General features: G+C 39.7%; 9 protein-coding genes across 22 annotated transcripts in view; 2 read left to right on the top strand and 7 right to left on the bottom strand.

Moving 5' to 3' along the window:
• Positions 1-17,893, bottom strand: part of man1b1a (mannosidase, alpha, class 1B, member 1a) — a 19,577-nt gene extending 1,684 nt beyond the window's left edge. Inside the window, exons 1-15 of one of the 2 annotated variants that reach the window (XM_035913256.2) lie at positions 17,864-17,893; positions 17,590-17,690; positions 16,872-17,014; positions 9,149-9,257; positions 8,673-8,878; positions 6,192-6,334; positions 5,948-6,066; positions 5,403-5,594; positions 4,561-4,709; positions 4,066-4,254; positions 3,501-3,691; positions 2,627-2,747; positions 2,172-2,366; positions 734-865; positions 1-313 (exon numbers count right to left, since the gene is read on the bottom strand). The exon at positions 1-313 is cut by the window's left edge and continues 1,684 nt beyond it. In XM_035913256.2, coding sequence (XP_035769149.1) covers positions 104-313; positions 734-865; positions 2,172-2,366; positions 2,627-2,747; positions 3,501-3,691; positions 4,066-4,254; positions 4,561-4,709; positions 5,403-5,594; positions 5,948-6,066; positions 6,192-6,334; positions 8,673-8,878; positions 9,149-9,257; positions 16,872-16,973 — 2,058 coding nt within the window. In that variant the 5' untranslated portion in view covers positions 16,974-17,014; positions 17,590-17,690; positions 17,864-17,893 and the 3' untranslated portion in view covers positions 1-103. Of the gene's footprint in view, positions 314-733; positions 866-2,171; positions 2,367-2,626; positions 2,748-3,500; positions 3,692-4,065; positions 4,255-4,560; positions 4,710-5,402; positions 5,595-5,947; positions 6,067-6,191; positions 6,335-8,672; positions 8,879-9,148; positions 9,258-16,871; positions 17,015-17,589 lie in introns of both variants that reach the window. The other variant, XM_006803511.3, reaches the window with a different exon arrangement.
• A 4,277-nt stretch (positions 17,894-22,170) lies between these two features.
• Positions 22,171-132,618, bottom strand: si:ch211-196i2.1 (uncharacterized). 2 transcript variants are annotated; one of them, XM_087843522.1, is made up of 68 exons: positions 132,484-132,618; positions 94,927-95,074; positions 94,493-94,651; positions 92,269-92,461; positions 88,542-88,676; positions 88,087-88,167; positions 72,621-73,265; positions 70,913-70,957; positions 70,539-70,658; positions 69,738-69,776; positions 69,596-69,649; positions 69,460-69,513; positions 65,308-65,415; positions 65,145-65,198; positions 64,625-64,678; positions 64,252-64,296; positions 63,651-63,704; positions 63,162-63,206; positions 63,012-63,065; positions 61,626-61,670; positions 61,464-61,517; positions 61,293-61,337; positions 59,385-59,438; positions 58,849-58,893; positions 58,718-58,771; positions 57,868-57,975; positions 57,510-57,563; positions 57,091-57,144; positions 56,938-56,982; positions 55,547-55,600; positions 54,842-54,886; positions 52,311-52,364; positions 51,155-51,208; positions 51,002-51,055; positions 46,102-46,155; positions 45,765-45,818; positions 44,177-44,221; positions 43,207-43,251; positions 42,247-42,354; positions 42,043-42,096; positions 41,889-41,942; positions 40,991-41,044; positions 39,833-39,940; positions 38,822-38,875; positions 38,612-38,719; positions 38,283-38,336; positions 38,027-38,080; positions 36,268-36,321; positions 36,117-36,170; positions 35,544-35,651; positions 35,325-35,378; positions 35,174-35,227; positions 34,970-35,023; positions 33,937-33,990; positions 33,611-33,664; positions 33,467-33,520; positions 33,259-33,312; positions 33,039-33,092; positions 32,698-32,751; positions 32,510-32,563; positions 31,920-31,937; positions 31,620-31,673; positions 31,205-31,267; positions 30,754-30,919; positions 29,419-29,528; positions 28,447-28,527; positions 25,998-26,180; positions 22,171-24,297 (listed from the first exon to the last, which is right to left on the bottom strand). In XM_087843522.1, the coding sequence occupies exons 1-68, from the start codon at positions 132,605-132,607 to the stop codon at positions 24,148-24,150; spliced, it is 5,457 nt and encodes a 1,818-aa protein (XP_087699648.1). In that variant the 5' UTR covers positions 132,608-132,618; the 3' UTR covers positions 22,171-24,147. The 2 variants fall into 2 exon arrangements, with proteins under 2 accessions (XP_087699648.1, XP_087699647.1); XM_087843521.1 differs by lacking the exons at positions 88,087-88,167; positions 88,542-88,676; positions 92,269-92,461; ... (1 more) ...; positions 94,927-95,074; positions 132,484-132,618 and adding an exon at positions 79,853-79,951.
• Positions 132,619-134,139: 1,521 nt separating this feature from the next.
• cacna1bb (calcium voltage-gated channel subunit alpha1 Bb) lies at positions 134,140-347,643 on the bottom strand. 11 transcript variants are annotated; one of them, XM_087843518.1, is made up of 48 exons: positions 347,538-347,643; positions 342,772-342,911; positions 274,931-275,022; positions 271,621-271,773; positions 263,239-263,426; positions 232,718-232,821; positions 230,114-230,229; positions 229,923-230,012; positions 223,850-223,939; positions 221,828-222,049; positions 221,624-221,736; positions 221,402-221,514; positions 219,688-219,819; positions 206,896-206,968; positions 206,481-206,598; positions 205,927-205,994; positions 205,403-205,509; positions 203,267-203,329; positions 202,403-202,444; positions 199,117-199,872; positions 196,715-196,890; positions 195,936-196,065; positions 194,793-194,922; positions 193,995-194,054; positions 192,941-193,047; positions 183,319-183,415; positions 180,730-180,890; positions 180,459-180,596; positions 179,028-179,229; positions 178,373-178,537; positions 175,494-175,604; positions 173,721-173,804; positions 171,068-171,184; positions 170,266-170,331; positions 167,013-167,104; positions 166,739-166,889; positions 166,033-166,160; positions 162,741-162,837; positions 155,498-155,603; positions 155,266-155,373; positions 154,637-154,746; positions 152,805-152,968; positions 150,070-150,199; positions 149,872-149,982; positions 146,648-146,686; positions 142,475-142,739; positions 140,456-140,679; positions 134,140-138,394 (listed from the first exon to the last, which is right to left on the bottom strand). In XM_087843518.1, exons 1-48 carry the CDS (start codon positions 347,628-347,630, stop codon positions 137,828-137,830), a joined length of 6,909 nt encoding a protein of 2,302 aa, XP_087699644.1. In that variant the 5' UTR covers positions 347,631-347,643; the 3' UTR covers positions 134,140-137,827. The 11 variants fall into 11 exon arrangements, with proteins under 11 accessions (XP_087699644.1, XP_087699643.1, XP_087699642.1 ...); XM_087843517.1 differs by lacking the exon at positions 162,741-162,837 and adding an exon at positions 160,780-160,876; XM_087843516.1 differs by having other exon boundaries at positions 223,841-223,939; positions 347,538-347,639.
• A 2,027-nt stretch (positions 347,644-349,670) lies between these two features.
• On the bottom strand, positions 349,671-356,535 carry LOC148102078 (uncharacterized). The gene is made up of 3 exons (XM_087843520.1): positions 356,475-356,535; positions 354,728-355,046; positions 349,671-349,962 (listed from the first exon to the last, which is right to left on the bottom strand). Exons 1-3 carry the CDS (start codon positions 356,533-356,535, stop codon positions 349,671-349,673), a joined length of 672 nt encoding a protein of 223 aa, XP_087699646.1.
• A 2,899-nt stretch (positions 356,536-359,434) lies between these two features.
• On the bottom strand, positions 359,435-397,429 carry ehmt1b (euchromatic histone-lysine N-methyltransferase 1b). Of its 2 annotated transcripts, none has more exons than XM_006803489.3 (26): positions 397,393-397,429; positions 376,354-376,444; positions 375,745-376,265; positions 371,511-371,766; positions 371,246-371,394; positions 370,642-370,794; positions 370,420-370,491; positions 370,159-370,261; positions 368,913-369,026; positions 368,035-368,312; positions 367,070-367,302; positions 366,776-366,988; positions 366,612-366,694; positions 365,993-366,099; positions 365,709-365,831; positions 365,501-365,602; positions 364,093-364,197; positions 363,842-363,996; positions 363,576-363,746; positions 363,320-363,464; positions 362,476-362,553; positions 362,213-362,328; positions 361,978-362,064; positions 361,228-361,306; positions 360,930-361,099; positions 359,435-360,008 (listed from the first exon to the last, which is right to left on the bottom strand). In XM_006803489.3, the coding sequence occupies exons 1-26, from the start codon at positions 397,411-397,413 to the stop codon at positions 359,819-359,821; spliced, it is 3,915 nt and encodes a 1,304-aa protein (XP_006803552.1). In that variant the 5' UTR covers positions 397,414-397,429; the 3' UTR covers positions 359,435-359,818. The 2 variants fall into 2 exon arrangements, with proteins under 2 accessions (XP_006803552.1, XP_035769143.2); XM_035913250.2 differs by lacking the exon at positions 397,393-397,429 and adding an exon at positions 379,696-379,890.
• Positions 397,430-401,966: 4,537 nt separating this feature from the next.
• Positions 401,967-404,462, top strand: ssna1 (Sjogren syndrome nuclear autoantigen 1). The gene is made up of 3 exons (XM_087844432.1): positions 401,967-402,180; positions 403,147-403,346; positions 404,239-404,462. The coding sequence occupies exons 1-3, from the start codon at positions 402,129-402,131 to the stop codon at positions 404,329-404,331; spliced, it is 345 nt and encodes a 114-aa protein (XP_087700558.1). The 5' UTR covers positions 401,967-402,128; the 3' UTR covers positions 404,332-404,462.
• Positions 404,463-405,092: 630 nt separating this feature from the next.
• On the bottom strand, positions 405,093-438,313 carry tprn (taperin). Its single transcript, XM_006803487.3, has 4 exons — positions 436,055-438,313; positions 412,581-412,782; positions 410,452-410,576; positions 405,093-409,650 (listed from the first exon to the last, which is right to left on the bottom strand). Exons 1-4 carry the CDS (start codon positions 438,128-438,130, stop codon positions 409,588-409,590), a joined length of 2,466 nt encoding a protein of 821 aa, XP_006803550.1. The 5' UTR covers positions 438,131-438,313; the 3' UTR covers positions 405,093-409,587.
• Positions 438,314-440,726: 2,413 nt separating this feature from the next.
• Positions 440,727-444,676, bottom strand: tmem203 (transmembrane protein 203). Its single transcript, XM_006803486.3, has 2 exons — positions 444,556-444,676; positions 440,727-442,814 (listed from the first exon to the last, which is right to left on the bottom strand). Exon 2 carries the CDS (start codon positions 442,638-442,640, stop codon positions 442,227-442,229), a length of 414 nt encoding a protein of 137 aa, XP_006803549.1. The 5' UTR covers positions 442,641-442,814; positions 444,556-444,676; the 3' UTR covers positions 440,727-442,226.
• Positions 444,677-444,792: 116 nt separating this feature from the next.
• Positions 444,793-454,638, top strand: alad (aminolevulinate dehydratase). Its single transcript, XM_006803485.3, has 12 exons — positions 444,793-444,992; positions 446,076-446,201; positions 446,311-446,361; positions 447,247-447,343; positions 447,700-447,835; positions 447,925-448,008; positions 448,199-448,287; positions 452,055-452,110; positions 452,208-452,295; positions 452,387-452,473; positions 452,596-452,725; positions 454,164-454,638. Exons 2-12 carry the CDS (start codon positions 446,083-446,085, stop codon positions 454,220-454,222), a joined length of 996 nt encoding a protein of 331 aa, XP_006803548.2. The 5' UTR covers positions 444,793-444,992; positions 446,076-446,082; the 3' UTR covers positions 454,223-454,638.
• The last annotated feature ends 2,585 nt before the right edge of the window (positions 454,639-457,223 follow it).

Raw genomic sequence — 457,223 nt, 5'->3', positions numbered from 1 at the left:
CAGACAGCACAGATCTGCTTTCACACAGCAGTTCAGCTTGGACGGAGACTTGGAGATGCACCTGACTCCACGGGCCTGATTTTCACTGATGTCTCCAGTGTATTCACTTAGGTGGAGAGGGCCATATGGGGAGAGGATGGGCTTCTGTGTTAAAGACATACTTGTCTAGACTGAGAAGCTCCATGTCATCAGAGAAGAGCAGATAGAAGTACTTCAATGTCTCTCCCAAGAAGAAACTCTCCATCTTGTCCCGGGGCCCGGGGCTAAGTGGGTCGCGGACGTTGTTAATGGATGTGTAGCCACCACCAGAGACCTGCAAGAATAGAGGCACCTAATCAGAAAGATAATTTCCCCATTGGGAAGCAGAAAAATATATCATGATGCAAATTAAACTTTTCCAAAGCTGCCCAAAGTTTTACACATGAAAAACAATCAGCTTTCCGTGCATGCACTGTGAAGCCACAAGAGAGGGAGACATTGAACTGTGGTCTTTTCTTTTCTCCATCAGTAATCAGTCTGCACTGCTTTTATTTTTATTTTTGTAACTGAAATAAGTGTGTGAACCTAATCATTTTCTTTTATGATCAAAAACCTAAGAAAACTGCAACTGGACTGGACTTTTAAATGATTAAAGCTAATGTTCAAAGTACAAATTTACCCCCCCAAAAAATCAGATTCATTTACTGGCTAGTAATGAAAACACATAATCTGATCCATATTCAGCTGTCTGTACCTTTGTGTACTTATTGAAACTCTGCAGCATGTCCCATCCCCAGTCTCTGTACTTGGCATCTTTGGTGAATCTGTACATGTAGAAGAGACTTTCCACAGTTTCTGGTCTCAGCAGGTTGTGTCTGTCCGCAGGCTGAAGTGTACAGGAGAGGTTGTCAGAACATTGTACAATAAAAACAACAACAAAAAAAAGATGACATAAAGATCAGTGTTTCAGCTTGACCCTTAATACAACCAGTCAGTCCCACAGAAAATGAAAAATACCATTTTGATGACATCTTATAAGAGCAGCAAGGCTACAGTTAAGATTAAATACAAGCTAAGAGCAGGGAGGATCAAAACTCAGTGACTGCACAACAGACATCTGGACAGCAATGAAGTCTGACTCTGTAAACCCCAAGCTTCTCTGTATTATTATACTACTTTCTGCCTTACAGTACCTACACTAAAATACCTAGGCTGAGCGTGTTTAATGTCAAAATCATGTCTAAAAGCAACTTCTGTCCAGAAACGTCAGGTGCACACTCACACAATGTGTAAAATCCTTGAGAATTTCAAACGCCTTCCTTATTTTTTATAACAGAATTTAAATGAGCTCCTGAAATGTTTCAGAACCGTATATTAATATTAATAGAAGTGGCAAAGCAGAGAAGAACAGTAACCATATAAACCTACAAGCTGTTAATGAAAAATGAAATGAGCCCTGAGGAGGGTTAAGGAGGGTACAGTCATGACTTTGACAACAAACATAAACTCACTGATTAAAATTTCCCTCAAAAGGGTCAAGAACTCTCAGTGAGTGTGCATTAATCTCGGTTATTGCAGCTCGTTAAATATTGTGCTTTTAATACAAAGAAATAACAAAGACTGTTTCGCAATGCAGATCTATAAATTCAAATAAGTAAAGACGTTTAAATCATATGTGGTTGTAGAGAGTTCTAAAATGTTCACCAAGCAAAACCTTGGTGCTGGTCACCATCACTTTTTCCCAGCTGCACGATCACAGGGGGTGAAGGGGAGGTCAAAATCTACACTCACCAGCAGCCGCTTCTTAGCTGCTTGTGTCTGTGCTGGACTACAAGAGAGGGCAAGTAAATACAGCTGTTCTGGGAGTATCCAGCCTACATAAACTACAACATTAACATGAAAAATAATGCTTGGAGGAAGTGTTTGATTGCTTTTGGTCTACTAGGTAAACATCAGTCAGCGAGATTCCGTTTATTCTAGCAACCAGATATCATAGCATACCACATTCAAGCATTCCCACTCTGGTGGGACACACCTCCTTACAGTAACAGTAAGTAATAATTACATACAAGCCACACTGAAAATTAGGGAATACAAAAACCAAAAGACACTTCTACATGTGATTAATGTAATAATACATTTAACAATAACAGTAAAATAAGACATAAGATGATCAATAAGTTGAGTCTCACCTTCACAATAACATCACTCCCATCACTGGCCTGCAGGCTGAAGTGTGCGATCTCTGGGCTCAGTCCAGTCTCCATCTGCTTGTACATCTGGTGACAGGTCTCCATCAGCTGCACAGCCAGATCCATATGATCCCCTGGGAGGCCGTTGTGGGCCCCGAGCGCAAGAGTCCCTGGCAGGAAACATACCAGGTGATCCTGCAGAGTGAGGGATACAGTCCACAAAGAAGAGGCTGAGAAACAATGATAGATTAATGATAGCCAAAATCGACCAGCTAATGAGTGTCATGGGACTTTTTATTGATACAGATTTAGCTCAAGCACAACAGGTGATTGATTTAACAAGGCAGTTTGTCTATGGTTGACTGATGTCATTATAAAAAATAACCCCGAACAAACAAGCACATTGGATTCAAGACCACCTTATCTTGTCAACGACTCTGAATAAGTATCTCTACCATCTTAGGATTGAAGCGGTTGTGGGACAACTCTCCGACAAAGGTCAACTTGCTGGGTCCCGTCTGTCTCACCAGGTGTTTTTTCACTCCCTCTATGGCCTCAAGGTAGTCCTCCAACAGACTGAACAAAGCATACACATAAAGAGGAAAATTAGCAACATACATAACAGACATTATCATATGATTAGTCAGTCTGCAGTAATGTGGTTTGGGACACTGTAATACTCACTTGATGAAGTGCACTAACTTTTGTTGTCAACATAAAACACAGTTCAAAAATCTCAACTGATCATGACAAAACCAAAATATAAAGCCAGAGTCACAAAGGCGAGAAGAACAAGAAGTTCAGCAACAGACTGTCTGCTGCCACCCAAGAGCTTTGATCTTGACATCACAAATCTATTCAGAGCATGTGGTATCCATTCACAAATGAGTTAAAGTCAAACTGTACTTTAAAAGCTCAGCAAGATTTCTGCATGTGTTCAAAATATTTTGCTCTTCAAAACATGTTGTGGAAATTTGTGTTTCTTGATGTTTTTGTTTTTTGATGGTTTTTTAGGAGTCTTGTATATCCTAGCTATGAGTCTGACTGAAAACGAGGACAATCATCATCTTTCTAAGATTAGTTTCTCTAGTTTATTACATTGCAACACTTCCTGTTCATCTGTTAGACACACCCTTTTGATCTTTAAGGCCCTTATACCTTTTAAATATTACACGGACAACAAAATGATGGAGTACAGTTCATCTTAGGTGAGACACAGACTGATGATGGTTTATTACATTTTTTAGTTCTGCAGTTTAAGCTTTAGCAGTCTGGCACTTTCCCACAGAATCATGGAAAAACAATGGCAAACTGAAAAGCTGTACTCACTTGTCTTCTGTTTTGCCTCCCTGAACCCACTGTTTGAGCAGGTATTCATAGTAGCTGTCTGCCCGGGCACCAAGTGTGAAGACTCCTTTGTGGGTGAACTGGCCGTTGTTGGTATTGATGAACATGGGCACCAGTCCGTCATGTTTGCCGGGCAGTTTGTGGACCAGCGTCATTACCTCATTCACAGCCTCCTGGAGAGACAAACGCAAGGAATGGGACTAATGAGATGACATGAAACCAACAGCCTCTGTTCACTTACTGCTGATGTTTTGGTTCATGTTTCATTTTTTGCACTTTAAGGCTCATCAAAAGCTGGCACACATGTCTGTCTCCGGATGTGACAGAAACTATTTAAGTTCATGTCAGACCGGGCTGAACTTCTTTAGGCATAAATTTATGCTTGTCACTTCAATCCCCAGAGAACGAGTGATGGGTACACAACGTCCGATTTTAACTAAACTGAAACACATCATCTTACCACATTAATTGTTTATTTGTCACTCCATCTCAAAAATACAGATTACAATACATTTTACTGTAGTGCAGACCTTTGTGGTGTCCTAACCTGATACTGTGGGTCCTGAGTGAGGCGGCTCAGCTCTCTAAATTCCAGCTGAATGCTTGTGACTTCAGCGAGCGTACTGTCTGATGTCCATCTGGGAGGATGTGCTGTTCCCTTTCCAATGTTGACATCTGAGAAGGGAATCTTTGAAGGTGTTTTGAAGGCAGGCATCAATCTGGAGCCAATGTCTTTCTTTAAGTGTAGAGAAGAGACTGAATTAAAGAGGAAGTCACCACGTACGTCTTCTAAGATTAAAGCATTATTGAATTTATTTGAAAAATGCAGCTGATGAATTCTAAGTACAGCAAACCATTGTGATGATCAATTTTACTAGATAAACATAAATTATAAATATAGAAAAAAATAAGGAAGATTAACCTTATAAACACTATACTCTAGTTTATAGATATGGTACATGCATGTTCTAATGGGTTCAATTTATTTCACAGCCCTAATTCACGTAACAAGCGAGACGATTTTTGTTATAGGACAACTTACAGCTTTTTCCAAGAAAAGCTGGTCTCCTGTTAGATGGTAAGTGCTCAGCAGCCCCCCCAGGATACGTATGGTTGTTTCAAATAAATTCACATCCACATTCTTGTTAAAGGACAGATCTTTCTCTACCCAGGTCTTTGCTTCTGCAAATTCTGTGCCAAGAAAGGTAAATTACAACCGTGTGAGAAAGAGATACAGGACAAAAAAAAAAAAAAGTCTGTACATCTGTATGGCAGAGTTTTACTTCAAGTAACACAATCGAGTGGTGTAGTTACAGAGCACACCCAACCCTGTCAGACGAGACTTAGCTGGTCTGACAGGGTGAAGATGACTCTGTGAAAAAAGACAGTTTTCAAAATTTGTTTTATTGCTATTATTATCATTATTATAGATCATACTCCTCCTGCCACATTATTATTCATGGACCATGGATGGGTGATGCAAGTAACAACTAATGTCTCTAATTATGCTGGAAGGCTAGCAGCTGCTACAATGATGGACCTCTACATCTCCTCCTTGGTGGATTTTTTTTCTCGCATAGAGAAATTTTTGGTTAGTCAAAGTAAAATCAGCAGCACCATAGGACAATTATTTTATTTCAAACTAGTCTTGTTAATTTGGGGGGTGGGTGGGTCATATATTCAAGTATAAGCACAATTTCATGGTTTTAGCATAAACAACAAATAATAATAATTCTGTGCAATATCCTACACGGATATCGCGTTTGGTATCAGTTTGGAGACAATTTCAATGATGTCAAGCCCCCCAAAAAACATCAAACCCAAAAGCCAAAACAAACAAACAAACAAAAAAAAACCTAAAACAAGTAATAATATAAATAATACCTTCTTTTAGGCCCATAATCCACATGGTGTCCAAAGCATCAATCAGTGTCAGACCCAGTCCAAACCATTCACCAAAAGATTTGGAGATGGGCTTGAGTTCATCATGACCCCAGGCGTAGTCCTTGTAGCCTTTCCAAGCATGTCTGAAGGCATCGCACACTGCCTCCAGTCGCTCTCTAGTTTCAGGTGAAACTACAAGCAAAGGAATAACAATGAATAATTAAAGTGTAAACTTACATCTGTGTCTCCTGCTGGAAGCTCTTTGAACAGCATACTTCTTATTCTTATTATTTGAGTAGAAAGAGTAGAAATGAAGTAGAAATTCTGTGTCATGTGTTGATGCTTTGAGCACAGCAGGTCTTCATGGTGTGAGTTGGAAACATTCAACTTTAAGTCAAAAAGAAATGCTGAGCTATAAAGAGCATATAATAGTAGAACTGGCCAAAGCTATGTTAAAGAATCTGTTTGAGGGGAAAATTTAAACCTTCTCAGTGCACCCTGAAAGCAAGAAAGGTTTGCTTAGAATTACAACAAGCAGTGCTGACCTTCTAGTGGGACAGTGTCAGCTGGGTTGGCAGGTGCTGGGGGCACTGCTGCCTCTTTCTCATTGGCTGAGGGTGGAGGTTCTGTAGCCTGGTCAGCTTCAATCATTGCTCCTCTCCAGCTGTGTATTAAAAGTAAACATCTTATTTCTGAATTATTTATATCGGTCTCTCTGATATATCTACTGAAGCATGTGTCACTGCCTCCATCCAGCAAAAAAAATGTTTGACTACAATCTTTTATCACCTGACAATCTTCTTTTGTTTTTCCTCCTCTTCGCCTTCTTCCTCTTGAACCACCTGCTCTTGCTTCTCCCTACCGACCGTGTCTGAAACATTTGCATCTCTCTGTAGGCTTGGTGGACCTCTTTTGTTTGCAAATATCTTTTTCTGTGAAAACACACATTGCTAGAGCTAAAAACACAAAGGAAAATATAAAAATATCATGGAAAAGGTCTGATGTGGTTCACAGGTTATACAGGTCCTTCTCAAAAAATTAGCATATTGTGATAAAGTTCATTATTTTCTGTAATGTACTGATAAACATTAGACTTTCATATATTTTAGATTCATTACACACAACTGAAGCAGTTCAAGCCTTTTATTGTTTTAATATTGATGATTTTGACATACAGCTCATGAAAACTCAAAATTCCTATCTCAAAAAATTAGTATATTTCATCCGACCAATAAAAGAAAAGTGTTTTTAATACAAAAAAAGTCAACCTTCAAATAATTATGTTCAGTTATGCACTCAATACTTGGTCGGGAATCCTTTTGCAGAAATGACTGCTTCAATGCGGCGTGGCATGGAGGCAATCAGCCTGTGGCACTGCTGAGGTGTTATGGAGGCCCAGGATGCTTCGATAGCGGCCTTAAGCTCATCCAGAGTGTTGGGTCTTGTGTCTCTCAACTTTCTCTTCACAATATCCCACAGATTCTCTATGGGGTTCAGGTCAGGAGAGTTGGCAGGCCAATTGAGCACAGTAATACTATTGTCAGTAAACCATTTACCAGTGGTTTTGGCACTGTGAGCAGGTGCCAGGTCGTGCTGAAAAATGAAATCATCATCTTCATAAAGCTTTTCAGCAGATGGAAGCATGAAGTGCTTCAAAATCTCCTGATAGCTAGCTGCATTGACCCTGCCCTTGATAAAACACAGCGAACCAACACCAGCAGCTGACATGGCACCCCAGACCATCACTGACTGTGGGTACTTGACACTGGACTTCAGGCGTTTTGGCATTTCCCTCTCCCCAATCTTCCTCCAGACTCTGGCACCTTGATTTCCGAATGACATGCAAAAGTTGCTTTCATCCGAAAAAAGTACTTTGGACCACTGAGCAACAGTCCAGTGCTGCTTCTCTGTAGCCCAGGTCAGGCGCTTCTGCCGCTGTTTCTAGTTCAAAAGTGGCTTGACCTGGGGAATGCGGCACCTGTAGCCCATTTCCTGCACACGCCTGTACACGGTGGCTCTGGATGTTTCTACTCCAGACTCAGTCCACTGATTCCGCAGGTCCCCCAAGGTCTGGAATCGGTCCTTCTCCACAATCTTCCTCAGGGTCCGGTCACCTTTTCTCGTTGTGCTGCGTTTTCTGCCACACTTTTTCCTTCCCACTGAGGTGCCTTGATACAGCACTCTGGGAACAGCCTATTCGTTCAGAAATTTCTTTCTGTGTCTTACCCTCTTGCTTGAGGGTGTCAATGATGGCCTTCTGGGCAGCAGTCAGGTCGGCAGTCTTACCAATGATTGCGGTTTTGAGTAATGAACCAGGCTGGGAGTTTTTAAAAGCCTCGGGAATCTTGCAGGTGTTTCGAGTTAATTCGTTGATTCAGATGATTAGGTTAATAGCTCGTTTAGAGAACCTTTTCATGATATGCTAATTTTTTGAGATAGGAATTTTGGGTTTTCATGACCTGTATGCCAAAATCATCAATATTAAAACAATGAAAGGCTTGAACTACTTCAGTTGTGTGTAATGAATCTAAAATATATGAAAGTCTAATGTTTATCAGTACATTACAGAAAATAATGAACTTTATCACAATATGCTAATTTTTTGAGAAGGACCTGTATAATACACAACAGATGTATATAGCCAAACCCTAATTTTGAAGGAGGAGCATTTTGGTGTTTTGATACGGAATGAGAAAAGGATCTGAGAAACTAAGCACACTGCATGCTCATAGAATAGCAACAAGAACACCCTGCTTTATAGTCCATTTAACTATAAAAAAGCACCACAATTTTCAAATTAAACATCACATTGCATTAAATATTAACTGAAACAGAAAATTGGGATTATGAAATCAGCGAGAAAGGGCTCATAGAGGTCAGAAATGAGTAAGAAAAAGGGGTTATCATGTTTATGCAATTTTTGTGTACTTGCTACAGCACAATAAACAATAATTAGAAAGAAAAAATAATAATTCTACACAAAAAAAGAAATTACATTTTAACAAGTGTTAAAGCTGGGTAAGTGTTACTAGATATCCAAGAGACACCCACAGGTGTTTTTAGACCAGAGCAACGTTCAAACGCCAAGTTTCAAAAGCTGAAAGTCAGCACTGAATACCTCAGGCATGAAGACCTGTTTTGCTTTTTTAATTTCCCCATATTCTTTTCAGTTTTTTTTGTTGTTTCTTTGTTTTATTTATTTATTTATTTTTACCTGCTGCAGTTTTAACTGATGCTTCCAAAATAAAGAAGGACAAATACAACTCTAACCTTAACTGGAGGCTTAACCAATATGGGGATATTTGGTCCTCTGGCTTCTCCTGCAGCATCTGGAACAACAGTTAGCCGCAAATGAGGTCCCCCCACCGGAGCTGGAGCTTTACCTGCAGCCTGACCCAACACTGGCTTCACACCTGGAGGAATGGCCTTTAATTCTCTGTCATTCAAGTCCAGCCAGTCCTCCTGGTCAGACAAACCTACACAAGCACATGCACACACAAGAAAAGAAGGCCATCATGATGGCAGCCCAGTAAACTACATTGTAGAGCTATTGCTAAATATTTTAATTATAAACTATGATCACTGTGTCCTGGAGTTGTAATTTTAATTTTTAATCACTGTAAACATGGCAAACACCCAATATAAATAACCATTTAGCTACATAAAAAGTAAGACCATTAAAATTAATAACAGACTTTGTCTCTGTGTATGTGATGTTAGCTTAGCATGGAGAGGGAAGTGTTTACCTCTCCAATGTTCTGTGATGCTGCTGTAGGAGAGCAGTCCCAATATGAGCAGCAGAGCCAGCAGGAACAGGATGAGGCTTCGCTGGAGCCGAGACAGCTGCTTCCATTTCTGTGGGCAGATAAACAGTGCTAGCTAAACTGGAACACGTCTAACAGCTCTGAATTTCAATCACAGATGTCTCAAAGGAGGTTGTAATTTCTCCCCAACAAATCTGTTTATGCTCCTTTTCAAAAAAAGTAGGAGCGTAAAAGAAGGAGGCATGATAGTCTTCTTACCCTGTATAAACTCCACATCTCTTTCCGCTTGGTGCAAGTACATTTTCAAATTTCTCATCTAACCAGCTAAACCCAGCAAAGCAGAGGGAGTGAGAAAACCAGCATCTCTGAGGAGAGAAGGCAACAGGCACCCTGGCACCACTCTGCTCTAATTAACACCTGTGCAACATCATGAAAGCATTGAACCATTGTATGAGCCATGGCCTCAGGGGGCATTTTCATTTCAACATAATGAGGATATTCTGTTCAGCCTAACAGTCCAAAAATTGTGCACTGAAAGCAGTGTTTGAAATCACCAGGAGACTCATGATTCGGTTTTATACTTTTTGGCCAAACTGTGACGTTCAGATCTGCAGTCAGAGCACAGACTGTACATAAAATATGGCTGATACTTCCATGACATCACGAATTGGTTACTTAAGTTTAGTTGTGAAGCCTCAAGTTGAACATTTTTGATGGCAACATGTTGTTGTGTTGAAACTAGATGTGATAAGCAAGGGTAGGGGAAAACTGAGAAACCAAGGCTCACTGCTACTTGTCGATAACATGGTAAATCCCTGTGCATCCTCCCCCTTTGAACTGTAATGGAAACCAAAATTTACAAAAGCACCATGCTGCATTAACCTACAACTAGCGACTAAGGCCAAAAACTCACCCAGAAAGTATTTACTAAGCTCACAGACAAGAGCCTTCAACTGTTACTGTCATTTTCCTTTGAATTTCTATCCAACTAGAGATCTTTTTGAAAAGAGACGCCCCCTACTGGTCATCAGGAAGAATGCAGATTCAAGGCACTTCACTTTTCAAACACAGAATAAGTTGCACTTCTATAGTTCTGCAGTCAAATGCTCCAAACCTATGGGATAAAAACATTCATAGAAATGGAATCCTATTGTGCCAACACTGGAAGAGAGGCAGGATTCATCCTGAGCAGATCAATCGTTCATCACATGGAGACAGACAACCATTATGCTTGTTTACACACCTATAGTGCCATGACTTGTTCCCTACCAGATTTCTTAGTCTCTTACATATTTGTCACACACAACCAGTTCTCAAAGGAGACCTATCGTTTTTTCCTTATTTTCTCTTACCATGACAAACTGTCATCTTAAATACAGCCAGAGTTTCACATAAGGGCTACAGCACAGACCCACGTGCCATTTAAAACTTCTATTTACGAGGGGCAACCAATCAGAAGAAAACTGGCTAAAAGGAAGGGAGCTAAAACAGCTCTTTTCAATTACAGGATGAACCAGTTTAACATACATTAAAAAAGAAAGCATTATTAAGCATGAATTAACACCTTTACATAACATAGCTTAAATGGATGGATTGACCAATTCCAAATTCATGTACAACTATAAAATCAGCGCAAAATCTGTTCCTGACAGGCTGCAATGAGATACCCCTCCAGCAAACCGGGGAATAAATTTAAGACCTCTCTAAATGCAATTTATGGCTTTTTGTACCCTCTTAAGCTTTTTTCTGAGAAAATTTAATTCAGTGCTCTAATAGCAGGAGATGGATGTTAAACTACCCTACCCTTCTCAAAGTTCATATAACACAATGAACAAAAGCCAGTCATTCAATGACCTCATCTGCAGAGAGAGAGAGGAGGAAAAGTATGAAATTCACTGCTTCCCACCTGTTACGTGTGCTTTTAGAAATGTAGGAAAAAACCCCACTATGATTGAAACAAGGGCAGAGCACTTATTGAAGTCCCTTGTGCAGTGTGAGAAGCAAGCATTGAGCTCCTCAGAGGAACATGATTTGCAGAGAATGGTTTTCTCAGGAACCATAAACTGTCATTAAATTTGACGACCCTCAGGTACAAGTCGACAGTCCCTGCTTCTTTAAGAACAGGTTTTATAGAAGAAATGTCAGATGACATGCTGCTGAACTAAAACATTACAGATTAGTCGATAAGAGCAGTCATTTGCCTTTCCAGTTCAGAGGACAAAATTAATTCCATTTACGAGAGCCAACCGTGCAGTTAAAAAGTGAAGGAAAGTAATCGCACACTGTTTATTACAGAAGCATTTTTGCTTATGATCTGGGCATCTGTAGAATTTCTCTTACCAGATTATCACAATCCTTTTTATAGCATTCAATAACAGCAACTAAGACTGTTAAAAATTTAATGCAAAATTGATTCTGTGCATTATGGCAAAATAAAAGCAGACATTGATTTGAGAACTGAATGTTGAGGCCAAGTCAAACACTGTTTAAAATGAAGCAGATTTGTAGGGAAAAATCATTTGTATTTGCAGATTCCTATGAGTGTATATGGATCTCAAGGGTTCAATTTGTCAGCAGTCATTTTGAAATGCTTCTGGATAGTTATTTTGAAGTCTTATTTAAATTAAAAATTTTCTTCCAGAGCTATTTTAATTCTGTGAAGCTGTTTTTGTATTATTTTTGTATTATATCCAGTTTTGTTTTTGTTGCAATTTTAATATTGTGTGTGTGTGTGTGTGTTCCTTTCTTTTGCATAGTTTTTAAATAACTGAGATATATTTGGGGGTTTTTTCATATTGAAATTATATACAGCAAAAAATTGAAGGAACACTTTAAACACATCAGATCTTCTTCAGGTTCCAGGTTTCGCCTCATGTGACACAAAACCTAGCTAAATGGAAAACTAGTGGGAAAACACACAAAACAAACAAAAAACAAGAGGAAACAGTATCAATGGCTTCCACCATCAGGGACAATTTTTTAGTTATGCATTTTATTGAGTCATTCTATTTTATTTCATTCATTTTCCTTTATTGATCCAGGTAAAAATCTAATTGAGTTTAAAATCTCTTTTCCAAGAGCGACCAGGCTAAAGTGCAGCAGAAGTTACAACAAATAACAATATAAAAATATTATATTTATTTATATATTTATACAGTTTGGCTACTGTAACAGTAATTTCCAACTTTTAAGACAAATGAAGCATAGCTTATCTTATAGCTTATTTTATATCGAATCAATGGTGTCAAATTTGATTATTATTTATTTATTTATTTATTTTGAAGTGTAACATATTTGTTGACATTGCCCCCAAATTTTGTTTTAAAATATAGTTTCTTGATTTCCTCTGGAAGTGATACTTCTACCACCATCTTTGTTGTTTTGGTGTAAATTTGACAATTTAATTTAGGACTTGACTTCCATGTCTCTGTGCCTTAGGAGAGCAACAGTGCAGAGTGCGAGGGAAATGGGTAAGAAACCTTCTGTTGCTTCTAACTCTGTCTTTGAGCAAGTGTTTTACATGCAAATGCAGCACCGATTATGCCACAACCATTGTGTTTAAAAGTGATTTAATGGTAATTATGCCCTGATTATGTCAAGGAGAGAAGCTCCAACTGTAGGCAACACCTACACTTATGTGCTGTTAGAGTAATCAGAAAATTCCCATGAACACAACCTTCAAGTCAAAACAACAACTCAAGAAGTCAGAGAAAATTTTGGCATTCTTGTTAGCAAAACATGAAAGCACGTCATTTAAATGTAAATATTTTGCTGACGGCAAGAAATTTAATTACAGCCATTTTTCTGCCGAGATTTAAATAGTTAAATACCTAGAATTCAAGTTGAAATCCTGCACTTCAGCTGTTTGAATTAAAATAAACTGTGATGTGTCATTGTCTAAAAACTTATGGACCTAACTACAAAGCAGCTACATACTGAAAACCGTTATCATTGTTTATCTGCACAATTTAGCCTCTCTCGACTGTCGTGTACTGTTGTTCCCACCTTACAACTGAACATGAAGACACTGAAGCTGGAAGAACAAATTTGCTACTTGGGAAATGGAGCCATCTGAGGAGCATGAGGACTACAATTTCTTAGCGGCAAATGACTTCACCTCTTTAAAAAGAAAAAGCACCACTTCCACCCAGGACACCATGTCCTAGCTACTGTTCTGGTCTCCTGTTCTGCCTGCATGGTGTGTTTGTTCTATGAGTGTGAGATAAAATACATCACAAACAGGATGTGATATTCCTGAGCTTATATCAACCTGCAGAGGAAACAAAGTAGTGCTTAACAAACAACATCTGATTCACAGCTTTTCTATTTAAAGCTGAGAAATGGATGTCATCCATTAATTCACTAAGAACCAAGGCAGTCTCATTGTGAGAAGGTTGTAGGACAAGTTGTACAAGGATGAAAGAAACCTTTTAGCAAAGCAGCACTGTGACTGTCAACCCCCCTGAGGAAGAGCAAAGATGAGTATTAAGACACTGAATATGCACAGCATAATATCCTTGCGAAAACCGAGTACTAAACTTGACAAAGAAGATGAGGACCCTCACAGATTAAATCCACAAGGATGAGAGCGGAAGTAAAGAAAACAAGATTAAAGAAATTGAATGTAAAGAAAACAAGATTAAAGAAATGTTCTGGGAGACGAAAGAGACAAAGTGAGGGGACCAATATCTATTTGATCTCGCTGGAGTGATCGGACACATTATGTGCTCAGGGGACGCTTTTATCTGAAGAGGTTTAAAGTTCAGGCTGCTCCACAACAAAGGAGGCGTAAGAAAGGAAAACCGAAGCCCTGGGAATCGATTTGTTACAAAAACAGGTCATAAAAACAGAGATAATCAATCCAGTCAGACTTGTAACTAAATAGTCTAATGCTTACAGCTGAAGAACAGAGAAACTCATTAACAAGTGGTCTTATCTTAATACCTCTGGTTGTATTATATATATCACAGCATCACAGAAAATGCTCCAAGTGAATGAACACAACTGCTTTATGTCAATATTTGATACAAGTTTGTTAATGGTGTTTCGCTCACTCAGTTTGTCAAACACAGTCCCACCCAGTAACAGGAACACAAAGAACACAACACATATTTCTACATCCGTTCAACTTCAAATTTATAAGCTGTTTCTAGAGACCAGAGTAAGTGTGGTGTAGCATTCAAGTTAATTTGGATGAGCATTTCTCATACTTTGGTTCAAAGCTCATGTCGGTTACCAGTGTTTTCCCTCCACTGGCTGCTGCTTGCTCCACTAGGGGGACTGTGTATTTGTTGTCTTTTAATCACCGTTTGTATTTTACTACCATTCATTCTTGTGTTTCCATGTTCATATTTTCCCAGTATCCCAATTGTTTCCTTGTTGTCATCTCCCTCTAGTTTGACTAAATGTTAGTTCCCTGTCCTTCCTTGTTTCTAACACCCCTTTTATTTTAATAACTGGGCTTTGTGTATTGCCTGCAACTTCTTGTCTTCATCTTTTCTCCTTATTCCACCTGTGTCTCATTTCCTAGCTTTGTGATTATCTGCGTGCAATAGGCTCAGCATTTGTGGTTCCTACAAAGCAAGATTAACGACTTAGCAATCTATCTGGAGCTTAAAGTCTGAGTTTTATGCATCACGCAAGTGGTTCTCTTTCTTTTTACCAGGCTAAATTATTGGGGCAACTTATGATGAACATATAACCTGGTCGGAGCAAGTTATGTTCAGAATTTTGGTTTAAGAATTATCTGGCCGCCTTTTAGCCAAATCATGTATTTACATGTTTTAAGTGCAGTAGGTTTACAGATTATCTGCAGGGCAAATACATTTTGTGTGCGCCAATCTGTTAAACCATCTACCTTGCTAATATGATGAATGAACCTTCAAAGTTGCAGCAGTGTAAACTGTGAATCAGATTCCCACACTGGAAGCGATTCACTCACTGCACATCGTTTTGAAGTTCACTCCAAATGTTCCAGGTGCCGGTTGCCTCGGTAACCCCCTAAAGTTTTTACTACTGTCATACATCAACCAGCTTAATCCTGCATGCACACTGGTAGGTCAGTGATTCACCAGGAACTAATCTCATGTCCTGCCCACTTCATGTAGCTAGTGGTTATAATTTGCCTGTAGTCACCAAATGCCATTCACTTTATATGTTCACTGTTCACCACATTGCTTCCATTGCGGATGCAGCATACAAAGCTGGAATTGCAGCTACTAGAACACAGAACGCACGCTAAGAATATCTGTTCAGTCAGTAAAGTCAGTTTCACTTTGATCTGCCAACAAACTAAACTACATCTCCTTTATTAAGCTATGAGACAGTAACCTTTAAACCTTTAAAGTCTCAGAACTTACAGCCATCAACTTGTAAGTAAGCAGCAGTGCCAAGAGCATATTCAGAAATAAAACCAATATCTTGAATTAAAATGTTTTTTATTGCTGTCAAATCACAAGAAACTCCAGAAAATACTATTAATCTAAGTTTACTGTTTACTGTTATGTTCTCTGTAGATTGTGACGCATTTTGTCATCATCATTCGTTAACGTCTGTGATTGGAGGAGGCAGCATTCGCAGGGATCTTTTTGTGCGTCAGAAGTGTCACATGATGTATGACAGATTGACTTTTATGTGTGCACACACAGACCCTGAAGCTGAAAACCCAAATTAACGGAGCAAATTATCGAATGGGGTTTTAGGTTTTGTTAAATCAGTTAAAGCAAGGAAAGCCTGGATCTTCCTTTGTAGTACACCCCACAGGCCAAGAAAAAATATCAATACTTTTGGTTTATGTTTCCATTTACATTTTTTATTTAAATTATTTTTTAGGTTACCATTATTATTTTCTTTATCTTGAGTCTGTAGTTTTCTGGGAGATCATTACTTATGTTGTTTAGATAAGAGATTCTGCACAATATCACACATACACAAAACAGCACACAGCCATCAAGTATCATTACATCTGCCCTCTTTACAAAATGACTGTCTGTGTTTGATGCATTTAGGAGAAAATTGAGGCTACAAAAAAACAACATGGCCTGAACTCAACTCTACCTGAAAGGGAACTGCACTAGTTCACATAAAAGGTGTTTACTTGTTTGGAGTTTTGATGATGATGACGGTGTGTACTGCTGTCTAACACACTAGTCCTAAAACTCTAAAGTGCTTTGTGCTATTAAAAGCTGGTATTGTAACTCTAGTCACAACACATGATTCATTTTGCATTCACAAACATTTAAAAGGATTACTGAACACTTTGGTTATCAAAGCCCAAATAAATTATTTCCATATACTGATATTTCTTTTAAGCGTTAGCCTTGTGGCCTGACGTGTTGTTGCCAGCACAACCAACTAACCTGTGTCTCAACCGTAACTTCTCAATTTGCTCATCAGCTTCTTTAACTCGATGTATATTTAACAATTTCCAATCTGTGTGTGTGTGGTTGTGTTTTTAAGCCTAGTTCAACCACTTTGACATTTTTGGCTATTTGCCTTTACTATCTTTTCTAACTCTCTCATTCCAGTTTTTAGTGCTGACTCCAGCCTCCAAGTCACTCTGGTCCTATGCCCTAAAAATCCTCTTTAGGTGGCACCGTTTTAGATAATTATACGTGCATTCCTGTTTCATGTTTCTAAAATCTTTAAGAAACTTCACGTTCATTCGTCAGCCGAGCTCTGTATATGAAATTACAGGACTACTTACTCTCCAGCAGGACTGCCTTCGGTGTTTGCCATTGTTGTAGTTCTGACTGTGTTGGTCACTGAGTGTCAGAGAGATGAAGTCCTTTCTGGAAGGCGGGTACATCCTCTGATCGGGGTTGATGGTCGTATGTCATAGAACCTGCCCTAAGAAATGAAGAACACATGAAGTTAGGACTATTCCCTAAAATAAAGTGGAATGTAAACGTAAAATCCATCAATTTCAGCATTTTTCCCTTACACATTCTTTCACATTGCAATTGTAAGAACTGTAACCATGCTGGCTTACATTAGATCAGTCAGCTTCATGACAGCTTTTGTACACCTGACATGCAAGCTTTTTACTATGCTGCTTCTTCTGTTGGACTCATAAACAATAAAATAAGTTTTATTTGTGCTGACAGTGTCAGCACAAATACACCCCCACATAAGAGATGTAGTGTGTGAATGCTCCTTGGTGATGTTTTGGGAAGCAGTATAAAAACTCTGGATTTTAGAAACCCAAACTTTAACATGCTCTGTAATTCTTTTAAGGACAATTATCAAGATGCAAATAAGCGTGTGTACGGCAGTACGAGTCATCCTTTTCCTTTTAACACCATGCTAGCTAAAGCGTAAAAGACTCGACGTTAATCCAGTTTTTCTCACATTGCTGTCACGCTGTGTAAATAACACCACAGAGTCCAAGTCAGAAGTCAAACACTCAACTGCTTCCCTCTCACCTTTGTGCCTGGTTGGCTGCCTCACAGCGACGCTATTATCCCCAAAACTGAACAGCTGCTAGCGGGCTACCAGAGGCTAGCTGTGGCTCTTCGGGTCGTTTCTGAATGGAGCGAAATTTTATTTAAGACGCAGGTTAACAAACATGCAGCGCAGTCCTGTGTTCGAGCAACACACAATAAGACCCGCTGCCACATGAAATGTCAAGCAAAATAAACAGGAGAAAATACGGTTGAAGTTAAGAGATAGAAAAGCAGAGGGAGATACGGAAAAGACCTGACAAGCTCTGACGAGGTAGGTCATGTGATGTGCGCACGTGATCTGAGAGTGTTTGAATTAACCCGTAACAACCCGGTTTCTTAACGAATTTGGCTTTGTGCTTCAGGTCATCATTTAACTTTATTTTAGCTTTTTTTTCATTGAACACATAGTGTGGTGATTTTAGTAACATCGTTTTAGAAATGTATTTAGTTTAAACAGTACAACCCTGAAGTTTGTTTATTTAGTAATTCAGTGGCGGAAACAAACTTCCGTTTTAGTTACGTTTGATTTACATTCGAAAAATTTCAGCGTAATAATTAAATCTTCTAAAAAGTGACTCCAAATTTAATTATTTATTAAGAAATAAATGAAGCAGGGAAACTTCAGTAGCACATTATACAAACGCATGCACTATATACATTCTAAAATAATAAAAATAAATTATTTCACATGCCACTGCTCATCTGTTACTGTCAGTTTTATGAGCAGTTTTCATGATGGAGACCTTGATTTTGAGATATTTATCATATCTTTTTCTTTATTTTTTGTAAATTTGTTTTGTATATTTAATTTTCTGTGACTTGAAGTGCAATGCCTTATCCAGTATGATCTTTCTCTCAATTTTCAATTTATTAACTTGAAATTTCAAGTTATTGTCTCACTTTGGAGTTTGAGTTACAAGGCCATAACTTGAAATTTTAACCCTTTAAGGTCCACACTGAGAAAAAAGCAATGGAACATTTTTTTTTGTTTACATTTCTTATTGACTCGGGTGAGTAATAACCACAATCAATTTTTTTTTAATAGACCCTATAGTTTTTAAAATATTCATTCCATCAAAGGAAAGTATTATATCAAACCTTAGAACTGAAGAAGCTTCTCGGATGAGAGGTGAAACGTCTTCAAGCAACTTAAAGAAGTCCAGATGCTTTTCTTTGCAAGATCCTTTGACGATTATATCAAACAACAAAATACACATTTTTTTTAAATCTGCAACTATGAAAAATGTGCAGCAGCACAGAATACTCACATTCAGGCCACTTCTGATTGAATGCTACTGTGCAAAATAATTTTTGTTTTAAAAAAAACAAAACAAAAACAGTGCAAATCAATAACATCTACTTGTGGTTTTGGTCGTTGGGGTCTTAGGGTGTAGCATTTATTCTGTGGTCACGGAAAGCTGAATCATGGTTGTCCAACTCTAGATGCTGGCTTGTTAACTTGGTTCAGACACAGCCAGGCAGAAATCTTTTGAGAGCCATCGGTTTCTGGTCCACTAGGCACAGTCCCTCTTGTAGACCAGGAATTCAAGTCAAGGATGTATCCGAACAGTGGCATATGCCATCTCCTTAACTTGTGACTTATAACTTGTCTTATACAGGTGTTATAGCATATCTGAAAGCTCAGTTCCTCCCATATGCTAATTATATACAGAGATGAGTGATGGGCATCGAATGGTGATCTTTGCATTGGACTCTTTGCTCCACCATTTGACCAATGAAAGAGGCATGAGATTGTCAAACCATTTTACTGCAATCAGACCTTCATCAGACCTGTAATCACAGGCTCCATGGCCCTTCTTCGTCAGGTCTTTGTCTGCCATCAGGGGAGCTCCACCGGTGCAGTTTGGTCATACAGTACCAATGCACCTGACACCCAAGGACGTGTGCAAGTTCTGGACCAAGCTGAAACTTGTGAAGACCTGAGGTTCTTTTATGGGTTTGCATAGTGATTTCTACAACTTTGGCCCCTTAGAGGTAGCTTCTGTTCCTTTTCACTGAGCGGAGCATTGAAGAATGTAGATCCCCCTTGATACAGCAGCAAGTTGTGGTTGATGCCAGATGAACTTGCTTGGCAGAACAATTTAAAGCCCCACTCATCTGGTTTGTTAGCAATATACTGGTGGAGAATGCCAGCCCTGTTGGCTTCATATGAAACCATGACCTCAAACACACTGTGGTTGAAGGTGGATGATATCATAAGACACCGCTCACAAATCTGCCACAGGAGCATGTGACTTTTAGCCATATAACTGCTTAGCGTCCATATAGTACTAGTCAAACATGAAATTATAATTTTGACAGCTTAATAATATTAATTTACCAGCTACTATAATTTGGTCAAAAGATAATTAGTTGTGATATTTGTGATTTCCACATGTTACTCTTGATTTTTACCATATTTACTAATATTAACTCGGAAAGTTACAAAAATTACTTACTGAGGAAATTATTTCAGCATATTCTTGCTGTGCTAACACTTAATGTAATTTATCAACAGCAATCGATAAATAAAATGGGTCCAGTGGGCTGATTTTATGGCAAATAATCAATTTTAATAACATTTAGGTTATGTTAGCATTAGCACCACAAAGTGACAAATCCACTGTTTGGTTGAGCACAAAAATTATTAAACATTTAATTTCACTTTTTTAATGCTGTCAAGTCAGATACGTTTGTTTAGTAAGTCCTCTAACACTATCATATATCAAAGAATTATAGCTTCCTACCTTAGTTTCATCAAAAACACTCAAAATATGTTGGATGGTTTTCACTGACCAAATAATTCCAAAACTTACATAATAAAATTGAACTGAGACAATATTTGGTTATGTATATGTATTTTTTTTTTTAATTCAGCTGACACACTTTAAACAAGTTGATGGAGGGATCACACAAGTTAGATGCCCAGCATTTTGTTTCATATTTTTAAGAGTGATAATTTTACAAAACAAGCAAAGTAAGAATGATCAGTCTCAGCCAGCTAAGGCAATCATATAAAATGCTATTATAAAATCTAAATACAAAAAAGAAAATATTACATATTTAACATAAAGGCAGAATGAAACAAATGTGACTGAGATGTTTAATTGTAATTCATCTGGTTGACTTCTGGCTCTCTGGTTCCTGGCAGACTTTGGTTTGAGAATGATTTTTTTTTTTAGTTCTCCAGTTGGACCGATGTTGTTTGGGCTCTCACCACCAACTCCCTGACATCTTACTCTCCGTGCACACTTTGCAGCACACTGCTCATCACTCACAGCTGACCGACTCTGGGACACAAGCACAAATTCTGCAAAACAGCTATGAGATTTTCCTCCTGCCACTGGACCCAAGCACTTTGCAGATTGAATAAGGAAGAAATTCAGGTAAACAGAAATTGCTCAAAGCTAAGTGGGTAATTTTGTTTAACAGTGAGTCAAAGAATCTTAGCAGGGTCAGGGTACTACTCTACTACTGGTTATATGTGTTTAGTCTCACTTTTTGGTTTGCATAACATTTCTCATATGGTTGAATGTCACATTTCCCATGTTAAAAGGGTAAAAACTCTGATGTAGGACTACATGTGGGGGGGAGAAGGATATGAAACATTTATTTAAAATATGACAAATTGTCAGATTCCAGCAGTTTTTTGACCAAGACATTAAAGAAAATGGAGGAAAACAGTAAGTTAGATAATCAGGATATTTCTAGACCTAGTGTTGATTCAATTTTTTTGAATTAAATGGTAATTTCTTTAAAAAAAAAAAAGTCTACCTGTTAGAGAGAGCTGTACATGCTTAGATTACGTTTTTTTTTTTCTTATACTGGATCTGTGATGTCAAAGACAGAATAAATATTAATATGGTCATTTTTGAGTCAAAGCTCTGGATGTGAGCACTGAAGACCCACCCACTTGCTGTCAGAACATTCTGTTTGCAAGGGACAGCCAATCACAACAAAGCTGGCTTAAAGGGAAAGGAATCAAAACAGGCTGTTTGAGGCTGCACAAAGGATCAGTGTCAGGTAAATAAGGCTTTTTTTCCCAACTGTGAATCATGCAATGCTGCTGTCGTAAAGCACGTGAATTACAAATATGGAGCTGGAAACCAGTATTAACTTTAATACGGCTGGTAATCTCTATATGAATATGTAGAATGTACTAAGGGATTGGTACTGGAAGCTCTGGTTTCCACTTGTTGAACAGTTGTATTGACCAGTCATGTCTTTGCAGGCTTTCATTGCATGCAGTCTATGTGATGCTAAACTGTAATGGATTATTACCCACTATTGTCTGACAATTTAGGTTGGTTTTTTTTTTCCTGTATGGTTTCAAAGGTGTGACCCAATTCAAAATGTACTACTAATTTGTTTATTTACTTAATTATCTACTTAGTTATTGGATGCGGAAACATTTTCTCAAAATTTAATGGTCGTGGTACTGAAACCTATGATGCATGGTTTGGAGATGGTGGCACTGACAGAAAGACAGATGACAGAAGGCAGAAGGGTGGGTGGGGGGGGCAGATTTCAGGATTTGAGGATGTTAAGATTTTTGCCGGGATGGACGTGATTAGAAATGAGTACATCAGAAAGATAGCTCAGGTTGAGCGGTTTGGAGACAAAGTTAGAGAGGTGAGGTTGAGATGATTTGGACATGTGAAAAGGAGGGCCACAGGACAAAGGATGTTGAAGATGCTCCTAAAGGCAGGAGGAAAAGAAGTTGACCTCAGTGGAGGTTCATGGTATAGTGGAGGAGGACATGCAGAGGGTTGCTGTGACAGGAGGGCTAGAGATGGAGGAAGATGATCCACTGGGGTGACACCTAAGCAGCCAAAAGAAGAACTGTCATTACACCAGTCATGCTTTTCTCTAAACTGAAGTGGAATTCTGTTAGAAAAAAAACTTTGAGGAATTACCTGAGACATACGGGCGCTACAGTTTTTACGCCACCATGATACTATGTACAACCACAAATGAATCTGGAGTTAATGATTACTTTTTTTCCAGCTATTTTCAGCTGTGGAGAAATACACACTTGTCCAAGATTTTTAAGGTTTTGGTTTCCTAAAATTTAAAAACTTCTATATTAGCATCCAAAAACATTTATCTATCTTTATTTTCTATTAGAAATTGTATCCGTTCTGTAAATTATTCTACTTCAGTAATGATGCAAATAGATTAACAGTCACTTGTAGCGACTGCCAATGGATCACAAGCCACACAGCGTTACTGCCACAAGTCAGAAAAGCCACCAGCATTGCTAAAGGGCCACATTTGAGATGAGATGAGATAGCCTTTATTTGTCAGTTGCAGGTCTTTTGCCCACAACTGAGATGACATTTCACTGGCTGGGTGGCCAGCTCACCCCCATATGGCTGTGCTGAGTGAGGATTTTCCCCTTGCAGCCGAGAGCTTTGCTGGATGAGCATGTGGGCCAAAACTGTGTGTTGCTTATATGCAAAGTTATGCATATTAAACTCTTGAATAAAATGCATTTCACAGATATTGTTTTGAGAGATATTTGCAGGCAGTGATCATAAACATGGAAAATATTAGAAAGTCTGGTTGTTCCTTGGCTGTTTCTGTGCACAGCCATGATACTTGGTCTTTTCTCGTGCTGCATCACATTTAGTTCTCTGGTGAGTATCTCTAGCTACAAGATGAGGGATGGACAATCACATATTGTGTTTTCATTTACCATTAGCAAATCACTGTTGGATTATGTGTATTTATCCAATGTTTGAAATCAAGATTTTCTAGGTTTGGTTTAAAGGCCAAACTACAAAACTGGACAACAGAGTGGCAACATCGGATTCAGTGCCAACATGTGTAGTCATACCTGAGACAAATTTAAAGAAAGAAAACAAAAAAAAAAACATAGCAACATTAAACATTGAAAACAATAAACAATAATTTGTATTTCAAGAGATGAAGACAGTTGGTCTTGTTGACAACAGACAGGTAAAATCAAGTAACATAACTGTCCCTTTCTATTGGTTTTTGTATTAAATAAATGGTGGTCTTTTGAATAAAATTAGCACCTTGAGAAAAATGACACCTAGGTTCACTTACAGTACTAGAATAGTGGATTTACAGTGAGAGCTTTACAGGCCTATGGGACACCAGAAGCCGTGTCCCTGTAAAGAACACAATGTTATAGACATCAGTTAGGACAGTCTGACGTTTTATATATACAGTGAGCAAGCTGTAACACTATCCCTGCATGACTGCATAACAAAAAACAAAACACTGTATAAAGGATGCTTGTAAAAAAAAAACAAAAAAACATACACTTAAATTATTTAATGTCTCTGTAAACGAAATTGCCTTCTCCGTGAAAAAAAAGCCTGGGGACACTATTGGCCTCAAAGATTCAGTCATACAAAGTCACTGAACTTGAGGGATAAAATCCTCCAACACTAGAGGATAAAGAAGCAAAAACTTCACAGACTGGAAGGTTCCACTTGTCCATGATTTAAAGAGAGTTTGTGTCCTGGACCTGAGAGTCTTCCGGGATGGTACAGTATTCTCCCACCTCTAGCTGAAACATACAGGTCCAACAGTGAGGCCAAACTGGTATGTCACGTTTCCTCCTCCCATCAGTGCCACGTCTCTCAGAGGAAGGAGATGGAGGTCCTCAAACTCCAGCACAGACTCCCGAGGACCAGACTCCATCTCCTCTCCAGGCTGATGAACAAAAAATAGATTACATTTGAACATTTACAGTAGTAAACCCTAAGTAGAGATCAGCTTTAGATAAGTTTCTCTTTCTCTTGAATTGAATATACATAAATGGTATACATACATACATAAACTCTGTTATGATCAAAGAGACAAGAATAACTGCGAGAGTGCAACCCCCCACCCACACAGCTCACTCTCGGACCAATATTTACTTTTAAGGGAATAGTATTCAAATGCACTTTTAGTGCATTAAAAAGTGCAAAGTGCAGGCTTTTCTTATTTTCCCTGTTGAAACCCATTACCTGATATCATTTTGAATATAAATATCTTTTTATTTATGTGAATATATTATATTTGTAGCATTCATTTAATTGTTTAGTAAAATTCACTTAAATGTTTAGTCATAAATATTAAGTGAAGAAAAGTTTTTGATCAGGAAGTTTACTTTGTTTTAAAAAAAAAAAAAACCAAAGTAAATCTTATTCAGGGTCATTGTACATGTATTCAAACTGTTATGTTTTTAAATGATTATAACCTGTAACTGTAATGTACAGAACAAAGTCATGATAAAATATTGCGATATTTAGAATCCTCATATATCATTCCCTATACGCCTACATCTTGTCAATATAAACAATGACTGTAAGAAACTGTTTTAAAATACTTGATATAGCGTTATTATCACTTTGACCTTTTAGGTCAACCTATTGACCTTGAGATCAAATGTGACATAATAATTGAAATCTTTACACGGTACTGTCTATATGTTGACACACCACACCTGTAAGAATCATAGTTTCTAAGTTATTAAACCTTGTGCCAAGTTTCAACCAATAAATCATTAAGTTGACCTTGAAGGTTGTAAGCCAATTTTGAACGGATTGTTAACATGACCCCACTGTACACTTGAACAAAGTTGTATCAGAATTTATTTAAAACTTTTAAAGGTATTGTGTTTACACGCAGAGTGACAGAATGACATGTACGCACATAAACAGGACCAAAAATACAGCTTCAATACGACTGCAGTAACCAAACTCCTATTTGTGAAGGTTTTTTGGAATTTCTGTCTCAAATCTGTGAGGCTTTGGCTGTACTTTAAATCTAATTAGCTAATGTAAATTCCTGTATACGCAGATCGATACAGATTTTTTGCCAATTCATCACAGTTAATCACTGTGTTCTCACAAACAGATTGCATGTAATTGCCAACTTGACCCCATTCAGTCACAAACTGATAGCAGACTAACACATTTATGCCATTTTACATGAAACTACTTTTCTTCTTTTTTCTTTGTTTAATAAGGAAGTCATGATTTTTGAAAACTGTATATATTTTTTGCACATTGAGCTCCACAAACCACATGCCATTTACTTATATATAAAACATCCAGGATATTCAGTACAGTACACAGTATTTTATTTTTTATTTTGTATAAAGGTGGTATCTTCAAATATCTTCACTCCTCTTACAGATAACTACTACATTTATACAGATGCCAGATATTTTTCTCACTTTTTAAATTTTTTTTTATTTCGGGCCTTTGGGAATTCCTTCCAAACTATCTTGGATTAACAGAGCTTTATGTCCTTCTACACCCTGCCCATGTTGAGTTAATCTGTCCAACCTTTTGCAAATCTGGCAAAAAGGAGGTGAAAAAAAGTCAAATAGGAAGATATTTTTCTGTAGTTCTGTTACATACCACACAATCCTGAACTGCTCCGAGGTAACTTTGTGTCCTTGAGTCAGTGAGGAATTTGACATCTCGGTAGGCCGGGCCCAGTCTGTGTCCTGGATGGCAGGAGTAGGTAACCTTCTGTACAGCTGTGCCACTGTGCAATCTCAGAAAGCGCATCTGGACCACATTAGCACCTTGATAATAAAACTATAAAAACATATTAGAGTTATCAGAAAGGCTTTATTATAAATCAGGCCAAAGACACTAAATAAAAGGAAAACTGAAAAAAAAAATACATTAATTATATGTGTGGTAATATAAATGCATTATTATTATTGTTATCATCTCCTGTTTTCTTTGTGTAATGTGAGGTGTTTCCAGCTGTTTAGCCTATTTTAGATCATTATTTTGGTTTCCAACCATATTTACAGGCTCAAGTGGAACCTGCAGTCCCAGCTCCAGGAGGCATAGCTGGACTGGCCATCGGCCCACCAGGTGAGTTTTTGTTTTTATGGGCCGATGATTTTTTAAATTAATTAATTAATTTTATAACAGTATAAACAATGAAAGGTGATGGATTGGCCAGATGCGGGCAGATGAAAAGGAAAAAGTGTAAAAGTGCAAAAGAAATTTCCTGTTTAGAGACAAAGATACAGGTTCAAGTTAAAGTTACTACTGCAGAAGCATGAGGTGAATGACGATTCACCTACAATACAAATACATTAAATGATAGTGGCCATGTCCTTGATTCAGAGTTTTTACCGTCAGTTACAATAACTCGTACTGCGTACTAGCTAGCATGACAGAGTTTCTACAGCTGGGTGGGTGCTATGATGTTACTGATAGTGAACTTTATTTAATTCATAAGGTTAGTTCGCAGAGTTTCCAACCATCCCCTAAAAAACGGAATCGTCCCGCATTCAGAGAAAATATTACGCGTTTCGTATTGAGCTGAAAAGGAACTCAGTTTGTCCCGGACTTCAGCTAGAATGGAAAAAGAAAGCTGGATTTATTCTGTCGTTATGCTGTCAGCTGTCTCTTCTTCTCTCATTCAATCATGAAACTGATCAATGATCAGCTGATTGGCTTTTCTCTCTTGTTTATTTATCGCCCACTTTGCACCAGAAAGAGGAAATCAGTTTTGCCAGGGGGGCCAGGTAGGGCATTAACAGGGAGAGGGGGGCAAAAAGAAAAACTTTTCTTTCTTATTCTCATTTAAAATGTCTCGCTTTTCATAACTAATTAAATGAATCTTACAACCAAAGTTTTTTTATCTGATGTACAATGTATAGAAATCATACATATACCAACAAGACAGTGTACATCACTGTGACAACAGCATTTGTTTTCATTCAAAGGCTTTATGATTTTTCCTATAATACCTGGTGGGCTGGTCTCTAGTCAAAATGCCCGGGCTGATTTTTTGTCCCAGTCCAGCCCTGCCAGGAGGCGACTGTTTCATCAAATCAAGTTCGATGAACTCAATGTATATGTGTCCAGTAACAACTGAATATCAGTGTTTTAGAGGGTGTTTTATTTACTCAAGCATAAAATACATTTTTATTTAACAAAAAGAAAGGCATCAAATGATCTTTGATGGCAACGAATGTCTTCAGAAGGCTGACTCTGGCCCCAGGGCCTTATTTTGATATCCATGCTTTAGACTTTAGCTCTTCTCCCAGTGTTTCATCCTCTTGTGTCTTTTCCCTTGTATTTAGTCTAGTCATGTCTGTGTTTTCCCCATTTAGTTATCTCACTTCCTGTTTGTTGTTGGGAGGTTGTGGTTCCTTGTTTGTCGTCTAGAGTTTTGTTTCTTTTATCTCGTCTGCTTTGATTCTGTTTAGCTGTGTCTTGTTTTCCCCTATTTTCTATTTCCAGTCCCCCGGTCACCCTTTTAGAAATATGTAGTTGCCGTCTATATATACAACAGAGCATCAGTTGATGTTTTTTGCCTTGTGTTTCCCAGCTTCAGTGGCATTTTCCCTAGTGTTTATTCCCAGTTTAGGTTTCTGTAAGTAGCCTTTTTTAGTTCCCTTTTGTATTTTTGTGTTTCATCTTTTGTATTTTGGTCAACAGTCCAAATAAATGGCTCATTTTTTGTTTAACTCTGTCGATCTGTGAGTGTGCATTTGGGTCCTCATCTCCACTACATATACATGACACCATGTCATTAGCAGTGTCTCCTTTCCCTGTTCTGATGCTTGGTTTGAACTTTAGCAGGTCGTCTTGACCATGTCTACATGCATTAAGCTGCTGCCACATGATTGGCTAATTAGATATTTGTGTTAACAAGCAGTTGAACATGTTTACCTAATAAAGTGAGAGTACATTTTCCCCACTTTAGAAACTTTTGCCTATTTTGTTTATCTAGCCAACTTTATAAATGTATCACCAAGAACGTCTTGCCTAGCAGAACCCAGGCCCTAGAATTAATGTTTAATTTTGGCAGTGCCACTCAGAGGTATTCACTCACCTGAAATCCCTGATCCAGCTTGCTGAGCCACTGAAAAGACCCTTCCTCGGAAAAGTCTTCCATCCAAGCTTTCATTGGCAGCTGTAGGCAGATGAAAAGAAAGCACAATTTCCCAAACTGAATGTATGTCCCACTTTTATGTAGTCAACGTTTTCAGACTGTTGCTAATGAAATCCTGAATTACCATGCTGCTCAGACATGACTAAAGCAGTATTCGACTCATGCTAACCGAAACCAATTCACATTTCTCTTTGGTTGAGTGAGTCAATTATTTATGTAGGCTGGACTATATTAGCGTAGATAGGGTGAAAGGTGAGTGTGTTTTGTGGTTTTAAACAGACTGAACCAACCAGGAAACCAGGAAAACACAATACAATGAGAATAATAATAGTTTCTGTCCTTTACATGACCTGATACCCTTCAGATGAATATAAAGTAATTTAGCCATGCATTGCTTCATTCCTTCCTGCAACCAGACAACTTAGTTTCCGTCATGCATACCTCTGACTGATGCAAACAGATTAAATTTGAAACATTTAATAAATGAGGGGTGACATGCAAATTCAGTTAAATACATTTTATCTAATATATTTGATGTAGCTCATTGAATTTAGTTTTATATAAGAGACAAGAAATTTTGGAATTGTCAAATCTGATCATTTCTAGGGTACAGAAGATCTCAGCAGTGAAATGAGCAAATCAAACATTTTTAAGTGCTTATTACTATGTTATTCCCACTCATAGCTTCATAACTGTTCACACTTAAGTTGAAAAAAGGAGAAAAAGTGTAAAAGTGCAAAAGAAATTTCCTGTTTAGAGACAAAGATACAGGTTCAAGTTAAAGTCACTACTGCAGAAGCATGAGGTGAATGACGATTCACCTACCAATACCAATACATTAAATGATAGTGGCCATGTCCTTGATTCAGAGGTACAATTTCCTGCAGACTTTCTCTGCTGATGTCTTTATACCTGAGAGTCTTGAGGATGAAGGCAGGTCTGTTTTGATGTGGAAGAGAAGCTGCAGTAAGCCAACAGGGCATCGGCAGGACTGCCCTGGTTGGGGTCAATGTAATACATTCCTGTACAGAAAGGTTAGCAGGAATTGAATGAGAAACCCAGGGATCAAAGTATTACAGTATGCTCCATGCTGACAGTAAAACCAGTGAAATACAGGGAGCACAAGAACTTCAACATGCTGGCCTGTAAAAGGAAAGCATTAAAGAGGCTGGAGTGTAAAAATATGTCTTCTGTGAACTATTAATATCCCCGTGGCAACAAGCAACAGGATTGCTGATGATCTGCAAATTTGGATCTTTGATAGTCAAATAGAATTACCCATATTCATTATCATTTATATACAAATATACCTTAATATATGTAACAACATATACAGTAAGGTTGAATTATTTGTCAATATATTATATTATATATCATATGCTGATAAAATAGATAAAAGAAAGTTATATAAAATAATTTCTTCAAAGGAAAAAAGTCATAAATGGAAAATAACATTTATTTTAAAACAAAGCATTTATCTATATACACAATGCTGCTGGGAAAAGAATTCATGCATTTTACTGGGTGATGTTATTTGAGACTTGATATCAGTGCTTAGGGACTCTTAGCAAAGTGGCAGTAAAACATAAACAGCAAGACAAGAATTTAAATCTACCATCTGTGTTAGATGAGCCTAAATAAATGCAAACATTTCACAAGGCTACTTACCCTCCATGCTGGTAGGTGAAGTACAGGGGTAATGTTAAAAACCAAAGCACTTCAACTGGTTTTGCTCTAATAACAATATGTATGTATAAATAGTATAAATAGGTTTAATCCACAATCTTAAGCAGCTTATCCAACTATGAGCACAGGGAGCCTATCAGAGCTGACCTTGGAAAAGAGGTGGAGGTGAACCTAGTAGATTCTGCTTGTTGATTATATGACTCAAATTATTTTAGAAGTACTGAAACGGATGGACGCTTTGTTGTAAGGTGAAGTTTTGGTTTAGATGGCCTAAACCACACGCTGAACCACACTACACAGAGAATATGCAGGCCAATCATCTACAAAGCCTCACTTTAGCTTTTACTCAAAACCAAATAAGAGAAAAATAAACTAAACTTTTTTAATTTTTCCTCTAAAATGTATTCTATTCTGTAAATCTATTCTATTATAGCACAAAGCTGTAATGGAGCAGGACACACTCATTTAACCCTTTTTTTTTATTCCATCTCGCTTGGGGATCCCCCTTACACAATCGTTCAGTGTTGCTTTAGTGTTTACTTTAAAGTTTCAGTAACTGACCACTGCTGTATTCAGGGTGACAGAGCCAGAGCTCCAGACAGGTAGTAGCTGGATGCTCTTTGCTGCCATCAGGAGGATCCAAAAGCAGCCGAAGCTCCTCCTGAAGAGTATCCAGCAACGTCTGGATCAGAAGGTAGTTGGGCTTATCTGACATGTACATGAGGTCCTGGATATGGGAAGACAATGAGGAGAATATGATTTGGTCAAGTTTAATGTTTAGAGCCCATGTAAATTTAATGAAAAATAATGATTTTGATATGAATGGGCTTTTAAAAAATTCTTATTTCTTTATATCTCTATATCTTTAATTTCTTTCTTTCTTTTTTAAACACATGCTGTTTCAAGTTGTTGGAAAGAAATGTTTTTTAATATGCAACTTTAATCGAATATTTCGTAACAGAAAACAACAATTCCAACATATAATTGGCAATACAGTTTAGAAACTACTTGCCTTGAGCTGAGACAAGGTCATGTTCAGTGACTTTCCGGGAAGTCCGGGAATGCCAGGTGGACCCTAAAACACAAGATTAATCTTCAAATGACTAAACCTAAACTATTACAAACTAGCCAAAATAGATAAAAAGTCTTATATCAATCATTTGATAATATCTTAGTAATGTAATTCACGGTAATTAGAATTAAACTGTACAGCCTTGTTTGGGTTTTGTTTCAAGCTTTCCAAACAAGCTTTGCTAAACCATGAGAGCAAATTTGGGGCAAACACAGTTTCTACTCCACCCAGATCAGATGCAGTAGGAAAGATGGGAAAGCCCTGCACCCAGGTATTGCAACAGACAGAAAACTGTTTGCATTGTTAAAGCAAACATGATAACCTAGTGTTTTTTACCCATCTATTGTAGACTTACCGGCAGCCCCTTCTTGCCAGGTGGACCAGGCAGACCTTGGTAGCCTTTCAATCCCTGCAGGGAGAATTATATTTAATAGTAACAATATAACAATACAATTCCGTACTCTTCCACATGGCAATATCAAACTGTTAATTATCACATACACCGATAAGGAAATAAAGACTGCTGCATAATCTTTATGATTATGTGAGTCACTTAAAAAAGGGGGAACAGGCCATTTTTTCACAGAGTGGTGAGTAAGAGCTGAAGAGTGTTTGATATAGAAGAACAAGAGAGCTGGAGGTGATGATTTCATACCTTTAATCCAAACAAACCCTGCAAGAACAGAGGACAGGGGAAGAAAAGGGCATTAGTGTGATTTTTCAGTATGAAGTGCATTTATCGACTTCCGACTGCTTTTATCAGCTGCATTAAGAGCCTGTCACCTGTAGCCTTGCTGATTTTATCATCTTAGTCAATGGACATTTTTTCTCCTTAAGACACAGTGGGTTGAACAGAGTTATAAAGTGCTTCTGAATGATGATTGATTTAACAGGCTGGTAGCTGAAGAACAGGGTAGGCTAACAGATAGCAGTCTGCCTTTTTGCAGAAATTGCAGGGGTTATTATAAAACAATAACATTTGTCTTCATTTTTCAGACATACCCTGGCAGAAAGTGTCTGAGCAAAACATGTGAAATTCTTGAATTGAAAACATAAAATATTGAAAAAGTCCAAGATATATCTTCCTGACTAAACTTTGCATATCAGAGGAGAAAAAATGACAAACAGAAAAAGAAAAATACAACAGTTAAAGAGGGCTGAAAAAATGTATCATGAATAAAAGATGTTGCATAAGCTTGCCATACTCAAAAGTATATTAAAGATTTAGAGAGAGATAATACTTACAGGCAATCCAGGCATCCCTGACATGCCCCTGGGCCCTGGCAGACCAATGTTTCCCTAAGACAACATCAGTAAAGTGAGAAACATAAACATCTGTCAGTCTTTAACATCATTTAAACACAGTTACACGTGGGAAAATTCAAGGCTCTAAACCTGAGAGCTAACAATGCTGCAGTCTTTTTTTTGTATACCTGTTCCCCTTTTGGACCCTCTGGACCAGGCAATCCAACAGGACCACGGATACCCTAAAAAAAGGAAAATCCCAAAGCAGCAGTGATGTAATGTTTCTAGTGTTTTTAATGGCCCCAGTAAATAAAAACCAGAACCACCTGGATGAGCGTTCTTTGATCAGAATGAACCACTATGTGAATCTCATTTGGCATTTGTCTTCCTTTTGTTATTTTCCAAATTATCTTGATATATCCAAACATATTAAACAGTCATTTACATCCCACAAAAGACTACAACTTATATGATCCTGTTTGTTTTGTTTACGACTGTTTTTCTGTTTAAATCTGTTAACTGCTCCTACCTTCACGCCATCAACTCCAGGTAGTCCAGGCAGTCCCATGTCTCCTTTGTCACCCTAAGAAGATATGAAACATATGTTAACAGACAGGATGAAAGACACTTTGAAAGACCTTTAGAAAGCCTGAATAAGTAGTTGGAAGCAAAACATAAAGAACTAAGGGATGACCCAAGACTTTTGAACAGTACTGTAGTCGGTCTTAGTTATCTTTTTACTTGTTTACCTTTTCACCCCTTTGACCTTGATCACCTGACTCTCCACGTAAGCCGGGGATTCCCTTGGTAAAGAACACAAAAACACATCACATAAAAATAAATGCATTCTATTTGTTAAAACCATCCATTTCTCTCCAACTCTCTGAATGTGGTAGACCAATGAAGAAGCAATTTTAACAATGATGTATGGATGGGTAGGTGCACAAATTCACTTACAATGAGTCCTGACCATCCAGGGAGCCCCACCGGTCCTGTGTCTCCCTTTTCACCCTAAACAATAAAGCACAGTCTACTGTTAGGTCATATCTCACATTTAAACCAACTGTAGGGGTTACACAAAGCATATAGTTGTGTTCCCACCTTTGGTCCTCTCTCTCCCCTGGGCCCTCTGACTCCAGCCTTTCCCCTTTTTCCCTGAGGATGAATACACCATGATAAAAAAAGAAAAATAATAATATTGATAATATAGAGATCATCTTAGCTTCATCACAACTGTGGACTCACTGTTACATCCTTAAAGCTATTTCCAGCCAATTTGTATACAGTGGAGACTCTTCTCAACATAACTCCCAGAGAATTTGTTCCTCCTCCCACAATCACACGGGGAATATTTTGCTTGTTAACGTGTAAATGACTAAACTATGGTGCTACATCCTTACATTACATAAACCTTTCGTTCACCTTACCCTCCTTCCAACATGACCCCTCTTCCCTGGTGAACCAGTCTTGCCTTCTTCTCCCTGTGGAGCAAAACACAAAGTGGCAAAGTTATTTGAAAAGTAAAAGCCAAGAATTCACATTTTGGACAGAGAAGACAGATGGTTTGAAAGAGGAGTGAAAGAAGCATCTATGTCCACTGTGAGCGACCATCTTTGAGCAGAGGTGGTGGTTTACGACACCAACTGTCTGCCATCTATAATCCAGTTTTGAGATCCCTTCTCAGACGCCTTAACGCCCACTCACATCCTGGGCCATCTGACCTCAGGAAATCACATGATAGGGTGGGGCCAGGTTTCACAATGAGCTCACCCGAAACCCTGGCTGATTGGGACCCACACCCGTTTTCACACCTTGGCTCATGTGATTAGGTAGAGAATCATCAGGGGGTCCTTTTGTCCCTCTTTGGGGGGAAACTCCCACTGGGTTTAAATCTGGGACTCTCCACCATTTGACCTTAGAACTGAAGAAGCTCGGATGAGAGGTGAAACGTCTTCAAGCAACTTAAAGAAGTCCAGACGCTTTTTTCTTTCCAAGCTCCTTAGACTACGATGACCTGGATGACTGAGAACCTTCACAGACACAAAAGCCAAGAATGTATATACACTCAGATATATGGCACCCAAAAGTGACAGTAAAGAAGATATAGACATTTTGTCCATTTATATGAGGAATCATAAGAATAGACAAATGTCTCATGAAACTTGTTGCGCATTACTTTAAAGCTGAAAGGTGATTATAGGCATTCCAGGTTACTACCCTGTCATGTGACTCTTGCTGGAATCATCATTTTTTTGCCCATAGTTGCTTAAGTCATCAAATGTCATTCATCTTCTGTGTTCTGTGGTCATCATATTGCTGCAAAATGCTTCCTGTGTGGGTGCAGCTGAATATTGCATTTTGTGCAACACATTAGTAGGGCCTCTTTAGTGTTTTTGTGCACTTGTTGCTAGCTGAGATAGATTAGATAGAATAGATAGATAAGACAGATGATAATTGTACCTTCTCCCCCTTCATGCCCTGTTTGCCTTCAGGTCCCGGTCTTCCTTGAACTCCCTGCAAGAACAATTTTTTTTTCTCATTAGCGACTTTCTTTCAGGCACACAAACACATCGTGTGTACACTCTGTAACCAGGAACAGTAATTTTAAACAAGCTGGCATGTTTTCATCATCTATAGTGACTTTATGCTATAAACTGCACTCACAGGAACACCTATAGGACCTGGGAGGCCCTGGGGTCCCACCTCTCCAGGAGGCCCCTAAAGAAAAGAAGATAGAAAGAGAAGTTACAAAGTCAGGGCTGTTAAGCAGGAAACGTGCAGTCTTTACAATTCAAAATAGTGGTTTGGTTTTCACCTCTAACCCCGGCAGAGCCTCAGGACCCTGAATTCCTGGAAGACCATCATCGCCCTGCACAAGTGATCAATATTAATATGAGGATGTTTTTAAGAGGTCATATATTATAGACAGATGCATTTTTTGGATTTAATGATATTATTAAGATGGCAATGCACAATTATAGTTTAATAAATGTTATACAGTGGAGTATACATATAAGACCTAAATCAAACTAACCGACTCCCCTGGTGGGCCTGGAGGTCCTGGCTCTCCCTTGAGTCCCAGTTCCCCAGGTTCTCCTTTACTTCCCTCGTGTCCCTTTGGTCCTGCATGTCCTACTGGACCCTGCAGGAGTCACAAATGTGGTACAAGTCTCGTGACATATTAGTAACATCTTTGATTTTTCCTTGCCCTTCAAATCTGATCACATTTAACATAAGATAACATAAGAGAATGTGATTTTGAAGTAGAATGCTTCTGTATAATTCTGTATACAATTAGATGCCAGGTCAAGTAAAGAACTGCGCTGAGTACACCTCTTGTACACAGTACATCTTGTACACCTGCAGGTACTTCAGTGGTCAAAAGTGTTTATTAAATTACTTTGGCGATGATTTATTTTAAAGATCATAATAAAAATGTTGACTGTTGTAGTATTCTGCTCGACCTTTCTTTAAATTACTTGAAAATAAAGTTCTGACTCAAACACTTAACTGACTGATGTTTGCTGGGATAGAACAGAAAGTAGCACAATGCTGAAATATTAGTTTGAAACTTTGAAACAACTTTCTGATACCAGAAGGCACTTACAGGTGGTCCGAGCCTCCCAGGATCTCCTCTGACACCACGTGACCCCATTATCCCCTAGAAGCATGCGAAAGAGAAAGCAAATTTAATTTTACATGTATATATGTTCTACACACCAAGTTAAAAAAAATATTAAAAGGAATAAAAAGTTTACCTGAGGGCCTGCTGAACCCGGCGGTCCAGTAATTCCTACGGGCCCATGCTCGCCCTAGAGAGACATGGATGAAGACTTTTTCAAATCAGTGCTTAAGCATTTCTTTAAACAGAGCTCTGCAGGTTCTGGGCTCTATACTAGAAATACGTTCAGCATACCCAGGGTAGCTTTCTGTTATCTAGATTCACTTCACTGATCAGGATACAGGATCACATTTAGCTGGTTATCAATGTGCTAATTTAACTCGGGGTTTCCCCAGTTCACATGAAAGGGGTGGTGTTGGCAGCATACGGCCAATCTAAACAGGACTTTCAGAGATCATGTGACTGTTCTTCCATAGAAAATGATCCCTATGAGTGTCACCTACTCATCAAATGGTGATTATTAAAAATCTATAAAGAATGGTAAATGGCCTGCATTTGTATAGCGCTTTACTAGTCCCTAAGGACCCCAAAGCACTTTACACTACATAATCCTTTATAGGGTGGTCATAGAAGGAACTAAATATTATAGTGCCCTGTAAAAGGTTAAATGTTGTCCGCAGCCTGATGAAGGAGATGTAGGGAAAAAAATAAGGAATAAAGTTGCATTTAAGAATCTATATTTATTACTGATGCTCATCAGCTAAAATCCTGCCTCATAGTACAGGCCTCTGTACTGTAAATAAAGAATATGTTGATTAAAAAAAACAGGTCAGTTTTTTCCTTGTAAGGAAAAGGTCCTCTCAGCCAACCATGTACGAAGCAGAAATTATCATTCATTCATTAAACTATGACTGTCGGCCTAAAAAAAAAAAAGAAGAGCCAAAGCACATTAAAGCTGAGGATTCTACTGACTTTAAGGTTACTTGTGGAAAAACAGGGGTGGCCTTATAGATGTATTTATTATTTAACAGCAATTTTCAGTTGTGCTGCTCAGAGGCAGCTGATGTTAAAAAAAATCTTCAACGTCTGTACTCAGGCACTAGATGTGTGCTGTGGCAGTGTCCATCTGAACAGCGCACAAGCCCACCCCTTGGCACAGTACGCTTAACCATTCCAAAACTCAACATTACTCAAATAAACTGAATTTTGGGGTGAAATGTACTGAGGCAGTGTATAGATAGCATATTGTGAGTAAACCTACCCTGCCCTTAGTCTGTTTGGGCTGAAAATAACATGAGCTGTAAATTCAGAAAGAACATATTCTGTAAAGTGTGACTGACTCATTGATGCAGCATGTATATATGTTCCTCTAGTGCCAGGTCTCTTTCCCCTTGTTGTCCTTAGTCTCTTTCCATGTTTGTGTGTCCAGGTACGAGGCTTCATTCCCTCCAGCAGACTACTGATCATTCACACCTGCCCTTCAGTAACTCTACTGAGCAGCTGTGTATCTAAGCTGGCTTTTCCTACCAAAGTAATAACGGCGTTCATCAAGCTGCTAGACTATTGGGTTTGAGCCTCAGATTATCCCTGACTGATGAAACGAGTCTGCCTACAGCTATTGCCTAACTCCTGCCTGCCAGTGCAGACCATCTTCTTTATTACAACTCGTTCATTAACCCCGCATCACAGTAAAAATAAACCAATTGAACTGTCTTTCTGAGTCTGAGCCTCCTTTTAGGCTTGACTTCATTGTGCATAATGAAAAGTACTTCAAAAGTTTGCTGAAACGTCATGAAAAAACATTCTTAGAGGGCACTCTTAAAATTCTTATTTGGAATTATGTACTATATAAATCTTAACAGCACTGTGACTCTTATGAGAAACTGTTTTGTTACCTTCTCTCCCTGAGGTCCATCGGGACCTGGACGTCCTGGAGGACCTATCATTCCCTGAAATGAGAAAAGAATCACAGCACAATAAAGCTGCACATTAACATCAGTTTGCAATCTGCAGAGTTGTGAGGGAAAAAGCCAACTGTGTGTCATTAAATATCAGTCACAGCTATAAACTATTCAATACAGGTTAATTCAAAAAGCACTCTAAGCAGCATATCAAAAGCATCAATACTCTACATTCTGGTATTCAACTCACCAGTAACCCAGGCAGGCCCACAGGGCCTAGTTCACCCATCAGTCCTGGTTCACCCTGTTCAAGAGGAAGACATCAGTTCCCAATGATTTTAATAAATCTGAATGAAGTTCTTTGTTTAATTTACAGTTTAAATTGTTTAAATTACAGTGATAGATCTTAGATAACCTATCCTTTGTGTCACCCTTTTGCATTTCAGTGCTCTTAAAAATTGCTCTAATAAATGTCACTGTTGGTGTTTTGAAACTGAACAAGCTTGAAGGAAATGTGGGTAATGTTACTAAAATGTAACATCCAACTTCCACAGAACTGTTGAGTACACATATTCTCACCATCAGTCCCAAGTGGCCCTTCTCCCCCTTTGGACCCCTGTCACCATTTTCTCCGAGGGGTCCCCAGGGACCCTCTCGACCAGACAAACCAAGAGGTCCCAGCTCACCCTGCACACAATAACAACAGCATGACCGGAACTGCAAACATCACCCAGAGAGAACTCGCCTGCTTGTTCAATATATTGTATTTTTAACTAAACTGAAGCTTACCTTCTCCCCCTTGGGTCCAGGATCTCCAACTTCACCGGGAAGTCCAACATCCCCCTGAAGAAGATGAGGGAACAGAAGTTACTTAATGGTTCAGTCATCAAGGAAGCCTACAGTGAGGTAAAACCAACATATTTTCCTTCTTCATAAGGCAATGTTTTACATGTAATAAAGAATCAGATCTGTCAGAAAACTCATGTTTGAAAAGATTATACAGTTAGTTTGGCCTACAGCTTTCAAGCACAACTTCTCGCAAATAGTTATGAGGACATGGGGAGGTATAGGAAAATATCCCCCGAGCCCAAAAGCCGGGTCGGTGGAATGGTTAAAACATGAGGATAGGAGATTTTTCTCTGCTTAAATAGACCATCAAACTGGAAGGACAGTGAGGTTTGAGTGGGAAACAGTTTGAGCTGGCTGAACTAGATATCAGGCTTCACTTTGTTAAAAAACAATAACGCTGTTGTATTGCAGACAACAAAAAGATTATTAAAAGATACTTATCTTGCCACATCCTGTTTTATTTATGGTGCTTTCAGGGTGTAATGTAGATTTAAAAAGGTGTCATTGTTGAAATGATTACAAAAACTACAAGCCACACGGTCTCTCTCTGCTCTTTCATAAAATCAAGACTTCAAAACCTTAAAATCAATGTGAAATAGGTACTGTCATTACCACAGCATCAGGAAAATGGAATTCCACATTTTATGTACCACAAATGGGCGTTTAATGCTTTTCAAACCAATTTTATACTTTTTTTAAAAAAAACAAAGGACCTCAAATACCTTCAGATTTTCAGCTGAGAGTAATTTAATTTTACCAATAATTAAAAGCACATCTGTTGCACAACAATACACTCTGGACAGGATGCTTGTAGGATTCAATAAAGGAAATGGAGTTCTGGAAAAAAAGAATCACCACCGGTACAACAACTCTGTTATTTAAGAGAAAGCAGCTGGACATGTGTCTCAACACCTGAAATAATTTAAGTAAAAAAAAGATAATTGTACTTACCTCTTTACCGACTGGTCCAGATGGTCCTTGTAGGCCTTTTTCCCCCTGAGGTCCCCTTTCTCCTGGTGGCCCTTTAGAACCAGGTTTCCCACAAGGTCCTAAATCCCCCTGTCAAACAGGAAAGTGTAGGAAAGTCAGATATCAGGCTTTTGGAGGCTAAAAAGTTATCAAACGTTTGGACCCTTGCAGACTGTTCTAAATCACTAAACAAAGTCTCCTTGGCTTCATGAGGTCCAAAAGAAAAAATAGTTTAATGACTTCCACATTTAAGGTTCCTGTACCCAGACCAGACTGTTCCATTTTCTTAAAGTTGCTCAGCATGGAGCATTTAATGAACAGGCGCTGAGTATTGCTGCCGCTACAGAGGTATCGCATTTATTGTGAATTTAATTTCTGTTGCAATAAAAGAATTAGAGAAAATGTTCATCTGTGCCACTGATTAATACAAGGCACAGTGGTCCCTCGTTTATGGTGGGAGTTACGTTCCAAAAACAACACGCAATAGGTGAAATCCGCAAAGTAGCCAACATAATTTTTTACAATTATTACAGATGTTTTAAGGCTGTAAACTCCTCACTACACACTTTATACACTTTTCTCAGACAGACATGAACATTTTCACACTTTTCTCTCTTGCTTAAACACTCTCAAAGTTCAAACCTTCATAGAAAAATAAGTGCAGTATTATAGAATGAAAAAAAAGGTACCCGCAGGTGATGAAGTTTCATCAACATTGTCGTGTTTGTCAGGGAGAAAACAAACATACTGTACAGCACTTCAGAGTCACATTGCTACCAATCGAAGATCTATGTAAATTTGACAAGCTGAACGCATTCTGTACTGTACTGGACACAAGGCACGAAATTGATTGACAATGATCTACAGCCAATCAGGACGCAGAACACAATGTGCTGTAAAGAAAAAAAAAATTGAAAACTGCACACAAAAAAGTCCACGAAACAGCGAGGCTGCGAAATGTGAACCACATTATAGCGAGGGACCACTGTAACTTACAATTCTGATAGGGCAGAAGTGTTTTTTAAGTCTGACTCTGACATTGTTATGAGAATAAAGACATTTTATTTCAAGTGTTTCCTCAATAATGGAGTCCAAGGTTTATAATTTCGGGTATACAACTTTGGTCCTGTTACCACTGACCTGGTCTCCTTTCCTTCCAAGTGGGCCCTCGATTCCTGTGTGGCCAGGAGGACCCTGATGAAAAATGTGAAAACTGCTTTATAGAACAGCAAAACTTAACAAAATGTTTCTAAAACATTCTAATAGAAAAACATAAAACTAATTGGTGGCAAAAAAAAGGAGCAATTAAAAAAGCCAATTAAAAATAATATTTTCTTTATAAGCATTAAACAGGGCCTTAATCACCCCATAGTTTATGTTCAAAGTATGGAACAATTACAATAAGGGTTGTATTGTAGGCTCTGTCATTATGGCTACTCAAGCATGAACCATGAATGTGACTTAGTGTTTAATTAATCAGTGTACATTATATATAATAATATATAATATAAAAGCTATTTCTCTTTCATGGAGCTTGCCATGTTGCACTGCCAAGTTATTCCAACAAAATGGACCAACAAAACAACGGCAGCTTAAAGTTGTGACGTTGCAAGAGAAATTTGAAAACGCTAATTTTATTGTACTCTTTACAAGCACGAAGCAAAATCGTTGCTGGTGACCGCACAAAACATTGTAACCTTTTCTGGACTGAAAATCTCTCTGCTAATCAAAAATACATACATTTTTAACAAAACAGAATTTATCAATATCTGTCTCAAGTTATCTCATCAATGGATATTATGGTGACTCAACACAGTCACAGGCAAACAAAATTGAGCTCAAATCTTACTACCAGGTGTCAATAATTCCTACACACTTTCTTTAAATCTAATATACAGAATAAGGAAAAAGCTCATAAGATTAGATAAAAGTGCCTTAAGTATTGATCAGCTGGCTTCAGAGACCCAGCAGTTAGGAGAGGTAAGTGAAGAAATCAGATCTAAGAAGTTTTAATTGCTTCACAACAAAATACACCAACCTGCTGTCCTTGCCGTCCCATGGGGCCTGCTTCTCCAGGTAATCCAGGTAAACCCTGGAAGTTTCAGTGTTTGAACATTAATGAAGGAAGAAATAAGAGATTGTCATTATAAAACATTTACATTACATAACTGTTGGAGTTGACTGTAATTTACCTTAGGTCCTCTTTCCCCCAGTTCCCCTGATAATCCATCAGCACCCTGCGGACCCTGATCAGATCCAACAGACATGCACGTCAGCTTTTATGCACTCTTGTGATGATTCAGTAGATTTTACATGTATTGAAAAACAAATAACATGGACATTTATCTCTCCATGCAACATGAGGTAACAGCAGTCGATGGTAGGTACCCACTCACTGGGATTCCTGCCTGCCCCTGTGGTCCCTGAAGTCCTGGAGGCCCTTTGCTTCCCATTGGTCCGGGTTTTCCAATTGCCCCATCAGGACCTGGTAGACCTGGAGGACCCTTAAAAATGACAGAAAAAAAATACAAATTGAAACTTTTTCAATTAGGTTATTTTTTTAAAGTCTAATATAAAAACAATCGCTATTTTGCTCACTGATTATTTTTTTCATTAATTTGGAGTAAACACGTCCTGAAGCACATCCTGTAATTTAATCACAACACATTTTTTCTCTTTAATGTGTACAATTCATCAATGACATACAATCAATTTTAATTTAAAGAGATTTTAAACCAATATATTTGCCCGTTTGCCTATATACATGTCTAACAAAAGCAAACGATTGTAAAAGAACACTTCTTCTGTTTTTATGCAACGCTGGAGCACGTCGATGAGGAAATGACTGGTAACATACTCATTTTGTGATGATTGTTTTCATGGATTGTGAGTAATATAATACAAGAATGGGTTGCAGGGAAATCAGCAACAATGAATCAATTAAAACCCATTTGTGTGATGTCAATACAGCATACTCAGTTTTATGGAAAGACAGCTCCCTCCCTGCAGTAACAGCTTGCAACAGCTGCATCTCATTCACTGGAGCTTTAGATGATCATTAAATGATTAGTTTTATTTTGTCTTATTGTGGGAGTCACAGTGAGCCTGACCAAAATAGCTTCATCAACAAGTCTGACGGGACGATCAGCAAAAACATAGAATTGAATAGTAAGTACTGCAGACTGGTTTTGTTTTCTAGGCAGACCTTCAACAGCATGCAGAACTACATATTCTTCAACACCTAATCTAAACATGCCACGTTAAATAAAGGAAAAAGCAGTGAGTGAGATCGGCCAAACACAATTTGCCCAAATGAAAATGCAGAGTGCAATCTTCTTTATTTAACTCAAACTTACTTGTGGACCCTGTATCCCTTTGAAGCCGTCATCTCCTGGACGACCCTGTTAGAAACAACAACAGTTCAACTTGTTGTTAAGAAACACAGAATTGAAAGTCATGCTGTGATGGCTCTGAAAAGAATTTTAGCATAATGTTAAATTGCCTTCTGTCAGTTTGTGACCTTATTTAATATATTTCCTCATTTTATCTCTCTGACAGTTTTTAGTTTGCTCTGGTAAATATACTATTAGCAAAATATCTGTAAATCGAATCTTGTTGGGCATGCTTTGTTCAGCTTATCACACTGATCATCCCAATTTAGCAGCAGGCTATTTTAATGAGTAATGATGCTAGTGCTCATGCTAAATTGCCTTTAAATATTTACTGCAATTCTGTGAGGCTCTTTGGAATGTTTTTCTTCTTTTTAGCTTTCAGTTTATTCTAATTTAGGCATACAACGTATTGTTTGATTAATCACAATGCTGTTGCTTACATTGTAGCCACAGCTGCCCTGGGGCGCACTGACAGAGGCGAGGCTGCCGGACACTGATGGTGCCAGTGTCCGGCAGCCTCGCCTCTGTCAGTGCGCCCCAGGGCAGCTGTGGCTACAATGTAGCTTGCCATCACCAGTGTGTGAATGAATGGGTGGATGACTGTTTGTAGTGTAAAACGCTTTGGGATCCTTAGGGACTAAGTAAAGCGCTATACAAATACAGGCCATTTACCATTTACCATCATCATCAAATGCGAGATAACAAAAGAAGGATATTTCTGACTGTTGGGCTGATTTTTTAAATCAGTGTTTAATTGCATTTGCAGAAATACTTATTCATCTTGTGTCCTTTTTTATTTTCAGTTTATTATTATTATTATAAATTATGATGTTTAATGTGATGGTTTCTCAAAGTGATATTTCACAGAGACACCGGAAACTTAACACTTACAACCGAAATATAAGATAAACCACCTTGTGAGGATTTGTCTCACCTGTGGTCCTCGGGGTCCCTTCTCTCCAGGAGGACCTTGCAAACCCTAAAAAAAATGAAACAGAGTTCGATCAAGCTCCTTATATCTGCATGTTTAAAAACACTCACATCACACTGGTTGCTTTCTGTGGTTGATCAGCTATGGGATAAGTGGGTAAAATATGTTAAACCTACAAAACTGGATATTGTTGATGTCTTAGGTGATCAACAGTGTGATCTTATTTATGTATTTATATTTAATTATTGTTATTTTATCTTATTTATTTATTCATTTTTATGTGGGCACTTCTCCAAAATTGTAGAAAGTTCACACAAGCTGTAAAATCTTATGATTTACTGACATTGTACTAGTTCTATTACTTGATTTGCAAAGATGAACTGTTATCTGCAGATGAAGATTTTTTTTTAAACTGTAATTTTAGTGATCTCTGGCTGTAAAGATGTGTTTTAGGTTACTCAGTTTCAACCTGTCCTGAATCTTTAACCATAGCTAAGCTAGTGTAACACCAATACAAATGAAACACACTTAAAGGATATTAAGTTCTTTAAGTATCTTTATTGATTTTATGACCTGTAATTGACCTAAAAGCACATGTTTAAAAATTTAAGTTAACTTTTTTTTAACTTATCTAAAAACACAATATCTTCTGTCTGACACATCCCCTTGGTTTGTTTACTTGTATTTTGTTATTCTCACTGAGAATAAAACACTAACATTTGTATGCCTGATAATCTTTGGAACCTTAACCTGGGTTTTTCTCTCCCATGATGAGTGCAGCTTTAAATGCCTTCAGTGATGCGGAACAATGACGAGTTTAAGACATTATTTAGCGTTCAAACTGAGCTCAAACTGCCTTATCTCTATGACAGATTGATTGATTTCACTGCAGTGTTGGGCAGCCATCTGTGTAAGTAAAAAGTGGCTCCAATGACACTGCATGGAGTGCTGGCAGCTTCAAAAAACAGTTTCACTTCCACTACTTAAAACTAACTCCTTCCATGCACAAGGGACCTTCTTATTCCTAAATCTAACCAACAAAAAGACCGACAGTGATTTATAGGGTAAACAAACTTTGGCAAGAACAGCACAGATTTTGTTTTTTCTCCCACAACTTAACCAAAACTGAAAAAAACATATGAGTCAAGTTGAGGTAATTATTTTGTACCATTACAGAAAAAAACAATAAAACAGGGAAGATCAGTGGAGTACCTATCTGAAGAATTAAGCTGGTATTTGATGTGTACAGTTGTGGCCAGACGAGAAGACAGTGATTGGAACAATTTATTTGTCCTCTTTCAGCTGAGCCTGCCACATCACTTACTTCGCCATTAGATTTTCCTCCAGAGCTCTCAGTAAAATCAATCACTCTGACTTGTTTGCCTCCATATACTGGCAGTCCCTGTAGACCAGCTGCACATTTCATCGGTCTATTTTATTTACCAGCCCCTTCTTGGTGTGACCCCACAATCTCTTTTGCTTTAATCTAATCTGCTTTACAATACTCAGTCTACCCCTCATATACCCCAAATAGCTCCCAGGGGTTAAAGGTTAGGAAATAAAAAAGCAAAAATAAACTGCAGACACTTACTGGAGGTCCAGGCTTCCCAACAGGACCGGGTAATCCTCGTAAACCTGGCTCCCCCTGGTGCAGAAAGAAGAAAAATTATTTTATTGTGATTGTTTCTGATAATTGAAGCTGTAAAGTTACTTCCAATCAAAAGATTTTAACAGCCTTAACAGAACATTTCTGTACCCAACTAAATGTCAAAAATATTCTAGTCAAAAATCTTTGGCTTGCCCTTTTCATAGCTGAGTCCCTCACGCTTAACACAATATACCGACTCATGTATGTACAACAGCATCTTTTGTCCAGTTCTTATATCAAAAAGGACAAGGTGAGTTAGATGTCAGGAGGATGATCTTACCCTCGGTCCTCTGAAACCTGTTGGCCCACGCATTCCCACAGTTCCTGGGATACCCTAATGACAGAGGGAGACACAACACATTATTACTACTATCATTTCAGCAAATATGGAGTTGAAGGCTCTTGTAGGCTTTTAGCGCCATACCATAATTATTTAAAGATTAATTATTTTATTTCAGGATATACTACAATGTTCACGCGCATATTTGAAATAATTCAAAACGAATAAAAGCTGTTACACACAACAGCTGTGACTTTCTTCCCAAAACATCTGTGTATTGTGTTCAATTGAAGTCCAACTAGGGCTGAGCTGTATTCTCATGTAATACCAATTTTAACCACTATATCAAACATAAGGCCTGGGGACCAGAATTGGACCAGCAAAGACTACAATCTGGCTAATTGTATGGCTTCGTAAAATGTGAAAGAGAACAGAAATTTTGGATTTTTAATTGTATGTTCATAGGTTTTACAGCTTTTCCTACTGATAAAACCTCCCCCATTGCTATTCATGCTACACCAAAGCGATCAAATTATGGTTTTCTGTAATTTTACACATTTATTTTTAAAAATGTAAGGTCAAAGAGTCATGGCGACAGATTTCTTTCTTTAGAAATAATAAAGAAAAACAAAAAGAAATATGAAAAGACATCTATTTCAGGCCATCTACTGATAAAATGGTGCTCCCTGGTCATGAATGTTTCAGCAAAGAATAATTACAAAAAGGATCTTTCATCTTCAAAAATACACCATATAGATGTTGATTACCTATCCTACCCAAGTTCAGATATAGAAGCTCTAAGAGCTGTCTTTTGCTAATAATAGCCAGGAAGTCAGCCTGCTAAATGAGCCACATGGTGCCTATTATGCCAGTGTGTTACATAATGACACAGATAAGTACTGGATGAAAAGTAAAAACAGAGCTGTGAAGGCAATTAAGCAACAGTGGTGACAGAGTAAGGTTCTCTTGATGGGGACATTTCATCAAAGAAAAGCTATAAAATACACTGAAAAGACTGAATATACTTCAGAGCCAAGCCAGTCACCTTCAGACAAGATGGCGCCTGTGTGTGCGCCATGTGATAACCTCCCATGCTTGCTTGTGTCAGGCAGAAACCGGAGCTGCTGTTCCCCGACAAAAAGTCGCCGGAGGAAGCAAGGAAGGAGAGCGGGCATCCAAGTGAGATTATGGAAATATAGGAATACCGCTGATTTAGCATCCTGCTCGAGGCTCCCAACATTGGATGTTTTAGCTAAAACGGACTTCCAGCTGAATGCACGGCTTCTCCATACGAGTTTCATAAGGACCGTCTTACTGTCCCACGGCTTACGATAAAAGGTAAGAAGTCCCGGGGATTGTGCAGGGCAAACCTGCGCCAAGCCTCTCAGGATCTAACCAGAGATGTTTCAGCCTCGCCGATTAAGATGACCCTATAAACTGTCGTTCAATCTCAAACAAGGCATTGGTCCTCAATGATCCTTTTATTAGGAATAACCTGGATTTTTTGTTCCTAATAGAAACTTGGCAGCGAAATATGGAATTTGCTCATTTTAATGAACTGTGCCCTGCAGATTTGTCTGTATTTGTCTGACCACACCATTGATTTCAGGACGTGGAGGTGGGCTGGCTGATATTGCTAGAAACTCCTTTTTCTGTCATCTGGTGAAGACCTCTTCTTTTAATTCTTTTGAGATTCAGATGATGAAGATAAACAGGAATAATCCCTTCCATGTGATCTCAATCTATAGACCACTGGCACTAGCGAGGAGTTTCTTAGTGGACTTTCTATCCTCCACCATCAAGCTGAATAAAATCCTTCTGCTGGGGGATATTAATGTCCATGTTGATGACAAATCATGCCACACTGCTTCTGAATTTCTTAGTCCTTTAGACTCCTTCAACTTTACCCAACACGTGACTGGGCCAACACACAGCGGTGGCCACACCTTAGATTTGATTCTATCACTGGGTCTGGATATCGGTCCAGTTTGTCATTTGACATTTTTATTAGTGATCATAAATATCTTTTATTTGATCTCTCCTTTATTTCTGACACACTGCCCTCTGTTCATGTGAAGCATTCACGATTAATTACTGACCCTTTAATTCGCAATGTCAAAAAATTCTAGATAAAGTGGCTCCTCTTAAAATCAGGAAAGGCAGCACTACCAAATCCCTGCCCTGGTTCACAGAAGCTATCCGCAGCTTTAGGCTGTAAAACTGAGCGCCTGTGGAAAGCCACAAAACTTGAGGTTCATAAGCTCCACCTAAAAGAACTATTATCTACCTTCAACTACATGGTGAAAGATGCGAGAGCCACTTATTTCTCTAAACGACTTGCAGTAAGAAAAAGAAATCCTAAGGTTCACAGTACAGTAAATAACATAGTCTCTCCCAAACTCCGTGTACAACTGTCATTTCAGATAAGGACAGCAATGACTTTCTAAGATTTTTCCAAGACAAAATCAGTGACCTAAGAGGAAACTTAGCTCCCTCAGATAGTCCCTTCAACCACGATCTTCCACACCCTGTAATTATGGAATCCCTTCACCCAGTTTCTTTAGAAGATATATAAAAAAAATCCTGACCCAAATGAAACCCTCAATAAGTCCAGCTGATGTCCTACCTACTTCTTTATTTTGCACAGTTTTTGACACCATTGGGCCCTCTGTGGTCACTCTGATAAACTGTTCCCTCCTGTCTGGCTCTGTCCCCAGGTGCTTTAAACAGGGTGTTATTCAACCTCTGCTGAAAAAGCCGAACCTGGATCCGACTCTTCAGTCAAGCTACAGACCCATCTCAAAACTTCCTTTCATTTCTAAAATATTAGAAAAAGTCGTTTGGTCCCAAGTAAAGAAGGCACTGGAGAAACATAACATTCTTGATGACCTTCAGTTGGGATTTAGAAAGTCACAGTCCACAGAAACTACTCTCCTCAAAGTCACAAATGACCTTTTGATGGTCGCGGACAGAGGTGATTGCTCAATCCTTGTCCTATTGGACCTTAGCTCGGCCTTCAATACCGTTGATCATCAGATCTTAATTCACCGCTTAAATCATATGGTGGGGATTAGGGATGGGTACCGGTAGTACCCATGGGTAAACGGTAGTAACCAGACTGAAAAGCAGCGCACATTTCGGTGCTTTTTTTTTTCCTGAGATGTCATACACTTTGGATTCTAGCCAATCATTTTACCTTTGCAAGCGTAGTAGGTGGGCCCAGGTACGTACGTTCTTTTAGAGCAGAGCTACAGATTAAAAACACCCAAGGCGAAGCAGTTAAAAGTCTGGCTGTACTTCACAGCAAAAGATGCAAACTCAGCAGCCTGCAACAAGTGCTTTAAGCTGATACTGTGATACTGTCAAAGGAGGTAACACCTCGAATCTGATGAAACACCTGGCAACGCATAGCGTTTTTTTAAAAGCCGAGAAATGCGCCGTATTTGATAGCTTGCTGCGAGACCTCACATCGTGCACATCTACTGCGGGTGTGGTGCCTGTTATCGGACCTGGAGTTAGCAACATCCCCCAAAAACCCGAAGAGGAGAGTCCTGGCCCCTAGCCCTGCCAGTGTAGCAGAAATGATGACGGATGATGATGCAGCAGCAGCCGTTCTTCTCTGGGTGAGTAGCTTAATGTTGTTCGTGTGTAATTTACGTTGAGTAGGCTAACCACGTTATTACATTAATGCATGTAAGGTGAACTAGCAAACATCATCATAGCTACATGTGGCTGTCTTCTTGTTTGATGGCAGATACTCCCTTCACCCTGGCCAAAAAGGCTAAAATGACCAAAGAAAAAGTGGGAAACAGCAAAACATGAGAGGTTTTTGGACAAAGTTTGTGTTTTTTCCATTGTTTAAGCACTGCTTCCAGCCAAGAGTGATGCCATAAATGCCCTGTAGCTGAAGAAAAGCCTAACATTGTTATCTTTTGACTGTCTTAAAGAGATTAATGGTTGGATGACAAACAATTTCTTGCAGATGAATGCAGACAAGACTGAGTGATTGATCATTGCCCCAGAGAGCATCAAGCCCCAAATTAGTCAATGACTGCGTCCTTTTCATCCTCAATAAAAGCTACCGCTCGGAATCGGTGTCTTTTGACGCTCATATCAAGTCTGTGACCCGTTCCTGCTTTTTTCATTTAAGAAACATAGCCAAACTCAGGACTATTGTATCCAAAGGCGAACTGGAGATACTTGTCCATGCCTTCATCTCCTCTTGTTTAGATTACTGTAACGTACTCTTTTCTTGTCTGCCTAAGGTTTCCCTAAATCGCCTCCAAGTGGTCCAAAATGCCGCAGCAGGGCTTTTAACCCACAGTCATAAATTCTCCCATATCACCCCTGTGTTAAAATCCTTGCACTGGCTTCCAGCTGGGTATAGATGTCAGTTTCACTCTTACATTCATGTCCCTACAAGGTGAGGCCCCCCACTTGAGGCCCCCACTGAGCTTCTCCAACCCTACTCTCCAAACCGATACTTAGATCCACTGATAGTGGTCTTCTAACCATTCCACGGGCCCGTTTGAAAACAAAGGGGGATTACGCTTTTCAAACCCTGGCTCCAATACTGTGGAACAGCTTCTTTTAAAAAACAGTTCAAAACACATCTGCTTAGACAGGCATTTAGGTAATATTCATGTGTAGTATACTCTTTTATTGGATATGCTACTATACCTTCTTTATACTGTTTTATTGTTTCGATTGATATGCTTTTATTCCCAAGTGAAGCACTTTGAAATAACTTCCTGTTTTAAAAAGTACTATATAAATAAATTTTACTTACTACTTTTACTAGTTGTTATGCTAAACTTGTGCTGCTTATATACTGTATGTACATACATTTTGTTTTGAAATGTAATGCAGGCGGATTCCTTGCAGCAGAAGAATCACTTACATACATGCCTACAGGGCCCTGAGGTCCCTCCAACCCTGGCTTCCCTGTGACGCCCTGAAGAAACACATTCAAAACACAAAAAAACATAAAAAAAAAAAAACCTTCTCTGCAGACAGATATCACAGAGGTCATGACTACTATTTGCAGCCTCACCCTTTCTCCTGGGGGTCCTGGTAAGCCTGGAGGCCCCGTCTTCCCCGTTGGCCCCTAATATGTCAACAACAAGGAATCAATCAAAACTAAGACGTGGTAGAAAATGTTTATCTTATCAGCCAGTGTGATTTACATGTCATGACCTTCATGACAACAGTAACATTAAAAACAAGGATGCTGCTGATCTTGCAGGGTAAAATTTTTGCAAACACAGTTATTTCCTGTTTCTCAGGAAATGATACCAGCTACTCAATATTGCTGCAATATATTAAGCTTAGTTTGAATGTCATCCCAATAATTATGCAAAGCAGCTATGAATGAGTCTAGGAATAAAAAATGGACCTGAAATGAGCATAATAGGTAGGGATGGGTATCGAAAACCGGTTCTTGTTGAGAACCAACTAACAGTGCATATTATGTTAGCACGATCTGCCTTATTACAAAACCTGCCATTACTGTGCATTTAGGTGACCATGATGAGAGAGAAAGAGTCTGGCTGGCGCTCGCTGGCAGTTCTCGCTGCAGTCTGCCGGTAGCGTCTCCTTTCAGGCCAGGATAGACGAATGTCACCGAGCAGTGACTAAGTTTGTGGTAAAAGGCTTGAACCCATTTGCCACAGCAGATGCCCCCTATTTTCGGTAAGTGAATGTGTTTAATTGTAGGCAGGGACATTACTGGATATTCTTGTGTAATTGCTACCAATGCTACAGAAGAATATTTATTTTATTATTTTACATTTACTTTTTTTTCCTGGGGACCCTGTGACACCCCATTGAAGACATGGCTGTGGATCTCTTAAGATCTCACTGTTGGGTTTGTAAGGCCACGTTACTCCAAAATTTCTATCTTGTTCAAAGAGAAGATATAAAACAAAGTTCTAAGCTAGCTGACCTTAGTGTTCTCCTCTTTTAAAAAGAATCGATAAGGGAATCGATAAAGAATCGAAAATGGAATCAGAATCGTGAAAATCTTATCAATACCCATCCCTAATAATAGGTGCACTTTACATGAAAAACCAAGGGATTAGATAATACCGTCATACACTTTTTGAGCTATATCCTTTCAATGACAAAGTCTTTTCAGGCTATCAAGCCTCTACACAGGTACACAGGTACAGTGCTCTGTCTCTCAAAATGAAATAAAAACAAAGGCATACCGCAGAACCTGGTGCACCATCTGTTCCTCTCACTCCAGGAATTCCTTGAAACCCCTAAATAGGAAGGAGAAGACATAATGAAGAATGGGCAAAGAACCAAGGAGAACTGCACTGATGACCTATAAAAGTGCAAACACAAAATAATGTGCAGTGAGCTGTTATGCTATTAGTCTAAAACGGCTGATTCAGCATTTTGCTAATGATTGCTGAATACAGGATTTAATTGTTTCTTGGCAGTTGCATTAAAAGGGATTCATGGGATGATTCCTAACATTTATTATGAATAAAGGATTGCTATTTGGACTCTTGGAAACTGGTATTACAAAACATGTTTTCTCAGCTGATTTGGCAGCTTTCTTGTGCGAGGAAAATCGTATCTTAAAGTACATTTAAGATAAGTACAGTACAAACATTTTAGACAATTCTAATTTTGTAGGAAAGGTTTGGGGAAAATTCTTCTCATACACTTGCTTTTCTCTCCTTTTCAGGGTCGCGGGGGGCGCTGGAGCCTATCCCAGCTGTCTTAGGGCAAGAGACAGGGTACACCCTGGACAGGTCGCCAGTCTGTCGCAGGACTAACACATAGACACAGACAACCATTCACACTCACATTTACACCTATGGGCAATTTAGAGTTTCTAATTACCTATCCCCACTAACTGCATGTCTTTGGACAGTGGGAGGAAGCCAGAGTACCTGGGGAGAACCCAAGCAAACACGAGGAGAACAGTCAAACTCCACAGAAAAAGACCTCTCCCTGATGGTGGAACTGAACTCATGACCTTCTTGCTGTGAGGCAACAGTGTTAGCCACCATGCTCCCCGGTTTGCAAATAATCATCCTCTAATTTATAAATGTAGACAGACTGCCAACACCAGTTTCCAGTGTATGCACTGCTTTGCAATAGGGGATGACTTAACTGGTTGCCAGCTGTTTGTATTCTCTTTATAGTCCTTCATAAAAATAAGGTTGTAGAGTGTATGTGCACATGTGCAATTTTGCTGTTAAATCGCCATCCCACAGCATCCTTCTGTTTGTGTATGTAGATCACAATACATGTTTTTTGGCCTTTTTATCTTATACAGATTGCATGTAATTGCTAAGTTGACCCCATTCATTCACATACTGATAGCAAATTGACAGCAGACTGGCTCCATCTCACTGCTGATTTATCATCGTGTGCACCACCAAGCTCATTTCAAAGAAGACAACTGACAATGAGTGGTTGAAGACCTGGTACCTGTCTTTGAAACAACCATTTCAGAGGCAACAAAAATGTTCATTGGACACTCTCACAATAATTTTGTTAGGCATGAACAAAAATTTAGGTTTTCCAGGTTTTCCCCAAGGCAAATGTAACATGAGGGAAATTATGCTTCATAATTTTTCATGACGTTCTGCCTTGACGAAAACTTAAAACCAGTGACTGAGACTGGGCTTTCACAATATTAAATTACATTTTCACCTCATGATTATTGTTGCACTATGTATAAAAAAATACCATCAGCTAAATTTATTTATAACTTCATTTTATAGTGTTTATTTTTAATTAAATAATAAAAACAGAAGTGCAAGAAAAAATCATGAGTGTTCAAAAGCAAAAAAGCAGTTGTGTGAATTACAGACACAAAAAATTATCGTTTAATTTTAAGACATTGTTATTGCCTATACACAGTTATATGCACAGCCCTAACTGAGACTGTAAACTCATGAGGAAACTGATTAATGAGGTCATAAAGTGAGCAGCATATACTTTTATATTATCTGCCCCCCTTTTTTCCAGCCAGATTTGCCCCCTGCTGACCATTAGAAAGAATGCATGTTGAAGGCTCTTCCACATTGACTTTTCAGAGTTGATGTCTGCTTACATACAGTTTATACTTCAGGTGTCTTTGAGACTAAATAGAATACAGACTGAATGTTTTCTATTTCTATTGACTGACACACTAGAAGCAACTTGGTCATCACAAATTGCTTTGAAGCTTTAAGGTTACCCAATAACATATTTACCAGATCACATGACAATCAAAGGTATCCTGTGCTCCAAGTCACGCTGAAAAGTTAATCTCAGGTCTATCCCACTTTACATAAGATAAGCTTTTGTAATGTCCATGGCTTTGGAAAATGTCCAACAACCTCATATTGGTTCAGTGAGTCCAGAAACATTTGCAAAAGAGTGAGTATTTATTACATTAACTATGTGTAATTATCCTTGTGATACATACACGAATATACTTACTCAGCCCAGCCAACGCAGCGCTGAAAACTCTAAGTCAACACAGCTGATTTGTTTAACGGGCCGGTAGCGAGCGCTGCTCTGTCTTGTTAAAACTTCACTTTTTAAAGTATTTGTTGCCTTCTCATGAATTTATAGAACCATCTGTAATTTTATCCTGAGCTGCCTTGTAAAAATGGTAATAATGTGTTTTTATTCTGCTGAACCCTGGAGGATGTGGCAAAAAGCCAACAACGCAAGGTTTAAGGAATGATGTCATGTACTGCTGAGGTCATCCTGCGGCTAACGGCCTTACCATCGGTCCTTTAGTACCAGCAACACCAGCTGCACCTGAGGGACCCTGAAACAGAGACAGAAAATACCAACAATGCAATTTTTCCCGGCAGCAGAGGTCATTAAAAGTACAAGTGTTCAGTCTCTCAATTATATGCGTCGTTAATCATGCACTCCTACACATTTTCTGAAAAAATAAGCAGTTACACTAAATACAGAAAATACTGATTATAATGAGCCAAATGTGTTGCTGTGTAGCTCTTGTGTACATTACAATCAAATACATGTTTTACATGGGATCAGTCGGAGAGATTAGCAAACAAGACAGGGAGTTATTTCCTTCAGTACTACCGTGCTGTACAAAGACTGCCTCCTGCTGTTTACCCCAACAATTATTAGACACCTTCCCCTCAGCTTGGGAGTCAGTTTTGACAGTTTGAGGGCAAATCCATCATCACTACTTAAAATCTGTATTCAGCAGTCACACAGTTGTAAAGTGCACAATGTGCATTGTCGTGTCTCTTCCCTATAAAAGACAACACTGGGTCTAAACCCAAGTGATAAAATGTTTGTGAAATGAGTTCAAATATTTAAGTATTTCACTGAATAATACAGTACATGCTGTTGCAATACAGAACGAGACAGGAGTTCATGAAATGCAGACACACACAAACACACACACAGCATTTTCAGGTGATGGGATTGAAATATGATAGAGAATGGGAACCTGTGTACCAGGCTTTCCTTCTGCTCCCTCTGTTCCAGGTGGCCCCGGCAAACCCTGAAAGGAGATGGAGAGAAACACATACAGACTCACAAACGCAAGCTGTAGCTCAGCCGGATATTACTGAACAGTACAAAAGAATATGTGTTTACTGTATAGGTATATTTGACTAATTAAATTCAGCAATCCTCTAATGCTAAAACTTTTTAAAATAATGTAAATCAATTCTTGTATGGAGGACTGTAATGAAATTTAGATACAGATTATATGATAAATATATAGTTTATAAACATATCAACTGCAACTCTATGTAGCTACTGAGGGCTTATATTTGTAATAAATATACAATTTATTCATTTAGTTATTTATTTATTTTTGCAATTTGAACATTTAACCCAGGGTTAAAGTGAACCAGAATGACCTGGAACTGCATTCTGGCATTTGCAGTTTTGAATAATCAAATCTGACAAGCAGTTTAATACATAATACTGTCAAGAGAATTAATTTTTTGATTGCTGCAGCTTGGAGGTGCCTCCAGCTGACAGCATACTTGGTCAGTACTCAGAAAATGATCCCATCCTAGCCGAGTTCTCTGGCTAGCAAAACCAAAGCGGAGCTAAAATAAATGATTTGAATATTTGAAAAAATATCTGTCCAGTTTGCACCACAATGAGTGTGCAAGCTAAACGTAAAGAAGCTCATGTCAAAAGGACTGTTCAGGTTTTAAAAACCTAAATTTAAAGCTTCTTAATCATGCTAGATTTTCTTTTAATAAGATAGTGGATCTTTATGTGATGTGTTGCTAAAGATTTTTTTTTTTATTTATGAAATGACTTGGAAACAAATTGAAGTTTGTTCAGGTTTGTCATTGTGGTGGGGCGTGGACTGCGGTGCTGTGCAGACACACCTGCACGGCATCTGCAATCACGCCCGCCCTATTAAACACGGGGAATCGGAGTTTGGGGAGAGAGTTGTAAAAGTTGTGAACGTGGTGTGATGTGTGTGGCTGCCAGCTGCAGTCGAGTAAAATAAAGATGGCTCTGAACACCAATCTATGGACCCGCCGTGTCTCAATCCCACCACAGTCATATTTAACATCATATTTATTTATTTAAAGGTTAAAGGTAACTCCACAACACCTGTAACCCTCACAGCACAATAGCAGCAGCACATGTCAGCTGTAGGGTCTTTACCTTACAATATAAAGCACCTTGTTCGCTGTAGTTGTGATTTGGCGCTATAAAATAAAACTGAAATTGAAATGAAATAAATATAAATTTTTACATGCCTTACTTCCAAGTGATTCTTTTCCCTACCCTGAAATGCTACACCAGATCTTAGCGTCCCCCCAGCTGCCAAATCTTACTCTAACCAAAGCTACAATATAAGTTTACCGGTGGGCCTGGTTGGCCAGGATGACCTCTTTGTCCGGTCAAACCCTGGGGAAAACAAAAGGAACAGATTAATATGAATGAATTAATATTGACATATATATGAACTTGATAACAAAAAAAGTGTGTATTCAAACATCTTTAGGAGTTCAATACCTTGTTCCCCCTGGGTCCTGGTTTGCCATCACGTCCATCTGGTCCTCTGTTTCCCTTTAAAGATATTAGTGACTACAATGACTCAATCATCTCAATCAGCTGTCCACAATGTCAGCATTGTGGCAATTGTATCTAAATCATATTAAAATCACAGATTATATTTTTATTACACAAAAAAGAAAAAAAAAGACAAGAACAGAAATAAGTCATATTTCTGTTTATCGTTAGCCATGCTGTTATATGGTGGTGAAACTACATTAGTGACTGATTGTGTGGACTGAAGGATGTGAGCATTTGACACCAAATTTACATTCAGGAGGTCACTGGAAGTTCTGTTACGTAGTTAAATTGGACATTTGGAACAACATATGAACTCATCTGACATTTTGTGGTGTTCAGACACATAAATCATCACTGACCTTTAACCCACGGCTGCCCTGTTTTCCCTGGAGGCCAGTTTCGCCATCGATGCCCTGAGTGGAAAATATATAAAAGTCAGTGAAGCGCATGTCATTTTTTCATTCTCAAAAGGCATGCTTCCAGATAAAAGAGCATGTTATACAATATTAAGCTGTGGCAAACACCATGCCGCATAGTTTATTGTGTTTATTATGAGTCTTTTGAACTGTAGCATGAAAAAGTTTATTTTTCTGGAGGTTAACTCGAGATTGTTGAAACTCAGGACTGACTTTTCTGCCGGAGCTGAATTTGTGCACAGCTTCTGTATCACACTGGGATCTCCATGAATAGGTTTAACCACAGTGCTACACACTATACCTCAGTGCCTTTAGGGCCGGGCTGGCCTTTGGCTCCTGGGAAACCAGGGAATCCAACGAGGCCCCTCTCGCCCTGAGGACCGCTAATGCCTGTTGCCCCCTGAATACCCTGAAAAAAAAAGTTCAGCTTGTTATTAAATCTTGATCTTTTTTCTCACTCACACACTGACTTTACAGCAAATGAGATGTTATAGGAGACCTTTGACATTTTTGGAAGCACACTGGCTGAGTGTGATGGGTTCTTTCCAGATACCACAAATTAATCTGACATAAATTAGAAGCAAAATGATAAAAGCATCAATGTCTTGAGTGAATGTCATCTATCCCTAGGAAGCACACATGTGAGGTTTTACCGCTAACATGACAAACGTCCCAAAAGTTCTCATATTATTAGGGTTCCCGGTGAAGAAAAAATGCAATAAACAGCTGTTGGCAATGAATTTTTAATCACGGCTAATATGAGAAGTGATAATGTGACAGTCACGGTGCTATTAGATGGGATCAGTGTAATAGAGGGTGGCACCGGGCACAGACGAGCATACGGCAGCTGTCTGAGTGAGACAACTTACATCTGCTGAAATCTATAAGCCGACGTGACAAAACATATCAAAAGACTAGAGAAATAATGTAAATGGTCAGAATAGTAACTCTGTGGAGGGGACCAGAAAGGGCCGCAGAGTTTTGCCTTTTATAGGTGTAACTCATTCATTTGCACTGTATCTGCCGTACAGTTCAAACTAATTTCAAAAAATGATCATTAGTTAAAAACAAACTTTACAGACAAGGAAGGCACATCATTATCAGTCTTTATCAGTCTGTCAGTGTCAACAAACAAAGTTTCAAGTTCATACTCTGTCGCCTTTAGCTCCTGGATCACCCTTTTCCCCGTCTGGTCCTCTGTTACCCTGTGAGGGAAAATTGTTTAAAGGAAAGGCTCAGTCGAGCATGTTGTGCTGTAAATATGTTCATCAAGAGCACCTACCGTTCTTCCAGGAAAACCCACATCACCCTTTCTCCCTGGTGCACCCTGTCAATTTAAAAAAAAAAGGAAAAGAAAAAGAAACTTTTATTGTTTTAATGTGGGGAATGTAAAATTATACCACACAAATCACATTAGTCAATGATTCAGAAGCAGATTACTGCTAAGAACATAGTTTTATACAATCAGAAGATGGCGACGTTTAAATGAAAAGAATGAGAAGAGCTAATAAGCGGGATCCAGTAATGAGCCATCACAGCCAGTAGATGGCACTGTGAGGCTGCAGCATTGTTTTCCCTCTCTGTAGCACTTTTAGAGAACCCATGAAAAACACTTTTTATAAGCTGCAAGTGTAAACTGTGAAGTAGACCTGCTGTGATGACAAAAGTTACAGGAAAAAAGAAAAGAAAAGCACCACAAACAACTGAGAGTGAACGCAGTGATCTCTTTGTAACATTCTGTCTGCTCACACAGTATTTATACATGCAGGTTTATAACTGTAATGTAATGATGTAATGGCCTGAACAGTGTTTGCTCACCATAGGTCCCTCTGAGCCGGGATCCCCCCGGGCCCCCACTGGCCCCACAGGCCCCTGACATAAAAAGGAAACAGAAAACATTAAAATTCAGGGTTTTTTTCTGTGATTGTTTGTACACTATTGTAAACTTATCATCATGCACGTTAAGCATACATAGAAACTATATATTGCATGCTGTTTTAATATGATATCAACTAAAAAACATATCTAAAACACTTGAAATTAAACTGCAAAACAGTTGGAGACTCCCACCAAACGTAAGACTTAACAGATAAAAATGAAGTAGTTGGTTTGTTTCTCACGATGAAAAGCTGAAAACAAAATGAAAAGCACCAGGTGTCTGCTGCTAACTTATCTTTCCTAGAGACCTCTCTCCTCCCATCACCTGGAAATCATTTGCTCTTCCCTACCGTGAAGGATCTTTATGACACACCTCAAGGGGAGCGCTCCAAAAAGAGACTCACAAAACAGACCCCTAAAAATATAAAAATCTTTCCTGATCAAAATTTGGCTCATCTCACATTCAAGGTCATCTCTTAGTCATCATGTCCAGTCAGCTTTCAGCGTGACAATCTTTCAGATTATTCCCTAATCCGGTCATGGGGGGGGGGTCGCAAGGCAATGTATGCCTAGTGCCAGTCCCAAGCCCAGATAAATAAGAAGGGCTCCCAAATCAAACATGCGGATCATTTCTTTGGATGTTCTTTTCTGACAACTTGGATTTCGTGCTCTGTGATTTCAACATGGGCCTCAAACTTGAACAGAGAAAACGTCAACTTCTGTTTCACACTGACAGAATTTCATGTAAGGATCTTTGTAGCCTTACATGAAGCCTTTGTAGCCTTACAAGGATCTTTGTAGCTCCAGCTACAACCAAGCAGTTTTTACATGAAGAGTCAACACTACTTTCCAACCCAAAGGCAGAGTGTTAGGTGAGAGGCGAGACAAGGAGCATGTTCATAACTTTTTTCAGCATCTATCTGATTGTGCACCAGGAATTCTTCCCACAGAGTGATGCTGTCAGCATTCTATCTACTGCAATGACTTGAGGCATTTGATGGGATACCAGTGCATTCCAGCTTGCCATCTCTCACCGGCTCAGAGCACATTAAAAAAACGTTGAAGCTTTTTGTCCACACAAACACTGTCTTTGTTCACCACCACTCCCCACGTTTGGCTCTCTGTAATCTGCTACATCATACACCCTGGAGGAGGTTTAGCCCCTTAAGGGGCCATGCTGGAGCTCTACTGAGAGATCTAAATAAATGAACGTCCAGATGTGCATGAGAAGATGACCATGAACGTGAAATTGGACAAATTAAAATCGGATAGGTTTTTGATTTTTATGGAGCTGGTCTGGTTATGGAGCAGAATGTTTTAATCACACCTTGTAGAAGATCAAAGAAAACAAAAATGTATCCTGTGCAGAACTGGGATGTGCACATGAGGTTCACTGCCACACTTTCTTGTGTTGTACACAGACATTATATAGACATCTAGGAGTAATATAATCAACTGCATTGTCATTGCGAGATAAAATTAATGCATTTTCCCTTTAAACCGCCTAATATCTTATATAAAAAAAGAGCTATTGGCTATATATGAATTAAAGCTAATAATGATGTCACTTATGAAACCAAATAGTTTTCAGCTTTGGCCTCTCCATTCTTTCATCTCTTCCTCCCATGTTTCTCTCTCACACAATTACACTAAGAAGAGACACATATGAAAAAAACATTGACCCTGTTTTATCAACCCTTATGGCATTACTAAGGGTTAAGACTAAAGGAAAGACAATCAACAAAAACAATGAAATACCCCTTTAATACACTGCTACTTAACTTTTTTTTTTTTTCAGATAAATTATTAAATCGAAAATACCAAACGAGAAAAAGTGAACAAACTTACAGGATCTCCTTTGGGGCCAGGAGAACCCGTCAATCCTAGATGCCCCTGTTAAAATGGACAGACTGGCATTAACCTCTTGTACTTCATTTCACTGACAGCTGAGTGAAAGGAGTAGCAACTCAACTGAACTTAAAAGCTTCCATCAACAGTCTTGCCTTGAACCCTACTCACTTGCGGTCCTCGGAGTCCCGGAGGTCCAATCTGTCCCTCGAGACCTGGAGGCCCCTACACAAAAGCAAAGGCAGGTGAAACATTTTATGTCAAACACAGTGTCTAAACATTTCCAAACAGCTGATTATCTGCAGCATATACATAACCAAGCAAAGCTTATACCTGTGGGCCTTTAAGGCCAACACTGCCAGCAGGTCCAATGTCCCCCTAAAAGAAATAAAGAGTTCACACACAGGCGGGATGCAACCTGTTAACTAAGTCTGGGCTTAGACTGACGTCACACATAAAGCATCAGATCAGTACATTTACATTTCCTTTATTACAGAGGAACATTTCATTCCAAATTATTGTTACATATTTGGATACTGTGCTCTAATTATCTCCATCTAAACTGTTTTAGTGTCACAACCCACATTTTTGGGGTTGGCTGTAGAGATGTCTGCCTTCTGTTGAAAACATCTATTATGTATACAGCAGTTGCCATGTGGTACTCAAAGTGACATCCCTTTATAACTCTAACTCCTTCAACCACCCAGCCCTAGCAAAATAACCTAAAAAAATGGGTGAAAATCAGCAGAAATGTCAGTTTTCTTTCTGCAGTTTACGTCCAATAATCCAAAACACTGCATCATCAAGTGAGGGGAGTACCATCAGTGTTTACAGCCTGTCATGCTGACACAAACATGAGGCTCTAGCCATGATGTTCTTTTACACAGAGGAAACAGTTGCTGGGTCTGGTTCAGTGGAAAGAAAAATGTCCCTACATGAAACTGCTCACAACAAACTATGGAGATATTTTTTGAGAACTGGGTCATGATTTCTGCAAAGACAGATTGCTGGAGTAGGGGGACATTTCTCTAATAGCGCAGTCACACTAGAATAAAAACAGGACATTTGGTGATCGACAGCAGCTGCAGCAACCAATTTGTTCCCAACAAACTGTGCAACATCCTCAACCTCTAGGTGACTACTGTTGATCACACGGCAATCGTACAGGTCGCCTGGTTTGAGGTAACCTGTCTTCAAGCAACTGTGATCACATACTGACAGCAGACTGACTGCATATTGTTGCTTTTTATCGCCATGAATCAAAGGTATTTGGAAGATGGCAACTCACTGTAAGTGGCTGCAGACCTGGTTCTTGTCTTCAGAGCAACAAAGTTCATTCTGCATGGTCACAATATTTGTTTTTTTCATGCTGTATTCTCCAACCACTGTTTTCCCCAGTGTGACACAAATGATACCTAACTTTGTTGTCTTTGCAAAATATTAACTTAACTTCTTTTAAATAAAACATTTATTGAACATTGCTTGTACTGTAAATTTGAGAAGTGATTAAATCCTTAAAATACAGTTTAGGGAATGTTTTGGGTTTTTTTTTGGTAATTTCATTACAAATTGAGTATTGTATATATGTGTTTCTAAATTCAAACAGACAGAGAGAAATATATATTTTTCAAAGTGGCTATTAGTTTCAGCCTCATGAGGAAATAATCTTTAGGTTGCAGGCAAACTGAGCCAAAATAAAGACTTGAGGTGTGACTGTACCCTTGAGCCATTAACTCCTTGTGCACCAACTCGTCCTGTGGCACCTGGTGCACCCTGTGACACACAGAGACATACACATACATGATTGCAGGTACATCTGGAATTTGCACAGACAGACTAAGAATTAATCACTGAATACCGCCTGCTTACCGGTGGCCCTGGCAGACCTGGGAGGCCATCCAGTCCACTCTCCCCCTGGTAATAAGCACAAAACAGCATGAATAACAGACAAAGAATAAAACATTTTAATACATTTAAGAATAGAGAAAAAAAACAGGCATCAACACTTGCCCCTAATTTGGCTTTAAGTAAAATGAAACCTTTAATTATAGAAAAACACAAACAAAAGAAAATCTGTTTAATTCGCAATTTGGTTTTAGTACAAATTCCATCTGTTTTGCTTGACATAACTACTGTGCCCTTGTAGTTTGGCACTTGTAGTTTAATCCTTTCAATGAACAGATCACCACAATAAATAGCAGCAATAAGTCGCAAAAATAGGATAACCCAAAAAAAAAAGACAAAAAAAATAATGCAGGTATTGTTATCCTCATTTATGACAGTGCAATGCACAAACTAAAAACAGGACTATTTGCTTTTAAGGCTCTAAGAACTAGAGTCAGACAGAGGCTCACTCACATCAGGCCCAGGGGGTCCCTCTGGCCCAGCGCCACCTCGGATCCCCTGAGGCCCCTGCAGAAAAGATTAAAGATGTCAGCTTAATAGCAGTATATAATTAAAGTACATGGGGAAGAGTGCATACAAAGAGAGGATTAATGACACTAAAGCTTAGTCAGGGACTCCATTTTCTTGCCAGGCAGAATCAAAGTAAAATCACTGATGGACCAACGAGTAAAGCACAAGTGAATGCCTCATTGTTTGAAACTGAAAGTTCAAAGGGTGCCTGAATTAGAGATTAAGATAGATTACAGAGCGCATGTCCTTTTTTAACAAAGTTTTTTGAATATTTTATTTTTCACTAGTTGGGTGTAATAAGAAATCTATTGCATAAGATCTGTCATACTTTTACATTTTTAATTTTGAATGTATGCGCTGGCATCTTGTCCAGTTGACTACAGAGTATGAGCTGCTTTGTAAAAGAGATAAAGGGAAAACTGCTCCTGGTTCATGATCCACCTTTTTTTTTTCTTTAAAGGAGTTATAAATATCATGCACAAAAAACAACAACTGAAATTTCTAGTTTTTTGCACATATAAAGCAAACCATAAAAGACACTCACGCGGGGTCCAACAGGGCCTTGTGGACCAGGTAAACCAGCTCCGCCCTACACAAGGAGAGAAATTTGAAAACAGATATCTTTATATCCACATAACCCACAAAGCATTATGACCACTGTCTAATATACTTGGTCCAAACAAAATGGCTTCAACTAAACAAAAAACATGGACTCTGCAAGACCTCTAGGTGGTATCTAGCACAGGAGCACCCAACATCCTGCCACTGGATTATTGTCTACCCCTCCTCTGACCACTATTGACACCACTGTTGACCCAGAGCAATCCATAAACCCAGTGTGCAATCTTTACAAAAAGTAATTCTAATTTATATATTTAAGATTTATCAAAAAATAAATACAATTAATCAAAGAGTACCTTCTCGCCAGGTTCACCAATTTCACCTCTTGGACCTCTTGGGCCAGTAAGACCCTGGAGACATTAGCAAAAAACACATCCATCATTTAAATATTTTTTTCTATATGCATGAACATCAATTAATTTCCCATAATTAACATGTTTCAAAATAAATGTTTTCCCCTTTGAGCAGAAGGTGCTTTAAAAAAACTAATTAAATGTGGATTAAAAGTATAAGAATTGAGAATTTGAGCTTCTTCTGTTAACACTTAAAAACACTGACCGTGAAAACATTTCTAAAAAAGAAGCCATCACTGCCACTGACACAAAAACATAATAAGCTTCAATTATACAAGCTGCTGGAATCTGAACTACAGTGACAGCAAATATTAACTAAAGCTAAAAGGTGACAGTAAGACTGCACAGAGTCTAAACATGTTCCTGCCAATACATACACATAATTTCACAACAGTAAATCAAATGTTTAAACAACACACAGATTGTGTTCCATCAAAAATGTCTGTGCTGTTTTATTACTCACCTCATCACCTTTTTCCCCTTTAGGTCCTCGCTCCCCCCTGTATCCCCACGGGCCCTGAAGGTTTCAACAGAAAACACTCAACATACACTAGTTTACTATCTGTGTCAAACTCACCCATACTCTGCGTGTTGTTTAACAGTTAACATAAATAGAATATGCCTACCTGTGATCCAGGAACACCAGGTGACCCCGGCTGACCATCTTCCCCATTGTCCCCATCTCGCCCTGCAGTCCCAGATCGTCCTGGAGGGCCACGAGGACCACGATCCCCCTGTCAGACAGCATAAATCAGACACTTAATGCTCATACAGCAGCTTGCTGGTGGACAGTTTTGATATTTCACTTCTAATATGGTTGTCTTGTTACTTCAAGACAACTATCAAACCTGACAATGTAAAAGATGCAAATACGTAATCAAATAAACTGGAACTGCAGCGAGTAAAATCCATGAAGCGCAGAGATTCCCAGTGGGAAAGATATTAGAAATTATCAGTGTGGACTGGGAAGACACTGGCTCTCTCCCCAACTAAGAGCAGCAATTCATCACAAAGACAAGGTATCGCCTATATGGCAACACACTGTCTCGAAGATTGTGCTGTGCAATAACTCAGTTGGGAAACGTGCCGATTCACAGTGAATGGCTAAACCACCTGTGCTGGCACTGAATAACACTGCATCTGGGATGAAGAGTTATTTTACCAGGTAGGTTTTGTAATGATTTAAATGACAACTGGGTTTAACGAGAGTTGAATTAATTATTGTTTTATACTGTAACCTGCTATTATGTGTTTCCACCAGAGCCAATTTAGCTGTTATGAGCAAGAAGGTCTTAGTTCACTGAAAGTTTCTGTGCTACTTACCAATCCACTATATAAACTTTGCCTGCAAAGGGTCAAAGAGCTGTTAAGTAACCTTAATTAACTGATTTATTCTACAAAAGATCATAAAATACTGTAAAATGTCAACAACTACATTTCCCAGAGCCCAGGCTGATGTTTACAACTGCTGTCTGTGTGCTGTTCGCTGTCTGTTTAACGGTCCAAAACCTCAAATATATACAGTTTACAACAAAAAGCCACAAATTTACAAATGACCTAAGCTGGTATCGTCAAAAAGAAACAAATACGTTCAATCCAGCCCACCAGACGGGTTTGCGAACGGAGGCCTTTCTTTAGGAGTTTCCACTCAAATATAAACCAGGAAACTGTATTCCTGTATATGCTGGTTATGAATCATCTTAAGAAAAAGTAATCATTTAATCTTATCAAGGGATCTCAGTTATCTGTGTTTTCCCCCCTCTTACTCAAAAAAATAATTAACCAATTAATGTACAACAATCACATGGGGTGGTTAAGCTAAGGAGTCGTGCTGAGTCTATATGTCAGCTGAAATACAGCAAAAGGCAACTTTGACAGGTTGCCAGTTCATCACAGAGCTAACACAGAGGAACACACAACCACACTCTCTCACATCTGCATCTATGGCTACTTTGGAATCGCCAATTAACTTAACATACATGTTTTGATTGTGGGTGGAAACCTGAGTAACAGCAGGACACCCACACAGCCACAGGGAGAACATGCAAACTCTGCACAGCAAACTGGCTGTGAGGCAATGCTAACCACTGCGATAGTGTGCCACACTAGTCAAGTCAGCGTAATAATGGATAAACATCCAGAATCTCAGCCTACAGATTCAACATGGTCATACTTACAAAAACATACAATGTGTGAATGGCTCCAAAGACAAAACCTACATTTTAGACTGAGGGTTAGACTGATGGACATGCTGCTCTCTCATGAAGAGAGGGGTATTTTATATTGCTGGTATATGCAAGACACTTAGGCATGTGACTATTTTTATTTTGTATTACAGTTAATTTTGGTTACACATTCACTGGATTGAAAAAAAAAAAGCTCTTTGGGGCATTTTTGCCTTTATTTGATAGTACGACATTCAGGAGGGGAGAGAGAGGGGGATAAGAAATGCATAAGGCCACATGCTCAACCAGTGAGCTATACTGGGACGCCTGAACCAGATAACTTTAAATCCCATGTCCAACTTTTGACTTGAAAACTTGACTTCATGAGCAATACCGACTCCCTGTTTACTTTAGTACAGCTTTCCTTTTGTTTAAGTTTAAAACACTGGGAGGCGATTTTATCTTGAGTCACCTCATAGCCAGTGATTTTAGAGAAACAGTCTTTTATATAAGTTCGACCTTTATTAGGTACACCTTGCTAATGCCAGGTTTTACGCTCTTATGCCTTCAGAGCTGCCTTACTTCTGAGAAATCATTTTGATTTTCCAGCTGCTGGAAACATTCCTGAGAGATTCTGGTCCATATTAGCTTGATAGCTTCACACAGTTGCACAAAGGCGCGCTGCTGGATTGAGGCTTGTGACAGTGGAGGCCATTTAAGTGCAGTGAACTCACTGTCATGTTCAAGAAAGAAATCACTTTGAGATGATTTGAGCTTTGTGACATTCAGCATTATCCTGCTAGATGCAGCCATCAAAAGATAGGTACTGTGGTCATAAAGAGATGGACATAATCAGAACTAGTACTCAGGCAGGCTGTGGTATACAAAAAATGTTCATTCAGAACAAATGGACCCAAAGTGTGTCAAGAAAGGATCCCCCACATCATTACACCATGACCAGCCTCTTGAACAGCACTAATATAGTATTGTTTAGGTACTTTGTTAATAGTACCTGAACTAATACAGTAATGATACCATTTGAAAAAGATTATTATGCAAAACAGGGACTTTAAATCCATTTACATTTCATCAGTTACTCTGTGTTCTTTTGCTCTAATAGGATTTTAATAATAATAATGGATTGGATTTATATAGCGCTTTTCGAGACCCTCAAAGCGCTTAACAATACCACTATTCATTCACTCTCACATTCATACACTGGTGAAGGCAGCGACAGTTGTAGCCACAGCTGCCCCGGGGCAGACTGACAGAAGCGAGGCTGCCATATCGCGCCACCGGCCCTTCTGGCCATCACCAGTAGGCGGTAGGTGAAGTGTCTTGCCCAAGGACACAACGACCGAGAGTGTCCGAACCGGGGCTCGAGCCGGCAACCTTCCGATTACAAGACAAACACCCAACTCTTGAGCCACGATCGCCCCAGGCTTACAAAGAGCCTTTATTTGTGATTTTTTTTTATGTCAATAACACATTTGAATTTTCCATGATTGATGCTGACACACCCCAGCATTGCTTACAGTGCTGATGTATGATTATTTTTGCACAAACAGCAAGGTGCTTTGTCAGCGTAGACTACACAGTCACTCAGACACAAACAAACACAAACAGTAGATCAATATTCTCTGCCACATGGGTCCAAACATTTCAGGCAGCGAAGGTGACTGAGTGTTTCCAACAATCCCAAACCACACTGTTTCTCATTACCCAGCTGAGACCTCACACAATAGATGGCCGTGGCTTTCAGTTTCCATACAGTCAGAGCCCACTTCCAGGACTCATGTTTATGTATTTTGAGACGGCTTTTGAGATGGATGTAAGATTTACCTCTACCTTAAAAAGCCATTCACCCAAACAAATCAAGTCAGAGTTTTTTTAGATTTAATAAAACCAGGCAATAAGCGACAAATAACGAGGTCCCACTGAGATAATGTGAAACTTATGAAATAACACAATAGAAAACTTGATTAACTATGGTTCAGCGTAATCAAATTTACTCACAGAAAATATGAAATGTCTTAATTTTGCAGTTAAAAAAAAGTTTGTTCTCTAAATATGAGAATGGTTACATCATAGGGAGTTTCATGCACATGAGGTTTCCAAACACCCACTCCCTTAAACCGCACTCACTCTGCTGAACCAGCTATGTGACGCTTAATTCAAATTAGCACTTAATCGTCCACAGTGGACTTGCTCAATCCCCAACATTGGCTGGTTCGCTTTGATGAACCACCCAATGTTTACAGCGACACCAAATGTGTCAGCTTTTACTAAAATTGGGTGTGTAACTTTTGTGATTTAATGATGGCAAAGTGGACACAAATTAGAGATATTCATCACATTCATGACTAAAACCAAATAATAAGATTAAACATGTAAAGAGGATGTTTCAGGACAGGCTTCATGTATTAATAAGTGTCAGCTCATTGCATTTAGTAAATTTACTGCTGAAATTCCATCCATCCATCTATCTCAAGTTATTTTCTACATGTTGACTTTGGCATACTAAATTAAATTTGTGGCCTTACAGCAGATTTTTTTATTGATACCAAACTTGCTGAACTTTCTGGAGCAGGAAATGCTGGTTTGTTTGCTTACCATCTCTCCTGGCATCCCTGGTCTTCCTCGCTCCCCAGGTTCACCAGGTGGCCCCTGTGAAAGAAAATCACTAAATCACATGGGAACATGTTTGTAACATGCACTAATATACTGCTAAAAAAAACTCATCTCTAACCTGTCTGCCAGGCCTGCCCATTTCTCCAGGTGGTCCTGTGGGGCCTTCTCTACTCTGCAAGCTCACAGAGAAGAAACCCGCCTCAGATTCACAGAAACAAACGAAACACAGAACAGCTTTTAGAAGAGAACAGCATACTTACAGGCCAACCTGCAGCAAGCAACTGGTAGAAACTGGTTTGCTGCAAGAAAAATGGAAACACACATTAAGTAACAAGTAGTGACCACAGCAGGTTGTCTACATATAGTAGTTCAAAGCACACATGGTAACAAATCGACTTCACAAACCACTAACAGACTTTTATTTATGTCATCTTTTTTCAATAACTGACTTGAAGCTCTCCATCATGCTTGCATACTATATGCGTGTGTATAGGTACGTGCCTTATACAACACACAGCTGCGTCCAATGGAAACAGATTAAACAGATGAGGAAAGATCATCAACTTGCATGCACGACAACCGAAGGGTTAAAGGTTTCACAGATAGTCTGGAAATCTGGGTTTAAGTAACATCGAAGATCATTTCAAGTTCTATGTGTCTTTTAGGTGACTCACAATAAATTATATGAGGGCAAAGGAGAGAGGAACGTATAAAAACAACTTCTTGAGGTGTTCTGTACTTGGTGCCTTGATGTTTAATGGAAGGCCAGGAAAGCAGTTGATAAACCAACAACATGTTTCCTCTTGGAGGTCTTTCTGTGTGGAGTTTTCACTTTCTTCCAGTAGGTACTCTGGTTTGCACCCATGGTCTGAATGCATGCATGTCAGAGTAACCTATGATTCTAAACTTGCTATAAGTGTGAATCTAAGAGTCTGCAGATGTCTGTGTTAGCCCTGTGGTGTCCTGGTAATCTGCTCAGGATGTACCCTGCCACTGGCCCTGCACTTTGCAATATTGGTGAAGCAGGCTAAGCTAAAGTATTATATAGCAGAACATTTTACCTGGAATGCAGCCCATTCCTCAGCAGTGTTCCTCCACAGGTAGAGGGTTGGTAAACCTGGCGGTCCAGCAGGTCCCCTCTCCCCCTTTTTTCCTTGTCTTCCTTCAGGGCCTGTCTTACCCTGTTTATGAAAGATAAATCAATTTATGTGGTAAATAATATATTAGTTCTTGTTTTATTTAAAAGAATACTGAACTTTGGCATAAATAACCTTAATGGGAGTTAGCAGAAGTCCACTGTGGACGATTAAGTAAAACATGTCTTGGATTGAAACTGAGGTTTAAATATTAGATACCATCTGAGATATTATTTCAGAAGCAGCTTTAACCTAACATATCATCATAACTTACTAGGTTATAAACAAGCTTCGGTTACCTTATCACCTTTAAACCCAGGGAGGCCAGGCTCACCAGGACAACCCTGTGGAAACATTAACTCTCAATAAATGAACAAGACAAAATGCAATGAGGATAAATCAGCTGTCACGACACAAAACAGTATTTATCACCAACTTTAACAAGCCACAGATACGTGACAGTTTATCCCTGACATTTAAGACTTTTCTATTACTTTGTAGAAGCAAAACACTTGATCTGATAATACTCGATCCTTGTAAAACCTCACAGCTTGTGGCACATTGAGGACCAAAAGGTATTCATTTTACAAGAGCCCCCTCCCTACACCTACAACAATAAAACACTTTAAGATAGGCGTATCAGGTTATACTGTTCAGTAACGCTGTTGTAAATTGATAGGAACTGTGTGTGGCTTCTTTGGTGCTTCCTGTAGGATCTGGAAAAATTAAAAAATTTGGTAAATCTTGATGAATCTTTCAGGATTACTCTGCCTATGTTATGGATTCTGACTAAGTCTGAACACTAATTTACAGAAAGTTTGTTTAAGTCTGTCCTGAATCTTACTATAATGCTCGCTGTGTATCTCTGTTACCTAACGCCTCCTTGACACGTTAATTAATCTGGATGAAACTCACTATATAAACTGCCTAGTTTTACAACACTGAAATCCTTACAAATCCTCAAATGTGAGTCCAGAAATTTTGACAACATAAAGCTTGCAATGCAAATTGATGGAGGGAAGACGGTGTAATCACTTTTGAAAAGTTTGAATATAATAAGTTAACTCATCTTTAGATTGACATTAGTGAGAGCTACCGTCTGTGGTTATTGGGCAATTGATGCGAGTCAAGAAAAATTACCATAAGAGGTTTACATAGGTGTTGATTAGACTTTTGATTTGACAGCCTTATGAGTCATTTTGATAATCATTTAAATACCTTTATCAATTAATTTTTGCAGCCAGGTACTTTCCTGAAACATGCTTTTTTCTACTTTGAGACAGGATTCAAGATGATCAAGAAGAACCTGTTGTGCCGCGTATGTGGACAGAAAAGCCAACAGGACATTTTCCCTCATGTTCGGCTGGGTCTAATCACATTAATGGTGCTGAGTTATTCTGTGGATTTTATGGCAGCGTGACTCCAGATGTAACCAGATGTGATGTCTGCTTTTGGTTCTGTCTACCCTGCAGTCACAGTTAAGACCCACTTCTTAAAGCAGGTAAGTGTTCCAACTAGACAGTATGACCTGACTTTCCTCCTCCCGACCAATCAGATAACTTGGAAGCCAAAGGGTAATCCTGTCATATTGTGTAATGCTATGACAAACGGCTGAGACTCCCTAAGCGCGAGCGCTCCCATCACAGCAACAAAGACATGTGGATCAGCGCATGTTTGAAGAGTGTAACCACCCCTAATCAGATTCATATGGCAGCTGATGGAGAACAGTGCTTGTAAGCTGTAAAAGCAAACAGTCGTTACACTCTTTTCATTCACAAAGATGTTTTTTTTTCATCTCATCCAACAATGGACCGATATTATACATCCAATTTACTTTTAAACAAACAGGAAGGCCTTTGCTTTGATAAGCAAAATGAATAAGTTGAATAAACTCTGCAAAAAATTCTCAATGAGATATGGACATGAGAGAGAGCAAACTACAACAGATCATACAATAGAATTAAAACAGGTTTTAAAGAGCAATGAGAAGACCAAAAGGCCACTTACTTCCAGCCCAGGCGGACCCATTCGGCCAGGTGGGCCTCTCTGAAGCCGGTACATTTTGCCATCTGAGCCCAAAACCAGGTTTCCATCTCTAGACACAATGGCTACAGTTGCAGGGCGGCCTTTTTCTGGTAGTCTGCCTTTGTGCTCACGTCTACGATCAAACTGTATGGAACTCTGCGTGGTGTGGGAGCTCCCCTTGACATCAGGTAAAGGTGAAATAGTCGTGGTCTCTTTGCTAGAATCTGTGGCAGATCTGGGATCTGAAGGAATCTTAGGAGTTGCAGGAAAACCTAGCGCGGGCTTCTTAGGAGAACCTCCAATGTCCAGGTCTATTATATCATCTGAAGGCTTTCCAGGAAACAGTGATGAAGTCCTCCCATTAGAATCTTTCTTCTTCTCTGTGGTAATGTTTTCCTCCATATTTTTAGATGCTAGTTCAGGTTTCCCTTTCTGGCTTCCCTTAGGTCCATTTCTGGAAGGTTTTAACCGTGGGTTCACTTGTCTGCCATTTTGGAAGATCGTATCCAACAAGTCAGTGTCCTCATCCACCAAAAGGACACCCCCACGACCTACTGAACCTTTCTGACTGGGTCTAGAAGGGACCGTCCCGTCGCCTCGTGAACTTTCACGTCGCAGGAACGCATTCTGTCAAGAAAAAAAAACAAGAATTGGGGCTCACATTCCATCTTTTAGACATCAAAGGAGCGGTTTTCTGGTTTGTAGCACTGTTTGATGTCAGCACTTGTATGAATCTTTCATTGTTTGGTTCTGCATTATTGTGGTGGAATGTCTGATGAGCTTTAAAAATACTAAGATAAAAATCAGCCTGGTGCAGTTTGAAATGTCCTTACTACCATTACCATCAGTCAATAGAAACGAGAACAATAGCACACTGACAGTAGAGACCCTGTTGATGAGAGAAACCAATGTCATGACAAGTGGACAAAAGCAAAACACACCATATAATCATTGTCAAATCAAAAGCTCTTTCTGAAAGCTGTCTGAAAAAAAAAAACACTTTTTAAATGAACAAAAATTTATTATGTAATAAAGAAATGTTGGTGTTGGGATGGTTTTAAATCCAAATGACAAAAACCCACATTTTCCCCCTACTACAGGCCTCTACCCACAGAAAAAAAAACACTTTACTGACATCTGGCATTATTTCATTTTATCTGCCTTCAAGTTAGTTAGTTCCTCTTCTATTTACAATAGTTACTTTTAACCCATCTGGCAAATAAACATGCACACCACCACAACTGATAATGGCATTTATTTTCAAAATAGTCAAATACGCTGTCTCTAATTAACATTTCAGCGGTTCACACTGAGATCCTAATTGAACCCAAAACTATTAAGAACCTCTCTTTTCGGCACTTAACCTTTCCTGAGTGCCACAGTCTCTCGTTGCTCTTTGACCGTTACTGTAGGTCAGCCATCACATTTCTTACAGCATGGTTGGGATACCATTGCTGTTGTAAATAATGATAATAAAGATCTCCTCTCCTAAACTATAAAAAGGAACATTTCTGCTCAAATTCCACGGCTTTACCTACTGTGACTTCTGCTATCCTCCAGCTGATACTCAGGTTAAAGCACGTCTATCTCTAGTTGGATCTTCGTCTTAGGTTTAACATCAATCTTGACAAGACTGAGACTTCAGTACAGACTCTAGACTGGAGCAACATAGGCTCCCTCTGTGTCAAACTCTGTTTTACACCTCCCCACAACAGTTTATACAGTTTAGAGCTTTAATCGACTGCTCTTTATTCTGTAATCGTTCGTACTGTAAATCAGCTTTGGCAGCTGTCAAAATGTGAACTTATACATAGGCACGCACACACACAACAAAACAGAGCAAAATGCTGGGCCCTAGGGAATGGAGAATAGTGAGAGAGGCCTTTCAGGGCAAAGGGACCACAGGGCTATAAATTTTGTTTGATGACCGTAATGGGCTGAAATGGAGAGCACAAAAGCGGAGCTGAGAGGCATATGGAAAGCAGAAGGACAGGAAGAGCAAAAGGAGGCGGGGGTTTACACATTGTGCAAGGGTCTAACACAAGATACAATTCAATAATCTCTCAGAATAGACGGCTTTCTACGCCAGGTCTATGTAACCGAATCGTTTATAGGAACTGGTCATCTGGAGATACGCAGACGTCTTGATCCTGGTACACGCACAATGTCACAAATCATGCTAAATAAACATTTTAACCAGTAAAGTCACATTGTAATTTTTTTTAGTAATGATTCCAGTATCTTTTGGCACATTAGTGAAACTAGGTTTTGTGTTTGGACCTGTGCCTTTTTTCAGCAGAAAAGGCACAGTGAGCAGAGAAGGCAACAGTTCATAACCCTTCCACCGATATCTGAGAACTAAATAAAAGTTTCCATGGGACATAAAGAGAGCTATAGAAAAATGAGAGCATCAAATATTAGGAATACAAATGCACTGGAAAGATTGCAGGAATATATATGAATATAGGCTCTGTTTTCTTGTTGGTTATAGTTGTTTATCAAGGCAAAAATCAATTCAGCATGCTCAATGACATGCCCAAACATCCAGAAACATGTCAAATAAGTTAAACATGACTTTCATTCATCTGAAACAACAGGCCAACAATTAGCCTTGTGCAATGGGGCCAGTCAGCCGGGCCAGCAAAGGCCCAAGATAGGCAAGAGCCAAAGCCAGTGCCCCGAATGGAAACAAAAGCTCTTTCTCTTTTTCTCTTATCCCTGGCCACATTCAGTCAAACAGGCCCAGCTGATAACCTGACACTGGATCTCCTCTGGTCAACATCGTCTCCTCCACTTATCTCCCTTTCAGTCAGAGAGACTTCCTTATGAGCCAGCGCAGGTCATACTTAGTTGGAATAACATTATACATCCGCCAGTCAGCCAGGTGCTGATAGTTGTCAATGAGTACAAGCCTTTAGGATATATTGAATGTTATATGTTGTACTTTATATATTCCAATCTGTTACACATGTACACAAAATAAACTCAAAAATAAAAACTAAGCAATACCAAGGAGCAACTTTTAGCTGGAAAACTTTTAGCTTTATCACTTCAGTAAACACTTTCCTGATGTTTTTATTAACTCAGTTGCAAGTTTCCAATCTAATTTTATATAAAATGACATTCATTTTGTCAATGATTTTCCCCTTTAGAGTAAAATAGAAAATAAAACAGGGCATGCTTTACAGCACTGACAAGTACAGTCATATCTGGTCTTAAAAAAGGACACACACGGCCAAGATGCTGAAGCTCAAGGCTTCAGAACTGATCTTCACAAACAAACAGGTGACGTCATCTTAGATACAGTCTATGAATCCAACAAAATATTTCTGCTGGAGATAATATCCAGAGTAGCAAATATGAACATGCAATCCTGTCTAAAAGAAAGTTTTCAAGTACACTTGACTAGCTGATTATCAGCCGATGAGACCGCCTCTGTGGAAGTAGACGTTTTGGCAGTTTTGCTCCTCATCTGGAGCATTCAGGTGTTTCTTAAGACATTGCCACAGTCTTCTCAGGCAGCAGTCTCAGCAAATTCACCCCAAACTCAGGCTGTGCAATGCTTGGAGAAACTGCAAAAAATTCTTACAAAAACTCTACAGGCCTCAGTTAGCATGTTAATTGTTAATGAAAGTACCCTTTGAAAAAGACTAAACAAATAGGGCTTTTTTTTGGAAGGGTTGCAAAGACAAAGCTTCGTCTTTCTAACAAGGAAGTGGAGCCCAGCTTAGGTTTGCAAAGTTGCATCTCAATAAATCCCAAGACTTCTGGAAAAATGCCTTTTACAATGATGAGACAAAACAAGATGTCTTATCATTTTTGGCAAAAACAAACCACCCATACCAAATGTCAAGCACGGTAGTGGAGGAGTGATGATTGGGAATGCTCTGCAACCAAAGAATGGGACAGCTTGTAGTCACTGAGTCAATCGGGAACTTCTTTCTATACCAAAGTATTATAGGGTCAAATGTGAGTTCTGTCTCATAACTACAGCTTGGTCCAAACTGAGTCATGCGACAGGACAATGATCCCAAACACACCCGAAAATCTAAAACAGAATAGGCCCAGCAAAGTCCAAACCTCATCCTTATTGAAAAACTGTGGTGGGACCTTAAGAGGGCTGTGCATAAATGAATGCCCTCAATAAACTGAAACCAGAATTCCTTGTGACTATATCTATCCATCCAAAGAATCCTCAACAGAGGTACTACTCAGTCCTGTTTGAGCAGCATTTGCTAAGAACCAGTTTATTAAGGATTTATGTATTCAGAGGAAACCTTTGAACTTGGAGATGAGTGCTACAAAGAGGATAACAAAGTCAAAGTGATAATGTACTGAAACACTGTCGGTTTGTCTAATTCTAAGGAATGTTTTGACAATAAGAAAATATATCATGAAGTATGTTGCAGTCACACTGTTTATGGTTTAACAGTGGTGCTCACCACATTATACCATGTTTTTTTAATCATATTTAGAGAGCAAAAAGTTGAGTAACTGTGGGTCAGGGGCCCACACTTGTACTTCTCTAACCTACACATCAGTATTGGACCTGTGTGAATGTTAGACACTGAGAATGAAGCTAATGGATTGTGTTTATCAACAGGTCTTCTCTACACTCTGTAATGGTCTTAGAGTATCATCAGGATAGTGTTAAATGTGTTAAATGTGAAAAACAACGGAAATTCAAGTTTAAACTCTTCTCAGTCTAAGGTCACACCAAGGCCTCCATGAGTCATCTTTAAAACAGCAGTTTTAAAGATGATCTACAGAGCAGACGTTGCAAAGCATGTGTCTGTGTAGTTATCCTGTCAAACAAAACTCTAATAATCCCAGCAAGTAACTCTATGAGCCTTTAAATCATGAGCCAAGATGATGTTCACACTCAATATCTCTCTAAAGGTTCTGTAGAAGCAGGCTCGAGCAAGCAAGCATGTTCAAAGTGTGTGTGTTTATGCGTGTGTGTGTGTTTGCTTTTTAATCCTAACAACACTTCTTGAGTTGGAGGAACGGTGCAGCAACGGCACAGCCTGAGTCTTGGCTGACTTTAAGTGACTGGGGAAATCCATGATTTTATTTCATTATTATAATCCATATTATTTGTTGTTTTGGGGCTAATAATAGCAAATATTTTGAATAAAGATGAAAATTTTAGAAAACTAGTTTATCTTCTTTAATCTGCGTATGCCTGTTTAGACTGGACTCACACATTTGCACTGCAAACACAATGAAAATTGTAAGTACAGGTACATGGACTGACTTATTAGTTACAATGAAACGTCATCTAGCAACACTTTGCCATGATTCCTCCCTGCCGCAAGTTTGCAAGAAATTTTGCATATAATGATGTCAAGAAATTTCAAAAGACTTGGTCTGAAGAGAACAAAGCTTTTGTCACATATATGAGTTTTTATTAAGACTGCAAACAGACAGTACCATGCAAAAAGCATGTTGGATTCAGCCAGTACTGGTTTTAAAAAGATGAGCCAATTAACTGACAGGAAATGTGCCAAATGTCTTAAAGGCAACATCATTTGCATTCATACAAACACTTGACTAATAGATCCAGGTATTAAGGGCATAACTATGCTTCTCCATTTGTTTTTCAGGGTGCTTTTCCAACCTTCAAGGCAACTACTGGCCAGACTTGCAGGGACTTGAATCTAACCTAATCCATCATATTGTCTTACTATCATCTTAGTTAAAATACCATTGCATGGTAATGCTGTTGGAATGACTTCCAGAATGACATCAGTTCCATTAAAACAAAGCAGGAGCATTTTTCATACACTAATTAAAAAAAATATCTCAATTTAACTTATGTGTCACTCTTACACACAGTAAATAAAAGTTATGGCAGGTGTTCACAGGGCATAATTAATGGCTATCTACATAAAGCTCAAGTCTCAGGAGGCATAAGGAGCTGACAGTAATAAGAAATCTATGGGGGCCTCACAGCCTGACAAAGATGCTGCAGGCTAGAGTGCTATTATCAACACACATGTGCACGCACACACAGACAATGAAGACTTGCTCCTACAAAGGCTAATCAAATGGCAAGGTCCGTAAATCTCGCTAAGACACAGGTATGCAGACAAGACATAAGGCGAGGCAGTTACTACAGTGTGTGTGTGTGTGTGTGTGTGTGTGTGTCATGTGCACACAAGTCAGTGTGTGACTTCACTGCAGCTCAGCAGGTCAAGTGTGTGGCATTAACAGTGTCACGTTCAGGGATTTTAGAACCAGTGGGACCACCCATGTTAGAAATGGTACATTTAGTTGTGATCAAAGCATCCACCAGTTCAACAGTGGTGGTCTGGGAATGTACAATAAGATCATAAAGCATTATGGAGAAGAGGAATAATACCTAAACTTTTCTTGCACAATAAAACTGCTCTCCAGCCTACTAAGTACTGGTAGCTGGATTTGCCAGATGACCAGAAATGCTCTCTCATGGAGGCCGACACAGACACTAGCCCTTGTGAATAACTCTCACATCCACAACAATATAAAAAAAGATAATAAAATAATAAAATAACCAACAGAACATTTCTAAATGGGCAATGACTGTCACTAATGTTCCCATGAATCATAGTTTTCACAAAAAATGGTGCATTGATGTTCAAATTTTCCTTTGTTTTTAAGTAGTTTGAAGCCTCCACAGAAGAGTTAGCCAGGCAAACCATAAACCATGCAGGGGTACATCTGTCTAATGCAATATTCTGAATCCAAGAAAGTGACCAAGGGGTGTATCTCTTCTACTAAATGTTCTCATCGGCAATGCAAATTGTTTCCGTTACATATGAAAAATCCCTGATTCGAGACCAGGAGAAGAGGCTGAAGGGTCACAGGAAAGTGTATTCCATGTGCTGTTCACAAGCTTGGATTAATGTGAGAAATGAGAATCTCACTATACTGTTAAGTGTTACTAAAAAAGAATTCAAGCGTGTTTAAGCATAAGACAAATAATTAAAGAGTTAAGGTTTTAGAAGCTTGCTTTTATGAGCATCTTTAGGGTATTTATAAGTTGAAAATCACATCAGTTGCAACCTTGAATTAATTAGAACCAAAAGCATCCTCAGCCAAGTAAATTGATTAAATTAAAAGCACCTCCACACTGAGTGCACTTTACTCCTGTCCAGAGTCTTTGCATCAGAACAGAAAACTCCAAAGAAAAGGTTAAAAGCAGTACATGTATGAGCCGTAGTAGGGAGTACCTTTCCATCCTGTCGTCTTTGACCTTGTACATGCAACCCCAATAAATCCAGCAATAGGCATCCCAGGAGCAAGTACCAGCCAACATGGTAGGGCATGACTGCAGGAGACACTGCGGGTCTGTCTGCACTTGAGCTCAGCTCCAATTGTACACAAAGGCAGACCTCTGCGCAGAAGGCTGATCCAGCTCCCAGGAGACACACCCACACACCTACTGGGTACACACTCACCACCCAACCATACAGGTTATAATAATAATAATAATAATAATAATAATACATCTAATCTGGCTCATGAAGAGACTAGCACAGCCAATTAACCCTCAGGGTGGCCTGGGTAATAGTTGAGAACGACTAGTGACCGTAACAACTGCAATGTGGGTCCAATTTGAATGTTGAACTCTTGTGAATAATAAATATGTTCTATTCTCTCACCCACACAATGTCAGAGCAGGCAACGGCTGTTCTAAACATATTAAATCCACAACATCCAAATTGCCAGCTCTTAACTAACCAAGACTGAGGTTGTGAGTGAACTTCTGATCGCAGCAAGCTATTGGCACTAAACTCAAACCGCAACATCACGGGCAACTAAAAATCTGCTTGAATGAATGCAGTGACTGCTCGTTCCAACCGAGCAGAGCGCGATGAAGGAAAACAGGGATAAGGAAGATGTGAGGGAATCCCCACTGCTTTTGCACATGGTTAGAGGCATGCACAATAAAAAAAAGAAAACCTGTGGTGGAATTAGGGGAGGGGAAGCCACAGTTCCCAGATTCAGTGAAATAACCACAGCTGAGAGAACTTGTGAGGGGAAATATTCATTGTGGATTCTCTGAGGTTGGCTTGATTTACATTTATTGTGTCGATGCAGAGAGGAGACCCCGTCTGCATTAAAGTCAAAAACAGCAGGGCACCTCAGTGTCACCGGAAGCATTACTTCATGCCTATTAGGACCAAAAGGCGAGGTGGTCTAGGACAAACAGCGATATAAATAAACAAGAGCAGGGGGAGGTTGATTCAGGGTGAACAGAACCTCTGTGGATGCTTTTGAACTGCGCGGCAGATGTGCAGGCTAGGGGGGAAATCAGTGATCTCTTTTTAATTTTAAACTACTTCCCGGCAAATCTTCTTCCTCACCACATAATGGCTTCCAGAGGTCTCTTGTGTCTGCACTGAAAACGCAACTTTTATTGAACTTTAACAGCTGGGACTTGAATCACAGGTATTTCTGCCCTCGTGAAAACTAATGCGCTGATGTAGCACTTGTATAACAAGTTTTCATCACCTAGCATGTAACCATTTATCATCACAGCCTAGATGCCCTGTTCTAAATTACAGATGCGGAGTGGAAAATTATCAGTACAAGCATGTCGGGGCTTCTCATGTGGAGAAAACGGTTCTGTGCTGCTTAGCGACACAGGGAAAGAAGTGGCTACGGAAACATTTCTTCAATCCTCTGTTTCCATCTCCTCCCTCACTTTTATCCAAGCATCTCTGCTCCCTTTTGTACTTCACAGTTTGACTTGCCTGTAATTATTTTATATTGGAAACAGTTATAAACCTTGCTACGTAGATGAAAAATGATTGCTGGATGTATGCTGACATGCATAACAGGGCCATCGAGTTGACATAAAAACAAAGAAATGTTAATCAGATACACAAAGCATGCTTTCTCATCCTCGCTCTCTAATTAGGCAATATTTGAAAATAGCAAATATTGCATGCCCTTCACTGAGCCTTTGATGTATCAACAGAAAACAACAGAAAAGCATGGCTTTAGCGCCAAAATCAATCCCACCAGATGATTGTTTTAATATGAATCTTTATTTTATTATGTTGTCTTGAGGAAAATAACTTTTTATCTGTTCCAACATATTTGCACTGCAGTGTATCAACAGTTTGGTTGAAGAGACCTCAGTCTTGGAGAGTTTGGAAAGATCTCAAAGTGTTTTGTGAAACAGATTTTATTGACCTTTTGAAGATATGGCTCCAAGTAAATCCTAATGAAGCGATAACTTAACACAAGGGTGAAAAAAAGAGGGAAGCTACCATGTGAACAGCATTGGTTGAAACCTCCGAGGAGTTTCTCAGATGGCTGCTTGTAACTGGCTTAAATGTGAATTCCATAAACTCCTTGGTTAAAATGCCTACCTATCATTTCAAAAGAAGATTTAAATTAATGCATTATTAGGAGCTTGGCTACTTTAAATGACACATATATGCCAAAAGCAACAGCAGACTAGCAGACTGCCAGTTTTGCATTTGCTATTTTTAGTGACTAAACTGGAGCTCCTAACCACCCTCCTGCTCTAAGGGCCAATTATATCCTCATTAATGTAATTATCTGACAAACATCACAGCTAGTTTTGTGGTTAATTGTGCTAACAGCCTGTGAAAAAGAAGTTTTGCTGAGTAGATTTCTAGTATTTTTTTAACATGTTACTTAGCACTTATTAACAGGTATCTGCCTCATGCGGGATGCATCCGCTGGTTTGTATATTCAATTTTCTATGCAACCTTGCTAATGCTAACCGGTAACTTAAAACATGTTTTATTTTTGCTGTTTTCATGATAACCATTGGTGGCATATGCCAAAACTGATTCCACCCTTTGTAGCGCAGCTTGCTTTGTCATGTTTCTTGGGATTTTTGCAACATGATGCGCAGCCAGCGTGGGCAGGTCGAAGAAACAAGCCTATGAGTGCAGGAATTACTGTAACATCTGTCAAGATTTCCTTTCTATTTCAGCTTCTTTTACTCTCAAGTGGCAACATGTATCACTCAGCAGGAGATTGCAATAGGTTGAGGGCACCCCAGCCACCAGTGCAAATGGTGACCGGCTGTGGCGAGGTCACAGTTGACATGTGACACAACTAATATCTAGAACCGCTTTATGTGCGGTTTATTAGGGTGAAGATGATAAAGGAACGTGAAGTATTCTGGCATGAGAAGATGTTGACTTTCACAATAATGCGATATGAGAGGAATGGTTTGCAAAAAGGATTTTTTCTTTGTTTGTTAACCCATTAAGCCCTGTAGCCTATTGAACACATGGTTAAACATACAGACTTTTTAATTATACACATTTCACATGTGAACTGCACTCCCAATTTAGTCAGGCACTGCTCCAAACATGATCAAATAATGTTGGACTATCTCTTACTCCTTATTAACATCCTTACCAATCAAGAAATGAAAAAAAAAAAAACCCTGTGAAAATTGAAATTTTACGCATTTTAACACCTTTTTAACCATTTTCTGCAAGGAATCACTTCCAGAGAGGTGAGTTAGTTAATGCAACTGCATGACAGAATCAGCAACAGAATCGCTTTCAAAGTCCAAAAATATAAATTCAGTTTAGTTATACTGTATTGTATTTTCCCTTCTGACAGAAGCCTGACTGGCAGCAGCTTTACACCCCACCAGCCACTAAAGAGGCCTCTAGGATGGAAGAGATCAATGATAATTTCCAAACTTTCTGTCCATACAAGTGCACAAACACACACTACAATAGCAATAACCTCCTTAATCACTGAAGAAGTATCTCATGTCCTCATAGGGTTGAATCCAGGCTAACCTGACCATCTTACAGTCTCTTCAGACCAGCTGGATGACCCAGTCTTAGCATTTGTCTTCAGCCAAAGGTCAGGTGTTAAATGAGGGGAAAAGGGAGTTAAGTTGCTACATATGTAAATAAGACAGTAAATCCATGTTAACACATCTGTTCCATCAAAAAAATATTTTCATTTATCAACCTAAAATGGGTAATTCATTAACAGGCACACTCCTCAATGCTAAGGCTACGTCATGACATCAAAAATGACACCTCACGTAAAACAAGTCATTATCGCCAGTTTAAGCGAGTCATGGAAAAGTGTCAGAATGATGGATCATTTTTCCCAAACCTCTTTGCTTTTGTCTCAGTGGGACAGTTAAAAGCCATTGTTTGACAAGCTTTATGAAAGGGGACTTCTCTAGAGACCCTAACGGAAACACTTGGAAGGGACAAGACATGGAACAGGGAACATTATAGGCGTGTGTGTGTTTCCCTGTCTCTCTCTGACACTGTTAGGAATCGTGTGTAAGCAGTGCTGTAACTATAAAACCCCTTCAACAAACTGGTTTCAGTTGCCTGGTAACCTTCAACATAGAGAAACAATCAAATGCAAGCTTTGTCATGCTCTCCAGCACTACCTCCTCCCCCCCTCTTTCTGAAAAACATGCATTTTGCACATGGAAAGAAATCTGAACACATGCCTTCTAGTAGACTATAACGTTGGGAAGCTAATATGTTGATTACTCCAACAATTGATCAGTTGTCTAACCGTGTGGTTCTCTAACTTTTTGCGGGCAGGGAACCCCCACATGCTGAAACATTTTCAGGGACTTCTGTGTAATCCTAACATCAATACAGCAACATTTGGGTTCTTCTGGACTGAAATATTTATCCATGTTCATGAGCTAGCTGACTCATGAGTCAGGTGACACAGCAGCAGGAACAGTTTGAGAAGTTTCCATTGGCCCAAAGATGAAGTGGGAGAAAGTAAAGAAAGGGAAAAAGATTCACAACTTTCTCATTTTATTATCTGTACATGCACTAATAGCACAGCTTGAACCCATTTTGATGACTACTTCTTTATCCCAATAAAAGTCTGCCAACAATATAAAACAGCCCTTAAAAATGTGCCACAGTACATATCGATGACTTAACATTAAATGTCTTGTACAAGGAAAACTCTGACCTGAGTGAGTATGTAAAATAGGTGAAAAACAACATGTGTTCACAATTTGAGAAGCTGTAAATGACAAAGAGAATTTGCAAAACAAAGTAACTCTGACTAATACGGGACAAGTTAATTATAAGTTCAAAGCGGTCAGATTACACTCAGGTTAGCGCTGACTTTGTGATTACATATTTAGCTAAGGCCCCTGACCTCCAGTGCCATTTAAAATCTTTGTGCACATTTGAGGTGCTGTACATTGACTGGTTGAAAGCCATGTCTCTAAAGAGAGTACCTGTCAACGGGGGCCCAGAAGGGACATTCATCAAATCAGGAAACCCCAACAAAGAGGCCCAGCAGTCAGAAATGTTAGGTTTCAAAGGCGACTGCAGCAGACCTCAACAAAAGAGAAATAGGTCTTGTTAATGTGTTGCTATATTTACTTTCTTTAGAAATGTATTTTTTTAAAGAAGGGAAGAGGGACCAGAAGAGAGCCAGAGGCAGCTTTACCACCGCAAGCATGGTTTGCATGGCTGTAATGAGAGACAGACAGCAGAAAAAACAATTATATCCTTATTCATGGATTTATTGTTACCTACATGATAAGCCGTAATCATCACTCACTTTCACTTGTAGCTAAGTACAGCTATTTAGTTGCCCAACAATGCCATGCAAAAATTCCAAAAGCAAAAGCAAAAACAAAAACAAAAACTCAAGGATGCAAAGACTTAAACAGATAGAAGAGGACAGAGACATGGAAAACGGAAAGACGGAATCAGATGCAGTAAAAAACAGAAAACAGAAACAGATGAACAGACAGAGAGATAATTACGTGAGAAAATGTGATGCAGCCATATGAAGAAGATTTCAGTGACTATTAAGACGGATCTGGAGCAGCTTGTTCCTGGAAAAAACCCAAAAAGTCCCGACAACACAAAACAGCAGGAGAGGTCTCGGTCATGTACATCATCAAAAAGGAATCCCAATGCCATCCTGATGTAGAAGCTTCTGCCTGGCGGGGCTAGCGTGGCACGGCATGGTCTGTTGCAGTAGCTTCTCTGGCTATACACTGCTGCATTTTTTAAAGACAAACAGACCCTCACTGATTATTTAAGGTATGTTTTGTAAACACAAAAATGTAAATTCAAACCAGCTTTGTTTTGTCCTTTGTTTCGAAACATATGTAGCCCTCTTTGTTTTCCTCATATGGTGATTCCAGAAACACTCTACGAGTGCCAGTATATGCCTTTCAAGAAATGTTTGGTTCATGTGCGTGAACAATAGTATGTGTATGCACATTTTGGCATCCTAAGGCTGATGTGGGATGTGCTGATGAGATTAAACATTCATCATCACTGACATGATTTTAAACACTGAGCGATCTTAAGTAGAAACAAATGAATCGGCTGGCACAGAGAGTAAGGCGGTTTTATTTGATAAGCAATCAATATTGCAATTAATGTTAACAGTTCATTTTCACGTCTAATTACCTTTTAATCACTGCATGGCCAAAAACATATGATGTCTGTGTCTGGCCGTGAACTTATCATTACATGTGTGCTCGCACTCATCACCAATAGTGATTCAACATTCAGTCTACCTGGCCTGTCCTCAAAATTGTCACCAAAGACGAGGAAAATGAAGTTCCTCAAATGGCCACTTGAGGCTGATTCTAAAAGTAAGTTTATCTCCAATATTTACATGTTGTAATGCCCAACTTTTCAGCAGAAATAAACAACTCTACAGCCTGGTACTAGACCAGGCTAATTTTACACTTCCTAGGCTGATTTAAGTAATAGATGAGTGCCAACTAGCAAACTATCTGTGAGCTAGGCTTCACCTTTTGGAGTATTTTTTAATGCAATGATTTGACAGAAAGGTTTGGACTGCTGTGCACTTAAAACGTCTTAACTTTTTACTTAGCACGAATTAGCAGCTATCTATCCCTGTCCATACATTTTGTAAATGCAGGTTACTAAACGAGTGGTACAATGTTCACTGCTACATGATTTCTCATTATTTCATCCAAATATGGTCACTTCTGGCTCAGAAAACTAAGGCAACAGCATACAGAAAGTATAAAATATAGACCTAGCTTCCAAGTTGGAAAAGTGAAGCAAACATGGGTAAAAAGTCTTAAATCTGTATTTTCTTGCTGCTGCCAGCAGGAGGCGACTCCTCTAGTTACGAGAAGACATTTATATGAGAAAGCCAGCCTTTGGCTACCTTGATTCATGACATCATTAAGCATTTTCCTGGTGACTCTTCCCAGTTTCTGGAATACGTTGAATAAAACATTACGGCTATGTTCATTGGCTAACTTGTCAGTCACAAGTAGTTAGCAGGGGAAAGTCTGGTTTTCTCAGTTATTTCATTAGATCCAAACTTTGCTTGTCAGATGTGGTTTAAAAACACCAGGACTGCCTCAATGAAAACCCCTCAAAGCTTCATAAAATGCAAATCCACAAACCGGCGAGGGATTTCTTGGTGGCCATATCAATATTTCACATACAGCCTATAGTTTGAGCAGTAAGCAGTAAGGAAACAGAACAATATGAGAGATAGTGTTTAGATATTATTTATATAAACAGCAGAGAAACTTTACAGCATACCAAAAATCCATCAGATCATCCAAAAGCTAATTTACTGGAAATAATCAGGTGACTACTTTAACAACAGGGGGAAATCACTTTTCACACTTCAAATGACTAGTCTGCCTCTTGTCAGTGACCCCTAACCCCCCTACTCTTCTGTCAAGCTTCTTCACCTCTGCACATAGAAGATGGACGGGGCTCCCTGGCTCCACCCACCTTGGCATGTGTAATGTTGTTCTGAACAAAAGTTGACAGTTTCAGTCCAGTCCTGATGCTCAGAAAACAATACTCTCATTTGAATCCAGATGAGCTGCTGATTACACATAGTATGGGAATCAGCTGTGCTGATTATTACTTCATTTTAAATATTCAAAATAAAACCACTAATCCAATCCCAAACTGCATTTGGTAAAGATCAAAAGAAATGAGCCATTGCTACAATTTATCAAAGCAGACTTTTAGCCTCAGTGAAGGAATGAGGCCTCTTGCAGGCCACAACAAAGGCCGGTGAGCAGACACACACAGTGTCTCACAGATCAAGCACTTAAACACACATATGCAGCACACACAACCATGTGAAGTGGACCAGTCAGCCAAAGACAGAAGGTGGGACTGCTGGATGAGGCGTCTGACGCCTGAGGCTCAGGACAGCATGGCTAATTAATGACAGAGTGTTGCAGACTGACGGACTGTTGGTTTCACAGACACAGACACTAATGGCAAAAAAAGAACCTATGTAAACCAGACCAGTGGTTGGTGTATCTATACACTGGTTATAAGCTGCCCATAGTCTGTCACTACAGCACTGGGCGACAGCTGTGAAACCAGGTAACTGCACTTTTTCACTGTTTCTAACATGCGAATTAAAAGTGAATTTCTGGTTAACAATTAACACTTAAGACACCCAATATCCTACTTACAGTTCGGTCAAAGCTCAAAAAAGACTTGTCCTTTGGATCCCCCAGCAGGTTCTCCAGGTCATTTGAGGACAACAGTATATTCTGTGTGGAAACAGAGGCAACAATTTCTAAATAAAAAAACCACAAACAAAGACTGTTCAAGCCTGCACTGATGAACAACACTCACGAGTTGTTAAATTCACCAGACTGGATCAAAACCACAGGAGTCAGTGCAGTTTTTATTTTAAATCCTCTGGTGATCTTTCATATTGCTTATATTAAATTATATAGCAGTGCCTGCTGTCAGTGAATTAACTGCAGGAGCCTGAGTGTTTGTGTTGTGGGCTTTAAAAGACATGGATGGCTTCACCTTAAATACCTCAGTGACATGTTTGAGGGCTGCTGTGTATACAAGCCAAAAGAAAATGTTCCTGATTTAATTTCTTTTGCCGTTTCTTTAAATCAGCGTTCCTCACCTGCAGCGGGTTGTTGGTGCGTGGTAAGCGGGGAAGCTTGGAGGCAGTGACACTGCAGAGGGGTGGGTGGTGGCTACAGTGCTGCTGGGCAGCATCTGGATCTCCCATCAGGAAGGCCAGCTGTCGAAGATGACCCTGCACAGAGAAATTAAAGAGCAACCAAACATGCAGTCTGAAAACACAATGTCAAAAAAGTAAATGTCTCTTCATGTCCTGCTTGTTATCCCCGTGAAATATCAGTTTGGATAGCCTGACATACTAGAAGTTTAACTTAATTTACCTATAACCGAACTGCGGTGATATTAAGTTGCAATATTTGAAAGAAAAAAATCAAAATATTTTAATATTAATATTTAATTTCAAAAAACTTTTCCTCATCTGTGTTACATGTGGGAAAGAAAGCTTTTAAGGAAATCTGAGAAGCCTAAAATTACCATGCCAAGTTCTAGCTCACTTCTACAGAGGAACATTAATAAGGATCCTAACTGGAAGCATTACAAACTGGAATGGGATGTCCATGACTAAATACCAGAAGGCACTGAAACTGCCCAGAAGATCACCAACACCCATCTACTGAGCATTAGTGATACTGGTGAGGTAAGACATATGCAGAGAGCCTGAGGCACACTAAAAATCAACAGTCACCCCTGATGCTATTCCAGCAAAGCATACAGAAGCTTCTACTGCCAAACGGCCAGACATTAGAACATACGCCACCATATTTATGTATTCCTTTAAAATGTTGTCAAAAGAAACTTTACATCTGCAGTTTTAATTATACAATATTGTATTGCATAAATATTCAGCAGCACTTCAATAACTACACCTGAACATGTAGCAACAACCTGCTTTGTGATAAATTTAGTCAGATGAACGTGAAAAGGTTTACATCTCTGCTGCATTTTATACTCTCAGGAGTGGAAGTTGTCACTTAAATATCAGAGCATTTTAAAAAGATGATAACAGTGCATTTCATGACATTTTACAGAGTAACACAAAAGTAATGTAAGGAGTAATGTAACTATTTTTTTCTCCAGGGTATAATTAAGTAATGAATTCCACTGCTTTTAAAAAAAAGTAACAAGTAATGTTAAGGACCCCAATACTGAATGTGAAGATAATGAAACCCAAATGAACAGACAAAAGCCGTCAGGTGAACACACACGCGCGCTCACACACACACACACACACACACACACACACACACACACACACACACACACACACACACACACACACACACACACACACACACACACACACACACACACACACACACACACACACACAGAGGGTTTACTGCAGGTCATGCATTTCACTGCAGTTCCCAGGGTCCTTTTCCAGTGAATCTCCGTCAGGCCAAGCAAGAAAAACAAATCATGAGCAAACCTCTGTCCTCAGGCTATGTTAATAAGAATGTGATGGTAGGTGAGAGCATGCCTCTGTGTTTGTGTGAGTGCAGCATGGCATAAGTTCCGTTGTTTAGGAGATAGATGCCCATGACTTTGAGACTTACTGAACCTAAAGTAAGTGAAACCATACATGAATGTTTACAATACTTGTAGAAATTACATTCCTTATGCAAATTTCTCGTTGTTTATCCAAATGAAAGCAATGAACTCCAGGTCCATTTTGGAAAAAGTAAAATGCATTTTAACAAGCTATTTGATCTCAGCTGCTTACAGAAGAAAAGTAAGAGACACACAGTCTGTAAGGACTTTAAGGAAAATCCATCTGAGAAATGTTATGTTTTATTTAACCCAGACCTGTGTTACTGTATATAAAGAGATAGTTTTAGAGATGTTTCATGTCCTCTGAAGAAGAACCAAATCTCAAGTATCTCTGTTAGAAAAATCCCATGATGACCTTGAAATAGACAGGGGATCAAACAACACATGTCTGCTAAACAGATGCATCTGCAGTACATTTTCATGAAGGACAAATATTTCTATTAATGTAATTGGTGATTGAAATATACAACAGACTTTTCTTCAAAACCAAATGCAGCTGTCACTCCTGGATCTTTACAATGTAGCCTAAAGTATGCAGCGTGTGCATATCTAAAGCAATCATGTACAAGTAATCAAATCCATTTTAAGAGCACACACTTTAGCACTTAGCAAATCACAGATTATTTTGTTTATTTACAGCACGAAGCAAAGCAAAGCACCCAGAAATTCCTGTTTCAACATGCCACACATTTTGCCTCTCTTTAAAATCATTTTTTTATGAGAACCTAATCCAGAACAAACAAAATTATTCTGAGAAGCTCTACTCATGCTGCACTGGATGGCAGTAATAGTTGCATATAAGTGCAGAGTTCATTAATATATGGTTTCACTGTGTCGAACACAAAAGATTGTCCAGAGATAAGACTGTCAGCACCTCAGGGATCTGTCGCCATGGGATAGATGGATGGAAAATCCATTTTAATTGTTGCTAAAAACAAATCCAGATGCTACCTCTATAACACTCGTCCTCACCCCCACTGTGATGCAGTCACTGCCTGCTCTGATCCTCAAGCTATATCCACAAAGCTTGTTATAGCAACTAATATCTACAATGCATTACGGGCCATCAAAATGCTCTTGAGATGCTCACATAAAAGTTTAAAGAACTATCAATGTCACATTTGATAACACAATTCTTAGGAGAAGCCCAGCAGGTGAATGAAAATAAGGAAGCACAGATTAGTGGTGAAAAGAAACAAAACGCAAAAAAGGTATCAAGAAAACAATTTAAAATAATGAGACATCAGCAAACCAAAGATCAAAGACTGAACAGAGGCACACATCCTAAATGAACACCAGGCAGAAGGATAATAAGACACAGGTTAACTAAAAAAAACAAAAAAAAAACTCCACAAAAAACAAAACTAAGGAAAGTTAAAAACACAGAAGCCTACTTGAAAAAAATAACCTTCAAAATGGTTAACTGGTTAACTGAAAGAGGTCAAAATCAGAGAGCACACAGGAAGATGCAGACATACAAAGAAAGCAGAAAAGGCTGAAGAACGTTTTAGCAAAACAAAAGCTAAAGTGAAATAAAAAAAACAATGAAACCATCATAGAAGCTAACACCGTAAAAACAACAGTGTGACGATGAACAGATCTCCTGAAGAATTTGTTTGGATATCTATCAAGCGACAATGACTAATACCATTGATTAATCACAAGAACAAGTCCACATGTTTCTGGATCAATTGCATACATCCAGATGCTGAATCCACCCATTTTAGTCTGTTTTGGATGCATGAAACACATTAAAATAAATGCAAAAACAAAACATGAACAGTACACGCTTAAGTCAATATGCAAGCATGTCTACAGACAGATTCTCTGCTTAAAATCAAAAACATGGTTTCCAAGCATCTTTGGGTCTGTGACGAAAAGATACATGGGTGGAATGTGTGCTCCTTCCTTTGCTCTTTACTTTTAGAAGGATGAACAGGAATTCATAACTTTTCAAAGTAAAAGAAAATCAACTGGACATCACACATGGCCATCTGTTTGGAAATAGTTGCTTTAATCTGTTCGTTGCATAGCAAAGTTGTTATTCATATGAAGTGCAACAAGAAACAAATAATAAAACAAATAAATAAAATGTTTTAAATCTAAACAGGACCAATCATACCGGATATTGTCAGGGTCTATGTACAATAAACAGAGGTGTCAGGGCTGGAGCCCCTTCTTTTTTTCATCAGTCAAAAAGTTGCAGAGCCACTTACTTCAAACGGAGTTTCAAAGCTCTCGATAATTCCTCCAACCATGAGCAGGCCGTCGGTGCTGATCCCCATGCCGTGGTAAACCCAGTCCACTCTCTCCAGCAGAGAGCAGTCCACATAGAGTGCGAGCCGCTTGGCAGCCACACTGATGGCCACATGGTGCCACTTTCCATCAGACAAACCACTAACCGGGAACCTGACAGACAGAGACACGCAGATCATTTGCTTTGTGTCTTAAAGTTCCTGTACGAATGTGACAAAGCAGTTGAGTTCAAAAAATGCTTTGGGCACTGTAATCATAGTAGGATAACTTTGTGTTGACATCTGGGTGCCGTCTAAATCTCAAGGACTCCACACATTCTGCTTTCTTTCATCAGGCTCAGCCAAACAAACAAACAAACAGAATGAGCTCTTGTTCTCTGAGAAGGTTTAATCATGTCTTTCAGTGTGGGCATGTGTGTAAGTCCTGTGACAGCACATAAAAAATCAATTAAAATACCCAAATTAAATTTGGCTGATCTCCCCTTTAAGGTCACCTCCTTGTATACTTAGTCTAGTTCCAGCTAGTACTTCATGAAAGTCAGATCCAACCACTTGTATGTCCGCTCTGTGATTTAACCAAAGACCTCAAACATTCACAGAATCAAACAGGTCAACTTGATCTCTGGATCTAGCCAAACTCTAATAGTAGAAACCTGATAGACATGCAGCTTCCTGTTAAAAAAGCTGAAATACAATCATTCATGTGCAAACAGTACAAGATAACTAGAGTATCTGTGTATGTCTATCTTTTGGCTCATTTCTGTATGCTGTCTTGCACTGATGTATTGCTTCAAGCTTTGTGGTTCTTTTAGAGGAGAAACCTGCCAAGAGTTACCTAATAAATCATTTCTCCAAAGAGACAGCCAAAAGCAGTCATCTTCAAATAGAAACACAGGCTGCAGACAAATATACCTCCACAGAGTTCTCCTTTGTCTAACCAACAAATTTGCATACAATTTTGCTATGAAGCAGGAACGGGCATGAGCTGTTCTCTAATACCTCAACATCTGGAGTTTGTCAGTGATGGTACCCATCACTGACAAAAAAACCTTGCACTCACTTGGCGGTATCTTGCTGGCAGACTTTGAGCAATTTTTAATCACTTCTGAATAATTCCTTTTATCTGCCAAAGAGGTTTCACGGGACTCGACACAAAAATAATTTATACTCAGTTTTAGGGCTGCACAATAAATCATTGCACCATCGAAGATGCGATGTGCATAACAGTCACATCACAGGACGTGCAATGTCAAAGTACAGCAAATTAGCTTGAACATATCAGACTACAGTTTGATTTTTTTCTCTTGGTGTGTGATACTAAAGGAAAACTTGCATGGTTCTCTTTCGTCATGACTCATCCAAAACAGGAGACTGTATGACTGTATCACACCAACTATAGAGTTTTTGGATTGACAGGAACTTTACTTATATAACAGTTTATTTAGTGAGTGAAACGCAGGCATGTGTGTACAGAGCAATGAGCATGGAAGAGAGAAAAAACAGAAAAGGGAGATTTGGCTGCCAAAAAAAATGGACTGAAAAGGTGAGCCAATTTATTTATCTAATCAGAGACAGGGCCGGACTTGATCAGATAGAGAGAAAAGTGGCTTGTTGTGCTGGTATCTTTTAGTGCCAACAAACTCAGTTCCCTTCCTATTTGCCAGTCTGCCCCTTTCCCACCGACAAACTGCAATCCAGGGCAGGTGAGTCACTGCAGCCCTATCAGTCCTTGATTAGAGAGGAGGCCAGAGAAAGGCTATTGATTACAGGGGTGCAATGAACCTGCACCTTTCAGTAGTGGTCTGCGCACTATTCTCCTCGCAGTGCCAAAGCACCTCAGATGTAATTCCGAGGACGTGAGCCATAATGGCAGACCCTCCGCTGCAAGCACAGAAAGGCTTCTTCATCAGTGATTGCACTGCGGAAACCAATTTTGTAGTCATAAAATTCAACAAATGATTGTTGACGCTCATTCCATAAGAATTAAAAGACACTTTTGGGTTGTTTTTTTTCTTCTTTTATTTTGAATTTCTATGCCCATTATGGATGGGTGCATTTATTCCAGATGGTGCCATTTAGAAACCACTAATGAAAATTATCTGATTTTATATTGCCCATATTGTACAGCCCTACTCACTTTCAAAATAATCTGGGTGGAGAAAAAAAAATCAAGAAGTGGACTCACTCATAGTGTCTCTGCTGCGTTCCTATGAAGATGATGGCATGAGCACTGATCCGCAGCTGCAGCATGACATGATTGTCGGGGCTGAGCATAGTGAAGACACTTCGTTCTTCCCTCTGAGGACTTTGCAACTGTACCAGCAAACTGAACTCATCTTCAAACCTAAACACAAAAACATCACTTAGCCATATAATTGGTACTCAAAGGATAAATATTACAGCTAAGTCCTCTTTAATAAGTTGCATGTGTGGGCACAAATTGTACTATAAACACCAGTGGATAGAAACATGTTGCTAATTATAATGTCACACGATAAAAATAAACAGAAAACTCACAGGAGGACTGGAAAAATGACCATTATGATTTTTTTCCTAACTTTACCTTCAACAAGAGCAAGATAGAGCAGGAAAAAGTGAGAGACGAAGAAGACATTTTACCCATCGATGAAGATCTGTCTCAGAGGGAGGGCCAAGGTGGAGTACTGTCCCACCTGCAGGACTGGACACTTGCTCTCACCCACAGTCATGGAGGCATTACTGCTGTTTGTGATATGAAAAGAAAGCTCCTGCAGGATGTTCACTTCATCTGTTGGGAGACAATATAGAAAACGCTCATCACCTAAAGTAATGATTCTCAAGGTGTTTTAATAATGCACCTGGTTGGCAGGGAGGCAACTCTTGCCCACTGTTTCATACCCGCTTCATTTTGATTTCTGTTGTTACTGATAAGAAGGCCCAAGTTTCAAGGTGTACTGCTGTATTTAACCAGAGATTCTGCCTGTACCACATCAATCAAAACAAAACTGCAGTAATTTAGTTTTGTAGGTGTCTCTGTTCTCACGCCTCCCCAAAAGCAGCAAAAGAATCGTCTCACAACAGAGCAGGCATCAGTGACAACAGAGATGGCACTGAATAAGTCAGAAATAACCTGAATAACATGAAATGTTGGAACTAGAGCACTTGAGGGGAGGTGGGTTGTAAAACAGCTTGCAGAGGCAGCCGTAACTGTTGGAAGCTAACACATGTTATAGCCCACCCTAAAGGAAACTCGGCTGTGCATTCCTGCAGAATATAACATGTGACATACTGAATTTACTTTTTAAAGTCAATCAACTATATTTCAAGTATTTTAACAATTACAAGTCTTGAATTCATTGATTCCTTATATTTTGCTACTGAAATGGGAAAAGGGTGTAACAATTTCTTCAAACCTCTGCAACTGTATATGGAAGTTTGGTATATTAGGCAAAAACAGAGTCTTTATAATTCTAAAGAGTCAATATTTAGTATGACCACTTTAACACAGCCTATTCTCTTAGTACCGAGTAGTAGTCTTCACAAATAGTTCTCCAGGCTTCTTAAAGGTCATTCAAAGCTCTTCTTTGGACGTTGGCTGCCTTGTGTTCTGTTCTCTGTCAATATAATCCTACTCTGCTACAGTAATGTTGATGTCCGTGCTCTGGGGAGACCAATCATAATTTCATACATTTTGATTTGGATCTCCAACACTACTGGTGAAAATGCAGCCCCAAACCATGACTCATCACTCTATCAAACCTTTTGCCACATGATTTTCAGTCCAGATCTTGCGTAATTTGGCATACCGCAGCCTCTTCTCCCTTTTCTTGAGTAGATGGATGGCTGTCAAGGAGCCATCCATCCACAGAGACCATTTCTGATGAAGCTACAGATCTTTGGGAATCACCTTGTTGGTGCAAAAAAAAAAAAAAGCCCAAACATTTTTTGCCTGTTAAATTATATTGTCTTTGACACTTTTCAACTAAATACTACTGCTCAGTTCAACTTTAACAAATATACAAGAAAGTCTGGCTACGTGGAAGGAAAACATTAAGAAATTAGGGTTTTTGCACAGTACCGTACTTTACCTATCTATGCCAAATCAACAAGGTGTGCTGCAGTAACTTCCTATTGTTTTCATCACACTAGCATGCACCTGTACCTGTAAACAAAAACATTTGTTACCTTCCTTAATAAGCCCATCTATACAAAACCAGGCCCATAACAAAATCTTCTTTTCAGCCTAATGTGGAAGAATTTGGCCTGCACAGGGCCTTGAGCTCAACCCCATCCAACATCCTTGAGATGAAGGCTCAAGTGTCCACATACTTTTGGCCATGTAATATAAGTGTTTCAAGATTAATGCAACCAGGCGGCGACCATGTGTGTTGTAGGCGCACCAAATCATTCAGTCTGCTAGAACTTAAGAGAAACCTTAGCATGCTGTGAACACAGCACTCACTGTTGGCATTACTAAAAAGCGGAAAACCACTTGCGGTGCTGTTGCCTTTTAACGGTGCAGAGGGCTGTTACATATTTTAACCTGTTTTTTTTTCTTTTTCTCTTTTTGCTGCCTTACAGTACTAAACAGTGTTTTACCCCTCCCCCATTGACTTATTTTCTGTCATTAGATAGACATTACCACATGTGAGCAGGTAAAGTGCCATTCGTCACGACATGCCCACAGGTGGGCTCGTTCATTACTCTGTACTTGAAGAACTCCTTTCAGAGGATTATGAACGCAGCTTTTCATCATATTTGGAGAAACTGAGTCACCGTTCTTAAGAAGACTGGCATTGTTATATGGTAGTCACACACTCACCTGGGAGCTCACTGAGATCCCTCTAAACCAAAATGCCAATGTCATTACATAAGGTGCAGGCCTAAGATTAATTATGCTAACAGAGTAGGAGTATTTGAGCATGATGTGAGAGAAAAAAACCTAACTAAATATCACTGTCTGAGCACACAACAGCAAGGGTGATTTTGACTTTTTTTTGAAGATACATAATTATTCCAGCAGAATAAATTAAATAAATTTTTAAAAATATTTTATTTTTTTAATTGATAAATCTGTGTCTGTCAGCCCCATCGTAGACCCACAGGCTCTGTCCCGCTGGCAGCAAAGCTGCACAAATCACCGCTCGACGAGGGCAGCGTGATCACACTCTTCTGCTCGGAGGAAATACATTTCTGACAGACCCAGTGTCACATCAGTAATTTCAACATAAAATCACTTAGAAGTAAAGAAGGCAGAAAGAACTAAAACAGGCAGATGATAAAAGAATCAGAAATTGAAGTAACAAGAGGTAAAGCGCATAAAAGCAGCTGGTGCAAGCATTTTACTTAAATAACCAAGTGAACAGATACACTCATTGACCCCTTTGTTTCTAATGAGCCAGTTCCTTGGAAGTTACTTGGAAAACAAAGTCAAGATGACCTGCTGAAGTTCAAAGTGATCATCAGAATGGGGAAGAAAGGTGATGTAAGTGACTTTGAATGTGGTCTTGTTGCTGGTGCCAGATGGGCTGGTCTGAGTACTTCAGAAACTGCTGATCTCCTGTGATTTTCCCACACAACCATCTCTGAGGTTTACAAATAATGGTCTAAAAAGGAAAATTATTCAGTGAGTGGCAGTTCTCCGAGTGAAAATGCTTTGTTAACACCAGTGTTGGTCAAGTTACTTGAAAAAAGTAATCAGTAACTAATTACTTCCCCAAAAAAGTAATCCCGTTACCTTACTGATTACTTATTTTCAAAAGTAATTAATAACTTAGTTTCTTAGTTACTTAGTTACTTTTTAAAAACACGATTTACAACCCGAATAGGTAATAAAGCGATAGATCTTTCAGCCCAATTCTACTTTTTCTGCATCATCATACAAAGTGTGATCAAATCGAAAAGTCTCTTTTTTTAACTTGTTTTATTAGTTTTAATCTTTTAATTTTATGCATCAAGTAAAAATTAAATTATATATAAGATTCTCTGACTTGAAGAAATTAGTTTAACATTTAAACCTATTTTCTGCACATTCCAGCACATAAAATAAAATATTTTTTGTGTTTACACTCAGTCTTTCAAATAGATGCAAGTAAAACACAGCAGAAAACAAATAAAATCAAAGACTCATCGGTCCTGTTGCTCTATTTTCACCTGTAAAGCAGGAGTGGGGTAGGCGGAGGTTTACCCTGGTGCAGGTGTGCCGCAGCGGTCAGTGGAAGAATCCACGAGTTTCTCTGTGAATTTCCCATTACGTCGTAGCTACTCGGTGCTTGTTTAGGGGGTTTTTTTTCGCTGTAAAAAGAAGTTTTCTTCCCACACACAACGGACACTAATGTTTTTGTCACTTTTTATGGAATCAAACTCAAAGTAAGGTCAGTACTTCCACGCTTTAAACGCTGCACGCTCATACTCTCTCCCGCACTCGATATATTATCCATTGTTGATCTGCACACAGCTGTTGTCACGAACGTCGCACTCGCTTACGTCATTGTCATGAGACATACTCGCAAAAAAATCATGGTTTTAGTAACGCAGCGTTCCTACAGGAAAGTAACAGTAATCTAATTACCGTTTTTGCGATAGTAATCCCTTACTTTACTCGTTACTTTAAAAAAGTAATCAGATTACAGTAACGCCTTACAAGTAACACGTTACTGCCCATCTCTGGTTAACACTAGATTTACTAAACCTGCGCAAATTTGCGTAAATCCCCTGAACCTAAAACCTAGAATTACTGACTTTTTATTTTCTGGTGCAAGTCCCAAGGTGTTATTCACCCCTGCTGAGATTTTCACAGGTCATCAGCTCGATTCTCCTCCTGCTTTTGTTGTGCAAACCACCTTTGAGGCCTGGCACATTTGCATTTGTTGACTCAGACTACCTCAGATCCAAGGCAGGAGAAAAATCTGTGTTACAACCTTCAAAAATGCCTCGCGTATCTATACAAAATATCCCACACATTGACTGACCTGCAAATATGAAAGACACACATTCACAATATAAGGAAATACAAGTCTGTTTAATTTATAAAAAAAATGTGTGAAAACAGAATGAAACGTTGCTAATACAATGACATGAGTGACATGTGTGATCTCTCCAGCTTTGCATGTTCTCTCCTCTGCCTGTTCATGTAAAAATAGCAAAAATTTACAGTGGCCCTGAGAGGCCAAATGGATTGCAAATTCAGAAAACACTTGCAAAAAGAAAAATGCTGCAAAAAGAAAAACACCTGGAAAAAAAAAAACGCTGCAAAAGCACACAAGACACAACCAGGAAATTGTCATTGCAGAAAAGTGGACAGTGCAAGACAAAAGCAGCAAAAATAAAAACTGTACCAAGAGTAGTGGACTATACAAACAATCTGGAGACATAAATATGGACACGTGCATATTGTGTATATGCACAACACTGTGTATATATCTTTATGAACAGGAATGCAATGTAGTGACAAAGATTGGCAATAACTAATATTGCATATGAGAAATATTGCACATAGAATCTACCAAGGTGTATTGTAGGCTGCAGGTACTTTGAGTCTGACAATGATTGGAAGGAAAGACCTTCTGGATCTCTCCTGGTTGGGGGTTGGGGAAGGGTGTGTTTGCACAACAAAAGCAGGAGAACAATGGAGCTGAAGGCCTGTGAAAATCTCAGTGGGGTGCTAGGAAGTGTTAGGTTCAGGGAATTTACGCAAATTTGCATAGGGTTAGTAAATCTAGTTGTAGGGACTTGCACCAAGGAAAAAAGGGTCAGTAATTCTACAGAGGTCAGAGGACAATGGCCAGACTGCTTTGAGTTCAATGAATCCTTAGGCTGAGTCCTTAGGTGGGTGTTCAGCCTAAGGACCAAACAGTGAGTTTCGATGAAATGCTTTGTAATAACGAAAACTTTAAAAAGACAGGGAGTGAGCAAATGAACAGTAGTAGTGGAGTGATATAAGACCACCTCTTTGACCTTTTAAGTGTCCAACAGTTACTCTACCTGAGGCATAAATCTGCAAGTCATGCAGGGTTGCTTAGACTGGAGAACAGTAAGTAACAAAAGTCAGTGCAGGATGAGATGAATGTAAGCTGACCTAAATCCAACACTCATTATGTTTCAGTCCATCTGATGTTATCAGGTTGCACCTCAGAATGTTCAAGGACTCAGCGATGCAGTGATCCTGATCTGGGAGGAGAAACCCCAGGACACCATTCATTGTCTCATTATGGGCATGCCCCAACTTCAGGCATGTATACAAGCATGTGGGGACTGCACAAAGGCATGAGCAACACTTTGAGTTGCTGCAGCAGCCTGCTGCCTCATTTCTCCACTTTGATTTTTGCGTGTCTTTGAATTCAGCCCTTTCCAGGTTGATAATTTTCATTTCTATCAAACAATGTGGAATCCTTTCATACCCAACACATTACCCAGTCTATATCAGTATAGATATCGCACATGATCTTTTTTCTTTTGAGAACTGATGTGTCATTATATTCTTTTGAACAGTGTATTCCTCAAGTATTGAAAGGTATAATTAACCACAAAACAATTCTGTATTTCCATCTACCTTTAAAAATAACAATACTATAACCCAGATGGCACAGTCAAGATTGTGGCATCGATGATGTTACAATGTCATTCTTCCATAATAATGTAATCACGTGTATCTTAAACATGTCACAGGAGATTCAGCAGTTTGTGGTTAATTATTAGGAAAACCAGGCATTTACCAGGGTTTCTTTTGATTCAAAATTACATAATCTTGAAACAATTGCACCGAAGCACAATAATAATATTAACATCAGTCACACAAACCACAAAGTCCTCTGTCATAGATTGACCTATGAAAAATTGCTGAAGCTACAGTATCTAAATAAGCAATAGTTTATAGCCCGAGGAATTAGAAAAATTTTCTCACACAGTTGCTGATCTAATGTGCTGATGGTCTTTATTAAGCCCCAGTTGTGTGTGAGCATTCAAGAAAAAAAACATTTTGTGTGCCAAACAAAGTGCCCTTAAGGAAAACCTTCCCCCAGCGCCGTAATGAAAGGATCAAGCCATTACGACAGGGCGGGGGTGAAGAGGAGGGAGAGAACTGCTGCCAATCATGCCTGTTCTGTTTCCTGCAAAAGTAAAACAGATGTTTGATGCCTTCAAATGTGTGAACACTAAGGACTCTTAGGGTTAGTCCAGTCTTTGGGAAACTGCTATTTACCCTATGTAGCCACAGACTTAGATTTTCTATATGATTCAGTATTTCAGTGGCCAGTTACTGGGCAGATGTTTTGAATTAAAATTAAAATTCAGTGACTCCCCCAAGATGTTGTCATTCAGTTTGACCAATTAGGCCTCATCCAATTATTCATCTTAAAGTTGTGTGGAGTTCAGCTAGGTCCTAAATTAAGATATTAATCTTTGCTGCTTGATGCTTGTAAGTTATTACTCATCAAAATTCTCCGATACCTTTCTTTTCCAGTTTCCCTTTTAAGATTTTACACCCAGCACCATGCATGCACCAGGCAAGAACATTGCTAGTCTCTTGAGGGGTTAACACACAGATGGCAAACACCTCAGAAACACCAGAAATACTTCTTTTGCTTTATGTGTCCGACTGAAGCTCAGTACTGGCAGGTGAAAAGAAGCAGGTGTGCCCTGGAGCCAAAAAAGGACAATTGTAGAGTCTGTTGGGTGGTCAAACAACACCCCCTCTGTGAAGCCAGGCTTCTCAACTGCCATCAAGTGTGGCCATTCAGAGCAGGTATAAATACCTCTGCTTTTCAAAAATTCTACAAAGGGGCTGGTTATGAGCCTTTCCCCATGTCTCACCTTTAGCCATGAAAACAACAACAGCGCAGAGTGAAGACAAGAGTAACCAAAGAACCTGAAGTTGGAATTTATTTTCGCCTAATATGTTTTGTGCATATCTTAAAGCTGAATTGGGATTCCCATGCTGTAATTTTAAATATTTTGTTACTATATAACACAGATAACTTTGTCTTTTTATGCATCCCAACAGTAAAACACATGACAGCCATTCTGTTGTATTCTGATCTAGAAAAGACCAGTCAATACAGATCGTGTTGGACTAAACTGGCATATAACCAGGTTTTTATCTTTTCTTTTTCTTTTTTTAAATTTTAGAGAACAACAGTGCAACAAATACAAACAAACAAACAAACAAACAAAACAAAAGCAAAACAAAAAAGAAAAGGAAAGAAAAAAAAACCACATACATGGGGAGAGTACCGAAGAGGAAGGAAAAAGCATAAGATATATATGATATATAAGAGTATATCAGGGGTCCAAAAAGAACCAGGTCAGGGAGTACCCAGATTTAGACAATTTTACTGAAGTACAGTTTTTCAGCAACGTTGGGGTGCCCGACTCCTCCAAAGATCAAAGATCCTTGTTTGCCACTTTGCTAACCTAATTATTTATTATTATAGTAATTTTTATTATTATTCTTGTTACTATTATTATTATCAATTTATCTATTATTATTTAATATATATGCTTTTACGTATATAGTTAAGTTAATTTGGGTCAGCCGCACCAGCGCCACTGGGACAACAGGGCCCCCGGAAACCCATGTATCAATCATACTTCCAAAACCTTACAAAAAGTCAGATCTTGTTGGTTTAACATATTCAGTACATTTTGACCACTGTTCATAGAACTTGGATGACAGTTTTTCCATGTTGTAGATTTCATTGATTATATTGATCCAGTCCTGTGATGGTGGTTCGACCTTTAACCATTTTCTTGTAATTGCCTTTTTGCTAGCAATCAAAACAATTGCCAACAATCTTATATCAGACTTCTTCCAATTTTGCGTATTTACATCCCCCAAATATATACACTGAAATGAACAGGGGATTTTAACTCCAAAAATGTTATTTATATGATTACAAATATAGGACCAAAATGACCTTAGTACATTACATTCCCAGAAGATATGATAATGATTGGCCGCAGAGGATCTACAAAGCCTCCAACATGAATCACCACTTCCCTGGTGCCTTTTTTGAATTGGTGTAATAAAGTATCTCATTAGGTTTCTCCATCCAAACTCTCACCATGTATTGGAGATTGTTGTGGTCCACTGCAGTTGACACATTTTTGCCCAATTTTCACTAGGAATAAGTACACTGCCTTCCGTCTCCCACCTTCTCTTGAAAAAGTTTCCACAAAACCCAATTCACTGTTTTCCATTATAATTTTAATGTTTTGATCAAAGTAATGCCTGACTTGTAGATACCTATAAAAATTATCTTGACCCAACCTATATTTTTGTTTTAATGTCTTGAAACTCAAAAATGTCAAATGGGCAAATAGAGAAAACAGAAGGGCAGAGGTCCCGCATTCTTGATGGGTTCCGCGTTCTAGTCTGATAGATTTTGTCAAGTCTCCACTGATTTTAATCCTAGCAGTTGGTCTAGTGTATAGTGCAGTGACTGTGTCAATTATACCGGAATGGAAGCCAAATCTGCTCATGACTTTGTATAGAAATTCCCATCTCATGGAGTCGAACGCTTTTTCTGCATCCAAACTTATAAGTGTTTCCAGATTACTTTTTTTTTTTTTTTTACATATTTCATAATCAATAAAGTTTTCCTAATATTGTCCTGAGTTTGTCTTTGTCTAATAAAACCAGTTTGGTCTTTATGGATGATTTCTGGTAGAACTGTCTCTAGTTGTTTACAGATTATGGAGGTAAAAAGTTTTTAATCAATATTAAGTACACTTACTGGTATTATGTAATTCCCACATTCTAATTTGTCTTTATTCTCTTTAGGAATTATAGAAATTATAGCCTCATTCCATGAAGGTGGTATAGTTCTTTTTTCCAACACCCAGTTGAATGTTTTTACCAATGTTGAGACAAGTTGTTCTTTCATAATTTTGTACCATTGACAATTAAATCTGCCCGCCCCAGGGGCCTTACCATTTTTTAGTGTTTTAATGGCCTGTTCAACTTCCTCTTTAGTTATATATGATATGAGTCTCGTATTTTGGTCATTTGTAACTTGGCACAGCTCCAATTTTGCTAAAAATATATCAATGGCTTCCTTACTGCTACATTCTTTGGGTTGGGAATACAAGTTTTGATAGTAATCTTCAAAGCATTGTTTTTTTTCAGGGTTAGTTTCTATCCTATATCTTACTGGATGTTTAATTTTGTGAATTGTTCTTTCTGCCTGTTGTTTTCTTAACCTGTACGACAGACGTTTTAATGCTTTAATGCCTCCTGTGTCATAATACCATTGTTTTGTAAATAGAAGGTTCTTTTGAACCTCTTCTGTATTTACTACATCTATCTCCCTCTGTACTGCTTTTATTTTTTATCTTGGCTGAATTACATAGTGAAACTGAGTTTTCTTTCACTATTTTTCTAAGTTTACTTTCCAGCTCATGTAGCTTTTGCTTTCTGCACTACTTTAACACAGAGGAGATGGCTATGATCTTACCACAAACAACTGCTTTTAAGGCATCCCATAATATTACTGGTGAAACCTTATCGTTGTATTCTAAGTAAGATTGAATTTCTAATTTTAATGTGTCTTTAACTTCTGTTTTATTCAGAATGTTTGCATTTATCCTCCAAATAGTAGATTTTGTTTCATTAGCTATGTTAAGTGTCAAGTACACAGGCTCATGATCTGAAATGGTACAAGTACCAAAGTCATATTCAACTAATCTGCATCTATTGCTTTTAAACTTCAGGAAAAAGTCAATTCAGGAGTAAACATTGTGCGCTGAGGAATAGTGGGTACAGTCCCGTACAGTAAGGTTATGTCCCCCTCCATATATCCACTATTCCAAGTAGGGTTGTTCGATATAACGATATATAATGTCTATCGTTTCATTTTAGGCTATCGTTTGTTTCGTGGTGTTGCAAAATAAACTGTTTACGACAATATGTTTTCATGGTTTTGATGGTAACTGTAGTGGCTATATTAATTTCCTTCCTATTAAGTTCTCTCTTTCTCTTATATTTAATATAACCGCACTACGGACGGACAAGCGACTGTTTTTATGCGTTGTTGTTAGCAACAATGACGGTAAAACCCTCGCGTGTCTGCTTGTTTATTTTCCACATAAACCTTTCACAATAAAGCTCAAGATCCTGTTGAGACTTTTCAAAATAAACTGAATCACGTGAAAGAGTATGCAGAGTATTTACCGATGAGAAGCAAAAAAAAAGAGTCGTCAGGTGCTAAAAAATAAACCTTAGACTCAAACGTTAGAACAGGCTTTTCCCCGCAGCACGCCGCGTAATAAATACTCACAAAGAAAACGGCGGCCGTTACAACCTATGTCTAAAAATGTATAGTTTAATGCATCGGTAAAACACTCGACTCCAGATACATGACGCCAGAATTTACAGAAAATGTTAAATTTTTGTGATTTATATCATTATCTGACGATAGATGTTTTATATCGGGATATGAGATTTTGGTCATATCGCACAGCCCTAGCTCTTTCATGTAATTATTAACCTTTTCACTAGGGATGGGTACCGGTATCCAGTGCCATGATGGCACCGGTTCTGACATAAACTGTAGTAACCAGACCGAAAAGCAGCGCACATTTCGGTGCTTTTTTCTGTGCTTTTTTTTTCTGAGATGTCATACACTTTGAATTCTAGCCAATCATTTTACCTTTGCAAGCGTAGTAGGCGGGTCCAGGTACGTACGTTCTTTTAGAGCAGAGCTACAGATTAAAAATGCCCAAGACGAAGCGGTCAAAAGTCTGGCTGTACTTCACAGCAAAAGATGCAAACTCAGCAGCCTGCAACAAGTGTTTTAAGGTAATACTGTGCAAAGGAGGTAACACCTCAAATCCGATGAAACACCTGGTGACGCATAGCGTTTTTTTAAAAGCAGAGAAATGCGCCGTATTTGATAGCTTGCTGCGAGACCTCACACCGAGCACATCTACTGCGGGTGTGGTGCCTGTTATCGGACCTGGAGTTAGCAACATCCCCCAAAAACCCGAAGAGGAGAGTCCTGGCCCCTAGCGCTGCCAGTGTAGCAGAAATGATGACGAATGATGATGGCAGCAGCAGCCGTTCTTCTCTGCGTGAGTAGCTTAATGTTGTTCGTGTGTAATTTATGCTGAGTAAGCTAACCACGTTATTACATTAATGCATGTAAGGTGAACTAGCAAACATCATCATAGCTACATGCGGCTGTCTTCTTGTTGATGGCAGATACTCCCTTCACCCTGGCCAAAAAGGCTAAAATGACCAAAGAAAAAGTGGGAAACAGCTAAACATGAGAGGTTTTTGGACAAAGTTTGTTTTTTCCATTGATTAAGCACTGCTTCCAGCCAAGAGTGATACCATATATGCCCCATAGCTGCAGAAAAGGCTAACATTGTTATCTTTTTCCAAAAATCCCCCAGCTGAACATGAGAGGTTTTTGGACCAATTTTGTGTTCTCCATTCTTTAAGCACCGGTTTGAGCACCGTTTAAGCACCGGCACTGATTCAAAAGTACCGGTATCGGATAAAACCTAAACGATACCCATCCCTACTTTTTATTAATACTTTTACTTATACTTTTAGTATTAGTAAAAAGGTTAATACCTTTTACTTATTAATAATACTTTTAGTGTTTGTCCTCCCATTGGAACTATCCATTTTAGGATGCAGGCTTGTGTTTATAAAATGCCCAGTCACTACCTGGAGGCATATATACACTTAGCAGACTCACTAAGACTCCATCTATTTTACCCTTAACCATAATGTATCTTCCCTCCTTATCTTTATGCTCAGAAATAAAATCAAAATTACTTTATTGGAAATCAAAATTGCTACCCCTGTACGTCTCCCAGAGCTATGTGAGGAAAAATATATCTTGGAGTATCCCATTCTGTTTAATTTTGTATGTTCGCTATCAGTGAGATAAAATTCCTGTATATATGCTATCTGAACCTTATTCCTTTTTAATTGCGATAACATTTTTGATCTTTTAATTGGATTAAGTATGCCATTTATATTTAAAGAGACAAACTTTATAGGTCTACTAGACATCTGACTGTATTACAACCTCATTGGCATGTAACCAATTTAAACTATTTTTGCTGGTATAGCACCAAATCACAACAGTCACGCCAAGGTGCTTTATTTTTGTAAAGTAAAGACCCATCAATAATAGAGAGAAAACCCCAACAATCAAATAACCCCATTTGAGCATAATAAAACTACTTAGACAAAAAAGTCCACAACTACATTTGGCACAGATGTTTACCAATTAGCAATTGATGGAAGTGAGAAATGAAGCAAACCAGTTATCATAAAAAAAACTGCAGTACTCCTGATGTCCACTTGAGGCTAACGCCAAAAGCACACACAGCCTGAACACACACAATGTTTTGTCTCTATGAATAGTTTCCCTCTTCGTAACAACTGTGTGGGAGGTTAATTTTTCACGACTCATCTGTCATAATCTGGTTAAAGCTTAAAGTTATGGGTGTGGCTGTTTTACTTGTCAGTCACCCGTGGGTGAAATTCTAGTACGTTATTAGTCTGTTACTTAGCACTAATTAGCAGGTGTCTGTGTGTTAACTTTAGCTGAAAACATACTCCTCTGGTCCAAATGTGGCACTGTTACTTTTTAAAAACTAATTCATTATGTTACTTGTAGCATGGCTTTTGCCCTGCTCCTTAACACCTCATGAAATCCACTGTGACATAATTACCAGTTAGCAAGATAAACCTGAAGCTACAGTCCCACACACTGGCACAAATCTCTATCCTAATGAGGAAGCACACAAGCTCTTTCTTGTTGTGTGTAATTATTAACACACTGCTGACAGAAAAAGTGTCAAGGCGATGATATGAAGGCTACAATTCTCCTAACATTGATTTTTTTACCTGCTGATGCTCAGGCTCTGGCTGCTATGCTTGGGACGACATACACGCTGCTCTGGTTCTTCACTAGCTTTACATTCTGTGCTGATCAGTGTTGGTCAAGTTGGTTGAAAAAAGTAATCAGTAACTAATTACTGATTACTTCCCCCAAAAAAGTAATCCCGTTACCTTACTGACTACTTATTTTCAAAAGTAATTAATTACTTAGTTACTTAGTTACTTTTTTAAAACATGATTTACAACCTGAATAGGTAATAAAGCAATAGATCTTTCAGCTCAATTCTACTTTTTCTGCATAATCCATCATATAAAACGTAATCAAATGAAAAAGTCTCTTTTTAAAACTTGTTTTATTAGTTTTAATCTTTTAACTTTATGCATCAAGCAAAAATTTAATTATATGCAACATTTAAACCTATTTTCTGCACATTCCCACGCATAAAATAAAATATTTTTTGTGTTTACACTCACTCTTTCAAATAAATGCAAGTGAAACACAGCAGAAAATAAATAAAATCAAGGACTCAGCAGTCCTGTTGTTCTATTTTCACCTGTATAGCAGGTGGATGTTTGCCCTGGTGCAGGTGTGCCGCAGCGGTCAGTTGAAGAATCCACGAGTTTCTCTGTGAATTTCACATTACGTCGTAGCGCACTCGGTGCTTGCTCGGACGTTTAGGGTTTTTTTCGCTGTAAAAAGAAGTTTCTTCCCACGCAGTGAGCAGCGGACGCTAAAGTTTTTGTCACTTTTTATGGAATCAAACTCAAAGTAAGGTCAGTACTTCCACGCTTTAAACGCTGCACGCTCATACTCTCTCCCGCACTCGATATATGAGCCATTGTTGATCTGCACACAGCTGTCACACTCGCTTAGGTCATTGTCATGAGACACTCTCGCAAGAAAATCATGGTTTTAGTAACGCAGTAATGCAGCGTGCTTACGGGAAAGTAACAGTAATCTAATTACCTTTTTTGCAATAGTAATCCCTTACTTTACTCCTTACTTGAAAAAAGTAATTGGATTACAGTAACGTGTTACTGCCCATCTCCGGTGCTGATGCTTGCAAAGTCGATGTTGTGTGTGAAGTATAGCACGTTTGTTTTGTGTGCAATTTTTGTGTTTTGTGCAATAAAGATACAAATAATTTATATCTCTGCTCTTCAGAAGTTGTAGACCCCTCCTCTGTTTTCCTTCTACCTACACACCAACTGAGATCAGCGGACTGTAGTACACATGTAGGAAAAAGAGGCACACTTGATGATCTTTTTTATTTCTCTCCTCCCACCATCCAACTAAAGAATCTTTGTAGTGAAATAATGAAGTAATTGCATTTGTAATTTGATTGCTGAATTTATTAGCGTGTTATAATGTTGCATTACAAAGTAACACTGAAATATGTTCACTTTGTAAAGAAAAAAAAAAACAGCAAGCAAAACACAAATTTTGCAGAGTTCAGAATCTGAGTGACATCACAGCAGCATTGTACAGTCTGTGTTAACCGTCAACGAAAGGAGGAATTTGGTACTAGCGCTGACAATGTTAGCAACACTCAGTAAAACTAATCTAACATTGTTTGGTTATTAAAACATGTGATTAATCATTTCAAATGGCTCCTAAATACATACACAATATTTGCACAGGCAATGGTTAACCTCATCCACTAGACTGTGGTCAGTTTTGACCATTTTCTTACTTTAAGACTAGTCAGCTAGTCTATTTTTTTAGCCTCGCAATAATCAGCCAGTCAATTAGTTCACAAAAATGTCACTATTAGAGAGCTAATTTTGTATATATTGGACTTAAGAAGGAAAAAAAATTATGCTCAAGAGTCAGACCAATCCCCAATTTTAAAAGCAAATGAATTTAATATCAACAGCATCACATGATTCTCATGTAAGCAAAAGTTAAACCTTAGGAAGTAAATACAAACAACATAAGAATATACCAAACAACAACAAAATCATATACAGACAAGAGCTGTACGTGGTTTTCTTTAAGTTCCCCAGCCGTTGTAAAGTTTCTGTCTTATTGCTAGCATGCTACGTTCTGGTCCTCTTCATAAATCTCTTCGGCTGCATTCTAATGAGGGAAAGTGAAAGTCTGTAATAAATGAATGCCTTCATGATGAGCCACCATTGTCATAGAAAAGAATATAAAAGCCTCTCGAGAGACATAAAGACAAAAAAATAAAATACACCAATAATTCTGTCTTTACATCAATAGCTACTACAACTATTTGACTTACTAAGCTCAAGGAGTGCTGACAGTAGATGTCTTGGGCAACAATGCGTTAACAACTTTATCTTCACTGATGCTGATCCAGAAATATAAGCACTTGAAGCTTCACCACAATGCAGTTTAAAATCTGAGAAAAGCTGTGCGGTGGGATGATCAGTCATCTGCCATCTTATTGGAAATTGTTTTGTGTTTATGAGGCACACATATGGTTCCCATGCATTGCTCAATGAAGCTACAGAAACACAATCATTCAACGTGATTTCTACACACATCAGCAACCGTAACCGAGTGTTGAAAGCTCTGAGCAGTGAAAAAAGATGAGCTGAAAGTTTCAACAGATGGAGCAATTCAAAACCAGAAATATTTTACATAAGCAGAAAAAAAAACTTTGAACATGTTCCTTGTTTTCTGGAGTGAAAAACCTCAAATATTCCCATTCCACTGGGATGATACTACGGCGTGAACATGAGCGCCAGCACTTGGTACAAGATTTTCTTTGGATGGGACTTGTAAATTGTTAAGAAGACGGAGACAAAAAGGGTACACTCCAGAACTCAAATTCATTATTCCAAAGTGCAGACACACCTTTGTGATTTTTTTGACTCAGACATCCATGAAGTATATAAAGAGCTTATGCAAACTATATGACCGGCCATTACTGTAACAGCTCTGGTGCATTTGCCAGCAGCAGACAATGGCACAACTCCAGAATTAAGCCAATGGACTGTACGCTTCCTTTATTTGTGTAAATCTCTGGAGTTATAGCAATTATCAAGCCTGGCTGGTGCCCAGCTGTGAGTCAGTTCACTGCTGTCACAAACATGATGAGTCTGAAGGCAAAGAAAACAAAGTAACTTACTCAAAGGCCTTGAAAACAAGTGGCCATCAATTAACAGACGACTTACATTTTAGGCTTTATCTTCATCTTACTGTATCGTCTTTACTTTATAATACAGCACAACTTGAGGCGACTGCTATTGTGATTTGGTGTTATTTAAATAAAACTGTGAGTTAAATTAACCGATACAATGTGGTTGTTTGCAAGGCAATGCCTTTAAACCAAGCGGTAAAATAAAAACTTTATACATAAGCAATAATCATAAACTGTATATAAAAGATAGAAGCACTAACATTGGCATCACCATGTGATTTTCCAGAGACTGCATTTTGAAGCCTGAACTTTAGGATTTTAGCTGTTGTTTTTTGATTTTGCATCCATAAACTGTAATGCACAGACACAGACACCCGGTATTGGTGTTAGCCTAAAAGCCTATTTAAAAGCCTATAAAGCCTATTAAAAAGCCTATTATTAAAAAAGAGAGAATTTCACTCACCAAAATTAGAGCATTTATCAGATTGTTAGATTAAAATGCACTTGCAGTACAAACAGAGGCCCGGTTTAGTGGGGCCTAGCAGACAGCTACCACCTACACAAGCCTGTGTCAGCACAAATCCAAAAGGCTGTTATAAAGGGATCAAAACTGATTTTGTACCAGACAGTAAACATGTAATAATTATCCCTGAACTTGTATATTTTAACCAATAGTTGTTGGTAGTGTACAAAAAGCTAGGTTTGTTCAGATGTACTAACAGAAAGGCTGCTGCCAGAAAGTCTTGGTTATCACCTTTTTACTGGGATTTTCCACACACTGATCTTCCGGCATGATACGTGAGGAGGTGAAACAGCTGTCTGCGTGGCTTTCTCCTGGCATGTTGGGGCACACAGGGGGTCACTAAAACACGACACAAACACCAAATGTTTCCTCGCCTGAGGCCAGAGGTGCAAACTTTCGTATAAGCAGATCAGTGGGGCCCAGGTCCTTCAAACCCAGACGAGCACACTTCTACTGTTAACATTTTACACACAGCACCCTGTAGCAAATGCCAGGGCACAGAGGAAGAAGGGAAATGCATAAAGTGTAAAGCTGACCTGCTGTCTGTTACCTGCAAAGCAATACAGATATTCACAGAAGTGGGCCATCTAGCTGGTGAAAAACAAGAGCACTGAAAATGATGATTTTTTCCTGGATGTTTGCTATCAGAAGCCAGAACAATTATAATAAGAAGACAACATCTCAAATGTGTCAAATTCCCACCCATTCTGTAGACTTTTCTGAAGCACTATTTCTTTTTCCCAGCAGAGCTATTAGTTAATGGGAACTGATTAATGACGCAATAATCACACAGACATTTTAAGACATCGCCTCCTTGGTCTACATCAGACCCTTTTCACCACTGCCTCTGCCTCCTAGTCTGGCCCACTTCCAGCTGCTGTAATCAGGGGAAGTGGAGCCAGCTGCCGTGCTGTCCTGCGGTGGGATCACATTACCCTAATAGGCTGAGACAGACCAACAGATAGCTCAATTACTGCACTGCTACAATTACTGGCCTTTGGTCTGGTAGAGGGGGCATCTCAAACAGGCAGAAGATTAAAGACTTCCACCTCCTCTGGCAGAAAACAAGGCCTGGGGAATCACTGGGCCAGAAAGTAGGAAATGGAAAGTTGGAGTGAATATAGGAAACATAAGAAACAATTGAGATGTTCCTAAACATCTCAATCATTCCCTCATCAGAAAAGCCTTGAGTGATGAGCACACCTATGACCACGCTGACCCGTAGCTGTACTGCAGATTGTCAACTGCTCACAGATGCAGCATTCATAATGGAAATACCTCCTGCTAGTACAGCAAGAGACCACTGACTTCATGAAGACTGTCTATCATGGAGTAAGAGATCCAGTGTTTGGATATTATTTCAAGAGCTGTCCTTTACAGGGGATAAACCAAGCTTACGTAAAACCTGGGTTTGTGTGAAGATGGGCTTGTTAAGTGGGATTACAGCCCAGTGGAGGTCACAGAGGGATTTAAGTGGATTGAATGGATCTAACAGACATGTTGGCCTGTGTGTAATACGGCCCAGGGAACACAGTCGATATCAGCTCTTGTCTTGAAATCCTACAATATCTGGAAAAGCAGGAAAGACATGCAATACTGAATGGAGGTTGGGGGTTTGTTAGCCTCCCCCAGCAGTATATTTAGGAGTTATTATGTTAAAAAGGGACAACCAGGCAGACTGGAGTGTTAGAAGCTATTTTTTAAAAAGCTTGTACACTATAATAAAGTCATTATAATCTCAACACTTGGAAACTGTACATATAATTATGCCTGCCTTTACACCACACTGCTCCAAGGGATAACATTCCTACTGTTTGTTTGCTTTCAGGGCTAAATACTTCATAATGCACATTTGTCACTTATCAGACGTAAGCCGCAGGATGCGATCTTTCTCTTGCTTTACTTAAAGTGGTTATCCACAGCAACTAATCACTAAGCCATGAAGGTTTGAAGAGAGAGATACGAAAACTTCCTGTGCTGTTTTTCTCTGACTCAACTGCTGTCGTCATCCCAAATCCAAAGAGAGCCTTAAGAGCACTGGAGCCAGTCATCAGTAGGGATGGGTACCGGTATCGGTTCTGACATAAACGGTAGTAACCAGACCGAAAAGCAGCGCACATTTTGGTGCTTCATTTCGGTGCTTTTTTTCCTGAGATGTCATACACTTTGAATTCTAGCCAATCATTTTACCTTTGCAAGCGTAGTAGGCGGGTCCAGGTACGTACGTTCTTTTAGAGCGATGCAAACTCAGCAGCCTGCAACAAGTGCTTTAAGGTGACACTGTCAAAGGAGGTAACTCCTTGAATCTGATGAAACACCTGGCGACGCATAGCGTTTTTTTAAAAGCCGAGAAATGCGCCGTATTTGATAGCTTGCTGCGAGACCTCACACCATGCACATCTACTGCGGGTGTGGTGCCTGTTATCGGACCTGGAGTTAGCAACATCCCCCAAAAACCCAAAGAGGAGAGTCCTGGCCCCTAGCCCTGCCAGTGTAGCAGAAGTGATGACGGATAATGATGGCAACAGCAGCCGTTCTTCTCTGCGTGAGTCACTTAATGTTGTTCGTGTGTAATTTACATTGAGTAGGCTAACCACGTTATTAAATAAATGCATGTAAGGTGAACTAGCAAACACCATCATAGCTACATGCGGCTGTCTTCTTGTTTGATGGCAGATACTCCCTTCACCCTGGCCAAAAAGGCTGAAATGACCAAAGAAAAAGTGGAAAACAGTTAAACATGAGAGGTTTTTGGACAAAGTTTGTTTTTTCCATTGATTAAGCTGCTTCCAGCCAAGAGTGATACCATATATGCCTTATAGCTGCAGAAAAGGCTAACATTGTTATCTTTTTACAAAAAAACAGCTGAACATGAGAGGTTTTTGGACAAAGTGTGTGTTCTCCATTCTTTAAGCACCGGTTCGAGCACCGTTTAAACACTGGCACTGTTTCAAAAGTACCAGTTTGGTACTGGTATCGGATAAAACCTAAACGATACCCATCCCTAGTCATCAGTGAGGTAAATTAAACATTACAGTGGCATAAGTTAGAGGAGAGAAAGGGTTCCTTTGATATACTGACTGCTAGGTGCAGGGGTAATCTTTGTTGAGCGATGCTTCACACGATACTGATGACCTCAGAAATATTGTAACTGGAGAGTTGCAGCACAGGGATTTCTTATAAAGTGACACACTACTTTACAGCAAACCAAAATATCACAAAGGCACTTTAGGTTTTCTTTGGAAGCGCTTCTGAATAAAACCAAAGAATCCCCCCTTTAAAAATATAATTTAACTTTAAGCTTTAAAAGTTTAAGCTTTAAGCTGTGAGCTTAAATCTGTGCTGTAGGTATGTCGTAACTTCAATCCCTTATTAAAAACTCCTTTAATGCTCTAATGTGATGTGCACCTCCCCACAGATGTAACTATGCATCACACTCCCAAAGACTGTGACTTGCCCATTTGTTTAAGCTAATTACAAAGATGCAGGGGTTAATATGTCCTACATATACAAGAATACATTATTCTATGAGGAGATAAAAACCAAGACTCAGGGTGTCACAAGCCCGGATAAATGGATTTCATAAGGAAAGGCCCCCGGCATAAAATCTGTGACAAATCAAATGTAAAGACACATCTGCTCTGGCAAGCCCTTGGGAAATAAAGTAGCAGCCAATATTATCCATACCAACAAAAAATGGATGGATGAAGACATGAGGTGACAAACATTCATGTTTATGGCAGTTCCCCACAGCATGTCTCCTTGAAACAATGTTCTTTAGTTTTCCCGATAACTGAGGAAAAGTCGAGCAACACCAGTCAACACTTGCCCTGATGAGCATACCTCCGGGTCAAATTCCTCACTGGAGTGAATGGCACTAATGACATGGATACAGGCCTTCATAGTTTGAAGGCATTTCCTGCAAATCAAAACAAGCACACTGTAGATGTGAGCAATGACAAATATTTATTTTGATTCAGCTGTTTGAGATTTAACAGCAAGTCTGAAACAGACAGCACTATATACAGACGAAAACAGGCAACCTTTAAGCATCTATCTAAGCCAAGTTCCATGAACAGTTATCCTATTTTCACCCTTTCCTAATTGTACTGAAATGCGCTGATGTTCAGGCTTGAGATACTTCTGGCAGTGTAACATTTGCTTCTCTGACGATAGGGAGACTGACGATAGGCAATCCAGGGTGTTAATCACAGGTATTAATCCCCCCCCCCCCTCCCCCGTCTCCTTAGGTCACGGAGGTTGAGGTTAGTGTGACTGAAGGGGCTACTACTGAGGATTTTAGAATTCATGTGAACCATTTGATGCCATTAGAAGTCAAAGATTGTCTTTCTTCTTTGAGGTGGATGTTGTCAGGTTACGATTTGCTTTGTTTTCCATGTTGTTACTTCTTTTTCACTTAAAACAAAAAGGAAACTCAGGAAACTAACTAACAGTTAGTTAGTTAGTACTAACTAACTGTTAGTTTCCTGAGTGGTACTGTTTTGTTTTACTGTTGTCCCAATTTTGAGTCTCTTCAATAGCTTTTTTGGGGGATGAGTGGGGTCATTGTATGTTGCACTATATGAGCCACCAAGACTGCACACCTACAGGAGGTGGTGACCCTTGGAAACCCATGCTATGAAACTATTCTTTCTGACACATGAAACATGAGACTTCCCCAACATTTGTTAAGTGTAGTTTTTGTACTTGTTTACTCTCTGTCCAACTCACCTATTTGTTGTGTTCGGGATTTCAAAGACGCATGTTGCCAACAGGGAATCTGCTGAGTGTCCTCTGCTCAACAACCTATGCAATATCAACACTCGTGACATCTATTTTTTTAAAAATTTACATTTATTGGCCATTATAAATACTGACATTGATGGATTTTTAAATATCTGCTAATGACATCAGCCTGTTGATACGTCAGTCGGGCTCTAATGCCGATTGGTTGAAATGATGGGTTTAACAGAAGAAAGAAGCGCATTAAAATATCAGAGTGCTGGAAGACTGAAGGAGAAACACACCTCCACTGGAGTGGGGGACAAATAAGAAGCACCCACTACCACTACACATTACTTCTGTTATTATCATATCACAGGATTAAACAGAGTAGCAGCATCACACACAACAGCAGCCTACAAAAACTTGTGGCGCAGAAAAAGCCCAGCAGGGCTCAAGCAGAATCTTCCCAACAGCTCAAGTAAGTAACTGACCAATCAAAAGAAGACTGGATGAATCAATGCTGAATTAATACATCAACTATGCACAACAACTAAAATTAAAACGAGCATGTTTTGTGGTGGGATTTAGTTACTTCAGTAAAAGCAAATATAAGCTGCTGTTTTCACAGATGTTGTGCATGAGAGATGTACAATGCACATCTAGATCCAGGAACAGATTACATCCTGGGATCACACCTTTGGGGGCTGCAGAACAGATGAAGGGGTGAAAGGGTCTTTGCAGACAAACTCCAAGTACATCTGGAGAAGATGATTTTACAGACAGACTGTCTCTTAAGGTGGGCTCTGCCCAGGCACATAAACAATACCTGCAGTAATGAACTGGCCTATGTCCTACAAGCAACATGAGACTCTGTTTTCCCATGTCAAGAAGAAAGATTTATTTTAAGGCTTTAGTTCTAGAGACAAAAACATGACAGAATTTGAGGAAATTATTTGTGATTTTATGCTCATTAATGCTTTTATAACACTATTGTTTCTTGCTTGTCATGATTTGTTTGCCTCCTTTTTGCCAGCTGAGAAATGCATCCTCTGAAGCTGCAACAACACGGGGTGAGGAAGGCTCTGAGGTACACGTCTCACATACCAGCTAGAAAAATAAAGCTGTGGAGGGTGGAAACGGGTAGGGCATAACAGCCTGTAAATGAACATTTTACACGAGATGGAGAAAGCAGAGAAGGGGCTTTTGGGTGGCCTCGTGAGCTTGTGAGTCAGGTAGTGAGCCTGCTGGAAGACTGAAGCAGAAACACATCTCCACTGGAGTGGAAACGCATAGAGTGAAACAGGGTGTGTGCTGGACAATGGACAAACCACCAGAGACCAGGCCCACCAAAGATCATCAGGACTAGGAGAAAAAAAATAACTTATCCAAGGAGAAGAGGTCAATATTTCCACAGAAAACATTTATATGTAGTGTCAACACTGTCTCAGCAGCCTGAAATTAAATTTTAATGCATAGCACTTCGAAGTTTGTTGATTTTCTGTCCCGATTGTTGTTTTTGTTCAGTAATCTTATAGTCATGACTCACAACAGAAAACCAGATTAGTTTCCCAGGTACATAACTGATACTGTATATGTTTCATGTTACACTGCAACCATGTTACTACAGTAGGGAACCTGATTCATGTTCTTTCCTCTCATATAAATGTATTTTCAGACTGAAATGAAACAGGATCCGGGCCTATCAGTGTGTGAGAACAGCACCGCAAGACAGCCGCTGCTGTTACCTCTGTACAAACAGTGCTACATACATCTGTGCTTTCTTTGTGTGGTTAAAACTCTAGAATTAAGTCAAACATTGTGTTAAGTAGACTTTTTCTGGATCAAATCATGCTGCTATGACACTTTGAAAGGCTCGACCAATGTCCAATAAAACAGGTTTTGGCAAACTAAATTAACAAATAAACAAGTTGCAACAATTTTCATTAAACATTTCAGATGATTTTCATCAAAAATGGCTGTAACTCTCTGAGTATGCTTGGGAAGATTTTTGTCTTTTTACAATGTTTCAATTGCAACTGATTAAATCTGAAAGCACAAGTCTATGCATACTTTTGCAACTATAACAAAGTCAAAAACTAACATATGGTTCAACTGGCTATTATTTCCTTCTTCTTTCTTTTTTGAAAAATTCATTGCTCTTTAATGTCTCTTTGCAGTAAGTAGAACTGAATCATCAAACAACAGCTGAGACAGCAGCAAAGTCATTCAGCAACTAACTGGTGTGCCTGCACAGAGGTTAGCACCACATACTCTTTTAATCGATGTATAAGTAGAAACTATATTTAGTATGTCGACTGTGTGTCTAGACTGTGTTTCACAGACATTCTGGAATCTTGGGTAACATTAGATGAACACACAAAATGTACTAATTCATATATTCCAATTATTCAAAAGAAAATTACAGGCTCACGCAAATTTCAGCAGTTTCCCAGGTGAAATAACAAAACTAAAGGCCATTGGGTTAGGGTCTGCAAATGTGGCAGAAACCCAGAATAAGCCAGATTGTTGACAGGTATGCTTTGTTCTGGTGGGTGATCAACTTAGACCTGGTAGACAACTGGCTTGTTATATACTGATAGAAACCCTTATACTTCTCAGTGCTGATTAAAAATCATTAGACTGCTATCATGCAAATTTAAAATGGTGAAGATACTAAACATTATAGCTGCTAAACATCCGTGTTTGTCGTGGGCATGCTGATGTAGCCATAGTGCTAATGTACTTTAGTATCCAGCCACACAGACCCACTCATTCTGAGCTGTATTCAGCAAGCTTCAGTGTGAATAACTGACAAAATTTGCACCTTAATATGCAGAAAATATCGTCTAACAAATAGTACTGGTACTGAAGCAACTGGTCAATCACCTGGTAAGTTAATGAGCATAAAATCCCAATCAAAAGGACAAATAATAAAAAAAAAAAGGTTATCTGGAAAAACAAAAAACAGAGTATTTTACTATAATAATTAATATATCTTCTATTGAAAAATAACATAATGTTGCAAATGTTTGTACTACTGCATTATTTAATGACATTTATTTAATATTTTACAAGATTTAATTTCATCAGCATAGTTACAAGATGCAAATCAAACCCTCATTGTGATCATAAACACTGCTCTTTCATGTCGATGTCGTCATTGTTATGCAGGAGATGGTAGGTGGGGTGCCTGTTGGTTCTGCGCTGTATGCATCCTGACTCTGGGAGTCACATGTAGTTGAGCTGGTTACTCTTCACGTCTGCAGCAGTAAACAGGCTGAGAGCATGCACCACAGTACCAAGTAGACAGAACAAATCCATCTCAGGTGATAAACCACAACACATGGCTGACTTAATAAAGAATAGATGTCACGTAGAAATCCTCATGAATGTAGAACAATTAGTCCTAAAAACAGCATCTGCTCAGTCTGACTCCTTTAACAAGTATGAGGTCTGCAACATGGTAGTGACAACAACAGTCAGACATCTGTGGAAGGGCGCCAGCAGGACAGATACCAGTGGTTTTCTCTTCATGTCTGTCGGCAGCAGAGACCTCATTCGATTACATCACTCTCACCTAATCAGCAGAGTCGAGAACACAGCTGGGTCACGACAGCCAGGTTATCCTCACTCAACTGGTAGATAATTTTGCAAACCATGATTATTAACCATGTAGGCATCTCGTAAGCACGAGCATTCATTAGTTTTTTGCTCAAAAATCGACATAATTTATGATTTTGAGCTGCAGCGCAATAAAATGATTCAGCACACCAAGGCAGAAAAAATGGTTTCCATGTTGTGCTTGGGTTCATTCACCCAACGCAAAAAAACACCAAACAAACGGCAGACTGCTATCCATGGGACCAGACCTGGTGAAACATGGCAAGAGAACGGCAGTCACCCTGGATGGTTAAACCTAAGAGAACCACAGATTCAAAAAACTATTTATTTGTTGTTTGTGAACATTTGCATCAACATCATACTATTGACAGCCCGCAAAAAAAAGCTATAAAACTGTACAATATACTCACATACAGCTTTTAAAAAATGTATTAGACCACCGCCCAGTGTGAGGTAAATGCCACAGCTGCCTTAAATTAACAGTATTGGTAATTACCAAAATCATTTTTCAAAATCATCATTGGGTAATCCATCAGTACGCATTAGCTCTTTAATCAAAATGATATTTTTAATGTTAAAGAAGAGTGAGGGTCTGTGCTTGTGTTTAACCTCTTTATTATTTCGCAGGTGGAGAGGTGAGGTTAGCATTAGGTGTTTGATCCACCTGTGGGAAGAGTTCAAGTCTGTTTTGTGCTGGGATACTCTGCTCCTTTCAGTTACCAGGCTCATGCATTAGTGAATCATCTGTCTCTCAGACCTTAATCTCCTTAATCTCTGAACTTGTGACACATTCCATCCAGAATCAGCTTGGAAACTTGGAAACGTGTAAAGAAAAGGACTCACCAGCTCTGCCTTCCAGCTCACTCTCCATCAATTCTCCTCACCCACCTCTGGAAACTTGCCTGCAAACTCAGACATCTCCCAGGGCTAAACTCACCTCTCACTTAAGTAAGATTGTTTCCAATCTCTACGATCCAGTCCACAAACCACTGACTCCATTTGAGCCACCATTAACTCTGTCCTCCTTCGCAGAGCTGTGTGTGTGTGCCTAGTATCACACCTTCACACACTTTAGATTTGCTTATTCACCTTTTTGTGAAGAAACAATTCAAACACACAAACACCCTCTTCACTCTGCTTTCAGGGTCCACGCCAAAAAAAGATGCCAAGTAACTGCAATCCTGAACAGCAAAAAATTCAGTTCTAGTGGTTGAATGTTTAATTAACTAATTTCTGACTTGTCAGAGTCCAGTCTGCCGGCTTAAATTTGGGTATAAAAATTTGAATTCAGATAACATAATTTTTCTTAATGAATAACATTTTAATTTTTAACATATTTCTAAAATATTTTTTATTTTTGTTCAAATTTTCTGTCTAATAAATTTGTTAAGCACTGTATGCTGTGAAGTTTTGACCACGGTGTTTAAACTCCATTAACACAAACAGAATTGAAAGTAGTAGCTGATGTATTTTAAATACATTTAGGAATATATAAAATTTTTCATTCACCAGAACCTTATATTGGTGTTTACAACCTGTTTTAAAATCAGCACTGACGGTTGCTTCCGAGCTTAAACTTTTTCTCATAAATGTCGGTTAATTTTATTAAGACTACCATGCTGCTGCTGGAAGCAAAAACTAAGCTTTTGTCTTCTTATTTTGTTGGTTTTTGTTTTTTGCCCTTTATCCCCGTCCCTCTTCCCCGCTGTTTTTCTTTCCCTCTTTCTTTCTCCCCTTTCTTTTCCCCAGTCAAGTCTGTCCTGTATTTAGCAAGTGAAAATAAAATAAACAATAAAAGTTGAATCAAATGGACCATTACGGCAAGGCTGGGATGGTCAATTTGGTAAAGTAAATCCGTTGGGCATCTTTCTTCGCCTTTAGACAATAATTCTGATGGCAAAAGAGCCAAACAAAAAAACGAAGCTGGGCTGTTTGTAAAGTTTAAATCTGCAGATTTGCGTTGCGGATACGAGCTGCAGACAGAAAGGCTAAAGAGAGTGCAATTATTTTAAGAGCCAACTGCAAAGATACGAGAAACAGCATCTGATTTTGGTTTCATTAGAACATAGGTGTCAAACTCTGGCCCGCGGGCCAAATTTGGCCCGCAGCCTAATTACATTTGGCCCGCGAAGCCATACCAAATTACTATTAGAGCTGGCCTACTGGTATTATACAGCTAATATATATATTGTTTAGTATTAAGCTTTGCTTGTTCCATATTCAGTTTTTCAGCAAAACGTGTTTGAGCCCATAAGAAAAGATTCATTCTTATATCTGGAGGAATAAATATATTTCAATAAATGTTAACGTTAGCCCACGACTTTGTTCCAGTTTTGAATTTTGGCCCACTGTGTATTTGAGTTTGACACCCCTGCATTAGAAGGATAATAGTTACCAGCTATTGAATATTTACTAATAATAATAATTAAAACAAACATGAAGGCAAAGGCATGTTGATTATTTATTTAATTCGTTCATGTAGTGCAAAGTGCAAAATAGTTCTTGGCTGTTAGTGCAGCATGCACATGTTGTGTGATCATGACAGATGATCCTGCAAAAACAAAAAGAAACTATATGAAGTCAATTTTCTCTGTAACTGAATCCCTGACGTACTTGCTCTTAAACCTAATTTTAATCTGGTATGGCAGTTGGGTAACTCTGCTTAAAAAAATCAAATCGTCATCAAGTATTTTGTTGCACAGAGCATCAGTTTTGCTTAACACTTTCACAATGATGTAGAGCCCAAGCTGTAGCACTGATTACCCGCTTCTTGCTTACATAAGGATAAACTTGAATGTGTCCTGTGGACAAACAGCAAATCTGCACAAGCACAAACACACATGAACACACACTTCTGCACAAAGCTGAAGGTCTTTGGGCAAACTTATTTGATTGGCGTGGCACAGTGCCATGCAGGCGATCCATGAGGAAACAAATCCAGACTGGGATCTGTGGCCCCAAGAAACAAATCCACAGAGGCTGATAAACCTTCAACAGTCTGGACCAAAACGTGAGCATTAAAGTTAAAAAAAAAAAATCTCAGCAGGTTGAGCAGGCCCTGACAGACAGCAGTTGATAGGAGTTTGAAAGAAGGTTATGGTTCACTCACAGAAAAGTAAAGCAAAAAAAGAAAAGCAAAGCTGGTCTTACGCCTTTCCTCCAGCTGTTCAACGTAGGACCTGCTCAAGCTCTTTTAATCATAACATAGTTGTCACCTCAGGTCCTTTTTCAGTCAAGCTCAGCCAAACCAATAAAGATAAGCATCTGCACATGTTTGTCATAATGGAGGACATTTCTGAACATGTTGAGGGCTTTTCAATTCAGCCCATCATGCTTATTATTCAACCCAAAGGTCTTCACTTCATCAAGGAAGTTTAAATCAACTTATTACCAGCTGAAAAAAATGAGAAAGCACTAAATAAAGAAAAAAAAATCTGCCATTTAGTAGGCGAGTTTATTAAATCCCAACCTAGCAACAACTTCTTGGACAAAAACGTGAATCCAAACGGTAACAACTGCAGTTTTACAAATTGCCACCTGAGGTCATCTCCAAAAGGGAGTGAATCCCTATAAACACATGTGTTAAAAGGCCCAAAATTAAGCAATAACAAAGAAATATGGACCCCAGTGGCAACATACACAGTACAAACAAGTCTGGACCCAAAATTGAGCCTTGAGGCACACCATAACTAAGAGGGGCTATTTTCAAGCTTTAGGGGCCCATGTTCACATAAAAGGTCCAGATAAGTAGAACTGAAATCACTGAAGAACAGATTCTTTTAGCCAAACACTTGATTCTAGTTGTGATAGAAGGATATCATGGTCAACCATGTCAAAGTCGAGCCCAACAGGAGGACAGCAGGGCTGTGAGAATCCAGAGTTAAAAGCAAATCATTAAAAGCCCTTTAATGGCCATCTTGGTGCTATGTACTGATTTATAACCAGATTAAAACTTCAGCGATCCCATTATGATCAAGATGAACTTGCAACTGTGAGTAGACTAATTTCTCTAAAGCTTTTAAAAGAACTGGGAGCTTCAAAATTTTCCAGTAATTAGCCAGAACAGTTGCATCCAGACTGTGTTTTTAAAGAAGAGGCTGAACTGTAACCTGTTTAAAACATGATGGAGCTCAGCCTGCATCAACAGAAGAGTTCATTAATCGCTGGATAAAAGGGCCAATAGTATCAAAAATATTTTTTAGCAGACTTGGGGGAAGACAATCTGATGGAGAGTGTGATGGTTTTAGGCAATGAGCCACCATAGATAATTCACTCAAGTAAATATGTGGTTAATTGTACTAAAAGACTGTCTGTGCTCCAGTTTTAGTGAGTCAAATTCTAGATTTTTAAAGTGTTGGTAACTAATTAGCGGGCTTGTGTACCCTGCACCTTGCTGACTAATCTAGTTTTAGCTGACAACTTAACACTGTATCCTCTTATCTGAATGTGGATTTTTTTTTAACATGTGGCTAAAAAACAAAAAACAAAGACTATGACACAAAAAAATAGCGTGTGCAGCAAGAACAGGGATTAAGTATGTCTTACTGGTATGAGACAACATTGCATCACCTGGCATCTATTTTGCAGAACACAAGCATATTAAGGCAGTTACACATGTCCCAGCTGCAGCAGTTAAAACTGGCCTCCTGGCTCCACCTCAACTTTTTTTAATGATGAATTGCAATTATATGATAGTTTAAATGTGTCCCATGGGGCAAATGGTTGCCAAATAAAGTCAAGATCTGCTATGAGACACCAATCAGCTGCGCCAGATTTACATCACGCTGACTGCTGTAACTGAGCTCTCTGCTCATAACCACAGTGTGTTGTTATATTAGCAACACAAGCAATACAATATTAGAAAACAACATGTAATAATAATATTCATAACTAACACCAAAAACCATGCATTGCCGCTAACAAATATAATTAGTAATTGTTTTGACCACTAGGGGGCAGCAGAAACAAAGTGAGAACTACACTGACTTGCACTATTAACCATCTTAGCAAAGTTACTGGTGAGCAGTTGCAGTCCTGGTCTTCACTGCTATATTCACATGCTGGTTGCAACTGTGTCTGTCTTTTGTTGGATGCTAAGAACATAGTGTATAGTAGAGATGGCACGATACCTCTTTTTTATGTCCAATACCGATATCATAAATTTGGATATTGGCCAATACCGATATGAATCCGATAGTGTTTTTTAATCAATAAAACTGTTTTTTTTAATATCTTGCTGCATTTTCTATAAGTTCATACTCAAGTTTAAATAAACAACAACACTAAAGCTATTCTGTTATACCTGTACATAAAAAATAGACTACACCCAAAATATTTCATAGTTCAGCAACACTGATCAATCTAATAAACTTAAACCTACTCCATCCTTCCTATTCTGGTATTTTAAAGAGTACTTAGCAGAAATATTAAGCAACCTAACTAATACTGTTGTAAACTCCCAGCAAAAAAAAAAAAAAAAAAAAAAGGCAACCACCCACCCTCCACCTCATGATGCTTAATCGATGTAATCAACTTTAATTTGATGCAGGGTGAAAAAAAAATGCACAGAAATAAATTATTTTTCAAGAATAATTAAATAGATTCAACATCTTTCTTCAACAGAATTGCAGAATTCACAGATGGTATCTTCCCAAAGGAAAGAGTACTATAGCTTACTAGGGAATATTAGACTTAACAGTTACTATATACAGTAATGGACTTCTATACATTTTACATCAGATTAAACTTTGGGTGTAAGATTCAGATAATTATTTATTAAAAGCTAGACATTTTAAATGAGAATAAGAAAGAAAAGTATGTCTCTCTGCCCCCCTTTTCCCTGTTCATGCCCTATTGGCCCCCCTGGCTAAACTTTGCTAGATCCGCCCCTGCACAGTTACCAGCCGTCAGCTATGTAGAAAAAGATCCTGGTGTAGAAAGTAATATTAAATAAATTCTAACAACAGCTTATCAAGCTTAAACGTGCTGCTGTTGTTCAGCCACTGGTTTCCTCTTTCTGGCGCAAAGTGGGCCAAAAACAAAGAAGAGAGACGGACTTGCGACAGAAAAGCCGATCCGCTGATCATTAAGCAGTTTCATGATTAAAGTAGCAGCAAGAAGAGGCAGTCGCTCCATATATTGGTTGTTAAGCTTAACATGGGAATGCTTTACAAACATTCAGAGATGAACTTACACACTTGCTTTACTTCTCTCTGGGAAAACTTCCTCGGAGATGAAATGCTGGTTTGGTAGCGAGGCTACAAATACACACAGAGGCTCTATCACGTGATGCATACTGCTGCGACTGCTACGCTTATGAGCCGAGTTACGCCGTGTAGCAAGTTTTGTGAGGTGCTTTTTTGATATTTAATGGATCGGATTACATTTTTTATTTCTCGCCGATATCCGATCAAGTAATTTAGGTCAGTATCGGACCGATACCGATACGTAATATCGGATCGGTCCATCTCTAGTGCATAGTGGGGTTTTATAATGCTGTAAGAGCAGTGAAGGCAGTAAAGGTGCAGTACAAAAAATAAGATGCTCAATAAAACTAACAGGAGTTGCAGATTCCTACAGGATCATCTCTGCAAAACTCCTTTAAAGAATAAAGAAAGTAAAAAGGTGGCTACCTTTAGTTTAAATATTTTATCTCCAACTATCTATTCATATCCTGTTTCACTTGTAAACAAACTGTATATTAATAATGGACATTGTTGAATCACCTTATCTGCATTTTTTTTCATGGACAGCAGGGTGTTGCAAAAAGACATCAAATAGTATAGAAGCGTGAGAAAAAGCTCCTTTTTCCCACTTAGTCTGGAACCTCAGTCAAACTAAAAGCAATATAATGCTCACTTTTCATTAAATTCCTTTTATATAGTTTACAAAAAGTCCCTCAGTTAGTCAGTTTCACTCGTCATTCATCAGGTGTGGTTTCAAAACACCAGATGGCCAAGCGTTTACTTAAGGCTTCATAACCTTATTTTAGAAGTCTTTGTGGCAGTATCCATCTTTTATATACAGGCTGTGTTTTCATGAAAAAATCATTTTTCAATCTTTATAAGCATAGAAGTGTCACAGTTTAACCGGTGTACTACAGCACTATTTGGAGCATGGCCAGAACATTGGTAAAAATGAAATGAATTTCAATATGTGCCTATACTGCTCCTCTGTGGTACTTTAATGGAAAACAGTTTTAAATCAAACCACTAAACATAGTTATTCAACTTAAGGAATGTAAACTGGCACACCACAAATAAAACGGTACCACTTGTAAAAGCAGGTGCAACGTGCTCTTATAGTCACCGCAAGGCAGGTGTTCAACATTTGCAACTAATTCCTACGTAGTGAGTGGACACAAATATGCGTGTTAAACAAGTGGAACCACAAACAGAAACAACTGCATTGTTAAACTGTCCTGTGTCTTTGTGTCTCTTACGGACTGTAATTGTTGGTCTCACTGATGTGGCCCGACAGTGGGGTACAAACTGGGAAATGACACCACAAAGCCATCGCTGCAGTAATGTTGTAAATTGTCAAAAAATAAGAATGAAAAGTTATTTTTTTTCACTTGTGTGTAATATCAAACATCTGAGGAACTTTGTCTGTACACTATCAACCCACTCTATCTTCCATCTGGTTCCAGTCGGCTTGAGAAGAGATTGCAGATGGAAAGTTGTTCTGGTCCAACATATGGTTTGCACCTAGCCATCTCCACCCGCATTTTTTTTAAACAAATCTAACCACAAGCTGTGGTCTGCTCCACACCCAGAACCAGACCGATGACCCAGTCTATGCGTACTACAGGGAATAGCAGCACACATGCTACAGTGTGCGTGGGCCTCCGTCTGGTTAAAAGCTGCCTAATGGGCTCCAGATCAGGGCTTGCCAGCCACTAAGGCCCACGATTATGTTTCATTGGATGCAGATGCCTGGTTATGGATCCGGCATAATACTGGCGGTGACATCATGAGCTCAACCTGCTGGGAAGCAGGGAAGTATCTCTGTGACATAGCTGGTGCTGTGCTTTTGATCTGGTTTGACTTTAGGGCTCTGCAAAGTGACATAAGTGTTGCAGAACGTACTGAAAATCACTCTCAGTGACAATGATTCTATAGTAGAGGGAAGAAAATGTAAAAACATGAATGTCAGGTCAGTTAGTGAGCACATTTTTTTGTTTGTTTTCATATTTTTTTTAACAGAAATTAAACCTCTTCATGTTCATATCATAGCTGGTTGGCTTGGTTCAAGGCCTAAAAATGTTATCAAGAAATCTTAAAGGCGCAAAGTGAAAAGGAAATTCACTTCCAAAACCAGAGCCCTTAAAAAAGTGTGCAGTCAATCTTGAGTTCTAATGAAGTTTGTTGGAAAATAGTTGTTGGTTCCCTCGCTCTATGAACTCAGTCAACATTTTCTTGGTGATTAATGCCATACACTCATCAATTTCACTTTGACTGAATAAAACCTGAAGATCATTTTGTAAACTACTGTCACCAGTCAATACGCCTGCAGTGTTATTGGTCTCACAGTGAAATCTCCACTTCACAATCTGTGTCAGCACAAAAATGGTGAAAAAGCTCAACCTGAAGCTTGATTACAAGACTTTTCCATCCATTGTTTGGCATCAACATGGCTACATTCATCTTTTATAGTCTCCATGGTATAAAGACATTCATGTACTCAAAATAGCAATTGAGCAGGTGTAAGGATGGACTACATGAAATCAAAAAAAAAAAAAGTTTCCATTTTCAGTATATAGAAACACGGTGTGCATTCATTGAACCGAAAGTAAAAGAAACATTCAACAAATTTCTAGTGACATATTTTCTGCCCATCAGCTACCAGAGAAATCATCACATCTGCAGTCAGTTCATTGCAATTTCATGGTGAGGTCATTCTGCCAATATCTTCCGCTGTATTTCAAAGCGCAGCATGGAAAGATATCCTTACGCTATATCCTTAGAGTGCTCTCAGAGCAAAAAGTTTTTGAAGTTGTTAAATCTGAACCACATTTAGGATTTATCTGTAGTATATATGATTGAAAACTTAAAAAAAAAAAGCTTACAACTTTGCTCCACTGACACAGAAGGTCAAGATGGTTAGTCAGCAAATTCAACTTCTGAGGAAAGTGGATGAGTGATGGTGAGATGTATGGAGACACTCAGACACATGGGCATCTCAAAACGTTTCCCAGCAGCTGTTCTGCATACTATGTTCCAGTGATACCTATCTCACAGGGTCAGAGGTTACACTAGCTATTCAAGACATGTTGGAGTATCACAGCTGGATATGGATGACTGAAAGTCATAACTGAATGGATTGGGAATGACAGAAATGCTTACATTAAAGCAGTCATAGAGCTGTGAGTAGGATGCAGGGAAGTGCATCAAGGAGACAAATCGTTCCACGCTAAATTTGGAACAAATGGGCCCAACCCAAACCATGAAAAGCAGCTTTGGCTCAAAAGCATACAAAAGTAAAGTTGTCCAAAGTATGGTGCATAAAATGCACCCAGTCCTGTCCGTCCTAATGAAATCTTGTTGCTTTATCATACCAAACACCCAACTGTAGAATTTAGATCTCCTGCTAATATCTTAGTAGATATTTTCCTTTATTTTCTAAACTCAGTGAAAATTCTTATCCTACACATGTGGCGGCTTCATAAGCACTGATTACAGTTTTTTTCCTTCTCCACCAGTCTGACAGGTGCAGACTCAGCACTTAAAGACAATGCCGTGCCTTCAAAGCCCAAACACAGTGCCAGTGACAATGAGAACAGATAAAACAAATGTCTAAAATGTGAAAAAGGAATGCTCCACTCATAGTACAGGTGATTTATGGCAGTCATAAGGGGTACAGATATAAAGATGAATGACTGCTGACCTCTTTCTTCTTTTCTTTCCCTCAAACTGCAACTAATAAAGCAAACCAACGTCTTTGAGCAAGAAGCCAGGATTGAAACGGAACACTGGGAATAAGCTGGTTAATGTTTCTTCAAACATTTTTTAAATCAGTCCTTTTGAAAGGTTTAGTTGGTTATTTTACTCAGGTAGGGTCCCTGAGTAAAATAAAAAAGCGTCCCTTTTACACAGTTAGTGTCAGTGTCAGACAGAATTTCTTTGGAATAAAATTCATGGCATGTAACTAATTCTTGCATAACAAAGGTTCATAACTAATAAACCAATAAGTGAAGGTGCAGATGGTCAGTTTTGGGTATCATGCATGTCTTTTTGATGTTTTTGCAGAGATCTAATGGCAAATTTAGCAAAGCTGAATAAAACCACTTAATGACACCACTTTGTTTTTGTTAACTGCAAATTGGTTTGGCTCAAACTTTCTGTTCTATTCTTGTGGTACGTCCTGTCTCATTGTCAAGTCTTGAGTCATTGTATCAGCAGAGTTCAGAAATTCCCAAATGATCTCAGTTACATGTGGAGCCTGGCAAGCTTTAAGTAAAGAAACCCAAAAATAACAGAGGAAATACAGTATACTGACGCCTGCCATGGACAAAGCTTTTACACTACATCTACAGTAATTCTATGAAAATACTCCATGAAAACATTAAACAGTTCTCAGATGTTTCTGTGTGGGTCTCCTGTGTGGCTCTAATACAGATGAACGCAATGAAAAAATTTAATAAAACTCAAATGGGAGAGTAAACACAGTGTGATGGAGAGGTACTCCAGTCATGACATAATCATGTGACTGGAGGAAGTCCAAGCTAAGATTCATTTCCACAGCTCTGGGGTGGATTAAAGGGCTCAAAAACACAATGTAAGCACGTACAACACTGTCACTGCATCAACAAAGAAGCTCCAGACAAGTGAAAGCTCTGATGAGACAAAAGGGCTGGCTCTGGAAAGTGATGCTTTGATTAACTAAGAGTGTTTGGCACCTTAAACACATTCCATGTGATTTAATAAACTGTGGTGACTTCTGGTTTCAGTTTCCACATGTATTCAATACAAACTAAAGGCATTTTTTTGTGAATGATGTCTCCGGCAACTCTTCTTTTCATCTATATTATCTAAAAATTTCTGATTCTGCTTTGTCTAATTCAGAGACAAAAGCATTTTTGTCTTAGATTTTGTCTTGTCTTAGATAAATTGATAATAAGTCTAATTAAAGATGAGCACAGCAATGGCACTCTGGCAGCAAGAATCTATATTTAAAAGGCCTTTTTTCTGGTTGCAAAATCAGTGAAACTTTTAAAATTAGGAATACGAGAGACTTCGTATTTGTGGTTTAAGGGCTTCCAATTTGTTGATGTGAAATAGTTATCAGCAGGTTTTAATTTAAATAACAAATGTGCTCTAAAAAGCTTTTTAATTAGTATTTTCTTCTTGTGAAGCTGTCAGAATCTTTAAAATGCGCCATAAAAATAAGTGGTCTGTGCTCAAAAATAAATAAAGAAATATAGTCACAGCCTGATTAGTTCATTGTGGTCTGACTATTCACAGCATGCAAAAACAAAATTATTCCCTCAGTCTACAAACACTTTAAGTTTGTTCTCACGCCAAAAAGCGATTAGAGGAAAAGCATCAGAGCTGGAGCGACTGCAGTTGTTGAGTGTCGGAGGAGCTGCTGATGAGAAGTGAAATATTTTTATCTGGATCCAAATTGCTCTGAAAAAATGATGTCATGCTGTCTAACTGACTAATAGTTCATTGTGCTGTTGTCCTGCTGGGTTATAAGCGCCTTTAAGGGGGATGCATCAGCAAATGTGGCATAAAAAAGGAAAATAACACTTTTGCAGTAAAGGGTGAAGAATACAGAAAGGCACATTTCCTGGATTTCCAAGAAAACTACAATGATTTTATATTTTATGGCACATAATAGATGACTTTGTTTAATATGGCAGAACTGAGGAGAGAAATGCATTTTATGGGACTTAAAGTGTTGAAAACTGTGCTAATTTTATTCTAAATGTCACCGATGCCATGTTGCAGGCAGATTGGGACTTTAAAGCAAAGCTGGGTGGGGGGGTGCAAATGTGAAGAATGCGGCTATAAAACTTTTTTAGGTAACCCAATTGGTCTCAGACGTGGAGCGCTGAGCCAGTGCAGGTGTGCTGAGGAAGACGGTGGAAACTATGAAGTGAAGCCAAAGAAAGAGTTTCTGATAGGCTAAATTCAAAGTTTTGATGTTAATCATCTTAAAAAAAAAAAAAAATGAGGTGTGGATCATGAACATTTTTTGTCTTAATAATTGTGACATGCCAGAAATGACTGAGAACCACAGACTTAACGCATCTCCTTGTAAAAGTTTCCACTGCTGCAAGAGTAACCCTGATCTTATCAGTGAGGTTATATTTATTTCAAAAGCAGAGGCTCCACAGGTGTTTGCACCAATCTTACCTGTTTGCAGCATCCCGGAACCGGATTCTCCCCCGAAGTCGACCGATGCGTCGTCAGGTGAGGCGTTGCTCGTCGTGAGGAGCCCGAGAACGCAAACTGTCCATTTTAACAACCAGAGCAACATCTTCCCGGTGTGGCCGCCTTTATGCTTCAGAAATGAAACATATGCAAACTAGAAAAGTACTGAAAGTCTGAACTGATCCAGTTAAAGAGCAGTCAAAGTGGGGAACATTGCTGAATCGCACTTCTTCTATAATTCTGCAGTTTTAATAGGAGCGAAGTGCAAAGTAACTAACTCTTCATCCTCTTCACCTCTCCTCATCCTCCTTCTCAGCCAGCAGCAGCTTCTCTCCTCCCGCAGCTGTATCACATCACTGCAGAGCCAAACGAGCAAAGAGAAGCCCCGCCCCTCTCCTGTTGACCAATTAAATCCCTGCAGGGCCTCCGCCCATTTTTGTTTTCGAGCCTGTCTTCAACTTACTTTTAATTTGTTTGTTTTGAAAAATTGACTCGTTTCCCTCTCTCCACCTCCCAAGAGATGGTTAGAACTTTTGTAATTCCACCTAAACATACAACATTGTGAGGTGCAAACACAGGCTACAGTACCAAGCTCACAATCCAGGAACCAAAAACAGGAAGCAGTACAGGCAAAGGTAAAAGGGTAAAGGTAGGAAGAACGCCTACCTAAGTAGGAGATTGGCTGGACATGGGTCAGGGAGATTAAACACTCGTCAAATGTGCAGATTCCAAAGCTACTTGAGACCAATATGGGTTTCTTAAAAACTATGAAATTTTAATAAAATATATCCTCCAGCATGGCAAGTGCACAGTGTAGCAGTGTTTTTTATATCAAGTAATTGAAACGTTTGAATTAGAGGTGGGGATGGAGGAATCAAAAACACACTTGATTTCTGATAAGTAGACAGGAGGTCAAGTCTCAGATGACACCTGACCTCTGGTCCACTTGTTTTGCTTTAAATTTTGCTTACTGTCTTTTCATCTACTGCTTCCATGTCTCTCACCATCATAACTACTTGTTTTGGTTTAGAACAAGTCTTTCACAACATAACACCTACATTAATCTTCTAGGTCCTTTTTTTCTGTACCTCATCAAAGACTATATAAAAGAGAGATGTAATGCCTCACACCTGTATCCTTTTTTTTATAGTCAGCATGAAGCAACTCATGTGCTTATAAAAAGACTTCTGGTTATATGGAAGACTTTGGGTGAATGGAATTTGGCTTTCTTGCTCGTTACCTTCATGATGACTTTATCATCATACTGAATACATGATGTTTATTTATAAATGATGGTTCCTTGTACAGAAAGACATATATAACATGTTATGCATGTAACAGCTTGTCAATCACCCAATATGCTTGTGATGTCTGGTTCAAACAACGGCTGATTACATCCGTACTCATGTGGTTGGCATCCTAATCTCCAAATATCAGGTAGCACAGCACCAGTTTTAGTGTGTTTAAAACTTGAGAAGCCAGGATTTGTTAAAATTCCTATTTAATTAATGTCTACTGAATGCTTACCTTCCTTTTCCTTGTAGAAACCACCGAAGGCCTCAAGCTAACAAAAATAAAATGGTAAATAATACCAAACTCAATCAAGAGACATTTCAAGGAAATCTTCAGACACTGACATTTCATAATCATACCTCTTTATTCAATGACTTATATTCATACAAAAACTATAGGTAGAGTCCAAATGACTGCAGGAGAGACAGTCAAGTAACAGATCAGGCAGCGAAGGATCAGCCACTCCAGAACCTCTAATCTGCTTCCACTTTGGTTCTGTGAGAAAATGTTATTCAAGCTTGTTTTCTTTTTTTTATTTACCTGAAACCGATACATCGTTTGTTTAGATAATCAGAAAATACAACCAAGGAACGAATTGTACAAATCATGGACATAATGAAGCCAAACAATACTTCTATTATTATTATCTTTGTTTCTTTTTTTTTCTTTTTTTTTTTTTAGCACATGCACATTTTCTTTTGAGAACATGCAAAGAGGACATGTCCAGAGGGGGGTGGGAGGGGAGCTTTAGAAAACTGGAAGAGGAAAACTTGGCACCCTGGTTACGTAGGGCTCACTGGAGGTTTGAAAATAAGGTCTTTGACATAAACACAAATCTCTGCCCCAATATAGCAACTTGCAATGAGACAACAAGCAATCTATTGTTGCCCCGATGAAGAACAGAGTCACACCTTTATGGTCTAAAATCCCGTGAGATCCATGAAGTAGATTGCACAATTAAGAGAAAAAAAATTAAAACTGTATCTGGATAAAATCAGACCGGGTTAGAATATTTGCAAATAATTTGCATGTTTATAAACTTGCCAGAACAAAATAGGCACAGAGGTTTTGTACTATAATAAAAGCAGGAGGTTTTTGAGATATCAGATAACAAGGACTATAATCATCACCTCCATGGTTGATATAAGAAACAAATTCTTGCCTATTTTCAAAGTTTTACAACCTAATGTATAGCAGTGTACCTTTAAGTAGCAGGCTGTCATTAAAGAGAACTCTTTCAGCCATGTACTTTAAAGGATAGGGCTGGCCATGTTCTGCAGTATTCCTATTTGGAAGCCAATAAAAGAACTAAACAAAGAGTGGATTTAAATATTCTCTGTGTATTCAAAACTGCTGACCAGAAACGATTTAAAATTCATTAGTGAACCACACGCTTGAACTGGGTGACACTTTCCTTCCTTTCCTAAACAACAGTTCAAGTCCCACAAACACTATCTTACTATCCAATAATTTTAATACTCAAATTTGTGACAAAATAACAGTTTTAGGTGACTTTTCTTAGATTCTGTAGGTAAGGACCAATATTTTTGATACTGTAAGTTAACTGGATTATATAGTATGGTTTATATATTACATATTCCTTTATTGACCTCTCATGTTTAAATGCGCTTAAGATGCATGTAGCTAAATCAAAATAAAGCACTGGCCCTACATCTTAAGTTAGATTTAAAACTTTGCTAAATGTGACTCAGAATAAAATATAGGATTCATTTAACAAGAACAAAATTTAGGAAAAAGAAAAATAATTAATGTGTTTTTTTGGATCAGTTTATGTGGTTTAGTTGAGGCTCTAATTGAACATTAAAAAACAACATTTTGTTGTTAGCATCACGATCAAACTAATACATGCAAGCTAGCCTGTTAGAAATGCTTGTACTGGACCTCATGTTGGTTTTCACTGCTGCAATTCATATCGAAATACAAAATACACCAGGCCTTGTGTACAGTTCACAATCCTATTGTCAGCAATATAGAGCTGGAAATGTTTGCCAACAAATTACTAGCACCAACCCAACTAGTTTTTAAGTTGAAAAACATTTCTAAAGTCTACAGTAACTAAGTTTAAAAAAATAATTGAAAAAAATACTCTACAAACACAAAATGTAATATATGAAATTTATAAAATTATATTTTGTTATCTATTCAGAAAGGTTGCGATTGCTAGTTGTATAAATGGGCTTCAGGCTAATAAAGCACAGAAAGAACTGAGTTTTGGTTTGAAATTTGTTGACTGTAAGGGAAATAGAGTATTGCAAGCCTTATTCTGTGAGGATTTATACCCTGCCCAGTTGGAAGAGGTAAAGATTCAGGGAGTTGGTACAGGTCTGGTTCAGGTCTCACTTTTGAGTGACATAAAACCACTTCATTAACAATCTGAAGAATCTGGCTCTCCCAGCAAGTTTAAAAACCACTACAATTATTTAAAAATACAACTTGACCCAAGTCTGGAAAGAGAAGAACACAGTTTTATATTTTGGGTGGTTCTATCTGAGTAGGCGTCGTGCAGTCAACTTGCAAACCTCAAAAATGCCCTGTGAATTCACTTATATCCGCTTGGATACCATTCGTGCCTTTAGTGTGTGTTGTCAGTTAACTGTACATCATATGATACATTTACAATTTACAGCTCTTCACACATGAATGTAAAATTTGGTCACAGTCACACTAAAGCCTGAATCTGGAGTTTCCAGAGGGTAAAGCTACAGGGCGGATGAAGTGTCGTCATGTTGCATAGCCCTACTTTAAGTCAACAGTCAGCAGCAACAACACAACTCTTTATTGTACCTATAAATACGCACACAGGTACCCTCACGCAAAACTTTGTCTGAGGAAAGATTAGAAGATAGGAAACCCGTGAAATTTGGGCAAATATGGCCAAGAAGGGATTTGCTTGAGGAGGCAGATTTGTCTGGATGTGAGATTCATGTTCAGAAAATCATAAAAAAAAAATGGCACTTTTCCCCTCATTCAGAGAACGTTTTCTACCAAATGTCTGGCAGTATATCTGAAAGAGAAAGGCAAATGCTTACCACACACCCTCAGGCAAAAGTACAGACACTATTTTTGACAACCCTGGCATGCACTACACTTTGGATCTCTAATTTGAATCTTCCTACAAAAAGATTCATCACAAAAGAAATGTTTTGTTTTGTTTTTGATTTTTTGCTTTCAGCCCAGATTCAAACACAAGTTTTGTTCTGACCACGTTTTTTTTGTTTTTGCTTTTTTTTTTTTTAGCTACACCCAACCTCCACTGACCCAAAGTCAGGCTCCATTTTAATACATTGTGGTAAAAGAGGCACTTAGTAGTTAGCCACTTAATGTCAAAAACGAGTTGTTCTAGTCCCTATGTGCTCTCACAAAATTACATCTGGGAGATTTTACAAAAGTGGGATTCTAAAAACTCAACTCTGGTCTTATCTTAAGTCATTGTGTGACTTTTGTGTTTACTATGTGTTATGACAGAATTTTAAGACATACATTAAAAACAAAAAGCTTTCCTAATCTGCTCTGGTTAAGATGTGCTGCAATATAATAAAGAAACAAACCAGGAGAAAGCAAGAGAGAGAAATTTGGTAACAAAATAAGACATACAGCAATAAAAAGTGTGGTGTGGGCAGTCATATCAATGTCGGGGATGAGCATCAGTCTAAAGCACAAACAACAGGGAGATTTTGGCTTTTGTCTTCTTCTCCACTGAATATACTGGCCAAGGCAAAATACTTGAGAGCCTCCACATGTGCGCTAATTCCAGTGCAAGTAAAGGGGTTAGAAAAAGTCAGTGTTTTTTTCTTGAAAGTGGTTGATATATTAAAAAGACAGTAACACTAAAAAGCTGTAATTATTTCTGATCCCCTCTCAGAGCGCTTTCCACTGACTTTCCCTCATTGTGTTTTCTTCTGTATCAGTCGCCTGGCCTCCTGTTGTACCAGCTCCTGACCTGAGCGCTGAGCAGCACTCATGAGCTGCCCCATTCTAGCTAACAGCAGGCTTTCTAAAATTTTCTGCCACGTTAGCACCAGTCATCCTCCTCCCTCTCCCTGAGACTTCCTGCTCCTCTATTCCCAGGCCCAGACGAAGAGTTGACCCCAAGAGTGAAGTGGTACCCGTTAGGCATGACCACTGCCCGGCCCTGTGTGGTGGGTGCTGTGACGGGTGTAGCAGTAGTTGGGTGAGATGCGGAGGCTGTAGAGGAGGCAGCAGTTCTGGCAGAGCGGCCTCCTCCTTGGCTGCTTACAGCATCTTGGAAGTCCTCCTCATCAAGGAGAGCCTTCTGAGACGAGTCCTGCTGCTGCCGGTTTAAATTAGGGTCAGACCCAATTCGAGTAATTGGTATTGGGGACTCCTCGTGGGCTCCGAGTAAGCGATCGTGCTCTGAAAGACCACGGCTGAAGCGAGTCTGGTGCCCTGTTGTAGCCATGATGGCACTGGATGGGAGATTGGAGGAGTTGGCAGTCTTGTAGGCCACAGCGGGACGAGGGGTGAGGGGCGTCTGGGGGAGCTGCCTGCGACCACGACCCGGTGTGCTTGAACCAGATGGAAGTGTCCCGTGGCCAGATTTAACCACACTGCCGCCATGCTGAGAAAGGAAAGACTGAATGATTTAGTTGCACAACAGCGCCTTTGAAGGATTAATCCATTTTTTTTAGTTTTAATGTTTGTTATTTGTTCACCTGTCCATACGTCCTGTAAAGTAGAGGTGGGAATCACCATACAGCCCACGATACGATATTATCACAATACTTAACGCACGTACGATATTATTGCGATTTTTTAAAAATATTTTGTGATATTCAGATTCTGTACATAAAGGTAAACTTTATCAATATTCATTTTATCTAATATCAAAGTCTCGCACTCAGTCTTTCTCTCATTTCAGTTTTATTGTTGACAAACTGAACGGTTTGTATTACAGTCTAGTCCAACTTAACTGAACGCAACCATCTGGTACAATTATAGCTATTCTGAACTATGAAATTTCTGAAAACTATGCAGCCCCTTCAGCAACTGAAGAATTTGAAAGTAAATTAAAACAAAATATAATTTTACATTAAATAAAAAAGTTTTAAACTTAATTAAAATAAAACATGTCTTAAATTAAAATAAGTAAACTGTCATGTTTATTGCTGCCAAAAACAAGTTAAACACATTTGGACAGTGAAGGAATGTCAGGATTCTTGCTCAGAAAAAGGATCAACATGCTCTGAAGTCAGAGCACAAAAACCTTTTTTGTAACAAAATATCGATTTCTGCTGTCCCTGTATCCATACATTATTAGCAAACAAAATATCACGATACTACACAGTATCGATTTTTTCCCCCACCCCTACTGTAAAGACATCCCTTCTTTATGTTATCTAAAAGCACAATAAGCCAAATGGGCACAAATATACAGACCAATGTTACTATGAGAAGGCAGCAGTTTTGTTGCTGTAGTTGCAGACACAAGGGAGGTCCAAGCTGAAACCATTAATCAGGACTGAGTTGCATAAAAGCATAAAAGCCTTTTAAGAAAAAAAAACCCCACCAGAAGTGTTTCTGGGGACACAATAATGAGATGGACCAGATGGGGAAGTGACAGAAACCAAAACATTTCAGTTTTTGCGGCATTTTTTTTTCTGTTTTCGTTGTGCTTTGTGTGCATTTGCAGCATTTTTCTGTTTGCTGGTGTTTTCTTAAGTTGCAGTCCATGTGACCTTTCAGTGCCACCATGTTAAACCCTAGTGGGTAGTCCCTTTGAAGGTGGTCCTTAGAGTCACTGACCCATTCTGTCATCATATGAGTCACATGAACCAAGGAATTGGTCATTATGGTCACATGAGCCAAGGTGTGAATTCTTTGAGGCACTACTGCCCCACCTTGCAATCAATTGAGTTATTAAGGTCATGTGGACCAAGGTGTAACTGGGGGCTGAAATGCCTGTAATCTCAGGACCACCATAAAGGTGAAAAACTTTTTTAAACCTGAAGCCTCTCAGATTAAAGGTGAAACATCTTCACGAACCTAAAAAGAATTACAACTGCCTTCTACTCAACGGTTTAGGACTTCCTTTGGGATGGTGCACAACCTGATGAATGTTGGCTAAAAAAAAAAAGTATGAACATGCTCCCAAACTTATTCCTCGGATGACATGGACTTGGATACTGTGGACAGCTTAACTGAATACTGCTGAAAAAGTGCCTGGTTATAGTTGGAAACACACCTTTCACGATCAGAGAGTTGTTGTCTGCTCTCTGTAAATTTACCATGGTGAAACACAGAGCACAGAAGACTTCCATGGAGAGATCTATAAATATCCGCCATTCTGGAGAAGATCTGAACATGCCTGAGAGGATGAACTTTAATGGGAGATTGCCCAAATCAGGTTTTGATGGAACTCTTCCCAGAACTTACTGATCATTCCTCATACAGCGTGATCACTCAAATATTTTTTTTTTGAAAAACTTAAACATCAAATTATTAAACAAATCTAGAGGCTTTCATTGTTGATTAAGCTCAAAATTGCAATTTAAATGGGTGTTGATGCAAATGTGGATGTAGATTGACTAAGCTGTAAGTCAGGCCACTGTTTGAATACATACAGACTGCATAACAAGGAAGCTGTTAATCACTAAGACACATACAGTTTGGCAGCTGTCACCTGTCTGAGGAAACCAGAGTCCTGTCCCTCTCCTGGAGACGTGGATCGGCTGGGACCAGCTGACTTGGTGTGGCTCTGCTCCCTGCTGCCGTAACGCTCACTGGAATAGTAGCGCTGCTTCTCTCCCGCTGAGGAGTGGTGCCTCCTTTCATGGGGCCGACTGCGGTCCCGTTCCCTTGCTCGCTCTCTGGACAGTCCTTCAGCTGAGGGGTCGGTAAATGAATCTGGAGGATGGTACCATCAAAATTGTATATAAATAAAGTTATGTGATTATTATATTATCCTACTGGATAACAGTATCTTGGGGTCTTGTTCACAAAGTTAAAAAGACAAGATTGAAAGATGGGTTGGTGAAACTTGCCAATATGTTGTGGTGAAGAGAGAGATGAGCATAAAAATGACCCTGTTGAGTTACTATTTAATCTACATTCCTACCCCCACCTATAGTCATGAGCTCTGGATAGAATGAATGAGGCCTGAAAGAATGAAACTGTGGATACAAGCAGCAGAAATGAGTTTACTGCAAAGGGTGAGAAGCTCGGACATTCGAGCAGCCCACTATTCCACACTGAATTTGGGATTTTCTAGGGTTTACAAAGAATGGTCCAAAAAAGAGGGCAGCAGCTGTGATTTTCTTTTTTTTTTGTTTGTTTTAATCAATGAAAGAAAAAGAAAAAGTCAACCTTTCACATTAATATACAATTCTATTTGTAAGGTTTCGGAACAGAGCATTCACAGGAGACCTTTATGAAGTACTAAGGTACAGACAGGAAAAGAAATCCCCAGCAAAATTCGTCTAATCATATGGAAAGACTGACATGAGAAACTCCTGACTGAAGCGCTGCAGAAAACCCTTCACCTACATAACCCGATCATGGAACTTTAATCCTATGAAGAATTTCAGCAGCAATGCGTGAAAGGAAAAGTTTGGATTGCTATCTGTTTCTCTATTGAAGTGATGCCAAGTTCTGGTATTAAAATAGTCTCCTTGTAGATTAAAAGCTAACTAATTAATCAATCATTCAACACTCTTAAATAGTCAGTATATCTACTGAACATTAGTGTTGTGGGTAAGTTTTATAGGATGTGCCGAAAGATCTAAAGTTAGCCAAGGAAGAGGACAATTTAATACATAAAACAGTAAAAAAAAATATATTCTTTGTGCAAAACCTAACTAAGGCAGTGTGATGCAGGTAGTTTGACAGCTAAAAATGTCTGTCTAGATATCAGTGAGCCAGTAGCTGGCAGAGGAAAAATCAGGGGATCTTAGATATCATAAACATCTGCGATAAATGTCTTTGTAATCCATCTAACAGCACACATCCATCTTCTTACCAAAATGTTTCGTGTTCTGTAATCCATCACAAACTGCAAAAAATAGTTTGTTTGTTTTTTCAAATGTTCGTAATTAAGAAACCAGTGGTTGCAAATTCTGACCTTTTGTTCAGTTTACTGCTGTTATATATGGGTGCTTTTCATTGTTTCACAAAATGAATGTGTTTTTAGTAGAGACTGGTTGGTTCTTGCTGTTAAATACCTGATTGAGATATTGAACTATAAAAGTTTTCTTTATGTTTTGACATCACAACAGAAATATTTTATTTCTGTTGGCTGAGGATAAACGCAGATTTTGTCACCCAAAACAGGTCGCAGCAGACAGCTGCCCCCCCTAAAGCCTGGTTCTGACAGAGATTTCTTCCTGTGAAAAGGGATTTTTTTTCCTTCTCACTGTCTCCAAGTACTTGCTCACAAGGCATTGGCTGAGTTTTCTCTGAATTTTTGTATTGTCCCAACCTTACAATACAAAGGGTGTTGAGGACACTGATGTTGTGATTTGGATTTACATAATAACTTTATAAGAGGAATTTCAGTTCAATAAAAGTACAACTGTGTCTATAGAGTTATGTTTACTGAATTGAATGATGGGTCTAGACATTTTTAAAGAGTTCTCTTTTGTTATTATGTGCTGTACATTATAAATCAAAAATCTTTACTAATCATATAATAAGAATGCCTCACCAACGGTGCTGGATGGCTGCACTGATGCAGCTCTATCCAGAGACTTCTGCTTCTTGTCTTTGTCCTTATCCCTGCGTCTATGGCAGCGGTGATGGTGGTGATGGTGGTGGGCTCTGTCTTGGCCCTGGACCTGGCCCATCCCTCCAGAGGACTGAGCCTGACTGGGGCGTTCCAGGTCATAGTCCTTCAGCCCGACATCCTGGTAATGGTGCTGTGGTGTCAGCGAGGATGCTGAGCGTTTTATAGGACTGAGGTCCACAATCGGCTGAGAAGGGAAGACAGATGTGGGGAAGTGTTATGAGACTAGAGAGCGTGAAGCTGGAAGTAGTTGTTTTTACCCAAATCAATTTTACTGAATCACCAAAAATATGCACAACACACAATGAGACAGCCTTTTGTTTAAAGACTGACATTCGATCCCATCTACTCAAAGCACAGATGTTAAAGAAATTAACAAGAAGGAACAAAAATCTGTCACACAACTTGAAGCTACTGGACTTCACTAGCAACTCTGTTAGTGAACAAAGAAAAGGTGAGGGTGGTGACACTGGTTTTGTGGCATTTTATTCTTTTCCCAAGAGGGTACATCTAACTTTACAAAGAATGTAAATAATGAGTCAATTACTACAAGGTTAGCCTCAAATTAAGGTTGTGGCAGCTTGGGCTGTCAAAATATCAAGTTACTCTGTATTATTGTGGCTAAAGAAATTTATGATCAGGATTATATCTGGGAAAAAGTGATTTTGTTTGTACAGCTTGACTTTTTCATGGTGTTTTGTCTCTTTTGGTAAATGAATTACGTTAGAAATGCCTGTATAGAGGAGATGAGAAAGTCAATAACTGTAACTAGCTAATTACAGTGTCTTATGCTTTTGTTTATTATCCACTGTTTTTAAATATGACAATTCCACTACATTGTGAATAAACAGTGCCCAAGTGACAACTTATTGTATCGTTTTTAGCCATCAGGCCTAAAATTTAGTTGCTTGTTGCTTTGCTTTACTCACCATTGAAAACAGACAATTCAACCAACAGCTATATCTTAATCTAATTACTCACATCCATGTGAAGATGATCCAGACACTCATATTTTGCCAAAATATGGCCATGTACACCAAAGATATGTTTACCTGTGCTACATTCAACCAATTCTGCAGCAGAAACATGCTGGAAACACAGTACTGATGTATCAGTAGTTGTGATTAACTTTACAGAGACATTAGTATTATAAGTATTCATGTCTGTGTGTGCCTGATTAAAATAATTTTCCTTTTTGCTCTGTTTTGGCTCTACCGTACCAGCGCCTGAGAAAATAGGCTCATTAGCTGCTTAGTGATCCATTATTTTTTACCAGACAGCCTATAATATATACAGTGGGGCAAAAAAGTATTTAGTCAGCCACCGATTGTGCAAGTTCCCCCACTTAAAATGATGACAGAGGTCAGTAATTTGCACCAGAGGTACACTTCAACTGTGAGAGACAGAATGTGAAAAAAAAATCCATGAATTCACATGGTAGGATTTGTAAAGAATTTATTCGTAAATCAGGGTGGAAAATAAGTATTTGGTCACCTCAAACAAGGAAAATCCCTGGCTCTCACAGACCTGTAACGTCTTCTGTAAGAAGCTTTTCTGTCCCCCACTCGTTACCTGTATGAATGGCACCTGTTTGACCTCATCATCTGTATAAAAGACACCTGTCCACAGCCTCAACCAGTCAGACTCCAAACTCCGCCATGGCCAAGACCAAAGAGCTTTCGAAGGACACCAGGAAAAGAATTGTAGACCTGCACCAGACTGGGAAGAGTGAATCTACAATAGGCAAGCAGCTTGGTGTGAAAAAATCAACTGTGGGAGCAATCATCAGAAAATGGAAGACATACAAGACCACTGATAATCTCCCTCGATCTGGGGCTCCACGCAAGATCTCATCCCGTGGGGTCAAAATGATCATGAGAACGGTGAGCAAAGATCCCAGAACCACACGGGGGGACCTGGTGAATGACCTGCAGAGAGCTGGGACCAAAGTAACAAAGGTCACCATCAGTAACACACTACAACGGCAGGGAATCAAATCCCGCAGTGCCAGACGTGTTCCGCTGCTGAAGCCAGTGCATGTCCAGGCCCGTCTGAAGTTTGCCAGAGAGCACATGGATGATACAGCAGAGGATTGGGAGAATGTCATGTGGTCAGATGAAACCAAAGTAGAACTTTTTGGTATAAACTCAACTCGTCGTGTTTGGAGGAAGAAGAATACTGAGTTGCATCCCAAGAACACCATAGCTACTGTGAAGCATGGGGGTGGAAACATCATGCTATGGGGCTGTTTTTCTGCCAAGGGGACAGGACGACTGATCCGTGTTAAGGACAGAATGAATGGGGCCAAGTATCGTGAGATTTTGAGCCAAAACCTCCTTCCATCAGTGAGAACTTTGAAGATGAAACGAGGCTGGGTCTTCCAACATGACAATGATCCAAAACACACCGCCCGGGCAACAAAGGAGTGGCTCCGTAAGAAGCATTTGAAAGTCCTGGAGTGGCCTAGCCAGTCTCCAGACCTCAACCCCATAGAAAATCTGTGGCGGGAGTTGAAAGTCCGTGTTGCTCGGCGACAGCCCCAAAACATCACTGCTCTTGAGAAGATCTGCATGGAGGAATGGGCCAAAATACCAGCTACTGTGTGTGCAAACCTGGTAAAGACCTATAGTAAACGTTTGACCTCTGTTATTGCCAACAAAGGTTATGTTACAAAGTATTGAGTTGTATTTTTGTTATTGACCAAATACTTATTTTCCACCCTGATTTACGAATAAATTCTTTACAAATCCTACCATGTGAATTCATGGATTTTTTTTTCACATTCTGTCTCTCACAGTTGAAGTGTACCTCTGGTGCAAATTACTGACCTCTGTCATCATTTTAAGTGGGGGAACTTGCACAATCGGTGGCTGACTAAATACTTTTTTGCCCCACTGTAGTTATAATTATATAGAGGTGTGTTGCTTTAAATTTGCACAGTCATACTTTATTTTCCCCGAAGTACTTTGAATAAATGCCTGGAGGACAGTGACACTCCCCCCAACAAAGTCTTACCTTACTGACCAGTACAGCTACCAGGTAACTTGTGTGATAGGAAGCTGGAACAGCAGCTGAGTTACAACCCCACCTGCTGGTTACTGTGTAGATTTCATTTAATTATTTTAGCCAATCAAAAACATTGTCTTTAATCATACTGTAAGCCCACTAAATAACAGATATACGGTTGGTGGATAAACGTTTTTTCTTTAATTTTTTCTTTATTTTTTTGTACATTGGTTGCTGCTTTCACAGACAGGAAGAGGTTGGACGTGCTATTCTTTTTGTTCCTACCTCACAGTTTAGCCTGTAGCAACAGTCACACAACAATATCACAACACTGCCAACAAAATAAAATCTAAATCATATTACCAAGTCAGTTTATCTAGTCCACAGTCTTAAAATCTTACCTCTTAGATTAGTGGTATAATCTCTTAATTCTTCCTGTCTCTATTCACACCACTGGAAGAAACAGTGATGTGATAGAAAGGTTTTCTGTCTTTTAATAGAGAACATGCCTTCAACTAAGAGGCTATAAAAGATTGGATTTTGTCTGGAAAAATAAGATTTTAAGACCAAACATGACAACAAATGACAGATAAAGTTGGAGAAGGTTTTAAAAAGAAAACCTTTTAGATAGCAGAAAAGCAGCAGTACCGTCTCAACCTTGTGTTTCTTTTTTAAAGATCACACTAACTCACAAGCAAAAACTACACACTAGATAACAACACTTACATACATACACCCATTTTTACCAAAGTGTAGTACTGTACTGCTGTAACTAATGACTGAAAAGCAGGACAGAGTGCTTGACATACCTCAGTTAAACATACAAATGCTTTTTCTGGGTATGTTTAACGGCTAATACTGGGTTTTAATGTGTTTACTGTGTCTATCAACAGTCTAATGGGATGAGCAGTTATTAAACTGTGAGGTGGGGGTCATTTTATCAATGATGGTGGGGAGGGTGTGAACTCCTGTGATGAGAGGAGCACATGAAGGTAAACAGACATGAGAAAAGAAGAAAAAAAAGAGGGTGTGGACAAGAGGAGGAGAGAGGAGAAGAAAGAGAGGTGTGGCACAACAGGTGGTACATACTGCCAGGTGGGTCCCAGGGGCGTGGCGAGGGTGGCTCCGCTATCAGACAGCACACACAAGAGGAGGTGGGCAAAACATTAGCAGTGAGCATCGAAATCAGGAGAAAGGGAAGACAGAAAAGGAGAGCAGAATCTGAAGAAGGATGAGTCAGTTGATATTCTGCATTATATTTCTGTCAATGAAAAGACCAAAACCAACAATGTGTTCATCCTGCTTGTCAATGCACACATGTGTCATCATTACCAGACAGAGACATCGACTGTATGGAAACTACCACAAAATGTGGTTTTTAGTCATTTTAATACTTAACGGCTGTCTGTATGTGGACAGGAGGAAACAGTCATGTGATAGAAAGTCTTTCAAACTTTTAATACTGAAAAAGTAAAAGGTTAGATTTTGTCTGGAAAAACAACTAATGGCAGATATGTGTCATTTGTATAAAGCCACAAACTTTACAGGTGTGTAGCTGATATCAGGCATAGCATTAGTTTTATACAAGCCATGGAGACCAGATCAGCTATGTCAGCTGATCTCAATGACAACACACTTTTTCTTTCCTTCTTCACATTTAAATGGCAAATGTCACGTCAATGCCATGTCTGTTGTCATTGATACCCACTTTGTTTTGTATAGGGGCCTCACTGCAGCTCTCTCTGCCTCTGGCTGCAATATCATGCCATGCCATCAAGTCGAAATTATTGCAGATGGAATAACAATCTTCTTTTTGATCAAAGCAATCCGGACTCCTGACTGAAATGAAGGCTGAGTTCAAAGATGGATGTGGTAGGAACTCACTGAATACTTTGGTCTGAACATAAGCATGGTGATGGGCACTGCAGCTGGTGCGAATCATGTCCTGAATTTGAAATTAACTTTGCCCATATGTGTGGTGGCTCACAGTAGCGTATGGTGTTCAGGTGGGAGGAGAGGATCTAACAGGGAGTAGGTGCTCAAAACCAGGCTTAGGGGTGATGAGAACAATGTCTCATCACATGTTCTGCTCAATCTGTTGCCAGTCTTATGATTTTTCTGCAATAAGAATAAGGTGCAGTTGATGTGTTCAAATGCTTTTAAAAGACAATTAAGCAGAAAAGTGCACAAAATTGTCTCTTTATAATGTGTTCACATTTTTCTGCTTTGTGACTTCCAAGAGAAGCTGCTTCTTCTGTAATGTTGCCTCCTTGGAGTATTTTTATTTACCACAAACTCATGTATATTTCACTTCACTAAGCCCTATTGCAATCGGCACCTCTGTATGTACACCAGCTACATTTGACATTTTTTTTGTGTTTTTAAAAACATTAAAAGAGCATCAAAAATGTGTATTGATATCCCGCTAAATACGACATTTGCAGTATTTACTCCTACTTGATTCATCTTTGCTCTAAAAACAAGTATTAGAAAAAGTGTAAAATATTAATCTATGAACTTGCACATTGTTGGGTTTGATCCTTTGCAAAAATTTCTTAACAGAAATGAAAAACAGAGTAACTCCAGCCTGGTCCGTTAAAATAGAGAGAGCGTGAGAGATCAAAATGCAACATAAACATAAGGAAAGCAAATGTTACGTGTTGTGGAAGAGAGCAGAGCAACAGAGACAGACACACAAACGCAGACAGGCAAACGGCAAGGCTAAACTGACAAGATCTGACAGGTGGAAAAATCCAGAAACACAGAAATGATGGACAGAAAATTTTTCTTAACATGACATCCATATGCAGCAGCCACGAGCAGCTACTGTAATTCACAAAAGTGAAATAATTAATAATGGTTGCTAAAAAAGTGCATGTCATAAAAATGAACAAATTAGTGCAGTCACGCAAAACTCAGACGTTCTTGTAGGTGAGTGTGATTACAGTAAATATTATAAAAAAATGTAAGAAAGACTTTAAAATTTCAACTAGACCAGTCAGCATCAAACTGGTTTCCTTGACAACAAGCCAGTTTGATTTTTATGCCAGCTTTTTCAATCTGTATTGCAAAAACAAAAAACAAAAACTGAAAGATACCTAATTTTAATGTTATATGATAATCATGCAGCATATGGTTTATGACCTTTTCTAATATAACTATGTAAAGTGTTGTCTCTAAATTGACTGCACTACGGTCACATGACTTTACCACCTAACCTCCTATGTTAGCTATGATACAGCTTTTCTAGTCTCATTCAGCTGTTTGGTAGCAGACCTATTTTTATGTTCTAGAATGAAATGCGTAGTGTATTTAATGTAAAATCTTTGAAGTTTACATTAAATACACTTATCAATTCATGCATTTAACAAAAAACTCACTGTTTTAGAGACAACTGAACTGAAGCAACTGGTGCAAAATGCCAAATCATTTCTGGGTTTTAAGACCCATCCCTGCAGCAGTCTACACTCATAGAAATGCATATTATAAAATACTCTATTTTAGTGTTTCGGTTGCAGGAGATATAAACTTAAAGTTAAACATCTTAGGTAATGTACTTAGCTGTTTCCATTCAGACATTTACAAAAGAAAAGCATTACTGTCATGTCTGTGCATTATGTGAGCTTTTAATATCTGAGACGTCATATCTTAGGTTTATCTATCACTTTTCTTTAAAAGAGATTTCAAGCTTGTCATGCTTTAAGAACTCTCAGTGCTGTATCTCATCTGGTTATTGCCTTGGTAATATCATTGCCTTTTCTACATCAGTACAAATTAACAAAACCTTCTATCGCATCAAAGGTAGAGTAAATTGTTGTTTCTACACTGGATGCATTTTAGTTAATGGATTTGGTAACGAGCGAGCTATGATCAAAGTACAGAAACCAAAAAATTAGACGCAGTATTTTATAGTTCCAAATATTTTTGTCCCTGCCAGGTGTGATAGCTCCTCTCAGTTAGTGTGAAGCTGCTTCCTGTTAACTAATTTCCTCTATCTGCATATTTACTGTATATTTTATTCTTTACACATCTCCATGCTGAACTTCCTCCTCGGTAAAATATCTGAAATTCTCAGGGGAGGTCAACAGGCTGAATTGATGCGGACTGACAGAGAGCCACTGCTTCCGGCTGCATTCTCTAACCAGTAACCCTTCAGCAGCCCATCAGCCTTTTTCAGTCTATTTTATCTAAAAAAAAAAAGTTGCACAATTTCTGGACTAAAACAAGAATCTAGAAAACAAAAAAGTATTGTAAGATTCTTCCTGTGAGTAGTAAAACAAGAGGCATGACCTCATGAGCACCAGAGAGCTTACGTAGTATTCAGCATTTAGTCGGGGAAGAGAGGCTGCTCTGCAGTGACCTTCCAGGCTGGGATATGCCTCTGCATCTGAAGTGTTCTCCACCTGCTTCAGTTCAACCTGTTCCTGAAGGAAAGACAACACAGGCATAAGTGCATATACTTAGAGTGTATGTTATATAATAAACATTTTAATGACTGTGATTTTTTTTACCTGAGGTCTTGTTAAATTTTGCACATCCTCCGACTGGCCTCTCTGCAGCTTTCTTCGACTTTTGGGCCTCTGTGAAGCCTGAGAAACATCTCCAGACTGGGAATGTTTTATGGCAGTCCTCTGGTTGAGTCTGTGCAAGAAACAAAGACTCTGACTGTAATATTGGATGCTGTCAGCGGTGCAGTGTCAAGGAGGTTTTACTTCAGGTCTGTAGTTTAATTCCAGTCATTCTGAGTCTGCTGGATTCAGATGAACTCATTGATTTCAGTTTGATTTCCTCTAAAACTGTAAACAATTCAAACCCTGCTAGGTTATAATGGCCAGGGGTGTGGTTGAATATGAACAGGAAAAAGAATCAAAATAACTCAATCTGGCTGCCATTGTATCTGGTTTGCGCAAATGTTTCACAGATCAACAGTTTATGGCTTTTTCTGAGCATCTGTTTGTGCAACGTGCATCGTGTGGAGAACCTCGAACAATCTGAGTCAGCTGTCAAATGAGGGAGTAATTCTTTGCAATGATATAGTCAGCACAAGGCAATAATTTAAAATGGAAGATAGAAGACACCCTTTGTTAAACATGACCACTTAATCTAGTCAAGAACTTCAAATACAGACCTGTGGATTTATGCAGCTGATTTGAATAAAAGCCCTGCTACTGTGTGACAAAATATGGTACGTATAATGTGACTTCTGTTATTTCGTTATATATTTTTCATATGTATAGTGTCTTTCAGCACCACAATGCTGAGGACTCCCAGCTTGTCATTCCTTCATTTGGAAGGACACTGTCTCAGCTGAACTATGGACACGCACACACATACACTTACACTGATATGCACACACTCATCCCCCTCCCTTTCCAAATGCCTTCGATGCTTGTTTCCTGCGGGGGAACACGGCGGGTCTGTGTGCCGCGCTGGAATGGTAGCGCTGTGCAGGGCGGCTGCTGTGTTTGCTTCGGATTACTCCTCACCCCCCACCCAATCCTGTGGCTTGTCATGTCTTTCACAATGTTGTGCTGTGGACATTTACCGTATTTTCGCAACTATAAGGCGCACATAAAAGCCTTAGATTTTCTTTAAAAAGTGCAGCGCGCCCTTTGTGTGTTGTAAGGAGGACGTAGTAGAGAACACCATGAGAACGCTAAAGGGTGAAGTGTGGGCGTTGATTGTATATACCGGGACAATCACACATACCTGTATAAAAGGACAGGTATGTGCGTTATGCGGAACATCGTTGTTTTAACAACCCTCAAAATGGCAAAGAGACACGCTTATGAAGCACAGTTTAAACTGAAGGCCATCAGCTACGCGGAGGAACATGGAAATCGAGCAGCCGCGAGAGAATTTAAGATTAATGAATCGATGGTTCGCAAGTGGAGGAAGCTGGAAAACAAGCGCCGACAGGTCAAGAAGACGCAGCTGAGTTTCCGCGGACATAAGGCGAGATGGCCCGAGTTGGAGGAAAGACTCGAGCAGTGGATCATCGAGCAAAGAACGAGTGGGAGAAGCGTTTCGATGATCACCATTCGACTAAAAGCAGTTTCACTAGCAGAAGAAATGAAAATTGAACATTTCCAAGGAGGTCCGTCTTGGTGCTTTCGTTTTATGAAACGGTGCCATTTTTCCCTCCGGACCAGGACTACGGTAGCGCAGCAACTTCCAGCGGATTATAATGAAAAGCTGGCCATCTTCCGCTCCTACTGCAGCAAACACATCGCCGACAAACACATCCAGCCCAGCCACATCACTAACATGGACGAGGTGCCGCTCACTTTCGACATCCCGGTGAGTCACACTGTGGAGAAGAAGGGGACCAGCACGGTAGCGATACGCACAACGGGGCACGAAAAGTCTTCTTTTACTGTTGTGCTTGGCTGCCATGCTAATGGACAGAAACTGCCGCCTATGGTGATTTTTAAGAGAAAGACTTTGCCTAAAGAGAAGTTTCCAGCAGGAATCATCATTAAGGCAAATGAAAAGGGCTGAATGGATGAGGAAATGATGAAAGAGTGGCTGAGGGAGGTGTATGTAAAGAGACCAGGTGGTTTTTTCCACGCATCACTATCGCTGTTGATCTATGACTCTATGCGTGCCCATCTCACAGCCGATGTGAAAAAACAAGTGAAGCAAATGAACTGTGAGCTTGCTGTCATTCCGGGAGGCCTGACAAAGGAACTCCAACCGCTGGACATTGGTGTGAACCGGCCGTTCAAAGTAAGGCTGCGAGCGGCGTGGGAGCGATAGATGACCAATGGAGACCACAGTTTCACTAAGAGTGGAAGGCAGCGCCGGGCGAGTTACGCCACAATTTGCGAATGGATTGTAGATGCTTGGGCTAACATGTCTGCTGGCACTGTTGTTCGAGCTTTCGCAAAAGCCGGCATCATTTCCGAGGAGCCGCACGGCACGGAAAGTGACTCTGAAGGTGAAGAAAGTGAACCTGGCATGTTTGATGGAGATTTAGCGCAGCTGTTCAGTTCAGACACAGAGGATGAGGACTTCGATGGGTTTGATTGATGACAATTACCGGTAATAAAAATGTGAGTACCAAACTCAGTTTTGCTCCCGCTTTATTTTTAAATACGCATACTTGTATGCTTGTATGCTGATGATGATGACGATTACCGGTAATAAAAATGTGAGTACCAAACTTTCCCATTTCACTGCAGGGCAACCTGCATGTGGCGAATAAAGCTTTCATTGATTGATTGACATAGATAAAGTCACTTACATTGTGTCCTTGTTAATCAAGGTGTTGGTGGTGGTAGCTGTCGAGGCCTCTGTTTTTTTTTCAGGCTCAGGTGAGAGGACTTGTTTGGGCCTGGAGAACGGTGGTTCTATTTCCTGTATGTGAGTGAATGGCAGTACAGGACGGAACAAGGACCCCAATTTACTCTGGAGAAAGAAGGATAGCAGAGAGTTGAAAAAACATCAGTGGAGAAAATATTAAAGCTAGTATAGTTATATTTAAATCTACTTATTAACACATCTAAGACGTACAAAGATTAATGCTATAGACTTTTTTTTTTTTTCATCTTAATTTTGAGCCAACCATCATTTCCTAACAGGGCATGTATTGAAACACATGCAAAAAGGCATGCAAATATTTAAGACAAAAACAGAATTTGTATAGTTTTATCAAGGTTGAAAGTGAGTATTTGGTACAACCACCTTTATTCTTTAACACAGCTTGAACTCTCTAAGACAAACTTTCTTCATCTAGTCTTCAGAAATAGTTCTCCAAGCTTCTTGAAAGACACTGAAAGCTCTTATTTGGATGTTGGCAGATGATCCCACACTGCTTCAATACTGTTGAGGTCTGGGCTCCTTTGAGGCCAATTCATGACTGATAAGTGTTTCATTGTGTGTTTTTCTATCCAGGTATGCTTTTACTGCACTGGCATTGTGTTTGGGATCATTATCCTGCTGAAAAATGAAGCCACTCCCAATCAAGTGCTTTCCAGATGTTAATGCATGATGAATCAAAATCTGATGGTACTTTTCTGGTTTCATCAGATTTGACCACACCCCATACACCACTGGCTTAAATGCAATGAAACTGAGCAATGACAGAGCCTTTAATGTGTTTTACAGATGACTGTAGACAATCACTGTTGTCCTCCAATTGTCCGGTTTCCAGTGCAGTATAAGTGTTTTGCTAATAGTTCTTTTGGAACAGTTTTATATTGGGCATTTAGTGGGAAATGGGATCGAATTATGTGTTTTTGTTACCGATTGCTAGTAACAAAGTGCCTATACATACAACTAAAAACATAAAGAAGAAGGGGTGGCTCAAGACTTTACACAGCAACGTAAATGCAACTAAACAAAACCAAAATCTGCAAAATCTGTAAAACCAAAAGACTAGGTGGTAGAGTTCTGTGATAATTCTCATTATTAAAGACGACACTTTCAAACAACCTGATTTAAAAAAAAATCCCTTTTCTGAATTCAAATAGCAGCAGCTTTGTTTCTGTGTTTTGTTTCTTTTCCTTTCCTTTTACTTGAATCCTTTAATTTGTCAAATATCAAAAATCAATGCGTCAAGAAATACTCTGAAGTGTAAAAAGGACCAAAAGAAGGAAGGAATTCAAGAGGCAAGGATACCAAAGAAAGGCGAGCTAAATTTTAACATGAATACACAGGAAGGAACAAAAAACCCAAAAACAGCCTGAAGCAAACAAACAAAAGCGAAGGTTGGCAAACAAAAGCATGGGAAGTGACTAAGGCTGGATGATCAGGAAAAACTACACAAAAATAATATAACCTCACAATGACTTAGAATAAAACTGGAAAGAAACAAAGGAGATGAACACACAGTGGGACGCAAACAGGTTGGATAAAGAAGAGGGTACACAGGCTGCTAAACAGATGGACTGACATCTAACCAGGGGAACAGGGGACTATAAATACACAAGGAACAAACACGAAACAGGTGCAACCAGTGAGGGCAAGGCAGACAATGGGTGTGACCAAATAGTCTAATTGTCTTAGGATTTTTTCTAACTGGATGAAGTGAGCTGGAGATAATAACGCATGGCTGAATTTTGCTTTGTGATGTACCTGAGGTCCATCTGAAGAATTCTGCTGCTGGAGTCTCTTGGCACGATTCTGCTTATAGTAGTCGTAGATCATTAGAGCCGCATAGACTTTCCCCACAGTCAGCTCGTTATCTAGAAGAGACAAGTGAGAGACAGTTCCTCCAAGTAAGCAGCAGATGGCGACAGAGGAGCAGCAAAATTACAACTTGGGGGGTGAGACTGCAACAGTTTGCAGCAGGATTACTCGAGCAAAACAAAAGAAAACACACGGCAACAAAAACTAATCATCTTATGAAGTAGTTAGTGCACAGTCCACTAGTGACTAGGTAACCGTACAGTGATTTTTAACTTTTTATGGCGAGTATGTCTTCACAACAGATGTGTTTCTCTTTAATGTTCTCACCACAGTAGACACCTTTTTTTTTTTTACTTTAAAAACTAAAATCTGCAAATCTCAATAACAGAATTTATTTTATCATTTTAAACTGTTTTCTTTAATCTAGCCTAACTTTCAAGCTGAAGCAAGAGTGATAAGAAGGAAACAGCCATTGCAAAAACAAAACTTAAAAGGTAAAGTGAGTAAAAATAAAAACCATATAACCAGCAAGAACTAGTAAATCCCATCAAAACCCACACACAGCTGTAGCTCACATTTATGCGGCGTCACCAGCAGGTCCATGGTCTTCTGTGACAAGTTGGGCCACACTCGATTTATTTCCCTCTTCAGGTCAGCATCGCACAAACGCTGTGCCAGCATGCCTGAGGATGAGCCCACAAACATGTCACATCGCATCTGCACCAGAGAGTTCAGCGCCATTCACATTCACATCAAAGCTGTCAGGGCAGCTGCAAGGGATTCTGGCTTTTGTAGTTTTAGTCTCACCAGATGCCAGCTTGATCTCCAGGGCTGTGCGAATCAAGGCCATCAGGGTGGAGGTGAAATGCACTGTGTTGTCATCCGCAATTGGCATGTTCATCTTCACCAATCGCTACACAACAAATTAAAGGATTGCTTATCAATTCTGGATTTATCTCATTTTAAAAGGTTAAGAAACACCAGAAAGATTTGTTTTCATTAACTGGTATGATGATCTACAGTTATATGCTGTGGCAGCAAATAATGATTCATGACTATGTTATTTAATATAGACATGATAAGAATGACAAGAGATGCCCATCACAACAGATAAAACAGAAAAATGCAGCAAATGCATCGACTACAGAATCATTAGTGAGTAAAAGAGTAAATATTTGGGGTGAGGTTAATAAAATAATTTTTGACTTCTGTTTACTGTAAAATTAAAGTAAAAATGCAAAAAAAATAATTGAAAAAAGATAAATCAGTCATCACTATCAATTATTTTAGTCCATCCAAATAAAGATTCACCCTATTTTGCCACAACCTAACAGCAGTAAACAGAGCCGTTTATGGCTGCTGTCGTTGCTACGAGACTGCTACATGGCACAGTTCTCCAAAAACCGAAAATATGATTAACTTATAATGCTAAGCACTGTGAGCCTTCACTGCTGCTGCTGCTGGAAACACACAGCAGCATGTCCTTCGTTTTCGAAATAGTCACTTAAGGAGGAGAAAGGAAAGGTCGCTGGTTGGCACGCAGCTCTTTAACCATCAAAATGTTAATGTGCTGAAAATGCTGCAAAAGATAAAAATCAAGCTGGTATTTTCTATGTGCTTATGATCTGTGGGGTTTATTCCTGCTATAATGTCTTAAAAACACTGAGCAAGGAACAGAAGACGGGGAATTTTGTTTAAAAAAATACACAAAAAAGGTCCTCACTTGGTGTATTTAACTTTCACTGAAGCTGCACATTAATTTTATCTGAAAATTCAAATGCTTTTTTTGCCATAGACTGTACATAAAAGTTATACATAGCCACTATCACTCAACAGTTAATGAGATTCTTTTGTGAAACTTCGAACTCAGCAATTTTGCTGTTGCCGTATTGCCATTTCAAAACTGGATGACTGAGTAGCAGACCTGACTGAAACCAATGTTTAAGATGACACACTTCCTTTTGCATTCATAGGAGTTCCCCCTGGTGGTCACAGGAAAGAATGCAGGTTTAAGGCACTACAGCCATCTTTTATATACATTCTATGGTTCTGTGGTTTCACTTGTCCTCCATCACTTTAGGGCTAAATTACCTTAAAGTTACATTACAATAGATACTTTTTTGTAGAAGGAAAAAAAGTCCAAGTCAAATTTTAGTAAAATTAAAAACTGCACCAACTTTCACTCTGTATTTTTCTCCTATTTGTTCACACCCTACCTGTAATTGTCCTATTTTGTAAATAAAGAATCCAGAGAACCATTTGATTACAGTGATAAATTATTATTGTTCTATGTGAGAACAATGTGAATCTATTTAAATTGTAAATTTGTTTATAATAGAGCTTCCACAACCTCAATTTGCCAGCACCATCAAAATGAGAATATTGGTGGGTTTAAACCAGTCAACCATTTCCAATCGGCTGGCTTCCAAACCTTTTTAATGATAAGTTTCTTTGTCTTGAAACATGAAAGAACAGGTCACTGCACCAGCATAAAATAAATTAAATTTCACTTAGTTCTGGAAAGCCTTGCTGACATAATAAACTAATTAACTAATGATGACATTGATTATTACTTTTAATAGTTTAATAGCAGATTCTGAGGATTTGCTGCTTTTCTCTGTTCCATATTGTTCAAAATTGATTGTATTTAGAATTCTAGACAAAATTGGCACTTACAATGCAAGCTTCAGGTCCACTCTCAATACTTTTAAATTAACAAGTATTTAAAATTGCTAATAGTAGCAATTGCTTGGCAGCGCTGAATATCAAATTTTAAAATATCAAAATTTAAAAAACAAACAACCATTTTAAAGAACTTTTTCATCCATTGTAAAAAAGAAGAAACTAGTCAGCATAAATCCATGCCAGTGCAGCAATGCAATGATTCATGTACACATGCATTGATGAATATATAATAGGGGTGGTGGAAGCATGCATGTATTGCATGTATGACTTTGAACTGCAACTGGAGAAAGTTCAGAGACAGCAGAAAAACAGGAAAGCTATAATTGATGGTTTTCACTTTCTTCAAGTGAAATGGACACAACACAGATATACAGAAAGAAGATGAAGAGATAGAGCGATTAGAGGCGAGTAAGAGGAGAATGAGGAGGAGGAGGGGGAGTTAGTGCCTGGACGGTAGAAAACATTGACACATATGAAGTCTTGCTTCTGTAGTTCTCAGAAACAGACTGAATAAGAATAAAAGCTGAAGACACAAGATGAAGAAACACACCATCAAAAAGGTGCTAGATGCTGTTATGCAGAAAACATACGTGCAAAGACATAAGCTGCACATATTGGCCACAAAGAATGGAAAATAGAGAGAAAAAGAAATCCTCAGAAAGGATACAATGTCAAAAGGGAGAGTGATGCTTTGCCTAAAGTCAGAACATAAAAGTGTAAACTAACGGGTAACAGGGACAACTGTGACTAGGATGATAACGCGTTCTTTAGAAACAAAGGGAGGTTAACAAAGAGTGTGATCAACAGCAAAGTGGTGGGAGTGAAGAAATAGAAAAAAATGGAAATGGGAAAGATAAAAATGCTAGCCTTGCTCTCAAGTGGACCGCTGCTCTCGCTTTGTTCATGTCTTTCCCTTCCGATTCACAAAAACATGAGTTATATTTGGAGATGCAGCCACGTCAGACCCAGACATTTTTAACTGGGGCAAGGGCAGGGCTGCTTTAAATCTGATTCATTTCGACAGTTGCGCACATACTGGAACCACTCACATTAAGTCTGCATGCTAAGAGGTTAGCAGCCAGCACAGGGACTACCTGAGGATTGTCGAGGTATATACATATACTTGACTCGCACTTGACAAGGATAAAAGGTGTTCTAATCACAGGACACATGGGAAAGGCTCTCTTTTATTCCATTCAGTGATAGGATGATGGTGAAAATGTTTTAAAATGACTCATTTTGCAGGAATGAGAGATTCCTCAATAAATTCTTTTTAGCACATGAATCCAGATTTGATCCTTCAAGAAAAAAATCGCTAAATATTCTCTCTCTTTTTACATTTTTTTTCCATAAACCACTAGTGAGGGGATTTCCGGCTCTTTTTAGAGAACCGGCTCTTTCGGCTCCGAACCGGCTCTTCAGGTTGTTTTGTTGCTTTAATTAATTTATTATTAACAATAATATAAAATTATGCACAAAAGGAATTACTAATGTAAAAAAAGTGGTTTTATTTATATATGTTTATGTTTTGGCTCCTAGAGACAAAACACGTACAAACTCCAAAACACATTTCTAGCATGAACTGAACTTCCAAAACAGAGCTACCTAGATCACTTAAATTACACAATTGAAAGCATGTGTGTATTGTTTGTGTATTTATACACAGGCACTCATATATATTCAAATCATTTAAAAAAAATGTTCATTTACCTGTTACTACCACACACCAAATCCGGTCGTTGCTACTTGCTGGCTTGTGTAGCCACTAGGTAACAAAAGCTCAACACTGCACCCTAACATCATGGAGCACTTCTGTTGTTGTACGTGTTTTGGAGTTTGTACGTGCTTCAGGGTTCGTAACTGTTTTGAAGTTTGTATGTAGTTTGTCTCTAGGGGCCACTGTAAATATACTTTTATTTATTCACTCCACATAAAATGTAATAAATAAATCATATAATACAAAAACCAACTATTCACGGTTCAACTTTTAACTATTTAAATTTTCAGCTTTTTCCTTTTACAAATTTAAAGTGAAACAACACAAAACACTGCAAACCACAACACAATTAAATATAAATTATAATATGAAAAAAAAGAAAATGCATATTCTCTGTCATATGGACCTGCATGAATAAACTTTCTGAATCCTTTATCATCTGCAACTGAATATATTTGTGGATGATTACTCTACCTTTCTAATGTGATGTTGTTGTCCCTGGCTCTCTTTCTCTGTCTCTCCCTCCCGCTCTGTTCCTGTGCTACTGCGTGTAACTACCGCCCCTCCCCCCTCTTCCCAGTGCAAAGCACAAAGCTCGCATGCGAAGAGGCTACGGTTTAACAAATCACCAAATCTGGTACAATTTTCTCTATATGAACATAAAGTGTCAACCGGATTTCACCAAAGCCATCAGGAAAAGAAATCTAATTTAATGGTGATTTATCTGGATGTTGTCATCCCTTAAGGCCTGTTGGAAACCTGGCAGATAATCAAAAAACCATTTATCTTGTGGGGTATATCTTTAAAGGTATTTTCTTGATCTTACAGACATCAACAGTATTTCCAAAGTAACAAAATAATTGTCTGGGGAACAACCCGTTCTCTTATTCACTGAGTGTTTGTGTGGATCTTTGCACCCTTTTTTTTTAAACCAAACATTTCCAGATGCAGCTGACCCACAGCTGGATTATCCTACAGGTTGTCAGTTACTTGCTACTTGACCAAATCACAGAATGGCATGCATTAAGTTTATAAATGGTGTTCAGTCTCCACTAATCCTTGAGAAAAATATCTCATCCAAATGGCTAGATGTTCTTTCCTCACAAGCTAGTCGCTATCTTTATTTTTCTGTTAATTGGTGCTTGGCAGATGGTGTACAGTGGATTTAGCAGAGCGTGTTCGCTGAAAACAGCAACCTGCTGCTGCTGCTGGAAACAGGGGTGCCAAGACAGCCATAAAACCAAAACAATAAGCAAAAGCTCTGTGGAGTTGCAGAATACATAATAATTTTCTGTGGTGTCAACATAGAAAGTAACGACAGGTTTAACTATCAAACAGAAAAAAACATATTTTAGTTGATGCTGATGCCATTTTAATAACCAATACCTCCTATTTTCCAATGGAGACTTTGTGAATATGATGCTTTCCTCATCTCTCTGATTTATTTCTATTTATTACTGTTGCCTGGCCCTCTAGAGCAGACTAACAAAATGCACAGAAAACCCTCACAGAACAGGACAAGCCCAGAGAGCCACACAAGTACACAGAAAGAACATCAGAACAGCAGGCCAGAAGATATCAGCTTTGACACACTGACAGAAGCCTGAAGATGTTTGACAGGTGAGCACAGGCAACCTGCAGTGGATGCAGGAGGAAGGGATAAGGAAGGAGGAAGATGCGATTCTACCTTATAGGCGACTCGGGGCGGACATTTCTTTCCCAAACCTAGTGGAGGGGACATGTCCCGAAGCATCTCGTACATATCCCGGTAAGCTATGCGGCCACTTGTCAGGGAAAGGTTGGTAGGAGACCATGGAAGGAAGGATGAAGTTTCCCCAGGTGAGGAGGTGGAGTGGTTAAAAGAAGAATGGGAAGTTATAACAGAAAGTGGCCAAACCAAAAAAGAGAAGGGAGAGGAAACACAGAAATCCTTGTTAATAAGATTTCCAGGATATGATGACCAGGAATGCCATCCTAGTTGAATTTACAGATTCAGGAATGGATTCCAGAGAAGGAAGGAGGGGAGGATGATCCAGAGGATTGCCTGTACAAAGATGAAAGGTTCCCAGTGGAAGGTATGCTTTAACAAATCTGAGTACATTTTTCTTTAAAGGAATACTCCTTGAAAAAACAATCAGTTTCAAGTAAATGTTATTGCCTGTAACAAATTTTTAAAAGGTGAATGTAGAAAGTTTGAAGGCTACTTTACAGAAGCTGCAATGACATTATATTATTTTATTTAAATAAATGCAGAAGTACCTGAAGACATTTATAAGAATAGTTTGGTGTACTTCCTTTCTTCTTTTCCATAATTCTGGGTCAGTGTAATATATTATCTATAAATCATAATCTGAAGCGGTCATTACCAGCGGTACACACAGTTGACAGGGTGTATTTCTGCAGTAGCCAGGGCGCACGTGAAGAGATTTATTAAACTAATCTTAAAAAATAAACAAAACTGTTGTTTTGATCTGCCTGAGTACAACTATTGTGTTCATGTGTGCACAAATCGACTGAATAGCACCAACTATGAAGATACCAAAGAGTAATGGATAAGCAGCTGTTATGGACTACCAAAATAAATGCATAAATTATTTAAACATTTTAAAAAATGATCAAAAAGTAATTAAAAACATTTTCACTAAAAATATTGCTAGCAGTTGCTATTGGTAGCTAAAGGTATGTAAACTGAAAGCAGAACATCTTAGCTAAATAATGTTTTACAGATAAAAAAGATTAATTATTAGATGAGACATGTATAAGATAAACATAAGGTTAAAATAGCTAAATAAGGTTATTAATGAAAAATTGGGCATGATTACCTAAAATTATGGCTAGCAACAGATGGAAATTGTTTGCAAATGAGAGATAAATGAAACATTACGTTAAATATATGAATTTAAATAAATAATTGTCACCTAAGCAGAACAGATGGATCTACCTATTAACAGATAATTGCTAGATAGCACTAATAGCAATTAATATCAATAGCTAGCTAGAATAATTGGCTAAAATTATAGTTAACAGTTCAAATTTATTAGCAAGTTGTTAGATAAAGTCTGATCGTTTTTCGTGAGCTTAATGTCATTTATGCAGCCAAGAGTAAATGGATACTTGAACATTTCAAAATTGATTTTAAATTTGAAATCAACACAGTTTTGATGACGTCCAGGGCTCCTTAGGTGCCATGAAACTTAACATCTATGAATGTGTCTGATCTAAAACAGCAGCTTTAAATTTTTCAGTTTCACCTCTTAAGTTGGTGCTTATGAATCAAAAACGAGATGTTCAGTGGAGTATTCCTTTAACATGCACTCTTTTTCTGCATGCTAAGAGACAACAGCAGTAACCAAAGTGGAAACAAAGCACACAATGCTCTCGTCGTCACTCTTCTTTCACTCCTGTGTTTAGAAGCAGGAAAATATCTTAGACATGGCATCTGATGCCTTCCGTTTGAGGCTGACATGCTGCGTTGTTTCCTGCACTCGCCATGGTTACCTGCCCGCTGGTTAGTGGAGGATCGATGAGCATTTGTATGCATGTGTGTTCAGGTCATTCTCTGGCACCCCAGTGAATGAGAAGAGACACTGACAGTCTGAAACCATCACAGTCCCTTATAAAACAAAAGGACTGTGGGGGAGGGCAAACCTTATAAGCCACCCTGCTGGGGCACTTCTTCCCCAGGCCCAGAGGAGGCGAGATAAAGTGCAACAATTTGTACATATCCCGATAGCATATTCTCCCGCTGAAAGAGATGAGACATATTCGAGAGGTTAGGTTAAAGGTTATTCCATTTTATCTATTCATATTGATCTATTATCAGTCAGTGGACATTAACAAATAACTGTCAAGAAGAGGCAGTTAGAAGAAAAACAAATACAGCACAGGATCTTCATTGTTCAGTTTGTTTAAAATGTCTCTTCTTTTATACATCAGTGGATTTTTTTGGGGGGAGAATTAAAAATGTGCAATGTGGCATAAATTCTGTAAGCTGCTGGTGCTACAAATTTGTCAGTACAACTATATACACTTATTGGCTGCTTATTAGTTATGATATTCTGTTGTCCAATTTTGGTGAGCCTGTGTGAACTGTTAACTGACAGGAGTGTCATCCAGTGTGGTCTACTGCTGCTGTAGCCCATCTCTTCAAGGTTCTCCTGTGTTCCCACCAGGGAAGATCTTCTGCATAACCTATATTCTGCATACTGGTTGTAACAAGTGGTTATCTGAGTTACTGTTGCTTTTCTATCAGCTTGATCCAATCTAACCATTCTCTCTGAGCTCTGGCGTCAACAAGCTGTTTTCACCCAGACAACTGCCACTCACTGGATGTTCTCCCTTTCTCAGACCGCTCTCTGCAAAACCTACAGATGGTTGAGAGAGAAAATTCCAGGAGATCAGCAGTTTCTGAAATACCAGCATTTTTAGCACCAACAACAATGTTCAAATTGACTTATACAGTGGGATGCAAAAGTTTAGGCAACCTTGTTAATAGTCATTATTTTCCTGTATAAATCGTTAGTTGTTACAATAAAAAATGTCAGTTAAATATATCATATAGGAGACACACACAGTGATTTTTAAGAGGTGAAATGAAGTTTATTGGATTTACAGAAAGTGTGCAATACTTGGTTAAACAAAATCAAGCAGGTGCATAAATTTGGGCACTGTTGTCATTTTATTGATTCCAAAACCTTTAGAACTAATTATTGGAACTCAAATTGGCTTGGTAAGCTCAGTGACCCCTGACCTACATACACAGGTGAATCCAATAATGAGAAAGAGTATTTAAGGGGGTCAATTGTAAGTTTCCCTCCTCTTTTAATTTTCTCTGATGAGTAGCAACATGGGGGTCTCAAAACAACTCTCAAATGACCTGAAGACAAAGATTGTTCACCATCATGGTTCAGGGGAAGGATACAGAAAGCTGTCTCAGAGATTTGGACAAGCCAGCTTCATTCTGAAATAAGGTGCTGTGGACTGATGAAACTAAAATTGAGTTATTTGGGCATAACAAGGGTCGTTATGCATGGAGGAAAAAGAACACAGCATTCCAAGAAAAACACCTGCTACCTACAGTAAAATGTGGTGGCGGTCCCATCATGCTGTGGGGCTGTGTGGCCAGTGCAGCGACTGGGAATCTTGTCAAAGTTGAGGGACACATGGATTCCACTCAGTATCAGCAGATTCTGGAGACCAATGTCCAGGAATCAGTGACAAAGCTGAAGCTGTGCCGTGCTGGATCTTTCAACAAGACAACGACCCGAAACACTGCTCAAAATCCACTAAGGCATTCATGCAGAGGAACAAGTACAACGTTCTGGAATCTCAGTCCACAGACCTGAATATTATTGAAAATCTGTGGTGTGAGTTAAAGAGAGCTGTCCATGCTCGGAAGCCATCAGACCTGAATGAACTAGAGATGTTTTGTAAAGAGGAATGGTCCAAAATACCTTCAACCAAAATCCAGACTCTCATTGGAACCTACAGGAAGCGTTTAGAGGCTGTAATTTCTGCAAAAGGTGGATCTACTAAATATTGATTTCATTTCTTTTTTTGTGGTGCCCAAATTTATGCACCTGCGTGATTTTGTTTAACCAAGTATTGCACACTTTCTGTAAATCCAATAAACTTCATTTCACTTCTTAAAAATCACTGTGTGTGTCTCCTATATGACATATTTAACTGACATTTTTTATTGTAACAGCCAACGATTTATACAGGAAAATAATGACTATTAACAAGGTTGCCCAAACTTTTGCATCCCACTGTATCACTTCTCCTCCTGATTCTGATGTCCAGTTTTAATTTCAGGAATTCAGTGAGTATAGATTTTTGTTTTTGTTCAAAAAGTAGTTGAATTGTGTTTTGATAGTGACATGTTTCATTAAAGATGATCATAGTTTTTCAATAAAAATCAAAAGCCTGATTTTAAATTGCCCCCACAAGCTGATCTTCTCTAGCAACTCTGGACTTCCAACTTGTTGCCATTTTTGGGTCTCTGTGGACCAGCTCAGGTTTCACTGTGGAGGGATACAGAGTATCGTGAGAGGTGGATCTCAGGCTAGGACTCAATTCCATTCAACTAAATTTAATTAACATAGCACAAATTCACAACAACAGTTGCCTCAAAGCTCAGAAACTAAACTCCAGTTTTTAGTAAAATAGTCACTTTTCACACCCAAAGATTAAGCTCCTTGAAAAATGTAGGTAAATAACTTCCACAGTGTAGCACACAACAACTTTTGTATAAAAAAATCACCAATTTTGATAAAAGCTGAAAACAATGAGCCTTAAATGTACTGACATAAAGAGAAGTTGTAGCAGTGGAGAATAAGCTGAATGTTACTGTAGGCACTTCTGAGAGCAGCTCATTTATATTCAAAGGAATAAATAATATTTCCTCCCCCGTAATGTCTGTCAGGTGATGATAATTTCTCATCTCTCCTGGAGTCCCGACTCACTGACAAGGCTCCTGTGAAGCTTTCGTTAAAACCTAAGGAGCCTTTCATAATCTGAGACAGATTACTGTCTCACTCAAAACTTTTATAGTGTTTTATTAAAGGTAAACTGCTTCTGGTTGGTGTAAAGAGCAGCGAGGGTAGTGACATGAACCTGTATTCCCCAACTGGATGGATAGAAATAGTCTCTCTTCACACCACAGTGAGAGACTGAGTCGCTTTGGAGCTTATCAGCGAGGAGAGCTGAGTGGACGCCGAGTGGAACTCTGGATTTGCATGCATCAGTCCAACCAAAAGAGGGGATTGTCACCAGCTTCAGCCCAAACTCTGGGCTCAAGCTCAGAGTTATCCAGCTGGGACACAGAAGTCAATCTGAGACTGTTCTGCTTCCTAACTTGGCTTCCTTTCAAATGAAAACCACCTTTACCACTTCCTAACACTGGGGAGTAAAATGTAGCAAAGTCAGAAAAGGCTCCTACCAAGCAGCAGGGTCATACTCTGCCCACACACGTATGAATTCATCAAGGTGATGAGGCCCCAGGATGGAGGCGTCCCTGGTCAGGTACTCAAAATTGTCCATGATGACCGCAACAAAGAGGTTCAACATCTGGTAAATGACATCACAGTAAAGTGAAATAAATTGCATACATGTTGATTAATAGGAACATTGGTATTAATTTAAGCTATTACCTAAACTTTATTTTTTTTTAAAAAACTGCACAGTACTGTGGTGATTATATAGCCTATGCATTCTTCTTTAAAGGAATGCTTTACACATTCATTAAAAAACACATATTTATATTACTAGATAACATTTTGTTATGCATGCATTTAATTTTATGCATTCTCTGTATAAATTGGAGAGTTCAAAATTAGCTTTGCTACCAACTTTATTGCCTCATAATGGCAACACTACTGGGCTATTAAAGGCCTTAGTAATATGTTCTATGAATGTGTTTGTCTGTGTCACTGAATTAGATTTATGAAAAGAGCATAAAAAGCAGTTAAACAGACTGTTATCTACAGGGGTTTGTCTCCTCAGCAGCACCTCATTTACATTTAATTCCTATTGTTCTCTTTAACTCGCTGTTACTTGCAGCATTCTTCTGAGACTTTCAGAATAAGAACATTAAACTTCTGGAAAACGTAAGTCGATGAAAACATGCAGTAGGAGGAGGTATTTACCAGAAAGGAACAGAGGAAGATGAAGGAGACAAAGTAGAAATAGGCAAAGTCACTGCCACACTCGTCTCCTGCAGTTCCTGAGAGCTTATCGCACGGCCGGTTACTGAGGCATGCTAGCATGATCTCATGCCACGCCTCGCCTGTTGCGCTCCTGAAAGATGCACAAGTAAAGATACAGGAGTGAAAAGTGAATGTGAGTGCTTGAGCTAGTTTGACCCAAAATCACTGGATTATCTGAGCTGCCAGAACTATTAGAGCATGGAAGCAGGGTTACCTGAAGAGAAGGGTCAAGGCCTGGAAAAAGGTCTGGAAGTTGTTGTGGTGGTTTATGGCGTTCTCCTCAACCAGCTCAATGTTACCAAACACCTGCAGCAACACAGGAGGTGTTATAGATTATGTGAACTGTTTTTAACCCAATAATTTAGATTATAAGAAACCCCTGTAGTACAAACCAAGGTTGTTGAAAAGCACCTTTTCTCAGTCTTACTCTTACTCTGGTCCTTTATAAAAACCTGTGTTATAATATTAGCTGTAAGAAATATTCTTGGTAAGAGATTTATGTATTATAACCCAAAGTCAAATAAACACATTCAGCCGATTTCACAGCAGAAGGCTCAGCTGGATGGAGATTATACATTTCCCACCCTACACTGAGTTGCTGTGTTCAGACCTGTGACATTGCTATGTAAGACTTACATGTAAAACTATGTCCCTCTCTTTTCCGTATATATAATGCCTTATTTATATTAAATGCCCCAGTTGTTGTCACATTGTAGAAATGTTGAAAATGCGTTTCACATTAAATTATAATCTGCCAATAAACAGTATACTTATAATTCCCACTGTGTCCCTTTCTGTCTTTGTTAAGTTTCTTCACTGAATATAATAGGTACTAATGGATGCCATAAACAGTGGTTTATGGATGTAATTTGAATATGAAATATAATTATATTGTGGCCTTGTACAAACTGCTTTTGTAAGCCAATAAAGCTAGAGCTAATTTTCCTTCTTTGTGTATATGCGTTATCTGTCATTAACTGTGTAATGTTGCGTGCATTGCAACTACTTATTGCATACATTATGCAGATACAGGCTTATAATTTATCTCAAGCATTACTCGTTTATGCTATGTCAGCATAGTTTAATGCAAATGTCGTTCCAGGAAACCATTTCTGACCTGAACTAGAACTAAATGGCAGACACAAAGAGAGTAGATAGCTGTCATAACTCATGGTATCCTAGTGTCAGTCCAATAAAATCCCCAGAGGCCTTTTTAAAATATTTATTTGCCTCTTGGTAAGTCCATCCTGCTGACCTATAAACACCAGCTGCTATACTCAGGAGACCCGTGATAGCAGTCACCTATGCAGGTAGCATCTTGTCCATCAATTTTTTCAGGAAAAACATATTGGAATCCTTTATATCAGCTGCCTCAAAAATAAAGAATAATCCACTCTGAAAACACATTTAGTCTGTGCTTAAGTTTATAATGTAATATCTTTACCAGGACAGTATCAAACGTGTAGAAAACAGTCATATAGCAATGCCAGACACATTTTTCTTGTGGTTGCTGTACATGACAAAATGCATTAAATTTAAAGAACACAGGAAACATCAGGAACACAGGAAGGTAGCATTTCTCCAGCACAGAAGTTCTGTTAGTCTGCAGACAACAACGACTATTAATCAATTATATTCAAGCTGCAGCGTCAGTGGCTAAAAATGAAGTGTCACGCTGAAGTGTTACAAACTGCAGTTCCTTGATGTTCCTTGTGGCTGACTTCCACATGCAAGTATTTCAAATCGTCAAACTTTAGAGCAAAAAAAAAGAAGCAAAAACTCTGCGTAGTTCCAAACATCTGTCTAGCAGAGATTCATCTGTTCTCTCATGCTAACAGGTTATCTCAGCCCTGCGCTGTCATAGCACTTACTGTAGCACACACGACATCGCTTTATTGCACTGCACTGTTTGCCACACTGTTACACTGAGCCATTTGAATGTCAGCTGGTATTTGCTTTGAACTTTTTGGAACATTTAGGAGGAAAATATTTTTTATTGTTTCTTCTGCTTCGTTGACTGAATATTCAATCGTTTTATTTTCAGTTAAGAGTCGTTTTAATCTCATCACCTGCATCCATGAGGTTTTTGATAGCGTTTGAAGCGTCAAAAGTGCTCACGTGTCATTCTGTCTGTAAACACGATACCGCGTGTGAAGTTTTGGATGAATTCAGATCAAACGTTGTAGAAGTGTAGAGTGGGGTTAATGACTTACTTGAATGATTTACTGATTGATGATTTATTGGTTAAAAATGGACAAAAAGCCTTAAGTTCTTACAAGCGCGGTGTGTAAAGATTTAAAATATCATGTAACATTTGACCTCTGACCCCTCCTTGGAGGTCAATAGACTGATCTAAACATCAAAACGATAATAATTCTATATAGAGCTATTTAAAACTGTGTTTCTTACTGACAGTGTTTTTATAGGGAAATGATAAAAATCACATTCCTATACTATGGCATCACTGTTTAAATACATAACAATTTCAATGTTTAATGTACAATGTTAAAATAAATAAATAAATCAACAGAAAAACACCTATGATCAATTGTTTTTCCCCTTTATATTTTTTTATTAAACATTTCAGTGAATTTTAGTAAACAATGAGATTTACTATATGTCAGGTAGATTAAAATGGCTTTCAACAGAGTAAATAAGAAAAACCTGGAATTTGTACTTTTTTTTTTTTTACTGCACTAGAAACGTCTGACAGCAAGTTTAAAAGCAGCAAACTAAGCAAAATTAATATCTTTAGGATGCAACACTTTTCCCTTGAAAGTAAATACTGCTCAGCGAGAGAGCTCTCTTTTTGGAGGTTTGAGCTTTTGGAGTTTTTCATGTTAAGATAATTATATATTTGGTTTTATCAAGCTGCACTGTACTTATTTAAGGTATTTATCATATGTTTGGTGCGTTTTTAACTGCTGTGACAAAAGGATTTTCCCACTGTAAGATAAACTATTTCTGAAAATGACTACCTGTGCAGTTAATTACACCAAAAGCCAGTCTAGGAAGTTTGTGGACCTGTTTTAGTGGATGAAATGCTTTAAATTTGTATTTCACTTACCATTAATTAGATGGTATCTGATGCCCCAATATAGTCTATGAGTGCTAACCAGGCTTGCTGACTGATAAATTCACGCTGGTCTAAATGTAGTCAACTGTGGCTTCAAAAACCAAGATGGCAATGACCATAAAACAAAATGAATCCACAAACCAACGGATAAATTCCTGGTAGCTACTATACATCCATCTTTTATACAGAGCATATGGTTAAAATGATGCCAATTGCTATACTGCACATCAAATTAAGAGAAATGGTGAAATGCCAGTTAAACACAAGCTAATGTGTAGTCACACCCACTCGGGTCATTCACTGATAGGCTACTGGGAAATCTACACGTTGTAGAAGGCATATTTCAGTGAATCATGAAATTCAGATGTGCTTTATGCACATGATGACTTACCTGCATTCCTATGATGGCGTAGATAAAGAACAGCATGGCAATGAGTAGGCAGACATATGGCAGGGCCTGAAAGCATACACATGAATACAGTCTAAACACACTCATATACTGCATGGCACCAACAATATCCATTTTAAACACACACAGACACACATGGGACACAGCACCTCTTTGATCTCTTCCTCTGTGTTTGTATGCACATACACACTCATAAATCGGATTCTCTACAGAGCAACAACCACCCTTCTAACATTTTACAGTATTTATTTAAGAACCCGAGCAGCTAACCTGACCTGCTGGGTTGATTCTTTTCAACCAACTATTTATATGGCTGCAAGAAGGCGGCGAACATTTGTTGTAATTAAATAGCCACCTTTTAACACGCTGAAGCTACTGTCCATTTTCATTGGGCTTAAAAGCTCTCACCACTGACATTAAAGCTGCCATAAATTCCCTGTGCTGTGGCCCCAGCGCTCCACATTTAACTCAACTTGTCCCAGGGGATTTAGAGAACAAAACCGGCATGGCGTGAAAATCTAAACTGCTGTCTGCTGAGAGCTATTTCGTTCAAATTGAACAGGAAAAAGCATGCCTAGGCCTGTTTTTTGAGCCCTTTATTCCACTAGTTGTATTGTATGAGATATACTTTCATGCAAGAGCAAATAAATCTGGCTCAGATTGCCAGCCCGTGTGTCTTTCCAAATTTACAGTTTCTTTCTGCAAGTTTACACACTTACCGAGATGCTTCAGACTCTAACTCGGATGTTTATAATGTTTCTGCGTTACTCAGTTTTTTCCTTACCTTGAACGACTGAACGAAGGTCCACAGCAGGATGCGAATAGTGTAGCCTTGTCGCAGAAGCTTGATGAGACGAGCTGCTCTGAACAGCCTCAGGAAACTCAGGTTGATTTTTTCTTTCTGGGAAAGAAAAACAAATGATCTGTTATTATGTACCAGATTTGAGGATATTTTTATTAATAATTTATTAAGCTGGTAGCATACTGCAGTACATTTTTGTAGACAATTTCAGGGTTTTTTTTTGTTTTTGCTAGAGGGAAAAAATGTTTACTGAGACTTGTCAAAGGAGCTTGCAAAGAAAAGCGTCTGGACTTTAAGTTACTTGAAGACGTTTCACGTGAACTGAAGAAGCCTCTCGGATGAGAGGTGAAACGTCTTCAAGTAACTTAAAGAAGTTCAGACGCTTTTCTTTGCAAGCTCCTTTGACTACGCTCCTTGGGACTACGATGACCTGGATGACTGAGAACCTTCACAGACATATTTACTGAGACTTACAGAAAAACTCTATTTTAATGTTCTCCAAACTAACCATGTACAATTTGATCCAATAGCAAAAAGAGTAAATAAATAAATAACAATTAGCATCATTAACCTGAAAATCAGTGACAGAGTAGCCAATGTCAAAAGAAGAACTATGAGAGAACTCCGGAAAGGTTGCAAAACTATTGCTCAAAGCCACTTTTAAAACTGAGAAGAATGTCTGTCTCCCTGGAAGCAGAATACAAAGAAATGAGGGGTTGCCAAAGACTTTTAAAGACTACTCTCTTAGACACCTATCCTATGATCTTTTGGGATAGGTTTCAGTCCTCCTGCAACCCTGAACTGATTAAGCAAGTAAAAAAATGGATACTTGGATGGATCAGTGGGATGATATACTGATAAATCTGATATAATCTAGAAGCAATACAGACAAACTAATATTAACAAGGTTACTATAATGAACTAAAACTGAAATTAAAACTAACTGAAACTAAACTGAATTAAAAACAAACTGTCAAAATAAAATAAAGATAAAAAATAATTAGAAAGTACAAAACTATACTGGCTCTAATCCTAATTGATCCTTTTGTAGCTCAGAACTGATCCAGCTGAATGAAATGATATTAGCTGAACACAGCATACACAAGGCAGGCCAAGAAGTATAGCTCAACCCAAATCCAAGCAGATCAACTGATTTCGGTTAAAGCTAAAGCAAATGTACGATATTTAAGTTACTGCCTACAGTAGCTGCACATCTGAAAACCGCTTTGCAACCCACCTCCACCTTCGCACCTCCTTTTCACACTGAATCAGTGTCAAGTGTGTTGCCACTGTTTTGTACAGGGAGCTTTGCTGCTGCTCTCGCAGCCTTTGGCTGTATGGACATGGAAGGTCAGAAAGGTGCCAGAAAAAACGTCAGGCTGCCAAATATAAATTACTGCTGATGGAAATAATAACGTTCTTTTCACTGTAGTGGATCTGACTGAACTGTACATTTTCACATTAAGGGCTTATGTAACAGTAATTGCCGTAGAAGGTCTGATTACTGTTAAAGCACACATTTCATGTTACATTGGTTTAAAAGGTCTTAATTTATATCATCTCACATTCAAGGTGTAGTTAGACACTTTAAACTAAAGCCGTGGAAGAGAACAGCACACAGTGACGGGGGAACTGACGAAATCAGTGGCCAACAAGGAAAGCCACTTACCGTCTAGAGGTGTCAGATGTGACAGAAGGGGCAGAGTGAGGGCACAGGCGCCAGGAAAGACACAGCAGAAGATGAAAAACAGTGGGGGGGAAAAAGCAGCGAGAGAAACAGAGAAGAAGACTAATGATCACAGGAAGAGAAAGTCACACAAAAACTGACTTTGCAACACAGAAAGCTAAAGTAACCTGTCTCAGTCCTCAAGCCGCACAAATACTTTGCATCTGCTGTGATTAAAAATAGGAAACTAAATGTTCAAGACTGTAATGTTTAATGTTCAAGTCGTGTGGCTTCCCTTGCTTCATGTATAGATTTTTAAGATGTCATATTTTTGCTATGGACTTGTTTGGCTGATTCGAGGACTGAGACTAAGAGTACAGCAAAGCATGACATCCACACTGATGATTTTGAAGCTGGAAAAAAAATAAAATACTGACATTAAGCAAAAACACATGCAAATTAATGCTACAACAGCTCAAATTTTAGTGAAAGTCAGAACAGCAACTAAATGAATAATTGACAGTTGGGAGGAATTGGTGATATTTCTGACTTTCAAACTTTGAACAACAACACCCCCCCAAAAAATACAATAATAATAGAAAATGTGAAATCAGCAGTCTGGGTTGTCAGATTTTTTGACAGTCCAGGCTGCTTTGGTGGGTATTTTTCATCATTTTTTTCTGGCTTTTTATAGACAAAAACATAAAAAAAAATAGAAAATAGATTAATCATAATAACAGTATTTGAACGCTTGCATGCCCAGAGTAAATCACTTCCACTGTAGCAAAATATTAACTTTGATTAGTCCATTATTGTGATAACAGTTTCCCTGATTGGACTAAATCTGCTTCCTGTGTCACAGCATGCTGCTTTGCTGTTGTGATCCTACAGCTATGAGCATGCACTGAATTTTGGTACCCATGTAGGAAGTGACCCATGGGTGCATGCGATGAGAAATGTAACTCTTACGTTTATCTCTGTGCACAAAATGTCTGTAATGCTTCCAATCACAGTCACAAAGTCAAACACATTCCAGGGCTCTTTCAGGTAGTTCTAAAAGAAAGAGAAAGAAGAAAAGTGGATGTTATAGTTAACCTTTAAATATTTTATACAGTGTCTTCATCATAACTAACTGCTTTTAAACCACTTTCCACCCTTTCAAGTGTACATTCGAATGAAAAATTGCTGTTTAAATAGAGCCTTCATTCAAAGGGCTTTACAAGTTGGCTCTTGTTCACATTCACAGCCATAAACTGAGAGTATTACAATATTTACTCCTGTCATGGACAACAATAAAACATGAACCTAATTGGGTTGACCTGTCTGGTGAATGTGAATGTGTTTGTGTAGGTGGATGTGTGTGTTTGTTTGTGCGTGCACTTGTGTAAAATACCTGGTGTCATTTATAAAGTAAATATGGGCACTCCATTCTGATCAGTGTATGCGTATGTTTGTGCTGCGTTAGATTTGTGTATATACCGTGATGCTTAGCACTAATAAGGAGGTATCTGTCCATTGCACTCCATTCAGTTTTTAGATGTACCTGACGACTTACCACACTCTACTCTAAATATGGTCCAAAGGTATAAGATATTAAATTTAGCTTTAATCTAATAATAAAAAATCAGGAGCTCAGGATTATCAAAAGATGTGAACAATTGTAATCCATAACTGAACTTTTAATAGAAAAGTTGGCTATTACATAATTTCCCCTGCTCTAACCACAATAAACCAAGTTCTAATGCCAGTTTAAAAACCTGTTTAATTATAGATTACATAAATTATTACTATTGAGCTATTCCTTTATTCTTATGTATTTAATTTAATCTTTTTAATAAACTGACCAGACTGGCAGCACTGTGATTTTCCCAAATTCATACTAAGACATCTAATCCAAGCAGAAATTCTATGATCCATTTTCCAGCAACATTCCCCCTACACTGCCTCATTTGAATGAGTCTCCTGTGCACGAATATGCGGGCAAATTTTAATACAGATCTAGATATGAAAAAGTTGCAGACACAGATACAAAGTTGAGGCACACAAAAAGTATTCAAATGCACAAAGCACACTTCAAAAAATAAAGACTAGCCATCTCCCTGAGCACACAAATCAACTTTATATGTGCCTACATTACACACATAAATGCTAAATGCACATCTTTCGCATAACTTCTGAGGCTCTTCAGACTGGTCAGTCATCCTGTTCCTCGGGGCAGAGGCTGCTGCCAGGTCCTGCAGCTGCTTTTTGAAAAGCTACAGTGGCAGCAGAGCATTTATAATGGCAGATGTGAGCGCAGTCATCTGGGCTTAACAGCTAAACAGGTGGAGGTAAGTGGTGTGTGAGAAAAGCTATTTAATAAATGGGCCTCGCAAATGGAATAGAGCCTAAGATGAAATGCTTCGCTGGAGGCCAGACGGCGCCACATTGGGAGATTTATTTCCTTTGTGCACTCTTCTGTTTATCTTCCTCTTTTGTTTTTTTGTTAGCTAACTCTTCCTCTTTCTGAAATGAATGCAAAAAAGCAAGATTTTATTTACTGTGTCATAATGCTTTAGGTGAGATCCATACAGTCTTCTTAAAGTGAGACTGTGTCACTGACTAAAAGATACCTTGAAATTAACTCAACCTTTACAAGAACCAAATCACTTAACCCTTTAAGTGTAAACTGGAACATTTCAAAACCATCAATAGCTGCTTGCAGAGTACAGCACAGTATACAGACTTACAAAGACAACTCACCAGTGGATTGAAGGCAATAATTTTGAGTATGCACTCGAGTGTGAAGAGGCCCGTGAAGACGATGTTTAAGTATTTCAGCATGGACTCGTACACATCTGGAGCGCCATAGAACTAAGGGCAGAAGATGAAACACGAAACACTGAATATCTGCTCTTTAATATCTTTAATTATATTAACAATAAATGTGTGTAAAATCGACTCCCGTTATTTATTGCACACTTAAGGCATAGATCAGACAGCCTCTGTACATGATACTGAAAACTACAAAACGCAACACCAAGACACTGCAGATCCTTTTTATTCATGTTTATTCACTCCTGTTCTGTTCTGGGCTGCTTGCACCCACCAGAGACGTCTGCATCTGTCTGGCTTATTAAATTTTAAACATCTTACATATCAGAAAAGGCTTGTATTGCAACTGCAGGGGATTTCACTGACATTAAAATGGGATTGTATGTATGTGCAGAGTTCATGCAAGACTGCTATAAAGACACCACAATCTCCTTTAGCCATGCATCATGGAGATAAAATAGGACTGCACATGATCAATTATTGCTGCTGCTTGGTTTTGAATAAAGAACTCACTGGGAACAAAAAGTTTCAGGACTCAACCCATAACAAGATTCTAACCATCTCCTCTATGAGGTTGCCTCGTGCACCTCTCAAATGCTTTTTTAATCACCCTCTTATGGTCCTGTTCTAACTGTTTATATTTGCTCTATGATATCACCATATAATCAGGATCTGGGGTGGGGGGGTGGGGGGTGGGGGGGCACACCTAGTAACAGCTTGTACCCAGAGGATTGACTGTGATATGGCACCAACACTAGTTCCTAAGTTTGTCTCCATGGAAATTCTAATTACATTTTTAGTTGACATTTCCCTCCATGAATCACCACCAGGGCTGGACTGGACAAAAAATCAGCCTGGGCATTTTGACTAGTGACCGGCCCACCATGGTATTATAGGAAAAGCCATAAAGCCTTTATAATAAACTTAAACCTACACCATCCTCCCTATTCTGGTATTCTAAACAGTACTTAGCAAAAATATAAAACAACCTAATTTATAATTACATATACCTAACTAATAGGGTTGCCAACTCCCAGCAACCACTCCCGTACCCTCTGCCTCGATGCTTAATTGACAAAATTGATTTTAATTTAATGCACATATAAAACAAATGCACAGAAATCTATTACTTTTCTCCAGTAATTAAATCGATTCAACATCTTTCTTCAACAGAATTGCAGACTGCACAGATGGTACCTTCTCAAAGGAAAGAATACTATAACTTACTAGGGTATATACTAGACTTGATATTTACTGAATACAATAATGGATTTCTATACATTTTACATCAGATGAAAACTTTGGTTGTAAGGTTCAGATAATTATTTATTAAAAGTGAGACATTTTAAATAAGAATAAGAAATAAAAGTATTTCTTTGTGCCCCCCCTTTCCCTGTTAATGCCCTACCTGGCCCCCTGGCAAAACTTTCCTAGACCCGCCCCTGCACACATAGCTGTCAGCTACGTATAAAAGCATCCTGGTGTTATTTGTCTCTCAAAAACAGTTCATAACTTCCCTTCAACTCATTCATGTCACCTAAAAGGTGAACCTGTTTCTCCATCACCTGTTCAGCTCTGATGATTCAGTAAGGACATCTCCTGGTTTCATCTTCATGTTTCCCTCTCACCAGATAACCAAACCGACATCATGACCAGCAGCTTTTACAGCTGTGGCTCCAGCAAACATCAGCTGATACTAGAAATTAATATTAAATAAATTCTAACAACAGCTGATCAAGCTTAAACGTGCTGCTGTTGTTTAGCGCGACATCTGCTGGTTTCCTCCTCCTCGGCTGTAATTGGTCCAGCCCAGAGTCGATCATGACCAACTGGCCAATCCACCACCATTCATTTATACCGTTAAAAAAAAGAAAAGAAATAAAACCCCATCGGCCCATAAAAACGAAAAATCACGAGCGGCCCACCGGGAAAATGCCCGGTAGGCCCGATGGCCAGTGCAGCCCTGATCATTGTGATGGAGGGTTTTGCATGTTCTAGTGAGTCAGCCTTGGTAGGGTCTCCCAAAGCAAAATGGTCCTGGGTGAGGGGCCAGGCAAAGAGTGAAAACACCTGTGATATCCAAAAGATCAAGGAACCATGCCTTGAACATTCAATATTTAGTATTTACTGTTACTTACACTTATCTAGGTTATTGCAATGGTGCTGTGTTTATTGTGTTTCCTCGTTTTGCCTGTTTTCTCTTTTTTGGGGCATCTTTCTTGGCCTTCAGACAATAATTTTGATGGCTAAAGAACCAAACGGGAAAGGCAAAAAAAAAGAAAGAAAAAGAAAACATTCCAGACAGGTTTCTGAAAATTACAGCCATGTAGGATGCAGTTCAGAGCTTCCCAAAGAGACGACCTTGAAGGTGAACAAGAGATAAACTTAGGGTTTATCAGGATTCATTGTTAGTTTCTATGGCTCCATAATGGTAGAAAAAATCATTCAGACCAGATAAGATAACCCGGATTACCTGAATAATTAGAAGACGAGTAAAGGAAATGGATAAAATACAAGCTCTTTTGCCTCAAACTAGAAAGTAATGTAATGTAAAGTGTCAATAGTCAGTTGCTAACAACAGTATGTCTTAATGCCAGACCACAGTTGTTTTCATTATTGCCTTTAAAAGTAAAAGATTGAATGGTCGTTTATAAAAACATCTCCTGTAATCCTTTTTGATATTTCAACAGTCTGTTGTATCAAATTGGGAACTGCATAACTATCGCTGAACGATGCACTATTTTCTCTGCCTCAGAGGTGTCTGAAGGGAACTGTCACATGCCTCATTAGTGGGAGAAAAAACTGACCTTCATCATCAGCACGACGGTGTTGAGGGCGATCAAAGTCATGATGGCATACTCAAAAGGAGACGACACCACAAATTTCCACATTTTGTACTGAAATGACTGCTTGTTCTCTGGCATGTATCTCGTCAGCGGCTTGGCATTGATGGCAAAGTCAATACAAGCCCTCTGAGAGTTGAAAAGACAAAACAAAACAGATCGGGTAAGAAAACTCTCTGATGCAACAACTTTATATCTTTCATCAGAGAGAAGAATTCAAAGTTTTTAAAATAAACAACAGCTGGCACACCACTACCGACTTTAAGTGTTTTGTAATGTTAAAAGAAGATACCACAAATTAAAGTTCTCTGATCACTAGCCAATACATCATAGAAAGAAAACAGCAGGATTTTCACAAAGTCCCTGTGAAGAAGAGATGAAGGGAGTAAGATAAGCCCTGCTGCTTTCTTTTTAAGAGCAGGGAATTGTCATGTTTAATGTGATTTGCATAGAAGAGACATTTAGAAGAGGATCGGCATGAGTGCTAGTGTCTCTGAAGAAATTACCAGTGTCTTTGTAATTTGTGTTTTTTTCTTCTTCCCAGAACACCCCCCCCCCACACACACACACACACAAAAAGAAAAAAAGCACAATAAAGTGCATCACTTTCCACTCTCACCTCATTCTTTTCCAATGTGCATTCTGACATGGCCTTGTCTCCCTGCTCCTGAAAAGTTATGATGATCAAAGCTACGAATATGTTGACAAAAAAGAAAGGAAACACCACAAAGTAGACCACATAAAAGATAGATGTCTCCATGCGAAAGCCTGGACTGGGGCCCTGGTCCTCATATGTGGCATCCACAGAGTGCTTCAGGACACTAAAAAGAAGGAAAGACTAAAATCATTTTCAAAACCGATGTAGATTTCTTCCCAAGTTTTACTAAACAACACATTTTGAGCAGGTTTTGGTTGCTTGCAGGCCAATGGATCAAAAGAAAAATAACAGAAGAGATTTTTAAATTTAAAGATGAAACAGAACCATCTTGAAAAGGATAATATTCTGATTACACCCAGAAACCTTGAAAAATTGGCCAATACCAGCAGAGGCTAAACGGACATCCACATAGGAATCAACTGGATGTGGTAACCATAGCAATTGGATATAGTACCCATAGAAAGTCAATGCCATTTAGCGACTTTGAGCAACAAAACCTTCCTTCACTTTGAGGCAAGCGATTGAAGTGACTACCAATGAGAAAAATGGTAAATACACTGGTGGTTTACCTAGACAACTGGAGCTTAGAATATCTGTAACATCAGCGCTTCCTATGTCCAACCCTTAAATGTGTGACCCTTTAGTCAGCAGATGAGGTTCCTTCCACGTCTTCTGTTTAATTTATTAATAATATTTCTTTTCTTTTTCTTTTATACATTATCATTTTAGGTTAAGGCTTTTAGCTTAAGAACAAAACGTTATAAGGCTGTGTCTCTATCACTCATATTGCAGTATCTACAGGTGCAATGTACTAGCATAAAACCAATCAAGAGTCCTTCCTTGTGATTATGGTCTTACTGAGCTGTCACAGCTTGTTAGAAAGTCTGTGATTTTCAGCTGTCATGACAAGCTCACTCAGTTTAGCAATCTACTTTTCATTTTCAGGTAAGTACATGAAATGCCAAAAAGCAAACAGGCATCAACGACCTTTGACAGAGACAACGATGAATCTGCTTGTGGTACTTGAGCCCAAGCAAAGGCGTTAAGGCACAGAATGGCAGACTGACATCTATGCAATGAGACTTGATTGCATATTAACAGAATGCACAGTAATTACGTCTGGGAGAAATCAGGTACATTTAAACTGCACAGTACAATCTGGCTCCAGGTGTGATGAGTGCCTTTCAGGATGACTCACCAATGGAAATTTTAACTTGAAAAAGTCACGAATGTTTCCAACACTCAAGCACTTATTGTCAGCTAAAAATGTGAGCAATATTTCTTTCTGCACCAATTAATCAGATTTATTAGTTTCATATCTTTAATGATAAAAACCACTTGGACCTCCATCTAGGTGCTACTGAAAATGATATGCAGGCTGTCCTGACTTACACTGGCCAGCCCTCTCCGGTGGAGACGGTGAAGAGTGTTAGAAAAGCCCACAGCACGTTATCATAGTGAAACTCATACTTCTTCCACACTCTGGGCTTTGCAGTTACTTCATCCCTGTCGTAGTCCAAAAACTGACCCCTGAAAGCAAGAAGGCAGACAGAATCAGTTGAAAAGATGTGACAAAAAAAGGCGAAAAAAGTGAAGGAGGAAGATGTAGTTAGAATAGAAAACAGTAATAAAAACAGTAATAAAAACAGTAATATAAACGTACCTGCAGTCTTTCTCCAGGGTCTTGGACTCGTCACTGCAGTAGAAAAATTTCCCCTTAAAGAGCTGAACAGCAATCACAGCGAAGATGAACATAAAGAGGATGTAGACGATGAGGATGTTGAGGACGTTCTTCAGAGAGTTTACAACGCAGTCGAATACAGCCTGAGAAACACACACACAAGCACACACACAGAACTGTAAAGTTCTTGACTAATCAGGCCTGTCACATCTAAAGACCTCACAGTACCTTATTATCCTAACAGAGTGCTTTGCTCTCAGGCTCAAGGCCTACTTGTGAGTATTTGAAATTAGAATGGGAGGCAGAGCCTTCAGCTTTCAGGCCCCTTATTATGGAACCAGCTCCCAGTTTGCATTCGGGAGACAACCTCGAGACAACTTTTAAGCTTTCCTTTCTGACAAAGCATATTATTAGGGCTCTTTTCACTCTCTGTGTGTTTTACGTCATATGGCTGCCTCTGCGAGAGGTTTCTTCCTGTTAAAAGGGAGTTTTTCCTTCCCACTGTTGTCAGGTGCTTGCTCATAGGGTGTCATGTGATTGTTGCGATTTCATTCAAACATTGTAGGGTCTTTACAGAATAAAGCATGCAGTTTTTTTAATTGATACTATATAAAGAGAATAGAAATTAAACTAATTGGATTTAATTAATGGTAAGGCATTTATGTGTATCTTTCCTACTGTAACCTCCAGGCTGAAAAAAACATGGCAAGCAACATGCAGTACCTCTTATGGCCACTTGAGGCTGCCTCCGAAAGACAGTCAGTGCACAGAGACTCAGTTAAAATGCCTGACTTTAAAGGAACAATAAATGTTTACAGGCTGATTCTAAAAAACTGTTTTGATTTCTATATTTTATTTACTCCTTCATGAAACAATTTAAATTTTATAAATATTTAAAGTTGTGCTATTTTTGGCTTAACCACAAGGGGTCGCCATGTAAGGTTGCATCAGGAAGGACACCTGGTATAAAACCCTGTGTGGTGAACCCTTGTGAATAAGGAAGCAGCTGAAATGTTATTTTACAGTTCAAAATGATGCAATATTAGAGGTGTAGCAGCTTTGACGGGCAGGTTGGTGCAGAAACGGGGACGATACAGTTGCTAGCTGTCTGCTAGACATCACCTAAACAAATTCACACTACTGGGATGACATTTCAATTCTGTTTGTAATGCTGACATATTCAATTTAAACAAAGACTATATTCCTAAACCAATGATTTCTGTTAGATGGCTTTGTTTCTGAATGAAAAGCTGTTGTAGTCTCACTAGTAATCTGGATCAAATGTAATCTAGACTAGCCACTTTGTGGACACAGTCAGCCTTGTTCTAAACCCAGATATCTTTCCTGTCTCCCACCTGCAAACAGCAGTCTGTGCCTGTCACTATCTCTGTCAGCTTGTGCTGGGATCTCTTTGAGAGATGAAGTGCTTTGTCGATCCATTCTGACATGTATGCAATGTAACCAATGAATATGCTGCTACTTGAGTGACTCCCATCGAGGCTGCTCTTAAACCAGAGTGAAGACAGAGGTACTTTAACCAGCCTGTCTTGTCAAACCACTCTCCCTAAGTATCCAAGAAGAGCTTTGGATGGGCGTCTGTCTGCCACCTTCGATCTGTCTCAATCATCTCACTTTTATTAGCCCAATCAGATCTCTCCTCTTTTGACACATACTTTTGTCCACACAGCAGAGGAAAGCTGTCATTTCTGTGTCTGAGACAACAATTGAGGAAAACAGGATTCTATACAGCATTGTGCTTCCAGTGTAATTATTTATAATATATATCTTTATAATAGCTGTATCATGGTAATATATTATATAAATTCTAACTATTGATTTTAAAGATCTTCAAAACTCTCTGCAGTAATCAATTCTCCATAAGCTCAGTATAATTAGCACAACACCTCCAATAATGACGACATGTAATCCTAGGAGTTTTTGTAAATCCACATAAAAAACACCACCTTTTTTTCTTTAAATTAAGTGATTTTCTTTTTTCTTTTTTAGAAACACACAATTTAAACATATTTTAATGAAGATGGAAGACAAATAGAGAAGAACAGACTTCACTTCTGCGGTAATCCAGTTTCTGCAAACTCAATTTGAAATAATTGTCAATTCATCACAAACAAAAGAGGAATAGCTGCCAGCTCAAGACTGACAGGTAAGTGAGCACCAAATAAGCCAAACTATTAACACTGCAAATGCAGCAATCACGTCCAAATGATTAAATATATCGCATAAGTCATAAAACATTGGCTAAACAATGAGAAATCATCAGTGTAATGTGTTACAGTGCATTAAGTATGTGTTTCATTGTTAATTGCCACAAAACTCCTTCGAGAATCAAGTACTTGCCTACTGTAGGCGTGTAAGGCACAGAATATAAAATTCAGTATCTAAGCAAAAAATCAAGCAAAAATCAAACTTTCCATATCTGATATGGTAGAGTAGGTTTCTGGCGTTCTGTGTTTGTGTTTGTGGCGGGTCAGGACTGTTTGGGTGCTCTGTGGGTTTTTGGTTTTTCTTACAGACTTACAGAACGATCTGTGACAGATTTGATTACCGTACCTTCAGTTTGGGCAGCCGTTTAATGGTCTTGAGTGGCCGCAGGACCCGGAGGACCCTCAGGGACTTGATAGTGTTGATGTCCTTGCCTTTTGTCCCTCTGTGCAGATTGAGAGTACAGTTAGTCTGGGTGATGTAGTGCAATGACACTCTAAACCCTTTCAACTCAGGTTGCATTAACAAGAACTGACTGCACTTCACCAGGTTTATATTGTAGGATGCATATATTCTGTTAGTAGAACACATGCATGTGAGTGAGGTATGTTATTCTACAGAAACATGCTTCACCAGTCTTCTCCTCTTACCCAGATACTTTTGTAATTACTCCCTTTCTTTTCCTTTTTTCTGATCTTTCCTTTGGCTGCTTTGTTTTCTTTTTATTGTTTTTTTTTTCCCTTTCATTCCTACAACTTCACGCATCTTTTAAGATGTGTGAATCTCATTATGTTCTCTTTTCTGTTCCCACATCTTCCTTCCTAGTTTTCCTTCCTTTTTCCTTAGCTCCTTTCCTTCCTATCTATTTCTCTGCCTTTCTTCCTTATTTCAGAATCAGAATATTTTATTAATCCCTAAGGAAATTATGGGTTACAGCAGGCAGCACGCTGATGGTGCATGCGCACTTACAAAGGAACCTTCTGACCAAACTTTACATAAACATCACATTGGGAAGACATGTTTCCTTTCTACCTTCCCCCTTCCTTCTTATCCTCCTGTCCTTCCGTCATTCCTTCCTCTCCTTGTTTCTATATCTACTTCCTTTCTTCCTTTTATTTCATCCTTTTTGTCTTTTCATTGATGCTTCTTTTCCTTCCTACCTTTCTTCCCTTTCTCACTTATTTTTCTTCCTTGTTGTCTTTCCCTCCTCTCCCTTCTCTTAGTGCCCTTCTTTCCTCCCAGTATAACTCCTTACTATGCCTCTTTTCTTCAAATCTTCTTTTCTACCTTCCTTCTAACACCCCTCCTTCCTTGTTTCCCTGAAACCTGCTGCCCTTTCTTTCTTCCAAACCTCGTATCCTTCCTTTCATCGCTTTTTCTTTTCCTTCCTTCCTCCCCTTCTTCTCTCCCCCCTTTGTTGTAGCCCATCCCCAGCCTTCTTAATTCTTTCTTTTCCTTATTCTATCTTTCCATCTTTATTTTTTCCTTCCTTCTAACCTTATTTCCTTCTATTATCTTTTCCCATTGTCCTGTTCTTCCTTTCTTAATCCTTTTCCCTTCCTTATTGCACTCTCTCCGCTTCTTCATTCCATCATTCAGTCATCCCTTCCCTCCACACCTTCCTGACATTCAATATTTTCTTTCTTTTAAGATTCTGACCTTTTTTGTTTGTTTCTTACATGCTTCGGTGTATTTTTTGTTTATTTTTCTGTTTCCTGTTATAATGTATTTTCTTCCAAACTCCTTTTTAAGCCTCTTTTCATTTTCTTTCCCTTTGTTCTTGTTTTCTTTTCCTTTATTCTTTCCTTTGGTCTGTTTTTTCCACCTTCAAAATCCACAAATAAAGGTATTCAGACAACAGTGAAATTACACCCTTTTCATTTCATACTTCAAGTTTTCATTGAAGGACTATGTCTGGTAGTGAATTGTTTCAGGTATTGCTTCCTTCGATGCTTCTTCCACAATACAAACTAGCATTGTTTCTGTTTAATAACACACAAAATCATACATTTTTACAGTAAATGCACAAAGAATCTGCCGCAGGTGCAGGAGGCAGTTTCTTTGCAGGAACCACTGCTGTCATTGCAGACGTTGCACGTTTTGCTCACTAATTATGGGAAGTAAGCGTGGGGGTTTAAAAACTAGCCGTCATGATAATGACATACAGTCGAGCCATCATTCACAGAGTGACACTGGCCAAGGATAGTTTGAGTGTGAAGGATTTTTAATTAATTAGTGACACACATTGTGGGTGTCAACTGTATATCCATCATGCATATCTCCTGTTCTACCACATCCCAAAGAAGCTCTACTCGATTGTAATCTGGTGGCTGTAGAGGACCACTTGAGTACAGTACAGTGTAATGTTCAAGAAACCAGTTGGAGATGATGTGAGTTTTGTGACATGGAGTGTTATCCTGTTGACCACTGTGCTCAAGAAGGCATGGACAATGTCAGCAAAATTACTTGGGTAGGCTGTGGTGCTTCATTGGTAAAGTGTAAAAAAAAAAATGTACCAAGAAAATATCCCCCTACACCGTTACACCACCAGCAGCCTAACATTTGGATATATCTCAGTTTCCTGAGACTATATTTACCACGGTGCGTTCTTCTGCTCATGGCGCCCATGTACTTTAAGGATCAACTTGTTCTGCATTGCTTGGTTGTAACAACTGGATATTTGTGTTATTCTTTCTTTTCTATAACATGGTAGCAGTGTGGCCATTCTCCCCTGACCTTTGACACCAATAAGGCATTTTTGCTCAGAAAACTACTGTTCACTGGATATTTAATCTTTTCCAGAATATTCTCTGTAAACCCTGCCTGCATGGTAAAATCCCAGTAGATTAGCATTCATTATATCTGTTGATCAGTCACTTAAATCACATTTCCCCCCATTCTGATGCTTGGTTTGAAGTTTAGCAGGTTGTATCAATCATGTCTACACCCCTCAATGCACATTGCCATGTGATTGGCTGAATAGTTACTTATTTAGAAGTTGAACAGGTGTACCTAACAAAGTGGCAGGAGAGTGCATTTTATATGAAGAGTTCTGTAAAGAACTCAAACTTTTGATTTACTCCTGTCTGGAAAGTTTTATTAGTTCGAGATACCCAAAAGCATATCACAAGCTCTTAACATTAGCATACTAGCCTAACTATATTAATAAAATGGGGATACACATTAAATTTAAAGCACAATCCTTCCCTCTTGTGTCTTCTTTTTGGGTCATTACCTGGAGGCTAGCCTCTTGGCACATTAGAATTAGTCTTGCAGCAAGAATAAAAATAAGATACAGGCAAACAAAAAGAAAATGTAAAAACAAAGCTACAAAGTTGTAACATACAGTATTGCCTTCTTCAATACCTTTTCCTGGCCCATAGTGTGCTTACCTATTTTAACCACCCTAACTGTGTCTAAACCTCTCAGCAACCCTAAAACCCAACCTTAAAAGACCTTTGGAGAAGTGAGGACAGGACAAAAAGTTCCTCTACAGATTGTTCCTGCTCTGATGCTCCCAAAGTGAAAATGGTCCTCATTAAGGTAGCTGGAGAAGCACAGACACACTCGCACAGACCCAGGTCAGTATGTCAGCGCTTTACAGGGTCTCATTAAAAAGAAAGGATTGTTATTAGGGACTCAGAGAAACCCACCAGAATAATGAACATAGCTATTTTTTTAATATGTGGTGACTGGCGAGGGAAGGACAGAACTCAAACCGGAGAGAAGCATGGTTCCAAAATATTCTGGCTCCGGGGGCCTTTCAAATTCCCAATAAAAAAATCTAACAAAACGGCATGCGGCTCTCATGCTTGGAGAACTTGGATACTCTGGCATGCAATTTGCAAAGTCAATGCCAGTCCTGCTTTTTAAGGACCTCAACACATTGAGATGGCAAGAACAGTCTCCCAATAGCTTTCAGAAGCGCCACGGGGGGGAGGAAGATGAAATGCGAGCATGAGTTGGGCACGGGTGGGGAGTTTGTGTTTTCATGTCGATGCAGCACACATCAGCGGTGATTGCAACGTATTCAGCAGCCACACATGAGGTCATCTGGAGTAGCTTAACTTCTGTAGCTGCTGCTCGCTCATGAAAGAGAAGATTTCCTGTTCAGACACGTAACATCTGACGTCTAAAGCTGCATCAGCAAAATCGGATGCGCAAAGCTCCTGCTATCTGTTTCAAAATATACAGAGGATTCAAAGTTCTTGAGGAATTTTGTATAATGTATGTTTGGCTTATTATTTCCCATTTTAATGGTAATAGTGAAGGTTTTCTTTGACTATTAGCAAAAGCTGAAAATGCAGGTCAAAATCACATTTTAAAAAACACAATCCGTATCATAGGTCAGCCTTTCTAGTGTTCATTTAGAACCTCTAGTGCATAGCATCAGCTGGTTTGCATATTTATTCCATTTTCCTATTTGATTTCTACTAATGGGAGTATTTTCAAATCTACAACATTGCAAGAGGACACTGTTAACACACTCTTCACCCAGTGTAGCCCGATCCACTACTTCCATTTATTCAGAAACATTTTTAAAAGGTTAAAAATATGGCATACTCTAAAATTCTGTCTTTTTCAAAAACAAATATTAACAAAGCAAAAACTCTCTTTTAACAGAGAAAAACAGATGTCTATTGTGATTTTCCTTACAAACACGACAGGCTGTGAGGAACAAATTAAAAAAAATATTTAAGGTGAATTCATGAGAGAAGCTATAATCCTTTATTGGCTGCCCTCTAATTCCATAGGCATAAAGAAGAAGAGATGAAGGTGGAGGTTGGTAATCTCTTGGATATTTAACCGATTAAATTGACTTTAGTCATGATTAAAAGAAAAAACTGAGAGGATAGGTAAGGACTTAAGCTTTGATACAACTGATAACCTGAGTTTCAGATTCCTGCAGCCCAAATCCCCGTCTGTGTGTTGATTAACTTCTGAAAGCTATGAGGGAGAGCTCCCAATATTTCCTTTTTGTCTTGATGTCCCAATACTGGGACAGGAGAAAAGGTTTATAAAAAGGAGGGAAAGCGAGGAGGGAAGGGAGTCACATCCCAAGCACTTTGGGATGAAGGGCAACAACGTAAACCTCGGAGGCTGATAAGAGGAATGTTTTGTGTTTCGGTACGAGGGGTTAAAAAGAAAAAAAGTAGATACTGACAATTCCCACCTGGCCACGCTTTGTTGCGATCTGATGGGGAAAAGAAATGATAAGCATATGCACGCAGACAATACACAAAGACAGACAGCAGCACGTAAAGCACGACAGAGCAAAATAAACACTTTACACAGATATCACTGAGGCGTGATGATATAGTGACAATTTTTGTGGTTTTCAAAACACATCAAAAGAAAACAAAGATAAGAGACAAAAAAGTGACTTTTAAGTCAATTTAAAGTAAACACCCTTTTAAAGCAAGATAAGCTGGATAAAATATTTGGAAGAAATAGTGTTTGTGGATACTGAATATGAGGGAAAATCAAACTGATGACATGAAGATGATTATAATGTCATGACTGACTACATATACTCTGGAGTTAAGAAATGTGGTCCTACAGTAATTCTGTAACAGTAATTCTGTTACATTGTGTTTTAGTATGCTGAAGATCATGGGTATAGAGCCAAGACACCAATGCAGCTATACTCTGATCATGTGGTGCATTACTACTGCTGCGGAAAATATTTTTAGAAAATTAGTATAAAATGCAACATAATGATAATAAAGGTAATAATGTTACAGTGTTATATTGATATTTGCATTTAACCATTTCTGAAGCAAATAAAAACATTTTGTAAATATGTGTCTTTGAGTTTTACATTTTCTGTGAATACAATTGTTTGACAGTTTTATCATTTTTAAGCTGTGGCTGATTAGTGGCTACACGTTAGCTTGCGCTCCACAAATTGTATATAAAAGACACATGTAACAACAGTACCATCACCCATTAGTTTGTGGACTACTGTTTTGAAGCCTCAAGCAGAGCGGTTTTGCCGTAGCCATCTCACTTGAAAGTGATAATCAAGCTGTGGACCTATCTGAAAGCTGAGCATTTTTCGCTCAAAAACTAGTAATTATTCAATTACTAAAGCTTTATTGTCCTTTTTACTAATAGTGAGTGCCATAATTTTCAAAATTAACATCATACAGTATTAAATAAGACTAAAAACCAGCAATTGAGAGCTTAATCTCATCAAGAAAATGTTCATTAAAGTCACAGATCACGCAATGAATACATGCATTTTCTCATAACCTTCAATATAGCTGCACCTTTTTTTGGAACCAAAGGAGTCGCCACCTGCTGGCCATTAGATATAATGTTCGGTGCCTAATTTTCCTAAAGTTGGTACAGGTCAGGTTTTATACTATGGACACATAAAGACCTCGAGTCTGTCTTCTTCACTGATGGCTGCTTCTTTATGACAAAACACAGCTTTTTAAGTGAGATTAAAAATCATTTTCAAACTATAAATTTCCATGAAAACAGAAAAAATTGGTGTGGATTAACAACTTTGAATTGGATTGGTCAATGAGTTATCACAGTTTTTAAATACATTTTGACCTTTCAGTTGAAACACAATATTAATATATAAAATCGTTTTATATCTAGACATTAATCCTAAAGTAAGCGCCTGCAAAAACACAAAGCAGTGTTGGATGTTTCAAAACAGACATTCTTGTGTAACAGGTTTACAACTTGCCTTCCTTTTTCCTGTGTTTAGATTAAGTATGAAAATAAGATCTAAATAAAAATAAAATGTAGGTTGTCAGGCATCACATTTATCCATTAGACCTGGTGCTGTGAATGGAGCCTCTTACATGGTTGATTGGTGTGAATGAGAGTTGATTACAGAGCTGACGGGAGAAACAAAATGCCAGACAGGAAGTGAAAGCTGAATGGAGGGATGAAGGGGTTCAATTTGATAACTCCTGAATATCATTAACTGTGCATTATTGGTAAGAAAATCCTTCATCTATCATTCACTCTGTTTAACAGTTTTTATTTAGCTCTTTTATTTATTTGCGTCGTTATCAAAAGCAGCATCATTCAGTTTCTCTGTGTTCATAATGACCTGAATCACCCTATGAAAGCTCAAACGTCTGATATGTTTTTGAAGCAGTGTTTTGTTCAATCTCAGCACTGCTCCACTGTGCACTGTGTACATTGTAGCTTCTAACACACACAAAATATGTCCAATAAATGGAAAACGGGTAATTGTTCTTATGTAACCCGAATACAGATGTAACACAAACATAGTTACATAACACAAACAGAGGAAATGCAATGTCTTTAATTGTGACTGTGGTGGCGATGATAAAAATAGAAAGTAACAAAATATGACATTTGTGCAAAACATTTAGCTGTGAGAAGACAAAAAACAACACCTTGCTGAAAATACCACGAGCTAAGGTGGAGAAAAACTGATTCAAACGGGCAGATATGCACATGAATAAACAGACAGACTGACAGAAAGAGCAGGCATTACCCCATAAGGCTCCTGAAAGCAATCCAAGCCAGAAAACAAAGAAGAAAGAGAAAAAGTGACAGAGAGAATACAGAGAAAGAGTCAGCAACAGATGAAAGACAGAGACAAGCATCAACCTAGTGCTGGCAAAAGACAAAAAAAGGGAAAAAGAGAAATCAGAGACAGAAAGCGTTACAAAGAAAAACACACAGGTGACAGGCAACTGTAGAGAGTTTCAGTCAGTGTGTGAAATAGTGGCAAAAAACCCTGAAAACATTGTTCAAAACAAAATGTGTGATCACCAGCTTTCTTAAGAGACCCAGAACTCCTCTGGCTTTGGAAAACATTTATTTACATGATTTCCAAACCAGTTGTATACTGAGATATACTGAAATACAGGTAACAAGAATAATTCTACTGATACCAGTAAGAATGCTCACCAATAAGGAGTCAACTCCACTCAGATTACAGTGCAAGTGGGGATTTAATTTTGACTTACACCACAGTATCTAAGGGCAGGTTATAAAATAAAAAAGTTTCTTCTTTTACCTAAATTTTTGTATTAAATAAAAATAACCCAAGTAAATGCAAAATTTAGTTTTTACATTACTATTATTTCATTGATTAGGGGGGGGAAAGCTATGCAAAACTAACTGGCTCTATGTGAAAAAAAGTGTCCCGCTTGTTAAATCATGAATCTTTCTGTGATTAACCACATCACATCGTGGCACAGCTGAAAGAAACAGCTGAGAAACAAAGTCAGTGACATCTATAACTCTGGAATGGGTCACAAAGCCATTTCTAAGGCTTTAGAGCTCCAGCGAATCACGCTGAGACCCATTATCCACAAATGGAGAAAACTTATAACAGTGCTGAACCTTCAGGAGTGACCAGCCTATCAAAAGTACTTCAAGAGTGCATTGATGACTTATCAAGGAGGCCACAAAACAACCCAGAACAACATCTAAAGAACCGCAGGACTCACTTGCGTCAGATAAGGTCAGAGTTCATAATTTAAAAATAAGATAGATACTGGGAAAAACCCATGGGAGTGTTCAAGGAAAAAAACACTGCTAGCCAACAAGAACACAAAAGCTCATTTCACATTTGACAGAAAACATTTTGATGGTGTCCAAGACTTTTGACAAAATATTCTGTGGACTGACAAGACAAACGTAACTCAAGTTAACTTGGGATATTCAGTGAGTCCACATCTGAACGGCTCAAACAATCCAGACAAGAAAAGGAGGTTTTGGGGTGGCCTAGTCAAAGTCTGGACTTCAATCAAATTGCATGACATTAAACAGGCCGTTTATGCTCGAAAACCCTCCAAAGTGGCTGAATCAAAACAATTCAGCAAAGAAGAGTGAGCCAAAATTCCTCCACAGCGAATGAAAAACTCATTGCCACGTATCGTGAACACTTGATTTCAGGTTACTTTTTCACATAGGGCCAGGTAGGTTTGGATAACTTTCCCATTCATAAATGAAATCATCATCTGAAAAAACAGAAAAATAAATTTTGTAATTACGTGGGGTTATTTGCAATTAAAATTTATTTGATCTGAAACATGTACAAATGTGCAAAAATTAAGAAATCAGGAAGGGGGCAAATACTTTCTCACAACACTGTAAACAGCATGGTTCTTATAACCATGCCATTGACTGTATATAAAAAATGGACAAAACATGGCCACCATATTATCACCTAATGGTTTACGCCATTGTTTTGAAGCCTAAACATGAGCATTCTAGTGAATTGTCTATGACAAGGTGGTAATGGCCTTTTTTTTATCATCAATCCAACTATAAATGTCACCATATATTTAAAATAAATACCTGACAATATTAAATAAGACTTAAAACTAGCAAATGACATTATAAACATTTTACAGAATGTGTAGAAAAGGTGTGTGTAAACATTATTACCTTCCCTAAACTCATTCATATATAATTCATGCACAATGTAAATAAGTTGATGCAGTGTTTTATATACAGTCTATGATACATACTATGTTTAAACTTCTACTCTATTAAAAAGAAAACTAATATTCAAAAAGCAGATTCTGTATAAGGCATTAAATCCAAAGTACAAACTAGATGGCAGCTAGAGCCTGACAGTCATGGGAAAATCCTGTCCTCTCCACCTGAGCCTTAAACCTATCAGCCAAATTGTGCATGACCTATTAGCCAACTAGCAGGGAGGGGCTGTGAAGACTTTATGTAACAATGAAAGCAGAGTTTGACATAGTCATGGCAGCAAAATAACCGCTGGGCAACACAAAAGTCTTGGAATTCATGGGAAAACAATAAGACGAGCACATTAAAATTCATAATGCTTGTCCACTGGATAGTTGAGAGGAGGCATAAAAAAACAAACCATTTGGTGTTTTAATGATGATGGTTTCCACATCTTGTTATGTGGTTGGTGTACATTATATTCAAGCACTGCTGGGATGATAAAATAATGAACAGAAAATTATTCAAGGAAAAGTTGACTCACGAGCAGGCAAAGGCCACCAGAGCTCCGCTGACCACGATGAAGTCCAGAATATTCCACAGGTCACGGAAATAAGAGCCAGGGTGGAGAAGCAGTCCCAGGTCAATCATCTGGAGTCGCAGAGAGTGATGGAATTACAGAATTAAATTAGACACATTAGGATGGAGTGTTATCTCCACGTAAAACCACAAAGCCAATTAGTGATGTCAGTGACATGCTATCCACAGTTTGCTGGCCTTTTCAGATGTGGATATAAGCAGGTCAAAAGCATAAAGTAAAAATAAATCTAACAAGCTAAATTTGGTTAAAAATGATGAAAGCTCATTATGAAACAAATCCTTATTAGATAAAAAAACAACCCAAACTGAAACAGATTTATATATCTGTATCTTATGCTTTATAAGTAAACAGTGCATATATCCAGAAAAGGACAGTATCTTCAAGCCGATAGAAAATAATGTCTGTCATGAAACTATTCCTGCTGCTTCCTAATTGGACTAATTATTATGGAGAAATCTGTGAGCCAGTTTACATTATTAAGTGATGCAAAACCCAAATATTCTTCCCTGTAGCGGGGTGTCTGGCTTCTGTTTTAGGTTCAAATCTCCAGGACTCTGACTTATGAATTATTTTGGTTCTTGCAGCAGCTTAAAAAATACCACTATCAAAGTAGAGAAAGACATGCTACACATTGTAAAAGAACAGTTATAGGCAATAGGCAAAAGGATGTAAGCAGCTGATTATGAGAGTGACATGCTTGCTTCTGAATATGCTTTTTTTTGATGATGCATCAAATAGTTTTCTGTATTTTAGCGATCAAAGCGGCTATCAAGTATTATACCAATGCAATATTTTTGGAGAAAGTGTCAATGTAGTTTTATTACTTTGTGATTGTGTTTTTAGCCTTGTTGAGTGTTGATCAAGGCAACCTTTACATTTAGCTCACCCCAGACGTTGTAGATGTTTGACTTGAAAATGTCCAAAATCTTGCACAGCAGGTTTTCATAGCTCATGCGGCTCAAATGAAAATGTACCTTGATTTTTCCATCCTTCTCACCTTAATCACCATCTCAAAGGTGAAGACTCCAGTGAAGACATAATCCAGGTACTTGAGAACCTGCAAAAAGTTAAGCAATAAGAAAATATCCTTTAAAATGACTCACTAACAGACCCAGTGACAGACGCTTTCAGTCTTTGAAAGGGTGTGTGTGTGTGTGTGTGTGTGTGTGTGTGTATGTGTGTGTAAGAATGGACCAGATATGCACAACGTGTTCCTATGTCCTGCCAAAGATCTGAAACTCTGTCAGCTTTGCGCTGTACTGCATAGATACACATTACCTTAACACCTCACAACAGGCACACACACTCACACACACAGACACACACACACACACACTTTCCCTCTGCACCCCTGACTACAATACTAACTAGCTGTGCTTGTCTGTCAAAACAAAAACAAAAATCATCCTTATTCCCAGCATGGGCTAACATATCACACAGGGATGTAAAGAATACAAAAACAGGATAGTTACTGGATTTTTGGCTCTGGACCACTTGCGAATCAGTTATTTCACCAAGAAATGATTAAAGTTTGTTTTTGTGCCTCCTACCACTCATTCCTCAACATGGATAAACTGTCAGATCCTGTTAGGAAGAACTTCTCAATTGGTCCAAATGAATCAGTCAGTCAGCCCAAATGAGACGTGTTTATGTGTGAATCCTCATCCGGCCTGTGCTAGCCTGCATGTTTTCATGCATATACTTGTCCATGTGTGTTTATCTGTCTGACAACAAGTGTGTTTGTTGTGTACTTCCAGATGTTTATTTATGAAGTCTTGATGTAGGCCTGACTCACATCGTTGCGCGTCGCATTGGCTTGCACGGGGTCCTCAGCTGCCAGGGCGATGCTGCTCATGGTAATGACCGTCAGGATGCACATTTCAAAGTAGCGTAGGTTGACCACATAGTGACACAGCCGTCGCACCCTGCAAGACCAACATATAAACACACGCACGCACAAACATGAGCAAATGTACTACACCCTTAGCAGTGACAGCTCACAAGGTACTTTCAGGTGACATCCTTCCATAACAGGCTGTGGACATACGCATATCCAAAACAATACATGAAGGTAGGGAATGAATCTGCCGCTGAACTATGCCGTACTCATCATCAGCTGAGTTCACAGAGCTATAGAGCATCTGCGTATTTATAGCATTACTATTTCTATATTTTTTTTAATTTATAGTATTAGCATTGCTATAGCATCTGCATTTTATGCTATGGTCACTGCTTCTGACTATGATTCAATTCTTGTGTTAAATCTTAAAAGCTTAAGGCTGAAATGTTTAACTAGCCATGCTTTAGCTCACTTGTCTATAAGATCTTGAGACCACTTGAGCATCCAATGGCCTCGAATTTGAGGTGGCACCTTCCTTATACTCAGATAGAATTTACCCCAGGATGCACAAGAAATAATGTTCTAATTGGGTAAAGAGAAAAGGATCCAAAAAGCAGCAAATGTCCAAAGAAGAGCCTTGGAAAACCTTTGGAAAGCCTGGAAAATATTGCCCGTGACCACTTTAAAAGAAATTACAAGAAACTGCTTGGAAGCAAAATTAAAACAAATGAGGGATGGTTCAAGAACGTTTGCACAGTACTGTATATTTGCAGTTGCTGCTTTCCTCCCCGAAACAGGTCCTCACAGAGAAAATGACTCCAAGTGAAGCTACACCCAGAGCTCCACTTCTGGGAGTGACTGTTGCCTTTGTGTGTAGGTGAGGCATAAAATACCCCAAAGAGAAAGGATTTATTTAAGCATGACAAGTGAGAATAACAGTGATTCGGTATTAACCACTAAAGAGTCAGACATAAGCAAACCACTGACTGTTTCAGTGCTTTAAAGAGGAATCTGAATGAAATTAATTAAAGCTTTTAATTCTCAATATGCTGTTTATGCTAATCCCACGCCAGTCCGCTGAGTCACCTCGCAACTTACGGGTTTGTTTGGCCGAAGATGAACATTGAGCTGTAGGGAAGGATCTGCCGAGGCCCATTAGCTGCCTCGTCCTCTTCCAGATCTTTCTTCTCCTCACTGAGCTGGAGGTTGTCACAGTCGATGTTGTTCACTGATGCGCAAAAACAAATACGCTCATTTAGCTCAAAGAGGCACAGACCGTAACAAGTGAGGTATTTTCTATGGATGTTAAATGCAGGCTTTTAGTTTCTTTAGGCATTTTATAGCTGCGCTTCACAGAAATATGCAACACATCATTTCACTAATTAGACATTTCTCATAAGATCGTGGTTGCAGGGTCAAGATTAAGTGTGACAGCTATGTTATGAAAAACTGTTTTTCGCACATGGAAGAATATTAACTTAGCTCACAAACAAGTACACATACTTCTACAGACACCTTGACGAGATGCAGTATTTCTGAATAAAAAAGTTACATTTTCCTCCTTCAGATTAAAAAGGTAAAAAAAAAAAGTCATCCAAACACAAGTGTTATGGCATGATTTTTTCACAGCGTGTGGGCTTCATCGTCAGCTGAAATAAAACTGTGCTTTTTGACAGCTCATTTTGTATTTTAGGATATTTGGCTGCTTTTATATGTGTGATAAAAGTCTACTCACCCATTTGATTCTTTGCTAATCACGAGATGTGGTGACTTTTGATTGAACTTTGTAACACAGTGATAAGTAACTAATATAACACAAATATGTTTAACCTCCCTATCCTTCCCCACCTCCCATCTCAGTAACACACTATGCTCACTGGGTATGATGGTGGTTTCTCCAGGCGGGGCAGTGATGGTGACAGGAATGTGGATAGCATTGCTGTTGAGGCCAGCCTGGCTGGCCCTAGTGGAGTTCTTCTGGTTGTCAGCATCCTCTGTAGGCTGATGAGGACTGCAGGTAAAGCTCTCCTCCTCAGCATCTGGCTCCATCTCCCTGTAGAAAAAAGATGGGTTTAGTGTAAAAAAACAAAACAAAAAACCCCCCAAACTTTGTTTCCTTTCCCTTTTTGTGCAAAGAAGCACAAGGTAGCTCTAAAAACACAAATTTCATATAGTATCAGTGTATAAAATAAGTTCAGGTGTTCATGAGCAGCTCTCATAAGACCTCACCACAGCATTGTAATCAGGTTGAGGTCTGACTGGACTATTGCAACAACTTGATTCTTTTATTTTTCAGCCGCTCTGTTGTATGTCTGACTTCTTGTACAGTTCAAAATACTGTACAGGTCCTGTGGCTGTAAAACAAGCCCAAATCATTACCCCTCCACCATTGTGCTTTATAGCTGTTATGAGCTGTTTGTGCTGATATGCTGTGTTTGGTTTCCTACAAATGTGGTGTTGTGCATTGTGGACAAAGACCTCCACTTTGGTGTCATCTGACATTGTTCCAGCTTTCTTGTGGTTTATTGAGATGCAGCTTTTCAAATTTAAGCCTTGTTGCCATGTTCTCTTTAGAGAGAAGAAGCTTTCTCCTGGGAACCCCAAACAATCAAAACAATCTGAGTTTAAGATATACCTCTTGTTTTGGGGGGTTTTTCTGCCAGGACTGCATACAGTTCTGTAAAAACGTGTTATTCATATGACTGCAAGAGTCTCAAGCACAGACTGTTTTCATAGCCACTAATCTGAAGTATCAGTCTTTGTGCAGTTGATTACAGTCCAAACACGGCCAAGAAAGGCGAATACATGGAGAATAAAATAACATGTTATTTAACAGCGTGAGTAAAAGAACAAGTACAGGTGACTCACAGGATCTCAACTGGCAGTTTTAGTAAATACAGACCATAAAAGCCACACTATGGTTTTTTTGTGTGAAAAAGGTAATAGGTCTTCTTGAATAAATCTTCAAGTTTTTGTCATTTCTTCAATGGAATAAACTTTACTAATTTCCTAGAACAAAAATACGATGATAGGGTGCAAAACCCAAACTAAAACCATTTGACCCAGGTTGCAGATGTACTAACAAGATCAATTCGCCCATGGAGTGATGATGGCTGCAAATGGGCCTCAAAGTTGGATCTACAACAAGACAGTCAAAGTGTGTCTGTTTGGGCTCTCAGTCATCCAGGAGAGAAAGCAGCTGGACTACTTTAATTTTCTTAAAGAGGTTTCACCTCTCATTCGAGAAGCTTCTTTGGTCTTCTAGAACCAAATGGTGGAGAGTCCCAGGTATTTAATCCCTAGTGGGAGTTGTCCCACACACAGGGAAAAGGTTGCTTTCCTTCCACGCTCCTTAGACAAAATTCAGAGTGGATTAATGTTTTTTTTTTTTAAGTTATGACAAGTTATGACTGAAGCTACACCTGACAGCAGAACTCTGTCTTCATATTTTTGCTGAACTTATTTAGAAACCAATTTTGGTGGAGTTAATTATTTGACTTGATTCGAGGTCAGGCATCAAATGAGAATCACAAGTAAAGGCCATTAATGGCACATGGAGTGCTGGTAATGTCCACTCAGATAGGTTGTTGTCTAAAACTGGCACAGTGTTGTCATGGATGTGGAATGAAGAAATGGGAAGCAGAGCGAAAATCTAATCTTACTGAGCTGCAGTTTGTAGTTGGGAGCAGTAATATATTAAATGTGCTGATGAAACCAACAATAATAAAAACTTCTGTTCAAAACACATTGCATCAGAAAATTACAATAAAAAAGCAAAAGCACTTTGGTGTTTGTTGTCTGTTGTTACAGACGCAATCAGAACTTCAACCTGCAAAAACTCACTTTTTTGCAACACTGACACAGAGTTGTGTCACCTTTTTAACTTGACATGGAAAACAGTTATTAATTTACACATTTAGCAATAACAAAGCAGGTTTGTAAGCAAAGCAATGGAAAGGAGAGGAGTGAGTGGGATGAAGAAGTATTATAAAAAAAATGTATTATAAAATTTCATACACTCTTACTTATTGCTGTTTACACTTAAGATGTCAAATAATCATCAAACGTCACAACTAACTAACAGCCAGTGAATGAGATAATCATTAGTCAATCAATAATTTGTGACATATTCTGAGGTAAATACACCTAATTAAGTTATTTGGACACATTACGACTTAAATAAAGTGTATTAGTATAGTGTGTTGGTTAAGTTGAAAGATTAGGTCATTCTTTTTGAAAATTAAGCATTTTATATGAACAACAAAATCTGTAGCTTTACCTGTAACCTCTGTTTCCGTTCTTGTTCCTCTTAGAGTCATCTCCACCCAGAGCTGCCTGAGCTCTGCCCGTACGAGAGCATCGGTCCTTCCTCTCTCCATTACTATCTCCTCCACCTCCCCCTCTACCCCTTTGCTCTGACTGTGCACCATTTGCCAACATCCCATTCCCCTCTTTAGGTGGACGATGTGAGTGATGGTGGTGATGCCCCTTATTATCTCCTCCTCCTCGTCCTCCTCCCTGCAGGTCATTATTTTCCTCCTCAGGGGAGCCAGCCTGGTGGTGGTGGTGCCTGTGCCCCTGCCCTCCATTGCGGTTGTGACTCATCTCCCCTCTCCTCTCTTTTGTCTGTGGACCATCAGCATTGTGATCTCTGCTCCTGCTGTGATGGGTGTGGTGCCTCCCTCCCCGGACATCTCCTTCATCTCTGCTCTCCCCGCTACTGTCATGGTGGCGGTGATGCTTCCTGGAGTGTGTGTGAAAGCTGTCATCCTGCCGGAGATCCCCTGCCTCCTCCCACCCTCCCTCGGAGGCCCTGCTGGATTTGTCTCCATTCTTGGACTCCACCCTAAGGGGCCTGTCCAGGTGAGTCTTCATGTCGGGGTGCAGATGAAGGGCGCTGGACATCAAAAGGCGGTCATCGGGGTCGAGCTCGTTGTACAGGGCCTCGCTGCTCGCTTTTATGTTATGTCTCCTAAGCTGGTTAGTCCTCTGCTCCCACACTGACATAGCCTTCGCTGAACGCTGCTGCTCTTTGCTGCAAACATCGAATAAAACCCACAGGAAAAGATCATGGAACAGCAATAAATAATGACATATAACACGTTTAGCTCTACTTTATGAGATGAACATTACAATCCACACTTTCATCCATAGTCACACTGTCATCAGCAAATTCTAACATTTATCTTTAAAATGACGCTGGACAAGTGAGTTAGAAACAAGCCTATGGATGCGTCAGCACAGATGTGTGCAATGGTGAAACCTTTACTTACCATGCATGAATATGTATCTCAAAACCAACATAGAAAAATTTGACAATTTTTCTTACAGTTTTCTTTCTTACAATCTTCTTACACAATGTCTTCACACAGCATACACTCTTGCAATGTGCACTCGAAAAAATATCTATTTATCGGCAAAATGTTGGCTTTAAGTCATTCGATGACATGTACATTTTTCATGTCATTTTGTTAAAGAATATAAACAGTTATATAGGAGTTTTGCTAAATGAAATTTACCTGATATGTTTGTACCAGATACAATTTCTTTAATGACTAATGAGTTAAATGAACAAACTTTTACTCGCATTTTATTCAGAAAATAATTCTATGTCCTCATAAACATGACGCATTATTTTTGTGTCTAAATAGGAGATCCTTATTCTTAATTTGGATATTTTGACATTTAATTCTCTTACCACTAAGTAAGTCTTATATTACACCGTTAAGCTTTTAAATGTTGTGAAATTACATTATAAATCTCTGACTAGAAAATGGGTTATGCAGGTTTTTAAGTTTCTTTAGTCACAGACTAAAATTTTCTTCTCTAATCTAACTCACTTCTTCTTGGTATGGCTGTATAAATCTCATATGTTGTTATTAAGGCGTCGTTCTCTTTTAGACTACAAGCAGGCTTTTTGTGGTACATAAGAGATTTGCACATTTTATAAAAGTATTTTATATGCTCAAAGAAAGTTTTTTCACTCAGGTGAGTGGTTTATAATAATAAATGGACACATGTACAACTATTTCAAACTTAATACAGGTACCCAGTTTAAACCCGAGGTCAGATTTGAAAGTAACAACCAATAAGATGAGATTTTTTTTCCACTAATTTCATAAACTGAGCATTTACTTACAGATATTTATCTTACTAAAATACACAAATTCCAGTCTCTCCGTCCATGAACTCCCCGATCAGAAGCTGAGCTACAAACCCTACCACAGCTACATCTTAGACCCCTAAATGATCTATGTTGCATATTGTGAGGTCATCATGTTGTCTAGCAACCACATAACACATAAATCACAGGTTTAGAAACCTGTATTATAATATGGGCATGTACTATTGTTATTGCATTACAAACTAGCCAACTCAATATCATTGCTGTGCACAGACCGAGCATGCTTAGTCCTTTAAACAAGAACATGCACAGTAATCTATTCCTCCTAGTTACTCCTCAAGACTCTAAGTAATGAAATTACTACATAGGGATAGATTATCAGGCCCCTGATGCCCTAGAGGCCCCTGACAACTCTTAGAATCTTTTGTAAATTTGTGGAACAAGTTATATTGCGTATTGCTGCATGGTGGTACATGTCAGAAATTAAAATAAAATGAGAGTGTCAAAACTTTGATATGCCTGTTATTTAGCATGGACATTGGCGGAATTGTTGGGTTTGTGTTATCTTGCCAAAACTATCTTTAAAGAACTCACGTCAGTAAACTTTATTAAAACAGTAACATTGGTCATTTTAACGTTGTCATGAGGTGTGCATACGTTTCCATGTACATTAGTAGTTCCAGTGAATCCTCCCTTACAAATAAAAAAATATAAATAAATAAATATTGATACTTGCTATTTATCACAACGTCATTTGATTGAAAGTCTGGAATTTTAGATTATTGAAACCTTATAGATTGACGTACTTGTCCACACAACGTATTAATTTTAGTATTATCAGATGTCTATATTCCAAATAAAAAGCACATATTTGTATATTAATACATACGTACATGCTAATTTATTCCTGTCTCACTGTGTGTTGCATGGTGAATTTATTTTATTTGTACAGGACTTTGGGAGTCCTGCACTGTAACGGTGTAATCTGTAGGGATATTTTTTTAACTCTTCCCACATGCAAGATAAGTTTGTTTTGTTTTTAAGTTTAAAAAGAACTTGTTTTGTTTTATTTTTCAACCATCGTGTGAAACTTAAAACAGCTGTTGTAACAGACAACATCAAAACGTTTACCGGGACTTCTTAATATGGCATGCCTCACTGACATTGCACAGGGTGACCTGAGTCATGTGCAAATGGTTCAGGCAGGAAAATCATGCGGTGGGTAATAGCAGAGTTTAGGGGAAGATGATCTGGGATAATAATTATGGGGCGAAATGGGAGCTTTTTTTATTTCTCAAAATAAAAAAAATCAAACATAGAGCATCCATGTAATGTAATAATATTCCTGGTTATCATCAATGTAATGCGTATTGCTCCTGTTCACAGTATGATTTGTGAGTTTTATGGGTTAGGTCATTTATTTCCATTTTATCACCTGTACCTCAAGACACATCGAGCGGGGGAGGAGTAGACAGTATAACTCCTAAGAGACAGACAGGGAGACAGAAGACAGGACAGGACAGGTATCCACAGACAGGTGAACTACTGAAATACATGTAGGCGACTGCAGAAATGAAAACTAGAAATGCTACAGTAACTGGTGAAATATTGTGACATAGCACATGCACACTCAAAAACACAAGAAGAGCAGTCCTTATAAGAAACCAGTGTTAACTCAAAGAGGTGTGATGGCCTTCCAGCAGCACCGTAATCAATTAAGAGAGCAGATCACCAGAAGGGAGAGCAAAAGCTGGTTGTTGTGTTTTTCTTTTAGTGACAGCCTGGAGTCTACAATAACAAATAGAATGGAAATGCCATACTGCCTGAGGTAGTAGCAAAGCAGAGAAATTAAACATTTATAGACAAATTATTCACATCACAGAGCTGAAGATCTATTACTGTAGGCACCGAAGGCAGAGGGACAACAGTCTACAGTTTACAGTCAAAATTAAACCACAGTGGCACCGTGTGCCATCTGCTGTAGTGCAGTTTCGATGACTTAAAAAAGAAGAACCATAAATACATTTCACTTCACTAGCAACGAAGTTATGACAGAACACAGTTTAGTTTTATGAAGGTGCAGAGAAAAGGAGAGGAAAAGAGAGGACTGGAGGAGAGAACAGATTGTCCGAAAGTGGGAGGATACAGGAACATGAAGAGATGTAAAGAGGGAAAAAAACAATGCATTGCAGAGAAGAAAGGAGACAGAAGGGATGAAAGACTAGAAGAGAAGGCAAAGAGGAAAGGAAACAGGAGAGGAGAGGAGACCAGGAGGAGAATATTGTAACAGAGAGTGATAACTCACGGTGACTGAATGCTGCTGATGGACGACCTGCGAGAGAGTGCATCTCGATTTTGCTTTACAAAACTGTACATGCAGAACAAAAACAAAGGAAAAAAAATGAGACACAAATCCGAAGGGGGCAGGTGGACAAAAAGACTGACCTTCCACCTGCCCCCTGCCTTCTGTGTTACAGCAAAGGACTAATCTGTGCAAATACTTCAATAACACAACAGCAACGGAAAAACGTGGGACATCTTTATGGCGAAAACTGAAACTGAAAACCATTCAGGAGTTTCAATCCAAAACATATGAAGAGGAAAAATGTAATCTTATATTTTACAATGAAATGTTGAATTTGAAACATATTTAGATATTTAAAATTATTTCAAATGAAGATTCTTAGATTTTGTCTTCAGTTTTGTAATGAAACCCTGAGTTTCTCTGAAACAGCACATTCAACACAGATAGTAAAAATAAAGAGTTTCTTATGAGCCCACTGACTTTTTGTGTTAGCACACTGTTCAATGCACAAACTAAACATGTCTGACAATGCTGAAACTAATGCACAGGGCCACATGATAACACTAAGAGCAGTGTAATGGGGAACAAGTCAGCTAGCCAGGGATTTACGGCAGTAATAATTTTCTAACTGACCTCATAGTGAGGACGACGGCAATTAAGGAGCAAGTTTTACAAATGAATAAAAAAAAATGTCATCACAAAAAGACCTATGCAGAATTTTTTAACACACAAGTGGAAACAATCACGCACGAACACAATGCAGAGACAATGCATTGTTGCTGTTTTAGTGAATAAGATAGGAAAATACAGTGAGACATGATAATTTATAGCTATGAATAATTGATCCGTTTGGGTTCTTTTGGTTTTCTTGTGCCACTTTGAGTTTCTCCATTTTTTATCAGTGTTGCCCTGTCTCTGTCATCATGCTTAATGTTAGTCTTCAAGTCTCACTGTTTATGATTTACATTAAGCTTATTGCTCTTTATGAGTATCTCATGTGTCTTGCTTTGGTTTTAAGTTGGGACCACATAAAAAAAATGCAATGAACCCATAATTTGTTCACAGCTACACAGAAACAAACTGAAGTTTTGAACTTCAAAATGTAGCATTTAAAGACTGTGTGCACTGTGTATTATATTCAAGCATCTCCACTTTCCTCTATCCAAAGGAGCATGTACCAGACATCCTGCTGTTTGTTCAGATGCAGCTTTGCAAACCAGAACCATGCTGCTGTGTTTTTTGTTTTTTATAGAAAAGAGGCTTTCTTTTGGCAACCCTTCCAAACAAGTTACACGTTTTCAGTCTTTTTCCAAGTTTACTGTCATTAACTTTAACATTTAATGTGCTAAGTGAGGCTTATAGAGTCTAAGATGTAGCTCTTGGACTTCTTTATGTTTCTCTGAGCATTGCGTGGTCTGGCCATGGGTTGAATTTGCTAGGAAGACCAATTGTGTAATTTTTGTGACATTGTGTTAACACAAACCAGCAACCTGCTAAACTTTCAAGTCATTTGCATTTGAATTTTATGAGCAGTGCCCAACTTTATTTATACTTCTTACACTCTTAATTCCTAAAAGTGTACTTAGTTTTCCAAAGACTGCAGAATCCTCAGAAAACTTTGAGTATCACATCGAGTATCTGCGCTAATCATTACTCACTAACTTTAGTAGACAGAGAGAAATAACTGGGACACGATATCTAAAATACTACTGAGATTATCATCTAAATGATCATTTAGAATGGAGAGCTGCATCATTTGTAAGTCATAATCAAACAACAGCTTTGATTATAAAATGCCATTTTAGCAGCAGGTAGCAACATTCAAGGGCAAAATTTAAAAAAAAAAACTCATGAAATTTGCTAGTGGAAACTCACATGTATTACTCACTGAAGCTTCCTTAATTGCCTATAATATTAAAGAGGGTAAAGAGTAGGGTGTAATAAATAAGAAACACCACAGGGGCACTGACTTAATGGGGGTGGATGAGAAGTTCAGAACACAGACAAATCAAACAGGGTACAAATATACACACAGACATGTCAGACTGAGAGGGAAGAACCTACGGAGAGATATCATACAGTTTTATTTCCATGTGGGACTGAACAGAGCTGCTGTCTGGGGAAAGAGAAACTTACGCAGCGATCGAAATGTTGGCTGCTGACATCGGGCTGACTTCTTTCACTTCCAAAGCTTTCTGTAGAGCAAGCTTCTTATTGGCTGCCTCCTCCTGCTCCTCTTCATCCTTCAGCCAGTGACAACCAAGACATTCATTTGTGCTTAAGAGGAATATATTACTATTGCAACAGATCTCCATAGTTTTCTGGGCAAAATCAGATTAGGTAGTCATGACCTTTGTTTAGGGGGAAAAAAGTCAATCAGAATTTAATTGTGTCATCTGATATTGTCGAAATTTTACCCAAGACTGATATCTGTTTTCAGCCATATATAACCCTAATACAGCCATGAAAATAGGATCACATCAAACCAAGGAAAAGCTTGCTGAAAAAGCTCACTCTGCCAGGTGTCTCAGCAACACTGAAATTTGTTCAAGGAGTAAAGGATGAATCTGTCTTTACCGTGTTTCAAAAATCAACATCTGGCCAGTGTTTTTTTTTTTTTGTTTGTTTGTTTTTTCCGTTGGATTGGTTTTCCCGCCTACCTTCGTCAGCTCTTGTGCATTTGCAAGGTTATCGACGGCAATAGCCAAGAAGACATTCAGGAGGGTGTCTGAATAACAACGGCACTCAGGAGCAACAACAGTTGGACAGATTAAGTATTCATTGGCTTTTCCCACCAAACTAGTAGCAATCTGAAAAATTGATGCTGTATAGATCTGTCAGTTTACCTGACAGAGCAGGGCCTAATTTTTCACCTCAAGTTGGGATCTTGACAAGAGTACCTGAAGGCTGACAGAGTAAGAACTCACTGCTAGCTGGCAAAAAATTCTCATCTTTCATCACCTTTGTTTTTTAGAGAAATCACTCCTATTTCAGCCTATATTTACGAGCTTGAAAGACTTAACTTGTAACATGAGTTGGCTGTAGCATGATCCAAAGTAAAACATCCCTCCAATAACATTTCATTTACATGTATCAATGAAAATACTATGGTTTATTGTTGATAAGGTCAGTATTTACATTGCAATTAAATTTTTTCTGTAATTGATGGGCACTGCTTCTGACTGTGGGAATGCTGTGATGTCAAAAAGGATACAGTTTCCAAAGAGTGTGAGGACGATGAAGTAGATGGAGGAGAACATGCCGCCGTGAACACCTCCTTGAGACTCGATCCCGTGGTACATCACTGCGTTCCAGTCCTCGCCAGTCAGAATCTGAGGGAAACGAGAGTCAGAGCGAGGCTGGGGTCGTCGGCAGGTTGTAAAGGAGCATGCAAATCTCACAGAGCACAGAATTAAATTACTTTACGGAGTGAGGGCTTATGAGCACAGGCTAATTGAAGGATTATCAGTGAGCTCATTAGGGCACACGGAGGTATGCAGACCCCTCATTTGCTCTAATTAAAATGACTGATAACAAACTTTATTTTTCCATAGTGTCAATATGCTCTTGTTCTCATTTGGAAAGCATGAGCGCGCACACATGTGTAATGTTTTGTTTTGTTGTTTTACCTGGAACACCGTGAGGATGGCTGCTGGGAAGGTATCAAAGTTTGTTGTTGGAGTTTCATCTTCAAAGTTAAACCTAAAAAGGATTCACAACAACATAATTACAAACTGAAAAAAAAACCAAAACCCAAAACCATTAGAGCAAATGTTAAAAACGAGGTTCCAGTCAGGTCTTAATGGGCTCTACCTGCAGTTCAGGAAAGTCACTTGGATTAATGGGATAAAAAAAAGAAAGCTGTGAGGAACGATACATGTTTCAGGACATGAGAAACATGAGAGCACAAAAAAGGACAGATTCACACTGCAGTCACAACTGGATCATTTTCTTCATTTTGTTTCCCATCTGCAACACCAGCCCACCACACACATTTACACACACATTTGTACTTCTATACCTGTGAGGACATTCAATGATCATTTCCTGATCCCAACAATTAAAGGATAAATGCAATTTATAATAACATGGATATTGCTTTTGTTGTTTCATTTATCCATAAAACCTTGCTATTGAAACTGTCAACAAACTGACAGCAGATCATGAGACAAACTGGATTTAATATTCCTTATGCCATCTCTGAACTGGGGAGAGTTCAAAGCCTTACAACATTTATATATTTATATATTTGTGGCTTTATTTTTTTCATCTTGTGTAAATATTCTCTGACTTTTGCTAGAAAGGTGACGATCACAATTACATTTTTATAAATTAATAAATTTAAACAGCAAGTAATACTGACACCAGGGCTCAAAGTAATAAATTACAATGATGCTCAACAACTTTATTAGTTTTTTAAGAGAAAATAAATCTACAACTTTAATTCTGAGTGAATCTGGTGACATCTGTTAAAGTAAATTGAAAATGAACAGCTTCAGCAGAGAAAAAGTGGCATGTTCAAGGTCACAGAGCCTCATTTCCAGTAATTTTCAGCTATCATTTTCAATTAAAACATGAATGCATTCATTGGCAATCCAACTCTTTTACACGTGTGCAGAAGCAACCTTCTGTAGGCTAGATTGGAATTTATTTGGCTAGTTTTATCCTGTCAGCTATAGCCAAGGCATAACTTCGGACAGTGCAGCCAGTGTAGGGGATCAAGGGCCAGAAGGTAGGAGCAGGCCAGCTGAAGTAATTAATGGAAATGAAATAACATAATAAAATAACAAAAATCCATTTTAATAAATGCTCTTGCTGTAGTGTGCATGGCTCTTAACAGCAGTTTTTGTTTTGAGTTCTGTAGGCTTCTACTTCATTGTAATGATTCTCAGTAGACAAGAGTTGTATTGTTTTTATGTACTTATGTAACGGTAGAGTGTAAAATACCTTCTCCTTTTTTTTTTTCAACTAATTTACACTTTTACACGAGCTTTACACAAGCAGATTTTCCAGAGTTGACCAAACTTACCATTAAACATGCTACATGATGCATTGTCACCATCCTTACTTATTCTTTGATCATAAAAAAACTGAACATTTCACTCCCAAACTTTTTGTAGGTAAAATCAAATGCCAGCATTTACCCTTACATATTTTGCTTTAACTGCTCTTTGAATTCATGTTCATACAAAATGTACACATCTTCCAAAAATGTCTAAAACTTACACGTCCTCACAAAGACAGAAGCACAATACACTGATGGGAGTAGGCTTTTCGGATTTCTTTAAAGATCCAGGGAGAGCTTAGTCTTCTTACATCAAGTGGTGGGGGGTGTTTTGTATTGATAAAGGCTTGTAGAGAAGGATGGGAGGAGGGACATGCAACAGGAGGACATAATGGTCACCAGGTAGCCAAAGCTCACGGCTATTAAGTCCAAAACACACTGCTACATTTGCTGTATTCACAAGCAAATAAACCAATTCACATGCCATGTTAACCATCAAAAAAGTTAAGCAGATAAAGTAAAATGTGAAGTATACATTTTTCTTCCTTTCACACAATTCTTCACCAAAGAGCTGATTTCAGTTCTTTTGTTAAAACACTTAAAACACCACAGAAGAAGTGCTAAATGACAAGAGGTAGCCTGGTTGTGTCCATGCTTAATCACCTTAAAATTAAAGTAACTTGTATGAAGCACATAAAATAGTACACATGGCTATCGTGGCATGCATCAGAAAGTGCCAGTCTGTTTTGGGCTCAAGAAAAGAGAAAACCTGAATGGAAAACTGAACATGCGGAAAAGGCACCAACAGAAATCACCAAAGAATATAAGATAAAGTTCCAGTATTTACAGCTTCACTAACAGCATATTTGTTGTGTACAGCCTCTGTCTTCTTGCCACACAACCTTTAAAGCTATTCTCTGCTGCATGTATGTTAGTATTAAGATAAACACAAGACTCCAATATGTATGTCTAATATAATGGATCCAAAGTGGATTCAGTTCTCTTTACTGGATTTCTACGACACTGAAGCAATTTAGAAACTATATAATGGACGTTAATATGAGGCTCTAGCTTAATGACATACTTTCATCAGACATGCACAGTTTCAACAAAAAGACTCTAAATCTTTGCAAAAAGCCCCCACATGACCCAACAAACCTGCCAAAACCTGAATCCGCAGTCTTGAAACTAAAGAAGACAATGAGAGAGTGACACAGAAATGCATGAGGATGGGTCGGTCATTCAACTGAAAATAACCTGCATTCCTACTGTTCATCATTTGAACTTCATTCAGTTAATGATGAAAATAAAAAGACAGGCATAAGAAATGTTTGAGGTTGGATAAAAGAAAAAAAATATTTCAATTCATGGCAAAATAATGGGAAATATGTATTGTTTTTAAATGTATGTTATTTTAAAAATTAGCACTTGTGATTGTTTTTAATCTGAGAAAACAAATGATTGTTCACCAGTTTCAAATTCTACTTAGTTTATATTCACCTTTCCTCTAAAAAGCAAAGAAAGAAATTCGTTTAAGATGGATTTGGTCAACTGGTTTCACATTTATTTTCTGGTTTATTAAATTCTGTTGTGGTCAGATCACATGCCAATGCACTGCAATCGAACTGAGTCAGGTTGCATGTAGCGGGGTGTGGTTCGTGGCTCAGCTGCAGGGTAGGGGTGGAGTAGTGAGTTCAGGGTGTGGTGTCAAGGGATGGCTGACCCACACAGCTGACCTCCATCTCACTAACTATGCCTCCCCGTTTTCAGTAGCTGCCAGGGGCTGGAGGAGAGCGGTGTGTGCTGAGCTGGAGCTCAGCTGAGCAGTGTGAAAACTGCATAACTCAGAGTGGCATTAAACACTGTAAGTAAATATTCAACTGTCGACGCTGCGTGTGTCCGGTCCTTGTGTCACACTGCAAAATGGGCACAACACATCAGATACTCAACTGGTTGTATTTTGGATGTGTGTCATTTTGCTATTAAAATTTCTGTCCTGTAAAGCACCTGACTCAGGTTTTGTGGAGGGTTCAAGGTTCTGGCTGGACTGAATGTATGTAACTAATGTGAATTTATATGTATGTAGATGGCAACAGAGTTCCAATGGATAGCAACAGATTTATGAATTGTCACTATACCCATTTTAAGCAAACCCAACTTCTTTTCCTACCCATACTTTGAGTAATTTCTACTCCACCTTTGATGCTTTTAAGTTGTGACTGATTATAAACAATGAAGAAAGCAAGCATTGTGCATGGTATTCCACATATCCACATGTCTTTTTTATCTTTAAAGCTATTGTTGGAACTACACCACACTGTGGGTAGCTGTTGATATTTACAAATTAAATGTGCATTATTTAAGTGGTATATTTAAAGTTTTGAGAAATATTAGTAAATTGGTCAGTAAATTTAAATGTCTAACCAGACTGTGAGAGACTGTGTAAAACTGTGTACAGCCAACATTATTTTAACATTTGAATCCTACATATAACAGTGTCATATCATTTATAAACAATTGCTTGCTAGCATAGATTTTGCTTTAAGTGACTGAATATCAATGACTTTCTATGTCTCTTATCATTACTCTGCTGCTAGCTGCTGCCAGTGTAGAAAGCCCCTAACCGGGATACCTTTAATTCTAGGCATCCTGGATTTCAGTTAAAATGCTTCTTACTAAAATATTTTTATTTTAGTTTTTTAGTTGTTTTTTTCTTTGAATGGATCTCCAGGATTTTTTATATACACAAAAAAGTATTTTATTTATTAATTTATTGTTTCATTTATATTGGACATTTAAAATCAAAGTGCTTTACAATAAAAAATAACATATAAAGTAAACAATAAAAAATAGTAATCAGAACAAAATCGCAGGTGAGTTTTAAAGCAAAATATGCAGAGCTGAAAAATTCTTTATAAATTTACAATCAAATGTAAATAAAAATTCTTTCCATCTTGAATGTCTCCCAACATCAAGGTGTAATAAAAAAATCTGGAAAAAATAGAATTCAGAAGACAGCATAATCCTGACAAAGTTTTCATGCGATAGTCAAGCAAGAATTCTTTACAAATCCTACCATGTGAATTCATGGATTTTTTTTTCACATTCTGTCTCTCACAGTTGAAGTGTACCTCTGGTGCAAATTACTGACCTCTGTCATCATTTTAAGTGGGGGAACTTGCACAATCGGTGGCTGACTAAATACTTTTTTGCCCCACTGTATGTATGTATGTATATATATATATATATATATATATATACATACACACACAGGTAGATAGATAGATGCTTCAGCTACATAAACTTTACCTTGGGGTACATAACTTTACACTATTTGTGTTAGGATGATTTTAAATTGGAATAAAAAGTGACAAATCATTACCCTAAATTTTGGGGAAATGATTTGTCTTTAATTCATCCTGTCTGCTTTCTTCACCAATTTCTCCACTTCACATCATATCGGTATTCCCTCTTTTTATTCTTTTCATTCCCTGTTTTATACCCACACACACTCTCTCTCCATCCCACACTTCTGTCTTTTTTCCCCTCGTTCACCGGGGATTAGTGGAATCTGAGAATGGATGCTGCATTTTGCTGCGGCCCCTTTGTGTGCAGGCTTCTGTTTACTCTGATAATAGGGATTGGAAGCACACTGTTTGGCTTCCATGTGTCGTCCATGGAGACTTCATTAAATCAGAGTCATAGAAGGCCAACTCCCCACAAGCTCATGCTCTCCTACATCATACATCATTTACAACAGCAAGAACAACAGCTGGTTTTAATTGTATAAATAACGGCAATGGATATTGTTAACACATGACTATTTAAAATATGCAGCTAAAATATTTTCATATTATAGGTTTTTAGATTTTTGAATAATTTTTGTCATCAACCAGTACCCAAGATTTAGTATTTATTTATTTTTATCTGATTTCAGTTTTTTGAAGTGGCAAATCCTGCTATTAGATAAGAAACAGTGTCAATGTGTTAACTTTAAGTTATAAGAAAAACTAGAATGGCCACTTAAAGTTTGCTCTAAACTGAAGTCAGCTCACATAGACGCCTTGTTAATAATAATGTTTACTGTACAGCCTGGCACAAAAAATGAACAGACTCTTCGACTGCACAGATGTTGATTTTTTTTTAACACTACAAAGGGTTAAAGTTAGAGATGTGGCAGCTTTGACTGATGAGTGAATGCTGACACAGCAGTTGGAAACAGGACGTCTACAAAGCCTAACCGCTGAAAGCTTGAGTCACTGAACTGAAATTTCTCCATTATGTTTTTGGTGTTTTTAATGCAGTTCTCTGACAAATAAAATGGCTTTCAGTGTGGCCCAACCAAAAGTTTCTACTTCAGTTACAGTGAGTGAAATTCAATGTTACTCGGAATTAATTAGCTTATATAAGTGACCTATGCCACAGGTACTGAGAATGTACCTTTCTAGCCAAGCTTTCCAACAGAAGATAAGTTATTACAAAAACCCAGTTGCATTCTGCCAGGACAATTCAAATCTAAAAATAGACATTGATTAAAATGAAGCAAAGAAAGGCAATTTATCTCTATTTATCTCAGACAGTGCTGTCATAAAGCTGTTTGCATCCATCCTTTAGATCAGGGCTCGGCAACCTTGGGCACGAAGGGTTAACTGATGGCAGACCATAGCTGGACTGGCCATCGGGCATTTGCCCGGTGGGCTGACGGTGATTTTTCGTTTTTATGGGCCGATGATTTTTTCTTTTTTGTAATGGCATGAACAATGAGAGGTGGTGGATTGGCCAGATGCTGGCCAATGTGTAAAAATAACTCAGTTGTTTGATGGTGGCTATGGCGGAGCTGCCACAGAGGGTGGATGAGGGAAAGGGGAGGCAGGAGGAGGAGAGACCCGAGGCGGCCGCCGGTCCGAGTTTCAGGTGAACTGAACTTCAGGTAAGAAGTTATGAACTGCAGTCTATGTGAGTCAGATACAAACCAAGTTTAGGTGGAGTTTATTTTCGTTGTGCTGTCTTTTTACCGTCAGTTACCATAACTCGTACTGCGTACTAGCTAGCATGACAGAGTTTCTATACAGCTGGGTGGATGCTATGATGTTACTGATAGTGAACTTTATTTTATTCATAAGGTTAGTTCGTAGAGTTTCCAACCGTCCCTTAAAAAAACTGAATCATCCCGCATTCAGAGAAAATATTACGCATTTCGTGTTGAGCTGAAAAGGAACACAGTTTGTCTCGGACTTCAACTAGGATGGAAAAATACACAAAGCTAGAGGTATTCTGTGTCTTTATGCTGCAGCTGCCTCTTCTTCTCTCCCCTTCCCTCTCCTGTTGCTACTTCAATCATGAAACTGATCAACGATCAGCTGATCGGCTTTTCTCTCTTGTTTGTTTATCTCCCACTTTGCGCCAGAAAGAGGAAACCAGCGGTTGTCGCGCTAAACAACAGCAGCATCTTTAAGCTTGATCAGCTGTTGTTAGAATTTATTTGATATTAATTTCTAGTATCAGCTGATGTTTGCTGGAGCCACAGCTGTAAAAGCTGCTGGTCATGATGGTTTGGATATGTGGTGAGAGGGAAACATGAAGATGAAACCAGGAGATGTCCTTACTGAATCATCAGAGCTGAGCAGGTGATGGAGAAACAGGTTTACCTTTTAGGTGACAGGAATGAGTTGAAGGGAAGTTATGAACTGTTTCTGAGAGACAAATAACACCAGGATGCTTTTCTATGTAGCTAACAGCTGGTAACTGTGCAGGGGCGGGTCTAGCAAAGTTTTGCCAGGGGGCCAGGTAGGGCATTAACAGGGAAAGAAGGGCACAAAGAAATACTTTCTTATTCTCATTTAAAATGTCTCACTTTTCATAACTAATTATCTGAATCTTACAACCAAAGTTTTTATCTGATGTAAAATGTATAGAAATTATACATATACTAACAGGACAGTGTACATCACTGTCACAACAGCGTCTGTTTTCATTCAAAGGCTTTATGGCTTGTCCTATAATACCTGGTGAGCCGGTCTCTAGTCAAAATGCCCGGGCCGATTTTTTGTCCCAGTACAGCCCTGGCCACGACACACAGTGAATTAATCCGAACAGGTGCATTAAAAAATAAAAGCCAGCGGTGCACATCGCAAATTAGCTCATATTGACACATTAGTTGTGCCGCTTCTTAATGACGGTATCTTAGCTAACAACCCCAACTACCAGATTCAACTTGTAGTTGGCTAAAAATAACTTAGCCTACCGGTGAGAGGGACGTTGCTAGCTGGCGTTTTTTCAAGCAATGTTGACATTTCCACATTCCAACACAAATGCTTCAGGAGCTGTCCGCTCAGCACAGCATCAGTACCCCGGAAATACACGGATACATCCGTAGACTCGAGACAGAATTCACAATGCGTTTTCGGGACTTTCAGGTGTGTGGACCAATGTTTTCTTTTCTGATCAAACCAGAAAGCTTTAATGAGCAGCTGCATTTTGATGTCGCATTAACTGGCCAGTTAATGCGACATCAAAATGCAGCTGATTGAACTGTAAACCTCGACTCTGTGGGGGTCAAAGTTTGCAGAACTACGAACGCAGCTGGAATCCACAGCTGTGCGTGTTCATGGAGCTTGCATTTTCACCTGCTGGACATCACTACCTGACAAGTTTAACTGTCTTCAGAACATTGCAGAGGCCTTATTGACAGTATTTGGCTCTACATATGGGGTGGCTGTAGCTCAGGTGGTAGAGCAGGTCATCTACTGATCGGAAGGTTGGTGGTTCGATCCCTGGCTTCCCCAGTCTGCATGCCAAATATCCTTGGGCAAGATACTAACCCCAAATTGCTCTCCGATGCATCCATCGGAGTATGAATGTGTGTGTGAATGTTACTTAGAAAGCACTTAGAAAAATGTGCTTGTGCGAATGGGTGTGAATGGGTGAATGTACAAGTTGTGTACAGCGCTTTGAGTGCTCAGAAAGAGTAGAAAAGCGCTATATAAGAACCAGTCCATTTACCATTTACCATTTTACATATCTGTGTGAGCAGATTTTCTCTTACATGAGTGTCCTCAGGTAGCCGTTTGAATGCTGGACACTCGGAGACCTGTGTCTCTGAGTGGGAGACCAGAGAGCACATTAACACGTGTATCTCTGTATTAACAAACATGCCATATTGGCCAAGTTTATTTTTCTTATCATTGTTGTGAGGAGACCATAAATAGCATTTGTATTTTCTGTTGTACAGTTCATTTGCTGTTATGGATAAAAGTGTCTTTTTTGTTTCAAAATAGCTGTTAACTATTCACTAATAGCTGCCAACATCTGCGAACAAATATAATTCTATAAAGTTGTTCTATATAGTGTGTAACTGTTAATATAGAGCATTATTAAATTTATTGCCAATGCAATCATGTGGCACACTGACTTCTGAGGAAATTTTAGATGGCGCTCATGATCAAAAAGGTTGCCTACCCCTGCTTTAGATCACTGCCATCTTGTGACCACAGTTGTCTATTGTTGCTCAAAGCTCTGCTTCTTTTGTACTCTATAGGAAACTGTAGCTGTCACTGTTTAACATCTCTTTTTTTTGTGATTTGCGCATGCACGTTGTGGATAAACTGTAAATCTTTCACAGTAAACTGATGGGGAATAGCACGCGAGGCAAGGCAAGCTACCGCTGGAACTGTTTTCACTGCTCTGAGGAACACAGCTAGCATTAGCTAGTAAAGATGTTTCAATGATGTGGCACGATAACACATGAATTTCCTCTTGCTAACCGCCATGGTCAATGTGCGACTTCCTTCAACAGGCAAGTTGAGCAGGTGCAGGCTCAGCCAGCACTTTCAGATTAGCATCTACACAATATGCTAACGCTGAACTGTCATAAGACTTGACAAACAAATAATTTGTGTTGGGAACATTTATTTTAAAAATGCATTTCAGATCACAGTCAGATGGATTTTTTCTGTGGAACCTCAGCCTTGATTTTTCTTTGTTCACTCTGGCTTTTGAAGACGTTATGAAACACTGTAGAAAATGATGGGAAGAATTTTAATTTGTATTACATCTTTGCAGCATAATAAATTCCTGGATGGACTGACTGACCACGAGTGATTATTTTCATTGCAGATTAATCTTTTAAATTTTTGGATGAAATGCCAAGTCTTTTAAAATGTTCCAAAAACTCATTAACTGGAATGTCAAACAGGTTGGGAGTAAACAATTGTCCTTTGATGTTTTCTGTTTCTGATCTGTTTTGAAAGGATGTACAATTACCAATCCTGGACACTTAAAAGGGCCTGAGCAGAAAATGTAAAAATGCCATCTCTCCTGTGCCCACAAAAAGTCAGAGTTAATCAACAAAAGAAGGTCTGTACCTCTAAAACTGAAAGCTACAAAGCAGCCAACAGAAAACAAAAAATTATTGCATTATAATAAATCCTGCACTTTTGAGCTTATCACTTTTGCAAAACAGTCAACGATGTCCTGTGAGTCTCAGCAGGAGGATGAACACAGTCCTCTACCTCAAGCTGTTTATCTTTCAGTTCTCAGAATTTTTACCATTCTGAGAGCAAGTACATAATCTCTGAGCCAAAAATAAAGCCTGGGTATAACAAAGCACTTCTGCTGCCTTTTCAAAGGCCATTCAGTCTTCTACTTAGGTTTGAAAAGTTTTTATTTAAAACGAAGCTCTGTCTGAGGAACTGTTGCAGTTTCTTTAGATTTTACCTGACCCAATTGAACCACTTCTATGTTTAGACTCATGAACACAAAAAAAGTAAAATCCTGGGCACATTTTTAAAGGTAAAAATGTTCAAATAAGGGAATTAACAATAGCATGGTTGTTATGGTGGGCAGAGAACACTGTGCTCAGCCTGGTGTGCTCAGCTGGCTACAAGCACCATGTGGATGTCAGACTCATCTCACACTTGTCCATCACCAGAGACTGATGTGATGTTAATGATGCTGCAGACTGATGTAAGGCTTGATGCCATGGCAACAGCCTCCTGCTTCAAAGAAATTCAGTTGTGGTTTTTATGAAGGCCGTCTGTGCATTTCAGTTGAGTGTATTTATGTATAAAAATACAATGGAGAAGAGATTCTTAAACCATCTGAGGTCAATGCTTTAAATAAACGCGTATTTATGACATTTATAACATCATGCAAGACTCATCACTCTGACAACCTGACATAGAATCCAACCTATTAAACAGCTTATAAACTCATCTATTTGTTTTAATTTTTGTTTAAGTTAGGTATGCCTGACCAGGAGGAACATAAATCCATCCATGTTTTTTAACTGCTTTGCAAACCAGTGTTTTCGTGGTGACTGAAGTCACCCCAGCTGACTTTGCTAAAAGGCAGGGACATCAGAGAGACAAACAGCTCATCCACGCTCGAATTTACAACAATCAGTCTTTGAGAACACACTAACTCCAAATAAAAAGGTCACTCAGCACATTAGTCTTTTCCTTTTTCTTGTGAGGCAACGGTACTAACCATTGACACTGATAAATACATCTAGAAGCCTGTTTTTGATAAAAATTAAAAAAAACTTGTTGTTGTTGTTGTTTTATCACATAATGTGCCACTACTTGGTTAAAATATCATTTTAAATGTGTTTTGGTTGTTCAGTTTAAACTTTCTTGGAGGAAGAACATTGCAAAGCAAATGAGTGCAGTTTTTCCAAAATAAAAAGAATGGTTTAGAAATACTCTTCCATGTGTTGCTTACTGTTTTTCACCACTACTCTTTGAACCCGTGTCTGCAATCAAATATAATCCCTGCCTCAGCTACCCTGGTTTTCCAGTCTGTGCTTATTCCCACTTGGGAAGCACGGTGCTTTCTTGTGCTTTGGACTAACTTCACTGAGATTAATTGTTCTACTTGATTGTTTTTTTTTTCTGCCAGCCTTCTGCTAGCCATCTGACCTATCTCTGTGTGGTGTTTGCATGTTCTCCCCATGCTTCCATGGGTTCTCTCTCCGGGTGGTCTGGCATTCTTCCACAGTGCAACACATGCACGATAGGCTCCAGGTCCCTGCTACCATTAATTGAATAAGCAGGTAGACATGGATGGATGGTTGTATGGTTGGTTGATTAAACATTCTAGACTTTAAAATGTGACATTTTTTATTCTTTATATTATATAAATTCTTTATAGTTTAATGGCTAGATATAACATGGCTTCCATGTACAATGTCAGTTTCTGGGTCATAGGGTATTCCAAACTAGGTAGGATATTATTAATCCCAGTGACAGGACTGACAGGAGATTTCAATTAAGTTTGGCATTGTGTGGAGAAAAGACACTCTTTTGAGCAACATAGAGACAAGATGGAGATGGAGAGACAGCAACCAGTCACAACTGACTACACAGAGAAGATGCTGGGGAGTGCACACAGAGGCTAAAACAAGTGACTAGACACAGGAGCTGGGGATAAAACAGACATGGAGACACGACAGAGTGGAGGGACAGAACAAAGCCCGGACGGGGACATGACTGAGCTGAGAGAGCAAGACACAGAGACAAGACCGGTGAAACGGGAAAATAAACATGGAGATAAGGCTAGAGACTACAAAAACCAACACAGGAAGCTAAACACAAGAGACCGAGAGAAACACTGAGGGAGGAATTAGTCTCACTAAACACTTAAAGCATGAGGTAAATGAAACCAAGAATCAACTCAGAATATTCAAACACTATAATGTCCAAAAACTACAATGCAGGGCCATGACATATAGAGATTTACACTTGGTGAAACCTCGGCAGCTGCAATGATCCACGCTTGTGATGGCTCACATGATCAATAGGGGATCAATGACCCTCAGGAATACCTCCAAAGGGCCCCCTACATTGGGTTAAATACCTGGGTCACACAGTTGTTTTGGAAGTGAGGAAGCCTTTTGGACAAGATGTGAAATATCTTCACAAGCCAAGAGACATCCAGTTGCCTTCTTTTTAAGCACTCAACAGGATTTAATAATAATTTTAGTACTGTAGATTTAAAAAGGCAAACTATCTGACCAGAGCAGTATTTGTGTGATGTGAGATGATATGTGAGGAGAGAGAAGGTAAAATGTTTGTGTATGAGTTGAGTCAGACGGGGCCAGATGCCAGGCTTTTGATTAACTGCAGCCAGCCCAGAATCATGAGGTGTTCCCGTTGTTAGAAGACATGGAACTCCTGCTGAGAGTGATATCAAAGGGCTGCAGTCACTACTGCTGATCTGCCAGCTCCCTGCTGTGTCAACATGTCTGTCACCACTGCCACGCTGGGCCAGGGATCATACACAAGAAGGGTCAGGTGGGGAAATGAGTAGAGAAGTAGAAGAGGAGAGGATTTGTGTTTGTGTTGGTGCTTGTGTGATGAATTATAAATGGTTGGAAAGAGGAGGGAAAAGAGCAGGTCAGGTTGGACAAATCACTTACTGTCCTCCGAAGAGCTGCATCCCCAGCAAGGCAAAGACCACAATGAAGAGGAACAGGAGGAAGAGCAAGCTGATGATGGACTTCATTGAGTTCAGGAGGGAAACAACAAGGTTCCTTAAAGAGTTCCAGTATCTGACATGAAAGAGCAAACAAAAAGAGGGGCACAAAGAAATTATTGTTGTACATACTGGAGCACACACACACAAAAGACAAAAAAAACAAACAGGAAGACTCAGACAGACAGAAGTAATATGACAAATCTTGCAAATACACATATCAGAACAACCAAAGCAGAGGAGGGCAGAGTGGAACAAATAGCAATAAGAAGTGTAGGTGGCATAAAACAAATCAGTGTGTCAGGGTGTACAGCTGCCAGTCTCACTGAATGACAAGATTAAGGCTAATCTAATGGCATGAAAGGTATGAACTATGACATGATTGTCAGTGCAGGGAGCAAGGCAGAAAAGAATAGAAGAACACAGCTTCAATATTTAGGACCTTCTGGTAAGAAACTATTTTATAGATGTATTGGCAAGTTTATTATCAGGTCTAGTCAAGTGCAGTCCAAGTGTTACGTTGCAGGTGTGTATTAGCACAATGCCACAATATTAGCAGGAGTGGACAACCCAATAAATTAACACCAAGGTCAGACTGTGCGATGCCCAAACCGAAGAGCTCATACAACAGGACAGTTATGTCAAGCACAACAATAAATATACAACAGGATGTCAGAAAAAGAAATACTGTGGGAAGACCTTAAGAGTGCAATAAGAACCATATACATGAATGCAATACCATTTTCAGCTAGATTCAGGTTTTACTCAGTAAAGTAGTGCGTTCAGTTTTATAATACATTGAAAGGTTTCCCTGTATTGCTTCCTGAAGTGACACATTTTAAGTGTTCAGATTAAAAGTCAAGGCAAAGTGATAAAAAGCATACTCCTTAAAAGATTTCTCACTCTAACGTTATGTATATTTCACAGTTATGCACTGTATACTGTTTTTGTGTTCCACTTCGTCTGATTTATGACACCAAGAAGGAGACATTTTTCATCTAAACTGCAGCACACAATGAACACAAGAATATTGGTAGGGCTGCAAAGTGCAAACAAAGAAAACATTTCTGCATTGAAGGCATGTTGTCAGGGATCTGTGTGCAGGCAGGTGGAGACTTGTCGAGACAAAAATAGCAACTCAAAAACAGCAGCTTTATTGCCGGCAAAGAACAAACACACAAACTGAACAATGAAAGCTGAGACCGGAAACACAAAGGCAAATCTGAGGGTACGACACGACGCTGAACACTGGAGGACACACACTATATATACACATGAGGGAACGAGAAACAGGTGTGAACACAGCTGGGAGAAATTAGACCTAACGAGACAGAGAAAGCGAAACTAGAAACATTGATATAAGACATAAACCTTCAAAATAAAACAGGAAACAATTCACAAAGACGCAGACTTGACACTGAACTAAACCTATACTACACACGAGGGCACAAGGACAAAACCTAAGACCTAAACCCTTACCAGAATAAACTGAAACATAGATTTATAATAATGATCAACAGAGCAAAACAAGGGAATCATAATATAACCCATAATACGAAATCAAACCAAAACATAAGAACTCAAAATGCTGGGTCAAAATCACCCAGAACCGTGACAAATGTATGGTTATACCTTGTAGTTTCACACAGTGAACTTACTTGGTGACTTTGAAAATCCTAAGCAGTCTCAGAGCTCTCAGCACACTGATACCAAACGATGCTCCTGGTTTAATCATATCCCAGATCACCTCAAAAATGCTGCCAACAATCACCTGAAGACAAAAGGAGAAGGTAAAGTTATTACCTGATGTGTGTGGCTCTGATTTTAGGACACCAGTCATCATAAACCAAACAGAAGCTTGGATTACAGCCTACACTTACCCCAAAATCAAAGCAGTTAAAGGAGGAGTGGAAATAATTCCTTACTCCGAGGCCGTACATCTTCAAAGTCATCTCAGTCAGAAACAAACCCAGAAACACAAACTCTGCAGTGTCTGATGGACAGAGCAACAAAACAGAGAGAGTGTAGTCATACAGGCGGTGAATAAATGAGTATGTAGGAGTGCATTTTATTCTGAGACTTACAGAGGGCTCTTGTAAGCCACTCGGGTTGGTCATAGTGGACTATGGCCACGCAGAGTGTGTTGAGGCCAACCACACACAGGACGATCCAGTAGAAACTCTGAGCCTTCACCATGCGGCGGATGAAGAAGCGGATCCTCTTCTCTTTACGCCGGAAGTAAGATGAGCTGTCCATCTTACCGCTGCTTTTCACACTGGCCCGACCAAACGGAGAGCCAGGAGGAGCTGAAAACGATGACCAAGAGGTGAGAAAGGAAATGTGTGAGTGTGCAGCGTCTAATTATTTCTCAGATTCACAGTTTTCACAATGAATCACTGTTCGTTTCCTTTGCTTTTTTCCCCTGGTGATCTTTAAATTAGCTTTTACACTCAGATGGCTGTAATGCTTACAAGGCTTTCGTTTAGCAATCATAGAGAAAATAATAATCCACCTACTTCCTCTTTTAGACATAAATTAAATATTTTTTATTGTAAGGTAAATCTATATAGAAACAGTTAAGCCAGCTGTAGTTTTACCTGAACTGTGTGATGGATATGGGTATGTGTTTGGCACACTGGTTTCCAAAAAGTGTGTGTGTATATTGATCGATCGATATACACACACACTTTTTCTCTGTTTTGCACTCCATGAGTACAAGACCTAAAATTTGAAAGAAAAAAAAACTACAGCCCTCCTCTGAATAAGAGTCTGATACATCTATCTTCACAAGGAAGAAACTGAAAGTCACTAGGAAAAAGGTGCAAGTATTGAAGGAAAACTGATCCAGCTGTAACTGTCTGGTGCACAGGGACACTCGCTCAAGTGTAATTCTTCCATTTGACTACTTCATGTACACTGAGACTTTTTGCACATGACACCAATAGAAAGGACAAAACTGATTCAGTGAATCCACAATAAAATAATATTTCTGTGGTTTGGTCAATGTAGAAATAGAGCAGTTTTAGAACAACATGGGGTAGGGCTCTCAGTTCTGTTGGTATTTATCTTGTTTTAATTTGAACTAATGTTCTATTTTCATGCTATAGCCATTTTTTAAGACTGCTGGTTTTATATTATCCTAATCTTCAGTGTGTGTTTTTAGTTACTGGTATTAATAAGTTACTGGTAAGTTGCTGCTATTTTGGGGGCAACTATTGAGCTAAGCTCACAAGAAAATTAAAAAGTAGTTTTTTTGAACTGTTATACTAGGTAGAAAAATGTGCTCTGAACAGATTTAACACACTTTTAAATTTGCTCCCAAGCAATGAACTCGTTCATGGCCAAGATTGTAAACTGATTAAATTTAAAAATAAATTCTCCCATGGGACAGAAATCAAAGCATTAAATCACCTAAACACTCCTTGAAATTTACCTGAAGCTGCTCATTAAAACTGTGCACACCTACTACTTCTGTGCTGCACAGCGGAACTGCAGGCATTATGAGTGAAACCAGTGAGATGAGACATGGAATATATATGACATCTATTCCCTCAGCAATTTTTTTTTTCTAAAGAAACAAACAAACAAAAAAACAGTCATTAGATCAGATAATGGGGAAAGAAATTAAGGCAGCTAAAGGGTTTCATTTACCCTGCTAATGGCTGTTTCCAACCCACAGACAAGCAATTACATGTTGCCTTTGTTGGGAAGCATGAAGTCCCTTAATATTAAAAAGTATAATTTGAATATGCTGCAGGTGATTCTCCTGCTATTTCAACAGTCTAATTAGAAAAGTTAATTATGCTCCTTTACCCTCAAGGAGATCCACAGCCGGGAGAAACTTTAGACATTCGGTCTCTGAATCCAAGAGCCACTAGAATAATATACATTATTAAGATCTTTGGCCTCGTGTTTAAATGTTGCAGAGGCATGGCATCCTGATCTGATAAAGGGAGGCGACAGAGTCAGAGAATGTGTTCACTGTAGAAGATGAGCCTTTATGGGGGGTTTATTGTAAAGGTCGTGTTTGTGAATAGACAGCATGTAAAGGTCAGGGGTATCCTGCTGGTGGACGTGGGTAAAAAATTTTTTTTTACCAGATTTACCAACAGAGGAGATGTCTGCAAAAGGATCCTCCCCCTCCTCAGCACTGATCAGGTCGTTTTTACCCTTCTTCACTTTGCCTCGCTTCAGGACTGTAAAGAGAACAGCGCAGATGTAAAAGGATAATAATATATATGAGGATACAGTAGGAACTGTTCCGCTTCATCTGCATTATTTAATGCAGATCTGTGAAAGTGAAGTTAATTACGCCAAGAAATGCTAGCATTTTCTTTTTCCAATGGAACAACTGTGTGCGTGTGGTGAAGATGGGTGAGCTAATTGGGAGCTATGAATAGCAGGCATCAATCACGTTTTTCATTTGGAGATTTTCTGCCTTGCTGCTTGAAGTCGGCCTTGGAATGAAAAACCACCAGCATGACATGAATGTGAGGGTCATGTGACCACTTCAGTGCCGCAGAAGTGGTGGGCTCGTTCATTAAATCCAAACGCCTGTATATCTGCTCGGGAAAGCAGCTGAGAGGCAGGAAGGAGGCTGAGAAAATAAATACGGCTTTGAGACCACTCCAAGTCTAATTCTTCATCATCAAATCTCTTTCTGTAACTGAATCCCAGAAACCTTTGTTCCCTCTTCAGAGAGGGAAAAAAGCAGCTATGAAAATATCAACCTGTAACAACTCAGTTTTTGAAGAAATGCCTGTACCTGCACTAAGATAACATATGTTTTGGTTGGCGGGTTTGCTTTGTTGTAAGCATTTTATAATGATTCATTTATAGGAGCTCATTTGAAAAACTGATTTGAAAACAAGGAGATATCTGCACAAATGATTAAATTAAAGAAACCCCATATTTGTGAGAAAAGCAACAGATGTTATATTTTAATTTTTTTTTTTCAAATTTTTGTTCTTTGAAAGTAATTGAAAGCAGCTGCCGCACATCTTTTATCTATAAATGAAATATCCAGCCTGTAGAGTACGTTATAAAAAGGCTAATTTCCTCAATTTCTTATCATTAAAAGACTTAGTAAATCATTTCAGAATAAAGAGTTTTATAATCCTTTTTTTCTCCAGACGGGCAGCTATGATTGACACTCTGCTCCGCTAATCATACCTGTCATTCATCTGACGGATGCCAAATACATATTTTCTGCTTCAACAACATCAGAGTGGTTTTTCTAAAGCTGTGCCTCATACGTTTTAATCCTCCATTTGTAACTGACTGAGGGAAATAACGCTGCTGACTACTGTCATTTTGCTGGAGTCATTAGCATGCATGTGTATCAAATGTGTGTGTATCAGTTTACCGTCATGTATGTATGTGTGTTGGTTCAATAAGTTTCCTTCAGACTATCGCTGTTAATCCCACTAATTAACCCCTCCCTTCACATCGGGCCTAATGCAATGACATCATGAGGAAGAGAGAGAGACAAAGACAGAGACAAAGAACAGTGAAGATGAGAGGACACAGTGGAAACCATGATTAGCAATCAAATGTCTGGCTAATCATAAATGCTGATTTATTTTGCAGTCATGACCAGCAGGCTGCACTGTACTGACAGCATATTTTACAGATGTTCACTAGGACTTCATGTAACACTCCAAATATTTTATATTTTATTTTAATGTTAAATGTAATAAGAGTAACTGTTTGAGTAAAATCCACTATTTAGCACATATACAGTTAAGATTATAAGTTTACATAGTACACTCACCACAGGCATGAATGTCACAGTAATTTTGGGCTTAAACGATTTCTTTTAACTCCTGGGTGCACAAGTTTTAATGTATTTTGGATTTTCTCTAATTCCCATAGAGTTAAAAGTATACATACAGGCTCAAAATACAAAATATGAGTAATTGTATTCCGTTACAGTTACCATTTAAAAAGGTGGTATTTAGAATACAGTTACTTTATTGGAATAAATGGATTACAACAAAGTAACTGTTTCATACTGTCCCGGGCAGAGATGGGCAGTAAGGCGGTACTTGTAACGCGTTACTGTAATCCGATTACTTTTTTCAAGTAACGAGTAAAGTAAGGGATTACTATTGCAAAAACGGTAATTGGATTACCGTTACTTTCCCGTAGGAACGCTGCGTTACTGCGTTACTAAAACCATGATTTTTTGCGAGAATGTCTCATGACAGTGACGTAAGCAAGTGCGACGTTTGTGAAAACAGCTGCATACAGGGCAACAATGGATAATTGACTATGTGCACGTTAGCATATGCTACTTCCGGTGCGGAAACTCCTGTGGGGAGCTTTGTTTCCGGTTTCCTATTCTCGCCCTGTTTACGGTCCAAAACAAGTTAAGCAAATTAATAAATCAAGCGGCGATTTACACTTCTATAGATGTCTTGGGCATTTACCCAATATATCTGTAAATGATGTTCATCGACTTGTCGATATTTTTTCCCCGCCCTCAGAGCAAAAGAGAAAATGGATTCAAATGTTATATTTCTCAGCTGTCCCTCGTTTATCGCGGGTGTTATGTTCTAAAAATAACCAGTGATAGGTGAAATCAAGTAGCCAATTTTATTTTTTGACGGTGCAAAACGTTTCGTGGACATACAGCACTGCACTTCAGAGTCACACTGCTAGCATCGATGCAGCGATTCTGTACTGTACAGGGGAGACATCACGGAGGAGATCGTCTGCAGCGATCAGGACGCAGGACATAAAAAAAGCATGCAACAAAAAACTAAAAAAATCTGCGAAACAGCGAGGTGAAAGGTGAACCGCGTTATAGCGAGGGACCGCTGTAATTTTGAAGGTAAGTCACAACATACCCTTCGTAAATACTAATGTATAGAAACCGTTACCAGCAATCGTTCATTTTTTGTGTGGCTTTTTTCATGGTTTGTTAACGTGCTGTGCGGGTGTGTACTTGACTAGCTGATCTCGACATAACGGGGAAACATCTGGTTTGACTATTCTTCACCTGTAGTTTGAATGCTGAACATTTGCCTGTTTAAATCATAAGACCAGTCACTATACAGAGATGTGCTTCTGAATGTGGACGATGTGTCTTCTGCATGCAGTAATGCAGGTCTGCTTGTGTTGAGTGATGTAAACAACTGATCGATTTAAACTCTTTAAACGTCAAAATTGATCATTAGATTTTTATGACACAACAGTGGTGAGTGTTCCCACCTCCTGCTCTTTGTAACTTAACGCGATCTTTCCGTTTTCGAGTTTAGGACATCAATTTTGGAGTATATCTTTGCAGTAGCGATTGACCGCAAAGTAAAGCTACCGGAAATGTACAACCCCACATCCGGTCTCAAACCAGGAAGTTAGCATTTTCTCGTGCACAGGGTCAATATATCGAGTGCGGGAGAGAGTATGAGCGTGCAGCGTTTAAAGCGTGGAAGTACTGACCTTACTTTGAGTTTGATTCCATAAAAAGTGACATAAAAATTAGTGTCCGTTGTGCGTGGGAAGAAAACTTCTTTTTACAGCGAAAAAAACCCCTAAACTTCCGTGCAAACGCCGAGTGCGCTATGACGTAATGGGAAAGTCACAGAGAAACTCGCGGATTCTTCCACTGACCGCTGCGGCACACCTGCACCAAGGTAAACCTCCGCCCACCTGCTTTACAGGTGAAAATAGAGCAAAAGGACCGCTGAGTCTTTGACTTGATTTATTTTCTGCTGTGTTTTATTTGCATCTATTTGAAAGAGTGAGTGTAAACACAAAAAATATTTTATTTTATGTGCTGGAATGTGCAGAAAATAGGTTTAAATATTAAACAAATTTCTTCCAGTCAGAGAATGTTGCATATAATTAAATTTTTGCTTGATGCATAAAGTTAAAAGATTAAAACTAATAAAACAAGTTTTAAAAAGGGACTTTTCCATTTGATTACATTTTGTATGATGGATTATGTAGAAAAAGTAGAATTGGGCTGAAAGATCTATCACTTTATCACCTATTCAGGTTGTAAATCGTGTTTTTAAAAAGTAACTAAGTAACTAAGTAATTAATTACTTTTGAAAATAAGTAATCAGTAAAGTAACGGGATTACTTTTTGGGGGAAGTAATCAGTAATTAGTTACTAATTACTTTTTTCAAGTAACTTGACCAACACTGGTCCCGGGTCAGGACTGTTTGGGTTTTGTTTGACAGCTATGTTCTGTTGTTCCAGGCAGCAGCGTTATGGTTGCCATGGCTACAGGGTGACGGGTTGTTGTTGTGCTAAGCTAATAGGCAGAATGCTACAGGCATAGCCCTAAAGAATGTAGCCTCATGGGCAGTGTGGTCTGTGCTGCAGGGAGAATGGACTGCCATACCTGTTATGTGTCTGTGAGCGCGAGGAGGGAGAAAAAGGAGAGTGGAAAAGTACGAGCTGTCACCGAGCAGAAACGGGAGCTGGAAGCATGTAAATATAATAACAACCACTGCAGCCAAGAAGAGTGCCTCACAAGCCCAGTTGTAAGTAAGCTATTAAGACTCGACTGTACACTGTGTTCGTGTTTTCCTCTGAAACAATAAGTTCTGTTGGAGCAGCCTTTCAACGCCTCTCTCTGTCTCTCGCTAGCAAAGTTGACCCAGACAACAAAGTAAAGCTAGTTTTCAGCTATGAGCCCGACACAAACCCAACGTATTAGCCAAAAGTCCCTTTACTATGGTTTGGAGCCACGGACCTTAGGTAATAGTAATAAATCACATTCATGTAGTTGTAAACAGCATGATAATATATTAAGTAATCCAAAGTATTCAGAATACGTTACTCTTATTGAGTAACGTAACAGAATACATTTTGGGGCATGTATTCTGTAATCTGTAGTGGAATACATTTTAAAAGTAACCTTCCCAACACTGCAAATGCACACCTCCGCTTATATTTGGTTAAATGTCCCTTAGCAAGTTGTACTTCAGTCAGATGTCTCTACCATCAACCAGCTTCTGGTTTAATTCTGGCTGGATATTTGACCACCTCTTTCCTGTTTTTAAGAATATGGTCCTCAAATTTTCAGTATGTTTGAGGTCAAGGCATTTATGCATTATAGTTATTTAGTGAAGCAATTAATTTGGCATTAGCAAAAGAGCAAAAATTAGCAAGCTAAATAAATAAATCTGCTAATGGTTTGTCAGTAATATTAACTGATAATAACTGTTTAACTCTGATGTGTTATGATGCAAATGTCTCACAAGCCTGGAAACAGACTAAACATACTGAGGTGACTGACTGGTTAAATTTAAATAAAGAACCTTAAAGATTTTAGATATATGCTAATTATCTGAGAATTGCACAACAAAATCTGTTTAGCCATAGATTATTTTTGCATGAAAAGTTAAAAATTGCAAGCACAACTACTTTGTGTACTCTGCATGTTCATGGTTTTCAAAGATCCAAATAGTCACTGCTAACTTCTGGCGGGACTTGATCCTAATCCCCCTACAAGCTGTTTGCTGACAACCATTACACAAAAACACGACACACAAAACACTAAATAACTACCAGCAAAACATATGTGACACTGTGAGATTAGACTGTAATAGAAAAGAAAAAAGAAAACAACATTCAAGCAAAAGACCACAACAGCCATCTTAAAGTTAAACAAATAAAATAAAATGAGGTGTAAACTGCATGTCTCAAATCATATGTGCAGTCATTTCAAAGTGGTTCAGGGTGGGGTGTGATCTCTGAAGAATAGTTTACAGTACTTTTGCTTGAAGTGCTCATTCTTAGTGCTCAACAGCACTTCTAAGGCTAAAACTGTGAAAACGACATGCTGCAGTGTTACATGCCAGACAATTTTTTGGCTGCTGCATCAAGTTCCTGGACTCCTGTCATCTCCATAGGATTGCCAGCTAGCTTGTTTTTTTTGTTTGTTTTTTTTTTTAAAAAACAAAACATTTCTCTAATCACAGTAATAATTTTTATCATAAACGTCCAACAAGTAGCAACAAGTAGACAGGTGAAAAAAAGAGCCAGATCACATCCATGACTGATGACTTTAAAATGATCCATGTGCACAAGTTTAATGATGTCCAAAAGCAGTCATGAGATGGAAACGATGAGCCATACCTCTCTGTGCCTGGTTTACCATCGGCCTCCTGTGGTAATGGACCATGGTAAAGCAGGCAACAGATACTCAGCCCTGTTTTCACCTGGAAGGTTTTGTTTCCTCTTGTACCACGCACCGTCCAGTGGGGACTTCTCCTCTGCAATCTCATCCTCCTCCTCCAGCAACACCTCCTCTGCAGCAAAAGACAGAAAGGGAAAAAAAAGGGGGGAATTTCTTTCCCTTTCTTTCCCCCCCCCCTAAACACAACCATGCTTTTTGAAAGATGAGTCTAACCTGCTTTGCAGATCCACTCCAAGTATCCGGTGAGCTCTCTCTCAATCTGCTGTTGCCTGCGAAGCTTTAGAAACTCCTGTCTCTTCTCCACACGCTCTCGCTCTTTGGCAAATTCTCTGTTGAGGCAGGTTTTTTTTTTTTTTTATACACAGCAAGAACAGATTGCATTAACATTTAACATGTGGTAGTTTGCATTTAAAGATTTTTTTTTATGTTTGGCTCATGTAAGCAGATATTGATCTACGTAAGAGACAGATAAACTGTAGATGAAGTTGAGGTTCAAACAATTTGGGCAGAGGGATTAATAATGTCAGAGTTAAGATGACAGCTGGGAAACCGTTGAGGATATGCAAGAGGAAAAAAAGGCTGCTGGCATAGCCATAACTCTGTCAGGAGATATTTCCAACATTTTCAGACATGAAATGTTTGGGTGGAGAAGAAAGCTCATGATGCTGTTTCATGGCTCCGTGAGATAGGACTATTGGCAGCATATGCACTTCACGTAGAGAAAACAATGAATCGTAAGATATAGTATTTTTTTCTCAGTTCTGTTTTAGGAAGCATGTTTATTTCGTTTTCAGTTGTCGCACACAACTTTCTTGTCTTAAGGTCTAATATGAAGCTATAAGCAGCAGGCTATTAGCTTAACATAAAGACTGAAAGCAGCGGTATGCATATGACATCCTTTTTTTTTTCACAACCTCTGTAGTATAATCATTTCAAGTTATTCAACCTTAGTAGTGCTAGAGTATGTCTGACTTTTCACTTGTGTTATTGCGATAATAAGATAAGAAAAGATTAACAAACAACCTTTGACCAGCATTAGAAGTGCCTGCTCAAAGGATTTTGTTACCTTGTTGATGTCCTCTACTTTACTATTTATGCCTTGTATATAGTTAATGTAAGTTAATGGATTGGTGGCACACAGTCATCAGGAAACATGATTTGGAATACTGAACAGTTCATAGTTTTTAATAGTTTCAAGAAAACCAGGAAGATGAGAGGGCAAAGTGATCATTTCACTGAAGGAATATGAGCTAGCTGTTGTTGGATCATCATTTTTCTCAAGAGCTTCATTTTAAGCAGCGTTTCCTTACAACGTCCAGACTAATGATCAAACATGTTTGCTTTAATCAAGAGTTTAAAAAGACAAGAGGCCGTGAGTCACGACAGGTGAGGCAGGGCTCTTTGTGACCATAGACACAATGAGCTGGACAGACGTTGCCTTTAGGAGTGCAGAGGACCAGGATGATTAAAGCTACCGAGCACGGGCTTTTCATTACACAAGACAGGGAAAGACAATGAGAGGAAGAAAGTGAAAAGGAGAAGCAGTAGATGATAGAAAAGCATGCTGAATATTCTGTTGATTTACTTGATTAACACTCAGTTTAGCACTTTATCGCAAGCCATAAGATAATCGTATTTTTTGCTGCTCCTATAAACAGCTACAATGTGGCCCTAAAATACTTATTTGTACATACAGGCCACCGAAACAGCCAGAAGCTTTAATTTAATGTCCTTTTAAAGATTATAAAATATTCTCAAGAAGTCTAATAGAAACGCTTCCACTAACACATTCACATAACTTAAGTGACATAGACTTCCATTTACTGCTTATTAGCTTGCAGCATTTCCTGTCATATGGATGTGATGAGAGGATCCAAACATCAGTATGGAAGTTTATTTTTGCACTACTGAGAAAAAAGTTTACGTTCTGAGATATGTAAATTTTAAGTTACCTCTAAATAAGAAAAAATCTTGAAATATGCAACTCAAAATTTTAAGCTATTTAGTGGAAATTTTGATAAGAACACCAAAAATATATACATACTGTATACAAGGGACACATGGGCAAGTTTAAAAAACAATAAAAGCTAAAAGTCTTTAGCAGTTGGTAAAATTCTATATTTAGCGTTTTCAATCTCTAGTTCTTAGTTGCCCCCCAACACACACTCATACACACAGTTTGTCATCCCTGTGTTCATTTTCTCGTGTGCTACATCTTCCTGTCCAAGTACAGTGGAACCTCGACTTACGAATACCCCATTTAACGAAAAATGAAAGTTACGAAGGCACTTAACGGCAATATTTCTGCTCGTGTTACGGCAAAATGCCCGGGTAACGAAATTCGCTGGCTTAGATTGGCTGAGCCCACAATGCCTTCCGAATCATGTGACAACCCCCTTGGCATTCGTACTTGCGCTTAGCTGTTTCACTTGAACGACGTATTGTTGTTGCAGTTAGCAATTAGCCTGTAGCCTATCGTTCACTCAAAAGGCACGATGAGTGCTTCGACTTACGAAAGACCCTTGGGAATTAATTAATTTCGTAAGTTGGGGTTTCTACTGTATTAGTATTTGCTTCTTTTGTTCATTGACTTATTAAAAGTTAGTTTTCATTGACTTTTTGTCTCACTCTTTCATTTTGGCACATCCTTTGACACAGACTGTGAGAAGTTGAAATTCAGTGAAAGAAACTGGCGACCTGACAAAAACAGCAGGGGCAGAGGTGATTTCAAAACAAAGCAAACAACATGCTGATCGTAAAGAAGAGAATATATAACTACAGTTCACCCTTTAGGTTTACCTGTAATATATGACTTACCCAGAAAGAACACCAAGCACCAGGTTAAGCATGAAGAAGGAGCCGATGATTATGAGAGGGATGAAGTAAAGCCAGTTCCAAGTGTTTCCTGCGACGTCATTGGTCTGGACACACAGAAAACACAGAAAACAATATTAGCATTAGCACTGGTATATGTAGATTTAACTCTTCTGTGCCTTGTTGTGAGATGCACTCTCAAAATCAAATTAAGTTAAAGTTTGTATACGTTAAGCTCCAAGAACATTTTCAGTGTCTTCGCCAAACTGTGAAAAAAAATGTGCAAAGCTTTTATTTCCAGTGGGAGTACAAATAAATAAATTCTCATTTCATTCATTTAATTAAACTCATAAATAAAACAAAAAATCAAAGAAAAAAGAAATGCAAAAGGTCACCTGGGCTGACTGTTCATTTTCTTATTATAAGGATAAACTGCATGCTCAGTGTAAGGTAGTAACTACACTTTACTAAGTTAATGAATAAAGATTTGAATAAACTTGGTTCTGTATTATTGCTTTTCTTCAAACTATTTTCACATTTTCATCCACAGCTCTGAATATAAATGTATTTTTCACTACTGTGACTGACAGAACAAGAACCTTTGCCAACTTGCCTCATCAGAAAAACAACTTTTCAATTAAATAAAACAAAACACTGGGAAAAAAAAATAACCCAACACTCTATCATATCAATGGGATCCCCCAAAACAGCCCAGCTAATGTTCCACATGCAAATAACTCGGTCCTCTATCAATGCCAAACAGAAACCTGTATTGTAAAAATAAATTGCTCCAACACAAACAGAGAAACAGAGCATTTAAATGACTCTATATTCTCACTTCAAATACACAAACTGATCACCAGTCCAAGAAGGCACACGGCACCAACTGATATCAGGTCGGTGCAAAATGCAGACAACACAAACATAATAATTAGATCCCTGAACATTAGATGCATATCTGACGGCTGAAATCCAAATCACGAGTATTAATCTGCTGAGATACCAGCCTCAAATGTTCACTTGTGTTTTCAGTGTTTCGTGCTTAGTGCAGATGGTCAGACCCACAATGAAACATAAAAGAAAAGCTAAAAAATTAGGATCTATTGGGATCTACACTTATGGTCATTTAGTTCTGTCTGCTCTGTGATTTGTGACACACACTTGTTTTCATGTTTTAGTTGAGACATCCAGTTGACATTATGCTATCCCTAGCATGCTTTCCCTAGCATTACCTAGCCACTTCCCCTAACCCTAACCATCAAAAACAAATGCCTTGGCCTAACCCTAACCTAATTATAGCTCTGACACTAAAACCTTCAAACTCAGGGACAGGTATTTTTTTCCCATAAGGGACTTTTGGTCCCCACATAGTGGCATTCCCACTTTTGGTCCTCACAAAAAAATCTAAACATGGTACGTACGTACACACACATACACTTACTACTCTATAGGATTCTGTGATTATGAAGTACTGTGTTCATATTAATCCAGTCATTAATGCAGAGTTTTTGGACTTTCCTCATTTATTGTTAGATCATTTCCTTAGTTTTTTTATCATTTAAATTTTCATTATAATTTACTTACTTAATGTTTCGTAATTAGTTTAATTTAATTCTTAGTTCCAGTTTCTTCTGTTTGTTCTGAAAGACAACAAATATGAAATATTTTTTCAGTAAACTAATCAGAAGCTACTTTTAATAGAAAAAGGCTGCTGCAGAAGTCGTATTAAAGTTTCTATAATCTGTATTTTCATGTTAAAGCTTTACTGTTTCTAAAGTAAAATGAGTTTGTCTCAACAGCTAAGATTAGATGATAAACCATTATTTTAGCATTTTTAAGGTATTTGTTTTGGATTTGCGAAGTTTATATTTATGGTTTGGTTCAGTTTCAAGACATGCAACACAAAAACCAGATGAAAAGATTATTAAGATGAATGATGAATGAGAAGGAAATACTGAATCATCAGGTAGCTAAAATATGATTCCTACTGAATTATAATGTTGCCTCATGTAAGCTGTAAGGCTTTTTCTCCCCCATTTTCTGAGGCTTACAGGGTTCCAATACATCAGCTATGTGTAGCTGGATTTTTTATTACACTGGTTATGTCCCAAAATGACACTGTACTTCACAGTGACTTAGCTACAATGGGGATAATAGTCATGTTACTTTCCCCAAAGGCGATTCTGGGAGTCAGCACCCACACAGCGGCCTGTTAGCTCGGGACAGACCTGCCGACTGATGGGCTCTGTTAAGGCCGGTGACTTTTTGCAGACGTCAGTGTCGCGGCGCTGCCACACACTGGCTGTAATTGTGATGGGAGGTTCGGGGCGGCTGAATCAGCAGGCAGGAGATGTATATTATGCACTCGAGAATGTGAGAAGAACGCACACAAATGTACAGAAGCACACCCTCTGTCTCGGCTGTCAGAGAAGCAGCCGCCCACACACCAGGATAAATGGCTGAGGGAAGCTTCGCTGCTTTGCACGGCATCGTATCTTTTACAGCATTTCCAGCATTTCATCACCGTCTCATCATCTTATCACTCAATCTTCATGTCTTTCTCTGCATCTCTTTTCCCTCCACCTTTAGTTAAATTCTCTCAGTATAAACCTTACAAGATTTTCCTTTCATGTTTTCTCTTCTACTCAAATCAGTTGAGTTCAGTGAAGCATGAAGTAATAGGTTTCGGAATTTACCTCCTTTTTTTTTTTTAACCTAACCAGCCAAATATTGCAAGTAAAAGAAGGTTCAAACATTTAGAGGTCATCTTGATTGACACCACACCAATCTTTAAACTCAGCCTTCATTTTGATGTATTGCTCACCCGTAGTAGTATATTGCAGGCTTGTGATACATAATATGATGCACTTAGGTCAGTTTTATTACCGTGGCAGTTACAGAGTGTCTTCTAAAAACTCTGATTACAGTTACGACTCAAAAAACTCTAAACTGCCACAAACTCTCTTTTCATCACTTTACCAAAAAGTTGTGTTTTATAATTCAATCTGGCAGGTGTAAAATTGTGAACTTGGCGTAAATTCTTTGCAAATTGAATGTGCGGCTCATTGGTAATACTGGATAAATCTGGGCTTGGATCATTAATGACTGCCTCCAGTCAACAGGGTACCAGTAGAAACTGTTGTAGTGTTGGCCAAAGACAAAGGAAGAGAAGAGGGGGATGGCACGTTTGGAGACAGTGAGAGAGAAGAAAAGGCAGGGGTTTGGAGAGTGGTTAAACTGGGCAAAAGATGTTAAAGATCTGACGTGGGAACTTCAAAAGAAGATTATAATAGATGTGCAAATGTAGACTAATGTGACTGAGTGAAACTAAACATATGAAATATTTGTGATGATTCCAGAGAAGTCTGAGGTTTATGGTCACCACATTGGTTGTGTCACAATATGGCTGTGTGCAGGCAAGAGTAGGACCCAAACGCAAACTCGCAGAGACAAAAAGTAAACTCAAAAAACATAGCTTTATTGCTGGCGTGGAGTGGGACACGAAAAACAATACAAAACTAAACTGGGAAAACTAAAGCACAAGGAGCCACAGGGAAAAATCACACAGCTATGAGGGAGGGCGCAACACTGACAAAGAGAAACACAGGGCTTAAAAACACTGAGGGATAACGAGGGGGAATGAGCCACAGGAGGAGAGCACAGATGGGAGTAATTAGGCAGGACGAGAAAAGGGAAGCAAAACTAGAAACATTAACATAGGACAGACTGTGAAAGTAAAACAGGAAACACACTGACTGAACTCAAGACATGTAAACTTAACAGACTGGGGAGACAGAACATAGGGACCTGAAACATGGAACAGAAAGGCACAGTAGACACAACATGAACATAACAACGCCACAAGGGAAGAGTAAAACAAAATGCAGGAACACAGGACCTCTTTCAAAATAAAATGGGAAACATAATGAAACGCAAACATGACAACATAAGAAACACAGACACGTGAAGGACAAGGGAGACTTAACAGGGGTTGGATACACAAGGGAAATCTAATGAACAAATGAACTCAAACTTAAAACGATGGGTCAAAAGACCCAGGATCATGACAGGTTGTTTCATTTTTCATTACCCAACAGTGCTCTCACTGCATCCCCATCATGTATTTTTACTGGAGCTTCTGCTGGGCTGGACTTTCTGCAGTTTTCAGAAAAAAACAAATAACACATGAACATGAGAGTGACTCTGGCAACTAAGGGCACACAAACTGTGCCTGCCAGTGCCTGTGATCTTTATGGACTAGTGTGGGTGTAATAGATAAAACACAAGATGGAAATAGCTTCTACATCTTAAAAGTGGTAGCAATGTAGAAAAACCCTAAATGTCCATTCTTTTTAGTGATCACCAGGGGGCGACTTCACTGTTTAAAAAAAACAAATAGACGACCTCTGGTTGTGTAAAACCCCTTGGCTCCCTTGCTCTGTCTCTTCAGTAAAAACTTTCCTAATTATTTTTTTGGGTCAATCACTAGCTTTTGGCCATACTGAATAAAACATGAATTTCAGTTTACAGATGATCAGAGTCAGAAAGGCGGACAAACCAGAGTATGCTCATTATTGTTAGCCAGGGAGGATGCAGCGTCCCTTGGTCCACTCAGATTGCCTTTTGCCTTTGTGGGTGTGTGTGTGTCTTTTCCCATGTTATCTCTATTTAGTGCATTAGAACACCTCCAGATGTAGGAGAGAGTTATAACTGTGTCTATCTCGTAATGAGAAATGTGTGTGTATTTAGAATCACTAAAAATGATAGAAATGTTACCAGGTCTGACCTAGTAAGGCATCACATGCAGACTTCAGGTTTTCCCATTAATATTATGCAACAAAATCTTTTTTATTTTCTTGAAAACATGCTGTTTTTTATTTATTTTATATTGACAGTAGTAGCATTACATGTCTTAGTATTTATCTCTCAGGAGAACCTGGGAGACCTTGTTAGGTAGTGCAGTCTCTTGCATCAGCGTTCACTCCCAGAGTCAGCAGGTGAGTAGGTAAGACTTTTCTCTTGATTCTCAGCTGGCAGCTTGGAGAGATGAGCTGAATTCAGTTGAGCTTGTGCAAATCTTTTTTTTTTTCCTTTTTCCCAGATACTGACATACAGTAAGGTCTCTGAGGTGAAAGCCTAAGAGCTGCTGGATTTCTCAGATTTAACCATCTGAACAAACCGAGTACATAGTCAGCTGATTTTAGCTACATGTGAGGATATTCAGGACTCCAGAATTAAGTATCTTATCAGTTGCTATTTTATTATTTTAAATATAAAAATCACTGAAAAATAGGGTGAAATTATTCTGCTGCATTAACCTCAGTGTAATCACAACGATGTGGGCATTTCTTTTGTTTTTCTACTATCTGTTGTGGTTCTGACAGAAAGAAGAAAGAAAACCATCTTTTTCACTAAGGAACTAAATGACCATATTGACGGGTTAATCTAGCACAGAATGTAATAGGTCAGAAGGGATGGAGGAAGTGGCTGTTAAGAGGGACCCGAAATCAGATAAGCAGCTGAAGAGAGACAGGCGGACACCTTTCTATCTACTGGACTCTACTGGTATCAATCATTCATCTATAAAGCTTAATGACAGCATATTGCATCTATGTGATGCTGACCTGCATTGGTACAGTAGACAGTAGATTTTGCTCCATGATAACACGCCATGTAAATATTTGTAAATATTACCAGCTAGGCTTTAATGGTTGATAAATATTATATATTTTAGATCGTAAAGAGAGAATTACAAATAAATCCAAAAATAAAAAATGTGCTACAAAGCAATAGCTCCTTGCTTCCACTACATCTACACCCATTCTTCATGCAGTACTCATGGATCATTTTTGAACATGAATCTGATCTCAACTAAACACCTGTAAAGTTGTGTGCCTGTGACTTAGACAGTTGTAACACTATCACATTCATACTGTCTCTGTGAAACAAACACAACACCTCTAAAAGTGCTCAAAATAGTCTTTGTGTTGAATCCCATTGTAGTTGTGGGCACATTTTGTCATAATGACAAAGGCATAAAAACATCCCGTATGTACAGACAGATAGACAGCCAAGGTGAAATCAATACCGCTGCTAAAGGAAAGAAAAGACCTGTTAAAGCCCCTGGGCATCCTAGAAAGACATCCATCACATCAGTTTATCCTTTATCACTTCTGGATGGAGGGTGTGATCCACTCACTATTCTATATATCAACAAGCAGCCTCTGGCACTGTGAGGCACATCTGTGCTTCCATCTATATTGAAAGCAAGATTTGCTAAGCAGGGCAAATTAGAGGGAAAAATGTAAAGTTCTGCTGGCACACACTCAGCCACTCCATTCAAGTAATTGCCAATGGAACCTACGAACACCAGTGCCTCAAACAAGCAGACCTGGTGAGGGTGTAAGTAATCCATTAAGAACAGCTTGATGCTTGTAGTCTGACAAAAATAAGTGTCAGTGGGTTTTAGGCATGGACTGCCCTATGTTTGGCAAACTCTCTTTAAAACCTTAAGGATAGACAGGATCATTTGGAGAACTGGAGGGCCTCAGATGGCCAACCACATCCTCAAAATAACAAAGAGGCTCAAACTGGTCAAAAACAGCAGAGCGAGGGATTCTCACAGCCCGAGTGGTGTCATTAAACCAAGGCTCAGTTTTAGCCTTGGGCTGCCTGGTTTTAAATGTACCACAGAGTCCAGGATAGTTTGGTGGGAAGATTCAAACCAGGAACTGAGGTCCTCTGTGCCCAAGGGAGTGAGATCAGCGGGGACAGACAGCTGGCTAAAGGCAGAGGAGAACTGGGCAGCAGTGGAAGGGTTAATGATCCGACAGTGGCAAACAATAGCACTGGTTTGAACTGCAGTGTGTGGAAAACACAGCATCAAATAATAAAGGCATATGGTCAGAGAAGAAGTCAGAGATTTCCACGTTAGACACAGCCAAGCTGTGCGACAAGACCAGGTTTAGTGTCTGTCCGTGTTCATGTGTGGGACCAGGTACAGACTGGACCTGATTACAAGAGTTAATAAGGCTTAAAAAATCCTTCACCAGAGGTTTGTCAAGACAGCAGACATGTACATTAAAATCTCCCACAATAAGAATGTGATCGTAGTTAGGCATAATCCCAGCTAGGAATTCTGAAAAGTTCTTATTGCATTTTGGGACGCGACAAATAAGAGTAAACAGCACTGAGTTAGAGCGATTGACTTTGAAAATAATTCAATAATTCAGGTGAAAGAAAATAATCTGACACACAGCTATCTGTTAGGAACAAAAGGGACATTCCTTGATACCTGCAATATTTGAATATTAATCTAGCTCTTCACATTTGCTTTTGTGCTCCCTGCAGTTTTCGTGTGGCAAATCACTTGCAGAAATGTGAAGGTAAACTTAAAACACTAAACACCTCACTGCTCAATCTAAAAAAAAATCTTCATAGCCATCCGCAGCATATACACATCTTGTGATGAATTATTCTCTCCATTACTCTGACAATACAAAAAAAATAATATTATAAACATAAAATATACAAAATTAGACTTGGGTTAAAGACGATAACATCCAGGGAAGGCTGAAGCTTTAATCCTGCTGTCTTTCCATGGAGATTTTCTGTTTTTATACAAGTAAATGCAAGCAGAGAAAATTCTCTCCCTTTTACAGAAAGGTCTCTCTTTTGGGCGGGACATACTGCAAGCACAAAAGCGATAAAAATTATTTTTGTATGCATAATGACGCAACTGGTAGTAAACTGCCAAACCTTAGTGAAAAATCTTACTAGACTTGGATTACGAAAGGGGAATATCTACAAATACGAATGCAATAATTCCTGGAGCAAGAACAACTGTTCATACTTTTATACTTTTGAAAGCAGTTTTTTTTAATAATAAAACATATTTTGCACTTCCAATTATTATTTTATTTTTAGATACCACTTAGCTGATGTTTAAGCATGATTTGGCATGGGGCGGCTGTGGCCCAAATTGAGATGTGAAAGGCAGAATAAATACCCCTACAGCAGGGATGTCAAACTTATTTTACATAGTGGGCCACATACTGCCCACTTTGATCTCAAATGGGTCAGACAAATGAAACTACATGATAAAGCTGTAGAATTATATATAGTGGAAAAACAGGAACTTTTCTGTTATTTTGTTGTTAATCCACTGGTGAATCTAAATGTGCTAAAAATGCAAATGCTTGTTTCTCTGTCTCACCCTGTGACAGACTGGTGATCTGTTCCAAGTCTACCGAGCCTCACAACCCAACAATCTAGAATAGCCTCAAGCTCCCTTGCAACTCTGAATTGTAGAAAGAAGAAGTGGAGAAGTGGGGATGGATGGATGGATGGATTGATTGATGGGTGGATGGATAGGCCTTATGTTTCACACCCCTGCCCTTTAGCATCATAACTTAAAGGCTTTTTTGCAAGTAAACTTTATGAATTTTTGTACACTAACCTCACCAAATCCTAAATAGCATGAAGTTGCAATTATCACAGGGATGCTATTGCGTTAAAATTTAGCTTTCACTGTAATAATTTATTACACATGTGTATGTGACACATGATTAGTGTAGTCATGTAGTGTAGTTTTTGGGGAGCTAAGCAATGAGATTAAACCACATTGCTTGCACAGCATGAGAGCTAATACAGGGCATATGGCAACCAAGGCCAGTGGCTATATTAATTTAGTTCATTACAAAACTACTGATGCAGTATTTGGCCTTTAGCGAGCTCCTTCTAATGGGAACATATGTTGTTTAAGTATAATGTTGAAAAAAAAAGTAGTCTAAGATTTAGTTAGTGTAAGGTGTATTTATTCATGGGAAAAAGAACTAAATCTGAAACATTAATACATACTGATGTATGTATGATGTATGTAGCCAAAGTGCTTGCTCATAGGGGGTCATATGATTGTTGGGCTTTTTTCTGTATCTATGAAGCGCCTTGAGGCGACATTTGTTGTGATTTGGCGCTATATAAATAAAATTGAATTGAATTGAATTGAATTGATGGACAAGACTAAAGATATCTTTTAGTCCCAAAAGATGGAATTATGTAACTTCACTATAGTTGAGTTGCTGCACTTCAGTTAAACATTAGACTGCAAAGAAGAAAAGCGAGAAAGGTAAGTTAAAGTTATGCTCCAAGGTGATATCAGCACTTACTCTTTGAGATAAGTTTGTAATTTGGGCCCAAAAGCAAGATTTAGATGTTGACAGGCTTAAGCAAAAATAAACAGATTTGATTTGTTTTTTGTTTTTTACTGGGCTTTTTTTAAAAGCCCAGTAAAAATCCAACATAGGGGAGAACAGGAACTTAGAAACATATCTCTAAGGCATAAGGAAACATATGGGGAATAAATCCTGGAGAGGGTCCGGAGAACAGACTGGCTAATAAGTGTGAAAACAGAAACAGAAAAGAGTGATAAAGGATGAAGAAAACAGGACTATAAGAAAAAAAGAAACTAACAAGTATATGACATCAGGGATTGAAGATGGCCAAAGTGATTTGGCGACAGCTAATTTCCTCACGGATGCATTAAATTAATATTATCATTACTCTGAGATTCATAATAAATTAAATCTGCCAAGCGACAATTTCATTCCACACCTCCACATATAACCAAAGCACAGACTTCTGCTCCCTTTGAAGTTAATAAACACTGATTTATCATCATCATCATCGTCGTGAAAACAGTATAAGTGACCGCATCAGCAGAGATGCTTGTTTATGTCATCTATTTAGTTGTTTTGTTAGTGAAAAATGTGGTAGTGAGTGAGGATGGCATGGTAAAGATTGCAGGAGTAACAGGTGAAATATTGTACACAGGAGAAAAAACATATGGTTAAACCTTTATAGTAGAATTATATAAGTTTACTTAAAAAATTAAAGAGCTGGTAAATATCACAACTTCTCGCTGTGCAATTAGGTTAACTAACTGAAGTTGGCTAAAGAAAATCAGTGTTGTACATCAATGTGTAAATGTTTCTTCATACTGCAAGTGAAAAATAAACTCCTGGTGTGTTTGTTTCTCAGCCACCCATGTGTTTGTAGTTATAAAGGGTGGATTGTGCTAGCATAGTGGGTAGATATTGATCTATTAGCGTCACAGGCGATGCCACGACTGGACTTTGGACTCAATCGCCCAACCCTACTAACAACACAGTGTGTGGGGGAAACACAATGGCAGGAACTAAAACAGGAAAAACCAAACAAGGAAAGAAATTAGCAAAAGTAAAACAGGAAGTGTCTAACCAAGGCTCAATAAGCCCACATAGGAAGAGAAGGAAACACTGTGAAAAGGTAAACACTAGGAGACAAGGGCAGATGTAACAAAATAAAAAAAAACGGCAAAGCACTATTGATGATGACAAACTGATGACAAACAGTGCTAGAAATCTCAGCATCAGCATGGACTCGGACCTAAATTTTAAGCACCAGTTTACTAGGGGTGCAACGATACACAAAATTCACGGTTTGGTTCGGTTCGATACTTTGGTGTCACAGTTCGATATTTTTTTGATACAAAAAAAAATGTTCATGCCTTTTTAATTTGTCATTTATTAAATTTTCACGGCACATTCTTCACCAAATCTCTGTGCGTTCATCATTTGTTTGAAGTCATCTCACCTCCTGCAACCACTTTTCCGAGAATACGCGCTTCTTTTGTGGTTCGGACTCCTTCTGACATTTCTTTGGAGGTGGAGGAACATCACAGTAATTGCTTAAAGGAGCTTCTTCGACATCTTTAAGAGCTCTAAACAAATGTCTGTCCTCCTGAAAATCTTATGTACGCAAATGAGCGTTGCAGCTTCTTATCTTGTGCGCGTTTTTTATTTTGACAGCGAATGCGCACCTGCGGACCACTTATGTGCAGCCCAGTTATTTAGCTCGTCATATTGCAGCCAAAGAAATTCTTTTGTCCATGAAACCATAAAGCTGCACTTTCTTTTTGCCTTATAGTCTGATTTGTCATAACTTTTCCGTTTTGTGGTCACTTCTTCACCCTGACCTGTCTTATTTGGCTCAGCAGAACTAAAATATATATCCTGCTGCTTTTACATACGCACTCACATAACGCTCAGCGATTCTCTGCGCGATCAACCTCTCACATGTTTAAGCTGCAGGAGATTTCACTTGTCATGTTTGCATAGTAAGCCAACGATTGATAAGATGATGTCAGAGGAATTGGTGCGCAAATTATCGTCACTCACCAATCAGTGCTGTTGCTCTCTATACACAGTTCGCGCGATTGCAAAGTGAAAGCAAAAAACAAGCGCAAATTCAAACACGATTTCAATATGTCACATATTGACAGTGGCTCACCGATGCCAATGACATAATTACCCAGCTACATTTCCGAAAGAATGCAAAAGCATTGACATATATTTTTCCTTCCTATGATAGCCCGACGGGCAGGGCAGAGATAGATTTTGGTAGCCCGACTGGAAAAATCGCTAGCCCGGGGACGTCGGGCTAGCGATTTTGCGAGCCCTGTATCTGATTGAGGCAGTAGCGGTTTTAGATACGGGCGACACGGGCGGTTGCCCGGGGCGGCATCGTGGTGGGGGGCGGCATCACAGGCATCGGCAAAAAAATAAAAAAAATGCTCGTACTCATGTTGCCCCGACGTCAACCAGCGCATATTGGGAATGTCACGGCTTTCTATCGCCCATTTGCTGGAAGTAAGGGCACCCTTCGTTTGCGAGGTGCGCCTGCTGCTTGCGGCGCAGAGAGGAGAGGGCGGGGCGGCGGGGGATTTTCTGACCGGCTGGAGCAGCGTCTAATAACCAACTCGCAAAATAAAACAAAATATAAACAAACCAATAAACACGAAAACACCAGACATTATAATACAGACTTATAATTTGCACCGATGTTTTTTCGAAATTCTATACACGAAAAGTGAGCGAGAGCCCTCGGTGCTGAAGTCAAAGTAAACTTTATTGTCATCTCCGCTACATACAGTCCAGTTTATAGAGAGACGAGACGACGAGGCTCCAGTTACAGCAGTGCAAATAAACAAACAATATATGTAAGAAGAGTAAGAAAATAAATATACACTTTAGGACTCGGGGTAAAGGGATCAATAACACTTTAAAATTTGATGATTTAAAGTCTCACACACAAGCCGTCGAAAGGAGAGGGAGACCTGCTACTTCCAAATAGAGCACATTTCATTCATAATGTTGTAAATCCAAGCCCATCATGGATTCATGATTTGAATCCTGGGTTGTGTGAAATCCCAGAAATAAACCTTAGACAAAGTGAATCTGTGAACTAAGGTGTAGGTCTGTTAGATCATGTTGTGGTGATCCTTGGGTTGAGATGGGTGTTCATACTGGAGTGCAAAATTAAAACCAATGGAAGATGGACAAGAAAAGTTCAAAGCCATCATGTCTTCAGTTTAGAAAAAAGAGAAAAGAAGAGGAGGAGAAACGAGCAAAAGATGCAGGTAAGCAGATGTGTGATTGGATAATGGCAGGTCATCCTGAAACAATCACAATCAGAACACTTTATTAATCACTAAGGAAATGATGTGTGTTACAGTTGCTCCAAGAAGAAAAAACAATACATTATGATACAGATTTTAATATTAATGAGTCATTGTCAGTTGTTGATTTGTCCTGTTCTCATTGTATGACAAATTATGATGGATGTTTGGTAGCTGTTTGCATACTATGCGCACACTCTCACGTCATATATGTGTGTGTGTGTGTGTACAACAGTTTTATGTTAATGTACAATCCTTAATATGTTTTTTTTGTTTTGTTTTGTTTTTTTTTTGTGTGTGTGTGTGTGTGTGTGTGGGTGGGGGGCGCCAGAGGGAGTGTTCGCCCAGGGCGCCAAACAGGCTAGGACCGCCACTGGATTGAGGAATCACTCATCTTTGGAAAAGAGAGTTTATTACAGAGAAATGGCTCTTTCCAAAATAAAAGCTATACTATACGCTTCTTCTGGGCTATATTCTCAGCAGCATATTAAACATATCAGGTCCCCATAAGGAGAATCATGTGCTAACGGCTGTCTAAATGACTCGGGTAAAGTTTGTAGCATGCGTGCTTGTTGTTTTTGTCTGCTTCCACTTGTCTTTGCACTAGGATGATGTCAGCGTAAATGTGCAGTCATATTCGTTGTGTTCCTACTAGTGCTGTCAGTGTTAATCTCGTTGAAATGACATTAACGCCACAACACAAATCTCCGTTAACGAGCTACCACGGATCGCCCTGTGCCTGGGGCTGGACAGCCAACACGTTAACGAGCTAACTGCGCTAACACACTAGTTCCCACCCATGTAATTGAGCATTGCTGGCACATCCAACATACTGTTTTACTTTAGTCCATGACACACTTACCTTCAGGGTCATACGTCACATGAAAACCAAAATAGTTCCAAACGCCAGATCTGAATGAGGGTGGGGGAGGTTCAATTTGCCATGTTGCAAGGAGAGCTTAACTTCTGTCTCGCTAGCTTGCCCTGCGCTCAGTGAATCTGCGTTCGACTACTCTGCCTAGGCTGCACTGTCGAGCAGACAGCACCGTCAGAAGGAAAGTTGATAAAATAAATTAAACATTTTGTATTGTATCGTACGGAACTGTATCGAACGGTTCAATATCTATACGAGTATCGTTGCACCCCTACAGTTCCCATAACCTGAAAAGTACAATGCCTAAATACCACGTCAGACCCTTTGTTTGAGCAGAAGAAGTAAATGATTCAGAGATAAAAATTAAACCCAGAGAAGCAGCAAAAACAAAAAACCCTTCAATCTGCTATCTGCAAGCAAATCTCAGTTCTTTGAAATCAAAGCGTTTAACTTTTTTGTTTGTAAGTTCATTTGGGAGCATTCCTTCATAACTTCCATTGAAGTGTAGCTGGAGTGTATTTTTCCATTTCTGGGAGTCTTCACTTATTTTATCTCCTATCTCCAAATTTAGCTTACTCCCTGTTTTGTTGCTTGTTCTGTCTTAAATTACTTTGAATTGCCTCGTTGTAGAAAGGTGCCAAAGGAGTAAACATTCAGTTTGTTGATATCTAAAAACAACCTTTGGCTTGTGGCAATGGTTTATTTTCACCAAGTCTCAGGTTTTTATATGAGTTCACTTGATATCGTTATCCCACCTCTGTCATTCCCGTGAGTCATCGCGGGCTTACTGCTCTGAATGATCAGTGAGGAAAAAGCAAAAATTGCACAAAATTTGGAGTCATGCATCATGCAGTTGTGGGGTGACAGTGTACTCCCACTCTCAGCTCACAGAACTGCCACCTCACACACACGCACACACACAAAGCTTGGTGAAATGAAGTCAGCCTCTCTGAATCAATCCAGCAGCTAATTTACAGCCTTGAAACATTTACAACTAGCTGCAGTGAATGTGCTCAACAGCTCTCGCAGCACAGAGGATATAAGATCTTTAGAGAGGTGCATGAAGAAGAAGAACATGTCAAAACAGGTTTCTGTTTGTTTCTGACATATTGGATTTGAATATCTGGTCATCTCTTTCGCTTAAGAGGCCTTATGTTTTTTTTATTTATTTATTTGGGACTTGTAAAATAATTCCAGCAGGCTAACTTCTAGTTAGTATCTACAGCAGAACCTATTCTTTTTAATTTCCCGCAAAAGTTTTTAATTTTTAATTAAGTCCATGCACTTACATACTCAACCTAGCAATGGAGGAGACACTCCTCGCAGGAGAGATTCATAGATTTTATTTTGAGGTTGGCCTAAACTATGAAGACATTAAGTCAGTGCTTTGCAGTACACAGTTTTTATATGAGTGAGACACATCAGGATAGAGTTCTTAGCAAAAGGTGACACACTCATCACAAGGTATGTATGACTTTTTCAGTCTCTCACATCATTGTGGAGGAATTTTGGCCTGCTCTTCTTTACAGTATTGCTTAAATTCATTGAGGTTTGTTTACACACAGCTCTTAAGGTCCCACCACAGGATTTCAATTGGGTTGAGGTCTGTACTTTGACTGGGCTATTGCAACTCCTTTATTCTTTTCTTTTTCAGCTATTCTGTTGTAAACCTGCTGCTATACTTGGATCACTGTCCTGTTGCATTTTACAATATCAGCAGAGTTTTTGCTGACAGACAGATGGCCTGACTTTAGTCTCGAGAATACTTTGGGAACACCTTGCAGTCACTGGGTCGACCATGAACTACCTGTATACCAAAATCTTGTGGTTTGTTCAGGTGCAACTTTGCAAACCTAGGCCACGCCATAACAGGCTTTCTCCGGGCAAGCATTTGCAACATGCCGTAGTCAGACATATTCACTCTTTTCCTATTTTTGCTGTCATGGACTTTAAAAAGTAACATTTAACAGGTTATCTGAGACCTGTAGAGCATGAGATGATCTTGATTTTTTTGCTATTTCTCCGAGTATTATGCAGCTTGACCTTGGGGTGAATTTATTGGCACATCCATTCCTGAATAACCGTCTTATGTATTTTGTACTTGTGAATAATCTTTCTCACTATGCTGACTGACCAAGGACTCAGTGGACTTGCACTCATAAACATCTATTTTCCAGAGTTTGACAACAGAGAGATTGGTAGGAAAGGAATATGACGTAATTTTCTCGTATGGAGCTTGATTTGGTCTCGATGTTGCACTTGTGTTTTTTTTTCATGATGTTGATGTTGCTAAATTCAGGAGTCATGTTTAAATGCAGATTTCTCAGGGTTAAATGTTACTTTTGGTTGTATGTTGGTCTGGTTGGATAATCAGAAGTTTTTTTGATGGTGTTAAGTTAATATTTCTCTTTCTTGGTAGCTGTGTTGTAGGGGATGGTGAACATACATACCATAAATTTAGCTTCAATTGTCCCGTGAATTTTAAGGATTCATACAAAGACAACTGAATCACACACATCTTGTTGCTTTGTCCTCTATTTTTACAAGAATTTGAAAGCACAAGATGTCACCATGTTGAGGTCAAGGTGCACCTGCCTGTGTTGCTCACAGAGCTCTAACAAATGTATTGCGAAAGGTGCCTGCAAGCTCATGTGTCTCACAAACAATAAAATTAATCTCAGATACCAAAAAAGGCAAGAGTTTAATCAGAGCCAGAAGTCAGTGTTATAGAAAGATCTACAGATATACCAAAAGCATTGTTAAGTTATGACTGGTGCAAACTAATACGAGTCACAAAAGCAAAGAAAACATGTGATGTAATGTAATTATGGATCCGATTTTTTCAGTGTAAACTCTGAACATGACAGAGTAGAGGTAATTAGGGTTGCCACTAAATTGATGGCAGCCGTTGGGTCACCAGGAGAGACGCAGGAAATGTAATAAAATCACGAGCCATGAAATGAAGATTGCCACATTATCAGCGTTGAGAAACCACCCACACATCCTGCTGCTGCTAAAACACTGTCACTTCCCCACTGACTGGCCTAGAGCTAAAGCAGCATTCAAAGTGTGAATAAATGCAATACTCTGCTGTCTTTTGGAGATCGATGTGGATTTACTGCTAAAAGAAAATGTCAATAGAGGGGCAAGGTCAAGATGGCAATATGGTCATACATGTTGATAACTGTGAAAAGGCTTCCTGTTTCCAGTTATTGATTGATTTTTTTTTAATCTGCTTTAATGTATTATTTTGTACAGTAACATAAAAACGTAGGATGTTTATTTTGTAAACTGTGGTCCTTTACGATCAAAGCACGTTTTTCTTTAGGGTGGGCCTACTTGTGATTGATGGATTATCCACAAACTATCCTCCTGCTGTGTGGGGAGTCCTTTACCCATCCGGCACTCCATTTACACTCAGTTTGTGACCCTCATCAACCATAGTCATGCAATCTGAGGACTAAGACACTTTTCTCAACACACAACCAGATACTGAACACTGCAAAAACACCTGGTCAGTGTAGATTTCAATATGTGCAGCACAGACTCACTCCCAGTTTTCATTAACAGACACTGACTGAAAGAGTTCACACCTTTAACTTCTTGGGAACCCACATTTCATACAGTGTTCGCTGGTCTTCTAATACCATGGCTCCTGTCAAAGGCACAGCAGCTTATACACTACCTGAGAGCGCTGAGATAAAGCAACCTGAACAAAAAGCTGCTGGTGGCCTTTTACCTTTGCTCGATAGGAAGCCTTCTGGCATACGGCATCACAGTGTGGTACATACACTGTCCTGCGGCAGACAAAAAAGACTCTGGAAAGGGTCATAAATACAATGAACAACTGTTGCCTTCTCTCCTCCCTGTATAATATCACAAAAACGTATCCAATGCTTAAACGGAGAAAATGTACCATTTCAAGAAAAATAGCAGCTTATTTTAAACTTGAAGCCTGGTTTTAATGCAGTGCCTATCTTTACTCTGCCTTTTTATACCCACTCATGTTACCGACCTGTTGCCAGTTAACTTAATTAGTTGCAAAATGTTCCTTCAGCTGTTTCTTTTTATGACCACTTATTTCTCCAGGCTTTTGTTGCTGAATAGTGTTGCTGCCATCAAATTAAAAATGAGCTAATATTTTTTCTTAAAAATGCTACTTTATCTGCAAATCATTCCACCCTGTTTTTATTTATATTTAAAACATTTGGAAAACTTCCTCAGTTCCTCCGTCAGATCCACCCTTACTTATGATGTCAAAAAAATATAATGGCACTGGAAAAAACGTTCAGCTCAAGGCTTCAATGCATAGGCCCTAACATCATAGCAGCTACGGCAAAGACACTGTAACATCTTTTCAATTCCTTTTCCCTGGACTTGCTTGTAGAAGGACTGGCTATGCCATTATTTCTATACAGTCTAAGGTTGAAATGAAACTTCTAGCTTGCAACTTTTAAACATGACACCAAGGTTGGTTCATTTCTACCCACTAAAAAAAGAACACACCATGCTTAAAACCATGACCATGACCTTTCCCCATGACCTTTAATCTTGCCTTTTTAAAGCACACCATAGAACCAAGTCTGCCAGAGCTTATCTTTACATTTCTACATGCCGTGGTGTCATTTTCTGGAGCATTTCAAGTTGCTATTCATCAATACAATCATTATATCTTAAATTTTAATAAATGATAACTAAAGAATCAGAAAATAAACCATAATACAGAAAAATACCAAAATACAAGAAAATGACCCAGAACCGTGACAGTTGCATATGTAAAAAAATTTTAATGGGTACATGCCCTCTCCCGTGGGCTTAAAAGGTTAACTACCCCTAATAATTAACTTAGCCAAAGAACGATTCATGGGGATTACAGTGAGAGAGAAAAATGACAGAATGGGCTGTGCAGATCGGGTCTAGTTGCTGGTGCATTTTGGCAACAAGATCTAAAATGATGATCTAAAATATAATCTTAAGATGAAAATTAAAGTTATTTCAATCTGTTTTTAGGTGTTTTTAGGACGGGCATGTTGTGTTTGGGACAAAAGCAACTCACACCTGCGAAACAACAATGTATTGGTAAAAAAAAAAAAAAAAAAGATAAATGTAAAGACAAAGTGTGATCCTGCCTTAGCCTTTCCTGCAACTGTTAGTATTACAACAAGTCAACTTTTTGGGCGACCGTGGTTCAGGAGGTTGGGAATCTCATCTTGCAGCCTCGCTTCTGTCAGTCTGCCCCAGGGCAGCTGTGGCTGCAACTGTGGATTGCCTCCACCAGTGTGTGAACGTGAGAGTGAATGAATAGTGGAATTGTAAAGTGCTTTGAGTGTCTAGAAAAGCACTATATAAATGCAATCCATTATTATTATTTAGTTGTGAGCAAATTAATTTCAAGGAAAATCTGGAATATTCTGGAGTAATAATTTCTCTCTGGATGGATCTGTATTCAACCATAATCTGGCCTCCAGCACTGCACAGTTTAGCTGAAAAAGACAACTCCGATAGCATGAGGATATTTTTCTCATGTGAAAAGAACAGCTCAGCAGCAGCTGGCAACATTCTGATCATTAGCATAAGCTGAAATCTCTCTTCAGTTGCCTTCCCCTTTCTCCTGCTTCATGCTTATAACATCAAGAAGGAGTGCTGAGTGAGTTTGGTGACATTCTCCCCCCTACCAAGTTGCCCTCTTGTTTTAATGACTTCACTGCAGATTTCAGCGTGTATCAGGTCTTGGATTGGTCTTTTAGACCTCTTTACACCATCAAGAAAAAAGTAGCTGCGTCATTAGTTACAATTAGAGAGTTAGAGGGCCTCTTCAAACGAATGATCATTTTCTGACATGCAACATCTTAGTTGAGAAAAAGATTATAAAAAAAAAAAGTCATGAAGCTCACAATATTCAAACTGGATTTCCTCGCTTATATTGTTAATGCTGCTTGCAGTGCTATTGCCATAATGAATGCACCTTCATTGTAACCACTCCCTCAAGCTACAGGATAACGTGGAAGACAGCAGTGCTTCATTCCACCATATCAGCTGCTGTGAGACTGCAGGATCCTAGGAAACGGCCTTGTCAGGCGGAGGTTGTGAGGCAAGATAGTAATGAAGGGGAGAGACACTTTGCATGTTCTTTTTTTTTGCACTATTAGAAAAGAAGGTCTGAATGATCCCCTTCTGGGCAGCGGCAGCGCAGCCATCAATCTGCAAGGTGAAATCTGGGTGAGAGAAAGTATAAAATCTACAGAACAAAGCTGCCTGAATGATTCTTCTTACTTTAGGATATCAAAAACTTCACCCTTTCCCTTCTTTGCCAAGAATGAATTGATATGGGTTCAGGATATTAATGCCTCTGCTTCCCTGCATTCACACAAGTACACTTACGATGCTATTCTGCTGAATTTGTTTTTGTATCTCCTGTATTTCCTTGTTAACCCTCCCTTGAACTTCCAGCCTTATTCCAACTCATCTGAGCCTTCTCTTGCTCTTCTAATATGTGTGGATTAGGTGTAATTTATAACGTAATCTACTCCAGGAGAACTTGGGAAAACAGCTCCCCCAGACTCATATACTGTTTAGTCATAGTTGGAATCTCAGAAAAATTCAAGACAGATCTTTTTGAATTATTGTTATTTACCAAAGAGAATAAATTCATTTTCATTTAGATTTTACTAAAGTGAATTTCACATAACTTTAAGTTCAATATATCCCACAAGGGAAGTTTATTATGGAAAAGCTTCTTTTAAAACTAACTACATCTGGTCCTTCACCATGAATGTTTGTAGTTAAAAATGTCAATGACTTCAACTGACTAAGTAAATATATTAGCTATGAGTGAATAAAGCGTTAAGAATGATCTCCCACCATAATTCCTTTGGTTCAACTGCAGCAACAGTACTTTATGAAATCTTTATACATTTTCTTTAGCTCTCAGTGGCCCAATCCTCTTGACTGTTGCTACCACTCGATTGGCTCATTATATTTTATTTATTTAACTTTTATTTAATCACAGAAAAAGCACTCTTGAGATTTAAAATTATTTTTGCCAGAGTTTTCTGGTCAGGATAGGAGGAAGAAAAATCAAACGTCCCACTTCACACAGCCTGATGGAGGAAGTCAAAGAAAAATTGTTTAGCACTATCCTATTAATCTTTAATATAAGGTCTGATTTGGGTTTGGGATTTATTAAAACAAGTCAGTGCAATAGATGTATTTTCGCCATGTTACCAGAGAATGAATGGTCGCCATCTTCACTCCCCTCCTGGCCTGCGCTGTGCTTAATGATTTAGGCCTAACATATCAACTGCTTGCTAAGCCCCAATCATGCAGGCCTAGAGATCAGTCAGTGAGCGGATAGTAATCACAGGTTGCTAAGAAAAAAAGAGTTTATTTCACAGCTGGTTGGTGAGCAGTTGCAGGAAGTTGCTTGCTGTCTGTTAGGTGAAATTGGTCGTATAGAGGCTATTGCATGGAAAATCTGTTGATTTTGTAGTTTGTATGGAAGACAGTGACGTGTCTGCAACTTGTTAACTACTCCCTAAGCTGTTGTGAAACTGCAAAGAGTGCAATGCAGACTGGGTACAGTAAAAGTTGAAATACTTTTGGTTTTAGCTGTGATGCACATTTGACTTTGAAGTGAATTGTCTCTGTTTCCAGTTTGTGCCACAGCCCTCAAAGTTACACAGCTGCTTGGCGAGCACTTGGCAGGTGTTTGAAGGGTCTACCATGCAAACTGTAAGTGGTATCTTTGTGACTTTTTTGGCCCTTGACCTCCAGTAACCATTTGCCAGTCCATCAGTGATTAAACATTTCCCCCCATTGAACAGAGGTTGTCAGAGCGTCACCAACTAGTCTCTACGCCAGTGTGACTGAGGCCTACTGAACTGAACCACACCCATACCCACCCCTTCAAACAGGCCAGGCGACGGCAAATATGTTTGGGCACAGTTGGATTACCTTGCATGAGTACACCTTAAATGGATATTACGCTTTAGAACTTTCAGTTCCCTTCCAGATTGTTTTTTGTGTGTTTCCATAAAACTCTCGAGCCTTGTTTGTCTGTCTCTTTGCTTAGATTACTTGTTTTTGCCACAACCTTTACCCTGCCATCTGGTTTTGTTTGCTTGACAACCTGCCACACTGTCTTTAAATGCCTTCTGTTTTTCTGTTGGCTTATTTATTTTTGATAAACCACATTTAAATTGCCAGCTTACTTTATTCTGCAATTGATTCCCCATTTTTAGAGTCCTGAGACTTTCTTTGTTTTTTTGCAGTGAGAGGTCAAAGGCACTATAAACTAAGAAAACACCAGATAATAGAAAAGCACTAGCAAAAGCAAAAAAACAAAAATAAACCAAATTTGATTAAAATGAAATGGAAGCAGGAAAAAACAGAAGCTCACAGAAGACTGCACGTGCACTGAGACATTCTGAAAAGAAAAAGCATTTACAACAATTTTTTATTCCCTTATATGGGACGAAAAAGACTGCATGGAAAACATAAGCCATCATCAGTTTATTGCATGGACACTTTAATGGGGATAAATAGGACAAAAGTGTCACAAGTTTTTTAAAGGGTAGGTTATTAATCATCTGTCACAGACAGTTGGCAGTTCTACCTGTTAGGTTGCTGCATGCTCAATCATCCAGGTAAGGAAATCCCAGAAAGTTGATTCTGTTCATCTGGACGAAGTGTTTTCAGTGGGAGAAACGTTTTGTCACTTGGATGAGATGAACAGAATCAACTTTCTGGGATACCTGTTAGGTCCTGACAGAAGAAGTTCACAAGGAGGATGCTGTTCCATCATCTTCATACATATACCTGCATATTTAAAGTCCCGATCAAAAGTTTAAGACCACTTGAAAAATGGCAAAAAGGTTCCAAGTAGAGCTTCAGCATGCAACAAGAAGAAATGAGAGTGAGACAAAACATTTTTGAGCATGCAATTTATTGAAAACAACACTTAAACTGAAACAGGAAGTTTTACAGCTCATCAAAAGTTTAGGACCACACCTCCAAAAAAACCTGTAAACCCCACCAAAACAGAAATCAAAGTTCCAAACATGAACTCAGTAATGAGTAGCTCGACCGTTATTGTTGATCACTTCAAAAATTCATTGTGAAATGCTTCATGCAAACGTTTCCATGAGGTGAGTGGGAACAAGTGGTAAAGACAGGTGCACGAAGGGCATCTACTGTTTGGAACTGTTGTCCATTTTTTGTAAACTTCCCTTGCCTTCCACCCCCAAAGGTTCTCAATTGGATTTAGATCAGGGAAACACACAGGATGGTCCAAAAGAGCAATGTTATTCTCCTGGAAGAAGTCCAGCGTTGTCCTGTTGAAAAACCCAGACACAGACAAGGGCCCCCAGTCATGAGGGATGCTCCCTGAAACATCTGGACATAGCCAGCAGCCGTTTGAAGCCCCTGCACCTCCTGAAGCTCCATTGTTCCACTGAAGGGAAAAGCTCCCCAGACCTTTATGGTGCCCACGCACTATGGTGTGTAGAAAACATCTCAGGTGGGATCAGCTTGTCATGCCAGTTAACGTTGGAACCATCAAGGTTACATATTTTCTCATCTGAGAATAAAACTTTGTTCCACCTTTCATTGTCCCATGTTTGGTGCTCTCTTGCAAAGTCCAAACACTCAGTTCTGTGGCGTTCAAGGAGATGAGGAATTTGAAGATGTTTTTTGTTTTTAAAGCCCTTCAGTCTCAGATGCCGTCTGATGGTTATGGGACTGATGGACAGCCAACTGGATCCTTCGGCTCAGTGCTGGTGAAATCTTTGGGGGTCTTCCACTCCACGTTTTTGTTCCATAAGCCTCAGGATCATTTAAGAAGTCCCAAATGACTGTCTTACTGCGTCCGACCTCAGCAGTGATGGTGCGCTGTGAGAGACCCTGGTTATGCAGTTCAACAACCGACCACACATTTTTTTTGCCTTTGCTATCAGTACGTCAGTGTGACTATCTGACAGAAAATGACAATGCACAGATTTGCCCTTTTAAAGGGATGTGGTCCTAAACTATTGATCAGCTGTAAAACAGCCTGTCTCAGTTTAAGCGTTGTGTTTATTAAACTGCATGCTCAAAAAATGTTTTGTCTCACTCTCATGTCTTTTTGTTGCATGTTGAAGCTCTGCTTGGAACCTTGCTAAGATCCAACCATGCAAAATATGATTTTTTGCCATTTTTCAAGTGGTCTTAAACTTTTGATCGGGACTGTACATAGCTACAAAGATGCATTCACGAAATATAACCACAGAAAAATGGTGACTGTTTGAATTGCAAATGTGAAAACATTTGCACTGTGTAACCTAAAATAATCATCCAGACACATACAGTATGTCAACTGCCTCTGAAATATTTAACTTAAAGAAATAAAAGTAACCCAGAATTCCTACAAGCAATCTGATAAATGAGCAGCATGTGGATTTACAAGGTTACTGTTACCTGGTGGCTATGCTTTACATCTTAGAATTTGAAAGCTATTGGTATTATACTGTTCACTTTAACAAACTGCTGTAGAAACAGAGCTCATTTCATAGCGTTACATGCATACTGAAAATGATGATGCCTTTAAAGAAAGTAATATAAGCACTGAGCTACTATAAAATCACAAGGTACAAAAGGGGAATCTATATACTGTATGCGTCCACTGCAACCTCATGAAAACAGAAAATATAGCCACAACAGCACATGCAAATTAAAAACCTGTTTAGGAGGAATTTGGTCTTAGATTTTAAAACCTTAGAAACTTAATACTCAATACTAGAAATAACAAACCACTAAAAAGATCAAAGTATGAGTACCACAGTATAACAGCTAAATAACATCATAGACAGTATTCTAATCTCAACTCTTTATATTATGTGACAACAGGACATGCAATATTTTCTTAGTTTAAAAAAAACTTTTTAGAGGGAAATTTATTTAACTTAACCTCAGTATAACTTTCCAACACATTTTGAATATTAAACCAATACTAATATAGTATTTTTATGGCTAAAGAAAAAGATGTAAAAAGAAAAAAGTAAAGTTTTTCAAAGATAGCAAATCAAACTGTCAGGTTTTGTGTTGTGGCGAGGAAGAAAGAAGCCAAACGCCAAACTCGCAGGTAGGTGAAGACTGGGGATTTATTATGATGAGCGGATGAAACAGGACATGAAACGGAGATAGCTGGCTGAACTGAAAAGATAGAACTGGCTGGCTGGAGTGGAAACACGTATGGCGTAGACAACATCAACATCAATGACACGACAAAGAACTGGAGGAAACTGAGGACTTAAATACACAGACTGATGCGGATGATAATGAGAGACCGGTGAGTACACAGCTGAACATAATCTGGCTAACGACAATAGAGACGCGCTTATACGGGAAAAACAGGAAGTGAGAACAACATTGATGTGGCAAAATAAACTGAACATGAACAAACTGAAATCACTGGGTCAATGACCCAGGAACCCTGACACAAACACTGTCCACTGAGCCCAATACTGCATATGAGTGGTGAAATAAAACCCCAAAACAGCAATTAGATGAGCCAAAGTACTTTAAAAACTAGCCTGCCTCCCTTAATCATATGCTTAAATGATCTCTAATCATTGACATCCCTGATGTGTGCAGGAAATGGCATGTCTGGCAAGGTTCTCAAAATATTCAAAATTAAATCATGTAATAAAACATTTGTAAAAATTAGACATCCAAATGTGAAACTACATAACTGATTGTGGAAAAACACAACACTACGAGAGGTGTTCTGTCTCCTGAATACAAAGGCGGATTTTGAGCAGGCACACAGCTACTGGAGGTTAATGGAGCACTATGGACAGAATAGCTGTTTGGTCTTGGTGTGCAGACTGCAGACTTTAGATACACAGGTATGAAGAGAGAAGGAGAATGGTTTGGCCAACCAATTATTGGATGTAAGTGCACAGATCTCGTCTGAGCACCTGATGGTAAACAGTGTTATGTCATAACCTTTTGTGTGGGGCCCATTTTCTTTTCCAAGATGATTTGTGGGACAATTATGAGTTGACATGTGTCTGAAAATGTGTTTTTATGAGAGCAAGTGAAGACTGGAGTTGAAATACCTTCGATCAACCATCCAAAGCAATGGATAGTGCACAAGTGAGTTAAAGGAGTGAGGGCAGGCAGGGATGGAGAAGAGGGGGGTGATTTGTGACAGAAGTAGCAAGAGTGAAAAGGAAAGTTTACAAGACAGCAGTGAAACCTGCAGTGATGTATGGTTTGAAGATGGTGACACTGACAAAAAGACAGGAGGAAGAGCTGGAGGTGGCAGAGATTAAGATGTTATGGTTTTAAGGAGAAGGGATAGTGTATACATCACACAGAGGATGTTGAGAGAAAGACCACAGAGACAATTCATAGATGCAGTGAAGGAGGACATGCAGAGGGTTGGTGTGACAGAGGAGGATGCTAGGAATAAGGTGAGAGAGAGGCAGATGATTGGCTACCCCAAAAGAAAAATAAATAGAAAAGACTGATGAAGTGTGGAAAAAATAAGTGGCGGCAGTTTTTTGTAAATTCTAACTTCTAAGAGCTTGCATTTCTTGTCATAACAATTTCCATCGCACACAGAAGTGTGTGAAGACACTTGTAGTATGTACCAAATTTTATCAGGTTTATTTTTTTATTTATTCGAGGTTTCTGAGGTTGACCAGACGAGTATAGGTGTTATTAGTTTTTACCTTTACAGTTGACTTTGCTTTGAAATTACAGAGTTGATAGCCTCTAACACAATTTCTTCAGCACATTGCCTTTTCTCCACATCTCAATAAGTGACTCAGTTTCCCACTAAGTGATATAGGAGTGTCTCATCAATATAAATATGGGAGCAGAAATCAGGCTCATGCACATACAAACATTTCCACAATGGCAGAGAAGAAAAAAAAGGGACCATGCTTAGGCATAAAGACGATGAAATGAAGGTATATGCACATTCTGCATTTGTGCATGGACACAATTTTCTTGTTGGAGACGTGAGCAAGAAATACAGCGATAAAAGCCAAAACAAACTGGTCAGAGTAAAAATAACTGGTGTATCAAAAAGAGATGACTTTGAGCAGAACGAAATGTAAAAGGCTGAAAATGCAAAGAAAACGTTCTGACTGGAGGAAAGGCGTTCTTGGATCACAGCGGTGCGCGGCTGCAATGCTTAGGATAATGAACCAGAAAAAGCAACAGGAGATGTTTGAAGTGAATTGAGGAAGAGCGAGAAGAAGAAAAGAAGGAAAGATGGCTCTGTAAGTGGCTCCCACTGTAGTACCAGTTAGCTGCTCTCTTGTGGGAGAAGAGAATGCAGGGAAAAAGAGAAAGAAATAAGGCAGGGAAAAGCAAAGGAGACGTGTTTGGAGGAATGAAAGAAGGATGTAAACACAGGGAGAGCAAGGGATGATTAACAGAGGAAAACAGGAAAAAGAAACATAAGTAACAGAATTTAGCTGTATTTATTTATTGAGCAAATAAATGGATGAATTCATCATTAATCACCCATAATTAGGGCAAATGCACTTATGTTTTTCAGATGCATATTGTATGAGCCATTCACATGCTGCACCAGGCTGGAGTCGCACTTTGTCACCCGTTCAAGCGTTTGCAAGGTGCAGCTGTCTAATCATTGCATATGCATTTAAAGGAGGATCACACCAACAGCACCAAGGCGATTATGTATTCCCTCTGATTTAGTGAGGTCACAGTATTTGTGGCAGTTTTGCAGACAGATTCTCTGCCTTTGAAATGAAGGCAATGAAAACATCACAGTGGGGGTTTAAAGGAGTAACAAGGAAGAATGCAGCAGGAAATGAAACATGCTTTTAAGACAGGTTTGCATGTAACTGGGAAATATTCATGGAAACAAAAATTAGACGATATCTAACAAGAGCAGTCTGACATGAGTCTCTGTGAATCCAGATTAGTTTGTGATACTTTTGGAGAACATGATCTCCTAATTTTTCCAGCTTTAGTTTGGTTTGCATGAAAATGATACATAATGTCCTGCTTTTTTGTATCTTTAATGATATAGAATCCTTCTGCAGTTCGGCTAATTACTTTTAATATGTGGCACGCCTAATGTCTGGTGATTTCCATCCATCCATCTTCTTCCGCTTTATCCGGGGCCGGGTCGCGGGGCCAGCAGCCTAAGCAGAGAATCCCAGACCTCCCTCTCCCCAGCCACCTCCTCTAGCTTATCCGGGGGAACACCAAGGCGTTCCCAGGCCAGCCAAGAGATATAATCTCTCCAGCGTGTCCTGGGTCTGCCCTGGGGCCTCCTCCCGGTGGGACATGCCTGGAACACCTCATCCAGGAGGCGCCCAGGGGGCATCCTTACCAGATGCCCGAACCACCTCAGCTGGCTCCTTTCGATGTGGAGGAGCAGCAGCGGCTCTACTCTGAGCCCCTCCCGGATGGCTGAACTTCTCATCCTATCTCTAAGGGAGGGGCCAGCAACCCTTCGGAGGAAACTCATTTCCGCCGCTTGTATCCGCGATCTCGTTCTTTCGGTCACTACCCACAGCTCGTGGCCATAGGTGAGGGTAGGGACCTTTGGTACTTTGGTTTACAATTTTTAATTGGGTTAAAATAATAAAAAACAAGAAGCTCTGGATAAAAATGGACATTGCCACATCGGCCCAGACATGTTGCTATTTCCTAATTCTGCTTGGCTGAACAGCCCTCATCCTTTAGGGAATCTTTTCTCTTGAATTCTAGCATCGTGTGTTTTCATAAGGCACTATCACCCTTTTGTCTGCACTGAAAAAAAAGAGGTGCTGGAGTTTAGATAACAAAACTGTCTGGGTCTGTGATAGAAAAGGAAAAGTACTAGAAACTTAAAAGGCTGGAGGGGTTTAACCCAGTGACCCAGTTGTCTAAGACACAAGAAATCTCTGTTTTGAGTCCAAGCACAGAATGTTACGTGACATTTAGGCTCCCTCTTTTCTTATGTTTCCTCTCATTCTTTAATGTGCTCTGGTGGCTCCAGCTGTGGAAAATGTGTCTTTGCATCACAACAAACAAACAGAAAATAAATCTAAGATTTATGTTTGACAGAATTAAGAAGGCTTTGGGAGAAAGAGGCATCTTTGTGCCCTAAAATAAAACCACAGAGTAAATTTACAACCGCTTTCTTTTGGAAAAAAAACAGCCAGTGTTGTTGTTTCTTCTGTGATGTTTGTGAATGTGCATAATGAATCTTGGGTGAGTCTTTAATTTTCAATGTGCCAACCAAATTGCTTATCTTTCCCTTTCCTTCCAGCCACCATTGATCACATCTTTATGCTTTTACTGGTATTATTATAAAATATCACATTTTTCTACTTGCTTTGCAGAGCACAGCCTGTAATTTAAAAAGCTTCCTCTCTGATTTTTATGTCTTTCATTTGTCGTATACCGCAATGTTAGTGCCACTACTCTATTTCACATCACGTACTCCCAGACATCCTGAGGGAGCTCAAACTAGACTCACTCCTTCCCACTGAAAAGCCAGCTGAGGTGGTTTGGGTATATGATCGGGATGTCTCCCTTTGTGGGCATGCCCAAAGGGAGGAGGCCCCGCAGTATAGACCCAGAACTCGCTGGTGAGATTATATATCTTGTCTGACCTGGGAGTGCCTCGTGTTCCCTTAGCAGGACTGAAAACGTCATAAGAAGAAAGAGCATCTCGAATAACATGATGATCCAACTTCACATAAGTAAAAGAAAATGGATGGATGCCCCTACTTGCAAGTTTCCTCACTGAAGTGATAAATTCCTGTTTTTATGATTCACAGATTTATATTATCCATGTAATTATCCTAAGTGTTTGTTATTTTTTATTTGTATATCCAGTTCTTGTTTTGCTAAGTGTTTTTCTTTTTAATGTGCCTGCTTGTGTTTCCCTCTGTCTGGCTTTTCCCTTCCAGTTTTCTGCTCTCATTACTGCCTGATTTAGTTTACAGACTCCTTACTGTCCTTCTCTCCATGTGTGTTTGTTTTTAGTCTGTCTCAACCTTTGTCAGATTGTTGTCGGATATCCCACGTTTTCTCTCGCTTACTCTTTTCTCATTTTGAGACATTTTTTTCCTGCCATCAGTGTGCAGCGCTTTGCATCTTTTAATTTAAGTGACTTTCTGACTCCCTCAAGTGCACTCTGGTTCTCTGTCTCTCTTTGGGTTGAACAATGTCTTCAACACGACTGACAATTTTCATGTATTTTTCCATTACGTACTTACTTGTTACTGCTGATTGCTTTATTATAACCAATCAGAGATAAACACCAGTGAGTGGACAACATTCTTCTTTAAGCTCTTCTCTCATTTCATTTATGGTCATTTAACTTCTAATTTGTTTGGGGGCTGGTCTTTTTTATGAAGCGTTGAAGCGTAAGACTTTTTTCCTGTTTCGGTTTAAAAGAAACAGACTGACTTGTATTCTGTGGATGTGAATGCACAGGGACACTAACACTGAACAGTGACACTACCATACAAACAGAAACCTAGACTGACACTGACACACTGAAGTGGACCCCTGTTTACTTGTTCAGCATTTGAGCAATTGGTTTACAGTATGCATACAAAAAGGCATGGTCAAAGATGAAGTAGTCCAAAGTTTGCAAGTTTTATGAATGAATCAATGTGAAATACCATAAACAAAAAAAATTGACACTTGGTGGTTCCAGGTGTCAATGTGTGCTCCATATAATTGTGGAGGAAACAGGTCACACAGACCCAAAGAACATTTAAAGTTCTGCCAGGTAAACAAGCTAAAAACAGCATGATTCTGCTCGTCTAACCTTAACCTCCAGTGGTAGGCCAACACTGTAAAGGTTGCACTGAGGGAAGTGCTAGAGGAAAGGTCATGAGATTCATGCACTTTCATGGTTTATCTCAATGCAAAAATAGAACAAGAAATTAAGTCAAGCCACAAGTATCTACAGTATAAAACTATTGTGATCAGTGCATAGAATTAGAACAAGGGTTCATGCTCTTCAGATCAGCAAAATACATATCCTGATATCATTATCAAAAAAGAGAGATTAAAAAATATGGAGATAATAAAACTGGAAAAGTTGATGAAGAATGAGGAAAAATAACATCTCTGTGGATAATATAACAAATAAGTGGATGTTCAAAGTTTTAGTGTGGATAGACTTACGCTGTAAAGGATGTCCACCCAGCCCTCCATGGTAATGCACTGGAAGACGGTAAGCACTGCAAAAAGGATGTTGTCGAAGTTGGTAATACCAAAGTTGGGTCCGGTCCAGTACACTTTACACTCGCTCCCACTGGGACAGGTCCTCGCTGGGGGCTCATTACCACAAGGCCAGTCAGCTGTTCTCTCATCTGACCAAAAGAGAGATACAGAGAGAAAGGAAAATGATTCTGCCAGCCTGTTTAAATCTACTAGACATATACAGCATAGACTTGTTCCTGCACTTGTGTGCGTAACCAACCAGAGTTATCCCAATGTTTGCAAAATGTTTCACATTCTTCCAAAAAGTCCAACCATCTACTCCTAATCAGTCATCGTTCATGGCTACAACACTTACAAAGAAAAATACACAATATACAGGTCCATTAGTCACATCTGTGTCATAGTCTGCGTGAGCAGCTGGGTGTGGCCTGTGTGGATCCCTGCCTCCTGTACCCACCTTGCTGCGGGCCATCCACTCACCCCAGCAGCACACCTGGAGTTAATTCTGGGCAATCAAGGGAGGGTATTTAGGCCAGTTCACCAACCCACCTAAGTTGGTAAGAGCCTCTAGCGCTAGCGCCAAGTTCCTTGTTTGCTTACCTTGTCGTCTTCTCTCCTGCTCTGCCAGCCTGCTATGGCACAACACCACCACTAAGGTTCACCTTTTGGATTCTGGACACAAACCCTCTCAGTATTCTCAGTCACACTCCAGTATCACCAACCGCACTACCTGCCTGCCCTCACCACCCCATGCAGGGGCCTAGGAAACTCAGGTCAGACCTCCTAAACACTCCTCTGCCACCCACTCGGACCTCTGCCTCAGCCTCCTCCTACCCAAGTAAGGCAGTCCATTTCAGTATTCACTATAATCTCTGGCCCAACCCATGCACCCACTAACACCATTTCTCTCTCTCTCCCTCTAGTGCGCACCGTGAGCACCACGCCACCAGTCACTGCTTATGTAATGTACCTCGGGCTGCCACACTAGGATTCTCTGCCTTGTAGTGAATTGTGTATGAAGTCAAGTTTCTAGGTTTTTGTTTCGCCACCACACTAGTGTCCACCCACTAAGCATTATATTGTGTATAACGCCACGCTAAGGTCCCAGGTTTGTCTCTCCTTGTTTTCCCTGTGTTGTTGTAAATAAAACTTCTTTAGTTCAACTATTCTGCCTCCGCACTTGAGTGCAGTTCTGGTACAGGCCTCTGGCCCCCTTGACAATCTGCTCCAACCCACATTCACTGGTTTTCTCAGGTGAGGACCACTGACCTAGTAACCTGTAACTAGGAGTCAAGCTGCAGCCTCATGCTTTCAATCACTGCACAAAGCTCGGGTCCACAGGTGAAGGTCAGTCCAACAATCATCTTGGGAATTACAAGCTTTGCTTGGCTCTCTGGCTTGGCTCACTTTAAAAGAATGACGCTATCATTGCAGCTGAGGCACTTAAGGAGCTAAAAGATTGGCTGCTAGTTATCTATACTGATGACACCATAGCTCGACCTACATCTGTAAAATAGATTTCTTGTATCTTCTTTAACTTAACAGAAAAGAAGATGGCACAGATGAACTTGGAACATCCTTTCTTGTAAGTCAGGTCAGGATATTTTCCATTGATGTCCTTTCTAACATGTAGCATACAACAGGAAAAGGCTTCAGACACATTGTCACTATTAGAAATATAGCATGTTGTTTATATAATAAGGCTGCTTGGATGGAGCAAACAGGAGGCAGCACATATGATGGGTGCAGCACTGAATGCACTGAACAATGAGCTGCACCATCACACAGAGTTTATGGTAGGGAGAAGTCAGGTTAAACACCACCTTTGCTGATTGATGTTGAGAAATGAGGGAAAATAGCTGTAATGAAAGATGTGAATGATGTTTTACGGACTTTTATTTCATTTTCTAATCTTTTCTTTGCATCACCACCAGCGCCTGGGCAAAGCCAGAGAAACTTAGATGATGGTGTCAGAAGATTCATCAAGCAAATGTGCATTGCATGATCACTAAAAGAAACACAACTCAATAACAACAGTTTTATTGTGGATATAAACAGAAATAGTTGATACACAGAGCAGTAAAAAAAACAAATAAAGTACTTCAATGCACTTGAACTGTTTAGGTTTTGTATGGAAAGAATTCAGATATCATCAAATCAAGCAAACTGCAATTTGTGTGCTTTCACTTGAAGCTCTGAATCTGCACCATCTCTGTAATTGCATCAGCTGCCAGAACACTGTAAACCATCCTGCTGGATAAGCATGATTTAGTCGTATTCTGCATTCAGTTTCCCTTGGATGTCAGAGCTGGGAGTAACGTCACTCCTGAGTTCAGTGCTTTCTAGTGGTAAGCTGGAAAAGCTCGGAAAAACAAAATTTGTTTTGCTCCTTTGTGAAGTAGAAACTTTCATGCATCACTAGCATTACAACATAATGCCTGCTTTTGTTGCGCTTGAAAACACCACCGCAGCATGTTCATGGAATCTCATCAGTATTCTATGTTTGGCTTGTTTAACGACTCAGTAGCACAGATTATATATTTTAGAGTTTTACTACATGCACTGCTGCCATCTCGGATTGTAAATTTGGACTTGGTGAGCTCTATATATTTTATATATCTCAAATGAATGTTGTAAAATTATTTTTTCCAACCTGCCGTGGAAGCTGTCTAACAAAGGGATGGAATCTTTTCTGGGATTCTCAAAGTGACAAATAATAATATTGGTGTACATGACAGGCTGCAGAGAGTTTGGTTAAAGGATGTGCTGGCACACATGTCAGCAGATGGAAACTAGAATAAAGAATAAATACTCTGAGTATAACAGATGCCTTGTGCCTCCAGAGTTTCATGAGGCGTAGTGGCTGATCACAAGTCGAGCCAAGTTTTAACGATGATTTGCAGAGCCAGATTGCAAAGCCAACATCCCCCTGGTGTCACTCCAGTGAAATGTGTCCTATCCTTCCCACTGACAGGTGCCGTGTCAGCTGGACTCAGTGTTTACAGGTGATATGGGACCCCTCTGAGGTCTTTATTTTCTTTGGCTGGCTACACTTCTTCAGTTTGTAAGAAATGATAACCTTAAATAGCATGTTATTATTTAAAACAAGTCAGATGGCAGAAACTATATATATGTGTGTGTGTGTGTGTGTGTGTGTGTGTGTATATATATATATATATACATATATATTAGGGGTGCAACAATACTCGTATCGATATTGAACCGTTCGATACAGTGCTTTCGGTTCGGTACGCATATGTATCGAACAATACAACATTTTTAATTTATTTTATCAACTTTCCTTCTGACGGTGCTGTCTGTGTTGAGCGCTCAGTGGATCTGCGCTCGACAGTGCAGCCTAGGCGGAGTAGTCGAACACAGATTCACTGAGCGCAGGGCAAGCTAGCGAGACAGTAGTTAGCTCTCCTTGCAACATGGCAAATTGAACCTCCCCCACCCTCATTCAGATCTGGTGTTTGGAACTATTTTGGTCTTCATGTGACGTATGACCCTGAAGGTAAGCGCGTCATGGACTAAAGTAAAACAGTATGTTGGATGTGCCAGCAATGCTCAATTACATGGGTGGGAACTGGTGTGTTAGCACAGTTAGCTCGTTAACGTGTTGGCCGTCCAGCCCCACGCACGGGGCGATCCGCGGTAGCTTGTTAACGGAGATTTGCCATGTTGTGGCGTTAATGTCATTTAGATTAACACTGACAGCACTAGTGGGAACACAACGAATATGACTGCACATTTACGCTGACATCATCCTAGTGCAAAGACAAGTGGAAGCAGACAAAAACAACAAGCACGCATGCTACAAACTTTACCCGAGTCATTTAGACAGCCGTTAGCACATGATTCTCCTTATGGGGACCTGATATGTTTAATATGCTGCTGAGAATATAGCCCAGAAGAAGCGTATAGTATAGCTTTTATTTTGGAAAGAGCCATTTCTCTGTAATAAACTCTCTTTTCCAAAGATGAGTGATTCCTCAATCAGATACAGGGCTCGCAAAATCGCTAGCCCGACGTCCCGGGGCTAGCGATTTTTCCAGTCGGGCTGCCCTGCCCTGCCCGTCGGCCTATCGTAGGAAGAAAAAATATATGTCAATGCTTTTGCATTCTTTCGGAAATGTAGCTGGGTAATTATGTCATTGGCATCGGTGAGCCACTGTCAATATGTGACATATTGAAATCGCGTTTGAATTTGCGCTTATTTTTTGCTTTCACTTTGCAATCGCGCGAACTGTGTATAGAGAGCGACAGCACTGATTGGTGAGTGATGATAATTTGCACACCAATTCCTCTGACATCATCTTATCAATCGCTCATTGATAAGCTCAGTGAATCTGCGTTCGACTACTCCGCCTAGGCTGCACTGTCGAGTGCAGATCCACTGAGCGCTCAACACAGACAGCATCGTCAGAAGGAAAGTTGATAAAATAAATTAAAAATTTTGTATTGTTCGATACATATGCGTACCGAACCGAAAGCACTGTATCGAACGGTTCAATATCGATACGAGTATTGTTGCACCCCTAATATATATATATGAAGCCTTTGGAGTTGGACATGCCAAAAAAGGTCTGAGAAAAACTGATCTTCATTTTTCAGCTCTCTTGTGCCTATATGTGCCAGAAATTGCAGTTCCTCTAGTGGCAACTTCAACTTGGCCTTAAAAGTGAGCTACTCCTCATAGATTTTATCCCTTCATTTTCATCCGCTTATCCAATTCAGGGTCACAAGAGTCCTCGGAGGATATGTTCTGAACAGATCTCAGATCAGTGTCATAGGGCTAACACAAAGAGACAAACAACCATTCACGTTCTCAATCACAACCACGGCCAGTTATGACCACAGAGTAACCTGTCTTTAGTCTGTGGGATGAAGCTTGAGTACTTGGAGAAAACCCACAGGTAGAACAACTCCACATACAAAGGATTCAAACCCAGGACCTTCTTCCTGTGAGGGAACAGAGCTCACCACTGCAACATTGTGCCCCCAGTAGGCTCTCATGTTAGAATGCCAAACTTTAGAGCATTAAAAAAGCATGTTAGCTGTTAACTTGGTACTCCACTCTCTCATCCAAATATGGTCACTTCATAGTCACTCCAAAAAACCCAACATGGTGCCAGTAAGAACAATAATATTGAGGCTTCAGAGTGCACAGTCTAAAACCAGTGGGTGATTGTCACGGTAACTACATTCCAATATGGTTTCTGATCTAAAGGCAAAGTATCAAAAGACAGATTTAGAGAGATGAACCTCCTTTCTGTCATGCAGAGGTTGAGGTCAAGGTCTAACACATGTAATACACTAGGTCCTTGTGACTTTAACTAGCATTATGACTCACTCGTTAATACGCACACACACACACATAAGAGAAGAAGAAAACATAACCATCCAGAAAGTTACCAGTGCTGCACAGCTCAAACCCCGCTGTATCCGTGTGACCAAAATAACTCAAGAACACATGTGCTGTACATTAGCAAGCTGTCACAACTGCTCACACCATTACAAGCAGGCGTAAAACACAGACATACACATGTATGCTTATGCATATACACACACACATATTTTACAAATAACCAAAACAATAACCACTGCATTACACAATGGGTAATTTCACCCAGTCAACCTGACTGTTTTCTATAATTACTAGAGCACTGTAGTATAATAACAACCTTATAATAGTAGCCTGGCTTAAATTTATCAGAAACTGTTTTGCTGCTCTGCTAACTCATACACAGGAGAGCCTGTTACATTTTTTTCTCCTTCCCTTTTAGTTTCATTTGAAGGGCCATAAAATTCAACATGCACCTCTTGTCCGCCTTTCCAGGGGGACAATATATATATATATATATATATATATATATATATATATATGACCAAGTGCTCAGTGAATACCTCAGGCAGCAGAAACCCAAGAAAGTGGAGGAAGACGAGGAACCATCATGGAAGGACAGGCTCCTGCATGGTATGTACCACCAGCAGATAGAAGAGGTGGCTGATATCCAGAAATTCTACCAGTGGCTGGACAAAGCTGGACTGAAAGACAGCACAGAGGCACTAATCATGGCAGCACAAGAACAAGCTCTGAGTACAAGATCCATAGAGGCTGGGGTCTATCACACCAGGCAAGACCCCAGGTGCAGGCTGTGTAAAGATGCCCCTGAGACAATCCAGCACATAACAGCAGGGTGCAAGATGCTAGCAGGCAGGGCGTACATGGAACGCCATAACCAAGTGGCCGGCATAGTGTACAGAAACATCTGTGCCGAATATGGCCTGGAAGTGCCGAGGTCAAAATGGGAGACGCCCCCAAGGGTGGTGGAGAATGACCGAGCTAAGATCCTGTGGGACTTCCAGATACAGACGGACAAAATGGTGGTGGCTAACCAACCGGACATAGTGGTGGTAGACAAACAGAAGAAGACGGCCGTAGTGATCGATGTAGCGGTTCCGAATGACAGCAACATCAGGAAGAAGGAACACGAGAAGCTGGAGAAATACCAAGGGCTCAGAGAAGAGCTCGAGAGGATGTGGAGGGTGAAGGTAACGGTGGTCCCCGTGATAATCGGAGCACTAGATGCAGTGACTCCCAAGCTAGGCGAGTGGCTCCAGCAGATCCCGGGAATAACATCGGAGATCTCTGTCCAGAAGAGCGCAGTCCTGGGAACAGCTAAGATACTGCGCAGGACCCTCAAGCTCCCAGGCCTCTGGTAGAGGACCCGAGCTTGAAGGATTGACTGCCCACAGGGGAGAGTGGGGAATTTTTTATATATATATCTATATATGTGTGTGTGTGTGTGTGTGTGTGTGTGTACTACTAAAATGATATATAGTCACATTAAGGAGCATCCATGAGACATCATACCTGCTCAGCATATGTAAAAGTAAGCCACCTGTTGTTAAAACCTTCTGTTTGTGGGTTGCAAACAGTCAGAACAAAAAAGTACACAAGTCAAACTCCTCCAAAAAACAGCTCCTTTATAGTGGAAAAATATTAATAGAGCTTCTGTTTTTGTTCCTGTTCTAAAGGTAGACTGCCTAGGTACTAACAGCATTTTAACATGACTCCTATTTGGAGTCTGCCTCAAGTGGCCATTAGAAGAACTGCAGTTTTTGGTATTTCAGCATCGGTTTCATTTTTCAGCTCCAGAGTTTGCGCTTTGGTCTTAGACAGTTTGGTCTCAGAAGGCACTGCAGCAAGGCCCAGTATGACATAAAAGAGGATTATGATGAAAGCCACTCTACTAGAATGAAAATATAAAAACTAGGAATGAATGTAATAGGTTCTGCTCTGAATCCTCACAAGTGGTAAAACTGAAGTAATTTATTGGTGGAAACTTTAATCTCCATATTTATAGAATTGTACGTCTATCTTTAATTTAATTCTACAAATGTTCAGTTAATTTAAGGACAGTTATTTTTTTAAAAAAGAGAGAAACTTTTACTACCTATTAACAGGAACTGTGTGATAGTGCACCACCATAAAAGCTATTCATTTTCCTTAGGGAACCTCCTCTGAAACAATTAACTGATAAAATTAATTATTTCCCGGCGTTATCATTTCTTTTAAAAGGTAATGAAGCTATTTGAAGTTTAAAGATGAAATATGCCTCCACATTAACTGCTTTACCATGCAGGTCTTTCAGAAAAACAAAAAACAAAACAAAAACAAAGCACTGACCTCATGCCCATTGTGATTGATCACACATTTGTTTTTTCAAGATCTGAGTTTCATACAAAAATCAATGGCATTCAAAGGCCTCCTGAAAGGTAAAATGCTCTTATTCTGACATGCTGCAGCTTCTATTGGTAAATTCCATTATTATTATTAAATCCGTTGAGATAAAACCTTTAAAAATGTAATGCAAAAGCTTTTCTCACTAGAATAAACTTCTGATGCAGGAGAAAGGTGAAAGCAGTAACAACCTCATTAACCCCATCTGAGTTTCCATTCGATCGACAGGCCCAATGCTAAAATATCTCTATTGGGTTACTACAAAAGCTATCAATCACAACTTGAAGACAGTGAAAATGCCATCTATCAATATCAGGATTTGAAAAATAGCTGACAAAAATTGTGCTGTGGGTTTGTTTGCTACATTGATGTTTATCATACTGCCTCCAAGCGCTGTGAACGTGCAGCTATTCATGTGGCAGGAGTACATATACAACATAATCATTTATGCATGCCTACTTTAATAATGCATTATATGTTCTCGTATTTAACAAATACATGGACACAGATGAAAGAAAAAAAAGGCTCCAGCAGCTAAGCTGATCAGTCAGTGTTGTTCTACAAACACGCCACAGACAAGCTGTCACTCTCACCAGTGCCGTTCTTGAAGCAGGTGGTGTGGAATTTGCCCATGTAAAACTCCACCCCAATGATGGCAAACATAACAATGGCAAAGAAGAGCAGCAAGCCAATCTGAAGAAGTGGAACCATGGCTTTCATTATAGACTTCAACACCACCTGGAGGCCTAAGAGACAAGAGGAGAGGAGGAGAATGATTATAGGCAGGGATTTGCCAATTTCTTGGAATTTTAAAACTTAAAAGGCAAAGTGAAAACTTCATGAATATCAAAAAACTAAAGCACATACAGATACGTACGCTTGTGTCTGCTATGAAAACACATACATAATAAATTCAATTTTATTACAAATTAGGGAGGCGCATAGACGTGTGTAACAAAGTCACAGTTAAAACTGACAAATAATGACAAAATAACCTACTTGCAGTAGGTAAAATAAGTATTTATGATAAAATGTATGAATAAATTAAATATAAATTTGAATAAAAGCAACATGTTGTATATCATACAATTGCTTTTGCTTGGAAAATTAAGTATTCATAAGAAGAAAATGGTCAGGAACTAAGCCAACTTTCCAAGAAGAACTGGATCTCGGCTGCTTTAGCATTTGCATTTACTGGTTGCATTACATTTATCACATTGCTTTTAATTAACTGCTATCTTGCTTTATGTTACCCATTCGTTCACTACATTTAGCTACTACTTAATTTAACATGTGTTTATTTAAGACAAGACAAGACAAGACAAGACAAGACAAGATAAGATAAGATAAGATAAGATAAGATAAGATAAGATAAGATAAGATAAGATAAGATAAGATAAGATAAGATAAGATAAGATAAGATAAGACAAAACTTGATCCCACGACGGGGAAATTTTTAATGGGTATCATAGCTTAACATAACTATTGTTATGTTAAGCTATGATACCCATCCAATGATGGCTGTATCGTCTGAGAACTTCTGTAGATGGCAATCATCCGAATTATAACAGAAGTTCGAAGTGTAAAGGCTGAACAGGAAAGGTGAGAGAACCGTGCCCTGTGGTGCCCCCGTGCTGCAGATTACCACCTCGGACACACAGTCATGGAGCCTCACATACTGTGGTCTGTTGGTAAGGTAGTCGATGGTCCATGCAGTCAGCTGTTTTCCTACTCCGGCTCCCTCCAGCTTCCCTCTCAGTAGTGCAGGTTGGATGGTGTTGAAAGCACTGGAGAAGTCAAAAAACATGATCCTCACAGTGCTCCCCACCTGCTCTAGGTGAGGGATCGGTGTAACAGGTAGATGACAGCGTCTTCCACCCCAATTCCAGAACGGTAGGCGAACTGCAGGGGGTCCATCGCTGAGTCCACCAGTGGCCCAAGGTGGTGCAGGATGAGCCTTTCCATTGTCTTCATCAGATGAGAAGTCAAGGCCACAGGCCTGAAGTGGTTGGGCTCCTTGGGGTGTGCAATTTTTGGCACCAGAACCATACAGGAAGTCTTCCACAGTCCAGGAACCCTCTCCAGGCTCAGGCTCAGGTTAAAGATGCACAGGGCCACCTGACAGAGCTGGTCTGCACTGTCCCTGAGCAGTCTGGAGCAGATTCCATCCGGACCTGCTGCCTTCCTTGCCTTCATCCTCTTGAGCTGACTTCTCACCTGATCAGCTGTGAAGTAGATGTGAGGCTGGGCTGGAGTGGGAGGTGGGGCTGGCTCTGTTGTGGGTAGATGTGTGGACAGGGGTGAAGCAGGGTTGTGGTGAGAGGAGAGCTCAGGTGACAATGGCAAACACTGTACCTTCTTGGTAGGCACAGTGTTCTCAACACAGAAATTAATGTAGTCCGTGATGCAGTGGGTGAGGGCGTCGATGTCCTCACCGTGGGGCTAGCAAAGTTCCTGCCAGTCTGTGCATTCAAAACAGTCTCTTAGGGCCTCAGTGCATTCCTCAGACCACGCCCTTATCACCTTCTTTGTGGGGGGTTTCCTTTTCACCATAGGAGTGTAAGTGGGGTAGAGAATGACCAGGTTGTGGTCTGAGTGGCCAAGCAGGGGGAAGGGGTGGTGCGCTGTAAGCCTGCTTTGTGTTGGCAAACAATAGATCCAGGGTTTTGCTGTCCCTTGTATGGCAGTCAATGTGACAGATATTGAGGCATGATTGAAGTCCCCAGAGATAATAATGAGGGACTGCAGATGTGCCATCTGTAGCTGAGAGACAGTGGAGTGAATGTACTTACAGGCTGCTGTAGCGTCGGCCGAGGGTGGAATGTAAACAGTCAGCACAATAACGTGTGAAAATTCCCTGGCCAGGTGGTATGGCCGGACGCTAACCGCCAATAGTTCAATGTCTTTGGTACAGCGCTGTTCCTTCACAGTGATGTGTCCCGGGTTACACCATCTCTCATTGACGTACATTGCTAGTGCCCCACCTCTCCTCTTACCACTCTCCATTGCATTCTGGTCCGCTCTAACCAGTTGCAAGCCATCCAGAGTTATGACAGAGTCCGGTGTGTGGTCTGTGAGCCATGTCTCAGTGAACAGGAGGAGGCTGCTCTGCTTGTACTCCCACTGCAGTCTGGTTAGCGCAATTAGCTCTTTCATCTTGTTGGGTAAAGATCTTACATTACCCATGAGAATGGATGGAATGCTTGGTTTGTACCGTCTCCTTATTTCCCAGTACTTCACTCCAGCCCTGCCCTCCTCCGATGCCGTACCTTCGGAATCTTGGGTCGCTCCTCCGGGAGTACTTTCCTGTTGCCCAGTGCTAGTAGCTGCTCCCTACTGTAAACAATGGGGTGGCTTACAGATTCTCCAGAAATGGTGGTAAAAAGTCCCAAAAAGAGTAGAAGACATACTACTACTCTCATGAAAATTTGTGGGTCCATGTTCCGTTGCACAACAAATAAAAGATGACCAAGAGTGTCGGGATAAAAAAGCTTTAAACACAAGAAAAAAAAGAAAGGAAAGAAAAAAGCTGGGAGCTGAGGAAACAGGCTGCCTACTGTGGCACTTATTATAATAAGTGACCAATTATAACTATTCATCTTGGGCTAACCATTATGTTTTTTCAAGTTGTATTTATCGTTAACTTCATCTATCACTCTCTACTTCTAAATGTAATGGCTACAGCAGAGTATTAGGCCCACATTAAGAAAAAAAATATATATTATTGATAATTTTGAGAATAAAATCGAAATTTCTAAGTCAACGTGAAATATCTATTTTGGGAAAAAAGTTTAAATGTTGAGATTACACGGTTGGCATCACATTTTGACTGTTTTCACAAAATAGACTTTAATCTTGAAAGTTCAGCTTTACTGCTCTAAAACGCTACCTATATAAACTTACTGGGGATTCCTGACACCAGCTTCAGGGGTCTTAGCACTCTCACCGCTCGTAGCGTTCTCAGGTCGAAGTCTGAACCCACCGTGGCCAAGATTCTGTGTGCAGATGTAAACAAAGACAAGAAATAAGCCCATTAAAAGTCAGAAATACATAAATGTATGCTTTTATCTACAAGGAATATACTCTAGAAAAGCTTTTTTCATGTGTGTGTGTGTGTGTGTGTGTGTGTGTGTGTGTGTGTGCATCCTTGCTAGTGAACCACAGCTGCCAGCCCTCATTACAAGCTGTACACAGAACGAAAGACCTAAGTGCTCCAGTGAAACACACACATAAGAAACACATGCTGTAGGCTAAAGAGAGAGCACGAGTGAGTGCGAGAGAGAGAGGAAGATGAAAATAAGAATTACTGTAAAAACATATATGTGAATGTGAACAAAGAGATTCCTTTACATTTCCCACTTTGGACTGGTTCTCATAATAGTAGCATTTTATACAACGTGCCTCACTCACACACATACTTTTTTTTTGTACCAACGTACCAAAGAGCAACTTGGCGTTCAGTATCTTGCCCAAGAATTCGATGGCACACAGATTAGAGCAGCCAGGGATTGCACCACCAACATTTCAATTAGTATATGACCTGCTCTACATTATGAAATACAACCACCCCATAAAAAGACCTTGCTAGACTTTATTTATCACTGAGTGCAGGACAGGCACCAAGATGAAGTAGACAGTTGCATGTTACCATCCACCTATGAGTATGTTGCCATCTTTTTTTCTCTTTGTGTATATGTGTACAATATAATTTGGGGAGACTGGCAGGTTGGTATTAGTCTAGCAGTGCAAACTTCAAGTAAAAATGAAAGTAACTACTGAGTGAAAGGCAATTATTTCTATATCTGACATGTTTCCATTCAGTTGTTCAATGTGGGACTTTTTTTTCAGCACTAACCATACAAAAAAATCTTCCTCTGTGACAGATACACTACAATGTGCCCCATTTAACTTTGAAATGAAACCCACACGTTTGCTTTGTTCATAAGAAAGAGTTATTTTTAACCACATTTGAGTATAATTAATATTTTTAACATCCCAAATGGGTGTGTTTTTTAAGTCTCTCAGTTAAGTACTGTTGGGAGCCACAGAGCAGCCCAAAAAACCTCAAGAGTGCAATAGCTTTTATGTTGAAGGCAGAATATACTCACGACTGACTGAAAGGAAATCTTCTTCATGTAAGTGTGCAACACACACACACACACACACACACACACACACACACACACACACACACACACACACACACACACACACACACACACACAGAAAGTGAAAGAGTAGCAGACAAGAAGAAAGGTCATTTATCACTCCCTGGTTACCAGTTGGCATGATAACAAATAAGGCAAATCTATGCTTTATGATATTCGCGTTATGGGTCAAAATCAGTCTGCTGGGATAAAAGTGACCGTCCTAGTGCTGTAGTATAGAATATATTATTTCATTTAAAAGGGGCATTTTATGATAAATTACAACTATTTCTCATTATCGGACTGTGTAGCTTTGCATGATTCATAGCTCAAAATAATTCGAGTTTGCCTTATACTGGGTTTTGGTGCAGATTCAGCCAATTCAGGCCAACTTTCACCTAATTGGTTACCCTTTGCAACCAAAAGGTTTGAACAACAGGTGGGTGGGGCTTCTCTTGTGTGCCTGAGATTATAATATTATGAAGCTCTGCTGTTGAGGCCATACTGAGCCAAAAGTAGACAAAACACTCTAAAACTGAGGGTTTAAAGCAGGGGTCTCAAACTTGTAGCCCGGGGGCCTATTGCGGCCCACGTCACCCCTACTTGATGTGAAGAAGTGGCCCATGAAGTTACTTTTTTTGTTAGGGAGGATTTGTTTGTTGTTGCGTGCAATGTTAAAATAAGTTCTTTAACCCTTTAAGACCTACCATAGAACCAAGTCCGCCAGAGCTTATATTATCTTTTTACATGCTGTGGAGCCATTTTTGGGAGCATTTCAAGTTGATATACATCAATACAACCATTATAGCCCAGATTTTAATAATTAATTACTATGCATTAAGTGCATAGTAATTACATAAATTGCAAAAAAGTGCAATAAACTACAAAAAAATTGAAAATCGTTTTTGTTTTTTTAACATATATTTCTAGTTAGAGAAATTTAAGAGGCTTATCCTTCAAAACTGTAAATACAAAAAAGTTGCACAAAATAGTTTCCCACCACAGGAAATTTATTTTGAGCGTCTTCATAGTTTTATTTTTGAAATACACCAATTTTTATATACTGCAGGAAAAATGAAAATAAATATTATAATGCAAATTTGCAAAAAAGCAGCATATGCATCAAAATAAACTATTTCCAGCAGGGCAATATGAGTCCTAAGCATCCCAGAAACGACACAGAAAGTCATAAAGTCAAACATAACTTTTAAAAACACCAGTATAGGCTCATGAGGCCTTGATGGTAAAAAACTACATTTCCGTGAAAATGACGTCACTTCCGGTTTCGGGCAGGTCATGGCAGACATGCGATAGTTTGCGCTGATGTAGTAGGAAGTGTTATGAACAGCTGATCGGATCAGCAAAGCGTGTTTCTGGAATATTATGTTTTTGTTGCTGCAAGCACTTTTTATGCAGTTTTTGCAAAGCTATATCTGGAAGGAAACTGTGACCGAGGACAAGCTGATGGCATAAGATGTAAGTACAACTCCTCCGGTTTCATATGCAAAAAAATTTATTACGCTAGCTTACGTGGTTGCAGAGCTACCGGGATTTAAAAATAGTTACGCAAAACAGAGCGTGCCAGCTCCCACCGGCTTTAAAGGGTTAAAAAGCAAAACATTACGAGCAATATGAGCAGGAAGCACAAACACGGTGAGGGATTGGCTGTGTTTCTTCAGTGAGAGACTTATTAGTAAAGAAAACAATTTTCAATTTTCTTTGCTTAGGCTGCTGCCCCCGCGACCCGGCCCTGGATAAAGCGGATGAAGATGGATGGAAAACAATTTTCACTAGCAGTCAAAAACTAATGTCTACACTTATGTCTGCATTTTTATTTTGTTAAAAAGGAATAAAATTATAGCATGTCTGGCCAGAAAGAGTCCCAATTTGTTTATTTGGTAGTTCACCGAAAGGCTTCAGATAGTTTGCAGTTTCGTCTTGTTATATAATATCTGAAATTTTAAAAAACAAACACAACTCTACTTTTTTCATACTAGCTGAACACAAAAGTGGCCCTCTAATGTGATGACAGTGCCAGCAGTGGTCCATAGCTCATTTAGGTCTGAGACGCCTGGTTTAAAGAGTTTTTGGCTTACAGGAAGTACTTTTACATATGTTGACCTCATTATTTGAAACTTTGTCCTGGTTTAATATGAGCGCCCACCAATGTAGCCGTATATATATGACAGAAAATAAGGAAGGGCATAGTAGTAATAGCACATTTTACGTACAGGCTTTGTTCAAATTCTATGCCTGGGACGTATTCACAAATATTATCATTTACTTTTTATATACTTCATGTTTCTTTTTTTTAAGTGACAAAAAAGGAAGCACAAAGTGAGAGATCACAGTTGAGGGATGAGTTAAAGATAACACAGTGGTGAGGACTGTGTAGGAACAGTGTAGCAAAAACTTCTAAACACAACACAACAGGAACAGCCACACAACAGCGCATGCATTCATAAATGTACTTGCACTTCTCTTAAGAAATAAGCACGCACACAAAGCCTGTTTATTTCCGTTGTACTAACACATCAATGTACAGTACTCATGCTCAGGTGCCCTAGGCCTAAAGTTGACATAAATCTATTTGAATTTCAAATTAAAGGCTTCCAGGTTGAAAAATACAACCTTATTTTGCCCAGATTTGGATGGTGTAACTAGTTTCTTCTGTGGCCCTCAGTATCCACTGTGCTCGCCATCTTAAAAAGCTTCAAAATATCTGAAATATTTCTTCCTTATCTAGTGGAAGAATATGAAATGCATTGTGTAAGCCCTTACGGCCACCCAAATAAGTAAAGGACTAAAAAGCCATATATATGTGTAAGATTTGCTAATATTATGATTTGATATCAGATCAGTTGTTAGATGTTATGTGTGGTCCAATGGCTGTAACAATATACAATGGGGTAGTCCAAAAACAGAAACATACAGTGCACACGCTGTAACATAATCCTGACTCTGACAGCTCAGATTTCTCTTGTAACTCGTTCTAGTTCTCCAGTTTTCAGCACTTTACTGAAGTCAGTATCATCTTTAGTCAACTCCCATTGCACTAATGACTGTCACACATCAAAGAGGAAGCCCAGGTGGAACAGTGTTTAGACCTAGATAAGATCAGGTTTTTAACTGTGACAAAAGAGGATTAAAATCCCACGTCTGAGCCGGGAAACAAGGATAACATTTAAATGAAGAAACAACCAAGGTGTGATTTTCTGCAGCTGGTAACACATCTAAAAGCACAGTCGACCCTAAGTTATGTATTAATACATTTTAATTTCCTGTGTGTTTAATGATAAACCAAAAGTTTCTTGATACTTGTTTGTAGTTTAAAATACTCCTCTCTGTGACTCCTACTACACCTACCATTGCTGCGTGGTTACTACAAGCTCTGAAACCTGAAATGCTCCTTCATAACACCCAGAACCTCCAAGAGAAATGCTTGTCATTCACCCAACTGCAGAGAAAATATCAAGGCAAGGATTCCCAGACACTAATGTTCGCTTTCTTTGGTATTAACAGTCATAAATCTGAACTTCCACAGCCACTTACAGAGCTGCGTATGGACAACATGTATAAATGTATGCTCATTTATCCATTCATATTCTTAGTCACCTATCCAATTTAGGTTTGCAGAAGGAGAGAAGTGGGGTACACCTATAACATGTCACTAGTCCACATCTCCACTAAAGTAAGAGAATGATGCTTCTCCCTGACTGCATGCGAAAGAGTTATACCTTTTTATAAAGTACAAGAGTTGACATTTTTGATGATTTTCAGCAATAATTTAAGGCTGGAAGTGCTACTGAGCACAATCTGTACATGCAAGGATTGTTTATTCAGCATACGTCACTGTGACCTGGAGAAATCATAGACTGTATAGAAGATGGGTGTAACCTGTGTGTTATCACCAGCTGGTTAGCGTTACCCTCGAGCTAACCGTTTCTGCTGTCACTGTCGTGATGTTTTGATTCTGGATGTAACGAGTTAGAGCTGGATCTAAGTGCAGGCTCAGTAGCAGTTTTCTAATTGAGTCGCCCCCTCCTGGGAATTCCAAAGCATGCACGTTGCACACTTTTTAGACCTGGAAGCTTCCTCTTTCCTACTGTCTATGAGAGCAACAGAATAAAAGGGCCTATGAAAACATGAATCACCCTCCGTGCTATTTTTTTTTAATCACAGTCAATACTTCACTTTGGTCTGTTGCAAACAGGTGTGTGTATGTGGGTGCATATTTCTTGTGAAGGATCTATCTGATAATTGTGTAGACAGACGGTCGGGCAGGGAGCAGGTTGACAAAGAAGAGTTTTAATATCACTTTATCATTTTCACAATATATCCATGCCGGCGCCAGACACCAGCACAGGATATGCAGAAGGTGATGCTATCGTCTGTCAGTCGCTTACACAGCGATATGCCACTTTCCTCCCTATTGTTAGACATACGTACAAAAGTATGTTCATGCAGGAGCAGACTGATAAAGAAAAAAAAAGGACATGAGCATGAAAAAGCACAGAATACAAGAAGATTTCTACATAACTGCATACATACAGATGAACACAATAAAAGGTTCACTTCCTGTTTAGTTCATCAAATATACAGATGTGATTCAGCCTTTATGATTGGATTATGAATAGCACAGGAACTACTTCAAGACTGAAGAAACAATGGCGGAAAAAATAGATAAGAGTGATTCATGCTGCCCATCAAAATCCGCAGAATGAAACTTTGCTTCATTTAGCTGTCCATTATTTTTTTTCTAAATGCAAAAAAAAAAAGAAAAAAGAAAAGAAAAGAAAAGAAAGGAAACTGTGTTATTGCATATCAAGTTCCCATCCTGATTAATTGACATGCTTTCAGAAGTGACTTAAACTTCCCTCCACACAGGGCGATGGCCAGACTTTCATAACCAAGAATGGAAAACTGAAGTGGCTAATGATGAACATGGATGACGTTACTAGCAGAAAGAAAAAAGAAAAAATTCCGAACACTGCATTAAATGTTAATTACAAGAGCTTACCCAAATATAAGATCTAGAACTTATGTAATGTGAAAAATGCTCCTCAGAGTGACACAGTTGGCATCTATATATGCAACTCTATTGAGGTTTTAAGCCTTTTTTTTTGTTCATTGCTGTGGATTCACCGCAGCTCCTTTCAGCATCTTCTGATTAAAGAGTGAAGCCTCTGAGGTACTTGAAGCAGACACCGTCACCAGCACTGTGTCATATGCACATGTTAGTGCTTTTTATGTACTATAGTCTTCGTGGATCTATTGAAAACAGGCACAATTGTAATCTGGGGCTGAGTTGAATATTTGTGCTCTCTGTAATAAACTCTGTTTGTGTTTTCAAAGAGGAAAGATTTTTTTCCACAAGGGTACAAAGAATGTTCAATATGAAGTCTGGAAGGGAAACACAGAGAACATTCGTGGATGTAGTGAAGTGGGAGATGGTTGGTGTGACAGAGGAAGACGCTAGGGATAGGGTGACATTGGAGCAGATAGTCCTCTGTGGCAAACCCTATATGGAAGAACCAAAACAACAAGAAGATAAAATGTGCATTTTACCAATGTTTATGTCTTCTTCTCTAAGTCACAGGCATTAAACTGTTACAACTTCGCTAGTGAGATTATGATATATCACATTATATTGATGCTCAAAGTTTAAAAAACAACTAAAGCCAAAACCAAGATTTTTTAGATTTAGATTGTCTCACTTGGACTGATATGATTGCATCAGCATGTCTCTCTGCAACCCTGGTATGAACGAGTGAAAGAAAATGTATGCTGGCTGGACATTTCATGTGGATATCTTTTGTAATTATGAAGTTATGGAGACTCAAAAATGCTGGATAATAAAAATCAACTGATTCTCAGGGCGTCACGTGGAAAGCATGGTTGATTTTTTCATGCAATGATCAACATATAGTATCAACTCCTCACTGCTCAATTGTATGTGTGTTGCATTTGTAGTGATGAGCTTGTAGCATAGATGCCAAACAGTTTTTTGATCCCTTAATAAATCAGTCATTTGGGTTGTCTAAGGAACTAAGGAACAATAAGCACAACTTGGCATTTTTCTTTGAGATTTGGTGGAGATCATAGCTGGACTGGCCATCGGGCATTCGTTTTTATGGGCCGATGGGTTTTGTCTTTTTTTTTGCTCGTTTTTTCCCCGTAATGGTATGAACACTGAAAGGTGGTGGATTGGCCAGATGCTGGGAGATGTGTAAAAATAACTCAGTTGTTTGGTGGTGGCTATTGCGGCGCTTCCACAGATTCAGTAACATTAGCAAGTGATGGAGGCCAGCAGATGCAACACGCTGGCAGGTGGATGACGGAAAGGCAGGAGGAGCAGAGACTGAGGCGGTGAACTGAACTTCAGGTAAGAAGTTATGACCTGCAGTCTGTCTGGGTCAGATATAAACCAAGTTTAGGTGGAGTTTATTTTCGTTGTGCTGACTTTTTACAGTCAGTTACAATAACTCGTACTGTGTACTAGCTTTATATACAGCTGGGCGGGTGCTATGATATTGTTGATGTTGAACGTGTTTTATCTTATTTTATTTATAAGGTTAGTTATTAGAGTTTCCAACCATCCCGTAATAAACGGAATTGTCTCGTATTCAGAGAAAATATTGCGAGTTTGGTATTGAAGTGAAAAGGAGCAGAGTTTGTCCCGGACTTCAAGACACAAAGCTGGAGTTATTCTGTGTCTTTGCTGCACAGCTGCCTCTTCTTCTCTCATTCTCTCCCCTGCCTCTCCTGTTTCTACTTCAATCATGAAACTGATCAATGATCAGCTGATCGGCTTTTCTCTCTTGTTTATTTATCGCTCACTTTGTGCCAGAAAGAGGAAACCAGCGGATGTCGCGCTAAACAACAGCAGCACGTTTAAGCTTGATCAGCTGTTATTAGAATTTATTTAATATTAATTTCTAGTATCAGCTGATGTTTGTTGGAGCCACGGCTGTAAAAGCTGCTGGTCATGATGTCGGTTTGGTTATCTGGTGAGAGGGAAACATGAAGATGAAACCAGGAGATGTCCTTACTGAATCATCAGAGCTGAACAGGTGATGGAGAAACAGGTTTACCTTTTAGGTGACATGAATGAGTTGAAGGGAAGTTATGAACTGTTTCTGAGAGACAGATAACACCAGGATGCTTTTCTAAGTAGCTGACAGCTGGTAACTGTGCAGGGGCGGGTCTAGCAAAGTGTTGCCAGGGGGCCAGGTAGGGCATGAACAGGGAAAGGGGGGCACAAAGAAATACTTTTCTTTCTTGTTCTCATTTAAAATGTCTCGCTTTTAACATATAATTATCTGAATCTTACAAGAAACGTTTTCATCTGATGTAAAATATAGAAATCCATTATTGTACATAGTAATTTTTTTTTAGGGTCCCATCATAATTTCTTCAGAAGTAGCTAAGTACTGTATATGATGCCAGTATTTTCCCACATTTTCTAGATACTGTACCAGTACTGTGTGTAAAATGCCATCAAAAAGTCAGTTAAGTTTTATTCTTTCTCACCTGTCTTTCTGTCTCCTTTCACTTTTTAAAAGTTGCCATGTTAGAAAAAATATTTTGCCCTGCCATGCTGTTTATTGATGTGGCAAATGAATGGTTTATGAAAATATATCTAAATCTGTCATCAGTAATCAGTAATGATCATGTCTCACCTCTAGTCTTCTCTGTCTTAATTTCAGGTTTTCACCATGTGTTGTAGATAGTTCAGGAGGTTAACTCGACCAAGCAGTCTACTTTCGTGTACTGTTTAGAATACCGGAACAGGGAGGATGTTGTAGGTTTAAGTTTATTAGATTGATACATATGTACCAACAAGACAGTGTACATCACTGTGACAACAGCGTTTGTTTTCATTCAAAGGCTTTATGGTTTTTCCTATAATACCTGGTGGGCCGGTCTCTAGTCAAAATGCCCGGGCCGATTTTTTGTCCCAGTCCAGCCCTGGTGGAGATCAAAGTAGTAGAATTACAGTCCTCAAGTGGATGAAGGTGTTGGTTTGACCCAGCATCAAAGGAGCTTTTCACATTCTCGTGTATGTACATTACCCCCGTTAGCAGCTCTAAAACACCTCTGAAGTTCAATCGTTACCATTTTAATAACAGAAGCAAATTTACGTTTCAAAATGTGTAGCTATTCCTTTAAGGAAAGATACAAAAAACACAGAGGAGGACTCAGAACGATGCAGCTGAGAAAAAGAAGTGGGGGGGGGAATGGAGAAAAGCAGATTCCTGTGAGGCTGACTGATGTAGTTTAATTACTGCGACCCTGCCCAGCTGGGCGCCGGGGGCTGTGATTGAGTTTTTCACACATGCCGGTAAGAGGAGACGGAGCTCTCTGAGGATAGACAAGAGAACATGGTGCTGACAACCTGACTGAATAACTGCTGCCTGTCTGTGCGAGCAATACCAGCTGGTCACTGACTGTCTGCCTCACAGCCTGTCTCTCTGTTTGCTTCTCTGCCTCACAAGAAGCAAACAGTGAATCTTTTCCATGCAATGCCTGCTCGTTAGCGTGTGGCTGTATTCTCCTGGGTTAACGCATTAATCTTTACCGCAGTGCTACCACTGTGGGCAGTTCATACGGCCTCTGCGCATGGCCTTCAAAGCTTTCAGTACTAAAGAGATTCACAATAGTTTTAGCTCCTGTGGCAGGCATCTCCCTCTCCACTCAATATTGCAGTAAAGATGTAGATTGGTGTACTTTTTTGTGGCTTACTGCATCTGTGAGGCGAATGAGGGCAGCATGTTTTCAGAGCTCTGGTGGGAGGAGCCATAGATGTTGATCAAAATGGCACTCTGAACTGAGCCACAACTTTGCACTGGCACAGGAAAGGAAAAAAGCTTTTTAAAACTTATTTTGGGGCAATTTTCAAGCAGTTTTTATTAGAAATACTACAAAGGCAGGTTTTATGTCCTTGTGACCATTGAAACTGACGCGGTCTCCAATTTCATTCAGTCAGGAACTTCAAAATAACTGCCTGCAGGCATTGCTAATTGGCTCTGAAGAGCTGAGACTTCCTTCAGGCTTGTAAAAAGCCATTCTTTTCTCATTGCTTGGGATAAAACTATACTGATTACTGCACTTGATATAAGTGAACAAAAGCAGAGTAAAAACATTAACCCTCTCGAGGCAGGCGTTGCCGATTTGCAACAGTTAAAAACTAACAACCTGATTACCCCACATACATATTTTATGAGGTTTTTTTCACCCAGAAGTACCACTGCAGGACTTGGTTGTGCATTAGCAACTAAAAGTTTAATTTGAGCCTGAGAGGGTTAAGACAGATTAAAATGGTAAGCCTGTGGTTGATCCACAGGATGGGACAGAGGACAGTAGATCCACAGGTCGCTTGTGTCATGTAGAGGACCAGAAGGGTTTAAGGCAATAGTAGTTCACTGAAATACTCTGGAGAAAGACCCTTCAAGGCCATTAATCCCAAATTTAATTTCTCGTGTCAGCATTTATTATCAGGACATCTTCATTAAGTGTAGGAGTCACTGGTCTAATCACTAAAGTCCAGTAAGCATCACTCTGCTGTTTGCTTACTCTGATAAGTCAACGTTTATTTTCCCTTTTTTTTCTATGCAGACTTCTGTCAGCATCTGTTGGATTTACCATCACACATTGGTAATTAATGATACGTTGTCATGTCTAGTAATGTGGAAATCCATCTTCCCCATTCGAATTAAATGTTTTTTACAGGTGTTTCTCCTTTCACCCCAACTGCCTCCCACTTTTGATTACCTGGTGAACATGCTGTTATTTTTCTCAGTAATAGGACGGCAGTTGTTTAAAAAGATAGTTATTTTTAAAACCTGATGAAGATCAAATCTGTTCTTCCTTGCTGGAACCCAACCAGGTGAATCAGTTTTACATTTGTTGTTGACCAAAATCTCTCTTTCGATCATCTTGGCTTAAGCTCATATAAGCTGGTCTCAGTTTGTTGGGGCTTTATAACAATAGATAAAAGAAGAGCGCCATTGCTAAAGGAATGCAGCACAGCAATTATTTTGACTCGCTTGTTTTATTTTCATAATGCGAATATAAAATTAGATTAAATTCAAAAGCCCTTACGGGTATCATCAGGAACCAAATGAAACATGAGGAGCTTCCTGCTTTGGTGACCCTGTGTGAATAAGGTAGTAAACAATAGTAGCAGTTTTTAATTTCTAATAGATTATGGGAAAGTAGCACAAATAATACCAAAGCAATGCCTACAAGATGTGGCTTTTAAGATAGACTTGTCTAAATCAAACCAGCTTTACAACCACAATTTTCATGAAACTACAAACCTCGCTCACCATTGCTCACTCTATCAGTGACATTATGGCAAGACACTCTATAAAAAGTATCTCTGACATATCTGGTCTATTTCATTACAAGAGTAGATGGACGTAATGGCACATGACCCAACATATGATGTAGAAAATGAACCTCATCATTAGCCACAGGTTTATTTCTTGCCAATTAGACCTTGTTTCTAACATCCCATCTAATAAGAAACGAGCCACCAATCATGAATCGGCCTACAGTGTCACATCCTGTTTGTGAACAAACATGTTTGTGTACGCGTGCGCGTTAGTGTGTGCGGTCGACCATATCGCCGTGACGTTATACGATGCGAGTGGACAGCTATGACAGTCAGGAGAGCAAGCATTTCCCACTATGCACATGGGGACAGAAGGGGGTACTCATGAACTCATCGCGGCTGTCAGAGCCACTTGCCATCAAACGAGGCTGCCGTGGTTCTAAATTAACACTGCGTGTATGCGCAAACATGCACGCACACATACACACATGCAGGTTTCCTTCTTATTAGACTCATGAATAAATAAAGGCAGTCAACTAGCACAATAAACTGTAGCTGCTGTCCTCAGGCTATAATGTAAATCATGACCATAGGATGAGCTTGAGCCTAAAAAATGCTTCTTCTATACATCATACGTAACTGAAAAAAGTTATATATCCCCATCAAGCAGTCATCAGATTCAAATAACATGGACATTTTTTTTTCTCTAAAGTTGCAAGTTTAGAACTGAATGCTTATTGAATCATAGGGCGTACTTAGTTTTTCATACACTTTTTCTGCATTTTGGCTTGTTTTTTCCTTAAACATACATGCTGTATTAGATACAGTGTAATATGGCATATGTCGCTGTTCATCTGAAGTTGCATTTGCCTAATTTTAAATCTAAGAATATAAGAAGAATTTTTTGTGTGACCCTGACCCTCAAACTATAGATATTATTAGCAATAATTCAAGAACATGCAAAAGTAAAAGTTTAGTGGTTTATCCCTTATGTTACCCAAGTAACATGCAGGCCGGTCAGATGCTCAAACAATTACCTACAATCTTAGCTGTTGCAACGCACATTAAACAGCGAGACTTCAAAAGCTTACAGAAATAAACAATGGTGGGGCGAGCCATACACGCAACTCTTTGGATGTGTGCTATACAAAGATGGAAAGATTGGCATCGATTCAAGAGTCAGTAACAACCATAGTCAACAAGTGGCAAATGTTTTCATCAAAACTATCTGAGCTGGATAATTTGATGACATTGGTTGTGGGTTGTTGTCGCTGGATAGATGCACCATGATTCCAGTGTGCTTGGACTCTCTACAGAGTGCAACACTGGAAAACTAAAGCCTCTTTTCCACCATTACCTACTCAGATCCGTCTGACTTGACCTGGCTCAGCTTGACTCCGTTTTTGGGTTTAGGTGGTAGCACCTGGTACCAGGTAATTTTTTAGCACTGGCTCAGCTCGGGTTCCAAGCAAGTGGAGTCAATCTGGAAAATGTGACGTCAACAGACTGCATCCCACTGATTGGCATTCAATGAGTCATAAGAGCGACTCCTTCACAAAAAGCAAAGCTGCCATTTTTGAAACCTGGCAACATGTGAAACAGCTACACAAAATCCAAAACAGTGGTCCCCGAGTCTGACAATCAGTCACAGACCAAAGAGAAGGTATACCATCGCCTCGGCGACCTCCATTGTCGTGTTGTGTTTGTGTTGCATTAAAAAAAAACGTCATGGGACTTTCGGCTGAGTTGCTATAACGACCCCACATACATTGAGGTGGAACTCAATTGTAATGGAAAACAAGCAAAACCAAGTAGAATCAAGCTGAGCTGAGCTAAGTAGGTAATAGTGGGAGAGAAGGACAAAACTACACAATTTACACAGCATAGTGTACACAGTCGCCTCAATGGGTTTTATATTTTAAGGTAAAGACTATGATAAAACTGAAAAAATTCCTGTAAGCAAGCACTTGGTGACAGTGAGAAGAAAAAATTCCCTTTAAAAGGAAGAAACCTCCATCAGAACCAGGCTCAGGGAGGGGCAGCCATCTGCCGCGACCAGTTGGGGGAGAGGAGAGGAAGACACAGCTTTATGACTTAACATCTCTTATCAGGAACAAACCAAACACACAAGTGTGGATTTTAAAAATAACAACAGGATTACAAAGCTCTACAGTAAATGTGTGTTCATTTTAGTAGTTGTGCATGGCTCGGGTGGAGGCGTGAGATGCGTTTTTGAGCCAAACCTTAAAGTCCCACCTGAGTAAACATAAACTCCAGAGCAAAAGGAGAAGGTGCTCCCCCTTTAACCTCCCCTCCTCCTCCACTCTTCTTTTCCTCCTACATCTGAGAGTTGATTAATCCCAGTAATGAAGCCTGAGTTGTCAAATCTTAAACACAGGTTGTTCCCCAGTCTCACGCCAAGATAACTTAAAGTGAAATCAAAACTGAGACTTGTGTGTTTTTGCACACATGGTATCAGTGCTTGAAGTGACAGAAGCAGACAGAAAATGGAGTTAAAGGAAGAAAGGCAAAGAAAGGCTGTTGCAGTGGTTTGCACAGTGTTTGGGGTTTGGGAGTCCCTTTGGCTCAGCTATGTGTCTCTCCTATCCTATTTTCTCTGTCAGTGCTTCATGGCCGCCTAACCAGAACCTCACCTGATGATTAAAGATCATAGAAAGCAGCACTGCAAAGCCTCGATATGCAATACAATGTTCTTAAGGGAACTAATGGGTCCTGACATTGATTTAAATTTTTCTTTGACACATACTACCCACTTAAACATCGCTGCAGACCAATCGCCTCTCTTCACACACACACACACACACACACACACACACACACACACACACACACACACACACACACACACACACACACACACACACACAGCAATGTCATAACAAATGTAAGCTGGTTTTCAGATAGATTTTCAGAGACCTGACCCAAAAGGGAACCAATTCAAGAAGAGGCTGACCTTCGCGGACCCAAATAGAGAGATCACGCCAACACTGCTGGCAATATGAGTCACCACCAGTTGATGTGCAGCTGTGGTTAAGCATAGCAGTATATCTTTGATATCCTGCTTTCTAAGTTCACTGTCTGTCAGAAAAAAAAAATCATAAATGATTCTCCAGTGATGGAGAGTCAGCTTTGATCGGCTGAGATTATTACATTGACACAAAGACATGCTCAGGTTGTATTTGACCTCATTAGACTGAATATAGTTTGGACCACACCCAAGTCAATTTGCTAAGTGGACTTACAAAGACTCCATTTAGGGGATGTGTTATGGTAGGAAGGGGTATGGGTGTCATCCAGAAAAGCAGTGCTAGTGCAATATAGAGGGTGTAGAGAATAGATCACTTCCCCAATATTTGATAACCAAATGAAAGCTGTTACGTGGCATTTTAACCATTAGTAGCACCATGTTACTAATGTTTTCATCCTTTTATCTGGGTTTAAAGGTTTTGGTCCTCTACACAATGCTTGTACTGCTTGGACCACCTTTTATTTTGATTCAACAAGGCATTGGATTTTGGTCCATACTGACATAACAGCAATACTCGTTTCACCACATCCCAAAGGTGCTCTGCTAAGATCTGGTGACTGTTGAGTTCATTTGAGTGCAGTGAACTAATTTTCATGTTCAAGATGCCAGTTTGAAACAGTTTGAGCTTTGTGAGAGGGTGTGTTATCCTGCCAGAAGATGGGTAGTGCATGGCCACACAATGACCTCAAACAAAGATCCCAGTAGATTAGCAATTTCAGCTGTTCTACCACATATCAAACTGAGAATATGAGTTTGTCGAGAAAGATTTACTGAGATGAAGAAAGAATATGGACAAGTTTCAGTCAGGCTATTGTCAAAACAGACTTCTTTTGGCAGCTAGAGATCTCACTCCTCCATTGAGCATTTTATGAATTCAGTTGTAAGCCATTTTTGCGTTTGGCTTAGCTTCTCAAATCTGGAAACTAGATCTGTCTTTTATTAGTACCCTATGTTTTACAGCAGGAATTGTAGCAACAAAGGCAAAGAGGCAGAAGATTGCCAGCAAATAAATGATGATACAAATAGTTGAAGTTTTAAAAAGAATAGTTTTATAAGCAGGAAAACATTCAGCATATTTAAAGACCTTCAATACTGTAATGCTTTGATGCTGTGTGTAAACAGAAAAGCCCTCAGCATACTTTCAGACATGAATTGACAGATTGTAAGCTGCAAAAGCAAAGCATTTTATATCATGTTGATATGTCCATATGTGTGAGCAGATTTTTTACACATTCAGCAGTTACAGAGGAAGATTAGCCTATTATTAATCTCTACAATGTCCTGAGAGAAATATCGGCCACTTAGACTGTTCAATGCCGCTCAAAGTTCAGCAGATAGTTACAAGCTGTATCTACTTAAAAACAATGCAATGAGAGCAAACAGTAAAGGTACGCATGAGACAAATAAACCTTCAGCCGAAATTCTCCATGACATTAAACCTTAGGCGATTTCCATATTCAGGTGAAAGCTTTGTAAAATAGAAACACTGGTAAAATGTATACCAGTTGTGTTTTTGTTGGGTGTGTTTGTCTCTCAGTACAACAAATGGGAGACGAAGGAGATGCTCACAGCTGCAAAAATACAAAGGAGTTTGAAAGATCATTGAAAACAAACAAAAGCTTGTTAAACACATGTTGAAGACCTATTTTCTCAGTATGCTGCTGGATTCCAGTGTCACATGTTAATTTAATAAGTCCCGGATCACGTAGTATTAGCACGGGAATGGAACATGGCTTTAGACCCTCTTTACTTTTATGCCTGCTTAAATGGATCAGGGTGTGCTTGCAAAAGTCAATACAGGGTCCAGGTGTTCCAATAAAAGCACCTCAGATCTGATAACCCATCATCACATATCAGCTCCAAACAGGAGACAGATGTGTACCACAAGAAGAAGAAGAAGAAGGAGGAGGAGGAGGGTAAAAAAGATGCAGGTGTGAGTATGCTGTGCTGTTTTTAAATCTGGCATTCTACAAAGACAAAGGAAACTGCACCCAGACCTTCAACAACTATTCACTACTGTTAGCAGAGCATCAACGTTTTGGAGCATTTGTAAAGACAGCATGCTAACACAAAGATAGGTAGACAATTCAAATGCTACTCTATATCGATCTATTTATGTTTTTAATCATATTTTATTTACTTTTTGGGGAGTTGGGAGTTCGCCTTGTAATCGGACGGTTGCCGGTTCGAGGCCCAGCTTGGACAGTCTCGGTCGTTGTGTCCTTGGGCAAGACACTTCACCCATTGCCTACTGGTGGTGGTCAGAGGGCCCGGTGGCGCCAGTGTCCGGCAGCCTCGCCTCTGTCAGTGGGCCCCAGGGTGGCTGTGGCTACAATGTAGCTTGCCATTACCAGTGTGTGAATGGGTGGATGACAGGTTGTGTAAAGCGCTTTGGGGTCCTTAGGGACTAGAAAAGCGCTATACAAATACAGGCCATTTACCATTTACCATTCTTCCTCTTTGCTTTGACATGTGACTTGAATGAGCTGGAACTCATAATGTGCTTTAGCCACATTTTAAACATGCACACAAGCATTTAGTGAAACTGTCTTTATAGGTTTCCTCTTTCTAAACGTCTACATGTAATTTTATGATTGCACTCATATGATGCTTTTTTGGGGAAATGTGTCTTCAAATGGGCAACGCGCAGTACAAGTGTAACAGGAGTACATTGTTTATGTAATCTTTCCACTGAATAAAGTCAGTATTTTCCAGTAAAGTAGCTGTTGTTAGAGAGGATATTTCCCACAAGGACAGCAAGATGCACTCTGATTTATGTCTATGATTTATGGGATTTATGCCTGTGTCGCTGTCAACTCGAGCCGATTTCTTTCTGGAAAGCTGCACGCACATGAAAGAGCAAGCATTCAATGCATCGACAATTATTCTATATATTTCCCAACTCAAAGTATATCACTTGGATTGAAGCCTGAAGGGTATTGAAATTGGACTTCCATATGAAATAACATTTTCTGTCTGACTCTTCTGTTTCATCTTCATGGGGTTTTTCCAAATTGCTTACCAAGAAGCTAATAAAGAGCAACACAGAGAAGAGAACAGCAGACTCGAAGAAATAAAGAAACATTAATAACCAGAAAGATTAATATACGCCAGACAGTAAATATATTGCCTGAAATATTAGAAAGAATTTGTTTATTGCAGGAAGAAGCAGGTCTGCAAGAAATTATCTGCAAATATTGTTTCATTTCTTTTCCAACTGCAACTCTAGACTAACACAAAACTTTTCTTAAAGACTGAGTTTTTCCCTCAAGGTCTCATAGTATCTATCACATATAAACATACAATCATCAGCAGCAACATTAACACCACTGAGAGCAAAAAAGTGAACGATTATAGTCCAATGCTGGGAAACCGAACGCATCCTCATCCGTGCAATTTTATCAGATTCTGCCTGTTTCTTACTGTTACACCTACCATGGGAACATTGGCTGCCAACAAATAAAAATTTTAGTTCAGAGACCTACAGAGTCCCCGTAAGGAATTTTAACCGGCGCCGTTGGCACAGGCTGGTCACAGTAGATCATGGTTTGCGTCCCATTTGGACCTCTGTTTTTTACACTTTGTTTTGCACTTTTTTTTCCGCACTTGATGATTTGTTTTGTTTTCACTCACAGTGTAGTTTTGCTTTCAGCTGCTGGTTAAACTTCAGGACTGAAAGTTGCTTGGTCAGGCTGAGGGAGAAGATAAAATATACCCTACACAACAACAATCCTGACACACTACGGCACGTGGGCAGCTTAGACAAAGCTGCCTTACTTGGATTGAGAATGTGCTGTGAATGTGACAGTTAAGGGACTTTGTGAAAGCAGCATCCTCCTCCCAGGAAGACAATAATTCCCAAAAGCATAAAAATTACTGTGATAGGCTCAAAAAATCCAACAGAGCTAACACCCTGCCTTTAAATTCAGCTGATACAAATCAAATTGAGCACCTGTGGGATGTACCGAAGTACACGTGATCAAGCTAACAAGCGACCCATAGCCCACAAGGCCAGAGCTAAGGTAGAGAAACGTCTACTGATGAAAAAATGTGTTTTACTCTGTTATTGTCTTGATTCAGCAGTAAACCCAATGCATTTTTAAGTGGCTTTGTTTTCATTATCACTGACTCTGTATGTGTGATAAACTATAATTTACACGACAGAGTTTATTACCATTAATATTTGTCCTATTCTTTGAATTAATGCTAATTAAATTAATATATTATAAACAGATTATAAATCACTGCTACTGTTTTTTTTTTCTGATTGTCCTATTGATTTGTATATATGCAGACCCATTTTTCTGTTTAATTTCTTTCTCTGCCTAATTTGTTTTTTCCCTCCCTTCCCCTGCCCCAGAGGCAATTTCATCATTTCAGTAATTATCATCTGCCTCAGCAAAATATCACTGACCAGGATGCTTAAATTCCACAATACATCCTCGCATTACAGCCAAAAGCATTAGCTGAAATACCCATAATGTGAATGTTGGTTTGTTTTGAACACCTCTTGCCATTTTAACCACCTCAGTGTGAACCCACTGCCCTTTATTTTTTATGTCCTTGTTATCACAGATTTTTGTGTTGCTGGTGAAAAGAAACTCTGAGCCTGTCGACATGCTAACAGCCAGGCTGTCATTCACAGGACTCTAATCAGTGGGGAGATCTGTCGTTCTTGGAAGAAAAACTCCCTAATGTGCAGCCACCACTTGCTGAATTTGGATCACTGTCAGAATCTGTCAGAAACAGATTCCCCGTCTCTCATTCCTTGCAAACATACACTAGATGACAGCACTGCAGAAAAAAAAACTGCATCACATCATAAAACAAATATATTTTTTACTCATATCTGTCAGGTTCACCTCAAAGACAAATAGTGAATTTTTAATAATGTGGTCCTTTAGTCATGCAGCTGGCAGAGTGAGCAACAATTTAACCACAAACAAAGCATGACAACATTAGTCAAAAGAACAGTTAAACCCCAGCAATATTTTAGCAGAACAGCTGCAGGCTGCAGATATTAACAGAAAAATATGGCGATAAACATCTTCTTCATTTGGGTCTGATCATTAGGGGTCACCACGGAGGATCATCTGCCTTCATCTCACTCTATCTCTAGCATCCTCTACTGTATTACCAACCTCCTTCACGTCCTCCTTCACTATATCCATCTTCTCTGCGGTCTTCTTCTTTTCCTCCTGTCTGACAGCTTCATACTCAACACCCTTTGTCCGATATATCTGCTTTCCCTCCTCTGCACATGTCCAAACCATCTAAGTCTTGCCTGTCTAACTCTAACTTGTCCCTCTGATGTACTCATTTCTAAACTCGTCTATCCAGAATGTTCCATCTAAAACTCTGCCACCTCCAGCTCTGCCTCCTGTCTCTAAATCATACATCATAGCAGGTCTCACTACAATCTTGTGAACCTTCTTTTTCCCTCTTGCTGCTATCCTTCTGTCACAAATCACTCCTGACATTCCTCTCCACCCACTCAAACCTGCTTGCACTCTCTGCTTCACCACCATCTGTTGCTTTGGAAGGCTGACCCTAGGTATTTAAATTCATTCACCTTCACTACTTCTGCTACTTCTACCTTTGCAACTTTCTTCCTCTCTGAGTATATGTTTGCTTCTCACTTTCAATCCTCTTCTCTCCAGTGCATACCTTGTCATCTCCAGGCTCTCAGTCTTCTTTCACTACAGATCACAGTGTCATCAGTGTCCATGGAGACTCCTGCCTGACCTATCCATCACCATCGATAACAAGAAGGGGCTCAGAGCTGATCCCTAATGTAAACCCATCCCATGCAGGGTAGCAGTGCACAATATACTGCCAGAGCCCCACAAAATTACCTCCAGTAGGCCACTGGTGTGAATGTCTTCATGTGAGTTCATGAGGGTGGCCTGAAGGCCAGACATCCTCTAGTACACCCTGCGCTCTCTGGAGCCCGACTGGCATTTGCCATAGAATACCAGAATTAGCAGATCCACTCCTGGCACCCTGTGCTTTTCACAGATAATAGGAGGTTCACCCTGAGCACACAGGACAGATGTGAAAGCGTCTGGAGAAGCTGTGGAGAATGTTATGCTGACTGTAACATTGTTCAGCATGACCAGTTTGGTGGTGGGTCAGTGATGGTCTGGGGAGGCATATCCATGGAGGAATGCGCAGACCTCTACAGGTTAAGCATTAGGTATCAGGATGAAATCCTTGGAGTAGTTCCTGGGTTCCTCCAGGTGCACGACAATGCCCAGCCTCATGTGGCATGAGCATGTAGGCAGTTCCTGGAGGATGAAGGAATTAATACAATTGACTGGACCACACGTGCATCTGACCTAAATCCAGTAAAACACCATCCATCGTCTTGTTAGTAGCAGCCTCCAATATTGTCAGGCATACATACAAGTATGTGGGAGCCACAGAAACTGGGAACCGTTTTGACTGCTGCAGTGAAATTTCAAAGTGGACTAGCCTGCTACATAATTTTTTTCACATTGTTTTTTGCATTAACGGTCTTATCTATTACTAAGTTCATAAGTGCATATGTTTAGCTTCTCTGATATGCTTTGGTGTTTAGAAACTTAAATATTATTGTATGTAAAATTTCAGCTGAGTGTATGTTTCATGGGCTTGTCATGGAAACATCAGCAGTAATACTCTTCCATTTCACCCTTCCCAACATTTGACATAAACATGTCAGAGCCTTGTGCATTTGGACAAGCAACCTCAAACAACCTTTATTTTGATGCTTGCTCTGTTTTATACCATGGCTCCAGGGTGCAGGACTGCATCTGCAGGATGTCAGAAAGCAACACGATTTGCCTAAAGTTGTTGTCACAATCCTAAAATGCCACATTTGCAGCCTTACACACATATAATTAACCAACATTATTTTTGTTGCCATATGCAGGTCTTGATTTCATGAAGAATCTTGATTGAACATAACCTGAACATAATGTCTGATAATAACTGCAGGTTTCAATATTCTCTTTAGCTAAACACGTTGCGCTAATGCAAAATAGATTAAAGTTTGATTGCTTGGGAAGGAAACTATCTAATGATTGTTTTCTCAATATGAAATGACAAACACAGTGACGGATGGGCAAGTCGCTGTAATAATCACATTTTCATTAGAATTAAATGAGCACCAATAGGAGCTCCTGCACATTTCATGTGAAATAATTTTTTAAAAGCTCAGCATGACATTTAGCTATCATACGGCCCGAAAAAGGTGTAAAGGTACCAATGAGTATAAAACATACTTCTGAACCGTAAAAATCCCACTAAAAATCAAACCCCAGCCTCTTTTTTTTAATTGTTCCAATTTTTCTGTCCTAAATTTGAATGGATTATTATTTATAGTGCATTAAATTTACATAGGAGAATTTCCTACCTTTGTAGTAGTTAATCAGCCAAAAAAAACCCCACAGTTAATTATAAAATTATGCATTTGATAGTTTCAAGCTGTGTTTTAGCAAATGCTAACGTTTTTTTTGTAATGTGTGACGTAGTCAGTCAGGAGATCCAAGCCAGCCTTCATTTGGGATCCTATCTTTGCACATTAACAGCTCAGAAGTTCATTTACTGATCAGCTTTGCTTATAGTCACCAGAAAGCCTCAGAAATTCATGTTTCTAGATGATGGAGGCATTCGGTCTCAATGGGATGTGACTGAGAAAAGAGAATTAAGTGGAGCGAAGCTAAATGAGATCTGCCGTGCTGCAGGCGCCTGGGGATTTTATGGGTGACAGAGAATCTAATCTATGCAAATCAATTTACTCCCTGCTGACAAATTTGAGTTTTAAGCAAATACAATGACTGGTGTATTTTGGCCGAGTGCCGCAAATATAAACGTAATAAGAGCAAAAAGAACATTTATTAGTTATTTTGTTAAACAGGACATTTTCACTCATCATTACAACATCACTAACACCACATCCATCAAATCAAGCCATCCGGTCCCAGGCTGCTTCTGCACAAAACTTCCACTGCATCTACTTTACTGGCATTAACTAAATCTGTCTGGCTGTGACTGTGTGAACAGCTCATCTGTTAACTACATCATTCATTTACAGTAACATCACTGAGAACAAACAATGAGTTGTCCTTTGGTACAGGAAATGGACCGGACATGCAGAGCCAAGAATGTGTCCTGTTCCTCTTCTACCTGTCTCTAATCTGTTCACGTGCTTTGAACTTCTGATTTCATGCCTCACTTCCGTCAGGGTGTTAATTTTAATAAACATCTATAATTCACTGCCAGAAGAAAAAGATCAAACTTTAAACAATCGCAGAAAATCGTTTTAGAACAACAGTTGCTACTGTGATGTGTTTTTAAGTGAAGTCAGAAAAAGATGAAAATATGATGTTATCATGTATGATATTTATCTTGTATTGCTTAAATTTAACCTGTGAGGTTTAAATAAATAATCTGCATGAAAGATTTTTATGGCAGCTGGTGGTGGCAGAAAATCATTTTCTCAGTGAACTGTTGGGTCAGGTATGAAGGCACATTAGAGACACAAATTGGGGGGGGTGGTCTGTGTTAATGTTAAATAAAGCGTAAATTTTTCAAGGTTACACCTAACTTATCATTGAGATAGACAGGAAGAGTTGACTTCATTCTCAGAATTTATTATACTCAAAAGTATTTTTTTTTAAAGTGTGATTTTTATCTATGCTGTTAAATAGCATTTGCCAAAAAATGAGCCAAAGGCATGTCTCTATTAGATTGAATTGTTATAAATCTGGTAAAGCCAAAACTTAACAGTAGCTTAAAGCTAATTAGACAGAAGATATGAACAAATCTCCTGGGTCTAAGTCCTTGAAGTCATTCACCACGTTATCCATGGTTGTCACTCTTTGGGTGTTACAATATCAACACATTGCTTAAAATTGAGCCGGTTCTAGTTTTATAGAAATCATGTCAAGCTGCACAGACCAAGTGAGAAGGGCAGGAAGTCAGATACAGGAATAGCATGTGGAATCTGGGAAATTTTCAGAATAAAATACCCAGTGCAAATAACAGACTGATTCTAAAATGCTCTGAGTGTGATTTGAAGCTGTGGTAATGATGCCTATGGTGGAGAGTCACAGACACAGACACAGAAAGGAAAAATAAAAACCTTACGCAAAACAAAGGTTTTAAAACTGTCAGATATGCTAGCACTACTCCTCCAATCTCACACTGAAGTCTTTGTAGAGCTTTAAAATGGAAACATAACCTGTCATTGACAAATACTGACACATCTGCTTCCCCATAGACTTCCTGCAACGGGCACCTCGTGTGAAACCGCTCCCTCCAAAATGTACTTGGCAAGGCAAAGCAGTAGGAATTACATGTTATAAATACTGCAAATATACGTAGTCAGAGAAATTAGTGCTAATATGCACATTCACAATGCCTACAGTACATGTAATCAAAGAACACATTTAAAAATCACACACATAGTGTGTTAGATTACGAGGGCATTAACACCTCACTTCCCTTTGTACACAAAAATATACTCGGCTAAATAAACTTATGGATACAGGTAATAGCTAATCAATGTTGAAAATGAACCCATGCAGCGAGTTCTGTTCTGAACACCAACACTCATGAATCACTTTGTCTATACAAGGCTATTACTGAGCTATTAACTACGCCGTAATCAGCCTGCAACTCATTCGTAATGAGAAGATAAATCACAGGAATTCGAGCCAGTGACGGAGGCAGTGGAAGACAGAACAGAGCTACAATTGATACTTATACACTCTGCTTTTGGAAACAACATGTTTTTGAAAATCAGAAAATAACCCACTGATGAATGTTAACTGGAAAGAGCTCTGACAATATAAATGATATACAGTGCACTGAAAATAATAACCATATGTTTTCATATATAGTAGCTTTACACTTTAATTTGCAGTCTGGGAATAGTAGCACCCAGCATAATATAACCAAGAAGAAAAACATAACACAAAGTATTACATCAGAGCTAATAGAGTTCTCCTAATATTCCTATGAACTTCTTATGGCTCACACAACAAGCAGAAAGACATAAATGTTGGTGATTTTTTTATGTGCAAAAAAAAAAAAAAAAAAGGAAATCCTCTTTTGCGTCTGTAAAATTCGATGGATTCATATATTTATCCTCTTTCCCATTTGACACTGCATAAACATGATCACATGAGCGCATTAACCACACATGCACAAAGATAACCTTTTCCCAAGCCTAACGCTCCCTCCCTTCTTTACACTTCATGTCTCTCTATTATGTCGGAGAACTGGAGCTGAAGAAAAAGCGGGAAGCCTCGACACAGAGCTGAGCTGCTTAATGTGAAGCTGCCACACTAACACAACGTGTGGACGGCCGGAGTGAATGGCGAAAGACCAGCGAGAGACAGACGGCACTGACACTGCGTGCAATGTGTCCTCTTATAACCCTCCCAATGCGCTCTTCCTAACAGAACAACAATAAATTGAGAATACAAATAAAACACAAAGGACCCAATTTAAAAAAGCTAATTAGGGTGTTAATTACAAATAATTTTTACTTTGAATAAGCTCCACTTGTCAGTATGCTTTGAATTAAAGTAAATCTGTCATTTATATTATTACAACAGTGGATGCTCATATTAAACACACGCAAAGTTTCAGATAACAAGGTTAGTGCATTGTTTCACACATAATTAGGCTGTATTTATTTAGTAGATTTCTAAAAAGAAATTTAACAAAACTTTTAAAAAGGAGCAATAATCAGCTCCTTCTTCAGGGAAAACCCTCCGTCTCAACAGTCTTAGGTAGCAAACACTCAATTTCTGGCAATTTATTTTTATTTTTGGCTGTGTTTAAACCCACCTGCTATTCAAACCTTTTGTTTACACGGGGCAGCCAATGAGAAGAAAGCTTACCAAACAGAAAATTAATCATTTCGCAGTAACAAGCTTATAGCATGAGACTATGTTAAAAGTCAAGATCACATGTCATCATTTATCATGTTCATTGGTTGTCAGGAAAGGGAGACAAAGACAGTGACAGGAAAAAATGAGAGGTGTGTGCTGCTAAAAAGAGACACCTTTCAATGTTGATAAAAACACTTAAGTATTCTGGTTGGTCTATGAACTTAGTGTGCAGTTGGCTGCCTCACCTATCAAAGTAAGAGGTAGGAATAATCTGCATTTGTTTTTTCTAGTTGTCAATAATCAGGGCATACATAGATAAATGTGATCACCTTTTGGCTGTTGGAGTGAAAAAGTTTACCACTTGTCTCCACAGGTGGCCACTTTATTTTAATTAATGCAAATCTACACAAGCTGCGTGTAGTTTTCATGCTCCTTACATGTATATGTAGGCTGTAAGTCTTGTGCACTGCTTTCTGAACACTACAGATTTTATGTTATGTCTATGCTACGCTAACCTTCTGCAGGATGTGTAATTATGGTTTCTGCACAGCCTAAAGTGCACAACTCCTCCTTTTTCCCTTTTTCAAACTGTGCCATGTTCCCTTTGTCTCTAACTGTACAAAAACGTTGCCTAATGTAGCTGTAAAGTTGTATTATTGCCCAAATGTGTTAGATAGTTAAATAAAGGGGATGTTTGTTTGGCCTCAGGAATCATTTGCAGGCTTTACTCTCATCTGTTATGCTGTTATGTTATTCTTTTGGTTGGTGGCAACATGTTTGGCCACTTTAATTTAATCATCCAGTTGCACAGTTTACTTCAGAAGGTATTTAGTTCTCTTTTGAACAATTTACAGTGTCACAATTGTACAGTGCTTTAATAAGGTAATGAGACAGTATGCTTTCCAGCATTCTGGCAAATTTGATTCTCTAACAAGGGAAACTGCGTACACATCTGAGCCTTCCGAACATTCCCACTTTTGAGGCCATGAAAACAGGGGTGCTCTTCTTGAGAACATAAACATGACACTATTTGAAAGCACCTTAACTCTCTACCTTCAGTTTCCCATAAGTGGAGTCCAGTATGGACTCATCTTATGGACTGGTAAAGAGAACAAGATGTACCTGAACATCACCACCGCAAAGAATCTGACTGCTTTTGTGAGTGTAGTGTGTTAAGCTGAAAGTCTGTAGGTTACAAAATCAAGACAAGTGTATCAATATCCACACATTAAGATTTACTTAAAAGATGTGCGCATTAATATTGTTGTTCAGAAACCTGCAATATAGTCAGTGTTGGGAAGGTTACTTTTAAAATGTATTCCATTACAGAATACAGAATACATGCCCCAAAATGTATTCTGTAACGTATTCCGTTACGTTACTCAATGAGAGTAACGTATTCTGAATACTTTGGATTACTTAATATATTATCATGCTGTTTACAACTATGTGAAATTACTATTGCTGTGATTTATTACTGTTACTGAAGGTCCGCGGCTCCGAACCGTAGTAAACGGACCTCTGACTAATACGGTGGGTTCTGTGTCGGGCTTGTAGCCGAAAACTAGCTTTACTTTGTTGTCTGGGTCAACTTTGCTAGCGAGAGACAGAGAGAGGCCTTGAAAGGCTGCTCCAAAGGAACTTATTGTTTCAGAGGAAAACACGAACACGCTGTACAGTCAAGTCTTAATAGCTTACTTACAAGTGGGCTTGTCAGGCACTCTTCTTGGCTGCAGTGGTTATTATTATATTTACATGTTTCCAGCTCCGGTTTTTGCTCCATGGCAGCTCGTACTTTTCCTTTTTCTCCCTCCCTCGCTCACAGACACATAACGTGTATGGCAGTCCATTCTCCCTGCAGCACGGACTACACTGCCCATGATGCTACATTCTTTAGAGCTATACTTGTAGCATTCTGCCTATTAGCTTAGCACAACAACAACAGGCGCTCTCTCACCCAGGAAACACGCAGAGAGAGAGAGCGTCACCCTGTAACCATGGCAACCGTAACGCTGCCGCCTGGAACAACAGAACACAGCTATCAAACAAAACCCAAACAGTCCTGACCCGCGACAATATGAAACAGGGAAGTACCGCTGTGTAATCCATTTATTTCAACAAAGTAACTGTATTCTAAATACCACCTTTTTAAACGGTAACTGTAACGGAATACAGTTACTCATATTTTGTATTTTAAATACGTAACGGCGGTACATGTATTCCGTTACTCCCCAACACTGAATATAGTGCAAGCGGAGGAGAAAAATCCCAAAGACAAAGCAGAACAATACATCTAAACAGAGAAACAATCAGATATGCGATAGAAATTCAGAAGAATGGACCAAATCAATCAGCTAGACCTGTTTACCAACTGCCTCTGTGGCTGAGGGCCAGCGTGAGTGTTTGTTTCAGTCTGTTTGCCAGGCTGCCCGTCACGCTGTTTGAAAACATCCTCAGTCACAAAATTTGAATACGTTCACATGTAAGAGTTTTGTATTATCACAAGGAAAAGGTGAAGGAAAAGGAAAGGAATACAGCTTGTGAACAATGAACCTCCTTTATGTACCTGGAAGTGAGATCTCAAAATCCACAGCGATGTGTAACCTATTATTGTGCCGTTGTCAATATATGTCAGAATCGTTCCAGCACATTTTTCACACTTCACAATTTTCTTTTTCTCATTTCCGTACTGGCATTGTTGCCTGATTACTCCGCAGAGCTGACTACCAAACAGGCGGCTTTTGTGTTGCATCAAAATTACTTTCTGTTGTTCACCAGCTTCACGGTTATACATGTTATGGTTTGAAGCATGCTGCTCTAGAAACAAGAAAAGGTCATCTCTCAAAATAAAACATAATAATAACTCCATAAAAACTGAATTCCCACAAATAAAACTGTCCACTTGATCATGCGCCCGATTAAGTAAATGCAGTGTGTAAAGCACGAGTGCCCTAGTCCAGAGAACCTCTAGGACTAGAAAACAATGCTTTTATGAATGGGTGAGTAAGGCATGTATGAATGAAGACATGTTGTATAAAGCAATCTGGGTGCTCAGGTAAAGTAGAAAAGTGCTATATAAGATTTAGTCTGTTTACATTGTTGAGGTGGGTTTTTTTGTATGCCAATTTCCCTCCTCTGCTCACTGTCTCACCACGATGAGAGGAGCAGAGGAAAGAGGCGAGAATATCTTGATTCTTGATCTGATTTGCTACAGGACTCAAAGTGCAAAGACAATTTGCACAAAGTGCTGTAACAATTACATGTTGACACGTTGACTGTGATTTTAAGCTACTTTTTATGTAGTCCTTATTGTTTTAACTTCTATCTTTTACCCTCTGGGCTGTTTTGGCCTTTCATATTTGGTGTCATCGTGCAGCACTTTGGTCAGCCCTGTTGGGTTTTTTTAAAAGTGCTTTATAAATAAAGTAATATGGTATGGTAAAGCTCAAATCTGGTTAAAACAGCATGAAAGATGAAGGAAATGACTACACCCCTCATTCCCCAAGGAGGAAAAATAGGATTTTATCTTAATGAATTCTGGAGGGAATAGGTCCTACTGTGTAAGCATAACCATTATAAACATTTATGTATCTCTTTGCCAGTTAAGCTGATTAATGAAGAACTCACGCAAGCTTGACAGAGCTTGCATGAGCAGAGAGTCTTCGAGTACTTTTTTAGAAATACGAAAGGTGTCCTTTTCATGTGTTCTTATTGTAATGTTTGATATTTGGTTCTGATGCAGCCTATATACGGCCCTTAACCTGAAGCGTATTAGTTCAGGCAGGCCATAAAGCTCAAGCTCAGCCACATCAGCTGATGCTGAAAGCAGGTGCTGAACATCTATAAGTCTCTTTGCTCCAAGTCTCTTTCCTTCTTTTATCCTTGTTCTAATTGAAATAGAAATATATGATGCCTGCTTTGTTCTGTGCTTTGTCCTACTGCTGCTGCTCTCCCTACCTTATGCTTTCCATATATGGGTGCGGAAGGGTGGGAAGGTTCCAGAAGAGCCAAACTACCAATTAGAAATTACAGCAGATGGCTATGGTGGTCGTGACTGAACAGAGAGAAATTGAACTGCCATAATGCAAACTAATAAAGTGCCTTTTTGGAACAAGCACACACATATTTGCAGAAACTATAAGTCCAAGAAATACTCTACTTTGCTGGGAAGTACTTGCATGCATCAATGGAAAAACTGTACCTGCTGAAAAACGACTCTTTAGAAGCATCTGCCTATTGTTAGAGTCTAACTTCACCTTATATTATCATGAAAATGTTATGAGAATAGAAAGTATTTTATTTGCCAATGAGGACTGAAGACAAATTCATGCCTCCCCAACCTCCTTCAGTGTACTTTATCACATTGAATCTGTCTTCATTATAATATGTTACAAAGAGCAGAAGAAGTGAAGGAAAATGTTTCAGATATAAATCTCTCTGTTCCATCTTCAGCCCTCCTTTGTAAATAAAAAAATCTAATGCTTTTGAAAACTGAGTCATCTAATCTATCATTATTATAATAGCACCATTAGAGTGGGACTGGTTATGTATTCAAACTGCTTGCCTGTTTTGTGTAAAAACAAACAAACAAAAAAAACCCCTGTTATTTACATTGCATTCATATCTGTCCCTCTATCCCCTTAAGAGTGCATCTGTCCTTTAGCTAATAAAGTGCAAAATGTATTTGAGCACTAACCGTGTCTGTGGTAATTAAAGTGTGCAAGTGTGAGCAAGTGCCATTTATCATGGTGTGTTCTGTCAGCGGGTTTGTGGATATGTGAGTGTACGCACACTCGTGTAGTGGTGTATTAACATGTACGCATGTGCTGGTGCCAGTCACGTCTGCATGCCAGCATCTGCCTGGGGTTCAGTAGCAGCTGGACGAGTGACAATGTAACATGCTCCAAAGTCATTTCACAGCTTTCTGTCTGGGAAGGAGAGAGCAGGTGTGTGTTTGGCTAATGCCTCCAGCTAAAGAGACATCTGTTTTGACATGATACAGCATCATTACAACGGGCAGAAGAAGAGAAAGAAAGACACGCTGAAAAGGGGTAGTTGGCTGGAATGATCCGCGAGAGAAGGAAACTTCCTTTGCCTTCAAAAATACAGTACCTGCCCCCACTTGTGTTACGTCCCCCCCACCATGGTGGAGGCAAAGGTAGGAAGGAGACAGCAACACTGGACAACCACAATCAATGAAGGAGGAAGACAACAGAACAGTTAAGAATCAGGCAGGATTTATTGGTTGCTTGCCTTGATAGTCAAACTTAACAAAAGTAAAGAGGTGGGGGAGGAGGACTGGGCGGTTGATCCAAATCAAAGAAATTAATAAAACAAAAAGAGGTCGATAGCTTCCAGGGCCTAACTGAAACAAAAAATGCAAAACAAAAAGCCTACCTAGCTACTCGACAAAAGGTCAGTGAAAACATACAAGAGTGGCATCAACCGCATAACCTAGTGTGACAAACAGTTTAAAACCTGCAACCAGTGTATAGGGTACCCCAGCTTACCTGTCCAGCCTCCCACCACACACAGTACTCTTGGACCTGAAACCAACCACATTAAACACCGAGGAGTAGGATATATGTGAAGTGTAAGCAACAAGAAACCGCAAACAGGAAATGCAGGTCCTTCAAAACATACCTCGTCTTGTCGTAATGATTTACTTGTGGGTATGCTTAATATGTTTATTTTAAAGCTGTGACTTGCTTTAAAAAAACAAAAAACTGCAAAAATGGGAAATAACAAATGCCATAGGTTATATACCTGTAAGTGACGCCAACAACCTCTGGTGATTAGGGAAAAATCTTTATTCGCCAGACAGTTACTGGAGGTTGTTGGCTGTCGCTGGATAAAAGCGATCACAATGAGTTTGAAGGATAAAGAAACAGAAACATTAAAAAACTGCATTAGCTCAAATAAAACTAACTGACAGTGATTGCATTAGATCTTTGAAAACAGAAAATACTAATGGCAGACACATTCAAGAGGTGTGTGGCTTCCAAATGCTGCATATTGTCACATTTTAATATTTGGGGCAGATGCACAACCTTAAGTGGCCTGTGCAGTCCTCCAAAATCCTAACTGCACGGTACTTGACATGGATGATGCTGTGCGGCGTTCCAATGCTGGCTCGTTTAACAAGTGGGCTGCAACAGAGAAGAGAGCTCAGAGTACTGTATGAAAAGTACAGACAGTGCCTGCAGTGGATGCTTTTTGTTGTTTTTAACACTTTGCATGTATGCTAAAACTTTGCTCTTCTAAACAGCACAGGCAAGAGTAGCCCACAGGCCGGTTGTAACACATATTATTGATACTAGAATAGCTACTTTATTGTCATTCAGAACATACAACAGTTAGTGCACACGAGAATGAAACTACTGTGCACTGACTAGAATAAGATATATACATGTAAGAATATAAGAAAAATGTCTATATTATATAAGCATAATAATGTACAGGATCTTACAATATATTTGCAGCGATATAGCAGCACAAACTAGTGTACATCACTATGTCAGACATATTACACTGCCCATCTCAAATGAGACACTCTCTGCAGGTAGACCGGGAGTCCAAAGTTGCCCACACACTGCCAACGCACTTCCATAACTGAGCCATAATGTCCCCATTACTCTTCATGTTGTAGTGTTATACTTTTGGTTACTTCCTGTTGGGTCTCTTTTCCAGTGTAGCCCCGCCTTTCCCTTTGTTTTTTTCTTTCTCTGTGTCCACCAGTGGCTCCTTACATGTCTCATTCCCCTTTTCTACATTCCTGCTTTGTTGTTCCAGCCCTTTGGACTTTCTCCATCTGTGGTTTTCACAACATCCATTAAAGGCTCCACCTGCCTGCTGTCCTACATTTGGGTCCTCTCACCAATGAAACACTCTGACTGAGGTGCTTGCCAGATGGCTCAGAAGGTTTCAGCAATGCCCTCTGGGAACACCTTTGATGGATCTGATCATTGTCTCTCTAGCCGGTATTCGCACCCACTTCACACTGTGATTGGCCAGGATTTTAACTTCTTTTTTCAACAGTTTTGAACTCTTTATCATGAACATCATCCTGTGGTGACCGTCAGTCAAAATCCAATAATGTCTTTTTATTAACAGGGAATTAATTGTGTGTTCTCACACGGATAATTCATTTGCACTGAATTGTTATACGCCCACTGCCATATAGAAATGTTTAGGTAAAGAAATAGAAAATATATAGGCAATTACCTACTCATCTTAGCCTCACATTTGGATAAGAGTTACAATTAACGATTTGCATGAGCAGCAGAATTAAACATTTTCCCAAATCTTTTGGACGTTCTAGACTATTATTTACATCATAATCCTTGTACAAACTTTACTGTCTCATTACTGTACCTAATTATAACTGCTACAATAAATTTGAATGTGACGAGTTGACACAAAGGCTGACTGAGTGAGCGAAATGTGTGTCCACTGGATCACAGTGTCATTTAAAGAGAACCTGGACATGCTTAAAAGTCATTTGGGCAAGTGAGGAGCGATGAGGCGAGAGACTCGCTCGCGACAGATCGCACCTCGTCACCATAGAAACTGGAAGACGACATGACAATGCCTCTCTGGGCTTATGGAAGATACACGGCAGCAGTGGGGAATGAGTGCCACAGTAAGAAAGGGATGTGGGTGAGAGGGAGAGAGAAGAGGCAGGTGGGAGGGGTTGGAGGCAGAGGAATGAATCACATATTTTTGTTTGCTTTGTTAATTCGACTCTGCACTGTGGTCCCCGGCGGATTCATTTAATGACTGCGATATGAGACATGCGAAAATGAGTGATACTCTCGGGCTCTGTTTACATACAGGCAGTCTCTACCCAGATGCTGATTATGAAGAGCAACAGAAACAGATTCTGAAATGAATTCACTTATCAATTAAACGCGGATAAAGGAGAGCACAGAAATGTGTAACATTAGGCAGTGCGCTTCTGCAAACAGATATATGGAAGAGCATTTTACATCCTGCTGCATGCAGACACACCCAACCAGGATGGTTTTTCCAGTCAGACAAGTGGCTCTAAATCAAACAGTTTAAGTCCAGCATTCATCACTAAATGTGGTGACATACACAGGATCAATTTCTTTCAAATCCAAGCACTCGTGCTGGACGGTTGAGTTCATTTTTTGGTTTTTGTTAACTATGTGTTGACAAAAAAGAAGCAGGAAAAGATATTCCTCTGAGGATGTGGCAAGATTTCATTTAATTTTAACTAAAGTATAAGATGCTGCCAGCAGATTTAATTCCCAGCATCTGTGTCCCTAGTTGACAGTTATTTAATTACAATCTTATCTCACAAGGTGAGATAAGAATAACACCATGTTTGTGCATTAAGTGCAGAGCATACAGAGCGTAGACTGTATGGTAAAGGGCTGGAGATGTTTGAAAGGTTACATAACACGTTTCCAAATCCATGTTACAAAATCCATGCTTCCCATAGAAACTGAAATAAAACAAAATATTAGAATAGAAAAAAGCTAACAGTAGAAATTGCAGACATTGTTCACACCTTTAAAGGAAATTCAAACTTAAGTAAAACTGAGAAAAGCTTTGACATAAAGCTAAGGATGTGACTGACACAGCTGGTCTGGTTTCCTAAGGAGCTCATTCCAGAGCCTCAGGGTCCTGACTGCAAATCTCTGTCTCTCTTAGTTTTTAGCTGAGACCCTGGAAGATAAAAGATGTCTGCCTGAGGAGCTCAAGGTACTCACCGGTGCATATGGTACCACCAAGACGGACACGTGGGTAGGAGCAAGGCTATGACATCTTAAGTCTATTCTAAAACATACTGATAAAAAATCTGGCAAATGACTTTTGCACAGTTTACAATCATTCAACAAATTATTGTCTTGAGTCAAATAAAAAAGGCCAGTAAACCAGTCATGATGAGATGAAAGCATACACAATTGTCTCCATGTCCCTCACCAAGTTTTGCCAACAGCAACTAAAAATGTATTATTACACACAGAAACTAGCCCTAAGAAGCAGCCACAGCAGAGACGGTGGGAAGTGACAAAGTACACTGTGAGAATTTGGGGACACCCACAGTGATGTTAACATTTAAATGTCATTTGCAGGGACAAAAGGACTTGTTGGCAGTACATGAACCCAGGGGGATTTTCAAAGGAGAGACAAACAACAAGATGAAGAGACAGACTGAAGAAAACAACCAGAAATGCAGAGGAAAAAATACAGCAGGAGGCAGCGATGGACTGAAAGTAAAACAAGAAACTGCTTTTTTTAATGCTTATACTCACATCAGCACTTTGTTGTTTTGTAGACTACCAAGTTATTGTAGAGAACTCCAAAGAGAGAACAGCCACAAACACTGACGACTCATGAATTAATAATGATTGAGCAAGAATTTAACAAAATAGCCTACAGCATTGCCAGTAGCTCCTATGGGCTGTGTGTCGCTGTGCTAGTATACAAACAGTGACAGTCTCATTCTGTCTCGCCTTTGTTTTAAGGAGTCATATCAAGCACGTAGGTTGGGGGGTTATTTGAGATTGTAATGCTGTGGGTAAAAAGCTTCTACCCTTTCAACTGGCTGTATAGCATGCTGGTATGTACCAAAATTCAGGTCTGGGATACACCACAGTCTCCTCCGTGAATCGCAAACTTATCGTGGTGGAGGGGTTTGTGTGTCCCAGAGATCCCAGGGGCTATGTTGTCTGGGGGCTTTTGCCCCCTGGTAGGGTCTCCCATGGCAAATTGGTCCTGGGTGAGGGACCAGACAAAGAGCGATTCAGAAGACCCTTATGAAAAGAACACTGAGGGAACAGTTTACCCTGCCCGGGATAGGGTTACCGGGGCCCCGCCCTGGAGCCAGGCCCGGGGAGGGTGCCCGAGGGCGAGCGTCTGGTGGCCGGGCCTTAGTCCATGGGGCCCGGCCGGGCACAGCCCGAAGAGGAGACATGGGCCCATCCTCCCGCAGGCCCACCACCCGCAGGAGGCGCCATAGGGGTCGGGTGCATTGTGTGCCGGGTGGCGGCCAGGAGCGGAGGCCCTGGAGGACTGACCCCCGGCTGCCAAGACTGGCAATAGGGACATGGAATGTCACCTCTCTGGTGGGGAAGGAGCCTGAGTTAGTGCGTGAGGTTGAGAGGTACCGGCTAGATATAGTCGGGCTCACCTCTACGCATGGCTTGGGCTCTGGAACCAGTCTCCTGGAGAGGGGCTGGACTCTGTCTCAGTCTGGAGTTGCCCCTGGTGAGAGGCGGCGGGCTGGGGTGGGTATTCTAATATCCCCTCGGCTCGCTGCCGGTACGTTGGGGGTTTTCCCGGTGGACGAGAGGGTTTGTTCCCTGCGCCTTAGGGTCGGGGAACGGGTCCTGACTGTCATCTGCGCTTATGCGCCGAGTGGCAGTTCGGAGTACCCAGCCTTCTTAGAGTCCCTGGGGGGGTGCTGGAAGGTGCTCCACCTGGAGACTCTGTTGTCCTGCTGGGAGACTTCAATGCTCACGTGGGTAATGACAGCGAGACCTGGAGGGGCGTGATTGGGAGGCCTCCCTGATCTGAACCAGAGCGGTGCTTTGTTATTGGACTTCTGTGCTAATCACAGTTTGGCCATAACGAACACCTTGTTCGAACATAAGAGTGTCCATAAGTGCACGTGGCACCAGGACGCTCTAGGCCGTAGGTCGATGTTCGATTTTGTAATCGTATCACCAGACCTGCGACCATATGTTCTGGACACTCGGGTAAAGAGAGGGGTGGTTGGTGCCTGCCGTGGTGGTAATCCCTGAACCAAATGGTGGACACCAGAGGTGAAGGGAGCCACCAGGCTGAAGAAGGAGTCCTATCGGGCTTGGTTAGCCTGCGGGACTCCGGAGGCAGCCGACAGGTATCGACAGGCCAAGTGGAATGCGCTCGGGCAGTGGCTGAAGCAAAAACTCGGGTGTGGGAGGAGTTTGGAGAGGCCATGGAAAAAGACTTTCGGACTGCCTCGAAGAGATTCTGGCAAACCGTCAGGCGTCTCAGGAGGGGAAAGCGGTTCTCTACCTGCACTGTGTATAGTGCTGGCGGAGCGCTGCTGACGTCGACTGAGAAAATTGTCAGGTGGTGGAAGGAATACTTCGAGGACCTCCTTAATCCCACTGACGCGTCTTCCGAGGAGGAAGCAGAGTCTGGGGATCAGGGGGATGACCCGCCAATTTCCGGGGGCGAGGTCACTGAGGCAGTTAAACAACTCCTTGGTGGCAGAGCCCCTGGTGTTGATGAGGTCCGCCCCGAGGTCCTAAAGGCTCTGGACGTTGTAGGGCTGTCCTGGTTGACACGCCTCTGCAATGTTGCGTGGAGATCAGGGGCAGTACCCATGGACTGGCAGACCGGGGTGGTGGTCCCCATCTTTAAGAAGGGGGACCGGAGGGTGTGTTCCAACTACAGGGGGATCACACTCCTCAGCCTCCCCGGGAAAGTCTATGCCAGGGTGCTGGAAAGGAGAGTTCGTCCACTAGTCGAACCTCGGATACAGGAGGAACAATGCGGTTTTCGTCCTGGTCGCGGAACACTGGACCAGCTCTTCATCCTCTCGAGGATACTTGAGGGTGCATGGGAGTTTGCCCAACCAGTCTACATGTGTTTTGTGGACTTGGAGAAGGCATTCGACCGTGTCCCTCGGGGTGTCCTGTGGGAGGTGTTGCGGGAGTATGGGGTGTCTGGCCCATTGTTACGGGCCATTCGATCCCTATACAACCGTTGCAAGAGCTTGGTTCGCATTGCCGGCAATAAGTCAGCCAGGGCTGCCCTTTGTCACCGGTTCTGTTCATAATTTTTATGGACAGGATTTCTAGGCGCAGCCAAATGGCGGAGGGCTTTCGCTTTAGTGGCCTCAGAATCTCATCTCTGATTTTTGCGGATGATGTGGTTCTGTTGGCTTCATCGGGTGAGGGCCTCCAGCTCGCACTGGAGCGGTTCGCAACAGAGTGTGAAGCAGCGGGAATGAGGATCAGCACCTCCAAATCTGAGGCCATGGTTCTCAGCCAGAAAAGGGTGGAGTGCCCACTCCGGGTCGGGGATGAGTTCCTGCCCCAAGTGGAGGAGTTCAAGTATCTCGGGGTCTTGTTCGCGAGTGATGGGAGAAGGGAGCCGGAGATCGACAGACGGATTGGGGCTGCAGCTGCAGTAATGCAGACGCTGCACCGGTCCGTTGTGGTGAAGAGGGAGCTGAGTGTAAAAGCGAAGCTCTCAATTTACCGGTCGATCTACGTCCCTACCCTCACCTATGGCCACGAGCTGTGGGTAGTGACCGAAAGAACGAGATCGCGGATACAAGCGGCGGAAATGAGCTTCCTCCGAAGGGTGGCTGGCCTCTCCCTTAGAGATAGGGTGAGAAGTTTGGCCATCCGGGAGGGGCTCAGAGTAGAGCCGCTGCTGCTCCACATCGAAAGGAGCCAGCTGAGGTGGTTTGGGCATCTGACAAGGATGCCCCCTGGGCGCCTCCTGGGTGAGGTGTTCCAGGCATGTCCCACCGGGAGGAGGCCCCGGGGCAGACCCAGGACACGCTGGAGAGATTATATCTCTCGGCTGGCCTGGGAACGCCTTGGTGTTCCCCCGGATAAGCTGGAGGAGGTGGCTGGGGAGAGGGAGGTCTGGGCCTCTTTGCTTAGGCTGCTGCCCCCGCGACCCGGCCCCGGATAAAGCGGATGAAGATGGATGGATGGATACACCACAGTAACAACCCTATGAATGTAGTAAACCCAGCCTTTTGGTTAACCGTGACCTGCAGAGTACTAGCTGAAGGACCCAGCTCTTGTCACCAGCAATGGTATTTCGGGTCAGTTTAAAACAGAAGCTGATGCAATGTCAGGTCTGAGTTCTGTATTAGAAAAACAGTATATTCATTAGACTATGATTTTTGTAGGATAGACGTTCAATTAATTTTATGATTACACCTGCATTTCAAACCGCCTGCATGTGCTTGCAAATACCAGTAAAGAGAAACAGTGTTTTTCTAACAGCCTAAATATTTTTGCAACATTAAGAATTATATATTTTAGGTGAACACAACTCAACTATGCAGAAGTCCAGGCCAAAAAATGTATACATTGTTAAACAGCTACTCGAGTTAAACTTATGTTTGTTACAATTTGTGTCGACTAGGACCAGGTAAACTCACAGCTGTTGCTAGTTATGTGCTCTGTGACTAGGTAAACTCATCCTTGTTGCTGCTTGTGTGCAGTAAGACCAAGTAAAGCTACACTTGGACTTGGGCTTAAGTGAAATAAGATCAGACAGAGTCACATTTGTTGTTGTCTGTGTGCAATAGTATGTAAACTCACACCTTTTGCTCCTCGGGTAAAAATGAGCTAATCTTTCTTTTCAATATAATAAGCTGAACTAATGAGGTAAAAAAAAATGGTCTAGCTGAGCTGAGGCTCATTAACAGAGCAGAGCTGTTTGACTGGTCTTGGAGAGCGAGAGGAAAACGGACAGAAGCTGATAACAAACACTGTATATCCTGCACTGCATATAATCTTTGCGCCTTTGTGCAAGCTGGAAAACAATAACTTGAACGTTACAGAGCAATAAGCAGTGATTCCCCACAGGAGCCATTCTGACCACGTGTTGTGATTTATGCCTGAACATAATCAAGTCAAGCCAATAACATCCTCAGCAGAAACATTTCTAAGCCAAGCTACAGATATCAAATTACAGCACACATTTACAGTATAAATGAGAGGACAGAACAGACTGTAGTTTAGCTTTTCATTAGTATACATGTAGAATCTAACCCCACGTTCACTGCTATTTATTAAAATATCACACGCCGACTTCAAAAATTTATTTCTTTTTTACCAAGTTGCCAGTTTGCCAGAGCCGATGTTTAAAACAACAGAAGTATAGCCAACTTTTGTCATCAAGGATCAAAACAGACCAAAAGTAATTCTGATGATTGCCACAGTTAATTTGCAAACACAGCCCATGTTGTCAGCAGCCAGCTGTGACCTGGCAGCATAATCACCGCACCTGTACACATTAATACTTGAATATATGTTTCCATTTTTTGTGACTGCCACATCAATCTGATCGTGACTTCTAGTTAATAATTAATGCGTGTGATCTTTCAGAAAGATTTCAGTTTCAAAATGTATGAAAGCATATTGAGTATTTCACTTTAACCTTGACTTTCTTGAAGTATTTTAGGATATATAGATTTATAGATAATGTGGAAATACTGATACCACTTCACAAAAAACTACTTAATTACAAGTGAATGTCTTGCAAATGAAAATGAAAGTAAGCAAAGTTATGCATGTATGATAAGAAAAATATACACAAGCCAAAGTAAGTTTCTGCTGTGACTCCTTTATTCTATTATCATAGGAGTACAATTCATGTATTTGCGGATAGACTTTACTGTTGTAAGTGGTTGGGATGGAGCGACTATTTAAGTCTGACTAACTATTATTGTGATTAATATTTTCTCACTTAACTCCCACGTGAAAATTGTTGCAGATCAAGTGAAACAAATGGCAACAGCACCCCGGACAGCAATGCTCTCCCTGCACACAGAAAGGCCCAAACCTCAGAAATAGTTTAGGGCCACACACTGAAGAGTCCGAGGCATTTGGTTTACAGCTTGGTTTTATCATGTAAGAAATATTGTAGACTTTAGAAATTTTGATCCATACCTGGCTAAATGTCTGTGCCCACAGTATCGCTGCCAGAAAGAAAGAAATCTGACCACATCACACCTGTAAGGAGGTCACTACATTGGCTTTTCGAATTGTATTTAAAATTGTAATTCTTTTACTTCAGTATCTGTGTGATAAGCTTTAAAGCAGCTGAACTCTTCAATCAAGATCACACCACCTGGTTATTGCCCTGGTCTCACCGATACTCATAAATCCACTGGTACAACCTACTAAACCATATTTATTCTGCTTCAGCATGATCAGTGTTATCAGTATCTGCTTGCTTTTTCACTTTTAATTTTAATGTCTAATCTTAATACCCAACTTTAATTCTACTACTTTGATTTTACATATGTTTTTTGTCATTGTGTCTGCTATATTTTTGGAATTAATTGGCTTTCTGAATCTTCTTTCTAAATGTTTTTATGGATTTAACTTAGACCTCAGTCACGCAGGCCTACAGACAGATCGGTGGCCCCTTGGTAACCTAGTTAGTTAGTTACAAACTAAGGGTACGGTAGCTGACTGATCTCTAGACCTGTGTGACTTGAGCCTTATAGGTTTTATAATTTTTGTAATTCTATTGTTGCCCTTTTGTTTGATTTTACTGGTGATTGCTCTTCTTAATTGTATTGTACATCTGTCTACAGTCTTAATTTTACATTGCCTATGTACTGCTACAGCTGTGTCCACTGTGATAGCTCATGTTTTGTGCAGCTCATTGTGCTTCCATCTGCAATGTGCTATATATAAATAAAGTTTTGCTTGCTAGCTTGCTTGCTTCAATTGATCCTTCCTGAACTTATAAGCATCTGAGGGAGGCCTCTGAAGAAGACTGGTCCACAGAATCCCCACCACACAACCCACAGGAACCACTGTGCCGATATACTAACAGGTCAGATCAGCTCTGCAGCAATAGGAGGTGGGCTGTTTTAATATTTTGACTGTACATTTAGTTTAAAGTAACTATAGCTGTAAAGGGCATAAAGCCAGCACATTTTAGCATTTACAATTCAAAGCACGAGTTGAGAAGAAGCGGCAAGGAAACTGAAATCAAGCCAAGTGCTGTTAACTCACAAGTAACTTAGTGCAGTTTGACTTAATGTATCTTCTACAAGTGTTCTTCACTACTTTCTAAATAACACAATCAGTGCTACAGACAGTTTGGTTGCCCTTTATATACGCAGACCTTTCTTTGTTTTCCTTTATAAATGGGCACGCTCCGAGTCTGTGGGACATCCTCATTATATGATGCTCTGGTCTGCATCAGAGTGAAGTCCATCTCCAGATCATTAGTGACTATTCTGCTCCTTCTATCTACAGATGTTCATTTCATAAGCAAAAAAAAAAAAAGATGCTCTGTTTTATTCAACTCTTTGGTTCCTTTCCTCTTCTCTGTCTGTCTCTTTCTGCCATGATTGCCTTTAGAGTTTTCACAGCCTTTGCTAACGTAGCGCAGACACGCAGCGGTGCATCTGTCACTGTGGTGACTAAAAGGCCCACTTTATTCTCAAATGCTATTCCTAAATATCTCTTCTCACAAATGTAGACAAATACTGTGGTGAAGGAGTGGAGAACAAGTGGAAATGTAAGGCAGCCGAGACAGATATTGATTAAAAGGAGCACATGATTTGAAGCATGCTGCGAGAGCTTTTGCCTTTCAGGAGGGACTGCGTTTTTATTTCAAAAAATAAATAAATAAATAAATAATTTGTTTGGGAGGTGAAGGATTAGTATTTACAGCTTTGGCATGTAGATGAGATAAATCATTCTCAGTCATAACAAGCCGACAATCTGTGTGTCTCACACTTGGGCTATTTTATGCACAAATTATATCACAATTTTTCTAATCAAACACTTTGTCTCTACTCTTTCGCTCATGTTCGCCATGCATGATTTCATTAGAATCCTCTGCACTTGCACCCCGGCTGTGCAGACACACTAGTTCCTGTAGATCTTAAAAGGGCAAAAGACAACCTTTTATTGCTAACTTTTCAAGAAAAGATTATTATTAATTGTATGGTGTAGCAGCTACCAAATAATAACACCTTTTCTGGGCTTGCATGGTTTCACTATGCAATTCTGCCTTCCATCAGGCATGAAATCTTCCATGTAAAGGAAGACTTCATTGCACAGCCAAAACAGGAAGAATGTAGTTTTTTTGTTTACCCAGTAGTTATCAGGAGCTTTTTTCCCCATGTATCTAAAAATGTTGGATGCTGGAACAATCAAGAGTAACTGTGGCAACTATATAAGGCAAAAGATAAAGAGCTGCTGGAGGCAAAAAAGAGAAGTAGGGGAGTGAGTGGCTTTAAAAGCAACATTCAGATATTTCAAATAGATCAGTAGGTTAGAAAAATAGTAGGTTTAAAATAGACGGTTTATCTGTGCAACCAAACTGTCTGTAGGAACCCTTTGCAAGAGTCGGGAGAGAAGATTGTCGGTGTGTATTTACATGTAACCTAATAGAGACAGTAAGATCCCTTGGTCTGTGAAAGACGACAACATATGTAAGTTCAAAGAAAACAGACTGAATCTGACCTGGAACTCCACTGGAGTCTTTGTATTACAATACTTTTTAACTTACTAATGATCAGTTGATGAAAAAAGTTCCTAATACTTCCTAATACACCAATTTTCAAGACATTTACTCTCTTCTCGCTGTGCTTTCTGAGGGTATTAATTGGTCGCTCATCATGCTGTTTGGGTTTATTAGTGTTTGAAAAAGGCTTATCCACTAACCGATTTCAAATCCATTCTGACTGTCTTTGGGTCACCATCAGATTTCTTTTTAATTACATCATCTCTCAGTAGGACTTTAGAGGGTCTGTCATGCTTGTAATATTTGTTGTCATTATTGGAGAACACTAGCAAAGATTTTTAGCTTTTCAAATCTCAACCTGTAAAGATTTTTAACCTTAGACTAACTACTCAAGGCTATAAAAGGCAAGTAACTCACTAAAAAAATAAATTAAAAAAATACATGAACAGGATAGAAAGTTACAGTTATTTTACCTGGTTGAGAGTTAGATGATGAGGATGTAAGACCTTGACTGTGCTCTGTAAAGGACAAACATCCAGTGTGTCTTTGTAGTGAGGGAAAACGTTTCACTTTCTTTCCCATTTACACTCCAGTATTAGTGGGGCTTCACAGAAATGGCCTGGGAGTCACACAACACAAAGCTTGCCTGCTTCTCTTGAGACTTTTCAGTCTCAGCACACATAAGCAGAGACACAACTATTTTTTTTTTTACTTTTATTTGATGGTCTGTCTTGGGGCAATAATAGCACAGGTCAGGGATGGCGGGGATGTTGATAAGAAAGGTGTTGGGATGAAGATAATAACAGCTGTCGTCTTCGGTTACTTTATGTGCCAGTGCACTGTTTCGGGGAGGTTGTCTACATTTTGGTGCAAATGCACAATCAGTATCAGTTTCAGTCTGCCATTTCTGCATCTTCCATCTGCTGACCTGTTAACTTCCCAGAGGTTAACCTCATCTGACCTTTTGATCTTCTGATCTACATTTTGTGTTCACCTTTGCATTTGTGCAGTGAGGGTGGATAGTGAAAACAAATGCTAAGATTTCTACAAAATGTGTGTCCTCTCTTAAATATATGAGGTAACATTTTCTTGCTGTATAATCTCGCTGTTTTTCAGGCAACAATCTGATCTGTTGGTAAAATGAGACTGAACAGGAAGTGAAAACTAAACTTAAAAGTAAACGGTAAAACAATCTAAAGTTGAACCCTATTGTACGTTACTCCATCACTGAGCATACCTCATTACAAAGCCCCTTTTCTCTTGAAGATTAGTTTTTCCAAATGCTGCATGAGAAGGAAAACTCTTTACAAAATAAGTCAGTTCTCATGTGTATCTGGGATAACACATGAGAACTGATCCCTGCAACATTTCTGCAAGTAAATATTAATCTGGAGGAATCATTGCCAATACAAATGACCCGGTTGACTTGTATCTCTTTTATGTTGATATAATCAAGTTTCTCTTTGTACACCTACCAAAAAATTAACCAGCAAAGCATTGATCTCTTTCCAGCAGGCCCATAACTAGGTTGGAAACACAAAGTTAAAATGCTTATTAACTCTCGTGAATACTATCAGAGACTAAATCTCAGGTATTTGGCCCTTAACAATGACATAAAACACTCTTAGATCAAGCAGGATACACCCGACCTTTTCTGTGATCAAATATCCAATGAAATCTTTCTGGTTCAAGATTTTCTTTGGTGGAGAACATTCAATTCTTCACTTACTGCTGTTAAGTTCTACTTTGGTAAAATGATGTTATATATATATTTGTTCGACTCTAAAACAAATATTTTTAGTTCTAGAGAGCTGACGGTGATTCAGATTCTTAGATGCCCATTCATCCATCGTTCAGCTGTTCCAGTCCTGCTGGGTTTTGAATTCTGAAGGACAAACTGGGTCTTGGACCCCATCGATCCCCAGCATTGCAACTCTTATAAGTGTTAACAGGCTTGTTCAGTCGCCCACACTGCTGAGTAGACATTTGGTCAGAGAGCCTGCCTGGTCACAGAGATGAATAGAAAGACAGAAGATACTCTGCTGGCAGATTACTCAAGAGAAACCATTAATTCTGTGCACCCATCTGCACTAAACTAGTCTCCTATCCCTCTACTGTCAGTATTAACCTACTGTAATTTGGTGAATTGTACAATTAAGCATGCATGCCTTCAACAGGGTTTGGCCAAAGCACCCAAATGCAGTGTTTTGCTGAAAAGATAAAAGCTTTCCTTGTTTGCTCAATTTGCTTAGATAAGAGATGAGATAATTAGGTGTAACAGAACATCAAATTAACAGCAGGAAAACATTAGCACTCAAACTGCAATTATGGTTGTGCAAAGCTGAAAACGGCCACTGAATTAATGAGTCTAAGGAAGACGTACTGGAAATGATAATTACACAAAAGCATCTGAAACAGCATCCCTGCTCATTAATGGTAACAATGGCAACGCAGTTTAAAAATAAGTAAGACCAAGCAAACTTGGCCACTTAGCTAAGGATATAACATGGTCTCTCTCTCCCCTTCTCTGTACACTGTACACCAAACTCTAATCTGGCCAAAAGACCTGAAGGAGAGTTTATGATATGCCACAGAGTGCTAATACAGTATAAGCACTAGTTAGAGAGGCTTCTCAGTCATTGTTTTCTGCTCAGACATCACCATAACAGCTTGCATGTGTGTGGATATCCCTCGTTTAAAATGTCAATTTCAAATGAGGGAGGGGTGCTAATGCTAGTTAGCTAAAGCAAGGTGCATCTGGAGACTATGAGTGCAATGCATATGTTAGTATGTAATTCCATGTAAAACAACCAAATCTGCAGAAAGTTCCCATTTGACCCCTCAGAATGAACAGGTTTCTTTGGTCTACTTAATGAAGGCATTCAAAATTTGACCTTCTTACTATGAACATTTTCTGAGTTGGAGGCCCTAAAAGTTTGTCCTGCCTCTCGCAATATGACAGCTAGGATAGGCTCCAGGATCCCACCATCCCACCATATGGATGCATGGGTGGATAATTTGCTTTTCTTACATATTTTTGAGCATTCAGAGCTTCATAACTCCATCCACATCATTTTCAGGAAAAGCTCTTATAAATATCTAGGATCTTTGTTTAAACAAAACAAACCAAAAAGAAAACACCCATTTCAAAGGACACAATCTTGCTTTTGTTCATCACATTTTTTAAGTAAAATTTGAGCATCAGTATCTTGGGATACTAGCAAAACGGCCCTTGAACCTTGGATGTTTCTAATAATTGTCTGAATAAAACTTTTAAAGTGTATTTCTGATAAGCTCTGAAGACCTATGTCTCCACGTGGGATACATTACATTTAGAGATCACAGAGGAGTCTGGGCTGCTCTCATGGTAACATTTCTTTTGGAAAATTATTGTATGTTCCTCTTTCCTCACTTTCAATAACTTTTGAGGGCAACAACAGCCCAACTGCCCAGTGTCTGTGATGCATCGCTTTAGTGTAGTTTCCTGAGTGATGATTTTAGTCTTATGCAAAGCAAGCACAACCACAAGCGTAGAAGTGTATCACCTTATTACTTAATATCCACATATTACAATGTTTAATTCTAATAGGTGAGCTTGTAAGGTAAAGCTTGTCTATACTTCACTGTAGGCAGTATGGTAGCTGTTTATAACAGCTCCACTAAACATATTTCATGAGAATTCATAAAAGCACACACACACCTACAAAGATGTCCAAAGATCACAACATGTACAGTCGCACAGACAGCAGACTAAGTGCTCTACAATCCAGTTAAACAAAGATGAAAAATATTGTAATTAAGCTCACTGAGGCTCAAAAATAATTCTTTCAGCGCAGAAATACACAAGGTTACGTATACTGTTTATCGTGATTGCTAATCCTACGGCACTTTAGTCTCAGCCTCTGTTATCGCCCTCATTTTCCCTCCTCTCTGTTGTGCCCTACACCTCTCTGTGTGTGACTCTGTCAGTTATTCCACAGTGAGAGAGCTTACACGGGGGCTGGGAAGGGTGAACAAACAGAGCGGCTCTCCACTGAGGCGAGACAGAGAGAGGCGAGGTGGAGGCGGCAAGCACTTCGGCAGCGGCAGCATCCTCCTGGTAGGTTTAATGAGACAGAAGGGAAGAAAAACTGGAGGAGGAATGTTGTTTCTCTTACCGCACAGTGCAAACAAACCCCCCCACCGATGCCTTCTCTCCGGCCCACAGCTGGAGGCAGCAGGCAGTGAGCAGGAGATGCTCTCTGTGCCACAATTTGCTCCATTAGGTTAGGAACAGAAGGGGATGCCACAGAAAGCCACTTTCCAACCCTTTTAGGGCTTAGCTCGGAAGAAAACAAGGGGAGACAATTCATCCATTACAGCAGCAATATGACCAAGTGGGCTCATTTTGTGGTGCAGCTGCTGCATCTGCAGGTGAACTCAGGGGGAGCAGGGAGATGCTGTCTGGCAGACTAGAGGAAGACATGATTAGATAATTCAATACTGAGGTTGCTTCACTTCACTTGCATTTCTAGCTGAGACATCATGGGGAGGTGGGTCAGCACTGAAGGGCTGCAATAAGATTTAGGACAGAAATCAAAGTAGAGCGCAAAGATGGTTCCTGCCAGCAGTAAAGATGAAGCTCATTACATTTGCATGCGTTTAGAACAACTAGATGTTTCCTTCTGGTTGCATGAAAGAAAGCCAGTGAGAGAAAAAGAAATAAAGCACTAATGGTATGTACATTAATTTAACTCCAGTCTATTAAGCTTTAGGTGACTGAGTTAAGTCTTCAGAAGGGCTGGAGAACTATTGCTCAAGACCTCTTTGTTATAAAAGGACAAGAAAGTAAGGCTCAGGAAACAAAATATAAAGAAATGGGTTGACCAGTCCTGCCTTTATATACTAACTGTCAAAAATATTTCCTGCCACAATTTTGTCTTGTCTCAAATAGAAACTGACCCATTAGAGTTACAAAGATACTGGAAAGTTGTCAGGGTCACTATGGAAATACACATATTTCAAATATTTTAGAATATCTAATTCAGCCAATGAAGAGTGTGTGGCCTCCCAATGCAAATGTATTTGGAGTCTGTTTATTGTGTTTATAATCCTCCATGGTGCTAAACCAAAAATCACACGTACCAAGAACCACCAAAGGTAGCAGGTAACACTAGCACCAAACAGGGAAATGGTTGACTGAAATTTAGGTTTCACCTATTTATTTTTTCCATGCCAGCATGCTAACATGTTGTAACCACAATCAGTCATCCAGCAAGCGCAGAAACGTTTTAATGTCTTTCTAGTGGCCAGCAGGGGGCGACTACTAAAATGTCCCCCCAAAAAATGTATCATGGGACAGAAATCTGAGAAAAGTATTTTGCTTCTCACTCCATTTTGACCTCAGTAAACATTTCCCTTGGTTTATGATCCTAATCACTAGCTTCAAGTCCTATGTTCCACTTGTGTCTGTGAAGGTTCTCAGACATCCAGGTCATCGTAGTCTAAGGAGCTTGGAAGGAAAAGCATCTGGACTTCTTTAAGTTGCTTTTTCAGTTCTGAACTGAAGAAGCTTCTCGGATGAGAGGTGAAACGTCTTCCAGCAACTTAAAGAAGTCCAGATGCTTTTCTTTCCAAACTCCTTAGATTATGTTCCACTTGTCCTTGCTCCGCTCCCCCCAACCATTCGCAGCAGATGGCTGCTCCTTCCTGAGCCGCAGGTTTCTTCCTGTTAGAAGGGAAATCTTTCTTCCCACTGTCGCCAAGTGCTCGCTCATATGTGGTCGTGTGATTGTTGGGGTTTCTCTGTATTGTATGCTATCTAACAACATAAAACACCTTGAGATCATTTTGTTGTGATTTGAAGCTCTTGAAATAAAGTTTAATTGAATTGTTAAAGTAAGGTCCAACTTCAATTGTAAAACAGATGGTAAAGCAGGATTTTACTCACAAGTCAGTAAATTTTCACCATGCTGTTTGACATTTTTAAAATAAAACCCACGAAGCTGCATAAATCATTTACTTCAAGCTAAACACTGAACACAACACCATCCTAGGGAGTTGCATCCCACTGAGATCTATAACACCTGCGGGAGTTGTGAATGACACAAATATAATCTTAAAATATCTATATATATAGTTTCAATTACAACTTTATGCACAATAGCTTTGATGAAGTACATAAGAGAGGCTGCCATGCTTCTTCTGTAATGGCTGAACCAACAGCATTTGCAGTTTTAATGCCTGAAGCTGGGGTCACACACAGGTAAGCAGTTCAGAAAGCAAAGGGTCTGAAGTCCAAAATCTAATGTAGCCATAAACAGAGAAAATGACAGAGAATTGAGGAAGAAAGGGAACCATGTGAGTAAACATACTGGGTGAGTAATTATCTAATGGGACACAAGTGTAGCAGAAATTTGTCAGGAAACAGAAACAACCACAGGAGAAAGTAACATCAATAGGAATAAAACAAGGTGAGCCGTTTCAGAATAAAACAGAAACACAATTTTACCAATTTTTCAAGCTGAAAAGATAAAAATGACATTGTCCAGCAGGTCATGTCAAAAATTTTGTCTGAACAGAGAGTTTAAACACACAGGAGTGCACTGAGACGTACACTGCTGATAGTAAATGTCAAAGGAACTTTCAACCATTTCACTGAATCACAGGACAAGCAGGGTCAACACACATCGTGGGTAAGTGCACTAAATATTTCCTTAACAATACTAACATTTAAAGCTGAGTGTTTTTATTCCGTAACATGTTGCTCGATCCTGAACCTGAGATAAAGAAGCATCTCCAGCCAATGATGGTGCACTTATGAAGAAAGCAAGATGTCTGTCAGAGGTGACAGTCACATTAACATCCTGCAGGCTGCCAAGTCATTTATGCCCAAATGTGCTACATAATAAACGTGACATTCTCTTAAGTGCTGCTGACTGCAGGCTTGAGAATTTAAAGGTCTGTGTGTGATCCTAGCTAACCCTGCCTCCAAGGCGAAATCTGAGCCCCACCCTGCTGGAGGACACTTAAAGCTTGGCTTGGTTTTGTTGTTCGGTATAGACCTCATGCTTCAATTTTTTGGGCTTGTGTAATTTATTGCTAGAGAATCACTGTCATTTAACTTTGAAAATTGAAAATAACTTTCTGGTCATAAAGTCTCCTTGTTTTCTTTCATTATGCTCTTTATACCACTCACAATCACATTCACCCATTCAGAAGACAGCTGTTGATGCCAAACTAACAGTGCTGTTCCCATTACACACACGGGATAATCTCAGTTTCACAGAGGTCCCGAGAGATTCAACTCTTGTGGGCACAAACACGCCACCGCAAGTTCCAGTGTGTTGATTTGTTGTTTATGTAGTGAGCTCACACATTAGCTTTTACTGTACCTACAAACAAAATTTGGTTGGGCTAGAGTAGTCGTAGCATCCTATGTTCTTCTGTTATGTCTGTATAATTTTTCAAATAATACATTACTCAGGATAACAAGTTCAATACTGGTGTTTGGGCACTATGTTGTTATGTTGGGAACTTTTTGACAGCCGGGTTAGTGTAATCCACAGTATGCACACTGAAATTGCTGACACCACTGTATCCAAAGATACCTCAGTGATACATTTGTTCTAAGGATCCGCTGGTTTATTGGCAGGAACACAATAAGTTATCACGATAAACACAGCACACTTTTCCCAGAACACTTTATCTCATGAATTAGTTAGTTGTGCATTTCGTTGAAGCAACTGAAACAGCCTCATTTATGTTAACACAACAGGATGCAAATGGTGTTGAAATACTGTTGCTTACGCTCTCAGCTTGCTGTCTTTAACAATCTCAAAGATTTCCCTGCTTCATTGCACAGGGATTTCTCTAAACTATCACTACATAACAGTGTCATGTTTTGGAGAAACAAATGTAGGCAGATTAACTGAGCAAAGCAAACTTTTAATTTGGTTAAGGTGAAATCCCAAAAGCACAAAATCCACAGGGAAAAACTAAAGCTATAAACAAACAGTATAAACAACACTCCAAAGGAAGGTAACAGACACTCCAATAAATGTTAATACAAGCTCTAAATATTCACAGGCACGATGAGGACTATTCAAGGGATTGAGAAATAGCTCAGGAACAGAGCACAGCTGAAACTAATCAAGACAACGATGCAAGAAGTGAAACGTAATACACAAAAGACAAAGGACTATCAAAATAAAACAGGAAGAAATCAAACAATCAGACGAAGACTTGACAAGATACAGGAAAAGTGTATGCTGCAGAAGCTATAAACACTGAACTCAAAGACAAACACAACCGATTAAGGAACCTGGGGACTATATACAAGCAGTAATGTAACTACAAAATGACAAAGAGCCAGAAAGCAATAAACTAAGAACAAAAAGACTCAAAGACTATGAACAAAATAGAGATGCTTAATAGACAGTAATAGTCCAAAAACAGGATCTAGGTCACAGAAGAATCAATAAGAGAGATGTGGGATCCTAAAGACTGAACTAAGAATAATAACTGCATGGAAAACATTCAGGCAAAAAACCTAGATTGCACAACAAATAGTTTTATGAGAATATAAAACCAACTACCCATCATAGCAGCATTGCGAACAATGCTACATTTATGCTCTAAAAAGATTTTATAAGGTAATATGAAAAATGACAGTATATTTGATATAATATTATGGTTATGTTAGTAAACTGCATTATATTTACATCGTTCTGTAGCATCACTGCTGCTCTGCAGAAAAGTCTCTGTGTGATCTGGTTATTTTGTGGACATAGACCATCATCAGTTGGTAATAATGAAACTTACCAAATTATGACCAAATGCAGAGAGGAAATGAGCAGAGGAAAATGTAATTTTTTAAGTGTTGGACAACCCAGGGCTCTATAATTTAATCAGAAAATGAAGTAATGGAGTGAAACTTGCACGCTAGTTCAAGCAGCTGCAGTGTGCACATGCAACATATCTCTGGCTCTGCACGTAGCATATCAAACACTCCCTGTAATGGTTGTAGAGACACTTTATTTTAAGATTCTAGTGAATTCTTATGCAGTTTGTGTTGGCTATTTTTTGTATTTATGCAGAGGAAAACATAAAAATGAAGCAAGATATACAGAAATATAATGCAGTGAAGCCTTTAGGCATTGTCATTCTCAACTTTTCTGATCTCGCTTTTGCCCTTGTTTAGTCTCCACGCATACAAAGTATTCAAAGCATGTCATACGTGCATCAATGTGTGTTTCAGGAATTTTTCTAAGAATCATGTAGATATGTTGTTGAGGCAGACTGAAAGCCACAAATACAGACCAAGTAATCCTAAGATTAATTAGCAACTAATAAAACATTCAATTCTAAATAATTTGGTTCACAACTTACTTGCATAAGCAAAAAAGGACAACCACCTGATTTCCTTCTGGCTCAGATTATATGGTTACAACTCATAGCTGACAGTTTTATTTTTTCTCTGATTCTTTCATGTTTTTATTTTTGGTGAGCAAATGCATGCCTAAATATGTGGGGGACTGTATTCCCACCAATACCCCTAAAATCTACACTTCTATTTAAAATGGAAAAATCCTAATCTCTCCCTCTGACATGTCACTGCAGCTTCTGTAGTCTGGCCTCAAGCTGCTTTTCTGCCATGGATAAAACACCATATCTAATATCAGGCTCTAAAATATGAGGATTTGCTACTTTTCTGCATGTTCTCTCATCTCCTTTGGGCTGTTCCTGGCAGGACTAATTCCTGAAGGAAGCAGGATCTCTGAATACACTATTATGGGAAGCTGTGATGTGCTTTTTAATCCTTATTTTTAATTTCATGCATTAAACTAAATCAAAAAATATTTTAAAAAGCAAAAGAAAAACCCCTAGGTGTATGTCTTGGAAGTTTTTTTTTTGGCATCCGGAGTCATTTTAGGAGGGAAAGAAAACATCCTCATACCATTCACTTTTGACTAATTTGGCTGGAGCACCTGTAAAATTACAGATGTTTGCCAGACTACAACACGTTGTTTGCATTTAACTCCGGGCTGAATCGTGTGTGAAGAAGGAAACCTGCCAGTCTGCCACATCAGTGGTGAAGTCGTGCACTTCCTCTGCCTACAGGAAATGACAGGCATCACTTTCCGCCATGCTTCACTGGAACTTTGGCAGCCAAGCCAACAGACTCATGCATGCATACGTGTGAGTGTATGTGCCTGAGTGCTGGTGTGTAAAAATAGAGAGGATTTACTTTGATCATATGGGTTTTCATGTGTCTAGACATGCATGAGTGCTTGTGTGTACTTCACTCCTCATGCACATCAGTTAGAACGACAAATCTGTGATTAATTCCTGTTATGGTGTGCGTCTCTGCGCTTACCAACCCCTCACTGAGTCAAGTGATGTCATGTTTTTCTTCAAAAGCATCCATATCATGAGCCGTGCCTTTCTACTCTATGTTATGTGTTACAGCTGGTGGTGCAAAATGTGGTAACCTTGCCAGCCACTGACCACATGAGAGTCATTGAGATAATTGTTTGAGCTACTGCATGTGTAGCCATCTTGCTAATAGCCATTTCAGTCAGACATAAATAGGTGCGATAGCAAAGCCGTAGATGCAGGCTGGATTTTTTTTTTTTTTATATATAAACATCTACAGTGTTTGTTATTCTGAGTCACCTTGGCTTTACTGTATTTCTCTTCTCATAAATATTTATGAACTGGGGCTTGGCTGCTGGTTATTGTGAGCTCTTATTGATTAATTTGTCAAGTGAGTCGTCCAAACATCCAAGTGTGACATCCTCATCCAGTGACCATAAACTCAGATCACCTGTAGCTGTTTGTCGGTTCTTCTGATAGTTTTTTTTTTGGCCACCAAGATTAATAATTTTAAAGAAATTCCATTTTAAAAAAACTAATTTACTTTAAAATGCTATAATGTCCCACTCTTTGTTAATAAAATTTTTTAAAGAAAGAAAGAGAAACACAGACATGCAAAGTCATGAGGAGAATGGCTGCATCCATGAGACTTTTTACTTTTACTGTTGTTTTGACAACTGTGGACTCATAAGATTATTCTCACATGACGTCCATGTGCCGAAGACCACTCTTTGCATAAATTTGCCCACCTCAGCAGCTTTTCTACAAAGTGGTATTAATTAATGCCACCGACTGGTTTAAATACTGCTACCTGTGAGAAAACATATGAATAGCAAGCTACTAATTGTACAGAATAACACTGTATTTTTCAGTACTTGCTGAGAGAATATAAATGTTTAAGTTAAAAAAAAAAGATTGTTTTCTTCATACTGACAGCTCACTCTGTTATGATTCTTACTTTAATTTTTTTGTTTTTATGCTTGAATTATTGTGGATGTGTTCAGATTCAGCTAACAATACTGAGTATTCGGAGTACTTCAGAGTTCACTTAAGATGATTTTGGCTAAGACAAATTTTATACTTTCTCAACACCAGGACTGAGACTCCTGTAGGGATCACATGCCCACAAAGAGTGCAAAGAGTGGGAGACTTGTGACAAAACCTTGAGAGATAAACATAGGAACACTGAAAAACAGCCTAATGGTATACTAACCACTGACACTATTAAGTTGTAAAGCATAAATTCAATACAGAAGAAACACAAAATTAACAGTAGAAAGCTGTTGTTTCATGCAGGAAAATTAAGTCTGCATGACTGTAGTGTGATTCAGCAATGACGTTTCTTAATGCGCATCTGCATTTAAATGGCACTTTTACAAAGTGCCTCTCATTCCCCCTTCACACCCATTCACACATCAGTGCCAGCGAGCTACATGCAAGATGCAAGCCTACCCACTGGGAACTATTTGGAGTTTAGAGGCGTTGTAGTAGTTTACGCTTGTAGAGAGGAGGAGGAGGAGGAGGAGGAGGAGGAGGTGGGGATCACACTACCTATCTTGTGCTTTGCAGACTGACTTTAGCTCAGGGGGAAAATAGACAATAATATGCTGATTGTTTGGGTGGATTTCAAGTTGGAAACAAACATAACAATATGGTCTGTTTGGTAGATATGAATGACATTGATTGAGAAAAGAATAACCAAATCAGCCTGGTGTTGCAGTCAACAACAGCTAGAATTACAACCAAACCAATCATAGCTTCATGTGCCCGAAAATATACAACAGAGAAATTGCAGAAAGAGTGTGGATGAGATGAAAGTAGCTGAAAGTAGATACTTCTTCACATACAGACATATATAATGTTTATATTTAATTTATAATTTTAACAACAATTTCACATAATCTATTGCACAATATGAACAGTTTGTAAAATACTGCAGGAAAGCCTTTTTAAGTAGTTTGCTCTTTTTTGATGGTTGTCTTTCCTTTAACTGACCATATAATCTTTTTATTGACTCATCCTGGTGCATTGGAATAATAGTCTGAATTTCTGGGACTGAGTCATTGATTGCACAAAACAAGCAATTTAAAGACACTGACCTATGAGATTTAGAGTTAAAATCCAACAAATATGAAAAAGTTCCCATCTGACGCCCTTGGATTCTGCTGATTTTTCTTTTACTTTAGTGAAGGCATCCAAAATGTACCTTTATACAATGGAAAATTCATTTTTCAATGTTATAGACCTACACAAAGGTGAATCAAAACTTTGCACTATTTTTCCAGCAGTTTTGAGCAATTATACCTTAGCAAGCACAGAAGACAAAAACACATGACATTTTCAGGGTCAAAAAGCACATTTAAGCCCTTTGCAAACTGCAGCCAAAATAATTTTGCACCCACTCCAAGTGTCACTATCTTGCCTACAACAAAACTTGAGCATTAGTGTCATGGGACATAATTCCAGAAGCACAGCTGCACCCTTTGATACCCATGAAGCAAAAAGCAGTCTTCTCATAATTCCCTGGAGAAAAACAAAATGTACTTTTTAAGGTTAAAAGGGTCACCGTGTGGGATATGTGGCTATTATAGCATCTGAAAGGTCTCCTTTTTACCTACGTTTTGATACCAGATTTAGCTTCTCTTCAAGATTCCTTCTGTGCCAAAATAATTTTCCAACAAAGTCATATTTGAAAAATTTGAGATTCTGTTTTCTGGAAAAAAATAATAATAATAATAAAATCAAGCTGCAATCTGAAAAGAGCTGCAATCTGAAATTTCACACAGCTATCTCCTGTGCCTATAAGGTCTCAGAAATGCTGGAAGTAAAAGTATTTTTTGGGCCTGTAAGACAGATAACATTCATAGCATGAAGATAAAATGTTGTATGCACTCACTGTTTTCTCATGAAATGACCATGGCTATTTTCCCTACTTTACTGACAATATATAGACTGCGTGATCAAGGGGTGGATCGAATAAATACACACAGTTTAATCAATAATGAAAGCATTATTAGTTTCAGCTCCATTTCACTTTGTATTCCTGACCACATCCATGTGAACGTGAGTGGGAAGAGGAAAAAGCCGGCAGCGTTCCCTCCCGCTGCTCGGAGCTCTTATGTGGCCACCAACAGACAGTGCAGGGCTGGAAACAGCCTGCTACAACATGGCATCAACAGCACTCAGCCAGCCCCTGAGAACATGCAGTGTTCAGCAGAGCACTCACTGAAGAGATCACTAACTGGCTAGAAGGCACTAAAAGAACAGACCAGCCACCACACACTATATACACGAAAACCAGTTCAAGCTCACAGCTGCCAGGTCCCTGACCACATCTGTCAGTCTGATTATATTGACATAAGGGTCCATAATAGCAGGGAAAAAATCCAAAGTGGGAGCACGCTAATAATTGAGTCTGTAAACAATTTACTGTGTCCACTGTACATGGACGCCAATATGCTTTGAGCTAAACGCTAACTCAGACATGTTTTTTGTCACAGCCAAAATCACAACACTCCCGTTCCGAAATGTGAATATTAACATCATATTAACATCGTCATTCTGAAGAAGGACCAAATAGACAGATGGTTTGAGAAAAGAGTGAAGGAGACCACCTGGGAACCAGCTGTAACGCAGTCCAAAAATCCCTTCCAAAGTGTTTCAAACATGATAGCCCCACTCACGCCTTGACTCATGTGACTTGTTCCAGTAGAACATGTTAACCACATACTTGGATAAGCAAAGAAAAACAAGCTTTACAATCATGCATCATGAGCAATACAACACAATGCTTGTTTTTAAAAAGCAGCATGTTCATGGACAAAGCCTGGTAACACTGGGATGGTGTTTACTTAATATTAAATGATGTCATGGTGGCACATGCATCCTTCACAGGCTATAGTTTATAACTTCCACCATCAAAGATTTACTATAAGGTTAAAGGAAAATGTGAATACTTGATTATGTGTCGAATTAACATTTTGACCTGAGGATTGGGCTAGATGAAAAATCAGGTAATAATAATAATAATAATATATCCTTATTATACAGTAGCCATCAGCAGTTTCTACCTACTGGTGACAAAAGCTAATTACTAAATTCAAACATAAAGCCAGACACGCCCAAAACTAAAGAAAAGTTAACCCAACATTGCGAGGAAAAACATTTTTAAAATGTACAAGAAGACCGAAATATGACACTCTTAAAATAACATTTAAAAAAGATGAAATGATATTACATAAAAGCAGGCTCAGAAAGATGTGCTTTAACAAGTGATTTGAAGGACGCCACCGAGTTTGGAGGCAGTATTTCTTCAGGCAGGTCTCTGTGAAGTTGAGGGGCCCAGATGGTAAAAACAGGGTCACCTTTAGATTGAAGCCTTGACTTCAGGGCTGCACCTGAGGTTATAAGGAAGCAAACTAACTCTCATGCAGTCAACATTTCTGCTGTGTAGCTTGGTGGCCACACCCAGACGTGCTGGGTTTTCAAAGTTATGAATGAATGAATGAATGAATACGAACATGTTTCAGGTGACATGAGATATGAGAAGCCAAATCAGACAAACACTATTTAACCCTGGACTTAACCTGAGCCCAAAACTGCAAGTAAAACACAGCAGATGTATAAAAAACAAGCACAAAGACACAAAACAGTCCATACAAAGCGCACGTGTAACTTCAACAAGTCCATGACTGAAAGACCTACAAGATCAGACAGCAGCACTTTGGCTGCTGTTCAAAGGTAACATTTATTCATGCTGTTGGTTGCGGGGCATAAGCTAAAGTGACCTGTCTTCTGTAGTCTCTGCTGCTATACTTTGAAGCCTCCCATTGTGTTAGCCCATTGCCTGAGAAGCACATGAAAGGATATCGCAACTTTGAAGTCGACACAAGCTCCGACTCTCGCCCCAACCACTTACTGCTGGGGGCGTGTGTGTGGGGGGGTGGGGGCGGGGGCACTCGTGAATCAAACATTCAGATAAATAAATGAAAACAACTGGTCTGGCATTGTCTCTCTGGACATCACAGTGGGATTATTGTTCTCAGAGCCTTAGGCCGTGGTTGCCATAGTGTCCACACAGGCACTAAAAGGCCATGGGAGGCTTTAGTCAATAACAGTGACTGGTTATCAAAAAGGGCGTGCCCCCAGTTTGGACAAAGGACAGAGATCTAAACGCAAAGCATTCCAGGTCTGCTGGATTACCCAGGAGCCAAGGCCTTTAATTTCAGCTACCTGTTTATGTTATTCCATATTTTCTATGTGTTTCTCATTTGTGTGGATTTTTTGGTTTATGTTTTAATTTGTGAACCTTACATCTGAGTATTTGTATGGCCTTGCTGCAAATTAACTCTGTCATCGCTTCATAAATTCTAAATGTAAAAGAAGCCACAACCACCAATCCAATGACTGCAGAATTCCTGTGCACAACACATAGTTTTGTAAGTCCTCTAACACAAATGTTTAGTTGCGTTAACTTCACAAATTAGTTTCTTCTACATAAATCTGCTCTATTTCTTACTTTTGTTGCAGAAGTTATCTATAGTACCTATCTACCTAATACTTTACAAGTATGTATTTCATTAATAAAAAGTTGCACACATCTTTATCTATTCAAGCAGGGCAGTACATAAACATATATACAGTGGGTTGTTTCTTTAATTTATTGTCTTAGTTTGTCAAACTGGGGAAAGATTTCGAATGCCATCACACACAACGTCTTTTCTGCAAACTAACATCTGTAAATATGCAAAGTGAACTTTGTTTTACTGGCAAACATGCAAACCGCTATCGTGAGTTTGCTCAAAAACTTTTCTGCTGTTTTCCCTTAAATATTTGCTTATTCAACTTTTACAGTGTAGCCATCTTCATGAATATGAAATAACAGATGTAACACTAACACACTGGATCCTACGCTCATCTCACAGTCTTCTCACAGCCTCACAACCATAATCTACTTCTCCTACAACTTTCCGTAGTTTTTACAGGAGCTGGCCCATTGGTGTAGCGAGGATAATGGAAGGTTGTGATAAATGCGTGCATGTTTGTTTTATTTTAAATTACAGCCTTTGATTTTATTTTAATTTATGTTTTCTAGTAAACAATTACTAATAGATTGAAAGTAGCAGGCTGTACTGTATCAGAAGGGTTGATTTTTAGTGTTGACTGCAAAATATGTCCTTTCCATCTATTTTCCTCCACTTATCCAAGTCCTTCCCAGCTGTCATAGGACAATAGGCACAGTACATGCTGGACAGGTCTCCAATCTATCACAGGCTTCACGCTCACACGCACACCTGTGTTCAGTTTTGTCAGGGACCTATGCAGGCACAGGGAGAACATGCACAATCCACACCAAATGTACTATTCAACAAAAGAAATGCAAAATTAGGCATTAAATCACTTTTATAGACCCAGTACTGTAATATATGTGCATACAACATGTTAAATATGAGGTAGGGCCTCCTCTGGGCGTGACACAAGCTGCCACCCGTCTCTGCATCAACAGCACAAGTGTCCGAATCCGTTGTTGAGGAATTGCTCTCCGTTCCTGGATGAGTGCCCTGCAGTTGTGCAACGTCACTGATTGTAGCTGCCTCTGATCAAGGCATTGTTCTGCCAGTACAGTCACAGGGTGGAGCAGCTCATCTCCACCAAAAACAATCAAATGATAGATGGTGCTGTTGTGGACATGCAGCACTGACATGCATGCCAGCATCCAGTATGTCAACAGCCTGTGATTTATGTTTATACAAAAGTATTCCTGTGAAAGATATGATGACATCATACATGACTCAACTATGTCATTTTAGTCCCTAGCAGCTTGGTCACCTGAGGGTTAAATTGCATTGATATAATATGAGATTAAGAATGAATGCGGTGAAGATTTTATCTGTATTTTTATAGTTTTCACTTCATAATGGCAAACAGTCCAGAAAAGAAAGTGTTTTTCTAAGCAGAGCAGGCTTCCCAACCTTTGTCTTTATGTCACGGACGCTGCTGTGCTCAGCATGTGAGTGTCCGTGTCTGGCTCCTCATCAGGGCTCCGTGTTCCTGAGCAAGCCAGCTCAGTGTTATATTGATTAAGCCTGTGGCAACACAGGCAGATTTATTCTCTTATTAGGAGCTCCTAATGCCTGATCAGGACAGATTAAAGGTCTGCCACTGCCTTCAGCTACACTATCATTTAGACCCTCTCATTAGGATTGGATGGCTGTATCAACATAATTAGCCTGAGGACGAAGCACTGGAACTGTACAACTGGCAGACAACAAACACTGATTCCCAGCAAAGTGGAAAAGCGGGAAAATAAGCTATTGACTTATTGATGACATAAGATGATTAACAGAGCATGACTGAAAATATTTTAATTCCAGGGAAAACAGAATTACTTATTTCTCCATATCCTGCAGTACAGCCACAGCCACATCCTGTGAGAATACATCCTACATTAGACTTCAGCCCAAGAAGATCAATAGAAACTACAACCAGTCACTTTTGACTGATTGCCTGGCATTTTTAATATACATGTTTTATCAATCATTTATGCAGCTGCCACTAACATCCAACTGAAGGAGCATTACGTTTGTATTTGATTGATTTTTCTTTTTTTAAACTCTTGCTACACAAACTAGTTTCATTTTATTATCGTTTCATCACCGAAATACTCTGCAAAAATACATTTCAGTGGATGTAAATGCAACACGTTTAAATCAGGGATATTAAAACCACCAGTTTAAGGTAATATATGCACTTACAAATTCACAATACATTTTTTTTTCTTAGTAGCTAGATTTGATTTGACATTAGTATTTTGATTTGTTTGAGGTTTGGATTTATTTTACATACGACCAGAAAACGACCGCATGTCGCCTGGTGGGAGGCAGTCTGCTTCCAAACAATCAGTCTATCTACCGTCACACTCAGGGCATTTTCACATGTATAGTTCATTTGCTCTTGTCTCAATCGCTTGATGACTTTGTAAACTTGTAGCTTTTTCTCATGGTTTGGTTTCCTTTCACACTGGAAAAAACTGAATACCATGCATCACTATATACCATGTGACAATGTTTAATCTGCTTACTGGTTAGATGTGCCTGCAGCGGGAACAACAAAAGCAAACACAGGAAGAAGATGTGTTCTGGCCTAGTGGACAACATGGAGAATTTACACCTTTCCTCCTATAAACAAACTGTTCTGGAGTTCATTTGAAACTAGACCAAGGAGCATAACTATTAAGCCTGCGCCTAGAAGCGTAAGCCATCTGCAATTTATCTCTTTGCTAAAGGAGATTTGAATCAACTGATTGTATTCCCATATGTCCCGCAGAAACTACATTTATGGAGGACTTCCTGTTTCAAACATATGAGGTTCTGGCGCGATTGTGTATGTGAGAAGTTAATGTGAAATTCTGTGTACGTAGAACAGGTAACTGACTTTTTTATTATTGTCTTGGCAGACCAAAGTTGCTGCGAGTGGTCAAAGACCTGGTCCCTGTTTTTGAAGCAACCATATTAAAAGGCACAAAGATCACAAATTCATTGCACAAAATAGTGCTATTTTAGTCAGGTGGGAGGCACCTGACTGTGGATGACCTTGTAGTTATGTGGAAAAGTAAGAAGTTCAATAGTTTCTTTTGTTTGTTTGTTTGTTTGTTTTAAAATCAAAATAGAAGTTGGAGACTTGTTAAAGTTATGTGAAAGTAACAAAAAGAAAAAAAAATTATGCACAGTATCAGTTCACATAGGTCTCAAACTAAAGTTAAGCTACAAACTGATAACCTGATGATCAGATCGCATGATCTCAAGCAAGCCTACATCAGATGATGGCTCAGCTGACCTAATCAGTGTCAGGTGTCTTGTCACTGAGCCCCCCTCTGGTCTAAGCTGGGGGCGTCTTGCGGCTCTTCATTTGAATCTGACTGAAATAAAGTTGATTGATTTTACTTGAAAAAAACCACACAAGTAGTTAATATTAAGACTTATCTTAATAAAGTGATATAATATAAGCCCATACAAAAATGTAGAACAGGGATTTTTGTTTTTTTAGTTGATTAACAGGGAATTTTTATGAGTGTATTATTACGATCACTAATTCTTCCCTATATTGACAACACAGAGTGAAGCAGAGGCTTTTTAACACCCAGGTGAGCAGTAAAATCCCCTTAATCCTCTTAAATTAATCTAAGAGGGGTGAATGTCTGAGGACATGTGGTTAGCCTTCTATCATTTGCCATTAGGATCATTCATCCGATTCCTCCTCCTGTGACCCAGTGATCCATCCAGAGGTGATCTGATTGATTTCAGATTGATGTGGGCTCAGTTCGAACACGTTCATCCCGCCCCACCCCCGCCTCAACCCAACCCCGGTCCCACAGGGGCGTGTCGAGCAGAAAACAAACAGCGTGTCACACACAAGCTCGCACACACACACACACAGAAACCCCCGATTACATCGAAGCACATTATCTACTGAGGTTGCTTGGCAACCAAACGGAGAAACACACATCACAACATAATGGCTAATTTGTATCCAGCTGTGTCAGCAACGGGTAGACAAACCTGAAGAGCCATTTCTCTAGCTTTAGTTTCTGGAGCAAAGAAAAGCCCTTCAAATAAAAAGCTGGTTTTGATACACTGTAAACAAAAAGCTATTGATTGAAATCAGTGCATAAAAGTTTAAAATGCAAAAAAACATACTTCATTATGGCTTATTAAGCATAAAGACCAAAACACAATGCAAAAGTGTGATCACCACTGCCATTTTCAGATGCAGATAGTTAAGGATCCCATCAACTGTCTCTGAAGTTAAAGCTAGTGTCCCAGAACACTGTAATGTTTTACAGTCAACCATGGCTAACATGCAGTACTTTTCAACAGTCTTGAGCAATCACTCATTTCCCTATACTATTTAGAATTTAAAAAACAAACAAAAACATACATAAGGACACATAAGATCAGTCTGAGGACAGGTTATAACCACCTGACCTATCTTACACTGTAGGTTGGAAATTATGTTTCCCAGGTGAAAAATGACCAGATGACCAGACAGTTCTTCAGCGTCAATCATAACAGGTTTGCAAATGTCAATAATTAATAAATAGCAATGAAAGTAACTTTAAACTACACCGCAGGATACCTTTAAAAACACATGTTGTGCTCTGAGTCTGAGAGACTCTGATTATTAAATATTGTGGCCAATGACATTGAGACCTGCTAAAAAACAGAAGAAGACGTCAGTCGACATGCCTCTGTATGCTCTGATCTTCTAACAGAAACTCTTTGCCTCAACAAGTACAGCAGGGAGAGAATAAATGTGATCATAGATTCTAACTATTTTCCTGATTCTATGCCAAGTGAAGGCAAAAGAAGGTCTGAAATGTGCTCTTTATGGCATGACACGACTGAAAAAGAATAACTGTTCTGAGATGCATGAACCAAATCTGTCATTTGAGCCTCCCTTACCTGCATTGATTCCAGCTGTTGTATTTTTATCGTCACTGTCAACACTTACAGCCCTGTTCTGGTTTCCATTTAAAATCCAGCTCAATTTATTCCCTTTATTGACATTTTGAAAAAGCCATTAGCTATCAGCGGAGTCCAATCAAAAGCTCATAGAGTACAAATGCCGGACATTATCTCTCTGGGCATGCATTTATTAAAGCAAAACAGGCATTTATCAGCGCGTTTCTAATATTGTATGACTACTGGTTGGGGACATTGTATTGATACTCTAACCTGACAAAAATCAAATATTTGTTCCCTCCTGGGAGTCACTAGTAACCCAGTCAACATGGATCAATATCATATTTGAAAAACTGCAATTTCTCCAATGGCCACATGAGGCTGGTTCCAAAAGTGAGTCATTCCCCACAGTTTCCATATTAAAATGTCCAACTTGTTTACAACATTCACAACTCATTTCCACCTTCATGACAAACGTGTGTATTCAGTTTTTCCATAAATCTGCCTTTTAAATTGCATTTTGTCTTAAATGTATGCATTTGAGAGCATTTTCATTGTCTTTACCTGGCAAAAAAAGGCTTGTTGTGTGATTTGTACTTAAAAGCCCATCAAAGAAATCTGTGCTCCTATTTTCATAGTTCACCTTCTTATATTTTATCTGTACATTACTGACATCTGAGTCTTTCCAGGTTTGCAATCCATGACCCTAAAACTCCACTGTAACTCCACTAACACAGTCAGTTCTGGCTTACAATGGCGACAATGCAAAAAAACTGATGGGCACTTTACAGAATAATGGGTGAAGTCACAGTGGCTACATCTATCTTTCATATGCATTCCAGTATCAACATTGATGGGGTTTTCCAAGCACAACATGTTTGTTAGGCTATGATTTCATGTTGAGTTGAGGACACAAGTGCAGATGCATAGAGGCAGGTACAGGTGAACTTAAAGTGAGCTGTTCATTACCAGACCAGTCGTTGAAACAAAAGTCTCAAGGGGAACACTGGAAACAAGGAGCAATCTACACTGGGGAATACAGGCTAATGAAGTATGGAAACAGGTCCAAATGTGGGAGTGGGAACACACCTGAAACTCAGATTAAAACAAGACTGGGGAAAGTAAAACAGTACACTAAACACATGGGACAAGGACTACCAGGAAAACAGGAAACCAAACTGAAGGAGACTTGACACAACGGGGGCAGAAGAGAATTAATGCACTAAGCAAAAAGATACATGAATATAAACTCAAGGAAACCCAAGAATAACAGATTTATATACATTTACCAAAAAAAACAACCTCTAAATCACTGGGTAACAGAGTCAGGACCATAACAATGTTATCTCAGAGGACTCCAGTGTTTGGATAAATATGTGTGTCCTTATGGTAGAAATACACTTCTTACTGCATTACCAAATCCCCTAATAAAAGATTGTGTCCTACTCGCTTTTTGGTGGAATAATTACAGCAAAATGTTAAACTTTTTAAAATGTGTTTCATAAAAACACTAAATGTTCTGGCACTGAGTGGCTCTAACCACAGGGCACACGATTGTTTACATTGTGCCAGTTTGTGGGTTTTTATTGTGCTCCATAAACAGGAAGTTGGTTAGGACATTAATTCAAGTCGATCTATTCTGCTCATTTCCAGCTCCAAAACACATTTTACTCATGAACTCTGTTTGAGCAGCTTTGCATTATTCACACTCAGTGATGGGAATAATGGCGTTACAAGTAACGGCGTTACTTTTTTTCAGTAACGAGTAATCAAACGAATTACTATTCCTATCGTTACAACGCCGTTACCGTTACTAACAAGAAAATGCGGTGCAGTCATGTTACTATTTTTCAACAAACAGACGGTTGGCGCTACAGCTTTGAGCAGCTGCTCACGCTCCCGCAAGCGGCAATCACTTTCTTGCAGACGATCACTTTCTAACACAACACCTGGAGCTAAGGGGGCAAAACAATCGCATGAGTGCTGCTGTTTGACTGAGAAAGAATATAGTAGTCGTGGTAAGCCAATCACACGACCACTTCAAGATGACAAAGCAACAAGGTGATATAGTTTTTAAATTGTGTCGATAGGCCGCGTAAAACCAGAGTCATGATAAACAATATATACGCGTGTTTTTTTGTCACGTTTACTAAGGACAGCGCTAGCAAGCACTCTCTGCTTATGAGCAAAAAACAACAAAAAAAACCCCCCAAAACCCTGCCCTTTCATGTTGGTGGAGAAATGCACCATGTCGACCAGTCAAAAAATGATATGGCAACATGACATTTGGTTGTTTAAGAAGAGGGGGAAGTTTTAGGAGTGATGATGAGAGAGAGAGAGAGAGCAGAAAAAGAGAGAGAGCAAGTTTTGAGATGTGAGAGATTTATGAAGTTTAGCGTGTTTGGAGTGTGTAGTTAATGTGCTGTCTTGTGTAGTTAGTGTGTAGTGTTGCGGATAGTTTTGTGTTGTGTGTCAGAACAATGAGGCGACTGCTGTCTCCAGGTAAAAAAAACAGGAGTGACACACCTGCTGCTGTCAGACCTGCAGGTATCAGACTGTGGTGTTCTCCTTTATAAGGGACAGAAATTATCTTTTTGGATTGGCACAAATAATTTGTGGCATCTTATTGAATGCAGAACAGCTGATTGTTCTGTAAATAGTTTGAAATTGTTATTTTAAAAAATGGTAAAAGGTAAATGGCTGCAAATAACTTTGTTGTTTGCAAAACTTGTACATAGGATTTTTAAATTGACAATTTATATTTGCATTTAAAGTTATGAAGTATGATTCAGTAAACATATTTGTGGTTGTTACAGTAAAAAATATATATTTCTTACTCGGATTTTATGTTTTCTGTCTGATTTTAGATCAGTTGTGTTAATACAGTATGTCAAAATGTACACATAACTGTAAATTCAGACATGTGAGGTTGTGCTGAAAAGGATGATTACAAACAAGGCAAAGTGAATAGTTTTTAAAGATGAAATGTGGAGGGAAAATCAAAAGTAGTTAAAAATGGCCAATTATACCCTGGACCCCAGAGGGTTAAACATTTTTTTTAAAGTAACGCAATAGTTACTTTTCCTAGTAATTAATTACTTTTAGAATATTGTAACTCAGTTACTAACTCAGTTACTTTTCTGAAGAAGTGACTAGTAACTATAATTAATTACTTTTTCAAAGTAACTTGCCCAACACTGATCACACTAATCTGCCTTATTATAACAATGCCCCCGCCCCAAGAAACACTCACAAAAATCCCCCAAAAATACATAAATACTGTATACTTTACTTTATATATACACTGTATAAGACAGACTCTTTGTCCCAATTAGACAACATTTCACCCTTAAAGACAAGCTTTGACATATTAAAGGTGGCTTCTATGTGTAAGCAGCTCAGAAGGACTTTATGATTCATGTCTTTTGAAGAAATAGAGGTAATGACTGTGACATGTAAACCTGAAGACTAAACTCTTGTATCTGACCACAGTAAAAACAACACCAACTTAGAAACGTATTAATATCCTTACACCCTCTTCCTGTATTACACTGTAAGGACTTCTTACATCATCAAAAGGGAGTACTGTACTGCCCTAAGCTTTGAAATCCTGGCAGTAACTACTCAGTACTATTGGCTTGACCGTGTTCCCTGTCACTGACTCTTCATGGCTCCCCTCTGATGATAAGAAACACAGGCTATTACATCCCTGCAAAGGCCTAGAGCCTCAATGGCTTCCCTGCCGAGAAGCCACCAAGAGCTGCTCAAAAGAGGAAGAAAAGCTTTCAACAATAAAAGCATGTGTCACAGAGCTCACTGCGCCCCACTTAGCTAACAACTTCCAGTGCAGACATGCAATTAAATCTGAAACTTAGATAAAATGTGAAACATGCAGAATATTGAATATTGTACAGCTTAAGGCGGTATGTCAGCCCCACAGTCTGGCTTACACTATATATCTTAATGTCACCTCAAATCACACATCAAAAGAAGGCAACCTCAAATTGTTAGAAACAAAGATGGAAGCCGCTCTGCGAGGACATGGCGTCCGTATGGTGTTGCCCAGGAACAGTGTTGAACTCAAGGACAGAGGCTAAAACACTAAAGCACTCCTTTCACTCCTTTCACAGGCTCGGGTTACTCGTTGAATAACAGACATCCTTGTGGGCACATGATCTAACTGGAAGGAGGTGATTCCACTACACTCCCTCTCAGGGTGCTCACAGATATGCACAAAAGAAACCACTCTTACTGCAATGTTTCCATCTCCAGCTGACACCCAGCGGGCGAGGGACTCACCCCGTGAGGACGACCACGAAGTCCATTACATTCCAGCCATTGCGGAGGTAGGAGCCTTTGTGAAATGCGAAGCCCAGGGCGATGATCTTAATGGCGGCCTCAAAACAGAATATTCCAATAAAGTAGGGCTCTGTGTCGTCCTGCAGAAAGACAGAGAGAATCAGAGAGGGGATGAGACCAGCAGAAGAATATCTTTTTGTTGGAGGTAGGAGAGTGTTTACTGAAGCATTAAGTCGAAGAGCAGGGGGTGAATAGAAGAGAGGGAAAAAACTTCTTTCACTTTTTATGCCGGCATGAGCAGAAATGCAGGAATTGAAGCTCTCTTTTGGATGAAAAGACAGTAAATACTGGGAAAACAAATATCCACAAACGCAGGATGATCGTATGGGGGTATTGTAAATTAATGGCGCCCCAGGCGTGCACATTTAATGCATTCAAACAAAAAATGGAGCTTCAACTGAATGCAGACAACTACGTGTGCAAACAAAAAATTAAACAAGCTGTGTGTTCTGTTAAAATGTCACATTAAATATCATCAGTGCTGCGTGACTCCAAAAAAAGGGCAACCTCTGCTGAGGCCATGCAACAGGGCACTTTAAATGGAATAGAGGGCCTTTCTGTCTCACCAGTGAGGTAACAAAACCAAAACTAGAGGTCAGGTAGAGTATCTGGCTCTAGGAAATGGCCACTTAGGCTGACCAGAGAGGCATTTGAGGTACTTAGCTTGATAGGGCAGCAACAACAAAGGCACTTGGCCATTTCTTGTATGACATAAGAGAAAAATAGGGAAGGGAAATCTTGCTGCGATTATGTTGGTAGGTGGGGACTGACCAGAAGGTCACTTAAAATACTTAAAGTGTAGCATTTGAGGTTCCTAATAAAGAATCACATCCAACTGAAAGGAGTCTGAGCGCTTTATTTGCCTTTATTGTGTAAAATACAAGAAAGTAAAATTCTTTGTCTCTACTCTTATTGTGATGAACATTTACAAAAAGAAATATCCTGATATGTTAACTAAGACTTACAACCAGCTATTGAAGCAACAACCACATCAGAAAGGTGTTTACTGAGATCACGGATCATGAAATGAGCAGCTGAGCCACTTTTCCATAGATATCTACAGAACTGCCCCCTGCTAACCATGAGAAAAAATTCAGGTATAAGACCTCAGATTAAAGACTTTTAAGTTACATGAGTCTTTTATAGACAGTCGTTGAAGGTTAGTTGGGCACAAGCATAGCATTAGAAACTTCCAGGGAAGAACTTGACCCAACCAGAAAAGAGCTTGGACTTTTCAAATGTCCTGCTCATGTGTCATGGGAAAATATAAGCAACCAACCAGGTTTTTAAGGTGTCAGCCAGAAGTGCCAAAAACTGGAGCATTTGGACAGTCAAACTGGTGCTTAGAGCAACAACAGGAGCACAAAAATGAAGCATCGCACTGGCAGGCAGGAGCAATTACAATAATTGGAGATAGCAAGGCCAAAAAGTCAGTTGGACCAACAAATAGGGCCAGTGGTCAGAACACATTGGAGCAAATGGAAAGGCATTTAAGAGGCCCCGTGGCGTGACCGCCCATTCTTATTTCCTGGGTGTCAAATGCTGCCATTCTGTCACAGCTGCTGGAATCTCACAGACACGAGGTCATGACGTGCTGGGTTATAACCATAGTCCCACTGGTTTCACATCCAGCTGGTCAATTATACATGTTTGTAAATAGCAGCTTAATGTCACACGTAAATGCACTTCATTTTTCAGCATGCTTCATTAATGCTGTGTATTATTAACCTAAACTAGGGGTGTCAAACATAAGGCCAGCTTGCTAGAAATGCTGAAAGATTTCTTTCTTTCATACGGCAGCATGTCAATGTCATGTGAAAAAAACGAGAGGTAATGTTGACATTGGAATTCCTTTTTCTCATAAGATATCTCAGGGATTAAATGCTACAACACCGTGAACTGTTAAACTCCTTTAGATGAACAGAAAGGGCCGTTTCACTGGTCCGGCCCTCTTAAGATGAAAGCAGGCAGTATAAGTCACAACACTATGGCTTTTTCCTAAACCTCACCACGCAGTTTAGCCTTCTACTTTCACAAAATAAGTGTAAGTACAAAGTAAAGGAAAAGGAAATGAATCAGCAAGTGAAAACAAAGCAAATCAAACTGGGAAGCACAAAGTTCCCAAACAGGACACACACTGAGCACTGAACTTTAGGAGACGGCTATTATCTCCTGGCATCTAACGCTGCTGTTGCAGAATGGCTGTAAGGGACGCCTGGGATGAGAACGTGCTCCGACACGGGCCAAATGTTTGCACTCACATGGCAACACGTATGACTGGGCAGTTTATTTGAGCACTGCACTACTCTCGAACCATGTCAAACAAGCAGCTCTGGGTCACAGCGGAATAATTTGCACTACGTGGTTGAGCTAACCCTGGGCTGTGCTGCAAGTAAAGGAGCTAGCCTGTGTGGCAGGACACTCTTTGCCTTTGCCTCCCCATTAATATCTCAGAGAGCCTGAAGCGACGCACAGGGCACGAGCAGAGGATATCTCACGCCTACACTTTGCCTTCTCTCCCCCCTCCATTTTTTGTATCTCTCTCTCTCTTGCTCCCAGCATGTTACAAGCTGACAGACAGTGCCCCCAACCCCCAGCCTCACCCAGCCTCCAACATAAATAATCACATAAAAGCAGTGTGACAGGCCCATGCACTATAAGAAGGGTGACCTTTTCTATACCCCCTGAGTGAGTACAGGGAGCACATGATATAGATATGTTGGATGAGAGTTACTGAGGTGGTGTTTTTTTGGGGGTTTTTTTATAAATGAGGAACAAATTAGTGGCTTCTAGGCTATTAATTATAATAATTCCAGTGCCCTATAAAAGGACAATAATCATACATAAAGAAATTGAAATCTTTACATACATAGCGGGAGGAATTTTGGGAATCATAAAGAAAAGCCTTCTGAAAACAGCTAAAGAATCCTCTGCGGATCATGGCATTAAAGCCCTGCAATGGATGTGATGTACTCTCACTGAATAGCTTCTATCATCACTTCCACTTACAGCATGCCTGCTGGTCTATTGACAGAGCTTCATAAACAACAACAAAAGAAAAACCTGATCCCTTGTTCTAATTAAAAGGCATCTTGTTGCATTACATCCTCGAGGTGGAGGAGGCAGCGAGAGGATGCTTGTTTTCCTTCTTTGTGTAACCACTCTAATCACTTCCTCGTGCGCGTCTTCACTGCTGAATTAGCATCACGACCATCAACAGCAGCAAGGTGGATGAATATGTGAGGAATTCTTTGACTTTTTCCACATCAAGCTGTTGCTCTTCGTAGCGCTCTTTGCCTTACTATTTTAAGGCTAAATTCCCCTCGGCCACAGCACCCTCAAACTCAAGAGGAACAAAGTGCTGGAGCATGCAGCTATGCATGCACAATTTCTGTCCCGGGCATATATCACACTTGACCTCGCTGTGCAGCAGTCTCTTTTGTTTCTCGTGTCTCTTTTGACTGGTCAGCAGTGCGACGTGACTATCAGAGTTCAAATGCTGGTTTAAATTGCATATGTGAGAATGGCAGCAGGAGTTGTGATAGGATAAGGAAGAAGAAGAAGAAGAAAAAGGGTGGAAAAACAACCAATCACAGCTAAACACACCAAATGAACAAAAGTAATTAAACAAGTGCAGATCAATATTTGGTAAGATGCTAATTAACTAGTTGCTTACTCTTATTGATAGCTTATTGTGCAGGATCATTTATTAGACCATAATGAAGAGCTTTGTTTTAATCAATAACCACCTGATAACCATTTTTGATGTTCAGTAGGATATATTATTTCAGCATTTTTCTGCCTTTCCTTCTGGGATGCTCACTTTAGGGTTCATCACAGCAGGCCGTTTGCCTCCTCTGTCACACCAACACCCCGCATGTCCTCCTTCACTACATATGTGACCCTCGTCTGTGGTCTTTTTCTTTTCCTCTTGCCTGGCAGCTTCAACACCCTTTGATTTCCACTCTCCCTCATGTGCACATCCAAACCATCTTAGCCTTGCCCCTCATCCTTCTCCAAACTGCTCAGCCCGAGCTGTCCCTCTGATGTATTTGTTTCTAATCCAATCCCTCTTGCTCTGTCTTTCAACAAGGACTAACTGTTGCATTTTGAAAACATTGGTTATCGCTGTTTTCTGATACAGCTCAGTTTCCATAAACCTGCACTGCTCCCCCTAAGGCTACAGGGAACTGCTGAGTTTCTCACTCGTGATTTAATTTCTCTTTTTTTACACCATGATTGCAGAACTATCTCACTGTGGGTGTTACTTTCCTCAATTTAACATATTGCCACTTTTAGTGAATTTGTTCTTTCACTGAATCTGACTGGAAACTGTGCCTCTCAATAAGAAGAGGAGCTGCTAACTGCAGTAGTAGTGTGCCATGGTGAATTTTGAAAGTGTGAAGGAGGTTATTAAAGTGTCAAATACAAGTGAAGGAATCACTTTTGATGGTTATCACAAGAATGGACTTATATTTGTTAATAAGGATTGTAGTAGTGCCATGAAAGGCCCATACTGAGCATGCATAAATACGTAAAACCAATAAGCAGTAAACTGGAGATTAATAAGTGTCGAATAATTAGCAATTAGTAAATGTGTGCACTTAAAATAAAGTGTTGCCCAATATTTTTGTAAATCTGACACCTCCGGGGAAGGGACAGAAAATCAACGTGTGAGGGATGCGACCTTAAAGAGATGGACTTACCAGGCGCTCTGACATGGGCGTCTTGTCACCGGCGGGTAGATGCTGCTCCAGGGCCAAGACGATGCAGTTGGCGATAATTGTGGCCAGGATCATGTACTCAAATGGAGTGTGCAGAGTTAAGGAGCAGTTATAAATGATGTCACATGTATTTCATTTCAGTATGTCTGAAAACCTTCTTAGCACAAGTAAACTACTTTATACTGATGAATAAACATCACATTTTTGTAACTCATCTATTCTAATGGAATAAGGAAGTAGATTCATGGCGGTTGCACAGAAATGATCCTGCATGCTCCTGTGCTAAACTTGAATTTAGATGCATTCTGTCCAACTAAGCATAAATTTTCCATCACGCTCTGGTTGAAGGCCTTTTGTGGAAAGAAAGCATCCTATACATGTGCTCATGATCCTTCCAGATGGTTGACCACTTCACTTCATTCTGTCATTCATTTTCACTCGGTCACTGCCCTGAGGGTCAGTGCCAATTGAGGGTCCATGAATCACAAGGGAATTGGAAGCTGATGATCATAACAGCAAAGATATGGATAAAAATACTGAGCTGCTTTACTTATCCTGAATATTTCAGGAATGAGTGTGAACGCAGTGATTATTTTATTACCTTGTCCAGTGGAATATCAGAGGTTCCGGTTCATATCAGCCTATAGAGGGCACGGACAAAATGCTGTTATTTGATTAGAGCTAATGTTGTCCTCATTGTCGCCCACAGAGCAGATCCAGCTGTCTGGTCATGTCCATCACACAAGCCCTGTGGCTTTGCAGACTAAACAATTTCAACACAGAAATATATAACCTCTCTCTGAGCTTATAACCTACAGTGGAGTCTTTAAGAGACATTAAAATATGGAAAAAAAAATGTTTGGGTGTTTCTGGCACAACCAGGAGTAACAAGCCACCAAGTTAAAACCTGAATCTTTGTCAGATGATGGCTGATTTGTTTTTGTTCTCCAGGTGTACTTTTTCCCCTTCACACAAATAAAACCTGAATGTGATCAGAAAATAGAATTTAAACCCTCAGCAGCAAAACTCGTGCCTGTTGTTTAGATGCAGATATCAGTTTAGCTTTTTTTTTTTTACATTTTAAAAGTTAATGTTGCAATATATATATGAAAAAATGTGAAAATGAGATTATTATTATTACACCTGTAACTCTATAAAACGTTTATAACGTTTAACATAATTAAAACACAGCTACAAACCTACTTTGGGGGGGGGGGGGGGGGGGGGGGGGGAACTGAGTCTTAAAATCGGGGGAGATGAGATTATTTCTTGAGATTTTTTTTTTTTTTTTTTTAAATGAATGAAAGACTCAGAAACACGCTGCTGATGATATCAAGTCTTTCGCTAATTTTAAGAAAGCAAACTGCGATTATAAAAGTGACCACGACTCCTCGAAGAGGACTTTTTTTTTCTTTTCTTTTTTTTTTTTTGCAGTGTGGAATAAACGGCGTGGAGCGGGGAGCGTGGGCGAGTTCAGCACCATGGAGAGGGCTCCCGACTAAGACAACGAGGCGTGCTGCTATCCTGGACGAGCGCTCTCTGTTTTCTACTTAAAGTAAACTGCGCCCCCCCCCCCCAAACACAATACTGTGTAGGAGAGCACGGGGACACTAGGGCGGTTAAGCGCAAGCCACATCGCCGCTTTTACGCACGCATCTCTTCATTGACTCGTAGCTGTGCGGATCAATAGCGATGTTTGATCGTGATTAAACACCGCTGTCAGTGCCCAGCGAGCAGTTTACAGCTGACATACTGATAAAAGAACTTCTCGGTATATATGTGGGCGCCGGGAAGGTGGGGGTAATAAAAGAGGCAGCACAATAGGCGGATGTGAAGTCTTTTCACTGCCCGCTGCTGTTCAGAGAACAGCTTTGTGTCATGTTGAAGGGAGATAAGAAGCGGGGCGACAGGTGTAGCCAGCGTTGCGCGGAGGGGGATAAAGAGGGGACAGTGTGTTAGTGGCTACTCCACGGGCGTAAATAGCTGCACATTCAACACTAGAGAAGATAATCCACATCTAAACTTAATAGCTTGGCAAACAGGCCTGTAGGCGGTTGTGTGGCTCTGCTTTTCAACCACTGTGCCTCTAGGCTACAGATGCACCTGCTCTGTGCGTCAGGAAGGATATGGCCACTCTGTTATTCGCTTTGCATACTTCCTGATGAGGTTGTCCTCGCGGAAGATGAAGAGGGAGCGGTTGACGGTGAAGCAGTTTTGTTTGACAGGGTTCGGGTTGTAGATGGCCATCGTCCGGGCTCTCTGGGCCATCGACTGCTTGTACATCCTCTGCCCACCCGGAGCGCCACCACCCCGGGCGCCTCCTCTCCCAGCGCCCGGTCCACCTCTCCCTCCGCCGCCTGCGCTTCCTCCATAGCGGGTGGGTAGATCTTCTGCGAAGCGAGCCATTCTGGAAACGCACAGATCCAAAAGGGGAAATCCAAAGTGGTGTCAGTGGAAATGGAGGGGAGAAGCATCACAACAAACACGCTTCATACAAACCACTGCTCAGCGTTAGTGTGAGGAGAAAGCACGGCGTTTAGGAAATAACAGATAAAAGGTGGCCTCACTGAAAACCACGCTCTCTCGATCCTTTCCATTCATTCATCTTCGGCGAAATTTAAAACGTTAAAGTTTTCAAGCCGCAAAGCACTTCCGATGTAAATCACTCAGTTGAGGCTGTTGCATCCATTACAGCTCAAAGTGGAGAAAAATCAGGCTGAAATAAGATCAGAACATCCTGTCTCAGTCCCAAATCCTGTCAGCATCATCTCCAAACACCAGTTGAAATGTCAGGCGGTCAAAAAAAAAAATACCAGGAGGAAAAAGAAAATCCGTTTTTGCGGCTTTTTCCCAGCCGACAGCAACAATAAAACAAGCAAATCCAGCAGGAGTATTAGTCCTCTGATTTCTGTTTGGTCGCTCCCTGCATGAGGGGCTGTAGGTTTTATACCAAGTCCTCGGTGGAATAAGGAAGAGCGCACGTGACCAGAACGAGCCTATCAGTGACTGGAGCGCACAGACGCGCTCACCGTCTGCTGGCAGGTTATAATGAAGTTCAGAAAAGCCCTGAGGCTCGAACATTTCCCTTTTGGCACCAATGAGAGAAGATTAATGCTCATGAAAGACGAGGTTAAGATCCACCTTTAACATCTCACACTGCAAAACAGGTTGCGGAAGTATCCACATTCAGACCGTGGTTAGAGTAACCATGTTAGAGCTAACAAAAAATAAATAAAAAAGAATTCACTAGAAGCTGAATATATGTTAAATTAAGATGAACGGAATCTACAGAGGTGCTGAAAATGATGTGAACACTTTAGAAGTTCAGATCCAAAAACAACATCAGTTCTCCTAAAAGAAGACAAAGATAATCCAGTTAAACAAAAGACCAAAAAACAGTTTGTTCATTCTTTCATTCATTCAATCCACCAGTTATTTATTTATTGCAGAAACACCGGAGACTCAACGTTTCAGAAACTTTGCAACATTATTGTACCTAACTGACATCTTTTATTTTTAAGCACATTTTTACCCCACACAGTGTGTATTTGTGCATATGATGGTTTCCTGTTTTTTTTTTAATGTTTTCTTTATGCTTTTGTTCCTGTTTGTCTGTCAGCAACGTTGTGTAAAATCTGTAAATCCAATTTTCATGAAACCTTTTCTGTCTGCACTTGATGAACTAAATTAATTAAATTAGCACATTAAACCTGATCTAAAGTACTTTCATCTTATTTGCTTATACTGAATTATTTCTTTATTTATTACTATGACTTATATTTGATTTTCAAAGGTACTTATTGTAAATTTGTTTAGCTACCACAAGAATAACTTAGAATCCAAAGCATCAATGTACTGTGTCGAATGGCTCGGTCACTCGACAGCAGTAAAAATAAATAAACAGATTTTTAAAAATCTGTGGTTGCCTATCAGATTATTAATTAATCAGATTATTTTGATTGCACATGTCGCCTGACGGGAGGAAACCTGTCTCCAAACAATTGCAATCACTCTCAGATTTTTAACATTTGTTTTGAAGATAGCAACTAACTGTGAGTGATCGTACACCTGGTCCCCATCTCCAGCGACCGTTTTCCCTCGGGTGACCCCAGCAGGAGAGGTATCGACTAAAATTAAACTAAGACTGGACTGTACTTTTATGCAATACCACTTTATACAGCAATATGTGACTCTATTTAACCACATAAGTCCGTAAAAACATTCTTATTTAAAATTTTGAAGTCCCCCGAGAAAACGGGGATAGGGCCAAAAAGAAATATACAAAGTTAAAAGAACGGAAAGTGAAAAAGTCTCAACATGCAAACTGGTAAAGTGCTGCCCCCTGCTGTTGAAGGTTTTAATTAAATTCCGCAGAGAGGGTAATTACAAAAAGTACCTTTTAAGATGGAGTAGAGAGCCTCACAGGACTGTTAATGTTTACGTTCAGAGATTGATGGAGCATAGTAGCTGTGCTTCAGCTATGTGGTGCTTAGGTTTTTGTGGATGTGCCTGTTGGATACAGATCTGAGTTTCCATTCAGGAGTTTTTAATTCACTCGCAAGATAAATCACTGGCCTTGGCAGAGGTATGCGCTCTCAAACGTCTTTCATTAAGTTACATAAATGTTTGATGGGCCTTTTTTGAACCTCACCGCATGCTCAGACCTTTGTTGTTTATTATTTACACACAGAACGTGTGTACAAAATGTGGGGGCACTGGATGTCAGTTAAAACTTAACTACAAGCCTTAAAGTGCTTTATTATTTTTAGGGGGTTGCCAGATTTGATCCCCTTCCTAATGCAGCTTTCCCATTTTTCCGGGACTACGACCGAGACGCTAGCTCATACGTCTCTGAAGCTGGGTCGTGTGTCCTGCCAGAGCTGAGCATGGGGATATTTCACATGCATGACAGATGTGTTAACCACTACAGCAAAGAGCCACAACTAAAGTATAAACATCCTCACAGACACACGCGTGATGTTGTCTCCTCCCTCTCTCTTTTTGCTTTTCATATGGTAACGTTTCCTATTCTTCTAGATGGGCTTGCATATGTGATGAGCTTTATAGATGTTCATGCTTCCACCATTGTTTTGTATTGTTTCGTTTCGTTTTCTGCATGCGTGATCATTTTAATGAGCTGCTGGTAGTTAGTTGTTATGGGAAGTGGTTGCTACCTTGATTCAGACCGCTATAAATCAGGCTGGAGTCTGCAGAGATGAACATTAATTGCCGTTTTATGTGTGCCACTTACCGGAGACGATGGTTATGCTTTTCAAATTAGATTTGGAAACTGAATCTGCTTTGCCACTTAGATCTGTAAGTGTGTTTTCTTCCATTCATCATTTTCTACGACAGTATTAATGAGTCTGAATATTGAAATAGTCTGAATCCAGTTTCCTGTTTTACTGCATGTCATTACTTCAGCTTCATGTGAGTCACTTCCTATTAATATTCATAGAAGAATTGTTGTACCGGTGTCTTTTTAAAGCAAACAGATGATTGTTAACCGCTTGTTTCTCTATAGTTTCCTTTGTGTTTGTCCTTCAGGTAGCATGTGGTGTTTAAGCGCTGTTCAGTTGGTACTAATGAGCCCTAAAGTGTGCCAAGAAAATATCCCTCACAGCATTACACCACCAGCAGTCTGCTGATACAAGGCAGGATGGATGGATGCTTTTATGTTGTTCATGTCAGATTTTGGTTCTATCATCTGAACATTGCAGAACAAATTGAAGCTCATCACACCGGGCAACATTGTTGTAATCTTCTGCCATCCAATCATGGTGAGCCCATGTGGTCTTAGTTTCCACTTCTTAGGAGTGCACCTGGTCTGGTCTTCTGCTTCTTTAGTCTATCTGCTGCAGGGTTTCACATGTTATGCATTCGGAGACACTCTTCTGCAAACATTGGTTGTAGCATTTCCACCTTCTCGGAGCAGTGTGACATCTACGTAGCAGCTCTGTATTTTAACCCAGAGAACTGTCGCTCACTGGAAATTTTCTCTTTTTTTAGGCCATTCTCTGTATCCTATGGTTGTGTGGCAAAATCCCAGCAGATCAGATCAGCAGGTTCTAAAACACTCAGTCCAACAACCAACAACCATATCACGCTCACAGTCACTGAAATCCCCTTTGTTCCCCATTCTGATATTTCAGTTTCAACTTCAGGAAGTCTTCTTGAGCTTCTGCCACATGATTGGCTGATTAGACGTGCTAATAACGTAAAAAGTGGGTGTAAACCAAAATTATGTAGACACTGGAACACAAAACAAAGCCAAACAAACAAAATCTATATGACCTGCTCACTTTACACTCTGGTATGACTTTAATGTAATCTCATATTTGTTTAGTGTGTCATTTTATATTCATTTTCATGTTGCTTTATTTAATTTTTTATATACATATTATGCTTTAAGTAAGTTTCTTGTATTATATAATGCTTTAAATAGAATTTTTAATGGATTTCATGATTTTCATTTTCTTACTGGGCATCTTTTTCTTGTTTTTCTTCATTATGTAAATGAGCTACAAAGCTAGTATTACCTTTGTTTCATCTAAGTATTTGTTTAGTTATGTAATTTCTTTATTTCTTTTTTTTTTTTTACCTTTATACATTATTTAAGGTTTTATAGACTACATTTAATGTTTTAGCTTCTGTAACACAGGAATTTCACAACTTTGGGGATAAATAAACTTATTTTATTTCATAAATTTAACCTTTGCCACTGTATTGCAACAGATTTTATAAAGGAAGGTGTTGCCTTTTCAGCCTGAGTACACTTCATTTTAAAGCTAAACTGCATGGTGCCATTTATTCATGAACATGAGACAACATTTCACCATTAGCCATAAAACTTCAGACTTTTCTTACCTTTTTTGTATCTAAAGTATTCGGTTCATGTTAAAGTAGTTGCTGTGAAATGCTGATCATGGATACAAACTCATTAGATATGACTGCGGAGACATCTGGTGGTTTAGCTGATTTACTGCAATAAGAGTTACAGACACTTGTGCTGTAGTTAGAACATTGAATCAGCAGATGTTTGTCCAGTTGTGTTCTGGAAAAGCTATTAAAATAAAAATAAAAAATGGAAAATATCCAGAGCACAGGATTTGGTGACAGGATTAGTCTACCAACAGTATGATTTCCAACCAGCCACACCCAAACTGTCTCACCTCTGATTAGGGGAGGTGCTCTTCAGGTTGTCATGCTTCTTTATGGCCTCCCGGACACCATCTCCCATTTCTCGTCTGCTCATCCCGTCCAGGTGCAGAACAGTCTCGTACTTCTGTTCTGGGTCCTTGTCAGCGGATATCCATGAGGACTCCCCCTGCTCTCCAGTGTCTGATGGCCCCGGCTCCTCCTCCTCCTCCTCCTCCTCTCTGACCAGCTTCTCGGGACATTCTCTCCTGTCAGGTGACCGAGCCCAGGTGTCTAAGTACTCCGCCCCCATCGTGAGCATCCTCCAGGAGCCGAACGTGGCTGAGCGAACCGCTGGAGCATGAAACAAGTAAACAGGATGATATTTATTATTTCTGATGAGTAGAAAGAGTTTATAAGTTTAATATTCTAAAGCTTAAGACTCACTACATTGGCTGCCATTAAGAACCCTCAGACTGTAAAGAAATATATACACATTATACAGGAATATATACAGGCATTTTTTCAATTTATTTCTTCAAAATATATCGTGCAGTGTTATTTTAGCTTTTGGGTGGAAAAAAATGCTCACTGATTATGTAGAAGTCTAATAGAACTCACAAAAAGATTCACTTGGCTTTAAAGGGTTATGTTCATTCAACTGTTTTAATGGTCATAATACAATAAAATGCCATTAAATGCTTGTTTTAAACAATCAAAGAAAAACAAGTTGAAAACACTATAAATATATTATACACACTGCAAAATTTCGAGGCTGTATGTGTCATGGGCTGTCACATTTATATCACCAAATGTGTATATGTTAATGATTATTAGCTAAACGGCATGGTGCCATTCATTCATGAACACGAGACAACATTTCACCATTAGCCATAAAACTTCAGACTTTTCTTACCTTTTTTGTATCTAAAGTATTCGGTTCATGTTAAAGTAGTTGCTGTGAAATGCTGATCATGGATGCAAACTTTTGAGGCTGTATGTGTCATGGGCTGTCACATTTATATCACCAAATGTGTATATGTTAATGATTAGGCACCATTTTTTCTTCTTTACAACTTTGTTTCAGTTCTGAAAGGTGCCCAGCTTCTGTGACTGCACACCAAGCCTTAGACCATCACCACTCCTTCACCGTGCTTGACAGCAGCTCACTGAACTTTAACATTTAACATGCTAACTTTACATGTGTAATGATGAGATTTATGTAGCAGCTGAAGCTGCTTGAGCATCCTGGCTCAGTAACACCTACTCGGGCCTTTTTTAATGATAAGAAAATAACTTTTTTTTGTGCCGTTTCAAATTCTTCAAGCTCAAGTTTAAATCTGTAAAATGTGACATCTTAAACTCTGTATACAAAAGTAGACTAAGTTTGTCAAACTTTCCATAATCTCCCAAGATAATCTCAGCCAATTTTACAGCAAAGATTCCCAAGAACTTCCCGAGACCTGTTAAATTAAAGGTCCTTTAAGGCCGAGACACAGCATCATGACATGCATTTGAACAACGAAATGACTACACATCTCAGAACTGAACACAATCTTCTATATAAATACTTTTTAAATGCATAGTATTCATGCAATTACAATAAACTAAAGTTAATTTGTTAAGCTTCTTGTCATTTCTGAGACTTTAAACAGGAGCTTCTGACACTCGAGTTAATCTAGAGGCCTTTACGCACCATTTACTGCCATTATAAAGCAAAGAAATATATGGAAGGCAAACAAACAAATACATCGAATGTGAGCAATCCAGAGTTTTACTTACCATAAACCACGGTGGATCGTCTTTCTGCCCATCTGGAGTAGTGAGGAACGGCTTTCTTCATCGCTGCTCGGTAAAGCAACACAGACATGCAGGTCTGCTGACAGGAGGCTGCCCTGTATGGCACCATGTGAAGGGGCACCAAAGACCAAAAAAACTTTCTGCCACCTTGGAATGCGGAAAGGCTGCTTCCTGTCCTGCCAAGCTAAGAACCTCCTTATCAGACCAGCCATCTGCAATGCTCGGGTAGAAATTTCTCTGATTCAATTATCGACTCCGTTTTCGCTGTCCACCCTGGTAATCAGGAAGGGAGCAATCATCAGCCAGTTTATGAGACCTACAAGGCCTGCAGATGCACAGTCACTCGCTTCCTGTGTTGTTTTTGCTTTTTTGGGGGGGGCTCCCTGCTGGCGCTATCGACATTTTTCAATCTTGGTCCACCGGGGGTCTTACAGCTTTGCTGCTTGAGTGACAGCATTTCAGCCTTTACTTTTCTGTTTTACATTTAGCTGACAGCTTTACTGTGCGGAATAAAGTTTAACGTTCCAAGGGGATGATTTGGTTTCCCCTACTGGATCTAAATTAAAATAGTCAGGGATATATAGTGTTGATTTAGGCTGGCCAAGAAACCCTACTAAAAATGAACTTTTGAATTATTTACAAATACTAACCACTGTTAGCTGAAAAGAGGACCATTTATCCATTTAAGCAGATTTACTTACAAAAGACAAATCTATTAAAGCTACAATTTATGAGTGTATTCTTCCACGCTTGTTTCATTTATAGCAGAGTTTAAGAAAAAGGTGTGAAACTGATGGGTCTGCTCACTCCCTTTCACAAATATTATTTAAACTGTTTCAGCTGCATGTACACTGCAAGCTGCTTTGCAACATGGCAGCAATCCAATGGGCGTGACATGCATGTAGATATGGTCATGAAGGCCTGGTGAAGTTTAAACTGAGAATCAGAATGTAGAACAAAGGTGACTTTGAATGTGACATGGTTGTTGGTTTTGTCAGTATCTCTGAAGCTGCTGATCTGCTGCGATATTCCCCCGACAATAATTTTTAGGGTTTACAGAGAAAGGCCTGGGGGAAAAAATCCAATAAGCAGCAGTTCAGAGGATGACCACAATGTTTCAAGCTGATAGGAAGAAACAAACCAAACAAACAAACAATTACAACCAAGGTATGCAGAAGAGCAGCAGGCCACCACACTGGGTGCCACTGTTTGGAAATTGGAAACAAATTTGAGTCTCGATTTTTGCTCCAACATTCAGACAGTAGGGTCAGGACTGGGGATAAACAACATGACAGCATGGCTAGTAGAGCACCCTTGGGCTGTGGTAAACAGGAGATTCCCATGTGTATGTGTTATTATTATTGTCTCATCTGTAATATGATGAATATTCGATGAATGTAGGAAACTCCCATTAACCACACAATATACAACCACCCACCGCCCCAACAAAACCCAGAGAAGATCCTATTTTATCGTGCCTAGTTTAGTCTATTAGGTTGTATATTTTGGCATCACACATGAAGCTTTGCACACCAATCTTTATAGCCGATTTCCCCGCCCCCCAGAGCTATACAGACCAAGATGAAGTAAACAAAGGGTCACACATTGGTCATTTGAACTGAAACATGAGACGAGCACTGAATAATGTTTAACTACATGACTTTTGTAGACTTGATTGGCCAGAACATTTTGTTCCTTGTATCAAAAAGCAAGAGCTCTCTGTTAGAAGAAGTTGATTTTGGTACTTACATTCTAAACCGCTACAGAAACTCATGGCACAAACAAGATGCTTTAAAAATCTAAACTCATTAAAAGGAGGCTGCGTATGAAGTGTAAGCCTCTCAGGTGCTGAATATTTAAGCCCATCTGTCAAACCTGGGCTGCTACTCAGTTTGTGCTGGGTCAAAGTGCCTGCAGGCTTCACCTCTTTGAGTAATGCGTTTGTGGTTGACAAAATAAAAGCTAAGAGGAAGCAGTTTCTGTTCTAGCACATTTTCAGCAATGCATTCAAGCAGACTCCAACAAATGAAGCATAACAGGATAAATGCATTAGTATTAAATTTATTGAAAAAGATACAACCAATCAGATGGATGGTTCACGGTCCAGAAATATGTAACAGAACATATTGGAAGTGCATTTTTATAACCTTTTTTCCACCAATACCTTTCAAGACTTTGCACAACAGTCACTGCTTTACTAACAACATTTAAAATGACAGGTTGGCTTCTGTCGGCAAAAATCATGAAACTAAAATCAACTACGGCAACTACAATTAGAAAACTGGAGATAAAATTAAACTTAAAAAAAACTTTAAAACATTCTCTTATTTTACAAATTATGTTCACTTGGGTAATAAAAATGAAAACAAAAGTAAAAACCTTTGTCAGCACCATTTTCTTTTTTTTTTCCTTGCTCATTTTCACTTTAAATCAATTTGTCAACAAAAACGGTGAAAACGTCCGGCACGTTTCACACCCCGTACACATGCTCAATAAAAAGGTCAGCCAATTTATTCAGACTAGAAACACCTCAATGCTGAGGAATGGATTAACATTGTTCCACTTTACAACCTATAACCACTTGAGGAGCAAATTAAAAGCAGTCCACTTCTTTCTCTTTAGTAAATTCATCTTCAGGTGTCATGAAAAATGTCTGAAATGTCCTTTGAAACACTCAAAGATGAATGACACCAAAAAAAAGTGGCAATATAATTTAATATTTATCAGCTAGTTTTGCTGGAATGGTTCATAGTCAATAACGGAAAAGGTCAGAAAAGTAACACCCAGCTGTGCGCCGGGGCTGTCTTTGCAAAAGACAATATTACCCTTAATCAGTGACCTCGAATTCTTTGATGACTTTTGTATAAGTCCACTGAAAATTGTCAGTCGTGTCCAAAAAGAAATAGAAAAAGAAAAAAAAAAAAAAAAGGGGGGGGGGGGGGGGGGGGGTGAAAAAGGGAAAAACAAAAACGCACAGTTCTGCTTTCCAGCAGTGAAGTATGAAATGTAAAGATCGTCTCTGTGGCGTTTACTGTGCGTGATGACATCACCCCCTGCTGTTCACATTATATACGGCGGAATAATAGAGCAGGAGGTTAGTCCAGGATGTGATTGTGCATCTCGTCTTTAGGTTCTCAACGAAGGTCAGTGGTCCGTGGTTTCAATCCAAAGTGGAGATACAGTACAAGTTCACCAATGAAAGTTTAAAGAGGATGTGGACTGGCGTCCCCGTGTGTCCGTCAGTACACGAGGCCAAACTTAGTGTGTGGAGCGTTTGTTTGTTTTTTGTTGTTGTTGTTTTTTTGTTTTTGTTTTTTTTTTTTTGTTTAGGAGGGACTGGAAGGACTGTTGGAAGAGCTGGTGTCAGGCGACGCGCTGGGCTGCTGCTGGTCCTCGGGTGTGCTGTCCGCCTGCAGGGACGCCATTGCCGCTGATGAGTACCTGCACTTGGATGAGCCACATTCACAGCTGAACACCTTGCTTTTGACTTCCCAGAAGTGGTCACCATAGTTAAATCTGAGAGGAGGACGACAGAAGAAAGGAAATGTTTACATAAAAGTGCTGCTATGCAACCAAAACTACATTTATCTTACAGCCAAAAGCTTCTCGCTGGTTCACGACAGTTCTAAATGTAAATCCAAATGCTGTAAATTCACAGCAGTTAAAAGGTAATTTATTCAAATGTTGCTTGCAAATACAGTCAGCAGTGGTTAAAAGTTAGCATTTTTTATAAATGGTCCATCCACTTTCTGCTGTTTATTCAGGTATGCCACCAACACTGTGGCAGTGTCAATTCAAAGCTCTCCAGATCCCCTTCAGCTCTTCAGCTGACATTACAAAACCCGTTCAGAGACACAATCTCTCCAGTTTGTCCTGGGATCTCCCACCCAGGAGGCTTCCTCAGCTAGCTCATTGTGATGTGGAGTAGCAGTGGGTCAGCTCAGGGCCCCGTGCCTCATTCTTGCATGCCACTGTTGCCCTTAACTGCTGAGGGAGGGAGATGCTGCATTCAGGAGAAAACAGCAGCAAGTCCGGCACGTCTCAAGAGCCAGTATAAATGGCAATGGTACCATGGTGGCCACAAACCAGGAGCTCATTTCTGCCACCTGATCCATGATGTCACTCTTTCAGTCACCACCCACTCATTTCCCACACGTAAGGGTTTGAACTCTATAGCCGTGCTGATCTGTAGCAATTCATCACTATGACATTACTAGACTCCCAGAAATGTATTTGTTTTGCTCTGCTGTCTTGTACAGCATTGTTGTTTTTTAACTTTGTTTGTTTTCCTTTGTTTTATTTGTTAAGATTTTCTAAGGGGTGGGGGACAAAAAAAACCCCCCCAATAAAACAGGGGACTCTGTGTTATAACAACAACAAACACAACATTGCAGAAAAACAGATAAACATAAATTTAAATAACTTGCTAAAGCTTACCCAAGCTCCTCTCCAGCTTTGATGTTTTCACTGGCAAAGAAGGCAATGTGTGGAAAGCGCAGGTCCTGGTGTTTCGTAAACACTCGACAAGCGAACAAGTTGGGCTCGCACATGTGGTTGAGGAAGCGACTGATATTTCCATAGAAACGAGCATCAATGCAATAGAGATCCTGTGGTTTGCAGAAGGGGGAATAATAAAATAAATGACAAAACATTTTTTAAAAGAATTCTGTATAGAAAGAAGAAAACCAGAAAACAGTCCAACGTCTATTCAAATTTTTCTTCACTTTTACTTCACCTTGTCATCCAGACTGAACAGGTAAGCATCATTTTGCCTCATCTCTGCTTCTGCTTCAGAGATTATCTCTCCGACATACCTGTTCAAAAACAGACGGGCCATGAGGGGCGGGAACATTTTAATATTCATCTTTTGTTCACAAGTTTGTGACATGAACCGTGCAACACACCACAGACTTTACAGCCCAAGCTTTTTTGCAACACCCGACCCTAGAAGAGTTTTTAAAGCACATTCAGAAAAATCAGTCACATAAGTCACAAACTGCAGTGTACCGAAGGGCTGTAAAAAACAAGGGGCAGCACATTATTCATGACCAATTCCTCTTTGAAAAGCAATGATTTCAGCCAGGGTCCAGTCTGACTTCTGTAGATAAAAAATCCAAGTCATTTATAACCTTCTGTGTTGGTCAGGCGTGATGTACCACTTCCTTTGCTAAGACAGGTATTTCAGATCCTTCCACGCTCCTGTTTAAAACTAAACTTAACCAAACATCTAGTTTTGCATGTGTAATACTTGCATTTAGACTACTGACAGTCATCTTGGGTCAGTCTTGGGACCATCTGGCAGGAGATAAAGATAAAGCTGCACGTGCAAGAATAGCATTTTAATTTTTCCCAAAATGAAAGCAGAAGTGATAAAACACAAAGTCGTGGCCACTATTCTCCTCGTTTTCAAACTATAAATTATGCTGGGAAACACTGAAGGATCGATCCCTACAAAACAAGCGTTATTGGGCTGTCTTTGACTTACTCGCATACAAAGGTCCCTTGTGGTATGTCTTGCAGTGCTTGAACACCCCAACCTTTCTTACTGGTCCTGAACAGCTGGAGTCTGGTCCTAGAGGACCAGAAACATCTTTAAGCAACACTCATCTTTTTTACCTTCACACAGCAAGTAGTGCAGCTCTTCACATCAAAACTCTGTTATATACCCATGCTGGCTTACAAAGCCACAAATCCTTTAAGAGTTTTATTTGTTAAATCACCTGAGTCCGTTTTGCACTACGCGGTTCTTGCAGGTCCTCCAGCAGGAGCACGCATGGTTACACTCAAAGATGAGAGGAGGCTCCTCTCGGCAGAATTCAGGTAGAAGTCGACCACTCTAAACAGGACAATACACACGTAGTGCTCTCTATGAGCTTCATGGTTTCAACGATGGTAGTTACACTAAACTGTAGTGATTTAATGTTGGGTAAAGCTTATTTTATTAAGGTGTAGGCACACTTTCAGACTCGCAGCCCGTTCTTACCTTGTCGTACCAGCAGCGCAGACTGAGCTGTCCACACATGCAGATACTCGCAGAGCAGTCTTCCTTACAAACACAGTACTGCAACAGAGCGGAAAATAATATAGGTCACTTCACAAACTTCACAATGCAAAGGAAAACCTATAGTTCTTTTTAAAATGTCTAATGGCACTGTATTACTGATGGCTTGGATCAAATGCAACACAAAAGACGTTAAAATTTAACAGAAAGTGCCGGAACAGTCTGATCATGCATTCACTCCAAAAGTAAACTTCTGACCACAAGTGTTTGCAAAATTAGGTGATCTGAAGCAAACGATTTCAACCTTAGCAACAGAAAGTGGACTGAGATAAGTGAGTGAAATCACAGGACTTCCTGTGAAGTTCTGGTAATGTGCTGTAACTTGTTTCCAGGTTTCAGCTGCACCCTTCCTCCCCTTGGCAGTTATGAGCCAGCATTTGTGGCTTCACAACGTGATCGTTTTATTTATTTTTTCTTAAATACAGATCCAAGTACATAGTAAGTTATGATGTGAATTCTGTGTTATGTTGCAACAGTGAAGAATCTTCCATAGATTACTGGGTCCAAATCTGGATCGCCTCCAAAACTTCATCACTTCTAAGTGGAAACGCAAATTCATCTGCAACTTTTTGAGTAAAAAGAAAAAAGGTTTTCTTCTTGAACTGTGTTGACGATACTGGATCTTTGTGTTGATGACAGGGTTTTCTTCTGTAAATCTGAACTTGCTGTTCTTCATGCAGACAGTTTCCTTTTAGTTTGTCTCTTTATCGTTTGTTGTTGGGGTTTAAGTAATGTTAAAAGCCTAATCAGATGGTCTTTAGCTCACCTGTAAGTGTGTTATGTTCCTGTCAATATTCATGGGGGAAGTAACACAGTTTTCGGGGATGTACTTGTAGCCATCTGGGTAAGGTTCACTGTCAACTGCGTTGACACAGGGGATGGGAACTCGCTCTTGCCCTAAAGCTATGTCACTGTAAACGGACAGAGAGACAGTTTAGGTGCTTTAATTTGAAAGAAACAGGTGGACAGAATCTTGACATCGCTATTTATGATGCTTTATCCCTCCCAGCCTGGTCTTTAACCTGTGAAGGGCTTTCTCTTCTGCTCGACTAAGCCTAATGTTTTTGGCATCCCTCTCCTTCCTGTTGGCCTGCAGAGCAGCCCAGGCCTTCGAGTTGTGGCTGCAGCAGTCTGGGGGAGTTTCTCCCTCGCGGTTCTTCAAAAACACATCTGCTCCTCGAGACAGGAGGAGCCTGATGAGACAAAGAACACATTTTACCGACTACCTACGACAACAATTACTTTTTTTAGCGCCGTTTTTATTCAGTAGGTGAGGCTGGCAACTCACGTGATGCAATCCAGGCGATTCTCCCGAGCAGCAATGTGTAGAGGAGAGTCTCCATGGATGTTGACAGCTTGCAGATTGCAGTGAGCGTTCAACAGCAGCTCCGTTATCTCCACACTGCCAGAGAATGCGGCCCAGTGAAGGCAAATGTTTTCTTCCTAAATGAAGATAACCCAAATAAACCCACATTTAGTCAACATTTAATTCTTCTGCAAAGGATTTCAAACCTGGGGTGGAGAGACTTCTATGCTAACCTTGTCCCTGATGCTGCAGTCAGCTCCTTTAGTAAGAAGCAGCTTCACCTGGTCTGCATGTTTGTACTCTGTGGCCCAGATCATGGGCGTCCAGCCTCCGTCATCCTGTGGAAAATTAATAATGGGCTTGAAAATCAGCTGAAGAAATACTGAAACAACATCAATCCAACTACATATTGGAATTCCTATTTTAAAAAAAACAACTAAGAAGAAAAGCACAGCTTTCAATTTTCAGTCCTCCTGAGTACAGAGTAGTAAAAGAGGAAAGGCTGCTTCATTACGTCAAAGCTGTCCTGATGCTACATATAGCAAGTTGCTTCTTAATCCAAGACACATGCAGCAGAGTGCAGCACGTCATGCATGAATTATTCCCAGAGAACCTTTTAAGCCCAGTTACAAAGTGCTTTACAGTAAAAATACACACTGGAAATCTATCCTAGTGTGTCACATGAATGGAAAACAAGTAAATCAATGATTTTTTTTTTTAATGGAAGTTACAGATCATATGAAACATATTATTCATTACTGAGCTTTGAGAGCAACAATTTTTAGTGCAGAGGACATCAGTCAACCAAAACATTTTAGATCAGTGCAAAATGTTTGCTTTGTAGGCAGTACACTGAATAAATAAACAAACTGAATACGAACGCACATCCTAACGGGAATTACTATTATATAAAACTTTGTTTATCATCTCTCAGATCTGAAATTTTAAGAAACTTAAAAGACTAGTGTGGAAGTATTTTAAACAGTTATGGGGAAAGACATTTTTACAGGGTTTCAACAAATGTAGCTAAATTTAGGATTATGTTTTAAATTCTACTTTTAATGTCTCAAAATGAAATTTTGAAAACTGTACAAATTCTCTAGGATTGAGACAAGTTTCATGTGTACTCATGAGCATCCACAACAACTTCATCTATGTTGTTTGTCAGAACTGCTTAAACCATCAGATTTAAGCAACCAGCATTAATTTCCAGGTTTCAAATCTTCTCTGCTTCATTGCTAAGAAAGGAAGGCTAACATATTTTGGACATTTTCAATAACAATATCAGAAAAATTATTTCTTTGCAGTTTTAGAAAAAGACATTGAGATATTTTAACACACACTGAGACCTTATTTTTTGATTAATGATGCATTTGAGACTTTTTAAGGACCCTCAGGAACCTGGACACCATCTGTTTCTTTGCCCATGGATCAGAAGCTTGATACCCCCTCATCTACAAAGCAATCATGAAACTACAGCCAGAAAACCAACCTTTTGCTAAGGTTGAAATCAACTGGGAACAGGGTGACTATGGGAAGCTGAAGTGAAAGCACACATGGTTTTTTTGTTTTCTTATAAACTAGGATAGTTTTTGCAGCCTCTCCCCTTCTTTCACAAGAGACATTTTTAAGTGTACTAACCTGGCAGTTAATATCAATCAGTCCAGTGGACAGAAGGTGCTCAACAATCTTGTAATGGCCAGATTTGGCCGCTAGGTGGAGGCACGTGAACCCTTCAACATCCTGAGAATGGCAGAGGATTTAATTATTGATTCAGGTTTAGTCAAACATTTCACCTGGATCTTTAGTTGGCTGATGGGAACCTCAGAAAAATCTGGTGCATATTTACCTTGTGCATGGCACTGGCTCCAGCTCTGAGCAGGTACAGGACCACCTCCATGTGGTTGTTCTCACAGGCTTCCATCAAAGGAGTCCGCTGATCTTCATCACACATGTCCAAGTTTGCACCAGCCTGAAACATCAGACAAACAGCTAGTGTAAAATTGCTTCCACAAAATCAGAATCATTAATATTAGAATAAACCTCTGGTTGAGATTTTTATTTTAAGGTTTTTGTCAGAAAGTTACTCAAAGTTTAATATTTCCGTCAGAGAGATGTGAAGCACAAGGTTACCTGAACAAGCATGTGGCAGATGTCTTTGTAACCTCCCTCTGCTGCTGCGTGCAGCGGGGTGCGTTTATTCTGCGATTCCATCTTAAAGTTCGGGTCAATACCGTCCACTGGAAGGGTAAAGGAAGGCGAGTAAGATGCATGAAAATACCTGCCAACGTTTATGTTTAAAAAAAATCCCCCCCACACACACTTCTGTGTAAACTGTGCCAGCTGTCCAGCTTAGAGCAGAACTAGTTTTGATGGATAATTTGTTTTTGTTTTTTTTAAATGGCATCATTTGTGATTTTACAATTAGTATTTGGATCAAAGTCGGCAACATCTTGTCACATATTGGCTGCATGTGACAAGAAGTTGCCAGCTTGTGGTGACAGATGGGCTGAAATTGTATACAGTGTGTGGACTGTGTATTTAGGCTGGGGGTCAAGGACTTTGGTAGCATTAGACAAACACAGAAAACTTACAAATACATGTGGTAAAATTATTCATAATAAAATTTGAGGGTCATGAAAATTGCACCAGCTTCCTGGAAGAAAGACCAAAACTAGTTTTGGCAGACATCGCTACAAGGTGAAAAATGAAAATGAGTGCAGATGACAGAGCCTGAATGGGATTTACGTACCCAACATGAGCAGGACCTTCTTCAGTTCTCCTTGCTTGGCAGAGAGGTAAAGTTGTTTAGGGTGGAAGCGCAGTTTCTTGGGTCTGATCAAACAGACACAAAAAAATGAATTAGCTTGTAAATGGCTCGTGGTCTTTTAGGTGAATTAAGGTGGGTTTACTTACTTTTCTGTGTCGAGAGCCACCAGGATGCTCTCTAGAGTTTCTCTGGGTCCTGGAGTGAGTGTACACAGGGCTGTTGTTGCCATCCCAGCCTGCAGGGGGGCAGCCCTGGAGGACCCAGGAACAGCAGATGTGTCGAATCCAAGTGCAGAACGAACAGGCAGCGAACTGTCAGCCCGGCCACTGACTTCAGCCCCCACAGTTAAACAAGAGGAGCTAGAAAACAAGTGAGAACAAAAGTTTAAGTTCAGCATTTTGTAATAAACAAACAAAATAGTTCCAAAGTTGCATTTTTACCTGCCAGTGGTCGTGTCTGCTCGGCCCTCGAGGGCTCCAGGCGTGGCTGGCCCATGTTCAAGAGCAGGGGGCACGGTGGAGGTGGTGTCAGCCTTGGCAATTGTGACCTCCTTGGCCTTGCTGGCCTCTTCTCCGCAGTGAGGACAGAAGCTTTGACCTTTCAGCACTGAGGCACAAGCGTGATGGAAACGGTGAGAGATGTTCACATCTGGTTGGCACTCCATGAAGGTCCCCTGTGCAGGAACAAAAAACAGTCTCTGTAAACAAACATTCAAAAAGCACATGTCCTCTGACCACGTCTCACACGGAAACAGTGTCTAGGTTGCTTCTGTAAACCTACAATATTCACTCATAAGAGGCCAAAGGAGGAAGAGCCCTACAACCAACGTCTGCCAAAGAACAATGATGAATGATGTGAGAGTCCGCCATAATGAAAACAATTACTTCAAGTTTCTCCTGATAAAGTTAGTTCTTCAGGATACTGAATCACGACGTGAACTTAATGAGTGAAAACTTACTGACATCCAGGTGTCATCCAGGACTCACACTTAGAAATCTGAGGCACAAATTAGGAAAGTGTTTAGTCAAGACTGTCAAGCACAAACTAAACTGTGTGGTCTTATGCATCTGTGGACGTACTGTGTATAAACATATTAGATGAGTTACACGTTCCTTACAGGAGCTTTTAAAAGGCCTTGAGGTATGAGTAAAGGAGCCAGAGAAAACGGAAAACTTCAGTGGCTTCATCGAGAAATGGCAAACGTATCACATGCTGTGTCCTGTGTGAAAGCCTCATTAACCCCAAAGAACTGAGATTAGTGCAGCTTCTTCAATCTTCAGAGTAAATGCAGAGCCATTTACCATGCAAGTGTTTCATCTGTGTAAATTGTTCCATTTGTGACAGTAGCTGCCAGTTAAACTGCAGCCAGAGGCCTGAAACTGATTGGCACGCAGTTTTCACTCACCGCTCTGCAGAAGAAGCCGCAGCCCGGACAGCACTGGTGCTTCACCATGCCGTTGCGATGGTCCTCGCACAGAACGAGTAGCTGAACAGAGTTGGAAGGACGCATCATTTCATGTTTCACTACAGCGTCCTGGCAGCGAGTCAGCTGTCCATCTACACTCTCTGTGGCCATGCACTTCCTGTCTGCCAGAATGAGAATTTCTCGACTCTTGGGGGTCTCCATGCGGCAACTGCAGAGCGGAAGCTCCTGAGCCTCCTCAACCGCCGACCCTGAAGTGTCTGAAGAAAGAAAAGAGCGTGGCCAATGAAATCAGCCACATTGGTCTCACCAGGAATAGAAAACTATTTATTCAAATCAACAAAACAAGACATTTAACCCTTTAACACCCAAATATCATAGAAGCCCTCTGGAGGTTTGTTGGGTTTTTTTTTTGTAATTTTGGGTGTAAAACTTGCAAATTAAAATCGAATACTCAATTTTCACCACTCTCTCAGTTCTGTAGCATTTTGTCTTTTAAAACCTTGTGGCTCCATTGCTTTGAACATGTGCACTATAACAGCTCCTAATTCACATGAAGGGAAGGAAAGTAAAAGAAAAAAAGATCCAGCAACCATATTAACAACCAACTTCACAGCAGAAATAAGCATGTTTACAGCCTGCTATGAACACACTTTTGGCATCTGGATAGGTTCCACTTCGATAACAACTCTTGAGTGGTGCTTTTTTCTTTTTTTTTTAGTAAGTAACTCATCCACCTGGATACTGAAGTTAGGGGTGTAGATGCTTCGACGGGTTTTGTGGCACAGGCAGGTGGAGCCAATCTGTGTCTGAGGCCTTACCTCTGGTAACTGGAGTGACTGAACTAGACTGAATCTCACCTTTGCTGGGTGAAGGCGTGCTGAGGCTGACAGGTGGGACAATCTGCGTGTACTCCTTGTGATCATGGGGTTCGGCTGGAGTTGGAGCCTGAGGCTGAACAGCCACCTCCGGCTCTGTGAGAAAGACGAAGGATAAGAAAATACTTAAGGAAGAGCCTTGGTGAAAAATGTTCAGACAAGATATAATTATGGCATTTTTTCTTTAGTTCAAAGCAGCTGCAGAAGTGTAGATGTATATCAAACAGGAACAACAAGTGCAACCAGTTGGGCGCTGGGTTCGAACTGTGCCATGTTTTCAGACCAACGTGGATCTGAAGTTTTAGTCAGCTTGCAATCTAACTTTTGTCATTTTAGTCAATAAAAGTCAAAGCCACCCTGTAGAGTCTCAGACAGATTTTAGGGTTTAGCAGAGGCTTAAACTCATGCTTTTAGAATCCAATTTTTACCCAGAAGATCACCAGCACTGTGATTATATACATTTTTAAAGCTCATTTTATTAATTGAGCAACCATTTACACAAATATAATATACTTTAAAATTGAATTGTCAAAAATGGCCAGAAAATACACAGATTTGTGCCAAAATAAGCTAACTTAACTGTGTGCTGTAATCCTGCGTGCATGTATACTGAAAAATACTGCCCACAGCCAGATACATATGTATTTTTCGCTACCAAACAGCTGGAGACGTGGCCTAGGGTTGGGTTAAGAGATATAAAATGAGGCAATATTGCCAGTAAAGCTATCTCCACCTCTCACATGGGATTTCAAGCTCCCTCTAAAAAAGGAACCTGAATCAAGGACACAGACAGAGCTGCTGCAACAATTGAGAGCTTTGTTTATTGTTTATTTTGTGAATGTGCAGTTCAGATCTGAAGTCTGAAGTCGAGAAATAAACTCACCAATCAAGGTGAGCAGCATACAAACAATTCACATGTTTTTGAACTAAAATGACTGTTTCTGTCAGTCTGGCAGCAGGTAAAGAGGTGAAAAGTTTATTTAGAAAAGAATCTAAATACAGCCAGTGTATAAACCGATACTGAATCTATTAGGTGGCTAAAATCAGTTCACTGCTGAACATTTACCCAGCAGTACATAGTTTCAGTTTCTGGGGTTAATGTCGGTTTCAGAGAATTACTTTCTGTCATCCACTTGCGACATGTTTCTCTCAAGAAATAGCATCAGTCAGCCTGAGAATATTGAGATAGGTGATTGGGTGGATGTGCATATAGAGGAACAGCGATCACCTTTGGACTTCATCCTCCTTTTTCGTTTCCTGGAGGGCCGGAGCCATGCGCTGTCTGCTTTTGTTTTCTTTTTCAATTTTTTCTTCAGACTCGACTCTGTGCTCTGATGCAGGTGAGAGTTTGGCCACAGGGATGATTTTAACAACAGAGAGAAACAAGAAAAAAAAAAAACCCAAAACAAAACACATCAATTCTCTTCCATTTTTAGCTAAAAGAGGTGGTATGAGATGCAGTTGGAGAAGTGGTGGCGAGCGGTCTTACCAAGTCAGATTCAGTGCCTTCCTCCTCCAACTCTTCCTCTCCAGATTCTTCAGACTCCTGCTCGTCTTTCACCTCCACCAGGAAAAGCAAACAGAATTCATCAGTAGCATTTAACACATAAGACTTTCACTGCAACGCATTGCATTCACAGTTATTCAGAGTTCCCGCAAAGAAACAACCACACAAGGTTTCAAGAGAAGGAAACAACTTTTATTCTCCAACCTGAGCGATGGATTCAGAGGTTTCCTGCGCAGCACTTTCAGGTTCTTCTGATGGCTGCTGTTGTTCCTCCTCTTCAGACTCCAGATCTTCTGACTCTTCATCCTCAGATGCATTTCCCACTTTCTCCCCATTTATGCTGGCCACCTCTTTAGCCTGCAAGACAACAAATGGAAAAAAGTGGATGTAATGTTATATCTTAAACTGCATGCCTTAACAGCCGCACCTCAGCATTTCCGCGGTCATAAATGAACCTGAACAACTTCCCATTAACCTTACCATACCAACAGTCCTGGTCTGTTTAAAAAACTAGGAAAAGTTCTCGGAGACGTTGATTGAAATATGTTCTGTTCTTAAAAATGCAATGGCACATCTAATATGTAGAGCTGGGGTCATATATGACCATTTTTAATTGTCTATGTCTCAGTGGACAATGATTGGAATAATTTATTCCACATGTGGCAATTTTTTCAACATTCAAGGGCAGAAAGTGCATGAGAAGCGTAAGACTGTATGAATGTATGAGATGTGCCTCGAGAGGCTAAATGAATACGTGTTACGCTTTCTTTTAATTTCGCAAATTTTTGAAAAGATGAGAAGCACAGACCTCTGGACTCTTGGCAGTCTGCTGTAGTTCCTTAAACATTTCCAGCACAGTTCTCTGCTTTAGCACTTTGGTTTTCTTCTTGGGAACCAAGCTGTACATTCCCATTCGCCTCTTCTTCTTACGGGATGACAGCGCTCCCGAGTAAGAGCCTAGAGCACAAGAGAACACCACATTTACAGCAGAGTGTTACCGCAGACAAACATTACACTCTGCTCCAATTTTTAGTGCATTAGCTTTTGTGATGTGTCGCTGGAGTCAGTCTAACCTAGCTGGAGCTTGGCTTGGACAGGAGCAGGAGAAGCCGAAGGAGCTTCCGGTTCTGCAGGAGTTGGAAGTGGCTGTGGTGGAGGAACAGGTGCTGGTGAAGCTGATGATGCAGTTTGTGCTGAAGATGGTGTATCTGGTGGACTCTGAGGTAGGTGGTTCTGAGAGGGTGACTGCGGTGAGGATTTCTGCAGGTCGGGTGCAACATGAGACTCCATTTTGGCACTCTTTGCTTCCCTTAATTCCCTGTTAAGAAGCTGCAGAGTGGCAAAAGCATTTAGGATCAATGTGTTACAAAAGGTTTCCTCATGGTTAGTTCTTGTTTTATTTCCTTGTTTTTAAAACCAATTTTCATTCAAATGGATTTGTTCCAGCTCCAGGATCCCCCCCCCCCCCCCTCCCTCCCTCCCCACTCTATTCAGGGACTCCATTAGAGCAGCTTAGCATGATTCAAGTACAAAATAATCCATATTTATCATATACTAAGCCCTGGTTCAGCTGATCAGCTCATCCTCTGTCTCCTAACTTTAAACCTGTGCTCACAATCAGAGCTGTGGGTCTGAGATGTCCACATAAGTGAAATCTGCACGCACTGACATCATAAAGAGCCAAGAACAGAAAAACTCCCTCAAACTTGAGTTTGTAGAAGTAAACCAATTGAGCTACAAAGAGTGACTTCATTATCTAAAACTGGATATGCTTAATATAAGCATATGATTGTAACAGTATATTTATGGCAGAATAAGGAAAGTAAACAAGGCCCAAATTTATTTTATTTTTTTTAAATAAAACCTAAATATACACACACCAAGTAAAATAAAGCCAACATTTTTAGTGTTGTAATGTCCACATAGTGAGCTACGGTTTTACAACCATTCAATTAAATATTTCCAAGTAAGAAGACTCAAATACACGAAGGCTCCATCATTGCCTGGGGCTTCATTTCAGCCAGTGGTGTTGGGAGAGTACCATCAGATTTTGAACCACCATTCATTACCATCTGCAAAGCTTCTAACTGGCAACAGCTTCATTTTTTCAGCATGAAAATACAGACTACAATAGAACGCCATCATCACATCACATCACTGAACCTCCCTTTCATTTTCCTGAAAACATATAAAGCAATGAGTAGTTGCTCGAACTTTTGCACAAACACATTTCCTTATATACTGCTAGCTAGTTAATCTGTAACTGAGTATCTAAAGTGTGTAAACAAATATAGTGGAGTAAATGCTGCGCCCACTCTCTAGACTCCCCTCTGCAGGCTGCAGCTATTCCTGCTAGAGAGCCAGGATGGCTAATTCCAGCCTGCAGCTATTTTATTAAGAAATATCCTAAGTTTTATTCAAAGATGCAGAAGATAATGTGCACAGATTTTATTTTAACTTCCTTATGCAGTAATGCTGTCGCTGTGTAAAACAAGCCAGTAGTGGAAGGGATCAGCTAAAAACACTTCTTTCTCTGTCAATCTCTTGCTCTTTTTTAAAAAAATAAATAAATAAAGATTTAATTTATTATTTTATCTTTCACCAAGTGAGTGGCAGACAGGAAATGACAAGCAGTAAATAGCTCAGGGCTGACTTGAGCCTGGGCTTCTGCAGTAGGCTTCCAGCTTATGGGTCACTTGCTAAACCAGGTAAACTTCATGAAAATACTGACTGTAAGAAATATAAAGTGGTTTTACATGTCCGAGCACAATATCAGTGTCACAAATGCAAGAGTTAGTGAAGCCTGTGAAGCCTTCAGCTGTCAGCCATCTTGGCTTTTTGAAACTGAAACTAGGGGCTGGATCTGACTGTGAAACTGATGGTCACAGCACGCCCAGTAGCCAAAGAGCACACCCTGGATAATCCTCCTCTTTTATTTCAATAATGACTGCAATTGAATCAATTTAGGGTGTTTTAAACAGCCTGAAACTACTGACTGAACCCATAAATTCTTCAAGGTTTTTACTGAGGTCACAGGACAAGGAACTGAGGCTGTATAAAACTGGTCACCAGATGCTGGCCAAGAATGCAGGCTTAACTTTTACTGGACTTACCATTGAGCCCTGTGTTTGCTATAATTTGCTCTTGTTAAAATCTTGTTCATTCGTATCGTTTATCATCTGCCTTCATATTAGATTAGAGAAGCCGCCTGTTGAGCAGCTGGCTCGATGAACCTCAGAGTGAAGAACTTGTGTGCCCCATGTCCGCTTCTGCTAATCAAACCAAAAGGTCTGGGAATTAAGCCTGCTTCCTGCTGCAGACAAGTAATACAAATCTATCTATATTTCAGGAAATGTTTAAGATGTTTACGTTTTTACATATCTAACAAGTTTTGCCTGATAAAAAAAATAAAAAATAAATAACTGTTCCAATCAAGGAACAATTTCCTTGTTTTTTTCTGTTTTATAAAATATGCCTCAACATGTTTGCCCAAAAGTAAGTAGACATTAAAAGTTTAGGCGCCAGAACCGCAACCAATTTAAGTGCTAAAAATCGTTATCAAACTGGCTGAAAAATAAAAAATTCAATTTAATACTTATGCACTAGACCCCTATTCTCCAGGATAACACTGCTATGTGTTTTTACATGATAGGAAAATGTCATATCCAGATATCAATGACACAGCATGCAAAACGAGATTAGACCATGCATCAGACAGCCTCTGATGAGGATGAAAATAAGAGCTACTTAGACAACATCCAGCTAAGTAAAATGCTTTGAAAAATATGCAAGAAATCTGTTTTAAACCAAATATTGCAGACGGCCAATGACACCCCTCAGCCTCCTAGACGATACACCTATGGTATCAATTTAAAACTCCTACATTGCTTCGTTCTTGAGTCATGTCATTCATAAACTTGGGTCTCCATGATGCCTGCCTCACTGGCCGGCACCCATCAGCCTTTAAGGGCTGAGGGATTTAAAAACAAACAAAGTCTCATCAGGTAGGATTTAAAAATAAAATTTGATCAGTTTTTTGGGGTTTTTTGAGGGGGGGGGGGTCAATTTCCAATTAAAAGTTTCACTTTTCACCAAGGAGACCCATTACATTTGTTGTGGTTTGCACAAGTGCAGCAGGTAATTCTTCTTATTGAGAAATGTGCACCCACATGAGGTGTTTCAATGGTGGCAAGTTCTTCCTTCCACCCATCTTAGTTTTAATGACAATCATTTCAAAAGCAAAGTTCCACAAAGGTCCCAATCTCTTCCATTTCCACACTGCTCCTTATTAAATGTTCCTGTCAGCACCTTTGTAAACAGTTCTTAAGAGGTAGGAACTTTTAGTGACATTTCAGGTAACAAAGAGTGGCAAGATAAGATCCTTTTGTGAAAAGAGCCACAGGTCTAAAAAGGAAGCCGTCATGCTCGAGTACACAATTATATAATTCTGTTTCGACAGCTTGCAGCTTCGAGTTTGGAGAAGCCGTTTTTCTGGTTCATCAGGACAAAATACACATTCGCAAAGCCAGATCTATAAAGAAATTGTTCTTTATGATTTGCCTAGTCAAATGAAGGCAAAAACCACAAGAAACAAGAAAAAATTGTGCTGGCCTACATAGTCACTGACCTCAAGGTCACCCAACACCCTTGGGATGAAATGAATAACACACCATTACTCAGAGGAAATGTGGTTGTGGTCAAATTGCTTCTAATACCTGCCTTTACAGTTGCAGATTAACCCTGTAAGCTCTAACATCAGGGTTAGGGTTGATGTGTTGCAGCATGCATGAACTACTACTTTAACACAGCTTTGTAACCATTCACACTCAAGTGTGAGGCACCCAAATGCTAAGGTGTGGATACTCAGACAGAAATGACCACGCTTCAGCACTGGAAAAGAAATGGAAAAAGTTCAAACAGGAAACAAAATGTATGAGGAGGATGTTTTCTGCAGAACATCTCATCTTTTCCTACGTTTTTAGCATCTCCCTCTTTGCCAGCTGGGAATCTGAGAACTCCTGTGTTGATGTATGATAGAGCTGCTGATATAAAGCATAATGCAAGCCTCTAGCAGTTTAATAGTACCCCAACTATGAAACTGCTATTGAAATTGCATACAGGGCAATATAAGCTGTATTACTATAAGAGTTGCTGCAGGGATAAACCTGTTGTATATTGTAAGGGCATTTCTGAATTACAGATTTTTCCAGTTTGGCCTTCAACTATTTTTATTCCTTAAGGTGTCGAAAAAAACAAATCTAAAGCAAACATGATAATCCCTTGCTCTTGGTCATGGTCATGGTTCACCTTTTGTGCAGGGCTGACAGCAGGTCTGGACATGGTCTTGCGCGCTCTGTGTACGGTGACTGGCGCTGGAACCGGGGAAGGAGATAAACTGGGGCCATTTTTAGTGTCTGGTGTCCCCTGCCCCGGCTTTGTCCCTGTACTGGGGGCAGTCCTCAGTGCACCTGAACTCTGTGCACTCCCAGACGCCAAGGCAGGGAGGGTTTTGGCTGCATGCCCCCCTGTCGGTGAGCCCGAGGGCAACCAGTTAGTCCTGTGAGGGGAAACTCCCAAACCTGGTGCCGCTGCAGCGCTGCCTTCCTGCTCCGGCTGCTGCTGCTTAGTGAGAATGAATCCATTGCTTCCAGTAACAGAACCATGCGGTGGCTCCATGTCAGACGTGCCATTTTCATTTAACAACAGTACAGTCTTGTTATTTCCTGTTGTCAGGTCCTTGTGGCTTGTGTCGTCGCTCTCGGTGCCGTTCAGCATCACCTCTGCTGCAGGGGAAAAAGCCAGTCTGTCTGCTACCTCTTTGTCCCCATCTTTGCATCCAAACAAGACAAATTAAATCACAATGTAAATCCATCATTTACACAAATAAAACACGTTCAAGTGTATTTAGACAAATACCTGACTTCTCTTCTCCATTGCTTCCTGGATCGAGTCCCTCTTTCTTTGTGGATCCACCTTTATCCACGCAGCTCTTGGCTAGACCAGCGGGCTGATTTAAAGAAAAACAAAAACCAAAAAAAGTAAATGTGAGGGAAACTGTTAAATTAAGCTTTATTAAATACATTTTTTTGTGGATAACATTATCAAGTGGCTGCTTAGTTTGTAATGTGTCTAAAAACAGGCCCCCCAGGTGTTCCTAAAGCCTAAGACTATCTGAAAAGTGAGTGTAAAGACATATTTCTCGATAAAAATACCCCAAAAATTCTGGTTTTAGCTTCTCAAAACCACATTTGTGATCCAGGCCTTAGCAGGCATATCTCTGAATTAAACCATCATCCTTCGATGCACCTAATCCTGTGTAAAATCCTTTTTTATTTATGTTTTTCAGTGATGTATCAGTGTCAGGAATACTGTAGAGCCAGCCAAGAGATTGGGGCCCACCCCTATGCACTCGCATCGTCTCCGGCTTCTCTCCTTATATGCTACAACTAACCAGTGGAGCAACAGGCACCTGCCACAGCTTCAAAAGAAAACCAAATCACCCATTGACTGTCTTTACATCTCAGAGATAACAACAGGAAACATAAAGACTCTTCCTCCGGAGCAGACCTTCATCTTCATGCTCACGCTGGAAAAACAGGCTCAAAGGAAACAGGAGGCCTTGAAGGAAAAATCATTGTGACTTCACTCTCATGCTTACTATTAAGGTCTACTTTGCTGCAAAGCCTTTACTTTCAGCTCAAATATCAACATTTAGTCAATCTAGGCCAGTTCAACCTTGAGGAATTACACAGAACCAGCACAGAAAATAAAGGTTTACACTTTCCCTTACCTCATAAGACTCATTTAGGGCATATTTAGGGACAGACACGTGCTGATCAGTGGTGAGAGGTCATATCTGATGAGAAGTAAGTCAGGTACTGAAGCCGATTGCCCCAGGAAAGCAGAGGACTCATTTTCTTCTCACATTAAGCCAAACAAATATAGTCTGAGTGGTCTGCCATGCATCCTTTCTCCCTGTTTGCTTCCCAAGTGTCCACCATCCAGATAAAAGGCAAAGCCTATCCAAAAAAATTACACTTTGCATAAAATATCAGTTAACCTTTATGAAGGAAAGCAGAGGATACATTTTCTTCTCACACAAAGCCAATCAAAAGACCTGAGAGAGAATAAGGCCACTATAAGCTAATGGATTCAGTCAGTTACTCTAAAGCCTCTCCTCAATGGCTCAGACAGTCAGACTGTGTGAGTCCTGATCTGCTTACAACCGAGACTCCAACTAAATAAACCGTCAGGAAACATGTCCCTGTTCATGCTCCGGAGCCAAACATGAACCTAATCAATTAGCAACAAGTCCAGGCCAAGGACTGGTCTGTGAGGGTTTGTCCCCAAAGAACATCTAGTCTGGGACAACCCTCTTTGGTGTATGATCTACATGGAGGAATCTAGTGAACACTTGTGAGCGTCAAGAGAAGAAGAATCTTTTAGTTTCCCCCCCTCTTTCCCCCCCATGGTTTGAAGAAAGCCAGTTACACAAAAACACACAAGCCTCAGCCCTCCCCCTAGTGGTGTAAAGTGGAACATACACAGTGGAGACAGGAGAAGGGGGAGGGAGGGAGGCAGAGAAGGCTGTCTGCAGATCGCCGCCATTTCGCAACCAGATTGTTTACTGACACAGCGCAGCCATTGCAGCAGTTTTCCACTAGATGGGGACTGAAGGGGTTTGGAAGCTCATAGATGGGAATATGGAGGCTGCTGAAAGAAGCTCCAAAGCTGAAACCAAGGCTGTGAGAGCTAATCAGAGCCTAAGCTCCAACTATGAGTGCACAAAGAAGGCCCCAGTGGTTGGACTTACTAGTGATATTACACTATAAATATTAGAAAGAAGCTCATAGCACTATAAAGGATCAGCCTTTCCTGTCCATACAACTTAATGTGAACCTCTTATGTGACAAGGCAGGTGCTGATGTGACCTATCTTTAGATCTGCTGAAAGAGACCTGAAAACAAGTCAGAGCTACCAAACCACAAACACATTACACAGGCAGCTATCAGGCTGCCGGGGCTGGCACTGAGTACCGAGTACCTAAGTACCCAGATGAGATAAAACAATAATGAACCCTGATCCCTCAAGAATGAAGAACCAATTTGCAAAACCTGTTCTCTGCTGTGATCTACTTACATAAAAGTGTCCCCCCCCCCCCATTACATAAAAAAAAATCCTAAAAAAAAAAAATGCTCAATCGTATAGATCACCCTGACATTTAACTTGCTACCAATTCACAGTAACAGCCTGACACTGTGCTAAAGAAATCTGGCAAAGGAGCTTTTTTTTCTCAGGTGGTTTAGGGATTGAAGCTGCAGGCTGTAATTGCAAAAAACCCTCAGTTTGAATAGTCTGGGTGGTCTGTCATGCAGCCTCTCTTCTAGCTCATTTCCTGTTGTTTCCCAGCTGTCCACTGTCTAGATAAAAAAGGCAAAGATAGCCTTAAAAAATAATTGACTTGGCATAAAATTTCAGCTAACCTTTATGAATATGTCAATAATTAACCCACCATGGGACACATTGTGCAAATGAACGAATGACCCTGAGCCAGAATCCAGCAGCTGGTAAACATAGAAGCTCACATCACACCCCAATGTACTTCCTCTAAATTAATAAACAACATCTGCAGTATATATCTGAACATACTGTAGCCTAGACAAGGTCCACAGTGACCTCATTACTACATACTGACCACTGAGAGAGTGGAGAAGAGAAGGGATTAAAGATAAAGGTATAACCAAAAAAGGTGGCTGTACCTCACTTTAGAAAAATCAGGTAAATTTCAAGATCTTCAGGAGGTCACGCTTATCTTCCCATATTGAGATTGACATTTGTCATGAAGTGATTGCTCTAGTTCAAAGGGAGCCGTCTCCAGTCACAGGATCCATCCATGCCATAATCACATCTCTCTGCTACCACACACACAAAAAACACACAAACAAATCCTCTCTCCTTTAAGATCTAGTTTTTGATTTCAGGAATCCAGAGAAATCTGACAGATTAGAATTACTGACAGATAAGCAGCTCGAGGAGCACGTCTTAAATTTAAAAAAAAAAGAAAAGAAAGAAAAAACAAAAACAGAGAAACCTTCTCAAAGAGAAGACAGCAAGAGCTCAAACTAATTGGTAGTAACTTGGTCTAAAAGGAACGGGGAAGAAAGACTATGCATCTCCTCAGACCACTAAAAGCCAACTAAGGGTGAAGAATACAAAGCTAACATGTCGTTTCTCTTGTGCCTCCAGGAAGCATCATACCTGCTTTCTTCTCATGGCCTCCATTGAGAAGAAGAAGGTGGCAGAGAAGGAGTGAGTGAGGGAGAGAGTGTGTGTTTGAGAGAGAGAGAATGAGGGAAGGAGGGAGGACAGAGAGGGAGAGCGCGAGGATCTGTCGAACAGATTGTTCCTCCTTTCCTTTTCTTTCCCCGCATGCACATTCACCTCGCCGGTCATGTGACCTGGTGGCTCCCTCTGTCGGTCCTCTCTGTCAGAGGGTCTCCACAGAGCATGCTCAGTCATTTCCAACTGTAACACCACTCCATTTCCCCCCCCCCCAAACTGGAAGACCCCCACTGCCAACGAAGACCTAAATCACCACCCAAAGGCTGCATACCCAACAAGAATAAGAGGAAAAAGCCTGAATAACCAGCACGTACAGACGATTTTATCTGTCAAATCATTCCTGTATTCATGCCAAATTCACTTATTCTATTTATACACATTTTGTAATTCCTTTCATCGTTTCATATAAAAATAATAAATCTTCTCGTCAGTAAAGGATTTTTAAGCTCCAAAAAGCCTCGACAGTATGCAGCCACTGCCATTTCAGGAGGAGCAATGGAGAGAAGGAAGGAGGAGGTACAAGAAATGAGGCCCAAAACCAAACTGCTTTTCTTCATAGACAGCAGGCCACTTTTTGAACCTCTCAACAGGAGTGTCTTTTGTCTCCACTCAGCCCGAGGCCAACAAACACCACTAAACATGGCCTGCCAGGTTCATGAAACAGATATTAAGTCATAGGCTGAGCAGCCATTAAAGAAGCCTGGAAACACTTAGAAAGGAAAGCACAAAAGGACCTGAAGATATCAGCCTACGAGATCAATCAAACTTAGCATAACATGTCAGTACAAAGGTTTTCCATCGTTGTTTTTGTTGTCTTTGTCGTACTTTGTTTTAATGTGATCAATGAATTGAATCATCTATCCAATAAAAAAATGACATCAAGAGGAAGCATATCAACGAACCCTGACATTTTATTTTAGCATTTCTGACAACAATTAACTCATAATTAATAAAAAAAACAAAAACATAAAAACAGGTTAGTTCATTGGGAGACTTCCTGGACAGGTAGGAATGCAGATGTAGAAATGCTACAGCTTCTACTGTTTCACAGCTAAACAATAACAAGCTAATCCTGACATGTGAGCTATGCAACATGCCCAAGACAATGACAATGGAAGCAGGTTGGGAGGCATACCTTCATACCTTTCTGACATTTTACTTGGGTGTCTAAAACATGAAAATACTCAAGTTATTATGAATTAAAAGGAGAAAACAAACAGTTCTAACAGAAAGCATTATACTTTATATTGCAAGAATGTTAATTTTAATTCTGATTCTGGCTTCCAAATTATGACAGCCAAATAATCAGGACATAATTATTACTCTCTCTGTATTAATTTTCTCTACAAAGCTCTCCTTTTCCTGCTCCATATCAAGCACTCTCATTTCCATTATATAAGTGCATTTGTGCCCCTCCTAAAAAGCTCAGTGAGTCCCTGATGATAATAAAAAATAAAAATATTTTTTAAAAAGTACTCTTTCACAAAGAGCTATTCAGCTATTCTTCAAAGATCGCTCACCAGCCAAAACCTGCTCTCAAATGACATCGGCTTAATGATCCATTTATGCTCGCCACAATGGCTTTGTGCGCTGATCAGGTGACGTCATCACACAGCCACATCCATTTGTACTCGTGAAATTACTCGGCACTGCTGCAGTAATCTCTCTCCACGATTTCTGTCCTCCCATGTTCGTTGTGTCATGTATATGCTTGTAGAGGTGGACATGCTCACACAGTCATGCCTGAAACATGTCCATTTTGAAAATAACTGCACCTGCTATAATTTAACTTAAATGTGCAACCAGCTGAAACAACACTAAAGGACGGCTTACACCAGCGGATGTGACGTCGCTTTTGTCATTTGACACCACTCGCAATGGTGAGAATGACAAACATAAGGTCTCGAGACCAGTTGGTGACCCCTTACAACCATTGGTGGCTCAGGAAAAATGTGTGTTCCCCAATTGGTTGCAAGTGTTTGCTGTCTGCAACCAAGTTAAATTGACTGCAAAGAGGTTGCTGCATCAAAAGCTTCCTTGTGATTTTGTTTGAAGATACTGGAAGATATCGCCTATAGTTTGCATGGACAATGACAGCAGAAGTAGGCCTGGGAGACACCCATTTTTGTCATATCTTGTAGAGATTAGCATTTGAAGCAAAAATTCAATTTGTTATTCTTATTCAGTGGGACCAGACAACCTCACTTGCCAACAGCTCTCCCTGATGAACACGTGTGTAGGCCAGCAAAACAAACACTCCACCACACTCCACACGCCAAAAATCAAATAATAAAGCCCAAGGCATCAATGTGGACTAAAATGAAAAAAAAAAAAAGCTTCAAATCTCAATCTGACTGAGCATTGATGGAACAAACTTGATTCATACAAGCCCAACACAGAGGAAGCTAATGGATCTGCTGCCAAAGTTCTGATGATAACACACAGCTATACACCCTCAGACACTCCACGTCCACTTCCTGAAGTGTCTAAGCTTTTCTAGGAGTATAAAGGGACCCCTAAAAAATATTAGAGGGGTGATCTAATTGTTGGGTCCTAGAAACCCTTCATTAAAAAGCTATCCAGGATAAATCCATTATTATCTATTATTAGAAAAATGTGTTTTTGAAAAGACCCCATAGTTACAAACCCTAAAAAGAGACTGCAAAGCCCAAATCATTTACATTGAGTAAATGTTAACTAGGGATGGGTACCGGTATACCGGTAACGGTTCTGACATAAACGGTAGTAACCAGACCGAAAAGCAGTGCACATTTCGGTGCTTTCCCCCCCCCCCCCCCTCAGATGTCATACACTTTGGATTTTAGCCAATCATTTTACCTTTGCAAGCGTAGTAGGCGGGCCCAGGTACGTACTATACTATATACTATACTGTGCAAAGGAGGTAACACCTCGAATCTGATGAAACTCCTGGCGACGCATAGTGTTTTTTTGAAAGCCGAAAAATGCACCGTATATGATAGCTTGCTGCGAGACCTCACACTGAGCACATCTACTGCGGGTGTGGTGCCTGTTATCGGACCCGGAGTTAGCAACATCCCCCAAGAACCCGAAGAGGAGAGTCCTGGCCCCTAGCCCTGCCAGTGTAGCAGAAATGATGACGGATGATGATGGCAGCAGCAGCAGCCGTTCTTCTCTGCGTAAGTAGCTTAATGTTGTTCGTGTGTAATTTACGTTGAGTACGCTAACCACGTTATTACATTAATGCATGTAAGGTGAACTAGCAAACACAGTCGTAGTTACATGCGGCTGTCTTCTTGTTTGATAGAGTGAAACCATATATGCCCTATAGCTGCAGAAAACATTGTTAACATTGTTAACTTTTTACAAAAGAAAAACCAAAAAAAACAAAACAAAGCTAAACATGAGAGGTTTTAGGACACAGTTTGTGTTTTCCATTGTTTAAGCACCGGTTCGAGCACCGTTTAAGCACCGGCACTAGGGATGGGTATTGAGAACCGGTTCCCACTGTTTCAATTCCTTGGAATCGTTTGCCATTTTTGCAAACGATTCCCTTATCGATTCCAGTCGCCCCGAATGACGTCACCACGTTGCGGAGCGTCATTTACCTGGCAGGAAACATGGCGGCTCAAACGCTAAAAAGTTTGGTTATACTTTACGAGAACGGATGACAACAGGGCAACTTGCAATACTTGCGAAGTAGATATTTCATTTAAGGGAGGAAACACTACGAATATGCAAAAGCATTTGCTCACAAAACACACGATGACCTTAAATGAATGTCGTGTTTTTAATTCCGCTCCGGACTCGTGAATCTCAACCCAGCAGCAGCGGTAACGTTTGCACGTCCTCTCCCGTTAATACGGCAGGTAAATAATCAACTAACAGTGCATATTATGTTAGCGCGATCTGCCTTATTACAAAACCTGCCATTACTGTGCATTTAGGTGACCATGATGAGAGAGACAGACAGAGTCTGGCTCAGATGCTGGCAGTTCTTGCTACAGTCTACCGGTAGCGTCTCCTTTCAGGCCAGGATAGACGAATGTCACCGAGCAGTGACTAAGTTTGTGGTAAAAGGCTTGCACCCATTTGCCACAGCAGATGCCCCCGATTTTCGGTAAGTGAATGTGTTTAATTGTAGGCAGGGAAATTACTGGATATTCTTGTGTAATTGCTACAGAAGAATATTTATTTTATTATTTTACATTCACAATTTTTTTTCCTGGGGACCCTGTGACACCCCATTGAAGAGCCGTAGGTTGGATCTGTTAAGATCTCACTGTTGGGTTTGTAAGGCCATGTTACTCCTAAATTTCTATCTTGTTCAAAGAGAAGATATAAAACAAAGATCTAAGCTAATTGACCTTAGTGTTCTCCTTTTTAAAAAAAAAAAAAAATCGATAAGAGAATCGATAAAGAATCGAATTGTTAAACAGAATTGAAAATGGAATCGGAATCGTGAAAATCTTATCAATACCCATCCCTAACCGGCACTGTTTCAAAAGTACCGGTTTGGCACCGGTATCTGATAAAACCTAAACGATACCCATCCCTAATGTTAAGTAAAACAGAGTCATCTGAGAAATAATAAAGACAATCTCCAAGATGTCATCAGTGTGGTATTTTAAACAAGAAATAAATTTATGTTCTGAGATGATCACATCACATGGAAAATGTTACACTAACTACCCAGATAAAGAATTAAACAATTTCACTGTGTTCGTTTTTGGATGACCTGCAGAGAAGAAAGGACTACTGTTGCTAGCTTCAGTTCTAGAAATAAAGTCCTGGATGAGATCAAGTACACCAGACCTAGGATCTTCAGTGGAGAACTAGCTGAATTATATCAAGGTCTGTCACAACAACAATGAACCAGCCAAAGACGGAAAACAGAGTTTTAATAAAGCTTTAATATTATGAAACTCTGTACATGGCTGTGAATTCAAAGTTATACCTCTCTCCCCCTTTATCTAGTTAGATGCTTTAAAATAATTGATTAAGGGCATTGCCAAGTGGCAAAAGAGGGACTCTGGTAAAACTTCACTTGCTTGCCAATGTCAGTGCTAGTAAAATACTACTAATATAAAACTGTGAAAATGCTAGCTAGATACCTTGCCAAAGTGTGACAACAGCTTGCCAATAACCACAAGGCAGGGACTGTTAACCAGACAGTCGAGCAACGGTGGAGATGGAATTTTAAGCAGTACAACATTTTGCGGCAACGACAAAATGTGAGCCATTTGTTGTTTTTATGTTTATTTATTGTTTTTATGTTCAGTCTCAACTGTTACAAAGTTGATGTGCAGTTAATAAGTGCAATAAATATTTATATTGGAAAAGAAAATCGTGAGAGAATCGTGATCTCAATTCTAAGCAAAAAAATCGTGATTCTCATTTTATGCAAAATCGTGCAGCCCTACTACCGTAACTAGTCCGTACCAGATGAACTAGTAGTTTGATGCCCAATGTCGATAAACTGTTGTGTCCTAAATTTTATGCAGTCATCTGCCACCAGGTGGAGCATTGATGTTGAGAAACTCCATAAGTCTATTAATCTAGGCCTGATCTTTTTGTTAACATCATTGTCATTGATTCTTTTAAAGTTGAAAGGATGAGATTACAGATACAAGCAGGGAAAATGAGCTTACTCTAAAAGGTGGATGGGCTCTCCCTTACTATAGAGTAAGGCATTTAGTCATTCAGTAGAGGCTTAGAATAGCCCACTACATCGAAAGGAGCCAGCTAAGGCGGTCATCCCCTGGGTAAGGTATTCTGCTCTGACATGTCCAACCGGGAAACAGACCCAGGGTAGAGTATGGTGGAGAGATTACATCTCTTGGCATCTCTTGAGAACACCTTAATTTCCCCTGGATAAGCTGGAGAAGGTGACTGGCAAGAGGAAGGTCTCTGTGACCCGACTTCAGATAAGCGGCAGAAAATTGATAGATAGACGAGTTATCATTTTGTTATTTTAATTTTAAGTTTAACTGAAGTGGTCTTGAATTTCGAATCTAACAACATGCACCACTCATAATCCAGAGCACATTTATGAGTTTTCCGGATCTCTGGATCTGTTTCGAGTATAGACCGTATTGTTCATAATCCACGATGCGAGGTGCTGCTCAGTTAAGTAACATGATTCATTATTGAAGAATATGATTAATAGTTTTCAAATTTTATTAACAGTTTTCAAATAAGAGTTTTTGAAATTGTCAAATTTAACTTGATATCTGAGTGTTTTAGTTTAAGCATATAGCACATGCAATAACACAGCAGTGAGCATGTGCACTGAACAAATCTAACAATCAAGATACTGAACAGCTGCAGGGGTCAAATAGCACCAAGAACTTACTACAAAATCCCTACAACAGTATAGACCATGTAAGAAAATGAAGAGCAAGTGGAACCTGTGATGTGCATATATTCAGAATAGGCACGGCTTTGACACTAAAAAATGTAAACAATGCAACATCCAATTTTAATCAATAAAAACCATATATCTTATTTGAAAATGTATCAATACATCTTAAAAAGTCAATGCCACACATCAGTTATTTTACCTTAATAGATGACTTCATGGGCTTTAGCGTGTCTGCTTTTTTAAAATCTTTAGAATATTTGTCATAAGTGTGCCTGCTACACAGAACCATTTGGAAGCATCACAATTCCCTTATTAAGGCAATTTTATCTCGACAATATAAAAATCAACCACAGGAGCCCAAAGCACTGCTCGACATTTGTCCAAGGCTGTTCTCCAACTTCATCTCCTGTCTGAATGAGACACAGATGTAACCAGTGTACACTGAGTAAAGAGGAAATTAGAAACACCTGTACAATATAATGCTGAGCTCTAGGGCTGGGCTATATCATACCGTTCACGGTAATACCGGTGTAATTTTGGGAAACGATAGGAAAATGAAATATCGCGATAGAATATGGGTAAAACGCGCATGCGTAGTGCCTATGTTTACATATGCACATGGCGGCGACGCAGAATGAGAAGAGCGAAAGTGGATCGTTGAATGAAACGGATGAACCAGAATTGGTTTGTAAAAATGCTGCAACTTCAGTGGTGCGGAACTGGTCTGGCTTTCGTCCGTCAGATAAACAACAAAGCACTATTTTTGGTAGCGCATGCTAGCGGGCCGTCGTTGTTACCGTGTTGTTTGGAAAATACGGCACACTTAAAATCAATCCTTTGATTTCTCAGAAAATTGACAGTGCCCCTTATAATTCCGTGTGCCTTATGTATGAATTCTGGTTGTGTTTACTGACCTCGAAATGATTTTATGTCGTACACGGCGCTCGAAAAGCTGTCAAATATCTTAGTACGACTTTGCAAAGCTACGAACCCGCACCGCTTGATGGATTGTCAGAGCATTACGACTATCGTAGGCAGGCGCCTCGCTTTGACATAATATTACCGTATTGTGTGTGTATAACCTCTTTTTAAGTTTTGTGGATATTATACATGGTTATGCTGAGGATATGACGGCCAATTTCCACTGGAAATGTCTTTTGGTTAAACTGTCAGCAAGGAATTTGCACTGTTAATTTTTTATATAACTTTAATGCACATAAAAACAGCTGCTTGTTTAAGTGAAAATACATTGATGGGGTTTTTTGCACTAATGAAGTTGTGGAGTTGTAAAGTATTTTGTCTAGTGTCAATTATATCGTCAGTTATATCGTTATCACAAATTTTTAAATGTATATCGTGATAAATATTTTTGGTCATATCGCCCTGCTCTACCGAGAAAAATAAGTGTGATTATTTTGGTCAATTTTATCATTTCAATCATTTAACACAAGATATTAACTATATTAAAAAAAAACTGCATGATGTTTGTTAAACAGTGGATTCTCTTAGCTTTAAATCTAATTCAACTGAAAATCAAATAAACATGACACAGGTTCATTTGACAATGAGTTGGGCCGGGACTAGCGGGTATTTTGACAGTGAAGCCCATCTCGCAAAGGCAAGTAGACTGCTGTCAGAACTACCTACTCGTCTCAGGTTTTCCACTGGGTGGTAGCACATAGCACCAGGTACTTTTTTTATTACTTACTCAGCTGGGGTTCCACATGATCTTAAGCAACCCGAAAATGTGACATCAACAGTCTGCATGCTACCGACTGGCTATTCAGTGGCATCACTCGAGTCATGAAAGAGTCTCTCTTTTGAAAATCAAAACCACTCTTATTAAAACTTAGCAATGAGGGGAATGGGTAAACAAAGAAAGAACACCGTAGTCCCCAAACAAAAAGTCATACACTAACCAGCAGGTATACCAACGTCTTGATGTCCTCCATTGTTGTGGTGTCGTGTCGTATACAAATTGTGTCACTGGACTTTCACCTGCGTTTCTATAACGACCCCACGCACACTAAATGGTACTCGATTGTAATTGGAAATGACTGCATGGCAGGGCATGGTCTGTGGCGCAGCTGCGGGGGAGGCGAACACACCTGGCCGGCATCTGCAATAATCAATTACAGTGGTGCCAAAACCCAGAAATCGAGCATGGCGGAACTACGACTGGGCCAGCCAGGCGAGGTGCTAAACCAAATGGTGGCCGGGAGAGCGGAAGGAGCAGGTGGCAATGTTACGCCGCCAGTGGAAACAGCTGCAGGACCGCACAGAGTGCCGGATGCAGCTCGGATTGGGTCCTGGCTGACACTGCCACCTCCCCCATCGGCATCCCTCGTATGGCCAATGCCATTCGGTCCGGGTGTCCGGCAGCCGTGCCAGTCCCCAGGCTGAGGCCAGCCAAGGCACAGCCTACCTTCGCACCAGTACCAACTCCTCGGGTGGGAGCAGCTAGTACCCGGCAGGTGCCCACACCTGTTCCCCTCCACTTTCACCACCTGCTCAGCCCAACCCAGTAGACAGTGTGCCAGAGGGACCTGCTCTGCCGGAGCTGGGGATCAGGGCACCAGAGGGACTTGCTCAGCCTGAGCTGGTTGACAGTGTGCAGGAGAGTCCTGCTCATCCAGAGCCAGAGGCCGATGTGAGGGAGAGTCATGCTCAACTGGAGGAGGTCAGAGTGCAGGAGGGACCTGCGCACCAGCTGGACCTGCCTTGTTTCTACCAGAGACCAGCGTGCAGTGGGGTCCTGCGTGCCGGCCGCTTGCCATGTGGCCGAGCCACCACATACCTGCTGCTGAATAGGTTCGGCCGGATGGCTCCCCGGCCTCAGTCAGGTGATGGGGGTATGTGGCAAGGTGTGGTCTGTGGCTTTGGCTGCGGGGGAGGCAGACACACCTGAGCGGCATCAGCAATCACGCCTCACCGGCTTAAAAGCAGAATGAACTGGGTTCTGTTGTTGGTAGTGGTGTGTTTAGCTGGCAACTGAAAAGCTGCCACCGTGCGTAACTTGTGACAACCGCAAATAAAAGAAAAAGTGCTGAAAAGTGGGAAAATGTGGTGGAGTCCGTCATGCATTGTTTAGAGACAATGTCTAGCCTTAATAGCCTTAGCCTCTAGCATTAATTGAATTAGTTGCCCTACCTGATCTTTACACACCCAGTGTGATTTGAAGCTCTGCAAAGGAGGCAGACAAGATAACACACACACCCAGTGTTTTCCTGATGTTCGAATTAACCCAGGATGCACACGCTTTAAAGTGGCAGCACCAAGAAAAAGCCAACCATGAGGTTCAAACACAAAACCTTCTTGCTTTGAAGCAACAGTCATAACTACTGGTTCACCATGCTACCCTTAGTTTTCAAATGGTTCTTTCATGTTGGTGTTTTCTTTTGGGATATATAGGCACCTAGTTGGTGAAGTGGTTCCTACAAAGGAGGGTTGCCACACAGGAAATAAAACATTTTCCCACTTTGCTTTCACTTTTACAGTGAAATCAACTTCAAAGAATCAGCAGGCGATCCTTCTGCATTATATCTATGCTGGGGGTGTGTCATAACAGCAAAGGCTTGAAACCCCTACACTGTACCCCATCATACACCTCACTAAAAATGTAACTACACATCACATAAATGCAACCTTCAGTTACTGGGATTGGCCCATTGAGTAACATTTCCTCCTAAACAGTTCTGGTCAATTCTTCTTGTGATACCATTTTTTTAACTGACTAAATGAAAAAGGCTGAAGAAGAAGATGACGAAGAAGAAGAACTCCACCATCAACTAATGTTTGGCATAATAATGACCACAGAGCAATAGGGATGGGTACTGATGGTTCTGACATAATTGGTAGTAACCAGAACGAAAAGCAGCGCACATTTCGGTGCTTTTTACCTTTCCAAGGATAGTAGGCGGGCCCAGGTACGTACGTTCTTTTAGAGCAGAGCTACAGATTAAAAATGCCCAAGACGAAGCGGTCAAAATTCTGGCTGTACTTCACAGCAAAAGATGCAAACTCAGCAGCCTGCAACAAGTGCTTTAAGGTGATACTGTGCAAAGGAGGTAACACCTCGAATCTGATGAAACTCCTGGCGACGCAAAGCGTTTTTTAAAAGCCAAAAGTGTATTGTATTTGATAGCTTGCTGCAAGACCTCACACCGAGCACATCGACTGCGAAAGTGGTGCCTGTTATCGGACCGGGAGTTAGCAGCATCCCCCAAAAACCCGAAGAGTAGAGTCCTGGCCCCTAGCGCTGCCAGTGTAGCAGAAATGATGATGGATGATGGCAGCAGCAGCTGTTCTTCTCTGCGTGAGTAGCTTAATGTTGTTCGTGTGTAATTTAAGTTGAGTAGGCTAACCACGTTATTACATTAATGCATGTAAGGTGAACTAGCAAACACCGTCGTAGTTACATGCGGCTGTCTTCTTGTTTGATGGCAGATACTCCCTTCACCCTGGCCAAAAAGGCTAAAATGACCAAAGAAAAAGAAGAAAAAAAGAGACTGCTAAAAAATAAAAACATGAGGTTTTTGGACAAAGTTTGTGTTTTCCATTGTTTAAGCACCGGTTCGAGCACTGTTTAAGCACCGTCACCGTTTTAAAAGTACCGGTTTGGCACCGGTATCGTATAAAACCTAAACGATACCCATCCCTACAGAGCAATATGGTTATGAGGTTAAATGGGGTTGAACTAGCAGTACTATAAATGTTGGCAATAGCAGTGGTGCCGGACATTTCTATAGGTGCTACATAACTTGCAGCTCTGTCTTACACATTTACAATAGCTTATTTAAAAAAAATAAATAAACAAACACTGCTAGGTTTAATAAAATCTTTAGTATCCAAAAAAAATAAAAATAAAAAATAGGGTTGGGTACAATTCATGTTTTAGTACCCAGCTATACCTTTTTGGCATTTTAGACTGATCTCTAATCTGTCTTTTGTCTCTTTGGTGCTGGAGAAATTTGTTTTCTACCAGTTTCAGGATCTCCTAGGGGGAAAAAATGTCATCACTTAAACCATAGGTGTCAAACTCTGGCCCGCGGGCCAAATTTGGCCCGCAGCCTAATTACATTTGGCCCGCGAAGCCATACCAAATTACTATCAGAGCTGGCCTACTGGTATTATACAGCTAATATATATATTGTTTAGTATTAAGCTTTGCTTGTTCCATATTCAGTTTTTCAGCAAAACTTGTTTGAGTCCATAAGAAGAGAGTCATTCTTATATCTGGAGGAAGATTTTTTCAATAAATATTAACGTTAGCCCGCGACTTTGTTCCAGTTTTGAATTTTGGCCCACTGTGTATTTGACTTTGACACCCCTGACTTAAACATTTTAGTCTGGTTTCAAAACACATAATGGCACAGAATTGGATCATTTATTGATTTTCTACTGGAGAGTTGTACTAAAGAAACTCTGCAAAGGTTTCACCACCAGGTTGATTAGTTTTTCATCATCACCTGCTCCCCTCACATGGGGGCTTTACAAGGATGCATCCTAGGTCCAGTACTCTTCACTTTTCCTGCTCCCATTAGGATATATTTTCAAAGAATGTATCCCAATGTGAGTCATCTGTTATGCAGATGACTCACAAATCTATCTTGCTCTCAAAAAGAATACCACAGCCCCAATTTCAGACAAAGTTGTATTTCTTGAACCTGAATCAACAAAAAACAGAAGTGGAACTAGCCCTCCTGAGCTTAGCCTTATGCGTCCTTTAAATGTCGTCTTGGCCCTTTTGGATAATTTCTAAATGTCCCTTGCAAAAAAAAACCAACCAAAAAAAAAAAAAAAAAAAAAAAAAAAAAAAAACAGACAACAGCTTCACATTTGGTAAACAAATAAATGCTGTTGTTGGAGCTAGATTCTTCCAGTTGAGGGGTTTTCTAAAGTGTAAGCCCATTGTATCTTTCATTGACTGTAAGGAAGTAATTCATGCCTTCATTTAGAGTTGGGCAATATGGCCTAAAAGCCATATCATGGTATAATTTGAAGCATGTGCGGTAACAATATATATCACAATATATTTTTTTCTTCTGTATAAAGTATTTTACACACTATAAGGCACACTTACAATCCTTTAATTTTCTCAAAAATCAACAGTGTGCTTTATGTATGAATTCTGGTTGTGCTTACTGACCTCGAACAGATTTTATGTGGTACACGGCCCGCAGAAATCTGTCAAAAATGTTTTAGAACGACTTTGGTAAGCTATGAAGCCGCACCACTGGATGGATTGTCGGAGCATTACAGCTGCCGTAGTCAGGAGCTTCGCAAGTAATCTGGGTCCAAAACTCCGTCTGCTCCAGGTCCCAAAGTCAAACGAACACTGCGGCATCACTGAGAGTTAAAAACTGTCATTTTTTTTGACTATGTGCACGTTAGCATATGCTACTTCCGGTACGGAAACTCCTGTGGGGAGCTTTGTTTCCGGTGTCCTATTCACACCCTGTTCACGGTCCAAAACAAGTTAAGCAAATGAATGAATCAAGCGGCGATTTACATTTCTATAGATGTCTCGGGCATTTACCCAATATATCTGTAAATGATGTTCATTGACTTGTCGATATTTTTTCCCCACGCCTCAGAGCAAAAGAGAAAAGGGATTCAAATGTTATATTTCTCAGCTGTCCCTCATTTATCGCGGGTGTTATGTTCTAAAAATAACCAGCGATAGGTGAAATCAAGTAGCAAATTTTATTTTTTGACGGTGCAAAACGTTTTGTGAACATCGTGGACATACAGTACTGCACTTCAGAGTCACACTGCTAGCGATCGATGCAGCGATTCTGTACTGTACAGGAGAGACGTCACGGAGGAGATAGTCTGCAGCGATCAGGACGCAGGACACAATGTGACGTAAAAAAAGCATGCAAACTTGCACTAAAAAAAAGCTGCGAAACTGCGACGTGAAAGGTGAACCGCGTTATAGCAAGGGACCGCTGTAATTTTGAAGGTAAGTCACAACATACCCTTCATAAATACTGATGTATAGAAACCCTTACCAGCAATCATTCATTTTTGTGTGGCTTTTTTTACGGTTTGTTAACATGCTGTGTAGGTGTGTACTTGACTAGCTGATATCGACATAATGGGGGAAACATCTGGTTTGACTATTCTTCACCTGTAGTTTGAATGCTGAACATTTGCCTGTTTAAATCATAAGACCAGTCACTATACAGAGATGTGCTTCTGAATGTGGACGATGTGTCTTCTGCTGCAGTAATGCAATTCCGCTTGTGTTGAGTGATGTAAACAACTGATCGATCTAAACTCTTTAAACATCAAAATTGATCATTAGATTTTTTTATGACACAACAGTGGTGAGTGTTCCCACCTTCTGCTCTTTGTAACTTAACGCGATCTTTCCGTTTTCGAGTTTTGGACATGATTTTGGAGTATATCTTTGCAGTAGCGATTGACCGCAAAGTAAAGCTACCGGAAATGTACAACCCCACATCCGGTCTCAAACCAGGAAGTTAGCATTTTCTCGTGCACAGGGTCAATTCTTTCATCTTTAATAAAATGATCAGTGTTGCTGCTTTACCAGGTGTAACAAAAAAGTTTAACATCCAGGCATGAAAACAGAATTTATTAAATTCAACAGAGTTAGAAGTTAGCAGGAAGTTAGCTTGCTAGTTTCCACGTAAACATGATATGCCATGTTCTGACTGAGAGATTTCTGAAAAAATGAAAAGTACAGCTCTGCTATCACTTCCAACATAAATGAAGACAGGAAACTAAACAGCAGTGACGTTTGCAGGGTTACTGAAGTTGAGCTAGCTGGTATATAATGATATGCTACGTGATCACTAGCAAAACAGCTATGTTAGCATAACATTAGCACAGTGAAGCTGGAGGATGAACGCTAACTTTTTTCCACTCGATAAGAGTTAACGTAAGGGTTTCTGGTGGTTAGGGACAAATGCAATTGCATGGCAGGATGCTATAAACGGACCAAACTTCAGTCAGGAGAACAACTGAGATAATCCATCCACAATACGAGGTTAGTCATTAATATACTGCAACAACATGGGAATAGAGCAGCTGAGAGAGAATTCAGCATTAATGAATCAATGGTAGGGAAGTGGAGGAAGCGCAGTTTTTGGCTTTCCCCATATTCCAAAAGTGCTTCGTCTCTTTGCTATTACTGCCGCCGGGCATAATTTGCCAATGATGTTGTTTGCAGCCGCTGCAATGCTTTCGACCAAAACAGGCGCAGCTTGATGATGACACCATTAACATGTGCTATCGCAGTAGAGCAGTATAGTCAAAATCTCTACAGTTGGCCAAATTTATATCATTTCTACCGTATACCGTTTATACCGCCAACCCCACCTTCATTTCATGCAGGCTTGACTATTGCAATAGTCTTTATCTGGGCAGCCAGATTCTGCTTTCTCATCTGCAACTTGTCCAAAATGCATCATCTCGACTCCTTACAGGAACACACAAGCGGAACCACATTTTTCCTGTTTTGGCTTCTTTCTTTCACAGTGTTTTTCAGCTTTTGTTTGTTTTCAACAAATTAAATGGGTTAAAACCTTCTGACATTCCTGCTCTTAACTATGCACATTCCCAAAGGATTGATGAGATAAATACAATTCAGTCAGTACCCCTAAAACCTAAAATACAAAGCTTGGTACCCAACCCTACCAGTTTCAAAATGTAGGTTAAAAAATAAATAAATAAATAATCTTTTAGATGTTATAACATCTAACACCGTGGGCAGCACGGTGGTTAGCACTGTTGCCGCACAGCAAGAAGGTCCTGAGTTCAATTCCACCATCAGGCCGGGGTCTTTCTGTGTGGAGTTTGCATGTTCTCCCCGTGTTTGCGTGGGTTCCCTCTGGGTACTCCGGCTTCCTCCCACCGTCCAAAGACATGCAGCTTGTGGGGATAGGTTAATTGGATAATCTAAATTGAATGTGCGAGTGAATGTGAGTGCGAATGGTTGTCTGTCTCTATGTGTTGGCCCTGCGACAGACTGGCGACCTGTTCAGGGTGTACCCTGCCTCTCGCCCCCTATGACAGCTGGGATAGGCTCCAGTGCCCCCCCGCGACCCTGAAAAGGATAAGCGGAAGCGAATGGATGGATGGATGTTATTACATGTTTTGACCAGTGATCTGTTGGGCAAGGCAATGCCAGACCACAAATGTTTCAAGTTTTCTCCTTTGAATTATCAGATAATATTAAGAGCACATTATGGCCCCCAAATTGGCTGTGCCGCACACAGTGGTGTCACCACAACCCTATCACCCTTTTTAATATCACTGTATCAATATAATTATCTAACGCTCATGTCTTCAATCCAACTACGCTAGTTTACATAAACTTAGCAGTGCACAACAAGCCCAAATGAAACCAAAGCGTGGCTTGAACCACCAGACGTGACGTTTCGGTGAGTATTTACTCTATGCTATAGATACTAATGCCTCACTTATACTATGATGTAGACATAGAAACCCAACAGCCAAGTAGTCCTCCTTGTTGTATGGCTTTAAAGTCCACCGCTTGGACCATATGTGTAGCTTATGGTCCATCGTGTAAATTTGTGGACAAGTGCATGTGGTTGCAAAAAAACAAACAAAAACAAAACCAAAAAGCTAGCCATTTGCACAAACCCTCACACTACACTCACCATCTGATGATAAAATTTATACCACAGGGAACCACACAGACCCTGTTGGTCTCGCGAACATGTAAATTATAGTCCCACAATAAACTGGAGCAGGTTTGAAACTCAAACAGGGATAATGCTTAAAGTTGGTGATAAAAATACGATTCTGGATTTAGATTGTGACTCTTGAAGTGGGTGTAAAATTGATTTACTTTGGTTCTGAGGGGGTGAAGTAGAAAGAATATATTTTTTCATGGATTTACCTTTTTACATTCATTTATTCAAACAATCATTCAGGTTGCCTGTTAATAACCAATCTGATAACCAATGTGTCTTTTAATTTTTAAAATGAAAGGTCCAACATTTCATTCATATCATTTCTATCACATGAAAAATAAAGCCTTCCAATTGCACTGACTGTACTCTAACATGGTGCCTGCAATTATCAGCTTAAAACCATGAGATTGGCACGCATATTTCCTCATTTTCCTCCTTTTCAATAGAGGTGAAGTTGCCGTTTGAGGGTAAATGCATCAAATAACAAACACTCAGTCACTAACTCACACACCAGCTATGAGCGTAAACGGAAGTGGCTCCACAGCTCAATGCCCTACACCTTTCTCTGCTACACCTCGAGATACTCTCAACACTGTTGGAGCGACCTCTGCCGAACAAAGCAAGCATACCAAATCTGCCATATCTACTAAAAAGAAATGAAGCACCAGAGACTGAAGCTGTGGCAGCTTTGCACATGCCGATCAGCTGAAATGATCCACCTTCACCATTAAAACCTTCCTGTAAAAGCAAATCAAATCAATGCACCTACAAAACAGCCAGCAACACTGAGAGCCGTGACAATATCCAACACAGATCAGCCTTCACTCGAAGAATAATTCAAATCACAATTGAAAGATTAAAAAAGAGAAATAATGAGTGAAAAGGTGAATCCGGATCTGGCGCCATATGTATGCAATGGGAGGCTGTTGCAGCTCTGCCAGTGCTGGCTTCATTTGACTGCATCAGTTACAGCACTCCACCGTGGAGATAGCATTATCAGTCGAGCGTTTAACCGCACTGTTGGGGAATAAATGGAGACCGATCGGTGTAAAGAGGACAATCGCTGGAATCCGTTTTTTTTTAGGAATTTAAAAGTGAGCATTCTGCTGTTAGCTAGCATCGCTGCTAACAGCTAGCTACAAAACAGTGTACAAATTAGCCACCAGTGAGCTGGCGACAAACAGTGCAGCAAGAACTTTGAGAATATTGGCTAAAAATGCAAGTTTAAGGTGTGTATGTGGTTTATTTTGAACCGCTAAAGCTGGACACAGGCAGGACAGTGACACAACCCGGGACCATGTATAATCAGACCCCGGCGTAAAGCGAACAACGTGCCTGCACAGAGTATTCATTTTCCGGGGCGCAGCATCTTCCTGCACATTCAGTTGCCCTCCGGTCCAGCACAAAAGCAAAAGACTCCAAGGCTGGCAGCGGCCAATTTAACGCGAACCGACAGTTCGACACCGGCGGCTCGGCCGCTCACAGGGGGCTGGTCCACCCGTCGGGACGAAACATATTTTCCGTGGAGCGGAAAACAGGGCAACAGGAAAACAAGCTTGGCGCAGAAAAAGCTCACACACTCACCTCGGTCCCAACCGAAGCCATGGTGCCTGGACGTAAACTCCGCCCACCGTGGAATTACGTCACATTTATTGATGCGCGCACTAGTTAAAAAAGCCACACCTGAAGGCTGCTTTTGAAGAGCTTCTCTACTAAGACGGGGTATCAACGGCTCCGAAGGACAAAATGAGGGGCAAACAAGGGCAAGTTGATCAATTTATGGGGAAAAATGGCAAATCTCCCAGAACAAAATTTGGAAATGTACAAGAAAAAGCTCTCAAATTTCTGAGGAGAACAAAAACATTTTTTTTGCAAATTTAGAACGAAATTTTTAAATTAAATATTTACAAAGAAAAAATGGAAAAGGTTACCAAAATTTAGAACAAAAATTTAGAAAATAAATGAACAAATTAGGGCGAAGGCCCTGGGGGCAGACCCAGGACACGCTGGAGAGATATCTCTTGTCTGGCCGAGTTCCCCCGGATAAGCTAGAGGAGGTGGCTGGGGAGAGGGAGGTCCGGGCTTCTCTGCTTAGGCTGCTGCCCCCGCGACCCGGCCCTGGATAAAGCGGAATAAGTTGGATGGATGGAATTAACAAAGAAAAAATTACAATACAAAGTCACACATTTACTAGGAAAAATGGCAAATTTACTAAAATTGGGGAAAACAAGGAAAAAGTTGCAGATTTCTTGGAATAAAACGTACAAATCATGCTTATTAAACATTCTGCTTTTGAAAGGTTTCTGTACTAACATGGACTTTCCTTCCTACTGCTGTCAGACTCCACAAAGACTTTGCAGCTGACCAAACACGCACATCCACCCATGTGCAATAACACTAAGTGCAATTCTCTTTTTCTGACAACACTGTATTTTCCCACGTGTGGGACTAATAAAGGTTATCTTATTTGACTCTTAGAGGCTACGAAGGACAAAACAAGGGGCAAAGAAGGACAAAAGGAAAAATGTATAAGGAAAAACTGTCAATAGGATAAAATACAAGATAAGCTCTCAAACTTATGAGAGCAAAGTCAGAAATTTTATTCAAAAAGTTGCAAAGCTAATTTAAAACTTCAAAAAAAAAAAAAAAAAAAGATAAGACTTTATTGATCCCACGGTGGGGAAATTTGCATTACCACAGCTCAGGTACCAATAGCAGATGAATGCAAAGAGATAAGAGAGATAAAGACCAAGAATATAAAGTCAAGAAATAAAAATACAAATACAAAGAAATACAAATACACATACATCCATACACACTAAATATACAGTCAGGTCCATAAATATTGGGACAACAACACAATTCTAACATTTTTGGCTCTATACACCACCACAATGGATTTCAAATGAAACGAACAAGATGTGCTTTAACTGCAGACTGTCAGCTTTTATTTGAGGGTATTTACATCCACATCAGGTGAACAGTGTAGGAATTTGGCAGTTTGCATATGTGTCTCCCACTTGTTAAGGGACCAAAAGTAATGGGACAGAATAAGAACTGTAAATCAAACTTTCACTTTTTAATACTTGGTTGCAAATTCTTTGCAGTCAATTATAGCCTGAAGTCTGGAACACATAGACATCACCAGACACTGGGTTTCATCCCTAGTGATGCTCTGCCAGGCCTCTACTGCAACCGTCTTCAGTTCCTGCTTGTTCTTGGGGCATTTTCCCTTCAGTTTTGTCTTCAGCAAGTGAAATGCATGCTCAATCGGATTCAGGTCAGGTGATTGACTTGGCCATTGCAAAGCAGTCCACTTCTTACCCTTCAAAAACTCTTTGCTTGCTTTTGCTGTATGCTTTGGGTCACTGTCCATCTGCACTGTGGAGCGCCGTCCAATGAGTTCTGAAGCATTTGGCTGAATATGAGCAGAAAATATTGCCCCTAACACTTCAGAATTCATCATGCTGCTTTTGTCACCAGTCACATCATCAATAAATACAAGAGAACCAGCTCCACTGGCAGCCATACATGCCCACGCCATGACACTTCCACCACCATGCTTTTTTAGATGTCATTTGTCAAACTCTAATCTGGCCTTCCTGTTTTGGGGCTCACCAGTGGTTTACATCTTGTGGTGAACGCTCTGTATTCACACTGCTGGAGTCTTCTCTTGATTGTTGACTTTGACACACATACACTTTCCTCTTGGAGAGTGTTCTTGATCAGGCCAACTGTTGTGAAGGGTGTTTTCTTCACCAGGGAAAGGATTCTTCGGTCATCCACCACAGTTGTTTTCTGTGGTCTCCCGGGTCTTTTGGTGTTGCTGAGCTCAACGGTGCATTCCCTTCTTTTTGAGAATGTTCCAAACAGTTGTTTTGGCCACGCCTGATGTTTTTGCTATCTCTCTGATGTGTTTTCTTTTTTCAGCCCAATGATGGCTTACTTCACTGATAGTGATAGCTCTTTGGATCTCATCTTGGCAGTTGACAGCAACCGATTCCAAATGCAAATAGCACACTTGAAATGAGCTCTGGACCTTTTATCTGCTCATTGTAATTGGGATAATAAGGAAATAACACACACCTGGCAATGGAACAGCTGAGAAGCCAGTTGTCCCATTACTTTTGGTCCCTTAACAAATGGGAGGCACTTATGCAAACTGTTGTAATTCCTACACCGTTCACCTGATTTGGATGTAAATACCCTCAAAAAGCTGACAGTCTGCAGTTAAAGCACATCTTGTTTGTTTCATTTGAAATCCATTGTAATGGTGTATAGAGCCAAAAATCTTAGAATTGTGTCGATGTCCCAATATTTCATATTATACATCCCAGCACAGAGCTAGAGCTCTGCACCAGTTTGCCAATCCTGCTCCTCCTGTCCCTGTTTGTGCATCCACTCCCCCAGCAGGCCACTGCATAGAAAAAGGTGGATACTACCACAGTGTCATAAAATTTCCTTAACAGAGTCCTGCAGACTCTGAAGGACCTCACTCTCCTCAGCAGGTGGAGTCGACTCTGGCCCTTTTTATACAGGCTGTCTGTATTTGTAGTCCAGTCCAGTTTATTGTTGACGTTAACACCCGGGTATGTGTATGAGTCCACTATCTCAATGTCTTTGCCCTGGATGTTCACCAGTGTTGTAGGGGGTGACTTCCTCCTGAAGTCTATGACCATCTCCTTGATCTTGCTAGCGTTGATTTGGAGAGCATTGGTGACACACCAGCCAACAAAGTCACTGATGACCCTCCAGTATTTCTGATCGTTTCCGTCTGATACGCATCTGATGATGGCCATATCATCTGAGAACTTTTGTAGGTGGCAATGGTCTGAATCATAACAGAAGTCAGAAGTATACAGGCTGAACAAGAAGGGTGAGAGAACTGTGCCCTGTGGTGCCCAGCGTGCTGCAGATTACCACGTCGGACAACAGTCATGAAGCCTCACATTCTGTGGTATGTTGGTTAAGTAGTCAATGGTCCATGCAGTCAGCTGTTTGCCCACTCTGGTTCCCTCCAGCTTCCCTAGTGTAGGCTGGTTGGTGTTGAAAGCACTGGAGAAGTCAAAAAACATGATCCTCACAGCGTTCCCCGCCTGCTCTAGGTGAGAGAGGGATTGCTGCAACAGGTACATGACAGCGTCATCCACCCCAATTCCAGACCGGTAGGTAGACCTTTAGCAGCAATAACTTTAAGTAATAATTTTCTGACTTTATCAGTCTCACACATTGCTATGGAGGAATTTTTTTTTCTTTTCCTGTACTGCACCAATCAGACAGAGCACTGGACACCCTCACATACTGCTTCCTGTCTGCCATGTGCTGAGTAATATAGCTTCTCTCTCAGCAGCAGCCGCTGAGGAATCTCCCAAACGTCTTGAATCCGATAACTTGAGAACTAGACGACATAGCAGCTGCAAATTGATACCATAGATCTACTAAAGATCTACTCAAGGTCAGAGGTCAAGTTTTATGAAAATCTTGTGTTGATCACAGTGTGATCACTTCAGGTGATGCAGTATTTTGAAATTGATACCATAGGTATATCTACTTGGAGGCTGTATTTTTACTTTCTCCAGATGTGTACTCTGGATTGTTCTAGTACTGAATGTCTCTCTAGTAAAACTAATATGAGGCACAGCTAACCGTCTTTAGGCATTAGTCCGGTTGAACTGCATCTAATATATGCATGGGAAATGGAGGAAACTTGTGGTTAAATGGTAAACAGTAACTCTTAACAGGAACTTAATTTAACAGTAGGTTTTGTTATCCGCCAGAGGGCGCAAGCCGGACATTATCGGTGTTAAACACAGTGGAGAAGAAGGGCAGATATCTCTTAATATAAGAACTCTCACTTTATCGACTTCTGGTTTGATAGGGGGCGCTCATGAGATGGTTCCGGTAACGAGTCGATATTATATAATTCCGAATTCATTATTATTGCCTTGGAGAACAAAACTAAAATAACATTTTGGCTGTTTATGTAGAAGCATTTGCAAACGATTGCTTTAGCCGTTTCGTTATAATTACTCCTATTCCCTGAGGTCTTGGTCGTGTGCGCCATCTTCTGGCAACCTTCTAAACTCCAGTTCATTTCTACACAATGTTTTTAACAGGAAGTAGACTCTCTTCCAAGTTATCGTCTCTGGTTGGGTGTCCGGTAGTTCCTCCTGGGTTTGAGTTGTCTGGGAAACCCGCCATGTACGGGCTTTGCTGAATATTTGGTCCACCCCGGCTTGTTTAGCTCCTAGGGATAGATGACGAGGTAGCCGACCGAGTACCTCAGATATAATCCGGTGAAGGTTGACCTAAAATCCGACATGACCCAACAAGCTGCAGCTCTGCAGACCTACAACAACGAGCTGGTCAAATGTGAGTGAGCCTATTTACTGTCAATAACACATTAGACTGATTAGCATAACAGTGTTAGCGGCTTAAATTTAAATTATAGTATACTTACTGGTTAATATATAAATTAAGCATATTTGCCTATTAAATGACTCTATTGCGCTATATGTAGACCAAGCATGTTGTAGCCTGCACTGTCACCAGAGAACAATACTCGCATTTACTTATTGTGTTAAAGTTTATTGTGTCCTCCTTATGTGTGTTTTGTAGCATTTTTATTCAGATGGTTTGTCTTGTCATATTGGGTTTATTTTAATGAGCTATTCTGCGGCCGGAGTGGATCCTTTGGGGAGCCGGTGTTCTGGCCTCAGCTTGCAATGTTAACACCCTTGTGTTAAAGCAAAGTTTGCTGCCTGTAATTTTGTCTAAAACCGAAAAAAGTCCTTTTTTGAGAGGTTAACCTGTGATGCTGCACCTCGCCTAATAATCTGATTAACCTCCTCAGATCACCTTTAACCCTTTGCACTCCACACTGGCGCGAATGGTGTTAACAGGTATCAGCTCTGGGTGCTTGCAGCAGTTTAACTGTATGTCAGTGTGACACTTTTTCTTCTTCTCTCAAAAGTATTGGAAGATAAAAGCCCGGTGAAGCTGAAGCTTGTCACCTGTCAGGTGTTGGTTAATCTGTTTCTGGTCTGCTGGAATTAGGGAAGCACTAATCCTACTTTTTTAGTCCTGGTATTGATAGCGACTAACCCGCAAGTGGCTAAGCCATTTCACTCACTCAAATGAAAATTAAGACCAGTATTTTACTGTTGTTGACCTAATAAGTGTGTTTAATTTCAGATCACTGTGAAGGTTTCCATTGTTCTCTGTTTACTGTATCCATGTCTGTGTTTGGGCTGCGTAATTATGGCAGAAATCATCTGTCTGAGTCCCGAGGAGATCTACTGAGGCTCTAGTTTAATCCCACCTTTCCCTCCCGATCAGGTATCGAGGAGCTTTGCTCGAAGCGGGATGAGCTGAACCGACAGATCAAGCAGGAGGAAGAGGAAAAGGAGCGGCTGCAGCACGACATCCGTGTCCTCTCGGAGAAGCTGAGCCGAGTCAACGAGAGCCTGACGCAGAGACTCGCCGCACGCTCCACCTTCGACCGCACCATCGCCGAGACGGAGGCTGCATACACCAAGGTGCGTCAATGACCGAGCCTGCAGTGGTTTTCATATGCTGACTTTTTGTTTACACAGGTATTTATAAAGGCAAAATTTAAAAAGATTGAAATTCATGTGGCTCTTCTGCAAAGTTAATCAATACCACATAACAGGTGCATGGTGAACGGAGAACAAACGAAGCTCTGCATAACAGCAAACCCAGCAAGAATTTCCATGTTGATTGATGTTCTGTATTATATATTATTCTGCATTATACGGAGGTTTCTTCCTGTTAAATAGGAGTTTTTCCTTCCCACTGTTACCAAGTGCTTGCTGATAGTAGGTAATCTGATTGTAGGGTCTTTGTAATATAAAGGATCTTATGTAGTCACACCATGGCTGCTTCTATCTTGTGACAGAAATGTTCTTTCTAACTCTAAATAGCAAGTAATTTTTGGCACAACAGCCTCATACCACAACTGCTTCTCACCCAAGTTTGCTGGGTAATACCAGCTGCAGACGTTCGTAAGAAGGAGAGGCGGGGGTGGGATACCTTTATTAGTGCATGAGAAATGGATCAGTGGTTATAAGATGCTAAAACAATAGCTGTTTGTTGGACGGTCTGCATCAACCAGAAAACCTCTCAGTCTCAAGTGTTGATTTAAGAACTAATTAAAAGTTGGGTATGGCCACAGAAGCTTTTGGCTGCTGTACTGGATGTCAGTAAGATCCCACCTGCTGACGCTGAACTCCCGTTGTGCTCTCACTTAATCACTGTAAACAAACACTCCTGAGCTGCTCTGATTAAAAAACAACAAATTGGCCAAGCCTGGACCCCTTCTTTAATTGCTTCTAAAGTGCACTCCCCACTTCCTCTGAGTTTCTGCACAAGTTAGTTCATGTTGTTTTGTTTTTGTTTTAACTCCTGCAGATATTGGAGAGCTCCCAGTCTCTCCTGAGCGTCCTAAAGCAGGAGGCAGGAAACCTCAGTAAAGCCACGGAGCCTCGGAGGACGGAGCACTGAAGGCGAGGAGCAAACCCGTGCACCTGACCTCACCTGACTGTGGCTTCTGAGGCAGTTTATTCCCCACTTTGGACTAATTTGTAATATATTTAAGCCTTTGTTGTAAGTTTCTGGATTCAATAAATGTATTTCCTAACATTTTTTTGTGTTAAAACTCCAATTTGTTTGTTTTGCTTGTTGAGTGAGACGTCACACTGTATGACACGTGATGGGTTTGGCAGTGGGTCAATGGGTATTTTGGAAAAGCATATTGTTGGTGAATGCCAATGTCAGGTAGCGTGGTGACTCCTGGGATCTCCTCCACACTCTGCCATGACCAGTTGGGGTGAGGGGAGGAAGACTACCTGTGCAAGTTGAGGAGAGCGCGATGGTTTCTACTCAGTTCACCAAACATTCCTCTTCTTTTGGGGGATGCTGTCGCCTCTTTAGTGCACCTTTTGTCACATTTATTCTGTTTGCATGGCTCCAAAAGGGCTGCTTCTACCCACTGAGGGTTTTTTTTCCTATTTGTGTTCTAGATTAATATCCTTGTTTTGTTGTGTATAAAATGTTTGTTCCCATGTGGGTCATCCACCACTTTAGACTTATCAGAACTGAGATTTCTGACAGGTTTTGTTTTTTTAAGGGATTTAAGCTTATTTTTCCCCATCAGACATTCCCAAATAATAAAGTAACCCAGACTCTTTGCCTTAACTATATGCATAGAAGTCATACTTGGCGCATAGTTTAATTCATAGACAAGAAAGGCTAGAGCACTCGTATTTCTTCAAGTCTTCTATTTATTGAGCTTTCATTTGTACAAGTATGACATCACTTTTTTTTTTCACTTGCCCAAATCATTGACAATAACTTTACAGTAAGCACATCTGCTGCGATGTAGATTTACAGACGAGAGGAGGGTGGAAAGTAAAAGATGAGCAAGCTTTCTACCACAGTGTTGCTACAGAGTGACCAACACAAACTGCTCATTTTGCATCGGGCATAGACAAAGACGGGGTTGGGACACTGCGGCAAGAGTCGGTGTGTACACTTCAGAAGCGCTAAAGTTGAGTGCTGCGTCTCTGGCCATCAGAAAAGTTCTTGCTGGTGCCATTTAAGACGAGATCAGTGAAGTTTGCCCACAGTTTGGTCCTTCAGTTCACAGAGAGAGCAAGAGTACCACAGAGTGGGTTTTGGTCAACAGAGGCAGCAGTTACCACAGGTTGATGGATCCACAGGTATGTCATGTGACCATTAGCCACAATTCCAAAGGAGGTCCAAGCAGGGCTCAGTTAAAGGGGACCCGCAATGCTTTTATGGTCATAAACTCTGAGAGACAAAAGTTTATGTTTAAAACATTCAGTTTCTGGCAGTTTTTTCTACTCTTGGTTCTATTTGATATCAGAAAGCATGGATATCACTAATATGGTCATCTCAAGCACAGAGGCCCCTCCCACCTGTGGTTGCTTGTGAGGGGCAGCCAATCAGAAGTAAGCTGCAGTTAAATCAGCTTATTTCAGACTAAGAATTACTTTAACCTCTCTATCATGCACAGCTATTCTGGTAGGGTCCACGAATAAGAATATGGAAATGAGCATTATGGGTCTCCTTTAATCAGTGTGTTTGGAGGATTTATATCCATGACTACAAATCAAGCATACTTAACATTTTTTGGTGTTTTCGTTTACATACCCAAGATTTTTGTGTTTCAAGCAGTTTTCATTCATTTCCTCTCATGATATGATAGAGCACTCTGTAAACACCACAGTGAACAACAAGTTTCAATCAGTGGTCCTCGCTTTTTCTGAGGTGGTCCTTGATTATCTGTTGTGTCTTTGATCACGAGACGCACCGTAGTCGAGTTTCTGCAGATTGTGTTTGCACAGCTACAAGTGACAGGGTATTGTCAAGTGTATTGTAGGATTGGAAGATATTGGAGAGATTATTGGGTTAGCAAGGTATAATCCAGCGTAGTTTTTAGTGTTTTCAGAGGTGGCTTTCTTTTAGTAACAAAAGCCAGACACATAACCCAATCCAGAGCAGCCAACCTCACGGGTTTTGGTTTCAGAATTTACTGATTCACTTTTAGGCTTGATTTCCCTGGCATGGAGGTTCAATGGGCTAAATTTGTCTTTTTGGTCTTGAACTAGGCTTAAACTATATCTGGTAAACTAAATTTAAAGGTGATCTGTATTCCAAGTTCATATATTTTATACCTTCAATCTTGTGAGCGCCATATTACCACTACCACTGAATGAAGCCCTGCTTTCAAGTTACAGCAGCACAAACTGTGCATTTTCTTCTAGCAGGAATTTGCACAGATTTGGTTGGTGATGGAAAAGACTGATTTCCTCTTCTATTACTTCATCAGGCCGAGTACCCTTTAATGTTTAAATGATTTTTTGCAGAAAGGCTTTCTTGACTAAGCAGCACCAGGAAAGACTTCTGGGTCTTTTTGTAAGGTTTCTCTCTTTTCATATCTAAAATATCAGTAGGATATGCTCAATTGATTGATTTTGTGCAGAATGAAAGCCAAAGTGTGTCCAATGCCTCCTTGTACCTGAGTGCACACACAGGCTGAAGCAGAAAGCTTGGACTAATAAAGGAAGCTGATAACTGCTGTTGTGAAAGAATTCCCTTGACTGGGAATTGAGGCTTTGTCAAGCCACATAACACAAAGAAAGTCCAGCTATTTTGAACCAGACCAAGTAAAATGTATACTGCAATAGATGGAAATGTGTTCATTATTACTAACTTTTTGCCAGTTTGAGACCTTTTCAGAGAAATGTATTGAAGGTCAAATCCAGCCATGCTAAAGTTTGGAGAAACAATAACAGGGTTCACTGTTCAATGTGATGTTTTCTGGTAAGCTGATAATCATACCACAGAAAATTTATTGAAAAAAAAATTACATTCAGTCTTCTGAAACAGAAGCATTGCTGAGCAGTCACATTGAGCACATGAAGTAAACATCCAAAGTTCAAATCGGTGTACACCAGCAGGGGGTTGGAGAGATTTTGCAGGTGGACAAAGATGAAGTCCCTGTGGACCTGTGTGGCGAAACTGCACTTCGGGCTGCTGTTTTTGGTCACAGTGACAAGGCCAAACAATCGTAAGACTTGAGTGGCAAAAGAAAACAAAGTGGTCATGGCATTCATCGCGATGCATTCAATCGTGTGTGGCTGAAGAGTTTCATTTCAAATTTTAATTCATTCATGCCGACTGAGACATGGGATTGAAATTAGAAATGCACAGATTAACCCCACCTTTTATCTTTCAGAATATCTAAATATCAGTCAGTGCAATCTAAACTGATATATCAGTCCACCCCAATCAAAACCCTGACTTAGACTTAAGTCAGGCTTTTCTTTGAAATGTAACTCTTCAACCAAATTTAGGTTGGTGACAAATTAAAGGAAAAGACTGAACCCTTTAACCCCATATATGCCCTCAGGGGGCAATTTTGCTGGCATGGTTGATGGAAGTGGTCTCTTACAGGATGATAATGCCCTTCCCCGACCTTGAAAGGAAACAGGTGGGATGTCACTGAATGGATTTATGAGGATGACATCATTAAGAATCAAGTGCTACAGTCTCAAACGTGTTAGATGACATCATCGTGTTTTGGAGGCACGTCACTGAGACGCTTTTAACCTTCTCCTCTAATTTGTCACCAGTCTGTAGGCTTCTCGTTCTTTTAAGTGCACATTTCCTCTACAGCCCACTCTTACTTCCTCATGAGGTGCAAAACAAAGCTAAAAGCATGACAGTGCAAAGACATCTATCAACCAAAACTCCCGGACGAAACATATAAGTTGTAAATCCATCAGAGAGAAAGACAAAGCTCCTGACGGCAAAAAAAACAAATTGCATCTGATTGGAGAAATAAAATGTAAAAAATACATGAAATAATGAGCAGAAGAGATGAATCCCAGTGGAGACAGTACAACAATACTGGCCTTAGAGTGGATGCGAGGCCTTTACAGGAACTCTTTAATCAGTTGGCATTATGAGCATATAAAAAATATGAATAATAATAAAAAAAAAAGACACACACACACAAACTTTCATTCTTTCTCACAAAATGCCTTTTTTTTTCTTTTAATGATCAATCACAATCACTGTTGCCTTCAAAGTGGACCGCCTTCTTTCCCTGTGGAATGTGAAAGTAGATGAGGTCCGACTGGTCTGGCGGGGATCTTTCGGAGCCCTCGCCAGCAAACATCTGTACAAAAAACCGAAAACAAACAAAACGACCCCCCCTCAAAAAAAAAGAAAGCAGATTTCAGACATGCAAACTTCAACGTTAAGCAGGAATAAATACACAAAGAGCTGAGGAAAGGCATCGGGAGGTCTACCAGCTTTCCAGAGCAGATATACGGACACGTGATTTCAGCAATACGGACATACAGACATTGTTGGCCAAGGTCACTTTATCAAGCATTTAATAAGAAATGAGAGGTGCTACTGATCCCGGGGGGTGGGGTGCATATGTTTCCTCCCTCGTCACATGAAGAAGTGAAGCGTGTTGAAGTTTGCTTGCCAAAAAAAAAAAAATTCAGCAGCTTCAATCAGTACAGCATAGTCTGCCAGAAAATACACAAAACCTAACAAAAAAAAAAAGGCATAGAGAAGCTTTACAGTAAGACAGAACCAACAGAAGTGCTGGGTTCAAATCAAAACATGCGGATAAAAAAAGAAAAAGAAAGAGAACAAAGAAATGCAATTGTGGCACCCTTTCACCATTTTTATGTTTATCTGCCGCCAATCTGCTGTAATGACACGCTTCCACGATAACACTGAACTCTGTCGGCTCCTTCCCTCGTCGACATCCTCCAAAAAGAATAAAATAAAATAAAACCTGAAGCTAAATTTGAACCTCGAAAGCAGCAAAAACTTCTACAGCGTGGCAAGGAGGAAGATTCTGGACGCTGACAGATCAACTGTCTGTTAGATCACGGGTTGGGAAAGACAGCCCAGCTGCTTTTTTTTTTTTTCCTTCTTCTTTTCTTTTTAGGATTTGTTGCTTCAGCTTCAGAAAGAAGGTGGGCATTGAACACCACGCCAGCCACCCGGCAGCTCCAATGCGCAGCTGGAAATGTGGCGTGTGGCGGTGCCGTGGCAGGAAATCAGCCAGAAAAACAAAAATAAAACACCCATGTTTCCTGTCTGGTCAGGAAGATGTGCTTATAGTCGGCTGGAGTGTCGAGGTGGAGGCAGTCTGGTCCCACAGGTGAGATGCTGCGATGCTACTGTACAGCTGATTGGTCAGGCAGATCAGAAGTAAAGAGCGGGCTCGCTGCTGTAGTCGGTGAGGGAGGAGCTGTCCGCCGGCGTGAGCTGAGGAGAAAAGAGAAAGAAATACTTTGAATTAGATAAAGTTAAGTAATCTAAGATACCCTACAATAATAGAAAGAAACTAGAAAGAATCAAACTACTATTTGAGTTTTGGTGCAGCCCTCAGTTCACCTTCTGTCCTCTACTTTTAAGTCACCTTTCTTCTGATTGGCTGCCCCTTTACAGACATAAGGCTGGAACAGCAGGTGGGCGGGGTCTCAGTGCCTAAAATGACTATATTAGGCTCAAGAGATGAGTTTGGTTGCAAGATGAACAGATCTATTCCCCAACTGGTTGACATGTGGTCGCTGGAGGTTGCTGCAATCACTAGAATGAAGTTGCTGCCAGCATCCAATTGCCAACCAGTCTCTATGCCTCTGAATGAAGATTCATGGATAATAGGAAAAGAAAAACACTGTCTGAAACTGTTTGTTCAATGCATTCTGAAGCCTGAACCTTTCCTTATCATCACATTAAATTTATCACCTACAACTCTATAAAATGATGCCGAGTACAACAGTCTGAATTGCTGAAGTATCACAAGTTTCAGTTTAGGACCCAGTACCTTAATGTGCCATCTATAATCAATAATCCATCTATAATTTTAACCAAAATCCATTAAATCATAAAATGGCAACATACCAACTTTCATGGATGTAAAATATGCTGCTTTTCTCTGTTTCATATATTTGTAAATCAAATACTTTGAGTTGATAGATGGAGGTGAAAAACAGGGGGTCACATCTCCTCCTGTGGAGTCTGAAACCCAACTTTAAGTATGGCAGCTGAAGGCGTTTCCCTCACCATGACCTCCTCAGTTATCTGTGTCTGCTGGGAGGCGGCATCCTCCTGGTTAATGCCGTCATCGTGTTTGTGCTCCTGCCAGGCGCTGAAGTCTACCGAGTGCTTGGGAATGTAGCTGGACAGATCTACAGACAAAAATAAATAAATAAATAAGACTAAAACACATTAGATATTAACTGTGTAACTTTCCTCCCTGCATTTTTATTTTTATCCAAGTCATTCCAACATTTAGGTTTTCAAGTGTGTTTTTGGTATAAAGAATGTGAGCTGCTTTTAATGACGGTGCTTTATGAGATACAGTATGTGAATACACTGTTGTTAAATCACTACAGTGGCCACTGTTTCTTGGAGGATGAAGTCGTTTCACACAATAGGTTGCTTCAGCCCTGCTGCACCACAGTGGAGACTGTGACAGCAGAGTTCTTAGAAACATTGGTTTTATTTATATTACTAAGCAACGCCAAAGACTTTTGCACAGCCTCAGTAGAGGTTGAAGAGGGGCGTAACATAATCTGGTGATTTAGAGCTACAATTATGAGCTTCCTTATTGATTTTCCAGTGGCAAAGCACAATATAGTTCATTATGTAACCCAGAGCAGACACGATAGTCATCACGTTTAACAAACATACAAAAATCATCGGTTTAATTTTTTTTCTTTTTTACCTAAAAAGGCCAAAAATGCTGCTATTACAGGATCCACTTGTTAGCTGAAGGGCTTATTATATCTGAGTGAGTCAGCTGCTCTCGGGTGTAGTAAACAGGACAGCCAGTAGGGGGCTCTGCCACCACACCTATTGTGGCTTACATACTCACTTTACCTTCATACAAATGAGGAGGATGATGATGGCAAAACAAAGCCGTAATGACCTGATTGGACTAGCTTTGCACTTTACACAGCATCTTCCCCTTCCTTCTGCACATCGGCAGCTCTTTAATCTCTGGAAGCGCTCGCAAATTCTTCAGTTTTGAAATCTGCTGTTTTATTAATATGAACTTGCAGAATGCTAAAAGCTTTATAAAACTGGATCTATGCATGTAGGTAAGTAGTCAGATTAGCAGTCTGATCTTTCAGTGCCATTTTACCCAGATATGTAAATACCAAACAAACAAACAAACAAACAAAAAAAACACCTGACGAGTTTCCAGTCTCTCTGAACTTCTTACTTTGCCATTGTGGGAAAGTGCAGAAAACATAATAAAAAAAGAAGAACAAAACCAGCCCCGTTTACAAAAAAATAAAAATAAAAAAAGATAAAAATACCACTAGCCTAGCCTCAGTTCATTTAGGATGCGAATACACTTCACCATTTTAATCTCTTCTCCACATGCAGTGTTTTTTAGTGCTAAACCTTTAATTCTGTTAACATCTGCTTTATCTAATTTGCATCAGAATGTGGCACGTGCGCTGTCTGGTAGGTTTTTGCCTAAATTAATTTTGAATAAACCTAAAAGCATAGCTATGTTGGCAACAATTAACATGATTTTTAACTCATTCTAAAATTATTATGAGGCTACACATATTACAAATATACTCGCACTGAAAGCCTAAAGCCTTAAAGATGAAAACTGACCAAACATGCTCATGCAGACAGGCTAGCCTGAGATTTTTAAGTGATATAACTTGTCATGATAAGCAAACTGCTGTAAAGGTTTTAAGTTAATTTGGGGGCAGCTCACAGGAAAAGTTCAGTAAATGCAGCTCAAGAGTGAAGACAAAGTAGGGGTGTGTTTTTTAAAGGTAGTCAATTTCTCAGACTACTAAAAATACTGGATCAATCATAAAAGGTGATTCGCTTTGATAAGTTTGATTTACATGGCTGGTCGCTTGCAAACTCTCCAGGCACTGGTTGCCTAGGTAACCCTCTAACGTCTGAGGTGAGAATTTAAAACTAAAACTAAAACTGAAAAAGTTCGTCCTTGCAAACAAAAAACTTACAAGATAAGCGCGACTGCAAATGCACTTATCTTGCAAGCTGTGCCATTAAGTACAATCTGAGCCAGTGGATTTTAGGGTACATTGTGATGACGATAAATAAAATAATAATAATCATCATCGTCATCCTCTGAGGACCATGAGTATATGAAGGAGATTTGACAACCAGCCCTTCTTTGTTTCACAAAATCTCACCGTTGCTGTTGGTGGTGTGGGAGGGCGAGCCGGTCAAACTGGCTCGAGGGATGTGGATCCGTCCCACCATGCTCGGCTGTTCGTCTGCCAACTTCTCATCTTGTTTGTCCTCCTCTTCCTCCTCCCCGCTGTCCCACACGCTGCTTTCTGATGGATACTCGTAGGTGCTCTGCAGGCTGGACTCGTTGAAGGAGATCTTCAGCTAAAAGACGTGCAGAAAAAGGGGTGTGATCACCTGCTGTTCTTTTTAAACATCTGTATTTACGAATATTTAAACTCTTAGTTAAAATATAAAGTCCTTTGCTGTAAATCCACATGGTCATACATGTATGTTTCATGTTGAGTGAAACATACATGTATGACCATTATCAAAGAGCTCAGTTCCTGTCTCCTAACTTGATGTTTTTGTGAAGATATGATGTGAAATGTCCAATTATGCCCCACAATATCCTGCAATAAATATAAAGAATCTTTCCAAAAGTTCCCGGATTTGGATCAGGAGCATCTACACAAATTAATCTCTTCTAAATTGGAGTAACTTCCTATCTTTGGTAAAAATAAACTAAAAAAAAAAAAAAAAAGAATACCAATCCCTTGGTTATTTGCTTGGAAATACTCCTAATGCTAACAGACACACCAATAACACCTCATCACATTCAGCATCTCACTCAAGCGTTTTTGTTTGAAATCAGCATTGAGCTTCTTGTATTCACTTTCTACAACTGAAATACCTCAAATTCTACCAACATGCATTTATTTACTTCCTGGCAGAATAATTTGATGCAACGCCACCTTGACTTATAAACCTGATTTGTTTACAGGCCAAACTTCTCCTTTCCCAGCACAGATTTGAACTTGACACTCGCAGCAGGCTCCTTCGAGAAGGCTTCGTTTTACGAGCCCAGTTAAACTGAACAGGTTATTACTTCCTTATTGCTGCGTAATTATACTGTCGACACTGAGCATCACGTGTCTCAGTCATTTGATGACACTGCAGTCATGGCAGTTTAACTCGATGCAAACCCACTTCTTCATAACTTATTCAGCAAAGCTTTTAATTAGGATTCCTGCAGAGCCAGCTGCAGTTTGTTCACTCATCTGAGGCTACGTGTGCTGTACTTTGTGTGCCCTCTAAGTGGGACAGGTGGCAGCCTTGCAGGAGCTCGAGGGCCTGTGATTGATTGTCTCAGAGTATGCGGCGAGACGCGCCTGTCTGGCAATGCTTCAGAGGCTTGCAAACACAGATCTGCGAGTGAGACGAGCCCTCGCACTTTGCTGGGCTGTGTAATGAATGCAACAGAGGTTTAAGCTGTCAGGGAGCATTTATTCTAAAAGGAGACATCTCCCCACCTGTCTCCTGTCGCCTGTAGAGAAATCTACAGGTGGTGTGATCAACATGTATGTGCATCAGCTGTGCTGCAATCAGATCTGCCTATCTTGCCGACAAATCCAGGTATCTCTGTATGTGTTTGCCCATTTTTCACAGCTCTCAAAAACCATTCCCTTGTAGACTGGATGTAAAAAACGCTCGTAGCCACCGTACCATCACATCCTGTTGTTTAAAACCAGCTACCCTGCTGGCTATTCAAAGAAATGCAAGTTCAGGAAACATCCATTCTGGCTTTTCTTCTACTGTGTGTGGGCCTCACCTGTGTCAGTACCCCTGTCAAGATTTTGCGATTGTGTTTCTCCTGTTCTGCACTTTGTGTCATTCAGCGACTGTTTTGGATTGAAGGTGACTTGACTATTTGATTATTTATCAACATTAGCTCGGCTCCTCTGGCTCACTGAATGCATTTTATGTTTATTAGTAGCAACACGTACACACTTACACACACGACTGCCTGCATGTCAGATGTTGTGGCTACAGAAAAAAAGCTTAGTTCACTAGTTTATACAAATTAAAGCTAAAATACATTTCCATTTCTGAAAGCTAACAGGAATTAAAAAGCACAAACATATGCAAAGACACCATCTTGCCATCAGTACACGCCTACTGCATATGATTTTTCTGGAGTCAAGTGTGCAGCTCTCTTCCTGAGGGCTTTATTTTGAAGTTGGCAGAAAGACTATAAATGGTTTATAATAAGTTACTATTTCTGTCTTCTGGTCGGATGTAGGCGTTGCAAACTCAAAAAGCTTGTTTTTTTTCCCCCTGAGTTGCCATGGCATTCAAAACTGACACACACACACACAGACAAACCTGCTGTTTGTCTGTGTCTTTCCCGAGGCAATCAGCTGACTGCTCTTAACCTGCTGTACCTGGCTCCATCAACTCTGCAGGCCGTGATCTAAATCTGCTCTAATCTCCATCACACGGCCGCCCTCCACCACTCAGAGATCACAGTTAACCTATATTATAAAAATTCTTTCCCCCGGATCCTTTATGTCTTCTCTGTAATTGATAGTCGGAACAGGAGTGTTTCCAGGTGTGGCACAGAGGATAAAGAAATCTTGCCGAACTATAATACTAAACCACTTGTAAACTGATTGAAAGTTAAAATGGTTTTAAGTGCGGACAGACCTCCTGCCTCCATAAATATGTATTAAAAGATGTGTAACAATATGACTCCAATTAAACACAAGGTTCAAAATTCAGCCTGTCTGTGACCATAAAAAGAGGATGCAATAAATAAGGTGAACTGTGCATTATATATACATGTTGTATTAGGTTCACCTTCATAAAGCAAAAGAGTTCAGTTTGTTTATTTTCAGCATTATACACTGAAATATATCCACCCGTCCAGTAGATCAGTAATCCTACAGTGTTTCTATAACCTCTTACACTACCCAAAAAAATACAAGCAGGTATATCTATCCATACAGACATACACAGTATAGAAAAACAAGAATCTTGATTCTTCTAGTGTACAATATGAAGACAATTACTCTCTCTTTTGCACTTTGGCTAAGGTAACAAAGAAGCTGATGCCAGAAAGAGAGCAAAAGGAAGAAGCAGGTGGAGGATGATTAAAAAAAACCCCATCCATAAATGGGTTATAGCCAAAGGTGACATTGTAAGTGAGGACATCCAACAAAAATCTAAGTCTTTAATGAATTTTGTTGTATTTACTAAGCACTGAAAACCAAAGTATGATCACACCTCAGCGAAAGAGCTGCCTATCAGAATAGGTCTATAAAAATGTTTTGTTTAAAGCTGTACATTTAATTCCTTATTGTTCTGTACATTGGCTTGGAAAACTTGTAATTATGGGAGTTAAGGTTAGAAAATATTGATAAATGCTGAAATTGGAGAATGAGGCCAAAAATCTTGACCTGACTCGCCCGACCACTGTCAAGTGTTTACGTGTGAGAACATCCAGACCAGAATCTATGAGATTTCGAACTTTAGAAATCAGTTTTAACTGCTGAAGTTTAGTGACAAACCACATCTGCCGTACGTCCGTTATCATATCCTGATGATATGACAGGTTAACAGGAAGCTCGTAAAAAAAATAACAACATGTATTAAGATAATAATATCAGTAGGATTATGCATATTGCATATTTTACAAATCTTATTATCTTATTGGTATTAATGTCACGTAAAGCACATTACTGAACAGCTGATGAGTGTAATGCTTTTAATGTTTTTGTTTTGTCTGTTTTTCAAGGCAAAATATTATTAAGAAATAAATTAATATGGCACAAAAATCCATGTTAAGTCCAAAACAAATGAGGGGTGGAGGTTAATAGGTAAGTAACAGTAACTTTAGCATTTAAATAAAAAGACTTATTTCTTCCTCTCAACACTCAATTTTACAGTACAAGCTAAATCCATAAACATCATCATTTATGCCTTTAGACTCTTTTTTTAATGATCATGGTATTAGATGGCAACTTGGGGTTCAGTATCTTGCTCTGCACTTTGAGAGCAGACTGGTGGAGCTGGTGACCTAACCAACGACCTCCTGTTAGCAGACGACCTAGTCTACCTCCTTAGCTAAAGTCACAGTTGGTGTGGAAACGACAAGCCAAGGGTGGGTCTGACTGAGGACCCGAGAGGCACTGCATGCTTATAGGCATTACCATGTGGTAAAGCATGCCCCATTTTATCCTCCATTTTTACTCTTAGTGGGCCATAATGTATAAAATTAACATTATGCTGAATTCATTAAGACTTGGAGCTAACGAATGAGAAGCAAAACTAATCGGGAGAGTCCATACTAGATGGGTCTCCCCCTGCTGTCCATTAGAGATAATGCCAGCGTAATTCACTTTAAACCTGGAAGCTACGGCCATCTTTTATATACAGCCTATGGTTCAAACCTCAGTCTGTGACTTTTAAACTAATCATGAGTACTGTTTTCCCACATATTCCTCCTGACAGCCATGACGAAACATCAGTATTCAGCAGTAGTAACAGCAGAAACCACAATGCCATTTAAATCCTGTGTATACACACACTTGACACAGTGTGTTAGCATCTCTGAAAAGGGCCCTCGCTCCCAGAAATCTCTTATTTTTTAGCCCCAAACCTCTTTTTTTTAGTTCCTCTGTTAAATCCTACCCCACATAAAAAAGGTTTTCCTTGCTAAACTGGCATCCTGACTTAGAGGAAGTCTCTGGATGCCAACAGCACGTCCCATCAATAAATCAGGCTTGCTGCTGGGCTCGCTTCCCCTTTCACAGTCTTTCACTTTTTCTTTTTGTCTTTCTTCTTCTCACATGAGACTCGACGGTTAGACGAGACTCCTCTGCAGCCCCTTACTCCGCATCCTCTCTCTCTGACTTGCTGCTTTAGCTGACCTTTCTTTTCTCCGTAACATGAGAAAAGAAAGGGGAACGAAATTCTGTGCAATTTAATAACGACCACAACTTAACGGGGATGTTTGTTTAGGGGCCGCTCCCTTCCTGCTGCAGTTAGTTGTGTGGCTCTTTTTTCTATGATAAAAGGCTGCATCATGGAGGCAGAAGCGATTCGTCTTCTGTCCTCAGGCTATGGGACAGGCCATACTCACGCCTGCTGTCCTCCTTGCTCACCACAGGGTGCCAAACAGACGCCATTAAACAGGACACTGATTTAGATTAATTTCCACTTTTCCTTGAGAAAGACGCTTTTCATTTTTCATTGTTTCAGCAGGGTATTTTTTTGATATACAGTCTACTTTTATATTATTTCTTGATACGTTACAAAAACAGACATCTTCAGGCACTTTTTTGAGCCAGCACACAAACACCCACAGCAATGACACTCCCCAACAGCAGTGGCCTCCCGACTATAGAGAGAAATATGTCTCAAAAAGGCTACAAACGCGTACGCTATATAAACTAAGATTTACAAAAGTTTGCAGCAATTTCGGTGTAACTTTTGAAGCACATGCTTCAATCCACACACAAATACAAAGCAATTTGACCTTTGTAAACTATAATTTATCTAGAATTGATCAATTTCAGCTTTACGAGTTGGATAATTTTCTCTTTCAAAAAGCCCCTTTGCATACAAATTCCTGAAAATGCACTTGACAGCCCTCTTGCTCACTTACAAAAGATTAAATATGAGTGCACGAATCACCTGAAACACACATTTACACTTCATTTTTTCAAATAAAGTGGGTATTTCTATGCTGTGTTTATATTCACTTTGCGATGCACATACTGACAGCTGCACACACAACGTGCGAGTAAGGCAGGGTCCAACTTAGGTCACAGTCACACAGGCCTAGAAAGCACTCAGCAACCTGATGGCAACTTCCGGTCATTGGGCAGGACCGGTATCTGCTCCTTTGTGTAAGGAGGTACAGATCGAGCACTGCCTGAAAAATGACCTCCAACGGGCTGCACACACCCACGTGTCAAAAAAAGACTGTGAGAGTAGTTTAAGTTACCACCATCCTTTAGTGGAACCTGTGGCAGCCTACATCAACTTGTGCAACTGGTTACTGGTGCCCCATTTTCTTCGGGTTCATGTCAATGCAACGTGTAGTGACATTTCTAGAGAGGCCACATATGCGGAAATATAAATCTCACTAAAGTCTCATAAAGGGGGATTACCGAGGGGATATTGCTGGCTAACAACTTGTGACTGACAAGTGCCGTTTCAGTGAGATTTCTGCCAGGCTTCAAAACACAAAGATGGAGATGGCAAAAACACTTGAGGTTTCATAACAGGACTTCACAAACTGCAGTTAGGGCTATGACAAATACTTACACTACATTAGACAGGTGGTTTTAATGTTGTTGCCAAGCAGCGTGCACAGCATGTAGACCAAATGTAAAGAATCGTCTGATTTGAACCAGTAGTTAAGCTTAATTATGATGAAGACTTCCTGGAAGGCTGATTTACTTTCACTTCATGGATCAAAAGTCAGATGATGATGTGCGTTTTAAAAGCAAAGTTACTGATTGATCTGAATTGAAAAAGCACACAAATATGGGACAGTGTGCGAGACTGCAATAGACAACCTTGTGTCAGGTTTGTCAAGAAACATCTTGATGATCTTCAAGACTTTTGGGAAAACATTCTGTGGGCTGACAGGACTTTTTGGAAGGTTTAAGTCTTGTTACATCTGGCATAAAACCGACACAGCATTGAATAAAAAGAAAATCACACCAACAGTCAAACATGGTGGTGGCAGTGTGATGGTCTGGAACTGCTTTGCTATTTTAGGACAGCTTTCTGTAACTGATGAAACTGTGAATTCTGAAAATCCACCCAAAAAATCCTGAAGGAGAATGTCCAACCATCAGTTCATGCCTTGAAGCTCAAGCTCATTTGGGCTATGCAGCAGGATAATACAAACGCTTTTGGGTTTTGGGTCAAAGTCTGGACTTAAATCCAATTGAGATTCTTTGGCATGACCATGGCCGTGCTGGCAAACTCTTCAATGTGGCCAAATTAAAACAATTCTGCAAAGACGAGAGGGCCAAAATTCCTCCACAGAGACGTGAAACACTCACTGACAGTTACTGCAAACACTTGATTACCATTGTTGCTGCCAACGGTAGCACAACCAGTTATTAGGTTTAGGGCAAACTACTTTTTCACACAGGTCCAGGTAGGATTGGTTTGCTTTTTTCCCCTTTAATTAATAAAATCATCAATTAAAAAGCATATTTTGTATTTAACCAGGTTATCTTTGTCTAATATTAACATTTGTTTGATAATCTGAAAGATATAGGTGAAGTCATATCATTTCAGCAGTGTGGTTGATGCTTTTCTTGCACTGAAGAAAAATAAATAAATAAATAAATAATAATAAATAAATCAGATTTCTTCCACAAGTTGTTTCCACCCTAAGTTTCATCAGCTGTGTTTTTTGCTGTTCATGCTTTATGAAGCACAAACAGACGCAAGAGAAAGACACACAAAAGAAGTAAGGGAGAAAAGGAAGAGGCAAGCCAGCTGATGAGATTATGTCTTTATGATTGTGCTTCGGCCAATAAGCGAGATGGGAGCAGTGCCACGCATTTTTTCCAGGCCACCCAGCATGGCGTGTCCTCGTTTGGTGAAAAGTGGCTCTTGCTGAATGGACACACCGAACTGGAAGGCTGCAGACTTACAGCAGAGCTTCAGCACAATAGTTCATCCCTATTGAGGTTGTTGCAGCATGGGCGCGTTTGTATTTACACGGTGTGCCAGTCTTATGTCGGTATTTCCAGGTGGTGAAGGGCGCGGCGTGTACAGTCATGTTGGTATTGACCATGCCGCTGTTCATTTATAATATGTGTAGAAGAGTGTTTGATACCTATTGTCCATTCAATAACACATAAAATCAAGTCATCAGGATCTAATGTTGGCACACTGATGCCCACCACAAGGACTACACGCATGCTGGAAGAAGACTGACCTGGTGCCTGATTAGAGCTAATCTCCAGCCAGGTAGATAATATTAGAACAGCACCACAATGACCCGACTGAAGAGTCTGGCTGCAGAGGCATTAGCACCAACAAGAGAGATAACAAAACGTAACCAACAAAGCACCACTCAGCTGGTTATGATAACTAGTGCCAAAAAACACAAAGTAGTAAGTGCATGATTATCAAACAGAGGATAATCACATTTTCACATTCCTATAGGAACTCTATTTTACTAGCTTTGACACTTTCACTCCACCAAACTTGCTAATAATACCTGCTTTATACAGTCAACAGAAGATTTGTTGATTTATTTTTAAAACCTTAACTAAGAAAATTTAACACCATAATATCCCCAACTGATGGAGTCATCACTGGTGACAACAATCAGAATCATCTTTTCCCCTATACTGCGAAACCCATGAGCCACCCCTCATTTCCTTAGATCTTGCTAGAAAAATGGGAAATAGCTGCAGTAATGTACTAAAACAAGAAAATAAACAACTCTAACAAGCTTCAAACACAATATTTGCAAGATCACCTTTATTCTTAAACACAGGCTGAACTCTCTTAGGAAAGCTTTTTTGTAATTTCTTCAGGTAATCTCCAGGAATAGTTCTCCAGGCTTCCTGAAGGACATTCAAACTTCTTATTTAGATGTTGGCTGCTGTTCTCTGGTGTTGTCAAGATTATCCCACACTGCTTCAGTAATGTTGAAGTCAAAGCTCTGAGGAGCTTTTCAGACAGTATTACATGTTTGATCAAAATCTGAATGCATTTTTCAGGATTTATATTTTAATCTGTTTCGACAAGATCCCCGCAGCCCCAAACCCTGGCAGAGCCATGTTTTACAAACAGCTGTAGATGCTCACCTGTCTCCTGTTTTCCTCCATACAAATTTGGATTCCTGTTACAACTGATATTCAGTCCAGTTCTTGTGTAATCTGCCATACATGAGCTTTTTCTCCCTGTTTATCCTCCATAAGTAGTAATTCTAGACAACCACCCTTCCACTGAGACCACTGAGACTTCAGTGAACAGCAGATAAATGAACTGGACCAGATGCAACTCTTATGTCCTGCATCAGGTCTTTGCTGTTTCCTATTTCCAGAGGACGTGACTTTCAGACACTGTTCATCTACTATAGTTTTAGACACTTCTTCTCTTGTCATCCACTTGTCCAATTTCCTCAAATTTTGAGGACACGTGGAAAACATTATTTCTTCCCTGTCACACTGGCTTATAATACAACTGAGAATTGGTTCTTTACTAAGCAGTCTGCTATTTGAAGACACAATACTGGTCCATCTCTTTTTCTGCTTGAACAATTGTCCAAAGAAAAGAGCTCCAATAAGCCCGGAGAACTCTTGAATGTTACCCTGAATGTTAATTTCTGACAATCAACTGGTGAAAACACAAAAAGTGCACTTTGAAATCACTCTACAAGCGTTTCATTTAACGCATGAAAAATGAAACGTGCTGTATTTTTTTCTTAATCATTAGCTAATGTTGGTGCAGTACCCAAACCTCTATGCAGTAATTATGAGTCAGATTTGCTGAATGCCAGCACCACCCAGCAGCAAATTACATTCAATAATTTTACAACAGGGACAACAGATAAATTAACTTGTTGGATTCAACGCCCAGTTCTGGACCAAATATCCAACCTTTGGGATACCAGTGGCCTAAAGTATTTTGGTTAGAAAGAAAACAAAAATAAATACGTGCAGGTTCTTATGAAGCTGTGTAGATTTTGCATCACGTGTGAGTTGGAAACGGTCCGGCATTTGGAAGCGCTTCAAGTGATCATCAGTGATGACAACACTGATATAAATGTGGAAACTCGCGTGTAGGTGGCTGATACTCGAGGCTGGGGTTGGCAGCGTGGGCAGCAAACAGAGCCAAATGTGAAAATCAGTATTTACACTGCCATGCCTCAAGACTGAGTGAGTCACAGTTGTAATAGTATGCCCTTTGTAGCCTTGTGCGTGTAGGTTTTGTGTATTTAATCCTCCCTGTGCTATCAGTGCTCACAGATTATCTCACAGATAAGAAATGAGATGCAACAGGGAAGACAGTGCTTCTATTTCCGTGTATCGACAACTGTTATTGATCAGCCTGAGATCATTTTAATAACCCTTTTGCTCCGTCTAAGGTCGCTTTCACTCACGTGGTGACGTGGCACGCTCTAATGTAATTGCGCACACTTTATATGAAAGGTGACACCGGCAGGGTGGAGATCGAAACCTTTCAGCGCACGAAAACACGGTCATTGTGGAAGCAGTCAGGCCATTTAAAGCTCTCTGCTGGACTCTCATGTGAAAGTACTGATGGTCGGGTGTGTCCGGAAAGCCACAATCAAGACAAGGCACATGACACGATGACGAATATTTGTCAGGTGAAGAAATCTGCTGGATCACAATCGTGTTTGCCCCCCTTGTTTTTAAAAAGCTTTCACTATCCAGCTTCTAGAATCTTAAATGATGAAGGGGGCTGCAAACTCGCCTCATGTGGCTCTTTTGCCCAACTCCGGTGGCTCCCTGTGGATTTGATGAGCATTTATTAGCAGGTGATTAAATAAATCTTTTTACAGGAACACATCCGGCACTGTTTACGGTTAGGACGGCCAGTTGGAGCCACTGTATTAACCTCCTAGGATCTGGCGTCCACATATGTGGACATCACATTTTGGGTTATTTAGACCAAAATACTCAATTGTGCTCTACAGGGGCCTGATATCCACTTACGAGGACATTATACAGCTACTGTTCTATCGAAATTTCAAATGCATATCCTCATATGTGGCTCTCATTTTTCTTAGAAACAAAAATCAGGTAAAAAAAAATTAATTAATAAAAATCAGGTAATTCTTTGTTTTTACAATCACCGGGTCCCAATTAGCCCAAATATCAAAGAGAAATTAAAAAAGCATGCCGTGGAAGAGTTCGGGTCTTAGGAGGTTAATGAACTTTGGGATCTGAGATGAGTCAGCGACTGACCCATTTACAAGGTGGCATATGAGAAAGATATCACGTAGTCAAAAAAGGTGAACACCATGTACATCCAAGGTGGGTCAAAGTTCAGCATCATTAAAAACAAACTGTTGATTATATGCAAGCGTAATAGCTAGGTTTGCCGCCCCCCCCCCCCCCAACTCTTTTCCCCATTTAAACTTTTAAACACTTCAGCTAATAAAAATAAAGAGCAATTATTGTAAAAAATATTTTCTTTTTTTACTTGGGCCATTATTTACCACCCCCCCCCCCCCTCAAAAAAAATCAAATCAAATCAAATCAGTGCTAGTGAAAAGTGAAATGTGACAACGCTGCATTTTCCACCCTGCTCTAGAAGTTACGTGCTCAGTGCAAGTAAAGCGAAAAGTCTAGCTTAAGGCATAAAACACCTCGTACGTGCTGTTTCACACTTCCTGTTACAGGAAACATAACTTAACGTCAATGATCTTTCATCAGTGTAACAATCAGTGTGCCCAGTATCATCAGTACTGCCAGTTATCTCATATTCCCGTCCTTACTGCTTGCATTTCCCTTCTGTTGCCAGCTTCTCTGCGCCGTTAGGAACCAAACAACTAATGACTAATAGACAAAGTGAGGTGTGTTTGTTAGGAAATGTTCCAAACTTAACACCCCTCACAACTAAATTTGATGTTTTTAAAGGATCAGTGGAAACAAACACAGCTGATTACAGATGATGAGTTTTTAGCTTCATTTATGTTTTTGTAAAATGCCCAGTTTATGTATGTATGAACTACACTAAGATATCGGTGAAATTTAACAATGCACCTCTTACAAATCCATAGACGGCCACTTAACACGAATATCTAATTAGCCAATCACACAGCTGCAACTCAATGCATATAGGAATAAAAAAAATTCTGACAAAATTTGGGCATTTTTAAGAGTATTTAGGAAAACTGTGCACTTGCATCTCCTCCTTGTCTAGGATGAAGTTAATACTGATACAGAACAGCTCGCGGTCCAGAACCCAGAACAGGGAACAACGAGGGATGGCAGGGTGCAAAGAAGAAGGTCGTAGATTTTGGATTTTTATCTGTATTTTTGTCTGTTTTACAAGCAAATAGAATATTGATGGCCTACCATACACCACAATATGTAAGTAATAGATAATTTAGGTGTTTTTTATTGTTAATGTTGCATCAAGTGACAAAGGTTTATGGGGTTTTTTTTCTTTATTTTCCATTATTTAAAGAATGAAAATCAACAAAACTGATATTTTCTGTGAATTTCTGTTGTCTAATAAAAGGACAAAAATCTAAGTGATATGCTGCCAGTACTTGTTCAATAATTTTACACATTTCACTTAAAATCAAAGCCAACTGAACTGTTCTTATGAGATTCTCAGAGTTACTACATCAACATTTCTTTACAACCTAAAAAAGCTGAGGTGTATTATTAAAATTCTTTCTCTTCTTCCTCTTCTTAAGGAATCTCAGATTGAGATTGAGTGTTTAGTTACACTTCTTTAAAGTGAAGTAAAGAGGAACAATGATTTAAGATCTTAAAATGTGAATGTGGGTTGGGTGTTTATGCATGAGAATCTTTTACTTATTATTATTACTTATTATATTTTTTAAGTCACGCAGCAGAAGAACTAACCTCTGTTTTCACAGCCCTCTCTTAAACATCAGAGTGCTGAGCTGTTTGCATCTTAACCCACAAAAAACACAGATTCCGCTTTGCTGGTTACAGAACTGGCTCGCCTTTAACGCCCAACATCTTTATTAGGCTGCGTTTTACTTTTACGTCAGTCACGTCGAAACGCTGCTCCACCTACCTACAAATTAGACGATCTGCAACATCAATGCTGACGTCAAAATGTGTATGTGTGTGTGTGTGTGTGACGAAGTGAGAGAGAGAGAGTCGGAGAGACAGTCTGTGTCCTTATCCAGGAATCCTAATGATGGGATTGAATGGCCGCGGCTCTCGTTGCCCTGGTGACAGGCGCCATGAATATGTGTGACCGAGGGGAAGGAGAGAGCAGAGACGTAGAGAAGCACACAGGATTTTGAACGTGTAAAGAGGAAAGCAAATTATTAAGAGCAGCTACTGAAATACAATTTACATACAGGACACCCGGTCCGTGGCCTTGACGTTATCAACCGTGGGAACACTGAGGCGGATTGCACACAGGTTTCATGGAGAGAGCATTTGAATAAAATTTACATCCAGCACCAAATTCACGTATTCCCAGAAATTGTGTTTTGCATTTGTTATCGAGGAAGCAGAGGCCGAAGTGTTCAGTTATCGTGACAGTGTGGTGGGTTTCACAGATGATTTTACCTGTTTAATTAGAAATGCAAGCAAACAAATAAATCCAGGATTCAACAAAGGCTTTGACTTCCTCTTTAAAGGAGACCACCCAGAACTGTAACACAGTTTTGTATTTATGAAACACATTTGTTTATAGACCAAGAATTGCAATAAAAGGCACGCATTTCCTGTAAATAACACCCTTACTGCCTTCACTTTATGCAGCACCCCACAAAAGGTCCATACTGAGGCAGTTAAAACCCAGAGAAACGATGAATCTCAAACAGATAGCGGGGGAAATGGTGCAGCTGATAAAAGTGAGCATCTTCTACCTGCTCCTTACACTCGCCCCGCTCTGGTTTCTTTTTATAAACTTCCAAAAAGCCCGGTCTGTTAGCGTCCTGTGCTTTTAGTATCTTCAGCTTCATGTACTCTAAAGACACACACACACAAACACAATGAATTAAACATGACTATGATAGTGGGGCTTTGCTGGCTGAATTCTAATTACACTGACTTTGCAGGGGTGCACATGTGTGTTGAGGGCTGTGTGGGAAACTCATGAGTCTACATCTCTCTATATCTACATGTTGTAATGCCTGTACAGAAATTAGACTTGTTAGTGTGTTCTCTGTGAGTTTGTGCGCGCCTGTTCACATCCTGCAGCCATGCAGAGAAACCACATTTTCACCACCTTTGACATGAATTATAAAAACAGCAGTAGCACTTCTCTTTTGTGAGAGATGTTAAGATACAAAATCTTTCTTTAGAAGCAACTGCTGCTGAAAGTCTATTGCAAATTATAGACCGCCACCAATTTTACGTACACAGTTGTGTTTTACTTTCTGACGTAGGAGTTTGTCCAGCGATGAAGAAGAAAAAAGGAAGCCCACAAGTACAGGAAAAAACTACAAATGGAAGATGGCAACTGATTAAAGATGTAAGGCAGAATCGGCTTAAAGTCGAATTAAAGATAAGTCATTTGGAAAAAAGATACTATGCAAACAATATTATCGTGTTTTTTGGACAAAGAAAGGAAATCATTCCAGATCTGTTTGAAGAATCCTGAAATGCACGCCGTTATTCTGTTTGAGACATCCAACGCTCTGGTTGTGAAATCATCGTTCCAAAGGCTTCATTTGCAAAGCCTCACGTAAAATCCTTATGCTAATGTAATGCAACTGTTACTTTAGTAGACTAGTCTGCAACCCTCCTCACATTTTAGTTTGTGTCTTGTCTACAAAATATGTCGTTAGCATATTAATTCAATGATCTGCCATCACAGCAGTGTTTTAAAACGGCTTTTAAATAAAGGATGTGAGGTCATCTTTGTGTTTTGGTATCAAATTAAGAATTGAACAGTTCTACTGGTGCTGGCTACTAAATTTCTGGCATCCTTCTCCTGAAATAATTCTCCTATCTGACTCTTAAAGGCAATAACGTACAAAATTAAATTAATTTTTATCAATAGGATCTGATTCTGGGATTTACTACAACAGCATTTATTAATATTGTACAGGTTAATAATCTAAATGTACCCAAGTTAGAGGAAGTGGAGCTACGAGGCTGCATTATTTCACCTTCTTTAAAACTACTCCAGTCATAGCAATTAAGTGGCGACCAGAATCAGCTTCTTTATATGAGGTATAGTATGGTGCTTATGCATATAATCAACTAAATTAATATTAGCTTGTTTAAATAAAAGGAGCACTCATGCAGTACAGAGGTTGGGCCTTTTTAATGCAAGGAGGTTGGGTGGTAAATCTTCAGGAAGTGTAAGGGAGGAGAGGTGGGAAATGTCTGCTGAGTGGTAAATAATTAAACACAATGGACTTTCACACCTGTAGTCCAGGAGCACAATGTAAATGTAGGAGTGTGCCCTTTCACTGGCCTTCCTGTGTTACAGGGAGCCTTTAACTATTTAAGTTTGGGTATTTTTAAACTTTCTGCTTCCATGACATTTAACCACACACAAAAAATATAACAGCAGTGGTTTGTCTAACCCCACATGCAGGACACATACTTCAATTTAATGCAACGTGCTCCCTGCTGGAGAAGCCTGACTTTGAAGTTCCTTAAGGACGTGTAAAACATGCTGCCATGTTTTTAATTTTGTTTGCTTTTACTGTTAGTAAAATAAACCGTGATGACTTTTAGTCACAGTTTGATTTTTGCATTCAAGCCAAGAGGTTGAAAATAAAGTTATATGGCCTGACGGGAAGCACCTTTATCAGTTTTGTTGGTGCCAGTCTTCATTATCACAGATAATCAGATGCCAGTATTTGTCTTCACTTTTTAAAAAAAATGCTTATCAAATGTTACTTTAGTCTCTTTTATCATAATAATTAAAAGCAGTAACTTTGCATGTTATCATTCGAGACAACAAACTGGCTCACTTCCTGATTACTTACGGTACACAAACTGTATTTTTACTTAATGACATCTGTACTACTAAACCTCGATATCTAATTTGATACGTTTAAACTTTTACACAAAATATTTGTTCAAGAAGAGAAAAATTAAAGAAAAATTCATTTTCTTTTTACTTCATGAAATCTGCATTTTGACAGGCACATTATTGCACACTGATCTACACTTAACTCCAAACTATTAATTACCCTAATTATGTTAACCCTACAATTTCTGAATTTTTGTATTTTCTGAATGTCTTGTTGACAGATAAAAATTTCCTCATGAACTTTGCTATGAATTTACAAAGACGATTCTGCAATTTTACAGTAAATCGCTGTTACATTTTTGTGTGGGATTGTACTGTTATTTTACAGGAAGTAATTGGATATTTAACCGTTTGTATGTTTACAGTGTTTATACAGACTGCTAAGAAAAGTGGTTCTTAAATTTTTTTAAAGTCCCAAAGTAACCTCACTTCCCCGTCAAATTCATTAAAGTGAAATTCACTTCCTTCCATATTTCTATTTAAAACAAAATCTAAACATGCTGATGTGTAATATTTAAAATATTTAGTGTAGAAACACTCACATTCAAAGCTTCTGCAGCTGTAAATGTTGCTATTCTTGTGGATTACAAATTCACATTCTTTTAAGATTTGATCTGCTCACTGCCGCCATCGTGGGTTGGGACTTACAGAAAGCTTTGGGAACTTTGTAAGGGGTTCTACGTCCTAAAAAACAAATGTTTTCATCCAGCACGGAGGGAATTTAGCTACTCCTGCAGTGTTCTCTCTCTCTCCTCCACCAAAACCTCATCAAAACCAGCAACAGGTATTTAGCGTCAGTTTAGACTGAATTATTCTTCATTTTTACAATTTTCACCTTTGTTTGAATTTTGAGTTTTAAAACTGGACATTCCCTTTTTTGCATTCTTTTCAAATGTAAACGTAAAACCTGGGTATGAGTATAAACATTTACTTTTGTAAGGTTGTTATAGGTCATTGTGGCTAATACCGGTGTAATGTTGGGCAACGATTGGAAAATGAAATATCGCGATAGAATATGGGTAAAACGCACATGCGCAGTGCCTTTGTTTACATAAGCACATGGCAGCGATGCAGAATGAGAAGAGCGAAAGTGGATTGTTGAATGAAACCAATGAACCAGAACTGGTTTGTAAAAATGCTGCAACTTCAGTGGTGGAACTGGTTTAGCTTTCGTCCGTCAGATAAACAACAAAGCACTATTTTTGGTAGAGCATGCTAGCAGGGCCGTCGTTATTACCGTGTTGTTTGGAAAATACAGCACACTTAAAATCAATCCTTTGATTTTTCTGAAAATCGACAGAGCCCCTTATAATCCCGTGTGCCTTATGTATGAACTCTGGTTTTGTTTACTGACCTCGAAACGATTTTATGTTGTACACGGCGCTTGAAAATCTGTCAAATGTTTTAGTACGACTTTGCTAAGCTACGAAGCTGCACCGCTTGATGGATTGTCGGAGCATTACGGCTATCGTAGGCAGGAGCCTCGCGGAGTGATACGTACTGTGCTTCAACATAATATTACCGTATTGTGTGTATAACCTTTTTTTAAGTTTTGTGGATATTATACATGGTTATGCTGAGGATATGTCGGCCAGTTTCCACTGGAAATACCTTTTGGTTGGTTAAACTGTCAGCAAGGAATTTGCACTATTACATTTTTATATAACTTTAATGCAGATAAAAAAGCTGCTTGTTTAAGTGAAAATACATTGATGGGGTTTTTTGCACTAATGAAGTTGTGGAGTTGTAAAGTATTTTGTCTAGTGTCAATTATATCGTCAGTTATATCGTTAACGCAAATTTTCAAATGTATATTGTGATAAATATTTCTGGTCATATCGCCCTGCTCTAATTCTGGCCTTTTAAAATTAACAGATCCCTGGGGCTTTCCAAGATTTTCCAAGCCACTAAGGTCAATCTCAGCAAGTGCCATAGATCATTAGGGGATGTGGCTGTTGACTGCACCTTACTCAGGGTTGCTAATGGGGTGCAACATCTAGCAGACTGCAGGGTAGGCTTTCAGACGGAGGTAGTGAGTGCTGGGTGAATCCCCCCAATCATAGGTTTAAATCAGTTTCTGTTAACCTACTGTGGTAATACCCCTAGACTCGAACTCTTTGAACAGAGAGCCGGTCCAGACTTCTATACAGAGGTAACTGTTAGCATTGTTTAAACACAAAATGTGACCACTTGTTTTTTCCTTCCCATCCAAGTAGGTTTTGTTCCTACACTTAACCAAACAGTGACCGAAAATGAAATTAAAGTGTAGCTAAATGCTAAATTTAAAAAATGAGTCAAAATAAGTCAGATCCGTTTCAGCGCCCTCCGCACCAACTTCCTCCTAACTCTGCCTTTGCTGCACTAGTACTGCTATGTGTCACTGCAGGGACAAATGATCAGTATGACTATTGAGATGGAAGATTTGATGATGAATATGCTACACATACGTAGAAACTTAGTAACACCGGAAGAAACTGGAGACCATCGCGGCTCTTAGAACTGATTTTAGGGTCTTTTTACCCCTCCCACTACACAGTAGGTGCTTTCCTAACATATAAGGAAGCAAGAGTGGTGTAGGTGTATGAATATATGATGCAGCACCACTAAATTACAAAGAATCATTGACACTGATAAATAGAACAAATTCCAGAGAGGTTAACTGCAAGTGAAGCCCAGGCTTTATTAATCATCAGAAGGAACTCTAAAAATCTTCATGAGAAATTCCCCTCAGCTACCCGTCATCCACCACACAGCTGAGGACATCTGCAGAGAAACTGAAGAGACTGAAAGAGAAAAAAAGAGACCACAAGAAGAGGTGACGCTGCATTAACAACCACTGAAAGCTAAGAGGGTGCAGAATTATGTGGTCTGAAAGCAGCTCAGTTCCCAGCCAGTTCTCATGATCAGCTAGCGTTTCTAATAATACTTGAAACGACACGTATCTGCTATAAGATTTAAACCAAAATTCATACAGCTTTAAACCACACGGAGGTCGTCCTAAACTGAGCTCAGCTGAGAGCTTTTACACCAGCGTAAACTCACTGAACCAAACAAGCCCAAAGCTCCAGCCATTCAATCATCCAATCACAGGTTAATATAGACTGACTTAAAAAAAAAAACATAACTAATCTGCTTTCCATGATAATAACACTCATTCATCTGAATAATCATCCCTTTCGGTCACAAATGCATTAGCGTCTTCACTAAAACCTAATCGGGTTTAATTGACAGAATGATCATATTTACATAGAAATATGCAGCAACAGTTTAAATATTAGCAGCGTTACCGTTTCCTCTGTGAATACCAAGCAGAAACACCCAGGATATGAAGCAGCTCTAGAACTGCAATTTTTGCAGATTTACCACAGTCAATCATCATGTTATCACAAACAGGACAAATAATCATAAAGTTAATCCCGCTGTCAATGGAATTGCTCCCTCTTATTGCTGTTTATGACTGTCCTGATGCATCAAAATCGCTTTGAGCATGGCAACTGACTGCAAGTAGTCGCAGTTCTTGGTTATTATCTTAAAAGAAATCATTTCAAAGGCAATGAAAGTGCAAGTTAATGGGACGTGGTCACGGTAATTTTGTTTGTCCTAATTAGGGTTAGAGTGCACAGCCATTTAAAGCTTCATGGTGGCTCTGTCCATCTTTTACAAACAGTCTGTGGCAAATACACAGAAATGCCTCTCTCTCCCTTTGTCTCTTTGGATGTTATGCTGACAAACGCATTGGCTGGTCTCGTTTTTCCCATAATAACAGTCATAGGGAGCAGCAACTTAAAAAAAGAAACAAATCACTCCACCTCCTCCTGTGTCCCGCTGCCAACTGCATCTCTGCTTCACAAAGAGCTGCTGCGTATAACAAAAATATTCTCCAAAAAAAAAGAAAAAAAGAAAATCAGCCAAGAGAGCCAATCCAATCAAACTGCAGCTGGAAAGTGAGTCAAAAACCCTGAGTCGCTTTTATGCAAATACAGAAGTGATAGTGCTACAAGAAGCTGCACTTGACCTACTTACTCTAGCTCTTCCACAATTCCTTCCCCAACAGAGAGGAGATCAGAGGAAGCTAGGAGCGAGGGGACAGGCCTTATTAACCACCACCACACAGGAATAAAGCATCACTGGTTAGAGAGAGGTGGGGGAAACAAAGCAGAGTGGAAGACGACTAACAGGAGAGTCTTTGCTGGATGTGCTCCAAAAAGTCTTGGGAGAAAACCAGTAAAAAGATTCTTGGAAAATCTAGCGGAAGAGTTGATGATCTGTTCCTGACGTACATGTGGATCATTCAGTGTCAGCCAAGCTCCTCATAATAAAAAATAAATAAAACATTTAAATGGTTTGGGTTTGTTGGAAAAAGAGAGCTCAAATAAAACCAAACCCCAATCCCAGCCCATAATTCAAAGCTGAGGCCGTTCTCCGAAAGGCTGCTCTCACACAGAAGCGGCCCTGAACAAAAATTCCACACAAATTATACAGGCTAGGCCAAGCCTTGATGCTTTTGTAATTGCTTGTGCAGCCCTGCCCAGAAAATAAAAGAAGCAGAAGAAGAAGAAGAGGACAAACAAAAAAAAACAAAAAAATCCGGGCCTTGATGATGACCAAGAGGAGCGGGCAGAAAAACAAAAGAATAAAGTGTTTTTGTTGGACACAAAAGGACAGGATGTGATCATGTGTCGCTGCCATGGTCTACATGTGCACACAATAAAAAACACAGACACACACACACGTCACAACCAGGCTGCACGGACGTGTCTGCAGCCTCCTTATCTGTTTTATGACATGAAATAAGAGCAAAACTCAGGTAATTTTATTCTAGTCAGCAGTCACCCAGAGTTTCCACTGAAACTAAAAATACAAGTTACAGGAACATGTGGAAAAATTCCTGCTAAGGAGCTTTAAATTCATGTTTAAAACAACACTGCTACAAACTTCTGTTTCACTTAGACTCAACATGGCAAAAATAACTGACAATACTGCCGTCAGCTTATTTATTTATTTATTTATTTCGGTACAGTAACTTAACAGGTACTTATTTTGCTCATTTCCACCTCCATGTTTTTTATTCTTAGACTCTACTCGAGTTGCTTTGCGTGACTCACAGCTTTAAACAGCCACATAGTTCAGGATAAGCTCCACTTTTCTCTTCTGACTGGCTGCCCCTCCAAAACAACAGCAGGTGCACTGAGCTTCTGTTCCTAACATGGACAAATGAGGGATAACTGCTTTCTGTGACATCATTTAGATGGGATAACTTTTAAATTCTCTGAAAATGATGTAAGTCTTTGGCATGTTGACTATGAGCAGCCACAAATTTAACAAGTAAACTCTATATAGGAGGTCAACTTTAACTGGGCCCTGGTGCAACCCTCCTGTCATCCTGTCTGCTCACTGTCTAAAAAAGAAAAAAGAAAAACCTTTGAAGACCAAAACTTAACGAATCGTTTATTGTAATATATCGCATTCTAAGTAAATACAATGGTGCTCGTTTCGATTTCTCAAGGCTTTTTATATTGTAAGGTAAAGGGCCTGCGATCATGGAAAGACCACCCTTGCGATGATCACATGATCCCCTATGAGCATGTGGTGATGGTGGGGAGAAAGAACTCCTTTTAACAGGAAAAGAACCAGGCTCAGGCTGAGGGGTGAGGAGAGATAAGAGAAACAACATCAACAAGTAATGTCATATAAGTAATGACATATAAGCAGATGTAGTCCTCCTCCTGTCTCCTGATCCCAAACTGGGAGCTAGTCCCACAGGAGAAGGGTCTGACAACTGAAGGCTCTGCCTCACATTCAGCATGGAGGGAATGAAGTGCTTTGTTAGGATAATATGATACTTTGAGGTGTTTAGGACCAGACTCTTGAACTCTGGATTTAACAGGGAGCCAATATTCTCTTTTACATGACTGCTAATACTTATGATGGATATGAACATAATTAACCAAGCATGCAGCGATTATGCTAAAAAACACATGGTATGTTGTGAGCTTCAGGTTTCTTGGCCTGCTTGTAAAAGGTAGCTGGATTTACTCGCAGAGATTACAGTTCACCGGGTAGAGGAAGCACACCTGCAGGCTGACGTCTGAGATGCTGTAACACTGGCCTACATCGAGGACATGCCAAATGGCTAAAAATATTCAGGGGCTGAAACAGAAACAATTTTTTCCCCCCCAAGCAGAACAGTGAAAAGTAACATCCTGCTGAGGTTGTATACCACACCCCCTCCTCAGCATCTGAACCACCAAGACGTCAATAAAATATTCAAATTCAAGCCACAGGCTCTCTTCCCTTCTCCCTTTATTGCAGATACCCGAGCAACATAAACACCAACACGCTTAACATTACACAGACTCTGGATGCAGCCTGCAGCACCTTGCAAAATTAAATAGAAACATTGCCACAAATTTAATTAAAGCCCTAAAACTGTTAAAAACAAGGCAGGACGTTCACCAGATACATTAATGTGATATGAACATGCCTCCAACATGCTCTGTGCTATGATTTAATTATGATTCATGACCAGGATTGGGAATATCTCAGCTCTTCTTGCAAAAGAAGCAATATATTTGTACCTGCAGTGGACAAAACACTGAGAGCAGCTGTTCAGTCAATAAGCTTGCAGGGCCATTTAACCTAATGCCGCACTAACATGCTGTTGTTGGACAGAAGTCCACAGCGTGTTGTTCCAAGTGACTGCGTAAACACACGCTTTTAATCCACTTAAGCCGGCAGCGGGTCAAGTGATGGGCCATTTAAAGGAGCCCAACATGACAAAAACGGTCAGGATAAGGTGAAAACAATCCTCCAAAATAAAACTCAGGTGACCACAGTTTGGTAAGGATGCAAAAGAAACACACACAGAAAAAAGAGAAGAAAAAATAAACCCCACACACAGCGGCTCCTGCATTTGTGACGCTCAGCTGCTAAATTTAGATCACATGAAACTTGCGCAAGTCTCCCGGGAAGGCTGCTAGGCATGAGATTGCAAGGCAACAATAATATTAGTACTTTCTGTGTGTTTGATTGATCTATGAAGAGTTCAAACCCCAGAGATTTTCAGCAAACAAGCACACACAGGCAAAATACAACCCGACGTCCTAGAAGGAAAACTAAATAACACCCAAAACATAGATAAAAACCAGCATTGTGTTAATGAATCTCAAGGCTACTGACTGCAAGTCTGCAATGTTATTCCAAAAGAAGATACCCCGCTCATACAGACAGTATTCCCTCTTTACACCATCACAGTAGACTTAAAAAGCAAATGCACACTTTCAGTTTTGATTCAAGGAGTTTAGCACAAATGCATTGCATTAACCATTTGGGAATTACAGCCATTTTTTGCACAGTCCCCTACTTAATTTGGACAGACACCTTAATGGCCAGATGAGACCTGCTCCCTCTTAAATTCAATAGAAATTATGCACATAAAAGATCTGGAGATGTGCTGAGCTTGTATTCAGTAGCTGTTCACTGGACCTCTAAATGTGAGGTCCACAGAGATGTGGATGCAAGTGATAAAGGCTCAAAAAGCAAAATAAACCAAAAATCCACCACAATGCTGCATAATTACACCATGCAAATATTTGTGCACTTAACTGTATGTTCATATACACTTTTTGCAGGTTGCAGCTGATTAAACATCTGTCTTGCATGTGTCAGCAACAGAGGCCATGATTTGATGGTCTCGCAGAGAGGTTACTGTCTCAGTTGTTTGCACAGTGTCAAGCACGGCATCATTGTAATGAAGTAAAGCATTCGTGTGTAAGGCCATGTGCTCATAAATAGCCCATATTTGCTTGCTTTTTGCATGCATGTACCCAGGCCTGTTGTAATGCATCGTGTAGTGTTAAAGTGCTATAAATCACCAAATATTCACATTTAACAAGCCACAAAAATAATTAAATATATTGTTTCATCTCACCTTTTTGCCCGTGGAGCCAGTCTTGGAGAGGCAGGACTTCGCAAGGGAGAGGTACCCGCCGATGACTTCAATCTCCTCCACAGCAGGGTAGCGCTTCTTCAACAGGGAACCCAGCTGGGCGTAGGGGGCCTGGGGAGGGGTTGACCCCGGAGGGGCTTCACTCGGGGCTTCCTGCTGGGGCTCAGGTGGGCTCAGCTGGGCGTCAGACTCCACCCGACGTTTAGGCACCACAGTGAAGGTGTTCCCCTTTCTCCTCTGCACCAAGGGGCTCGGAACAGGGACACGCTGGGGTGGGGGCTCCACCTCGATGTCGTCAATGTTTGTTACTGGCAGCTGATCCACTGGAGGTTGCACTGGAGAAGAAACTGACTGGGTGGGAGAGAAGGGAGGTGAAGATGGGATAGCTGGAGAAGAGGGGGGTGAAGAGAGGACAGGTGGAGAAGTGGGAGCAGGGGATGGAGATAAAGGTTCAGAGAGAGAAGGAGCAGGACTTGTGGCAACAGTGAGAGGAGATGGTTCAGGTTTGGATGGCCTCTCCACCTCCTTCTCCTCCTCTTTCCTCTTTAACAGGGTGGGGGAGGTTGGCACTCCAGGTTTGGGCACCTCTGCTGCTCTGTGTGAGGGGGAGGACTTGATGGGGCCAGGTGTCACCATGGGGCTGCTTTTTGAAGATGAGGCAGCCAAATGGCGCTTGGGGATCACTGTGAAGGAGTTTCGGGACTGGAGGCGAAGGTTTGCGAGGGCCCGTGCTTGGGTGTCGCCATCAGGAATCTGGGCGAGGTCTGGCTTCGGAGCGGGACGGATTTCAAACTCCTGTGAGGAGCAGGTCACCTTGGATGAGACAGGGCTCAAGGGGGCCTCGGCACGGGCACGGCGGGTCTCCGGAGAGCATGGCACCTTAGGTTTGGGGGGCACCTCAGCGGCCTCCCAGTCTCTCTCCCTGGTGGGCTTGTTTGTCCCCCTGTCCGGCTCGTCTCTGGGGGTGACGGCTGCGCTGTGGTGGACTCCACTCTCCTCAAAGCGCTGACGGAAGGAAGACACGGGCTGTGAACGCTGGGGGCTTCCCGGCCCAGAGACGGCAGGCTGTGGCTTTGGTTTGGAAGACCAGGGGCCCTGGAAGACAGGCGAAGATGGCTGGCTACTGCCCGGGCTGCTGACCCGTGGACCCGGCCTGGGCTTTGGCACCAGATCTGGCTGCGTCTTGGGCCAGAGTCTTGGCCTACTGCTGGCACTACAATCCAGGTCCAGGAGGTTCTCTGTGCTGTGGGACTTCTTCTGCAGCTTCCCATAGTTGCTGTCAAACTTCTGGAGGATCCGGCTGACCCTACCTTGACCCTCACCTGTATTATAGGGGACCTCCTGATCAGGACGGCCCAGGGTGCTCAGGTTCTCCTCGCTCTTGCTTAACGTGGTGTCATAAATGACGACTTCCTTGGCTCTTATCTCGGTAACAGCACTCCCTCTGCGGTCCAGAAGGTCGTTTAGAGAGCTGTAACTACTCACACCGTTCTGCTGCCATTGGCACTCGCTTTTCACGCCTCCACCTTCCGGAAAGTAATCCGGGTCCGACTCGATGATGATGATGTTCTCCGCTCGGATAGTCCGTATGCCGGGGACACTGCCGTACAGCTCCAGGATGTGCTGGACCGGGCGGGTGGCGTTTTCTTGCTCCTGCCGCCTCCTCCGCTCCTTCTCCAGCTTGATGAACGGGTTCTCCTCCAGCGGCCCCAGGCTCTCCTGCAGCACCAGGCTCTCGTGTCTGCCCTCCTCCCTCGGTGTCGCCGCGGCCGTCGCTTGTGGCTCTTTGTTGTGGGAGAAGTGCTGGGTGGCCGGGGTGATGGTGTAGTTCCGCCCGGTCGCGCCACCACCTCCTCCGTTCACATTCCCCGTTAGTTCGCCGTTTACCCGCTGCGGGCCCGCTCCCCCAGGGCTAGCCTCCGGAGCACCGGTTCCCCCAGCCCCGCCGCCGCCTTTCGCCTTCCTCCTCTCCAGGATTTCTCGCTTCCAGGCCGGCATCCTCGGGCTCTCTTGGCCGCCCTCTTGGCGGAGGACGCGAACCTCTCCTCCGCCAGACATCGCGGAGGGTTGTTACTGGAAGAAATGAGGAGGAGAGAGAGAGGCAGGCAGGCTCCGAGGCGGTCTTGCCGCGGTCCGGTGCGGCTCTTGAAGCTGTATCTCCGGCTGTGACTGTACCTGCAGCACCGATCACCGCACACTCACACACATCCCTTTTTTCTTCTCTCTCTCCTCTCCCTCTGCTGTCACACTGTCTGGCTCCCTTTCTCCCCAAAGGACCCTGAACGCGGCTCCGCCCCCTCAGCGGCAGTCCGAGCGTCTGTGATTGGTATCTGTGTGCTCTGGGCACGCCCCCTTCATCCCGTTTCTATTGTTAACGGAGCAAATTAGGCCTGCCAATCAAAAGTGCTGCGTTCAAGTTCACGATAATTTTACATTATGTGATTAAATATAAATGTTGTTGCTGTTTAATTACAAAAACGCTGATTAATTTGTAGTTAATCACAACAAAAATGTCGTTTACATAACACAGTAGAATTATAACCACTACACATTATTATTGTTGTTAAAATTGAATTAAAACCCTAATTTACCTTTGTTGTATTTACTAAATAGGGAACATTTCTTAAACTTTACCACCTATTATGTCCCAGTAGTGTTCAAAATAATTATTTTTTGTGGTTTTTCCACAGTTTTCATCCCCAGTCTCACTGGATAGAAATCAGGTTATTCTAAATGGTTTTGGTTGGGATGTCGGAGTGTTAAATAGACTTAACCTCGGTTCATTCAGCATTTGCCGGTGATACCACCTGTCGATAATCCGCGTGCAGCGATCAGATGAGCTGGGAAAGAGTCTGCTGCACATGAATCAGCACTAAGAGGGCTATTCTTGGGTACTACAAGAGATTACTGTAGCTCATAAAACATTCATCGCGGGGCAATAATTAAGAAGAGCAGGGCTGAAGAGGGCGAAGAGTGTGCCTTATTTCCCCTTTGAAGCAGGACCGAAAGATGCAGAGAAAAAACTAAACAAAAGAAGGACATAAAGCCTTCATAATATTTGGTATTTTATTTATCTTTATTTTAAAATGTAAAGTATATCAAGCGTATGCAGCCATAAATACGTTCCTTTAATTATTTTTAAATGTATATACATTTTAAACTTAGAAAATCTGCAAACCAGGAATTTTTCCACATTGTTCTGCAGATCAGCTTCAGAAAGAGATTTTCTATCATTTGCAGAGACCATACTGGAAACAGTTCCAGCTTTAATCAGGAACACCACACCGAACTGGTATGCAGCCGGATATTATGCTTTTGTTCACCTGTAGAGAAGCCTCCCATATTGTTATCATCAAATCTAATAGAGATCATTTTAAACATTAGAATACGCATTACACTACAGAGCACTAAAGATGTGATGTTTGCTTTAAGGATGGGTTCCAGGCTGGGTTCTCCCTGTGCTTGAGCAGGTTTTCTGTGCTCTAACTTCCTCCTGAAGTCCAAAAGCACCTGATGGAGAGTTAGCTTGATTAGTGACCCTGCCACCCTGTCACAGCTGGGATAGGCACCCTGAGGCCCTGAATGAGAAGAAAATGGATGATGTATAAACATATCCTAGGATGTAGGTCAGTGTTAACAGTGCCATGGTTAGGTAGATGAAATCCCAATTATTAAAACTGCTTAAGAAAAAACAAAAGTCATACTTGTTTGATTTCTATATGCAGAAAAAATGGCTGCGTTTGACTTAATTATGCGGTGACATAAACGTTTAGTCCTTTACCCCACGAACTAGCGCCCCATTGTGGACAGAGAGAACACAGACTCAAAACATTTAACGGACAACCATTAAATGTTATTTTATTTACATGTATATACAGATGACAATAAAAAGGTGGCACAGAAAAAAAAGAACATAAATAACATTTTAATTTATTTTTTTTTAAAAAAGAAAAACAAATCAACATATACACAGAATTTCACATCAGGATTTACCCTAAAGTGAGGCCTTAAATACATGCGCTACACAGACAGCAAAGGACTCAAAATAGACTAAACACATTACATGTTGTCAAAGTAAACAGCAGTTTGTTTGTTTTTTTAGGGATGATGTGTAAAACAATCCCCTCTGAGTCCCGACAGTTTTCACATCCAGCTTTTTATCAAGTCCAAACCACTTCTCTGTGATAGAGTTTGATGAACACACATGACACAGTCAGATTAAAATCCTAAACACATTTTTGCTGGCAAGCAGTTTCTCCGTCCAAGGAGGGAAACAGCAATCAATAAAGCTGCAGCAACATCATGAAAGTTGCTCAAAAAGGTTGCCTGGGGCTTTGCTGCTTTAACATTGAGTGCACAGTGCATTAGAGCGATACCTCTGGTGTAAATTTTCTACCAATGACTGATCAGTGCAGATGTGCCACTATGGTCCAAATACAAGCTCTTTCAAATGTATCACAAAACCTGCACACCAAAATATATCCTGCAAGTGTGCTTCTTCTTTAGATTTTTTAAAAAAATAATAACTCAAGCAGGTGAGAAATTTTTCTGTTTATTATGCATGTTAAAGCAATTAGAAATTAACTGCGCTTTTCCTGAAATGTGAACGCTCATTTTAATTTTTAATTTATTTTTTTTTTTTTTGGGGGGGGGGGGGGGGGGGGGCAATGAACCAAAGAAAACAAAAATAAAAATGAAAAATGGTTATGCTTTAAAATCTCTAATGGCAGATGAAGGCTACACCCACACTAACATGTTTGTATTTTAAACCAGAAAATGTCCATGTCCAGACCAACATGTTTCACTTGTGCAGTCTGGACAACAACGGGAGAATAATGAGATGATAAGATTTTTATTATTATTATTATTATTTATTTTTAATGGAAATAGGGATTTTTCTTAATGGTGAAGACTAAGAACTAATGTGTGTGCTTGAGCCAGTGTAAAGATGAAACAAATCTTATGCAAAATACTATGGGGGAAGAACAGCAGTGACAGAGCGTAAAGACAGGCTTGTTTACTTGGACTCACAATAAAGTGGAAGCATAAACTGTCTATAAAAGATAGATGTAGCCACTGTGACTTCACCTGTTAGTTAGTGAAGTTCTGTTATTATGCTTTGAGGTCTGTCACAATACTTGCGTTTTAAGAAGTTTGGATCTGACTGAGAAACAGGAATGCCACAAGCTCACTGGTTAACACATTTCTGACCCAATAAAGACCAAAGATTAGAAAATTACCTTTATGTTTTATTTATTAAGACCTGTAATAACCAATTTAACAAATAAATGCATGCGTCACAGGGCAAGGGAGATAAGTGATGTGTTCCCACAGGCTTTTATATAATTAGAAGTCATTTTGAAACCAAAAGGAATTGCCCCCTGGTGGCAGATTTAAGGCACTTTAGCACTAGCTTCACTTTGTTTGGTTTTTTAAGACCCAGAAGCTACATTCATCTTTTATATGTTTTTTTTCCTGTGGGTAGAACTGATGTTGAAAGTAACTTGTGGGATTTGTGATAAAGTGAAACATCTGAGGAAGCCTTGGCAACGGCTAAAAATTAAGTCATACTTTTCACAAACATAAAGAATGCAATCATAAATGGTTTCCAAGTCGAGCTACAGTGTTCTCACTTCCTTTTTGTGGCCCTATGAGAAATGTTAGTGTCTGCATCAGCACTTTCAGAAGTTTCGGTTTCTGCCCGTCCAGACTACAACACAAAATCTTGACATACAGGCAGCAGAGGACTTTGCCCCAACAATATCATCCTTAAGTCTTTATCCCGTGTACTCCGTATTTATTTCCTGTATTTCTTTCCCCTCTCATTTCTATGCTAATTGTATTACATTTTATTCACTGGGCTTTTAGATTTTATTTCACTTTTTTATTAACTGTGCTGCTTTTGTGGATTTCGTCTTTTTTTGTCTCATTATAATGTATCTATTTTAATAGGCTATTCAACACATGTTAGTTATATTTAATGTTTTGTACGCAGGAATGGATAAAATATACGAGGGCAGTCTCGCATATTTTAGGGGTCTTTAAATGCTGGAGTAGTGCGAACATTTTAAAATGTAAACCTATTAGTGTGGATGTACCCAAAGCTGCTTTCTGCTTCTATGTTGTCAGTTAGATGAAACACTTCAGCTCCTTCTCAGTTGACACGGCATGCTCGTATCATGAGCAGCTGCAGGAGGATGAAAAGCGGCGAGACGATGAGGCCGAACCACAGGTCTTTGGCTTGCTCCTGCTGGGCTAGCTTCTGGCACAGCAGAACTTCACACACCAGCTTCAGGCTGAGCACCGTTAGTACCCAGAGGAGCCGCAGCACCGCCAGCCGCTTCTCGTTATCCTGGTAAAGCCGGATGGACACGATGGCAGTGAAGTATGTGCTGAGGCCATCTGCAGCAAACAGTGGGACGAACACCAGCCACCAGCTTAGCCCAGTGAACTCGTCGACTTGCAGGGCGACCAACATGCTGAAGACCATCAGAGCCAGCAGGTGGAGGAAGAGTTCAAAGGTAGCGAAGCCCAGCCACTGGACCAGCTCTCTAAGGGAGAACAGCATGGCGAAGGACGTTGGGGACAGAGTGACTGAGGACGGCCAAGTCACACACAGGGCAGCCCTGGATGCAGGTCAAAGTACTCCAGGGTGAGGGTGGCAGAGGGCTGATTATCCCAGGGCAGGAGTGGTTAGGTGGTGGAGAGGTGGCACACTGTAGGCTACATCTTCAGATCCACCCTGGGAACGACAATAAAAGTGAAAAAGCTAATAATGATCATAGCTTTGTCATTAAATTAGTTTACCACCTTATTTTTAAACATTTATTTACATTTTACAGACTAAACTACACAATCTCAACTCTTAGCCACAGTGTTGGCAGTTTTTAATTTGTTACAGACATATAGTACTGTGCAAAAGTCTGGAGCCACCCCTCATTCCTTTATATTTTGTTTTAAGAATGTAATTTTCTTCTAGTGGTCAAGAGCAACACCACTCCAGGTCTTTCAAAGTTTTCATTTGTATATTGGTTGCTTTTTCCATTTTCAAACCTTGTACCTGGCCATTTTCAGAAGAATGCTTTTTGTTTTAATGATAAGCCACTCATACACTGACCTAACCTCACCTAATCCTAACTAAGGATGAACCGGTGAGCCTACACATAAGTTAAAATAAGAATTTTAACTTTCATCTTTCAAAAAAAACCAAACAAAAACAAAACAAGACCCGACAACAACGCAAAATTTGACAAGTTCAAAATTGTATTTTGGCACCCACGAGTTGATTCCCAAATTATCCAAAAACCTGGCAAATCTTGGCATCCTGTGCAGTGTGTCCTTTAAAAATTTTTTTTTTTTTTTTTTTTAAAAGTCGAAAGAAATCTGGACAAGTGAAGCAGTCACAGGCCTAAAATGCGATCTACAGCAGATGAACAGTATCTATAAGTAATTCCCTTAAGAGGAAATCTTCATTTTTTTTTTTTTTACCAAAGGCCTGACACATTTGGCCCTTCATTTGATGGATATATTACTTGCTGCCTAATATACACACACCGTATTTCCATTTGTGTTTGCACATTTTTCAATTAACTGGTGCATTTTAAAATGTAAAGAAAGGAGGGGTGGCTCGAGATTTTTGCACAGTACTGTAGTTGCACTTAAAGAAACATGCTTAAGAGAGTTCAGAGTGTGTTGAAGAATAAAGGTGGTCACACCAAATACTGACTCTTCCAAAATACTTCTCTCTCTGTATACATATTTTGTATTTCCATGTAGCTTCATTTCAATATATCCCTGAATGAATTTATCAGAAATAAACCCTTTCGTGTATTTCAAAACATACTGTGCTTCACTCATCAAAACTGATAACAGGATCACCCAGCACAGTTGAACAAGCAGATTTATATTATTTTGGAACTTTTACTTATTTATCCTCCACGCACACACCCTCATATTTTTTAAAAAAGTGTAATTATGATTATTCAGCAATAGTAGCGTTAATAACATATGATTTTCTTTTTTTAACTATTTTTTGTGTATGCATTGTTTTATTGTCATTTATTGATTTTACAATGCGTTTTAAATATATATTTTTTAAAAGTGTACATGATTTTTATTACACTTTATTTTTTACTCGTAGTCTTTTTTGAATGCTCAGGGCCTTCAAAAAACCCCATATTTTATAGATCAGGGCTGTTGATTAAACGTCACTGACGTCCACTCCCTCCTGATTTCCAGACCTTGACAGCTCCATAACTATTCTTATTAATCTCAGCCCTACCGCTCCGAGTGAGGTAAACACGTCTGATGCGAGAGTAACTGCAAAAAATAGCGTTTAATACAGAGAATCCAGCGGCAATCACGAAGATAGCGTCAATTTAAGCTAATAGCCAGTCAGCTAGAAATGATACTGAGCTTCTAATTACTAACAGTGCGCTTGTTTAAATACACAAGACGTGTTTCAGTATAACCCTTTTATTTACCTTAGAAACAGATGCGAGTCTTCTTCTTCATCACACTAGATGTCTGAAATTTTAGAAACCACCGAGGCTAACAAGCTGTTAGCATTGTACCTTCTGCTATTTTGTTGCTGCTGAGAGATATCGCGAGAACACTACCCCCACCCCCAGGCTGGTACGGTGGCCCTTAAAAGCTAATTTGTTTTGTTTTTTTTGCGTTTATTCATATATTCTTCAAAATTGTCCAAAGATTATCAAACTGTTACAGATACACGAATAATAATTATTTGTATTATTTTTTTCTAAAAAATGAAAAGTATAATTATAATAGACAACTTTATTACAAGCAGAACTGCAGTCGATAGGTGGCGATAGCATAAAACTAAAATCGACACCACCGAAGAAGGACACAATGTCAGTTGACTTCAGTACGGAGAAGTGAGAAGCTGTTGTCTTGAGAGGTGAGTTTATTGGTGTATTTTAACGTCTGCTCTTTTTTCATGTCTTTTAAAACAACTATAACATATTTATGACATTAGCTACGGTTAGCGATGATTTCTGTAGTTACCCAGTCAGTAAAAACTATATTTTCTAACTAAACGTGAAGAAGAGAATACCTGCTCAATGAAAAGCTTGAATTAAAGTTCAGAGAAGAATGACGTCTCATTTAAAGTGCGTTTTTTGGCCTTTGCGGTTCTCACTTTGATCATAAACAAGGTTAGAAAATATTTAGTAACTGTGTTAAGATGCCACTATGCGCTTCCTACTGTGGAGTTTTTCTTTCTGAAATCATTACACTTTTACATCCTAGATTTTTCTAAAAATTTGTGGTCCAAAGTTTGCACATAAATAATGCTTGCTGTGAATTTTAGCTTCATATATCAATATCAGTTTTTATTCTTTTTTTTTTCTTTTTTTTCTTATTTTTTAAAAAAGACCTGTACCTCCCAAAATGAAAACCTCTACTTACATTTTTGATTGAGCAAACATGATAATTTTATGTTTTGTGGTACAATTTATCAGTAGATGATCTGAAGAAACAAAAAAAAGTTTCTTCCTAGTACTGTTATTATAAGACAATAATTTTGGAAAATGTAATTTTTAATTTTAGACCCCATTTCCAGACCTACTGCCTAGGAGGTTGAGTTAGAAATATACTAAGAAGAATTAAACATTCAAAAGGAACACATGTATTTTGTGAATATATAACAATAAATGTAATAAAACGGTTAAGAGTAATGAAAAAGGGATTATTGGCTCATTTCTTGTAGGTAGTCCTGCCAGGCCAAGTCCACATGGCACAGTTACAAGACCGTAACATAACCCTAAGATCTTGTGGTGAAAAGCTGGTTCAGTCTATTAAGATAACATTTTGGAGGCAGCTGTGGCTTGTTGACTCTGCAGTTGGATTGAGCCGAGCTGCTGTTTGAAGAAGCAGCTCCATGCATGCTTGATCAGTGTTAACGGTCACCGAGCTGATGGGCAAATGTGTGACAGAGAGGGAATACTTTGGATCTTTGTCATTGATGGTTTCCCTGTTTCAGTGTAAAGATGCAGACGCCTGCAGAATCAATCCTCCACAGTGGCTACTTCCACCCAACCCTAAGATACTGGCAGACCTGCATTGCCGATTTAAGACCTGACAATCTTATCTACCCAATCTTTGTTACGTAAGTCTTAAAATGACTTGGGGTTGACCAGAAGAAGTTTAGGTCAATATATTCAAATCTTCTCACTCTTGTTATGTGGCCTTCTTCTTCTTCTTCTTCTTTGCTACAGAGATGGTGCAGATGCAGTAGAGCCCATCGGCAGCCTGCCAGGACAGGCCAGGTAAGGTCCACAGCCATCAATAGCATCAAGTCTTCACAGCTGCAGCACCCACTTTCAGAACAGCTTAAAAACCTATTGAAAAAAGAATAATTACATTATAGAAGTTTTCATTTTAACAAAAATCACATGGGGTATGGTGTCACCCTGCAGTTGTGAAACCACTGAGTGTGTAGTCTCCAGATAAAAATAGTCAGGAAGGGCGGAGCCAGAGCCAAACACTGGACCTGGACCGAGATAAGACGAGAATCGTTAGACCTGTACCTCCCAAAATGAAAACCTCTACTTACATTTTTTGGAGTGTCTTGGTAACAAGACATAGAAATGGAAAATGTATTAAAATATCTGTTTACCATGTAAATATTAATGTTTGCATATGTACTATGTATAATGTGTAATTGGTGTGTCATTTGGGTTTCATGGAACCCAAATGACACACCAGATGACAAACACCAGTTAGTTAAACTGCAGGAATGATGTGTTGATGACATAAAGTCTTGGATGATCTCTAATTTCCTGCTTCTAAATTCAGATAAAACTGAGGTTTTTGTACTGGGCCCTTTAAAAAAAAAAAATCAGAAACATCATGTCAAACCAGATACGTCAGATGGCATGACCTTGGCCTTGAGTAACACTGTGTAGTCTTGGAGTCATTTTTGACCACAATATTTCCTTCAGTGTGCGTATTAAGCATCTATGTAGGACTGCTTTCTTGTATTTGTGCAACATCTCTAAAATTAGAAACCTCCTGTCTCAGAAAGAGCTTTAGCTAAACATGAATCATAGTCATTTTTCTTCTATATGTTGTACTTTTTTTCAGGATGTGAATTGGCCTCCTGCAGAAACCTCACTAACAAAAAGCTTTTGTCATTATATTTGTACCTGCAGATATGGAGTGAACAAGCTGGAGGGAATGTTGCGTCCACTTGTGGATAACGGCTTGAAGTGTGTGCTGATTTTTGGTGTCCCGGCTAAAATAGCTAAGGTATGAAGAGCTAAAAACCTCCAGGTAGACTTTTTAAGTCATTTGTTAAAAGTTCATCAGTGAACAGAGACATGACCCGTCTTGTGCTGTGTTCTAGTGTGCTCAGTCTTTTAAATTAGATTTAAAGCTCCAGTACGAGGCTATTATTGTGTATTCATTCAGTTTCTGTTGGAAATGATTAGACTGGATTCACTTCACTGATATTTTGTGCCTGAATGGGAGCAAATTCCTGAAGCCAGAAGCTTTCTGGAAAGCCTGACATCCTGCTATAGCTGGTTACTGCCCGAGGATTTGTACTGACACGTCTCCGTTCCCTCACACTTGGACTCGCTGATCTCTCATGCTTCCTCCTTCAGGATGAGAGGGGTTCAGGCGCTGACACCGACGATACACCGGCGGTACTGGCAGTCAAGAAAATCCGATCTTTGTTCCCGGAGCTGCTGGTGGCGTGTGATGTCTGTCTGTGTCCCTACACGTCACACGGACACTGTGGTCAGTGGCTTGTCCTCGTAAAGCAGCCTAACAAAGTTCATATATTTGTGTTGTCATATTATTTATTTATTTGTTATTTTTCTTTGCAGGCATCCTGAATGATGATGGCACACTAAACAATGATGCCAGCTGTCTGCGTTTGGCTGAAGTAGCGCTGGCGTACGCTCGTGCTGGTAATTCTTTACTTTGTTTTTTCATGATTGTGCTTGTTTTATTAGTGTGACAAACTGGAGGAAGCCTCCTCATCCTCTCCTTTCCTCTTTTTTTTTTAAAAATTAATGTAAGGCAAAGTTAAAGCCACACTACACTAGACTACATTTGGTGCACTAATCATCGCGTTGTCCGTTGTATGTTGCTCTGCAGGTTGTCACATCATCGCTCCCTCTGATATGATGGATGGAAGAGTTAGAGCCATAAAACAAGCACTGATTTCCAATGGTTTGGGAAATAAGGTAAATGTACTGGGACTTTTTATTAATATTTAAATGCAACTCAGAAACGTGCGACCTAGTCTCATAGTGTGGCTCATCAAAGTATAACCATTCGCCTGTGATCCTACCTTTTACTATTGGGAAAGAATGTGGAAAATGCTAAAAACTGAGAATGATGTTCCCTCCAGAGAATTTCAGAACAGATTTATTCTCCAGGAATAAATCAAGACTCATCAGACCAGGCAACATTCTTCTTCTTTTGTCCAATTTTGATGAACCCTAGTTCAACTGTAGCCTCAGTATGGTCTTCTGCTGCTATTGTGCAGAGATGCTCTTCTGCATAACAAATAGTTATTTTTAGTCATTCTTATCAGCTGCAGGAGTGGGTGTTACACTCATGATACACAGACAGTGACTGGTAATTGGATTATGTCATTGTTATTTTTATATGGTGTTAATTTTGGCAGCAAATTGTGATTCAGATTTAGTCAGCGCCTTTTAGTCATTATTTAGGCATCTAAATTCTTTTAGTTTTAGTTGACTAAATATCATATGATTTATAGTAGACTACATCCAAGAATTGACTGTTAAAGTTTGTCTGTGAAGGTTCTCAGTCATCCAGGTCATCGTAGTCAAAGGAGCTGTCAAAGGAGCTTTCAAAGAAAAGCGTCTGGACTTCTTTAAGTTGCTTGAAGACGTTTCAACTCTCATCCAAGAAGCTTCTTCCGTTCTAAGGTCAAATGGTGGAGAGTCCCAGATTTAAACCCAGTAGGAGTATCCCCCCAAAGAGGGACAAAAGGACCCCCTGATGGTCCTCTAATCACATGAGCCAAGGTGTGAAAGTGGGTGTGGGTCCCAATCAGCCAGGGTTTCGGGTGAGCTCATTGTGAAACCTTATCATCCTTATCATGCGATTTCCTGAGGTCAGATGGCCCAGGATGTGAGTGGGCGTTAAGGCGTCTGGGAAGGGAACTCAAAACTGGATTATAGATGGCAGAGAGTTGGTGTCGTAAACCACCACCTGTGTTCAAAGATGGTCGCTCACAGTGGACATAGATGGCTTCTTTCACTCCTCTTTCAAACCATCTGTCCTCTCTGTCCAAAATGTGAACATTGGCATCCTCGAAAGAGTGACCTTTATCCTTAAGATGCAGATGGACAGCTGAATCTTGTCCTGTGGAGGTGGCTCTTCTGTGTTGTGCCATGCGCTTGTGAAGTGGCTGTTTGGTTTCTCTGATATAGAGGTTTCTCCCTCCGTCCAACCTCACAATACAAGAAAAGAAGGAACTCTGGGACTCTCCGCCATTTGACCTTATAACTGAAGAAGCTTCTCGGATGAGAGTTGAAACGTCTTCAAGCAACTTAAAGAAGTCCAGACGCTTTTCTTTGAAAGCTCCTTTGACTAATGTTAAAGTTTGTTTACCAGAGAGAGTTGCGCCACATGGTTTACCAAGAGTCTTAGGCTAAGTTCACACTGCAAGCGAAAGCGTATCAAATTTCAAAAAAAATTTTCACCCTATGTGGCCCATATCCAATCATGGTATGACAGTGTGAACAGCACAAATCCAATATTTTCAAATCCGATCTGGGTCACTTTCGTATGTGTTACTGAATCCGATACATATCTGATGTTTTAGAAAGCGTCTGCTGTTTGAATGGTCATGTCGCATTAAATCCGTCTTTTACGTCACTGACACAAGACAGACGCCAATTATCAGCGCCCGAGAAGACATCGCGAATGCTTCCCGGCCATCCAGTGTAGATGTTAGTGAAACTGTTGGGAAGACAACGTGAACATTTTATTTGTACTGTATAATCTGCAGATTCTGACAGAAATCTGCAACTATCCTTTGAAGCACTGCTCCCCTAAAACAGCAGTAAGGATAATTATTAGGTTATCTGCATTGTTATGTAAATAACAAAATAACTTAAAGCAAAAATTGGGAAACGTGAAGTCCGAAGTCTTTATATTAAGGGCCATTAGTCAAACAATACTGTTTGCTCTGGGTCTAAACAGAGCACGTTGTGTGTGACGTCTTCTTTTGCGCATGCGGGCCACTTTGAGCGTTCACACTAGAGCAGACCTTCCCAAAGTGTGGGGCCCACCCCCTAGGGGGGGTGCAGAGCCATTGCGGGGGGGTGACGCTGCATGAAAAGGAAAAAAAAACAAACAAACAACGCTTGGACACTGCTAGCACGGGGCAGGAGAAAGCAGGATATGAAGCATAGCTGAATATGTTTCCAAACCAACTTCATTCTGAGCCAAAGACTAGAAAATATGGTGAAGCATATCTTCCCTTTGGCTTCACCTGCACACGTGCCAAGGTAGGTCTCCCTGCAGAATTGGTTTTCCCTGCATCGGGAACACCGCTGGGCTCTCCAAATCACGGACAAACAGGATCCCACATTCTTGATTTTTAGTTCACAAACACTTGTTGTAATGACTAACTACTCCTGACATTTTGGAGATGTAAGCTCTTTATACAGTAAAGTTACAGCGGGATACAAATAACATCAGGCTGATCCTGCCACGATTTGTTCCCCCTGTCTAAATCACAGACAAACAGTATCCCAGCTGTTTATGTTTTTAAACCCATTTTGCACAGAGGATAATTTTTTTGACAAATGTATTGATAGCAATGTTGAATATTATTACACAGAAAAAAACAACTACATGTAAAATAATTACACCGTGACGCCTCTGCCTTTCTAAATGGAGGGACAGTAACTGCGTGTTTATATGTAAGCGTGTAAAACCTGAAGATAGAGACAAAATACTGTTTATCTGAATATCTGCCATTCTGCAATTCATCTCATGTAAGCAATAACGTGGCGCACAGCTGACGTGAAAAAGGCACATAGCTTTAACATTGCATGACGAACTCTGTATTCCTCGTCCACACGTAAACGCAAAAAATTAGTTTTAAAAAATCTCAGTTTTCGGTGATTTGAAACGCCGTTTACATGTGGACGAAACAGCTGCGTTTTCAAAAATACCCATGTAGGTGTGGACGTAGCGTAAAAGAGTTAGTAGTTTATTTTCTTACTACCTGCAGATTACTTGTATTTGCTTAATTGTTTACTAAATGTTTGAGGTGTGAAATAAACCGCAATTGAGCAAAATATGGGTGTGTGTGGTCGGAGGATGTGTTGGTGCGTGTGTGTGCGCTCGTGCGCGTGCGAGGGGGGGTGGGGGCGAACATTTTTCTGTAAAACAAAGGGGGGCCCAGTGAAAAAAGTTTGGGAACCACTGCACTAGAGCGCGTTTGCTGTCACATTTTATTTGTAGTTTGAACGAGCAGACAAAAAAATCGGATTTGATCAAAAAATCGGAATTGAGCATTAAGACCTGCAGTGTGAACGTAGCCTTATTTTCCTTGACACCAAATCAAAATGTGTCCATACTTCTACTCTTCTCTTCCTCCCAAGCATTGACATTTTGTCATGTTTCCATGAGGAACGGGGAGCATGGGAACTCCCACCCTGTTTGTCAGGAGCTGATCACATTGTGCGCGTCTGACCTTTCTGCACAATGAGATTACTTCTGATTGGATCACTTCCAAACTTGTCCCGCCTTCCTACACATCTTAATTAGTTGTGATTGGCTCTCATCTCTCCAGATCGTTTTCATCCTGTTGTTATTCATCTACAAAATTGTCAATACTCTTCATCAGTTTTTGTCCCCGTGCAACAGTTTTTATGTCATCAGGGGGGAAAAAAGGTTCTTGACAAAAACTGTAATAAAATAAAATCTTCTTGAATTTTTTTTTCTTCTTCTTTTTTTTCAGGTTTCAGTGCTGAGCTACAGTGCAAAGTTTGCTTCTTGCTATTATGGTCCCTTCAGGTAAGTGAACTCCAAACTCCATTGTTAACAGATCAGTCAAGGGGCACTTTGAAGTGAGAAGAGGCCTAACCCCACCCCTTGTTGTGTTCATATACAGGGATGCCGCACAGTCGAAGCCTGCATTCGGGGACAGACGCTGCTATCAGCTGCCTCCTGGCGCGCGAGGGCTCGCCATCAGAGCTGTGGTAAATGATTTGTGGACACGTCTGTTTGGCAAAAAAAAAATTTACGCTCAAACACTTGTTGGGGATCCTGAGCTGTTGGTCTGTGCTGCAGGAGCGAGATGTGAGAGAAGGTGCGGACATGCTGATGGTGAAGCCGGGTCTGCCATATCTGGACATCATGAGGGAAGTCAAAGACAAGGTGAGCAGCTATATTTCATGTACCAGTCCAGTGAGGGTGGGAGAATTCAAATAAAGCATACTTCCTTCAGTTAATTAGCAACACTTTAAAATATTGAATGTTCTTTGGTTTCCTCCGCTCAGTTCCCCACTCACCCCTTGGCAGTGTACAATGTGTCTGGGGAGTTTGCTATGATATGGCATGGCGCACAGGCTGGAGCGTTTGACTTGAAAGCGGCTGTGATGGAGGCCATGACAGCGTTCCGCAGGGCAGGTGAGACCCTCTGACAGTGTTTAATTACCTCAAAGAAAACCTCTTAATGTGCAGAACACTGTGCTTTTAAAGCCCCAGTCTGATGTTACAGGTGCTATTTTTAACCTCTGTTTATGTTTTATTTTTTCAGACAACAGTTGATACAGTTAGGCTAGTAAGTGTTTTGGCAGTGACACTAGTTTACCTGTTTATTTTTTCCTTTGTACTCCACCACAGTGGATTTTAAATCAGCCCATCCAGATGTGCCTGAAGTACAGACTTTCAGCTTTATTTCAAGGGATTTAACGATAGTTTAACTATCTTTTGATAACTTTTGGTCTCTTTACTTTTTACCCATCAACTGTAAAAGGTATATGGGGTTTTGAGCAATGTGAACACCAAAGTTTGTGAAGTGTGTGACATAAGACTTTCAGATTGATACCATAGGAGTATCTACTAGAAGGCCACTGCCAGTATTTTTTACTTTTAGAGTCATTAAATTTGTGAATACCCTTAAATGACGGCTGGTTTTTACCCCAGAGCAAAAATAAGAAGCTGGTGATCTCTGCACAGTTTGTAGGAATCTCAGGAACGTTTAACATTCACCATCTTGTAAAATATGATCACAAGCTGCTCTGAATCATTTTTCTTTCATTTAGCTAGCTGCTTACTTTTCACGTTGATGCAGTCTGTGGTGAAAGGGACCAGGATGAGTCCACAGCAGTCAGCTGAATTAAGAGGAAGCTAAAGTGACAGCAGAATACAGATAACACATTTAGCTTGACGCAGTCTTTGAATTTCTTGTAAACTGATAAAGACTGACAGCACTTATCCTGTCTCTCTCTAGCAGCAGTACCTGCAGCATGCAGGGGTGAGTCTAAAGGGAGGCACAGAAGTTACACTGCTACATGTATTTTAAAGCTTTATTTACTTTTCTTCATCCATTACCTGCTGCTTATTTGGGTCCTTTCATTGGTACATGCACTCTAAGAATAGATTCCCAGCCACTACCTCTATCTCTTCTACCCAACCCGGGGTGGATGCTTGAAGACACCCCACGTTGTAGCTTGGGCCTGTCTGTGCTCAGCCTGAAAGTGTGAGGTTGGCCCACCACCTGCAGGAGGAGCTGCAGGGTCTGATGCAGTGTGATCTAATCCCCAGTTACCAATATAAAGCGCCTTGAGGCGACTGTTGTGATTTGGTGCTATATAAATAAAATTGAATTGAATTAATATATATTTTTATATTAGAAAATATACATCTAATAATATACTATTCTCATAGATTAGGCTAGCAGTAATTAAATCTGCTTTCTTGTGGGTCAGTAACAATCTGGTCTTCTGGTCTGGGCCCAAGTGAGGGGAAAAATTACATCCAGTTTCTATGTAGCTTTAATTAAGTGTTAGTTCTGCTCTGGATTTGGCTAATATTAATAGCTTCTCCTTGCTATTTGATGTAGGCGCTGACATCATCATCACCTACTACACACCTCAGCTGCTCACCTGGCTGAAGGAGTGAAGAGAGATGATCTGGACCAGAACAGAGGTGGACCAACTGACAGGGCATGCTCGCTAAAAACCCCTTTAAGGGGGAAAAATGAATAAAATCCACAAATTGTGATCCTTTTTGGGCCTTTTTCTAATGTTTATGGTCAGTTTCATGATAGCAACTCAAATGGCAAACTGCACATGTATCCACTGATTATTTTTAAAGCGAGTTCAGTATCATACATACCTGTCTGAGCTTATCAGGGGCTGATATGGAGCCAAACACTGAGAGTGTAAAAGCAGATTTTTTCATTGTGACTTCTGGGTGTGTAGGATCAGTGTTAAATAAAGTCAGTTTTCTCTACTAACCGTATATCTGTATGAATCATCCTAAAATGTCTGATATATGTGAAGTATTTCCAGAGAAAATAAAGTCATTCACTCGGATCTGTAACTGTGTATTATTATTTTTAGTCATGTTTTTGTTTTTTCCTGCTATGATTACACAAGTAATCTGATTGCACCACTACTCTCATTACATAAGTACTCTGATTACCTAGGTAATCTGATTATATGAGTATTCTGATTACTGTATTACTCTGATTGCCTAAGTACTCTGATTACCAAGTACTCTGATTATCTAGTAATCTTATTACCTTAGTACTCTATTACAGTTTTACCCAAGTACACTGATTACCTGAGTAATTTGATTACAATAATTGATTCCAAGCACCGTACCTAGTTATGAGAGTAGTAGTGCAATCAGATTACCTGTGTGGGTAGAGGTGATCACAGCTGGGCAGAAAAAAAAACCCTGTAAGAAGCAGCATCAAAACAGCAAACAGCTATTTTAATTGCTACATATGACCTCATCCTGCCTCTTCACAAGCCACATTTTAGATTATTTTCTGAGGAGTAAAGTTCCAGCTGAGCAGGAAAAGCCATTAAGGTAGAGTCAAATATCAAAGAGGAGTCAACCTTACTTAGTATAACAATTGCAAAAAAATAATTAAAAGAACTAAACTTAAACTAGAGGTGGCCAGAGCGATCCAAATATCGATAGTATCGATACCAACACTAGTATTGGTATCAGATTGATACTAGCAAGTTCAGTATGCAGCATGCTGAACTGTGTTAATTATATCTTTGGAACAAATAAACCTCAAACATGCACTATGAAAATTGTGTGGTTTAGAGACTGTAAGGTTTACATTCCAGGTCTCTAAAAACCCAGTTTCAAAACACATGAAAAGCTGAAAGGTGTGTTTTGTTGTGTTAACTAATTATTGTGGACAGTAACAATCACAGTGATATAGTGGTGATTAAATTGTGTTCAGAATTTGCAAATTGAGAATTCATCTCATAAGTCATAGCACACTATACTCGCCCAATTAGCTGCCTGAATAACCTTGGCAACACTGGCCCTGTATTTACTTGGTATTGGATCGATACCAAAATTTGTAGTGTGGCTCAGCACTACTGTGAATGAGGGAAAGTATGAATATTGAATGTTTTTGTTGAAATGTCCAGGCAAGTATATACATGTTAAATGACAAGATATACGTGTTCAAGGAGCGTCAATTAACACACAACTTCAGGTCTTTTGATTTCTATATGATAATTCTTTATAATTAAACAATAAGAACAAGTAGTCTGATGTCCTGTAACCATTTAGAAATACAATAGCACATTAAGTATCGGTTTCGGGTCAGTATTGTCGATACCACCCTGATTTTTACTTGGTATTGGATCGGATAGGAAATCAGTGGTATCGCACATCGCTAACTTAAACATTAATGAATCATTTATTTTCAAAAGCAGTGATGAAGAGCCTGAATTGTCTTGAAGAAAATACAGTATGTGTGTAGTTTTTAAAAAACAAAACAAAGTGTTGGACATTTTATTCATTTTAACATTAAATTTCATTCATAGCTTTTCTTGGACCCTGTCCACGATGCTTGATGAGTATATCTATAAAATATCTATAATAAGTATAAAGTAAACACTATATCTGCTTATCTACTACTTCAATGTGGGAGAAGAGGTTTTCTCTGGCCCAACCTTTGCTGTACACAGAGACGATTTTAAGGAATTTTGACCCCAAGATGGAGCTTCAAACCATATTTGAGCCTTACTTGGCTGAGTTTAGGGGGGAAATACTGCTTTTTTAGGTTCTTGGTTCCCTCGGACAACTTTAAGAACCTAAAAAAAGAGATCACGTTGACTTTAACTCAAGCGCTTAAGACATCCGTGGGTGCTATAGGAGCACCTATAGGAGGTGCTTGGAAACCCACTGTTTTTGTGTGCACCATTGAACTTTCTATTTTCTTCCATGACTTTTATTTTTTGGATTTTAATCCTTAGTTAGGTGGAACTCAAAACTATCCACTTCTACTGAAAATTAAAAAGATAAGGTGACAGGTGACAGATGTAGGCTGGATGGTTAATCAAAATGTAATGTTAAAAAAGTATAACTGTCCCGTACTATACTAGCAGCCTGTCTCCTGGGAATTTTTTAATGCCTGGAAAGAATTCTGTGACGTTTTATACAAGCACTCATTTTACCAAGTAAATCAAATTTCCAGACTTTGCTGATTCCCTGTTGTGACCAGAACCCAACAAGCAAAACACAGACAAAGAGTATGTTTACTTTATTTACAAACAGGAACAATTTACCCTTCCAAGAGTGTCCCTGTAAATACACAGACTAGTAATGCACATGAGATACAAAGTGAAAAGCAAAAACAACCAAAAATCATAAACTTAAAAGCTAAGGAGAATTTTAAAAAAACTGAAAAAGTTGTAGTTTGGGGCCACAAACAGGAGCAGCAACATTCAGGTGTAACATCTGCAGACTGAAGTGACTTCACCAGCTCACCTGAAAGACCCTAAATCAGTTTAGTATCACCAGCACCTTAAAACTGGCACAGTTTGAGCAGCCTCAAGAACAGTCCCAAACGTATTCCTTCTAAACATGCTTGCTCTGTAATATGTGACACGGCAGGCAGGGGGCGACCTAACTCCGCTTTTTA

This window comes from Neolamprologus brichardi, chromosome 7 (assembly GCF_056152115.1).
Source record: "Neolamprologus brichardi isolate AB-2024 chromosome 7, ASM5615211v1, whole genome shotgun sequence".
In the NCBI taxonomy this organism is placed as follows: Eukaryota; Metazoa; Chordata; class Actinopteri; order Cichliformes; family Cichlidae; genus Neolamprologus; species Neolamprologus brichardi.
Note: the sequence above shows the minus strand (reverse complement) of the source record. Positions and strands in the feature narration are given on the sequence as shown.

What these genes read in the sequence shown, in the direction of transcription:
- si:ch211-196i2.1 (XM_087843522.1), bottom strand. Translation starts at nt 132,607, where the DNA reads ATGTTGCTCTGGTTGTTAAAATGGACAGTTTGCGTTCTCGGGCTCCTC. An exon ending in TGGGACGGCAAGGACAGCAG is followed by an intron (nt 41,045 to 41,888) that starts GTTGGTGTATTT and finishes ATTTTTCATCAG; the next exon opens with GGTCCTCCTGGCCACACAGG. An exon ending in CTGGACCCAAGGGGGAGAAG is followed by an intron (nt 38,720 to 38,821) that starts GTAAGCTTCAGT and finishes TATTGTGTGCAG; the next exon opens with GGTGAGCTGGGACCTCTTGG.
- cacna1bb (XM_087843516.1), bottom strand. Translation starts at nt 347,630, where the DNA reads ATGATCCTGGCCACAATTATCGCCAACTGCATCGTCTTGGCCCTGGAG. An exon ending in TTCGTGGTCGTCCTCACGGG is followed by an intron (nt 275,023 to 342,771) that starts GTGAGTCCCTCG and finishes ATCTGCACACAG; the next exon opens with AATCTTGGCCACGGTGGGTT. An exon ending in ATTCTTCAGATGGACCTCAG is followed by an intron (nt 152,969 to 154,636) that starts GTACATCACAAA and finishes TTCTTTCTCCAG; the next exon opens with AGTAAATTGGGGTCCTTGTT.
- LOC148102078 (XM_087843520.1), bottom strand. Translation starts at nt 356,535, where the DNA reads ATGAAGAAAGCCGTTCCTCACTACTCCAGATGGGCAGAAAGACGATCC. An exon ending in ACGATCCACCGTGGTTTATG is followed by an intron (nt 355,047 to 356,474) that starts GTAAGTAAAACT and finishes TTCATGCTCCAG; the next exon opens with CGGTTCGCTCAGCCACGTTC. An exon ending in AGCACCTCCCCTAATCAGAG is followed by an intron (nt 349,963 to 354,727) that starts GTGAGACAGTTT and finishes GTGCGTTTCCAG; the next exon opens with AATGGCTCGCTTCGCAGAAG.
- ehmt1b (XM_035913250.2), bottom strand. Translation starts at nt 379,890, where the DNA reads ATGACCGGCGAGGTGAATGTGCATGCGGGGAAAGAAAAGGAAAGGAGG. An exon ending in CACGCCTTCACCCAGCAAAG is followed by an intron (nt 368,313 to 368,912) that starts GTGAGATTCAGT and finishes TTCTTTCTTCAG; the next exon opens with ACACTTCAGGGTCGGCGGTT. An exon ending in CAAGGGACCTTTGTATGCGA is followed by an intron (nt 361,307 to 361,977) that starts GTAAGTCAAAGA and finishes GTTTTTGAACAG; the next exon opens with GTATGTCGGAGAGATAATCT.
- ssna1 (XM_087844432.1), top strand. Translation starts at nt 402,129, where the DNA reads ATGACCCAACAAGCTGCAGCTCTGCAGACCTACAACAACGAGCTGGTC. An exon ending in CAACAACGAGCTGGTCAAAT is followed by an intron (nt 402,181 to 403,146) that starts GTGAGTGAGCCT and finishes CCTCCCGATCAG; the next exon opens with GTATCGAGGAGCTTTGCTCG. An exon ending in CGGAGGCTGCATACACCAAG is followed by an intron (nt 403,347 to 404,238) that starts GTGCGTCAATGA and finishes TAACTCCTGCAG; the next exon opens with ATATTGGAGAGCTCCCAGTC.
- tprn (XM_006803487.3), bottom strand. Translation starts at nt 438,130, where the DNA reads ATGTCTGGCGGAGGAGAGGTTCGCGTCCTCCGCCAAGAGGGCGGCCAA. An exon ending in CTGGCTCCACGGGCAAAAAG is followed by an intron (nt 412,783 to 436,054) that starts GTGAGATGAAAC and finishes CACGTCTTTTAG; the next exon opens with CTGAAGATCTCCTTCAACGA. An exon ending in AGATAACTGAGGAGGTCATG is followed by an intron (nt 409,651 to 410,451) that starts GTGAGGGAAACG and finishes TTTTCTCCTCAG; the next exon opens with CTCACGCCGGCGGACAGCTC.
- tmem203 (XM_006803486.3), bottom strand. Translation starts at nt 442,640, where the DNA reads ATGCTGTTCTCCCTTAGAGAGCTGGTCCAGTGGCTGGGCTTCGCTACC.
- alad (XM_006803485.3), top strand. Translation starts at nt 446,083, where the DNA reads ATGCAGACGCCTGCAGAATCAATCCTCCACAGTGGCTACTTCCACCCA. An exon ending in ATCTACCCAATCTTTGTTAC is followed by an intron (nt 446,202 to 446,310) that starts GTAAGTCTTAAA and finishes TCTTTGCTACAG; the next exon opens with AGATGGTGCAGATGCAGTAG. An exon ending in GCTGGCGTACGCTCGTGCTG is followed by an intron (nt 448,009 to 448,198) that starts GTAATTCTTTAC and finishes GTTGCTCTGCAG; the next exon opens with GTTGTCACATCATCGCTCCC.